Consider the following 576,716-nt stretch of genomic DNA (forward strand, 5'->3'; position numbering starts at 1 on the left):
TATCATGGCTCGAGAATCTGCCATGATGGTGTCATTCTTTCTTTCAGCCACCCCATTTTGTTTAGGCTTGTAAGGTAAAATAGTCTCCTTATTGATTTGAACTTTCTTGTAAAATTCAATGAACTTGTTCGAAGTGAATTCTCCACAATTACCAAACCTAAAACCTTGATTATGTTCCCTGTTTTATTCTCTATTATTTCCTTGAAGTCCTTGAACATTTAAAATTCCTCATCCTTGTGCTTCAATAAGAATATCCATGTATTTTTTTAGAAATCATCCACAAGGGTTATATAGTAGAGGTAGCCACCAAGATATTTTATTTACATGGGTCCACATAAATCGTAATGTATGAGTTGTAGAATTTCTCTGGTCCTGCTTCTAGTAGAATGGAATGATCCCTTCGATTTATTTCCACTTGCACATCTCGAACATACTCCATCATGATTAGCTTGAACCTCAGGCATTCCAGAAACATCTTCCTTACTTACGGAAGAGCTTCATAGTGAAGATGAGAAAACCTTTGATTCCATAGCTCACTTTGATGATTACTATCATGTACCAATGCTCAGATTGATCTTCCATTGACTCTATAGAGTCCTTCAATTCTAGAACCCAAATTAAATGCATCTCTCATGTGATATTTCGTGGGCCAAGTGGGAGCCTTTCCTCTTATGATGACAACTCTCATCCCTTTGTCTTCCAAGGAAAATATAGATATAAGATTCTTATTTAACCTCGGTATGTACATAACATCATGTAGACCTACGATTTCACCATAATCCAAAAGGAATCAAACATAGCCAAAGCCCTTCATAGGATACGTAAAATTGTCCCCAAGAATGATGTTCAAATTAGTCTCCCTCTTAACCAAGTTTGAGAGGACTTCCTGATACCCAGTGAAGTGTCTAAAGGACCCAATATCTACCAACCAATTATCAAACAAATATGGAAGAGAGGAATTACAAAGTGCAGAAATAAGAAAATATTCAGATTGAGTAGCAACTGCATTATTTCCAAACCTTAAATTTCTTGACCTATTTTCAGGACGATGGCCTTCTTCACAATCATCAAGAGCATCTATTCTTGTTCTATTGGAATCATCTCTTATTCTTCTATCATTTAACCTGTTGTTTATGTAGCCACAATTGTTGTTGTAGTTGGACCTTGGAGCGTCTCCCTTTTCCAGACAGTCTCAAGCATAATGACCATGCTTATGGCTATTGAAACATTCAATTCTACTCACTCTTATATTGGAGTCCTTTGATTCAAGGGAATACTTTCGTTAATTATATGGTATTCCTCTTCCTTTCCTCTTATTTTCTTGAGTAGCAAGTGCATAGGGTTATCCTTATTCATGTTTTTGAATCCTTCCTCTAGAAATCGTCCTGGTCTCTTCTTGAGTGCACTTACCAAGGAGCTCATCAAATGTAGTAATGAATGTCTCCCGAATTGGAGGAAGACCTTGAAGTGCAACAAGTACTAGCTCTTTATCAGACATAGATTCTCTAGCAGTCAACAATTGATCCTTTAGTTGGGATATCCTCAGGAAATATGGCCGCACAGTATCTCCCTTGTTCATTTTGATGTCTTTGATTTGATTTTTCAAGGATAGAATATGATTCAAATTGTTACCACATACATCCCAACCAGCTTCTCATACATTTCCTTGGATTGCTTCAACTTAGAAATATAAGTAAGAAAATAATCTCTCGAAGAACCAATTATTATTTTATTGCCTTTGATCTAACCTTTCTTGTACTTGGCCTTAATAGCAGCAGAATTATTTTAAGGAGGCTCAATTACTTTTTCTTCCATATATTCCATGATATCATTTACATCCAAGGTCGCCTCCAACCTGATTTTCTAAGCAACCAATTTCAATGAGTCATTCAACTTCTCTCCCACCTTGAAGTATGAGGTAGACATCTTGACAAATTCAAATAGGCCTCTTCAAATATATCTAAATAGAATTTCTTGTCTCTTGTATCCTTGAGTTTTTCTTCACCTCATCTCTGATACTAATTCTTTTTCAATTAGAAATCAATTATCCAATATAATTCAATCTTTTAGCAACAATAAAAAATTGTATATAGAACAGTAAACGAGTGCATAATAGAAGAAAACCAAGAACAATAGAGACACAATATTTGGTCAAAGGCTGGGGAAAAATCCCACAAGGGGGAAAACCCTTTCAAAATTCTTCTTCTATTAGATTGTCATCAAATGTTTAGCAAATATATACAATGTTCCAATTCATCAACAATGAGTCAAAGTCAAACCTTTGACTATCCAAAAATAAAATATCCAATATCTAATCAAAGATGAACACAAAAGTCAATCTGGTCAATAATTCAAATCTGCAGTTTTGGTCAAATTCAATAGCAGCAAAAAAAACCCTAACCAGTGAATGGTCCAAAACCCTAAGCACCTCCAAATAAGCTCGGTCAACAATCTAAAGATGCGACCTTCTTTTCTAGTGAAAGTCCAGTCAAAACAATCAACAAAAAAGCAGTCAAAGGAGAGATAAAACATTTGGTCAAACATCCACAATATTGTGGTCAACTTCATTCAAAGTATGCGGTCAAGGATGGTCAACTAGCCCAAAAAATTTTGATCTCTCTCCCAATCAATTCGACCTTCCAAAATAGAGATAAAACCAAGTCAAGTGAACCCAAGTCAAAGTGTGATCAAGGTTGGTCAACACTATGAAATAAATTCAACGTACTAATAAGAAAGCTCCTCCTTCCCTTCACATGTGCGAGAAAAAACCTACAATTTCATAGTTATACGAACCAATTCAAGAGAATATGTGATGTGCTGTAGATGCTCCAAAGTGATGTGACATAAGGTCTATTTATATGAGACTTTGGAGGTTGAATTATCTTGCCTAGACCGACTTGTAATTTTGTGCACAAGTGGGTTTCACATCAAAAATACCATTTTTCCTTGACTGAATTAAATTTTTCCAAGGGCTAGAAGGGTCTTCTCTAGATGAGGAAGGCTTCCCAATAGAGGGAATTTCTCCCTAAGCTGCCAAATTTCAACACCTCCTATATGAAATATGTTTTGAAATGTATAAATGATTTGGATTGGATCATTATATTATTTATTCATCCATATTGATGCTTCAAAGTGGAAAAATTAGAGGAATTGGCCCATAGGACCATTTTTACTGACAAGTCCCAATTTGGGAAATTGGGGCCTAAAACATTCTTAAAGAATTTTGATGCATCAATTGGCATTTTTTGGGGGAAAAGATATTTTTCTTAAGCACAAGACCCTATATAACTATTATACGCTCACATACCTTTCCAATGGTGTAAGAAATACCTCAAACAAAGTCTATATGCAAAAATTATCCCACTTGGAAGTTGACCTTCCTATTTTGACCACCGTGATTCAAGAGGATGTCGTGTGTCAACCCCCCTTATTCATGGAAAAGGGCCTAGACACGTGATCATGATGAAGAGGAATCTTTAATTGTTAATATTGTAACTCTATTTAGAAGTCAAACTTAACCACTAGTAGGTTATCAAGTTATGTTATAACCAGGCCACTAGGAGGAAAATGGGTTTCATTCTATTCAAGTGCATTTTGTTCCATAAACGAGCACAATAACTAATCATGGATAGAAAGAGAGCAAACATAGAGGGACTATGTACATCACTTGCCATGAGCCACAGGTATCACTCCTTTCTATTGGCATCCATTTCCATTTAGAGAAAGATAAAGCATAGAAGCCTCAACTTCTAGTTGGGTTTTCTTCCATAAGGGTTTCCCATATGATATCTTGTGTTCATGGTGGTTTGTGTGTTTTATTTCACTTCTCTCTATTTTCTACAATTTATTTATTTCATGGATAAAGATAAAATTAACCATCATAATGCAAGTTTTGGATTTTCAAATATATCTTAGTAGATCTATTGTGATGAACTGTCAAGTGGAATATCAATGACAGTTTGCAGATCACTAAATAAAACTACAATCTTTTCATCTCATACTTCCACATATTATCTTGAGTACTTTCTCACTAAAATTTTGAGAAAAAAATAAGATTTAATTTCCAAATTCGTAATTTCTCAAATTAAAAAATTATTTAAAAGAAATCAAACTTTCCAGAGATAACTATTTAAAAGGCCATTTTCTAAAACCTTAACTCTAAATTGAAAATTTCAATTAATGCTTACCTTATATGCACCTTATCTCTCGCTTGGAAAACACCTTATGACAAACCATAATCATATCCGAACATGATGGCTATCTCCTAGAGCATACATCTAATGTCCAAGAAGGACATTTATCACCTCTCGCTTGGAAAACACCTTATGACAAACCATAATCATATCCGAACATGATGGCTATCTCCTAGAGCATACATCTAATGTCCAAGAAGGACATTTATCACCTCTCGCTTGGAAAACACCTTATGACAAACCATAATCGTATCCGAACATGATGGCTATCTCCTAGAGCATACATCTAATGTCCAAGAAAGACATTTATCTCCAAAAAAGTGTGGATACCTCCAAAAGCATACTTTCACCTCAAGCAATAACATTTATCTCCTAGAAAATTCCTAATGTTTCCTAACAAAATTACTTATTTGTTAGACTTACTCTGTTCTTCGCCTCAAACAATCAGTTTGTTATTATAATTCTATTATCTCCTACGTCATGTTTCCTACCAACATATGCAATCCAACCTTATCATGGTAACATATACACATTAACCTTCTCACCTAGATTTATCATACACTTCTATGAATTCCCTTATGTCATACTCCCCGTCACACATATCCTCTCACATCAACCATATTTCCTAGCATTAATATAAACCTATATTTCGAACATCTTTTGTTGGCGTTGTGATGCACCATACTCCTTCGTAACAAATCGTATGCATTGATGCAGACTGCCACTTAAAATACATACAAGCACACATTTATAAAGATCAAAAAATTTCAAATTATCACCAATATGCTAATTTTGTAGGATTCCTTTATGTTATATGTACTTTACTCGACCCACTTTCCAAATTAGTTTCTTCTTCTATAAACCCAAACTTATAATCTTATAATATATAATACATACTTCATTCCTTAAAAAAAAAAAAATTTTACTGCCTCACATTTATATTTTTAATATCAATATCTATCCTTTAAGATTTTTCTGGAAATACACCGAAAGTTAACGCAACCTAACCATTAAATATTTTTTATAATGGTCATTATTTCCTATTTATATCTTCGTTCATTATCACTTTAATCATCTATCATATATAAATTCAAAATATGAAATACTTTTAATTTAATTTAGAGTAATTTATTTAAAACCTTGATTTAATATTATGATTTCATAAAATTTTGAGTTAATTATGGATTGAAACTGACATTATTCATTTCATATATAGATAGATAAATAAAGAGAATAATTAACATTAACATTAATGTTTGTTTTTGTATGTTGGAGTTGTATCTATTTCTTCGCAATTTGTTTTATAGTTTATTTTGATCCATAGCTTATTTGGGAGTGAATCTAATGTAAGAATTAAAATTTCAGTTAGAGTTTTTGGGTCTCGAAGGTTCATACCCACTTTAATTTAAGTTTGTATATCTTTTCCCATGTAACAAGGTTCCACTTTTTTTTCTAACTTTGCACTCCCCCTATCCAATAGGAAGGATTATTTTATATTATGAATTTTCCCCATGATTACTTTGCAAGTAGATAAAACAGAGAACAAGGAAAGTAGCATGACTTACAAGATTAATTTCAACATAATTAATCTCTAAACTATATTTAAATTTCCAAATATTTAACTTGTAATCTTATTCTCAACAAAATTTAGGACCTATTCCCAAGAAGCATGATGAAGGGAATTATCCATTAAAGGGGCACCTAAATAATTGGATAAAAGATAACACCTCTAAAAGCCAAGAATACATAGAATGTAGATCTGAACAACCGATGGAGCATTGAAGAAAAAAATATGTGATTTTCCCATGTTGATTTCAGTTTCGAAGGCAACTTGGAAGTCCCCTAAGATTTGCTTGATTGTTGAAGGTAGGTGTACCCATTAAGAGGGTGCCATCTAAAAAAAAATTATGAGAGGAAGAGACTTGATGTCTATGTAGGTTAAGGATTTTAATTTTATTGTTAACCACAACAAATTTTAAAGCACACCCTAGCCCTTCAACCATGAGAAGAAATACACCAAGGGAGATAGGATCGCCTTGTCCAATACCTCTAGAGTGGGTGAAAGTAGAAGAGGATGATCCATTAATGAGAATTCAAAAGAAATATCTGGAAGTGAGTGAAAGAACCTAATCGATCCACTTATCAATAAACCCAAAGGTCAAAAGGAGGTGATATATATACTTATAGCTTAGATGATCAAAAGCTTTAAACAAGTATATCTTTATGAACATGTGAGGCTTCTTAGTGGTCTTCAAATAATGCATTAATTCATGCACTAAGATAATGCTATCGAGGATTTTCCTTCCTTTTATGTAGCTAAATTTTTCCAAAGAGATGAGCTAGCGAAGCACGGGTTTGAGCCTATTAGCAATTACTTTGGAAATAAATTTGTAAATGACATTATGCAAAGCTATGGGCCTAAAGGAAGAGGTGTTTTCAAATTTAATTTCCTTAGGTATAATAGAAATGAAGGTGGCATCCAATGTAGAATGAACCAACACCGTCCTCCTCAAGTTTTCTAAAAATTATGCAACATCCTTTTTAATCATATCAACTAACAAGTTTGAAAAAAATATGAAGTGAACCCATCAGGTCCTAGAGATTTTCCTTTTGACTTCTCCATAACCACTTTGTCAACTTCCATTTGGGTGATATCACTGGTAAAAGAAGCATTATGTTCTAGCATGACAAGATAAGTGATGTTTTTGGTTATTCTTCTTATAACAGGTCAATGATCTAGTTTGGGTTTGGTAAGCATTTGATTGTCAAAGGAAATGGGTTACTTTTCAATATCTTGGTGATTCTCTAATTTATTATCTTGTTGATATTTGGTGTAAGAGATTATATTTTCTCGGCGATGTTGGATCATGGGTCAAAGAAAAAAATGGTGTTTCTTTGCCCTTATTTGAGCCATTGGATCTTATATTTTTGTCTCCATGGGATTCCTTCTTATTATCACTCTGTAATTTCCCTAGGTTGAGGAGAGAAATTTTAGAGGTAACTGCAAAACCACTTTTAGGCTATAATCTAGCCCTTCTAGCCTTGGATGGGGTTCTCTCACTTAGGTTGTTCAACTAATTTGATATTAGGCTAGATATAGTGCTCAATAAGGTCTGATTTTCAAAGTTTTGCTGGTAAGAAAGGAGACAAATCCATTGGGCATGGAGTTAAATCAAATTTATTATTTATGCAATGATCACAGGGGCTTCACTTAATGAACCTTTGACATATCACATGCATTCATGGCATACTAAACAATACCCCTAACTGGACTACATATTGGAAAATACCTCTAAAAATCACATTATTTAACCCCCTACCAATATGAACCAAATACACCTCCCCAATTTAAAGAACCCCTACTTTCACTAGATATTGTAGGTATCCATTTTTTCATTGACATTTTTTATACCGCTTTATATTTTTTCATTAACTTTCAACTCCATTTTTTAAACTTACTAATATAAAAACCCTTTACCCCCTATATACCCCCCAATATATCAAGTCAAATTTTCCTTATTATATATCCCCCAATATGAACCCACGTGGTATGGTATTGCTCCACCAGTGAAGCCCCGTGGCAATGATAAGATGAAGAGAGAAAGATCTTTTCCACAGGGGCAAGGTAGGTAGTATTGGTGATGGAAGTTATTCGTTGTTGGTGGGTGAGTGTGAGAAAATATGGAAACAACACAAAGAGTATCAAACTACAGATAAATTTTGAATGTTGCTTTAAGAGGAAAACATAGATCACTTGGTAAAACTAAATCAGAATGAAGACATACATTCAAGATATTTAAGAACATAAGACAAACTTATAATATGAAAGAACCATAACACCATCAAGATCTGACACAGGAATCCATGCAAATCACCTTTTGTCTTTCATTCACTAGCAAAAATATTTAGAAATACAACGTACATAAATTCTCTTTCTCTCCAATCTGACCAACAACCCCCTTTTTACATTCAAATTCATGAATTATATATAATATTCTTTTCTTACTCCAAAGGGGGTCTAAATCCATCCTTTTCCCAAAGATAGGAAGAGGTTACAATGCTTTAGGAATAAAATATTTGGAAAATATGGCCATATTCTAACTATCTATGGTTTGGTTTTGACTAACCAAAAATATGATAACTGAAGAGAAAATCATGGAATTGGGTAGAAAAATATTCAAAATTCATCATCAAAATAATCTTGGAATCAAGTATGCCAATTTGGAGGTCCACCAAGTTGAAATTCAAAAATTCGAGAGCTCTATCAACAAATTTGGCTTGGAAAAATTGTGAAAATTGGGTCTCAAATTGACACATGCAATTCCTAAACTATAACACCTATTCACAAACTGAGACAGGTGTTTTTAATTTATCTATCATTTTACAAAAACCTCTTTCACGTTTTCCAAATTCATCTCCCTTAGGTCAGAAACCGATTTTGAAGTGAAACTTTAAAAAATGCAGCGTCTCCCCTGCCTACTTTGTGCATCGACTGCGTTTTTTGAATATATTCAAAATGGTGAGTTTGATGGAGCTGAAATTTTTACAGAATGTTATTGTCATCATACCTCAGCTCCAAAACAATTTTGAGCCAAATTCGACTAACATATCTCAAGAAAATCCAAAACTGGTTATAGGTGACAATAGCTTGTTTCTCAGAAACCGTGAATCATTTTGGGCTGAAATTAGCTGAGTTTTTTCATCTCACCCCCATGCATCTACTGTAAAAAATTTAGGGAAAATTGGTACATTTTTTAAAATATATGGTGAAAATATGTTTGCGCAGTGCACTTTCGCAACAAGTTGTCTTTGCATGGATTTAATCACATGCTTGAACTTTGGTTGAAAAAAACTAGATGATTGATGATGTTTCCACCATTGTAAACCTTTTTAAAGTCTCCACACCCAAAAATAATTCCAAAAAATTAATTTTAATTAAACCCTAATTCTTCTGACGGTTTCACAGCAGCGCTCGCAACACCTGTGACTAGGGTTCTTTGAGAAAGACAATAAAACAAGGGGTTGATCAATGATATTCAACTGAAGTTCCAAATAGAGATATGTAGGGCTCAAGGCACACATTACCACTGAATTGATGATTTCTTGAGATGCGTAGCAGGTTCCTTAGTTGAGTAGCAAATTCCAACATTTGCAGCAGTTTCCAACTTTTGCAACAACTTGAACTTGCAGATGTGCAATGCTCTTCCTTTCGACCTTCCAAGTGTTTCAGATACAAGATGAATTTTGAATTAGGGGAAATGAGGAGTCACAAACATATTTAAACTCCTCATGACACTAAAGCCTTCTTTGAAGTCATGGTGGCCCAGTTGTTGATGTGAGAGATGAGTAAGGGGTATATTTGAAACGATGACCATGTCATGACACAATTGATCATAACTAACCCTCAAAACTGACTCTTATAACTGACATGAAATCAACATAACTAACTCATGATGACTAGATATGTCATGGCATGACCTTTAAGACTATTCCATGATGACATTACACTTTGGAGTTTAGCAATAGACCCTTTTGACTTAACACTCATGAAACCAAGACTGTTATTTACAAATTGACTTCAAATGAATAGTAAGACAAAAATGACTATGATCCCTATGATATAGGACCCTAAGATCGGCTGCAATGGGGATGGTATCCTCCTTGTGAGGTCCCAAGAATGTCATAGACTATGTGCCTGACCATTGGGTTGTTCCCAAACATGAAACCTACAAATTTATTGTTGCTCTAATCTGCAATCAATTTATTCTGTAACCAAACCCATTGAAACCAAAATCATTGTACAAACTGAAAATGAATGTTGAAACATACCAATCTTACAAAACAAACTATTGTAAACCATCACAATATTGAAAAATTTGCTCAGAGTGCTGATTTTATTCACACTCCTACCCACTCTAACTGATCCATAAGCCACTTGATCAAGTGAATCCAAAAAACCAGTGTAACCATGAAAGAAAATGGCTCGATGACTTGCTTTAATTGTTTTCAAATACAAATATTTTTTTTACAATTGGAAACTCAAAATTCAATTGAAATTAATAATCATAATCCATAAATACAAGAAAATCCATCTTCCTTGGTGACTGCAACAAATTGGCAAAAGGGTCTTCAATAATCTGAAACATTACCCTATCTTAAAGGTTAGCAATAATACATGCACTCCCTTCTTTTTCAATTGCTAGTTTTTCTTCTTTGTCAGAATGGAAGAAAAAAATATGTTCATCAGGCTTATCATTTGCATCAGGGAAAATAATAATGTGTTCTTGAAAAAATGCAATTGAGGCAGCCACATCTTCAATAACAAAAATTTCTACATCCATGGGGTCTAGAACAACCTACTCTTATTCATTAGTTTATTGCAACTGTGGAGTATAGTTGTCATTATTTAGCTCATTCCTTTCATGAATAACACATTCATCCTCATTTAAAGTGAGCTCATTGTTTTGAGTTTCTAAACATGGAATTTCAGAACTCAGAATTTGATAAGATTGTTCTTGGAATAAAGACCTAGGAAATAAAAGGGCTGATGAAAATTTTGATTGTCTATCCTGTTCTTTCTCTTGGTGACTTAAAATTTGACAAGACTGCTGCAAATTTTCTTCAAACTCAGAAGATGAATCATAACTATCTGCATCAAAATGTTGATCTACTTCATTTTCAGGCAAGGGAAAAACCTACCATTTGCTGGAAAGCTTATTGTGTATCAAGGATTATAAAATCTACTAATTCTTCCTCCTAATCACTTAAAACTGACAAGACAGTTGAACATGTTTATTCAACACAGGAGACGAAACATGAACATCTACATCAAGATCTTGATCAACTTCATTGATAGTTAAGGAAGAAACTACTACCTGCTGAGAATTTTCTAGAGTGCCATGGAAGCTAGATTCTACATTTTGACTGTGATGATGAAAATTTTTCTCATACAAGGCCTCTAGTATCTCTTCATCCATGAACTGATCATCTTCATAAAAACTCTCCAAATTCTCAATAAAAATTTTAAAATGAGTGCAACAGTCTTTGACCAACAACAAGGAAGGATGACATTCTTTATATCTCTCATAAAACACTGTATGAAAATATCTAAGAGAAGATAAACAAGCATTTGGAAAGATTTGATACCATGATTGTGCATTTCCCTCCAAGGATACCATGAAAATATTCATGAAAATAAACCTTTAGCTTATGCACATGCATGTGAAATTTAATTAAATGAAGAGAAGCATCTTCGCCTACCTGAACTTTGAATCTTGACAAATAAGTCTTCCAATCTACACAAGGCACGCAATTTGGAAATCCTGGAATATGATCTCGATTCATGGCCGCACACCTTATAGATATAGAATTCATCTTGAGTCAGTAGAATCACCAGTAAAACCCTGATTTTTGGATCTTGCTGCCAATGGAGTCTTTGGATCAGGTTGAAACTTGATTGGATTCTCCAGGTGAATGGTACAAACTTCATGTGTCTGACTGTTTTCCACCATCAACAATAAGATCTAAAACTTTGATTACCTTTCCCAGGGAAGATGGAACCTTTCACTTCCCTGTAATGGCAGCAAAATGTTATCACTTTGTAATTTCCATAGGTTGAGAAGAGAAATTTCATAGGTAACCATAAAACCACTTTTAGGCTAGAATCTAGCCCTTCTAGCCTTGGAGAGGGATCTCTCACGTAGGTTTTTCAACTAATATAATATTACGCTAGATATAGTGCTCAATAAGGTCTGATTTTCAAAGGTTTGTTGGTAAGAAAGGAGACAAATCCATTGGGCATGGAGTCATGTCAAATTTATTATTTGTCTAGTGATAAGATGAAGAGAGAAATGGTTTTTCCACAGGGGCAAGGTAGGCAGCCTTGGTGATGGAATTGATTATTTGTATGTGGGTGAGTGTGATAAAAGATGGAAACAACACAAAGAGTATCAAACTGTAGATAAATTCTTAATGTTGCTTTAAGGGGAAAACATAGATCACTTGGTAAAACTAAATCAGAGCATCTTTTAGATGAATTCTGAGTTAAACATCTGGTTCTTCCAAGCATGAAGACATACATTCAAGAGATGTAAAAACATAAGAAAAACTTACAATATGAAAGAAGCACAACACCATCAAGATCTGACACAGGAATCCCTACAAATCACTTTATGTCTTTCATTCACTGGCAAAAATATTCAGAAATACAATGTACACAAAGTCTCTTTCTCTCCAATTTGACCAACAACCCTTTTTACATTCAGATTCATGAATTATATACAATATCCTCTTCCTAATTCAAAGGGGGTCGAAATCCATCCTTTTCCCAAAGATAGGAAGAGGTTACAATGCTTTAGGAATAAAATATTTGGAAAATCTACCTATATCCTACTATCTAGGGTTTGGTTTTTGACTAACCAAAAATATGTGAAGTGAAGAGAAAATCATGGAATTGGGTAGAAAAATATTCAAACTTCATCATCCAAATCATCTTGGAATCAATTATTCCAAGTTGGAGGTCCACCAAGTTGAATTTCAAAAATTCTAGAATTTTGTCAACAAATTTGGCTTGGAAAATTTGTGAAAATGGGTCTCAAAGTGACACATGTAATTCCCAAACCATAATTCTTGTGCACAAAATGAGAGACATTTTGTAACATATCTAGCTTTTTACAAAATCCTCTTTCACTATTTTAAAATTCATCTCACTTAGGTCAAAAACCAATTTTTAAGTGAAATTATCAAAAATGCAGTGTCTCCCCTGCCTCCTTTGTGCAGTGACTGGGTTTTTTGAATATATTCCAAACAGTGAGTCTGATGGAGCTGAAAATTTTATAGAAATTTAATATCGTCATACCTCATCTTCAAATAAATTGTGAGCCAAATCCAACTCATGGATCTCGAGAAAATTCAAAAATCATTGTAGGTGAAAATAGCTTGTTTCGTGAAAACCATGAAGTATTTTGGGATGAAATTAACTGAGTTTATTCATATCACCCCCATGAATCTACTGTAAAAATTTCAGGAAAATGGGTACAGGGTTTAAGAGATATGGGGAAAATACATTTGCGCAACACACTTTTGCAGTGAGTTGTCTTTGCATGGCTTTAATCACATGCTTGAACTTTGGCTGAGAAAAAATGGATGATTGATGATGTTTCCCTTGCACAAAAATAATGCCAAAAATTTGATTTTTAATTAAACCCTAATACTTATGATAGTTTCGTAGAAACTTTTGCAGCACCTGTGACTATGGTTCTTTGAGAGAGACAACCAAACAAGGGGTTGATCAATGATACTCAATTGAAGTTCCAAATAGAGATATGTAGGGTTCAATGCACACATTGCCACCGACTTGATGATTTCTTGAGATACGCAACAAGTTCCTTAATTGCGCAACAAATTCCAATTTTCGCAATAGCTTGAACTTGTAGATATCCAATACTCTTCCTTTTTACCTTCCAAGTCTTTAAGAGTGAAGATTAATTCCGAATGAGGTGAAATGAGGAGCCACAAGCATATTTAAACTCCTCATGCCACTAAAGCCTTCTTTGAAGTCATGATGGCCTAGTTGTTGATGTGAGAGATGAGTAAGGGGTATCTTTGTAATGATGACCATGACATGACACAATTTATCATAACTAACTCTCAAAACTAACTCTTATAACTAACATGACATCAACAAAACTAACTCATAATGACCAAATTTTTCATGACACGACCTTTAAGACTCTTCCATGATGACATTACACTTTGGAGTTTAGAAATAGACCCGTTTGACTTAACACTCATGAAACCAATACTGCTATTTACAAATTGACTTAAAATGAATAGTAAGATAGAAATGACTATGATCTGTATAATATAGGACCCTAAAATCGGCTCCAATGGGGATGGCATCCTCCCTATGAGGTGCAAAGAACACCATACACCATGTTCCTGACCATTGGGTTGTTCCCAATATTGCAACCCGCAAATTGATTGTTTTTTTGATCTGCAACCAATTTTTTCCGTAACCAAATCCATTGAAACCATAATCACTGTACAAACTGAAAATGAATGCTGAAAAGTACCAATCTTCCAAAAAAAATTGTTGGAAATTGTCACACTATTGAAAAAGTTGCTCAGAGTGTGAGCTTATTCACACTCCTACCCACTCTAACTAATCCACAATCCACTTGATCAAGTGAAGCCAAAAAACCAGTGTAACCATGAAAGCAAATGGCTTGATGACTTTCTTTCATTATTTTCAAATAGAAAGGAGGTTTTTACAATTAGAAACTCAAAATTCAACTGAAATTGATAATCATAATCAATAAATAGAAGAAAATCCATCTTCCTTGATGACTGCAACAAATTGGCAAAAGGATCTTCAATAATCTGAAGCATTACCCTATCTCGATGGTCAACAAAAAGACAAGAACACCCTTCTTTTTTGGTTGCTTGTTTTTCTATGTTGTCCAATGAAAGATCTTTGTTAGAATGGAAGAAAACAATATGTTCATCAGGCTTATCATTTGCATCAGGGAAAATAATAGTGTGTTCTTGAAAATCTACAATTGAGGCAACCACATCTTGAATAACAAAAATGTCTACATCCACAAGGTCTAGAACGACCTGCTCTTCTTCATTAGTTTCTTGCAACTATGGAGTATAGTTGTCATTATTTAGCTCACTGCTTTCATTAATAACAAATTCATCATCATTTAAAGTGAGCTCATTGTTTTGAGTTTCTATACATGGAATTTCAGAACTCAAAATTTGATAAGATTGTTCTTAGAATAAAGATCCAAGAAATAAAAGGGTTGATGAACAATTTGACTGCCTATCCTATTCTTTCTCTTGGTGACTTAACATTTGACAAGACTACTACAAAATTTCTTCAAACTCAGAAGATGAATCATAACTCTCTGCATCAGAATTTTGATCTACTTCATTTTCAGGTAAGGGAAAACCTACTATTTGCGGGAAATTTTCTTATGTATCAAGGCTGCTAAACTCTACTAGTTCTTCCTCCTAATCACTTAAAAACTGACAAGAATGTTGAACATGTTCATTTAACATAGGAGAAGAAACATGAGCATATACATAGAGATCTTGATCAAATTCATTGACAGTTAAGGAAGAAACTACTACCTACTAAGAATTTTCTTGAGTTTCATGGCAGATAGCTTCTACCTTTTGACCTTGATGATGAAAATGTTTCTCATGCAAAGCCTCTAGTATCTCTTTGTCCATGAACTGGTCATCTTCATAAAAACTCTCCAAATGATCAATAAAAATTTTAAAATGAGTGCAACAGCCTTTGACCGGCAATAAGGAAGGATGAAATTCTTTATATCTCCCATAAAACACTGTATGAAAATATCTAAGAGAAGATAAACAAGCATTTCACAAGCTTTCATACCATGATTGTGCATTTCCCTCCAAGGATACCATGAACATTTTCATGAGACAATCTTCATGAAAATCAACATTTAGCTTATGCACATGCATGTGAAACTTAATTAGATGAAGAGTAGCATATTCTCCTACCTAATATTTGAATCATGGCAAATAAGTCTGCCAGTCTACACAAGGCATGTGATTTGGAAATCCTGGAATATGATCTCGATTCATGGGTGTATACCTTACAAATATAGAAATCATCTTGAGCCAGTAGAATCACCAGTAAAACCCTGATTTTTGGATCCTGCTGCCAATAGAGTCTTTGGATCCTGCTTCTAGTAAAACATATATGTGAGCATACAAAGTGTATCTTCCTTTGTTTATGGTATCTAAACACATTACAAAGGTTCCCAAGGGATTTTCGTTCCCTTCCAATATTTCTTGGTCCCACAATTCCTATGGACGTGATTACAGTTTGATTCAAACTAATGCCACTGTAAAATCCTCTTTGATTGGGATAGACCTCTATATCTAGAAACACATGTATAATCTTATTGTGTTTAAAATATTGGGGCCATTTTGAAATACCATATTCTAATCCTCAATGTTGTTAAAAATTATTGTAAAGAATCCTTTGGACCCTAGTTTTAGTTCCATATTTCCTTTTGGTTATCCATTCTTTTAGGTCCACCATATCAGGGCTTGTTTGGTAGGCCAGAGCCCCATAAAATTTTTTATTAAGGCATGATCCTGCATATATTGTATATTTTCTGGCTATTCTAATTGAGGTGATTTCATATTTTGGGACCTTTACAACTTGGGGTATGCATTAGACCTTCTCCTTTTGTAGTTCTAAATATTGTCCCACAGATTGTTGCTATGTTGTCTTTGATGAAGAGGATGGGCTATTTGGGATATGTAGTGGCAAATCACCCCCAGGGCATTTTCCAGATGAGGTACTATATGTTCTACAAAAATTTCAATCCCACCCTCCCCACCCTCCCCCTTTATCTTTTTGTTGCAGTAAGAGGGAGGAAATCCCCCCATATGGTGGAAATCCAAGCCCTTTATGAAACTAGCTTCTTCTTCCTTCAAGACCAATGAAAAATCCAATATATTGATATACACATCTTTTTTAAGCTTTAAAATCTTCTCACTTAAAGCAATACATTTATATTTTTATACTTTTTAATATATATATTTGTAAGTCAAAGTTATATTCATTCATAAAAAAAGAAATACATAAATAACAAAATGCAGGTAGTCTCACCCCGACTAGGTTTTTTGATTACTATGATCAACATATGACAAAGAAATATGAGAACATCTAGGGACACAGTCCATAACTTAGAAGGCCAAAAGCACTAGAAAATACATAAAACAAGTAAAACACCTATAACCATGCTTAATTATTAGAGGTAATTGTTGAGGCCTCGAAAATCACTGCCACAACATTGGGGATAACCACTCGGTCCAGACCTTAAAACAACTCCTTTTCCATTTGGGATAGTGGCTCCAACTGGTTCAACTAGGTCCAGTTACCTTCTCCCAATCACTATCAGTGTTAAATATTTCTACAATTATTAATAAATAGGGCCATCGATCAAATATTCGAGCTGATCAGGTAAGAAGAATGATCCTTAAGTCAATTTTGTGGAACAACCAAACCAATCTAATGTTTTGCCTCAAAAGAGGACTTCTAGAAATGTATAATTAATCTAAATGCAAATTGATCCTAAAATGCAAGAAAAATGAACTAAATCCTAATCCTATTTCAATTAGGCAGATATAGATCTAACCCAACCGAGAGCAAGATATTTCAATTATTTAGGATTAAATATGTTTGGCTTATAATGAATATCAAGCTAACGAAATAGTTCAACTGACATTATGAATACCAGAACATATTCTATTTAGAGACCTCTTAATTTAAAAATCAACCGATAATCTTAATGAAGTAGTTCACAAAATGATATTGATTGTTAAATCAATAATTTGAATAATTAAACAAGAATATGAGGAAATAGTTCACAACATATCATTATTTTTTAAATCGGTATTAAAAGATAGATTTCCAAGTAAATAGTTACTCATAAATTAGAATTCAACACATAAGAGCAAAGATAAATAATAACATATCATTGATACAATTTACTCATACCGACAATAGTACACAAATATGAATAAAATGACACATTCCTCCCATTATAAAATGAAACTAGTATTTAAAACAATAGTATTAAAATACCAATTTATTGAATGCATTTTTCTGACTCTGGTCTCCAACAGTATTTTACAATGCTTGAACTTCTTCTTTTAAAACTAGAGTTTTAATAGTACGAACTCTGCCCATCAAAACATAATTCAGAGTGCAAAAGAAAAATCCTCAATAATCCTTCAGATCTGAGTTTTATCCTCTATCCTACAACTCTAAATCCTTTATACAATAGTTCCTTCAAGAATTAGTGAACTGCATAGAAGAGTAGAAATACCATGTAATAAGAAATCTAAAAAGATAAATTCACTATTTATTTATGAACAAAACAGAGGCACAAAGATAGAAATACCAGATGCACGTTGCTTAACTCATAAAAGAAAAAGCAGTAGTTTAGTCTTTCTCACAAAGATGATTCCAGGAGTACAGTAGTGCAACTTCTCAAAATCCTTTATGAAAATTCCTAAAACAATGTTCCAGTCGTTCTATTGAGAAAAGCATGAAAGTACAATAGTGTGAGCTTTTGTAAGCCTTTCTTCATAAAATTTTGGACCCTTATTTCATACAACAAGTAAACTTAAATATCAGAAAACAACTAAATCTATTGTGCAGAGCGTTGAAGGAATTTAAACAAATCCCTTAAACAACGCTTAAAGGGAAACATTTTTTGGTAGAAATTTCTTAACGTGATTTGTTGTCTTCATCAACTTTATTTGTTCCATCTGATTATCTGGATGTTTGTTTGTCTGTTTGAATTGAATTTCCACTTGTTAGCAAAATTGTCCTCTTCTATCATGAACCTAAACAAAAAAAATAGGAATCGATACGCTGTAAATAAATGAAATTGATAAGCGAGTTTTATTTGAAACAAATCACTTTTGCAGGAAATCAGGAAAAACATAGAGTTGCAATAAATTCTGAATACAACCATCGTGGAGAGAAATGTAGAGTGATCCCTGTGATAAGACAAGTAGAATTTTATGGTCTTATCACAAAATCACAATCTCTTTTAGACCGAGGTTTTAATTATCATCATATTTCAAGCAAGGAGGATCCTTATTGAAATAGATGAAAATCTGAATAATACCAAATCACAATCGGAATGGGCAAAGGAGGAATGGATTAAGTTCCGTGGCTTTTGCGATAGCCGTGGACTCGGGAATTTATGAAGTGGAGATTATAATACTTGTCAAGTCTAGGGTTGATCACATTTCGCAATAACGGAGCGGTACAACACCAAAAGTCTTGAAAGATTTGTGATTTGCAATTTGCGATTTGTGGGATGATGTAAGGGTTGATGTCACAATGATGTGGCATCTGACATGAAGAATGACGTCACGGATGACGAAATGGATGACGTGGAAGATGGCTTGGGCTTGATCGCATTTGATAGGAGTCTTTGGAACAGGCGACATGGCTAATCGAACTATGATGGTTGGGGACGCGAGATTTTTTATGAATTGACATGTAATTTTTATCGGGTCCAGGGCTTATCGCAAATCGTAATCGATAGTGCGGAAGGATTGAGACTGTGATTCTTGCAATTACATGAACGCATGGGATTTATGAGTTGGAGTGAATAATCCCTTCAGGTTCGAGTATCGCAATCGCAATCAGTGTGCGATAAGACTTAAGCCTTTGAAACTCTTTGCAATAGTCACAAATGCAGGATCTTTTAGAAATGTAGTTAATAATCCCGTCGAGTCTGGGCTAATTGCAATCACAATAGGAAGGAGGCAGGACTCTTTGGTAACTTCGATAACTCTAAACATGGGAGATTTATGGAATAGATTTTATAATCCCATCGGGTCGAGGCTTAATCACATATCGCAATCTGGACAAGGCATCGGAGTATGGACTTTGGAACTTTTGTGATAGCTTGCAGACGTGAGATGTTATGGATTTCCATGTATTTTCCCGTCAGGTTCGGGCTTTATCGGATATCACAATCGGCTAAGGTAGGAGGCATGGACTTAAGTTTTTTAGAATTTGCGATAGCCATGGATGTGGGGAATTTATTTATTATTATTAGTTTCCCTGTCGGGTCCGTTGACGAATATCGCAATTGGTGTTAGCGGGGAAGTATTTGCCTTTGGAATTTTTTATTATGGGATGTGCAATGCGGGGTAGGATGGAGAGTCAGATTTTGTAAAGAGTTAACTTTTGTTTATAAAGATTTTAACCTTTGGGGATTAAAACTTCTGATTTATTTTGTTTTTTAATTAAATAACCCATATTATTTATTACTTAAGGTTTTTTAAAGCCTAAGTATAAGTCTTGGTTCCAAGGGCTATTTAATTTGGTTTTTTTGGATAATCAAGGTTTAATACTTGGGTTTTAATTAAAAAGCCTAAGTATTAAACTTTGGTTATAGTTCCTTATTAACAATTTTTTTTATATGTTGATTTTCTAAAACTAAAGGGTTTCTATTTTAATATAATAAATTTCATAGGAAATTTATAATATATTAAAATGAGGGTTGTTGAACAATACAACATTAATAAAAGAAAGATTGTCCAGAGCAGTCTCTGGAGGAAGAGTAGGGTGGAAGCAACAATGTACATGCTCTTCTAAGTGAGCCATCCATGACTCCAGCTTCCGCACCTTCTCAGATAGCATATTTTGACCATGTCATACCACCATCCTCTCCCGAACATAACATTGAAATTAATGGATCTTGTTTAGCGTAGCAATGCGATTTGCATGTTCTTCTTGCTGAACCCTCTCGAAAGTTTCCAGGCGGTCCAGTACAAACTCGATCAGATCTCAATAGTTGTCCAAACAACAATGACACTCTACAGTTTCCCCATGCCTAGGTCATTGTGTCTTCCCTCATCTGCCCTTGCCATCGCTATGCATTACTCCACCCCGCTTCAATGTTCGCGTGGTTCTTCCCCCACGGTTGGCCAGCGAGATGCCACAACCACCACGAGTCCCGGAAGTCTCCCGACCCAATCTCGTTGTAGTTTGACCACCACAACTAGAGCTTTGAGGCTCCCCTATTGCCATCGCCACTTGCAGGTGCGAACCGCGCCCCCCCTGGTTGAAAAAAATTCGCCTAGACAGGGGAAGAGAATGAGCATTGCGCGACACAAGGTGAATTGTATTAAAACCAATGGAACTAATTAAATGTGAAGTGAGCCAGCAATTAACATAGCACAACAATGAGATTACTGCAGAGAAAATCCTCAAACACACCAGAGAGTCACTTACAATCCCAACCAAAGGAGCTACAAGAAGCAAAGATACAAGCCCAATGAAAAAAAAAACTAACCATCGACTCACAAACCCAAACCCCTTGTAGATATCACTGACTGGAAGTCTTGAGGAAAAACACCCTTCTGCCATGGAAATCTCGCAAGATTACAAAACCCCAGAGGAAAACCGCTTGGTAGGGTAGACCTGTTGCCCCATAAACACAGAAGAAAGCCAAGAGAAAAGTTACCCAACTACCCACAACAGGGCTTGTGGTCCAGTGCAATAACTAGATACATATCCCAAATACCACTTAGAAAAGCCAGAAACGACACACGAAAAAAGAGATCTTCTAATTTTGGCACCCTAATGCTAAGGACGGGGTGTCTACTACAGAAGAGTGACCATTCCCAGATAGGGCACCAATGAAAGAGGCCAAGAAGGCCACCAGAGCTCAATTGATTCCCATCATTTCGCCACAAAAACCCATCTACATGCCAAACTAGAATAGCATCACCCTCCATATACTAGCGACGTTTTCCCACTCCCGCTCCCAATGAGAATGATGGGAATTTTACATGCCTAGCATTTACTCCCTGTACTTAGAACGTTGTGAGTAGAAAAGGAGGCCAACCCCTGTACCAACAACCATATGTTTAATGTCATCGAACACGCGTTGAGATACCTTCTGAGTTTTTCACCCCATCAAGAATACTTTTTTTTAATATTAACTTTATTATAAAATTAATATATATATATATATATATATAAAACATTACAACCTACTATAATATTTTCACACCATTCATATATGCAATAAGAAACACAAAATGAAAGAGAATAATAAATGTACATATATTAGTAATGATGCCACAATGAGAACATATAGAAGTGCTCGAGTTCAACTACCCAACCTAACATATGTGCCACTCCCTCACCAAATTATAAATAAATATGTTGTTAGGTTGTACCTCTAATTTGGATAATCCGGTTAAAGCCTGGACCCCTAATTTAACATTATACTATTATCTTATTTACATGTTACTTAATAAAATGACATATATTACATTTAAATATTTATTATAAAATAGTACTTTATACTCCAAAAATATAATATATATATATATATATATATATATATATATAATTTATTTTAGATATTTAATTAATGAGTAAAGAAATGAAGTTTTTCTTTTTATTTTATATTAGAATTGTATTTTACAACCTAGATCTTGTCCACTCATCTTATTAAAGTTCTTTTCAACTTGGTCCTTGGCATAAATTAACTTTTATTATTTTAATACCGAAAATCATGTGAAATAAATAATTAATAAAAATGGTAAATAAAAAGTAATATTGATAGGAAAACATAAATTTGTTGTAAATTATAAAAAAATAGTAATGGTAAAGAACTATCAGTGTATTAATAGTTATTAATTAATAATAATAATAATAATGGTAAAAGAGAGATAATATAAATTAAAGGTTTTTTTTAATTATTGTATAATTTGAAAAGATAGGTTAATGAAGGGAAATTTAAAATTTAAAATGAATTTTTTAAATAAAATAATAGTTAAAATAATAATGAATTTTCAAATGGAAAGAAAGAAAACTACTTTATCTTAATGAATTTTCAAATTGAAAGAAAGAAAATTACTTTATCTTAATAAAGGTTTCAAGTGTAGGTATCTATTTCAATATTGTGTTTTCCAGATTTCAAGGCAATTCGTGATCACTTCTAAAACTAATCCCAAAGCATGCTACTTTTCTTGAAGTTTATTCAAATGTAAAAAGGAATTCTTGAACATATTTAAAGTCACTTTTCATGGAAAAGCATGCCAAATTGTTTCAAAATATTCTTTGATACTACTTGTCATGGACATGCAATCTTGTTGACTTTTCTTTACAAATTTGAGTTCCACCCAAGTCTATTTCAACACCAAAAGTCGCACAACACTAATTTACCTCAATTTCTTGGGCTTAGTTAGCATGCACCTACTACAACTAGACCAAACCTCCTCACTTAATATCTACCCATAAATTTTCCTTAAGCTACAATAAATTACATCATAGCTAATTCCAACACAACCTAGTTCATCCAACAATATGCATGTGTCACCAAAACCTTAAGGAATCCCAACAATCCTTAACATTTAGTCAATATCAACACTATCCGATTCACAATAATGCAAGGAACAATGACATCCAATAGCCATAAAGCGAAAATGCATATGCATGGGTGGCACCCAATGTAGGTTACTAGCACTTTATGTATACAAGGGATTTGAAACCTCTTGATTGCAATGCTATTTCTTTTTTTTTTTGTAAATCTTGGCAGGACCATCCATTTTCTATTATATATATATAAGGCAAATTTACACCACATAGTTTTACCAAGTGGCCTCAACTCGCCTCGAGGCGAAACCGAGTCTGTTGGCCACCGGTCAGCGTTATATGCCATCCAAAAACAAAATTTCTTCAGTCTTTCTAGCAAGGCTAGGTAAGTCTCGTTCTCATTTCCAAATACTATATAAGTATAAGAACTAACATAAAGAATAGAAAATTTAAAAGCTACCTGCATAAACAAAAACTAAGCATAATGAAACTAATCTCTCTTGACATTCTTCTCCTCGGAGTCTGAGGCTACAGGGGTAGGATCTTTAGCAGTTTCCTCTGGCATTCCATACAGCTCCACGATGCAAGGGATGTGATGGTCAATACGATCCATCCTGATGTCCTGTTTGTGCAACTGAAATATGATTTTATCCATGTCTTTTTTATAACTGGGCAGGCCCTGCAATGTGACTGTCATCCCCACAAAAATTTGTTCCATCTCTTTGCCAAGCATACTTTTCATCAAGAAGTACAAGTACAGGGTGTGTTTGAATTGCATAATTCTACCTCGTGTATTCCCTAGGTCAGGAACCATTGTCCTCCAGTCTTCTATCTCCTCGTCTGGTTCCCTTTCCTATTTTATCTCAGCTTCCCAGTTGTCAATCAGCTTACGGATACCTTCATTTGTTTCATCACTCTAAGTCGTGGCTGCCTCTTCTATGAGGTGCTCAACAAGCTTGCGGCCCTTATGGCCTTCCATCGTGCTCAGTCTCTTGGCTGCCCAGGGGACCGGGCCCCTACTGCCATGACCATGCCCTCTTTTTGTTGGAGCCATGCTCTGTTCCTTGATGCCCTGTAGATAGTCAAACACCATTGGGTTCATCATTCCATTCGTATCATCCCAACGCAACTGCTCATGCCTTGCTTCTCTGCCCTACTTGGCCTGCAATGGGTTAAGGTATCCCTGTGCCCACAAGTGACCAGGGGAATTGGGTTTCAAGGCAGCTCCCCAAGCACTTCATTGTGCCCCTCCCCCTTGCCATGGTGTAGTTGCTTGTCTTCCCCCTGCAGTTGGAGCTAGGCCTTCAGGCCCATTTGGAGCCTAGCTTTTCAATTGCTGTCATACCCGCATGCCACTCCCTCAGCCAGAAGTTGGCTTCCAAGGTTGTGCTTGCCCCTATATCCTTATGCCACTTGGGGTTGCTAATTGCACCTTTGCTACCATGCATAAGAAAAAGCCAGGGTTTTCTCAGCGAATTGCTAACATTGCTAATGTCCCAACCCCCTAACCCATATCTCTTTCTTACCTCTCCCAGCACCACTCAACTCCCTAGACATGACATGCCTATTATCCCCGATACCCCCAGTCTAAGCGAATAGGTGGGGGCCTGTATCTCGGCTCGAACCGTTATTATCCATGTTGTGGCCAAGACTTTGTCTTAAAAGTAGTATAAATAAAACGTAGAGCTGGGCCATGGCCCTTCCTTTCCTCCCCTTGTTTCTCCCTGACAGTGCTAAGCCCCATTGGGATGACCTCTTGCCTCTCCCTTCCCCCCAGCGGAACACCCACCAACACATGTAATTTCCACAGGACCCCAACCAGAGCATATAAATTATACAAGAGCGAGACCGGACTACATACCAGAGATCCGTCGCTAACCCAGTAACAAGGTTCCTCCGCCTCTCTTCCACTCTGAACTGCCTTCCTTCTCCACTGCGAATTTCTCCTGCCTGGCACGTCGAATGCCATTCCCATCTCCGCCACCCTTCCTTATTCCTCCCTCTGCCACCTTGCCAGCCCACTGCCCATGCATTCATGGCTAAGGACACCGCACCCCCTGCCTTGAGCATGTGGGGGGTGACGGTAATTAACGCCCTGGTACTAACCATGTCACCTTAAGGCCTGTCACCTCTAACTCCCTCTCCCATCCTGATCGGGAGTTTATTGCAACTCTATTTTAAATGTATAAAGAATCTAATGAAAACAAAATTCTACCTACTACCTAATACAAATTCACAATCCAACACTTGAACCAATTGTAATCTTGTCTCCTACAAACCCATTATAAGGAAAAGACCCTCTAGCAGAGGTTTTTGTGGAAGACCCTATAAAAATAGCCCAAAAATGCATTTGTAGTAGAGGTGGGTGGGTGAATGTTTTAGCATATTTTTTTTAATGGTGCATATATAATATAAAATCACATTAGTGCTTTAATACATAAAAGTATCGGTGCCTAATAAAACATGGTGCACTATGGCAATTTTTTTTTTTTTAATGAAAAAAGTGCACTAAATAACAACGATCACCAATGTGCATACTAGTCGATAGCATCGAAAAAGGATTAAATTTACAAAAATGGCAGTCCTAAAATTCATTTTGCCCAATCTAGTGTTATACTATGACGATGACCCGATGCTAAACTAGTACTATAATGCCTTGGTGGGTACAAAGTATACCACACACCAGTGATTACACTAATTGATAGCACTGAATAAAGGTTAAGTTTAAGAAATTTTCGGTGTTATATCTACTCGCAGCACTGATGCTTTTCTTGTAGTAAAACGACCTAGTGCATACTTAGAAAGAGCATCGCTATAGGTTTCTAATTTTCAAAAAAATGCGGTGCTATATTCCAATGAACCATTGGTGTTATTCATGTATTAAAACACCCCATTCTGTCTTAAAAATAGCACCACTAGGGGGTTTTTAAAATGTAGTGTTATATTCTCACAAAGCATTGGTGTTGTTAATTATTTAAAATTCCTTGATGCGTCTTAACAAGAGCACCACTATAGGGTTTTTATTTATTTTTTAAATGTGGTTATGATATTATTATGAAGAACCAATGTTGTTCATGTATTTAAACACCCCGGTGCATCTATGAAATAGCACCGCTAGGCGAATTTCAATTTTTTTAAAATGTGGTGTTATAGTCTGACAAAGCATCGATGTAGTACATGTATTCGAACACCCTGGTGCTCCTTAACAAGAGAAACGATATAGGGTTTTTATTTATAAATAACAAAAGTGGCGCTATTGGAAACAAGGTTAAATAAAAAAAATAGAAACAAGGTTAAAAAAAAAAAAAAATCTATCGACTGTAAATTCCATTTTTACCATCTACAATGATGTAGAGCTCTGAAGCACTGATGCCACTCGAGCCCTGTCGTCGACCCTTCTCTTTCTCACCATCCTTATGTACTGTGTGTAGTGCATGGCTTTCCAATTTTCTCAAATGGTTGTGAAATTTGTTTTTCTCAATTATGTGTCAACAATGCCTCCCCGATGACCAAATATCTATGTAACATCTATGTTTCTCTCTAATTTCATTTTTGAGTGGATTAGAATTGAAAAATAAGTAAAAAAATCCACTGTTTGTTTTTTGTTTCTTGTGCAGTGTGTTCGATAGCTTCATCTTGCACCAATAGCGGTGCACCCTGTAAACTTACAGAGAGCGCCACAATTTAGTGCATGAACCTTATTCACCATTGTTTTTTTGATGTGATTTGTAAATTAAAACACACCATGAAAATTTATAAATTGTACGTTGGTGGGCACATTTTTAGGTTACGCCCCGTGTGTTTATATTTACACACTACACACATAATATTAAAAATTATTTCTCAGTGCGTTCGATAATCTAAACGTTTCGTACCAGTGCAAAAAGGTTATAGGTGTGCACCGATGCATAAGTGTGTCTACACGCAACCCGATGAAAATGTATGTGCAAGCCAAAAGCAGTGTGTCATACGTATGTACGCATTGTTTCTAGTGCTGATGTGTTTGATAGCGCACCAGAGATGGTGCATTATTGTATTTTGGGCGCATTAGGGATTTTTTTTTCTTTTTAATTGAAAGTTATGTTTCCATATTTATAAATATTTTTTCCATTTAATAAATACTTTTTTATGTTTTATGTATGAGGCTAATGTATTTTATATGTCAATCATGTAGCAAATACGTCAAAAAAGGGAGCAAGAGAAGGAGAAAGAGAAAATGGTGGACTAATATAATGTGTTTCGACCATGGGAGGCCCGAGAGAGGAAGATGGATTTATATCCTCACCCTATTAGCACATTGATCCAAACACTCTTGAGGAATGTAGGCCTCCTTAAGTAGTATGAGGAGGCTACATCCTTGAAGGCACACTATATCTTATTAGCACATCTGATCCATCGGTGGAGTGTCTGAGAGAAGGCTTTCCATGTCAGTCCTAAGATGTGGTATAGGCCCTCTAAGGAGGACATATATTTTATTATTGGCCTATCCAGGAGAGGGGAGGATTTTTCGGAGCTCCTTGATGTCCCCCATGGGGTTGCAACAGAAAATCAACTTGTTTAATCTCAAAAATATGTTGGGGATCATGTAGTTGTCCAACAAATTTTTAGGTGCATGGTGGACAACTACAGATAGCTTATTTTGCTGCACAGGAGGTTAGGTGCCTATCATTATTAGTGACCACCATTGCACACTATACTAGTGATGGGAAGCACATTAGTTTCCCTCTTTTGTATTATTTCAATTATTTTATATAGGCGCCATGATGTATTAGATGGTCTGCCATTTCTTTTAGGTAGTTTTGTAGGGCTTTAGTTATATGTCATGCGATGATATATGGGAGGATGAAGTTCCCTTTCACTTTAGACCATTATTTTATATTTTTTTAGAGGTTTCCATAAATGAGGCCTACATTTTACCATCACCCTCCTAGGTCGATGACTGGGGTGCAGATGCTCATGTGGGGCCAGATGATGCCTAAGAGGGGCCGGCAGGAACCGGTGCTATTGACTAGTGAGGATGACCACACGTTTATCTTGTTATCATTTCCATACACACGTATAGATTGGAGACAGTGTCCTAACATCCTCTTCACACCAGATGAGCCTACAGATGATAGAGGTAATATTGATGTTTTCTTTAAATTAGTCTAGTTTCATTTTATTGTCTTAATTAATTATAATAAAATGTATTCTAGCATGTTCTTGAACTTGTTTTATTAAATTTTTTAATGAAATTGTCTAATTAGTGTCGTGTATTATATATTTTGTAGACATCGACACATTCCTTAGGGACATGCCTCCTCCCCCACTAGAGGGAGCAGATGAGGAGATGGGCGAGGACCAAGAGGGTGAGGCACATCCTTAAGGGGGGTAGGAATCCAAGTCCATAGGTATAGTATGAGATTTAGGATGGACTACTATCATGGATTGTCTAGAGTTTTGGTTGAGGAGGGAGTTCACCTTGCGAGAGCTCGAGACATCATCGCATATCTTAGGTTCGTGGATCTCTTGAGGGACTTTCCACATGATATGATGAATCTTATGCATCATATCATCGGAGCTAGCAAGATACTGGTAGCAAGTAGGGATGCAGGATATTCAGTGTCAAATATGACAGATAAGTCTTCACGTAGTGTTACCCCCTCTAGATCATGGTGATGAGGGTGGTGATCTTCTGGTAGTACTACCCCATCAGATCATGGTCAGAGTGTCAGTGATCCTTCTAGTAGTACACCTCTTCATCATTCACTTTATGATCACATCCTAGAGCTAGAGGATGTGACTCATGTTTCTCCTAAAAGAGAAAACCAACCACCTTCTCCTCCACCTTATAGTTCAACAGTTGAGGAAGTACTTAACCATCCATCATCTTCTGTTGCAGACATGATCCAGGTGGACTTTGGTGGCCACCCACCTATCCCATTTGGACCCCCACAACTGTCTCTTTCAGTTTTTCAGTTTCCTTAATTATAGCACAGTTTACTATTTTTAGCAGTTTTTTGGGTCCTAAACTTCCGGAGCCGTTTCGAGGCCCTAAACGACGTTTTTTGGGAAATCCACCGCCAGCGATTTTTTTGATAAAAATCGTCTTTTCCGTCGTAGTCCTCGGAGAGATCTTTCCAACGGGCTATCATGCACGTCAAACGGAGATAATACGACCAATTCGTGACCCCGGGAAGTTGGCTGTCCAACTCACCCCAAAATGGGGCCCACAATTTGGCGTTTCATCTCCTAGGGTTAGGTTTTGGGATGTGAAGGGTTTTCCATTGTTTCTCAATAATAAATAGGCCTTCGAGCCTCTTTGTAAAGACACTTCGAAACAGTTCAGAGGCATGTAGCCGACACATCTCTTCTCAGAGATAAGCTACCATCGCCCTAGCTGGGTTATTTCTATTTGTAAGCATATTTCAGTATTCTCCATTAATGAAATGAAGTATTATTTCCGCTGCATCTCTGTTTTTATGGTTATCGCATCTCTATATTTATGGTTATCTCTGTAATCTATTGCATTCCTGCTTAAATCCGGATCAATGGTATCAGAGCAGTCTGCCTTTTCTCTGTTTTTCTTTGCATGTCCCCAACGAGGTTGGGATATAAGGAGTTAGGGCTTGAATTGGTCGAACCTTTGCAAGACCAGCCTCGCAAATCTCGACGACCTCCCATGGCGGATGAGAAGAAAGACGAGGGGGCAGGAGATCCTATCAGAATCTTGCTCGAAGAAGCCCTCGAGCAGCAAAGGAACGCAATGATGGATAGCTTTGCGCAGATCCTTCAGCAGCTACCCAGAGGCGACGCATCGGCTTCCAACAGCTACTCTGGAAACGCCACAGCGTTTAAGGTACAAGTTAATTTTGAAATCCCCATCTTCGAGGGTCAAATAGACGCAGATGCCGTAGATAAATGGTTAAATCTGCTAGATGGGTATTTTTCTATTCATGAATTTTCAAGTCGGGAAAAGATTGTTTTCGCTCTTCTCAAAGCAACCCCCCAGGTCAAGGACTGGTGGGAAACATACTGCGAGCAGAAGGATGAAAGTACAGGCTCACTGTTTTCAGCCGCCCCCACTTGGAATGACTTCCGGGATGCCATCAAGGAGCAATACTACCCTGTAAAAAGCTATGAGGACAAATACATCAAATGGACCACACTGCGGCAGGGACGAGACCAGGATGTACCAAAGTTCACAAATATTTTTCATACCCTTCGCACACAGTTGGGTATCAAAGATTCTGAGCTGCATCTGGTACTCAAATACCGCGGCTACCTACACAGATACATCCAGGAAGAGATGGAGTTCTTGAACATCTCCTCACTCGGCACAGCATATCGATACGCTGTCAAAATCGAGCAAAAGTTCAAACAGAAGAAGCGAGACTTTGGATCTACAAATCCGAAGCCCAAAGGACAAAGCCAAGGCGGGGTGACCCAAGACAACCCCTCTACGCTGCAAGAAAAGAACAACACCACGAAGCCAAAGAAGGACACAGGAAAGTGGTGTGAGTTCCACAAGAGTCCCACTCATAACACAAGTGAATGTCAGACCAAGCAGTTGCTGGTGGCCGAGTTGAAGGCTTCCGAATCAGATGCATGTTCTGACTCTGAGTCAGAACCCGACAAGGGGAATGACAAAGGGAAGCAGATCATTGATGCGGATCCCAGCGCCACTGTTGCTACTGCCAAGATCCAGAAAAATGAGCCCGAAGATCCAGAGGAGGGGGAACGTCTTTTCCACTCACAGATGTGGGTGAAGGGTTCCCATTGCGTTGAGTTCCTCCCTGAGATGAGGAAGCTTCCACTACTATGTCTAATGTATCAAATATTTGATAGTTGTTATTGACTTGGTGCATTTATTTGACTTGTTTGTGTGTGTGTGTATATATATATATATATATATATATATATATATGTATATATGTATATATATATATATATATATATATATATATATTTTTTTTTTTTTTCATGTTTATATACTTAACTTATATGTTGGTGTCGATGTGTATATTATTAGGTCATGTTAGATAAGTTCGTTTAGTGTACTTGCATATAGATGTGTATGTGATAGCAGTTATTTGACATGAGATATATATTAATTTGATGATGTGTGTGGTGATGATGTTAGATTACAATGCTTGTGTTTTGTTAGATGAGATCACGATGATGATGCCTTGTTAGATTATTAGATTTGTGTGCTAGCTAATGATGTTTATATGTGTTAGAGGCATATATAATTAGATTATGGTAGTGAATTTGAATGTGTACCTTAGATGTTGTTTATGTTTCTTAGATGGTTATCATCATGATGTTTATTTTTATGAAATAATATTTATTATATATTATGTATTGGTGAAATTATATCAAAATTTTATATAAGAAATTTCATGCAAAATGACTTACTTAAAAAAAATACTAAGATAGTTTTATAAATTACAAAGTTTAGTATGGTTGAAACTATGATTGTAAATTTACAATAAATATTTTTCAATTGCTTAGATAGTTTATTCATATTCATTCTAACCTAATTAGTAAAATATTTCAATACTCACAAGGAAAAAATAATTAAAGGTAAAATAATTTAGTTTGTTCTTAATAAGACGAAGTTAGATTTTTAATATAAAATATTAATAATAATAAATTATTCAAAAATATAATTTAACCAATGAAAAATTACACTATGGTCGACCTATATATAAAAATAGAAAACTAATACTATAGATCCATTTTAATCACAGATTTTTCAATCACTAAAAGAGAATAAATCTTTTGACATGTACATATTTTTTCAAGTTTTACATTCTGAAAAGAAGTTTTCATATAATGAGATTTGATCCCTCTCGACTCTTGGTAGATCTGTTGTTAAGATAGATCTATATTGTTTTATAAAATTCAATCTATTGTTAAATTTAAAAAACTTAAGTCATATTTTTTATAATTAATTTAGATTTAATATAACTTAAAAAATTATATTTTAATAAAATCTAACTTACCACTAAAGTGATGAGATTTTCAAGAAATTTAATTTTAATATTTATAACAACTCTTACCAATTTAAAATAGAAATTTCTCTCTCTAAAGATGAGGATCAATAAATGATAAGGCTTGTGAAGTTACTTGTAGTTGGGGATTTTCTCTATTGGAAGTTCTCCCTTAAAAAGGCAAGTGAACTTTTTTCTAGTAATAAAGATATAACATTTTGGAGTTATTTTGGTTCTTTATTTTCTATTGTATTGATTTAAATTTAGCTTTTTTAAATAATAAATATGAGTTAAACAATACAAAAATCATACTCTATTAGATTTAACTTTTTGACAAATAATATATTTGATTATTTCTTAATTAACCACTCAAGAAATATTATTTTTTCCACATACTTATCATGAGATAGTCACTAAAATTCATGTTTTCACATTTCTCTTAGCTAATATTACATCATGTTCACAATGATAAAGACATGTCTACCTTAAATAATTTACTTATAAATACATAAAAATAGTTTTTTTTTTAGGTAATCTAAAAAAGAAAGAAAAATGCATCACCAATTCTATTAGAAAGTCAAACAAATGCCTCTAAATCACCACCACATTATTTATCATTTAATTCTTAGCCATAAAATATTTATTAATTCAACTTTTATTTATAATTACCATTGAAAAGAAAAGTCAAAATTGCTCCATTATCCATGAAAAAAAAACCTTTCATGCATCCATGTAAGCCCATTTGTTTCTCTTCTGGTCCATAAACAAATGTAATCAACATTTTATACATGCATAAGAACTCATTTTAGTTTACATAATGTTGCAAGAACTGGAATTTAAATATAGTAAACATGACTTTACCTCTCATGTCAAGAATTTACTCTTACACATTAATACACAATATTTTCATTGTTAAAATCCTCATAGAGTTATCATTGCAAGATTTATATTGGTTTTGAACTAAAGAAGTAAAAACATGTGAACTGATTAATTAATAAACCAATAAGTATCTAAATCGAGAATAAATCTTCATTTTTTCTCATTTTGGTTGTATTCTTCTCATTTTTCTATTTGAGAAGAACTATGACCTTGAACCCTTATTGTCATAGATATTGTACACAATTGAAAATACTTTACCATTCATTCTCACTTTACCATGGATATTATTAACTTGTAAGTAGACGTTGTTACAATACCATGCGCCAATACCATGGCTTATCAATACCACATGCCCAATAAACATAACTTATTTCAAAATCAAAATATTCTATAAGAATATGACAGGATTCTTAATCATGGATATTCACCTCCGCTTTGTCATTGATATTATGAACTTGTAAATAGGGTTTGTTACAATAGCATGGGCTAATACCATGGCTTATCAATACCACATGCTAAAAAAATCATATCTTATTTCACAATCTAAATATTTTATAACAATATGAAAAGATTCTTAACCATTGATATTCAACCCCACTTTACCATGGATATTATTAACTTGTAAATAGGCTTTGTTACAATACCATGGGCCAATACCATGGCTTATTAATACCACATGCCCAAAAACCATAACTTACTTCACAATAAAAAATATTTTAATTTAATTCAATTTTATAAAAAAAAGTATTTGAAGCTAATAAGAAAAGAGTTGTAATTATTTTTAGGATATATATAAACACTCTGTCCGCCCGACTACTAAAATTATTCCCATATAAATTAAATTAAGGTTTTAATAAAATTAAAAATGAGAATACTTTTATATTTAAAGATGTGAAATTTATCTAATACAAATATTAGTAAGAACCAACATAGATCTATCTTAACTAAGGATCCAAGTGATGATAGCAAGCAAAGTGAAGGGAAGAGAGGGGGAGGGAGATAGTGACAAAGATGGAGAGTGGAGAGAGAGAGGGAGAGAAAGAGAGAGTGATGGGGGGAGATAGAGAGAAGGAGGTAGGAAGAGAGAGAGGGAGGGGAGAGAGAAGAAGAGAGGGGGGGAGAGATATGGAGTTGGAGGGGAGAGGGAGAAGAAGAGAGAGGGGGGGAGAGAGATATGGAGTTGGAGGGGGGGAGAGGGGGAGGAAAGAACTAAGGCATAGGGAGATAAAGGTGGAGAGAAGGAGGGAGTGAAAAGGGATAGATGGATAGAGAGAGAGGGAGAGAAGAGAGGAGGGAAGAGAGAGAATAGGTGGGGATAAAGATAGGGAGAGAAGGGAAAAAGAGAGAGAGAGGGAGGCACAGAGATGGAGGGGGAGAGAGAGAGAGAGAGTGATGTGGGGGACAGAGGGAGGTGAGAGAGAAAGGGAGAGAGAGGACTAAGAGAGAGGAGAGAGAGATGAAGTTGGAAGGGGAGAGAGAGGGAACGAAGAAGATATACATAAAGGGAGAAAGGTAGAGAGAGAGAGCGAGTGACAAGGGAGTGATGGAGAGAGGGGATAAGAAAGAGACACATGGGTACAAATATAAATATTATATAGTATTATATAACCAACCTAGATCCATCTTAACCTGGATCTATCAAGCTCCAAAAAAAAGGTTTGCACGTCGAGAGATTGGATCCCTCTTGACACTTGATAGATCCAGGTTAAGATGGATCTAGGATGGTTTAATAAGCTTGTAGTTGTATTTGACAAACTAACACTTTTTTTATGGTTGTGTGTTGAGAACATTTTTTCCATATTTGGTGTATTTATCATAATAATAATAATCTAATTTTAATTTAATTTTAAGCTTACCTTTTTTATGCAATGATTTTTTTGTTAGTTTATAGAGATAGACATGTTATACTTTTGGAATTTGAAAAGGAAACACTTGCTCTTAACTTGGTTGTATTGAAAACATTTAAGTGTAAGAAAGAAACATGCCCTCTTAACTTGGTTGTATAAAAACATAAGTGTTCTTGTATACTAGGTGGGTGCAAACAAGAGAGAGTATATGGTAAGTGGATTTAATAGCTAAAAGCAAGTGTTAGTTAAGGAGAAAGTTACAAAAATCTAACAAATAGGCTATATTCAGTTGTGATATTATTGTTTTGGGACATCTAAAGTTGAAGGTACATTTTATGGAGGTGTACTCTAAGCCCTTGGGTGTATGGCACATCTTATGGGTATCTTAGACTTTTGGTGTGTGTTAGTGGTGTCAACTAGTGGTGGACAGTCCAACCAATGAGTAGGAAAAGTTGTTCATTTACAAGGTGGGCATCAATAAATTATTCTCCCTCTCTACCCAACTCTAAGATGAGGAGTGTGCATAATGGACTTATTATTGTAACAAATTGAAAATATTTGATTATCTTTAAGTTCAAGGGCTTGAAGTGGTTGCCTCAACCTTCAAATCTGTAAAGGAACTATGTGTTTTTCAATTAAACCCTTGTGAACAATGTAAACTTTGAAACGGGAACTATAAACTCAAAACGGGAACTCTGGCCCAAAAACCCCAAAAAAACCACAAAAACAGTGCTCAAAACGAAAAGTGTGTATACTGGAACGATGTTTTTTTTTTAGGTGTCAATTTTGCGGCTATTTTAAAAATGTCGGTGAAAACCAATTTTTTGCCCAAAAATTATCCAAAAAACACCTTCAAAATGAAAAAGGTTGATTCTGGAAGAAGACTTTTTTTTTTCAAAAGCTAAATTTCAACATCTCGAAATAATGGCATGAATAAAAAATAAAAAAAAAATTATCATGACCCCGAAAAAACATTAAATTTAAAAAAATAATGAAAACATAAAATTAAAGAAAAAAAAAAAAAATAAAAAATAAAAAAAAAATAATAAAACAATGAAAAAACAAAAAAATAAACAAAAAAAACAAAACGTAGATTAAAATATCTATTAAAAGAAAAATATAAAACAAAAATAAAAAATGAAAAAAAAAATCAATCATAAAATGTAAAAAGAACGAAATTAATGATAAGAACTAAAAATAAATAAAAAATTATAAACAATTAAATAGTAAAAAAAATGGGGAAAAAATGAGTAATCTTGTAAACCAAAAAAAATTAGCAAAAAAAAAAAAAAAAAAAAAAAAACATTTAAAAGAAACAAAAAATTTAGTGGGAGAAAATAGAAAATAAAAAAAAATAAAAAAAACAAAAAAAAAAAAAACAAAAAAACAAACTAAATTAAAATTAAAAACAAACTAAATTTCAAAAAAAAATACAAAATTTAAAAAAAAAAAAATTATAAGCTACTAAAATTAAGATTAAAATGTTAATTACTTAAAAAACAAATATAAAAATATATATAAAAGACAAAAATAAAAAAATAAAAAATGTTTAAAAAATTATCTCACAACCCATAAAAGGATTTGGAAAACAAAAAAAACACAAAACTAAAATATATATATTAAGTAAGTAAAAATAGAGAAATAAAAAAAAAAAAAACATTAGAAAAAGCCGGGAAAAAAAAAAAAAATTAAAAATTAAAAACAAACTAGTTTAAAAAAAAAAATAGAAATTAATAAAAAAAAATTTAAAAACTAATAAAATTAATATTAAAAAAGAACAAAAAAAATTTCAAATTATAAAAAAAACAAAACCAAAAAAAGTGTATTTTTTTATTTAAAAAAATAAAATGTAATTAATTTTTATTAAAAATAGATATTTTGTTTAAAAAAAAAAATCAAAATCTAATTAAAAAAAAAAACGGTTTTTTTATTAAAAACAAATTTTAGTTTTATTTCTACTTTTTATTTAAAAATAAAACTATTCAACAGATATTTTATATTTAAAAAAAATAAATAAAGCTATATTTTATATTTAAAAAAAAATAAATTAATTTAAAAAATAAATATTGTATTTTTTTTTTATATTATAAATTTTAAAATTTAAAATTTTTAAAATTAATTTTTTTTTTTATTTAAAAAAAAAAAAAAAAAATTGGGTCCCCGCTCTGGGCCGCGCCGCCGCAGGGCGGCCCGCGGCGGCGTGGCCCGGGAATCGACGACCGGCCGCAGGGTGGCCTGCCGCGGCGCGACCCGGGGCGGAGGACCTGCGACGACCGGCCGCAGGGCGGCCCGGGGCGGGGACCCAATTAAAAAAAAAAAAAAATTAATTTTAAAAATTTTAAATTTTAAAATTTATAATATATATATATTAAAAAAAAAAAAAAAAAAAAAAAAAAAACGATATTTTTTTTTTTAAATTTTATTTAATTTTTAAAATTTTAAAATTTTGAATTTTTAAAATGTTTAATTTAAAAAAAAGAAACGATTTCATTTTTAAATTTTTAGTTTTTTTTTAATACTTTTTAAAATTTAAAAATAAAATGGTTAAAAAAAAAAAAAACTATTCTTAATTATAACAAAAAAAAAAAATGTTTTAAAAAAAAATAGTTGTTAAAAAAAAAAAAAAAATCGATTTTAAAAACATTGTTTAAAAAAAAATATTTAAAGTAAATTTTTTTTTAAATATAAAATATAGGTTTATTTTTTTTTTAAATATAAAAGATCTGTTGAATAGTTTTATTTTTAAATAAAAAGTAGAAATAAAAGTAAAATTTGTTTTTAATAATAAAAAAACGTTTTTTTTTTTTTTTATATAAAAAATACATTTTTTTGGGTTTTTTTTTTTATAATTTTTTTTTTAAACTAGTTTGTTTTTTTTTTTTTTCCCGGTTTTTTCTAATGTTTTTTTTTTTTTTTTTACTTTTTATATATATATATATATATATATATATATATATATATATATATATATTTTTTTTTTTTTTTTTAATTTTGTATTTTTTTTTGTTTTCCAAATCCTTTTATGGTTTGTGAGATAATTTTTTTAACATTTTTTTTTTAAATATTAATTTTACTATTTTTTAAATTTTTTTCATTAATTTTTTTTTTTTTAATTAGTTTGTTTTTTACTTTTTTTCCCTAATTTTTGTTCATGTTTCTTTTTCTCTCAATTTTTCCTGACTTATATATATCTATATTAATTTTGTTTTTTATTTCCAAATTGTTTTATGGTTTATAAGATATTTTTTTTAACATTTTTTATTTTTTATTTTTGTCTTTTTTTATATATAATTTTTTATTTGTTTTTTAGAGAGAATTATTTCATTTGGATTGAAAATTTAATTAACGATGTATAAATATGTAAAATATCGAAAATGAAAAATATCGACCTTCTTCTTTAAATATGCAAATCAATAAAAACCTCACTACAAAAAAAAAAAAAAACAAAAACAAAAACAAAAAACTATGAAGAGGAAGACCACTTCCAAAATTATTAAATTTACAAAATAATTGTTTACATTTCATACATTAGAAAAGTTAAAGTCAAGAAAACAGGCTTTTTAAAAAAAGGGTCTGATGCAGAATAACCACTTTTTTAAATCGGCATGAAAATCACTACCATTCTAAAACGCAATGTACATAACAAGAAATTAAAAAAATTAAAGTTCCAAAAACCATGTTCTAAAAAAAACATGTGTATTCTGCATCACCACTTTTGAAAATCGGATCATTTTTTTGCCACCTCTACGAAACGGGTAACAGTATCAGTTCTCGTTTCAAAGTTTACATTGTTTGTGGTCAAGGAGCTACAAAAGAGGAAGGCCTTATGGTTATTTTGAAGGGGTTGTAATGACCCTCGTCTTGTGGTAAGTATGTAGATATGATGCTAATGGTCCCGATCTTAGTACATTCACGTATATATTGTAAATATTTTCCTATCACCTTGCATTGTATAGCTATGATAAATATTTTGTGGTTACCTTGATGTACATGTTGAAGTTCCACTTGCATGATTATCGGAAACACTTCTCAGTTATCCTTGTGTACATGGGGAAGATCATAATTACTCTATGCTCACAAATATAATAGTGAATAGTATCTAACTGAATCAAAACCATAACCATCGACCCATTCTCCATTCATGAGGCTTCAACCAATGGTCCTTCATTAAGGTAACCACTTATAATTATTGATGGCACATTTTTCTAACTCAATGAACCTTGTATTAACTAGGGGGAGTTAGATGGAACCTCAATGACTTCAAGGTGAGCATAATAACCAAAGTTCAACATATACCATAATAACCTATACATATGTCTTTATACCAGGGGCATGATACAAGTATAAGAAACTCTATCAATGGGGGGGTTAAAGAGCATATAGCTCGACTCATATAGTTGAAAGAGCAAAAATAATTCGACCCAAGACCTAAGAAGAGACTCACAAACACTCACAGGCATAATATTTACAAGCCTTGATGCAGTCAATGAGGGCGGGGAGATATTTTGCAACCTATTAGCACACATGAATGGATTTTTCTCCTCCCTCACACCTTGTTGATTCTAGAACAGGCCTAGGAAGAGGGAAAATGATAGATGGGGAGAAAATGGGAGGCTAAATGGTAGGAAAGGGAAAATCCAGTTAGCCAAGCCCTAACTAACCAGAAGGATTGAGTGAGAAGTAGAAAGGGAAGAGAAATTGGGATAAGGAGAATAGGAAGCAAAAGAGCGCAGTGAGAGGAGAGTAAGGGAGAAGGAACTGAGAGTGAACAAGATGAGGAGAGGGCAATCAAAGGTAAGTAAGTCACTGGGTAACTACTCGAAGGGTGTAGTTGCAAGGAGGATGTCACACTTGGACATCGTGGGGTTTGCACCACGAAGACAACAAACTGAATTATGATGTCAGAGGTAAGCCTCCATCATGTTGTTGAAATGTACATTTGACATTTACTGCATCAAACTACCACTTCTCTGCATCTAATTAACAATTGAGATCTCAGTTCTAGTGCGATTGGAAAATCACTACCATGAATATCTTTAGAGAACTACAATTTCCCAAAGATCTTATATTCATATATTTGTTGGTTAGTTTTACAGTCCAAGATTCAAGAACCTTACCATCATGCTTGTGGCTTAGACCCCTTCCAACTAATGCGATAAAAACACCTAGTAATATTTTCACACTGAACACTATACAATAAACTTAACCCTAATATCTTAGTGAAGAACAAGTAACTAGCTAGACTCTAGAAGGGTTTTTGGATTGACTGTTAGTTAAACTCATCGCAGTTAGGTGTGCCAATGTGTGCTGAGTGTTAACGAGTTATAGGGAAACACAAGGGAGAACTAGGTCAAAATGCATGGAAATGAACGAATAAGAGTGTGCGACAGAGAGTGTCAATGAGTTCTAGGTGTGGCAAGATGGGAGTGACATGGTATGCTAAGCAGCGCTAAATCATTCTAGCGTGCCAGAGTGACATGCAACCAATATGTGCTAGGTGCCAAGGTGTGCCAAATAGTGCTAGGAAGTGCTAGGGAGCGTTAGGGAAACACAAGGGAACACTAGGTGAAAATAATGCATGAAAATGAATGATTAAGAGTTTGTGACAAGAAGTGTCAGTGATTTCAAGGTGTGTTAAGGAGGGAGTGACAACATATGCTAGGCACTGCTAAGGCATTCTAGAGGCCAAGGAAACATGCCAAGATGTGCTAGGTGCTAATGTGTGCCAATGCATGCCAACGAGAGTTATGGAGTGTCAGGGAAAAACAAGGGAGCACTAGTTTAAAATGCATGGAAATGAATGAATAAGAGTGTGTGACAGGGATTGCCAACGAATTCTAGGTGTGCTAAGGAGGGAGTGACAAGGTATGCTAGGTAGTTCCAAGGAATGATAGAGCACTAGGGTGACATGCCAAGATGTGCCAAGTCCTAGGGTGTGCCAATGTGTGTCAAGGAGTGCCACAAGAACACAAGGGAGAACTAGTTCAAAATGCATGGAAATGAATGGATAAGAGTGTGTGATAGGGAGTGTCAGCAAGTTCCAATTGTGTTAAGGAGGGAGTGACAAAGTTATATGCTAGGTAGTGCCAAGGCATGCTAGAGTGTCAAGGCATGTTAGGGAGTGGTAGGGTCTGTTAGGGAGTGACAAATCATGCCAAGGAAAGTAAGGGATGATAATGTGTTCCATGTAGTGCCAATGGATTGTTATATGTGCCGGATGTTATGGAATGTGAAGGTGTAAACTATGTTGCTTAGTTGTTTTATGGGCACGGTTGGATGTGAGCCTTAACTTGGTAACTTGTTAAGTGGAATGAGTTAAGATTGGACATGAGAAGCCTAAGATGAGTTATAGGTCATTAGGGGAACAAGGCATAGTCTAGTTGTAGTAAATATAACTTGGTAAAGTTTCTGTAGTCGAGGAAGGACTTGGTTGGGTTCCTAAGTCTAAAAGAAAATAAGGGTAGTTATGAGGGCATGATAATTAAGGAGTGCCATGGCATTCCAAGGAATGAAAAGGCGTGCTGACATATGCCAGATAGTGTCAATTCATGTCGAGGAGTGTTTGCGAGTGTCAGGGAATCACAAGGGAGAACTAGGTCAAAGTACATGGAAATGAATGAATAAGAGATTATGCTAGGGAGTGTCAGTGAATTCTAGGTGTCCCATGGACGAAGTGTGTTAGGAGAATTTCATATTAGGACTTGTAGGAGGAAAGCCTACAATTGTGATAAGAGGATGGAAAAAGAAGTTTCAAACAAAGGGAGACTTTGTTTTAGGCACAACACTATTTTTTCAATGACTTGGTTGGGTTGCCAAGTCACAAAAAAAGTAAGGTTATCTATGAGGGCATGAAAACTAGGGAGTATTAAGGTGATCGGGGAATTTCAGGAAGTGCTAACACATGTTAGAAAGTTCCAAGGAATGTTAGGCACGTCAAGACATTCCAAGTGCTCAGGCATGCCAAGATGTGCTAGGTTCTAGTATGTGGCGCCAACACATGCTAGGGATTGCCAAGGAAACACAAGGGATGACTTGTTTCAATTACATGTAAATGAATGAATGTGCGTGTGTGATAGGGAGTGTTAACAAGTTATAGGTGTGCTAAGGAGGGAGTGACAATGTATGATAAGCAGTGCCAATAGATGATAGAGTGCTAGTAAATCCTGCTAAGATGTGACAAGTGCCATGGTGTGCCCATGTGTGCCAAGGAGTGTTAGGGAGTGCTAGGGAAACACAAGGGAGCACTAGGTCATAATGCATGGAAATGAAGGAATAAGAGTGTGTGGAATGGAGTTTCAGTGAGTTCCAAGTGTGTTAAGGAGGGCGTTACAAGTCATGATTGGAAATTATAAGGAATGTTAGAGTTCTAGGGTGACATGCGACCAAGATGTGCCAATGCGTGCAAGGAAGTGTTAGCTGGGAGTGCCAGGGAAACACAAGGGAGCACTATGTCAAAATTAATGGAAATGAACAAATAAGAGTTTGTGATTAGAAGTTTCAGTGAGTTCTAGGTGTGCTAAGGACAAAGTGACAAGGTATGCTAGGCAATGTTAAGGCATGCTAGAGGCTAGGGCAACATGCCAAGATGTCATAGGTGCTAGGGTGTAACAAAACATGTCAAGGAGTGATAAGGAGTGCTGGGAAACACAAGGGAGAACTAGGTAAAAATGCATGGAAATGAATGAATAAGATTTTGTGACCAAGAGTGTCAGCGATCTCTAGGTGTGCTAAGGAGAGAGTGACAAGGTATACTATGTAGTGTCAAGGAATGCTAGAGTGTTAGGGTGGTAGGCCAAGATGTGTCGGGTGCTAGGGTGAGCTATGGAGTTTTAGGGGGTGTTAGGGAAACATAAGGATGCACTAGGTAAAAATGCATGGAAATGAACGAATAAGAGTGTGTGAGAGGGAGTTTAAATGAGTTCTAGGTGTGCTAAGGAGGGAGTGACAAGGTTGTATGCTAGGCAATGCCAAGGTATGTTAAACTACCAAGGCATGTCAGGAAGAGCCACGGTGTGCTAGGGAGTGTCAAAGCATGGAAAGGAATGTAGGGGAAGTTAACACATGCCACATAGTGCCAAGGAATTCTAAGACATGCCAGGTGCTATGGCATGTCAAGATGTAAATTGTGTTGCTTAATTGTTTTAGACCATGGTTGGATGTGATGAGGCTTGTCTTGGTAACTTGTTAAGTGGGATCATTTGAGATTGTACATGAGTACCCTAAGATGAGTTACAGGTAGTTCTTAGGTGAACAAGGCATATGTTGAATTTCCAAGGCACATGAGAATCCAAGTTTGGCCTTAGAATATTTGATGTGAACACACTCAAGGCAGCCTATTGATCATAGTTTGATCCATTCCCCTCACAAGTTGTTCACCTAGAATTGGTCCAGCTGTAGGCTGAGCAGCTTCCCCTAGAAAAGTGCATATTTATGGAGGGCAACCAACCTTCCCTCCAGAAATTCTATAATCCTGTCTAGAAGCCTGCTGGGCTCCAGGATTGCGCAATCCTGCCAGTCAACACTCCCCAGCAGGGCTACTCAGCCCAGAATTTGCACACATCTGGGTAGCAGTCAACTTCTCTGCCTAGAAATTGTGCAAACCTCCTGGATAGTCAACCCAACACCCATCCAGAAATGTGCATTTTTCTCAAGCAATTGAGAAACTGCATGCATGAGCAATCTGGTTGACCAGTTCCACCCGGGACCAAGGAAACTTGACTTGCATGCATGCATGACATTTCTCTTCCTAGAATAGCAAGAGGAAACATGCAAAAGGAATCCCATGATTCAGGGAGATATTTTTAGTAGCCGGGGGTTACATGCAAAGTTGTTTTAGAAACTTCCCTCCAAGTGTCGCTTTTTCCTAGATTTGTGGCATGCGCGTCATGAGACCAAACTTATTTATTCGACACATCAGAGCTCATTCATTCACATCGATGTTGGAGCTCTGACATCCCATAGCACATCTAGGACTCTTCAACACATCAGGCTCATCTATTCATGGGTAAGTGGCCTTAGCTTGTTTTTTTTAGCATTTTTGTCGCTTTTTGTGTATTCGCTTGTGTGAGTGTTGTTTGCTTGATTTCTTTGAACTCTTGTTGTCGTTTACATGTATACGAGATTTTCCTAGCTTTGTTTCAATTTTCATTTCTATATCGCAGTTGTCGCATGCATGAAACTGTTTTGCATGAACGTTCGTCGAACTGGCGAATCGCCTCACCCACATGCATGTTGATTTGTTTGCTGAATCTTTCATTCATGCTTTGCATGCATTGTCAATCACTTCTGCTATCACTTAGTGTCACCATGCATTCACTATCTTATTTGATTTCAGTTGCCCGTCAGTGAGTTGGGCCAACCTTGGCCTAGACTCTACCTTCACTGAGGCTGCATTGCACAATTTGGGGAAGGAAGGCTTTGCCTTCCTCTCCAGAAATGTGCATTTCTACCTAGCACTGGCCTTTAGGACTATTTTGCGCATTTGGAGGACAGTGACTATTGGCCTAGGAAATTGCTCAATGTAATCCCTGGGCATACAGTCCTTCCCAGCTAGAATTGAGCATCATGCAATCCCAACAAACAACAGCCAGTCTGGATTGCACATTTCGCAGATCTAGTAGCCAGTCATGCCTCCCAAGAAGCCCAAACTGCCTTTTGTGTAGTTCTAGCAGCTAGTCACCTAGCCTTCTAGAAGAAATTGTGCAATCTTGCTCATCAGTTTCCCAGGTATGTGCTATGTCATTCCTCGGAATTTTCTTTGTTTTCGTTGACATATTTCTTGCCATGCATGTTGCTTATTTCCAGATAATTCAAGTGTTCATATGTCTCAATGTCTTCCAAGAGAACAGGATCACATGACACTGATGGAATTGCAGCTGGAGCAGCAGTTGAGAAGGTGTCCTCTAGTCTACCTATCTATGAAGATACAAAGTTATATCTAGACAAGGACATCAAACTGAAGTGGCAAGAGGTCAATGAAACATTCATAGGCACTTTCGGGGAAGACCTCAAAGATTGTCAGGTGTACATGAACATTCATAAGTTCAGCTTGTACTGGATTGCATGCAGATACCCCGCGTTCCCATGTGTGGACATGATTCACTGGATCCTCTCTCACACTGATCCCGAGACGATGACCTTGAGCAATGTTAGTGGGAAGAAGTTTTCAAACTTCTAGGCATGCGATTATGATGAGATGTACCAGATGGCAGAGCCCGTGACTATCATGGGCCCTCCATTCAGCTTGCTCAACAGCAGAGCTAACTCCAGAGACATTTTGAAGGATTGGGTAAAGGAGCTAGCTCAATTCAGGATGACACCCAACTACATCTACAAGACGAAGATACTAAGGAAGGCATACCAATACTTGGTCATATTCGCATGTTGACTGTGTGGCCAAGAGAGCACTAAAACCTTTCCACAGAGTTGGGTGATTGCACTGGAAAAACTGGCTAGAGAAGGAAAACCATGTAATTAGTCCGGCATACTAGCTCATCAACTGAAGTAGCAAGTCATGAAGGCTCGACAGTCACTCGAAGGTATGCATGCATAGATTTACATGTCCGCTTACATCCTAGATGTAGTCTGTGCTCGACATGAGTTCCTGAGATTGGAGTTGGCATGGTCACCAGCGGAGACTGTTGTGAACACATATTTCAAGTTGTTTTCCAAACACAGCTTCAGAGGAATAATCACATGGTTGTTTGACGCCAATGTACAAGATAATATTCGAACAGGATCCACCCTACATGTCAAAGAAAGCAATGGAGGCATTGTTAGGCATTGCAGATTGGTATGCCTCACCGTCCGACACTTTCATCCAAATGTTCAGTGCAGAGAAGCCTCCACATGTTCTTCCCAAGTTTTCCTTGGACGTACTTGTCATGCAGGAAGTATCATATCACATCTCAACAGGATCAATAACTAGATTACAATAGAAGAAGAAGGTACCTTGGCCCGCTCTTCCATTGCAGATTGGATTATATGAGATCCGAGTATCAAGAAAGTGGATGTTGAAGCAGAAAAGATGAAGAAGTACCCATTCAACCTCCAAAGCTTCAATCCGTATGACCCTCATTTCATTGTGAAGGATCACTACATGAGAGTTCAGTTCAACTGGATCCATGGGGTATTTTATTGGGCCAAGGAGGACTCATGGAGGTATTTCTATAATTCCTCGAGACCCAATGAACAGGTCGGCTTTGTTGTGGAGTGGTTAGTGAAGCAACATGAAGCAGCATCATGGAGAGCACCAACAGTAGCAATAGCAATAGCAGAGGCAGCAGAGCCAAGCATACCTGTGCGTGAAAAAGGGAAGAGGAAGATTGTCGATCACATGGAGGAGGAGAAAATATGCAAGTTTCGAGCAAATCCACTTGTAGAACAAGCATCTATGGCTATTCAAGCAAAGAGGCAGCAGCTTGACAAGAAAATCGCGCGAAGGAAGAGGGATAAGAAGAGAATGGACGAAGTAGAGGAGAAGTTGCATGAGATGAGGAAGCGACTCTGAAAAGAACAAGAGTTGTGAAAAAAGGAGAGGGAAGCACAACAGCAACAGATACATCAGAGGGCACAACATGTGCAGATAGACGAAGCAACTCCTATACAAGTAGTTGATTCATCTTAATAGTTGGCATCAGGCGAATAGGGTGAACCATCATAGGAGCGAGACTTCGCTGATGAGATAGAACAAGCACTTCAATAGTTGGATGCATACATGGAGAAGTAGGAGTTGGAACAGGACACCAACCTCATGCCTCACCATAAAGGGGTCGACGCACCCACTTAAATACATCGAGATGATGACCAAGTCTCGAATGACCAAGGAGGCACTGAGATCCTTCGTGGTCAACTGGAAGGAGAGATGCACAACATCACTTTTGACGAATCTCATCACAGAGTACCAACTCCGAAGGATCAAACATCTCCTGCACAAGTTGAGGAGTGAGTTATCGTGACTGATGTGCACAAGCATCCAATTGCCTTGGCCGATGCAACCAGGATGTATGTCGAAGCCACTAGCTCAAGTTTTCGCTTTCTGATAGCTGAGATGAGTGAATGGTGAAGGAACTACAAGTGGACATGCAAGGAGGAGACTCGGTGACAATGTCCGCCCGAGCTGAACTAAAGAAGGGAATACTATATGAAGTATTATCCCTTGACACAGTTATGCGAGCATTGTACTCCAAGTTTGGTACCATGCACAAGGTAGTCGTCCATCTAAACAGATGGTAGCAGCGATGTGCTAGAAGAGAACGCATCTTAATGAATGTGCATGTTGTTGTTGATAACATGCAAACATGGACGATGAAGTACAAGGGATCCCCGCTTCACTTGCCAAAGATGATGAGGGCCAATACAGTCGAGCTGCAAGCATGTATCCGGAGTCAGGTTTGTAACTATGAGGACCTCCCGCAACTCATCACTAGCATATAGGCTTCCCATGCACGAGTATTCAAGAGCATGGATGTTGTGGTGCTCACACATGCGATCCCATCACTTGGGACTCTCACCCAGACGAAGACCAAGAAGTAGGTTCGACTAGATCTTGACTCGTACTTCGACGCGTTGATGCACATCACCACCAGCCCAAACTTGCCTATCAGTGTAGACATCATGCACAAGTATGTTGTTGGTCCAGCCACATTGAAGACAATGATGCACATGCTTCAGACGCATTGGACAAAGGAGGCTGAGCAGTGTACCTGGATTCTATGGAGGCAAGGTTCAGGTTTCAGATAGATGTCACAGCAGAACACACGGACACTATCAAGGACTACAGATCTTGGCATCAATATGTTACTATTGATCAGCAAGAGGATGTCGAGCAGTTGGACTTCTGTAGTTGTCTAAGTTAGAGTGATGTCTAGTTTGGCTTGCTCAAGCCATTTTTGTCCACATGGGTACATGTGCATTGTAATATTAAGTCATGTCAAGTGTAAGTCCAGTGTCAATAGTGGATGTAACAGTCATAAAGCAGGTGAAGAGTCATGAGGGTAGTTGAATGGTCATAAAGGGGAATGTCAAGGGTCACCCCACCCTTTGCTATAAATAGTCCCTCATAACTCATTGTATAAGCTTTTGGTCAGCCAAGCTTTCGATAAGACTATCTTGGAAAGATCTTGGAGAGTATTGTAACTCACCTTGGCTTCTCCACTGCATGGAGCTAGTTCATCTCTTTGGAGGAGTAGGCGGATGTGGTTGTAACGTTCCACTATTAGGGCTAGCAGGTTTAAGTGGATGTATTGTATGATTAGAACTTACACTTCTTTATATAATAAGATCCAACACATTTTCATGCATATGTTGTTATTGTAGTTGGACTGTTCCGGTTGCTGTAGCGATGTCTGTTTTTAACTTACGTAGTTGTGTATGCAATTATATGAATCTTGTTGTAGATGTGCTATTAGTTTAACCATCACTTTGGATTTCCGGTTGACCTGCTTTCCAGCTTGTGATGCATCTTTGCTCATGTGTTTGCTTCCCGGCTGAGTACTGTTACAGGTTTCCAAGGGGTGCACTCATCCCAACCCACCTGTGTTAGAACCTCTCATGCACCTTCCTTGACTCACTGCAGTGGTCACACCCTTGCTACTGGCAGAGTTATCTTACTTTCCTCTGTGCGACATCGCGGTCAAGGCATTGATTTATGACCCACTGTTGGGAATCCTACACCAAATGGTCTGAGGTCTAATTGGGAATTCTTACCGAGGAAACTCCCTTGACATGTTGGCAGGTCTAGCACCATCAACATATTCCTTTGTCGAAAACTGAGTAGAAAATCCTCCTTGGCACACAGTTGCATCCCTTCTTTGATATGATATTTGCCGCTTGATTCTACTCTTTATAGACATTATTAGAGGCCAATATTTGAAAGGTATTCATCAAACATCTTATGCATTGCATCTAAAAAGCAAGGGAAGGTGGTCCAAATTTTGTTCTCAATTGCATCCAATCTAGGATCATTTTGGAATCTCCAAACACAGGTAAATCTTCAATTGCAATCCAATTAGCACATAAAAGAGCCCCCAAGAGTATCATTAGCTCAACTCTATTATTTGACCCTGTGCACTATACCAACTGAAATGGAAGGTGTTGTCTGGCTTCAAAACCAAATGTGTCCCACTTCCAGAAACCTTGTTGGTGGATGCTTCATAAAAAATAAAGTATGACCATAGCTCCATGAGTCGAAAATGTCTTCTAGGTTGTTCCTCCTTCATTATCCATTTCGCCATAAAATATGCAAAAATCTTTAAATAGGTGCCTCCAGTATCTGGCTCTGTTTGTTCACAAATCTTCTCATTCCTGCTTCTCCATATGCCCCATAAAATATAGAAAGGCAAGGAACAATATGTCTTGAAACCTTCAAACCATTGAGTGAGACATGTCTAAATTGAAACCATGTTCTAGATTACATGTATTTTAAGTGTTTGAAGAACCCCACTCCATACCGAGATCGCAAAAGCACATGTTAGAAATAGATGTTCCATGTCTTCTAAATATTCTTTGCATAAAGAGAATCTTCCAAGATCCTGAAAGCCCCTTTTATGGATATTATCCCAAGTTAAAATATTATTGTGGACCACCAGGCACGTAAAACATTTTAATTTGAGAGGTATATCCCATCTCCACGTGTTGTGAAACCAAAAAGCATTATCATTCAAGCCACGTCCATGAGAAATATGTTTATAAATATCTTTAACCGAGATCTAGTCATTATACATAACACCTTCCCATTTTAGCTTTTCTTTCTTCTCAGTGAGTTTTAAACCTATTAGACTTAACTCTGTTGTGAAATGTGCCCATTCCACAAATAGGTCCTCTGGAAATCCAAGTTCAAATGCATTAAACCAATAACTTGTAACAGAAGAAGATCCTCAATCACAAGAGATTTAGTTCATAAAGTAAAGCCTTTTCTTATGTAAATGCTCAAGGATGCGAATAGAAAGAGTATGTATTCCCTTCCCTCCTTTGATATCATATAGTCCTATTGCTATCCTATTCCCCCTTCCAACCTCCCATCTCAGATTTTGTAGTAGCCAATATTTGTTTCTCATCATGCTTCTCCATATATAAGATGCCACCTTCTTCTTTGGAGCTGCCTCTTTAATCCATTCCTTAAGCTATCTGTTTTTTAGATATTTCTCTTTAATAACCTATTATCAAATACCTTTGCCTTGGAAATTTTTCCGTAATTTCTCGACAATTAAAGCCTTACTAAAACATTATGCGTCATTTATACCCAACCCTCAATCCTTCTCATGTCTCGCAAGCACCTCTAAATAGACCAAAAGTATCTTATTTATGGATTTAGGCCTAGCCCAAAGGCACCTAGCTATAATAGCATCAATTCTTTTGGTATAAAGATACTGAGGAGGGGAATATACTGAGGTTTGAGCCCTGTAATTGCAATGAAATCACCTCCTCCCCATTTGTCATGAAATTCTTTGAAGATGTCAATTGTTTAGGGTTCTATCAAAGAGTGCAGGAAGTAGGTTTCCATGAGCATCTCACGGGTATATTTTCCCTCACCTTGAAGGAAGACAAGATCACCATTGCAGGGACTGATTTCATGTTTTTAGTGGATGCCATCTCTCAAGCTACAAGAATACCAAACCATGGTGAAAACTAGTTCAAACGCATGAACCTAGACCTAGAAGAGTACAAACCCTACTTGAAATCACAATACAAAGGAGCTCACTCACATGTTTTCCCATTCAAATACTTGTTGGAGAGATATACACCATTGATGAAGGTTGTCATGAAGTTCTTCACATGCGATGGCAGATTTTCTAGGTTATATTAATACCACATAAGACTACTCATGCACTTTACAACTCCCAAGTCTCTAAATTTGTCGAGTTACTTGTATACGAGCCTAACCAAAATGTATGAAAGGGTGCAATTGAAATGAAAAGTGCATTATGCCAACCTCTTTCACCATAGCATAATAAATTTTATAGTACTCCATCAGTTGAAAGAGAAGAACATGATATGGGGCACCTTCATTGAGGCAGCCTTGAAAATGCATATAACCACTTCACCAAGCCAACACCAAACCATGTCAGTACAACCCATGGAGGTGGGGTCATCAAGCAAAGATGATGAGACTAAATTTTCCAAAACCCACCTGAGCCTATCTATCTAGCCTAAAATCCTTTACATTCCACTCATCTCTTGGCTGTGATTTCATAGGGAGAGCCCTCTCTGGTTTGGTAGGGCTAGCTACCAAACTAAAAGCTTGCTATGTGGTTACCTCCATTGATATCCTCATAAGCCTTGGACATTGTGGAGGATAATAGAGGGCATGACAACTAGGGAGTGCTAAGGCATTCTAGTGAATGTAAGGTTCCCATGTCATGGAAAAATGTAATGCTAGTTGTGAGGTCATGACTGCCAAGGTGTGTTAGGGAATGCTAGGGCATGATAACATGTGACAGATAGTATGAAGACATGTCAAACAAGCTAAGATGTGCCAAGTGCTAAGGCATGCCAAGATGTACAAGGGTGTGACAATGCATGCCAGGGACTATCAAGGCAACAAAAGGGAGGAAAAAGTTAAACTACAAGGAAATGAGCACATAATAAGGTTAATAAGTCATCAATTTACCTTTTCCATGAGGGGCATGCTAGGCACACCAACACTATGTTCCAATAGGTGCCAAGTGCCAAGTTTCAATGCATTCTAAGTGCCAATTCTTCCTCCGTTTCTTCTCATCTAGTTTCCAATAATTGATCTCAAACAAATTTAATATTAAACCATGCCAAAGCATACCAAGTCATCTCAACACATGCCAAACATGCTTATAAGACATTCCAAGTGCCAACATGTGCCAAGGGCCAATGTGCGTCAGGGAGTGTGATGCATGCTATGAAGTGGCAGAGCATATCGAAGAGTGCTAAGGTGTTATAGAGAGTTCCAATGCATGCTGAGGAGTGTTAGGGAGTACTACGAAAACACAAGGGAGCACTAGGTCAAAATGCACGGAAGTGAAATAATATGAGGGTGTGTCGGGGAGTGTCAATGAGTGCTAGATGTCATGCCAAGGAGGGAGTGACAAGGTATGCTAAGCACGGGTAAGGCATGCCAGGGAATATCAGGGAATGTCAAGAAGTGCTAGAGTGTGCTAGGTAGTTCTGGGGTGTGCTAACATGTGAAAAATAGTGTCAAGGCATGCCAAGTGCTAAGACATGGTAGGATGTTAGGGTGCTAGAGTATTCCAATATGCGTCAAGGAGTTTCAAGGAAACAAAAGGAATAACTAAGATAAAATGCAAGGAAATGAACACATAAGAGGGTTAATAAGTTGGGACTTTATCTCTTTCAAAAGGGGCATGCTAGGAACACTAATAATATGTTCCAATACATGCCAAGTGCCAATGTGTGCCAAGTGCTAATGTTTGTCAATGAAATATTATGCCAAGGTGTTCCATGGCATGCTAGGGACTGCAGGGCATGCCAACACATGATAGGGGAGTGTTATGCTATGCTAGGGCATGCCAACATGTTATTGGGCATCCTACTCATGGTAAGATGTTCTAGGTACAAAGATGTTCCAGGTACAGATATGTTCCAAGACATGTGAGGTGCCAAGGAATGTTAGTGTACTGTTCCAAAGCATGTTAAGGTGTGCCATGAGTGTTGAGGTGTGTTAGGTCTCTCTCATTAATAGAATTGATAGAGCTTGATTATGTATTAAATAATATAGTTCCTACACACACTAGTGGAACTTTATTTAAAGGAAATTTTCTTGATAATAAATCTAATAGAGATGAATCATGTGTTGACTCATAGGAAAACTATATTCTTATGAATTAAGGGAAATGATACACACTAATTACTTCTTAACAAATTGACTGAATAATATAACCACTATGACCTTGGACACATAATTAAAAAGACTCCACAAAAATGGTCTTAAATCGTTATACTTTGACAAAAATTATAGTAACAGGTACATAGAATCATCAAAAACTCATTGGAATTGTTGAGCCCTGAAACGACATCTCTTCTACACACTTTTCTAGACTTTTTCCCCTCACCAGTGCCTCACAAGCTATCAAAGATCATTACATATTGATGCTGAGAGTGAGTTTAAGTGGTTTTCTAACTATGTTTTTGTGTTTTCTATTTGACTGCCTTTAAGAGTTGGAGAACTTGTTGATGCTCGATGTGATGTTCCACTACTTGAACCTTATAATTTTATCTTAAATATGATGTGATGGATGGTGGATGATATCCATAAAGTGTCATAAATGGGGTCATTTTTGCTACAGTATGGAAGGAATTGTTATACCACCATTCAGCCAGAGGCAACCATTTGACCCATTGTGTCTATTTATCAGATACAAAGCAACGAATATATCCTTTCAAACATTTGTTTACTATCTCAGTTTGCCCATCAGATTGAGGATGATAAGATGAGCTATGAGCTAACTGAATACCGAGACAAGAAAATAATTTTGTCCAAAAATTTCCAGTGAAAATGGGATCTCTGTCGCTTACAATAATCTTTGGGTTTCCATGTAGCTTTTGAATTGTTTCCATAAATGCAGTAGAAACTGTACTGGCTTTAAATGGATGTGATATAATCCACAAAAGTGTGCATACTTGGTAAGTCTGTCAACTACCACCATGATGACACTCTTTCCCTCAGACTTGGGTAAACCTGTGATAAAATCCATTGAAACCTCCTCCGAACGTTGGCTTGGAATGGATAAAGGATGTAATAGACCTGGGGTCTTAATTGCTTCAACTTTATTTTGTTGGAAAACCAAACATTCTGCCACAAACTTTGAATATCCAATTTAAGGCCATCTCAAAAAAATCCCTTCTTAACCCTGTGGTAAGTTTTTAAAAATCCTAAGTGACCTCTTAAGGGAGAAGTGTGCAATTCCATATGAATCTTTTGTTTGAGTTGGGAATTCTTACATAGGTATAAGCAATCTTTGTACCATAACGAACCATTTTTCCAGCTAAATGTATCAGATGTATAGGGATCTTGTTGTAACTTTTGAATGAGTGCCCACACTTCTTCATCATTCTTCCATTCCTCCCTTGCTTCATTTATCCAATTTGGTTGAATAATAGAAATGGCGCACAACAATGTTTCCACATCCTCAACCTTTCTTGAGAGTGCATCTGCCACAACATTTTGCTTCCCTTTTTTGTAGATGATTTCAAAGTCATAACCCAACATCTTTGTGACCCATTTTTGGTGCTCTTCAGAGAATAATCTTTGTTCTAAAAAGTATTTAAGACTATCATGATCTGTTTTTACCTTGAAGTGTCTTTCCATTAGGTAGGGTCGCCATTTCTTAAGTTCATGTAGTATTGCCAACATTTCCTTTTCATAAATAGATTTGTGTAAATACTTTCCCTTGATTGGACGACTTTCAAAAGCAATGGATCTTTCATCTTGCATTAAAACAACACCAATTCCATTTCCTAAACCATCACATTCCACAATAAAGGTTTTTGTGAAGTCCTATGTAGCTAAGACCAATGCTTGGCACATTGCCTCTTTAAGATTTTCGAAGGCCTTTGTTGCTTCTGGAGTCCATGAAAATGCATCTTTCTTCAATAATGTTGTTAGAGGTGTTTCTACTATCCCATAATTCTTAACAAACTTGCGATAAGACCCTGTCAACCTAAGAAATCCTCGCAGATGCTTATGGATGTGGGGATTTTCCATTCCTTAATGAATTTAATTTTACTAGGGTCTACCTTAACACCTTTATGAGATACAATATGACCCAGATATTCCACCTCTTGTACTTCAAAGAAACATTTGGAGCTTTTTGCATATAATTGTTTCTCCTCCAATAGTTTGAGCACCTTGTCAACATGTTCAACATGATCCTTCCAAGACTTGTTGTAGATTATTATATCATCAAAAAATACTAACACAAATTTTCAAAGGGTTTGAAAATGGAATTAATCAAACCTTGAAATGTAGAAGGTGCATTGGTAAGGCCAAAAGGCATGACCAAAAATTCATAATGACCCTCATGGGTTCTAAATGTTGTTTTCGGAATGTCTTCAGTCTTCATTCTGATTTGATGATATCCTGAATGAAGATACAACTTGGTGAAGTAAATTGATCCATGCAATTCATCCAATAATTCATCAATGACAGGAATGGGAAATTTATCTTTAATAGTGAGCTTGTTGAGCTCCCTATAATCTGGACACATGCGCCATGATCCATCCTTTTTGTGCACCAATACTACTAGAGCAGAGAAAGAACTTTGACTAGGTTGAATTATACCAGCCTCTAGCATTTCTGCAACCATACGTTCAATTTCACTCTTTTGGGCATAGGGATATCTGTACGACCTGATGTTTGGAGGAAAACTTCTTGGAATCAAATGAATAGCATGATCATTATCACGAATAGGTGGGAGACCTTTGGGAGTCTCAAATACCTTGGAATGATTGTCCAAGACTTTTTGGATATTTGGATAAATAGATGATTTCAATGTGGGAACCTCTGGCGAACATAATTGTGCAATTACACCTCGTTGTTCTTTCTTTAGAAGCTTTGTCATACCGTTAGAGTTGATTATCTTTCCCGGTTTCCCTGCAATACCCCTTAATTCAACTTCCTTTCCTTTCGTACAAAATTTCATGAAAAGTTTCTTGAAAATTAAAAGCTATTGCACCCAAGGATTCTAGCCATTGGACTCCTAGTACAACATCAACACCACCCATTGGAATGGAAAGTATTGGGCTATTCAATACATATTCTCCCATGGATAGCTTGATATTAAGGCACTTTCCAGAGCAATTTATGGTTCCTCCACTTGCAACCATCACTTGAAACTCTGGTGCTAGATATAGGAAGCAACTCAATTCCTTTGCTATCTTACAATGAATAAAATTATGGATACTTCCCAAATCAATCAACACTATTACCTTTTTCAACTAGATATGTCCTTCTATCTTGATAGTTTGAGGAGTGGTAATTCCAGCCAATGCATTATAAGATATGGTTGGATTCATTTCTTCTTTATCTAGGATTTTTCCCTGGAGTATATCCTTTTCCTTTGACATTTCTCGTTCCTTTTCTTCCTCCTCTTCACAATCTATGTAGAATAATTTCTTCTCGGCACACTTATGACCATTAGTGTATTTTCTATCACAACTGTCACAAAGCCCATTTGCTATTTTTTCTTCCAATTGTTGTGGTGTCAACCTTGTAGGTTGTGGAAGGCTAGGGCAACAACACTTCCATCTTTATAGTTGTGAGTGGTAGGCTTTGTGGTTGCCATAATTTTGTTTTTCATTTTTCTTGTTAACTTGAATGCCTTCTCCAATGAATTAAGTTCCCAAAGGTGAATCTCATGTTGGATATTATCCTTTAAAGTCCCTATGAACACATTAATCCTATGCTCCTTTGGAATATTTTTTACCCTTATGTTCAATTTTTGGAAGTCCTCAATGTGCCCCATCATTGAACCCTTTTGTTTGAGATCTATCAATTGGCTAAAAAAGGTGTTGCTTTTTGTATCCTCATAATGTGTTATCATTTATTCTGTAAAAATTGTCCAAGTGACAATTTTTTTACGAGAGAAAATCCATCGATACCATACAAACTGATTTGGTTCCAAATATAAAGTTGTAATACGTACCTTTTGTGTGTTTTGCACATTATGGAGATCGAAAAATTGCTCTATCTATAGTATCCATGTTCCGGGATCCTTGCCATCAAACTTTCTCATATCGATTTTTGGAACATGGTGGGTCTTCAATCCAACATTAGAGTCTATGAAATCATGATTAACATTTCTTTTGTTCTCATCATGAGTTTCCTTTACTACCCTTTCACCATTAGTGACCATTTCTTGTAGGAACTTATTCAAATTTATCTTCAATTCTTCCATCTTATCGTCCATGTCATTCATCTTAGCTTCCACGCCATCCATCTTAGCTTCCATCTTAACTTGCATGCCATTCATATTAGCTTCAATTCCATTCATCTTGGCTTCATTTACCTTTAGTGAGAGTGAAATTTGTTGTACTTGGTCTTGTAATTTTGATATATCATGTTGCATTTCTTCCTCTTCTTCACGAGTCATGCTAAAGCTTTTAGGTTGCTTACTAGGTGTTTCCATTTCTTTCTTCGGGGCATTAATTAATGCTAATAATTCTTCACTATTCCCTTTGAATTCCTTCAAACTAATTTTTCAAACCAACCTTATGCAAAATTTAAAAAAACTACACACTTTTTTTCACTTTGTAAGAGCTCGTTATTGAATCTGATGTATCTCTGTAACTGTGGATCTTGAATATCTGAAATCTCGTCCTGCGATAGCCCTTTGAGTCCTATTTCTAACCCCGCAAGTCTGATCAAGATTGGATTCTCCAAGGAAGAGTTATGTCAAATCTCCCAGGATGACCTTATTATAAACTAGTTTAGTAGAGCGAACTTGTACGATGTGCCACGTGTCACTATTTTGACCTTAGTACCTGAAACGGATACATAGAAAACTACAGGCCATCATCTTTTTGAAACTTCTTATGAAATTTCAATTTGATGTTCAAAACAAAAGTTATGACGCTTTTCCCCAGGTCACCTATTTGGAATGTAATTTGGGAGTCTGCAAAAACCCTAACTTCCTTAGACCATATCTCCGCAAATATAACGAGAAAGCTCTGAAATTCGGACCCGAAGTTCAGAATGACTTTGGATCAAATGTTTTTTTTTGTAGCTTCTGAAACGTCTCAGAAGAAAGGTTATAATGAAAATGCCACGATGCCTTGTTTGGAGCAGTTAAACCCTAGAATCAAAAGCTCTGATACCAAATGTTAGGAAACCAGCTCACAAAAATATAAAAAAGATAGATCAACACCTTAGAATTCAGCCTCTTCGAGGGGGAAACCTCCTTTACATTACACAAATGAAAAATTCGTGGATGCTACAAATGACTAAACCTTCCTTCTATATATAGGAGTCTAAAGGGTCACAATATAATCAAGCTGACATAACAGTAATAACAAAAGGGCACAAAAATAACAATAGCGGGTTTCTATGGGGCATATTAATAATAATATGGGGACAATAAGGGCACAATAATAACAATAAGGGATACAATGACAATAGTAATGAGGGAATCACTAGTATTATAGGGGTCTAACATGCCCTTCTCCTTCCGAAAAGCTACCAAACCATCTTTTTTGGCTCTGTTAGGAAACCGGCTCACAAAAAGATAGAAAAAATAGATCAATTCCTTAGAATTCAACCTCTTCGAGGGGGCAACCTCCTTTAGATTAAACAAATGACTAAATCTCCCTTCTATATATAGTAGTCTAAGAGGTCACAATATAATCAAGTCGACATAATAGTAATAACATAAGGGCACAAAAATAATAATAGTGGGTTTCTATGGGGCATACTAATAACAATATCGGGACAATAGGAGCACAATAATAACAATATGGGGACAATAGGGGCACAATAATAACAATAAGGGATACAATGAAAATAGTAATGGGGGAATCACTAGTATTATAGGGGTGTAACAGGCTCGTAAGAATGAAACACCAAAATTGAAGGATCAAACAAACAAATCATATGGCCTCAAAGGGAAAGGGCGAATCAAGACCTACAACTCTTTTGATCCTTTGGCCAAATTTGATCCAATTTTCTCACTATGTAATGATAATGAACATAATGAACAAAATTTCCCCCTCAAAAGAAGAGAAGCAAAATATGAGAATCCCAATACGGATAAATGTGGCCTAGCTCTATGTGCTCACAGTGATGAAAATCATTGGTTTGTGGATAGTGGGTGCTCCAGAGATATGACAGATGAAAAAAGGAAGTTTGTCTCATTGAAAAAATAGGAAGGAAATGTATCCTTCGGAAGTGGATCTGCCAAAATTGCTGGAAAATGAATTGTTACCCTTATTAATGGAAAAGGAAAGGCTAAAAATTCTTTGTTGGTATATGGGCTCAAACACAATCTCTTGAGTGTTAGCCAAATTTGTGATCAATGACACAATGTTGTCTTTAGCACTAAAGATCGTGAAATAAGGAACTCTTCCTTAGGAGAACTTGTGGAAAAAGGAGTTAGAACATCAGATAATGTCTACATTCTGAACAAAATTCAAGAAGATAAATGTTACCTAAGTCAAACAGATGAAAGTTGGTTGTGGTGCAAGTGACTAGGACATACAAGTTTCCATAACTTGATCAATATAAGCAAGATCAATGCAGTGTGGGACATCCCAAAGTTATTCAAGCCAAATCAAGGTGTATGTGGTCCATGTCTACATGGAAAGAAAACTAGAACCAACCACAAGACCAAGGAGTTCTCTACATCAAAACCTTTGGAGATCATTCATGTTGATTTATGTGGACCAATTAGAACTCCGACGCTCCAAGGAGAAAGGTACTTTTCTTTATTTGTTGATGAATATACTAGAATGATGTGGGTATATTTCATAAAATTAAATTCGAAGCACTTGAATGTTTTAAGAATCTTAAAGCTCTTGTAGAAAATGAAAAGGATTCTAAGATTAAATGTCTTAGAATGGATAGAGGGGGAGAATTAACATCAAAAGAATTTGATGAATTCTGTAAAGTACATGGAATCGAAAGAGAACTCTCTGTTGCTAGAACACCCAAGCAAAATGGAATAGTTGAAAGAAGAAACGGAACTGTTCAAGAAATGGAAAGAAAATGTTACTCGCAGCTGACTTACAACCAAACTTTTGGAGAGAAGCAATTGGGACAACAGTTTATACCTTGAATTTAACTCAACTAAGACCAAATAATGAGAAGACTCCTTATGAATTATGGAAAGGAAGACCTGCTTTAGTAAAATACTTCAAGATTTTTGGAAGCAAATGCTTCATAAAAATCAATGACGACTCACCAGGAAAATTTGATTCTCTGGTTGACAAAGGAATATTCCTCAGATATTCTACTAGGAGCAAAGCCTACAAGTGCTATAATAATCGACTACGAAAAATAGTGGAAAGCATTGATGTGAAGATTGATGAAGACCTTCCATAAAAGGAAATTCAAGATCATGAAAATGACCCTCTCATTGAAGAAAACGAAGAAGAACCAGAAAAACAGGAAAAAGATGAAGAAAAAGAAAAGGAAAAAGAAACATCTCAAACCCCTTCAAAGGTGAAATTCCTCCAAAAACATCACCCGGAAGAGCATATTATTGGCAATGTAGATGAGGGGATACAAACCTGAAGAAGGATGACAAGTACACCAAGGAAAAATGATGTTGTTATCTTATCTATGATAGAACCACAAACGTTTATTCAAGTAAGGATCCTCATTGGGTGGAAGCCATGGAAGAAGAAATGTCTCATATTGAGAATAATGAGACATGGGATTTGGTACCTCATCCAAAGGATAAAAATATAATTGGAACTAAGTGGGTGTTCAAAAACAAAATGAATGAAGATGGACAAATCATCATAAATAAGGCAAGGCTTGTTTGTAAAGGTTATTCACACATTGAAGGAATTGACTTTGAAAAACCTTTGCATCGGTAGCTCGTATGGAAGCTATAAGGATGTTATTGGCATTTTAATGCTCAAAAGGATTCAAAGTCTATAAAATGGACGTAAAATCAGAATTTATGAATGGGGAATTCAAGGAAGAAGTCTACATGGAGCAACCAGAAGGGTTTAATCTAGCAGAAGGAAAAGACTTTGTTTGTAAGTTGAAAAAGGAATTATATGGGTTGAAACAAGCTCCTAGAGCTTGGTACACAAGATTGGATCACTACCTACAACAACAAGGCTTCAAGATGGGGGTGGCAGAAAGTAATCTCTACATGAAGATGGATGAGGATAAGTTACTAGTCACTCTTGTCTATGTTGGTGATTTGATTTTTGCTAGCAATAATGATGAGATGAGCCATGATTTTGCTCAAAATATGTCAAAAGAGTTTGAAATGTTGATGATATGAGAGTTATCTTACTTCCTTGGACTCCGAGTAACTCAAACCACAACAGGCATGTTCATATCTCAAGCAAAATATCTTAAAGACATGCTTAAAAGATATGGAATGGAAGACTGTACACCCATAAGCACACCTATGACAACAGATTGCAAATTAAGAAAAGATGATGACTCTCCTCCAGTAGATGCAACTCATTACAGTTCAATAATTGGAACCCTCCTATACTTAACTGCTATGAGACGTGACATTATGCAAGCAGTAGGAATGGTGGGAAGATTTCAATCAGTGCCTAAACAATCCATTTGTTAGTTGTAAAAATAATTCTCAAATACTTAAAAGGAACTCCCAATTTTGGTCTTTGGTACCCTAAGAGCTCAACTCTTACTATGACTACATATACTGATGTTGATTGGGCCAGAAGTGTCGATGATCGAAAAAGTACTAGTGGAAATGCATTCTTCCTAGGAGATTGTCTAGTATCTTGGCTCAACAAAAAACAAATATCCATATCATTATCTACAGCTAAAGCCGAGTATATAACTGCTGCAGATTGTTGTACTCAAATATTATGGATGAAGGAAGCTCTGAAGGATGTCAACATAGACACCAATCAACCAATCACCATCTATTGTGATAACACAAATGCTATCAGTCTCAACAAAAATCCAGTGATGCACTCAAAGACCAAACATATACCAATCAAGTATCATTTCCTTCGTGAACAAGTAGCTAAACAAAACATAAAGTTGGAATATACCAATACCAAGGCGCAGAGTGCTAATATTTTCACAAAACCTCTTCCTCGAGAAGAATTTGAACATCTTCGCTAAAAGATCGGGTTATTGCTCTAGCATCACACTAAGATGATTCTTAAGATTCCGCATGATAGGGGGAGTCCTTGTACACTCCTTTGCCATTGATGTCAAAGGGGAAGAGAAGAAAGATATTGACATCCAATGACAAAGGGGGAGATTATTAATCTAGTTGTCATCGATGTCAATGTATTGAAGAAGGCAAGGACATGGTGGCAATCAATGAAGAAACCAAACAATGAAGAAGCCCAACACTCAAAGACACTTTGCCCTGCCTCCATTTCTGCACTATTAAATGATCAGTCACATGAAATAATATTTTTTTCTATCTTAGAAAAGGAATTTCATCATGAGACCTAGACCATCTGAAGGGGCATAATTTTACCTTTCTAATGAGTTATTATGTGTCCCGAAATTCCAAATAACGAGAGAGAAATTGATTTTTAAAGATTAAATTAATTATCTACCTATTGAGCCGACCTGTATTAAGACAAGTCATGTTGTCTTGACCTAGAAGACTTGACTGTTCATTGTGAAGACGTAGAACGTGTATAAATAAGAGGTTAGACCTCTGTTTCAAGGATAATAATACGGTGAAAAAGACAATGAAGTAATTTAGACTGTAGAAGTAGAAGAAGGAATTGAAAGTTCACATCATGTGAACTTGATATCAAAGTCAAGGGCAGTCTCAGCACATAACGAAGATTATCTACACCACAAGATTGCGAACTTCTGGACCGAACCTGTGGCAGTTTTAGTGTGATCTAGGGTTATAGTCTAGTAGTAAAAAATTTGCGGACTGTACAACAATGAAACTCGTGTATTAATTGTGGGCTTGTGACAAAGTGAGAGACACACAATTTAAAAATATACCTCTCGGTTTAGGGACATATTTGGAAAAGGAGCATCTATGGACTGTGACAAACACTTGTGCATCATTAACTCGGATTCAGTGGTTTACACCTCAGTCCTCTAACATAAATTTCCTTGCACGGATAGAAGCATACTCTTATAGTGGTGACCTTTATTTTTCTTTGACTGGTGTCTCCATACAGAGGTTGAATTGGAGGACTGTCTTTCGGCCATTACAATGAAAGGCAGGATTTTCACCTTGGGTCTGTGGTTCTATACCTAGGAGAACTGTAACGTGGATCATTATACAGTAAATCTAGATGTCGGCTCTAAGACTGTGGCTTGAGCTTCAAGTGCAACGTTCAAACTTCATAATAATTAGTCTCTCATTATTCGAATTAAGTAACAAAAGATCTCCTTGGACTGTAAAGGACCAAACTGTAGTGACACTTGAACAGTGGCACAATGATTTTGTAGAACCCACCTTTGGACAATGAAGAGATCTCTCTTGGACAGTGGACAGTGAAGTAAATCAAGGACAAGTACAAAGCCAAGTCATTTTTTGTTTTTGAAGTGGTGAAGATATTGAAGAATATGCCAAGAACATTGAAGTAAGTACTTTACACATTCTCTATTAAACAGCGAGATTGGTGTCCTTGGAGTTGGTGCTCCTAAACACAAGGTAGGTGCCTTGGATGAGATAAAGTCGAAGCCCTAGAGGTCGAAGCCTCATCAAAAAACAAGTTGGTGCTTGGGAATAATTATCATACATTGTATTTATTCTTTTATACTCAATAAATTTATTCTTATACGTTTCTCTGATTAAATTGTGAAGAATCTAACTGGTAATAATAACAATTGAAAGAAAATATTGATTCACCCCCCTCTCAGTATTTCCAACAATTAGAGTGTATTTGACCTACTTTGAGGGACAATGAATTAGAGAGTGCACAACAAAGCAACTCAAGGGGAGTTGTGGGTGTCATGATCATGGAGCAAAGGGTTTAACTAGAAAAATGGAGATGTGGTCTCCATAAACTACATGATGAGATGGAATGGGAATTCTGGTGGATCGGTGGTGAACCTGGTGCACTTCAGTATGTTGTGTGGTAGTTTGTAGATCGTGGAATTCCTATGTCTTGTCATGGATGGTTGGGACAACTCGAGGGATTCTGTCGCATGGATGAGATAATGTTGATCAAGATGGCTTCATGTGATGGACTTCAGATTGACATGCTAGAGCCTTCATCGGATCGTGATGTTGCATATCCGAGATTGGTGGGATTTGCACGAGTGGTATTTGATCCAAGCGGATGAGTGCTTGCAGGACTAAGCCGGTGGAGATCATGTAGGCTGAGAGGGAGTGTAGCCTCAGAGGGAGCAACCCTATGGAGGTTTGGGATATTCAGGTTCAAATATGATGAGGCAGAGGCACTACCGAGATTGTCGAATGCATTCTACACAATATGTTGCAGTGATGGATTCCAATGGGCTAGTGTCATTGTCAAATGCAGATGGTTACTTCCTAGTCTTCAAAGTACCTCCCTCGCTAAGAGGGAGTGTTTTTTTTTTGTGTAGCTTGGGAGGTACTCCAAGCCCTAGTGTTTGAGGGTTGGAGGTCAAAGCGCCACAAGTAGGCTTGTGGGCTTAGAACCCAAGGTTGGGCTTTTGCACCCATAGATGTTTGTGCCAAAACCGTGATAAGATTACGACATGTGATGGATGAGGATGATAGTAGATGACGAGACAAATCTAAAGCATCGATAATCATCCAATTTTGAGTAGTCATTGTTGAGTTATGAATTTTTGAAGTTGACAAGTAATTATTGGTTTTCAAGTTATGTAGGCTTGAAGTAAAATTTGACCAATGGGTGTGTCTCTTCACTAATTCGTGAAGCCCTTGTATTATGTATAAATATAAGGTGGAGGAGTGTCATTTAACACATCCAAGAAGCATCTTTCATAATATACACATCAAGAAAGCTAGCTCGGCTGTGGGCAGCGCGAGTACAGGAACGCGAGTGTAGGAACGCAAGTGTAGAAACGCACGAGTGTAGGAATGCATGAGTGCAGGAATGCATGAGTGTAGGAACACGAGTGCAAAAACGTGTGAAGTGAAGGAATGCGAGTACAAGAACGCAAGAGTCCAAGAATGTAAGTACACGAACGCGAGTGCAGGAATGAGAGGGCAGGAACACATAAGTGCAGGAACGTGTGAGTCCAAGAACACGATCGCAGGAACACAAGAGTGCCGGAATGCGAGTACAGGAGTGCACGAGTGTAGGAACAAGCTAGGTTTGTATTGTATTGTATTGTATTGATGTGTTAAGGTTGAATTGATACTAGTGGATGATGTCCTAGGAGAGGAAAATTTGGAAGTCTGGTAGTAGCCTTGTGGAAGGGTATCTTGGGTGTTGGATGCCCTAACTAGGAGCAGATGCTACAACGAGGATTGGTAACTCGTAGACTGTTGGAGGGGAGCATGAGAGTGGACCAAGTGTGGATGCGATTGGAAACTTATGGTCTGCTGGAGGACAACGAGATAGTGTCCAAGTTGGAGCCCAGTGAGCAACACCTTGATGGACAAAGGTAGTTGCAAGAGAGGGAGTTGTTGAGCTCAAGGGTCTGATCAACCAAGAGTAGTTTCTAGAGCCTGAGACGTCCTCCTAGCCTGTGTTCATTGTATATGGACATTTTGCAGTGATAGGTGGCAACCTTTCATGCCCTATGTTGGTCTTCATCGGTGCAGCACAGGAAGACCATGGTGGGCTGAAGTCCTTGACTAGCTGAGGAGCAACACTGGGTAGTTGAGATTTGTTCACAAGTGGAGCGGTGAACATCTCAAAAGGAGTCTCGATGTGTTGTGGCCTTGATGGATAAAGGAAAAACTAGAAAGTAGATTGGATATCCAAGATTCAGTGGCCAGATGGACTTGGAGCATTGATAGAGGTAGGAGTTGTAGATCATAAGTTGAAGGACTGGGCAGGTACAGGGTACGATCAAGAGGAGCTAAGAGAGTCGACTACATCAGTAAGATGGTCAGAGTATCTTGTTGAGGGTAGATTGTTTTCGATGTACTGACACCAAGCCTCAATTTTGTATCTTGTACTAGTAGATATATGAGGGCCATTATCCCTGGTACAGGAACCCTAAACTGTTGTATTATATGTTGATTAATGTAACGAAGTTGGGTGGAAAATTCTAGAAAGTTGTCTATATTATGTGAATGTATGATTTACTGTCGTTTATATTTTGTTGTGTAAAGTAGTTTATGGTTGAGATTCTTGTTTTGGTAGCGTCAGTGATTTTAAGACTCTCACTTAGACCCAAGGTTGTGGAAATTCAACATGGTATCAGAGTGTATCTGACCTACTTTGAGGGACAATGAATCAGAGAGTGCACAACAAAGCAACTCAAAAGGAGTTGTGGGTGTCAAGATCAAGGAGCAAAGGGTTTAGCTAGAAACATGGAGATGTGGTCTCAATAAACTACATTATGAGATGGACTGGGAGTTGTAGTGGATCGGTGGTGAACCTAGTGCACTTTAGTATGTTGTGTGGCAGTTTGTAGATCGTGGACCTCCTATGTCCTATCATGGATGGTTGGGACAGCTCGAGGGTTTCTTTTTCATGGACGAGATCAGGTTGATCGAGATGGCTTCATGTGATGGAATTCAGATTAAGATGCTAGATTCTTCATCGGATCATGATGTTGCATATCCGAGATTGATGGGATTTGCACGAGTGATATTTGATCCGGGAGGATGAGTGCTTGCAGGACTCAGCCAGTGGAGATCGTGTAGGCTTAGAGGGAGTCTAACCTCAAAGGGAGAAACCCTATGGAGGTTTGGGATATTCAGGTTCAGATATGATGAGGCAGATGCACTACCGAGATTGTCAGATTCAATCAACAGAGTATGTTGTAGTGATGGATGCCGGATGGGCTAGTGTCATCGTCAGATGATGACGGTTACTTCCTAGTCTTGGAAGTACCTCCCTCGCTAAGAGGGAGTGTTGTTTTTTGATAGCTTGGGAGGTACTCCAAGCCCTAGTGTTCGAGGATTTGAGGTCAAAGTGCCACAAGTAGGCTTGTGGGCTTAGAACGCAAGGTTGGGGTTTGCACCCATAGATGTTTGAGCCAAAACCGTGATGAGATTATGACATGTGATGGATGAATATGATATTAGATGATGAGACAAATCCAATGCATCGAGAATCGTCCAATTTCAAGTTATCGTTGTTGAGATATGAATTTTTAAAGTTGAAAAGCAATTATTGGTTTTCAAGTCATGTAGGCTTGAAGTAAAATTTGGCCAATAGATGTGTCTCTTCACTAATTCATGGAGCCCTTGTATTGTGTATAACTATAAGGTGGAGGAGAGTCATTTAACACATCCAAGAAGCATCTCTCATAGTCTACACATCAAAAAAGCCAGCTCAAGTGTGGGTAGCGCAAGTACAGGAACGCGAGTGCAGGAACACACAAGTACAGGAACACACGAGTGCAGGAATGCATGTGTAGGAACACGAGTGCAAGAATGTGTGAATTGAAGGAATGCGAGACTGCAGGAATGTGAGTGCAAGAACGCAAGTATATGAATATGAGTGGACTAATGCGTAAGTGCAAAAACGTGTAAGTGCAAGAATGCATGAGTGCAGGAACGCGAGTGCAGGAACACGAGTACATGAAAGCGCGAGTGCATGAATGGGCTAGGTATGTATTGTATTGATGTGTTAATGTTGAATTGATACTAGTGGATGATGTCTTAGGAGAGGAAAATTTGGAAGTCTGTTAGCAACCATGTGGAAGGGTCTCTTAGGTGTTCGATGCCCTAACTAGGAGAAAATGCTACAACGAAGGTTAGTGACTTGTGGAATGCTAGAAGGGAGCATGAGAGTGGACCAAGTGTGGACGTGATTGGGCACTTATGTTCTGCTCGAGAACAAAAAGATAGTGTCCAAGTTGGAGCCCGTAGAGAAACACCTTGATGGACAAAGGTAGTTGCGAGAGAGGGAGTTATTGAGCTCAAGGGTTTGATCAACCAGGAGCAGTTTCTAGAGCCTGAGACGTGTGTGGACAAGGACATTTACAACAGATGATGGGTTGTCCTCCTAGCCCGTGTTCATTGTAGATGAACATCTTGCAGTGATAGGTGGTAGCCTTTCGTGCCCTATGTTGGTCTTCATCGATGCAGCACAGGAAAACCATAGTGGGCTGAAGTTCCTGACTAGCGGAGGAGCAATAGTGGGCAATTGAGATTTGTTCACAAGTGGAGCGGTGAAAAACTCAACAGGAGTCTCGATGTGTTGTGGCCTTGATGGACTAAGGAAGTACTAGAGAGCAGATTGGATATCCGAGATTCAGTGGCCAGATGGACAAACGCAGAACTAGAGAGCTGATGGACTTGAAGCATTGATGGAGGTAGGAGCTATAGATCAGAATCTGAAGGACGGGGCAGGTACAGGGTATGATCGAGAGGAGCTGAGAGAGTCAACTACATCAGTAAGATGGTCAAAGTATCTTGTTGAGGGTAGATTGGTTTTCGATGTACTGACACCAAGCCCCATTTTTGTATCTTGTACTAGTGGATATATGAGGGCCATTATCCCTGGAAGGGAGCCCTAGATAGTTGTATTATATGTTGATTAATATAACGAAGTTGGGTTGAAGATTATAAAAAGTTGTCTATATTATGTGCATGTCTGATTTACTGTTGTTTATATTCCACTGTGCAAAGTAGTTTATGGTTGAGATTCTTGGTTTGGTAGTGTCAATGATTTTAAGACTCTAACCTAGACCCAAGGTCGTGCAAATTCAACATGGTATCAGAGTCTATCTGACCTACTTTAAGGGAGAGTGAATCAAAGAGTGCACAACATAGCAACTTAGAGGGAGTTGTGGGTGTCAAGATCATGGAGCAAAGGGTTCAGCTGCAAACATGGAGATGTGGTCTCGATAAACTACATGATGAGATGGACCAGGAGTTTTGGTCGATCGGTGGTGAACCTGGGTTTGTTGTGTGGTGGTTTGAAGATCGTGGACTTCCTATGTCTTGACATGGATGGTTGGGACAACTCGAGGGTTTCTTTCGCATGGATGAGACGAGGTTGATCGAGATGGATTCATGTAATGGAATTCAGATTGTGAGGCTAGATTCTTCATTAGATCGTGATGTTGCATATTCGAGATTAGTGGGATTTACATGATTGGTATTTGATCCACGAGGATGAGTGCTTGCAGGACTGAGCCAATGGAGATAATGTAGGCTCAGAGAAAGTCTAGCCTCAAAGGGAGCAGCCCTATGGAGGTTTGGGATCTTCAGGTTCAGATATGATGAGGCAAAGGCACTACCGAGATTGTCGAATTCATTCTATAGAGTATGCTGAAGCGATGGATGCCAGATGGGCTAGTGTCATCATCGGATCATGATGGTTACCTCCTAGTCTTCGAAGTACCTCCCTAGGGAGTGTTGTTTACTGTGTAGCTTGGGAGGTACTCCAAGCCCTAGTGTTCGAGGGTTGGAGGTCAAAGCACCACAAGTAGGCTTGTGGGCTTAGAACCCAAGGTTGGGGTCTACACCCATAGATGTTTGGGCCAAAACCATGATGAGATTACGACATGTGATGGATGAAGATGATAGTAGATAACGAGACAAATCCAACGCATCGAGAATTGTCCAATTCCGAGTTGTTGTTGTTGAGTTATGAATTTTTGAAGTTGACAAGTAATCATTGGTTTTCAAGTCATGTAGGCTTGAAGTAAAATTTGGCCAATAGATGTGTCTCTTCACTAATTCGTGGAGCCCTTGTATTGTGTATAAATATAAGGTGGAGGAGAGTCATTTAACACATCCAAGAAGCATCTTTCATAGTCTACACATAAAGAAAGCCAGCGTGGGTGTGGGTAGCGCGAGTACAGGAACGCGAGTGCAGGAACGCATGAGTACAGAAACGCACAAGTGCCAGAACGCGGGGAGTGCAGGAACTCGTGAGGGGAAGAATGCAAGTGCAAGAACACATAAGTGCAAGGACACGTGAGTGTAGGAATGCACGAGTGCAAGAGTGCGCGAGGGTAGGAACGGTCTAGGTATGTATTGTATTGATGTATTGAGGTTGAATTGATGCTAATGGACGATATCCTAGGAGAGGATAGTTTGGAAGTTTGTTAGCAGGTCTCCTAAGTGTTGGATGCCCTAACTAGGAGCAGATGCTACAATGAGGATTGGTGACTTGTGGACTGTTGGAGGGCAGCGTGAGAGTGGACCAAGTGTGGACGTGATTGGGCACTTGCGGTCTGCTGGAGGACATCGAGATAGTGTCCATGTTGGAGCCCGGTGAGCAACACCTTGATGGACAAACGTATTTGCAAGAGAGGCAGTGGTTGAGCTCAAGGGTCTGATCAACCAAGAGCAATTTGTGGGGCCTGAGACGTGTGTGTGGAGAATGACATCTACAACAAATGATGGGCAGTCCTCCTAGCCCGTGTTCATAGTAGATGGGCATATTGCAATGATAGGTGGCAACCCTCCGTGCCCTATGTTGGTCTTCATTGGTGCAACACAGGAAGATCATAGTGGGTTGAAGTCCCTGAGTAGCTGAGGAGCAGCAGTGGGCAGTTGAGAGTTGTTCACAAGTGGAGCAGTGAACAACTTGACAGGTGTCTTGACATGTTGTGGCCTTGATGGACAAAGGCACAACTAGCCGAGATTCAATGGCCAGAGGGACTTGGAACATTGATAGAGGCAAGAGCTGTAAATCGGAAGCCGAAGGACCGGGCAGGTACAGGGGATGATCGAGAGGAGCTGAGAGAGTCAACTACATCAATAAGATGGTCAGAGTATCTTGTTGAGGGTAGATTGGTTGTCGATGTACTGACACCAAGCCCAAGTTTTGTATCTTTTACTAGTGGATATTTGAGGGCCATTATCCCTGGTATGGGAGCCCTAGATTGTTATATTATATGTTGATTAATATAACAAAGTTGGGTTGAAAATTGTAAAAAGTTGTCTATATTATGTGCATGTGTGATTTACTGTTGTTTATATTCCGTTGTGCAAAGTAGTTTATGGTAGAGATTCTTGGTTTGGTAGCGTCAGTGATTTTAAGACTCTAACCTAGACCCAAGGTCGTGGAAATTCAACATGGCATCAAAGTATCTAACCTACTTTGAAGGACATTGAATCAGAGAGTGCACAACGAAACAACTCAGACGGAGTTGTGGGTGTCAAGATCATGGAACAAAGGGTTCAGCTGGAAACATGGAGATGTGGTCTCGAAAGACCACATGATGAGATGGATTGGGAGTTCTTGTGGATCAGCGGTGAACCTGGTGCACTTCGGTATGTTGTGTGGTGGTTTGTAGATCATGGACTTTCTATGTCTTGTCATGGATGGTTGGGATAGCTCGAGGGTTTCTTTCGCACGAACGAGATCAAGTTGATTGAGATGGCTTCATGTGATGGACTTTAGATTCACAAGCTAGAGTCTTCATCGGATCGTGATGTTGCATATCCGAGATTGGTATGATTTGTACGAGTGGTATTTGATCCAAGAGGATGAGTGCTTGCAGGACTAAGCCATTGGAGATTGTGTAGGCTCAGAGGGAGCAACCCTATGGAGGTTTGGGATCTTCAGGCTCAGATATGATGAGGCAGAGGCACTCCCGAGATTGTGGGATTCATTCTACAGTGTATGCTATAGTGATGGATGCAAGATGGGCTAGTGTCATCGCCCGATGGTGTCATCGTCGGATGGTGATGGTTACTTGCTAGTCTTGGAAGTACCTCCCTTGCTAAGAGGGAGTGTTGTTTTTTGTGGCTTGGGAGGTACTCCAAGCCCTAGTGTTTGAGAGTTGGAGGTCAAAGCGCCACAAGTAGGCTTGTGGGCTTAGAACCCAAGGTTGTGGTTTTGCACCCATAGATGTTTGGGCCAAAACCGTGATGAGATTACGGCATGTGATGGATGAAGATGATAGTAGATGACGAGACAAATCCAACGCATCGAGAATCATCCAATTCCGAGTTGTCGTTGTTTAGTTATGAATTTTTGAAGTTGACAAGTAATTATTGGTTTTCAAGTCATGCAGGCTTGAAGTAAAATTTGGCCAATAGATGTGTCTCTTCATTCGTGAAGCCCTTGCATTGTGTATAAATATAAGGTGGCGGAGAGTCATTTAACACATCTAAGAAAAATCTTTCATAGTCTACACATTAAGAAAGCCAGCTCCGGTGTGGGCAACGTGAATACAGGAATGCGAGTGCAGGATACACAAGTGCAGGGACACACGAGTGCAGAAACGTGCGAAGTGGAGGAACGTGTGAGTGTAGTAATGCGAGTGCAAGAACACAAGTATATGAATGTGAGTGAAGGAATGCGAGTTCAAGAAAGCTGAGGGAAGGAACGTGTGAGTGAAGGAACGCGTGAGGGTAGGAACGTGAGTACAAGAACGCGTGAGTGCAATGACGAGCTAGGTATGTATTGTATTGATGTGTTAAGGTTGAATTGATGCTAGTGGATGATGTCCTAGGATAGGACAATTTGGAAGTCTATTAGCAGCCATGTGGAAGGGTCTCGTAGGTGTTGGATGCCCTAACTAGGAGCAGATGCAACAACAACGAGGATTGGTGACTCATGGACTGTTGAAGGGCAACGTGAGAGTGGACCAAGTGTGGACGTGATTGGGCACTTACGGTTTGCTATAGGATAGCAAGATAATGTCCAAGTTAGAGTCCGGTGAGAAACACCTTGATGGATAAAGGTAGTTGCGAGAGAGGCAGTTGTTGATCTGAAGGGTCTGATCAACCAGGAGCAGTTTGTGGAGCCCGAGACGTGTGTGTGGAGGACATCTACAATAGATGATGGGCATTCCTCCTAGCCTGTGTTCATTGTAGATGGACAACTTACAGTGATAGGGTGCATCCCTCCGTGCTCTATGTTGGTCTTCATCGGTGCAACACAGGAAGACCATAGTGGGCCAAAGTCCCTGAGTAGTTGAGAAGCAGTCGTGGGCAGTTGAGAGTTGTTCACAAGTGGAGTGGTGAACAACTTGACAGGTGTCTTGATGTGTTGTGGCCTTGATGGACAAAGGCACAACTAGAGAGTAGATTGGATAGCCGAGATTTAGTGGCCAGATGGACTTGGAACATTGATAGAGGCAAGAGCTACAAATCAGAAGCCGAAGAACCGAGTAGGTACAGGGTACAATCGAGAGGCGCTGAGAGAGTCGACTACATCAGTAAGATGGTCAGAGTATCTTGTTGAAAGTAGATTGGTTATCAATGTATTAACACCAAGCCCCAGTTTTGTATCTTGTACTAGTGGATATATGAGGGCTATTACCCCTGGTACGAGAGCCCTAGACTATTGTATCATATGTTGATTAATATAACGAAGTTGGGTTGAGAATTGTAAAAAGTTGTCTATATTCTGTGCATGTGTGATTTATTGTTGTTTATATTCCCCCGTGCAAAGTAGTTTATGGTTGAGATTCTTAGTTTGGTAGCATCAATGATTTTAACACTCTAACCTAGACCCAAGGTCGTGGAAATTCAACATGGGGCAGTAGATCGCCTAAAAAAAGTAATTCACTTCATCACAAGGAAACCTACTCATTGAACACAGGGTATTGCTCAGATCTTTATTGTCATATGCATGAGATTCAAAATATTATTGTATTAGATAGAGATCCAAAGTTTACCTTTAACTTTTAAAGTAGACCGCCTAACAAAAGTAGTTCACTTCACCACAACGAAAACCATTCATTGAACACAAGATAGTGCTCACATCTTTACTGTCATATGCACAAGACTCAAAATATTATTGTATTAGATAGAGATCCAAAGTTTACTTTTCAATTTTTGAAAGAATTTGTTTAATGGTTTAGGTACTAAATTGGACTCCAACGCAACATCCCATCTAGAGACAGATGGTCAAAGGGATATAGTTAATAGATGATTGAAAGACTTCATGTGTATGTGATATACTCATTGAAGATTTGGATGGACTATCTTCCTATTATAGCATTTATTTACAACAATATTTATCACCAATTGTTGAAGATGAGTCCCATTTGAAGCCTTATGTGGGCAAAAGTGTAACTCACATGTGAGTTGGAATAACTTGGAGGTCAAGAACTCAAAGCAATGTGAGTTTAGAGATAAAAGGCATAGTAAAGCAAGTAATGTAGAAGATGAACGTTGCACAAGATAGAAAGAAGTGATGCACAAAAGGGAGGACATAAAATAATTTCCAAGTCCTCGAGAAAGTATTTCTTGAGTTAAATTAAAGAGGAGTTCCTTGAGCTTGGGAAAGTGGAGGAGGTTAGCACCAAGGTACTATGAACCTTTTGGGGTTCTAGACCAAATTGGCACAATGCAGACTTAATTGGTTTTACCATTGGATTTGGTTATTTGCAATGTATTTCATGAAGTATATAACTTTAAAAATTCTACCTATATAATTCTAACGTCATCTCCTAATTCATCCTACCATATTTCAAGAATGGTGTTCTTTGAAATGACTACCTCTATAATCCCAACCTCATCTCTTGATTCATCCCACCATATTTGAAGAATGGTTTCTTTGCATTTAGTCTGAACCTCATTCTCTTGATTATTCTTACCATATTTGAAGAATGGTTTCTCTGCATATGGTCTTAAATATCATATTGTCAAAATTTGGCCTAGGAAAGAAATAAAAAAATCCACATTTTGAGACTAACTTCATCTATTTATATAAAATTGTATTTTAATTACCATGGTATGATATTGTGTTTATTAAATTTCTGTAGCCTGCTAGAACAACCATATGTAGTTTCATGTCTAGATGATGAACCAATTTATTACCAATCAAATTAAAACTGTTTGGAAAGTCAAGTATGCACAAGGATGCACTCAAAAGAAGTTAAAGGAGCTGCCCCACAACATTTTTGAATGATAATACATCAATCTCCAAAAGTTACATGGACATTGATATCAAGAATCATCTCCAAATGCTATTAATAAAATGAATCATTTAAAACTATAGGAAAAAACAAACCTAAAATGTTTGATTTGAAATTCAAACCATGCAAATCATGATGTCAGTAGTCTTTCCGTTAGAATTTTACAGCTTAAACTAAATTTGTTCATCTTGAGATATAACTAGCTAAGTATTTGTGGATATCGTTAAATTTGGTGTATTGAATATTTGTTCATGTCTAGCAAATCTAGGGGGATAAGTACTCCTTTTTACCCTTACCCAAAGATTTGTAATTTTATATATGGGTAAGAAAATTACATTCTGTAGGGTACGGTAGAACAGGGAAAATTACATCTTTTTAAACTAATACAAAAAGTACAAACTAAAATTTGTAGTGTGCACACAAGCGAACCTCAATTATTAAAACCAAAATTCCTACCTAAAGGGAACAGATTCAGAGATGGAATTGTTGGGTATATAAAACAAATAATCACCAAGTAAACGTTTTTTTTAATAGCCACCCACTTTAATACATCACTAAAATGTCCAAAAAGTACATAACGTCACCAAATAGGGGATTAGTACTTCAAAACTGAAGCACTCAGGTCAAAAGTCATCCCTACCACCAAAATTTTCTTTGAGGAAAGGCCTTGCTCAACTGGACAAACAATAGTTTACCGCATAAGTTTTAGATTCACCAATTCTTTATTGCATACAAACGTTGTCCAGAGTTGTAGTGCAACTCTACATTTCTTTTGATATTACAAATGGACGATGCCTTATTCATTATCAGAGAATACTGCTCAACTACTAGATAATGTAATACAACATCGCAGAGGACTACAATGATAATGAACTTTTGGAACACCTCGTAAGAAGCATCAATTTATAGAAGCAGCAGTTCGTCCATCCTCGATCTTTACAGATGCAAGTTCCCACGTAGCATGTACCCACAAGTTGGCCTAGATGGTGGCAGTTAGTAAAGAAGTTCTTCAAAAACAGGGTCCACACTGTTAGCCCACTTTCCATGGTACAAGTCTAGAAGTCTTTCCGCTGGCGTAACACCTGCAATCCAAATCAATTGCTTTATATACCAAAATTTGTTGCCTCAAATTTTCATTGAGGAGCAATAAGATAAACATACATCTTCCACACCGTTAAAACATAAACAAATTTGGGATTTGGGATGCATCAGTGACGACTTAACTGATTAAAACGAATAAAATGCAAGATAAATGGAATATCAAAGTAATGATCGTAAGATTTAATGAAGCCAACTTAACATGAAATCCTTCAAACATTTAAAATTACAGTATCGTTTTTATAAATAAAATTTCTTAATTGATACTTCAAAATATGAAACAAGTTGATGATCCAGAACGAATAGAAAATTCCATTTCAAGGCTCTTTATTTTTATACAAGTTAAGCAATCAATTCTTCACAGCTCAATCATCCATAAGTTCCTAGGCTTTACTGAATATTTCATTGGAGAACTCGGGAATTTCAGATATGAAGAGTTTACACATTTGAAGAAGTGGTGGCGTAAGTGATGTTTAAAGAGGGAAAAGATATGGGGTGGGGAGTGAGGCTTAGGATGCTCAAGGGGAGGCAAAAATGAAGATAATGTTATTTTAATTTTATCCAAAGCCCTTAACCTTGTTTAATTAGTGCTCTTTCATCCATGTCTTCTTTTATCTTAAGCTGGGGAATAATTGCACGAAAGGAGGTACACGGACTCTCCATAGAGATACATGGCCCCCCTTCATGTCATGCAATTTACACTGCCTTTTTGGCCATGCAAGGAGAGTTTGGATTACCATTTTGTTGGAATCACAATTCTGTTTGAGTTACCATCTGGGTGAGGTAATTCAAATTACCAATTGTTGAAAGAGTTTGAATTGCCATTTGATTGGGAAAGTTGAAATTACCATTCTCTTGAGGAAATTTGGGAGAGTTCTCTCTAAGCATAAGCTGCCATAAAGCCCCTATAGAAATTATGCCTAGTTACAGCTGAGAGTTGTCAACAAAATGAAGACTGTATATAATGATAATTGCTGTTATTGAAAAATTGAACTACAACTGAGAATCCCTGGGATCTCAGTAGTGAGATTTCCTGACCAGCTTGTGCTAGAGGCCTAGAGGGAAGAGGGATAGCTTGAGGGGTTGCTTAGCAGACAAGGGGAACTTTTAGATATGAAGAATTACACATTCCAAGAAAAAGTGTTGTTTAAACACTGTTATAGCATTGAAATATAAGCTAGTATAGCTCAACATACAAAGAAACAAAAATACCTTCAATAAACTTCCACAATAGATCAATTCCTAGGACCATAACAATTTTAAAGTGAGAATTACTACAGATCATTATCAATTCCTGCATTTCATGAGTCCTACCGCTCCCCATAAGAACTCCATGTTGACTTTTCAAGTGCAATAGGTACAAGCGCAATATTTCCAAAATAGTTGGTAATTACTTCTAATGACATATTTATTCTTTTAACAATTCCATTTTATCATTAAGCAATTGCACTTCATAAATTCAACCATAAACCATAAAGATAGTAGAGATCACAATGCACAAAAAGAACACAAGATTTACCCTGGGACCACATGGGAGAAAATCCCAACAACCTTTTTCTTAGAGAAATTCTTCAATTCAACAAGAGATACATCTAGTGCTGCTCGTCAACTATGACATCAAACTGATCAAGCTATGATCAAACCTGGCCCACAACCCTCTAGTCATTTCAAGTCAAAACTTCGGCCTTCCCAGAAACTGATCTGCCCACAATATGCTGCCCAGAATTTCGACCCTGCAACTCGACCCTGCAATTCAGCCCTACAACTTCAGCCTGCCCATAAACTGTTGCCTAGAATTCACACATGCGAGGTCAAGAGAGAGAAATGTGAGCTAGAGAGTTAGAGTTGTGTTGAAATCTCCCCTTGGTTATGTTTTCAAGTTTGCCTATAGATTGGAGTTTGAAGCTACTAACAATGTGGTTGAGTATGAAGCCCTGTTGTTAGATCTTGAATTAGCAAAAGATCTAAAGGTAAAGTTGTTTAGTGTTAAGGGAGATTTGGATCTTATCATTCAATAGGTTGAAGGTAATTTTCCATGTAAGAATGATAGACCTAAGAAATATTGAAATGCAGTCTGGGACACCATGGAATTGTTTGATGCTTTTAATCTTGAGACTGTCCCTACAGAAAGGAATAGTCATGCTGATGAGCTTGTGTTAAGTTTTGAAGATGTTCTATGCTAAGAGCAATTTCACTTTTCTCACAGCAATCATACAAGTAGTTAAGCAAAATGCAGATAGAACATATAAGCAGATCTTACAGAAGACAAATCAGAAACAGGAAAAATGTGTGAGATTGTTTCGGCGGTCAACAGGATGCTTCAACCAACAAAGTCTCCTTTGGTCAGCCAGCCCAGATGTGTCACAAGATCCCTCCAACTAGTAGATGAGTCAACCCAAGTCAATTCTACAAAAGTCAACGCTGTCCTGAAAAGTCAACGCAGGGGCAGCAAGCTAAAAGTCAACGCAGCAGCAAAACGGTCAACCCTTTGACCTCGATTTTTGTGCCAGATAGTACAGCCTTCAAAAATCGAACTTTCCACCAATTTTCAGCTTGATTGGACCAAGCGTTGACCAAAGTCAACGCTGGTCAAACTTTCTGCCAAACCCTAGCAGCAGAAACCCTAGCAGCAGAAAATCCGTACGGTCTGTCCTCTTCGTCCTTCCCACGTGAGGCTGAAATTCGTCCTCCAGGTAGCGTACTCTCTAAAGATGAGAGAGGAAGATGTGAGTTGAGTTGTGATCAAATTCTCTCCAACTTTTCCTGTATATATATCCATCAATGAGGGTGTGTGACACATCTGTTGGGCATGTGAGCCTACATTACAAAACTGGCTGACCTTGCACATATAATTTATTAAGAATAATAAATTCACAATATAAGTTTTGCTCATCGGATTAAGACTATTTTTATATGGATTTTACACCTCTCAGAAAGAGGAATCCAACAAAAATATTAGCCTCTTAATCTGAGCATCAGAACATGGAGTTTGGACCTAGTTGTCCAAATTTAACAGCTTGCAGTTGCTGCATCTACTTTGCAAATGTTGGATGGAATGTTAAATGATGAAGTCAAGATGGAGGTTATTTTTAGACCTTCGGTCCCTGATAATATTGAGCATTGGCAAGTGTTTCATGATGATGGTTGTTAATCAATGTTGTCATTGATGTCAATATGGCATTGGCTGAGATGGAAAATATTCCTGAGATGCCTAATGAATATCATGAAACCCTATAATGAGATGATAAGGTTGAAGACAATAGATCCTTGGTTCCATATGATGATGTCAAACCTCTTGTTTGATAAGAATGTCATCAATTAATATGTCAAGTCACTAATGAAGAAGTCTTAAGAAGTGCCAAGTGCCAAGTATTTAGAAGCCCTTGATGACATATGGAGGACTACATTTGATGAAGTCATATTCTTGATGAATGACCACAATTGATGATGGCACTTGATGAGGTCTTGATAACATGGTTGGAAGATTATTTTGGAGTTCTCCTAATGATGTTGCATTGTGGCTGCACTAGTATATGATGACATTGTTGATGTGTCATACTGCATGGATGTTTATCGCCTACATAATGACTCTATGATCCTATGATGACATTGATAAGAATGAAGAAGCCACACTGTCCCAAACATTTTATGCATAAAATTTAAGGACAGTCACAAAGAAAAATTATTGTGGACACCTTGCAGGCATCCTTTCAAAATGGATCCTAGAGCATCTTAAAGAGGATTTTCTCCTCTTTCTAATGAGCCTTTATATGCCCCGAAACTCTCAATAGTTTCTGAGATATTGAGTTTTTAAGTTAAGGAAATTATTCCTAGCAGTGAGCTAACCTACACTTAGTCATACAAGTCGGCCTCACTTCAAATAGATGTGTCCCTTCAGTTATAAACGAAATCTCTATAAATAGACGTCTAACCGCTTCATTTTGCTCAATAATTCGGGCAACAATTCAGAGATACAAAGTACAAAAGAAGAAAAAGGCCGAGGAGAACAAGAAGACTATTGTTTAGGACGAAAAAAAGGATAATTCTGTTTGGGCATAAAATCTTGGTCGAAGTTGTCGTGATCGAAGATGTTGTAGTTGCCGTGGTCGAAGCTACTGTAGTTGCTGTGGTCGAAATTGCCGTAGTTGCTGTGGTTGAAACTGCCGTAGTTTTCATGGTTGAAAGTGCCATAGTTGTCGTAGTCGAAGTTGTCGTAGTTGATGTGGTTGATGCTGTCATAGTTGCCGTGGTTGAAGTTGTCGTGGTCGAAGTTGTCATAGTTATCGTGGTCGAAGTTGTCATAGTTATCGTGGTCGAAGTGTTGATTTATTGGGATTGAACAAATAGAGCTTGTTGAAGTCTTCTCTTGAGAGCAGAATAGGGCAGAGTTGGAGAACTTTGTGAAGCAACATATTGAAGATTTGTGGAGAAAATTGAAGGCCATGATGCATTGAAACCATCGTGAGGTGACCTTGGAGAATTTTGTTTGGGTGACATGAAGAGCAGTGGTGACACCTTCATTTGAAGAACAAGGTAGTCATTGATAATGTGATGTGGAGACTAAGTGAAGGTGTAGCTGAAGATTGATAGGGCTCGTTGAAGAAGACATTAGGAGACGTGAAGTATAACCAAACATATCTTGATGAAGTAAAGCTAGAGGTTGGAACCTCAAAGAGACAAGGTTGGTACCTTGGAAGATAGGGTTGGAGCCCTAAAGGATAGGAATCAGGATTCCTCAAGAGACCAGGTTGGTGTCTGTACCAGAGATAGGGTTGGAGCCTCAAAAATACAAGGTTGGTGCCTTGGAAGATAAGGTTGGAGCCCTAAAGGATAGGATTCCTCAAGACACCAGGTTGGTGCCTGTACCAGAGAGAGGGTTGGAGCCTTAGAGGTTGGTGCCTCAAAGTGACAAGGTTGGAGCCTTGGGAAGTCCAAGTCGGAGCTTGGAAAAATACAGGTTGGAGCCTTGGGAAGTCCAAGTCGGAGCTTGGAAAAATACAGGTTGGAGCCTGGGAGATTGAAGATTGGTGTCTTCATCTAGGGTTGGAGCCCTATACAACTATTGTACTTGATTTATTGAGATTAATAAAAGTATTTATCCTTATTGTTCATTTTGTGTTCTAATTATAAGTGATCTAACTAGTAAAAGTAATAATTGAAAATGAATACTGATTCACCCCCCTAGTATTTCCAACAATGGTCAGGTGGTTCATCTTTGAATAATTTAGAAGAATTTAAAGATTTTAGTATTGGCTATAAAAGGGAAGGATATGATTCTACTGAGAATGATGATGTAACTAATCCTACCCCAAAAGGTCAGGTAGCTTTGGAGCGACTCTTTGATAGGCATGATGCCACAAAGAGGAATGAAGAAAAGAAAATTGATCTTGGGGAATGCATAGAAGTAAATATTGGTACTTCTGAAGATTTGAAGATAATTGGGATTCATAAAGGTACCACAGAGGAAGAAAGAAAGAGATTGACTAATCTACTTCATGAATATCGAGATGCCTTAGCATTTTCTTACGATGAGTTGAGAGGTTACAGGGAAGATGTTACGGAATATACTATCCTTTTGGTAGATGAAAATGCTAAACCATTTCGTCAAAAACTTAGGCAAATTAACCCTAGGTTGGCTCCCTTAGTCCAAAAGGAGGTTCAAAAGATGCTCACAACTAGGATTATCGTGCAGACTCGTCATTCATCATAATGTTCTAATTTGGTGATTGTTAGGAAGAAAAATGGAACAATCAGACTTTGTGTTGACTTTGGAAATCTTAATCTTGCTTGCAAAAAAGACAATTACACTTTTCCTAACATGGAAACTATGTTGCAAAGAGTAACAGGTTTTGGTCATATGTCATTGGCAGAAGAAATACATCTTCTTAAACACCACATGGAAAAATCCATCATGATCCACTCTAATCTCAGGGATTTCGGAAACCATCTTTCTCACATGAGCTAATGCTTTATAGTGAAGACGAGTGAATTTTCGGTACCACAGTTTATATTGATGATTACTTAACATGAACCAATGCATGGATAGCTCTGCCATTGATTTTATAAAGATCTTCAAATCTTGATCCTAGAGTGAAGGCATATAATAATAATTATACATAATGACTTCATTGTCTGTAATGATATCAGTTATAATCCATCTTTGAACGCTGCAAAAGAGGTTAATGTAAAAACTATCTTTTTGTCTTTCGCAAAAGTCATGAATCTTACCTACAACCACTATTGCTAGTAAACTCTAATATCAAAATTACCAAAACCCATAAGATTATGATCTTTCTCATATAATGTGAGAGAGTCAAAATCCCCCTATCTTCAACATTCAATTTCTATTAATTAAACTTTCATAACCTTCTATGCATTATACTTCTTTTCAAGACAACACTTTCTTGCACATGCATAAACAAAAGTAAAACTACTCCTTACTTTTGCATGCATCAACGAGTATCAAAACCACAATTATTAAACACATGCAACACCTTAATTACTATCTGCAAAATTACTATCATATCTAGGGTTTCTTGAAATCTTGGAAGAATGGTAGCAGTAAAATTTCAATGGTAAATCTCAATAGTAAAATTTTAGCAGTAAATCTTAGCAGCAAAATTTCCTCAGAAAATGCGTAGCAAGTAGAAGGAACAAGTGATATTTCAGCAAAAAATGGGTTGCAAATAGAGTAAACAACACTTGATATTTCAGCAGAAAATGGGTTGTGTTACCGCTCAAACTAGTAGGAGTCCTAGCAAGGGATCCTATAGAGCAACTACTAAGTTAAGGGACAACAACGGAGCGATAGCCCACTGTCACCTCAGCTAAGCCTCCCTACTCTTTATGGACTTTCACTAATGGGAGGTGACCTGTATAAGGGAATCACAAGAACAAATATGTTAATGAAAGGATGAAAGGTGATTCCCAAGGCTTATTCACAAGAGAGACTCAATTATATGGCTCTCTTGCTTGAAAAGCAAGGTGATAGGCTCTCTAGGAAGGGCTAAGAAGATTCTTGAGGCTAGGGTTTGGGAATATATCTTGCCAAGAGGGTTCCTCTACCCGAAAATTCTTATGGAGAATTGACCTTTATGTGATCATTGTGAAATTATAGTTGTAAAGTTGCGGGACCACACACGACCAAGTGGACCCAAAATTAGGTCAAGGGTATGGAGTTGATCCAGTGTTGCGGGGGAGCGCCCCCCCCCCCCCTCGAACCTGCTCTCGAAGCGCGCTCCGGGCCAGGACGAGGACATTCAATCCTATTTCTTGAGGATCACTGAGATCAAGAATGATCTACTCTTGATTGGAGAAGTCATTCCTGACAGGGAACTTACTCTCACCACCCTTGGAGGACTCCCACTTGAGTGGTATGTATTTAGAACCATTATACTCAATAATGATCGAATTCCAGGGTTTGAAGAATTGATGTCGAGATGCCTTCAAGAAGAAACAAGAATGGTGGAGCAAGAAGTGCCTTCTAATAGAAGCAACCCCACTGCATTCTCTGCTCGTGCCAAGAGGAAGAACAATGCAAGTTCAAAGAAGCAAAGTCAAGGAAGACTGAGATTCAAAAATGGAAGGGAGGGAAGATGCTTTGTTTGCAATAAGTTTGGCCACTATGCAAGGGAGTGTCCTAATAGAAGGGATACACCTCGAGATGATGATGACTATCATAACAACTCTAGGGGCAACTTCGGCAACAACGATCAAAGGAATGGCAGGTCCAATGGCAAAGGAAAAAGGAATGCGGGACATCAAGGAAATGGTCGACCCTCCAAGAAATCAAGGAACTCTAGGTATGATGAATCCAATGTTGTTAACAATATGCAAAAAGAGTACTATTTTATATCATCCCTTTCCACTGCCTCTCCTCCAGATACTTTGGGAAATTGGTTGATTAATAGTGGTGCCTCAAGGCACTTCACCGGATACAAGGAAGCCGTCTCTAATTTGATAGAAAAGGAGACAAACTTGGAGATCATCCTTTGAGACGATGCCACCTATCCTGTGAAGGGAGTAGGAAATGTTACCCTTCAATTGAATCAAGGCAACACTATTCACTTGCAAGAAGTACTATATGTACTTGATCTCAAGAAGAACCTGGTGTCCATTTCGGCAATGGAAGATAAAGGATTCAAGGTGGCTTTTACCGATGGAAGGGTACGTGTTTGAAAAAGAAATTTCAAGGATGCTTTTCCTCATGGGTTCAGGGTTGACACTTTGTATCAAGTTGGAGGAAGTCCATTGGGAGCCATGTCTTGCGACACATCTCTACAATCTAGACTATGGCACCGGAGGTTCGCCCATCCTTATTATAAGGCCCTACTCGATGTGAGACAGATGGTGACAGGTATGCCCAAATTCAAAGTAGAGCATGAAGGTGTATGTTCGAGATGTGTCGAAGGAAAACATACAAGGGGACCATTCCCCTCAGGTAATAGCAAGACCACAAACATATTGCAATTGATCCACTCCGACATATCTGGCATGATTCCCGTAAACGCCTTGGGAGGATACTTATATTATCTCACCTTTGTGGATGATTATTCTCGCAAGACCTGGATCTACTTCTTGAAGAAGAAGAATGAAGTGTTCACCTGGTTCCGACACTTCAAAGCCTTGATCGAAAACCAATTCGAGAAGAAAATCAAGATAATGAAGACTGATAATGGGATCGAGTATGAATCCAATGAATTCCAAGATTATATTGCAGAGAAGATGGCAATAAGAGAGAGACTATAATGCCATACACTCTCGGGCAGAATGGTGTGGCTGAAAAGGAAGAATCACTCTATTATAGAAGTTGTCCATGCCATGCTTCATGATCAAGGCCTTCCGAAGTTTCTATGGGCTTAAGCTGCAAATATCGTTGTGTATGTTCAAACCCGATGCCCTCATCAAGCATTGGACTCCCAGACTCCCGAAAAAATGTTCACTGGTAAGAAACCCGATGTCTCTCACTTTAAAAATTTTGGAAGCCCCGTATATTTTCATGTGCCAGAAGAGAAAAGAAGCAAATTGGGTGCATCTGAGAAGAAAGGAATCTTTGTGGGCTATAGTGAAAATTCTAAGGGATATAGAATTTATGTGGCTGGTCAAAAGGAAGTTGAGATAAGTCATGATGTCACCTTCGACGAAGATATGGCCCTCAGGAAGATCAACCACCTTCCTTTCCAAAGGAAGGACAAAGAAGCTGACACAGGAAATCAGGGTGAAAAAGAGGACAAAAAGATGCCTGATGTTGATGAACCTATGGATCCTATTGATCCACTCCCTCATGAGCCTTCCTCCTCCAAGAGGAGACCCTCATGGCTTAGGGAGACTCTCGAAGATGTTGAGAGGCACATTGCACCAAAGGGAACTTTCCGTGAAAGCAAGAAGCCGAACAAGTATCAACGATATTTGACCGCCATGAGCACTATCATTCAAAATGAGACTTCATCATTCGAAGAAGCCATGAAGCAACAAGTATGGAAGAATGCTATGACTAAAGAATACAAGTCAATTATGAAGAATGATGTTTGGGATGTGGTCCCTAGACCCCAGGACAAGTCGGTTGTCACTTCTAATTGGCTTTACAAAATCAAGCATGGAGCTGATGGAAGTGTAGAAAAGTTCAACACTCACTTTGTTGCTCGAGGCTTCTCTCAAAAGGAAGGTGTAGATTACAATGAGATATTTGCACCTGTTGCCCGATACACCACCATCCATTCAATCATAGCCCTTGTGTTAAAATTGGCAACTAGGGCCAGACTCCACATGCGTCATCTTATTTATGACAGCTAATATTTTTCTTGGATTCCTCTCTCCCAGAGGTGTAGGATTGATCTAAAGATCATCTGATCCCGACATGTACAAATGAAGTTATGAATTTATTTTGATTATGAACAAATTCTCAAGGTCGGCCAACAAACTTATGTAGGCTCAGAAGCCCAACAATCATGTCCATTCATCCTCAACATTTGCTATAAATACATGATGCCTTAGCATCATTTGGACACACTCATCTTCACACTTCTCTCTATCTCTCCTCATTGATTGGGTATGGATTTCTAGGCCTCTCTCTCCACACGTTCGAAATTTCAGAAAAGCGAAATTTCAGGAGGCCGAAATTTCAGGAGAGAAAAATTTTAGGTGGCCGAAATTTCAAGAGAGCGAAATTTCAAGAGGATGAAATTTTAGGAGACTGAATTTCTGGACAGTTTGACCAAGCTTTGAACAACATGCGTTGACCTCTTTTGATTGCGTTTTTGTGGGGGCTATCTCTGTTTGGGCATGCTGCATTTCTTGGCACAAAAATCGAGGCCAAACGTTGACTCTGACCAGCCTTGACTACAGTTAGGGTTGACCGCAGGTTGGCTGTTTGATCAAATTTCATTGGGCTGATTTTGGGTTCTTTTGAGGGTTGATTCATTTTGTTGTTTAGAGGTCGAAATTGATTGAAGTTGACCAATTTATCGAGGGTCAAATCTGCCCTGTTGACCATCATTGACTTTTCTGGTTAGGGCTCTTTTGTTGTTCATAAATTATCAGATTTGTAAATTGTACTCTCTCTCTCTCTGCTGAACTATTGAAGAATATAAGAAGAATTGATCAAGGGTTTCCCCACATTGCGGTTTGTCCCTGGCTGGTGCCACATCTTGTGTCCTCTAGTCTTGGCTTGTCTTCGACTGTTTATGTTTATGTTCTATCTGCATTTTACTATCATGTTGATGTGATTGCTAATCTGGATATTGATATTGGGTTAATAAAGAAATTGAAGTAAAATTGCTCTAAAGCATATAACATACCATTGTTTCCTAAAATTAACACCTTGCTACCTCGCAAGGATGGAACCTACATCAGATGGATGTCAAGACCACCTTCTTGCATGGTTCAATCAAAGAGTAAGTCTATGTGGAACAACCCAAGGGGTTTGAAGTTCATGATCGAGAATCTCATGTATGTAGGTTGATGAAAACTCTCTATGGATTGAAGCAAGCACCCCTAGCTTGGTATGAAAGGATCGATAGCTATTTGATGAAGCTGGGATACACTAGAGGTGAAGCCGGTTCGAACCTTTACTTTATGTTGTAAAATGATAAACCCCTCATTCTGGTACTTTATGTGGATGACCTCTTTCTGACAGGTGCAGACCCTCTCATTCACAAATGTAAGAGGGAGTTGGCTTCTGAATTTGAGATGAGGGACCTAGGAACGATGCACTATTTCCTAGGGTTGGAGGTCTAGCAAAAGCCCGGTGAAATTTTCCTCTCTCAAGGAAAATATGTTGTGAAGATATTGGAAATATTTGGGATGGTGGACTGCAAGCCTGAGACTATTCAGATGGAACTTAACTTTAAGAAGTTATGTGGTAGTGCTGCTAGACCTGAATTGGGAAATGCTTTTGAGTATCATCAACTCATAGGAGCACTAATGTTCTTGGTGAATTCCCGTCCGGACATAAGTTTTGCAGTTAACACATTGAGCCAATACATGGTTGAGCCTCATCATATACATTGGATTGCTACCAAGAATCTTCAGAGATATCATTGAGGCACAATAATTCATGGACTGAGATACACTGCAGGAAATATGAGGCTGCATGGTTATTCCGATGTTGATTGGGTTGGCAGTGCCGTGGATCGCAAGAGCACTTTTGGATGCTATTTTCCCTTGGTTTCTACTTCGATATCCTGGATGAGCAGGAAGCAAAAATCGATTGCCTTGAGCACGACCAAGGTTGAATACATCGCTGCTAGTACGGCCTCCTGTGAAGCTTTCTGGTTGAGGAAGCTCTTTAGTGAGTTGTTTGGACATGTGTTGGATACCACCGTGATCCTCTGCGACAACCAAAGTGGGATCCGATTATCAGAAAATCCCGTGTTTCATGATCGCTCAAAGCATATAGATATTAGGTACCACTTTATCCGGGATATGGTACAACGAGAAGCAATAAGTCTCCATCACATTGGGACTGATGACCAGGTCGTCAATATTCTGACAAAGCCCCTGGGAAAGGTCAAATTCTTGGCCTTCCAAGAACGACTTGGACTCATGGAGAGACCCTCTTATGATGGTCCTGTATGAGATGGACATTGAGCTCTAAGAGCTATGGGGGGCTTGGGGTACTTCTTGGAGCAGTGAGTAACCATGGGTGAGTGGTTCAACCTTCCCCTTGTGGTTTGCTTTGTACAGGGTGAGTGCTTCATCCTTCCCCTGTGATACCCCTTGGCGACATGTGAGCAGGGCGAGTTGTTCATCTTTCTCCTGCCGAGACATCCTACCCATGCAGTTTGGGACTCATGGGAAGTACCTCTCATCTGGCCAATGAGTAGGGAAATGAGGGACCATAGTACCACTGTTGATAATATCGGCGATATATCGGCGATATTCGGAAATATCGCGATATTTTCGGCAAAACGATATATCGCCGAGAAAATATCGCGATAGCAAATATCGGCAAATATCGGAAAATATCGGCAAAATATCACGATATTTTGAAAATATCGGCATCGGCATGCTTGCCGATATGCCGATATTTTGCCAATATTTTTGCCGATATTGCCGATAAGATAGATATTTTCCCGATACCGATATTATCAACACTGCATAGTACTACTGATGGACGCATCATGTACTACCATACTCCCTATGCTAGGATATCCGATATTGATCTAGGATCAATGGGAACTGACTTCTGGTAAGTAAGAGTGGTATGAGACACAATCTTTTGCTTGGAACTAACTTCGGGTCAGTAAGAGTGGTATGAGACACTCTCTTTTGATTGGGACTAACTTCGGGTCAGTAGAGAATGGTATGATACATTCTCGATCACTCTTCTTCTTCATAGTTCAACAGAGCAGTGCATGGATGGCAAAGATAGTACAGATTGGCAGATGGATTAACAGGTGGAGTTCTCCCTAGTTGAGAGGGAGTGTTAAAATTGGCAACTAGAGACAAACTCCACATGGGTCATCTTATTTATGACAGCTGATATTTTTTTTGGATTCCTCTCTCCGAGAGGTGTAGGATTGATCTAAAGGTCATCTGATTCTGACATGTACAAATGAAGTTATGAATTTATTTTGATTATGGACAAATTGTCAAGGTCGGCCAACAAACTCATGTAGGCTCAGAAGCTCAACAGTCACATCTATTCATCCTCAACGTTAGCCTATAAATACATGATGCCTCATCCTCATTTGGACACACATCATCTTCACACATCTCTTTCTTCTCATCTGATTGGGTATGGATTTTTGGGCAGCTTCTATTTCCACACATGTGAAGGAAAGGACAGTCACTTTCTGTTTTAGCATTGACCAGGTTTGACCGAATTTCCAGAATGTTGTTTTGGGTTGTGTTGACCAAGCGTTGACCTGTTTTAGTGCGATTTTGGGTGGAGGAATTATGTCCTAGCAATAAAAGGATGTTCAATGAATTAATTCACATGGAGCAAACAGCTCAATGATAATACAAAGATATTTACAAGAATAGAAACATCAGGTTTCTATGTAGAATATCGAACAAACAGTTTCATCTAAGAAACTGCTAAAAGAATAAGAATAGAAACATCTAAAAAGACTGAGCATTACTAAATAGAGATATAGAAATATATTCTAATACCCTCCCTTAATGCTCAATCTATTTACAACACCAATAGACCCGCGAAATTTTACAAATTTATCAAGACCAAGAGGCTTGGTAAAGATATCGGCGGGCTGCTCTGTGGTGGGAACATAGTGCAACTGAACTGAGCCGTCTTCAACCAACTGTCGAATGTAGTGGCAGTGAGTTTCCACATGCTTTGTTCGTTCATGAAAGACAGGATTCTTGGCAAGTTTGAGCACTCCCTGATTATCACAAAACAAAGAAGTAGGCCCTGTCTGAAAAACATGCATATCTGCAAGCATACGACGAAGCCAAACTGCCTCACAGGCTGCCTTAACTGCTCCCCGATACTCTGCTTCTGTTGAGGAGAGAGCCACAACCTGTTGCTTCTTACTAGTCCAAGTAACAGCTCCAGATCCTAGACTAAACACATACCCAGCTGTAGATTTACGGTCATCAACCGAACCGGCCCAGTCAGAGTCAGTGTAGCCACTGAGAGTAGAAGTGGAGCTGTGAGTATATAAGAGGCCATAATCAGAAGTACCACGCACATATCGTAGCACCCGCTTTGCTGCTATCCAATGATCAGCTTTAGGAGCTGACATAAAGCGAGAAATGTAGCTTACTGCAAAACTGATGTCAGGTCTGGTAGCAGTAAGATAGATGAGACTGCCCACTAATTGCCTGAATAAAGTTTCATCCACAAGAGGAGAGGATGACTGTGCTGAAAGTTTGAGCCCTGGTTCCATAGGAGTCGTGGCCGGTTTGCAATCCTGCATTCTGAACCTTTCCACAAGATTTTTGGCATACTTGGACTGAGAAAGAAAGATCTGATTTTCAGTCTGCCATACTTCAACCCCCAGACAGTAATGAAGAAGTCCCAAGTCTGTCATCTCAAAAGTTCTGCATAGATCTTGTTTGATCCCATGGATCAAATGTGCAGAGCTGCCAGTAATGATAAGATCATCCACATAGACAACTACAAACAAGATATCATCATCAGTATGCTTGATATACAGGTTTGCATCAGATGGACTCCTCTGAAAACCTTGATTTGTCAGATACTGATCAATTTTTATGTACCAAGCCCGAGGAGCTTGTTTCAATCCATAGATGGCTTTAACTAACCGACACACTTTCTGTTCTTGACCAGCAACCTTGAATCCTGGAGGCTGCGTCATGTAGACTTCTTCTTGGAGATCACCATTTAGGAAAGCACTTTTTACATCCATCTGATGAACTTTCCAATTGAACTGAGCTGCTAGGGCAAGCACAAGCCTGATAGTACTCATCTTGGCTGTAGGAGCAAAAGTCTCCTCATAGTCGATGCCTTCCTGCTGTGAAAATCCTCGAGCCACAAGCCGAGCTTTATACTTGTCTAAGGTTCCATCAGCTTTGTATTTGACTTTATACACCCATTTGCAGCCTATGGGTTTTTTGTCTGCGGGAAGATCAGAAAGAGCCCATGTGTGATTCTTCTGAAGACTCTGAAATTCTGCTTCCATAGCCTGTTCCCACTCAGATATACCCTTAGCTTCTGAATATGTTTGAGGCTCAAAAGTACTGTGAAGGTTAGCCATAAGAGCAAAATTGACTGTAGACTGTTGTCTGTTCTTATGCCTAGAAGTTCTACCTTCAAGGAGCTCATCATCCCGGAGATCACCTATGGTTTTAGCCCACCATTTTGGCCGAAGAGAAGAAGAACCAATATCAGGATTAGAGGGACCAATATCAGGAGGAAGAGAAGCAGGCTCAAGAGCAATAGGGATAGCAAGAGGGGGATTAGCTTCTGGAGGAAGCTCAGATAGAGTAGTATCAAATCTTGATGCTACATCATCCCTCCCATCAGATGGACTGACTGGAAGAAGAACACTGTGAGGCGGCTCCTCAGAACGCTGCTCAGAAGAAGAAGACTGAAAGAATCCTCTGTCTTCATCAAATACTACATCTCGACTGAAGCTAAGTCGACCAGTGGCTATATCTATCAGCCTATAAGCCTTGTGATGATCACTGTATCCTGTCATCATGAGTTTCTGACTTTTGGAATCCAACTTAGATCGTTTAGCAGATGGAATCCAAACATATGCAACTGAGCCAAAAACTTTGAGATGACTGATCTTAGGCTTACGACCAGACCACACTTCTTCAGGAGTCTTCCCTTTAACAGCCTGAGTAGGGGATCGGTTAAGAAGGTAAACAGCAGTAAATACTGCTTCAGCCCAGAATTTGTTTGGAACACTCCGGTGTTGTAACATGGAACGAGCCATTTCAACAACCGTGCGATTGCGACGCTCGACAACACTGTTCTGCTGGGGAGTGTAAGGTGTGGTGAATTGACGTTTGATGCCATGAATATCACAGAAGTTGGCAAAAGCTGAGGAACAAAATTCCCCCCCATTGTCGGTCCTAAGGGTCATGATATTACAACCAGATTCGTTTTCAACTAAAGTTTTAAACTTCTGAAAGGTACTAAGAGCATCAGATTTATTTTTTAAAAAATACACCCACATCTTTCGACTGAAGTCATCTACAATAAGTAAAAAGTATTTGCAAGCAGTTATAGAAGCTGTATTGATAGGACCACAAATATCAGCATGAAGTAACTGAAGTACCTGGGATGCGCGCCAAGATTCTCCATTTTTGAATGATGACCGATGTTGCTTTCCCGCTTGACAGGCGCTGCATACCCCCAACTGCTGAGTCTGAATATCAGGTAATCCTGACACAAGTCCCTCCCGAGAGAGCTGAGAGAGATACTGCATATTGAGATGCCCATATCGCTGATGCCATAGAGTACTGATGGGAGAGACACGAGCTGCTAGTGCCACTTCTGGAAAGTCACCGGTGTCAAGTAGCCTGTATAGACCATGGTCCTCGAGGCCAGTAGCAACTGTCAGACTGGTCTCCCTGTCAATGATGGAGCACTTGTGTGCACTGAACATAACATCAAGCTGAGGAGAATTCCTCATAATCTGACTGACAGAGAGCAGATTAATCTCCATACCAGGAACATAGTATACATTTAGAAATATGAGCGTGCGTCCACCAGACTGAATTTGAACTGTACCCCTGCCAGCAACAGTGTACTTTTCACCTCCACCAAATACAACTGAATCACTGAAAGGTGAAAAGTCAATAAACCAGTCACGCCTGTGAGAGAAGTGGCGTGATGCACCAGAATCAATGTACCATGCAGAGGAAGGTACATGTTCTGAAGACCTTTTAGCCATAAAGGCGTAAAAGGCAGAATCTGTCTGCTCGGAATGTTCTGCAACATTCGCTGTCTGATGTGACCCTCCCTGTTTCTTTTGTTCAGCAGCAATCCTCTGCCTGCAGTCTTTCTTCATGTGACCGAACTTGTGACAGTAATTACACTGTACACTTTTCTTCCTGTTAGGATCAAAAGACTGAGATGATCCTCTCTGCTGAAAAGACTGAGAGCACTGATATTTTGCAGCAAATGCATTTTCCAAGGGCACTGATGAAGTACCACTACCAAACTGCTGTTTCCACCTATCTTGCTGCAGAAGTTTGGTACATAAATCTGAAAACTTCAGATCAACATTTGTGGTTGTAATGTTGAGTGTTTCAATGAAGTGTTCATAAGATTTTGGTAGACTCTTCAGGGTAATGACTACCATATCTTCTTCCTCCATGGTCCGACCAATGGCGTCGAGCTGATCTCGAATGTCTTTAATTTTGTTGAGATGTTCCTGTAAAGACATATGTTCATCCATCATGATGGAGAACAACTGATTTTTTAGAAAAAAAGCTCTACTTTTATCAGATGTCTCATGCAATTCTTTCAACTGTTCCCAGATTTCAGCAGCTGTCTTGCCAGAAGGGATCTGTGGTAACTGATCATCAGCTACAGAGAGCTTGAGAAGCATAACAGCCTCTCGATTGCGATCATCAAATTTATCTTGATCGGTCCCGGCTGTACCTGGACGAAGCTCTTTGCCCAAAATGAGTTGATCAAGACGCCTGTACTCAAAAATGGTCAGCAGTCTTTGTTTCCAAATGTTATAGTTGCTGCCATTAAACCGTTGATTTCCTTCTAACATCAGATTGGTAAGTGTGGCCATTTTCACAAAGAGAATACAAAAGTATGACACACAAGAACAATGTAGCTGACTGCTTATGCTGGTGAAAATTTAAAGAACGGACTTTCAGCTGTCTAAAACAATAGTAGTACTGCTAATACAGTTCTGAGAATACAGTTTGCCACAAGAAAATGTCGGTCTACCATAAGAGTATACTGATGCAATAAACAGATGTCACAGGTCTGAGTTTGTAATGAAGACTGTCAGGATCACAAGAAAAAATTTCCGCTGATTGGTAACCCACTGCCGGCAATCAGAACCATACATACAGCAAATACAAAATTTGAAATATGGACCCACATATGCTGTCTCAGTTTCACGTTTACACTGCTGGTAAATACCACGGATATATTGGCCCACAAAACAAATACGCAGATCTGAAACAAATACGATCTATGCTTCCGGCAAACACCACAGATGTATTGGCCCACGTGAGCTTCACGTCACGTCTCAGGTATATACGAGTTTGAAATACGTGTCACGTCTCAGGTATATACGTCTCACGTCTCAGGTATATACGTCTCAGGAATGAACCACGGTTTTCAAGTATCCACGGGTCTGCAGTATATATTAACCACCTGCGAGATTTTGTATCCACGGATTTTTGAAATATATATATAACAGGTTTCAAATGTCACGGGTCGGCAGAATATATCCACGGGTTTCAAAAGAAATATATATTAACCACGGGTTTTAAATATCTATCCACGGGATTGAAATATCATGACCACGGGTTTCAAATGTATCCACGGAATGAACCACAGTTTGCAAATATATATTCACGGGTCGGCAGAATATATCCACGGGTTTCAAAAAAAAAAATATATATTAGCCACGGGTTTCAAATATCAAGACGCCTGTAGTGATATCCTCCTCTTATCTCATAGCATAGCGGATAAAAAAAATAGGGTGCATTTCCATCTACGGGATTTTGACAGAGTTGAAATAAAAAACACGATTTTGAAACCACGATTTTGCCTGCAGATCGAATTTTCAAACCACGACTCTGACTTTCAAGAATGAGTTTTGAGGGAAAACACCTGGATCACGATTGCTGAGGAATTCCACGTTGTGGTCGAGTAGCCACCAGACGAAGACGAAGATAGCCGGATTCACAATTCTAAGCAAAACTGGTCAGCCAAAAAAAAATTCCGCTCCCATGAAAACAGTCACCTCCCCAAAGTTATTTTCTTAATAAAAAGATCATGCAAGGGAAGAATCCATTTCTGTATCGAGATGGACGACTGTAAGCTTTTATCACAGCGAGCAAAGCCGAGGCTAAGACTCAGTGAAGGCTGCCTGGCTTACAGAGGGCTCGACCTTAGAAAGGACTCAAGAGATTACGATGCAGATAGAATTACTGTTTCAAGAAGAATCTCTTAACCTTGCTCTGATACCATAAAAGGATGTTCAATGAATTAATTCACATGGAGCAAACAGCTCAATGATAATACAAAGATATTTACAAGAATAGAAACATCAGGTTTCTATGTAGAATATCGAACAAACAGTTTCATCTAAGAAACTGCTAAAAGAATAAGAATAGAAACATCTAAAAAGACTGAGCATTACTAAATAGAGATATAGAGATATATTCTAATAAGCAAGCCACAGATTTGGGTACAAGAATTGAGGCAATCTGACCTCTGTTTTGACCAGCGTTGATTGTAATAGGGTTGGCCGCAAGGTTGAATTTTGTTGACCAGTTTTTTACTGGACTTTTTCAAACTGTTTTGGGCTAATTAGACTACTTGTTGGAGGCTGATGTTGACTGGGTTTCACCGAGATGCTTTGAGGGTCAAATCTTCCCTGTTGACCAGCGTTGACTTTTCTGGTTAGGGCTCTTTTGCTGCTGTTATAAATTATCAGATTTGTAAATTGTACTATCTCTCTCTGTTGAACTATTGATAACTAAAAGAAGAATTGATCAAGAGTTTCTCCACATTGGGGTTTGTCCCTGGCTAGTGCCACATCTTGTGTCCTCTTGTCTTGGCTTGTCTTCTACTATTTATATTTATGTTCTATCTGCATTTTACTATCATGTTGATGTGATTGCTAAACTGGATATTGATATTGGGCTAATAAAGAAATTGAAGTAAAATTGCTCTAAAGCATAAAACATACCATTGTTGCCTAAAATTAACACCTCAATTCAACATTCTCTACTTGAAGGCTCTAATTGATCTCCTCATTTGAATGATGAGAAGATGATGAAGAAGATGAATGGTCACTAGAACATGGAAATGGAGTATCATCCTCTGCTCTTTCTTTCTCTTGTTCTTCTCTTGCCATCTTCTCCTCATAATTTGCACACATTATGTCCACCATGCAAGCCATCCTGAGGAGGTCCTTGTAGAGATCTTTGCTTTTCTACATTTCCCTTCTTGTTGCACAGTCAGCCATTTGCACTCATAATTCACATCAGCAAGAAGACCGCTTTCATACCAAACTTGATCTGTATCTCTTCAGCTACGGAAATTAACCAAGATCTTTTGCTTATGTGATGTTCTCAAAATTGCAAACGAAAGAGTATGAAAAACCACATGTGCATACTGAAAGAAGAGGAAACATAATGACGATCAGCAAATCAGAGGACACAAACACATTGATAACGGAGTTCACCCAGTGTGGGTTACGTCTCCGAGCCCTGTGTCAAGAGTGGGGAAGTCGCTTCATTAAATGTTGCAACATGATAATAAGTACATAGTACACTCTTTGTCATTACAAGAATAAATTCCCTCAATCAAAGTGGCGTGTCTCTCCATGAGACGTTCTTCCTATAGGAACCCTCACTCAAATGGGTCTTCCCTCAACATGACAAGCTAATCAATTCTCACATGAAGTGGCATACAAGAATCCCTCAACATAATGATAACAAGGATCTTGACATCAAAAACATCATCTCAGCAAATCAGAAGAAAGACATCGCATAATTGCATCATTTACCTTTACTTTCAGGGATGGCCGAAAAATGCAAAGCTCTGCTGACGAAATGGACTGCATCGCTGAACTTGTGGCGCAAAATCGTGTCAAACGACTATAAACTTTGCCCTTTTTGACACAGTCAAATTCTGGACATTTGTGAATCTTAAAGATTCCTTCCTGATGCCAAGCACATCACTGCGCTCCCTGCAAATTTCTGTGAAAAATGACTATAAAGTCGGCATCATTCTGTCTTTGTCAAAAATTAGCCTCCAAGGGAATCTTTTAGATTCCACAAGATTCTGCAAAGATTCTTTGTTGCTGGACCCTTGAATTTTTGCTGCTTAGATGGAGAAACAGACCACAATGTTGGACTCCTAGCAGGAAAACATGCAAAAATGACTATCAACATGTTAAATTCTGACAATGATACCTCTCGCTCTCTAAGGGAATCTTTTCAGCATCTTGGCATATTCCCCCGCTCATGGTTCCACATCAAAAGGCCGCTCAAGGCTCTGTTGCTCCTCCACTGTTGGTCCTCTGTCCGCTGGGAAAATGAATGAGTTTTTATATATCTATGTTGGTGGACCTACCAATGTTGGGTCATTGGCCCATTGGTAGGCAGCATTGTGTTAAGGCTTGTGGTTGAGTTGTTCCGGGATTGGATTTCTAGGGAACCCTTTTTATGGTATGAGACATATGTATTGGCGCGGCGGTTTCGATGTTGACCATGGCGGTTAATACCAATGTTTTAAAACTTCGACTCCGACTCCGACTCGGCCGAGGGTCGACTCTGACTCGGTATCGACTCGGCCAGCTCGATTTCAATGACTCGGTCGTCGTAGAAAATACATTAAATATTTATTTTTTAGAAAAACACATAATTTTAAAGATTTTCATTCATGTTTCCAAACACACAACATTAGAATATAGATAGAAGACAACATATGATCAAAGTAGGCTCATGAATATATCCATTATATCAAAATGGCACCTAATGCATTGTCCAATACATACACGATGATGATATAGAGATCAAAACAAAAACACATAACCAAGGAGGCTATAAATGGCCTCTACAACAAAAGTCTGTGACCAGTACTATTGGCTACTGCTACAGTTGCCAACATCATCTGGCTCAGTGTTACTTGGGAGCGGGAGCGAAAGTGGGGAGCCAGAGCGAAAATGGGAGCGGGAGCGACATTTTCAGAAGCTCCTGGTTTGGGAGCGAATCCCAGAGGAGTTCGACAACTAATGTCACTAACATCAAGGTACATAGAGGGATTGGTGCTCTTGATTAAATACGAGTTCCATACCCTAATACATGACAAAATTCAATGGAAACATTGCAATCCTCCAATCCTAAAATCCTGAAAAACTGATAAGTCTACTGGATTTTGAATGAAATCTAAAATTCTACTTTCTCCATATGAAATCCAATGAGGCTGGAACCGCTCTCAAACATCCTAAGTCATTTCATGGTAATGTTAAAAATTTAAGCAAAAGGATGAAAATGAAGATTAAGGAGAATGTCACTTTTACTTTAAGAGTTTAACATTCCCATGAAATTTGAATAGCATATGAATACTAGGAGAGGGGAATGGACCCCAAATAGCATTTAACTAATTTAGAAAACACCTTGGAGTCCCCAACACTCAGCTAGCAGTTAAAATTTAAAAAAATAATATGAAAAATCGCATTTTTTTGGGGTTACAGGCCGCATTCATTGACTCGGCAGAGTTATTGCAGAACCGACTAGGTTGACCGAGTCATGACTGACTCGGCCGAGTCATGCAATAACTCGGCCGAGTCAGTCATGACTCGGCCTCCCATTCCGTTTTTTCTGCTGAGTCACAAAAAATCCCAACGACTCGGATCAACTCGGCCGTTTTTTAAAACATTAGTTAATACAATATATCGATGGTTTGTTGTATACGGTTTTGTCGGTTTCGTTACGTTGTAATATATAACATATGAGTTGGGCCTTCGAGCTATGCAGTGGCAAGGTTCGAACACCCACCACCGTAGCATGTTTTGTTTTTACATGTAACAATATACATTGTCGTTGGGCAGGTGGTGGGGGTGGCAGCCCGCCACCCCAACTCACATATATTTTTTTTGTTTTTTATAAAACAATAGTTCAATCTTTTCCAACGAAAAATAAGGGTCAATTGACAAATTAAGTAGGCGACAAATTCACTCGTTCAGGTGGTCAGATTCCGTGTGCTGGGATGCTGCCAAATTGTTGTCTCGCTAAGACTACCACTTGGCCAAGTTTGACCAGAACTTTGACCAGCGATAACTTGAGCATACCAACTCGGATTTGAGTGTCGTTTACATCGTTGGAATCAGGGTGACGAGCACTATAACTGGTCCTAGTTTGGGTGAAATATGAGAACTTTGATTTTCAAGCTATTATGACCCACTGCTGAATTCTGAGCGTGTCTGGAACCACCTAGACCAGATGGGCTTGACCTAATTATGGAAGAGAAGAGGATCAAAGGACAAATTTTCTTTTGAGGATTGAATACAATGATCCAAATGAAGACACTAACCAAGGGAGACCTAGGGAAAGAAATGGTCTCTGAGCTAGGCCTTGCTACATCTCAGGATCCCACCATCGAAATTGCTTCAAATTTGGAGAACATCTAGAGATAACCCCAGTGCGGTAGTCGACCAAAAATTGACATGTTTGGATGGCTACAATAAAATTCGTTAGATGCCCTAGGTGACCTATTACGGCTAGGCATAGAAAGAGAAAGAGGTGAGAAAGATATTCTTTTAAGTGACCACCAATGGTTGGATTAGTGCCTTGCCTTTGGGAGAGATGGAGTCAAGGAGAATTTGTGATTTGGAGAGACTATACCCAATCAAGGAGGCCTTTAAGCAACTTCACATGGTAATTAGGGCATGAGAGCAGCTACCCAAGGACTTTATACTTCGATGTGCAATTTTTCATGACTTATCAAGGTAACATTCACTCATTCATACATAACACAAGCAATGATGCAACGCTACAAAGATCAAAATTTCCACAATTTCGCATAAAATAGCAGTGGATTTCAGACCTAGATAGCGAAAATCCAAGTCCCATTCATGTAATATGATAAATATAAGAATAAACATGAAAAAAAGATCACTTACATGTACAAAGAGTATATCCAATCATCAAATCATGACAAGAATGAAGCTCCAAGATCAAGAGAATAGTATCCAAACATTAAAATTCATCCATGAAACCAAACTCGTCCTCCAAAAGGGAATGCGAAATTCTCCAAGTAGCTATTAAGCCCAAGTCCAAGTGATGATGAGAGAAATGAATCACCTCTCATCTATTTATACCATCTGTAATGAGTTCAATTTTCCTAATTGGCCTAACTAAGCCCGAAATAATAAAATAATGTGCAATAATAACATCCCTTGGTGACAAGCACACCAAGATAGCTCAATAACATAAAAATAAGCCTCTTTTCATTCATGAGCTAGTTTGATGGGCTTGTCACCAAAAGTTGTATTATTAGCACATTATTTTATTTTTGGGGCTTATGTAGGCCAAGGAGGCTACTTCAAACTCATTCAATGTGTATAAATACAAGTCAAGTGAGATAATTTCTCATCATCACTTTCGAGTGGATCTCTCTCTCTTTATAGAATTTCACACTTTTTTCTAGAGGATGAATTGGAGCATTTATGGACGAATTTTGATGTATGGTTATTGGTCTATCTTCTCTTGGAGCTTCTCTATTGTCATTTGTGAATGGTTGGATATACTCTACTGCATGTAAGTATAAATTTTTTATGTTATTCTTGTTACTTTGGTCACATAAGATGGAAGGGATTTTCGTTGTTTTAAGGCTAATCATTGCATGCAAATTATTTCTTAATATTGTGGGATTGTCTCTATTATAACATTATCTCCATGTATTGGCCCATGTAGTATGAGCAAAATCTCCTAGGGGTAAATCTGACCTTAACAAGCCATTCCTCTTGTATATTTGAAGTATAAAAGCTGCAAGATTACTTTCACTTGATCTAGAGGGGTTTGTGAAGTAATTTTGAGGTCTCCTTGACTGGAACCAAGAAATCTTACACATAATCAACATAGACTCCATTCTCCTAAGGATTAAGGCACTCATCTACCAAGGGTAGTCACCAAAACACTTATTCTTTCAACTTCTCACAAGTCTAGCCACATTGGGGTGCTTAGGGCATCACTTTCCCGACAAGTTAGCCACAAAAAAAGTTTGATCTCCTAGGGTCTCCTGCGCTGGCCTTTCCCCTAGCCCACCTCCAAATTTGAATACATTCCGACAGTGGAGCTAGGAGAAAAGCCAAGCCCTAGCTCCGGGACCAAAACTTGCCCTGCCATCCCCAAGGCTAGCACTTCCTAGGGTCAAAGCGACATCATTGAGTGAAACACTTTCTTTGATCCTTCCCACTTTGTCTAGGATAAGAAAATCATTGATTATTTCATACCTTCCGCTTACCTAGACTGGGTCCACTTGGCCCTGTGTGGTCCCGCTCCTTGAAAGGACCATTCTTCAAGAACCATCCAGGATACCAACTTTAACAAGGATTTAGGGTGTTGGGACCTCCTCTCAAAGCCTATTCTCATACACCTAACCCCCAAAATCCTCTTCCTTCCCTAGAAGCACATAGTACCTTGCTTTGAAAGCAAGCAAGCTCTATTCTTCAAAACCTTCTCGGAAAGGGTCTGGGTCACTCATATCTATTGACTTATCATTCATTAGTGACTCCATACATATTGGGTCTCCTCCCGTCGGTGAAAGTGCGTAAATAGAAGGGAGCCTGAGCTAAGGTGACAGTGGGCTAAGACTCCATTTGTTGCCCTTAGCCTAGCATTTGCCCTTTAGGGATTCCCCTTAGGTCCCCGGCTAGTTTAAGCAGTAACATTTTGGTGTTGTTACTAGGGACACGAAACGTGTGCTTCGTTCTCCATATGGCATTATTGATATATTATTTGGCGACTCCAATGAAGGAGTGAAGTCCTAGTTCCTCATTGAACTTCAAAGTCAATGCTTGTAGGGTGAAGCAAGCATTTGTGAAGGCATTTTAATTCACCCTGGCGATTCCATTTTCGCATTATATGCAAGATCATGAAAAATGGTTGAAGAAAGTATCCACGACATTAGTCCCGAAGAAGAACAAGACCAGTGTTTTTAAAACCGTTTTCAAAAACCGGTTACCGGTCAAACCGGCCGGTTAGCAAGGCTGCCGGTCCGAACCGGCCAAAAAACCCGGTTTGACTTGGCATTTCACCTTTTTTTGGCCGTAACCGGTGAAATCCAGCCGATTTAGGACGGAACCGGCCGGTTTGTACCAAACCGGCCGGTTCTGTCCTAAACCGGCCGGTTTTAGGCACGCTCACCGTAAAGTTTAAAAATCATATTTTTCACTGTGTTTCTGGGGTTTTGGGGGGGAACTAAGGGTGTTTCAACCCTAACAATGTTAGCAATTAATGGTAATGTTAAAGTAAAAGGATGAAAATGAAAATTATTCATCCTTTTACTTAAATTTTAAACATTACCATGAAATGACTCAGGATGTTTGAGAGTGGTTTCGACCTCATTGGATTTCATATGGAGAAACTAGAATTTTAGATTTCACTCAAAATTCAGCAGACTTAATGGTTTTCAGGATTTCATGGTTTGGGGCTAAACAATAAATGCAATCGGAGCTCCAAATGATGAGCAAAACTCCTGATCTAGATGCCATTGTGTTGGACAATATTGATCCAACATTAGAATGGGTGGAGGAGACTGAAGAACCTGTGTTTGAGGTTGATTTTGATATTGACATGGCTTTAGCGGGGGATGATGCAGATTATGTGGTGGCATCAAAACTAGGATCAATAGCGGCATCAAGGAAAGGCAAAGAACCAATGGAAGGCACTAGTCATGCAGGTCGACAAACTCGTGCTTCCATTAGGTCCACTTCTATTGTCATTGGTGGCATTGATACTGAGGTTGCAGATCAGGCTGAGGCATCCTCAGACTCTGAACCAGATGATGTCTGTGTAGCTCCTAATGATGATCCTGTGTCTAGTAGTGGTGATGAACTTGATGATTGATCATGTGTACACTGTAGACTTGTAGTAGGTCAATGGCCTCATAGCTTGCCGCATTGTTTTTGGACTTTATAGGCCATTTAGAGCCTCATTTCTTATGTATTTTGCTATTTTGTCGATGATATGTATTGTACTCGGTGCCATTTTGATATATTCACCTTTACATTGTATATAAATGAGCAAACTTTGCATATTTTGTCTCTATTGGCTTGGAATCATGGTTTTACATTTTAAAAATAGTTTTGTTTCATTAAAAATTAATTATTTAATGTATTTTTTTAAAACCGGTTCGTTTAGACCAAACCAGTCCCGGTTAGACCGGTTCCGGTCGGTAAACCGGTTCATTAGGTGGACCGGTCCGGTCACCGGTTCTGGTTTTAGAAACATTGAGCAAGACCTATGGGAAATATTGGATTTGTGGTCTAAGCTTTGTGATCATCTAGTAGAGCACAAGAACGAGGACTTCATACTCAATTTTTATAACAAGAGCAGGTCATACCTCGATAAGATAAGGAAGGAGTATGAAGAAGGGCCCACAGACTATCTCTTCTTGGAGCTTGCCTATTATACTGGTGCATTTAATTCCTTGTCTCACAAGATCAAGGAAAAATATGGCTCATTACTAGATGAGGATTTAGATGACCAAGATGACCAAGAAGATGAGGATGATGAGAAAATACCAATTATGGAATTGGGTGCGAATAGCAATGAAGTGAAAGACATCTCCTCTAAAGATGACGAAGAGTTGGATCCTGAAAGCCTCCAAATCACACAAGAAAGAATGGATGAATATAGTAGGTCATGCAGGGAGGTAGTAAGGGAATATAATTCTAATGAAGTTTTCTCCTACTTATATGATGAAGAAGTGAAGCTTCATAAGATGAAATGTGAATATAAAGAGAACCCTACTAATGCTCTCCTCCTAGAAGCATACTACCAGAATCATGTAACAAATACCTTAGCCATTGTTCTTCAAGAGAAGAGAGAAGAAGAGAGGTCCCGCTTGTCACCCAACCAAGATGAAGATGACCTTAAGGACCTCGATGATGGGCAGGATGATTTTAAGACCACATGTGTTGAGGACAATGAAGTTATGGAAAGTAAGGCTAAGACTAACCTTACCTTTCTCAAGGATATCACTCTTCATGACTCTCCTTTTGAAAACCTTGAATAAGGCGATCCCATGAGCTCCTTGGAGAATGACATTGGAGATTGTTTCGGCATTGAAAAGGAGAAATGGGAGATTGTTGGGCCCCAATTTGATTGTGCTCCCATTTATGATATCGACAAGGAAGATGAGATTGAGAAACCCAATGGCATACCCATCGAGCCATTGGGAAGGAGAATTATTATTTTCCCTTCCATGAAGAAGGACAATTGAAAGCGATTGATTCTGCTTTTAGCAAAAGCCCAATCTTTGATGCTTATAATGAGGAAAGAAATGAGGCTCCCACTTACTCACCTTATGACTACGTATTCAACTCACTTGAGCCTTTAGAGTGTGGGGAGGGAAATCGCATTGAATATGACACTTCACCTTTGCCTCTGCCTTTCCCGCTTGTTCACCACCTGGAGTCTTCCTCAAGTAATTCCCTCATCTCTTTTGATATGACCTTGAGTAACCATGCCCTTTTTCTCCTTTTTGAATATGGTATCAAGAAGGAACCTTTCATTAAATATGCTTTATCCCCTTTGACCCATCCTCAAGATTAAGATCACTCTGCGACCTCCCCTCTATAATGTGATCATCACATTGAGAGACCTATTTGTTGCACTCCTTTCTCTCACCCTTCGTTCCCCTCTCATCACAACCGTGTGACATCCTCGAAGCATGATATTACAAATAATGATTGTGATGAGGAGTTCTCGAGAGTGATCATTCATTCCTCCATTTTGTGCCCAGAAGGAGAGCTCTCGACCTCTAGATTGACAAGTTTTCTTTCTCCTAGGACCTCCCTCTACCTCGAATGGAGATCATATTTTCTCACCTCCCACCCGCTTCATCCGCCATGTGACTATGTCCACATTCGATTTGGGGGTTGCTACATGAGTAATCATACTGGCAAGCATATGTATATTGATGTGATGATATGTTGGTTGCACTGGCTTTATGATTATACTTAGCATTCGCCTTACTATATGCGTGTTAGGGTAGGATGCATTGCATGTTCATTTCTTCATTAGAACTAACATCATATGATATTTCTCATGGTAGATTAGATACATCTGAATTAAAATTTGCATATTTTATTTTCTGTTGGTTTTATGGCCTAACATATTAGCATGTGTGATCATGAGACGTCGTGAAAGCATGCTTCCCCGTGTTTTTCCATTTATTGTATGTGCAGGTGACAGGTCTGCAGTAACCAAGAGATTGTTGGAGTTCTCGTGACCTCCCGTTCAAGTAGCTTTGCCCACTTTTTTGAGAGAGCACGTCCCAGTTAGAGCTAGATGTTACCCACCATATTTTGGGTAATATCCCTGGGAGAAAATTTTTCTCTAAGATGGTCCTCAGCCGACAGCCCCTTGGTCTCTCACCTATCTGCCATGATTGTATGTTTGAAGGTGGGCCTCCCGAATTTAAAGGTATGCCTTGTCATTTTGAAATTGAGTTTTGTAGTTTGCTTATCATGGACACTTTTGGGCATGGATTAAAGGGGGGACTCGGCAGAAAGAAGGGACTAGGTTTGTTCTTTTGTCCCCTAGACCCTTTTTAAGAATTAGCTTTGGATTCTAGTCCCATGGGATCTCTTTTACTCACCGTTTGGTTTCAAGGATAGTATTTCATAGGAAATCTTGATTTTTGTTGCATGGTTCCACTCCCTTATCCACTTATATTACCCTTTTTCCACTCATTATCATCCCATCCATTATTTTTCCTGCTTGGGTCCACATTCCTCCATTCAGTCCACATAGTGTTAGCTTGCCCCTTCCCCTTGCCCCCACCTTGGGTCATGGCCTAGAATGAAGCCCGGAGGTTGATGCAGCTAAAAAGAAAATTAGAAGCATATATGGCCACATTCAACAACAAAATTCCGCAAAATGAAAAAGATGGCCGAGACAAAAACATTTTAGCATGTGGGCAAAAGCCAATATAGGAGCTCTACCCCATTATCATGGCCATCACCCTGGTTCCTGCAGGTTCTATGAGCCTTATCCATCATATAAGAACCCATGATTGTCCCAACCCCTGGTGGTGATGAACCGCCCCACCTTAAAATGGGGATTCGACTGCTATATCTTAAACATCATGCTCTAAACTCTTGAGCCTCGAGCAGTTAATGAAAGAAAATCATAAATGGAAAAAGCCATATTAAGATGGGTGGAAAAACCAAGGTCGGGGCACCTCATGTACCACGATTGCTCCCTCCTACACATTATAAACCCAAAGTGTGGGCTTCCCTCTTATTAGCTACCCTTGTACCCCAGCATGTGACTGAGGGTTACTCCTTCTCATCCCCTACTTCCTTCACCTATCTGTCAAATACGACCGCCTTTTAGCGGATGTATCTTGACTATATTATCCTTTTTAGAGGTGGAAACCACCTAATAGGGTGCTTGGTTAATCCATTTGGAGTTTAGGAGACATTGGCACATCCTGAAGCCCATTATGAAGTCCCCACCTGTGGTCCATTATTAGGTAAGCTCATTTACTCTATTTCTCTAATGACTTGTTGTACTGGAAGGCTAGGTGACACATTAGATCTTATATGGGATTGCAGATGGTTTCCATTTGGGGTTTGGTCTCCCTATATGGGGTCCTAATCCTCCAGAGGGTTACATTGGCACATGTAGAGTGAGCGTTCAGATCCATGTGCCTCCACAATAGCAAAGTACACTCCATGGATCCCCATAGCCACTTAGAGATTGCTCGTGGTTCACCTATTGGATGAGGAGGATGCACTTGATCCATCATGCCCAACCAACCCCAGATCTACACCATACTCTTAATGGATGATCCAGGACTTCCCTGATGATGTGGCATCACCTACACCATCATCCTAGCCCTTGAGGGCGACCTACAGGAATCTTCCATATGTTTGGAGACCCATGAGGACGCTTGTGTGCCCCAAGATGTCATTTGGAGCGCCAGGTTATCACAAGGGGCCACCCCTTGTCCACTGCTTTTGAGGGTCCTTCTCTTCATTATGGCACCCATGGACCTCATTAGGCATCTTAATGGGCCCTACAACATGCATAGATTATTCTTTGACCTCTTGAGAGACTTATATTTTCATTCATGAGCTACTTTGGTGGGATTGTCACCAAAAGTTGTATTATTAGCACATTATTTTATTTTTGGGTGTTATGTAGGCCAAGGAGGCTAATTCGAACTTATTAGATGTGTATAAATACAAGTGAGGTGAGATCATTTCTCATCATCACGTTCGATTGGATCTCTCTCTCTTTAAAGAATTTCGCACTTTTTCTAGAGGACGAATTGGAGCATTTATGGATGAATTTTGATGTATGGTTATTGGTCTATCTTCTCTTCGAGCTTCTCTATTGTCATTTGTGAATGGTTGGATATACTCTACTGCATGTAAGTACGAAATTTTAATGTTATTCTTTTTACTTTTGTCACATATGCTGGATGGGATTTTCGTTGTTTTAAGGCTAATTGTTGCATGCAAATTATTGCTTAATATTGTGGGATTGTCTCTATTATAACGTTCTCTCCATGTATTGGCCCATGTAGTATGAGTGAAATCTCCTAGGGGTAAATCTGACCTTAACAAGTCATTCCTCTTGTACATTTGAAATATAAAAGCTGCAAGATTGCTTTCACTTGACCTAGAGGGGTTTGTGAAGTAATTTTGAGGCTTCCTTGACTAGAACCAAGAAAGCTTACACATAATCAACATATATTCCATTCTCCCAAGGATTAAGGCACTGATCTACCAAGAGTGGTCACCAAAACACTTATTCTTTCACATTCTCCCAAGTCTAGCCACATTGGGGCGCCTATGGCATCAATTTCCAGACAAGTTAACCACTGAAAAAGTTCAATCTCCTAGGGTCTCCTATGTTGGCCTTTCCTCTAGCCCTCCACCAAATTTGAAGACATTTCGACGGTGGAACTAGGAGAAAAGCCAAGCCCTAGCTCCAGGACCAATACTTGCCCTGCCATCCCCAAGGCTAGCACTTCCCAGGGTCAAAGCAACATCATTGATTGAAATACTTCCTTTGATCCTTCCCACCTTGTCTAGGATAAGAAAATCATTTATTATTTCATACCTTCCTTTTACCCAAATCAGGTCCACCTAGCCCCGTGTGGTCCCGCTCCTTCAAAGGAGCATTCTTCAAGAACCATCCGGGATACCAACTTTAACAGGGATTTAGGGTGTGGGGAACTCCTCTCAAAGCCTATTCTCATACACCTAACCCCCAAAATCCTCTTCCTTCCCTAGAAGAACATAGGACCTTGCTTAGAAAGAAAGCAAGCTCTATCTTTCAGAACCTTCTTGGAAAGGGCTTGGGTCACTCATATCTATTGACTTATCATTCATTAGTGACTCCATACGTATCGAGTCTCCTCCCATCGGTGAAAGTCCGTAAATAGAAGGGAGCCTTAGCTGAGTTGATAGTAGGCTAAGACTCCATTTGTTGCCCTTGGCCTAGCATTTTCCCTTTAGGGATTCCCCTTAGGTCCCCTGCTAGATTGAGTGGTAACAAAGATCACTGGTAGAAGCAGCAGATGCACACACTGAATCATACTGAAACACTTAAGCACTGAATCAACCTTGGCTCACCAAGTTCTGCTCTTACTCTCCAAGTCTCTCTCTCACAATTTTCTTCAACCCTCTCCAACTCTTTCTTAAGTTCGAACTCCTTGTTCACAATGCACTAGTGAGGGGAGAAAGAATGAGACACATATATATAGGAGGAGCAACAAATCCATGCCATGAAGGAGGAGTAACTTGCATACCAAGAGGAGTGTAACTCATGCCATTAAGGAGGTATCCATGCTTTTGTAACTTAGGCTTTTAAGAGAGAATGTAACATATGCATTAAAGAGTGTGTAAGAGGAATATTTTATGACACGCTTTTATTGAGTACAAGAGAATCTTTTATGATGTGTTTAAATGAGTGTAAGAGAGTGTAAGAGCATTAATGAGAGAATAAAAGGAATATGCCATGACAATAATGAGAGTGTAAGAGAACATTATTGAGAGCCATGATTGAGTGACTTGAATTTCTTTTGATAATAATATAATAGTATCATAAGAATAATAATAGTAATATTGATGATAATATTGATGATTAAGTTGAAATCGAACTATTAGGATTGATTGATGATAAGGGATTTTCCATCAACGATACTTGATTACCAATTGATACAATGTGATTTACTATTTTTCGAAAGTCATACTTGAGACTTTCTATTTTTAGACTTTAATTTTTTAGAATTTCTATTTTTAGACTTTCTACTTATAGAAATTCATCCCTGAGCTGTCAATTTTCAACACTAAAGGGCCTCTTCCCTTGTATAATATATAATAAAGTGACTTTTGTGTTTTGAAGGAGCTTCGCATCTCAAATCCCATGGTATCCTGCTGCCTTGCTTGAAGGGGAGGCCCTCTTGTTTCTTGTCTTTAGTGTTAGATCTAATTTGCTAACTTATCTTTGTATTGCTAGTTTCATAATCATTGCATTCAAGATCTAGTCCTTTAGCATGCATCTTCTAAGAATAATAATAGTAATATTGATGATTAAGTTGAAATCGAACTATTAGGATTGATTGATGATAAGGGATTTTCCATCAACGGTACTTGATTACCAATTGATACAAGGTGATTTACTGTTTTTGGAAAGTCATACTTGAGACTTTCTATTTTTAGACTTTAATTTTTTAGAATTTCTATTAATAGAAATTCATCCCTGAGCTGTCAATTTTCAGCACTAAAGGACCTCTTCCCTTGTATCATATATAATAAAGTGACCTTTGTGTTTTGAAGGAGCTTCGAATCTCAAATCCCATGGTATCCTGCCACCTTGCTTGAAGGGGAGGCTCTCTTGTTTCTTGTCTTTAGTGTTAGATCTAACTTGCTAACTTATCTTTGCATTGCTAGTTTCATAATCATTACATTCTAGATCTAATCCTTTAGCTTGCATCTTCTAATTTGCTACTTGATCTAAAGTGCATTTGAAATATCTCGTCTTTTGTTTCATTTGCAATTGAAGATTAAAAGTGGTTTTTCTAATTTCTTGTTAGCAATCTTATTTTCCATCATTCAATTGTGCTTTGATCATATAGCTTTACTTGTTTCCATTGTCTAAAATAAGTGAAGAACATCTTAAGAAGCATTCCTTGTCAAAGGCATTTGGGATATTGCTCTAACATCTAATCTAATTGCATCTCTCTTGTTTCATTGAGTGATCTTGAAATTTTGCTTCATTAACCATTTGTTATATACTCATAATCTTGTGTTCTAAGTGATTATCAAATATCTTGGTTATAAGTTTTCTTTATTGATGCATCATTGTAATTGGATCTCAGTGAAGCATTTCCATTTGCATCTTAGATCTAAATTTGCACCTTAAAATTTACCTCCAAGCATAAGCTTGGTTGACAAAAAGATAGGGCAACCTTCTTCATATCCAATTTGAGAAGCTTCACCCTTAAACAATGGTTAAAATTGGTGTAGGAACGAAGGCACTTGGGTTGCTAGACCTCCTGGGTAGGTATCGTTAATGAGGCCTTAGCCTCCTTCCCCAACAATGCTCCCAACAACCTTGTTCCAAGACTTGCTTCAATAATTGAGAAGGCTTTCACCTTAGAATAGGCATAAAATTAAAATTAACCAAGATCTTGTGTCTCACATAGGTAGATCTTGCATCTCAATTGATTATCTATAATAGGAATTGTGAGCTCATTTCATTTACTTGTGAATCTTACATTGTTGTACTTGTCATTTTCAGGTTTAATGTTTCTTCAATATCATTTTATTTGAAGTACAAATATTGTTTCTATTGAAAATTTATCTCTTATTGCCAGATATCCAAGTATTGTAATCTTTTGACCTCTCATACTAACCTTGTCTTGCAGCATTGCTTATCTTGTAACTTGAGATATAGTTTATTTTGTGCAAGTACTTTAATTTATATTCCGGACATTGTTATTAAGGCACTGGTCTCTCACTCTTTATCATTTTAAGTGTCCCATTGATTTAATCGAATCTATCTTTAACATTAACATTGCTCATTAATAATTTCACTTGCCAGTTAACTTTAAATCAAGTTGTCTAGAGAAGTAATTTCCTTGCCCTTAGTCTCCTAGAACTTCTTATTCCAACTAGTTTTCCTCTTTTATTTACCTTTAGGGACTACCCCCCATATCTTGTCTAGAAGAGAGCTTAGACAGAGTGAGTAGGGAATAGGTGACAACCACTAACCACTACTCTGAGTATTGCGCCTTAGGTGTATACTTTGGTCAACAACAATGCACAAAGGGATGACCCCTTAATGTCCATGTAAGTCATCATGTGGTGCTCCAAATTCGCTTTGGGGCACAGATACTGGTCTCATGGGTCTCGTGGTGAAAGATAAGTCTATTGACTACTTCACATGAGGGCACTGATTATGGTGCTTTCCCTACCATGTCTCAAGTGTGAGACAAGCCTCCATTGGGCCTTGGATTAAAGGTGAAACCTTGTGTACATTACTAAGCCGGTTGGGTCAATGTTGGTCCAAGTGCATCATCTCGCGAATAATGTGGGGCAATGAACATGCTGCTAAAGGTGATAAGGGTGCCCATGAGATGAAATAATTCTCTAACACATGATGGAGTCCCTTGGTTCTCAACGCATCCCCTACAAGTGTCAATATGATCCTTTGGTGGGCTTGGGCCCCAGTTAAGTTGCCCAACCCATAATGAAACCACCTACCAATTACATATAAGATCCAATGTGTCTCCTCACCATGAAGTACAATCATTCATTAGTGCATCTAAGTTAACAAAGCTTGTTATTCAAGGGCACAAATGAGACTTCATAATGGGTTTCGCTTCCAAATTTGGGGCTTTGAGCATGTAGCAGTGTTACCTCCCTAGGTAGGAGTGGCTAATAAATAACCCTATTAGGTGTTCCTAGACCCCAAAGGGAAGGACATGTTCAAGGTATACCCTTTAAGTGATAAGGGTCATGGGGATAATGATGAGGTGGATTGGAACACAGGGGTCTTAAGGCCAAATGCCACAGGTTCAAGAGTGGTAATGATGAGGGATGTCCACATATTTGAGTGTATAGATGTAGGAGGGAGTAATCTTGGTACATGAGTTATATCGACCTTTGTTTTTCCACCCTTTTTCATTTTCCTTTTGCCTTTTCTTCATTTTTCTTTATTATACTGCTCGGGGCTCCCAGAGATCAGAGCATGTTGTGTATGATATAAGTAGTGATTTCCCACTTAAGGCAGGGCAATATATCACCCACCAGGGGTTGGGACATGCATGGGCTCCTTAATGATGCGGGGTGTTGATTTGTGGTAGCATCCGATGCACTCTAGCCACAAAATTTGGTGGAGAGGTTGGGGCACATGAGATCTCCAACACCCAGAAAGGGTTTGGGCAGATTCTAAACAGTTCAGGAGATATTAAAATAATTAATATTTTTAATGGAGTACCTAAGTCTAAACTTAGGGAAATTAAAATATTAATGTGGATTAATATAACGCTGTGTTAAAATGGTCCAAAAGAAATGGATCAAGCCAGATCTAATCTTAGCCATTGATTAGGGACTTTATCTTGGCCGTTGATATGTCAACGAGAAAAGTATTAGAGGGGGCTTGAGGGTCACTTGGGGAGTACACCAGATGATCAGTCATTCCATTCTCTAGAGCGGCGTTTGCTAAGAGAGATAGAATTAGTTATCGGAGTTGCAGCTGAGGGGAAGTGAGTACAGAGAGACAGAGATAGCACCGGGAGATCAGCGCAGGAGCCAGAGAGAGTGATGCAGTAGCATCCAGGGCTCACACAGGGCCACGCAGAGGCAGCCAGGAGTTGCGCAGTGCTTCAGAGAAGCTGGCGTTGCTGACGCAGGGCCTCCTGAGGCTAACGCAGGCCTATTTAGGGTGACGCAGGGCCAGTGCTGGGCGGAGAGAGGCTGACGCAGTCCAGAGAGGCGGACGTTGGGGTTTCTGGGGTAGATTGAAGTTGAGGAGCTGCCGGAGGGTTTATCCAAGATTTCAGCTGAGACATTTGTCTTAGACTAAGAGGTACTGCTGCCAAGGGAATTCTCTGTCGGGTAAGCCAAATTTGGCACCCAGATTGTACTCTGAAATTGCTTAATAAGAAAACCATTAGATAGCTACACCGGTTTTCCAGCATTGGGTTTTTCCGGGGACACTGGTCCAAAAATAACGGTGTCATTTTGTGTGCTTGTTTCTGTTCCTTCAGTTGATGATATGTAATATGTTGAACATGCACTAGTGTTTATTTTCAGTATTTACATTGTAAATAACTTGTTAACTAACGGAACAAGTAGGTAGGAATAAATCAGTAAAGTGAATGGAGGGTTTCTAACTGGTAGACTTAGAAACTTCAACACGGGGGAGCAGTCATGGGGCCCTAGGAACTAGGGTAATGGCCATAATGAAGGGGTAGAGCTCATGTTTAGCGTTTCCCCATGTGCTAATATAATGTCCCGACCATCTTTTGCATTTTGTGATATTATTTTCTTTTGTATGTGGCCATGTATGCTTTTATATTTTTTTCTTAACTGCGTCAACCTCTGGGGCAACATTTCCAGGCCCAACCCAAACATGTGGACAAGGGGAGGGGGAGTATTAGAGCCTTGTGAGCCTAGTGGTCATGTGGAACCACAGAAGGAAGATGATGAAATAGGGCATGTAATGTGTGGAGGGGAGTGAAAAATATGAAACAGGAAAACGAGACAGCACTACCAAAATCAGGGTTTCCCAAGTAGTGCCCATCCTGAAGCTATAAACCAATAGGGGAGATCCCACAGTACTAGAGTTGAGGATTAATGCCCCATTTAAGGAGAGGGAGCATGTTAAGTTATGGTATGTTCTATGCTTATAACAGTTTACTTATTTTGCTTATTATATTCCACAAATTAACAATCACATGTACATAAAGTAAAGTGCAGATCGAACATTAAACGATCGACAGAAAACAAGCCAAGACAAGAGACACAAGATGTGGCGGCTAGCCAGGGACAAACCCCACAATGTGTGGGGAAACCCTTTGATCAAATCTTCTTTTATCTTCAATAGTTCAGCAGACAGATAGTACAATAAATCTGATTCATATCAGCTGTAGCAAACCCTAGATCAGCAGCATCAGTATTAGCAGCTTCATCATCAAACTAGGGCAGACGATATCTCATAAACCGACCGTCGAATCGACCTGATTCCACCACCAAAAGTTGCGTCTTTCAAAGGAGGTTCAAATGAACCTACAGCGTAGTTCAGATGAGGAAATATTCTAATCCACGCAGGACAAACTTTACTTCTGCAGTTGCAGCTTTAGTTTCGGCAGCAAACTAGGGCAGTCGATATCTTGCAAACCGTCCGTCGGATTGACTTGATTCCACCACCAAAACTTGTGGCTTTCAGAGGAGGTTCAGGTGAACCTACAACACAGTTCAGATGAGGAGATCTTCTAGTCCACGCAGGTCAATCTTTACTTCTGCAGTTGCAGCTTCAGTTTCGGCAACTTCTGGCTTCAAACTAGGGCAGTTGATATCTTGCAAACCGTTCGTCGGATTGACTTGATTCCACCACCAAAAGTTGCAGCTTTCAGAGGAGGTTTAGATGAACCTACATTGTAGTTCAAATGAGGAGATCTTCTAGTCCACGCACGTCAAACTTTACTTCTGCAGTTGCATCTTTAGTTTCAGCAGCTTCCGGCTTCACATGTGTGAGGGAGAGACCCTTTTCTGCGCAATAGAGAAGAGACTCTTTTCTGCGCAGTAGAGAGAGAGAGAGATGTGATGAGATGAGTGAGTCTAAATGAGGAAAATTCCTCCTGTATTTATACACAACGTTGGTGTTTGAATAGATGTGATTGTTGGGCTTCTAAGCCTACATGAGTTGTAGGTCGGCTTGATAATAATTCCAGAATCAAAATTAATTCATATCTCCATGAATACTTATCGGAATCGGATGATCTTTATATCAATCCTACACCTCTCAACGAGAGGAATCTAATAAAAATATTATCAGCCATGAATAAGATGACCCACATGAATTTTTGCCTTAGTTGCCAATTTTAACACTCCCTCTCAACTAGGGAGAACTTCATCTGCAATTTGTCTATCGGTCATTACTATTCATCCATCAAATGCACTGCCTTGTATAGCCTAACCCTTGCCCTACTCTGCTCTATTCTGCCTATTCTGCTTTGTCTTGTTCTGCCCTGTATTGATTTGTATGGCTCTGCTTTGTTATGCGTTGATCTGCTTTGTTCTGTTCTACTCTGCGTTTGTCCGAATTATGAAGAAGAAGAAATGATCGAGGATGTATCATATTGACTTAAAGTCAGTCTCAGAGCATGTACCACTGGTCCCAAACTAGTCTCAAACAACCCGAATTTAGCATCATAGTGAGTACAACCCCACTGGTCCCAGACCAGTATCATCCTCCACTGACTCAAAGTCAGTCTCAGAGTGCATACCACTGGTCCCAAACCAATCTCAACCGACCCAAAGTCAGCTTCATAGTAAGTACCACTCCTACCACTGGTCCCAGACCAGTATCGCAATCTCAGAGAGTGTACCACTGGTCCCAGACTAGTCTCAACCGACCCGAAGTCAGTGTCATAGTATGTACCACTCTCACTGGTCCCAGACTAGTACTGCACTGACACGAAGTGAGTCTCAGAGTATGTACCACTAGTCCCAGACCAGTCTCAACCAACCCGAAGTTAGTGTCATAGTATGTACAACTCCTACCACTGGTCCCAAACCAGTATCATTGATCCCAGATCAATGGAGGTCATCCTAGCACATGGAGTACGGTAAATACAACGATGCGTCCATCAGTACTATTATGGTCCCTAACTTCATTTCCTTGCTCATTGATCAGATGAGAGGTACTTCCCATGAGTCCCAGACTGCATGAGTAGGATGCCTCGACAGGAGAACTAATCAATCCTGTCCTCACAGGAGAACACATCAATCCTACTACAGTTGCCATGGAGAACACATCAATCCAGGCCTCCATGGAGAACACATCAATCCAGGCCTCACAGGAGAACACATCAATCCTGCTACAATCGCCATGGAGAACACATCAATCCAGACCTCACAGGAGAACCAATCAATCCTGCTACAATCACCATGGAGAACACATCAATCCAGGCCTCACAGGAGAACTAATCATCCTGCTCCACAGGAGAGTGAATCATCCTGTTCCACAAGAGAGCGAATCATCTTGTCCCACAAGAGAGCGAATCATCTTGTTCCAGTGCACACCACCAGGGGAGGGTGAGTCACCCTGTGGTCGTATGTTGCTCCAGTAAGAACCGCAAGCCCTCAGAGCTCCCAGAGCTCAATGTATGCCATGCAAGACCCTTGTACAAGGGTTTCTTGACGACTCCAAGTTGTTTGGGAAAATCACAGATTAGATCTTTCCTCGGGGCTTTGACAAGGTGTATCGACCTATACATCATCTTAATGTGATGGAGCCTCCTTGCTCATCAACTTACCATATCCCAGATGATGTCTATCTACTGGAGCAATCGACGAATACGGGATTCCTCAATAATCGAATCCCACCTCTGGTTGTTACTGAGAATCACAATGGTATCCAATGTAAATCTAAACAACTCACTGAAGAGCTTTCACAACCAGACTGCCTCACAAGAGGCCATGCTAGCAGCAATATATTTTGCTTCGACGGCGCTCAAAGCCACTGACTTCTGCTTCTTGCTCATCCAGGATATCGAAGCAGATCCCAAGGTGAAACAGCACCCATAAGTGCTCTTACAGTCCATTAGACTGCCTGCCCAATCAGCATAAGTATATCCAAGTAGTCTCACATCTCCGACAGTGTATCTTAACCCATTAGTAATTGTGCCATGAAGATATCTCAGAAGATTCTTGGCATCAATCCAGTGAGGCTCAACCAAATATGAGCTCACAATGCTAACTACAAAACATATGTTCGAACGGAGGTTCACCAAGAACATCAATGCGAATGAGTTTATGAAACTCAGGGCACTTCCCAAATCTGGTCCAACATCACTACCATATAACTTCTAATAAGTTAAGGTCCTCGAGGAAGTCATAGGCTTGCAGTCCATCATACTGAATCTTTCCAATATCTTTACCAGATATTTTCCTTGAGATAGGAAAATTTTCCCTTGGCTTCTGCCACACTTCAAGTCCTTGGTCCTTCATTTCAAATTCAGAAGCCAACTCCCTCTTACATTTGTGAATAAGAGGGTATGCACGTTTTAGAAAGTGGTCATCCACATACAACACCAGTATGAGAGGCTTGTCATCTTCAACCTTAAAGTAAAGGTTAGGATCGACTTCACTCCTAGTGAATCCCAACTTCATCAAGTAGCTATTGATCCTCTCATACCATGCTCGGGGTGCTTGCTTCAGCCCATAGAGAGCCTTCTTCAACCTGCATACATGAGATTTTTTATCATAAATCTCAAATCTTTCGGGTTGCTCAATGTAGACCTCTTCTTTGATCGAACAGTGCAAGAACGAGGTCTTGACATCCATCTGATGTAGGTTCCATCCTTGTGAAGCCGCAAGGGCTATGATCGAGCAGATGGTCGTATATCTGGCAGTAGGTGCAAATATCACATCATAGTCTATACCTTCCTTATGGGAGAAACCACGAGCAACAAAACGAGCCTTATACTTTTCCATACTTTCATCTGCTACATGCTTTATCTTGTAAAGCCATTTAGAAGTGACAATTGTCTTGTCCTGGGGTCTGGGAACTACTTCCCAGACATCATTCTCCATAATAGACTCATATTCTTTGGTCATAGCATCCTTCCATACTTGATGCTTGACGGCATCTAAGAATGATGAAGGCTCATTTTGCATGATTGTGCTCATACTTGTCAGGTATCCCTGATACTTGTTGGGTTTCTTACTTTCACAGAAGGTTCCTTGGGGTGCAGCATTTCCTTCAGCATCATCAAGTAGCCCCCTAAGTCATGAAGGCCTCTTCTTGGAAGAGGAAGGCTTAGGTGGATAAATAGGATCCATTGGTTCTTCCACATCAGGCATTGTTACATCTACACATAGAGACAACTTCCACAATCGTACGGTGCCACACCATTCTGCTCTGGAGTATGTGGTGTAGTAGTCTCCCTCTTAATGCCAACCTCCGGTATGCCTGAGTGAACCAACTATAATATATCGGAGGTCTTGCTTTGGCTTGAGGGGAATGGTCCCCTTTTGAGCTTTCCTTTGGCACATCTTGGACATACACCTTCTTTCTCTACTCGGAATTCGGGCAGCCCTATCACCATTTGTCTCACTGGGTAGAGCTTTATAATGAAAGCGGGCAAACCTTCAATGCCAAAGTTCGGACTGAAGAGATGTGTCATAAGATATGATACCTAGTGGACTTCCATCGACCTGATATAATGAATCAACACGAAACTCAAGAGTAAAGGCATCTTTAACATTATTTTTCCATATACGTACCTTGCCATTGCTGAAGGTTACCTTGTAGCCTTTGTCTTCCATTGCTGAGATGGACACCAAGTTCTTTTTGAAGTCAGGTGCATTTAATACATGCTGGAATTTCTAGCCTTCTTGAATGGTTGTCCTCTTCCTTGATTCCCAACTCTCCTCTTACCTTTGCTATTGAATTTGGCATTCCTTTGATTGCCATCAAAGGGATTTTGATCATCATCCTAGTGTGAGTCCTTTTATCAGGGCACTCCCTTGCATAGTGACCTGCTTTATTGCAAATGTAACATCGTCCTTTTCTTCCACCCTTAGGTCCAGCCTTTCCTTTTGATTTAGTCCCGGAATTATTTCTTTTCTTAGCATGAAAAGAAAAGGCAGTAGGAGGACCTTTAGGCAGTAGCATTTCTTGCTCTTTTACCCTTGTTTCTTCTAGAATGCATCTAGCCATTAATTCCTTGAAACCACGAATTACATGATTGTTTAGAAGAGTAGTCCTGAACACGTACCATTCGAATGGTAATCCTCCAAGAGTCGTGAGTGCCATTTCCCTATCAGTAATAGTCTCCCCAATAGATAGGATATCGTTCTTGATCTCGTTGATTCTTAAGAAGTATGCTTGCATACTCTCATATTTACCATTATGAATTTCCTTCAGCTTATTTCTAAGAAACAAAACTTGATTTGCATCATTAACTTTAAATAAACTCACCAGTCTATCGTAGATTTCCTTGGAGGTGTTCAGGTCGGAGATGTAGGCCACCAAGTGCTTGTCGATAGAGTCCTGGATGATCTTTTGTTTTGACTTCTCCAGTTTTCCATTTGTTTCAAGCAGCGGCAGATGCATTTGATGGAGGCTCAACAATATTGCCTCTTACATGGTCCAGCACTCCTTGGTCTTCTAGGGTTAGATCGATAGTCATCTTCCATCCGTCATAGTCAGCTTTCTCACGGAGCTTGTCTTCGGCAGGAAAGAGTGTTGAGGACCCCATAGTTATTTTAGGATAGCCTTGCCAATCTTCTCTTCAGTCATTGCTCTTGCTCTTGCTCGGGCTTTGTCTTCACCTCAGCTCCGATACCATGTTAAGTTATGGTATGTTCTATGCTTATAACAGTTTACTTCTTTTGCTTATTATATTCCACAGATTAGCAATCACATGTACATAAAGTAAAGTGCAGATAGAACATTAGACGATCGACAGAAAACAAGCCAAGACAAGAGACACAAGATGTGCGTCTAGCTAGGGACAAACCCCACAATGTGTGGGGAAACCCTTTGATCAAATCTTCTTTTATCTTCAATAATTCAGCAGAGAGAAATAGTACAATAAATCTGATTCATATCAACAGTAGCAAAACCTAGATCAGCAACATTAGCATTAGCGGCTTCATCATCAAACTAGGGCAGACGATATCTCACAAACCGACCGTCGGATCGGCCTGATTCCACCACCAAAAGTTGAGGCTTTCAGAGGAGGTTCAAATGAACCTACAGTGCAGTTCAAATGAGGAGATCTTCTAGACCATGCAGGTCAAACTTTATTTCTGCAGTGGTAGCTTTTGTTTCGGCAGCAAACTAGGGCAGTTGATATCTTGCAAACCGTCCGTCGGATTGACTTGATTCCACCACCAAAAGTTGTGGCTTTCAGAGGAGGTTCAGATGAACCTACAGCGCAATTCAGATGAGGAGATCTTCTAGTCCACGCAAGTCAATCTTTATTTCTGCAGTTGCAGCTTCAGTTTCGGCAACTTCTGGCTTCAAACTAGGGTAGTTGATATCTTGCAAACCGTTCGTCGGATTGACTTGATTCCACCACCAAAAGTTGTGGCTTTCAGAGGAGGTTCAAATGAACCTACAACGTAGTTCAGATGAGGAGATCTTCTAGTCCACGCAGGCCAAACTTTATTTCTGCAGTTGCAGTTTTAGTTTCAGCAGCTTCCGGCTTCACATGTGTGAGGGAGAGACCATTTTCTGCGCAGTAGAGAACAGACTCTTTTCTGCGCCGTAGAGAGAGAGAGAGATGTAATGAGATGAGTGAGTCCAAATGAGGAAAAGTCCTCTTGTATTTATACACAACGTTGATGTTTGAATAGATGTCACTGTTGGGCTTCTGAGCCTACATGAGTTGTAGGTCGGCTTGATAATAATTCCATAATCAAAATAAATTCATATCTCCATGAATACTTATCGAAATCGGATGATCTTTATATCAATCCTACACCTCTTGACGAGAGGAATCTAATAAAAATATTATCAGCCATGAATAAGATGACCCACATGAAGTTTTGCCCTAGTTTCCAATTTTAACAGAACAAGACCAAGGTTACTTGGGAGTGGGAGTGAAAGTGGGAACGGAGAGTGACAGTGACAAAAGCTCCCGGGTCGGGTGCGAATTTTTGTATAATATATATTTTTATATTTTTTGATGCATATATGTCAACAAAAGCATGTAGAACGATGAATTAAATATAAAAAAACATAAAAACATGGATTAAACCATATAACATCAATCATCTAGAAGTAATAATCTTCATCAACCATGTCCACAAGTTACAAGTTCTCATTTCTATAGCATGTAAGTGTCCACGTAACCAAAATAGCATCGAGTGCAATCCATCTCTAAACCGAAAATACATCAACAAATAGGCTCTAGATGTCATTAATATCACCCTCTAAGCAATTAACATAAGATAGAAAAAATGTAGCATATCAATTCAAGATTTTGTTTGAGTGATGGGTACATTTTTAGTAGGGTCATGATAGAGGAGTTCAACAACTAATGTCACTAACATCAAGGTACATAGAGGGCTTGGTGCTCTTGATTAAATGCGAGTCCCATACCCTAATACATGACAAAATCCAATGGAGACATTGCAATCCCCCAATCCTAAAATCGTGAAAAACTGATAAGTCCGCTGAATTTTGAGTGAGATCTAAAACTCTACTTTCTCCATACGAAATCCAATGAGGTCGGAACCACTCTCAAACATTTTGAGTCATTTCATGGCAATGTTAAAACTTTAAGGAAAATGATGAAAATGAGAGACAAAGGAGAATGTCACTTTTACTTTAAGAATTTAACATTACCATGAATTGCATATCAATACTAGAGACATAAGTTTGAATATTAGGTTTCCCTACCCAAAAACTCTTGTTTCTTTGACAAAAAATTGCGTTTGGAACATCTTTGTAACAAAAAAATTGTGAAAAAAACAAGGAGCATATTATTTTTTTGTAGGAGCACGCTCCAAGGTCACTCTCGCTCGAAGCGCACTCCGTGAGCGATTCGAAGTGGGGGGAGGGGGGGAGTTGCTCCCCCGCAACCCTAAATAAGACTACAATCAAAACCCTTCCTCCTTCCAAGTTGCCCAATAATCCATACCCAATGTGCCTAAGTAAAAACAAACATAAGCATGGGATTGCACAATGAAAGACATACCTTTAGGATTGGATGGCCCACCTTCAAACAAATGCTCTCGACAAATGGGCGAGGGGACATATGACTGGCTCAGGGAGCGGAGATCAACTGGCACAATATATTGGCTCCAATGGTGGCTATCAAGGGTTGTTGGCTATCAGCTAAAGACAAATCTAGGAGAAAAATTCTCCTATGGAGTCACCCACTGCCAGTATTTAGTATTTAGTATGAATCACGATGATATCTATTTAGTATTTAGTATACACTATTTACTATTTAGTAATTTACTAGTTAGTTTATTAATTTACTACATCAACGATGTTCACATTTCAATGTTCATTGTTCATGTTATAATTTTTGTTATTAATTTCAAACAAGTTTGATCATGTTCAAACTTCACATAAGGTAGTTTATGAACTATAAATTTATATGTGTTCAAACTTCATTGTTGACCAGAGCGTTAATAGGGCTTTCCCTCACTTTTGACCTCAAAGGTGTAGTGAGCAATGAGCACATGACGGGGCGCTGGGATTTTTATTTCAACACACGATCTATACGTGGTCACTCGTGTATAATTAAGTTAAGTTCCATAGGTTATAACACAACTTACAAGAAATTTAAGTGCTCCAAACTCTCAACAAAGCATGCGAACGCTCGTCTCCTACATCTCCAGGTCTAGGTCGATGTGAACTTGTGAGCATTGTGCTCGAATCTAATGGAATTCCTCACACTGCACAACAAATTGGATTCCAGCGACGAGAAAACTCAACTTTGGTGGTGAACAATGACAAAATAAACCCAAAAATAAACCATGTTGCAGGTTTTAAATGTCACCTTTCATGGGACACGTGTCCTAAGACCCAAAAACGTTAGGGCACGTTTTCGATACATCCAAAACACGTGTCTTGATTGGAGGACACGAAGAAAAACGTTTTCGACACGTTTTAGGGCGGTTTTCGTGTCCGACACGTGAAATATGGGACACGAGACCCTTAGGGACGTGTCCTGTGACTTAGCCCACTAGTGGTGGGTAACAGGGATTTCTTTTCATTTAATATGAAGGAAACCAATACTCCAAACCATGGTAAACCAGAAATTACATCGATCTCTTTTTTATACATAGTTGTAACACTAAATTGAGATATATGTTCATACTCATCAATTGTCAGTTGCAAGTCCTTAATTTCATAATGTTTGTTGCCAAAAATATCTTCATTTTCACCTATATTTGGTTCTAGAATTAATAATTGATTTGCCAAATTAATATTGATGTAATTTTCCTTATCATTCATTCTAATAACGATATTAATCTCTTTTCCCAGGATGCTCCCTTTTAATGTAAATAAACTCCACTCCGCAATTGGATAACTATTATAAGATAAACTTTCTTATTTTCGAAAAATGATATTCAATCCTCAAGCAATTAAATACTTGATTAATTAATTTTTTTTTGAATGTTTTAAACATCTTTTATATTAACATCAATAAATATACCTCTTTTATAACCCATTTTTATATTTTATAAAAATATAACCTTTTTTTTCATCAAGTAAAAATCCTTTTTATTAACTTTGGTATAAGTGTCGTGCAAACTTTTGATATTTTTTTTTAAACCAAAACAATATTATATTAACTTTTTTCCAAAGACTTATTATATAAACTTGCTTGATATATCATAGGAGTCTTGAAAATCCTTAATCTTTTTCTTTTGTTTTTCTTTTCCTTTTTAAATTTTAATGGACCCTTTTCTTTATTTTATAAGAAATGTTTTTTTCCTTTTTATATAATTATAATAAACAATATAACTGTATATTTTTCTTGGTTTAATTCTGAAACGCCAATGTTCTCTTTCAAACGACATCAATTAACTTAGTATCATGTTTGACTACATGGACACTGGTGGAATCAATAGTCAACCCCTCTGCTTGGTGCGCACAAGCAACAGAACGACTTCAATTTTCAAATCAAAATCTACATACGCAGGAAGTTTTTTTCTTCTCTTTTATGAAATTTTCTGAACTGTAGATGGGCAACGGCCAATGACGGTTAAGAATCGAAAATAGAGACTATTAATTTTTCACTGCAGCTACAATCATATATGGCCAATGGCTAGGATCAGGGACGATGCTCTAATACCAAATGAGGCAAACAATGTTCATTTCACACAAAATATTCATAATATTTGGAGTATGAAAACATCCATAAGGATAATTGTTAAAATTGGCAACTAGGGCCAAATTCCACCTTAGGACAGCTCATATGATGGAGATGACTATTGCATTTCATTCTTCTTTTTGAGAGGTACAATTTTGATATAAAGATCATCTCATTCTGACAAGAAGAAATGGAATTTGAATTTATTCTTTCTCATGGACAAATTGTCAAGGTCGACCTCAGTGAAATGTAGGCTCATGAAGCCCAATGGATGTGTCTCCTCACCCTCAACGAATTGTATAAATAGCGGTGACCCTTCTCTCATTTGGACATCACTCATCTCATCTGATCACATCATCTTCTCTCTCGTCTCTTGATTGGTTCATACAACTTGGAGGCTCTCTTCTTCGCATGTGTGGAAGGAAGGCAAATTTCTAGACTGGTTTGGAGGCCGAAAATTTCAAGATTAGGGCATGCGTTGACCAGCGTTGACTTTTGTTTTGGAAGCAGAATTTCGATTTCTATAGGCCACATTCTTTGGCATGGATTTCGAGGTGATTGGGCATTGTTTGGCAGAGTTCACTACTACATTGACTTTCTGGTTTGACCACAGAATTACAACAAACTTTGACTGGGTTGACCGAGCAGGTTTTGGGTTGACTTTGACTTCCTCGACAGGCCGCATTCTTCTGTTGTTGACCGAGCTTCTTGGAGGACATTTTGGGGCATCTTTGACCATTGTTGACTTTCTTATTACGGTTGCATTGACTATTTGACTATTGATTATATTTATGATATTTGTACTCTCTCTCCCTCTCTCTGTTGAACTATTGAAGAATAATAAAAATATTTGATCAAAGGGTTTCCCCACACTGGGGTTTGTCCCTGGCATCTGCCACATCTTGTGTCCTCTTGTCTTGGCTTGTCTTTTGTATATGCTTTTATGTTCTATCTGCATTTATTGTCAATGTGTATAAGTTAATGTGATTGCCACTGAAGATAATTGGAAATTGGAAATTGGGCTGATAAGAAACATTGAAGTAAATTGTGTTAAAGTGTAGAACATACCATTGTTATCTAAAATTAGTATAGCATCGGAAGCTTTCAGAAAATCTCGAGAAATGCCTTCTGAGGAGCAGTCAAAAGAAGAGTTGTTGGTTAAACCTCTTCAACCAATGGAAGTAAAGAATTCTTCCTCGGATCAGAAAGAATCACAGGAGGAGGAGGAGCCAACTGAAGCACCTACTGGCAGAGGAAAAACGTACAGGGAACTTCGACAGATTCTGCGAGATGCAGAGGATTTCATCGGTGCACCAAGGAACAATAAGAGGGAGCGAAACAGCCAGATAGATATCAAGCATTAGTAGCTCAGGATGGAGAGCCTGCCAGTTTTCAAGAGGCTACTCAACATCAAGTTTGGTTGGATGTGATGGTAGAGGAATACAACTCCATAATGGTGAACGATGTCTAGGAGGTAGTGCCAAGGCCTCAAGACAGATAGATGGTAGGTTCGAGATGGATATATAAGATTAAATATGTTGCAGATAGCAGTGTGGAAAAATACAAAGCCAGGTCTGTGGCTAAGGGGTATGCTTAGAAGGAAAGAATTGACTACAAAGATACCTTCGCCCCAGTAGCCAAGTATACATCTATTAGAACCGTGATATCTTTTGCAGCATAGATGGGATGGGAGATTCATCAGATGGATGTCAAAACGGCATTTCTGAACGGGGTGATAGAAGAAGAGGTATACATTTAACAGCCAGAAGGCTTTGAGACACATGAGAAGAAGTCTCATGTATGTAGATTGAAGAAAGCCTTGTATGGGCTGAAACAGGAACCTAGAGCATGGTATGGTTGAATTGATGGCTACTTGCAGAAGATGGGATTAGTCAAGAGTGATGTAGATCCAAATCTCTATTATCTGGTTGTAGAGAATGAACCTCTAATCCTAGTATTATATCTGGATGATCTCTTCCTGACAGGATCATTCAGGCTCATCAGGGACTGCAAAAAGAATCTAGCCACGAAATTTGACATGAAGGATTTGGTATAGATGCATTATTTCCTAGGGTTGGAAGTTTGGCAACAAAAGGGGGAGATCTTCCTTGGACAAGGGAGATATGCTACAAAAATTCTGAAGAGCTTCAGGATGGATGATTGTAGACCCATGGCTACTCCAATGATCACCAATTGGAAGAAAATTGATGCATCAGAAGACAAGGATGTTGATCCCACCTTATACAGGCAGCTCATAGGGTCCCTGATGTATCTTGTCAATACCATGCCAGACATTTATTACTGTTAAAATTGGCAACTAGGGCCAAACTCCATGTGGGTCATCTTATTAATGCAAGCTGATACTTTTCTTGGATCCCTCTCATCGAGAGATGTAGGAATGATCTAAAGATGATCCGATTCCGATAAGTATTCATGGAGATATGAATTTATTTGTATTATGGGACAATTCATCAAGTTCGGCCAACAACCAAATAAACCCCACTTGTGCTCAACGTTTTAATATAAATAGAGGTGGCATTCAAGTCATTTCAACACACTTGGGATCTCTTCCTCTCTACTTGTCTTTGGGTTTTTGTAGGAGGAGAGATCCTAAGGGATAACGCTTCCCTAATCTAGAGGGCAGAAACCGGAATTGTCGAAACTGTCAGGAACAGCCAGAACTGCCAGGAATAGCTGGAAAAGTCGGAATTGCCAGAACTGCTGGGAATAGCCGGAATTGTCGGAACTGCCAGAACTACTAGAACTGTCGGGAAAAGCTGGAACTGCTGGAACTACTAGAACTGTCGGGAAAAGCTGGAACTGCTGGAACTTCCTGGAATAGTTGGAATTGCCGAAATTGCCAGAATTGTCGGGAACAGTCGGAATTGCCGAAACTGTCGGAGCCGAGAAACCTGACTTTCAGACGGCAGAAGCCAGAACTACGAGAACAGCCAAAACTGCTAAGAATAGCCAGAATTGCCGGAACTGTTGGAATTGCTGCAACAGCCAGAGCATCTGTCTCCCAAGGAGAGCAGCATGCAAGGGACAACTAACTAACATTGGGATAGTTGTATGGTACTTAGCAGCAAATACACCAAGCATGCAATGTTACAGCTAGCATGCAAGAGATAGCTAGCATGCAACAACAAGCATGCTAGGGACAACAAGCAAGCAAGGGACAACAAGCAAGCAAGGTGCAGCCAGAGCATAGGTCAGTACGGCAACATGGTGTAGCAATGGCACATAATGCAGTACAGTGTTGGTTACAGTCATGATTAATGAAGCATGATGAGATGCAGCATAGTGATGATGGGTGCAGCATGGTGCAACGCAATGAGGTGTAGCATGATGATGAAATGCAGCACAACGATAGGTGAAGGAGTCACCTTGGAGAATCAGTTGAAGCATCATGTCTTCAACTGATCTCATGTATCATCTTTTTAGAGATGATCTATGCTCTTATCTAGATAAGTCAACGTGTTGACCTCTGTTGTAAACGTACTATTTCTCTCTCTCTCTGTTGAACTATTGAAGAACATATAAGAATAATTGATCAAGGGTTTCCCCACAGGGTCCTTGGCTAGCGCCACATCTTGTGTCCTCTTGTCTTGGCTTCTCTTCTACGATTTATGTTTATGTTCTATCTGCAATTTACTTTAATGCTGAAGTGATTGCTAATCTGGAAAAGATATTGAGCTAACTGTGAAAATTGAAATAAATTGCTCTAAGCATAAAACATACCTAAAATTAACAATCACGCTGTCAACAACCTCAGTCAATTCATGGTGGAGCCAAAGAGGGCGCACTAGGCAACAGCCAAACATGTTCTTAGATATATACAGGGAACAGTTGATTATGGACTCTTGTACACCAAGAGTAAGGATATCAGATTGAGTGAATTCACTGATGCAGATTGGGCTGGAAGTTCAACAAATCAGAAAAGTACCTTTGGGTACTGTTTCAACATTAGATCAGGAATGACCTCCTGGTGGAATAGGAAACAGAAGCCCGTAGCTCTGAGCTCAACTGAGGCAGAATATATGGCTGCAAGCACAACTTCGTGCGAGGCCATATGGCTTAGAAAACTACTTGTGAACCTATTCATAATAAAGATGGAGGCAACTAGGATCATGTGTAATAATCAGAGTTGCATCAAGCTCTCTGAGAATCCAATGTTTCACGATCGGTCAAAGCATATTGATATCGGGTGTCACTTTGTCAGAGATTGTGTCCAACGAGGAGAGAGGGAGTTACAGTGTTGGGAAAAAGGACCAGCAGCACGGATGCAAAGGGAGTTGCAGTGTTGGGAAAAAGGACCAACAGCAGCACGAATGCAGAGGGAGTTGTCGTACAAATGCAGCAGTGGCAGAGGCAGAGCCATGGGCAGCAGTAAAGGATGCAACAGTGCAAAGGATGGTGGGCATGGAGGCCTAGCGTCAGCACAGGTACCGGTGTCGTATAATCAGAGTAATGCTCAGTGTGGAGTATTACTAGAGCACAGTCCTTGCTAAGAGGGAGTGCTGATTTGGGGTAGCATCAGATGTGCTCTAGCTATGAAAATTGGTGGAGAGGCTAAAGCACACGAGATTAATATTTTTAATGGAGTTCCTATGTCTAAACTTAGGAAAAATAAAATATTAATGGCTATTAATATAAAACTGGGTTAGAAGGTTCCAAAAGTCATGGATCAAGCCAAATCTAATCTTAGCCATTGATTAGAGATTTAATCTCAGTCGTTGAAGGACCAACAAGAAAAGTATAAGAGGAGGCTTGAGGTTCAGTTGGAAGACACACTGAGGGAGACTAGTCAGCTCGATTTCTAGAGCGGGGTTAGCTGAGAAATTCGAACTAGTGGTTTGGAGAGCAGCAAGAGGCAGGGGGTATGGAGCAGAGAGGCGGGAACAACACCGGAAGACCAACGCAGAGGTTGGAGAGGCAGATGCAAAGGCAACAAACTGTGCATTCATTGGAGGTCCTGTGTGGGTGACGCAAAGAGGCCCAGTGCTGACGCACAGAGGCAGGAGCTGACGCAGAGGCCAGCAAGCCTGACGTTGAGACTGAGAGAAGTGCTGGAGAAATTTTTCTCTGTTGGGTAAGCCAGTTTGGCACCTGGTTGTACTAAAGAATTGCTGAATAATAAAATCGTCCTCTGCTGCACCAGTTTCCCACATTGGGTTTTTCCGGGGACAATTGTCCAGAATATCTGTGTTGATGTCTTGATTCTTGTGCATGTGTTTGTTTCTGTATTATGGTGTGATATCTGCAACAAAATTTTTTTTAATGTTTACTAAAGGGTTTTCGTAAATAACTTATTGAGAAAATAAGTAGTTAAAACAAATCAGTTGTTGTAGTGATAGAATTTTCACAATTGGACCATTGGTTGATTAATAGTGGTGCCTCAAGGCACTTCACTGGGTACAAAGAAGCTCTCTCAAACTTGGTTGAAAAGAAGACAAATATGGAGATTATACTTGGGGATAATGCTACTTATCTTGTGAAAGGAATTGGGACTGTTACTCTTCACTTAAATCAAAGTCAAACCCTCCACTTACAAGAAGTGCTATATGCACCTGATCTGAAAAAGAACTTAGTTTCTATTTCTGCGATGGAAGACAAAGGTTTTAAGGTGACATTCATTGATGGGAAGGTTTGTGTTTAGCAAAGAAACGCAAGAGATGCATTCACTCTTGGATGCAGGGTTGGAGGTCTCTATCAGGTTGGAGGAAGTCTGTTGGGAGCAATGACTTGTGATACTTCTCTTCAATCCAAATTATGGCATCGGAGATTTTCTCACCTTCATTTCAAAGCCTTACATGATGTAAGGAAGATGATCACAAAGATGCCTGAATCAACTTAAATCATGAAGGTGTTTGTCAGGGATATGAAGCTGGAAAACATACAAGGGGACCATTCCCCTCAAGTGAGACTCAAACCACTGATATTCTTCAATTGGTCCATTCTGATCTATCAGGTATGTTGCTCGTGTCATCTTTGGGTGGATATTTGTATTATGTTATTTTTGTGGATGATTTCTCTCACAAAACATGGATCTATTTCTTAAAGAAGAAGGATGAAGTATTCAAGTGGTTCCTCTCGTTCAAAGCCTTGGTCGAGAATCAAATAGGAAAGAAGATCAAAATATTGTGTACCGATAATGGTACTGAATATGAGTCAAATGAATTCAAAGACTATTGTAGAGAAGTTGGAATTAAGAGGGAGACTACTGCATATACTCCTGAACAAAATGGTGTTGCCAAAAGGAAGAATCGTACTATCATAGAAGCCACATGTGCCATGCTACATGATCAAGGTCTTCTAAAGTTCTTATGGGGAGAAGCTCCCAACAGCGTTGTGCATGTCCAAAACCGATGCCCACATCAAGATTTGGACTTCGAGACACCCGAAGAAGTTTTCACCGGTAAGAACCTGATGTTTCTCATTTTAGAATTTTTGGTTGTCCCGTATATTTTCATGTGTCGGAAGAGAAAAGAAGAAAAATAGATGCATTTGGGAAGAAAGGAAAATTTGTGGGCTACAGGGAAACTTCGAAGGCATATAGAATTATGTGCCTGGTCAAAGGGCAGTGGAATTAAGTCATGATGTCACTTTTGATGAAGATTCTGCTCTTAGAAAGATCTGAGATCTTCCTATTCCTAGGAAGAACAACGATGATGCTAATACAGAAAAGACAGATGAACCTCCGCCCGATGAACTGATGTCCGCTGTTGAAGGTCCAATGGATCCCATTGATTCACCTCCTAGTGAGCCCTCTACTTCAAGAAAAAGACCTTTCTGGCTCAAAGACACTCTTGAAGATCTTGAGAAGCATATTGCACCAGGGGGGGCATTTCGTGAAAGGAGGAAGCCAATCAAGTACCAAGGGTACTTAGCTGCCGTGAGTACCATTATAAAATCTGAGCCTTGTACATTCGAAGAAGTCATGAAACACCAAGTTTGGAAGGATGCGATGAACGAAAAGTATGAGTCGATCATGAAGAATGATGTCTAGGGTGTGGTTCCTAGACCCAAGGACAAGTCAGTGGTCACTTCAAAATGACTCTACAAGATCAAACATGGAGCTGATGGGAGTGTTAAAAAGTTCAAGGCCAGATTTGTTTCTCGAGGCTTCTCTCAAAAGGAAGGACTAGACTATGATGAAATACTTGCACCGGTTGCCCTTGTTGCATCGCAAGGCTGGAACCTTCACCAGATAGATGTCAAAATTTCCTTCTTGCATGGTTCACTTAAGGAGGAAGTATATGTGGAACAACCCGAGGGGTTCGAGGTTCAAGATCGTGAGACACATGTATCCAGGTTGAAGAAAGCCCTCTATGGGTTGAAGTAAGCCCCCTAGGGCTTGTTATGGGAGGATTGATAGCTATCTTATGAAGTTGGCATTTACAAGAAGCGATGCTGACCCGAACCTATACTTCAACGTTGAAAAGGACAGACCTCTCATTCTGGTCCTTTATGTGTATGATCTTTTTCTCACAGGACATGACCCTCTCATTCATCAATGCAAGAGGGAGTTGGCTTCCGAGTTCAAGATGGAGGACCTAGGACTGATGCATTATTTTCTAGGGTTGGAGGTCTGACAAAAGCCAGGTGAGATTTTCCTTTCTCAAGGAAAATACATTGGGAAGCTACTTGACAGATGTGGGATGGTGGAATGCAAGTCTGTGACTATAATGGAACTCAACTTTAAGAAGCCATGTGGAGGTGTTGTTGGAACCGGATTGGCGAACCCTACCGAGTATCATCAACTTGTGGGGGCACTGATGTTTTGGTCAACTCTCGTCCTGACATATGCTTCGCTGTGAACACGTTGAGTCAATATATGGTCGACCCTCATCACATTCATTGGATCGCTGCCAAGAATCTCTTGAGATATCTCTGAGGCACAATCCACTATGGACTGAGATACACTACTGGGGATTTGAGGCTACATGGATATGCAGATGCTGACTCGGTTGGCAGTGTGGTGGATAGTAAGAGCACGTTTAGGTGCTTCTTCTCTTTGGGGTCTGCTTCTATATCTTGGATGCGCTGGAAGCAAAAATCGGTTGCACTAAGCACCGCCGAGGCCGAGTACATTATTGCGAGTATGGCCTGTTGTGAAGTAGTCTGGTTGAGGAAGCTCCTTAGTGAGCTATTTGAGCACGTGCTAGATACCACTGTGATCATCTGCGACAACCAGAGCAGGATTCGTCTATCATAGAATCTTGTGTTCCACGACCGCTCCAAGCACATTGATATCAGGTACCACTTTATCTGGGATATTGTACAACGGGGAGTAGTTAGGCTCCAACACATCAGGATAGCTGAGTAGGTTGCAGACATTCTCACAAAGCCTTTGGAGAAGGTCAAATTCTTAACCTTACGAGAGAGACTTGGAGTCATGGAACGACCCTCCTATGAGGGTTTCATATGAGTTGGACATAGAGCTCTGGGAGCTCCTAGGGGTGTGGGGTACTTCTTGGAGCTATGAGCGGCCACAGGGTAAGTGGTTCACCTTCCCCTAGTGGTGCGCTGGATACAAGTTGAGTAATTCACCTTCCCCTGTGATACCCATTATGGTTGACATGTGTGTAGGGTGAGTGGTTCACCTTCCCCTACCGGGACACATGCATGTAGGGTGAGTGGTTCACCTTCCCCTACGATTGACATATGCATAAGATGAGTGGTTCACCTTCTTCTGTTGATCCATCGACACACATCCTACCCATAGAGTCTAGGACTCATGGGAAGTACCTCTCATTTGGCCAATGAGTTGGGAAAAGATGGTTAGGGACCATAGCACTACTGATGGACGCATCGTGTATGTCGTACTCCCTATGACTAGGATGCATGGTGTCCAACAACTTGATCTGGGATCAAGTACTAATTTTTTCCAGTGGAGAGCGATATGATCTTATGTCTCACTCTCGATCACTTCTTCATTATTACTTCATGGTTTAGCAAAGCAGAGCAGTACAGGGCAGTGATGGCAGGGATGGTACGGATGACAGGTTGGCATGATGATGGATTGGCAGGTGGAATTCTCCCTAATTGAGAGCAATGTCACATGGTTCGGCAATGATTAGGTTCGGTTTGAGTTCGAATTTTTTTATGGGCTTCGGATGAGATTTGTCATTAGGTTCGTGTATATATATATATATATATATTGATTTAAAATGAATTATAGGATAAAATAGTAAGAAATCAACATCAGTAAACATCAAAAATGATATCACAGACATGGAAACTATAAGGATAAATTACAAGCTTGAGTTGTGACATGAAGTTATAAGTTTTGATCTATGGACTTGCTCAATGGCTATGACGTTCGCCGAACCTCAAAATGTTGTTAGGGTTCACCAAAATTCGAACCTCAAGGTTAAATTTCAACGAACCTTGTGACATAGGTTGAGAGGGAGTGCTAAAATAGGAAAGTAGGGCTAAATTCTACCTTAGGACAACTCATATGATGGAGATGACCATTGCCTTGGATTCCTCTTCTCGAGAAGTACAATTTTGATATAAAGATCATCTCATTCTGACAAGCAGAAATGGAATTTTGAATTTATTCTTTCTCATGGACAAATTGTCAAGGTTGACCCAGTCAAATGTAGGGTTATGAAGCCCATTGGATGTGTCTCCTCACCCTCAACGAATTGTATAAATAGGAGGGACCCTTCTCTCATTTGGACATCACTCATCTCATCACATCATTTTCTCTCTCCTCTCTTGATTGGTTCATACAACTTGGAGGATCTCTTATTCACACGTGTGGAAGGCAGGTTTCTGGACTGGTTTTGGAGACTGAAAATTTCAAGATTAGGGTGTGCGTTGACCTGAGTTGACTTGAAGTATTTGACCAGCGTTGGCACTGTTTTGGGGACATATTTCTGATTTCTGCAGGGCGCATTCTTTGGCACAGATTTCAAGGTGATTGGGCACTGTTTGACAGAGTTGACTGCTGCGTTGACTCTCTGGTTTGACTGCAGAATTACAGCAGACATTGATTGGGTTGACTGAGCAGGTTTTGGGTTGACCCGCATTCTTCTGTTGTTGACCGAGCTGCTTGGAGGACGTTTTGGGGCATCTTTGACCACCGTTGACTTTCTGGTTAGGGCTGCATTGACTGCTGATTTGAAATATTTGTTTTGGGCATGTATTTCTGATATTTGTACTCTCTCTCTCTCTCTCTACTGAACTATTGAAGAATAATAAAAAGATTTGATCAAAGGGTTTCCCCACATTGCGGTTTGTCCCCGGCATCTGCCACATCTTGTGTCCTCTTGTCCTGGCTTGTCTTTTGTATATGTTTTTATGTTCTATCTGCATTTGCTGTCAATGTGTATAAGTTAATGTGATTGCTACTAAAGATAATTGAAATTGTCATTGGGCTGATAAGAAACATTGAAGTCAATTGTGTTGAAGCATAGAACATACCATTGTTATCTAAAATTAACAATAATTGATATATATAAAATTGTTTCGTAAAAATGATATGATGGAACACAATGAGGGTAACCCCGAGATATATAACTAGACTGGATGCCCTTTCATGAATAGTCTTGGCCTTTAGGACAAGTCATTCCATTATACTAATTATAATTAATTATTATTAATCCTTTATGAAAATTTTATTTATATATTTATGTCTGTAACATCTAACTAGGGTAATCAATAATTTATAAGTAGATCGCATTCTTTAAAATTCAATCAAACTCATTCCCAACTTTCAAAGACAAGAAATCTACACTACTTAATAGCTGTATGTGTTACCTGTTCTAACTACTTCAGCTACTTCATTTAAAAACCCACTTTCCTTGAAGCCTCTTCTTTGCAAGCCATCCTGCAACAATCAATAATATAATCATTTCTAATATTAGAAGCAGCTTTGTATGATCTGTCACAGTTGTCGAGGAACAACATGTGGGCCACTATGCATCCAAAATACAACTTGGGACAGAAACAATATCCGAAGCATTATGAAAAATATCAAGAAAGGCAGATGGATCAAAGGATCTTTACTTTTGCCAGTTGCAAAATATCTTCTGCTACATGCCTCAACAAGGAGTCTCGGAAAGGAGTCTTCAAACCCATCTTTGGGACCTGAAATATACACAAAATTTTTCAAACACATAAACGATGAACTGAGAATTTTTCTCAAAAGATGCTATAATATTCAGTATTAAAATGTGTATCAATTCTATTGTCCAATTGTTGTATTAAAAACTTGGTCACATAGTTTCATTATAAAACCTGAAACAGAATGAAGACCAAAAATGAAAATAGAAAAAGGATCATTTGACTTCCATTTTAACTCAAATCATCTTCAACTGCACAAGATCATAAAGATAGCAAGGTATTTGGAACTAACATAGCAAGATAAGTTGCAATTCTTCAAAAGCCTAATGTCCGTTATTGATAAGATGCTCAGGATAGACAGGCCACAAAGTTCTTTTAGTTTTCACACTGTTGAATAATGGAACACTGCTATTTGAGAAATTAAAATTTTGATCCACTATATATTTTATGTCAAAACCATATCATCCTATAATAAAAATAACAATAATACTTAGGTTAATGAAAGGTCAGAGGCCACACAACCATTCACCATGTGACCAATCAATGCATAAAACTACACCCTCAATCATGCATTAAATATGTCAAGACTCAAAACCATATCATTCTATAATAAAGATAATAATAATAATTAGGTTAATGAAAGGTCAGAGGCCACACACCCATTCACCATGTGACCAATCAATGCATATAACTACACCCTCACAAGGCTCATTGTATTCACAATTCATATCAATCAATCATTATGCATTATTCTAATATACGATAGCAGAAATCCTCTGTCAATCTCATGACAAACAGGGACTGCTTATTCCAGATACAGTTACTCAGCATAATGTTTTAGCAACTTAAATTCAGAGTATTTAGCAGAATACTTTAAATTCCTAACAGAATGTATGGAAAAATAATTGTGATTAAGTACTTTTTCAATGTTCAAATAACCAAAACACCAAGACTGTACACAAATAAAATGGAAAAAAAATGCAAAATTGATCGATGTCGTATGAGTGATAGAATATAGACATAGAATGCCAACTTACATGCTAAATATTCATATTTCCACATAAATTTCTTGCATCAAATAAAAGTTTAGTGCAAAGACCAATACTGGAGAAACTTAAGCTCCATGTAATTATTTATGCGACATGCAAAGAAAATACAACTAGATCCTGCATTCCCTTGGTATCTATCCTAGAATACATGGATATATATGTCCTAGAGAGAGGACGTGCTCACAACCATTTCATATATATGGGAATTCAGACTTCGATAAACAGCAGCCCCTTGCAGCGATCGGATAGCTCGATGTGCCATTATCTCCGCCACCTGAGCCAACCATGTGGTCCCTCGCCCACTTGTCATGATTGTATGTTTGAAGGTGGGCCTCCCAACCCCGAAGGTATGGCTTTTCATTGATATAGTTGAGTAATTTTCCCCACTTGTCATGGGCACTTTGGGGCATGGATTGTGAAAATTCTATCACTGCAGCAACTGATTTACTTTTCCTATTTATTCCTAAATAAGTTATTTATGAAATTACTTCAGTAAACATTAAAATAAATACTACTGCAGATATCACATCGTAATACAGAAACAAACATATGCACAAGAATCAACATATTGACACAAATATTTTGGACAACAGCCCCCGGAAAAACCCAATGTGGGAAAACCGGTGCAGCAAGGGAGGATTTTATTATTATGCAAGAGAAATATCTGAATACAAATCTAGGATGCTCATCTAGCAATCCTTAAAAGAGAAAATACTAGGGGAAAATCTAAGTGAGTTTTACCTCACTTCCCCTAGCAGAATTCCGGCTGATCCGACACATGACTGGCTAACCTCGCTATTTTTGTGTCACCTCTTCTGCCCTCTGCGACAACTTTCCAGGCAGTTCCGACAGTTCCTAGAAATTCTAGTTGTTCCCAACAGTTCCAGCTTCTGCCCTTTGCATCAACTTTCCCGGCTGTTCCGGCAGTTCCCAGCAGTTCCGGATTCTGCCCTCTTGACTGCTCACCAGACCACTGATTCAATTTCTCAGCTAACCCCACTCCAAAAATTGAACTGATTGATCTCCCTCAGTGTGTTCTCCAAGTGACCCTCAAGCCTCCTCTTATACTGTTCTCATTGACAGATCAACGGCCGAGATTAACTCCCTAATCAGCAACTAAGATTAACTCTGGCTTGATCCATGACTTTTGGACCATTCTAACATAGATTTATATTAATTCACATTAATATTTTATTTTCCCTAAGTTTAGATTTAGGGACTCCATTAAAAAATATTAATTATTTTAATATCTCCCAAATTATTTAGAATCTGCCCAAACCCTTTCTGGGTATTGGAGATCTCATGTGCCTTAACTTCTCCACCAATTTTTATGGCTAGAGCACATCCGATGCTACCTCAAATCAACACTCTCTCTTAGCGAGGACTGTGCTCTAATAGTACTCCTTACTGAGTATCACCCTAATCATCTGGCATCGGTCCCTGTGTTGATGCTAAGCCTCCCTGCCCAACATCCTCTGCATTGTTGTATCCTGTACTGCTGCCCATGGCTCTGCATCTGTACGACAACTCCCTCTGCATTCATCCTACTCTTGGTCCTTTCTCCCAACACTGCATCCGCACAGCAACTCCCTCTGCATCCGTGCCGCTATCACTCCCATTTCTGCTTCTGAAACGGGTTCTTTACCATCCTCATCTTTTCCTTGAAATAGTCAAACTTTGTCCTTCCAAGGGCCTTGGTGAGGATGTCTGCCACCTGTTCTCTTGTAGGAATGTAGCTCAACTATACAGCTCCTCATTGGACACAGCCTCTAACAAAGTAACACCGGATATCAATGTGCTTCAACATGAAACACTGGATTCTCAGAGAGTTTGATGCAACTCTGATTATTGCACATGATCCTGGTCGCCTCCATATTCCTTCTAAATAGGTTCACAAGCAGTTATCTTAGCCATATGGCCTCACACGAAGTTGTGCTTGTTGCCATATATTCTGCCTCAGATGAGTTCAGAGCCACGGACTTCTGTTTCCTACTGCACCAAGAGATCATTCCTGATCCAATGTTGAAACAGTGCCTAGAGGTACTTTTCCAATCCACTGAACTTCATGCCCAATCTGCATCAGTAAATCCACTCAAACTAATATCCTTACCTTTGGTGTAGAGGAGCCCATCATCGACTGTTCCCTGTAAATACCTAAGAACGTGTTTGGTTGTTGCCCAGTGTGCCCTCTTTGGTTCCACCATGAACTCACTGAAGGTGTTGACAGCGTAGCAAATGCCTGGCCTGATATTGACCAGATACATCAAGGACCTTATGAGTTGCTTGTATAGGGTGGGATCGACATCCTTGTCTTCTGATGCGTCAATCTTCTTCCAGTTGGTGATCATTGGCGTAGCCATGGGTCTACAGTCCTCCATCCCGAATCTTTTCAGGATTTCTGTAGCATACCTCCCTTGCCCAAGGAAGATTTCTCCCTTCTGCTGCCAAACTTCCAACCCTAGGAAGTAATGGATTTGTCCCAAATCCTTCATATCGAATTTTGTGGCTAGATTCTTCTTGCAGTCCCTAATGAGTCTGGATGATCCTGTCAGAAAGAGATCAGCCACATACAATACTAAGATTAGCATCTCGTTCTCTACAACTAGATAGTAGAGATTCGGATCCGCGTCACTCTTGACAAATCCCATCTTCTGCAAGTAGCCGTCTATTCGACTATACCATGCTCTCGGTGCCTGTTTCAGCCCATACAACGCTTTCTTCAATCTGCATATATGAGACTTCTTCTCACGAGTCTCAAAGCCCTCTGGTTTTTCAATGTATACCTCTTCTTCTATTACCCCGCTCAGAAATTTCGTTTTGACATCCATCTGATGAATCTCCCATCCCATCTGAGCTGCAAGAGATATCACAATCCTAATAGATGTATACCTGGCTACTAGGGTGAAGGTCTCCTCATAATCAATTCCTTCCTCTTGAGCATACCCTTTAGCCACAAACCTGGCCTTGTATTTCTCAACACTGCCATCTGCAGCGTATTTGATCTTGTAGATCCATCTTGAACCTACCACTGATCTATCTTGAGGCCTTGGCACCACCTCCCAAACATTGTTCACCATTATGGAGTTGTACTCCTCTACCATCGCATCTAGCCAAACTTGACGTTGAGTTGCCTCCTTGAAACTGGCAAGCTCTCCATCCTGAGCTACTAATGCCTGATATCTATTTGGTTGTTTTCACTCCCTCTTATTGTTTCCTGGCGCACCAATGAAGTCCTCTGCATCTCGCAGAATCTAACGAAGTTCCTTGCTAGTTCCTCTTCTAACATCAGGTGCTTCTATTAGCTCCTCCTCCTCATCCTGAAAATCTTCCTACCCTGAGGAAGAATTCTTTACTTCTGTTGGTTGAAGAGGCTTAACCAACGGCTCCTCTTTCGACTGCTCCTTGGAAGGCATCTCACGAGATCTTCTGAAAGCCATGTCTTCCATGAACTTTACATCTCGTCGAACTACTACTTTCCTGCTCCTTGGAAGATAGATTCTGTATGCCTTAGCGTTCTCGCTATATCCCACCAGATATCCCTTTTTTGCAGTTTGATCCAACTTCTTCCTCTTTTCTTTGGGTATGTGGCAATATGCTAAACTCTCAAATATCCTGAAATGATTGACTTCAGGTGTCTTCCCTGTGAAAACTCTCTGCAGTAATCTTGCCCAATGCCCGATGAGCAGTCCTGTTCTGAACATAGACCGTTGTGTTGCATGCTTCCGCCCATAGGAATTTTGGCATATCTTGATCATACATCATGGCCCTAGTTGCTTCTATAATAGTCATGTTCTTTCCTTCTGCTACTCCATTCTGCTCCAGATTGTAGGGAGTTGTCCACTCTCTTTCGATGCCCTCCTTAATGCAAAAATCAATGAAGTCCTTATCGACATATTCTCCACCATTATCTGAGCGCAAAACTTTTAGTTTCTTCCCAGTCAAATTCTCCACTAGAGCCTTGAACTCCTTGAATCGACAGAAAACCTCGTCCATGGTTTTCAGAAAATAAATCCAAGTTTTCCTCAAGTGGCCATCAATGAAATTAAGGAAATACTTGGCACCACTGAGAACTTTGACGGACATAAGTCTGCAGATATCTGAGTGTATCAATCCTAGTACACTCTTGGCCCTGTGTTTGCTCCTAGGAAATGTTGTCTTGGCATACTTTCCAAGAGTGCATCCCCTGCATACATCATCTCGTTCCATACTCAGATTCGAAACTCCTGTTACAGTGACCTATACTACTTCCGTACTTAGAGCTCCATGCTGCAAGTGACCCATTCTTCTGTGCCATAGTTCATTCAAGTCCTTGTCTCCATGCCTATTAGTGCCATTGATGATTCTAGTTGTAATCTATACAACCTATTACTTTTGATCCCGATCTGCACTTTCTTTTTCCAGCTCGGGTGTTTGACGTATACCTTCTCCTTGATGAAGTAGAAGTCATAGCCCTTGCCTTGAAGTTGTGACACAGAAAGTAAGTTCATACCCAATCCTGGTACATGCAGCACATTTGTAGCACAGAATCGTTCTCCTGATTCTATTTGAAAAACTATGGTACCCTTCCCTACTGGAGTACACTTTGCCTTGTTCCCCATGGTGATCTGAAAGTTTATCTTCTCTTCTCGATATTCCGAGAAACATTCCCTGATTCCCGTCATATGCCACGAAGCTCCACTGTCTATATACCACACTTTTGATGATGCAGAACTAGTCATACAAGCCACTTCTTCCAGCCTGGAAGCCAACATAGAGAAATCAAAGTCTCTTTCTCTTGTGAAATGAAAATCTATGTGAGTCCCCTGACGTGGATGCCTCTGCATCATGGTCTCAACCCATAACTGATTTTCTCTTCCTGTCTTTGATTACTTGCTCTGACACCATGTGAAAATTCTATCACTGCAACAACTGATTTACTTTTCCTACTTATTCCTCAATAATTTATTTACGAAATTACTTCAATAAACATTAAAATAAATATTGCTACAGATATTACACCGTAATACAGAAACAAACATATGCACAAGAATCAACACATTGACACAAATATTTTGGACAACAGTCCCCGGAAAAACCCAATGTGGGAAAACCGGTGCAGCAAGGGAGGATTTTATTATTATGCGGCAGAAATATGTGAATACAAATCTAGGATGCTCATCTAGCAATCCTTTACATAGAAAATACTACCGGAAAATCTGAGTGAGTTTTACCTCACTTCACCCGGCAGAATTCTGGCAGATCCGACACAAGCCTGGCTAACCCCGTCTATTTCTGCGTCACCTTTTCTGCCCTCTGCGTCAGCTTTCCTGGCAATTCCGGCAGTTCCGGTTATTCTCGACAGTTCCGGCTTTTGCCCTCTGCGTCAGCTTTCCTGGCTATTCCGGCAGTTCCGGCTATTCTTGGCAGTTCTGGTTTCTGCCCTCTGCGTCAGTTTTCCTAGCTGTTCCAATAGTTCCCGGCAATTCTAGCTGTTCCCGGCTGCTCCGATAGTTCCCAGCAGTTCTAGCTGTTCCCGGTAGTTCCGACTTCTGCCCTCTTGACTGCTCACCAGACCACTGATTCAATTTCTCAGCTAACCCCGCTCCAGAAATTGAACTCACTGGTCTCCCTCAGTGTGTTCTCCAAGTGATCCTCAAGCCTCCTCTTATAAGTTTCTTGCTGACAAATCAATGACTGAGATTAAGTCGCTAATCAGCGGCTAAGATCAACTCTGGCTTGATCCATGACTTTTGGACCATTCTAACACAGTTTTATATTAATTCACAATAATATTTTATTTTCCCTAAGTTTAGACTTAGGGACTTGATTAAAAAATATTAATTATTTTAATATCTCCCAAACTGTTTAGAATTTGCCCAAACCCTTTCTAGGTATTGGAGATCTCATGTGCCTTAGTCTCTCCACCAATTTTCGTGGCTAGAGCACATCTGATGCTACCTCAAATCAACATGGATTGGTGGGGGGATTCGTTGGAAAGAGTGGGCTAGGTTTGCAATCTTGTCTCCACTGCCCAATTTCGTGGTTAACCTTGTATCCTAGTCCCGTGGGATCTCCTTTACTGACCATTAACTTTAGGGTTGGCATGACATGGGAAATCCCAATTTTGGTTGCATGGTCACGCTTCCCGACAACATATACATCACTCCCTTCCACTCATTTTAGCACCATTCATCTCTTTTCTCGTCTGGGTCCACACGTGTCCACTAGGTCCACATAGGGATAGCCTCCCCCTCCCCTCGTCCACACCTTAGGTTGGGGCTCGAACGATGCCTAGAGGCTGATGCAACTAAAAAGAAAAGAAAATACATAATTTGGCCACTCTCAACAGGAAATCTACAATGTTCCACCAAGTTTCGATGACAAGGAGGCGAGGGAGCGGGGATACACAGGAGCGGCCTATGCAAAAGCTCCCCACCAATTTTTACGAAACGTGGGGGGACGTCGAGGCCTTAAAACTTATAAATATAAATTATAAATCGATGAATCATATAACTGAAACAAATTTAAAATGAAAAGCATGATCATTGATATCATTATCATATAAATTGTAATCATACATCATACATGTAATTTTGTAACTGTAAAATGTAACTACTAGTCTACTAACTTACTAACAATGCACAATGAAAATAAATTATAAAATTATAAATGTTTAAATTTTTAAACTTTAAACTTTTAAACCATATTGATGTTCCACTTCCAACTATGAACATTGAATATTGAATAATATAAAAGTCAAGTCTAATAAAAGAGTGGCATTGTTCTGTTCAACAAAGGAGCAGACAGAAGGTTACTTGGCAATGGTGGCAGTGTTCATTTCAACGAAGGAGCAAACAAAAAATGAAATGTGAAAAGAACATAATGTAAACCCTTCACAATCAGTCAACAAATATTAAAAATTAAGACTTTTTTGTTTCAAAAAATAAAATTGTGTATTTTTTCTAGGGAAACGACCCCTCAAGACCCCTTAAGACCCCTTTCACCTAGGAAATGACCCCAATTGGAGGAAACGACCCCAAAAATGGAGGAAACAACCCCTTTCAAGTTTCCTCACATACCCTATTTTTTGGGAGAGTGGGCAAATGTCCCCCTCTCATCCCCAAGTCCCCGGAGCATGAGGGAGCTAGGAAACTCGAACCCCAGGTGGGGGGACGCAACCCCGTGGAACATTGGAAATATACCACAAAATGTAGAAGATGGCCAGGACATACAAATTTAGCACATGGGAAAAAGCCAAACATGAGCTCTACCCCTTATCCATGGCCATCACCTTGGTTCCTATGGGCCCTAGATGAGCCCCTTCCATCATTATGGGACCCACGATTGTCCCAACCCCTGGTGGGCGATGAATTGCCCTACCTTAAGGGGGTATCCACTGCTATTTATTACACAACACACTCTCATCCCCTGGAGCCCCGAGCAGTTATGAAGAAAAATCAATCAAAGGCAAAAGGCACATGAAGAAGGGTGGAAAAACAAAGGTTGCGGTAACCCATGTACCACGATTTACTCCCTCTTACACTCATATACCCAAGTGTGGGCTTCCCTTATTGTAGCTACCATTGTGCCATGACATGTGGTTTGGATGATTCCCCTGATCCCCACTCTATTCCATTACTATATCATTTGCCACCTAGCACTTGAAAGATGTACCATCAACATGGACCCCCCCTTTAAAGGATGAGACCACCTAATAGGGTCCTTAATTAACCCCTTTATTGAGCTTGTAGACACTTGTACATGCCAAAGCCTACTATGGAAGGGCGTGCCACCATGAAATGCCCCATTGATTCCATGACTTGTAAACTCTTTTACTTGATTATTCTAATGATTTGTTGTATTGGAGGGCAAGGGAATGCATTGGATCTTATGAAGGATTGCAGGTGGGTCTCGATTTGGGGCTTGGTCTCCCTATACGGGGTCCTAGCCCTCCAGAGGGCCACACTAACACCTGTAGGGTGAGCGTTGAGATCCATGGGCCTCCACCATAGCAGAGACTACTTCATGGATCCCCAGCACCACTCATTGATTGTCCATGTTCCACCTCTTGGATGAGGATGATGCACCTAGTTCACCATCCCCAGTTGGCTCCACACTTGCACGATACACTTGGCAAATGATCCAGGGTCCAGATGAGGGCTTATGACATCATTCTAGCCCTTATAAATGGTTTACAGGCACTTTCGATCTGCTTGGAGACCCATGAGGATTTCCTTGTGCCACTCACACCCATTTGGGGGCACCACAACCATTTGCTTGGAAACAAGGGGCCAACCCCTTGTCCACTATGTTTGAGGCCATTCTCACATCATAGTACACTCTAGACTTCATTAGGCCTCCTCAAAGGCCCAACGACTCACTTTATTGATCATTATACCCCCTTGAGAGGCTTATTATTGTGTTCTTGAGCTATCTTGGTGGGCATGTCACTAAGAGATGTTATCATTGCACATTATTTTATTATTTGGGACTCAATTAAGTCAAATTAGGCAAATCGAACTCATTAATTATTGTATAAGTACAAGTGAGGTGATTCATTTTGATCATCACCACTTGGATTGGATTAGTATCTCTCGTGATACTTTCGCTCTTTTTGCTAGGTAAACTTTTGGAGCTTTCTTGAGGCACTATGATGTTTGAACTTTGGATTTTTGCTATTGTCTTTGGAGCTTCTTTCTAATGCGAAGTTGATGAATGGATATACTCTCTCTCTCGTGTAAGTCAAATTATGATGTTATTCTTGTTATTTTACTGGTTTCGTGCATGTTATGATTATCATTATTCTTGTATGGCTTAAAGTAAATGCAAAATTCTTTTGGGAACCCTGAATAAGTGATTTAATGCATGTGTTGTACTTGAAGAGAGTGGGTGAATGTTCCTAGAGGCACCTCTTAGGTTGAAAGACCTCAAAACTTCATCTCTTCGGCAAATTTGAAGTATAAATCCCTACTGACCTAGTTGCTGCCCTTGGAGAGGCTAACAAAGATCGATTAGGGCTCCTTAGCACAAGAAAATTCTCGATCTATGTGTATCTTGACTCCATTGAGCCCAAGCGATAAGGCACTGATCCTCGTATCACTTTGGTGATCAAATTTCTCTCTTTTCTTCACTTTTCCCAATTATAGGCCTAACCTTAGAAGGTCTCTTAAGGCATCACACAAAATCTTTTGTAGCCATCCAAACACCTTGAAAATTGATCCACAACTGCAATGGGGTCTTCTCAAGGTGTCCTCCACATTTGAGCACAATTCGACCGCCGAATCTTGAAATATCACAAGCCCTAGCTTGAGGATCATTTCACTCCGTAGGTTGATTTTGGGTTAGTGTCTTCACTTGGATCTTTACATTCAAATTTCAAAAGAAAAATAGTTCTTTGATCCTATTCTCTTCCCTAATTATGTCAAACCCCTCTTTGGTCGATCAACTCCATACCATTGACCTAGTTTGGGTCCACCTGGGTTCTTTGTGGTCTTGCAACTTTATAACTCAAATGCCACAAGGACTACATAGAATCCATCTCTCCATAAGGATCCTTAAGTCTAGGAAGCCCCTTGTCAATGCATATCCTCCAAGCCTAGGCTAAGGTATCCTCATAGCCCTTCTTAGAGAGCCCATCATCTTGCTTCTCAAGCACGTTAGCTATTTAATTGAGTCTCTCTTGTGAATAGCCTCTAGGAATCACTCCTTATTCGATCATTGACCCGTTCATCATTGTGATTCCTCTTATACTAGGTCTTCCCCCATCGATGAAAGTTTGTAAAGAGCAAGGAGACTTAGTTGAGGTGACATTGGGCTATCGTTCCATGGTTGCCCCTTGACCTAGTAGTTGCTCCATAGGATCCCCTCCTATGACCCTTGCTAGTTTGAGCAGTAACATTTTGGCGTCGTTGTCAGGGACACGAGATGTGTGCCTTTTTCCCCATACAAAAATATCGATATATTATTCTTAGCGACTCCATTGGAAGAACGAAGCCCTAGTTCTTCATTGAACTTTAGAGTCAATGCTTGTAGGGTAAAGCAAGCACTTCTATAGGCATCTTTAAATTCACCCTAGCGATTCCTATATAATCTAAATGTATATCTCGATATGATGTCTTTCTTTGATCATTTTCCCGCTTTGGACATCACTAGCATCCTTTGGCACCCTAATCATGTCATAGGAAGGATGGTATGTGGGGTGCTTGTGTTTGACGTTGATCCACTTTACGTAATTGATCATGTGTAAAGATTTAATGCACATGCTTCAAAGGAGAAAGTGGTCCACCAGGATGTCCTTATTCTATTGTTCATGAAATCTCTCTGTGGTCATAACTCATGGTTGCATAATCACAAACCTAGTAACATCTCATCTATTGAGGAGTTCTTTGATGGCTTTCTTAGACACTTTCAAGTATGCCCTGCATTAAACATTCAAGAGGAATTCTTCATTGAGAATAATCATGACCTTGGGAACCTAGATGATCAGCAAGAAAGGGGGCCCTCCCTAGGTCCGCATGGTGAAAGATGGGATGATGATAATTCTAAAAGCATGTGTGATAGGGAGGATGAGTTTGTAGAGAGTGAAGTTAGGGTTAACCCTACCGTTTCCAACGATACTATCTCTGATGATCTACACTTTAAAAACGTTGGAGAAGGTGATGAAATGGTCCCTCCAAACATTGATATCAATGGTTACTTACATATTGAAGAAGGTAAATGGGAGGTCCATGGAAATAGTTTCGACAAGGACCCTATCTATGACACCGATGACAATGATATCAATAGGACCCTTGTCTTTCCTCACAATCCTAGGGTCATAGTTGAATCTTGTGTGGACCATTTCCTCAACCCTTCTTACATTATCACTAACAATGAGGAATCCTCCATCCCTCCTAAGAATGATCACCGTGGCAACCTACTTGTGTTTCTCCATCTCATCAGTCTCCCTTTCCTACAAATCATAACCCTATGGAGGCCATACAACATGACATAAATGGTAAGGACCAAGATGAAAGTGATTGTTGATTAAATCTAGGGCATTGGCATTGGGTGATTTCTCTTCTATTAGTGACTATTTGTGAATGTTTTTTACTTGTTTAGATTAGAATCTTCTTCGTGTTAGATTATTGATGTTCTTCTTCATCAAATAGTAACCAATGCATGAACATAAATAGACGAGATAAATCATGTAGGCTATGAGCTAGGGCCAAAACCACTCTCTCTTTGAGAGGAAAACACGCACAAATTCTTCTTATAGAGATTCCAATTGACGAATACCAAGACCAAGACCCTTGACCTACTAGCCACTCCAAGACCAAGCCACAAGTCCTCTTGACTCCTCTTTCTCTTAGAGCTTCTGAGCCTTGAGACGTTGACATCACTGAGATCTCATCTAGATCTCTTCTCGTGAGACCTTCTTACTGTCATCATCAACGAACTATGGTTGTACCAAACTGTTATGTCTTCAAGACTGTATCTCTGATCCAGGACAAAGAGACCCTTGAACTTGTCTCTGTATCTCTGATCTGAACTTCCTTACTATGGTTAGCCTAGAAGATATCCTTGTTGTCTCTTCCTTCTCTATCTAAGTTTCATCTTCTATACTGAACTGTGGCATCCGAACTGTACTCAAGAGGGATCTGAATTCCCTTTACCACAAAACTATAGCCTTCTTCACCAAGTAGGATACCTGAAACAGAGGTGATTGCTCCTTCTTCATTAGACTTCTTCACTGCTCCTTTTATTAACTTCCTTGTTGCTCCTTCCATTTGAGTTCATCTCTGTTCTAGAGATCCGAACTGATCTCTATAATACCCAACCAAAATTTCAGAGAGATACAAAAACTTGAACTGTCCTTTCTGTGATGACCCTAGCCTTGTATATATAGTCATTCGTCCATATAATGATCCCACTTTAGCATCTGAATGGGTGTGTCACTTTGGGTGAGCCGACATGAGTTATTACTTCATTTTGCAGGTCGACATCAAGAGAAGAGGATCGTGCTTGTCTTTGGAGGGCTTTCTAGACACTTAATTGACTCATATACATTTTACACATGCTCAAGAAGAGCTCTTCATACATGACATTAATTCTTTGACCTTAATGAAAAATCCTAAGGCTCTCAATGGGAGCCATCTAAAATAAAATCACTTTCTCATGAAACCCATGAAGCAAGGCTTACAATAATAATTTTATTCTCTTCATTAAATCATTTAAAAAAGTCACAATTACATGTCATTATGAAGACTGAACCTAGCTACACTTTTCAAAACTCCCTCTTAACTAGGGAGGTATTCATAATGGTACTTGGTCATTCTCAATCTTAAGAATTTCTCATAAGAAGAATTGGATTGGTAACCCATCTGTCTAGCATCATATCAACTAGCATTGTCACATAGCAAGGCCTTGACTAACAGCTCTATCCACATGATCAGAGCACAATGCTGGCAAGACCAATGATTCATAGACACCATAATCATTGTCTCTCAAGGTACATACTCCACCTGGGTGTTCACAAAGTATGACCTACTTTGGACTATTCTTATCTTGGATAGTCAATCCTCAAAGAATATCGGCCCAGGACTACTCTTATCTTGGATGCCCTATCTCATCCTCAAAGAGCATCGAATGTCAGGCAATTACCCAATCCTCCATTCTGTCTTCCCAAGTGAAGACCAAAATGACGTGTCTATCTCTCCCTCTCGATTAGGGAGGTCATATCAAATTGCAGGATATACTCATTCCTATGGAAGGAATCTACCTAAGCTCCCTCTTGGCTTAGGAATTTCCAAGTTTCTTCCAAGTAAGAAACTTGCTTCCAGGCTCCCTCTTAATTAGGGACCTACAGCAGCTCCTCGACCAGCTGCTTGAAGAGCTCCTTCCTTCAATGTCATGAATTTCTTTGTCCAAGAGTCTTCATCTTTGTGGCTTCTTCATAGGGCACAGACCATCCATCACTTTCATCCATGGGTCAGTGATGTCATTATTCCTTTCATCAGCTATTCGTCTTCATATGTTCTTGATTCATGTCATGTTGCCTTCTTTATGCCATACTTTTCGAAAGGATCTTACATCCTTCTATATGGTCCTCTTGGAAGTCATCCACAGTTATTCCCTTTTGCAGTCTTGCATAAGCCCATACAGATATTTGTTAAAAAATAAGAAATGAACACTTATATCAAAATTACCTTTGTGATGGTCTTTATTATGACATCTTCCTGTAGACATCAGCATCTAACGTATATCTTGACTCATCTCTTAAAGATATGTATTGTCAAGGGTCTCTATCTTTTACTAGACTTCCATCAAAGTCTCCATATCTTTCTGGGAGATATCATAGTCAATTCTTCTTGGGCTTTCGAATGTTGATTGCCTTTACCATTGTTGCATATTCCATGATCTCTTTCTTTCTTTCTTCACATATTTACTTTCCAGGAACGTCAAAGTTCCTCGATTGTAGTCAACTACCTCATACTCCATTTGAGGACATATTATGTTGACTTCATCTAATTAAATATGTGAATCATGCATTCGTGCATCCCTTTGAGGGAGGAGATCCTTTCCTTTGATCATGCTTCTCAAGATAGAGTAGTGATCCAAGTTACCTGCAACCATACAACATGACTTTATAAAATCAAATATAAGAATACATACCTCATTTACCTTTAGGTCATCTAGGCTTCTTTCAACAGCTTTCTTGATTGAAAAGAGCTTCAATCCCTTGATCTTTTTCATATGTCATCATACCATTATCCCATGAATTCCACATGTTGGAGTTCTTGATGAAACACTTGCTTCCATTCTAGATCGGTGAATCATCCAATGAGGATTCCATGAGAGAATCTTGAGGATCTTGCATATCCCTATCTAGCAGATGCTTCCTTTTGACTTGATGTATGATGAGACTTGTCCTGGATGACTTCTTCCCTTTCTTAAGTTTCCTATGGGGTTTTTCAAGAGCTATATCCTTCATAGTTGGCTATCAGACATCCTTCATGTTTCCTATGGTGATGTCACGAGCTCTTACTTCTAATGTTTTTCCTCTTCCTTCGACTTCCTACTTTCAGCTTTCTCCACTTCTTTGGTGAAATCGACTTCTTCTCTATCTTTCTTCTTATTGCCCTTCTTAAGATTAGGACAATCTTCCCTGTATAGCATTGATTCTTAGCTATATTCTTCTTTTCTTTCGGCAAATGCCTGAATACCTTTTGTTTGATCCTTAAACACTTTTTCCCTCAACCTATCTTCTTCTATCTTGCATAGAGATTACACGTTGTTGAGTAGCTTTCTTACAAACATTTGTTACCTTGTTCATCAGTTAGTGTATGAAGATTATCTCATCCCAGATCTTGCAATGTAGACCTTATGACAATAACCTTTTATCCTTTGATACCTTCGATTTGTGTGGATCAGATCTAACTTTCTAAGTGATGTGACCTTCTTTATCGCATCTTCAGAGAATAGTTTTACTAGCTTATCATATATATCTCTTTGATGTGTCCAATACTACTATATGAGGGGACTTTTCATAAGAATCCCTTTTCATGTATTCAGAGGAGACCTTTTCATTGATATGTTCAATGACTTCACTTTCTTCGAGGACTATGTCTATCCTCCATTTCCATGCAAGGAATTTCGATGACCCAAGTAGCTTATAGATCTCCTTGGAAATACGAAGTCATTTTACCAAATTTTATTATAGAATGAAAGATACTTACTTGACAAGTGAAGATGAAATCTTCAACTTGATCACTTTGATGGGGGTTGACGAAGATGTATTAGTACTCCTTTTGGATGATCTTTTTCCAAATGAAAAAAGCCCTTCTTCAATAGAGGAGATTGCTACTTTTATGATGTCAACGCCTTTAGATTTAGCTTCCTTTATTGATGGTGATGGATGAGGATGTTTTGTTGCTTCCTTGGATGATCTTCTACAAGGATAAGGAGGGGATCCTTGTTGCAACGATAGGGAGCTTGCCTTATAGCTTTCAAGATGAGGATAATGCCTTCTCGCCTCCAAGATACTTTGACTTCTTGTATTGTAGATCAGAAATGCTTTTAGGATTTCGACTCTCTCCAAGATGATGTGATCTTCGACTTTAAAGTACTTCGAGCTACCTTGCTTTGTAGATAACTTGATGAGGGTATTTGTGGTCTTTTGATGATGACTAGAGGATCCAAACCTTTTGTTGTTGTAGACTGCTTCTTCGATCTAGGGTTTTATTCTTCAATGTAGATCTTGATCTTCTTAGATGCCTTTCTTGAAACTCAAGCTTTGAGTGTCTCCTTGATTAGATGCCCTTCCTTTGACTTTAGCATCTTAGCTCTAATACCATGTTGATTAAATCTAGGGCATTGGCATTGGGTGATTTCTCTTCTATTTGTGATTGTTTGTGAATGTTTTTTACTTGTTTAGATTAGGATCTTCTTCATGCTAGATTATTGATGTTCTTCTTCATCAAACAGTAACCAACGCATGAACATAAATAGACAAGACACACAGCATGTAGCCTATGAGCCAAGGCCAAAACCTCTCTCCCTTTGAGAGGAAACTCGCACAAATTCTTCTTATAGAAATTCCAATTGACGAACACCAAGACCAAGCCACAAGTCCTCTTGACTGTCTTGTCTTCTCTTGACTCCTCTTTCTCTTTGATCTTTTGAGCATTAAGACATTGACATCACTGAGATCTCATCTAGATCTCTTCTTGTGAGACCTTCTTACTGTCATCATAAACGAACTGTGGTTGTACCAAACTGTTATGTCGTCAAGATTGTATCTATGATCTACGACAGAGAGACCCTTGAACTTCTCTTTGTATCTCTGATCCAAACTTCCTTATTATGGCTAGCCTAGAAGATATCCTTGTTGTCTCTTCCTTCTCTATCCGAGTTTCATCTTCTATATTGAACCGTGGCATCCGAACTGTACTCAGAAGGGATCTGAATTCCCTTTACCACAGAACTGTAGCCTTCTTCACTAGGTAGGATACCTAAAACAAAGGTGATCCAAATTTCCTTGCTGCCACTGTTCATTAGACTTCTTCGCTGCTCCTTTTATTAACTTCATTGCTGCTCCTTCCATTCGAGTTCATCAATGTTCTAGAGATCCGAATTGATCTCTGTAATACCCATCTAAAATTTCAAAGAGATGTGAAAATCTGAATTTTCCTTTCTGCGATGACCCTAGCCTTGTATATATAGTCATTCGTCCATATAATGAGCCAACTTTAGCATCCGAATGGGTGTGTCACTTTGGGTGAGCCGACATGAGTTATTACTTCATTTTGCAGGCCGACATCAAGAGAAGAGGATTGTGCTTGTCTTTGGAGGGCTTTCTAGACACTTAATTGACTCATATACATTTTACACATGCTCAAGAAGAGCTCTTCATACATGACATTAATTCTCTGACCTTTTATGAAAAATCCTAAGGCTCTCAATGGGAGCCATCTAAAATAAAACCACTTACTCATGAAACCCATGAAGCAAGGCTTACAATAATAATTTTATTTTCTTCATTACATCATTTACAAAAGTCACAATTACATGTCATTATGAAGACCGAACCTAGTTACACTTTTCAACAGTGATATGCCTGAGGTTGTCATCCATCAAAAGTTTATGAGCCTAATTGTTGACATCTCTATCTTTTGGTTAGAGGAGAGAATCTCATGGACTAGGTTGCATCCCTTTGTTCCCTCTTCTCCCGTGTTCATCCATGTATGGGCATTCTATTTTCCCACCTCTCGCCCTAGTGACCCTCCATATGATTGATTTTGTCCTTACTCTTGGATTTGCTACATAAGTAATCATTAGGCAAAATATTTTATAATGATCTACTCATGTCTTGGTTGCATTGTCTCTATGATTACACTTAGTGTTTCTATGATGTAATATGCATGTTAGGGTAGGATGCACTACATGCTCATTTTCTCATTAGAACTAACATCATATGATATTTTCAAGATATATTAGATGCATTTACATTAAATTTGCATTTTACTCTCTTGTTTATATATTTTTATGCCATAATACTAAGCAAGGGTGATCATAAGACACCACAAAAACATGTTGCCCCGTGTGCTTGGTCTTTGATATGTGCTAGTAACAAGTCCGCGGTACCAAGAGATTGTTGGTGTTCTCATGACCTCCCGTTCGAGTAGCTTCATGCACCTCTCTAAGAGCTCATGCCCAGTTGGAACTAGATGTTACCCATCACATATGGGTAATGTATATAGGAGAATCTTTTTTCTCCTAGATGGTCCTCAATTGGCAACCAACAATGCCTTGCAGCCACCGAATAGCTCGATGTGCCATTATCTCCGCCACCTGAGCCAGCCATTTGGTCCCTCGCTCACTTGTTATGATTGTAGGTTTGAAGGTGGGCCTCCTGACCCCAACGGTATGGCTTTTCATTAGTATAGTTGAGTTATTTTCTTAATTGTCATGGGCACTATGGGGCATGGATTGGAGCGGGGGCAGGGCATTCGGCGAAAAGGGTCAGCTAGGTTTGCACTCTTGTCTCCACTGCCTGATTTCGTGGTTAACCTTGCATCCTAGTCTTGTGGGATCTCCTTTATTGACCATTAGCTTTAGGGTTGACACTACATGATAAATCCCAATTTTGGTTGTGTGGTCTCGCATCCTGACACCATATACATCCCACCCTTCCACTCATTCTAGCCCTATTCATCTCTTTTCCCATCTGCGTCCACATAGGGTTAACTTCCCCCTCCTCTCGTCCACACATTGGGTTGGGCATGGAACGATGCCCAGACATTGATGCAGCTAAAAAGAAAAGAAAAACCACAATTTGGCCACCCTCAACAGGAAATGTACCACAAAATGAAAAAAATGGTCTTGACATAAAAATTTAGCACATGGGCAAAAGCCAAACATGAGTTCTACCCCTTATCCATGGTCATCCACCTAGTTCCTATGGGCCCTATTACCCACCATTTTGTGGGTGATATCCCTAGGAGAATTTTTTTTTCTCAAATATGTTCCTAACCCGGCAGCCAACAGCCCCTTGCAGCCACCAACTAGCTCACTATGCAATTTCTCTGCCCCCTGAGCCAGCCATGTGGTCCCTCGCCCATCTGCCATGATCGTATGTTTGAAGGTGGGCCTCCCAAACCTAAAGGTATGCCATGTCATTTGGTAATTGAGTATTGTAGTTTGTTTATCATGGACAAGTCTGGGCATGGATTAATGGGGGGATTCGGCGGAAAGAATGTGCTAGGTTTGTGCCCTTGTCCCCTAGACCCCTTTGGATATTAACCTTGGATTCTAGTCCCATCGGATCTCTTTTACTAACCATTTGGATTTAAGGATGGTATCTCACGGAAAACCCATATTTTGGTTGTGTGGTCCCGCTCCCTTATTCGTATATATCACCCCCTTTCCACTCATTATAACTCCATTCATCGTTTCTCCCACCTGGGTCCACATAGGGTTATTTCACCCCTTCCCCTTGCCCACAGCTTGGGTCAAGCCTAAAATAATGCCCCAGAGGTTGATGCAGCTAAACAGAAAGACAAAAGCATATTTGGCCATATTCAATAGGGATATGTAGCACAAAATGCAAAAGATGGCCTGGAAAAACACATTTACCACATCGGCAAAAGTCAATACATGAGCTCTACCCTATCATCATGGCCATCACCCTATTTCCATGATTGTCCCAACCCCTGGTGAGCAATGAACCGCCCTACTTTAAAAGGGGGTTTTCACTGTTATATCTTATACATCATGCTCTTACCCCTTGAGCCCCGAGCAGTTAATCAAAGAAAATCATAAAAAGACAAAAGACATATAAAGAAGGGTGGCAAAATCAAGGTCGAAGCACCTCATGTACCATGATTACTCCCTCCTATACATTATAAACCCAAGTGTGGTCTTCCCTTTGATTAGCTACCCTTATACCCTAGCATGTGGCCCAGGGCTTCCCCTTCTCATCCCCTACTTTGTTCACCTTTCTGTCACATGCCACCACTTTTGAAAGATGTACCCAGAACATATTATCCCTTTAGAAGTAGAAACCACCTAACTAGATACTTGGTTAACCCAATTTGGAGTTTAGGAGACATTGGCACATCCCGAAGCCCATTATGGAAGGGCAAGCCATTACGAAGTGCCCACATGTGGTCCATGGTTGGTAAGCTCAGTTACTCAATTTCTCTAATGACTTGTTGCACTGGAAGGCTAGGGGACGATTGAATCTTATGCAGGATTGCAGATGGTCTCCATCTTGGGTTTGGTCTCCCTATACCGGGTCCTAATTCTCCAGAGGGCTACATTGGCACATGTATGGTGAGTGTCAAGAGCCATGTGCCTCCACAGTAGTAGACAACACTCCATGGATCTCCAAGGATGGTCAAAAATGCATCTGGTTCACCTTTGCCCAGCCGACCCCACAGATGTACCATGACTTGGCAGCTGACCCAGGACTTGTAGGATGATGTGGCATCCCCTACACCATCATCAAAGCCCTTGCAAACGATCTATAGGCATCTTCGACTCATTTGGAGACCCATGAGGTTATTATTGTGCCCCCACACCCATTGGGAGCACCATAGGTTTACTGTTTGGAGCAGTGTTGATAATATCGGTATCGGGAAAATATCGGCGAGGGTCCAGAAAATATCTTATCGGCAATATTGGCAAATATCGGCAAGCATAAAAAATGCATAACATATTCATTTTTTTCAAATTTTTAAACATATAAAGCAATAACAACATGAAATAAACACATTGGCACATAAATATGGAGAAAACATTGATATATATGATGTCAAATAGAAATGATACATCAAAGGCAATACCAAATCCTGTTGATCCCTGATAATTGTCCATTCAAGGACTCAAATGTGGAGAACCAATACAAAATGACATCACATATAAAAAAGTATTTCATCATCATGAGTTATATGTAGCATAACAAATAAAACTAATAGCTATCTATCTGGAATCACTGCCCTCTCCTCCTTTTACGGGAAAACATGATGGGCTGTTTGCCAGGCCTACCCCTAGGTAGTAGAAGGCCCTGACCCTACCTCTGCACCTAATGTCAAATAATGAGTGCTAGGTATGGGGCTATGCTCTCCTATATCTATAGCAAATGGTGTTGATGCTGATGCTCCCGTAGTGTCCTCCTCCTCCTCCTCCTCCTCTAAGTGCTGGTGCTCCTCCGACTCCGAGTCCTCCTCTTGGTACCCCTATTCTAATGGATCATCTGCCACTGGCTCTAACCATGAAGGTGACTCCTCCAAGATGGGCTCCTCAGACTCCACCCTCCACAGAGACAATACATCAATATTGTCTAAAGAAATGGCATCTGGATCCATTGGTGATTCTATTTGCCTCACTCGAAGTCGGATGTTGTAATGCACATACACCAAATCGTTGAGGCGTGCGAACTCCAACCTATAAGAGTGTCAAAAAAAGTAATGAGTCTTGACTCTTGACTCTTGACACTTGAAGGTCATAAATTAAAAATTAAAAATTACAAGTGTAATTGCTCAACTGAAGGCTTGAGCTCAAAGTTATACCTGTTGCACTTTTTGGTGTGTATTTTCTCAAATACACTCCAATTGCGCTCACACCCTGAAGAGCTACATGTTTGACTCAAGATTTGTATGGCCAATTTCTGCAAATTTGATGCCCTTGCACCATAGCTTCGCCACCAAATATCTACAACAAAATAATGAAATAAAAAATTCAAAAACTTAAAACATAATTAAACTTTCAAATAAAAGTTACATAATTGAATTTTAAGAAAATAGAATTATAAGTAAGGAAATTCTAAATTGAAAATTCTAATTTCTAATGAGTGATGACTTGTCACTTACGTGGCATGAAGAGGTTCCTTTCCCTAATAGCATCATCAAAGCCAAATAGGCCAACACAATCCCGATAAGACTGTATCTCGTGATTGATTTTGCTATGAAGCTAAGGATCAGGTACCATCCTCTGAATACAGGAATGGAGACCTTCCATCACCTCACCATCAAAATCAAAGTTGCATTTGTATGAAAATGCAGGGTTGAGGAAGAGTGTTGCTGCATGAATGGGTTGATAAAGCATCCATGTCCACCGACTATCAATCACATCCCATAACATCATCTGCCTATCAAGGCCAACAGAACCCTTGTCTGCATAATAGGAACGAATGGCCTCCTTGGCCCTATCCATGCCCTCATACAAATAAGCCATTGCAGGCTTCTCCCCATCCACCAATCTAAAAACCTTTACTATAGGTTCACTAATTGCACATGCTTTTTCTACTCCATGCCAAAATGTCTCAGAGTACACCATTTTTGCAATGGCTTTCCCGTCATGTCTCCTGTTGTATCTACAATTACGCCAATCATCAGAGGCACACATTTGCTTCAACTCGAACTGAAATCGAAGCAAAGACTGAAGAGTGATAAAGTTTGTGGTAAAACGTGTGATGGCAAGACACCGCAACTCCTTGTTTCTAGTGAACCTCCTCATGAGGCTAAGAACAAAAGCATGGTTATAAATAAACTTGGGGATGCTCCTAGCTATATCAACCGCCTCCTTGGTGAAGGAGAGTTTCCCCATATCCTCAAGCAACAAATCCAGACAATGTGCTGCACACGGGGTCCAGAACAATGTGGGATGCCTCTCCATAAGCATTTTGCCGGCAAACACAAAATTAGCTGCATTGTTTGTTATGACTTGCACCACATTCTGCACACCAATCTCCCGAATGAACCCATCTAACAACTCACATATCGTTGTTGCATCTTTGATATGTTCTGATGCATCCAACGATTTAATAAACATGGTACCTTTAGGACAATGTACCAAGAAATTTATAAGGGTCCTACCCTTCCTATCTGTCCAACCATCAGACATCACTGTGCATCGAGTAACTTCCCATGTCTTTTTCAACTCCGCCAATCTAGAGTTGATGTCCTTCTTTTCTGCTTGAAGAATTGGCCCCCGCAACTCCTCATATGTGGCACTTTTGTACCCTGGGCCCACAACAGCAATAGCATCACACGTTGGCTGCCAAAATGGATTGGTTTTGGTGATGTTGAGAGGTAAGTCGCTCCAGAAAATACACCTCCCCATGACTCTATCTGCTTCTTGCTTCTCCTTCTTTATAACAAGCGATTTTATGCCAGGTTGTGCTCCAGGTCCTATTCGTGGAACAAAAAATGATGACCTCGCAGTCACACTAGCAGTAGCAGGTAATGGTGTGCCAGCTGTGGAGCCCCTCCCACTAGGGCCACTACCCTCAACATCAAAACCAAGAGAAGATATCCCGAAAGATCTACCTGCACGTTCAACTTTGTTTCTTTCTGCCTCTTCCTTCTTTCTGTCCTTTTCATCAATTGCCACAACAGCTTTTTGTATAAGCTCTGGACTAGAAACTGTACAAACCCCAACATCATGTCCACTGAGTCTAGCAAGATGGTATTTCATTCGTGTAACCCCACCTGTCATCCTGGTCCCACACAATTTGCATGTAAGATATGCACGATTTGTCCCACCATCAAGGTTCCCATACTCCCAAAATGGGTCCAAGGCTTTTGGCATATTTGTGTTTTGTAGTGGGCTAACTCAAACCTAGGGCACTAAAAAAATTGGAATTAGTAACTTAATAAGTAATACTAATAACCACATTATTTTACAAAACAGTTTTGTTGCTACATTATTTGCAAATTTGCAATTTTGCAATGTGAATTGAAAATTCATAAATTCATTTGAAATTTCATAAATTCATACATAGAATTTACTTTTAGAAATAGGCAAACGGTAAACCTACCTCACTGTTCACAACTTCACATTGTACAATAAGAAACTAATTCCTAAGGTGAAGAAATTTTATAGAGATGAACCCCCTAATATATAATAAAATTAATAAATAGCCTCTGCGGCTATGAACTCAAAAAAAAATGGAGTTTGCTCTCCAAATATGGAGAAAACTTAAAAACTTACAACCCTTGCATTTGCTCATGGGCATGAAAATATTTTCAAATGGAAAAAAAAAAAATCAAGCAAAATGATTGTAGGCAAATAGGCAAGCAAGAACAATACTAAAACTAACAAAAAATTCATTAAAATAGGGGTTTATTTGAACATAATTGTTAATGGAAGAAATGAAATTGTCTCACTGTTCTTGAAGCTTATATCAATGAAATCTTCGTTGTTGGTGGCGATAATAGCTATGGAACACTCAAACCCTCCTTGGCGTTGGGCGATATGGATTATTTTGCCGAAAATTGGCGATATTTCGGAAATATCGCGATATTTTCGAGAGCTGAAAATATCGCGATATTTTCGCAACAATATTTCGGCTCGCCGAAAATATCACGATATTTACGAATTCGCCGATATTTCCGATATTATCACTTTTGGAGAACAAGGGGCCAACCCCTTGTCCATCACTTTTGAGGGTCCTACTCTCAATTATGGCACCCATGGACCTCATGAGGCCTCCTAGAGGGCCCTATGACATGTACTATTCACCATATGACCTCTTAAGAGGCTTATTCTTTCATTTGTGAGCTAGTTTGGTGGGCTTGTCACCAAAAGTTAAATTATTAGCACATTATTTTATTTTTGGGGCTGATGTAGGCCAAGGAGACTAATTTGAACTCTTCATTAATGTATAGATACAATTGAGATGAGTTAATTTGCTCATCATCACTTTGGATTGGATCCTTTCTCTCTCTTGAGAATTTCGCACTTTTTCTTGGAGGATGAATTGGAGCTTTATGGATGAATTTTGATGTTTGGATTTGGTTTATCTTATCTTGGAGCTTCTCTATTGTCAAATTGTGGATGGTTATATGTTCTATTACATGTAAGTACATGCTTTTAATGTTATCCTTGTTTTACTTTGTCATATACATTGGATTGGGATTTCCACTATTTTTAGGGCTAATTGTTGCATGCATTTACTACTTACATTGCGGAATTTTGTCTCTATATAGCATCTCTCAATGTATGGGCCATGTAATTTGAATGAAATCTCCTAGGGATAATTCTATCAACAAATTCATCTTGATAAGCCATCAGCTTGTGCAAGTCAAAGTATAAAAGCTAGAAGGTTGCCTCCCTTTGCCCTAGAAGGCTAGCGAGGTAGTCTTGAGGCCTCCTTGACCAAGAAACGAAGGCTTCATTCATATTTATCATAGAATCCATTCTCCCAAGATATGGCATTGATCTACCAAGAGGTGGTCACCCAAAATCAATTATTTTTCACATTTTCCTAGGTCTAGCTGGGTTGGGTCATCTAGGGCATCATTTTCCTGACAAAATAGCCCTCCAAAAGTTTGATCTCCTAGCATACCTTGCGATGGTGTTTCCTCAAGGCCTCCTCCAATTTTGAAATCATTCTGGCAGTGGAGTTGTGAGAAAAGCCAAGCCCTAGCTTTGAGACCAAACTTTGCCCTAGTATCCCCAAGGCTAGTGCCTCATAGGATCAAATCAACACCTTTAAGTGAAAATCCTTTCTTTTATCCTTTCTCCCTCCTTGTCTGGGTTAAGAATATCGAAGGTTGATGTCAATGACCACCCTAGAGCTAAAGTTGAATACAAGAAGGAGAAATCCAAAAATCAATACGAGGAAACTCTTCTTGCCATCCTCAAAAGGATGGAAAAGTACACCGAAGATTCCAATGCACGTGACAGGGTTATCATGAACAAAATCACCACCTTGGAAAGGGCCCAAAAATCTAGTTACATCCCTAAAGGAAAGCCTTTTCCCGAAAAGCAAAGTGAGGAAGATAGGCCAAGCTCTTCTCAAATCACAAATATTTGGCTCCAACTAATGTTGTTGAGGTAGACTCTTCATCTAAGGATGAGGAAAGTAAAAGAGACGAGAGTGAGGATGAACAAACTTACGAGCAGGCCAACCTTGTGGAATCTGACATCTTCAACATTTTGCTAGGGGGATAATATACACATCCTCCCATTAGTGAGGTCACCCTTAAAGAGGAAAAGGAAGAATCCATTCTTAACTCTAATAGCCAGGGAAGATTCAAAGGGGTCCAATATTCACGAAAAGAAAAGGGCAAAGACCCCTCAACTCCTAAGGAACCATCTAAAGAAGATCCATCACCTAAGCAAGCCCCTTCTAAAGAATCTATCCCTGAAATTCCTCCCAAGAAGGATCCCCCAACGAAAGCCAATCCGAAAAAGGATCCTCCAAGGAAAGAATACATCAAGAAGAAGGAAAAAGGGAAAGAAGTTAAACTTGACATCGACATAGGGGCTTCCATAGGAAGAATGACTATACTCGTTCCTTTGAAGGAGATTGCTAAGCTTCTCGAGCAACAACAACAAATTAAGAAGTCCTTGGGAATTCAGGAAGAAGAACTACTTGAAGAATTGCAAAACATTCATATTCTTGACCAAAACCCTGGGCATGAACCTTTCTTGCTTACTTTGGCTATAAATGACCTCTTCTTACACAATTGTATGTTAGACTCAGGGGCTTCCGCAAATATCATGCCTTTGACAATTATGAAGCAATTGGGTCTCAGCGTCACTTGACCGTACAAGAAGGTGTGTGGTTTTATTCCAAACTTGTGGAATTGGAAGGTATTATCAAAGACCTTAAGGTTTCTTTAGCTTGGAATCCCGATATATCCCTCCTCATGGATGTTATCGTCATTGACATTCCTGATGTGTGGGGGATGCTATTGTCTAGGAGATGGGGCGCTATCATTGGAGGGCAAGTTCAAATAGACTTATTAGATGCCACCATTCCATAATCTAATGGTACCCATTTTATCCTTTATAGGGAACCTACCTACTTGCTTCATGTGATCAATCCTGGACATTATTATGAAGCATGTGAGATCGAGAAGTCTTCTCCCATTCTCTCAACTCAAGAAGTCAGTGTCCTCAAGCAGCCAATGTCCAAAACAAGCAAAAAGTGGAAGCCTAAAAAAGAATATAAGGTTGGGGATTTGGTCTTGGTTGATAAAGATCTCATACTTGTCAGGATTCATGGAATGGTTGGGGAGGATTATTACTACATTACCAAACCTAACGACGAACTTTGGCCTAAGCCAGTGAAATTAAGTCATATCGCCTCCTTCCTTGAAACTTCACATTATATCATATGCATGGTAGAGTAGGATGCATCGCCTAATGACTTTGGCATTCAAACTAACATCATACGATATTTCTCATGGTAGATAGATGCATCTTTGCATATTTTCTTTTCCGTTGATTTTATGGCCTAACATTTAGCATGTGTGATCATGAGACGTCGCGAAAGCATGTTGCCTCGTGTTTTTCATCTATTATATGTGCAGGTGGTAGGTCTACAATAACAAAGAGATTGTTGGAGTTCTAGTGACTTCCCGTTCGAGTAGCTTTGGACACTTCTTCGAGAGATTACGTCCCAGTAGGAGCCAGATGTTACCCACCATTTTGTGGGTGATATTTCTAGGAGAAATTAGTTTTCTCCAAGATGGTCCTCACCTGGTAGCCAACAACCCCTTGTAGCCACTAGCTAGCTCACTATGATATTTCTCCACCACCTGAGCCATCCATGTGGTCCCTCGCCCATCTACCATAATCATATGTTTGAAGGTGGGCCTCCCGAACCTGAAGGTATGCCTTGTCATTTTGTAATTGAGTATTGTAGTTTGTTCATCATGGACACTTCTAGGCATGGACTAAAGGGGGGATTCGGCGGCAAGAATGGGCTAAGTCTGTGCTCTTGTCCCCTAGACCCCTTTGGATGTCAACCTCGGATTCTAGTTCCATGGGATCTCTTTTACTGACCATTTGGCTTTAGGGATGGTATTTCACGGGAAACCTTGATTTTGGTTGCGTGGTTTCGCTCCCTTATCTGCATATATCAGCCCCTTTCCACTCATTATTACCCCATTCATCGTTTCTCCCACCTAGGTCCACATACCTCCACTTAGTCCACATAGGGTTAGCTCACCCCTTCCCCTTGCCCACACCTTGCGTTAGGCCTAGAAATGATGCCCCGGAGGTTGATGCAGCTAAAAAGAAAGACAAAAGCATATTAGGCCACATTCAACAGGAAAATGTACAACAAAATGCAAAGATGGTCGAGACGAAAAAGCCAATGCATGAGCTCTACACCATCATCATGGCCATCACCCTAGTTCCTATAGGTTCTATGAGCTTGCCTCATCATATAGGAACCCATGATTATCCCAACCCCTGGTGGGCAATGAACCGCCCTGCCTTAAAAGGGGGTATTCACTGCCATACCTTATACATCATGCTCTTACCCCTTGAGCCCCGAAAAGTTAATCAAAGAAAAGCATAAAAAGCCAAAAGGCATATAAAGAAGGGTGGAAAAATCAATGTCGGGGAACCTCATGTACCACGATTGCTCCCTCCTATAAATTATAAATCCAAGTGTGGGATTCCCTTTTATTAGCTACCCTTGTACCTCAACATGTGGCTCAGGGTTGCCCCTTCTCATCCCCTACTTTATTCACCTTTTTGTCACATGCCACCACTCTTGAAGGATGTACCTTGAACATATTATCCCCTTTAGAAGTATAAACTGTGAAAATTTCTGAATCTAATAAACCAGAAATCCTACTACAGTAAATTGATTTGCATTAGCTACTTGTTTTTTTCATTTAACAAGTTATTTTCAGAAATGTTCAGAAAATATTAATGCAAATACAGTGTAGCCTACAGCAATGTACAGATCAAGTACTGAAAAATAAATGAGACAAACACACAAAGGGCATAATTATTTTTGGACTAAATGTCCCCAGAAAAACCCAATGCGAGAAAATCGGTGCAGCAGTTCTAAGGGTTTTCTATTATTAAGCAGAAGTTTTGAATACAAATGTTGGTTGCCCTCCCGGCAAACCAGTGACAGAGGAATAGAATGGTGGAAAACCTGAGTGAGTTTTACCTTACTTCACCCAACAAATTCCAACAGCAAAAGTGGTTGGCCCCGACTACAGCGGTACTGCCCCTTCACAGTAACTATGTGGGCTTGCGTGGAGCTCTCTGAGGCATTGTGTCAGCTGTTATGCCCACTACGTCAGCTTTCCCTGGTTGTTCCGGCAATTTCGGCACTCTGCGTGGAAGGCAGCTCTCTCCCTCTGCGTTGGCCCTTTTGGCACTGCATCAAGGCTGCGTGGGCCCAGACTGGCCCAATGTCAGCTCTACTGGCTACTGCGTTGTCTCCACAATCTTCTCTCTACCTCTCTCTTTGTATTCCTGAACTATCACTGCCCCTCAGCTGCAAGATCTCCCCAATCGATTTCCTCCTAAGAACTTCTCACCTTGAAAATCGATTTCCTTAATCTCTCTATGTCTCCTCCAACTGACCCCAAACCTACATTTATACTTTTCTTATTGAGAAATCAACGACCGATATTAAGTTTCTAATCAACGGCTAAGATTAAATTAGACATGATCCTCGTCTCTTAGAAGCTTCTCACCCATATTTTCATTAATACCCATTAATATTTTAATTTCCCTAAGTTTAGACGTAGGAATCCCATTAAAAATGTTAATTATTTTAATAAAATACAATCCGGGTGGAATTTCATCAAACAATTTCTGGGTCTTGGAGATTTCATGTGTTCTAGCCCCTCCACAAAATTTCGGAGCTAGAGCACATCCGATGCTATCCAAAAATCAACACTCCCTCTTAGCGAGGAATGTGCTCTAGCAATACTTCCCAGCAAAAATATCACACTGATCCACGACATCGGTCCTTTGCGCTGCTGATGCTTGGCCCACTGCCCTTCATCCACTGCATTGCTACAATTTGTACTGTTTCCCATGACACTGCCACTGTCACTGCTATATCTTTACTGCAACTCCCACTCAATATGCTGCATCACGCTGCCCATAGCACTACCACTGCTAACTGCTGCACTGCAACTCAGTTGCTGTGAAGTAAGCAACTGAAAAGCCACCCAAAAGTTGACATGTTGGTCAGTCGGGATGTCCTTGAACGTTGAAGATACCTCTGCTACTAATTTGTGTTGACCCTCTGATGCTACTACGTTGCTATTGTATCTGCTTTGTGCCTCCCGCACTACTGCAACACTCTACTGCGCTACTTCAGACTTTGGCACTCTAGCTCTGCCATTGTTTCTCCATCATCCCTCGCACCAACTGACTCTCGTCATTCTGCTACTGTCATTAAGGGCTCCTGTAGCTGTATGTGATCTAAGAGTTTGGGCACCTCAAGGATCCTACCCCTTTCGGTGTAGTCCTCCCGACTACAGCTCAATATCGCCCCACCTCTTTTCTAGAGGTGCATGAGCACTCATGGCACAATCCTCATCATCATCCTTTTTGTTAGCTTTCGCTGGAGCATCCTTTGAGTCAGACTTCTCTCCCTTGCGCTTCTTCTGACGGCACTGTGTGGAAAAATGACCCATTTCTCCACATCTAAAGCATCTGATTTTGGATATGTCCTTTTTCTTCCTCTTCTGTCGCCCTTGTTGTCCCGCTGATGCAAGGGTTGCATCCTCCTCTTCCTCCTTCTTGACTTTGATCCCTTTGTAGTTGCTTCCCACCTTGGTCAACCGTCTGATCTCTTGCTGTCGAAGAGCTACCCATGTCTCCTCCCAATTGGGAAGAGAAGCTCTGCCCAAGATGCTTTGGACAAAGGTTTCCCAATCTTCAGTGACTGCATTCAGAGCAGTCATGACCAATGTTGCACGAAGCGAGGATGAAATGGCGACGTTTTTTGGAAGCAGAGACGTAGACATTCAAAAAATCTAGGCAGCGAAGCGTCTCAGAAGCGTCTACTATATATATATATATATATATATATATATATTGCGTTTATATTCAAACCAAACATCCCAAATGCCAAATTAGTTGTAGAAGACATGAAAACATGCATATTTTTACAAAAATCAAGATAGATATGTCATCCATGATTCCATTGTAGTATGTACATCAATGATTAATTATTCAAACATCAACCATCTAAATTCTACCAATTACAAACATACACCAAATTTTTAAGCATATTATAAAACATAGAGCATATTATGATTTATCTAGCAAGTGAGCAACTATCAACATTTGTCATGTCCAAAATTCAAATAATAATGTTTACAAAATAGGTCACTTGGTCACTGCCAAGACAGAAAGGTTCAAATTCACAAGCCTACAAGTCTAATGATTAATCTATGACAAAAGTAGTAAATTGTCAATATATCTACTGATCTCTCCTCCTTCCACCACGAAAAAAACGTGGTGGCAATGAAGAAGATGGTGCATGTGGAAGTTGTGGCACTGAAACTAATGAAGACGAACCCCCTGTTGTTGGTGTTGAACCATGGAACCTGGGAACCAAGGGACCAGATGGGGGTGGCATCTCAACTCAATCATCATCATCCTGGAATCCTCAAAAAATTCATATAAAAAAAAACCACTAATTAACAAAAAATATTAAAAACAGGAATTATAGAAATGCTTTGTAAGTAAAATTCATACCACAATGGACATACTTGGATAAGAGCATCATCTAATTGCTCTAATCGCAACACTCCATCCTCCAAATTGGGCTCCTCTGGATTCCTGTCCCAAACCTTAAGGTCTTTATTAGTCTTTGCATCATCATAGTAATGTGACAACAATCGCAAGTTGTAATGAACATAAACCAAGCTCTCTGCCCGGTCTAAACTCAACATGTTCCTTTTAACGCTGTGGATGAAAGAATAAGAGCTCCAACACCTCTCTGCAGAAGAAGTGTTTACCACTTGTGATAGCACCCGCAATGCCAAAGTCTGTAGAAGTGGAATAGCACCTCCATGCATGTTCCACCACTCAGGAGAAGAAAAAGTCTCTCGATCTCTAATTGCATGCATGCTCCCAAATGGACTAGTGTTAAGCGTATAGTTGCTCAACTATCTCCGTACCATGGCAGCCTCCTCCTCATCAGGGACTAATTTACTTAATGCAATCATATATTCTTCGTGAACCTCTTGATCTTGGTATGGTTTTCTCCTGCTTCCCCCCCAAGTGCTAGTGTTGAAAGCCATGATGGATGATAGTATTTACGTGTCAAAAGATATGCTAATGCATGCAATGGAACATTTATCATTTCCCATCGGTTTTCCACCTCTGCACGAATATAATTGTACAAGGTGATATCTCTAGGCTCAACAATGTCTTTAATATGCCCCAACATGCTATCCATTTGCTCATACACCTCCCCAATTATTAGTCGATCTGAATCTCCAAACTTGATCATGTAATAAATTGGTTTGGTGAATTGCAAAACATATTTAACCTGTGACCAAAAGTACATGTCAAGAATAGTGTCCCTGGCTACATTAGCACCATCTCTATCAATGATAATTTCCTCCCATGATTCAGCACACACCATATTAGTTAAAGCTTGTCTCACCTTCACTAGTCACCTAAAAGTGAGGTAATAATTGGCAAATCTTTTTTTTGCAAGTTTAAGAAACTGCAACTTGGAGTAAGTGGCATAGAAGTAGTTTACCCTTGTATGCCTTCTGATGAATTTAATGAGTTGCTTCCCTCTCCTATAAAGCTCATTAATCCACCCACATTCTTTATGCTTCACAATATCATGCATCAAAAGGTTCAATGTCTGAACCAGGCACCCAGACCAAAAGATGTGTGGATGAGTACGCTCAATAACTTTTCATGTTGCCTTACAATTTGTTGCATTATCTGTGATCACTTGAACCACATTATTCAGACCAACATCTCTGATTGATTGCAATAGGAGAAATGCAATGTTTTGGGAAGATCCACTGATGGAAGAGTCATGACATGTAATAAATACTACACCACTCGCAGAAACACCAAGATCATTTATCAAATGTTGGTTTCTAATATTTGTCCACCCATCTGATACAATGGATACCCCACAATCTACCCACTCATTTGTAAAACGTGTCAAAGCTCTTTGAACCTTTGCTTTTTCTCTTTCTAATAACACTATTCTAGCTTTCTCATAGTTGGGGGACTTGTATCCTTTTGGGGCTTCATTGATGGCCTTTACCATTTCATGCCAATAGGGAGAGTGAAGCACACTGAATGGTACACCGCAAGAACAAAGAAATCGGACTATCTTTCCATCCACATCATCCCTCCCAGCAACATTCAAGAAATCCCCTATTGTTCTTTTACCTCCAGAGCTTCCAGAAGTACCATGAGGAGATGACCTACCAAATCTAGAGGTTGCACTTGATTCCGAATGAGTTTTTTGTTTCTTGCTTTTTTGTTGTGCAACCTCCTCTATTTGGATGTATTTTCTTCTTTGTTCAGCTGAAATGTTTGGGCAAATTTGTATCCCCACAGCAACCTTTTTGTCATCATTGTCCATCACCCCACAAAGATGCCTCCTCACATAGGTATATGAACCACTAAATGGTTTTCCTCCATGACAACCATGAAGGCACAAAAATTTGTAGCTTCCACCACCCTTTCCCCCTTCAAGTTTGGTAACATAGTTCCACAAGAGTGTTAATGCAGCTTTCCCCTCTAGTGTTTCAGTGTTCCCTTCAGGCTCAACTTAATCCCCTTCCTCTTCAAACCCTTCCTCCTCATCATACATTAGGTCACTCATATTGGGACCACTATCTTTTTGTTCTTCTTTCCTTCTATTCCTACTCCCCCTTGCCATCATTAAAACCAAAAGTGGAATGATACATAGAAGCCAAAAGAACACCATCTTGGAATATGGATATAGGTGGTGGACAACCTGCAATTAAATGAGCAAGTAGACAGAATGGGAAAGAGTAGGAGAGGGAGGAGAAAAATACAAAAATCAATGTCAAAAAAATGAGGGAGTTTGGGGTTTGCACTTACCTCTTTAGCTCTTATATATGGAAGTCCTCCAAGCTCCTCCTCCTTCTCCTCGCCCCTCCTCCTTCACTCCTCCAAGCTCTCCTCTCTTCTCCTCTCTTCTACTCTCCTCTCTTCTCCAAGCTCTCATAAAATAAAAGCGAGCAAATGAGAGATGAAAGGGTGTTAAATCACTTCACTCCTCGCCCTAAACCAAGGTCGACCCACCCCCAATCAAAGAAAACAAAAAAAAAAAAAGATTTTTTTTGGCCTGCGCGACAAAAATGATGGTCGCTCACGCAAAGCGGTCGCGATCTGTACGGATCGGACCCCAAAGCATCGTGCTTCGTACGGCCGAACCGTCGTATGAAACGCGTTTCGAAAAAACCAAAACGCGAATTGGCTGAATAATTCCGAAAATGGCAAGAATCGGATTTATCAACCCGATTCGTGTTTTGATTTTTCCAAAACGCGTTTTGGAGGGCGGTTCACCCATGCATCCGTACGGATCGCAGATTGGACTTTTGATCTGGGGGGGGTGTTTCCTGCAACACTGGTCCTTACCATAAATTTGATATCTGATGTAGCCCCTACGGAAGTTAGCTAGTCACAGATCCCTTGCAACATGAGAAGGAAGGGATCGATTTCTTCTCCCTTCTGCATCTGAAACTCCCTCAATTGACTCTCAAGCAACATCTTCCACTGAACAAAAGTTCCCTCGTACAATGTGGTCAAAGCCTCCCACATTTCCCTTGTTGTGTCTTTCTCAGCAATATGTGGGATCACATGATCCTTGACCCTGTCCAAGATCATGCACTTTGCTTTAGCCTGAGACTCCTCGTACTTCTTGAGATGATCAACATCAATCGGAGCAGCAACCATCTTCAAGGCATAATCCTTGATGCGATTTTTATTCAAAACTGCTAGGATCCTGGCCTTCCAGATGACAAAGTTGGACACTCCATCCAACCTGTCATGATCCCTCAATCCATTTATGGCCATCTTTGCTCAAAAGAATGTTGAACTGGTTCTCTTCTCCCTTTTTTCACTGCTACCCCAGCAAAATTTGGAGTTGGATTTCTTTGGCACTAGAAATCTTCTAAGGAACAAGCTCCCTCTAAATTTTGATTTCCTTCACAGAAATCCTTCTGCCAACCACTGTCGAACCACCACTCTCTGATCTCTCTTTGTTGTTGCTCAGCATTGGATCTAGATTTCTTAGCAAGAAATCTTTTGAGGAACTGATTCCCTCTACTTTGCTTCTGCCCCAATAGGTATTATTCTACACCAACAGAATCAGCACCGCACCAGCAACTCCAGATGAAGTCTACGATGCACCTCTAGCCCTGGCAACTGCAAAAAACGAGACTCAACAGTCTTTGCGTTGGTCCAACAATCACTGCACTGCCCTCTGCAGCAACAGCGTCACCCAATTAGGCTAACGCAGGCTCTGTGTGAGCCTCCCTTGGTGACTGGTCACCCCTCCTCTACTCTCTCGGCCAGAAACTACGTTGTCTCTCGGGACAGCCGACTTCAGCATAGATTTTCCTCTATCCTTTCGTTGATGGCTTCAGTCCCCCTTGATCTGCAATTGATTTGATACCATGTGAAAATTTTCGAATCTAATAAACCATAAATCCCACTGTAGTAAACTGATTTGCATTGCCTACTTGTTTTCTTCATTTAACAAGTTATCTCCAGAAATGTTCGAAAAATATTAACCCAAATACATTCGAGCCTACACCAATATACAGATCAACTACTGAAAAATAAATGAGATAAACACACAAAGGACACTTATTTTTGGACTAAACGTCCCTGTAAAAACCCAATGTGGGAAAACTGGTGCAACATCTCTGAGGGTTTTCTATTATTAAGCAGAAGTTCTGAATACAAATGTTGGTTGCCCTCCCAGCAAACCAGTGACAGAGAAATACAATGGCGGAAAACCTGAGTTAGTTTTACCTCACTTCACCCGATAGATTCCAGCAGCAAAACTAGTTGGCCCTGACTACAACCGTGTTGCCCCTTCACAGTAACTGTGTGGGCCTGCGTGGAGCTCTCTAAAGCACTGCGTTAGCTCTGCTGCCCACTGCGTCAGCTTTCCCCGACTGTTCGGGTAGTTTCCGATAGTTCCGGCACTCTTCTTGGAAGGCAGCTCTCTCCCTTTGCGCTAGCCCTTCCGGCTCTGGGTCAAAGCTACATGGGCTCAGATTGGCCCAGCACCAGCTCTCCTGGCTACTACGCTGCCTCCATAAGCTTATCTCTGCCTCTCTGTCAATATTCCCCAACTATCATTGCCCCTCAGTTGCAAGATCTCCCTAATCGATTTCCCTCTTGAGAACTTCTCACCTCAGAAAATCGATTTCCTCAATCTCTCTGTGTGTCTCCTCCAACTGACCCCAAGCCTCCATTTATATTTTTCCTGCTAACAAATCAACGGCCGAGATTAAGGCTCTAATCAATGGCTATGATATTTGATCCTCGTTTCTTAGAAGCTTCTCACCCATATTTTCATTAATACCCATTAATATTTTATTTTTCCTAAGTTTAGACTTAGCAACCCCATTAAAAATATTAATTATTTTAATAAAATACAATCCGGGTGGACTTTCATCAAAAGATTTATGGGTCTTGGAGATCTCATGTGTTCTAGCCCCTCCACAAAATTTCGGAGCTAGAGCACATTTGATGCTACCCCAAAATCAACATAAACCACCTAACAAGATACTTCTACTCTTGAATTCTTGCTTGAAGTTGTACTTGAATCTTCTTCTACCTGCATGCAAAATTTTCCCAGTGAAACCAATCCCAAAACAAAACAAAATACCTTTCAACTTACCCTACCTGCAAAAGACATGTAAGTTCTTAATAATGAATAAATACAGATTAAAATTACAATGTGTACCTAAAGTGTTCTTGTCACTTTTGCTGTTGACTTGTTGCAGCAGTAGACAAAGGCTCCCACTCTTAATATAGGCATAGATTCTATGCAAGAATATATCCAAAACTGACCTAAAGATGTGTAATAAAAACTGATGACAGACCCTAGACTTGTGATGGACCAAGTTCTAAGCACAACAACGGAGACCATTCTATCAACTATGAACTTGCAACATCATATAGATTTAGCAAACTTGGTGTAACATCAAGAATATGTAGCATAAAATGTGTAGTATCACGAATAGGACGTCCGAAAAACTAATTGTGACATATAGAGACATAGAGATATAACCGAAACTATATATACTTACGTTGTCCTGCAAAAACGTATGTCAGAGATGATACTCAAATTCAAATGTAAACACCTCTGAAGCTGGATTCGTCCAAAATAGACCACATGTCTGAATCCTACGAATCGGATATGATTCGATGGGAATTTGAATCCCAAAAATGGGACACGACATGTCCTAATGGGACGCGATTGAATCTCAGCCGTGTCCCGTTAGGACACATTGTGTCCCAATTTTGGGATTCGAATCCCAAAAAAGTGAAACCCGCGGCATAAAAACAACGTTGCTCTTTTCATTATTTACCATTTCTCTCATTCATTTTTTCAAACAGTGAGATGTGGGCAAGGAGTTAAGGATTTCGAGCATTCGGCAAGGAGATTCAAGCACCAGGTAAGTGCATTTCATCTCTATTTTTTTGCATTTCTATTATAGCAGTTTGTATATGCATTTCTTTTACAAATTTGTGCATGTTTTGTTTATTTTTTTTAGAGTATTCATGGCTCAATCAAGGGCAACAGGTAGGGGGCAAAGGAGGGGGAAAAATGTCCCCATTGGAGATGCCCCTCCTCCCCCAATATCATCAGAGTCTATTTCAAGTAATGTTGAGGGAAGACTTCCTCCTAAAGACAACATTGAGAAATATCCCTTGTGGAAATATGTCACAAGAGAGGATGGGCAAAGCACCAAGGGGAAGGGAGGAGGCAATGTGCATTGGAGATGCAAATTTTGCAACAATACTTTCACAAGCACATATTTTTGTGTGAAAGGCCATTTGTTGGCTTTACCAGGTTGTGGAGTTGGAGCTTGTAAAGTTGTTCCTTTACAAAAGAAGAAAGAAATGGAAAAAGAGTTCACTGTTGGTATGGAAAAGTTGGCTGCAAAATCAAGAAAAACCAAGAATGAAAACCCCCTTCCATTTTTGAGGAAAGGCACCACCAAATTTCCATTTGAGAGTTCTATTGGGGGACAAGCAGCAAAAAGAAAAGCAATTTCACTTGGTCCAATGGACAAGATTTTTCAAAAAGAGAAACGGGAAGAGCTTGATCTCACCATTGCCTTCTTTTTCTATCAAAACTTCATATCATTTAATGTTGCACGCTCACCTATATTTATTGAAATGTGTCGAGCTCTAACTCACGGGTCTCCATCATGGTATGTGCCTCCTGGTTCAGAGAAGCTTAGAACCACATTGTTGACAAAGGCAAAAAAAAGAAGTGCAAAAAATGCTTGAGCCTATTAAAGCATCATGGCCAACATCTGGGGTTAGCATTGTTTCTGATGGATGGACAGATTCAGCACAAAACCCACTCATCAACTTTCATGGTGCCTTCCTTGAATGGTCTCGTTTTCTTGAAAGCAGTGGATATACTTGGAGAATACAAGGATGCACAATTTATGGGTGAGTTATTTATTAAAGTTATTGAAGATGTAGGTGTTGATTCGTGTGTGCAAATCATTACAGATAATGCACCCGTTTGCAAGGTCGCTGGCATGATTGTGGAAGCTAAATATCCACAAGTGTTTTGGACACCTTGCGTTGTCCATTCATTGAACTTAGCACTGAATTCCATTGCTTCTGATGTGCTTCGGATTGGTAACATTATTGAGGATGCACAACTTATCCGTAACTTTGTGCAAAATCATACAAATGCCCTCACTATCTACAAGGAGTACAACAATCTATCATTGTTAAAGATTGTTGATACACGGTTTGCCTCTTCATTCATCATGTTGAAGAGGTTGAGGGAGGTCAAGACCGCTCTTGGGGCCATGGTTATTTCTGATTTTTGGTCTTTTTGGAGAAAGATAAATCAAGTAGTCTCTAAAAGAGTGAAGGACACAGCGCTAGATGATGCTTGGTGGGAGAGGGTAGATCTAATTATTCAGATCATGGACCCTATCATTTCTTTGCTTCGATTTGCAGATACAAACAAACCCATCCTAGGAGAGGTTTATGAGGGATGGGATTCCATGATTGAGTCTGTGAGGAGCATTATTCTACAGAGTGAGTGCCCTGAGTATGAGACATCACCAGAGGCCTTATATGGTACTATACAAGATATTGTTGTCAGCAGATGGGACAAGAATTGCACACCTTTACATTGTTTGGCTCACTCATTGAACCCAAAATACTACAGCGATGAGTGGCTGAATGGTGGACCTTCCCGCAGATTCCCTCCTTACATGGATGGTGAAATCTCATTGGGGAGGAAAGATGCACTCAAGCGGGTTTTCCAGGATAGAGCATTGCTTGATAAGGTGGAAGATGCCTTTGCAAAGTTTTCCATCGGCACTGGTTGATTTGCAGGATATGATGTGATTAGAGACAGGGGGGCTAAGAAGCCCTATTCTTGGTGGGCAAATCATGGAGCAACAAGCCCTCCTCTTCAACAATTAGCCATGAGGCTCCTCTCTCAGGTGACTTCATCCACTTGTTGCGAGAGGAATTGGAGCACATATGGGAATTTGTATAGTGTGAAGAAGAGCAGGCTTGAGCAGTTCAGGGCAGAGACAATGGTGTATGTGCACACCAACCTTCGTCTCATTTACAGGCAGAGGGAAGAGTGGTTGAGGGGAAAGACAAAGATGTGGGATGTCTTTCTTGATGATATGGGTCTCAACAACATTGTTGAGTTGGCATTAGCCAACATGGATCTCAATGATCCAGTGCTAGAGCCTGTTAGATTTGATGACAGTGATATTTTAGAGGGTCATCCTCCACACCAGCAGATGCAGAGGCGACTATGGATACAGGGGAGGAGGAGGATGCAGAGGAGAGCAATGGTGACCATGATGATGAGGACATTGATGCTGATTTTGATGATGACTATGAGGATTGATGACTCATGAATCATGGGCTACTTACTACCTTGAGGCTTGCATAGCTGTAGTTGTTTTATATTTTCTATTTCTATTTGCCATTGGCATTGCACTACCTATGTAACACATTTTGATTTGATGACTTAATGAGAAAACTACAACTGTCAGTGTCTTTATCTTACTATCTAGTCTTTCATTTATGAATCATGATTTATGTGACATGTATTTGAATTTTGTATGTACTATGCATGCTATAATGTGACTAACTTACTTTGTAAACAGTAAAACTAACATCTAGATGAAGATCTATGTTTGAAATCAATGAATTTGTATCATTAATGAGAATTTGTGTAAGAAATATTTAATTTTCATATATATATATATATATATATATATATATATATATATAACGAATCCTGCGTGTCCTGTTCCGGGGGCTCAACGTGTTCGAATCCGACACTCGAATCCCCGTATCCTACGAATCCTGAATCCTCGAGTCAGGTTACTTAGGTAAACACTAATCATACATACCTTGTTGTAGGAGACTTACCCTTGACTGGTGATGTGTGGTCCTTACTGCACTGATCCTTGAATGCATTCTTTTTCTTGACTTTTAGGAGCTCAATACTGAATGTTGTATCTATGTAATTTCGGATCTTCAGGGTCTGAAATTTTGTCTTGTGGTAGCCCTCTAAGTCCTCTTTGCAACCCCACAAGTCTGATCAAGATTGGATTCTTCAAGAAAGAGTTATGCCCAATCTCCCACAATGAACCGATTATAGCCTGGTTCAATAGAACGAACTTGTACGAAGTGCCACATGTCATTTTTGTGACATTCGGCCCTGAAAATGCTACTCAACAAACTATAGTTTGTCCTCTTTCTATGACTATTTACGAAATTTGAATCCAATGCTCAGAGAGAAAGTTATGATGATTTTCCCAACGTCAATTGTTTGACATAGAATTCAGGAGCCTACAAAAACCCTAATTTTCTCAGATCATATCTCCGAAAATATAGCGAACCAAGATCTGAAATTCGGTCACGAGGTTCATCAAGATTCCGACTCAAATGGGTTTTAATTTCAGCTTCTGAAGCTTCACAGAAAAAAAAGCTATAGAGAAAATGCCACGATGCTCTGTTTGAAGCCACAAAATCCCTACAAGAGGATATGAGGATCATTATTTATATGAATGTCTTGAGTTGAGAGGGTCCTCAACAAGTGATCGTTGGAGGGATTTTATGAGCAAAAAATATTATTAATTATTGACTATTCAATGACCACAACCAATTATGAGTGCCATGCCACAACCCCATAGGGTTTTCACCCACTAACTGGGGTTACTAACTTCAAACACAAATAACTCTCAAACCGTGAAGAACTGGGACGTGTACCATATATCAACAGAAAGATCTCGACGAGTAGAAACCATCGAGAAGATAGTTGACACAAAATAATATGAGTTGTCAAGTCAAAATGCCATTGCAATATTAGGGTAGCCCCTGGTGCTGCTTAGGTTGACATCAATGACAACCACTAATCAACATAATCCTCCAGAGGGCTACATTGGCACATGTAGGGTGAGTGTTGAGAACCATGGGCCTCCATAGTAGTAGACAGCACTCCATGGATCCCAGAGGATGGCAAGAGATGCTCTAGATACTATTAATGGACAAGGAAGATGCACCTTGTTCACCATTGCCCAGCTGACCCCACAAATGTACCATACACTTGGCAGCTGACCCAGGACTTGTAGGATGATGTGGCATCCCCTACACCATCATCAAAGCCCTTGCAAATGATCTACAGGCATCTTCAACTCATTTGGAGACACAGGTTATTATTGTTCCCCCAAACCCATTGGGAGCACCACAAGTTTATTGTTTAGAGAACAAGGGGCCAACCCTTTGTCCATCACTTTTGAGGGTTCTACTCTTCATTATTGCACCCATGGACCTTGTCAGGCCTCCTAGAGGGCCCTACAACATGTATTATTCATCATTTGACCTCTTAAGAGGCTTATTCTTTCATTTGTGAGCTAGTTTGGTGGGCTTGTCAACAAAAGTTAGATTATTAGCACATTATTTTATTTTTGGGGCTTATGTAAGCCAAGGAGACTAATTCGAGCTCCTTATTAATGTATAAATACAAGTGAGATGAGTTCATCTGCTCATCATCACTTTGGATTGGATCTCTTCTCTCTCTTGAGAATTTCGCACTTTTTCTTGGAGGATGAATTGGAGCTTTATGGATAAATTTTGATGTTTGGATTTGGTTTATCTTATCTTGGAGCTTCTGTATTGTCAAATTGTGGATGGTTGTGTAGGAATTTACAAGGTAAGTTCCTTAGATTAAACACCAAAGGACACCACTCATAAATAGATCATAGATCAGTACACCAGTATTCTTGACGTGGTTAAAACCCTCAAAGAGGGAAACTGTCCACGGCCTGAGCTAACGCGGCCACTTCAGGCACTATTATTAATGTAAAAGAAAGAAAATTTACATAAGCTTCTCTCATAAACGACCTCCTACAAATGACCCTCCATGCTCTTTAAATAGAGATCAAGGACCAATCGGGTGTTAAGCCACGGATCAAGTGTCGATAATACCAAGGAGAGAATGAACCGTCGGATCACTTCATGTCTAGAACATATCATGACTACGAATAGTAAGTTACAAAAATTACATCTAAAGAAACACACCTTACCTAACTATACACTAGACCAAGTTATACTTAAGTAAATCCTATGTGTCGAAATATCCGAACCACCCCCCTTAAGAACAACTTGGGATAGGATTGAAGGATGTACAAAGATGACACAATAGGAGAAGGAATGAGGCATTAGAGCCTATCCCCCCTTAGTGACAACTTCTTGAACTCCAACCATAAATCGAAGTTTAGTAAACTTCGCCTCTATGAGAACCTTTGTAAAGATGTATGCAACTTGATCATCGGTTGAACAATATTGCACTTCAAGAACATGGTCATGTATGAGCTTTCTGATGAAGTGCATGTGTAGTTCAATGTGTTTGTTTCGCTGATGTTGTCTGGACTTTTGCATAGTTGAATGGAATATTGATTATCACACCAAAGTGTAGCCGGATGCTGCTGCTGAAAACCAAATTCTGACAGGATCTGACGAAGCATGGGGCTTCCTTACTATCTTCAACAGCGCCACAATGCTCTGCTTCTACTGAAGAGGGAGAAATGGCACGTTATTTCTAGCAAGCCCATGTAATTGTTCTAGAACCAAGAGTGAAGACATAACTGTCAGTAGACTTCCGATCGTCAGGGTCACCAGCCCAATCAGAATCAGTGAAAACAACTAACAGAGGAGATGCCCCTGCACTGTAATGAATCCCAAATTGAACTGTACCTCGAACATAACGAAGTATTCTTTTAGCTGCTTTCCAATGACTTTCATGTGGTTTGTGCATAAACCGAGCAACAAGGCCAACAGTAAAGGAAAGGTCAGGACCAGTGTTGCACGAAGCGCCCCCCCCCCCCCCCGGTTCGAAGCTCCGAAGCGCGTCCCATACAGAAGCGCCTAGGAAGCTTCTTCGGAAGCGGCGCTTCCGAATTCGGAAGCGGCGCTTCGGCTTTTTAAGCTGCTTCCTGGAATTTCCGAAGCGCCGACCGGAAGCGCCGCTTCCATGCCTCCGAAGCGCGCTTCGTACGGCGCTTCGGGCCTCAAAAGCTCGGCGCTTCGGAGCAGGAAGCGGTCGTTTCACGCACGCTTCCGTACGCTTCGGCCAAAAAGGGCGCGCGCAAGGGAAAAAAACACTCTTTTTTCATTTTTTTTTAAGTTATGTTAACTCAACATTAAGGAGGTGGGTTAGGGTGAAGTTAGAGTGAGGTTAAGGTGAGGAATGAAAAGAATAAAGCCCCCATTCATTCCTCATTTTCTCACTTTGAGTTTATGAGAGTTGGAGAAGAGAAGAGAAGAGAGGAAAGGAGAGGAGAAGAGAGGAGAGCTTGGAGGAGTGAAGAAGGAGGAGCTAGGAGAAGGAGGAGGAGCTTGGAGCAAGAGCTTGGAGGACTTCATCTACAAGAGCTAAAGAGGTAAGTTCAAACCCCAAACTCCCTTGTTTTTTTGACAATTTTTTTGTATTTTTCTCCTCCCTCTCCTACTCTTTCCCATTGTTTCTACTTGCTCCTTTATTTACAGGTTGTCCACCACCTATATCCATATTCCAAGATGGTGTTCTTTTGGCTTCTATGTATCATTCCACTCTTGGTTTTAATGATGGCAAAAGTGAATAGGAATAGAAGGGAAGAAACAGAAGAGGACAGTGGTGATGGTCCTAATAGGAGTGACCCAATGTATGATGAGGAGGAAGGGTTTGAAGAGGAAGGGGACGAACCTGAAGGGGACACTGAAACACAAGATGGGAAAGCTACATCAACACCCTTGTGGAACTATGTGACCAAACTTGATGGGGGAAAGGGTGGTGGATCTTACAAATTTGTGTGCCCTCATGGTTGTCATGGAGGAAAACCATATTGTGGTTCATATACCCGTCTGAGGAGGCATCTTTGTGGGGTGCTGGACAGTGATGAAAAAAAGGGTCATGTGGGGGTACAAATTTGCCCAAACATTTCAACTGAAGAAAGAAGAAAATACATCCAAATAGAGATGGCTGCACAACAAAAAAACAAGAAACAAAAAACTCATTCTGAATCAAGTGCAACCTCTAAATTTGGTAGTTGCTCATCTCCTCATGGTACTTCTGCAAGCTCTGGAGGTAGAAGAACAATAGGGGATTTCCTTAATGTTGCTGGGAGGGATGATGTGGATGGAAAGATAGTCCGTTTTCTTTGTGCTTGCGGTGTACCATTCAATGTGCTTCGCTCTCCCTATTGGCATGAAATGGTAAAGGCCATCAACGAAGCCCCAAAAGGATACAAGGCCCCCAACTATGAGAAAGCTAGAACAGTGTTATTAGAAAGAGAAAAAGCTAAGGTTCAAAGAGCTTTGACACGTTTTACAAATGAGTCGGTAGATTCTGGGGTATCCATTGTATTAGATGGGTGGACAAATATTAGAAACCAACATTTGATAAATGTTCTTGGTGTTTCTTCTAGTGGTGCAGTATTTATTGCATGTCATGACTCCTCCTCCATCACTGCATCTGCACAAAACATTGCAGATCTCCTATTGAAATCAATCAAAGATGTTGGTCCGAATAATGTGGTTCAAGTGATCACAGATAATGCAGCAAATTGTAAGGCAGCAGGAAAAATTATTGAGCGTACTCATCCACACATCTTTTGGTCTGGGTGCCTGGTTCACACATTGAACCTTTTGATGCATGATATTGTGAAACACAAAGAATGTGGGTGGATTGCTGAGGTTTACAGGAGAGGGAAGCAGCTCATTAAATTCATCACAGGGCATACAAGGGTAAACTACTTCTATGGCACTTACTCCAAGTTGCAATTGCTTAAAATTGCAAAGACAAGATTTGCTAGTTTTTACCTCACCTTTAGGCGGCTAATGAAGGTGAGACAAGCTTTAACTAATCTGGTGTATGCTGAAACATGGGATGAAATTAACACTGACATAGATGGTGCTAATGCAGTCAAGGACACTGTTCTTGACAGTTACTTTTGGGGACAGGTTAAATATGTTTTGCAATTCACCAAACCAATTTATTACATGATCAAGTTTGTAGATTCAGATCGACCAGTAATTGGGGAGGTGTATGAGCAAATGGATAGCATGTTGGGGCAAATTAAAGACATTGTTGAGCCTAGAGATACCACCTTGTACAATTATATTCGTGTAGAGGTGGAAAACCGATGGGAAATGCTAAATGTTCCATTGCATGCATTAGCATATGTTTTGACACCTAAATACTATCATCCATCATGGCTTTCAACACCAGCACCTGGGGGGGCAAGCAGGAGAAAACCACACCAAGATCAAGAGGTTCACAAAAAATATATGGCTGCATTGAGTAAATTAATCCCTGATGAGGAGGAGGTTGCATTGGTACGGAGACAGGTGAGCAACTATACGCTCAACACTGGTCCATTTGGGAGCATGCATGCAATTAAAGATCGAGAGACTTTTTCTGCTCTTGAGTGGTGGAACATGCATGGAGGGGGTACTCCACTTCTACAGAGTTTGGCATTGCGGGTGCTATCACAGGTGGTAAACACTTCTTCTGCAGAGAGGTGTTGGAGCTCTTATTCTTTCATCCACAGTGTTAAAAGGAACAGGTTGAATTTAGACCGGGCAGAGAGTTTGGTTTATGTTCATTACAACTTGCGATTGTTGTCCCATTACTGTGAAGATGCAAAGTCTAATAAAGACTTGTTGATTTGGGACAAGAATCCAGAGGAGCCCAATTTGGAGGATGGAGTGTTGCGATTAGAGCAATTAGAGGATGCTCTTATCCAGGTATGTCCATTGTGGTATGAATTTTCCAATTTTCCCTTATAAAGCATTTCGCTAATTCATGTTTTTAATTTTTTGTTAACTAGTGTTTTTTTTTTTTTTGCATGAATTTTTTGAGCGATTCTAGGATGATGATGACCGTGTTGATATGCCACCACCCCCACCCCCATCTGGTCCCTTGGTTCCTAGGTTCCATGGTTCAACACCAACAGCAGGGGGTTCTTCTTCATCAGTTTCAGTGCCACGACTTCCACAGGCACCATCTTCTTCATTGCCACCACGTGGAGGCCCGCCACCACGTTCTATTCGTGGTGGAAGGAGGAGAGATTAGTTGATATATTCACAATCTACTACTTTTTGTCATAGATTACTCATTAGACTTGTAGACTTGTGAATTTGAATTTTGAACCTTTTTGGCTTGGCGGTGACCAAGTGACATATTTTGTAAACATTATTATTTGAATTTTGGACATGACAAATGTTGACAGTTGCTCACTTGCTAGATAAATCATAATATGCTCTATGTTTTATGTTTTACAATATGCTTAAATGTTTTATGTTTTATAATATGCTTAAAAATTTGATGTATGTTTGTAATAGCTAGAATATAGATGATTGTTGTACATACTAGTAACTACAATGGAATCATGGATGCCATATCTATCTTGATTTATGCAAAAATATGCATGTTTTCATGTCTTCTACAATTAATTTGGTATTTGGGATGTTTGTTTTGAGTATAAATGCAAAAAGATATAAAAAATATATATATATATATAGCAGACGCTTCCGCGGACGCTTCGCTTCCTAGATTTTTGGAAAATGATGCTTTGGCGTCCCCGCTTCCAAAAAACGCTTCCGCTTCGCTCCCGCTTCGTGCAACATTGGTCAGGACGGGTATGGTTCAGATACAAAAGTTTTCCAACAAGTTGATGGTATAAGGTAGCATCAACTTCAGGGGAAGTCCAAGTGACTGAAAGTTTTTCTCCACACTGAAAGGGAGAAGAGGCTGGCTTACAGTCTTCCATGTGAAAGTCACGTAGAAGATCACAGGCATACCTAGACTGGGAAAGGGAAATACCTTCTTTGGATTGCAAGACTTGAAGACAAAGAAAATAATGCAAGTGTCCTAAGTATGTCATTTCAAACAGCTTTTTAAAGCAAGACTTCACATGGTTTATAAGGTTGGGATCACTACCAGTGAGGATAAGATCATCAACATAAAGAACAAGAATGATAAGGCACCTACCCACTTTCTTGGTGTAGATAGTATTGTCAGAATGACACCTAGAAAAGCTAGTATCTAAAAGAAAGCTATCCATTTTGGCATACCAAGCCCGAGGGGCTTGCTTGAGACCATAAAAGGATTTCTTAAAGCCGACATACAAGGCTAGAGTCTTTTTTGTATAAAGCCAAAAGGTTGTTCCATATATGTTTCTTCATGCAAGTCCCCATGCAAGAAGGTGGTTTTAACATCCATCTGATGGACTTCCCATTTGAAGGAGGCAGCAAGGGAAAGAACATGGCAGATAGAGTTCATTTTGGCAACAGGGGAGAAGGTTTCAGCATAGTCAATGCCTTCAACTTGTGAAAAACCCTTAGCAACAAGACGAGTTTTATGTTTATCAACTTTTCCATCTGGTCCAAACTTGGTTCTGTAAACATATTTGCATCTAACAAGTTTTGTCCTTTTCGAAGAGGAACAAGGTCCCATGTATTATTTGCCAATAATGAACAATATTCTTCATTCATAGTTGTGTCCCAATTTGGATGGTTTGAAGCTTCTGCAAAGGTGCCAGGATCATAATTCGTTGAAACTTGAGCCAGTGAAGAAAAGGCTCTATCGAACTGAGAACGTGTACGACGTTGATCTGTAGGATCACCTGCAAGAGCACTTGCTGCATCCCAAGTAGGGCAGACCCATTTTGGAAGCTGAGGAGCTGATTGAAGATCCCGAGAAGGTGGGGAAGGATTGTCATCCTCGTTGTCATCATCTGAAGAAGGAATATTTTCATAAGTAGAAGAGATAGAGAGAGGTGGCACATCCGCCAAACTAGGCTCATAGGCTGATATATTTTCATCAAACTTTACACCTCTTCTAATGGTTATATTTTTGGATTTAGGTTGAAGAAGCCTATATCCTTTGACATCTTCAAAATATCCAACTCTTAAGTTCTAAGGCTTTATGTTTCTCATCTGGAATATGGGTCCATGCTTCACTTCCAAAAACACGAAAGTGACTTACATCTGGTTTAATTGAGCTCCATGCTTCTTCTAGAGTGATATTCTTTAAAACCTTAGTAGGAGTGTGATTTACTATGCAATTTGCACAGTTAATTGCTTCTGCCAAAAAATTAAGACTAAGTCCTTTAGATTGAAGCATACAATTAGCCATTTCCTTTAAGGTGTGATTTTTCCTTCCAGCTACACCATTTTGTTGTGGAGTATATGGAACAGTATGTTGCAATTGAATTCCATGCTCAATGCAAAAGTTGATGAATTTGTTGTTAACATATACTCCGCCATTATCAAATCTTAGCTTAAGAATTTGATGTCCAGATTGTTTCTCAAGAAAGGCCTTAAAGGCCAAGAACATGTTAAAGACTTCACTCTTGAGGTTTAAGAAGAATACCCAAGTGCGTCTGGAGAAATCATCAATGAAAGTTAAGAAATACTTGTAACCAGAGAATGAAACAACAGGAAGTGGACCACATAAATCACTATGCACAAGCTGTAGGGGGTTGACGCGTGCCAAGAGGCACGTTTTTCAAAACTATCCCAATGATGTTCTCCGAGTACACATCCGGAACAAACACCATCTTTGCAAGATACCATAGGAAGACCTATTACCATATTTTCTTTACATAGATTTTGAAGGGAGCGATAGTTTAAGTGACCAAATCGCTTATGCCAAAGTTGTTCACTTCATCATTATGAGCAACAAATACAGAGGGAAGAGTTGGTGACCCAAAGTTGTTAAACTTATACAACCTTGTAGAATCATCAGCAATGCCAGTAGCCAAAATCTGTCTAGGATCTCTTAGGTCCTTAATTACAACATCATGATGTGAAAATTCAACAATTTTAACTTCACCTGAAGAGTTATCTGATATACAGATAGAAGGTTGCAGGACAAGATAGGAACACATAATACATCATTAAATTGACCATTGTCTAGATGAATAGTTCCAGTCCCTACAACACTAAGAGATCTATTTTCACCAACATATATATTTTTGGTGTTACAATCAGTTAAATAAAAAAACATGCTTGTGTTTTTGGCCATGTGATAAGAAGCTCCAGAATCAATGAGCCATTCATGAGAATGAGTAGAAGAAGATACATTTAGTGCATAACCAGACCGATATGCTTGACAACCACATGCAGAAAGCGTTATTCCTGAAGATGAAGTTGAAGTTGAAGAGTGTTCCAAATGGATGTTATGCTTCTTCATTCTCCTTCCAAGGCTTCCATCTTCTTAAAGCATTTGGATTCTAAGTTGCCATCACGATTACAAAAGTTGCAATGTCTATAAGTGTTCTTCCCTTTGTTCTTATCTGCCTCATCATTTTCTTGAGTTGATTTTTCATTTTGAGACTAAAATTTCTTAGGACCCTTGTTTGGTTTAGGACCATTCTTTTTAGGATGTTGCTTCTTAGGATTCTTTGAACTTGATTGTTGTTGGGTTGTTAGGGATTTCTTAGAAGAGTTTCCAGTATTAAGAAGACCAAGATATAAGAGTTTTCTTGTTCTTTTATTAAAGAATCACAAAAGGCATCAAAAGAGGGGGACTTGTACTCATGTCCTTGAGAAATAAAGGCTTCTCTAGTAGAATAGAAGGTGGAAACAAACACAAAGTAGGTTGGTCCTACCTTAGTAAAAATGGAATAGATAAGGCTACCATCTTCCTTCTTAACCTTAACACCTTCCAAGAGAAGTCTAAGGTTCTTGAACTTGGAAAAAAAATCTTCAATGGAAGAAAAATTATTGGGGTCCAAAGTAAGCAACTCATTTTCGAGTAGATGGGCTCTAATTTCATTTTTAATTCCAAAAACAGTACTAAGCTTTTTCATTGCTTCATCGAGGGTATCAATTTCTCTGACACAGAATCTAAAGTCTGGAGAAATAGACATCCCTATCAACTCACATGCTTGATCTTGCTTATTTTCCCATTTGGCTAGTTTATCTTCATCTTGAGGTTTAGACTCTTGACCTGAGACTATTCTATAAAGACCTTTACTTTAGTAAATCCACCATGTAGGATGGTCATTGGAAGTAGTTGGTGCTGTCAAGAATAACTAGGCATGGACTTTCCATTTTAAAAGAAATCGAAGCTGTATATGCTAAAACTAAGTGTTCCAATGGAAAGATCTCGAAAAATTAGGCCGATTCAAGAAAAACAACGCTAAAAATGACTTTTGCATGAAGAAGTTATGGCTTTTTGAAGAAAAGTTCTTGAAGATGCCAATGAACCACATGAATGTTGGAAAGTTGATGATAATGTTATATCTAAAAAAAATCCCTCTTTCCAAACTTAATCTAATTAGCTCACTTTTAAAAAGATTATTTTATGTGACCCACTTTTATAAATAAGTGAAAGTCACTTTTACAATGGTACTTTATGAACTATCCACTAAATTGTAACTTAAATAAAAGGTAAAGTGACTTTAGAGTTATAAGTGACTCACTTTTTATAATGGGTGAGAACACTTTTACATAAAATAACTTTAAAACATAAGTTACATGTGTTTTTTCAAAAAGTAACTCAACAAAAAAAAAGACTTGAACCCAAGATCTCTATTCTCATAAAGTAACTTTAGACCAACTGAGAGGTAGTTAAAAGATTTAGTAACTGTTGGAAAGGAGGAAGGGGCTTTTTTTTTGCACAACGAAGCTTTGGGGCGCGTGCTTACTTGAAAACCCCTTTTTTACCTACAAAATTAAAAAACAACCACACAAACCAAACAAACAAGCAAACATATGCAAGTCTTATGGCTTAAAGTTAGATTTGGGGTTAGTCCCCCGGAAACTAGATATTTTCCTCAACATTTCTAATTTTCCGAGATCACACTAAGGCGCAATGGAAAAGAGCATACGCATGAGAAAAATCTTTTATTTTTGTTTTTGGTTTGCTCAAATCGCATAGATCCACGGGGCAAAGAGCATACGCAGAAGTCAAAGGTATAGATCCGATAATAAAAAAATTATAGATGACTATAAATCAAAATAAACAGAGAGATAAATAACTATAACTGCAAATAAAGACTATGTCCCTCTAGATTTTAAAAATGACGTAGCTAGGGCTACTAGAAACCTTTTCGCGTGAAACGAAAAGGTTTCCTCACTGGAACAGATGCTCCCAACAAAATAGAGCAGTCCTCTCAGCCCGAAAGCGATCAAAAACAATAGATCTAGGAAACGACAGTCAGATGCAGTTGTACCGGCTTCAGATTCAGATCACCAACTGATGTGGCCCTCGAAATGCTCTGATACAATGTAGGAATTTACAGGATAAGTTCCTTAGATTGAACATCAAAGGACACCACTCACAAACAGATCACAGATCAGTACACCAGTATTCTTGACGTGGTTAAAACCCTCAAAGAGGGAAACAATCCATAGCCTAAGCCAACGCGACCACTTCAGGCAATATTATTAATGTAAAAGAAAGAAAATTTACATAAGCTCATCTCATAAACAGTCTCCGACAAATGACCCTCCATGCTCTTTAAATAGATATCATGGCCCAATTGGGTGTTAAGCCACGGATCAACTATCGGTAATACCAAGGAGAGAATGAATTGTCAGATCACTTCATGTCTAGAACATATCGTCACCGTCAAATTGTAAGTTACAAAAAGTACATACTAAAGAAGCACATCTTACCTAACTATACACTAGACCAAGTTATACTTAATTAATTCCTATGTCTCGGAATATCCTAACAAGTTGGATATGTTCTATTACATGTAAGTACATGCTTTTAATGATATTCTTGTTTTACTTTGTCATATACATTGGATTGGGATTTTCGTTGTTTTTAGAGCTAATTGTTGCATGCACTTACTGCTTGAATTGTGGAATTTTGTCTCTATATAGCATCTCTCAATGTATGGGCCATGTAATTTGAATGAAACCTCCTAGTGATAATTCTATCAACGAATTCATCTTGACAAGCCATCACATTTTGCAAGTCGAAGTTTAAAAGTTGCAAGGTTGCTTCCCTTCGCACTAGAAGGCTAGCAAGGTAGTCTCAAGGCCTCCTTGACCAAGAAACGAGCTCCTCATTCATATTTATCATAGACTCCATTCTCCAAAGACTAAGGCATTGATCTACCAAGAGGTGGTCACCCAAAATCAATTTTTTTCACCTTTTCCTAGGTCTAGCTGTGTTGGGTCAACTAGGGCATCATTTTTCGGACAAAATAGCCCTCCAAAAAGTTCGACCTCCTAGCATCCCCTGCACTGGTGTTTCCTCAAGGTCTCCTCCAATTCTGAAGCCATTCCGACGGTGGAGTTGTGAGAAAAGCCAAGCCCTAGCTTCAAGATCAAACTTTGCCATGGTATCCCCAAGGCTAGTGCCTCATAGGATCAAATCAACACCTTTAAGTGAAAATCCTTTCTTTGATCCTTTCCACATCCTTGTATGGGTTAAGAATATTTTTGGTGGCTACACTCTTACCTCTTAACATAGGCTGGGTCCACTTGGTCCCGTGTGGTCCCATTCCTTTGAAAAGACAATTCTTCAAGAACAATCTGGGATATCAATTTCAATAAGGATTTTAGGGATTGGGAAACTCCTTCACAAGTCATATTCCCTTAGCCTAACTCTCAAATATTCCCATCCTTCTCTTAGAAGACATTGTACCTTGCTTCGAAAGCAAGCAAGCTCTATTCTTCAATCTCTTTTGGAAAGGGATTATTGGGGTCAATCTATATCCACTTGTTCATTTATCCCTCATTTGTGACTCCATATATACCGGGACTCCTCCCATCAGTGAAAATCCGTAAATAGTAGGGAGCCTTAGCTAAAGTGACAATGGGCTAAGTCTCCATTTGTTTCCCTTGGTCTAGCATTTTCCCTTTAGGGATCTCCTTTAGGTCCCCTGCTAGTTTGAGCGGTAAGACGCTCGAGATGAGCCCCCTCCATCATTAAGGGACCCATGATTGTCCCAACCCCTGGTGGGTGTTGGAATTTTTAAGTCTAACCCGTTAGAAACCCTTCATGTACTTTCTGATTTATTTCTTCCTACTTGTTCTAATTAATTAACAAGTTATTTACCATGTAAATACTGAAAATAAATACAAATACATGCTTAACACATTACAGATCATCAACTGAAGGAAACAAAACAGGCACACAAGTGACACTGTTGTTTTTGGACCAATTTCCCCATAACAACACAAGGTGGAAAAACCGATGCAGCTATCTGAGGGTTTTAATTATTATGCAGTTTTCTGAATACAATCTGGGTGCCAAAACCGGCAGACCCAACAGAGAATAATCTTGGCAGTAGTACCTCTCAGTCGGAGACAGATGTTCCGGCTGAAACCCCAGATAAACACTCTAACAGCTCCCAGCTCCAATCTGCTCCACGAAAACCCCAGCGTCTGCCTCTGGGGACTGCGTCAGCCCTTCCTGGCCCAGCGTCAACCTAGTGTCAGTGCAATAACCCCTGCGTCAACCTTTGGAGGCATTGTGTCAGCCTCTAGAGCCTCTGCTTCACCCACACTGGCTCTCTAAGGCACTGCGCAGCTCCTGGCTGCCTCTGCGTGGGCCCTAATTGGCTCTAGGTGGCCTCTGGCTCGCTCTGCGTCCCTCTCTCCCGGCTTTTGCGTTGATTCTCCCGGTACCCTCTCTGCCTCTTTTCTTCTGTATTCATTGCCCCTCAGCTGCAACTCTGATCACTCTTTCGACTTCCTTAACAAACCCTGCCCCAGAAAATCGAAATCTTGATCAACTCGGTGTGTTCTCCAAGTGACCCTCAAGCCTCCTTTTATACTTTTCTCGTTGACAATTCAATGGTCGAGATTAAGTCCCTAATCAATGGTTAAGATTAATTTTGGCTTGATCCATGACTTTTAGACCATTGTAACACAGTTTTATATTAATACAATTTAATATTTTATTTTCCCTAAGTTTAGACTTAGGAACTCCATTAAAAATATTAATTATTTTAATATCTCTCAAACTGTTTAGAATCTGCCCAAACCATTTCTGGGTATTGGAGATCTCATGTGCCTTAGCCTCTCCACCAAGTTTCGAGGCTAGAGCACATTTGATGCTACCCCAAATCAACACTTCCTCTTAGTGAGGACTATGCTCTAATAATACTCCTAACTGAGCATCACCCTGATCATCCGTCATCAGTCCTTATGCTGATGCTAGGCCTGCTACCCAACATCCTCTGAAGCTGTTGCATCGAGTACTACTACGCATGGCCCTGCCACTGCCACTGTTGCATCTGTACAGCAACTCCCTCTGCATTCGTGCTGCTACCCATGGCTCTGCCACTACCACTGCTGCAGCTGAACTGAAATCCCTCTCATCATGTTGCATCGTGTTGCCCATAGCACTACCACTGCTAACTATTGCACTGTAACTCAGTTACTGAGAAGTAAGTAACTAATCTCCCAACTCTGACATCTCCGTTAGGCCAGAAACGCTCCCAATGTTGAGGCTCCCTCTGTCACTGACAAGAGCTCCCTCTCTAACCTTTGCGCTACTGCAACAACTTTGTGCATCTCGCACTACTGCCTCACGCTGTCCTGAGACTCCTACACTGTAGCTCCCTCTTGTCCCTCCATCCGCATCCGTCTCTACCAACATCTGCCAGTCCTGCTACTCCTCTTTGGGGCTCCCGTAGCAAGGTATAATCCAAGAGGTTGGGTACATCGAGAATCATGCCCCTTATCACTTGTAGTTCATCTTACTACAGCTCGATGTCTCCCCACTTCCGCTCAAGTGGCGTGTGAGCACTCATGGCACAGTCATCATCTGTTTCCAATTCCTTCGCCGCACTTGTTGGTGCAGCCTTGGTCTCGGAAGCCTCTCCCTTGCTCTTCTTCCTCGAACACTGGCTTGCATAGTGACCCAGTTCCCCACAGTTGAAGCATTTGACCTTGGAGAGGTCCTTCTTCTTCCGTTTCTCCTGTTTTCCCTCATATGCTAGGGAAGCATCGTCCTCTTCCTCCTTCTTGATTATGATCCCCTTGTCGTTGCTTCCCACCTTCCTTAGCCTTTTGATGTCTTCTTGGCAAAGAGTCGCCCACATTTCCTCCCAATCTGGAAGGGTCACCCTGCCCAGTATGCTCTGGACAAACACCTCCCAGTCTTTTGAGACTGTGTTTAGGGTTGTTCTCACCATCAATTCTTGATCCGGTTCTTGATCCGGCATGGCTCCTATGGAAGTCAACTAATCCCGGATCTCCTTCAATCGACCGAGGAAGGGGTCGATTTGTTCTCCCTTCTACATCTAGTATGACCGCCACTGATTTTCTAGTAGCATCTTCCTCTGCACGGAAGTATTTTGATACAACTTCTTTAGGGCCTCCCACATCTCATTTGCTATATTCTTCTGGGCAATGTGTGGTACTACATGGTCCTTAACCCCGTCAATGATGATGCTCTTGGCCCTCGCCATTGCATCCTCGTACTTATTGTTATCAATCAGATCAACTGGGATTGCTATTGTCCTCAAGGTGAATTGCTTGAGACGGTTCCTGTCTAGAACGGATAAGATTCTGGCCTTCCCGACTACGAAGTTTGAGGCTCCGTCCAGTCTGTTGTGGTCTCTTACCCCGTTCACTGCCATCTCGCTGCTCCTCTACTTCCCTTCTGGAAGTTCTTGGTGTGACTCCCTCTGAGCCTCGATTTCCCTCCTAGAAACCCCTCTGCCAATGTCGAGATGCCTCCACTCCGATCCTTAGTGCAGTTGCATCGTTGATCCGGATTTCTTGGCTAGAAATCCTCGGTAGCAACTCCCTCCTCCTTGGTCTTGCGCTGTTAGGTACTGTTCTGACTACAGTACCCCACCAGCTTCACTCTACAACTTACCCACAGCCTCCTAAGCCCCAACAAACTGAAGGTTAGAGCTTCTAAGCTCTGCGCAATCCCAGCACCAGCAAAATTTGCACCTCCTGGCCACGGGCGTCAATCCTTCTTGACTGAGAAAGATGATCGGGCACTGCGTAGGTCGAGTCTACTCCCCTCTGTCACTACATTGATCCTCTTCCCAGCTCAAACTTGATGACGGAGGCACTGCGTCACCCCTTCCTTGCTGCTTCTCTGCTAGGAACAGCGTCTGTCACTCGAGACATCTGTTTTCTGCTGTTGTTTCTCTACTCGGCTGATGTCCTCAATTCTCCCGTGATCTGCAACCAAGCTCTGATACCATGTTGGAATTTCTAAGTCTAACTGTTAGAAACCCTTCATGTACTTGTATTTATTTTCAATATTTACATGGTAAATAACTTGTTAATTAATCAGAACAAGTAGGCAGAAATAAATCAGAAAAGTATATGAAGGGTTTCTAACAGTTAGACTTAGAAATTCCAACAGGGGCAATGAATTTCACTACCTTAAGGGGGTATCCACTATTATATATTACACAACATGCTCTCATCCCCTAGAGTCTCGAGTAGTTATCAAGAAAAATCAATCAAAGGCAAAAGGCAAATGAAGAAGCGTGGAAAAACAAAGGTCAGGGTAACTCATGTACCACGAATTTCTCCCTCCTACTCTCATATACCGAGGTGTGGGCTTCCCTTATTGTAGCTACCCTTGTACCATGACATGTGGTCTGGATGATTCCCTTGATCCCCACTTTATTCCATCACTATATCAATTGCCACCTACCACTTGAAGGATGTAACATGGACATGCCACCCCCCCTTTAAAGGTTGAAACCAACTAATAGGGTCCTTGATTAACCCCCTTATTGAGCTTGTAGACACTTGTACATGCCAAAGCCCACTATGGAAGGGCATGCCACCATGAAATGCCCCATTGATTTCATGACTTGTAAGCTCTTTTACTTGATTATTCTAATGATTTCTTGTATTGGAGGGCAATGGGACGCATTAGATCTTATGTGGGATTGCAGGTGGGTCTCCGTTTGGGGTTTGGTCTCCCTATATGGGACCCTAACCCTCTAGAGGGCCACACTAGCACTTGTAGGGTGAGCATTGAGAGCCATGGGCTTCCACCATCGCAAATCTTCATGGATCCCCAACACCACTCATTGATTGCTCGTGTTCCACCTTTTGGATGAGGATGATGCACTTGGTTCACCATGCCCAGCCGGCTCCGCACTTGCACCATACACTTGGCATATGATTTGGGGTTCAGATGAGGGCTTATGAAATCATCTTAGCCCCTTACATATGGTTTACATGCATTTTCAATCCACTTGGAGATCCATGAGGATGTTCTTGTGCCCCTCACACCCACTTGGGGGCACCAAAAGGATATGCTTGGAAACAAGGGGCCAACACCTTGTCCATTATGCTTAAGGCCATTCTCACATCATGGCACACTTTGGACTTCATTAGGCCTCCTCAAAGGCCCAATGACTCACTTTATTGATCATTCTACTCTCTTAAGAGGCTCATTATTGTGCTATTGAGCTATCTTGGTGGGCTTGTCACCAAGGGATGTTATTATTGCACATTATTTTATTATTTGGGGCTCAATTAGGTCAAATTAAGCAAATCGAACTCATTAGTGATTGTATAAAAACAATTGAGGTTATTCATTTTGATCATCACCACTTTTATTGGATTGGATTAGTAATAAGTATCTCTTGTGAGATTTTTGCACTTTTCGCTACCTAAACTTTTGGAGCTTTTTTGATGCAGCATGATGTTTGGATTTCGCTATTGTCTTTGGAGCTTCTTTCTAATGTGAAGTTCATAAATGGATATACTCTCTCTCTCTCATGTATGTCAAATTATGATGCTATTCTTGGTATTTTACTGGTTTACTACATGTTATGATTATCATTATTCTTGTATGGGTTAAAGTAAATGCGAAATTCTTCTGGTAACCTTGAATAAGTGATTTAATGCATGTGTTGTACTTGAAGAGAGTGGGTGATAGTTCCTAGAGGCACCTCTTAGGTTGAAAGACCTCGAAACTTCATCTCTTTGGAAAATTTGAAGTATAAATCCCTATTGACCTAGTTCTTACCCTTGGAGAGGCTATAAAAGATCAATTATAGCTTTTTAGCAAAGCAAAATTCTCAACCTATGTGTATCTTACCTCCATTAGGCCCAAGCAATAAGGCATTGATCCTCATATCCCTTTGGTGGTCAAATTTCCCTCTCTTTTCTTCACTTTTCCCAATTCTAGGCCCAACCCTAGAAGGTCTCATGGGGCATCACACAAAATCTTTTGTAGCCATACAAACACCTTACAAATTGGTCCACCATTGCGTTGGGGTCTTCTTAAGGGGTCCTCCAAATTTGAGCACAATCCGACGATGGAATCCTAAGATATCGCAAACCCTAGCTCAGAGATCATTTCTCTCCCTAGGCTGATTTTGGGTTAGTGTCTTCACTTGGATCACTGCATTCAAATTTCAAAAGAAAATTAGTTCTTTGATCTTATTCTCTTCCCTAATTACGTCAAGCCCCTCTTTGGTTGATCAACTCCATACCCTTGACCTAGTTTGGGTCCACCTGAGTTCTTTGTGGTCCCGCAACTTTATAACTCAAACTCCACAGGGACTAGATAGAATCCATCTCTACATAAGGATCCTTAAGTCTAGGAAGCCCCTTGTCAACGCATATCCTCCAACCCTAGGCTAAGGTATCCTCATAGCCCTTCTTACACAGCCCATCACCTTGCTTCTCAAGCAAGTAAGCTATTTAATTGAGCATCTCTTGTGAATAGGCTCTAGGAATCACTCCTTATCCGATCATTGATCCATTCATCATTGTAATTCCTCTTATACCGGGTCTCCTCCCATCGGTGAAAGGTCATAAAGAGTGGGGAACCTTAGTTGAGGTGACATTGGGCTATCGCTTCATGAATGCCCCTTGATTTAGTAGTTGCTCCATAGGAACCCTCCTACGACCCCTCCTAGTTTGAGCGGTAACAGGGCTGACCTAAACTATTGTTTAAAATTTGATTTAAAGTTGGAGACAACTTCAAGCCCTGGTTTGGGGCTACAGCTGACCTAGATATGTCTTAATTAAGGAGATAATACGCTTAGTATTTGGAGAAGTTTTAGTCAAAGTTTGAAGTAAATTTAAGAGTTATCTTTGTATAAGACATAGGGATTACTTGCACCTGTGGCAAAGGACAAGGAAGTAGTGGCTGCCAAAACTCTTATTGGAAGGTGAATCATTGTCACAAGCTTTCAAACTCTGGTATGAGGATCCACATGTTAAAATAGAATAAAAATCAGAGACTTCTCACTCACTGTGAACTGGGCAATATGAAGATCTAATGAATTTATCTTTCAAGAATGATCTTTCACCCCACTGCAGGTACACTACAGAATACAAATTTTGTTTTGAGGATTTCAAGACCTTCCCAAAAAAAAGTTACTGAGGCAAATTCCACCTGAGCAGATTGATGAATCAAAACCATAGGGTTTTCTGATGGTGCATCACAAGGTAATCCTGGCTTGTGAGGAGTAGGCGGAAGACTACATCTAACAGCAAACCATCATTTCTCTTTCCAGGTAGGCTTAGGGTATGGAACAAATAGCTGGGAAGAACTAAATACCCTCTCAGATTTGCTCATAATCGCATTAGAAAAAGGTTTGGATAGCTTGGAGGTTTATGGAGATTCAAGACTTATTCTTGACTGGATCGTTGGGACTGTGTTTTTTAAAAACATGGGACTTCAAGCAATCATGGACCAAGTTCATATTTGGAGAAGCAAGTTTACACTTATTTCTTTGAATCAAAATAGACTTCAATAATACTGTAGATAAGCTTTCAAATGTGGCGCATCAGATCCCTTTGGACAGTTGAAGATGCACAGTTTTTGGAAGATGCCCATCCTTTGCACAGCTTTCTGTAGCTCAATCTTTGTAGTAGATTATTCATTATATTTGATAAATTGTAAAGACCTGTAATAGCTGAAAGCATTTCATTGATAGGCCTGCAGCAATAGATATTTTGATGGGCATAGTCACGTAACATTCTGGAGATGACCATATGCCATAGGCATATATTGCTCAAGTAATTTAACATTTCAATTCATGAAATAAATATATTACAACTTTTTCTTTGGAAAATAAATATAAAAAACCAAGAATTTTTCTAGACAGTCATTGTGGACAGAATCATGCATAACTAGGTATTTACCATTTTCACCGGCTATGTATCAGCATGAAAAAAATGGAACCTAAACATGACCAACCATGTCCATAATATTCTTCAAACTAATAGATCATAGGGGGCATAAATTTATATGCATTATGATGACGAAATACACTTGTGTATATCATCCTATTATAAAATAGCAAATGTACCCTTGATCTAAAGGTAAGACACAGCAAGTTCAGGGAACTCAAATAAATCCCTCTAGACTTTTAACAACAGAAAGATGAGAGGCAGGACTTGTTTGATAGCAAAAAACTATTAGCACATAGAACTCAATAATGAGTTCACTCTGACAAGAATCAGGAATTTTACTCTTAGACTAGTGATTCTGACTCAGATCTTCCACCAATAGAGTTTTTCCAACTCAGGGTGATTCAAACTCAGTTTGACTGAGTTTGACACAGGTTGACTGAGTTTGATCTGCAACAATTATCACATAGAACTCACACTATTGAGTTCAGTGTAACAGGAATCGGGTTGGCTGAGAAGCAAAGTTTCTATAAAATCCCCAAAATGTGTATTTCATCATATTTTTGTAAATAAGTCAAATTCTTGACTATTCTACCTCATCAAGTTAGATGGTTAACACTGGTGGAGCTATAAGAATAGAGTAGAAGAAAATAAGATATTGATTTAACTTATTTAATGCTCCATGTTCAGTTCATCATCAAGGAGCTAAAACATCTAAAGATGCACAAGATGAATTTAATCAAAATTTGGATCTTTCATTATTTCAAAACAAGAAAAGAAATGTAGGTGATAGAAGCAAATTTATGTTAGTGGAAACTTTTAAATGGAGATAATTGGAAGCATTTGAAAAACTAGACAAATAGATCAAAGATAAGAATAAAAGGCAATAGAAGAATCATAAAATTCTGAATGTTTTCACAGTATTAATTTCTTTAGCACAAACAGAGGTGGTTTGTAAGAACACACAACAGCATGTGCATGCGTAAATTATAGCAACGAGAATCCTCCTTTAAATATAACTAGTAACCATCATGCAGTTCCTTGTGAACAAAAAATTAGATAATTTTAACAGTAAAAAGTGCAATTACAAACATCCCTAAAGCCCATACATCGTTCACAAACATCTTCACTGAATCAAATAACTCAATTAAATAATCGATATAAGAATCAACATAGCATTTCATCTGTAAAACATCTCCAACCTTATTCCTTAACATCTGCATTTCTTCAAGTGTCCAGTCTTTTGTGATGTCCAATGCTGACTGAAGTGAGGTTTCATCATACAGCAACCCTACCTGCAGAAATGAGGGAATCACTATTTATGTTCTTTACTTTTTGCTTAATCTTCTCCGTCATTCTCAGATAATGCAATTATATTTTCAAAGCATACACCATGGATAACCTAGATACTAAAGTTCCTTGCAGAAAAAGAGTAGAAAGTCTATCCTTAAAACAAAAGAATCCAGAGTACAATTTCAGAGTGGAACAGGTCCATTACATACCTACAAATGTCAAAAGGCTACCTTAGCCAGTTTACATTTAATGTATTTTGTTTTTTGCAACCAGTCAGTTCAGTCATTAGCATTGAAAATGTGCAACCATACAAAAAAGGATTAAAACTTACCCTCAAACTAATACTCTAATACAAGCTGACAAACTTCTAGTTAAATCATGCTGCTATACCCCCCCTTAAAAATGCCTGCCCAAGGCATTTACCGAGCTAACAGTTTACATACCCAAGACATACACATAAATACTTACAACAAACCGATGGGTCCTGTCATGGCAAAATCTAGCAAGCCTTGGAGAGGGAAACCCTACAAGGCTATCACACGATCAAGTGACACAATAAGGTAGTATCCCATTGTCACCACAACTACTACCCCCTGTTCATTATGGCTTTTTACCAATGGGAGGAGTCCCAGTAGGTAGGTCGCCTAAGAGATTTTCTATGCTTAAAGCTATCAGGTGATTACAAGGCTTCTAAGGGAAAGGCACAATTTAGGTACAAGGCTCCAACAATGAAGAAGGGGCAATTCACTTTCCAAGTAGAGGCCAAATTGAGGCAATGCAAGACCTAGGGTTTGATTGATATGTTGTGTGTTGGGATGACCCAAGGTCAAGATGCCAAGAAAAGGTTTCCAATAATAAGTATTAACAAGATAAAGGCACATGTAACTTAAAAAAAACTCTCAAATTGAAGCTATAACCAAACTAGGGTTTTATCCTAGGGCAAGAGAAATTATGGATGAAAATGGAAGGAATGGCCACCAAAGGGGAATGATTTTGAGGCAACCACTCAACCCTAGATGTTGAGACCTTCCAAGACCAAAAACTCCTCTTCCTAGCAAATTCACACTAAGCCCTTGCTGGTCGCTTGGCCTTAAGATGGTCGAATTAAAGGAGACTGGAAATTCAAGTTCATGGGTAAAAGATGGTCTAATCACCAACAAGACATGGACAGTGCCTAGTCCTTGGGTTGATGGAGTCTATGGAGGTGATAGATTAGCCAATTCTTGCAAAGGAGTAAGGATGTTTGATGCCCTAGCACAAACCCTAACTATTGCCTTTGTGAGGGATTAAAGTCACTCGTGAGAGCTATAATCAAGATCCAACAAGGGAGATATCATTCACATTTTCAATATGAGTGATGCATACAATGATGATATCAAGATTATATACAATTGATATTCAACAAATTAGGCTACAATAGAAAAACCCTAGATTATCAATGCATTCCATACATTAGACATACGCATAAAGAAAAATAGGCACATTTACAAGATGGAAATGCGTGAATATTTTGTTATCAACCCGTTACCCACAATTTTGTGGGTGATATCCATAGGAGAAAAAATTTCTCCATGATGGTCCTTAGCTGGCAGCCCCTCGCAACCACCAACTAGCTTGATGTGATATTTCTCCACCACCTGAGCCAGCCATGTGGTCCCTCACCCATCTGTCCAGATCATATGTTTGAAGGTGGGCCTCCCAAACATAAAGGTATGCCTTGTTATTTGGTAATTGAGTATTGTAGTTTATTTATCACGGAAACTTTGGGCATGGATTAATGGGGAGATTTGGCAGAAAGAGTGGTTTAGGTCTATGCTCTTATCCCCTAGGCCTCTTTTGGCATGTTAACCTTGCACCCTAGTCCCGTGGGATCTCTTTTACTGACCTATTGGTTTTAGGGATGGATCATGGCACTACATGGAAAACCCTAAATTTTGGTTGTGTGGTCCCTCCTGTAGCATCCATTGTCATTTGAGGTTTCTTAATAATATTACAAAAGAAAAAAATAAAAATAAAAACAAAATCAAATATTATGTATGAATTTCAGAAAAATCAAAAAGATCTAAACGCCAAAGTATTATTTTGTTGTTTAAAAAAAAAAATCGACAATGTAAATGGGCCCGGCCCATTTACTAAAGTTCACGCAGGTTCAAGAGGTGCGATCAAGTGATAACTCGATAAGCACGTTGAGGTGTGTTGCAGGGAAGCAACAAGCATGAAAATTAATTCAGCCTTAACCCCCGCAGTTGACCGTGATGTTGGCATGGTTGACCGCGATCTATGGCCTGAGATAACTGCGAGGGTTCAATTCTAATAAAGCTCCCGTACATTCCTTACCCCCACAGTGGGCCACCCAAATTGTTCCGCTCCACATCGCTCACTCCACGTCTTCCGCCACCTTCATTCGTTAATCGTCCACATCACTCACCATACCCCGTCACCTCATCCACCACTCCATTAATACACAGCATTTATTGCAGATTTTTTCCCCTGTTTGGTTATTGTATATAATCAAAGTGTAAAAGAGAACATTGTATTAATCATTCGCTTGTAAAACAGAGCAGCTTCCTTTCTAATTCAATATTCTGAGTCAGCAATTGTCTTCAGCAACTGTATTCTGAGTCAGCAACTGTCACCCACCAGACGCCATGGCCAAGCAAGTAAGTTCTTCCTCAATCATTCATACCCCATTAATGGATGTCGAACATGATATTTCTGATACCCTCTGTAGAATTAAGCATCTACCATTATATCAAGAAGTCATTCTGAACTAGAAAAATTTCCCTATATCCATGACAATCATTAGGTCAGGGGTTTTAGCAGCTTTCATCCCTAAGACTCACTTGTTTCCTGAATTCATCCAATGGCTAGCCTCAGCCATGTACCCTAAGAAGTGCTTCGTAATGAATCATTCTAGAGAAAATGTTTTCCAAGTAACCACTCAGTTAATTCACCAAGCACTGAATTACCCTGTGTTAAGAACATACACTACCTTTACTGAGGAATCTCTGGTCTCCCATTATGATAGCTTGTCACCCCAAGAATTGTCTCATGTCACCTCATTCTTAGCTCCTAAGTCAGGACAATTCTCTCTAGATGATAATATGTTCTCTTTAGATATTTTCGCAGTTGATATAAGACCAGTCTTACAAGTAATTTCAAAGATTTTAGGGAAAGAAGATTCCAGACAGGTTGATAAAGTGGTGTTGGGATTCTTCTCCTTAATGATGAAGCCAAAGGTTGTGCTAGATATTCCATATTTTTGGGTAAATGTCATCAATACTCAGTTCATGACTCTACCTCTTACTAGATCTTTTAAGTTTCCTTCAGTCATTACTTATCTGTTTTTATACCACAACGTTGAGCACTTCTTAGGGTTGGAATTAAATGTTGTTGATCCGAACAAGAGAAAACAATCAGTGGTATTTTGGATAGACTTGGTCAGAGGTGATCCAGGGGATAGTGGATTGTTTGAGTTCACCTCTTTATTTCTTCCGGTGGTTTACAAGATCTTGAATGGAACCTTACCTCCAGCTTTTCTTCCCAAAGCTCAGGAATTCCTTCAGTTGAGTAAAGATGTGAGGTGTGGTGACTAGTATGTTTTTGAGGATCATGTAGAGATTAGGCTTTATGGAGCCTCAGTTAAACCATACAGATTGCCCAAATTTGTGCCAATGAGGCTCTTTGCCCTGGAATTTATCAGACAGGGTTTGAATGTGGATCAAGTCCATTTTGTTCCCATGAAAAAAGGTTATTTGTTTAAGTTGCCCAAAGCAGTAGGTCCTTTCATTGTGAACACTAGACAAGCTACTCAAGAGGTTGAGAGGCTATTTAATGACATGTGTCTTTTACAGGTGGTTGAGTGGGCCTATGACCCTCACCAGGTTATTTCCAAGAGGAGGATGGAGAATGGGTATTCAGCATTTGTACATGAGAGTAGACCAGAAACAGAGAAGATGGAAAATGAAGGTTTACAGGTCACCCAGGGGGCGGAGATTGAAACTCCTGGCATTTCAGAAAAGGGTGCCAAGAGGGCTAGACAAAATGTTATTGACTTGGATGTAGAAGAAGCAAAAACAGCTAAAAGAGCTAAACTTTCGGATGTAGTGACTGCAGCTCAACCTGACCTAATAATTCAATTAAGAGAAACAGAGGGTGCACCGGCCTCTCCATCTTCCAGAGAGCCTTCTCATGATCAAGTTCCTTTAATTCAAAATATGTTTGCTCAAATTGTTGAAAGAAATAAAAAGGTGCAAGTAAATATGGAGGCTCAAGCTAAGTCTCAAATTGTTTCTGAACAAACAAGATTGTTATTTGCTATGGACTTGGAGAGAAGTCAATTTAAAATTGCTTTCTCTCATCCTACTGAGATGTCTATTGGATCTGCCAGCAGTTTCAAAACTATTAATTTGACTGTTGATACTCACAAGCTTCCCATGCTTGACAAGATCAACTTGCATATGCAAACTGGGCAATTGATTGTTAATGACTTACACAAAACTAATGCAGTTGCTATTAAAGCAGAGAAAATGTTGAACAAGGTAATTCAGCAGCTGAAATTGGAAAAAGCCAATTCTAGGGCCCTGAATGCCCAGGTAGAAGAATTGAAGAACATTATTGTCAAGATAGGTATCAACCCTGATGATCAACCTGCAGTACAAGAACTGTTGAAATCTGCTAAGGCAGAGATTGGAGTTTTGAAGAAAAAGTTACATCTGCCTACAAGAGAACATCCCATTGTTGTAGGGATAGCTAAAGTAGAGAATGAAAAAGAGAAGCTATTACAGGACGTATTGCATAAAACTAAAGAAGTTTCTTTACTTAAAGAATCTTTGGATAAACTGCAACAACAAGTGAGTTCTCATGTTTGTACAATAGTCATGCCAGCAAATGTAGAAGATCCAGCAACACAGGTATTGCAGTTGGCAACAAAATTGAAAATGGCTGAACATGATACCAAGAAAGTACAAAGGGAGTTGGAAACGGCCTGCAAATTGTTAAATTTGAGTGAAGAAGAAGCAAGGACAGAAAAGGAGAATGCAAAGAAGTACCAGGAAGATCTATTAAGGACTGAAGAAGAGGTGAAAAGACTGAAAGAAAAACTGAAAGGTAATATGTCCTTAATTCAAGCCAGGGAGATTTTATGGGATGAAATCATTGAGATTGTCAGGAACATCTAGGAGTTCCTTGTCATTATGTCTGATGAAAAATCATTGGTCAGAGATATTGAAGGTGAAGTTATGAAGGACAACCAGAAAGATTTGGACAGATCAAAATTTGTTAAAAGAATGATAGGTTTTATCAATTCCAAGTCTGCTTCAGAGCTTAAAGAGCATGACCTTCCAGACAGGACACTATGTGCAATTGATTTCAACAAAATGATTGTTACAAATATCTACAGGAATACTACTGAAAAGAAGCTAAAAGAGATGAAGGAATTTGTCTCTAAGTTTAGCATACTGTTTGATAAAAGAGTGAGGGTTGGGCTTCCCTCTTGCTCGGATTTACAGGAAAATTTGTTGCCATGGAAAACATATGAAACTTTGTTGGTTGAAACAAAGAGCAAGATTGATAGCACTCATGAAAAGACAGCAATATTGAAGGGAGCCACTATTGTAAGCTTTCTCCATAAAGATTTTAAACTTCTGTGGATGGTGGAAACTTTGTTTACAGATAAGCCTATTTATAGTAGGATTATAGCATTCAAGTTAGCACTTGATAAACTAGAAGAAGCACCTAAATCAAATGTGCCACTGTGGAGAAAGTGCAAGGAATGGATGATAGAACAGGCAAAGGGTACACCAACAGATCAGCCCGCCAAAGTCTCAGATTCAAACAGTGATCAACAATCACCAATCATAGTTTAATTTCTGTTATCTTATTTTTTGGGAAAGAGGTGTCTTTTACCCTCTAATGTAACATTTTAAAATGACTTTTACTTTTAGATAGTTAGATAAGCGGTTTGACAATTTTGACAGTTACCAACTGTCCCATGAATGTATAAAAAGATGAAAAGTTATGAAAAAAGGGTTGGATTTTCGTAGAGTGAAAGGCTATACTATTTTGTACTCGATAAATTGATGATTAATGAAAGAATCAGGAGTTTCCATACATGTTGGGTATGATTTTGTTATTTCTCCACTATGTGTCATTTTGTTTATTCATCTCTTTAAATATGGTAATGAAGTTGCAGGTCTTTATTTACTTATGTAAATGAAGTTAAATTCCTTAAAGGGCGCTCCCATATTTAAAACCTCTTTCTATATGTTTCCTCTAAATTACAAAGAATAGTTCCTGTTAAACACAACATATTGTGTTTAATTTATTTACATATTCTTCACATCACATTCATATTCAACATCACATGGCATTTTGAGACTTTTTCAGCGATCTAAATATTGGGGATTTAAGGTCAAGTCTTTCAGATTCTTCAAATAGAGATTCAATAGAGATATAAGTGACAAACATAATAAATCATTAATGTCTTCGGCACAATTTCTCCACAGCCAGGAAATTAGTTTCCTAAGGGACAACAGTCCTACTCCCTGATTCGCACATATTACTCCCCTTCCACTCATTACACCTCCAATCATCTCTCCTCCCACCTGGCTCCACTTTCCTCTATTGGGTCCACTTTCCTGTATTGGGTCCACATAGGGTCAGCCACCCCCTTCCCTTCCCCCACATCTTGGGTCAAGCCTGGAATGATGCCCGGAAGTTGATGCAGCTAAAAGAAAAAGAAAAGCATAATTGGCCACATTCAACAGGGAATTGTACCACAAAATGCAAATGATGGCTGGGACAAAAGCATTTAGCATGTGGGCAAAAGCCATGACATGAGCTCTACCACATTCCATGGCCATCACCCTAATTACTACATGGCCCTTGATGAGGCCCCTTTATCATTCAAGAACCCATGATTGTCCCAACCCCCAGTGGGCAATCAATTGCCCACCTTATAAGGGGGTATCCATTGCTATACTTTACGCATCATGCTCTCATTACCTAGAGCCTCGAGTAGTTAACCAAAGAAAATCATAAAAAGGCAAAAGGCATATGAAGAAAGGCGGCAAAATCAAGGTCAAGTTAACTCATGCACCACGATTGCTCCCTCCTACATATTATTTACCCAAGTGTGGGCTTCCCTTTTATTAGCTACCCTTGTACCATGCCATGTGATCCAGCTTGCCCCCTTTCATTCCCTAATCCATTCCATCATTATTCCACATGCCACCACCATTTGAAGAATGTACCATGGACATACCACCCGCTTTAGAGGTAGAAACCACCTAATAGGATGCCTGGTTAACCCTATTTGTAGTTGGGAGACATTAGCACATACCAAAGCCCACTATGGAAAGACATGCCATTATGAGGTGCTCACTTGTTATCCATCGTTTATAAACTCTTCTAATTCATTTCTTTAATGACTTGGTGCGCTGGAAGGCATGGGGACGCATTGGATCTTATGCAAAATTGCAGGTGGTTTCCATTTGGGTTTGGTCTCCCTATATGAGGTCCTAACCCCAGAGGGCTACATTGGCACATGTAAGGTGTGTGTAGAGAGCCATGGGCCTCCACATCAGTAGTCAACACTCCATGGATCCCCACATTCATTCAAAGATTGCTCATGGTTCACCTATTGGACGACGAAGATGCACTTGATCCAGCATGCCCAGCTGGCCCCAGAGTTGCACCATACACTTGGCAAATGATCCAAGGCTTGCACAATGATGTGGCGTCACCTACACCATCATCCTAGCCCTTGCAGACGATCTACATGCATCTTTGTTTTGTTTGGAGACCCATGAGGACACTTGTGTGCCCCCACATGTCATTTGGAGAACCACAAGTTAGTACAAGGGGCCAACCCCTTGCCACTGCTTTTGGGTGTTCAACTACATATTATGGCACATATGGACTCCATTAGGCCTCCTCCAAGGCCCAACGACATGCACTATTCATTATTCGACCTCTTGATATGCTTATTTTGTTGTTTATGAGCTAGTTTGGCGGGGTTGTTAGCAAAAGTTAGTTATTTTGCACATTATTTTATTGTAGGCCTAATGTGCTAAATCAAGCTCATTAGAAGTGTATAAATACAAGTGATGTGAATTCATTTTAGCGTCATCACTGGGATTTGGAACTAGTAACTCTTCAGAGATTTTCGCTATCCTTTTTGGAGGATGAATTTTTGGAGCATGGAATGAATTTTGATGTTTGGATAACTTTTCATGTCTTGGAGCTTCTTGATGGCAAGTTTTTGGATGGTTGGATATATTCTTATACATGTAAGTACATTTTAATGCTATTCTTTCTTTCGAATTTTGTCACATACATTGTTCTTGGGATTTCGCTATACTAGGGCTTATTTGTTGCATCTCTTATGCGAAGTTGTGGAGATTTTGTTTCTAGAGAGTGAATGCTTCATGTATGGGCCATGTATAATGAATGAATGTTCCTAGGGATGTTTCATTACTGAAATTCATCTTGACAAGCCATTTATCTTGCAATACAAAGTATAAAGTCATTGGAGTTGCTTTTGTTGTTGCCCTAATGCCAAGCAAAGTTGTCTTTGAGGCCTCCTTGACCTAGAAAATTCAAAGGTCCATAGTCATAATTCTATCTAACTCTAATCTCAACAAAGGATTAGGCACTGGTCCACCTAAAGGTGATCACCTTAAACCTATTTTCCTTCTCCCCTTTCCTCTTCCATAGGTCTAGTTCTCTAGGTCACCTAGGGCATCAATTATCTCATGATCTAGCCATCCAAATATATCGATTTTTGGTCCACAACTGCATTAGTATGTCCTCAAGAAGCCCTCCAAATTTCATGAGATTCCGATGATCAGATATTGAGATATCACAAGCCCTAGCTCAAAGACCAATTCTTGCCCTTGGTTTCCCTTAGGTGGAAACCTCACTAGGATCCTTGCATTGTCTTCCATTGAAAATTCATTCCTTCATCCCTTTCCCCTCCCTAACTAGGTCAAGCATATCATTGGTTGCTAAATCCTATACTCTTGACCAAACCTAGGTCCTTTGTCACAGGGTTCGGCGAACCTGAAGCTTCAGGTTCGAAATTCGGCGAACCTGTAAAAAAAATTGAAATTCGTTCAGGTTCGCTGAACCTGAAAGTCGAACCTGAAGGGCGAACCTAAACGAACTCGAACCCAGTCGAACCTAAACGAACTTAAACGAACCTGAAAATCGAACCTGAACGGATTTAACGCAAATTTCAAGGGTTTTTTTTTAGGTTCGATGGTTTTTTTGGCGGGTAGGAAGTAAGAAGAGCAGGTTCGGCCATGTGTCTGTTCGACAAACAGAGGAAAAATAATAATGTGAGAGACGACAGAGAAGCAATTGTCAACTGTCTGCATTCGTTCCCGTGACCACCAACAATCTCTTTCAACAGTTAAACGAACATCGGAACCCTTAATTGGAGGAGTGGTCATAACATCCCAACAGTTTGGTTCTCTTCCATCGTTGTCTCCCTCACTCTTAGAAGAAGAGGCAAAGTATTATAGCCAGCAGCCCAGATGTCATTTGGATAAGATTCTATGTACGCATCATTTCATTCCTCTCGTTCGTTTCCATTCTTTCACTCACACGATATTATCAAACAATCCCCACAATACTAGCCCCACTTCTTCTTTTATTCTGTCGATTCAGCCATACAATCAAAGCATTCCAATTTCCAATCATACTAAATATGTCTTAGCTTGTGTTTTTTAGTATTAGAGTCAAACGGACCAACCAAGACGATCTGGGTTGTTTCTCCAACAAACCCACGGCGATCGAAACAAGGATCCGTCTGTGGAAGTGGTCCAGACGCTTCAGCGTTTCATCGAGACACGTCCTTTTATTTTAACATGGACCTTCATGACTACATCGAAGCCTTTGCCAAGCATGCTAGAATCCGCGTTGTCCTCACTTCACTGCTCGCCAATTGGCCCTAATTTCTTTTGCATTATCATGCCAGTTCATAGAGCTTAATTTATACAAGTAGGTTGCTAATGTTTTATATTGAATGTTCAATATGAAAATGACTCATTTAATGGCGGTTGTTTGGATGGTTTTGTTAAAAAAAAAACCTGATTTTTTTGGGTTTTTTTAAATCCAAAGCAATCTGATTTCTTTATTTACAAATTTTTTATAAACAGATATTATTATTTAAATTTTTTATTTTTAAATTGTTTAAAATTTATATACAAATTTACTCAGCAAAATTTCAATTTTAATAATTTCCTAATAAAATTACACATCACATCACAGCTAACTGTAAAATAAGCAAAAATAAGCCTTTTGGCTCAATCATTCTCCTCTTACTAGACAAATATTTTAGTGCCCACGTCTAGGAGATCAGTACCGGTGGTGTTTATAACTGAATACGTCCTTCTGTTGTTGTGGTCATGGTTCTTATCTCTCCTAATATGCTTATAATTAGTCCATGGATGATCGTGGTCATTTGGAGTCATTAATTACAGAAATCTAATCGATGTTGTCTGTCAACTCAACTAATTATGTACAGAACAGTGGTCCGAAATCAGACTTTGGAAGACATACATGATACAAAAGAACGTAATGGAAATCATGTGGAAAGAAAATTATGTCATTATTTGTGATCCTTTTTCAAGATTGTGTGAGGTAGATGTAATTCCAATATTTCAGCAACAAATGAAACTTTCTCGTGGTGTTTCTTTTCTCCACGCCCGCTCATGGTAGGGACTTGCCAGCCCTAATTCTTGAAGACTGAAAATTATGTCATTTCTTTTTGCAAACTACTATTGTGTATGTTTACATTTAACTAGATGTTAGAATGATTACATTATTCACGTATGTTACTAATAAGAATTTGTATTCATGTGTTTATGGATCGATTTTGAATTTTCTATTATTTTGTCATATATATATATATATATATATATATATATATATATATATATTGAAAAATATGTATAGTCGAACCTAATACTGAACCTCATTCGAACCTGATCGGAAAATTCGAATTCGAATCGAACTTAATTGTTGTCGAACTCAAACCGTGTGACATAGCCTGGGTCCACTTGGTCCCATATCTTATCAAAGTCAACTCTTCAAAAACCACTTGGGAAACCAAGTTCCACAAGGATTTTAGGGTTTAGGAAGCTCCTTTGCAAGTCACATTCCCTAAGCCAAGCCCTCAAATCCCTATTCCCCTATCCTAGAGAACCTTGTACCTTGCTTAAAAGGCAAGCAAGTCCCACTCTTAAGTCTCTCCTAGGAAAGGGTCATCGAGATCACTTTACATCCATCTTAGTTGATCTATCCCTCGTAAGTGGTTCTCTATATATCGGGTCTCCTCCCATCAGTGAAAGTCCATATAGAGTAGGAAGCTTTAGTTGTGATGACAGTTGGCTTTAGCTTCATTGTTGCTCTTGACCTAGAAAGTGCCCCTCTAGGATCCCTGCTAGTTTGAGCGCTAACACAACCCAAGACAACTTTTGTCAAGAACGTGTTTGTAATGTTCCAAACTTAAACAAACAGTGATACACAAAAGCCAATTCGATTATTGCACAAAAAAAATTAAACTATCGGTAAAGACTCAATACACAACAGAAATGGGAACCAGCTGAGTCATTTTATTTAGTGATGGAGCAATGTACAATAGTATGAAAAGAGCACCTGGGCTTGCCTCAAGGGCAAGCTAGACAGAACCCAGGTGTTGACAGTAATCCCAAATGCTAGAAAGCAATTTCTCCTCTAAAGCTTTGTGATGTCTCTCAGCTACGGCAACTGCTGGCTGGAAAGGTGTTGCAAGAAACCCTACCTTTGGTGCTCAGAAAATTCTAAAATTTCAGCCAAAAACTCCTTGGCCAAAACCCAGAAATAGTTTGGCCTGATTTTGACCTCCCAAAATCGACCCCCAAAGGCACTGTGCAATCCCCACAATTATGAACTGTCTGCCACAAAGATACGGCTGGAAACCCCACTTCCGGTGCTCAGAAAATTCAGAAACTTTATATCTGGGATCCTTGTCAAAAACCCAAAAACCCATAAATGGTTTGGCCTAGTTTTGACCTTCCAAATTCGGCCTCCAATAGGTCCCACACCCTCAAGGAATACGGCCTACAAGGAACACCAACAAAATCCTCCTCCAAACTTCAAAAATGCAGAAATCACCGCTCCAAATATTTCCCTTAACCTCCACGGTGAAGTTTAGCCTCAAATATTGATACTCTACCCTCTCGTGAGCTCCCAGTGTTGCCTCTGTGCTAGCCCAGGAAGTGCGAAAATCACCCTACAAGGTAGCACACTCCTCCACCTCCAAAACTCTCCCAAATGCCAACAATCCTCCGATGCATCCTCTCCGAAAAATCTCTCACCCAAAATGCACTGCAAGACACCACAACAAAATTAACCTCCTCTTCATTGCGCCCTCCAGTAATACGCACCACCCAAAGATGAATGTAATTGCTAGAAATCACAATGAGATCCTCCTCCTGAAGAAATGAAGAAAAACCTTCCTAGGGTGGCACTCAAAGTCCCCCGAAGAAAGGGTGAGCTCTTCGCTTGAAGAACTCTTGCTAAACAACAAGTGACTCGGCTAAGTAGCTCGAGCAACCAAAGAGAAATTCGATATGCCAAAGATGATGAAATGAGGAGAATTGCCTTCCTTATATAGATTTTGTGGAGAACTTTTCCCTCCATTTTCCCTCCATCGCAGGTCCCTCACTTAACCAACGATTTCCCCTCCATGCAAATCGAACTAGGGAATGTGTATTCTCCTAGTGTGGGTGGCCCCCACGTATAACCTAACCACATCAAAATAACTTCTAGCCTCCTAATAAAATTGAATGGGCCCTATCACCTCCAACATTGACCCCAAAATGTAGAAATTAATCATGTTCCAAAATAGTTTAAGAAGGGACATTACAATCCTCCCCTCCCAAATGTTGCTTGTCCCCAAGCAACTTTAGTGTTGGATTCCCAAGTATGTGCTCACCCTCCCAAGTAGCATCCTCATCTGAAAGCTCCTCCAATGCACTAAAAATTGCTTGTCCTCGAGTAGTGCATAAACAAGCGCCCTCTCTAACTGTAAATACCCACTGTCTCTGCAAACTTCACCAGGGTCCCAAACATGCCATTGGATTGTCCCAGATTGTTGTACTATCCTATAGTGAAGGGGTCCCTCAATACCAGGATCCCAAGCCAGCCTGATCAGCATGAAGGACCCCTTGCTCCACTCACTATCCTGCCAGATAGGGGCACTAGAACCCCTCTGTGTACTGCCAATAAGTAGAGCATCCTAACGATGTAAAACTTCGTCCAGATCCTCATTAAGTTGCCCTATCGAATAGCCCATCTCGTGCACTACAAGAGTAAACACCTAAAGATGCAATCCAATCCTGGTGGGATTGAACCCTCATCTACTCAGGCCTCCCCTGATCTCCTCCTGTCAATCACCCTACCACACCGGTGAAGTTCGCACACCACCAATCATTCAATAAAACCAAATGGAGGATCTGGATGACCCTCCCCTGTAGAAACCAACTCACCTGTATGGGTAGTTGAATTGCTCAACCTTGTTATGCCAGAACCCCTTGCCCGTCGCAGAAGGAACCTATCTTGTTGACATTGTGCACTTTGGTCATGACTAACTGCTTAGCATGCTCATACCAGACCCTCCTCTCCCATAACTCTCAGTGATAATCTATGCAATGATTGAGGCTAGGGGAGTCTTGCCAAAGCAACTCAACAGTGTGAGCGCCTATCATTCCGTGGCTAGCCCCAATCCTAAGCAACAATCTGCCTTGCCCTATGGTGAGGACTTCAGAGATCCCCCATGTGTCCTCCTATGAATGAATCAGTCTGCCAGTTATCCTGACCATGCTCACTGAGTGGAGTATCCCACCAATCCACTTGATCCCTGGATCCCATAGCCATAGTGGAGGTCCACAACCCCCAATCTTCTCTGTCTGTCATTGTGATATGCTGCTAGCTATTGGGACCCCCCTGTGCCCCATTTGTGTCTCCTGTAGGTATCCAATAGGTAGACATCGAGCATCAAGAACCTGTGTCGCAAATAATCAACTTCTCTGCGCCTGCCAAATCACATAGCAAGATCTATTATTCCAGCGCCTGATGATGTGCTCGGGTACTGCCAGAAGCCTCAGCATCATACTACTGACAAGGACTACCATCCCCTGCACCTCATGCTCCCCCAACGCCTCAAGTTGTCCAGTTGAAAAAGCAACACACAACTTCCTTTGGGTCACCTCCCCAAGTGTGAGCCCAGGGGTGGAACATATGCTACCTCGCCAATCAACCACACCATCCCTACGCATGTGTCCGTCAACTCGTGCACCTACCAAGTGTCTCAACTAGAGAGTCTCCTCCAAGCCCATAACACACGGTGTCTCATCCAAATGCCTAGGGTGAGCCTCCCATGCCCTGTTGCCCAAATGGAGAGTGTCAAGGGGTAACAACCAAACACTCTGCGACTGTAAGCAACACTAGAGGATGATGGTTCTTAGAGATCTCATGTGCCTTAGCCTCTCCACCAAATTTCATGGCTAGAACACATCTGATGCTACCCAAAATCAACAAAAATCCTATTTCTCCATATTTTCTCCTCCTAAATTTCGGTCCCATAAAGATTGGGCGGAAATCTAGGGCTTGCAGCGAAATTTTATGCAAGTGATTTTTCGGGAATCCAAGGGTCCAAACATCAACCTCAGAGTCTAGGCTACCTATGCTCCAAGTTTGGTGGGCATCCACTCGAGTTTCATCCATAAAATATCTTACCCTAGGTGTTGCTCCAAGAGGGAAAACCCAGGCCTTTCTCTCTCAACTTGGGGACTTCCTTGAGGATTTTATGAGCTTAGTATTCATTGGAATAAATCATAAGAAGCCCTTTCTTCTCTTGGACCTTGACCTTGTGAATACCTAGTACCATCGAGAAACCTCAAAACCCTAGGTCTTGTGCATTCTTTTCTAGGGTTTTTTCATACCTTTACTAGGTCTCTCTTCGAATGAGCTCTAGCTCCATCACCTTGAACCTTCAAACCTAGAATATCTCTTATGGGTGATCACAACCATACCGGGACTCCTCCCATAAATAAAAGTCTATAAAGAGCAAGGAGCATTGCCTGTGATGATAGTGGGTCATTATCCCATTGTTATAATTTGGTCTAGCTCTCCGTCCTATAGGGTTTCCCTTCTTAGGGCCTGCTAGATTGTGTCATAACAGGTATCTAATGAGATTGGGCTTCAACAAGATTGTGGTAGGTCTTAATCTATATCTTTTATTTGATACATCCAATCTACTTGTCTCATTCCTATGTGTTGATGACTTGGTCATCACAGATAGTATTGAGAAGTTGATTGCATGGTGCAAGATAGATTGGCTTGCAATTTTGACATGAAGGAAATTTTCATGATGCATCATCTTTGATCTAGAGGTTTTGCATGGTATAGGTTGTTGATTTTTCTTATAATAGAAACTATTTTCCTATTCTGATAATTACTTTCAATGATTCGTATTCTTAAGTTGTCTTATGTCACTTATATTATTAAGTAATTATACATAGAAGAATCTCAATTATAATGCAATAACCATAGGATCATAAAGAGATAGCCAAACACAATAAGAGACACACGATTACCCTGGGAAAACCCAACCTTGGTAAAAACCCAACCAACTTTTCTTCTAAGGACAATTTAGTGTTTAGCAAAGTTTCCAATATAAATTGTCTAGAAATCTGTCCCAATTTCCAAGCACAAAATATCGGACAAACCTGGTCAAAGGAGAGAGAATATCTGACTTCTATTAGCTTAGTCAAATCTGGTCAACAGCTTGATTTTCAGTCTGTTTTACTTCTGGTCAATAGTTGCTCCAAAATGGATTTTGGAAAGACTCCTAAGTCTAAGTGTTCCTCACAGAGGAAAATGAAAGTCCAAGGAAATTCCTGGAAATAGCCACATGGCAGAGATCTTTTCATTCTGAATCCACTACAACTTGAATGGGCAAAATTGGACTTAGGATGCAGAAGTCATCACCAAAAGAAGATGCCCTTTGTTCCTTGGAAAAAGAGGCAAAATCTACTAAAATGGGCAAAAAAAACCCTTATAAATGGAAATCGCATCGGAGGAGGTCCAAAAGATGGTGTTAGCGCTTGAAATTTCACCTCAGGCTGAGAAAGGTAAACCTCAAGGCTACATCAAACCATTTAGCCTCGTAGCTAGCCCTACGGGGTAGGAGAAGGCTCTCTCCGGTCAATCTCGGTAGATCTTCAATGGGATGAGATGACCAACAAGGTAACACTGATATTAGGCTAGTAAACTGATCAAAAGGGTTGATTTGGGGTTTTATGGGTTTTTGGTGGCAAATTGAGGAATTGCAATTTTGGGTGTGGGGATTGGACAAAGTTTCTGCAGGGGGTTCCTTGGGGCGAGGTAGGAGACAGCGTTGATGCCTTTAACTGAAATGAATGGTCAGGAATGAAAGATGAGGAGCTAAAGAGAGCAAACAATCACTTTGAATTCTCTTTAGACAGAAGAAAACATTGAAATTAAACAAATTTAAAAGCAGAGCATGGCTAGCATGAATTCATACTTTAACACTTCATTTGTTTAATGTGCAACAGTAAAGAAAGGAAATGAATCACATAACAAAGCTTACAAGAACATTGAGAAACACACCATCAACACATGAGTCCACAAGAATCCCAAAGATGACTGCAAAACCCTGGTCTTCCTTAGCCAAAAATTGCAGAGATACAGTGAAAATATACAATGATAGCTTATCCCTCAAGAGTTCCTCCTTCCAACCCCTGAAAATGATTAAGAAAATACATAATATAGGCAAGCCAACCTCTTCCCTTGCCTCTAGGGGTCGAGCTCATCCTTCTAGGAGTTGTTTCAACTAATTCTAAACTGAGCACTAAAATCTAGGCAGTCAAAACAACTTGCCTCTATAAGCTAGGAAACCAATCCATTCATTAAATATTTACCCTTGACATGAATGAATCTTCTAGAAGTGTTACAAAAGGGTAAAAGTGTCTTAGAGTTACAAAAATTACATCAAAGATAATCATCTTCAACCCCAAAAAGTCAAACCAAGTCAAACTGTGCTTTTCCGAGCTATACAGTGAAATCTGGCAAAGTCTGCTCAACGGGTCGTGCCCCCTGCTCAACGGGTCGCGCCCCTTTGGAGTGATGTTTGAGGCACTTCCCAGTGTCAGAATCAGGTGCAGGATAGCTCGTTGGAAAGGTCTTTGAGTCTACTTTCCAACCCAACTGGAATTTTTCAATTTGGAGTTCATTTGCCCTGTCAAAAATCAATTCTCCCAAGACAGCTTTCTGCAGTTCAAAAAAGTGGCAGAAAGTCAATTTTTTCATGTATTTTGACCTTCTGGAGGCCCAAAACTCCATAAAAACTCAAGTCCATCCATGGGCATATGTAACTTTGCATGACAAATCTAGAAATGCTGAGTTTTTGCAAAAAGGAGCTGCCATGACAAAGGGTCTCACCGAGGGTGAGACCCGTTGAGGAGCCAAAACCTGTAAATTTCCAAAAAATGCCAAAATTACCCAAAATTCTCAAAATTTTTTGGGATTTGAGCTGTGGCTAGGCTATTGAGTGCCTTGATCCTTCAGTGAGGCCTCAGCCAAGATATGGAGGGGATCGGGCCTCTTTCTCCTTTTTTTGTGCCTTGGCCAACCGCCTTGGATCCGGCGATTCTAATTTTGAAATTTCTCTAAAACCATGACACCTGTGCAAAAAGTGAAGGAGATTTTTCTTCTTTGGCATGTTGTGGACAAAAATCTCTCTCAGTTTTCCAAAATTCATCTTTTATTGCTCTGGAACATCATTTGAGTGCGACTTGTCCCGATGTGTGAAACAAGAAATTTTGTCGAAATGGAGCGAAATGAAGGGGATAAGAGGCTTCTAAATTCTTGGGGAAATTTTTGGGAGTGGGGAGGGATGTTAGGAAGCAGGGGAAAGTGGAATCTCATAGGTTGAGTGAGGGGAAGGGGTCCAAAAGGGCAAAACACAGGCCAAACCTAGAAAATTGCCAGGTTGTACCTAGAAACTAGGGTTTGTGCAAAAATGAGGAATTTGGCGGATCTAAGGGATGGGAAGCATTTGGTAAGGTACTTTAAGGATAGGGGAAGGTGTATGAACATCAGGATACAAGTTTTGCCGATGATTTGACCGTCCAAGAGAAATTATCTTTCAAAACCCTAGGAGAGGGAAATGACCTTGCCTAGGCACAACTGAAGCATGAACAAGATGTAAAATGACTCATTAGACACTGACATGATAATGACAACCCTATGAATGATGATAGACTCAGCTGAATGATGACATGGACCGCCATTTGGACAACTTTGAGAAGAGTGAGACCAACCCCAGACCTAATGGCTAGTGACCAAATTTTGCTTGAAAACTCTTTGAAATGACAAAATTTGATTTGGAAACTCTGAGACCACTTTGTAAGAGCATATTTGATCACTGGAGGAAGGCTGGGAAGACTGACACTAACATTGGCTCCAATGGGGATGGTAGCTCCTTGGAGGTGCCAAGAACCTTAGACATCTGGGAGAGCAGACCAGTGCTTGCAACCATTGGGCGATGGAGTCATTATTTACACCTTTGACACAAAACTTTGACACATTTATTGAATGAAAACTTGATTGAAAACTGACTGAAACTTAACTGAAGCTTGACTCAAACCGACTCGATGGCAAACTGAAATAACTTGAAAAAACTCACTCAATAGACCAAACACAAATGACTCATGACTACTTAACTAAAACAAGAGAAGGGCAGCAGTCCATCAAGATGTGAAATCATGATGACAACCACCGGTGTTTCTTACAAGACTATATACATCAAACTATATCAAAATGCCAATACAACCAATCAAGCAGATGCCTTCTTGATTGATTCTCCTGATTAGATCTCATGATCAACAATAGATACTGGTAACTGGGCATCCAAAAACATAGTTGACCATATTCTCCTTCATCACTGAATACTGCAATAATCACCTTCACTGCTGACTGTAACAAATCTGCCATTGGATCTTGAAAAACATGAAGCTTTGCCACTGCCACCTCGTGCTGAAAGATCAAGGTGTCCTTTGTTTCAAATTCTGATATGCCTTCATCATGTGCTTCAGTAAAAGTATGTTCCTGGTCCTCAAAAAATTCTGAACAAGTAGATGAGCAGATCTCCTCTTGAAATAACATTTCAAAACATGAGACATATGAGGAAGAATCTGAAATGGAATCCTGAATGCTATGATCTTCGGTAGTATGACAATATGGTAGGTCATCTTCAAATGATATGACAATCGGATTATCATCTTTGTGAAGGAAAACATTATCTATTTGCTGATCTACAAGACAATCATCTTCTTCAACAGAGGAAGAAGTTTCCCCAACACTTTCCTGACTATGTATGCATTGCAAATCTGTTGTAGCTTGGGATGTAACAAGACCTTTCAAAAGCAGATCTATCTCCTCTTCAGACAAAGGAGACAATGTCTTTTGGTTTCTTTTGCTTAAACAATAATTATCTTCATATGACAAGGCATTCAAACTATCATTTATTACTGAGTTATTGAAAGGAGATTCATCACTTACTTGCACAAAGATCTCACCTTGTTGTTCATGAACATCTGAATCCAAAACTCTGTCCATGATCTCAACAGTAGAGCTCTCTTTGATGGGCTTCAGCACAAGATATTCCTGGTCATCATAATCTAAATGTTGTTCTGAAGTAGTTGTCCTAACATTATCACATTCTGCAATCAACACTGAACTTACTTGCATACTGCTGTCTTCTGTGGGCAGATCTGAAACAACATTTGCTCTTTCCTCATTTTCAACCATATTGAAATCTTCAGCCTGCTGATCTTGGCAAGTATCCTCTAAGATTTCGGTGTGCTGCTGAAATGGCTTTTCATACAGGGCTTCCATGATCTCTTCATCCATGAAATTATCATCTTCATAAAACTTCTCAAGGCTTTCAATAAAACTATAGGCATGCTTGCAACAGTCTTGAACTAAATGTAATGATGGATAAGAGTCCATATATCTTTCAATAAACAAGGCATGAAAATCCTTTAAACAGTAAATACAAGCAGGCGGCAAACTTTCATACCATGATTGGGCTTTACCTTCCAGAGTGGCCAAGAATATCTTCATCAAGCAATCTTCAGGAAAATCCACCTTTAACTTGCGAATATGCATATGAAATCTAACTAGATGTAAAGTAGCATCCTTCTTACCATCATCATTAAATGTAGGCAAATTCCTTGACCAATCTACCTTCGGAATTTTATTCGGAAAACCTGGTATGTGATCTCGGCTCAAGGGAGCATATCTTCTTGCAATCCGATCCATCTTGAAAAGCTCAAAACTACTGATCTCTCTGCAGTGAAGTCACCATGAAGCATTGATCTCTGAAATTTTCAGTGAAGGCGTCGCCAGTGAATGATTCAGCCTTGTCAGTGTTTGATCGTTGTCCACTATCAACAATCAGATCTGAACTTGATACATGTACTGGGGTAAAATGCAAATGAAGTGCTATATTCACAAGCTCACGGAGATTGACTGAAGCAGCGTTTATCTACTTCCGCTAATGCAAAGCAAAAGCATTTCGAAGGCTACCTGGCATAACTTCAAGCTCCGTCTAAGACTTATGAAACAAACACATCAATCCGCAAACAAGTTTGTTCTCCCCAGTATGGTCGCCAGTATGTTAGCGCTTGAAATTTCACCTCAAGCTGAGAAAGGTAAACCTCAAGGCTACATCAAACCATTTAGCCTCGTAGCTAGCCCTACGGGGTAGGAGAAGGCTCTCTCCGGTCAATCTCGGTAGATCTTCAATGGGATGAGATGACCAACAAGGTAACACTGATATTAGGCTAGTAAACTGATCAAAAGGGTTGATTTGGGGTTTTATGGATTTTTGGTGGCAAATTGAGGAATTGCAATTTTGGGTGCGGGGATTGGACACAGTTTCTGCAGGGGGTTCCTTGGGGCGAAGTAGGAGACAGCGTTGATGCCTTTAACTAAAATGAATGGTCAGGAATGAAAGATGAGGAGCTAAAGAGAGCAAACAATCACTTTGAATTCTCTTTAGACAGAAGAAAACATTGAAATTAAACAAATTTAAAAGCAGAGCATGGCTAGCATGAATTCATACTTTAACACTTCATTTGTTTAATGTGCAGCAGTAAAGAAAGGAAATGAATCACATAACAAAGCTTACAAGAACATTGAGAAACACACCATCAACACATGAGTCCACAAGAATCCCAAAGATGACTGCAAAACCCTGGTCTTCCTTAGCCAAAAATTGCAGAGATACAGTGAAAATATACAATGATAGCTTCTCCCTCAAGAGTCCCTCCTTCCAACCCCTGAAAATGATTAAGAAAATACATAATATAGGCAAGCCAACCTCTTCCCTTGCCTCTAGGGGTCGAGCTCATCCTTCTAGGAGTTGTTTCAACTAATTCTAAACTGAGCACTAAAATCTAGGCAGTCAAAACAACTTGCCTCTATAAGCTAGGAAACCAATCCATTCATTAAATATTTACCCTTGACATGAATGAATCTTCTAGAAGTGTTACAAAAGGGTAAAAGTGTCTTAGAGTTACAAAAATTACATCAAAGATAATCATTTTCAACCCCAAAAAGTCAAACCAAGTCAAATTGTGCTTTTTCGAGCTATACAGTGAAATCTGGCAAAGTCTGCTCAACGGGTCGCGCCCCCCTGCTCAATGGGTCGCGCCCCTTTGGAGTGATGTTTGAGGCACTTCCTGGTGTCAGAATCAGGTGCAGGATAGCTCGTTGGAAAGGTCTTTGAGTCTACTTTCCAACCCAACTGGAATTTTTCAATTTGGAGTTCATTTGCCCTGTCAAAAATCAATTCTCCCAAGACAGCTTTCTGCAGTTCAAAAAAGTGGCAGAAAGTCAAATTTTTCATGTATTTTGACCTTCTGGAGGCCCAAAACTCCATAAAAACTCAAGTCCATCCATGGGCATATGTAACTTTGCATGACAAATCTAGAAATGCTGAGTTTTTGCAAAAAGGAGCTGCCATGACAAAGGGTCTCACCGGGGGTGAGACCCGTTGAGGAGCCAAAACCTGTAAATTTCCAAAAAATGCCAAAATTACCCAAAATTCTCAAAAAAATTTGGGATTTGAGCTGTGGCTAGGCTATTGAGTGCCTTGATCCTTCAGTGAGGCCTCAGCCAAGATATGGAGGGGATCGGGCCTCTTTCTCCTTTTTTTGTGCCTTGGCCAACCGCCTTGGATCCGGCGATTGTAATTTTGACATTTCTCTAAAACCATGACACCTGTGCAAAAAGTGAAGGAGGTTTTTCTTCTTTGGCATGTTGTGGACAAAAACCTCTCTCAGTTTTCCAAAATTCATCTTTTATTGCTCTGGAACATCATTTGAGTGCGACTTGTCCCGATGTGTGAAACAAGAAATTTTGTCGAAATGGAACGAAATGAAGGGGATAAGAGGCTTCTAAATTCTTGGGAAATTTTTGGGAGTGGGGAGGGATGTTAGGAAGCAGGGGAAAGTGGAATCTCAGAGGTTGAGTGAGGGGAAGGGGTCCAAAAGGGCAAAACACAGGCCAAACCTAGAAAATTTCCAGGTTGTACCTAGAAACTAGGGTTTGTGCAAAAATGAGGAATTTGGCGGATCTAAGGGATGGGAAGCATTTGGTAAGGTACTTTAAGGATAGGGGAAGGTGTATGAACATCAGGATACAAGTTTTGCCGATGATTTGACCGTCCAAGAGAAATTAGCTTTCAAAACCCTAGGAGAGGGAAATGACCTTGCCTAGGCACAACTGAAGCATGAACAAGATGTAAAATGACTCATTAGACACTGACATGATAATGACAACCCTATGAATGATGATAGACTCAGCTGAATGATGACATGGACCGCCATTTGGACAACTTTGAGAAGAGTGAGAGCAAACCCTAGACCTAATGCCTAGTGACCAAATTTTGCTTGAAAACTCTTTGAAATGACAAAATTTGATTTGGAAACTCTGAGACCACTTTGTGAGAGCATATTTGATCACTGGAGGAAGGTTGGGAAGACTGACACTAACAGATGGAATTAAGCAGAAAGGGGAGAAACCCTCGATTGCCAATCCCCGACATATCAGGTCAGAGGCAGGCCTGCGCATATAACATAAGGTAAGGACCCCCAGGCCGATGCGGCATCGATGATGGCATGAGACAAGCGACGGACCCCCGAGGCTATGCGACGAGCAATTGCGATATATCACATCGCAACGTCGTATTGCGGAGATAAAAAGGGCGATAGTACATGCACATGCAATCGCCGGACCCGATGGGTTTTATAAACCCGACACCATAATATTTGAGTTCCGGAAAAAGGGATTTTCCCGTGTATAAGCGCTTTTGGGCATAAAAACCGAAATACAAAGGAAAAAGCCCCCAAAGCGACACAGTCGGACCCGACGGGGAAATAAAGGCATGATTAATGAAATTTGAGTTTCGTAAGCGAGATTTCGGGCGGGCCTCAAGCGGTAAATGGTATTGGGTCCGCTCCACCCGATCCCATACAGCGAACGACGCGTGGCTGGAGGAGGAGAGAGGAAAACCACCTTTTTGCGCAGTTAACCTCTGTACCCTTAAGCCACCTGAGATCGCATATTGACCGTTGGATCGGAGATCACCCAGATCGATGGTGGGGATTGTGAAAGCAACCCAAGGCGGACCCGATGCGATTTTAGGGCGATTGCGATAATATTTTGAAGTCCGATAGGACGGATTTTGTCGGGTTTTTGAAGGTTTTCCCGTGTATTAGGGATCTCGCCCAACACATTAATGCAATGCGATATAACGCCTAATGGTGGACCCGATAGGGATTTAGGGGCGATTGAATGGGATTTCACGTCCAGAAATCACGCCCGATAGTGTATTTTGCGGGCCTTCCCTGTGTAATGGGATTTTCTCCATTTTCGGGTTTTTGCCTATGAAACGGCCCCAATTCCTTCTGTAACCACTCCTGATCATCATGCCACGCTGCAGCAGGCGTTTTTACAGGCAATGATGCATTGTGAAGCAACAAAGCCACAGAGGGACAACGAATCACGAAGAAGTGGCCATGGAAGCCAAAAAGCCGGGAAAATGCCTCAAAAGAGCCAAAGAGCACGAGTGAGAGCACAAGGAGGAATAAGCTAGCAGAAGCAGCCAGAGAAAGCTAAAAGCGGAGCTCCAAAAGGTCACTGGAAGGTTTCCGAGGATCACTCGGAGGTCAAGCGAATCACAGAAGCACACAGAGGCCGAGAGAGAGAGCTCGGGGAAGCCAGAGCCAGAGCCAGAAAGCCGAGAGCTTCACAGCCAGGGAGAGATAGTGTTTTAAGCCCACTGTTTCTGTGTAAAACAGTGGAGTCGAGCCAAGAGCTTGTAAAAAAGGACTTGCCATAATCCCAAAGAGCCTAGTTGAGTTGACCAAAGCTTAAGGAGACGTAGCCCAAGAGTTTCAGGTGAACTCCATGTTAAATTGTTGTCTTATGTGTTTGCTTGTTGTTGCATTTGTCTATTGTCATATGAATTTATATATCAGTTTTAGCACATCAACTTACAGTACATAAACAGTTCTAAAACAGACATCAGCATACACCTATATTGTCAAGCACTTATTAATTCCACATTTGGTTAATCATAAAGACTTGGGAATAATTTAAAACTTTGGAAGTGGGAGAGGTTCTTGTAAGTTAGACAAGAAGCCTAAGTGCCCCATTTTCAGATCAGGTGGTATCAGAGCCAGTGATTGATTAACCCACCTTCAAAGAAGGTTATATCAGAATGCTTGATTGACAGGGCAAAGATTGCTTGTCTGAAAGGTGTTTGGGCAGTCAAGGATTGATTATCTAATTGATTGTATGCTTGTTGCAGACTAACTATTTTCTGAGTTGCAGAGGTGAAGGGAAAGCTACTGATAGCTCAGTCCAGAAAGGACAAGAAGGAAGAAGGGCTGAAGGCATTCTTCTATTCCAAAGGACCTCAAAGCAATCCTTGGAGCACAAGACGTTTGTTGCAAAAGGTTGCTTAATAAAGCCCTTTATTAATCTTGTTTGAAGTTCTTTTGTTCATTGGTATAATGACAACCTCTACAAGTGAATCCTCAAATTCCTCCTTCATCACAAGACTCTATGATGGAAACTTGAAGCAAGACTTGTTCATCATGATGGACAAGGTGACAGAAATGTATGAGGATGGAAGGAAGAGCAGCATACTTAGAGAGCAGTTGAATTCCATGAAGGAAGAGAAGCAGTTGCTTTCCGATAGACTGTAGAAAATGGAGAGGCAACTTCATATTGCAAATATGAACCTAAAAAGGATGCATGAGTTGGAGTCACAGCTCTTTGTTGCCAAAGAAGCCTTGGTCAAGTATCAGCGTGAAGAAGAGGTAAACCATTCCAGTTTGTCTTCAAATTCCCTTAAGAATGCTTATATTGGTTCTTTTGAAAAACATACTAGAGGCATAGGTTCCAAGCTAATGTCCAAGATGGGCTATGAAGAAAAGGGCTTGGTAAGCATGCACAAGGTATTGTTGAACCAATAATGGTTGAGAAAAGGCCTAAGTATTTGGGTCCTAGCTATGGACAATCTTATGGAGAGAGTTCCAACGCTGCCATGAAGGCCATTAAAACAGTCCCAAGAAGGAGTTTCATTTCATGTCCTCTACCTCAGAAGTGTGAATATTGTATTCAGGAGGAATGCAATGGCTTGAAACATCTCTTGCAGGATGTAGGTGTTCAGAAGCACACACTTGAGCTAGAGAGTTGTGGAAACTCTAATAGCCTTGAAGAGATTGATGGTGTTCCAAAGGGAGTCACTTCTTCATTTGCTTCACCTCCTCATGAAGGCAATAAAGGTGAAAGAGGCAGGTATAAATCTAGTTCTAAGCATCTTCCTTTTGATTTTGCAAAGCATGATAAATTTCCACATAGATATGGGAAAAGAATTGCATGTTCCTTTTGTGGTTTGGATAACCATCATGTTTCTAGATGTTGGAAGAGAATGGCCACATACATGAAACTTTTGAAGGAAAAGAAGCAAAAAGCCAAAGGTCCATTGGACAAGGCAAATCATGCTATCAAGAGGATGCACATGTGTTGCACTTACTGCCATAAGCAAGGGCATCTTGCTGAAAGGTGTTGGACTCTAAATCCAACAATGCTTCCACAAAAGCTGAAGAAAGTGGAAAGAGAAGATAGCAATAATGGAAATGAAGTTTCCATGGATGATGTGCTTCAGAATGATTCACATGTTGATGTTGATGTGTAGACAAAGGAAAAACCTTTGAACTGGATTGGTAAGAAATGGTTAGAGTTCTTTTCCAATTAAGGATTGCATGTCTATTGATGCATCTATTTGCATTTCTTTGTTGATGAGATGCAAGTTGCAAGTTTCTATCAAGAAGGTGAATGGAAAAAGGTTGAGTAGGAGGCTCACTTTGTTGTTGCAACATTATATTTCATTTCAGCTTCGAAAGTACAATGTGCTTAAGCGAAAGTTGAAGGATGAAATGCATGCATAAGCATGATGTGCATGAACACAGGGATGTTGATGTTTTCCTTGTATTTGAACATGTATGTGTAATTAACTTGAAGGGTTGATTTCTTTGATGTAAACATGCATGTAATGTTGACTTGAGGAAAGTTGACTTGGTCTCCAAGATGGAGATAGTGATGAAATGTTCATCTTTTGAAAGGAGTCCTAATGGTCTTTTTTCTATATGCTTGACTTGAAGGGTCATTTGTTTTAAAGGCATGTTTTGTGGGCTTGTTGTCTAGGCCATCATTTGTATGCAGATGTAAGACATGGAGGTGTTCACAAGATGTGAAATCTGTTTCTTTTGTTGAAACAGGAGTTTAGTCCATCCAGTTATTGTCTGTATTTCTGTTGTTGTTAACAGTTGTTGTTGACAGTTTTTCAAATAGGTACAAATGAGAGTTTTGTGGAGCAGGTGTACTTCACATTTGTTTGAGCCACCTGGGATCAATGATCAAGGCAGAGAAATTCAAACTACCTTCTGTGACCATCTAAGCAGGAGTTCTGCAGGAAGGCAAGGAGGAAGACAATTCTTCCAAAGAGCACCAGCATATCTAGAAAGGAAAGTAGTCAGAGGCTTTGGTTCAGAGGCACTATGCAAGGCAAGTGTATGGAGACTGAAAGAAGAGGGCATTGTTACTCTCATTTTCTGTTCAAATCAGTATATCGGTCTTTAGGAGACCAAAAGTTCTTTTAGTGGGAAAGCGTGATCCAAAATGCATTTTGGAAAGACTCCTAAGTCTAAGTGTTCCTCACAGAGGAAAATGAAAGTCCAAGGAAGTTCCTGGAAATAGCCCCATGGCAGAGATCTTTTCATTCTGAATCCACTACAACTTGAATGGGCAAAAATGGACTTACGATGCAGAGGTCATCACCAAAAGAAGATGCCCATTGTTCCTTAGAAAAAGAGGCAAAATCTCCTAAAATGGACAAAAAAAACCCTTATAAAAGGAAATCGCATCGGAGGAGGTCCAAAAGATGGACTTAAGCATAAAGGGGAGAAACCCCCGATTGTTGATCCCCGACATATCGGGTCGAAGGCAGGCCTGCGCATATAACATAAGGTGAGGACCCCAGAAAATCCTTCCAGCATCTGCCCAATCTGGACTGCGTCAACCCCTCTGTGTCCCACGCTACCTTGTGTCAGCCTTTCTTGGTCTGCATCAACTCTGGGAACCTTTGCGTCAGCTGCGTTGGCCCCTCTGGTGCTCTATGCAGCACTTGGCTGCCTCTGCATGGCCCTACGTGAGCCCTTGCTGACTCTACGTCAGCCTCCCTGGCTACCACACTGCTCGCCCGGCACAATCTCTGCTTTCTCTATTTCTCTGTACTCAATGCCCCTCAGTTGCTTTGTCGATCACGGATTCTATCTCTCTTAGCAAACCTCGCTCTAGAGAATAGAATGACTGATCATCTAGTGTACTACTCCAAGTGACCCTCAAGCCTCTTATACTTTTCTTGTTGACATCTCAACGGCCGAGATTAAGTCCCTAACCAATGGCTAAGATTAGATCTGGCTTGATCCATGTCTTTTGGACCATTCTAACACAAATTCATATTAATACACATTAATATTTTACTTTCCTTAAGTTTAGACTTAGGGACTCCAATAAAAATATTAATTATTTTAATATCCCCTGATCTATTTAGAATCTACCTAAACCCTTTCTGGGTATTGGAGATCTCATGTGCCCCAACCTCTCCATCAAATTTCGTGGCTAGAGCACATCTGATGCTACCCCAAATCAACACTCCCTCTTAGCGAGGACTATGCTCTAGCAATACTCCTCAATAAGTATTACTCTGATCATCCGGCACCGGTACATGTGCTGATGCTAGGTCTTCTTTCCTAACATCCTCTGCACTGGTGCCTCATGTACTACTACCCATGGTTCTGCCACTGCCGCTGTTGCATCTGTACGATAGCTCCATCTGCATCCATGTTGCTACTGGTCCTTTCTCCCAGCACTACATCCGCACTGCACCTCCTCTCATCATGTTGCAACGTGTTGCCCACTGCTGCATTGCAACTCAGTTACTGAGAAGTAAGTAATTGATCTCCCAACTGACCTGCCTGTTGGGCTAGAAACAGCCACTGATGCTGAAGCTCCCTCTGTTGCTGACAAGTGCTCCCTATCTCTGACCTCTACATTGCTACAACGACTCCCTGCATCTCGCACAGTTGCACACCTCTCTGTGCCTTCCTACACTAGTGCAACACGCTTGTGCCTCTCGCACTGTTGCAGCCTGCTAGCTCTGCGCTGTCTCGGGACTCCTGCACTGTAGCTCTCTCTGCTGCTCCATCTGCATCCATCTCTATCCAACTCAGCCAATCTTGCTACTCCTCTTCGGGGCTCCCGTAGCAAGGTCTAATCCAAGAGGTTGGGTACCTCAAGGATCCTGCCCCTCATCGCCTGTAGTCCGCCTGACTACAGCTCGATGTCTCCCCACTTCCGCTCAAGTGGCGCGTGTGCACTCATGGCACAATCATCGTCTATCAAAACATCCTTCTCTACCCATGCTAGCATTGCCTTAGTCTCGGAAGACTCTCCCTTACTCTTCTTCCTTGGGCACTGGTTCGCATAATGACCCATCTCCCCACAGTGGAAGCACTTGATCTTGGAGAGATCTTTCTTCTTCCGCTTCTCCCGCTTTCCCTCAGAGGCTAGGCCACATCCTCCTCCTCCTGCTTGACCTTGACCCCTTTGCTGCTGCTACCTATCTTCGACTGTCGTTTGATCTATTCCTGGCGAAGAGTTGCCCACATCTCGTCCCAAGGTAGGAGAGTCCCTTTGCCCAGGATACTTTGGACAAACACTTCCCAATCTTCTGAGACAGCATTCAAGATTGTCCTCACCATAAGCTCCTGATCCGATGTCGCTCCTATCGCAGTCAACTGGTCTCGAATCTCATTTAGACCTCCGAGGAAGGTGTCAATCAATTGACCCTTCTTCATCCGATACGACCTCATCTGGTTCTCGAGCAGCATTCTTCTCTGCACAGAAGTATGCTGGTACAGGTTCTTAAGAGCCTCCCACATCTCAACTGTCATTTCCTTCTCGGCTATATGTGGTACCACATGATCCTTGACCCCGTCAAGGATAATGCACTTGACCCTCGCCATCGCCTCTTCGTACCTTTCATTTTCATTGGGGTCGACTGGAACAGCTATAACCTTCAAGGCAAAGTTCTTGACACGATTCCTGTCAAGCACTGATAAGATTCTAGCCTTCCAGACTGCGAAGTTCGATGCTCCATCCAACCTATCTTGGTCTCTTACCCTGTGTAGTGCCATGACGCTCCTCTACTTTCCTCCTGGAAGTTCTCTGTTTGACTCCTCTGAGTCTCTACTTCCCGTCTGGAAGTTCTCTTCTGGACTTCCTCTAAGTCTTGATTTCCCTCCTGGAAATCCTTCTGTCGCTTGTCGAGATGTCCCCTACTCTGATTGTCTTGTGCAACTGCACTATTCATCCAGATTCCTCGGCTAGAAACCCTCGATAACAACTCCTTTGGCCCTGCTCTGTCAAGTACTGTTCTGACTACAGTACCTCACCAACTCCACTCTGCAATATTTTGCAGCCTTCTAGACTCCAGCAACTGCCTCTCTGTGAACTGCGTCAACCCCTCTTGGCCCCACGTTGGCTCTGTGTCACCCTAGATGGGTCTGCGTCAGCCAACAACGCTAGCCTCTCTGAGGCTCTACGTAGTTCTTGGTTTCTTCTGCGTGGCTCTGGTTGGCTCTGCGTCACACTTCCTTGGCTTCTATGCTGCTAGAAACAACTTCTGACACCTCGGGACAGTTGTTTTCTGCTACTATTGCTCCACTCGGCTGATGTCTTTTAGTCTTCCTGTGATTTGCAATCATGCTCTGATACCATGTTGAAGTTTCCAAATTTACTTAATTTAGAAGCCCTTCATGCACTTTTCCTGATTTATTCCTACCTACTTGTTATTTTTCTTTAACAAGTTCTTTACAAAGTAAATACTAAAAATAAACCCCAGTGCATGCTCAACATATTACAGATCAGCAACTAAAAGAAGCAAGAACAAAACACACCACATGACACCGTTACTTTTGGACCAATGTCCCCGGAAAAACCCAATGCGGGAAAACCGGTGCAGCTATCTGAGGGTTTTCTTATTAAGCAATATCAGAGTACAATCTGGGTGTCGAGATCGGCCTATCCAACAGAGAATTTCCTTAGCAGTTATACCTTACAGTTTGAGAGAAATCTCCTAGCTGAAACCCCAAAAAATGCTTTCGGCAGCTCTTCAGCACAACACTGCTCCTTCAACCCCAACATCTGCCCAATCTAGACTGCGTCAGCCCCTCTTTGTCCCACGCTGGCCCTGCATCAGCCTTTCTTGGCCTGCATCAGCCCTGCGTTAGCTCTGGGAGCCTCTGCGTCAGCTGCGCTGGCCCCTTTGGTGCTCTGCGCAGCACTTGACTGCCTCTGCGTGGGCCCTGCATGAGCCCTTGCTCGCTCTACATCAACCTCCCTGGCTGCGACACTGCTCTCCCGTCACAATCTTTTCCTTCTCTGTTTCTCTATACTCAATGCCCCTCAACTGCTCTCTCAATCACTAATTCTATGTCTCTTAGCAAACCCTGCTCTAGAAATTGAACTGACTGGTCTTCTGGTGTACTTCTCCAAGTGACCCTCAAGCCTCCTCTTATACTTTTCCTGTTGACATCTCAACGGCCGAGACTAAGTCCCTAATCAATGGCTAAGATTAGATCTGGCTAGATCCATGTCTTTTGGACCATCCTAACACAGATTCGTATTAATACACATTAATATTTTATTTTCCCTAAGTTTAGACTTAGGGACTCCATTAAAAATATCAATTATTTTAAAATCTCTTGATCTGTTTAGAATCTACCTAAACCCTTTTTGGGTATTGGAGATTTCATGTGCCCCAACCTCTCCACCAAATTTCGTGGCTAGATCACATCCGATGCTAGCCCAAATCAACATATGAGACACTCTTACAATCAGAGTATTGTCTCAATCTTTAAGAATCACAAATTTCATGATAGCTCCAAGCACATATATATAAAATAGCATTTCCTCTGAAACAGGGTTTAGAAAGGAGAGTGGCTCTTGAGTATGTTCCTTTAGAATTGCAAATTGCAGATATTTCGACAAATTTTGAGATATTGAGGGAGTGACTAAGCTTGCCAGAGAATTCCTTCCTTCTTAGAGTTATTTAGTTCAAAATGGTCAACTAAACTATAGAATTAGGGATATTAATAAGGCCACATCTTGACTTAGTGGAATTCATGCTTTAGTATTGTATTAATGAATTTAAAGTCTATGAAAGTCAATTTAGAGTTCATTTATCTAGGTTCTATGCACTTATCATTTAAGTCATTCCTTTAAAAGAAAATGTGTTCTCTCCATTATCATAATCCAAGAAGTATTTATCTTCCAAGTTTTCTTTTGCTCTTAGCTTCCTTGTGTTTTTGGTTTCTTTCCGTAATATGGACTAGGCTGGGTTATCATTGGGGAAGGCAAGCTAGCTGCCGGAGTTCTTGTAATATCCAAGGCCAATGAGAAAAATGGAATCATAATAGTGGACATTTGACTGGTCAAACTAGACTGGGAAACAATCCCACGCTAGAGTATACAGCCAGAATGACCTTTTCTTGAGGATCTTGCAATATATATTGATGATTTACCAATAAAGGGAGAGAGTGGACATTGCCTCACTAGCCCTTTAGTCTCTTTGTCTACGGCTGGAGTAATTGCATTGTGCTAGATGCCTCTATTTCTTGAAATAGACCAAAAGAAGGAATTGATAAATCTAGTGGAACTGCACTAGGATAAGTCCCATAGGGCCTTCCATCTGAATGTAATCACGTCTTGAAGATAAAGAACCCAAAACCTGTGGCCAAAGACACTAAAAAATGAAATCTAGTGAGGGAGCTTCCCAAACATTTGTATAAACAATGAAGTCTTCAACAGATCTCATAATAAGCGACATCTCTAAAAATTAAGTGGACTTCCAACTCAGGGTTCAATCCTTTGGAGAAGACAACGCTGACATATCCTTTTCATCCACACATATTTTTAATAGAAATAAATGCATAATCATTTCACATTCAGTTACGTACTAACAATAGTATGAACATCACTATGACACGCAGTACTCACAATTTACTATCTAGACAGATAAGCTTAGATCATAATCCAAGAAGTATTTATCTTCCAAGTTTTCTTTTGCTCTTAGCTTCCTTGTGTTTTTGGTTTCTTTCCGTAATATGGACTAGGCTGGGTTATCCTTGGGGAAGGCAAGCTAGCTGCCGGAGCTCTTGTATTATCTAAGGCCAATGAGAAAAATGGAATCATAGTAGTGGACATTTGACTGGTCAAACTAGACTGGGAAACAATCCCACGCTAGAGTTTACAGCCAGAATGACCTTGTCTTGAGGATCTTGCAATATATATAGATGATTTACCAATAAAGGGAGAGAGTGGACATTGCCTCACTAGCCCTTTAGTCTCTTTGTCTATGGCTGGAGTAATTGCATTGTGCTAGATGCCTCCATTTCTTGAAATAGGCCAAAAGAAGGAATTGATAAATCTAGTGGAACTGCGCTAGGATAAGTCCCATAGGGCCTTCCATCTGAATGTAATTACGTCTTGAAGATAAAGAACCCAAAACCTGTGGCCAAAGTAACTAAAAAATGAAATCTAGTGAGGGAGCTTCCCAAACATTTGCATAAACAATGAAGTCTTCAACAGATCTCATAATAAGCGACATCTCTAAAAAATTAAGTGGACTTCCAACTCAGGGTTCAATCTTTTGGCGAAGACAACGCTGACATATCCTTTTCATCCACACATATTTTTAATAGAAATAAATGCATAATCATTTCACATTCAGTTACATACTAACAATAGTATGTCTATCACCATGACACACAGTACTCACAATTTACTATCTAGACAGATAAGCTTAGATCTGCAGAAAATATACCTTCCAAATCACTGAATAGTAGTAGAGGCTATGCATTATTGATATAAAATACTTAAATAGATATATTCTTCACATTTATTCCTACAATATGTTCCCAAACATCTACAAGAGCGATATTAGTATGATAATGGGAATAACAATTAGGGGATACAAAGCTATTCCCCAGCAAAGGCATTTCATACTAAGTGGTATATTAACGCTGATCTTAGCATTTGGGTTATTGGACTGAGTTTTCAATCATTCCAGCTGAAATGTAATCATGTACAGTAGCAAGCACTTTATCCCAACAGAGGGTTGTTATGTAAGGATACTTTATTCTTTAATAAAAATAAAGTGCAAATCTATGGCAAGATAACTTTCAAGAAAACTGCAATGGTGTACAAAGCTACACACATTCATGATTAAAAATCAAATATTTTCATTGCATTTATTTCTAGAATATTTTCATATACAGCCACGAGAACAATATTCTGACATTAACAGAAGTTGCAACCAGCGGTTACAAATCTACTCCCCAACACCGAAGGAATTTACTACTACATAATGTGTTAATGCTGATCCTTGCATCTGGCTTCTTGGACTCAGTTTTCAATTGTTTCAACTGAAATGTTATAAACCTACACACTGATGCTATGTAAGTATATTTTTACCCATAATGTCAGAAATATATTATCAATCTAAATCCATACCCATAATGCCGGTAAAGCACACAATCTTCTCCAAGGACCTCCATCTGCACCTCTCATCTCCAAGTACCTCTTAAGCCTCACCTGCAGAAAGAAATTCATCAGCATTCCTTACATCACCATACCAAGGTAAATTAGCATGGCAAGTAGTTTGGCAACAGCTGACACCATTGCACATGAAACAAAGCAATTTGTATTAGAGATTTATATGTAATTATAGATAATGTGTGATGATAACCTCGGGGAAAATGGTAGTAAGATGATTCTCCCAGTCATTAAGATTGGGCAATTCACCAGGTAAGGATGGTAATTTACCCTTCATGAAATCCTGGACCAATACAATATAATTATATCAGCACACTCCATGGAAGTCAGTTAATTTTAACAAAACAGCTCCAAACAATTGCACAGAGAAAGCAAAACTCCTCATTCGTGTTCTAAAAACTTCTAATGACTTTCTATAGTTTAAGCTTTAAAACATTTTATGCCGACTTTAAGGTAAATTTGAAAATAAACTAAATTCTTTCTATTCACCAAAGTCATAGAGGTACAATTCATTTAAAGAGGATATCCAGAGAAGAGCCAATACTTTGAAACGCATGCCACAGCAATCCACATACTTCTTATTAAAATATAAATAGTACATATGAACATCCAGAGCACAGAGAATGCCAAACCCATTATCAATGTTCTAATGACTTTCTACATTTGTAGCTTAAAAATGTTTCCAGCTGACATTCTCCAAAACTATTTCCAGTCACCTAATTCATAGAGGTAAAATTCAGATAAAGAGGATGTCAAGATAAGATCCAATACTTTGAAAGACATGCCACTGCAATCGACATACTTCTTATTCCGATATACAAAGTACATGGGAACATCTAGAGCATAATCCACGTAACTTTCAAACCTGCAACAATACAGCATGTAAAATAATTCCTATCTCGTTAAACCTGCCATCAAGAGACCAACCTAGTCATTCACTGTGAAACCATAATAACATGCAAACCACAAAAAGAACCTCAGCTCAACAAGCAAATAATTTCCAAAACCGTGTCAACCTAAAAAATGTATTGGGAGCTATGGTGCTGATATTACGGACTGAAATCCAATCAAATAAAGAACATAGTTCAAAGCAATAAACAAGCAGTTTTTACCCAAATGTATCATCGAAAACAAACGGAAGCATTCCACAACGACTGTTGTCAGTATCTGTCCAAATATGGCTGCAAATTGTACAGAGGTAAACAATGAGAGACACAATAGTATATATGATGAAATTAATAAAAGCTGATAGCTGTAGTAGATTTATGAATAAATGTCTAATACAGATAAGAAAATAAGTAAACAATTACCTTCTATAGCTAAGAAAACCATTTGGTTTCCCCTCTGTGAATGGCGAATTTGCAAAAAGTGCTGTTGCAATCTGTATAAGAGAAACAAAGTCTCATAATTGAAGCCAATACAAGAATGAGGTCCAAAAATAAATTAAATCAAAAGGAGTATAGAGAAAGATGTGCTCACAGGCTGCAAGGCAAGTCCAAGACGAAACTTACGCACCATATCTACTTCTGAACTGAAGTCAAGATTAACCTGTTGAAAAGACAAACCACCTTAAGACCATATAGCAACCATCAAGAACACCAGAAGATAGATATGCATGACCCACATTGTCAATGTGTCTTCTATTATATGCTTAATTTGCATCTTTACTTATAAAATAATAAAAGAAAACCTTTCAGAAGATGAAAACAGGGTTTTCAAGAACAATATTGACCAGGCGAGTGGTATGCACTGTGCCGCTTTCAATCTCTTTTACTTGCAATTACAGTGTATGGCTAAAGATATGAAGCATAAGTATATTAACACTATCATAGTAGTAATATTCACTCATACATTAGCAGCTTCCAACTTCAATAATCCAAGAAACATCACATATCTGGCCTGGATCTAAGTTCTCACTAAATCCAACATTGGCAAGAAGAGGTTTTAACACGCAGAAGCAAAACAGGTAAAACCTACATTGTTCTTCTATAAGACAGGGTTTTAAAAGAATACAGGCTTGGCTGTGGATGCAGGGTTGCTACGTTTGAAATACAGTTTGATAGGGGCTAGTGGTTGAGAGGTTGTGTCACCACGTAAGTGACCCAGGTTCAAACTCCAACAAGCATATACAATGCCGACCATCCTTAGTCTTCCTATAATACAATATGGGATAGATATTTGTACATTTATATCATCAAAAACTGTTAGATGTGTACCAGGAAATCAATCATTTTCCTTCAATATTTTCATTATGCTAGAAAATGTAATGTTTTTCATTCTTTATTTTCCTTCTTTCCCTTCCTTCCCCACCAACTCTCTCATGGAATCTATAATAGCCCGCAGCTCTGTGGTTCAGAGGTGTGTGGAAATAGCCCAGTTGAGTTCAATTTGGCCATGACGAAGAGTGAACAAACACTTGTGCATTGCTGTATTATCAAGAGTAAGAGTACAACTCCTCACGCCATCACCCAAAGAAAATTTGGAGCCCACCCTTTCCAGCTCAAGACCATTTTCAAATTAGTCTTGTCACCAAAAGTGGCCAACCCATAGGACAATTTTTTTCTCCTTATTTGACAGCCAGCCAGCAGCCCTATGATGGTCAACACATAGTGTTATGCCAAAGTTCTCCACCTATTGCTTCAATCAAACCTCTTGCTCATTTGGCATTTTTCTTGAAGGAAGTTTGGTCATCTATCAGCATGTACTCTAACCATTCTAGCAATCATGCGCTTTCATTTAATGTCATGGGCATATTAATATGGATCACAGGGAAAATTGGATGATTGACCAATCTCGAATGTATCATTGTTCCCACACTTCACCTGGGAGGTTAGTCTTTGACTCTAGTCCAGTGGACCTCCTTTGAGGCCTTTAGGTATAGGAAAGGCACTAGTTGGGGGGCATTAATGGGTATAGCCTCTCCAAAGTAATCCATTCTTACCACATTCCATCTCTCCCAATCATCCATCTTTGTTCCTCGCGTTGGTAGTCATTTGTCATTGGGGCTAACGACCTATATCCACATCCTTGAATTAGGGCCCGGAAACTTGGCCTCTGAAGTTGATGCAATTGAAAGAATGTTAAAAGCAGTGTTGAAAATATCGGTATCAGCAAAATATCGGCGAGGGTCCAGAAAATATCTTATCAGCAATATCGGCGATTCCAAATATTTATGTGGTTGATTTAAATTTCGCTAAGGCTATAGTGTGCATTAATTTTCTAAAGTGTTTTTAGCCATTTATCAAAGAAAAAACTCCATAAAAATTATTTCTCAAAATTTATTTCAAAACCTGTGTACGTTTGTAAATTTTGTGAATAGATTTGTAAAATAATTTTGTATATTACTTTTGTTAATTGGGGTTTTGGGGTTTTAGATTTTTTGTATATATTGGGGTTTGGGCATTTGTAAATCTATTTGTGTCGGTGAGATCAAGTCGAGAAACTTGGAATAGAGCCAGATCTAGGCCCTTGAGGGTAAGATTTAGTCTCTAAAATTTTTTGTAGGGTCAGCCATTGAAAAAATTAAGCAGAATTGTATAGATCTGAAGGAATAAAAAATTTCTGAAGTTGGGGTTCCAAAATTTAACCTTCTCGGGCCCAGATCCGGCCTCTCCAAGGCCAGCGTTGGCCTCTAAGCTCCCTGCGTCATCACTTTTTCCCTCTGCGTCATCCTTTTAGGGCTTTTTAGGGCTAGTTGTACGCTCTAGGGGCCTTAGCCTCCCCTTTCAGCCCTTGTGTTAGGGTTTCAAGGACTTGAAAGGCCTAGTCGTGGGCCCTAGGCCGCACGACTGCCCTCCCAAACCCTAGAAGGTTGCCTTTAAGGCCAATCGTGGCCCTTTTAGGCTCTAATTTTCCCTAGTTACCCCAGCGTCAAGCCATTTACGGTTTCCCTCTCTCCTTTGCCCTTCTCTCTCATTTTTGTGGCCTTCTTGACCCCTCTTCAGCCCTCCTTTGACCTCTTTTCCCTAGACGCTAACTTTCTTGAGCCTTTCCTTAGCCTCTAACCCTATTTTGACCCTTAGCCATTTCTGAAATTTTTGGGGCTGAATACTTGGTGGATTTTGCAAAAATTTTGGCTCAAAAAGTTTGATTTGCAGGTGGCAACTTCATTGCAAAATTTTGGCAAAATTTTGGCAAGTTTGGGCAAAGTGATCTTCAAGGCCTTGGGCCTAGGAATTGCTCTCTAAACCCTAATTTCCCACTATTTTATTAAGTTGGTCAAAATACTCTAAAATTGCATAATTCAATTTTTCTAGAAATTTTGCCACTAGGGCATTAAAGCAATGTTGCGAAAATCGCGATCAAGATAAAATTGGCGAGGGGAAAAAACGGAAAATAAAAAAATAATCATTTTTTCAATCTTTTAATATCTAAAGCATCTACAACATAAAATAAATACATTGACACATAAATATGATAAAACAACTAATATATAAGATGTGTAATATCATTTCTAGTGCTACATCACACATAACTTTGAATCATGTCCTTAATAGTAAGTCTTGACTCCTGAGTCCCAACTCGGCCTCAAAATATCAACAAAAAATATAGTATTGTATCTCATATCATAAGTCATAATGTCATATACAATGAAATGAACCAAATAACTAATACTACTGATTTCCTTTGCCTCTCTTGCGAGAAAATGCAATAGCTTCCCCTTTCCCTCTAGACGTAGATGTCGATGGAGTTGGCAGTGGACTCTGTTGTGCTCTAGAAGATGAAGAACTGGGAGTTATACGAGGTAGACCACGTCCGATACTGGTGGCAGGGGTAGCCTAGGTAGGTGGTGTCACCTCCTCCTCCTATTGCTCCTCCTCCCCCCCTCTATGCCTTCCACTACCTCCTGCTCTAACCAATCAACGTCAGTAGTGGTGTCAATCCCATCCAATGAGATGGCCTCCATATCAGGTATCCTCTCAACTTGCCTCACCCACAATCGAAGATTGTAGTAGACGTAGACCATGTCATTAAGTCGTTGGGACTCCAACCTGTACAAAGATCATAAAATAATAATTATAAAAAAAAAAAAAATTATTTAATGAATTCAAAAAATTAATTGGAAATTTGGAATATTTTAAGTTTTAAGTTTAACCTGTTGCGCTTCTTGTTGTGTATTTTTTCAAATACACTCCAGTTGCGCTCATATCCTGAGGAGTACATGTTTGGTTGGGGATTCGAATGGCAAGCTTTCGCAGATGGGGTACTCTCGCACCATAGCTTCTCCACCATGCATCTACAACAAAATTAAAAATAAGATAAACATAAGAAAAAAATGAAATTTGAAAGTTGAAGCAAAGTATGAAGTTATGAACTTGAAGAGACAATGAAATTTGAAACAAATTAAAAAATACCTGGCATTTTAGTCTCCCTATCAACCAAAGCCATCTCAAAGCTAAATGTGCCACCTTCCATCCTGTATATCTCCATTTCTTTGGAGATTTATGTTCTCCTGGAGATCGCACCATCCTATGAACACAGGTTAAGAATCAATCCATGATCTCAGCGTCAAATAAGAACCCACATGGGTAAGAAAATGCGGGGTTCAGGTAGATCCTTATAGCATGAATGGGACGATGGAGTGTGTTGTTCCATCATTCATCAATCACTTCCATAGGAGGAGTTGTTTCTGAAACCCCTCATCTCCCTTATCATCATAGTAGGCCCGAATGGATTCTTTGGCCCTGTCCATGGTCTCATACAAATAGCCCATTGCAAGCTTGTCACTATCAACTAATCGAAGAACCTTTACCAAAGGTTCAGTAACGCTGCACACCTCCTGCACTCCCACCCAGAAGTTTCCCTGGTATGAAACTAATATGCATATGGCTCTCCCCCTGGTTTGCAGCGAAATGTCAAAGCACGCCACTCATTTGAAAGAAACATTCTCTTCACATACCACATAGAATTCAAGAGGGATTGAAGAGATATGAAACTGGTGGCAAACCATGCAATGGCGAGGCGCACCAACTCCTTGTTGTTGGTGAATTTTCTCATAGATGCGTGATTATATATAGATTTTGTAACGTTTTTTTATGAGTCAACAACATCTTTGACAAAGGAAATTTTTCCTATGTCCTCCAACATCAAATCAATACAATGTGCAGCACAAAGTGTCCAAAATAAAGTAGGATGCCTCTCCATAAGCATCTTGCCAGTAACAACATAATTTGCAGCATTGTCCGTTATGACTTGAACAACATGTTCTGCACCCACCTCCAAAATAAACACATCCAGCAAATCACATAATAATTTTACATCTTTGATATGTGCAGATGCATCAACAGATTTCATAAACATTGTCCTCTTGTCGGTCCAACCATCTGACATCACAGTGCATCCTGTTTGTGCCCATGATGCCTTAAACTCCTCCAATCTTTTGGTGCAGTCAACCTTTTCATCTTGAAGAATGTTGCCTCTAAAGTCATCATAAGAAAGGATTTTGTACTATGGGCCAACAATTGCAATAGCATCAACAGCAAGCTGGAAAAAATGGATTATTCCTTGCAACGCTGAAAGGAATATCACTCCAAAGGAGAAACTTGCCCAACAACTTGTCAGCTTGTTCTTTCTCCTTTTTTTTAACATTGAAGAGATAGATGATTGTGAACCAATCGTGGTTCTAGGAACAAAAAATGATGAGGTAGCTACAGGGTTGGTTGTAGATATTGATATTGAAGTAAAACCAGTGCCACTTTCATATTCACCTCCTAACACTCTCCCTGCTAGTTGCTTCCTCAGATCTGACTTGGACAGTCTGACTTGCTCTAAATCTTCCAATGATCTGAGGGCTCTTCTGATGATTTTCGCATTTGTATTGGTGCAAAGTCCTACCTCATGTCTTGGGATTTGTGCAAAGTGATATTTCAATCTATAAACCCCCCCTGTCATATGATGCTCACACAACTTGCAAGACAAGTTTGATCTATCAAACCCTCCATCAAATTCACCAAATTTCCACAAAAGGTCCAATTTCCTTAGCATGTTTGTAACTTGGTTGAACTCTTGAGTTTTAATGTAAGATGAAGCTTGAAGTTGAAACTCGAAACTTTATCCTATGGCACAAGAAAAATTGCAAGTTAAAAAAATAAAATAAAAAATTACATACATGACACAATACATTGAATTTTTGACAAAAAATAAAAGCTTCAACTCAATCCAACAATAATAGAAAAAATGCACATTCAAACCCAATCAAAAATTATGCAAAAAAATAGAGCACAAGAAAAAATTAAACTAATAAATCTAACAATCAAGTTTTTGCATTTTTGACCAAAATGAACCCTCTCCACTCTATGCAACCAAAATTTAAAAAAAAAACACCATCAAATCCACTTAAAAATCATTAATAATCAATGGGTTATAGAAACCCAACCAAAAACAAGAAAAAAACCAAAAACAAATGGCCAAATTTGGTGCCCATACCTGGAAACCATGGTTTGCCGAAGAAATTTGGTCCAAACACAAATTTCTCTTGCTTAGGATGCTAAAATCTCTCGTTTTTCTCCTCCTCTGCCCTAGTAGTCACCTTCCTCTCCTCCTCATCTCTTAAACAAGTCCGCTATCTGGTAAAAATGAGAAATAAAACTCATGAAATCGCTTATAAAACACGTTGTCCCGGAGGGTCACGATTTTTGTTGCTCGAATCACGATTTTTTCGAAGAAGAAAAAAATAAATAAATAATTGTAAAAATCAGGCGATGTTATCGGCAAAATTAAAAAATCACAATTTTTAAAAACATCACGATTAAATCACGATGTTCGCAACACTGCATTAAAGATCTAGCTTAGATCTAAAAATTTGCTCGCTGAAATTTTTTTGCATAATCTCTGAATCAGATCAGAATTTTTCTGAATAACACATCTAAAAGGGCTCAAAATTTATTTATTTCACTTTTGGCAAATTTTTGCAAGTTTTGGGCCAGATTTGGCACTTGTTGTGGTATAAATAACTCACTGATTTTCTAATTTACTTAGTACTATAATAAGTTATTTCAAATCTGATATGTCACTAAATATCGCATCTTAAAGTGTGTTAAAATTCATAATTTATATTAGAAACGTGTTGGACATCTCATTGATCATTTGTGGCTATCAAAGGCTTATCGTTTCTCGAATCTAAAGTGATTTGATCATTGTTGTCACAAGGATAACAAGTGTTGATATTTCTGAAGTATTACTACTGATTTTGATTATTGGAAATCTAACATTCACTTGTCTTGTCTTAAGATCTAACAAATGTCAAAGTTTGCACTTAAAACACTCACACATATAAGCTCTAAGTTTCTAAATCTTGTTTAAGTTAGTTTTAGCATTTTAAGTTTTATTCTTTAGCATCTTTCATTATTGACATCTTGTGGATTTGATATTGGCATCATCATTGGCATTTACTTGATTGAAATATCTTTGAAGATCTCTAATTGTTTCAATTGTGGCATTGTCTTTAATAATCTTGCAATTGATATCTTGACTAAGTGTGAGTTAAGTTATTACGGGATTTGTGTACATCCCGTAGTCATTAGAACTTTGTGATTATCTTTGGTATCTACTTCACACTTAAGTATTTGGCACATTTTTGTTTGGTTAAGATTGTCTTTTCATTTATCGTTAAGTACTATTGTCATAAACAATAATCATAACTTAAGTACTTAAACATTTAAAACAATCTTAAGCTAAGAACTTCACTCATCCATCTTGCATTTCATTCTAAAAGTAGTTGCATTTAACAACTTACCTCCAAGCATAAGCTTGGTTGATAGACTCCTAGGACAACCCTTTCTCATTCAGCTTGAGGGATTCAACCCTTCTTAATGGTTAACATAGTGAACTTCCAGTTGTCAGAGCCACAATTTCTGCAGTGACAGAGGCACTGGGTCGCTGGAACACAGGGGGAGGTATCGTTAATCAGGCCACTGTCTGCTTCCCGTTGGCTTCCATCTCACAACCTCCTTTGAAGATTGTTTCTCAAAATAGTTAAGGGAAAGGTTCCATTTAGACTAGGCATATAATCTAAAATTAACCAAGATCCTTGCATCACACTTAGGTCTTAGAATTTGCATCACATATAGGTAAGTCAATCACATAAGCAGCAGTTGTCCATCCGGTTACTTGGATATAATTTATAATAAGCAAGAGATTTTGACTCTATAAAGAACTGGTATCAATTCTAAATCTAATCGAATCCTGATCTTGCTAAATTTAACCTAGTAGCTAGGCCACTCAGTTCTGTCTTCCGGGCAAATTGGTTACCAACTTTTTTTCCATCATCTCATTTCCATAGGTACTACCCCTCATAGCCTGTTGTTAGGAGACAGCTAGAACGGAGTGGGCAGGGATTTGAACCCTACAACAGTTGTTGCTTCCACACGTGTGAGTAGATATAGGGCTTCCAAGCCTTCTTTTGCCCTTCGCATGGGTTTTCCTTCATCTAGGGTTGGAAAGTGACTAAGGCACCAATCCCTAGAATTTTCGTCAAATGTCAAGGCAAACTGCATCCTAACTACAATTTCTTTCATTAATAGCTTTGCACTCAATGCTTAGTAAACCTCATGAATATGTATCTCTATAGTGGTGGCATTAGAGCCATTTAACTTGGGCAACCACTCGTAGTACTTCTCAAGTAAGGGATGCAGAGCATTAGGGAGTTGGCTTAGGTCCAATGGCTTGAATGCAGCTACAAGCCATGGTTAAGCCATGATGAAAGGGGTGGTGTTGTCTCCAAAGAATTTTCTAACCACCGAACTAATAGGATTTACAGGAGATGTAGATGCTTCAGTGGTTTTCTTGGTAGTCTTCCTCTTTCTTGGAGCTATGGAATTGTATGGAAAACTACCATGGCACTTAGTAAGACTCAATTCAAGAGTCGCCAAAAGAGAATATATTTTGTTGTTTTAAATGTTCTCTTCAAAGAAGGTGAAGCTTAATCTTCAAATCACGAGGAGGTTGACTCAAATCCTCCCCTGCAACGGCACCAGAAATGTTGCCTCAAAATCTAGCAAGTCTTGAGACGTTGACTCACAAGGCAAGAGCTAGAACTAGGGACAAAAATATGAGGTGTCGTTTTTTACCAATCAACCGTGGGTAGTATCCATAAGAGAAAAGATCTCTAGATGGTCCTCAGTCGGCAGTGTCGACCACAATTTTGTCAACAATCCAAGGAAGCAGAATCCAAAGACTTGAAGGAATTTTTTCAAAATTCATATTCATCAGCCAACACATTGTATCATTATAAACCTAATTTTTGCAAGTTATAATGTAAATGATGCTAGTATTATCGTTTAATTTTGTAACAACACCTAAGTAAGTCTTTGATTTCGGCGATCCTCACCAAATTATGTGTGTTTTTAAACATTGATAATTGACATAGTTTTTCCTCCAGCTTAAACCCTAAAGCTAGGGAGGAATTGTAACGACCCATATAAACTGACCCACTATATAAAGTTTTAAACTTTATAATAAAACAAATATGATGAGTTTTAAATAATAAATATGTTTAAATCTTATAAATATAAATTTAAGACTTTATAACATATATAAATTTAAGACTTTATAACATATATAAATTTAACTTATAAAATATATAATTTAAGGCTTTATAACATATAAAAAATTAAAACTTTAATAAACTAAACTATATACTAAAATACCAAAAAAATCAAAAGGACCCTTATACAAAAGGGGGCGCTTAAAGACCAGCTGAATATTTATAACAGAGCGCAGAGGACAGTAGGAAAATATCTAAGAGCCATCAATGCGTGGAAGGCGGTGGCTGCAGGGAGGAGGGCGGCCACCGCCAGGCCCGTAGATAAAAGCAGAGGCCTGAACCGAGAGAAGGGGGGGGGGGGGGGGGGGGAACAAGAGAGGAGCAGAAATTCACCAGGAGCAGAAATTCACCAGGAGAAAACCAGGAGGAAGATAATTATCCATTGGAAAAGCTTTAAGCCGTCTGAGGTTCTGGGCACGGAGGGACAGAGAGCTTCTGTTGTGAAGTTTTCTGGATTGAGCAGCTAGGTTTGCTCAATCTGGCTGGGTGGTATTGGTCTCCCGGAGACTGGATCAAAATAGCCACGACATCACCAGCAGAATCAACCGCAGTTAAGGTAAGTACAAATTTAATTCTTCAGGCTTTCGGTATTTCAGATTCTAGTTATTGTGTTTGGTCATTACAGATGGTATCAGAGCTGTTGTTCAAACCCTTTCCACCTCATAGGCCCTTGTAGTTTTCAAAAATGCTACGTGAAAACTTTAGGTAACCCTCATCTAGGTAAAAATGGAGTCAATTGATGTTTTAGTTTCTTCTCGGCTCTGCCTTGATCGCGTATGAGTGGGGTTCACGTTTATAGCTATTATTCATAGTTTGTCCTCCGCAGATGGTAGGGTTCGAACCATCTCCTCCATTAAAATTTTACAGCCACGCAGCCACGGTCTAAGGTGCGCTTGTGCTGAGTTGAATAGTCATTCTGTGGATTGATAGAAAGAGCCATGGCTACGTTTCTTGCCTCGTCTGTTCACAGTCCAATGACCATCAAGATTTGAGCTTCTGCCGCACATTTGCGCCGCGAAATTTCCCCCAAATCGAAACGTCTCGAGACGCCGGAGAATTTTCAGGCTTTAAAATTGAAGCCAGAAGCTCTGGCTCCGGCAGTCCTCCTGCAAAGATTAATGGACGGGCGCCACAAATGGTCCCCGTGAAAGAGGCCACTGCCCAGATTAGAAATAATCCGTCTACAATTTCTAACACAGTTAACGGGTCCGCGAAAAGGGTTATTAATGGTTCTGTCATCAATGGACAGCGTGCTGCAGGAGGACTTAGACGCACCAATATCGGCGTTAATCATCGAACTGACCTTCTGGAAACTTGATACCCCCTTTTTCGTGCTATTTCTCATCACCAGCGTTAGCATCGAGCTGTTTTGACCCGCGTGTTAAATCGGGCACTCCTTCCATCGAATGTTATGTTTTTCGTTGCCTTGCGATATTCTCATAATCTTTCCTTCAGATTAGAGCCTATTCACCAAAGTGTTACGCTAAAACCTAATTTCGTCGCGTAAACCGTTGTCAAAGCAAGCCCGACGCGGATATGTGGCGGTGATTCCATCCGTATGCGGAAATTATTTAAACAGTTATATATATTATGACCTTAGGATATGATAGATAGTGCATAATGGAAAGAAACCTTAGAAATAAAATGAATAAATTATTTTCAAACTTAGTAACATCGACTTTAAAAGTTTAATGTTTTTTAGCGCAAGGCTTTTAAGCTTGTGGTCATGGGTTCGAGCCCACGGTGGGCGTCCGGAGGAAGGCATCAACGGTTTTTCCGATTATCTGTTTTAGAAAGCTTTCTTTACAATGTAGAAATAAATCTCAGTTAGTGATGGTATTGTTGATGCTGTGAGCCATAAATGCCCAAATCTTCAGAAGTTAGACCTTGATGGCCGTGTACAAATCTCAAAAGAATGTCTCTATAGATTTTTAGATTTGAAAATGTCCATCAAAATCCTTGATTTATATAGTGATGCCATTGGTTGGCCAGAACTTGGACATATCTTTGTGTCTCTTGAACAATTGCAGCACTTGTCTGTTGTGTCATCAAAGTTCAATGAAGCTCTTGACTCTAGTGAAGAAGAGGATGATTTATCAGATGGAAGAAGGATGGGGTTTAGGAGGCGTTTAAAAAACAGGGATTATGCATCTCATCCTTCAAGTTCGGAGTCATATGGTGCTTTGGTTCCGTGTTGTTTATCCTCCTTGCGTCTTTACCATTCTCCACATCACTCCGTGTCTTTTAGTACAGCTCCATTCTCTGCACTGTTAAAAGATATTGGCCATCAATTACATCATTTACATGCACAAAATGTGTTCCACACAAGCTGGCATACTATTTCAGTTTGGTGTGGTAATTTGGAAACACTAGATTTGTCACACGAAAGGAACAAGGAACTTCTACTCACTGGGGTATGCATTTTCCGTCATTTTTGCCAGTCCTTATCCATAATGATAGACAGTTTACATCTATGGTGTATATATGTTTAACAAGAATAAACTATAGAACTTGTGATATTATTTCCATTTAGCTTCTTGTTGGCATTTTGGCTTCTGAATGTTCGATTGCTTCTTTTTTTTTCTGAAATTCTTTTCCAGTGGTTGCAATGTATTTATAACTATTTTAAACTATGGGTGTGCATCTTTATCTTCAAAAAAAAAAAAATGAATGTTGAGTTTTAAGAAACTCATCTGTAGAAATGCAAGATCTGAATGGCTCTCTATGGTTCAAGACTTCAAGTTCTTATCAGTTTTAAGTTTTAACATCCTTAATGTTATCTTAGTTCAAACTATGTGACTGTTCCTATTTTGCTACAGAAGAATCAGACTGCTAGTACGAAATTGTGCAGTTTCTTAGGCAAGGCAGATTTTGAGTATGTACCCAGGAAGAGAACCCTGAATACAGTTGATTTTGCTAAAAAGCTGCTCATAAAAAGACTTATTTTGATTTCCTCTTTGTTGAAATTTGGGGCAACTTCAGGATGAATTTCCCCAAGAGAAATCCAATTACCCCGATATAAGCCCATCTGCCACAAAAGAAGAGCATCTTGCCCAAGGAAGAATTCAAGTTGTTAAAAAGGAAAATCTTATTATTAGAGAACGAAATTGTACTAAATACATCCTTGGACGGAACCATTTTCACAGAACTGGTTCTCGAAATCATAAATCATTGTTGCCCTCCACTTAAAATCCAATCTACTTTTATGATTCACTGATGAACTTTGCCTCTTCTAGATTTTAATCAGGACATGTCTATGGTAAATTTTACGGCTAAAGGTCAAACGAATATAGAAACAACAACCCTTCTTTTGGATTAAATCCATATCCAAGTAATATATTAGGGAGATAGATATATATGACCGCCTTAAAAGTAATGGTCAGATTGGGGTATGACAAGTATGTTACCAATGAACATTATAAGCGAGACATCTAACATTTTCATTTTTGTGAATGTTATTAGGTAAATAAACTTTAGATGTCTTACCTTAGGAGCTAATAAACATACACTTCTGCATTGTTCATATTAGGGTAGAATACCCTGCATTAGGACAAGGAGGTCGCGACACCACCCTCCTTGACCTCGGTACCAGTAAGATCCGCCTAGCGGGTAAAAATAGAAAAACTATACCCGTTTATAAATGTGATGTTGCAAAGAAAATTGTGTGTTAAAATTCGGTTATCCACCTCAAATTCTTTTTTAATATATATATAAATTTTATTGTGTGTTCAGGGACCATTACCATGGTAAGGACGTATGAGGGACGACGACGTGACCAGGCAACATCATCACCATTAATGCCGCCACCGTCGCCATCATCATCCCCATCACCTTCGTCACCACCAAGACCACCGTCAACATCAAACGCTCCAACGCCAGAGTTGACTGTGATAATGAACTCTTTGGAAGCCTTATTGGAGACATTAAAGGAATCAACTAAGGCTAAAAACAAAGAGGAATTTCAGCATGTAGCCACCAGTTCAGCGGAACCAAATAATTTGGAGCCCAGAGGATCGAGAGAAGACATCTCTAGAGAGCTTCAGAAAATTAGACTCCCAGAATTTTCGGGAGGTCGAGCTGGTGAACGCGCTGAGGCATGGTTGGAAGGGATGAACCGGTGCTTTAGGTTAAGAGAATATTCGCCTTCAGCAAAAACAAAAATTGCAGTGTTTCAACTAAAGGAAAGTGCCTTGATTTGGTGGGGAAACCTGGAAAAGCAGTTGCACCTTACATCGGATAATGTTCCTTGGGATCTGTTTGAGGAAAGGTTCCGCGTGAAGTATTTACCTCCATACTTTCAACAACAACAAGCCAGAGCCTTTCATACACTAATTCAGGGAAGTAAAACGGTGGAAGAGTACGAAATAAGGTTTATGGAGCTGGTAAAATACATCCACTACTTAGACTCTGATGAACGTCAAGCTGAACGCTTCATATTTGGGTTAAATCCTCGCATCAGAGCCTTGGTAAGTATGTGGAAACCATCATCTGTAGCCGAGGCAGTCGAATGTGGCCGTTATGCAGAAGAGCACCTTGGAATCAAAAAGGATATGGGGCCAGCAGGGCCTTTACAATCAGGATTTCCAGGGAAGGCTCCCCGGAACTTTTTCAGAGGAGGTAGCTCGAGGCCACCTTACGGTAACAGGTTTACCCCAAGTATGGGGACAAGAGTTCCCATGGCTGTAAACACTATAGCCGCGGAATCATCCAACACCAGACCATGGGCATCGCAAGGGACTACCGGTAGAGGAAGGAGTGCGAGAGGAATCAACATGGGAGGACGCAGCTCGTTCTCTAGAAATTCACACCTTGATTCAAGAGGATCAGCGCAGCTCAATTGTTGGGGATGTGGGGGGCTGCATTTCCAGCGTAACTGCCCAGAAGCTTCATCAAATATATTGCATAGGACTGGGAAGGAGCCGGTATCAGCCAATCGAAGTAATCATAGAATTCATGCAGTAGTCAACCACGACCAAGCAGCCCATCAATCCACTGTAGTGGAATCTTCAGGTATTATCAATGGCATAAAACTCAAAATCTTATTTGATACTAGTGCCACAGATAGTTTCATTTCGTCATATGCATTAAACAAATGTGGGTTGGCAGCTCGTAGACAAAATGATTTCCACCAAGTGGAAATGGCCTCAGGAGAACTCCAAACCGTGGGCTTGAGTGTGGATCAATGCAAAATTGACCTAGGGGTCTGTTCGACTAAACTAAAAGTCTATGTCACAGCCTTAGGAACGTATGATCTTATCATAGGTATGGATTGGCTGGAAGCTCACCAAGCTTGGGTGGACTGTTATGGAAAAAGGATTCTGGGCATAAACGAGGAGGGAGAAGTAATCCAAATTCAAGGAATCAAGAGGGAAGTTTCTTTACGCTACATTTCGGCAATGCAGGTGAAGCGTTGTTTAAGAAAGGGTTGTCAGGCTTATGCAATTCACGAAGTAAGCCAGGAAAAAGGGCCATCCTTAGAACAATATCCGGTGTTAGCCGAGTTCCCGGATGTATTTCCAAAGGAACTACCTGGATTACCCCCGGTAAGAGAATTGGATCTCACTATTGAATTAAAGCCAGGTACCCAACCGATCTCTAAAACGCCTTATAGAATGACAGCTCCAGAACTTCAGGAATTGCAAATCCGGTTGAAGGAACTACTCGATATAGGGCTTATTCGGCCCAGTACTTCACCTTGGGGCGCTCCTGTAATTTTTGTAAAGAAGAAAGATGGATCCTTAAGATTATGCATAGACTATCGAGACTTGAATCGAGCTACAGTAAAGAATCAATACCCTATGCCGCGAATCGATGATCTTTTCGATCAAATGAAAGGAGCTGCTGTCTTTTCAAAAATTGACCTTAGATCAGGGTATCATCAGCTAAGGATTTCTGAAAATGATATCTCTAAGACTGCATTCCGGACACGTTTTGGGCACTATGAATTTACTGTGGTACCATTTGGGTTAACAAATGCGCCAGCCATATTCATGAATCTTATGAACAGTGTTTTCCGTCAGTATCTTGATAAATTTGTACAAGTCTTTTTAGATGATATTCTCATCTATTCCAAGAATGAAGAAGAGCATGAAGAGCATTTGCGGATAGTACTGTCCTGCCTTAGAGAACGTCAGTTATATGGAAAACTGTCCAAGTGTTCTTTCTTTCAGGAAAAGATTCATTATTTGGGTCACATCATATCAGGTGAAGGGATTTTAGTAGATCCTGAGAAGGTAAAAGCGATCATGGAATGGCCAATACCGAAAAATGCACATGAGATACGAAGCTTTATGGGTTTAGCAGGTTATTACCGGAGATTTGTGGAGGGATTCTCCAAAATCGCAAAGCCAATCACAACCCTTCAGCGTAAAGGTGTTAAATATGAGTGGACCGAGGAATGTAATAAAGCATTTTCTGAACTCAAAAGACTACTCACCAGTGCACCAATCCTAAGAGTCCCTGATATGGGCAAAAGACTTCACGGTATGTACTGATGCATCCAAGCAAGGGCTGGGTGCAGTGTTGATGCAGGATAAGGGAGTGATAGCTTATGCTTCCAGAAAGCTAAAATCTCATGAAGAACTCTATGCTACTCACGATTTAGAATTGGCCGCTGTAATGCTAGCTTTAAAGATCTGGAGACACTATCTGGTGGGACGAAATTTTACACTTAAAAGCGACCATCAAAGTCTACAATATTTGTTCACCCAAAGAGACTTAAATGCCAGGCAAAAACGATGGAGTGAATTCCTAAGTGAATATGACTTCGGAATATCATATATTAAGGGAAAAGAAAATGTAGTAGCCGATGCCTTAAGCAGGAGACCCCGGATATTTTCTCTCATACCCATTAAAGTGGACTTAAGACAACGAGTATTGGATCATCTTATAAAAGACAACTGGTATTTAAAGGTGAGGGCAAGTCTTGAGGGAATTAAGGCAAAAGAATCTAAATTTGAGGGTTATGAATTAGAAAACGATGGGATCCTACGATTCCATGGAAGGATGTACATTCTTGATGATAAAGATCTTCGAATACCATCCTTGGGGAAGCTCACAAAGCAGTATATTGTGCTCATCCTGGAGTAGGGAAAATGTATGCGGATACCAAGAAACTCTTCTTTTGGGCAGGCATGAAGCGTGATATCGCTCAATTTGTTGCAAAATGTTTGGAATGTCAGCAAGTAAAGGCAGATCATCGTCACCCAGCGGGCCTCTTACAACCCCACGACATTCCTATGTCTAAATGGGAGACCATTTCTATGGATTTTATCACTGGACTACCTCTTACTTCTCAAAGACACAATGCCATTCTGGTAGTGGTGGATAAATTAACAAAAAGCGCCCATTTCATTCCGGTAAGAGATACTTATGATGTTGCTGACGTAGCTAGAGTATTCATAAATGAAATCATCAGATTTTATGGAGTACCTAAGAAGATTATATCCGATAGAGATTCGCGATTCACTTCTAGATTCTGGACGTGCATGCAGACAGCCTTAGGTACTCAGCTAAATTTAAGCACTGCTTACCATCCTGAGACTGATGGGCAAACTGAAAGAGTAAATCAAGTACTTGAAGACATGTTGCAAATGTATGTAATGGATTAGCAATCACACTGGGAAAAGTATTTACCCTTTGTTGAATTCGCATACAACAACAGTTACCACAGTTCGATTGGGATGCCTCCATTTGAAGCTTTATATGGCAGACCTTGCAGAACACCGTTAAGTTGGGACAGGTTAGAAGATCGAGTGATAATAGGACCAGAATTAATCCATGAAAGGGAAGCGCAGGTCAGCCAGATTAGACAACGATTAAAGGAAGCACAGGATAGACAAAAGAGTTATGTTGATGCTCACCAATCTGATAGGAAATATGAAGTAGGGGACCAGGTCTTCGTCCGCATCAAACCAAATAAAAGTACTATTCGATTCGGAAAAGGGACAAAGTTGTCACCCCGATTTATAGGACGGTTTAAAGTCGTGGAAAGAGTTGGACCTGTTGCCTATCGTCTTGCCCTGCCACCCCACCTGCATAGAATTCATAATGTATTTCATGTTTCTGTATTAAGACATTATGTAGCTGATCTATCTCATAACATCCAGTGGAAAGAATTGCAGGTATCGGACGAGGGAGTCATAACGGTCGAACCTTTACGTATACTGGAACGTAGACTTCGACAGTTGAGGAACCGTCTGGTGGACCAAGTTAAGGTCCAATGGGACAAGTATAGTCATGGATCAGCAACTTGGGAGAATACAGAGGACATATGTCAGAGATACCCTAATTTATGTCCATTTTGAAGAACTTTACACTATGTTTAGTATATATTTACTTCACTACAGTCAGAGACTCAGAAACATTTTGAATGATTATGGATAAACATGAAACTTTATGGCATAATATATGTTTAAATTTCTGCTGGTACATGGATACCAAAATGATATATGTGGTTCATTTTACTAAATTATAGTTGTTAAAATAAAGACATTTATTTATAGATCGGATTTATTTATTTTGTCAAATATGATCAATGGGATAGAGATCAGGAAGTGAATACATTCTAGATGAACGTCAAAAGACATGCATGGAATATGGCAAAATATGTTGTATTATAGTATCATAGGTGAATTCATAAGGGAATAATATGTGAGTTATTTTGAATACGTTGATGCACATTTTACGAATGCATGGATAAGCGTCTGATTGCAGGTAATACACAGTTACCGGGATGACCACGTGACGACAGAACCTCAGAACAATTAAAGCTCAAAGTGATCCTATGATAGGGTAGTAGCCCTAATTCTACTGGGAGGGGTGGAGGTGTTACCCACCGTTTATCCTCCGAACCCTGGAGTCATGGGAGGACTGTGCGAGTCACGCTCCCCTAGATGTGTGATGATGACTGCCGGATGCCTACTGGGAATCAGGTCGGTATAACCGACGCTGTCACCTAAGAGTTTATGAATGGTCAGATCAGTAAAACTGACGCCATGGCATACTCTGGTAGAGGACGGATAGGATGGGAGCAGAAGAGATTAGGAAGGATAGGATGATTTTAGAATAGCTTGGGGACCTGGATAAGAAAAGGTCATGTCCATTAAAACCTTAAACCTAAAACTCTAACTTCGGGACGAAGTTTTCAGAAGGGGGAGTGTATGTAACGACCCATATAAACTGACCCACTATATAAAGTTTTAAACTTTATAATAAAACAAATATGATGAGTTTTAAATAATAAATATGTTTAAATCTTATAAATATAAATTTAAGACTTTATAACATATATAAATTTAAGAATTTATAACATATATAAATTTAACTTATAAAATATATAATTTAAGGCTTTATAACATATAAAAAATTAAAACTTTAATAAACTAAACTATACACTAAAATACCAAAAAAATCAAAAGGACCCTTATACAAAAGGGGGCGCTTAAAGACCAGCTGAATATTTATAACAGAGCGCAGAGGACAGTAGGAAAATATCTAAGAGCCATCAATGCGTGGAAGGCGGTGGCTGTAGGGAGGAGGGCGGCCACCGCCAGGCCCGTAGATAAAAGCAGAGGCCTGAACCGAGAGAAGGGGGGGGGGGGGGGGGAAAACAAGAGAGGAGCAGAAAGAACCAGGAGCAGAAATTCACCAGGAGAAAACCAGGAGGAAGATAATTATCCATTGGAAGAGCTTTAAGCCGTCTGAGGTTCTGGGCACGGAGGGACAGAGAGCTTCTGTTGTGAAGTTTTCTGGATTGAGCAGCTAGGTTTGCTCAATCTGGCTGGGTGGTATTGGTCTCCCGGAGACTGGATCAAAATAGCCACGACATCACCAGCAGAATCAACCGCAGTTAAGGTAAGTACAAATTTAATTCTTCAGGCTTTCGGTATTTCAGATTCTAGTTATTGTGTTTGGTCATTACAGGAATTCATTGACAAGGTCTTAAGTGAGTCTTAGTGTTATATTGAGTCTTTGTAAAAAGTGGTTTGGAAATAATTTAAGCTATTCAGCTAAATTATTTTATTACAGATCACTTGATCTATACTAGATCATATTATGTCACGGGAATGGGTTAATTATTTTGAGGGTCTATATGTAAAGTTGTATTCCCCCTTTGAGGGTTGAATTATTTGTAATACCTCATGTAAAAAATATTTTAGTGCATGGTCCCTCATATTTAGACACTATGGCTAAAGTATTTGATGGTGGAAAAAATATTAATCTCGACTTGTGTCAATTAAATCATTTTTCTGGCTAAACTAAAATTAAATCCTAAAACAAAAAATTAATTTATTTAAAGTCAAAAAATTATAGAGAAATTAATATTTCCCCAAATGGAAAATTCGTGGGTCAAAAAGAAGTCAAATTTTAGATGCCCCCCACCAAGGCAAAAATGGATATTTTAAGAAAAATTAAGCTCTTGGACCTTGTCGGTTAAGTCAAAATCAAATTTTTTGGGAAATTAATCCAAAAAATTAACTTTTGGATTAATAAAAAATGGGTTTTATGAGAAATTCGAAATTTTCCTCAAAATAAATATTTTCGACAACAAAGTAAAAAGATGATCAAATTATTATCAACGGTCAAGATTATTTTGACAGACATGAAGCCAACTAGCCGTTATTTACTTGGAGGATTTCTCTATAAATAGAAGCCATTTTGTTTCTCAAGACATCAAGAACTCTGATTTTGGGCTATCTCTGGAAGATGTAAATTTGTAACGTTGGTATTGAGGCATTGCTCTGATGGGAATGATTTAATATCATAATAAAATAACTTTGGGGTTCAGTTCATGGTGTTCTTCTTCCATTGATCGGAGGTATGTGCTAGTTATGTTCTAATCCTATATTGTGTTTCAAACTTTCATTGTTATATAAATCGTTATTTCATTGACGATAATAAGACATTTTATTGGTAAAATTTCGTCCTATCTTAGGTGATTTGATTCATCATATGATCTAACAATTTTGTTAAAGAAAATTTATAGAGATCTGCAGGTACGCTAGCCCTAGGGCTCCAAGTTCACAAACTGTAGAGAAGGGTCGACCTTGTTTGGGCTCTAGGAATTTTTATATGGTGTTTTAACTTAACTAAGGCGTGTGGCCAATATTCCAACTTTCGAAAAAATGCACTGATCCATTGCCATTATTCAGAATTTATTTTCTCAACAAATTTGTTTTACAAGCATTGTATATTTGTAAATAATTTGTATATAATTTTTTGTAAAATAATTTTGTAAATTATTTCTAGCCCTTGTTTGCAGTAGTTGGGGTTTTGGGTTCACTTTGAATTTTGTATATATTGCGGTTTTGCAAAAAATTTATTTCACTGGTGCAGGTGAATTTCTCAATCCATTTCAAAATTTGTGAGGATTTATCTCACCCAAGTGAGACGTCTAGCCCTCTTGAAGGAAATCGTTGGGGTTTTGAGCTGGATCTAAGCCTAGGAAGGAAAGATCTAGCCTCTAGCTTCCATCCGAGCTCAATGCACAAGCAAAAAAGGAAGTTGCTAGCCCTTGGAGACGAATTTGTGGTGTTTTCTTGGCGATTTTTGGATATCTGAAGCAAAGTTTGAATTTTTCAGGGGTCCCAAATTTTTTTAGGGATTCTAGGCCTAGCATTAGCCTTCCTCGCCCTAGCAATCGCTTTTGTTTCCCTTGCCACAAACCCTTTCGGGTTGCTTCTCCTAGCCGCAGGCCTTTCCAAGGCCTTTTCTTCCCTCCGCTAACCTCCTCACCCTTTGTCGCAAGCCTAAAGGCCTCTTCTCCTTGCTCTAGCATAGAACATAGCATAAATTAACATGGTATCAGAGGTGAGGTGAAGACAAAGCCCAAGCAAGAGCAAGAGAAATCACCAAAGACAGTTTGAAAAATCAGAATGGCTTCATGGGTTCCTCATCACACTTCCCGACCGAAGACAAGCTCTGTGAGAAGTCTGACTATTGTTGATTTGGGGTAGCATCGGATGTGCTTTAGCCACGAAAATTGGTGGAGAGGCTAAGGCACATGAGATCTCCAATACCTAGAAAGGGTTTGGGCACATTCTAAACAGTTTGGGAGATATTAAAATAATTAATATTTTAGATATCATTTTTGGGATTCAACTGCGTTAAGTAAGTCATTCAAACGTATGACCATTTCCATGAGAGGTAGTCGTAACTGACTAATTTCTCATGATTTTTGAATAGTTCACTTAGCACTCATTGCATCGGGTGATGCTCACAGGGGTGAAGAAGTGGGATTGAAACTAGTGAAATGTGGAGACGAATCACATAGCATCAATCATCACTTCCGGGGCTTGCACCCGGTAACCAGGACTTCCCAGGAGGTCACCCATCCCAGAACTCCTCTGGCTCAAGCGCGCTTAACTGTGGAGTTTTTCCCCACAATCAAGCCCACTTAGCTTGCTACCCCATTTGCAAAACCTTAGCAAGTATTGTGCCTCATACTTAAATTAAATTCCCCCATACTTAAATTAATATTTTTTAAGGAGTCCCTAAGTCTAAACTTAGGGAAAATAAAATATTAAAGTGAATTAATATAAAATTGTGTTAGAATGGTCCAAAAGGCATGGATCAAGCCAAATCTAATCTTAGCCATTGATTAGGGACTTAATCTCGGTCGTTGAATTGTCAACGAGAAAAGTATAAAAGGAGGCTTGAGGGTCACTTGGAGAACACACCAAGAGATCAAGATTTCGACTTTCTGGGGCTGGGTTTGCTGAGAAAGTTGAGAGAATGATCAAACTTGCAGCTGAGGGGCAGTGAATACAGAAGCAGAGAGGCAAAAATAGCACCGGGAGGATCAGCGCAGCAGCAGGAGAGAGGGATGTAGAAGCAGCCAAGGGTTCACGCAGAGCTAGCCAGGGCTCACACAGAGGCAGCGAGGGGCTGCGCAATGCCTCAAAGGGCCAGCGTGGGTGACACAGAGGGCCAGAGGACTGACGCAGTGCCTCCAGAGGCTGATGCAGGCCAAGCCAGAGTGACGTTGGGCTAACGTTGGGCTAGAGAGAGGCTGACGCAGTCCCTAGAGGCTGACATTGGGGTTTCGTGGGGCGGATTGGAGTTGTGAAGATGTCGGAGTGTTTATCCGGGGTTTCAGTCGGAATATCTACTTTCGAGTAGAGAGGTACTACTGCCGAGATTTTCTCTGTTTGGTGAGTCGGATTTGGCACCCAGATTATATTCTGAAACTGCTTAATAAATCAAACCCTGAGATAGCTACACCAGTTTTCCCTCATTGGGTTTTTCTGGAGACATCAGTCCAAAAACAACGGTGTCACTTGTGTGCTTGCTTCTATTTCCTTCAGTTCATGATCTGTAATGCGTTGAGCATGTACTTGTATTTATTTCCAGTATTTACATGGTAAATAACCTGTTAATTAACAGAACACGTAGGTAGGAATAAATCAGTAAAGTGCATGAAGGGTTTCTAACGTGTCAGACTTAGAAATTCCAACATGGTATCAGAGTGTGGTTGCAGATCACAGGAGAACTGAGGACATCAGCCGAGCAGAGCAGCAGCAACAGAAAATAGTTGTCCCGAGTGACAAATGTTGTTCCTAGCAGAGTAGCAGCAAGGAAGGGGTGACGCAATGCTTGCGTCATCAAGATTGACCCAAGAAGAGGCAACGCAGAGGCTGAGGGAGGCAAAGGCAGTCTCACGAAGGGGCTAGGAGGGTTGAAGAAGCTAATTTGCTAGTGTCGGGATTGCGCAAAGCCTAGGAGCTCTAACCTTCAATTTGTTGGGGTTTAGGAGGCTATGGATAAGTTGCAAAGTGGAGCTAGTGCCAGGGGTACTGTAGTCATAACAGTACCTAACAGGGCAAGGCCAAGGTAGAGGGAGTTGTTGCCGAGGCAGATTTCTAGCCAAGGAATTTGCATCAGTGTTGTTGTTGCACAGACAATCGGAGAGGGGCAACTTGATGTTGGCAAAAGGATTTCCAGGTGGGAAATCGAGACTCAACACGAGTCGAACCGAGAACTTCCAGACAAGAAGTGGAGAGACTCGGCAGGAGTCGAACCGGGAACTTCCAGACGGGAAGTAGAGAGACTCAGCAGGAGTCGAACCGAAAACTTCTAGACGGGAAGTGGAGAGACTCAGCAGGTGTCGAACTGAGAACTTCTAGGCAGGAAGTAGAGAGACTCAGCAGGAGTCGAACAGAGAACTTCCAGACGGGAAGTAGAGAGACTTAGCAGGAGTTGAACAGAGAACTTCCAGATGGGAAGTAGACTCAGCAGGAGTCGAACAGAGAACTTCCAAACGGGAAGTAGACTCAACAGGAGTTGAACATGGAACTTCCAGGCAGGAAGTAGACTCAGCAGGGAGTCGAACAGAGAACTTCCAGGCGGGAAGTAGAGAGACTCGAAAGAGTCAACAAGAAGAGCAGAGAGATAGCCATGAATGGGTTGAGGGATCAGAACAGGTTGGATGAGGCATCCAACTTTGTCATTTGGAAGGCCAGGATCCTTTTTGTTCTGTGTGCCATGAGTGCTCACACACCACTTGAGCGAAAGTGGGGAGACATCGAGCTATAGTAAAGAGGACTAGAGGCGATGAGGGGCAGGATCCTCGAGGTACCCAACAACTTGGATTAGAACTTGCTACGAGAGCCCCGAAGAAGAGTAGCAATATTGGCGATGTCAGTAGAAACGGATGGGGATGGAGCGACAGAGGGAGCTACAGTGCAGGATTCCTAGGACAACGCAAGGCTAGCAGTCTGCAACAGTGCGAGAGGCACGGGAGTGTTGCACCAGTGCAGGATCGCACAGAGAGGTGTGCAATGATGCGAGATGCATGGATTTGTTGCAGCAGCGCAGAGGTCAGAGAGGGAGCACTTGTCAGTGACAAAGGGAGCTTCAACATCAGGATTGTTTCTAGCCTAACGAAGATGTCAGAGTTGGGAGATCAGTTATTTACTTCTCAGTAACTGGGTTGTAGTGCAGCAGTTAGCAGTGGTAGTGCTATGGGCAGCACGATGCAACATGATGAGAGGGGTTGTGGAGCAGATGCAACAGTGGCAGTGGCAGGGTCATGGGCAACAGCACGAATGCAGAGGGAGTTGCAGTACGGATGCAGCAGTGGCAATGGCAGGGCCATGGGTAGCAGTACAGGATGCAACAGTGCAGAGGATGTTAGGCAGCAGGCCTAGCATCAACACAGGGACCGATGTCTGATGATCAGAGTGATGCTCAATGAGGAGTATTACTAGAGCACAGTCCTCGCTAAGAGGGAGTGTTGATTTGGGGTAGCATGAGATGTGCTCTAGCCATGAAAATTGGTGGAGCGACTAAGGCACATGAGATCTCTAACACCTAGAAAGGGTTTTGGACAGATTCTAAACAGTTTGGGAGATATTAAAATAATTAATATTTTTAATGTAGTCCCTAACTCTAAACTTAGGGAAAATAAAAATTTTAATGTGAATTAATATAAAACTATGTTAGAATGGTCCAAAAAGCATGGATTAAGCCAGATCTAATCTTAGTCGTTGATTAGGGACTTAATCTCGACCGTTGAATTGCCAATGAAAAAAGTATAAGAGGAGGCTTGAAGGTCACTTGGAGAACACACCAAGAGATCAAAATTTCGATTTTCTAGGGTTGGGTTTGCCGAGAAAGTTGAGAGAGTGATCAAAGTTGCAGTTAAGGGGCAGTGAATACAGAAGCAAAGAGGCAGAGATGGCACCAGGAGAATTAGCGCAGTAGCCGGAGAGGGACGCAGAAGCAGCCAAGGGTTCACGCAGAGCCAGCCAGGGCTCATGCAGAGCCAACCAGGAGCTGCGCAGTGCCTTAGAGGGCCAGCGTGGGTGACGCAGAGTGCCAAAGGACTGACACAGTGCCTCCAGAGGCTGACGCAGGCCAAGCCAGAGTGACGATGGGCTAACGTTGGGCCAGAGAGAGGCTAGCGCTGGGGTTTCGTGGGGCAGATTGGAGCTGTGAAGCTACCGGAGTGTTTATCTGGGGTTTCAACTGGAATATCTGCTTCCGAGTAGAGAGGTACTATTGCCGAGATTTTTCTTTATTGGATGAGCCAGATTTGGCACCTAGATTGTATTCTGAAATTGCTTAATAAATCAAACCCTCAGATAGTTGCACCAGTTTTCCCGCGTTGGGTTTTTCCAGGGACATTAGTCCAAAAAAAACAGTGTCACTTGTGTGCTTGTTTCTATTTCCTTCAATTGATGATATGTAATGTGTTGAGCATGTACTCTTATTCATTTCCAGTATTTACATCGTAAATAACTTGTTAATTAACAGAACAAGTAGATAGGAATAAATCAGTAAAGTGCATGAAGGGTTTCTAACGTGTCAGACTTAGAAATTCCAACTATCACGGATGGAAGATGTCTCTAGATCTGACATTAGAAGAGCAGGAAGAATTGGACTATGTGAGGGGTAGAATTATGGAGCCTCCATCAAATGCATCGGCTACTACAAGGAACAAGTACACTAAGGGTGAAGTCAAAGCGAAGAAGATCATTCGAGACTCTATTGAAAAGCGACTGGTGGCCTACATTTCCGAGTTGAACGCCTCCAAGGAGATCTACAATAGAATGGTCTTCAGGATCACTGAGATAAAGAATGATCTCCTATCAATTGGAGAAGTCATTCCTAACAGGGAACTAACTATCACTACCCTTGGAGGGCTCCCATCCGAATGGTATATATTTAGGACCACTCTTTTCAACAATGATCGAATTCCGGGATTTGAAGAATTGATGTCAAGATGCATTCAAAAAGAGACAAGGATGGTGGAGCAATAAATGCCTTCAAGCAAAGGCAACCCCACTGCTTTCTCCTCTCCAAAAGGAGAAATAATTCAGAGTCCAAAGGTCACTTCAAAGGAAAGACCGGATCGAAGGGTGGAAGGAAGGGCAGATGCTTTGTTTGCAATAAATTTGGCCACTATGTGAAGGTGTGTCCAAATAGAAAGGACACATCACATAACGATGATCAAAATCACTCCTGAGGCAACTCCAACCACAATCAAAGGAATGGCAAGTTCAATGGCAAAGGAAAGAGGAATGTGGGAAATCGAGGAAGTGGTCAACGCTCCAAGAAAGCAAAGAACTCCAAGTAGTTCACAATCTTCCTATCCTTGGGAAAGATAAAGAAGCTAACACCAGGAAGTCGGATGAGAAGGAAGATGAGACGATGCCCGATGTGGAAAATCCTATGGATCCTATTGATCCCCCTCCTCAAGAGCCTTCCTCTTCTAGGAAGAGGCCCTCATGGCTTAGGGGGGCTCTTGATGATGTCAGGAGACATATTGCACCCAGAGGGACTTTCCATGAAAGTAAAAAGCCGACCAGGTATCAGGGATACTTGACCATTATGAGCACCATCATTCAAAATAAGCCTTCATCGTTCGAAGAAGCCGTGAAGCATCAAGTATGGAAGGATGTTATGAATACGAATCCATCATGAAGAATGATGTCTAGGATGTGGTCCCCAGACCCCAAGACAAAACAGTTGTCACCTCAAAGTGGCTTTACAAAATCAAGCAAGGAGCTGATGGGAGTGCTAAAAAGTACAAGGCTTGCTTTGTTGCTCGAGCCTTCTCTTAAAAGGAAGGTGTGGATTATGATGAGATATTTGCACCTGTTGCCCGATACACCACCAACCGCTCGATCATAGCCCTTGCCGCTTCGGAAGGATGGAACCTACATCAGATGGATGTCAAGACCGCGTTCTTGCATGGTTCGATGAAAGAAGAAGTCTATGTGGAACAACCCGAGGGGCTTGAGATTCATAATTAGGAATCTCACGTATGCAGGTTGAAGAAAGTTCTCTATGGGCTGAAGCAAGCACCCCGAGCTTGGTATGAGAGGATCGATAGCTACTTGATGAAGTTGGGATTCACTAGGAGTGAAGCCAATCTGAACCTTTATTTTAAGGTTGAAGATGATAAGCCTCTCAGACTGGTGTTGTATGTTGACGACCTCTTTTTGACAGGTGAAAACCCTCTCATTCACAAATGTAAGAGGGAGTTGGCTTCTGAATTTGAGATGAAGGACCTAGGACTGATGCACTATTTCCTAGGGTTGGAGGTCTGGCAAAAGCCAAGAGAAATTTTCCTATCTCAAGGAAAATACGTGGTGAAGATATTGGAGAGATTTGGTATGGTGGACTGCAAGCCCGTGACTACCCCGATGGAGCTTAACTTCAAGAAGTTATGCGGTAGTGCTGTCGGACCTGTTTTGGGAAATGCTTCTAAGTATCGTCAACTCATAGGAGCATTGATGTTCTTGGTGAACTCTCGTCTGGATATATGTTTTGCAGTCAACACGTTGAGCCAATATATGGTTGAGCCTCATCACTCACATTGGATTGGTGCCAAGAATCTACTGAGATATCTTCCGGGCACAATCACTCATGGACTGACATACACTGTCGGAGATGTGAGGCTGCATAGTTATTTCGATGTTGATTGGGCAGGCAGTGTGGTGGACCGAAACAGCAATTCCAAGTGTTGTTTCTCTTTGGGTTCTACTTCGATATCCTAGATGAGCAGGAAGCAGAAGTCGGTGGCATTGAGCACCGCTAAGGCTGAGTACATTGCTGCGAGTATGGCCTCCTGTGAGGTTGTCTGGTTGAGGAAGCTCTTCAATGAGTTGTTTGGTCATATGTTGGATACTACCGTGATCCTCTGCAACAACTAGAGTGGGATTCGTTTATCAGAGAATCCTGTATTTCATGATCGCTCCAAGCACATCGATATCAGGTACCACTTTATCCGGGATATTGTACAACGAGGAGCAATAAGGCTCCATCATATTGGGACTAATGGGCAGGTCACCGACATTTTGACGAATCCCCTAAGAAAGGTCAAGTTCTTGACTTTCCGAGAACGACTAGGAGTCGTGGAGAGACCCTCTTATGAGGGTCCTGTATGATGCACACATTGAGCTCTGGGAGCTCCGGGGGGCTTGGATTACTTCTTGGAGCGACGAGCGACCATAGGGTGACTCACCCTCCCCTAGTGGTGCGCTATGTACAGGGTGAATGATTCAGCCTTCACCTGTGATACCCCGTGGCAACATGTACGCAGGATGAGTGGTTCATCCTTCTCCTACTGCGACATCCTACCCATGTAGTCTAGGACTCATGTGAGGTACCTCTCATCTGGCCAATGAGTAGGGAAATGAGGATAGGGACCATAGTAGTACCAATGGACGCATCGTGTAGCTACCGTACTCCCTATGCTAGGATGACATTGATCTGGGATCAATTGGAACAGACTTCGGGTCAGTAAGAGTGATATAACTCACTCTCTTTTGGAACTGACTTCGGATCAGTAAGAGTGGTATGAGACACTCTCTTTATTTGGCACTGATTTCGGATCAGTAAGAGTGGTATGACACACTCTCTTCATTGGGACTGACTTCGGGTCAGTAGAGGATGGTATGATACATTCTCAATCATTTCTTCTTCTTCATAGTTCAGCAAAGCAGAGCAGTGCAGGGCAGTGCATTTGATGGCAGAGATAGTACCGACAGACAGATGGATTAGCAGATGGAGTTCTCCCTAGTTGAGAGGGAGTGTTAAAATTGACAACTAGGGCCAAACTCCATGTGGGTCACCTCATTTATGGCAGCTAATATTTTTCTTGGATTCCTCTCATCGAGAGGTGTAGGATTGATCTAACGATCATCCGATTCCGATATGTGTTCATGGAGATATGAATTTATTTGTATTTCTTGACAATTTTTCAAGGTTAGCCAGCAAGTAAAATAGTGTTTTACACTGCCAACTTATCCTCAACGTGGCATATAAGAAGAGGAGACCTTGAGGCATTATCACACTCATCTAATCATCTCATTCCTCTCTCTCCTAGTCTCTTGAGTATGCGTAGGAGGAGCATCTCTCTCTCACGTGGGAAGGAGGAGGATGCAGCAAGGTACAACAGCGTTGACTTGGGCTGACCGAGGTGCTGGAGGGTTGCATTGACCAGCGTGAGGGTACCTTTGACTGCGGATTAATGTGGGGAGCCTCTACCATGCAAGCCGCAGTTCAAATCAGCCAACGTTGACCTCTGTTTGACCACGGTTTTGACCAGCGTTGACTAGTTAGGCTTCACTGCAGATTTGCTGAAGCATTGACTACTGTATTTTGTTGACTATTTTGGGCTGCCCATTATTGTTGTTGGATGCCGAGTTCTCCTAGGTTGACTTGAGGTCATTCAGGAGATGTTTGACCAGCTTTGACCTTGCTAATTAGGATTGTACTGCTGCTGTTGTAAAATCACAGATTTATGATATTGTACTATCTCTCTCTCTGCTGAATTATTGAAGAATATAGAAGAATTGATCAAAGGGTTTCCCCGCATTGGGGTTTGTCCCTAGCTGGTGCCACATCTTGTGTCTCTTGTCTTGGCTTGTCTTTTGTTGTTTACATTTATGTTCTATTTGCATTTTACTATCATGTTAATGTGATTGCTATACTGGAAATTGACATTGGGCTAATAAGAAGATTTGAAGTAAATTGCTCTAGCATAGAACATACCATAAATTAACTCCAAGAGCCCTTCAACTTCTTCTCATAATCCTCCGTCGGAACACTAACGGCCAAGATTAAAACTTAATCAAGGGCTAGGATCATATCGAAGTCAATATGTGTGAGTTTCTAGATTATTTTCACCTTGACTTAATTAATTTTGACTAATTAACCAATTTTCCTAAGTTTAGACTTAGGACCATTAACAAATAGGTTAATAATCTAATTAATTCATCTCTAGATGGAATTTCCATAAATGATTTATGGGTTATGGAGATCTCATCTATTCTAGCCTCTCCACCAAGTTTCGTGACTATAACACATTTGATGCTACAAAAACTAACATAACTAGCCTAGCGGTAGCCTCTAAGAGGCCTGCCCTAGGTGTCGCAGGGCCTTAGGGATGCCTTGATGGCAGGCCTAAAGACCTCCTCCCTCCTTGCGTGGACCTACAAGGCCTTTTCCCTTGGCCTTTTCCCTTTCCCTTGGCCTAGTGTTGACTGATAGCCCTCATCGCTGCCTATCCTAGTCCTCTTTGCCTCATTTCAGTCATTGATTGGGTTATTATTTGCTTTTTTGCTTCTAATACTTTATGGTTGCAGGGATTTTCATGAGATTTTGAGCTAACATTTGTGGTTGCAGAAGGTTAAATCACTAGAAGAATTTTGGGCAAGCAAGTTTGTCATCAAGGCATAAAGGCCTATTGGTTTGCCTTCTCAAACCCTCATTCTTATCTCTGTTTTTCTAGCAGCCTCTGATCATTGCACTCACAGTGGTGGCAATCTATTTAAGTGGCATAAAACCAATTGATAAGTCACCTAATACGCTGATAAGTTACTTGCATTGCTTTTCCTAATCATTGCTTGGCTTAATTCATGAAATTTGATGACTGTCATGCTGATTAGAGAAGCATAATAAGGTCTGGTCATACATTACAGTGATATTGGAGAAAGGATCTTAAGCTCATCTAGCATCTATATCTTATTTCCTTGCATCATTGTTTGTGTTGTCAAAGTGCTTAAGTGGGCTGCCTCATTTGCACTTCTTTCTTGTACTCGTATGAATTTCACTTTTTGTATTTTAAAGTGCTCTAGTTGAAATTTCACTTACTGTTGTCATAAAAGTTTATTCTTGTTCCTTTGATGTCATTTGAATATAAGTTACATAAAGGATCTTCACAATGGTTAATGCTCTATTCTGGATATTGAAGTTTTGAAGTGGTTGAATACTAACACATTGTTTTCCTTGTGAGTAAGAGATCCTAATTTTGCACTAAGTAACTCTCTCATAAAAAGCACTTGACATATTAATCTCAAGATCTAGTATCTCCTTGAATGGTTATTATTGTTTAATTGATCATTGAACTTGGGCATATTAACATTGACATTGAAGATCTATTTGGCATTGTGGTAATTTGTTGTAATCATCTAAATTGTCAATCTCTCGAGCAATTGTTGATTGGCATCCTTTCATCCTTGTATTGTCTCTAAATAACCTTGGCTAATTGTTCTAAATAATATCGTGGATAAGTGCTCTAATTTCCCTTATTCGCCACTATTGTTATTAAATTTACTGTTCATGGTTAAATTGAATATCTATTGTGGATGATATAATTTATCTTTGACATATTGGTGAATTGTTTAAAGAGCATTAATCTTGTCTTTTATTTAGTACTTGAGAAAATATCTCTTGGTTAAATTGGATATATCTTTTGGGCACTGTTGAATTTGAGCACTCTATCTTGTGGTGAAGATCATCTCTCATCTGTCATTTAAGTACTCATTTGTCGTAACTAAAGATCAACTGTAACTAAGTACTTAAGATCATAAGTAATCTTAACTCAAGAGCACTCAAATCCAATTTGCATTTGCATTTTAGGCCTAGTCTTGCATTAATTAACTTACCTCCAAGAATAAGCTTGGTTGATAAAAAGATAGGAACACCCTTCATCTTGTAGCGTGCGAAGGATAGACCTTCTCCAGTGGTTAACACGGTGACCTTGCAATTGTCAGAGCCACAGTCTTTGCATCACCAGAGGCACCGGTTGGTTAGATTTCAAGGGGAGGTAGCATTAACCAAGCCTTTGCTTGCTTCGCCTTCTTTCTACAACCTACTTTAGAGACTAGCCTCAAAACAGATGAGGATTAAGGGATACATTTAGCTAGGCATATAATTAAAATCAACCAAGATTTTTGCATCTCACCTAGATTGTAGGACTTGCATTTCATATAGGATAGCTAAGCATCTCTTAAGCAGTGATTGTTCATCCGGTCATTTGGTACTTAATCGATATAAAGCAAGTAATTGACTCCATAAGGCACTGGTCTCACATAATAATCTAATCTAATCCTTAAACTTGTTAAATCAACCAAGTGGCTAGGCCATTCAATTGTGTCTCCCAAACTTGTCGGTTGCCAACAAGTCTTGCATTATCATCTTCCATAGGGACTACCCCCCATAGCATGTTGTTGGGAGACAGCGAGAACAAAGAGGGTGGGGATCAGAGTGACAGCCCCCGCCTTGAGTCGTGGTCGCACCGTGCCTATACAATTTGAGCAACAACATTTTCTAGTGTCGTTGTCGGGGATAAGTTTATCTTGTTCTCAGCGCTTTAACGACATTCTTCCTAATCTTCGAATCATTTTCATCTTCTTAATCCGTCAACGCCACATTTTTTGGCATCGTTGTTGGGGACCAATCTATTGGACCTTGGCATTATGACACTTATCGTCATCCTTTCCAATCTCATCATCTTTTCATCTTTTTTATATCCGCACCTTTAGTGCCTGGATGTTTGGGTTAGTTTCCTGTTTGGGTAGTGACTCCATAAGACATTGGTCTCACATAATAATCTAATCCTTAAACTTGTTAAATCAACCAAGTGGCTAGGCCATTCAATCGTGTCTCCTAGACTTGTTCGTTAACAAGAAGTCTTGCATTATCATCTTCCATAGGGACTACCCCCATAGTTTGTTGTCGGGAGACAGCTGGAACGGAGAGAGTGGGGATCAAAGTGAGAACCCCTACCTTGAGTCGTTGCCGCATCGTGCCTGTACAATTTGAGCAACAATAGGCAGCCAGTAGCCCCTTGTAGCCACCAGATAGCTTGATGTGCCACTATCTCTGCCGCTCGAGCCAACCATATGCTCCCTCGCCCATTTGTTATGATCGTATGTTTGAAGGTGGGCCTTCCAACCCCGAAGGTATGCCTTTTCATTGTGTAGTTGGGGATTTTTGTTTACTTATCATGGACACTTTTGGGGATGGATTGATGGGGGAGATTCGACGAAAAAGAGTGGGCTTGGCTTATACTCGTCTCCTCTGTCCAATTTGATGGTTAGCCTTGTATCCTAGTCCTGTGGGATCTCATTTATTGGCTATTAGCTTTAGGGGTAGCACTACATGGAAAACCCTGATTTTGGTTGCATGGTCCCACTTCCCGACACCACATACATCACCTCCTCCCTCTCCCTCCGCTCATTATAACCCCATTCACCATATTTCCCATCCAAATCCACAATTGTTCATTGGGTCCACAAGGAGTTAGCCTCCCCCTCCCCTTGTCCACACCTAAACTTAGGAAAATAAAAATATTAATGGGTATTAATATATAATTGGGTTAGAAAGTTCTAAATGACATGGATCAAGCCAAATCTAATTTTAGTCGTTGATTAGAGATGTAATCTCGTTCGTTGAAGCCTCAACAGAAAAAGTATAAGAAGAGGCTTGAGGATCAATTGGAGAGACACCAGAGTGATCAGTCAATTTGATTTCCTAGAGCGGGGTTTGCTAAGAGAAATCGAACTAGTGATTAGAGTTGCAGCGAGGGGCAGTGAGTACAAGGCAGAGAGGCAAAGATAGTGTCGGAAGACCAGCGCAGAGGCAGAGAGGCAGATGCAGAGCCAAAGGGAGCCACGCAGAGGCCAACATTGACTGCGCAAAGGCCAGAAGGGCCTGCGTCATCCACGCAAAGGCTGCAGAAGTGACGTAGAGGGCCATAGAATTTGCGCAGAGCCTCAGAGGGTTGACGCAAATGGTTTCAGGCTGACGCAAAGGCTAGGAGGGTTGACGCAGTGCTTCAAATTGTGTTGGAGAGGTTTCGTGGGGCAGACTTTCAAAATATCTGCTTCCGAAGAGAGGTATTACTGCCAGATTTTTTATCTCTATCGAGTGAGCCGGTTTGGCACCCAGTATACTCAAGAAAAGTTGCTTAATAATATAACCCTCAGAACTGTTGCATTGGTTTTCCCAAGTTGGGTTTTTCCAGCGACGATTGTCCAAAATTAATGGTGCCCCTTGTGTGTTTGTCTATTTCTTTTAGCTATTGATCAGTAGATGGTTGAGATTGTATTGTGTTTATTTCAGTGTTTATTTGGTTAAATAACTTATAAGTAATTAGACAAGTAGGCGAAATAAACCAGAGAATACAGATAAAATTTCTAATGGGTAATACTTAGAAATTTCAATAGTACCATGGACACATCACCACCCTCAGAGGTTGAAACCACCTAATAGGGTCCTTCATTAACCTTCTTCTTGAACTTTGAGACACTTGCACGTTCTAAAGCCCACTATGGAAGGGCATACCGCCATGAAGTGTTCACTTGGTTCCATGATTTGTAAGTTCATTTACTCAATTGCACTAATGTTTGGTTGTACTGGAAGGTGAGGGGGCACATTGGATCTTATGCAGGATTGCAAACAGGTCTTCATCTGGGGTTTGGTATCCCTATAAGGGGTCCACGCCCTCCAGAGGGTCATATTGGCATTCATAGGGTGAGCATTGAGAGTCATGGGTCTCCACCATAGCAGAGAGCAGATTGCCACTTCATGGGATCCTTAAATTCCACCTATTGTTTGCTTGTGTTCTACCTTTTGGATGGTGATGATGCATCTGGATTGTTGAGAAATCTATATGGCAATGATTAGAGTGATTTCTCTTTACTTGATAACTACTTGTGATATCTTTTACTTATTAGCTTTGTTACTTATTATTATGTGTGTATATCATCAAACAGCTACCAAAAACAAGAACAAGAATGCAGAATATAGGCTGCAAGCCAGGGCCAAAACCTCTCCACTTGAGAGAAAAACCCGCAAATCTCTTCTCTTCCTCATAGATTCTTCAACTGACAAATTCCAAGACCCTAAGACTAAAACCAATAACCTCCAAGACTAAGACCAACCGCTTCGGATGATGTGCTAACCTTGATCCAGTCAAACCTAGTCAAATCTCTTCCAGTAGCACTTCTTTGACCTCCAGCTACAGAATTTCAACCTCCATTGTAGATATGAAATTTTCGGCCCCCCAGCAATTGTTGTTGCCACACGTGTGAGCCTCAATTTTCCTTATGAGCCTTCCTAACCTTCGCTTGCCTTTCTCTGACTTCCGGGGCTTAAGGATGACCCTTGGTGACCTTCGCTTGCCTTTTTCTGACTTCTGGGGCTTAAGGATGACCCTTGGTGACCTTCGCTTGACCTTCTTGCCTTCTTTTCTCCAAGATCGAACTTGTACATAGAAAACCTAGATCTACTATAGAAAAACTAGTCCTCCTTAACACGTGTGGGAGAGAAATAGCCCAAACAAATGTCTCCTTCATCCTCTTCCTTCTTTGTTGCGCTCTTCTTCCTCCTCCTTCACTAGAATGAGTAAAGGATGAACGACTCTCAAGGAGATCGAGTTACCTCCTATATATAGGCTCTTCAAGGTGGATGTGGATCTTTCTTTTAGGCCGACTTCCCAGCTGCCATGTTGACTTGGTCTTGGAGGGTATTTTGACTCTTTAAATGATAAAAATGATTTTCTTTACAAGTTACAATGTGGTTGAAGGTGTCTTCAACTTATGACAATGACTCTTTTGACTTCTTGACCTAGGAAAAACCCTAGAAGCACACAATGGGTGCTTGACCTATAAAATAAAATATCTTGAGCATGAAAACCATGCTCCAAAAACAATAATAATAATTTTTCTTTCATTTTAGTATTTACAAGAATCAAAATTACATTTCATATTTATGAAGACCAAACCTAGTTACACATTTTTCAACATGGACCACCTTCCCCAACTGGCTCCACTCGACACTTGGCAGTTGATCCAGGGCCCAGATGAGGATGTGTCTCACCACGGGAGACAATGGGAGGGCTTGCACCATTCTTCTAGCCCTTACAGATGGGATACAGGCTTGTTCGATCCATTTGGAGACCCATGAGGATGTTTTGTGCCCCCATAGCCACTTGGGGACACCACAGGTTGTTTGCTTGGATATCAAGGGGCCAACCCCTTGATCACTATGTTTGGAGCTCATTCATTCATCTTGGCACACATTGGACTCCACTAGGCCTCCTCAATGGCCCTTCAACCTATTGTATCTATTATTTTTCCCTCTTGGGAGGCTTATTTTTGTATTATGGAGCTATCTTGGTGGGCTTGTCACCAAGGGATGTTATTTTTGCACATTATTTTATTAGTTGGGGCATTATTAGGCTTTATTAAGCAAATCGATCACCTTAAGGAGGATATATATTGATGTGATGATCATTTCATTTGATCATCACTTGGATTTGGACTTGTATCTCTTCTTGAGAATTTTTCTAGCCTTATTGATGGACGAATTGGTTTCTTAATGCATTTTGATGTTTGGAAGATCTTATTTCTTGTCTTGGAGCTTCGGTTTTCTTGCACATTGATGATTGGAAGAATTTCGCTATACTTGTGAGTATCTTTTCATATTTTATCTTACATTTTGTCTCATGTATGATTTATGAAATATTTTTGCTCATGAAGTTGGCGAGAATGTCCAAAATTGTAATTCGTAGTTGCTAATTTTGTCTTTGTGAGGGATTTTTCATATGACTCATGTGAAGTATAGTGAACAATTGTCCTACAGGTATATGATTGTTCATAATTGCCTTGATAAGTCATAAATTGTAGCATCAAAGAACTATTAATTATCTTAGTGACCTAGTTGTTGCTTCTAGGGCTATGCGAAGTTGCAAGGAGACTCCTTGGTTGGGAATAAACATCTCTAAACATTGATTTCATTAGACTCCATTCTCCCAATAGGCTAGGCACTAGTCTAGCCCTAGGTGATCACTAAAACGAAGATTTATTTCACCTTCATCTTCTCTTTTCTAAGCCCTAACCTAGAAGGCCATCTAGGGCATCACACGAATTCTATTGTAGCCATCAAAAATCGATGAAAATTGGTCTAGAGTTGCGCTGGTGAGTCCTCTAGAGGTCCTCCAAATTTGAGGCTATTCCGACGATGGAATCTCAAGATATCCCAAGCCCTAGCTTGAAAATCATTTCCCTAGTTTGCCTATGGTTAGTGGCTTCATTAAGGATCATTGCATTGAACATTAAAGTTGAATCTTACCTCTTTGATCCTTTTCTCCTCCCTCACTTGGTCAAGTCCACCTGTTTGAAGTTTTACCCACACCCTTGACCTCGTTTGGGTCCATTAGGGCTTCTTTGTGGTCCTGCAACCTTAACACTCTAATTTCACAAGGATTGCTTAGAAACCCTATTCTTCTAGGATTCTTTGGCTTAGGGCACTTCATATCAATACATACCCCTCAAACCTAGGTCTAAGTTTCCTTCTAGTCCTTCTTGGAGAGCCATCCATCTTGCTTCCAAAGCAAGCAATCCCTATCATTAGAGACTCTCCTTTGAATAGGCTCAAAAATCACTATCCTTTACCCATTGATAGATTTCTCATAGTGATTTCCCTAATACCGGGACTCCTCCCATCGGTCAAAGTCTGTAAAGAGCAAAGAGCTTTAGCTAAGGTGACAGAGGGCTATTGTTGCATTATTGCCACTTGACCTAGTAGTTTCTCTATAGGAACCCCTCCTAGGACTCCTACTAGTTTGAGTCGTAACATGGCCCACTGTCACCACAGCGACTACTTCTTGTTCTTTGTCGATTTTCACCACTAAGGAAGCTTCCCTATATTAAGTCACCTAAAGGATCTATCATGTACAAGGGATAAGCTGACAAGATAGGCTTGAGGAGGGTTGCACCACGTAGGAACAAGGATTAACAAACACAACAAGGTAATTCGTACCCTCCAAAAGCCCTACCTATAGCACAACATGACCTATGGCATAAGAAATACCAAGGTAAATAGATAAACCTAGGATCACACGACCAAGAAAAGGCTTCCAACAAATGTATACCTTCAATTTATGGAGCAAGAAGCCATCAATAAGCCCCAAGTTGAAGCCCAAGGCAAACTAGGGATTTTCTAGGGCAAAAGCTACCTAAGGTAAGGGATGTTTTCCCTAAAATAGAGAAATTAGCCACAGGAATGACTTGAGTTTGAGGCAAATACCCCACCCTCACATGTTGAATCCCTCTACCGAGGAATGTTTCCAAACCTAGTTGAGAAAAGCGCCCTAGCACTAGCAAGTGGCTTACCTTAAGAGGCCAAAAATAAGTTTTAGAGGAGAAAGGTGAAATTTAGAATGAGTTTCAAGATGATCAACCATGTAACAAAAGGTCAGTGCCTTGACCTTTGGTGATGGAGTCTATTGGATGGTTAAACATCGATAAACCGTGGCAAAAGAGTGAGAGAATAAGAAACCCTAGGTTTTAAACCCTAGCTACCACTTTTGTGACGAAGCAAAATCAATGGGAAGAGTTAGTTTAAAGGTTCACCTATGGGATTGTCATTCATATTTTAAAAGTGGGTAATGCATGCAATACTATCATCAAGAGTCCATAAAATAATTTCCACCCATAAATTTGCACATAGAAACACTAGATAATAAACCATTTCACACAATAGCAACAAAACAACAAAGATTTAACAAATACAAGGTACACTTGCAAAATAGAATGCATGAACAAGTCCTTTATTGCTCCATAATAACATCTCCATAGCCAAAGAAAAATTCCATTAGTAAAAATCCACCATAGATGACGTCTCCACAAGATTCAAGTCAGAACTCAGCTAGGTCGAATTCTCTAAGAGGGTCAAAAAAGTCACAAGTGATGATGATGAAATGAAATGAACCTATTCTCTATTTATATGATGATTAGGTCACCTAATTATGATTTACAAATCCCTTAAAACAAGTTTGATTGCTAAATTACCTTGGCTTACAAGCCAACTCATTAGCTAACATCAAATTATGCCTAATTTTCCTACACGTGTGAGTTGTAGCATCTAAAAAGATGACACCATCCATCATAGATGCTCCAAATTCCATGTCTAAGGGTGATGAGGTGTCAAAGAAGGTGTAGATACCTAGAAGATCCAAAATTTGAGGATTGGGCCTCAACTCCACCTTAATATCTCATGTGGGGTCCCAAGATCTAGCTGGGTTGCCATAAAGTGGTCTCCACAAATCTCCATCTATCAAACAAGGCCTCTTCTCCAGTGTTAGGGCTTCTTTTGGTGCAACAAGCCCTCCCTAGTCTCTTATTGTGAGACCATCGTCATTTGGGCTTTGAATCAGCCCTTGCCCATCAAGTTGTGCCAATGCTTGCCCAACGGCATACTGGCTCCAGTGGTCTCATCTTAAAGAATCTTAGGTCAAAGGTGACCAGTGTCTTGGGTTCTCAAGGTGCTCCAGGACATGTGCTAGTGCTATTAGGAGGCTCCGGTATCTCAAAGCTACCCCTGCTTAGGCCAATGTACTTCTCTAGAAGGCTGGGGTATCTATGGAACGGTTGCCCAAAGCCTCGGCTGTTGAACCACCTGACAAGAACATCATGGATTCTAGTGAAAGAAACCATTCATCAAAGACTAAGACCAATAATGCATCTAAGTGAACCAAACTTGAGTGTTAAGTGCAACTTAATACTTCAAACAAAGATCGGCTTCCAAAACTAGGCCCATGATCTCGCAAGTATTTTCTCCCCAAGTACGGGTGGCTAATGGTCAACCCTATTAGGTGCTTCCAGCCCCTAAGGGGAAGTAACAGTTCACTGGTCGACCCTTCAATTTTGATAGGCGTTAGTGAATAATAATATGGTAATGGAGGGAGGAAGGCTTCATGGTCAAATGACATGGTTAAAGGGACCAGTTGATGCAGGTGTCCACATCCTGAGTGCATAAGATGTGAGGAGGGAGCATTGGTGGATGCATGAGTTACCAGCTCATTCTTGATTTTTCCACCCCTCTTGTGTGTCTTTTAATTCTTCTTGATTATTCCTTGTATTACCACTTATAGCTCAAAGAGTTAAAGCTTGCTTTGCATGACGCAGAAGTTTTATTACCCCTTTAAGATGAGTCAATTTATCAATAATCAGAGTTAGGACATGCAAGGGTCCCCTTTTTATGTAATGGAGGACCATTTCCTCAGCAAATGGGTGATGACCAAATGAGGTAGGTAGTGCTCATACTAAGCTTTTGCCCACATGCTATTTCTTATTGTCCGAGCCAGCTTTTGCATTTCGATTTGTCTTTCTTTGTTTTCTTGTAGCCATGATAATGCTTTTTCCTTTTCTTTTAGCTACATCAACCTCCCATGGCAAAGTTTTAGGGACCTACTCAAAGTATGTGAACATATGAGTGTCAAATCCTAGTGGGTTGGCTTGTAACCCAAGGGATTATTATGATTTAACTTGTCATTAAGCTAAATTAGAACTCATCCTACTCATATAAATAAAGGAGATGATCATTTCATTTCTTCATCATCTCTTGGACTATCTCAGCCCTCCTTAGAGAGATTTCAAGCTCTTTGTTTCTTGGTGAAGATGTGATCCATGGAGTATTCTTGTTCATTGGAGCTACTTTCTTGACATTGGAGAAGTTGTCTTGGATCAGTGAAAGATTGTTCAAGCATATTGTCTTGTAAGTGAGCTTATTTATTGAAAATTTATGATTTCATGTCTAATGGATGGAATAAATTAATGATCTAGGTTTTTCCATTGTGCCCTAACTTGTTGAAAATCAATTGCATAGAAACTAGGTCTCATTATTGTATGCATTACTCATGTATGATATGTGAATGGAAATCCCCTTGGTGAATCTTGATTATAGCTCTCCCAAGTGATCTTGATCGCTCACAAAGGTAATAGTTCGTGGTTGTGTCAGGACATCAAACATCCTTACTCCTTTGCAAGTTATAGCTTATCTTAAGAATCCATAAACTCCATCCACCCAAGGATTAGACATTCGCCATGTCTTGTTGGCGATCAAGTCATCTTTTATCCACAAATTAAATCTCTCCCTTTTCTCTACTTCAGCCCTCTTAAGGGCTAGTGGCCCAATTAGGGCTTTGTGCAAGTTAGCTAGGAAGGCGAATTTTTGGTCTTGCATAATTTCAACATCAAGGGTTGTAGTTGTTGCCTCAAAATCATTCCTCTTGGGGGCGATTCTTTCCATTTCCATCCATAATTTCTCTTCCCCTTATTGTTTTCCCTAAGATAAAACCCTAGTATGGTTAAGCTTCAACTTGAGGGCTTGTTGATACTCACTATTGGAAACCTTTTTTTGACACCAAGACCTTGGGACATTCCCTTTTCCATGCCATTACTGAAACCCTAGGTCTAGCGTGCCCCTTTTTGGCTTGTCTAAGGGAAGCGCATTGCCTCTTTTCCATCACTTGAGCCTTGTCCTTAAGTTGAGTCCTCCCTTAGAAGCCTTTAAGTCACCTTATACCTTTAAGCATAGAACATCTCTTAGGTGACCTATCTACTGAGACTCCTCCCATTAGTGAAAATCCATAAAGAGTAGGGGGTAGTAGTTGTGGTGATAGTGGGCTACTACCTTGTTGTTGTCACTTGGTTTAGAGATTGCCTTGTAGGGTGCCCCTCCACAAGGCCTGCTAGATTTTGCGACAACAAGATCCAACAAAGAAGTTGAGTAGTAATAAAAAACCACCATAAAGTATGTGTCAAGTCTAATCAAGCCCAACTAACCTCCAAGAGCATGGGATGGCCTCTCTCTCTAAGAATAAAATAATAATAAATCATGCATGATGGCTCCACATGTGTGCACTAGGGGAGCGCTCAACTTAAGTAGTATATCTTCATCCAAAAGTGTATCTCTAATGTCAAAACACGTCAACGAATCAAAGCACTCTACAACAAGGCCACACATGGCAGAAAGGTGACCACCCCTCAAAATGTGACATACCACCATAAAAATGCATGAGGGAGAAAGCACTCTATAAAAATCAATAGTAGATGCACAATGCATCAAGATAGGACCATCATAATCATCTCAAACGCTAGGGTGTTCCCACTAGGAGGTGCAATATCATCAAACCATCAATGGTAATCCATGAAGCAAAATAAATTGAGTCATGTGCAAAGCATCCACTAATACATAAATATTCCACCATGTAATCACCACAGTTGCGATACATACATTATGCTAAAAGACATCATCATATCACAAAACATGTGATCAATCTCATCTCTCCATGTCTCCCAGATAAATAGTCAATCTGAAATGCAAATATTAGGAACAAACTAAAATATCACATCACTGGAATACTAGTACTCATACTAGAAACCTAAGGATATAAACATATATCTTTGCACTCCCACTTCCCTCTAAATGCCACAACACCCGTTGTGGAGCAATAGTCAAAAATTACATTATCATAAAAGCAATTGAATTACCATCAGAGTAATGTCGGAGGAAGTGTGTATGACCATAATAGTATCCCCCCATATTTTCTCAAAGCCAAATTGATATCAATCATAATTTGTCATGGGCATATGCAACATGAGGGATAACACGAGGCACTCCTCCAAAGTGGCATGTGTAAACTAAAAATGAATTAAAAGGTATGCAAGGTGACGTCAAAAGGTGGAGAGCTTCACTCAAGCTTCCTCAACATATGTGCAAAGTGCTAGATCTAAATTAGAATGAGCCAAATCATCATTAACCATATGCCAAGCCACCAAAAGAATCAACTAACTCATCAAGCAATGGAGCATCCTTATGCAAAGGATGCATCAAACATACGGCAATAGTGTACATGCCTCCACATGCGAGTCAAAGAAGGGGAGCACTCAACATGAGAACATTCTTAATATCATAAGCCATACATCTACATGTGGAAAGTATCTGTGAGACTTAGGGCATTCTTGAACCAAGTGTTGGAATTTCTAAGTCTGACACGTTAGAAACCCTTCATGCACTTTACTGATTTATTCCTACCTACTTGTTATGTTACTTAACAAGTTATTTACCATGTAAATACTGGAAATAAATACAAGTACATGCTCAACACATTACAGATCATCAATTGAAGTAAATAGAAACAAGCACACAAGTGACACCGTTGTTTTTGGACTAATGTTCCCGGAAAAACCCAATGCAGGAAAACCGGTTCAACTATCTGAGTGTTAGGATATTCCGACACATAGGAAATAGTTAAGTACAACTTGGTCTAGTATAGAGTTAGGTATAGAGCTAGGTAAAGTGTGTTTCTTTACCTTGTACATTTTGTAACTTACAATCCGACGGTCATGATATGTAGTGATCTGACGGTTCATTCTCTCCTCGGTATTACCGACACTTGATCCGTGGCTTAACACCCAATTGGTTCATGATTTCTATTTAAAGCGCATGGAGGGTCATTTGTAGGGTAATCCGTCTATGATAGAAGCATATGTAAATTTTCATTCTTTTATTAATAAATTGCCTGAAGTGGCCGCGTTGGCTCAGGCCGTGGACTGTTTCCCTCTTTGAGGGTTTTAACCACGTCAAAAGTACCAGTGTATTGATCTGTGATCTATTTGTGAGCAGTTTCCTTTGGTTTTATGTCTGAGGAAGTTACCCTGGATATTCCTACATGGTATCGGAGCTATTTGAGGGCGCGTCCGTTGGTGATCCAAATCTTAAGCCGGTAGAACTGCATCCGACTGCCGTTTCCTAGATCTACTATTTCTGGCTGCTTTCGGGCCGAGAGGACTGCTCTGTTGTGTTTAGAGCATCTGTTCCAGTGAGGAACCCCTTTCGTTTCACGCGAAAAGGTTTCCAGTAGCCCTAGTTGCGTCATTTTTAAGATCTGGAGGTATACAGTGTTTATTTGCAGTTTACAGTTATTTTCTCTCTGTTTATTTCGGTTTTCGGTTTATTTAGCCTTTTTTATTACCGGATCTATACCTTTCATTTCTGCATATGATCTTTGCCCTGCGACTGTGCGATCTGGGCAAATCAGAAACAGAAAGGAAGGATTTTTCTCATGCATATGCTCTTTTCCGCTGCGCCTTAGTGTGATCTCGGAAAATTAGAAACATTGAGGAAAATATTTAGCTTCCGGCTAAAGCTAACTTCGAGCCGCAAGGTTCGTTTTTTTGTATGTCCGTGTTGGGTTTTTTGTTTTTTGTTTTGTAGGGAAAAAGAACTTTCTCAAAGCAAGCACGCAACCCAAAGCATCAACCCCCCCTCTCTCTCTCTCACTCTCTCTCAAACTTTTTGTATAGCTCCCTTGGTGCAAAGCTAATTTATGAGAGTAGAGGTCTTGGGTTCAAGTCTCCATTTTGTGGGGGCGGATTTTTTCATTTCCGCACATTCCCGCACTTCGTCGGCGACTTCGTCAATTTTTTTCAAAAAGCCATAACTTCTTCATCCGGAAGCCATTTTTACAACCGTTTTTTTTTAAACAGCCTAATTTTTCGAGATCTTTCCATTGGTACACTTAGTTTCAGCATCTACAGCTTCAGTTTCTGTTAAAAAATGGAAAATCCATACCAAGTCATTCTTGATAGCACTAACTACTTCCAATGGTGGTCCTACATAGTGGATTTACTTAGAAGTAAAGGTCTTTACAGAATAGCCACAGGCCAAAAGACCAAACCGAAATATGAAGATAAGGCAGCTAAATGGGAAAATAGGCAATACCAAGCATGTGGGTTGATAGGAATGTCTATTTCTCCAGATCTTAGATTCCATATTGCAGAACTTGATACTCCTGATGAAGCACTGCAACAAATTGCTAAAGTCTTTGGAATTAAAAATGAACTTAAAGCCCATCTACTTGAAAATGAATTTCTTACATTGGACCCCAATAATTTTTCTTGCATTGAAGATTTTTTGTCCAAGTTCAAGACCCTTAGACTTCTCTTGGAAGGTGTTAAGGTTAAGAAAGAAGATGGTAGCCTTATCTACTCCATTCTTACTAAGTTGGGACCAGCCTATTCTGTGTTTGTTTCCACCTTCCATTCTACAAGAGAAGCCTTCATTTCTCAAGGACAAACCTACAAGTCCCCTTCCTTTGATTCCTTTTGTGATTCTTTAATATGAGAACAAAAAACACTCTTACACCTTGGTCTTCTTCATCTTGGAAACTCTTCTAAGAAAGCATTAGCCGCCCAGCAGCAACCAAATCCAAAGAATCCTAAGAAGTTGTATCCTAAAAAGAATGGTCCTAAACCAAACAAGGGTCCTAAGCAATTTCAGCCTCAAAATGAAAAATCATTTCAACAAAATGATAAGACAAATAAAAACAAAGGGAAGAAGACTGATAGACATTGCAACTTTTGTAATCGAGATGGCCACTTAGAATCCAAATGCTTTAAGAAGATGGAAGCGCTGGAAGCAACAATGAAGAAGCATAACATCCATTTGGAGCAATCTTTAACTTCAACTTCATCTTCAGGAATGGCACTTTCTGCATGTGGTTGTCAAGCATCTCGGTCTGGCTATGCACTAAATGTATCTTCTTCTTCTCATTCTCATGAGTGGCTCATTGATTCTGGAGCTTCTTATCACATGGCCAAAAACAAAGCCATGTTTTCTTCTTTAAATGATTGTAACACCAAAAATATATATGTTGGTGATGATAGATCTCTTAGTGTTGTAGGGACTGGAACTGTTCATCTAGACAATGGTCAGTTTAATGATGTATTATGTGTTCCAACCTTATCCTGCAACCTTCTATCTGTATATCAGATAACCCATTCAGGTGAAGGTAAAATCGTTGAATTTTCACCTCACGATGTTGTAATTAAGGACCTAAGAGATCTTAGACAGATTTTAGCTACTGGCATTGTTGATGATTCTACAAGGTTGTATAAGTTTCACAACTTTGGGTCATCAAATCTTCCCTCAGTATTTGTTGCTCATAATGATGAACTGAGCAAACTTTGGCATGAGCGATTTGGTCACTTAAACTATCGCTCTCTTCAGAATCTATGTAAAGAAAATATGGTGACAGGTCTTCCCATGGTATCTTGCAGAGATGGTGTTTGTTCCGGATGTGTACTCGGAAAACATCATCGGGACAGTTTTGAAAAACGTGCCTCTTGGCACGCCTCAGCCCCTTTACAGCTCGTGCATAGTCATTTATGTGGTCCACTTCCAGTTGCTTCATTCTCTAGCTACAAGTATTTCTTAACTTTCATTGATGATTTCTCCATACGCACTTGGGTATACTTCTTAAAACTCAAGAGTGAAGTATTTAACATGTTCTTCGCCTTTAAGGCCTTTGTTGAAAAACAATCTGGACATCAAATTCTTAAGCTATGATCTGATAATGGCGGAGAATATGTTAAAAACACATTCATAAACTTTTGCACTGAGAATGGAATTCAAATGCAACATACTATTCCATATACTCCACAACAAAATGGTGTAGCTGAAAGGAAGAATCGCACCTTAAAGGAAATGGCTAATTGTATGCTTCAATCTAAAGGACTTAGTCTTAATTATTGGGCAGAAGCAATTAAGTGTGCAAATTACATAATAAATCGCACTCCTACTAAGGTTTTAAAAAATATCACTTCAGAAGAAGCATGGAGCTCAAACAAACCAGATGTAAGTCACTTTCGTGTTTTTGGAAGTGAAGCATGGGCCCATATTCCAGATGAGAAACATAAAGCTTTAGAACCAAAGAGTGAAAAATGTATTTTTGTTGGATATTCTGAAGATGTCAAAAGATACAGACTTATTCCACTTAAGTCCAAAAATGTTATCATTAGAAGAGATGTAAAGTTTGATGAAAATATATCGGCCTGCGAGCCTAGTTCGGCGGATGTGCCACCTCTCCCTATCTCTTCTACTTTTGAAAATATTTCTTCTTCAGATGATGAAAGCGGGGATGAAAATCCTCCCCCACCTTCTCAGGATCCTCCTTCAGCTCCTCAGCTTCCAAAATGGGTCCGTGCTACTCGGGATGCAGCAGGTGATCTTGCTGGTGATCCTACAGATCAGCGACGTACACGTTCTCAGTTCGAGAGACCCTCTTCTTTACTGGCTCAAGCTTCAATGAATTATGATCCTGACACCTTTGCAGAAGCTTCAGGCCATCCAGATTGGGAAGCAGCTATGAATGAAGAATATCATTCATTATTGGCAAATGATACATGGGATCTTGTTCCTCTACCAAAGGGACGAAAACTTGTTAGATGCAAATGGGTTTACAGAACCATGGACCAGATGGGAAAGTTGATAAACATAAAGCTCGTGTTGTTGCTAAGGGTTTTTCACAAGTTGAAGGCATTGACTATACTGAAACCTTCTGCCCTGTTGCCAAAATGAACTCTATCCGCCTTGTTCTTTCCCTTGTTGCCTCTTTCAAATGGGAAGTCCATCAGATGGATGTTAAATCCGCCTTCTTGCATGGGGACTTGCATGAAGAAATCTATATGGAACAACCCATTGGCTTTATACAAACAGACTCCAGCCTTGTATGTCGGCTTAAGAAATCCCTTTATGGTCTCAAGCAAGCTCCTCGAGCTTGGTATGCCAAAATGGATAACTTTCTTTTAGAATCTGGCTTCTCTAGGTGTCATTCTGACAATACTGTCTACACCAAGAAAGTGGGCAAGTCTCTTATCATTCTTGTTCTTTATGTTGATGATCTTATCCTGACTGGTAGTGATCCCAACCTTATAAACCATGTGAAGTCTAGCCTTAAAAGGAAGTTTGAAATGACAGACTTAGGACACTTACATTATTTTCTCGGTCTTCAAGTCTTGCAATCCAAGGAAGGTATTTCCCTTTCTCAGTCCAAGTATGCCTGTGATATTCTACGCCACTTTCACATGGAAGACTGTAAGCCAGCCCCTTCTCCCTTTCAGTCTGGAGTCAAACTTTCAGTCACTTGTACTTCTCCTGAAGTTGATGCTACCTTATACCGTCAACTTGTAGGAAAACTTTTGTATCTAACCCATACTCGTCCTGACCTTTCCTTTGTCGTTGGCCTTGTTGCTCGATTTATGCAAAACCCACATGAAAGTCATTGGAAAGCAGCTAAAAGAATACTTCGTTATGTTCGAGGTACAGTTCAATTTGGGATTCATTACAGTGCCGAAGCAGCTCCTCTATTAGTTGGTTTCACAGATTCCGATTGGGCTGGTGACCCTGATGATCGGAAGTCTACTGCAGGTTATGTGTTCACTCTTGGTTCAGGACCTATTACATGGGCTTGCAAGAAACAAGGTGCCATTTCTCTTTCTTCAGCAGAAGCAGAGTATCGTGGAGCCGTAGAAGCTAGTAAGGAAGCCTTGTGGCTTCGTCAGATCCTGTCAGAGTTTGGCTTTCAGCAGCAGCATCCAACTACACTTTGGTGTGATAATCAAAGTGCCATTCAGCTATGCAAAGATCTAGTCCAACATCAGCGCAGCAAACACATTGAACTGCACATGCACTTCATCAGAAAGATCATTCACGACCATGTTCTTGAAATGCAATATTGTTCAACAGATGATCAAGTTGCAGACATCTTTACAAAGGCTCTCACAGAGGCGAAGTTCACTAAACTTCGATTTATGGTTGGAGTTCAGGAAGTTGTCACTAAGGGGGGATAGGCTCTAGTGCCTCCTTCCTTCTCCTATTGTGGCATATTTGTAAATCCTTCAATCCTATCCCAAGTTGTTCTTAAGGGGGGATGTTAGGATATTCCGACACATAGGAAATAGTTAAGTACAACTTGGTCTAGTATAGAGTTAGGTATAGAGCTAGATAAAGTGTGTTTCTTTACCTTGTACATTTTGTAACTTACAATCCGACGATCACGATATGTAGTGATCCGACGGTTCATTCTCTCCTCGGTTATACCGACACTTAATCTGTGGCTTAACACCCAATTGGTCCATGATTTCTATTTAAAGCGCATGGAGGGTCATTTGTAGGGTAATCCGTCTATGAGAGAAGCATATGTAAATTTTCATTCTTTTATTAATAAATTGCCTGAAGTGCCTGCGTTGGCTCAGGCCGGGGACTGTTTCCCTCTTTGAGGGTTTTAACCACGTCAAAAGTACTGGTGTATTGATCTGTGATCTATTTGTGAGCGGTGTCCTTTGGTTTTCTGTCTGAGGAAGTTACCCTGGATATTCCTACACTGAGGGCTTGATTTATTAAGCAATTTCATAATACAATCTAGGTGCCAAATTCGGCTCACCCAACAGAGAAAAATCTCGGCAGTAGTACCTCTCTACTCAGAAGCAGATATTTCGATTGAAACCCCGAATAAACACTTCGGCAGCTCCAATCTGCCCCACGAAACCCCAACGTCAACCTCTAGGGACTGTGTCAGCCTCTCTGGCCCAGCATTAGCCCAGCGTCAGCCTCTAGGGACTGTGTCAGCCTCTCTGGCCCAGCATTAGCCTAGCGTCACTCTCCCTTGGCCTGTGTCAGCCTCTGGAGGCACTGCGTTAGTTCTCTGGCCCTCTGCGTCACCCACGCTGGCACTTTGAGGCACTACGCAGCTCCTGGCTGCCTCTGCGTGAGCCCTGGATGGCTCTGCATGAACCCTTGGCTGCTTCTGCGTCCTCTCTCTGGCTACTGCGCTGATCCACCCGGTACTATCTATGCCTCTCTGCTTCTGTATTCACCGCCTCTCAGCAGCAACTTTGATCACTCTCTCAACTTTCTCAGCAAACCCAGCCCTAGAAAGTCGAAATCTTAATCTTTTGGTGTGTTCTCCAAGTGACCCTCAAGCCTCCTCTTATACTTTTTTCGTTGACAAATCAACGGCCGAGATAAAATCCCTAATCAATGGCTAAGTTTAGATCTAACTTTATCCATGACTTTTGGACCATTCTAACACAGTTTTATATTAATTCACACTAATATTTTATTTTCCCTAAGTTTAGACTTAGAGACTCCATTAAAAATATTAATTATTTTAATATCTCCCAAACTGTTCAGAATCTGCCCAAACTCTTTCTGGGTATTGGAAATCTCATGTGCCTTAGCTTCTCCACCAATTTTCGTGGCTAGAGCACATCCGATGCTATCCCAAATCAACACCAAGGCTTCAATCATGCTTAGACCCTGTATAATCAACCCAAATGAACATGAAATCAAGTGACAGCAAGGGAGGATGCCAAGCGCTCTATACCATCATGAAGCCAATCAAATGAAAATGGCAATGCAATCTCAAACATGCCTAAAGAAGCTAGAGCTTTCCATAAATGAAATTACATGTCATCATCTATTATCTACATCTAACCCATGTGAAGCTAGATCATCAAGTACAATGTCTTTCCTTCATGATAAGCAAGTGTACCAAGTAAAACATCACCGAGGCATCTAATACACAAGCATCAATGTCATCAAAGGGCAACCAGTAATCTATTATCTTAGCAATGCAATCACAACCCTAGGCCATCTCAAAATCAACTTGTAAACCTGTCCTTGTTATGAAATCACGATATTGAAAAACCTCACTAGTGTAGGAAGTATGCCTCATATAACATGTGGAGTGACACAAGGGAAACCATGTAAAGTGATAAGGTCTAACAACATAACAAAACTGTTTCAAAATGTATAGTAACACGAGAAATACCATCTAAAGTGATAAGCTCCAACAACAAAACAAATTTATTAAAAAGGGAACACCCGAGAGAAATTGCAGAAATGTGATCAATAGATGTTCAAACATCTAATCCCATAGTGTCATTGGATCTCCAAAGAGTTGTTGACAATCACTCCAAGGTATTTGCTGAGATGCCCTTGGACTGATTTGACCTTTGAAGACACCATAAATAGGACTGAAAGTAGTACCTCTTTGATTTCATCCAATGGGTGGAAATCAACAACCAAAATTTCATTTTCTTGATATTGAATTAACTTCCCACATGGCAGTGCCTCTGTTGGCAGAACTTAGCTTTATCAGCCTGACAAAGCATATAACCAAGGAGATCTCATGCTTGCCAGTCTGGACCTCAAAGTCAGTGCCTTCATGGGGCCCCTCAAATAGCAGCAATCACCATACGCATCAGCACCCTACCTTAACTATATTTGGTGCTCATGAATCAGACAAAGCATGCAATAAAAATACCTATGCACAATGAATATGAAACCCAACAACAGATCCGTCGCACAGTAGCACTAATCTTCTGCTCAAGGTTACTTGGAAGCAGGGAGTGGAAGTGGGGAGCGGGAGTGGAAGCAGGAGCAGGGAATGACATTTTCAAAAGCTCCCGGTTTGGGAGCGAATTGGGAGCGAATTTTTATATAACATATATTTTATATATTTTGATGCATATATGTCAACAAAAGCATGTAGAATGATGAATTAGATATAAAAAACATAAAAACATAGATTACACCATATAACATCAATCATCTAGAAGTTATAATCTTCACCAACCACGTCCACAAGTTACAAGTTCTCATTTATATAGCATGTAAGGGTGAACATAACCAAAATAGCATCGAATGTAATCCATCTCTGAACTGAAAATACATCAACAAATAGGCTCTAGATGGTCTCTAGCATCCAAAAAAATCATGCTACAACAAATAGCTACATATCATCAAAATCATTGCCTATTTTTGGATCTTTGTCATTAATAACACCCTCTAAGCAATTAACATAAGATAGAAAAACTGTAGCGTGTCAAGTCAAGATTTTGTTTGAGTGATGGGTACATTTTTAGTAGGGTTGTGATAGAGCAGTTCGACAACCAATGTCAGTAACATGAAGGTACATAGAGGGTTTGGTGCTCTTGATTAAATACGAGTCTCATAACCTAGTACATGACAAAATCCAATGGAAGCATTGCAATACCTCCAACCTTGAAATCCTGAAAAAAATTGATAAGTTTGTTGGATTTTGAGTGAGATCTAAAATTCTACTTTCTCCATATGAAATCCAATGAGGTTGGAACCACTCTCAAACATCCTGAGTCATTTCATGGTAATGTTAAAAATTTAAGTAAAATGATGAAAATGAAAGATAAAGGAGAATAAACATTACCATGAATTGCATATCAAGACTAGAGCCATAAGCTTCAATATTAGGCTGCCCTAGTCAAAAAATATTGTTTCTTTGAAAAAAAATGTGTTTGGAACATCTTTGTGACAAAAAATTTGTGAAAAAAACTAGGGAGCGATTTTTTTTTGCGGAAGTGCAAAGGGAGCGAATTTCGGGAGCGGGAGTGCAAAGGGAGCGAATTCCAAGAGCAGGAGTGAATTTCAGGAGTGCACTCCTGGGTCGCTCTCGATTCGCTCCCGTTCAGAGCACACTCCGGGAGCAATTCAAAGGGGGGGGAGCTGCTCCCCCACAACCCTGCTTCTGCTAATTAAGTCTATGCTTAAATTTGATCTAGACCTGCTCATTTATCTTCATATGATATGCCTAGGTTTTCTGATCTAGATTGCTTTTGTGTAAACACAAAATCTGCACTCTTGTCTGCTATCTCATCTTCTAGAGAGTGCTAATCTGATCTGCTGAAGTGCTATTTGACCTGAGATTATCCCTCGCGCCAAATTGATCCTCTATGACATTGGTCTTTGTGATATGCTGATGTTTGGTGGCAGTTTCTCTTTGGTTTCATGAGTTTCCATGACATATTATGTCAACTCCATGACTAACTTCACTGAAGGAACATGGGGTGAAAATATAGTGAACCTCTACAATTCCTAGCTGCAACTGAAACACTAGACCACGGCTCCCTGCTATGAAATTATAAATAGACTACAATCCAGTTTCAAACATGGTCACAAAAACTGTTTTATACAAAATAAAAGCTATACAGTAATAATCCAATTAAGCAATGAGCTCCTTGGTGAACCAGATTGCCCCTCATCAAGCCTTGCAAATATTAATTTATCGTGAAGCAGTACAATTTTGGAAAAACTTAACTGTACAAATTCAAGTAAAATTTTACATGCTCACACGAGTAAAAACAACTCTATAAAACATTAAAAAAGAAAATTTTCACACTACTTAGAGCATAGAATAACTACATCATTAATGTCTATTGCTGAAGCATAGAGATGAAAAAAATTATATCAACCAACAACTGAAATACAGAAGTAATAACACATTAAAGATGAGCATGAGAAACAAGCGCTACCTGTACAGTACATGTTCGAAACATCATGTCAAGTCCTAGAGACCCTACTTTAGGCATGTAGTTACGCATTATGTCATATCTTCCCTGTACATTTAATTCCAAATCAGGCATGAACCAATACATGCATATAGATTGAACGAACAACTTTGTAGTACATATCAGATCAAAACAGGCAATAGCATTAACATTATTCATGGTTGTTATATAAACAGAAGAGTGTATGAATTTCAAACATGTGAAACAAACATTTATATTATTAATAATTGTCATATAAACAGAAAATCAGATTGGTCAATAGGGTCTAGACTCTAGCACGGGGACCTGAGAGGAGTGTTATCCTCCCTACCCAAATTCGATTCCCGCAAGTGACATGTTGAGCTGTCAATGAGCATATTTGTTTAGAGGAGGTTTGGTGTGATGCCTCGATTGAAGAGTGTGATGGATGGGTGATAGTTCCCTTGTAAAAGATAGTGGTTGATTTAGAGACTGCAACAGGTTCAGATTTGTAGATGGCAGGTCTAGTTGAGTTGCAAAGGGATTTGACTAGAATTGGAAAATACTTTCCTCAAAATGGGAAGCGTTAGTTTTCAAGGCTACTATGAAAGTGTTTACATCATGTTTGGGGTGTTAAATGAGATGTGGGGTGCATGGTGTATGGCTAGCCCTTGATTTATCTATCATAAATTTGCATATTGGAGGTAGCTTACTCATTGGTTGCTAGACCTTGCATGGATGCTTGAATGACATTCTCCCTTGGAGTGTTGGAGACATTTAGACAGCCTGGTGACATTTTACATGATGACCAAAAGGAAGAGGTTGCTTGCTTGGTAATGCCCTAAATTGGAGGAGGAGCATTTGCAATTGCGGAAGAGGGTGTTGAATCCTAGATAACATTGGCTTTCCTGGATGTTTGCATGGAATCTTGGAGTTGACTTGGGATGCACAGGTTGGTATAGTGATCATGTTGGAGTAGACCCAAAAGAGCACATGGCCTAGGAGAGACGTTGGAGCAATGGAGCCCTTGGAGGAGCATTGGCCCTTGCATAAGAACCACCTTTGTCTTGGAGCCTTTCTTGTGGATCGTCACCACCTTGGAGCTTGACATGTGTCACTTGTAGGTGGAGTAGTTTACATGTGTGGACATACTTGCATCTTGCAGATTGATTGTAGTGGACTAGGTCCCTTGACTTGTTAATGTTAGTTTTTGAGTAGCTCGGACATGTGTTCTAGTCTCTATTGGTGTCTAAGAGGTTAAGGAACACAGGAGGAAAATATCTTAGTTAGATTAATTAGCCAATTATTAAATATTTTCCTAAGTCTAACTTAAAAAAATTGGTTCATTAAATCGGATTAATTGAGGTAAATCAATTTTGCTCTAAAGACTTTTGGAAAATTCACTTGATGGGGTCAAAATGATCTTAGCCATCGATTATGATTCGATCATCGGCATTGATTCGTCAACGAGAGATTATAAGAGCAAATCTATGGGTCACTTGGAGACATCACAAGGAGTTCGAATCAACCACTTTGCAGTGATAGTGAGGTTGTAGTTTGAGCGAGGGAGACACCGACAGAAGGGTTTCACGAGAGAGATTGAGGAGAGAATTTCCAAAGAAATTCTCCACAGAGATTCTGTGAAAATTTCATTTATTGCAGCAACTGGAAATTATTCTTCTAACTGTAAATTTAATTGTGTAGTTTATTTGCTACGGTAAACAATGAATAAAATCACAACTAGCATTTTTACCATAAAAATGCTGCGGAAAAATAAAAAGCTGGAAACTGAGAAATTCTAGCACACACACAAAACTTTGACACCATTATTTTTGGACAATTGTCCCCAGTGGTAGTGTCAGTCTTTTCTGCTTGTCACCAGTCATCAAATATGCTTTTACCAAGTTTGTTAGGGGTCTCCAGGACAAATTTTATCATGTCACTAGGTTTTCAGAGTAAAATTTGGTCACTAGTTAGTTTATCTAGGAATGTCTCTATTCTCTTAAAAAATCTCACATGCGAGTCGCTTACATCACTCAAATGAGTGAATCATAATAAAGAGAATGTCTTCATCATATTAGTCATCATCATTACCATTTCACTCAGTCTAATGTCTTCATTAGGTCATTAGGGTTTCAAGGTCCATCTTCATTTCACGCATAAAATCTGGCATAGGATGAGTTGTGATAAGCAACTCTTTGCAATAAGTTTTTATGAAATTTCATAAGTGCTTCATGGTTACAATCTCAAGGTTCCAAAAGGAAGAAGTTTCACTGTTCAAAAAGATAAAGAGAAGTTCAGATTTCAAGTCTCCAAAGTGGCCAAGTTTAAAAAGGTGAAAGTCATGTTTTGAAAAGGTATGTGGGGCCCATTTTTATTCAAAATAAGATCATATTGTGCCTATAAAAGCCCAAAAAGTCCCAAACATTTTTCATTTGCATCCTTACCTCCTTTGTTCATCAAGCTCTCCCCTCCTTTGGTGAAAAAACACAGGTTTTCTAGCTAAAATTAGTAAAAACCTCCCAGCATTGCGCTTCTGTGAACTGCGTTGCGCTTCTAGAGGTCGCGTTGAGCTTCCATGAACTGCGCTACGCTTCAGCCTTCTACCAACGGTGTTGCACTTGGGACAGAGTAGCCCGAAACCTGCCAAAACTCACTCAAATTTAAGCTTGCATTCCTGCTTTTTGTTCTTCCAAACTGATCAACAAGTAAGTACCATCATCTAACTCACATTTTTCCTTTGCCAAAGTAAGTGCAAATGTGAGTTTTCTTCATCTAGGGTTTATGTGAAATTTCATGTTGCAAAGCTAGTGCAAATGATGGGTTTTTGTTAGTTCTGATATTGCAAACTTTAAAATTTGTCATCTCATAACTCTGTACCTATATAAATCACCCTATCATTCACTAATCAACTCATTTACCTTCAATTTACCTCACCTTTACACAAACCCTAGCTCATACCTATCATTTTGGACAATTTCCTAGCAGGATTGTTTTTTAAATTCTCCTACTCATCTCTCTCTCTCTCATTTCACTCCATTCAAACTTCCTAAGTTTCCTACAACCTCTATCCATCTCCCAAAATTCCCCTATCATCATTTCCCTTCCCTAACTCCCTCATTTCACTCATTCCTCACTGTTTTTCCATTTTCTTGTTATCTAGGGTTTTTATCAAAATGGAGGGAAATTCTTCACCATCAAAAAGGAGAAAACATCATAAAGGAGGGAGGATCCTAAGATATGAGCCTACCAACTACAATGAAATCAACTCCTCACCATTCATCAAGCAGTGCTTTGAAGATGTCAACTGCCTAGGGTGGGTGAAGTGGGTTTCCATGAGCAGCACACTGATTGGATTGCCACCAATCTGAAAGGGGAAAGGGCCATCATAGCAGGGATTGAATTTAAATTTTCAATCGCTGCCATCTCTCTTGCCACGGGGATACCTGATCATGGGGAGTATTGGTTCAAAGGCATGAGCTTAGACCTTGAACAATACCGACCTTTCTTAAAATCACCCTACAGAGAAGCTCATTCACACATCATCCCATTTAGGTACCTGTTGGAAAAGTATGCACCATTAATGAAGGTTGTAATGAATTTTTCACCTGTGAGGGAAGATTTTCCAGATTGTAAGGGTACCACACTAGGCTGCTAATGCATTTCACAACTCTAAAACCTCTCAACATGTGTAATTATTTGTGTAGAAGCCTTATCAAAATCTCTAAGAAGATACAAATGAAAGGCAAAGACCATCACCCTAGCCTTTTCCATCACAACTTAATAAAAATTGTAGTCCTCCATCAGTTGGCAAAAAGGAACATGGCATGGGATTCTTTCATAGAAACAGCTTTGCAGTGGCATGAAACTACTTCATCAGATCATCATCCAGATACATCAACACAGCAGGTGAAGGTAGGATCATCAAGCAAGTTAGTGGAGGTTCCCAAGGCACCTAAACATGAGGTGACTAGAATATATTAGAGAGGAAAAAGGCTTGTGTTTACTTCTCAACTTGAGAAAAGAGCCAAGCCTTCTACATCAACAAAACAGGGATCACATGTACAGGATGAAAAGCTAATCAAACATGATTTTGAATTAGTTGAATTAGTTGACTTGGAAGCAGCAGATGAACCTTCAAACTTACAGCGAATTATCAAAGAGAAGGATTCTCAAATCAGGGAGCTCATGGACAATATTCATGTAAAATTCAACGCAATGTAAGAATGAGTTCTTATAAGTTAGCTTTTGATTGCTCAAACAATGAGGCGGAATATGAAGCACTGATTGTTGGCCTCAAAATTTTGAAAAAGTTGGGAGCAAAGAAAATTTTTGTTTATGGCGACTCTGAGTTGGTAATCAAACAAGTGAAAGGGGAATACCAGGCCAAGCATCCAAGAATGAGAGCTTATCGCAATGTTGTCCTTGACATCCTCAAAACTTTTTCAGAATATACTTTGTCTCTTATTCCTAGAACTCAGAATGTTATAGTTGATTCTCTTGCTACTGCAGCTAGTATGGTGAAGATTCCCATTCACTCCAATCAAAAGTATTCAATTCATGTTAAACATTGCCCAATTGTTCCTGATAATATGAGATTTTGGCAGGTGTTTTGGGATGACAAACAAATCAATAATTTTGTGCAAATGGAAGGTGAATTCCAGAATTACCGCATTGATGATACATCTAATGTGAATAATCCAAAAATGGAAGCCACTAAGATTGAAATATTGCAGCTGAAGGACAATAACATTCCAAGAGGTCGTGTACCTTTGGAAGATTTGTTTGATCGAGATGATGTTGCCAAAAATCCCACCATGGTTCCTACGGAAAGGTGTCGAGGATGTGAATATTGGTGCAGCTGACAAGCCTAAGATGGTCAAATTGTCAAAGTCCTTATCTCCTGAGATGAAAAGTAAGTACATAGCTTTAATGACATAATTTTTTGATGTATTTTCTTGGGATTATTCAAATTTGAAGGTCTATGACAAGAATATCATTCAACACACTATTCTGGTCAAGCCTGATCAAAAGCCATTTCGCCAGAAACTGAGGAGGATTAATCCTAAGTTGCTGCCATCAATTGAAAAAGAGGTAAATATGCTTTATAAGTTTGGTATCATAGTTCCTATTCGATTTTTTGAATGGATGTCAAATCTAGTGTCGGTAAGAAAGAAGATCGGGGAGATTCGTCTTTGCATTGATTTCAGAAATTTAAACAAAGTGTCCTTGAAGGACAATTATCCCCTGCCAAAGATGGATCATATTCTTCAGAGGGTAGTTGGGTCTTCCAGGATGTCATTGCTTGATGGATATTCCGGGTACAATCAGATTTTGGTGCATAAGGATGATCAGCTGAAAACAGCCTTCACAACACCATGGGGTACATTCATGTATGCCAAGATGCCATTTGGATTAAAGAATGCAAGAGCGACTTTTCAGCGGGCTATGGACATAGCTTTCGCCAATGAAAAGGATGTATTTCTGGTTATTTATTTAGATGATCTCATAGTTTTTTCTAAATCTGATGAAGACCATTTACATCATTTAAGAATTGTCTTTCAAAAATGCAGAAAATTTGGTATATCACTTAATCCAAAGAAGAGCTTATTTGCCATGGAAGAAGGTAAGTTGCTAGGACATATTATCTCCAAGGATGGCATTTGCATTGACCCTGCAAGAGTTCAAGCCATTCAGCAATTAGATTTCCCAAGGAACAAAAAAGAAATTCAATCTTTTAATGGGAAAATCAATTTTTTGAGAAGATTCATCCCCAACCTCGTTGAACATTTGAAAGAGATGACAGACATGTTGAAAAAGGATAGCGAGGTAAAATTGTCTTTAGATGTTAAGAAATCTTTCCATGCAATCAAATTTGCATTACCTACTGCTCCTACTCTGATTAGTCCAGATTATACTTCAGATTTCATCATATTTTCATTCACCTCTGAGCATACCTTAGCAGTTGTCCTAATGCAAAAGAAAGATCAGAAAAATGAACAGCCTATAGCATTTTTCAATCGAATAATAAGGGATGTAGCACTGAAATACAACATAATTGAGAAGCAACATTGGTAAAAGCTCTCAAAGATTTTCAAGTTTATATTCTGCATTCTCATACCATTACTTATGTTCCCACAGCAACTGTAAAAGAAATTCTTATGCAGATAGATCCAAAAGGCAGACAGGGAAAATGGATCGCAGCGATGCTAGAGTATGATTTGGAGATAAAGCCCACAAAGCTCATTAAGGGGCAAGGTTTAGCTAAGCTCATGGCTGAATCTAATTTGCATGCATTTGATATCAATTTGATTGTTGCACTTTCTGAAGAAGAAGAAGAAGAAGAAAATTCACAGTTACTGATGTCCGACATGTTCATTTCATCTCCATGGTATTCCGACATTGTCTATGTGTTGCAAAATTTAAATCCTCCACCGGAAGTACCCAAAGGTAAAACTAGATCTTTAAAACAGAAAGCTTCAAAACATTATATTCTTGATGGTGTTTTGTGTTGGAATTTCTAAGTCTGACACGTTAGAAACCCTTCATGCACTTTACTGATTTATTCCTACCTACTTGTTCTGTTAATTAACAAGTTATTTACCATGTAAATACTGGAAATAAATGCAAATGCATGCTCAACAGATTACAAATCATCAACTGAAGAAAATAGAAACAAGCACACAAGTGACACCGTTGTTTTTGGATTAATGTCCCCGAAAAAACCCAATGCGGGAAAGTCGGTGCAGCTATCTAAGGGTTTGATTTATTAAGCAATTTCAGAATACAATATGGGAGCCAAATACAGCATACCCAACAAAGAAAATCCTCGGTAGTAGTACCTCTCTACTCGGAAGCAAATACTCTAGCTGAAACCTCGAATAAACACTCTGACAGCGCCACAGCTCCAATCTGCCCCATGAAACCCCAGCGTTAGCCTCTAGGGACTGCGTCCGCCTCTCTCTGGCCCAACGTTAGCCAAGCGTCACCTTGGCTTGGCCTGCGTCAGCCTCTGGAGGCACTACGTCAATCCTCTGGCCCTCTAAGTCACCCACGCTGGCCCTCTGAGGCGCTACACAACTTCTGGTTGCCTATACGTGAGCCCTAGCTGGCTCTACGTGAACCCTTGGTTGCTTCTACGTCCCTCTCTTTGGCTCATGCGTTGATCCTCTCAGTGTTATTTCTGCCTCTCTGCTTTTGTATTCACTGCCCCTCAGCTACAACTCTGATCACTCTCTCAACTTTCTCAGCAAACCCAGCCCCAGAAAGTCGAAATCTCGATCTCTTGGTGTGTTCTCCAAGTGACCCTCAAGCCTCCTCTTATACTTTTCTCGTTGACAAATCAATGGTCGAGATTAAGTCCCTAATCAATGGCTAAGATTAGATCTGGCTTCATCCATGACTTTTGGACCATTCTAACACAGTTTCATATTAATTCACATTAATTTTTATTTTCCCTAAGTTTAGACTTAGGGACTCCATTAAAAATATTAATTATTTTAATATCTTCCAAACTGTTTAGAATCTGCCCAAACCCTTTCTGATTATTGGAGATCTCATGTGCCTTAGCCTCTCCACCAATTTTCGTGGCTAGAGCACATCCGATGCTACCCCAAATCAACATTTTGTTTTGGAAAGATCCTAGTGGTGTGTTGTTGAACTATCTGGTAGAAAATGAAGCAAAGGATGTAATGAGAGATTTTCATAAAGGAGACGAGACTGTGGAGGCCATCACTTCTGAAAGACTATAGCAAAAAAAAATTTGAGAGCCGGTTTTTATTGGCCTACTATTTTTTCTGATGTGTATAAAACAGTGATGAGTCGTCATGAATGTCAGATTTTCCAAGGAAAAAGAAAACTTTTGCCATTACCCTTGCAGCCCATTTCAATCACAACTCCTTTCCAGCAATGGGGTCTTGATTTCATTGGTGAGATCCATCCTTCATCATCAGCACAGCACAAATAGATCCTGACAGCCACAGACTATTTTACAGAATGGATTGAAGCAATCCCAACAGGCAAGCTACTGATTATGTTATCGTTCAATTTATTGAATCTAATATCTTGTCTAGATTTGGCTGACCACAGAAGATAATCATTGATAATGTTGTCGCTTTCAAGTCAAAGAAGATGGTGGAGTTTTGTGCAAAGTATCATATTGTATTGGGGCATTCCACTGCTTATCATCCACAAGGGAATGGTCTGGCCAAATCATCCAACAAATCTTTGATCAACATCATCAAGAAAGTTTTAGAAGTCAATAAGAAGAACTGGCACAAAAAGCTCATTAATGCTTTATGGGCGGACAGAGTCAGTACCAAGAAATCCATAGGTATGTCTCCTTTTCAGTTGGTGGACGGCATTGACACTGTTTTTCCTTCATCTCTTGTTGTCTTGGTCATGAAAATTCTGCAGGAAATGGATAGCAAAACAAATGATATGCAGCGAAGGATAAATCAGATGATCCATTTACAACAAACTAGAGAGGAAGTTTTTCAAAACACTTCTAAACTTCAGGAAAGAATCAAAAAGATCTATGATCGCAAGACAAAAGAAGACAATTTCAACCTAGGGGATGTGGTTCTTTGTTGGGATGCGAGGAATGAAGAAAAAGGAAAACATGGCAAGTTTGAAAATTTATGGAAAGGACCATACAAAATTTCAACTTTCAGAGGAAAGAATGCTTTTCTATTGGAGGAATTGAATGGAGAAGATTATTCAGGAGGAGCAATCAATGGTAGGCTTCTCAAGCACTACCATACTTGAAGAAATTTCTGCAAATTCTCACCACCATTGTATATACCAGTTTATTTTTTATGTTCAAGTGTCCAAGTGGCTATCATAGGAGTTTGAAGCCTAAGGAGAAGGCCATAAGGCTTCTTTGATCAGTTGTTGCTTTTATTTTACTTTTACAATCATGTCATGTCAAATAGTCAGTGAATTTTCAGTTTCAGTTTAGTTTTCTGCATTTTGACTCCATTGCCTAATAAATAAGGCTACCTGGTCTACGGTGTTCTTGACACCTCCAAGGAGCTGCCATCCCTAGCTAGAGCCAATGTTAGTGTCAGTCTTTTCTGCCTGTCACCAATGATCAAATATGTTTTTACCATGTTTGTTAGGGGTCTCAAGGTCAAATTTTATCATGTCACTAGGTCTTCAGAGTAAAATTTGGTCCCTGGTTAGTTTATCTAGGAATGTCTCTATTCTCTTAAAAAATCTCACATGTTAGTCGCTTACATCACTCAGATGAGTGAATCATAATAAAGAGAATGTCTTCATCATATCAATCATCATCATTACCATTTCACTCAGTCTGATGTCTTCTTTAGGTCATTAGGGTTTCAAGGTCCATCTTCGTTTCACGCATAAAATCCAGCATAGGTGCTTCATGGTTACAATCTCAAGGTTCCAAAAGGAAAAAGTGTCAATGTTCAAAAAAATAAAGGGAAGTTCAGATTTCAAGTCTCCAAAGTGGCCAAGTTTAAAAAGGTGAAATCCATGTTTTAAAAAGGTACATGGGGCCCATTTTTATTCAAAGAAGATCATATTGTGCCTATAAAAGCCCAAAAAATCCCAAACATGTTTCATTGGCATCCTTACCTCCTTTGTTCATCAAGCTCTCCCCTTCTTTGGTGAAAAAACTCAGGTTTTCTAGCTAAAATTGGCAAAAATCTTCCGGCGCTGCGCTTTTGTGAACTGCGCTGCGCTTCTGGAGGTGGCGCTGCACTTCTGCCAACGGTGCTGCGCTTGGGACAGAGTAGCCCAAAACCTGCCAAAACTCACGCAAACTTCAAATTTAAGCTTGCATCCCTACTTTTTGTTCTTCTAAACTGATCAACAAGTACCATCATCTAACTCACTTTTTTCCTTTGGCAAAGTAAGTGCAAATGTGAGTTTTCTTCATCTAGGGTTTATGTGAAATTTCATGCTGCAAAGCTAGTGCAAATGATGGGTTTTGTTAGTTATGACATTGCAAACTTTAAATTTGTCATCTCATACCTCTGTACATATATAAATCACCCTATCATTCACTAATCAACTCATTTACCTTCAGTTTACCTCACCTTTACACAAACCCTAGCTCATACCTATCATTTTGGACAATTTCCTCGCAAGACTATCTTTTAAATTCTCCTAAGTTTCCTACAACCCCTATCCATCTCCCAAAATTCCCCTATCATCATTTCCCTTCCCTAACTCCCTCATTTCATCATTTCACTCATTCCTCATTGTTTTTCCATTTTCCTGTTATCTAGGGTTTTTATCAAAATGGAGGGAGATTCTTCACCATCAGAAAGGAGAAAACATCATAAAGGAGGGAGGATCCTAAGATATGAGCCTACCAACTGCAATGAAATCAACTCCTCACCATTCATCAAGCAGTGCTTTGAAGATGTCAGTTGCCTAGGGTTTTTTCAAAGGGTGGGTGAAGTGGGTTTCCATGAACAGCTCACTGATTGGATTGCCACCAATCTGAAAGGGGAAAGGGCCATCATAGCAGGGATTGAATTTACATTTTCAATAGCTGCCATCTCTCTTGCCATAGGGATACCTGATCATGGGGAGTACTGGTTCAAAGGCATGAACTTAGACCTTGAAAAATATCGACCTTTCTTAAAATCACCCTCAGAGAAGCTCATTTACACATCATCCCATTCAGGTACCTATTGGAAAAGTATGCACCATTAATGAAGGTTGTAATGAAGTTTTTCACCTGTGAGGGAAGATTTTCCAGATTGTATGGGTACCACATTAGGTTGCTAATGCATTTCACAGCTCTAAAGCCTCTCAACATGTGTAATTATTTGAGTAAAAGCCTTATCAAAATGTTTGAGAAGGTATAAATGAAAGGCAAAGAGGATCACCCTAGCGTTTTCCATCACATCCTAATAAAAATTGTAGTCCTCCATTAGTTGGCAGATAGGAACATATCATGGGATTCTTTCATGAAAACAGCTTTGCAGCGGCATGAAACTACTTCATCAGGTCATCATCCAGATACATCAACATAGCAGGTGGAGGTAGGATCATCAAGAAAGTTAGTGGAGGTTCCCAAGGCACCTAAACCTGAGGTGACCAGAATATATCAGAGAGGAAAAAGGCTTGTGTTTACTTCTCAAGTTGAGAAAAGGGTCAAGCCTTCTACATCAGCAAAACAGGGATCACATGTACAGGATGAAGAGCTAATTGAACATGATTTTGAATTAGTTGACTTGGAAGCAGCAGATGAACCTTCAAACTTACAACAAATTATCAAAGAGAAGGATTCTCAAATCAGGGAGCTCATGGACAATATGGCAAGGGCAAGATTCGTCATTTCCTTCCTTGAGCAAGAAAATAGTCAACTTAAGGCCAAACAGCTCATCATGGAGAAAGAGCAATCTAAGGTGTTGCAGCAAGAAGGCAAAGGTAAAGCAGTGTTGGAACTTGGTGAACATGATGAACATGAAAAACAAGTTGGAAAAAAGAAGCCAAGGACCAAGGGACTCAAAAGGGCATTGAAGGAAGAGAAAGAACATAACCTGTTAGATGAAGATTTAGACATTGAAGACGGGATTGCCTTGGTGATCAATGAAGATAGAGAGTATTGGCTAAGTAAGGTAAATGGCCACTTAGAACAGCTTCTTGACAAAGCCAACAGGGACAACCAGCTATTGAGGCACATGGCCCACCATTATCAGACCAGAAACATGATTTGCAACATCAAGCTCAAGCAATTGAAAAACAAGCTAAAGGAAACCCTAAAGGACAAAAATGAGAGGGATAACTTGGAGATGCTTGCTGAAGCATCCATGAGAGCATGACACGCCCTCATTTTGCACTTCATGACTAATTTTGGAGGTTTTCTGAGCAGTTTTCATTTTTTGAGAATTTTGGTGCAAAATTCAGAAATTGGGCTAGTCACAAAAGCGCAGCACAGCGCCAAGGCGTTGCGCTTTTTCCTCAGGGCTCCAAAGGACAAGTGGCTTACATTTTTGGAAAGCTGATGACCTCTTCTGAAAACCCATTTCATCAGACTTCTCAGACAAGGCTCAGATTTTGAGAAAAATGAGAAAAAGGGGTCAAAAATCATCATTCTGCCAATCTTTTTGACCGACATTGTGCTTTTGGAGACACCTTGGGAGAATCAACTTTTGAAGGCCTTCCCATGGGTCATTTTCAAAAAATCCAAGATGTTCTGGAAACTAGACAAGCAAGGCTAGTTGACCGTTCTCTCAGATCTCAAATTTGACCTCAGGAAGGCACCTAAAAGTGGCCTCAAAGTTGGCGCTGCGCTTCTGCAAATTTCTGAGTTTTTATTTAAAAATTTCACTATGTAATTTCTTAGGTTTTTAGTTTGACTTGGTCAAAGTTAAACTCATGATGTAACTTCAGTAGTTTGAGGTTTAGATGATGTAATCATTAATAAATATGCATGATAGGTTGTTTTTATGGTTAATTAGGCCTCATAAAGGAAGCAAAACTCAAATCAAAGTCTAAGAGGAGTTTTTTTTTTACCTTCTCACTCTCACTTGTTGGTTGATAGGATCTTGGAAAGAGTTCCACCACTTAGGAATTCGACTCCTGAAGGTAGATAAGTTGTTTGATTGAGTCTATATGTATCATTTCTCACTCAAAGAGAAGGGTTGGACTTCAGAGGAGATGACTTATATCTTATGCTTTCATACAGTGAATCAAGGAGTCGTTGCAGCTATTTTTCAGGAATACTTGTTCAGTGAGTCTGTGGTGTTGTTTTCCTTTCATATTAGTTTCTTATTGATGAATTCATCTCTCTTAACATGCTTTTCTTTCTTCTTATGGTTTTCCTTACAGTCATATAGGCAGAATTCTTAGATTCAAAGCTTTGTTTATGTGGAAAATCATGTTTATGTATCTCTTCTTCTAGATTAATGAATTCATGCTAATACATGCTCATTATGATTTCTTAAACTTTCAGACCTATACTACATTGACTAAATCTTAAGTTCACCACAACACATTGTTATCTAGCTCCTCTTCATGCCTGCTACTGCAAACTTGATACCTTGACCTAATTGCTTGCTCTCATCCCTGGTCCAGCAACCTAAAAAACCCTAAATTTTCAAATACTCAAACAAGACTTATACATCTAGCCTAAAATCCATTTCTTTTCCAGTTATTCATTGAGAAATCCTTAGAGAGATCCCTCTCTGGTTCAGTAGGGCTAGCTACTAAACTGCAAGTGGTTTGAAGTTACCTCTTTCGATTTCCTCCTCAGCCTGGGACATTGTAGAGGATAACTCCCAGAAAAACCCAACTTGGGAAAACCGGTACAGCAGATGAGGGTTTTATTATTATTATGCAACATAAATTCTGAGTACAATAAAATGATGTAACTGACATTTCTATTTGAGAGAAATACTCGCCAAAATATCCAAGGGAATTTTACCCTCCTCTCCAAGGAATCTCGGCTCAATCTGGGCTCCTATGCATAGGTCCTGTGCAGTCCCTTATACGCTCAGCCCAGAACTCCCTTTGAATCAAGCGTCCTGCCTATCTCTACTGCTGGAAGTCTCTAGCCAGGCCCTTTTCCCGGCCTCCGGACCTGAAACAGTTGGCTCCACAGCCAAATCGAATTGCCCCTCTTGAGGCATTGCGCAACCCCTGCGTAGCCTCCTAGAGAATAATTTCGGCCTCCTCTATTGACTCCTCCGGAACTAAAACCTCCTCCATAAAATCTCTATGTTTCCCCTTTGCCACCTGCTACTCGATCACTGGTTGGATCTTACTGTTGTATCACCTCTTACTGGGAAATCGAACAACCTAGATCACTGAACATCTACAACTAGTGTATTATCCATCTTCCATCGACTTCTTATAATCCTCTGTTGGAGCACCAACGACCAAGATTAAAACTTAATCAAGGGCCCAGATTAATTCCCTGTCAATCTGTGTGAGTTTCTAGAGAATTCTCACCTTATCTCAATTAATATTAATTAATTAACCATATTCCCTAAGTTTAGACTTAGGAAATATTTAAAAATCGGCTAATAATCTAATTGAGCCATCTCTAGGTGGAATTTCTATAAACAATTTTTGGGTTTTGGAGATCTCATGTGTTTTAGCCTCTACATAAAATTTTGAGACTAGAACACCTTCGATGCTACAAAAACTAACACTCTCTATTAGCAAGGAAAGTGTTCTAGTGTTGCACTACTGCTGCTACAACACCATGTCTCAGTATCACCCCTCTGTCACATTGCTAATGTCGGCCACTGCCCACCAACCACTGTGAAACTCTAATGTTGCATTCGTGTTGTTGCTGAAACTGCCATATTGTTGCCAACCCTACATCTGCACTGCAACTCCCTTTTAACTGCAACTGAGAAGCATCGAAAATAATTTGTCCCTGCTACTGAAACGGGTTCGCCACCATACCCATTTGTTCTCTAAAATAGACGAACTTAGCTTTCGTGAGTATATCTACAACTTTCTCTTCTATGGGAACATACTATAGCTGGACCGCTCCACGCTGCAAACAATCTCTGATGAAATGACACTGCATATCTATGTGTTTCGACCTGTCATGAAACACTGGATTCTCAAAGAGCTTTATGCAACTCTGATTATCACAGTAGACATTGGTCGCCTCCATCCTCTGCCTGAACAAGCTTACTAGCAGCTTCCGAAGCCATATAGCTTCACACATAGTTGTGCTTGCTGCCATATACTTTGCTTTTCAAGAGCTCAATATTACTGACTTCTGCTTTCTGCTACACCAAGAAACCATCCCTGATCCAATGCTAAAGCAGTACCCAAAGGTACCCTTCCTATCCACTAAATTGCTTGCCCAATCTGCCTCTGTGAACCCACATAGTCTGACGTCATCCCCTCGGGTATATCTCAACACATACTCGATTGTTTCGCGCACATACCTCAAAATATGCCTCATTGCTGCCCAATGTACCCTCTTCGGTTCTACCATAAATTAACTGAGGGTATTGACTACAAAGCAAATATTTGGCCTAGTGTTGACCAAATACATGAGAGAACCGATAAGTTATCTATACAAGGTGGGGTTGACATCCTTGTCATCTTATGCATCTATCGTCTTCCAGTTGGTGATCATGGGCATAGACATGGGTCTACAATCCTACATTCTGAACTTCTTCAGAATATCTGTAGCGTATCTTCCCTGCATAAGGAAGATCTCCCCATCCTTCTGCCACGCTTCCAATCCTCGGAAATAGTGCATCAACCCCAATTCCTTCATATCAAACTATGTTGCCAAGTTCCTCTTGCAGTCCTCTATGAGCTTTGATGATCCTGTCAAGAAGAGATCATCCACATAGAATACTAAGATGAGTGGCTCACCCTCTACCATCAAATGGTAAAGGTCGGATCTGCCTCACCCTTGACGAATCCCATCTGCTACAAGTAGTTGTCAAACTGACCATATCATGCCCTGGAAGCCTGCTTGAGCCCGTATAGAGCTTTCTTTAGTCTGCACACATGAGTGCGCACCTCATGAGTCTCGAAGCCCTCTGGTTGTTCTATGTACACCTCTTCCTCTATCACCCCATTCAAGAATGTTGTCTTTGTTGGAAATAATATTGAGTGGGGGGTGAATCAGTATCATCAGATCTATAATTTTATTTCCCAAACAGATTTATATACACTACTTTAGTGAAGTGAACTGGCGTGTACACGCGACTGTACTTAAAGCAACCAGGGTATATGCAGAGAACTTTTGAGTTAGACAATTTATCATGTATTGAGCTTAAACCAATATATCAGAGATTTATTAGACAGTGCAGTAAAAGCAGAATAAAGCATCACACATAAGCAACACACATGAACACCAAGATATAAGGTTGAAACCCAATGTGGGTAAAAACCAATGTTGCACGAAGCGGGAGCGAAGCGGAAGCGCGAAGCGGAAGCGCGAAGCGCGGAAGCGTCATTTTCCAAAAATCTAGGGAGCGAAGCGTCCGCGGAAGCGTCTGCTATATATATATATATTTTTATATATTTTTTTGCATTTATACTCAAAACAAACATCCCAAATACCAAATTAATTGTAGAAGACATGAAAACATGCATATTTTTGCATAAATCAAGATAGATATGGCATCCATGATTCCATTGTAGTTACTAGTATGTACAACAATCATCTATATTCTAGCTATTACAAACATACATCAAATTTTTAAGCATATTATAAAACATAAAACATTTAAGCATATTATAAAACATAAAACATAGAGCATATTATGATTTATCTAGCAAGTGAGCAACTGTCAACATTTGTCATGTCCAAAATTCAAATAATAATGTTTACAAAATATGTCACTTGGTCACCGCCAAGCCAAAAAGGTTCAAAATTCAAATTCACAAGTCTACAAGTCTAATGAGTAATCTATAGACTATGACAAAAAGAAGTAGATTGTGAATATATCTACTAATCTCTCCTCCTTCCACCACGAATAGAACGTGATGGCGTGCCTCCACGTGGTGGCAATGAAGAAGATGGTCCCTGTGTAAGTCGTGGCACTGGAACTGATGAAGAAGAACCCCCTGCTGTTGGTGTTGAACCATGGAACCTAGGACCAGATGGGGGTGGGGGTGGTGGCATATCAACACAGTCATCATCATCCTAGAATCGCTCAAAAAATTCATGCAAAAAAAAAAAAACACTAGTTAACAAAAAAATTAAAAACATGAATTAGAGAAATGCTTTATAAGGGAAAATTGGAAAATTCATACCACAATGGACATACCAGGAGAGCATCCTCTAATTGCTCTAGTTGCAACACTCCATCCTCCAAATTGGGCTCCTCTGGATGCTTGTCCCAAGTCAACAAGTCTTTATTAGACTTTGCATCTTCACAGTAATGGGACAACAATCGCAAGTTGTAATGAACATAAACCAAGCTCTCTGCCCGGTCTAAACTCAACCTGTTCCTTTTAACACTGTGGATGAAAGAATAAGAGCTCCAACACCTCTCTGCAGAAGAAGTGTTTACCACCTGTGATAGCACCCGCAATGCCAAACTCTGTAGAAGTGGAGTAGGCCCTCCATGCATGTTCCACCACTCAAGAGCAGAAAAATGCTCTCGATCTTCAATTGAATGCATGCTCCCAAATGGACCAGTGTTGAGCGTATAGTTGCTCACCTGTCTCTGTACCAATGCAGCCTCCTCATTATCAGGGATTAATCTACTCAATGCAGCCATATATTTTTCGTGAACCTCTTTATCTTGGTGTGGTTTTTTCCTGCTTCCCCCCCCAGGTGCTGGTTTTGAAAGCCATGATGGATGATAGTACCTAGGTGTCAAAACATATGCTAATGCATGCAATGGAACATTTAGCATATCCCATCGCTTTTCCACCTCTTCACGAATATAATTGTACAAGGTGGTATCTCTAGGCTCAACAATGTCTTTAATCTGCCCCAACATGCTATCCATTTGCTCATACACCTCCCCAATTACTGGTCGATCTGAATCTGCAAACTTGATCATGTAATAAATTGGTTTGGTGAATTGCAAAACATATTTAACCTGTGACCAAAAGTAAGTGTCAAGAACAGTGTCCTTGACTACATTAGCAGTGGCACCATCTGTACACTGGTTAATTTCATCCCATGTTTCAGCACACACCAGATTAGTTAAAGCTTGTCTCACCTTCACTAGCCGCCTAAAGGTGAGGTAATAACTAGCAAATCTTGTCTTTGCAATTTTAAGCAATTGCAACTTGGAGTAAGTGCCATAGAAGTAGTTTACCCTTGTATGCCCTGTGATGAATTTAATGAGCTGCTTCCCTTTCCTGTAAACCTCAGCAATCCACCCACATTCTTTGTGTTTCACAATATCATGCATCAAAAGGTTCAATGTGTGAACCAGGCACCCAGACCAAAAGATGTGTGGATGAGTACGCTCAATAATTTTTCCTGCTGCCTTACAATTTGCTGCATTATCTGTGATCACTTGAACCACATTATTCGGACCAACATCTTTGATTGATTTCAATAGGAGATCTGCAATGTTTTGTGCAGTTGCACTGATGGAGGAGGAGTCATGACATGCAATAAATACTGCACCCTTAGAAGAAACACCAAGAACATTTATCAAATGTTGGTTTCTAATATTTGTCCACCCATCTGATACAATGGATACCCCATAATCCACCCACTCATGTGTAAAACGTGTCAAAGCTCTTTGAACCTTAGCTTTTTCTCTTTCTAATAACACTGTTCTAGCTTTCTCATAGTTGGGGGCCTTGTATCCTTTTGGGGCTTCATTGATGGCCTTTACCATGTCATGCCAATAGGGAGAGCGAAGCACATTGAATGGTACACCGCAAGCACAAAGAAAACGGACTACCTTTCCATCCACATCATCCCTCCCAGTAACATTAAGGAAATCCCCTATTGTTTTTCTACCTCCAGAGGTTGCAGAAGTACCATAAGGAGATGGGCAACTACCAAATTTAGAGGTTGCACTTGATTCTGAATGAGTTTTTTGTTTCTTGTTTTTTTGTTGTGCAGCCATCTCTATTTTGATGTATTTTTGTCTTTGTTCACTTGAAATTTTTGGGCAAATGGCTACCCCCACAGAACCCTTTTTTTCATCACTCTCTAGCACCCCACAAAGATGCCTCCTCAGACGGGTATATGAACCCGTATATGGTTTTCCTCCATGACAATCATGAGGGCACATCCATTTGTAAGATCCACCACCCTTTCCCCCTTCAAGTTTGGTCACATAGTTCCACAAGGGATTTGATGTACCTTTCCCATCTTGTGCTTCAGTGTCCTCTTCAAGTTCATCCCCTTCCTCTTCAAACCCTTCCTCCTCATCATACATTGGGTCACTACTATTAGGACCAAGTTCATCCCCTTCCTCTTCCCCTCTATTCCTCACCCTTGCCATCATTAAAACCAAGAGTGGAATGATACATAGAAGCCAAAAGAACACCATCTTGGAATATGGATATAGGTGGTGGACAACCTGTAAATAAAGGAGCAAGTAGAAACAATGGGAAAGAGTAGGAGAGGGAGGAGAAAAATACAATTTTTTTTTCAAAAAAACAAGGGAGTTTGGGGTTTGAACTTACCTCTTTAGCTCTTGTAGATGAAGTCCTCCAAGCTCTTGCTCCAAGCTCCTCCTCCTTCTCCTAGCTCCTCCTTCTTCACTCCTCCAAGCTCTCCTCTCTTCTCCTCTCTTCTCCTCTCCTTTCCTCTCTTCTCTTCTCCTCTCCTCTCTTCTCTTCTCCAACTCTCATAAACTCAAAGTGAGAAAATGAGAAGAGAATGGGGGCTTTATTCTTTTCTAAACTCACCCTAAAGTGACCCTAACCCACCCCTAACCCACCCCCTCATGCTTAGTTAAGTTAGATTTTAAATGAAATTAAAAAAAAAATTTGATATGCGCGGGTTGCGTGCGGGTTGCGCCCGGGTGGCGTGCGGGTGGCGTGCGCTTCCGGGCAGGTTGCGTGGCGCCACCCCATGCCCGAACCGCATGCCGAAGCGCGATTCCGGGGTGGCGCAACCTCATTTGGCAGGAATTGTGTTAAAATTGCGGAATCGCGCAACCTTAAAAACGGAATCGCGATTCCTCTATGGATTCTGGAACGCTTCCGCACGGGTCGCGGTTCCGGGTTAGGATCCGAGGGGGGGGGGGCGATTCCTGCAACCCTGGTAAAAACCACCTACTGCTATTGTCTCTATCTTCTTTTATAATAAGAAAATCTGTTTACAATCTTGTACCGGTGCAAACTCATACCAGTACGCAGGCACTCACCTGCAGAAGGCTACAACCTTCTCTCATTCTCCAACTACTACTGGAAGGGAGCTACAACCCCCTAGCTCTTGTACTAGCCAATATGTTTACTAGTACATAGGTGCCAACCTACAGAAAACTTCACTCTTCCACCAGGGACCACATTTCACGAATTTTCAAACTAGATACTCCTGGAACACAACACCACAATCTGAAGGCCACGTTTCATCCAATTTTCATATTGGACCCATCAACAATATTGAAACTCAGAAAAACATAACTGCAATACAACTATCAAATACATCTGCATCAACCAATCACTGAAACTCAATCATCACTTTCTGAATCAACCACAACTGAATCAATCAATCACTTGACAACCCAAAATCAATCAATCTAATCATTCAGAACACTGTCACCAGAACCCAAAGCAGAACCCAGAACTCTGCAACAGCAACCAGAAACAACTGAAACATGCTTCATAAGGTATACGCTACTTCCATGTGTCAAACCAGCGTGTATACGCACTTTTACCAAAAGGAACTAGCGTACAGATCTGCAAATTCAAATTTATGATGTATACGCTACTTTGATATACTAAACCAGCGTGTATACGCCCTTTTACAAAAGCGAACATGCGTGCAGATCTATAAATGCTAACTTAAAAACATCACAACTATTCCAGACTTCAGTCATACCCAGATCATCACATTTACAGAATAAAACATGCATCAGTATTCAGATCTAGACTGTTCAAGATCAAACCACATAATGATAATACTTTTAAGCCTTTATGATCCCGATTCATCAACCTTCGTCAGCCATATAGTTTCATCCTTAGATCAGATCAAGCAAACCATCAGAAGCTCATTAACCTGCATATATGATCCAACACTTCATAAGATATTCAAATCCTTGCACACTCTGGCCTAATGATCTTCTCCTCCTTACATAGTTTTAGGCCTTTCTCAATACCATGGACAAAAACTAATTAGGACCAAGACCTTGGACCAAATACCACGGACCAATTACCTTGGGTCAAATACCTTGGACCAAACACTTTTGGTTTTCCAAGATATATGCGCTTTTCCTTCTGTGAACGTGCGTGTGTACGTATATGCTCCTTTTGTTTAGTAAACCTACGTGTATATGCAGCTTGGACAAGGTGAACTTGCGTATACCTCTTTTTCTTCATTCTTTGGAGTCTGGTGAGTAATTATTTGTTGTTGACCAGCTGCTTGTGATCTTTCATCTGAGTGAGTTGCCATCAAGGACAACACTTGTATCATAATGCCAACAGTCTTGACGTCCATCCGTGAATCTGCCATCCCATCTGAGCTGCTAGGGATATAACTGACCAAATAGAAGTGTATCTGGCAACTAGGGTGAAGGTCTCCTCACAATCTATCCCTTCTTTCTGTGCATACCCCTTTGCCACGAACCTAGGATTGTACTTCTCCACGTTTCCATCTGCAACATACTTGATCTTGTAGATCCATCGAGAACCTACGACTCACCTATCCTCAAGCCTTGGCACCCCCTCCCAAACAACATTCGTCATGATAGAGTTGTATTCTTCTACCATGGCATCTACCCACACTTGATGGCGTGCGGCTTCCTGATAGTTGGAAGGTTTTGCAACCTAAGTTACCAATGTTTGATATCTGTCAGGTTGAATGCGCTCTCTCTTGTTCGTCTTAGGAGCTCCAATAAACTCCTTTGCATCTCTCAATGTTTGATGAACCTCTCTGCTGCCTCAACCACTAGTAGTGGGAGGTTCAACCAGCTTCTCCTCATCCTACCTTTGTTGCTCTGTCTCCTGAGATCTCAATCGATTCCTTGCTCCTGAGGAAATATTAGTACTGGTTATTGTACTGGATCACTATGACTGTCCCACTGGTTGCCCCTACTACTAGACCAATGGAGCTTCAGCTCGCTGATTCTAATCACCTACAAGCATCTCATGAGATCTCTTGAAATCTCGATCTTCCATGAACTTTACGTCCCCTCTCACTACAGTCTTCCTATTGCTAGGAATGCAGATCCTATATGCCTTGGAGGTGTCGCTATACCCAATGACAAACGCCTTCTCTGCAGTCTAATCCAATTTGGTGTGTTTTTCATCTGGCACGTGGCAATAAGCAACACTACCAAAGATCCTAAAGTGACTAACTTCTGGCTTCTTCCGTGTGAACACTGCTTCTGGCGTTTTCTTCCCCAATGCTCTATGAGGGATCATGCTCTGAATATACACTGTTGTGTTACACGCCTCTGCCCATAGAATCCTGGGCAAATCCTGGTCATCTAACATTGCTTTTGCAGCCCCAACTATGGTTCTATTTTTCTGCTCTGCTACCCCATTCTGTTGTGGATTATACGGAGTTGTCCACTCCCTTTTGATGCCTTCCTTCACACAAAAATCTGTGAAGTCTTTATCAATATACTCTCCACCGTTATCTAAGTGTAGCACCTTGATCTTCTTCCCTGTCATATTCTCCACGAGAGCCCTAAACTCCCTGAAACGATCGAAGACCTCATCCTTGGTCTTCAAGAAGTAGATCCAGATTTTCCTGGAATGGTCATTAATAAAGGTGACGAAGTATTCAGCACCACTGAGAGCTCTAGAGGACATCGGACCACAAATATCTGAGTGTACAAGTCCTAACACACCATTTGCTATGTTGTCATTTCATGGGAATGTTGCCTTAGCATACTTCCCAAGTACGCGTCCTCTGCAAACATCATCATGTTTTGTGCCAAGTTCTAGAGCAGCTGTTACTGTTTCCCTGAGCATCTTGAGTGCTCCACAGTGTAGATGTTTCTCCTATGCCATAACTCATTCCGCTCCTTTCCACTGCTACTGCCACTACCTATTAGTGCCATTTGAGAGTTGAGCTGCAACCCGTACAATCTGTTGCTTCAAATTCCAATCTATCTTACCCTCTTCCAACTTGAGTGTTTCACTTTCATATCCCTTATCTTGTAACTGGGATACTGAAATCAAGTTCATACCCAATCCTGGCACATGCAATACATCTATAGCGTTAGTGCTTGCTCTTGACTCCCTCTGCAAATCGATGGTACCTCTCCCTACTAGAGTACAATTCATTTTGTTTCGCATTGTAATCTGGAAACCCATCTACTCCTTGTAGCTAAAGAAATATTCCCTAACACTTGTCATGTTAGTTGACGCTCCACTGTTTATATACCAGACACCCTGTAAAGTTGATCCTGACAAGCAAGCAAATTAGTCCTCCAACTTCGAAGACAAATCTGAAGCCTCTTCAATGTCAATTTTATCCATGGTCATAGAAAAGAAAATTTTGTGTGTTATTCCTTTGTCACTTGACGTTGATTCTGCTGCTGCAAAACCCTCTACATCCAACCAAGGAATCTGCTCAGCAAAAAAATATAAGTTGTTGCTGCTCCCTCTAACTGTTGGAATCATTATTTTGGGAAATTAGATTTTTCTGTCAACTTGCCACTAAAAATCGAACCCTTGCTCCAGCAATGCGTACTGCATGTCTCGGTACTACGCAACACCAGAAATTTTTGGTCTGTTGCTCCCTTTGAACAGCGAAATCTTCTTTCTTCTGCCTCTGACCTTCCAGGCTAATCACTCACGCTCTGATACCATGTAAATATTTCATCTATTGCAGCAACTAGAAATTATTCTTCTAACTGTAAATTTAATTGTGCAGTTTATTTGCTACAACAAACAATGAATAAAATCACAACTGCAATTTTCACCAAAAAAATGTTGCAGAAAAACAGAAAGCTATAAATTGAGAAATTCCAGCACACACAACTTTGACACTTATTTTGGACAATCGTCCCTAGAAAAACCCAACTTGGGAAAACAGGTGGAGCACATGAGGCTTTTATTATTATTATCCAGCGTAAATTTTGAGTACAATAAAATGATGCCAAATTGGCATTTCTTTCTGATAGAAATACTGGCCAAAATATCTAAAGGAATTTTACCCTCCTCTCCAAGTAATCTCGTCTTAGTGTGGGCTCAGAAACTGACCCCTGGAATGATCTGTGTCAACCTTTGCACAGTCCCTTGTATGCTCAACCCATAACTCCCTCTGAATCAGACGTCTTGCCTATCTCTGTTGCTGGAAGTCTTTGGCCAAGCCCTCTACGAATTTTCTCGGCCTCCTGCACCTAAAGCAACCTGCTCCACATCCAAATCGAACTTCCCCTCTTGAGGCACTACACAGCCCCTGTGTAGCCTCCTAGAGAATAATTTCAGCCTCCTCTACTGACTCCTCCAAAACTTGAACCTCCTCTAGAAAATCTCTATGTTGCCCCGCTGCCACCTACTACTCGATCTCATTGTGGTATCACTTGCTACTAGGAAATCGAACTGCCTAGATCACTGAGCATTTGCAACTAGTGTATTCTACATCTACCCATTGACTTCTTCTTATAATCCTCTGTTGGAGCACCAATGACCAAGATTAAAACTTAATCAAGGGCCCAGATTAATTCCCTGTCGATCTATGTGAGTTTCTAGAGAATTCTCACCTTATCTCAATTGATACTGATTAATTAACCATATTCCCTGAAGTTTAGACTTAGGAAATATTTAAAGATTGGTAATTGAGCCATCTCTAGGGGGAATTTCTAGAGACGATTTTTGGGTTTTGGAGATCTCATGTGTTTTAGCCTCTGCACAAAGTTTTGAGACTAGAACACCTTGGATGCTACAAAAACTAACAAATTCCATCATTCCGAGAGAAGGAAGGAGGCCGAAATATTTTGCAAGAGGGAGGTTGATTCAGCTCGTGCGCATTGCCAGTTTACCCAGTGCTAGTTGCGGAGGCTACAGTTCGATTTCCAGTGCCGGAGTTACCTACCGAAGGAGGTACGATTGGCTTCAACCTGTTGCAAGGGGCAGTGTATTTTACCGAAATGAATTTCCAGAGGCTGAAAGATTACCTAGACGGGGTCGTGCGCATTTTCCGGTCACCGGTGCGAGCAGCAAGAGGAAGTGTGAATAGCCAGAGGGAGGTCGAATTGTTTTTGCAAAAGGAAATTTGCATTTCCAATTTGATTTTGCTAGTAGAAATGGAGATAATTATTTGTCAAAGCTTTGCCAGTGAGAGATAACCAGTAATTGTATTTCTCAATTTTGCTGAAGAATAATAAAAAAACCCTCATCTACAAAATTGGTTTTTCCCACACTTTTCCAAGGACAATTTGTCCAAAAAATACTGGTGTTAATTATTATTTGTGAAAATTGCAGTAGTGAATTATTCATTATTTGTCGTGATTAATTTTTGAAGACAAATAATTTGCAATAGATAGAAGAATAAATTCTAGTAACTGCAATTAAGGAAATTTCACATGGTATCAAAGCAGATCTAAAGAGAAGAGGATTTCTAGGAGTAAATCAGCATATAGGGCACAGGAACAGAAAGTTGAGGGTTTATAACCTAGTTTATTTTTCTTCAAATTTTGGGTTTCACTATATTTTTAGATTTTCAAATATGGTCGCAGCAGATTTGAGAGATCGGGACAGATTGGATAGAGCCTCCAACTTTGGCATTTGGAAAGCCAAAATGTCTTTTTTATTGGACAAGTATGGACTAAAGGAGTATGCGGAGAATCTTATATTAGTATTGATAGATCCACAGTTGTTGGCAACCTATAAAAAGGAGAATGCCAAAGCCAAGAGGATTATCCTTAATGGAATCAAGGATCATATAGTCCCTCATATCGCAGAGGACACAATGAAGCAGAGGTGCGACGCAATTGTAAATTTGTACCAAAATCCTACATAAAATAGGAAATTGATTCTTAGAGAAAAGTTGAGAACCATTGAAATGCTCAAAGGTGAATAAGTGGTTTCCTATCTTACCAGAGTTTGACTTGCCAGGGACAAGTTGGTTGCAATAGGAGATAAGCCAAGTGATGATGAGCTGGTGCGAGTGGCCCTGAATGGATTTTCTAAGCAATGGGATGTGTTTACCCAAGTGGTCAATAGATGGAATACACTACCATGTTGGGATCGCCTATGGAGTAATTTCACTCGGGAGGAGCTTAGGCTCAGCTTGGTTAATGGCAGTAGCAGCAACAGTGACAAAACTTCGAAGGTTGAGAAGGAACAGGAAAACGTAGCTTTAGTAGGAAAGGGGAAGACGAAGAAGGGCTCGAGCAAGAGATCAGGCTCAAAAGGAGAAAAGAAGAAGAAAGACTTCAGTAAGGTGAAGTGTTTTGGTTGTGGTCAGCTAGGACACTATGTCAGCCAATGTCCCAACTGGAATAACGGAGAAAAGAAGGGGAAGCAGCAAACAACAGCTTCAACAGACCAGGGTTGCAGGAATCGCCCCCCCCCCCCCCCCGGATCCTAACCCGGAACTGCGACCCGTGCGGAAGCGTTCCGGAATCTCCAAAGGAATCGCGATTCCGAATTTGAGGTGGCGCGCTTCCATGTTTTAAAAACGATTCCTGCCAATAAGGTTGCGTTGCCCCCGGAATCGCGCTTCGGAAGGCGATTCGGGCAAGAGGTGGCGCCACGCAACCTGCCCGGAAGCGCACGCCACCCGGGCGCAACCCGCACGCAACCCTTCTGGGTAATTGTGAACAATGGCTTCATATATTGTTAATCAATGGTAATCTCTCAAGGCCTGCGACTTGGGTATAGCCATTCCCACATTGATAATTTCTATATTCATAACAGCCCAAAGGGCTCTTAGACTTCATGATGTTCCAAGCATTTAAACTTCCCAGTTTGATCATGGGCTATGCTCCATGGCTGTCCCAACTACGGCATTTATCATATTCTTCTCAGGTCAACACACAAGGAAGACCTCCAAGTATTCTTGACCCAATTCATAAAGAGATTTCAGCTAATTCTCTGTACAGCAGCCAGCTATCCCAACAGAGATACTCAGAATACCTCAATTTAAAAGGCTTTAAAGCCTCAGTTCAGTATTACAACAGATTTACAGGCTTCATGAGTTCATTGATGATATCTTTAATTAATTATTTCGGATATTGTGTGAAGACTCTTCCAACTGAGTCTTCACCGTAAAAAAATGACATTTGCTTGTTTAATTTGGTCCACATGTGCATTGGTACAACCTGTCCACAGGCAGCAGGTTCAAGGCATATTTGGCCTAGCTGAAATGGAACAAAGCTTTCATGGTTGAGACCATATATGTAAGTATGGAGAAATAAACTTACATATATGGTTGAGACCATTCTTGCATCCATATATGTAAGTTTATTTCTCCATACTTGACGATTCCTGCAACAAATGTTGACAGTTGCTCACTTGCTAGATAAATCATAATATGCTCTATGTTTTATGTTTTATAATATGCTTAAATGTTTTATGTTTTATAATATGCTTAAAAATTTGATGTATGTTTGTAATAGCTAGAATATAGATGATTGTTGTACATACTAGTAACTACAATGGAATCATGGATGCCATATCTATCTTGATTTATGCAAAAATATGCATGTTTTCATGTCTTCTACAATTAATTTGGTATTTGGGATGTTTGTTTTGAGTATAAATGCAAAAAAATATAAAAAAATATATATATATAGCAGACGCTTCCGTGGACGCTTCGCTTCCTAGATTTTTGGAAAATGACGCTTCCGTGCTCCGCGCTTCCGCTTCGCTCCCGCTTCGTGCAACATTGCAACAGACATTGAGGATGTGTCGTCGAGGCTAGAGGACGAATTCACTCTCATAGCATGCCTCTCTATCTCTACATCCACAGTTGTCTGGTATATGAACAGCGGAGTGTCAACACATATGACGAGAATTAGAGAATATTTCTCCAGTTATAAGGAAGAGTAGATGAACTTCCGGATACATATGGGAAACAAGACTACATGTACTCCAGTTAAGAGAGGTACCTGTTGAGAAATCAAGTGTAGTAGGATTTAGGATGATTTCTCTTAACTTGATCATTAGGTGTGAATGTTTGTTGGTTTCTTATTAAATTTATATTCTCTTCATCAAGAAATTACCAAAACATGAAGATCATAAAGACACAAAGAACACAAGAACTAGGCTCCAAGCCAGGGAAAACCCAAGAAATCCTCTTCTTATAGAATCATATCAAAGTGAGATATCCAAGACCCAAGACCAAGACCAAGACTGCCACAAAGACCCCAAGTCAGCACTCCTCTAACTCTCCTCCAACAAAGTCGAAGTCAATGAAGTCAACATCGGTCAAACCTTGTCAAATTTGGTCAAATCACATAATTTTGGACCTACAGTTTGAACCTGAAGTTTCGGACCTATAATTTCACAGAGTTGCCCCAGTACCTTCGCACGTGTGAAAAGAAACAAGACAGAAAACCGAATATTCTCTCTCCTTTGACTTTGCTATCTCTCTCCTTTGACTTTCATTGATTTTCTTCTTCTTCTTGCACAGAAATTGATGTGTTTGGATCGGTGATGAATGAAGTCAAACTTTTCATATTTATACATGTCCAAGAGGGTCGAATAGCCACCCCTAGGGTTGACTTGTCTAAGGAGCATTGACTTGCTCTTGTGGATGACATTTTGACCCTTTGACTAAAAACAAAAATACTTTTCTTTTTCTTACAATAAGTCCAAATGGGACTTTGACTAAATTACATTTCTTTTACTTCATAATAAATTTTATTTTGACTCAATTGACCCTATAAGCATGAAGAATATGCTTTGACTAGAAATAAAATAATAATAATGAATATAATGGGACTTTGACTAAATTACATTTCTTTTACTTCATAATAAATTTTATTTTGACTCAATTGACCCTATAAGCATGAAGAATATGCTTTGACTAGAAATAAAATAATAATAATGAATATAATAAATACATCAATAGTACATTTGAATTACATTATGAAGATAGAACCTAGTTACATTTCCAACACTCCCTCTTAACTAGGGAGGTATTCAAAATGACACAACAAGATACTCTCAAGTTGAAATATTCTCATAAGAAGGGATTCGAATTGATAATTATCAACATAGCCATCATTGTCAAAAATAGCAAGGCCTTGACTAATAAGCTCTATCTCTCCACTAGATCATAGCACAATGCTGGGAGGCATAAATTTAGACACCACCGCCTCTCTAGGCACATACCCCATCCGGATGTTCACCAGGTATGTCCTCACAAGACTATTTTTATCTTAGATACACATCCTCAAAGAATATCAATCCTCGGGATCATTCTTTTCTTGGATACAAATCCTCAAAGAATATCGATCCCAGATGCTTATCCAATCCACCACTGTCCTTACCAGTGTCTTCAGTAGGTTTACAGTTGTTAGTCTCGGCCATAGTGCATGACACATGGAGAATACGGTGCCCACCCTCACTCCCTCTCTGTTAAAATTGGCAACTAGGGCCAAACTCCATGTGGATCATATTATTTATGGCAGCTGATATTTTTATTGGATCCCTCTCATTGAGAGGTGTAGGATTGATCTAAAGATCATCCAATTCCGATAAGTATTTATGAAGTTATGAATTTGTATATGTTATGGACAAATTGTTAAGTCGGCCAGCAACTTATGCAGGCTCAGAAGCCCAACAGTTATGTCTATTCAACCTCTACGTTTTAGTATAAATGAAGAGGACTTCAAGTCATTTCTACACACACTTGGATCTCTTCCTCTCTCTACTTGTCTTTGGGTTTTAGTAGGAGGAGAGATCCTAAGGAAAAGCCAGAAAAGCCGGAAAAGCCGGAATAGCCGGAAAAGCCGGAACTGCCGGAAAAGCCGAAAAAGCCAGAAAAGTCGGAACTACCGAAAAAGATGGAAAATTCAGAACTGCCAGAAAAGCCGGAACTGCAGGAAATGCCAGAACCGCTGAAAATGTCGGAAAAGCCAGAAACGCCAAAAATACCGGAAAAGCCAGAAATGCCGAAAATGCCGAAACTGCCGAAAAAGTCGGAACTGCCAAAAAAGCTGGAACCACCAAGAACTGCCGAAACAGCCGGAGCATCTGTCTCCGAAGGAAGGCAGCATAATGTATGAGATCATGGGCAGCATAATAAGCAGCATGATGATATGAGCATGGGCAGCGTAATGATGCATGATGATATGAGCATGCGCATCATAATGATGAATGAGATCATGAGCATGGGCAGCTTGATGATGAATAAGACCATGGAAGATGCAGCTTGATGATGAATAAGACCATGGAAGATGCAGCATGATGAGCAGCATGAAGATGAGAGCAACTCAGTCATCAAGGTTCAACACATGCAACAGTACAGCAAGGTGTCACACGGTAATGTGCAGCAAATAGACGAGATGCAGCACTATGATAGGTGAACGAGTCACCTTAGAGAATCAATTGAAGCAATATGTCTTCAACTGATGTCATGCCGATATCAAAAGTCATAGTGATTGACTTCTATTGTCAATGTACTATCTCTCTCGCTTTCTATGCTGAACTTTGAAGAACATAAAAGAAGAATTGATCAAGGGTTTCCCCACATTGGGGTTTGTCCCTGGCTAGCGCCACATCTTGTGTCCTCTTGTCTTGGCTTGTCTTCTGTGTTCTATCTGCAGTTTACTTTATGCTGATGTGATTGCTAATGTGGAAAAGAAATTGAAATAAATTGCTCTAGCATAGAACATACCTAAAATTAACACTGTCAAACAAGGAGAGATAATCACAAGCCTAAGTTTGTCCTATTCCTTTTAATAGAAAGGAATATCATCAATAAATCGGCTTCCCGCTCCCTCATGTGACACATACCGCCACTACACGACTTAATCCTACATCATGACACAAATCATAAAACACTTCGGCCTTCTTGATTCTCTAACAATCTTCATGCATCAAGTAATTCATCAAATGCCTTATGGAGCCAAACTTCTTCATAGTTTATTTGCACAAGCGTTCATAGAATTTTGCTTTCATGTTCTTCCAATAAATTATATCGGCCCCCAAACATTAGTAGTATCTTTATCGTCATTAGTACTATCAACCAATCAGTTGTTGGTACAATATCAGAGTACTTCTTGCTAAAGGGTGTTGTCATCAATTTGTCATCTTGTCCCTTTTGATCATAAGCTTGTCTTTTTCTGCCTCTATAGTGTTCACACTTCTACTATATATATATGTATATGTATATATATATATATATATATATAGATATAGATATATATATATGTATAGATATAGATATATATATATATATATATATATATATATATATATTCTTTTGGGAAGCCATATATGTATATGTATATGTATATGTATAGATATATATATATTATTTCGAGAAGCCATATATGTATATGTATATGCATAGATATATATATATTATTCCGGGAAGCCACATGTGATATCCCCACTTAGCAAATATTGCTAAGCGAAAATCAATTTTCCCAATTTTGACATTTTTGGTTCCTAACTTAGGAAGAGTGGGTTAGGAGGACCCCACTTGGCAATTTTGATTAGATGTGGCCCCAACATAGGAGAAAGGAAGGGAAAACTGAACTTCTAGTGGGAAGTGGGGGCCACCCAAGAGAAATATGCACCCCTTGAGGGAAGGGGTACTTGTGGGAAGACAGAGAGGGAAAGAGGTTGATGTATGGGGCCCACTTGGTGAAGGGGGAGCTCAAGCATAAATAGGAGAAGAAGACTTCATTTGGGGGCTTTTAAACCTTTGACAAACAAACTCACCTAGTATACTTGAGTTGTTGAGCCAAGTCTACAAGTGTTGTTCAGCACATGACGTTTCTAAGGGGAAATCTCAACTCTTTCTTCGGTGGACTTCGAGTGCCACCCTAGGGGAGCCATTGTTGCAATGTGGAGTTGTTTCAAAGGAATATCTACAGGTTAATTCATGACATTCTGGAGCAAAATTGTGCGCAGAAAGAGACCACACATTTATGAGGGGAGTGAGCAATAGAGCAACACTATTTCCGGGATTTTGGAGCATATTCCCTCAAAGTCTAGCAAAATTTTTGCAAGGATTTGACTAGAGGTTGGAGGGCTATACTACATGTCGAATTTTCTTTATCTGGGCTAGCGCATAATTCACTAGGCTAGGCCTGCATAATTTTCTTTGTGGGGGCCACTCGTGGTGGCTTATTCTGGGATTTTGGAGCTGAGTTGGTTTAGGAGCATAAGGAGAATTTTGGGTAAAGATTACTTAGCATTTTGGAGGACTTGGGCAGCAATAATTCTTGGGGGTTCGAATTACCCAGCTATTTGTGGAGCACACTATAATTGGGACAAATTTCAAAGGTTGGAACCAAGTCCAACCCTTTTTGGGTGTTTGTGGGTTTTTTGGGAAGAGGCCAAGACTAATTTCTCATAATTTTCTGAACACTCTAGAGGGGCCAAACATCAGCTTCTTTCCAACCAGCAGTTGCAGCTTTCTAGTGCCAGCGCAGAGATTGAAGGGGAAGTGCTTCCTAGCATCCCGGCAACACAATTTCTCACCTGGGTTTGTCAAGCTTGCTTTAGCAAACTTAGGTTCAAACATTCCATACAGATTTGTACTTTCCTCTTATATATAAAATAAAATAGCTCAATTTTGGGTGGTTTTTGGGTGAACTTGTGAGTACTCATTGCATGTTGGACTTTATGTGTTGCATGTGAAATTTGTTGTGTTTATCATTGTATTTCCCAATGTTACACGACTCATACTTGTATAAGACTCGTCATGGCATCGACTCGTCGACTCGTATAAGACTCGGGAACGACCCTTATAAGACCCATATAAGACTCGTCAAAATACTTAAAATGTGGTAAATTTTAAGCACAAAAAAAGAAACTAATGACAATTCCAATCCTTATAAGTTATAAAAACCACAATATATGCAATAATTCATAACATCATCTCATATCTATAAAAGTACAACATAACATATTCGATTTTTGTAAGCAAAACATTTAGATACTGAATAAGAAAAGGACTCATGATTCCATAATTAAAATCAAAAATGTCAGCAAGTTCAAAATTCAAATACATATGTCATAAATGATAAATGATTGTCTCATAACAATCTTGAGTCTCATCACTCATGGATGACCATGCCTAAAATAAGCCCTCGTGGAGCTAGTGGTAACATCGGAAGACTGAAGCAACTGTGAGGCAAGTCTATTTGGAGTCTACATTTGAGATGGCAAACTAGAGAGATCCTCAGTCTCTTCATCAAGCCAACTCAAATCAGGGACCACCTCCTCCACAACCCAATCAGACTCTAAATCAATAGTATCCAATAAAATTGGATCTATATCCTTTGGTTGCACTTGTTTTGTGAGCATTCGAAGGTTGTAGTAGATGAAAACCAACTTCTCCAACCTATCATGCTCCAACATGTTTCTATTTTTGTTATGGATGTGCTCAAACACTGACCAATTGCACTCACAAGAAGAAGAAATGCAAGGTTGACTCAGAACTCTGATGACGTGGTGCCTCAGTGCCACAATCTATCCACCAATGAGCTGTAAAAAAATTACAATAAAAATTATCAATTTGCAATGCCAAACATATAAAAGCGAACTAGCAAAATTACAACCTAAGTTCTAACAATTTGCACTTAGGAAGCATTTTCTTATCCTTGAGACATTGGCTTGAACTCAATCCAAACATGCCAGATGCTTCCTTGTACATATCTCGTTGTAAGTTGATTTTGTCCTGAATATCTAGATCCGGGAACATCTTCTCAATGCATATCATGACACCTCTCATCACCTCGGGATCTCTTTGAATGCTAGACCCCTCATTATAGAATAAGCTCGGATTGAGATATGCTCCTGCTGCATGCAATGGTGAATGTAGTTGCCTGTCCCACCTGGAATCAATAATTTGCCATATAGGGAGATATTTAGATTCATTTCCCTTATAGAAAGTCTTGATGGCCTCTTTGGCCCTGTCCATGCCCTCATAAATATATCCCATTGCAGGTTTCTCTCCATCCATCAATCTCAAGACTTTCACAAGGGGCTCAATGAAGCTAACAATCTCAGTCACTTTGTCCCACAAACTATCAGCAAAGACAGATGTTTTCACAGACATTGCTTCCGGTTTTGTGTTATCTTTCCATAATAAGCATTGTTGGCTACAAAACATTCTTCTCAATGCTTAGTACTCATACAAAAGGCTTTGGAGGGAAAGAAAGTTTGTAGCAAATCGTGTGACAGTTGGGCAACTAAGCTCACCCTGTGTGAATTCCCTCATAAGGTTCAACACCCAAGCATGATTATAAATATACTTGGTAATATGCTTGCATTCTTGCACAACGTCTTGCACCCACTCCAACTTCCCAATGTCCTCTAGCATCAAGTCTATGCATGGGCAGCACATGGAGTCCAAAAAAGGGTGGGATATTTGACACAAAGCAACCCTCCAACTGCCACATAATTTGTTGCATTGTCCATGATTACTTGGACAACATTTGCAACCCCAACTTCCTCCACCACATCAACCAACAATGAAAAAATCAATGTGCATAGTTCACATTTGCAGATGCATCAATGGATTTTAGGAACATGGTTCCTTTAGGGCAAGCTACAACAAAATTTATTATTGTTCTACCCCTCTAATCTGTCCACCCATTAGACATAAGTGTACAACCTGTAAATTTCCATGAGCTTTTAATGCTCTCCAATTGTTCCTTGACACTTAAGCTCATCATCTAGCTCTTTCCCCCTAAGTGCATTATAAGATGGGGCTTTGTATCCAGGGCCAGCACATGCAATGGAATCCACCATGGGCTGATAAAAATAAGACTTCACATAGTTGAATGAAAGACTGTTATGGTACCAAAACCTCCTCACTGCCATATCTGACTCCTTCCTCTTCTTATCATTGAAACTGTCCAAGGTTTGTTGAGATCCTGGAGTCGTACGAGGACTGAAGAAAGAAGAGGTTATACTCCTGTTTGCCATAGTAGATGAAGATGGGTTACCAATACCTGGACTTTGAAACTATGTTTCACTCTAAGATGAAGATCTACCTATCTCAATAATCTCATCTTTCCTTCTTGCCCTCTTAGAACTTGCTTCTTTAATGGATTCCAAAGCAGCTAACATTTCAGTAGTAACTTCATCAGGGCAATTTTGATAACATCCCACACCATGCCCAGGAATTTTGGCTAGCTGGTATTTCAACCTGTTTATGCTTGCATGCATTGTGGCATTGCAATAATTGCACTTGATATTGTGGTCATTACCAGGAATGATTCGTTGACCATGTGCCCATGCCGAATCATGAGACTGTCTGAAACCCTTTGGTGGCATGGTGACAAAATCTAAAAGAAAAAAAAAATTATAATTTTTTTTGGTTTCAAAATTTTTTTTTGGTTTTGAAATTTTTTTATAATTTTCAAATTTTTTTTGGTTGTGTGGCTGAGTTTCTCAGCGACACAAGGCCGCTCTATGGCTGAAAAAATCAGCCATGTGTGGTTGAGTTTCTCAGCCACACAGCGGCCCTGTGTGGCTAAGAAACTCAGCCACAGGGATTCCCAAAAAAACAAACAAAAATTGCAGACATGAAAAAAAATTTAAAACAAAAATAAATACATGGAAAACATTCTAACTAGGTTCATGAAGCCTAACTGAAGCTTAGTCTGATTCGATGAAGCCTCCTTTAGCCTCCTCCAACAGCTCCTTGATGCTCCTTTAGCTTCACTCTCAAGTTTCAACACTCACACAAATTAGCCAAACACTCAAATGACAAGTGAATGAGAAATGGAAGGGAGAGAGGTGCTTATAAAGCTTTTTTTTCCCTCCAATTTCCCTTTTCCTCCACCTCATTTCCAAAAAAGAAAAAAAAAAAATTTTAAATCAAAATTTTGGATAAATTGTGGGTTTTGATGCCCGGAAGGTCTTATAGGGGTCCGATGAGAGTTTAATGGGCTACCAGCGGGTTTGATGCAGGTAGTTGGGTCTTGTACAAAGCTCGTCGGGTAAGGATCTAAACCGCGAGCTTTATGCAGTTGACCCGTCTCGGCATGTGACCCGTTCTTACCCTTGGGTTTCATAAGGGTCGTGCTTCACTGGTATTTCCTAGTAGGAATATTAAAGTGGTATCAAAGCTCTGGTCTTGGCTCAACTGTGGGGATACCTCTATGACCACAAAGGAAAAGAAAAATGTTACCTACCGGAGGCAGAGGTACAGGAGCTGGGAGAGGGAATTGGAGATCACACCTGATACCAAAACCCCAAAACAGGTAGTAAAGGCAAAAGACATGGGGGAGCCCAAGAGCAAAGAGGAGGCAGCATTCAATAGCCTCTTGAGAGACCTGAATGACTTGGCCAAGAGATATTGGAAGAGGTTAAGCAGCAAAACTGAGACAAGGGAATTCACCAAGATTTCTTGTTTGGGGAAACTTCAGGGGCTTCTGACCAGTATGGCCATCATTCCCCCTTGACTCACCCACACGCTTTCAGTGGGCCAACCAGGACTACGTCGCCCACATTTTTTCCCTCATGAGCCGGTGAGCAGGTTGGTGAGGATGATATGCCTATGGGAGAATACTTTCGAGAGTGGCATTCTATGGAAGAGGATTTTTGAGTTGCGTTGTCCTTCCAGGATTTCTGCCAACACAAGCAGAATGATAAGGGCAAGGGCGCAGGGAGCTCAGGCACGCAAAATTCAGAGCTACATGTACTATTGGAAGGATGTATCTTCCCACTTTTGATGGGTCATCCAAGTGCACGGCTAGGGCATGGGTAGAGAAGCTAGACACATACTTTCAACTTAGTCGAATGACTTATTAGGTGGAAGCCATTAAAATGGCTACTTTACACTTGTAGGAAACAGCACATGATCGTGGTTCCATGGGTTAACCACAGTAGGGCATGCCAGCGTGACTTCCTACGATGACTTCAGAAGGAGGGTTGTGGAGCATTTTGATAAGAGGGATCTAGAGGCACATTTCAGAGAGTTGACACAGCTCAAATAGACAAGCAGCTCAGAGCAATACATATCAGAGTTTTTGAGGGTATCAATGATGGTGCTGGACTTGTCAGATCCCAACAGGGTCTATACCTGTGTTGAGGCCTTGGTTGAGCCTTTGCGTGAGCTAGTGAGGTCCTGCGGGCCCACCACTTTACAAGAGGCAGCATCTTGAGCCAGGGATTTGCAGGACACAATTCCCAAGGCTAGGGCACTAGTTCCACCACGAGCTCCCTTCCCACAAAGACATCGTTTTTGAAGGATGTAACTAGGTTCGGTCTTCATAAATTGTATTCAAGTCACAATGAAATATATTTATCAAAAGAATGAAAAGGAAATTATTATTATTATTATTATTATGACTTATTAAAGCATGGGTTTCATGCTTGGGTCCTCATGTTTTAGGTCAGAGTCCCCATTGAGGACTTCTAGGATTTATTCTAAGTCATTAGAGTCATTGTCCATTAAAAGAGACCCTTCTTGGGGTTTTGAATCATGTAAAAGGATTTATTATTGAGTCAAATAAGTCATTTGTCACCTCCACACCAAGTCGGCCTCAAGGAGATCAAGTAGGCCTCAAACAAGGTAATTCGACCTCACCAAAAGGGTATATATACAAGCAGTTTGAATTCATTTGGAACACTCACTCACTCACACAATTTAATTAGAGAAACGTATAAGTATAATTTTATTGAGTATAAAGGAATAAATACAACTTATGATAATTATTCCCAAGCACCAACTTGGTTTTTGATGAGGCTCCGACCTCTAGGGCTTCGACCCTATCTCATCCAAGGCACCTACCTTGAGTTTAGGAACACCAACTCCAAGGACACCAATCCGGTTGTTTTTAATAGAGAATGTAAATATAACTTACTTGAAATGCTTCACTCTCTTCACTATTCAACTTGACTGTCTTCATTGAAGGTCTCACTATCTTCACTAGTTCAAGATTACTTCAGTGTGCAATTGTTTCCATGTTTACAAGGTGTCACCGTCCCATCATTTCACTACATACTTAGCTATAGTCTTCAAGTCCTGAAAAGGAAGTATTGTTGTCCTACCAAAATACTTTAGTTCATCTGAACAGTCCCCTTTTTTCAAATACTAGTCCAGCCTTGCTTCCACATGCACCAACACTAATCTGAGAGACCCATTTCACAATTCGAGGATGTGTGACTAAAGGTGACTGTGTGTAGAAGGCAGATCCGAAGGAGACAGAATGTGTACACAATTTTGAAGGTGGCAGAGGAGTGCACAGGTCTGAAGGTGGCAGAGGAGTGCACAGGTCCGAAGGAGACACAAGAGTGCACAGATCCGAAGTGCACAGAAGATAGTGTGAGGTGTTGTTCTTCGGTCAATGTCCTAGCAGCAATGATCCCTGCCTAATCCGCAATTCTGGTCATCAAGGTAAGCTAATCCGAGGAGCTCCAACAATTTTTTCTAACCTGGTCCGAAGGTGCACAGAGAGCCCTGATCCATAATCCTTCACAAAAAAATGTATGAATCAAGAAAAATGTCCTTATTGTTCACGAGATGTGAACTATTGATCCTGCTTCTATAATTCGAATTGATCAGAGCTATAATGACATCGAAGACCTCATATATATATATATATATAATTTTTGCATGAAACGAAAAGTCATGTCATTTTGGTTAAGCCTACATGAGTTTAGTTGGGCATAGGTCGGCTCACTGGCAGAAGCTTGTCTTCAACTTGTAAATTCTCTTTCTCTCTTGTTATTTGGAATTTCGGGACACATAATAGCTCATTAGAAAGGTAAAATTATGCCCTTTCAGATGGTCCAAGTCTCATGATGAAATTCCTTTTCTAAGATAGAGAAAAATATTATTTCATGTGACTAATCATTCAATAGTGTAGAACCAGAGGCATGGCAGAATGCCTTTGGGCTTCTTCATGGTTTTGGTTTCTTCATTGATTGCCTTCTTAATCATATCATCATCATATCCTTGCCTTCTTCATTTCCTTGATGTCCTTGTCTTCTTCAATATATTGACATCAATGACAACTATACTAACATTCATCTTGCAGGAATATTACAGCTGCTTCCCATCCCCGAGGGGAACTGGGAGAGTATCTCCATGGATTTCATCATGGGGCTCCCCACAGTACAGGGCAAGGACTACATTTATGTAGTGGTCGACCGGTTGACCAAGTATGCCCCCTTTTTCGCCATCCCTACGAGATATTCGACTTCACAGGTTGCAGAGTTGTTCTTTAGGGAGATCTTCCGGTTACACGGGCTTCCTAAGAACATCATGAGTGATAGGGATAGCAAATTCACGGGAGGCTTCTGGAAAGATATCTTTAGGTTGGTTGGCACCGAGCTCACCCCTAGCACGAGTTACCACCCCCAGACAGATGGCCAAACCGAGTGAGTTAATTAGTCGTTGGAGGGTTACCTGAGGCAGTGTTTTAAGATTCGGCCGGCTCGGAACCAATTCGGCCGAGTTGGTCCGAGTCAAGGCCTCACTGGGTCGACTCAGCCAGTGAACCGGTTTGGTTGGCCAGGTTATTACCGAGCCGGCCGAGTTGTCTAACAACTCGACCGGCTCGGTAATAACCCGGCCGGCTCGACCGGGTTGGATGACAGCGGCCCGTGAATTAAAAAACAACGATTTTTTTTTTAATTTTTTTGCTTTTGGGGGACTCCAAGGTTTTCACGATGATACTTTAATGGTTTTTTGTCCCTAAATAAGTTTATCTCGCTTGATCTTGAGAGGTTTGTTTAGTTGGTATCACATATGTAGTAGAAATTCCTTAAGGGATAGCTTCATTCTTCTTCAAAACCTTCCAATAGGTTCTTTGCCCCTTTCTTAAAACAAACCTAACTTTGTGGCCCCAACCTTGGCCCTCCAAAGATGAGCATCGAGCCTCGAGTTGTTCCACGTGATGCTACACCCCTTGATGAGCCTCCAAATGCTAAAACACTAAACTTAAAAGCTTGGACGTTGGATTATTTGATGATATGCCCAAATGGACTGAAGATGCACCCTGGCTAGCCTTGACCCTATTTTGGTGGATGGTGCCTTCTTCCAAAGCACAAATGAGGATGGTTATCATTGAGATGACTTAGGAAGGCTAGCACATCCCTCTTTGATGACAATGCTTACTCTTAGAGGTGCCATGTCACTCACATGCTTGAAAAGGGTGACATAGGGTCTCTCCTAGATGACATCATGGTGGAGGATGCACCTTTTGAAGATGTACACATGCACTTTGGGACTTTCTTGGAGGGAGGAACACTCTTGGACCCTTGTATTAGTTCCTTGATGACTTACAATCTATTTTGGAGGATAGCACCATTTCTAGCCTCCTTGGTTATGTGTTTTTGTTTTGATCTCTATATCATCATCATGTATGTATTGGACAGTGCGCTGGGTGCCATTTTGATATAATGGATATATTCATGAGCCTATTTTGATCATATGTTGTCTTCTATCTATATTCTAATGCTGTGTGTTTGGAAACATGAATGAAAATCTTTAAAATTATGTTTTTTATAAAAAAATAAATATTTAATGTATTTTTTACAACGACCGAGTCATTGAAATCGAGTCGACCGAGTTGGAGTCGACCCTCGGCCGAGTTAGAGTCGGAGTCGGAGTTTTAAAACATTGACCTAAGGAACTACGTGACTAGGCAGCAGAGGGCTTGGATTCAGTGGCTGCATTTGGGCGAGTATTGCTACAACACCACCCATCACATGTCCATCTGTATGACTCCTTTTCGTGCCTTGTATGGTTATGATACATTACCTTTTGCTGGCGTTCTTTTTGGAGATAGTCGAGCCCCAAAGGCCAAAGATTGGATCCAAGAGAGCCAAGACATCCTCAAGGCTCTCAAGGATAATTTAGTGACAATGCAGAACCAGCAGAAGCTGTACGCAGATTGACACCAAAACGAGAGACATTTCAAGGAGGGGGATTTGGTGTACCTCTAATTACAGTCATACAGGCAATCCACATTGAAGCAGAAGGGCGACGAGAAGCGACAGCCCTGTTTTTATGGACCATACAGGGTAGTCCGGCGAGTTCGGGAGGTGGCCTACGAGCTGGAGCTGCCTCCAAGGAGCAGGATTCACAACATATTCCATGTCTCATGCCTTAAAAAGGTGTTGGGACAACAGGTGACAGCAGTAGTAGACCTACCCCCATTGGATGATGAGGGCCACCTAGTTTTGGAGCCTGAGGCCATTTTGGAGCAGCGGGAGAGGAAGCTGAGGAGCGGGACCATCAGGGAGTTCTTGGTTCGCTGGAAGAACTTGCCGAATGAGGATGCCACCAAGGAGGGTGAGCACATTCTGGAGCACCCAGCGCTGAAGTTGCTTGAGGGCAAGCAACATTTGGGAGGGCAGGGCTCTCATGTCCCTTCCGAAAAGAATTTGTAACAGGTTTTATCTCAACACAATTTTGCTAAGGAAAAGAACCCCAGCAGTTTCGACTTAAGAACTTAGGAGAAATACGACCAAATTATTTTGCTAGTGGAAGGTGGGGGCCACCCACGTGGGAAAGCGTACTGGGCAATTCAAATTGCCTTGGAGGGAATTCGTATAGCTGTTGGAGGGGCCCACATGAGGCAAAGGGAGGCCCACGAAGTCATAAGGAGGAAGAGCTCCTCACTTGGGGCATCATTCATTCTTGCATATCGAAAATCACTTGACTGTTTGCTCGAGTTGCTTAGCCAAGTCAACTGGTTGTTCAACCACAAATCTCTCAAGCGAGAGATTCAACCTTACCTTCGGGGGACTATGAGTGCCACCCTAGGAAGGCAATTTCATAGCATCTTGAGGAGCACCAGGGAGTATTCACAGCCAACCCATTCAATCATCATCCAGCAGTGCGTATTTCTGGGCCAGCAGATAGGGAACACGCAGATGAGGATAGAGCTTCCTTGGGCCAGCCATTAGCTAGAGGAACCAGGAGATTTGAAGGACATCATTGTGTCAGCACTTGGGAGGCGTTTTGGAGCAAGTGAGTGTAGCAAACAGGGAGTTCAGATTCTAGCCTTGGAGGACAGTGCAAAGGGCCAGTCTGGGCATCACGTGGGTTTTGAGGGAAAGAGCCACAGCACTGGAATCACAGTTGGGAAGGAAGGAAATTCATAGGGGGACTCATCCCAGTGATTTGGGGTAGTTTTTGGGAGTTTTTCCAGCTTCACTCAGGCAGGCCGAGTTTACCAGTTGCAGCAGAGGCCGGGCTCCTTGGGGGTCGAATTTCAGAAGTCTGAACTAGGCCAAACCCTTCCTGGGCTTTGGAGGGTTTTGGCTAAGGATCCGGGAGCTGAAGTTTTATAATTTTCTGAGCACGGGAAGCAGTGATTCCAGGTTTTGGTTCCAGCAATCAACGCAATTTCTAAGCAGTGTAGATTAGTTTTGGTGCAGCAGTTGCGCAGCGTTCATATCAGCTTTTTCTCACCTCGGTTTTGTCATGCTGGTCCTTAGAGACAAGCCCAGGTGCACCATTCCATTTACCATCGTAGTTGCCCTTGAATATTTAATAAAATGGCTCAGCAATTCTCTATTTCCGACGTTTTCATGGGTACCTGATGTGTATTTCGTTTTTCTGGTTGTTGGGTTGTTTGCTTGCTTTGTTTATCACTTAATTTCCTGTTTAGGAACATTACAATCTAGCAACAAAAGCTTGAGAATTTTTCAGTGTCAACCTTGGCTTTTAACCTTGCTTCTTCTAGAACACATTGAGCCCAAAGTTCTTCAAATGTTGGGGTTTCCTTTCTTGCATAGATGATACTTACAAACCACTCCAATCTGGAGGTATAGCATTGGGTACATAAGTGATTAAATTGAAATCTTGATATGATTTCTCCAAGCCCTTGATGTTGATCCTTTAATTTTGAGACTTTCATAAGATATGAGCCCACATCTTCATCTTTTGATATCCTTGTCCTATAAAGTTAGTTTCTTAGAGAGATTTTCTAACCTCTAGTATTGACGGAATACAGTTTGACCAATTTGTCATAGAATTCTTTGGATGTGGACAAGAGATCAAGTGATCCTTGATAGACTCAAAGAGGATTCTTTGGGCCCTAATTTCTCCCTTATTATACTTGGCCACTTCTTGAGGCTTGTCCTTGTCTTGTTCTGAAACTTTACCTAGAATGAAATCCATGACTTCATTTTCTATAAGAACCAAACAGGGCTCCTCCGCACGGCAGCAGTAGATGGACAAGGTCGTGGAAGAGTACAAGGACATCTACTCCTAACCCACAGGTGTACACCTGCACTGTCAGATCAAGCACTCCATCGATCTGACCTCGGGCGCGCCGCTACCCAACGAACCGATCTACTGATGCTTTGTTCTAGAGAACGATGAAATTAAGAGGCAGATTCAGAAGCTATTGAAGAAAGGGCACATCAGACCCAGTTCATCACCCTGTGGGAGCCCGATTGTGTTGGTACAGAAGAAAGAAGGCACCTGGAGACTCTGTATTGATTATCGGGTGATGAATAAGATCACTGTTCGGAATAGGTATCCATCCCACAGATTGATGACCTTTTGGACCAACTCAAAGGGGGCAAATATTTCGGCAAGATTGACATGAAGTCTGGTCATCACCAAGTACCAATTGAAGCCTCTGATGCGTGGAATACCACCTTCAAATCCAAGGAGGACCTTTTCAAATCATTGGGCATGCCTTTCGGGTTGACGAATGCCCCCGCAACATTCATGCAGCTGATGGACGACATCTTGCGGCGCTTCACCAACTCGTTCGTGGTAGTGTACCTGAACGACATCCTAATCTTCAGCTGGAGTTGGGAATAGCACATACACCATATCCGACAAGTTTTCCAAACCCTACAATAGCACAAATTGTGTGCCAATTTGAAGAAATGCACTTTTGGTATGACCCAGGTTCAATATCTGGGGTACATCATTGATGAGCAAGGTGTGCATGTGGACCCAGCCAGGATACAAGTTATTTGGGATTGGCCAGCCCCAACCACTCTGACAGAGCTCCGCAACTTTCTGGGTCTTGCCAATTCTATCGCAGGTTCGTGTTGGGATTCTCTCATATCACTTGGCCTTTGAGTCAAGTCCCTAAGGGCGGAGCAAAAGCAAATTTCTCTTGGTCTAATTCCCAACAGAAGGTGTTTGTCGAGTTGGAGTATCACCTATGCTCTGCACCAGTGCTCACATTACAAGACCTATAGCAACCATTTAAAATTGACAAAGATGCCTTCGACTATGCTATTGGTGCAGTTCTTACCCAACAGGGGCATCCGGGGGCATATCACAATGAGACACTTTCAGATATAATCTGAAAGTATCCCACTTATCACAAAGAGATGTATTCAATTATGCAGACCTGCCGACAATGGAAGCATTACATTCTGGGGAAGGAAACGGTCATCCACACAAACCACCGACCCCTGCAGTTCGTACAGACACAAGGGAAGTTGCAGAACAATCGTCATCAGAAATGGTCCACATATCTACAACAGTTCCGTTTGAACATCAAGTACAAGAAAGGCAACACCAATAATGTTGCAGACTGTCTCAACCGACCACCGGTTATGGCGCTAACCACTGTACTCGACTCTTGTGGGCACGAGACTTCGGGGTGGTTGCATCTTTACAAGAGCGATACAGAATTCAACAACACATACCAGATGCTCTTGGAAGGCAAGCAAGTTCCACATTTTCACCTCTAGGGTGCACTGTTATGCCACCTAGGACACCTATGTGTTCCCGCAAGCGAGCGTGCCAAGATGATTTGGGAGGCACACTACAGTGTGGTCTTTGGACATTTTAGAGTAGAGAAAACAGAGGTAGTGTTGCAAAAGTATTTTTATTGGCCAAACCTTCGACAAGATGTTGGGAAGCACATTGCCAAACCGACAATCAAGAAGCAAGGCCTATATACTCTTCTGCCTACTCCTATTCGACCTTGGGAATCCATCTTCATGGATTACATGTCAGTCCTTCCTTCTACTAAGCACGGCAATGACTGTGTGTTTGTGGTCGTTGATAGATTCTCTAAGATGGCCATTCTCGCAGCCTGCGAGAAGAGTATCATAGCAGAAGCCGCCGCTAAGCTCTTCTTTGAAACGAGTGTGGGTACATTTTGGGATCCCACAATCGATTATCTCAGATCGGGACAACAGCTTCCTAAGTACATTTTGGTCAAGCCTCTGGTCGATGCTAGATACCAAGCTCACTAAATTCATGGCCTTCCACCCCCAAATTGATGGCCAAACAGAGGTTGTCAACAGGATGATCATGCAAGTTTTGTGCATGTACAACTCGAAGCATCCATGCACATGGGATGAAACCCTCCCCTATGTCCAGCACAGCTACAACAGAGCTTTCCATAGCTCAACTGGTCATAGTCCCTTTCAGGTGCGGTTGGGATTCCAACCACTATGTCACATTGATGTGGCAATTCCATTTGCAGCTACACATGCAAATTCGGTTCATGTCCAGTCTAAAATTAACTAGGCTAACAACTTCATTGAACGCATTCAACATATCCGCCAGCAGGTCCATGACATATTGGACAGAGCCAATTCTAAGTACAAGCAAGGTCATGATCAGCATCAAGTGCCACACAATTTCCAGGTGGATGACAAAGTTTGGTTACATTTGTAGAAGGAGCGCCTCACTGGGCCCCACCACAAGCTTCGCCTGCTCCAATATGGGTCGTACACCATCACCAAGGTTGTAGGGGACAATGCCTTCGAGTTCAGCATTCCATCGTTCCTTGGCCTGCACCTAGTATTCAATGTGGACCAGCTACAACGATACTTTCCCCCATTGTTGGACACATCCAACGTTTCTGAGCAGCCGACACCAACATAGCTCAACCCATGCTGCATCGAGTAGGCCACAACTAACAGGATTATGGACACACAGATCAAGAACACTCACCAACAAAGGATCCAATGATATCGAGTTTTCAAAGCAGGTCAACTCCTTCACGAAGGCAAGTGGCTCACCAAGGACCAAGTTCAACAGAAGTTTCTCAATCTCATGGAGGTACTCAACACAATGGGGACCATTGCTTCCTAAGGGGGGAGGATTGATACAAATGGATATTGGTGGCCACCGGCCTATTCCACTTGGACCCCCACCATTTCTTTTCAAATTCCTTAATTGTACTTTTTAGTTTCCTTTATTGTAGTACAACTTACTATTTTTAGCAGTTTTTTGGGTCCTAAACTTCCGGAGCTGTTTTGAAGGCCTAAAAGATGTTTTTTGGGAAAACAGAAAGACCGGAAAAGTGCCAAACCTAATTTCCAATTTGTTTTCAGCCTCCTCTTGGAGATCTTTCAAATGAGCTATTATGATAGTTAAACGGAGATCGTATGCATAAGTTACGACCCCGGGAATTTGACGTTCCAACTAACCCCAGCGGGGCCCACAACCTTTTGGCACTTCACCTCCTAGGGTTAGGTTTTTGGATGTTTAGTGTTTCCCATTGTTTCTCAATGATAAAAAGGCCATCGATCCTCATTGTAACACAATTCCAAGGCATGTAACCACCACATCTCTTCTCAGAGATAAGCTACCATCGCCTGTGCTAGTTTATTTCCATTCTGTTTGTAAGCATCTTTCAATGCTTTGATATTAATGAAATGAAGATTTATTTATGCTACATCTCTGTGTTTAAATTTGTATTTTGTTGCGTTCCTGCATAAGTCTGGATCAGGTAGAGCTCGTGCTAGAATTTTTCCCACGTGCTAACTTACATCCTGACCATCTTTTCATTTTGATTTCCTTCTTTTTGTTTTATTGTGGCCATGTTATGTTTTTCATTATTTTAGTTGCATCAACCTCTAGGGAAATAGTTTTCTGGCCCTACTTAAGGAGTGTGGACATGTGGGTGCCAAATCCCAATGAACCAATGACAAGTTAGACCTGAAAAATGGAGGTGGTATATGGGGCTTGAAATGTGTGATGGAAAGTGAAGTATGGTGTTAAGGGGTAATGAACATTCTATTTCAATCCAAGTTTCCCAAGGAGTGCCACTCCTCTAACCCTAAGGCCTCAAGGGAGGTCCCACTAGACTAGGGCTAAATATTAACCCCCTTAGTAAGGTGAGAGAACAAATTTATAGTCAAGATCGATCAATCTTTCAGATCAACCCTTTATCCCTATTAAATGCCCAAAACAAACAAGTATAAGCACCTAATTGCAAAATGATCAAAGTACCTTTTAAATAGTAGCCCAACTTCATCCAAGTGGTAATGCCAAATGGTTGAGAGGTATATGGCTGATGCAAATGGCATATCATCGTCAAATCATGGCTGTCACGAGTCGCAAGCTGGCTGGCTATCTGGCTCCCTGTCAAATGTAGGAGAAAAGTTTTCTTCTCTAGGTTTAACCATTTTCGTGGGTAACATTACCAATAAAAACAATATCCATGATGGCCTATACAACATTCTTCATCCCTACCTCGACAACCACCCCATCCAAAATCTAAAACAATAATTTTGCATTTTTCACCCAACTAGATACATCTAGTGATTTCAAAAAGATGGTACCTTATAGGCAAGAAACAAGGAAAATAAGTATGGTAGGAGACCATCTATAAAACCATCCATTTGACATGGTGATGCATCCCAATTTTGGTCTGTGCTTCTTTAGAACCCTTCAAGTATTCATTTATAACTTCATTTTGTAATTCCACCTAATGTCATGCAAACTAGGGCCTTTGAAGCCATCGTCAAAAGAAACTATGGCATCTAATATAGGTTGGTACAATAATAATCAAGAAGAATTAAAAGAAATATTTACACCATACCACCATCTAGCCATGTACTTGAAAGCTGAATTCTTCTATCGCTTCTTCCAACAGCTATCAACGGTGAACTGTGTCAAAGCGTCAGTGGTAGGGATGGAGATGGGTCAAATAAAACCATCTAACATTGTACTCTTTGTTGTAGGTTTTTTACGAATTGCAGCAACATATCTAAACAAATCCTTAACAAAAGGGTTAGTGTTAGAGAAGCCTTCAGAACTACAGTAGCCTGGGGATGCAAGTTCTTTCCTTCTCCATATCCCATCGGCAATCTCTTTCTACTAGGCCTTTTCTTCTTGATATTCCTCAATAGAAACAATTTTATATAACGGCACTGTTATAGCTTTAATGCCTCTGATAGTTTTTTTCCTCATTTCAAAAGCTTTCCGAGGATGAGGTAAGTGGTCAAGTCATGGCCAAAGGATTCTTGTTAAAGATTCTAAAAGTTGTTCTGCGGCTGCAAATTCAGATTTTGTATCAGAATTGTCTGCTTTTAGGAAACTATCTTGATGTTTGTACATATTTGTATATGTTTTGCATTTGTGTTCATAATTTTCAATTAATAATAGTCATCACTATTCCTAAAAAAGAGAAATCTGCCACCCCAGGGTTTTGCCCAAGAAAAAGGAAATAAATTATATTAATGTCCATTGGTAACCAAAAAGCATTCAATGACACCAGTAAAAAGAAAATATGTTTAATCTGGGGAGTGCATTGAGTATCACCATCAAAAGTAGAAATATGTTTAGCCTAGGGAGTGCATTAAGTAGCACCATCGTGTAGGTAGCACGTAGCAATTATAACAAAAATAGGAGAAAGCCATACCCTCCATATAGTAGGCATGAAAACAATGAATATGGATCTATCTGTGAAAACTTGTACTCAAAATATGGAGATTTTCAAGGATGAGCCTTTGAACTACTCAAACTTGTACAACATGCCGTGAACAAGTGTTCTGTCCAATCAATTCAATCGAGTAAAATAGGGTATTATGTGACTCATTTTCTCAACAATGTCTATTTCAAATTTCTTAATACAACTACTGCCTCACCAACTTCTGGTTCTTTAAAAGTTTATTTTTCTAATGGCACATTTCTCTTTTCAATAGAAAAATAAAAACTTAGAAAACATCCAAAAAGCAATATGACTGACTTAAAAATCTACCTTTGGCATTATTGGTATATCCTTCACAGCCCATTTTGGTTGGAACCCAATCCCTAGGAACCCCAGACCCATTTCCTCTGCCACAGCTTTTACCTACAAATAATGAGCACAGTGTTGCAGTGTTAGCTGATATGCAATGGCCAAAAGAAAACAATCAAATGCAATTCATTTGATCATGTTCAATTCCAACAACCATAAAACCTAAATGAAACATAGGTATGTTGCTAAGCCTTCTAACTAATAAACGGCATATCCTAAATCAAATTCATTTGATCAAGTTCAATTCTAACAACCATAACACCTAAATGAAACATAAATATGTGACTAACCATCTAACCAGTAATCAGCATATTCTACTTAAAAGTTAGAGCTAGCAATAACCCACATGAATAGAATCCCAAGAAAATATGGAAAGTTGAGAATTCATGAACAGGTCAAATCTACGTGGAAGTAATTTTAGAAATAGATACAACATACAAAGGAACTAAGGTAAACCATTTGAGGAAAGAATACTACTTTAAAAAGTTGCGTTATCTCAAAAAATTAAAGTTCAATTTGGCAAGAACTTAAATTAACAGAAACTAAAAAGTGCAGGATCACCAAAAGCTCAATTGGGTTTAGCTCAAGTCGTTTGGAGAAATGTTCATATCCTCCCCACCTGGGTTCAATTCCTGCATGTGACGTGTTGAGATTTGTAGCTTGGGAGGTACTCCAAACCCTAGGCTAAAGGGTTTTGAAGGAATTGGAATTACAAGGGCACTTTTGGGTCAAGACTCAAAACTAAGTTGACTTTTATTGGTTTGACTGATGGAGATGATAGAGGGCCTCTAGAGGCACTAGGTGCAGCAAAAATCATCAAGATCGGAGGTCTACAAGTGAAGATATTACTTTTTATATGTTTAGGTGTGCTAATTTGTCCACAAGTTCAGGTTGGCTTGGAGCTAGAGGTGCCCTTTGGAGGGCTGTTTGATCCCCACATGAAACATATAAATAAGAGACCTTGTGAGACCTCATTCACTCATCCAAGTGCAATGAAGTTCATAGTAACACATCTGTTTTGGGCCACAAATCTAAGGAGCAGACTTCAGCGACGGGAAGAGGAGTTGTTTGGTGAAATCTTGTGACTGTTGAGGGCCGAGTTTGATTTGTTGTGCAGACCAAGGCTTGAGGGGCAAGTCTGGGTTGTCTTGAGGCTGGTTTGTGCATTGTTTAGGTGGTGTCTTGCTCAGAATTGAAGGGCCGCAGATCCTGTAGCTATTGCAGAGAAGGCTGAGCTGTAGTAGCTTGTTGGAGAGGGCCGAAAGGGCTAGAACCAAGTCAGTTCAGCCTTCTAAGAGCAGCGAAGGGAGCAGCCTAGAGATTGAGGAAGACTGTAGCCTTTTGAAGGACTGTTGGAGCAAAAGGGAAGGGCTAAACAGATCTGATTTGATGCCCTAACCGGATCTGATGAGACAGCAGTATGCACAGACCTAGAAAGAGTAAACAAGGTATGTTGATGATGTGCTTAAGTTGAATTTTGTTTGCTAGGGATGAGGCTGTTCAAAAAGGAGTTTGGACAGCAGTTTTGATGACAGATTGGTACATCCTAAGAAGCAAGTCCATCAACAGCAGTTGCACATATGCCAAGGTCAAGAAGAACAGCAATAGGTTGCAGGACAGGTATATCATCTTCTTGAAGTTGATGATTTGCTGGTGGATGAGGGTGTCCTAGTTTAGGACAGTTGGTGGAGCAGCCAAAAGAGCAGGAGTTAGGAGGGCTGCAGTGGCTTGCTCCAAGCCCTAAGTACAGGTCATTGAAGGACAAATGAGCTGCTAGAAGAGGTAGAAGTGGGTGAGGTGAGCTCAGGACCGATTCTTTAAGGAAAAAGAAAGGAGGTAAAGGGAGCAGATCACATCAGCCCAAGTTCATTGTTGGAGAAGGATGTTTGACAGTGATAGGTGGCAACCCTCCGTGCCCTAAGTGTGTCTTCATCGGGCAGCACAGGAAGGCACTAGTGGGAAGAAAGTCCCTAAGAGTTGTGTCCTTGAAGGACTAAGGAGCAGTTAGTTGGGCAAGAAGTCCTAAAGGAGCTAAGGAGCAGCAGTGGGCAGTTGAGAGTTGTTCACAAATGGAGTTGTGAACAACTCGATAGGAGTCTCGATGTGTTGATGCATTGAAGGACTAACGATCAGCTAGAGAGCAGTTGGAGCCATGTTTAGTGACCTAATGGAGTTGGTTCATTGATAGAGGCAGGTTGGAGTTGTTGCAGATCGGGAGCCGAAGCACTGGGCGGGTGTGTTAAGGATACAACCGAGAGGAGCTAAGAGAGCGTGCTACATCAACCAGATGGTTAGTGTATCTTGTTCGAGCAGTTTGGTTGTCATAGTTGTTGACACCAAGTCCCAGTTGTAGTCTTGTATCAGTGGATGTATGAGGGCCATTATCCCTAGTACAGGAGCCCTAGACAATTGTATTATCAGTTTGTTAATATAACAAAGTTGGGCAGTTAAAAATTGTAAAAGGTTGTCTATATTTGTGCACGTGTTGATTCACTGTTATTTATTGTTCCACTATACAAAGTAGTTTGTTGTGATACTTGGATTGGTAGCATCAGTGATTCTAAGATTCTAACCTAGATTCCAATATCGTGGAAAAACAACATGTTGAGCTCATAATGAGTATTTCTTGTAATAGCTTCGAGCCTTGTTGTCTGAGAAATCCCTCGAGAACTTAAACATGTCTATTCCTCATATAGAATATATGTATATATATATATAGAGAGAGAGAGAGAGAGAGAAAACACCCAATGGGACAGCTCAAGTGGATATCAATTAGGTTTAGCTTGGGTCGTTGGGAGAATGTTGTTAACCTCCCCACCTATGTTCAATTCCTACATGTGACATGTTGAGCTCATAACGAATATTTCTTGTAATGGCTTCGAGCCTTGTTGTCTGAGCAATCCTTCAATGACTGAAACATATATATTCCTCATATAATATAAATATATTTCAAATGCAAATATATATATATATATATATATATATAGATATATATATATATAGATATATATATAGATATATATATATATAGATATATATATAGATATATATATATATATAGATATATATATATAGTGAGGCATGCATATATGTATATGTATAAGTGTGTTTGTGTATTGGGATAGCTTAAGTGGGTGAGTGTTTTGAGCTTCAAACAGGAGGCCTCAAAGTTGATCCCCAGGTTGGCTACCTCTGTTGTATACCTCAATTGATGTCCTCCACACACACACACACATAAAGCTTAAGTGGTTAAGTGTTACGAGCTTGATGTAGGAGGTCAAAGGGCCAATACTCCTAAGCTTTCTACCTCTGTGTGAAAATTCATTGAAATGCAACAACTGTAATTTATTCTTCTAACTGATTAATTATGCAGTTTATTTTGATATGGAAAAATAACGAATAAATCACACTACAATTTCTTCACCATAAAAATAATGCGGAAAATAAAAACTGGAACTGAGAAAATAGAGTGCACACACAATAAAATTAACATCGTTGTTTTTGGACATATGTCCCCAGAAAAACCCAACTAGGAAAATCGGTGTAGCAAATGAGTATTTATTTTATCATATGCAGCAGGAAAATATGAGTACAATATCTGGATGCCTCACTGGCAACCCTCCAGCAAAATAATCTAACCAAAACATTTTGGAGGAAATTTCTCTCTTCTACAAATTATCTTGGCCTCCATCGGACCTGCTCAAACCCCACTGAGAAACTTGGCCTCAAGGAATTTGCACTACCTGGCTTGGGAAAATCGTACAACCTACTATTTGGCTCCAAATGAGTTGTCATGTCTCCCTCTTCCAGTGGAAGAAATTCGCTTTGCCTTATGGGGCTCAATCTGACCTTTGGCAACAATGCAAACCCTCTTCCGACAACTCGCACTGGGATTCTGGCTAATCGCACTGGCTATTCGGCCTTCCTACAAAAATATTTCAGCCTCCCTGCTCTACTGCTAGGAATCTTTGTTGCTACTCCCTCTATCTCACTTCTGCATTCCTTTCGGCTCAAACTCTTCTTCCCTGCTCTGCCTCTACAATTGGATAGCTCGATCTGCCAAGGAATTCATTCTTCTAGTGTGTTCTCCATCTACCCATCGAGTTGCTGTTAAAATCTCTCATTGGTGAACCAACGGTTATGATTAGATCCCCATCAACGACTAAGATCATCTCAAACTTGATCCATGTGAGTTTCTAGAGAATTCTCACCTTTCCCAATTAAGTATTGTTAATTAATCACTTTTCCTAAGTTAGAATTAGAAAATATTTAATTATTGATTAATTAACTTCATTGGGCCATCTCTAGGTGTTTTCTCCTAAAACTTTTTCAAGGTTTTGGAGATCTTGTGTTCCTTAGCCTCTTTGACCAAGGTCAAGACTAGAACACTTGTCTGATACTACAAAACTAACACTCCCTCTTAGTGAGGAAGGTGTTCTCTCTATCTCATAACATCCTCCCATACACTATTGATGTCTAACAACAATGACAACCTGCCACTGCCCACCAACTACTGTGAATACTCTGATTCCTCTGCCACTCTCTAGCTAAACAATTCTACATTTGCATTGCTGCTGACACTGCACTGTACCACCTGTATTGCTAGCAACACTGCTCTGCACTGCAACTGATCTCATGTTGTTGTTGCTGCTACAACTACTGCAACTGATCTCATGTTGTTGTTGCTACTACAACTACTACCACTGAGAACCAAAATTGGAATCAACTGTCTCTGGAATACAACTATCTCTTTAATCTCTGATTGCAACTAGCCTTTGCACTGTCCATTGAGTAATTGTCTACGCTGCAACTACTTTATGCTCCTCGGCATCTGACTGCAACTAGTTCTACAATTGTCCCTCAAGATCTGACTGCACCATCCTGAACATTGATCCTCCTGCTATTGAAATGTTGTGGGCCCTTATAGCTAAGGTGATCGTCCTGCCGCAACAATTGGAACTGATCTAATTGATCTCCTTGCTACACCTATGTTTGACCTTACTCACCTGGCACACTGGAGTCTCATACTCCTCCTCCTCCTAGATTCTGTGCACCACTATCTCCTTTCAAGCCATATCCCTGGCTAGGACCCCTCTTCGTTTTGCAACTTGCACTAGACAACACGCACTTCTTCTGGCACTTGTTCCTGACAACTGGAAGTCGATCTGTTGCCCAGATCTGCGTTTGGGCTAACTCGCATGACCTCCTCTGGCAATCTCGTATGGCCATCTCTGGAAAGCTACAAAATCTGTGAAACTCAAATACTAGAGAAAATAAACAGGAATCTCCTCCCTTTCCTGCTCTGTTGCTTACTCTGCTACTCGCACTCCCCCCTGGAATGCGCAGATATGCATTGTCGTTTCCTTCTGCTACTGGAAATCACAAATTTCCTCCTACCAGCTGGATCTAGAAACCTTCTAAGAAATTCCTCAATGCGTGCTTTTCTCTTCCACCCAGCGTTGATCTACTACTGCAAAACTGCTACAAAATCACTGTGCCAAGATCTGCTCAATGAACTCACTGATCTGCTCACCAGAACTGCTTTCCAGCAACACCACTGCCTGTCGGAACTATTACTGGCTTGTTCGAACTTTTCCTGCCCCTACAACTAGAAATCAAACCCTCTGCCCAGCAATTCGCACTGCCTGGTTGGCCCTCTGTGCATACCTGAAAATTTTGCTCATAGACTCCCTCTGACGATGAAAAATTTCTCTTTTAGCTTTTGAGCTCATGATTTGTCTTCAACACTGCTCTGATACCATGTGAAAATTCCTTTAAACGCAACAACTAGAATTTATTCTTCTAACTGATTAATTATGCAGTTTATTTTGTTACAGCAAAATAATGAATAAATCACATTGCAATTTCTTCACCATAAAAATATTGCGGAAAATAAAAACTAGAATTGAGAAAATAAAGCACAAACACAATAAAATTGACACCGTTATTTTTGGACAAATGTCCCCGAAAAAACCCAACTAGGAAAACTGGTGCAGCAGATGATGGTTTACTTTATTATATGCAGTAGCAAAATCTCAATACAATATCTGGATGCCTAACTAGCAATCCTCCAGCAAAATAATCTGACCAAATTATTTTGGAGAAAATTCTCCCTTCTACAAATTATCTTGGCCTCCCTCGGACCTGCTCGAACCCCACTGAGAAACATGGCCTCAAGGAATTCGCACTATCTGGCCTAAGAAAATCATACGGCTTGCTAGTTGGCTCCAAATGAGTCGTCCCGCCTACCTCTGCCACTGGAAGAAATTCACTTTGCCTTCTGGAGCTCGATATGACCTCTGGCAACACTGCAAACCCTCTTCCGGCAACTCACACTAGATATTCGGCCTTCCTGCAAAAATATTTCGGCCTCCACGCTCTGTTGTTGGGAATCTCTATTGGAATACTTTGTTGTTGCTCCCTCTATCTCACTTTTGCATTCCTTTTGGCTCGAACTCTTCTTCCCTGCTTTGCCTCTACAACTGGATAGCTTGATTTGCCAAGGAATTCATTCCCCTGGTGTGTTTCCATCTACCCATCAAGTTGCTTTTATAATCTCTCGTTGGTGAACCAACGACCATGATTAGATCCCCATCAACGGCTAAGATCATCTCAAACTCGATCCATGTGAGTTTCTAGAGAATTCTCACCTTTCTCAATTAATTATTGTTAATTAATCACTTTTCCTAAGTTAGACTTAGGAAATATTTAATTATTGATTAATTAACTTAATTGAGCCATCTCTAGGTGTTTTCTCTTGAAACTTTTTCTGGGTTTTGGAGATCTTGTGTTCCTTAGCCTCTCTAACCAAAGTCGAGACTAGAACACCTATCCAATGCTACAACAGTAACACTTTGTTGTGTGCCTCGCACAAAGTCCCTAGGACCTACGAGTTCATAAATCGTAAGCAGTGTTGATGGGTTAACACATCCACAAAATGCAAGGAAGTGCTATAGGGTTTCCCTACAAGGAAATCCTTGGGAAAAGCAAGCCAACAAACAAATAAATAGAGAGAGAGAGAGAGAGACATATATGGGCCTAATGGTTAAGAACATGTACATCCTCATCAAAGCCTACAATCAAATTGTTGCATGGAGGTGGGTCCCTTGTCCCACAAACAAGGGGGTCTCGTACACCAATTTGGTGTCTAGCTTGCTCTTGACCTTAAAATTAGATTAGAATTATTATTATTTTGTGTGTGTGTGTGTAATTCATTACCTAAACTTTTTTTAAAAATAATAAATCATAACATGCACATTACATAATGTCATAGTATCATTTTCAGTAAATAACAACAAAAGCATGCACATTGCTTCATTGAAATTTTGACATTCAACAATGATACAATGAAACTATTGATGGCTTGTTAGTTATAGTCATAAAATCATTGAACAATCAAATTGATCATTATCATTTTCAAATTCAAAATTAAAATTAAAATTTATATTTATAGGTCTTGCCCCTCGAACCTTAAAAAGTTAGACCAAGTGGCAAGTACATGTCATACTACATTTCAAAATTTGCCTAGTGGCATTTCTATGTTGAAATGTGTAGCTTGTGTGGTACTCCCACAACCCCTGGGGTACTGGGTTTGTGAGGAGTTGACGCACAGAAATGTGTTTTGTGGGCAATGTACCCAAGTGGTGGGATTTAGACCCAAACGGGTGGTGGGCTAAAGACCCAAAAGAAATAATTGATTAATCTAACTATTAATGAGAAGGTGTCTAAATGATGTTGGAGCCCTTAAGACAATGATTAGAGAAGATATAAATGTTAAATTTCCATGAAACTCTGGAACTACTTAGATGAATAACTGAAACTGAAAACTAGTTTACTTTCACCAAGATAAAAAGTTTCTTAACAATTCATACGAAACGAACTAAAAAAACAGAGACATAAAAACACATCACACAAATTGACACACTTGTTTTCTCAGGAAACCCAAAAGGAAAACTTGCTTCTTTGATGTGGTATTTTATTGATTGTTCTTGAGTAATTGGATCTATTACAAAGCAATCTATCTCTGAGAAAGCATTATGCTTCTTCTCACAAATCTCAGTTGATACAATTGATCTTGGCTAGCCTTGATCTCGGTTCCTACACATAATTCTTCCTGTGTTGCCTCCTTGACTTGCTCTGTAAACCCTTCTCGCTTCAGTTCCGCTCCTCCTTCCTTGTGCACTTGGCCTGCTTATTCTTTGCGCTAATCTCCCATTTCCTAGTGCATTCCAAGGCCTATTTCTTAGCGCACTTGAGCTCCTATTTTTTAGGACCCTAACTCCACACAATCTGCGCACAACCATTCCTCCTAAATTCTTGTGCACTTGTGCTCCTATTCTTTAGGATACAATTCCTGCGCTCCACAATCAAGACTCTCTCACACTAACTCGTGAGCATTGTCTTGTCACAATCCCTCATGCACAAAACAAATGTGATTTACTTGTGCCTTTGTCCTCTCTTTTATAGATTTGATCCATGCTAAATTAGGCTAGTTCAAATTGAGAACTTGAGTTGTGATAGCAAGTTAACTGAGAGTGTTACTCGCTCTCCTTCTAATCATCACTGGAGTTGTTAACTTGTGCTCTCTCCAATCAAAATTGGAGATGACTCGCTCATCCTTCAATCAAGACTGAAGACTAACTCACTCTAACTGAACTTTTCACTGCCACCTCATTTTGTAGTCAAACTAATGAAGACTCCACTTAACCGAAGCTCCATCTCTATTCATGCTAACTTGATGATTATTCCAGTAAACTGGAAATAACTCATCCTAACTAAAGTCTAACTAATGAGCTCGCACTCATACTGGGAGAAGGACAATTCGAGGTCTTAACTAGCTAAGGCACAAGCCAAAAGACCTTTGCTCGCTACATTTTCAACAAGAAATATGAGAGGTCGATGTTGAGGTCAAATCATCCAAGTGAGCATCAAATCTCAAGTGATATCTGCCCAAGAGGAGTGTGAGTTACCTTAGTGAGCGGTAGGCCTAAAGGAAGGACGAAATTGGAGCTTCTATGGTCTATCTTGTGTTTGCTTGATGGTTGAGTTTGCCCAAAAGTAGGACGATTTTTTTGTGTATTTTGTTCCTTAATGGAGGTTTGTATTGGCAGAATGGAGGTCATTGTTCTGTGTTAGTTTGTGCCCTAGTTAGGGCTCTTCCTATGATATGTAGCCTCAAGAAAGTTTGTCCTAAAGTTCTATTCAAGTGCGCTTAGATTTTGTGCATGGAGGAGAGGGCCAAGACCCTAAAGGAGGAAGTTTTCCCTCTATGTTAAGGGTTGCAGAGACTCACTGAATGCACACTAGTTCTATGATAAGGTATGATCCTAGAGAGGCTGAAATGCCCTCAGTGTGTGGACAGAAGAGTGTGAAAAAGGGGCAGAGGGAAGGGTGGTTGCTACAATGAATGAAAAGGGAAAAGGAGGGTTGAACGTTGGAGATTGGATGTTGAGTTGGTGTGTGGAAGGTTTGTCCACTATGATGTGTTTGGAAAGAGGCTCGAATGTATAATGAACAACATTTATAGAGGACAAATTATTGTGGTGAAGAACTAGTTTGGAAGCCTATGTACTGTGTCATTTCAAGAGCCAAAACAATGTTAGAATGCAGATAATTGTGAACCCTAAGTACAGTGATTGATGTGGCAAATCATTGTTGTGAGGGCAAATTTTTTGAAGACCCTAAGTGCAGTGACTTTGAAGTAGTTAAGCTGTTGTTATAGGGCAGACTTGTGAAGACCTATGTTCTGTGACATTGGAGGAGCACTATCATTGAAAGAAGGCAGAAGTGTGAAGTTGATATGTGCAAGAAAATCTTAAGTTGCAAAGGAATTTGCGAGCAGCTAGGGCAGAGATATTGGAGCACCATATTCTCTGCAAGTAGAGATGACAAAGGACCTGCTAGGTGCTCAAGACAAGTGGATTGAAAGGATTGTTGTAAGTGCTTCTTCAACAAGTAATTCAAGTTGTTCTTGTTCTTGGGCAAATTGATTGTCATGTGTTGTTGACAACAAGCCTTGGTTTTCCTTGTATCAGGGCTAATTATAAGGGTCATGATCCCCGGTATGGGAGCCCTATGTTTGTTGTATTAAAGTTGTAATACAAGCAAGTTTTCGGTTGCAAAAAATCTTGTGTACTTCATTGATTCACAGTTGTACATTTTCCATTGTGCAAAGTGCTTGGTGTTGTGGCATTTTAGTGTGTTTGTTATCAAGTGTTAGACATAGACTTGATTCTGAATTGCCAAGGAAAAATCAACATGGTATCACAGCTACTTTGAAGGGACAGTTGAATCAGAGTGTGCACAACAAGCAACTCAAAAGGGAGTTTGTTGCCTTGTTGTCGAAGAACTAGCAGCATGGCGAAGTTGGTCACTAGTCTGAGGTATGAAGATAGATTGGATGGCTTGTCCAACTATAGTCCTTGGAAGGAGAGGATCAGGATAGCCTTCTTGGTGAACAAGATATGGAACTTTGCTGACAAGGAGATTCAAAAGCTAACTGACCCTAAGGAGTTGGAAGTGTATGAAGAGTTGGATGCAAATGCTAAGCTAATCATCCTAGATGGTGTCAAAGATCACTTGATACTTCATCTGACTAGGAAAAACACTACACAAGAGATGTGGAAGGCTCTTCAGGACTTGTTCTAGAATAAGAACAAGAAACGATTATTGGTATTGAGAGAAAAGTTGAAGAACACCAAGATGTTGGATGGCAAAGGTGTGGCTCTGTATCTGACGAGGATTTCTCAAGTTCGAGATAAGCTAATTGCCATTGGAGATAACATTCCATATTTTGAGCTAGTGAGGATTGCTTTGAAGGGCTTTACCGAGGAATGGTAGCCATTTATCAAAGGGATCGTCACTTGAGACAAGCTGCCAAATTGAAACAAGTTATGGGATGACTTCATCCAACAAGGACTGTGGGACGAGGATCTTCACAAGAAGAAATCTGCTAAAGATAACGTGGCTATTGCAAGAAAGATGAAGGGAAAAGCGAAGAAGGACTTGAGCAAGCTGAAGTGTTATACATGTGGCGAGTATGGTCATTATACTAGCAAGTGTGCGTGAGAGAAGAAGAGAGACGATGAGAAGAGGAAGGAGATAGTTGGGCATGCTACATCTTCATGTGAGTTGGATGACTTCTCAAGAAGGTTAGATGAAGACTTTGCTATGGTTTCTCATTTCTCCGAGGGTACTATTGACGAGCATGCATGGTACGTGGATAGCAGAGCATCGGAGCATATGACAGGTTCCTGTGAAGTTTTTGACACTCTAACTAAATGGGACTCTAAATGCACATGGAGGTTGGTGACAAGAGTCAGAAAGTTGTTGGAGGGTCAAATGTTGTGCCATTTAGGATGGAGTCATGTGGGTTGTTATGATTTCAAGATGTATTGTGGGTATTGTCGCTTCCAAAGACAGCGTTGGATTGCTTACAAGGTCAGTGCCTGGGAACATCTATATTTTATGTGTATCATATAATCTTCAAGAAACCGAAGACATCATATACATTTTATACACATGTAAATACATACAACAAACAACATGGGTTGTGTTGAAATTTCTAAGTATTACCCGTTAGAAATTTTTCTGTATTCTCTGGTTTATTTCGCCTACTTGTTTTAATTACTAACAAGTTATTTAACCATATAAATACTGAAATAAACACAATACAGTGTCAACCATCTAGAGATCAACAACTGAAAGAAATAGACAAACACACAAGGAACACCGTTATTTTTGGACAATTGTCCCCAGAAAAACCCAACTTGGGAAAACCGGTGCGGCAGTTTTGAGGGTTTTATTATTAAACAGCTTTTCTTGAGTACACTAGGTGCCAAACTGGCTCACCCGACAGAGAAAATAATCTGGCAGTAATACTTCTCTTCAGAAGCAGATATTCTGAACGTCTGCTCCACGAAACCCTCTTCAACACCTCTCTGAAGCACTGCGTCAGCCCTCCTGGCCTCTGTGTCAGCTTGAAACCCTCTGCGTCAACCCTCTAAGGCTCTGCGCAGCCTCTCTGGCCCTCTGCGTCACTCATGCAGGCCCTTCTAGCCTTTGCGCAGTCACTGTTGGCCTCTGCGTAGCTCCCGCTGCTCTGTGTCTGTCTCTCTGCCTCTGCATTGGTCTTCCTGCACTATCTCTACCTCTCTGCCTTGCACTCATTGCCCCTCATTGCAACTCTAATCACTGGTTCGATTTCTCTTAGCAAATCCCGCTCTAGAAAATCAAACTGACCGATCACTCTAGTGTATCTCCAACTGACCCTCAAGCCTCCTCTTATACTTTTTCTGTTGAGTCTTCAATGGCTGAGATTACATCTCTAATCAACGACTAAGATTAGATTTGGCTTGATCCATGTCATTTAGAACCTTCTAACACAGTTTTATATTAATACTCGTTAATATATTTATTTTCCTAAGTTTAGACTTAGGAACCCATTAAAAATAGTAATTATTTTAATATCTCCTTCATCAGGTAGAATTTCCCCAAACCATTTCTAGGACTTGGAGATCTCATGTGCTTTAGCCTCTCCACCAATTTTCATGGCTAGAGCACATCCGATGCTACCCCAAATCAACACTCCTTAGCGAGGAATATGCTCTAGTAATACTCCACCACTGAGCATCACCCTGATCATCTGGCACCTGTACCTGTGATGATGCTTGGCCTTGCTACCCAATAGCCTCTGCATTGTTGCATCATGTACTGTTGCCCATGGCTCTACCACTGCCACTGCATCCGTGTTGCTGTTGGTCCTTCCTCCCAACACTGCATCTGCATTGCAATCCTCTCTACTCATGCTGCATCGTGCTGCCCATAGCACCACCACTGTTATCGTTGCACTACAACTCAATTACTGAGAGGACTGACATCCTTGTCAGGCTAGAAACCCACCTGATGATGAAGCTCTCTGTCATTATCCTGTGCTCCCTCTACTACCTTTGAGCTGTTGCAACACCTCTGTGCCTTCCTGCACTGCTGCAACCTCATTTATGCCTCTCGCACTAATGTAATCCTTTCTGCGTTGCCAGGGACTACTGCACTCTAGCACTCTCTGTCGCTTCATCCGCATCCGCTTCTACCAACCTCTGCCATCCTGCTACTGTCACTTCGAGGCTTCCCATAGCCGAATATGATCCAAGAGTTTGGGTACCTCAAGGATCCTGCCTCACATCTCCTGTAGTCCTCCTGGCTACAGCTCGATGTCTCTCCACCTCTTCTCTAGAGGTACATGAGCACTCATGGCACAATTGTCATCATCCTCTACCTCCTTCTCTACCTTCGTTGGCGCTGCCTTGGAGTCAGACACCTCTCCCTTATTCTTCTTCCTAGGACACTGGTTTGCATAATGGACCAGTTCCCCACAGTTGAAGCACTTTATTTTGGAGAGGTCATTTTTCTTCCTCTTCCCCTGCTACCCTACAGATGCTAGAGCTGCATCTTCTTCCTCCTCTTTCTTGAGTCGGGCTCCTTTGCCACTACTTCCCGCCTTGGTCACCCGTCTGATCTCTTCTTGGCAAAGAGTTGCTCACAGTTCTTCCCAATCTAGAAGATTCGCTCTGCCCAAAATGCTTTGGACGAATGTCTCCCATTCCTCGGAGACAGTGTTCAGGGCAGTTCTCACCATCAACTCCTGATCCGACGTAGCCGCTATGGAAGTCAGTTGGTCTCCAATCTCCTGCAACTTACGAAGGAAGTGATCTACCTGCTCCCCCTTCTGCATCTGATACGACCACAGTTGATTCTCCAGTAGCATATTCCTCTGCACGGAAGTGCCTTGATACAATGTCATCAAGGTGTCCCACATCTCCTTTGTCGTATTCTTCTCAGCAATATGCTGAACTACATGATCCTTGACCCCATCAAGGATTATGCACTTTGCCTTGGCCATCACATCCTCATACTTTTTGTTATTAGTTGGGTCGACTGGGATAGCCACAGTTCTCAAGGCGAAGGCCTTGATGCGATGTCTATCTAGAACAGACAGGATCCTAGCCTTCCAGATGACAAAGTTGGATGCCCCGTCCAGCCTGTCCTGATCCCTCAGTCCGTTCATGGCCATCTCTGCTCTTCTTTTCGACTCCTCTGAGTCTCTACTTCCCTCCTGGAAGTTCTCTTCGACTCCCTCTGAGTCTCGATTTCCCTCCTGGAAATCCTTCTGCCAACAGTCGAATCGCACCTCTCCGATCTCCTTTGCTCCTGCAACACTGATCTGGATTTCTTGGCTAGAAATCCGCCTAGGTAGCGACTCCCTTCTACCTTGGTTTTGTCCCGTTAGGTACTGTTCTGCCTCAACAACAACAGCACCCCACCAGCTTCACACTCTACAATCTTCCCACTGCTTCCTATGCCCCAGCAACTGAAGAACTGAGCCTCTAGGCTCTGCGCAATCCCAGAAGTGGCTGAATTGCTCCACTAGCCAACTGCATCACTCCTACTTAGCTGAGCAGGATGATGTGGCTCTTCGTGAGCCTCTCACTCCTTCTGCACTGGGCCCTTCTCTGACTCGAACTAATGATGCAGGCCCTCTGCGTCACCCCTTCTCTGCTGTTTTCTACTTAAGAACAGCGTCCGTCACTTGGGACAGTTGTTTCCACTGCAAATTCTCTGATTCAGCTGGTGCCTTCAACTCTCCTGTGATCTACAACCCTCTGATACCATATTGAAATTTCTAAGTATTACCCATTAGAAAAAATTTTCTGTATTCTCTGGTTTATTTCGCCTACTTGTTTTAATTACTAACAAGTTATTTAACCATATAAATACTGAAATAAACACAATACAATCTCAACCATCTACAGATCACAGTTGAAAGAAATAGACAAACACACAAGGGACACCATTATTTTTGGACAATCGTCCCTGGAAAAACCCAACTTGGGAAAACCGGTGCAGTAGTTCCGAGGGTTTTATTATTATGCAGCTTTTCTTGAGTACACTAGGTGCTAAGCTGGCTCACCCAACAAAGAAAATAATCTGACAGTAATACTTCTCTTCGGAAGCAGATATTCTAAAAGTCTACTCTATGAAACCCTCTCCAGCACCTTTCTGAAGCACTGCGTCAACCCTCCTAGCCTCTGCGTCAGCCCTCTGAGGCTCTATGTAGCCTCTCTGGCCCTCTGCATCACTTCTACAACCTCTGCATCACTCACGCGGGCCCTTCTAGCCTCTGCGCAGTCACTATTGGCCTCTGCGCAACTCCTACTACTCTGTGTCTGCCTCTCTGCCTCTACACTGGTCTTCCGCCACTATCTCTGCCTCTATGCCTTGGACTCACTGCCCCTCGCTGCAACTCTGATCACTGTTTCAATTTCTCTTAGCAAACCCCGCTCTAGAAAATTGAACTAACTAATCACTCTGCTGTATCTCCAACTGACCCTCAAGCCTCCTCTTATACTTTTTTTGTTGAGTCTTCAACGACCAAGATTACATCTCTAATCAACGGCTAAGATTAGATTTGGCTTGATCCATGTCATTTAGAACCTTCTAACCCAGTTTTATATTAATACCCATTAATATTTTTATTTTCCTAAGTTTAGACTTAGGAACCCATTAAAAATATTAATTATTTTAATATCTCCTTCACCAGGTAGAATTTCCCCAAACCATTTCTGGGTCTTGGAGATCTCATGTGATATAGCCTCTCCGCCAATTTTCATGGCTAGAGCACATCGAATGCTACCCCAAATCAATAGCTTGGTTCCTTCACCCAAGGACATAAGACATGTATTTATGGTGCTCTTTCACATATACAACTCACAGGGATATATGTATGTACTAGTGGAGGCCGAGTAGTTCGAGGACCTATAGCTTAATCAACTTTAGCAGAGAAATGGAAGAAGAAAGGGAGATAGAATAACTCATCATATAGAGCTTGAAACCTCAAGAATTCTATATTTATCACATAGAGCTTGGAGCTTCAAGAGTTCTACACTTATCTGAATTACAGGTAGACATAATGGATAAAGGAGAAATGGATGCTATGATTCATGGAGCGCAATTTAAAGATATAATCTCAAAGCCACATACAGGCATGTGCATTAACAAGTCAACACAAATGAATCTGTAAAAGCATATGAAACATTTCTGGCAGCTACAATTACATGAAATCAGAGAGGAAACATAAACATAATGGAATTTAACAGAGGGAAAACATACTGTAGTACCCGAATGTAGGAATCACCACCATTTCATTAATATTCTGGAAGATGCAAATCTTGAAGTAATACAGTCACAGAAATAACATGTGGTTTTTTCTTCAGAATTCAGAACCTTTTTTAAGTGTTTCTTCCTCCCTTTTATAAGGAAAGGGAGGGCAAGGAAATCAATTACAAAAATATCTTCTCGCTAGAGTTTACAATTGTCTATATGACTAGCTGTCTCAGCATGAAGCCTCTAATTATTACAACAGTAAGATGCCTTTCTTGAAAATAAAACAGAATAATAGCAACAGCGATCAAAAAACAACAAAACATTATTAACAAGCAAACTGAAATGATGGTCCCATGGAAATATCTTTGCGCCACTCTATTTGTTGGCCTATGGTCTAAAGAATTTCTGCTACATCAAGCTCAACACTCTCTCGGCCGGTTCCTTGTCACTTTCAGTCTTTAACAATCTCACTCCTTCTCATTCAGGAAGTGGGAGCGATCACACATAGTGGCCTGAACGAATTCCAAACACGGCTGCCGACTCATCCATCCCTTCTAACTTCCAGTATTATGCTATCGGAGCCATGATATGCCCGGTGATGCAACCATAGTGTAATATGGAGGATTTTTCGGTGCTAGCACTTATCACTAAAAACATTACAAAACAGGTGAGTTCAAATCCCCTTTAGGCCCCTTTGCTTTAGCGCCTTTCTGTAATTCGCTTCATATGACCGAGGTCAGTGACCTGGTACTTAACTTCAAATTGGAGGTCGACGATCGGGACTTCTCTAATCCTTACCTTTGGTCGCACTCTCATAACTTTTGCGATTGCGATATGCGATCGCCCCCCTGTTTCTTAGCCCTCGGTTCTTGTTGAATCCTTATGACCGCGAGCCAGCCCCCTTATCGGAGCCCTTTTATCGCAAATCGCAATCAGAGGCTTTCTTTATGTAAGCGAAATGCCTCATCCTTCCAATGCCGATTTGCAATTGCGATGTGGCGTCATCTTCATACTGCCACGTGTCACCTGGTTATGGCCCCTTATGACCCCTAAAAATGCCAAATTTGTGTGCCATGTGTCTTCCCTACCGCCAAGTTATCTCTGTACTTCCACGTCATGCTGACGTAAAGCCCCCTGTCATTATCAAATCCAATGGACCCTACACATGGCCCCCTAGAGGAGAGAGAAAAGGACCCATCCGCCCTTGGTTTTTCTTTGAATTTCTTTGTTAAATGAAATCAGCCAATCCCGATGCTTTAACACTACATCGAAATTTTTCCAGACCACCGGGACCTCCGATCATTGATTTACGATATGCAATATCAGCGATCGCTAATTGTAAGTTGCTCTGTCCTTTGCACTGTATTGTGAAAACCCCCGATCGCCGATATACACTACGTTGACCGCAGACCTCCAATTTGCAATATCAGCAATCGTTGATCGTAGATTTTACTGTCCTCCCCCCTCTATTGCTTGAGAAAAACTTCGAAATGCGATTGCGATGAGCCTCCCCTTGGTCCTTTTTCTTTTGTTTTCTGGCTTTCAAGGGGTATCTTCATTCTGCTCTAACTTCTGATCCAGAAGTCCATTTTTGGACTTCCACATACTGTTGGAAAGCTTATTCCGAGCACTATCCAATGGAGAGGGTCTGATTTAGCCTTGAGAGATTTTGTGGCTCGGGAAATGGCTTCAAACTTCACTGCTATTTGGCACTTGGGACAACTGAAAACTCATAACATAGTGAGTGACAACAGTGGGTACCGAAGCTCAGGTACATCGTATTGTCTATCTCAATGATCGAGGCGAAGGGGTTTGAGGTGATATTCTGAGATGTGAAAGTGATGCTCAGGCCCAGAGGCTCTAACTCTACTAGAGTTATCATTGGAGTTAGGGAGCATGGTCTATACCAGCTAACAGGCAAGCCTATAGATCAAAGGAAGAAGCAAGTTCGTGAGACTCAAAGGGGTTCAAGTTCAAGCAAGAGTATACAGGCTTAGAGGGAGAATCCGCAACCCAAGAAGAGCGCATGGCCAGTGAGTAAGGAGACTTCTACAGCTGGCAAGAAGAAACCGCAGAATGGGCTGAAGGCCTATCATGAGAAGAAGAAGTGAGAGGCTTCTAGAAGAAGGAACACTACTGAGGATAGTGTGATTCATTCTACAGGGTATGTTGCAACAGTGGATGTCAGAGATTGGGCTAGTGTTACTGACAAGTTACTTATGAGAAGTGGAAGTACCTCCCTCGCTAAGAGGGAGTGTTAAAATGTGTAGCCTAGGAGGTACTCCCACAACCTCTGGGGTACTAGGTTTGTGAGGAATTGACCCACAGAAATGTGTTTTGTGGGCAATGTACCCAAGTGGTGGGATTTACAACCAAAAGGGTGGGCTAAAGACCCAAAAGAAATAATTGTTTAATCTAATTATTGACGAGGAGTTCTCTAAATGATGTTGGAGCCCCTAAGACAATGATTAGAGAAGATATAAATAGGAGAGGCCTAATTAGAGGTGAAATCATCCAAGTGAGCATCAAATCTCAAGTGTTATCTACCCAAGAAGAGTGTGAGTTACCTCAGTGAGCCGCAGGCCTTAAGGAAGGACGAAATTGGAGCTCTTATCATTTATCTTGTGTATGGTTGATGGGCGATTTTGCCTAGAAGTAAGACGAGTTTTCTGTGTGTATTTCGTCCCTTAATGGAGGTTTGTATTGGCAAAATGGAGGTCACTATTTTGTGTTAGCTTGTGCCTTAGTTAGGGCTCTTCCTATGATACGCAACCTCAAGAAAATTTGTCCTAAAGTTTTGTTCAAGTGCGCTTAGTTTCTGTGCATGGAAGAGATTCAAGAGAAGGTCAAGACCCTAAAGGAGGAAGTTTTAAGGGTCGTAGATCCTCAATGAATGCACACTAGTTCTATGATAAGGTCTAATCCAAGAGAGGCCAAAATACCCTTAGTTTGTGGACATAAGAGCGCAAAGAAGGTATAGAGAGAAGGGTGGTTGCTATAGTGAAGGAAGAAGGGAAGAGGAGGGTTGAGCATTGGAGATTGGATGCTCAGTTAGTGTGTGGAGGGTTTGTCCACTATCATGTGTTTGGACAGAGGTTTGAAGGTCTAATGAATAGCCAATTGTAGAGGACAATTGTTGTGGTGAAGACCTAGTTTAGAAGCCTATGTACAGTGCCATTTGAGCATCCAAACCACTGTTAGAAGGCAAATAATTGTGATCCTTGTTACCACAAAATCTAGCAGGCCTTGGAGACGGAAACCCTACAAGACAAGAGCTAGACAAAGTGTTAACAATGGGGTAGAAGCCCAATGTCACCTCAGCCAAAACCCCCTGCTCTTTACGAATTTTCACCGATGGGAAGAGTCCCGATAGGAGGAGATCGGTTAAAATGGATATGTTAGGTATAAGGCACAAAGTGATCTCCGTCTCTAGATTAGGATCTGCGGCTCAGATAAATATGAAAAAGGTAGCTAGAAAGTTGAAATTAGAGTCTCTGTCACAGGGTTCGGCGAACCTGAAGCTTCAGGTTCGAAATTCGGCGAACCTGTTAAAAAATTTGAAATTCGTTCAGGTTCGCCGAACCTGAAAGTCGAACCTGAAGGGCGAACCTAAACGAACTCAAACCCAGTCGAACCTAAACGAACTTAAACGAACCTGAAAATCGAACCTGTAAAATCGAACCTGAACGGATTTAATGCAAATTTCAAGGATTTTTTTTTAGGTTCGATGGTTTTTTTGGCGGGTAGGAAGTAAGAAGAGCAGGTTCGGCCATGTGTCTGTTCGACAAACAGAGGAAAAATAATAATGTGAGAGACGACAGAGAAGCAATTGTCAACTTTCTGCATTTGCTCCCGTGACCACCAACAATCTCTTTCAATAGTTAAACGAACATCGGAACGCTTAATTGGAGGAGTGGTCATAACATCCCAACAGTTTGGTTCTCTTCCATCATTGTCTCCCTCACTCTTAGAAGAAGAGGCAAAGTATTATAGCCAGCAGCCCAGATGTCATTTGGATAAGGTTCTATGTACGCATCATTTCATTCCTCTCGTTCGTTTCCATTCTTTCACTCACACGATATTATCAAACAATCCCCACAATACTAGCCCCACTTCTTCTTTTATTCTGTCGATTCAGCCATACAATCAAAGCATTCCAATTTCCAATCATACTAAATATGTCTTAGCTTGTGTTTTTTAGTATTAGAGTCGAACGGACCAACCAAGACGATCTGGGTTGTTTCTCCAGCAAACCCACGGCGATCGAAACAAGGATCCGTCTGTGGACGTGGTCCACACGCTTCAGCGTTTCATCGAGACACGTCCTTTTATTTTAACATGGACCTTCATGACTGCGTCGAAGCCTTTGCCAAGCATGCTAGAATCCGCGTTGTCCTCACTTCACTGCTCGCCAATTGGCCCTAATTTCTTTTGCATTATCATGCCAGTTCATAGAGCTTAATTTATACAAGTAGGTTGCTAATGTTTTATATTGAATGTTCAATATGAAAATGACTCATTTAATGGCGGTTGTTTGGATGGTTTTGTTAAAAAAACCCCTGATTTTTTTGGGTTTTTTTAAATCCAAAGCAATCTGATTTCTTTATTTACAATTTTTTTATAAACAGATATTATTATTTAAATTTTTTATTTTTAAATTGTTTAAAATTTATATACAAATTTACTCAGCAAAATTTCAATTTTAATAATTTCCTAATAAAATTACACATCACATCACAGCTAACTGTAAAATAAGAAAAAATAAGCCTTTTGGCTCAATCATTCTCCTCTTACTAGACAAATATTTTAGTGCCCACGTCTAGGAGATCAGTACCGGTGGTGTTTATAACTGAATACGTCCTTCTGCTGCTGTGGTCATGGTTCTTATCTCTCTTAATATGCTTATAATTTGTCCATGGATGATCGTGGTCATTTGGAGTCATTAATTACAGAAATCTAATCGATGTTGTCCGTCAACTCAACTAATTATGTACAGAACAGTGGTCCGAAATCAGACTTTGGAAGACATACAAAAGAACGTAATGGAAATCATGTGGAGAGAAAATTATGTCATTATTTGTGATCTTTTTTCAAGATTGTGTGAGGTAGATGTAATTCCAATATTTCAGCAACAAATGAAACTTTCTCGTGGTGTTTCTTTCACGCCCGCTCATGGTAGGGACTTGCCAGCCCTAATTCTTGAAGACTGAAAATTATGTCATTTCTTTTTGCAAACTACTATTGTGTATGTTTACATTTAACTAGATGTTAGAATGATTACATTATTCATGTATGTTTACTAATAAGAATTTGTATTCATGTGTTTATGGATCGATTTTGAATTTTCTATTATTTTGTCATATATATATATATATATATATTGAAAAATATGTATAGTCGAACCTAATGCCGAACCTCATTCGAACCTGATCGGAAAATTCGAATTCGAATCGAACTTAATTGTTGTCGAACTCGAATTCGAACTCGAACCGTGTGACATAGATTAGGGTTAGCTCAATTTGCAAAGATGGAAGCTTTTGCACAATTTGCTTATGGCTCAAGGCTTCAAGGAAGCAAAACGCTCTCTAAGAAAAGCCCTAGAAATCAAGGTTTAAGACCTAGGGTTTTGAGGTTTTCCTATGGTGATAGGTATTCACAAGCTCAAGAACAAAGAGAAAGGGTTTCTTGCAAAGATAATCAGTTATTCCAAGGATCATGAAACCTTCAAGAAAGTCATGAAGTTGAGAGAGAAAAAACTAGGATTTCCCTCTTAGGGCAAGACCTAGGGCAAGAGATTTCAAGGATGAAATTTGAGTGGATGCCCACCAAAATGATAGGTCATGTAGCCAAGACCTACCTCTTGATGTTTGGGCTCTCAAACCCCCAAAAAGCTGCCTCCTTAAAATTTCACTCCAACCCCTAGTTTTTCTCTCAAGCCTTAAAAGGACCGAATTTAAGGACAAAATTTTATAGAGAAAATTTTGAGATGATCACCAAAGACTTGGACTAGTGCCATGTCCTTTAGGCATATGGAGTCAAGCATGTGATAGATAAGCCAAATTGTTGCTAAGGAGGCCGAAATTCGATGCCCTGGGTATCAAAATCCCTGAATTTACCAACTCAATGATAAATGGAGTTTGATGGAGAGTTATAAGAATTCCTCCACTAGGAACATTCATTACATGTTATACAATGAGTAACATATGCAATCCTCGACTAGATAGCCTGTAAAACTTATTTTCAACAAATTAGGGCTCAATCAAGCATAATCTAGAAGCAGCAATTCCATACATTAGACAAATTCAAAATGATAATATTCAATAATAGGCACTTACAAGATAACATCTAGTATATCCATCCATTCATCAAAGAAATAACTCCAAAGACAATTCAAAATAGCTTCCAAACATCAAAATGCATTCCAAGAATCTCCAATAGCCAAGAAGGAACAAGAGTGAATTCTCTTATAAGGTTTGAATTCTCCATGTGATGATGATGAGTGAGTTAAATGACCTCTCCCTTATTTATACATGTCCAATGAGTGAGTTAAATGACCTCTCTCTTATTTATACATGTCCAATGAGTGAGTTAAATGACCTCTCTCTTATTTATATATGTCCAATGATCTCTAATTTTAGCCTTGTTGGCTATTGATGTACACTTGAAGACTCCATGCCCAAAGATATTTCAGAGCATTCCTCCACTTATAGAGTTTGAGATTTCATCAGCGCTTCTAACGTCTCTGATCTCTCTTTTTCTTCATTGTACTTAGATTCTGCAACCCCATGGGGATATTGTAAATGTGATGCTAGCATGATGAAATAAAGCCATGTAATAAGCCTAGGTAGCTTAGGACTTTGCTATCAAGTGAGTTCACTCTAGGGAGTTTTTTCACTTAATTAATTATTTGTGCTTTTCAGCACTTAATAATTAATTGAGTTTTTTCTCCCAGATATACCCCAAAGCTGGAGTGCGGCTTGATGGTAAGGCCTTAAGTGAGTCCTAGTGTATAGAGTCAATGTATATTACCATGTTAGATCACTTGTAAAATTTCGCGGAATTTGATTAGGTCTAGGTGTCATTTTTTAAATTATTAAAATTTCTCACTAAACGGGATTTTTAATAATTTCTTTATAAAAATTGTAATAAGTGATGTCTAGAAACGTTTTAGGGGGTAGAATAATCAAAATTGAACCTCTACTCTTCAACTATCTACTAAGAAACACTTTGAGGCGTAAAAAATCACTTTAAACCTCCAAAACCCATTGTTTCCTAAGTCTAGGGGAAAATGTGGCAATAAATAGCCCAGAAAAATAATAAATGGAGAAAAATAAATATACGCACATGCCAATTGAGGTGGAAATGACATTGAAAAGCACTCAAGTCATCAAGTCAATTTAAAGTGACAAGTGGAAGGTGATTTGGCACCACATGGCACAAGAATTTAAGCACATGGTGAAATCAATAGTGTGCACTAGATTTGGAGCACGCATTGCATATTTCACAGCTCAAATAATCCAAGGAAAATCAGCGTGGAACTTTGGAGATTTGGGGAAGATTAATTGAGAAATTTTTGGAGATATTGGCAACTTGGGCCAAACTCCATATGGGTCATCTTATTTATGTCAGCTGATATTTTTCTTGGATTCCTCTCACGAGAGGTGTAGGATTGATCTAAAGATCATCCAATTCTATTATAAATGAAGTTATGAATTTATTTTGATTATGGTCAAATTGTCAAGGTCGGCCAACAAACTTATGTAGGCTTAGAAGCCCAACAGTCACATCTATTCATCCTCAACGTCGCATATAAATAGAAGGTGACTTAGCCTCATTTGCACACAATCATCTTCACACTTCCCTCTCTCTCTCTTCATTGATTGGGCGCAGATTTTTGGGCCTCTCTTTCTCTCCACACGTTCGAAATTTCAAGAGAGCGAAATTTCAGGAGGCAGAAATTTCAGGAAAGCGAAATTTCAAGAGGCCAAAATTTCAGGAGACCAAATTTCTGGACAGTTTGATTAAGCGTTGACCAGCATGCGTTGACCTCCTTTGACTACAGCTAGGGCTGACCGCAGGTGGGTTGTTTGACCAGAATTTGACTAGGTTGAATTTGACTGTTTTGAGAGTTGTTTTATCTTGTTGTTTGGAGGCCGAAGTTGACTAAAGTTGACCGATTTATTGAAGATCAAATCTACCCTATTGACCAGCGTTGACCTTTCTGGTTAGGGCTCTTTTGTTGTTGTTATAAATTATCAGATTTGTAAATTGTACTATATCTCTCTACTGAACTATTGAAGACTAAAAGAAGATTTGATCAAGGGTTTCCCGACATTGGGGTTTGTCCCTGGCTAGTGCCACATCTTGTGCCCTCTTGTCTTGGCTTGTCTTCTACTGTTTATGTTTATGTTCTATTTGCATTTTACTATCATGTTGATGTGATTGCTAATCTAAATATTGATATTGGGCTAATAAAGAAATTGAAGTAAAATTGCTCTAAAGCATAGAACATACCATTGTTGCCTAAAATTAACATGGTATCAGACGTGAGGTGAAGACAAAGCCCAAGCAAGAGTGAAAGAGCAATCTCCAAAGACAATTGGACAAGGACAAAAGGTTCAATGGGTTCCTCATCCTAGTTCCCGGCTAAAGACAAGCTCCATGATAAATCTAACTATCATGGATGGAAGATGTCTCTTGATTTGACCTTGGAAGAAAAAGAAGTGATTGACTATGTATAGCGTAAAATCCCTGAACCTCTTTCAAATGCACCGGTTGCTGCGAAGACCAAGTACAATAGGGTTGAAGTCAAAGCAAAGAAGATTATCAAGGATTCCATTGACAAGCATCTGATGGCCCGCATCTTCGAATTGAAGACCTCCAAGGAGATCTACAACAGGTTGGTCCGCATGTTCAAGGTTGGTAATGCTAATCAAATTCTATTTCTCAAGAATAAGTTGAAAGATTTTAAGAAGGGCAAGGATGAGGATATTCAATCCCATCTCTTGAGGATTACTGAGATGAAGAATGACCTACTCTCGATTGGAGAAGTCGTTCCTGACAGGGAACTTACTCTCACCACCCTTGGAGGACTCCCACCTGAGTGGTATGTATTTAGAACCACTGTCCTCAACAATGATTGAATTCCAGGGTTTGAAGAATTGTTGTTAAGATACATTCAAGAACAAACAAGAATGGTGGAGCAAGAAATGCCTTCTAATAGAAGCAACCACACTACATTCTCCACTCATGCCAAAAGGAGAAATAATGCAGGGTCTAAAGGTCATTTCCATGAAAAGCCTGGATCTAAGGGAGGAAGGAAGGGCAAGTGCTTTGTTTGCAATAAGTTTAGCCACTATGCAAGGGAGTGTCCAAATAGAAGGGACACATCGCATGATGATGATCACAATCATTCCAAGGGCAACTTCAACAACAACGATCAAAGGAATGGCGAGTCCAATGGCAAAGGAAAAAGGAATGCGGGACATCAAGGAAATGGTCAACCCTCCAAGAAATCAAGGAACTCCAGGTATGAAGAATCAAATGTTGTTAACAATAAGTAAAAAGAGTACTATCTTATATCGGCCCTCTCCACTGCCTATTCTCCGGACACTTTGGGAAATTGGTTGATTGATAGTGGTGCCTCAAGGCACTTCATTGGATACAAGGAAGCCCTTTCTAATCTGATAGAAAAGGAGATAAACTTGGAGATCATCCTTGGTGACAATGCCACCTATCCCGTGAAGGGAGTAGGGATGTGCCGAAGGAAAACTTACAAGGGGACCATTCCCCTCAAGTAATAGCAAGACCATAGATATATTGCAAATGATGCACTCCGACATATCTGGTATGATGCCTGTAAACTCTTTGGGAGATACTTATATTATCTCACCTTTACGGATGATTATTCCCACAAGACCTAGATCTACTTCTTGAAGAAGAAGGACGAAGTGTTCACCTGGTTCCGACACTTCAAAGCAACGTTGCACGAAGTGGGGACGCGGAACCATCATTTCCCAAAAATCTAGGAAGTGAAGCATCTTGAAATCGTCTACTATATATATAATTTTTTTATTTATATTTTTTTGCATTTATGTTAAAAAAACATCCAAAATGCCAAATTAGTTGTAGAAGATATGGAAGCATGCATATTTGTACATAAATCAAGATAGATATGGCATCCATTGTACATTAATGATTAATTATTCGAGCATCAACTATTTAGATGCATCAACCATCTAGAATCTGGATCCTTCTCCTCTTATCTAGCCTTTGCCTCTACCTCGATTGTCTAGGAATATTAGTCAACATTGCCCAATTTTGATTAAACTACCTAATCCAAGCCTTACAATAGGTTGAAAAAGCTTAACATGCTTGATCGATGATTTTGACTTGATTGAAAGGTAATTTTTTGCTAAGGGCATGACAAAGGAGTTCAACAATTAACACCATCAACACTAGGGTACATATAGCACTTGGTTCTCTTGATTAAATGCTAATCACATACCCTCATACATGATGTAATCCTCTGTTACAAGGGAATCGCTATCGAGAGGTGGGAAACCCATTCCAATGGTTCCTGTGCTCCCGGGAGCTTTGGAACTGTATCAGAACGTTCCCTTTTCAGCAAGCGGTGCAATGGGAGCTGGGGAAAGTTCCGGGAGCTTTGAAGACTGTTTTTTTTTGGAGTTCCGACGTTCCCTGGGTTGGGGAATACAAAGTTTGTAGAGAAATAGGTTGAACTACCTACAAAACATGAGCCAATGTTGAAACCTTCGTAGGAAGAAAGGCCAAAGATATCCTTAATTAAGAAACTGGAGCAATCTCTTGATGGGTTAAGGAAGCGTGTGGCACTTCAATGTAATGGCGATATCTGGGATGTCATGTTGATGATTATGTCTTTTGTTGTTTACGTATATATATCGCAGAAGATTGTGTGTGCATATTGTATGTGGCATTTAATGCTTAAACATTAGAGTTCCTTTAACTCTTAAGAATAACTAGAGAAACGTATGTAAAATTGTTCGTTTGTATTTTTAAGCTAGATTGTTTCAAAGACTAGTCATGTGTCAGAGAACTGATAATGAACTTGAAATTTTAATATTTTATATATATAAAAGGGAGACTCAGGGAAAGAGACACCCAGAGAATATATTTGTATATAAGAGAGATTATATCTTTAAATTGGTTTTAATATTTGAATTTTTTGATTCAATATTAATTTTGATTATTATATAAATTATATAATTAAAAAAATTATTTTTTATTTTTTATTATATAATATTACCGCTCCCGATTAGCCGCTCCCTGTAAATTTTGGGGAAACCTCTAGCCGTTCCCGACACCCGTACCCAAGTTCTAATGAAATGCCACAATCCCATTGATCTTGAATTCCTGAAAACTATTAAGTCTATGGAATTTTGAATAGGATATGAAATTCTATTTTCTCCATATGAAGTCCGATGAGGCTAGAACCACTCTCAAACATCCAGAGTCATTTCATGGTAATGGTAAAAATTTAAGTAAAAGGATTTTCATTTTCATCCTTTTACTTTAAGAATTTAACATTACCATATTCTTAACATTACCATGAGGGAGCATCTAGGAAGCATCTAAGGAGCATCAAGGGAGCACCTTGGGAGTGTCTGAGAAGCCCCAACACAACTTAAGTCAAAGAAAAAATAAAAAATAAAAATATTTAGAACCCTATGAAACCCTATGGAACCGTCCGTCTCCCTTCGGATCCGCTTGGGATCTATGCTCGATCCGCTGCGGATTTGTGGAGGATCCGTCGTCGGATCCGCGGTTCTGAAACCCGAAACCACGGATCAAGCTGGCACAGTTCCGAATTTCTAGGAACCATCTTCACCAGCCCGATCCGCGGTTCCGAAATGCCGAACCGCGAATCTGACAGTGGATCCGTACGGGACACGGTTCCTAGTTTGGATCCTTGGGTGGGGGTGGGGGGGCGGTTTCGTGTAACACTGCTTCAAAGCCTTGATCGAAAACCAATTTGCGAAGAAAATCAAGATATTGTGGACTGATAATGGGACCGAGTAAGAATCCAATGAATTCCAAGATTATTGTAGAGAAGCTAGCATTAAGAGGGAGACTACAACGCCATACACTCCTGAGCAAAAGGGTGTGGCTGAAAGGAAGAATTGCTCTATTATAGAAGCAGTTTGTGCCATGCATCATGATCAAGGCCTTCCGAAGTTCCTATGGGCTGAAGTTGCAAATACCGCAGTGTATGTTCACAACCAATGCCCTCATCAAGCATTGGAATCCAAGACTCCCGAAAAAATGTTCACTAGTAAGAAACCCAATGTCTCTCATTTTAGCATTTTTAGAAGTCCCATATATTTTCATGTGCCGAAAGAGAAAAGAAACAAATTGGGTGTATCTGGGAAGAAAGGAATCTTTGTGGGCTATAGTGAAAATTCTAAGGAATATAGAATTTATGTGGTTGGTCAAAAGGAAATTGAGATACGTCATGATGTCACCTTCGATGAAGATATGGCCCTCAGGAAGATCAACAACCTTCCTGTCCTAAGGAAGGACAAAGAAGCTGATACCCGAAATCAAGGTGCAAAAGAAGACGAAATGATGACTGATGTTGATGAACCTATGGATCCTAATGATCCTCCTCCTCATGAGCCCTCCTCCAAAAGGAGAGCCTCATGGCTTAGGGAGACTCTCAAAGATGTCAAGAGACACATTGCACCAAGGGTGACTTTCTATCAAAGCAAGAAGCCGAGCAGGTATCAAGGATACTTGACCTCCATGAGCACTATCATTCAAAATGAATCTTCATCATTTAAAGAAGTCGTCAAGCATCAAGTATGGAAGGGTGCTATGAATGAAGAATACGAGTCACTTATGAAGAATGATGTCAGGGATGTGGTCACTAGACCCCAGGACAAATTGGTTGTCACCTCTAAGTGGCTCTACAAAATCAAGCATGGAGTTGATGGAAGAGCATAAGAGTTCAAGGCTCGCTTTTTTGCTCGAGGCTTCTCTCAAAAGGAAGATGTAGATTACGATGAGATATTTGCACCTGTTGCTTGATACACCACCATCTGCTCAATCATAGCCCTTGCTGCCTCGCAAGGATGGAACCTACATTAGATGGATGTCAAGACCGCTTTCTTGCATGGTTCAATCAAAGAGGAAGTCTATGTGGAACAACCCGAGGGGTGAGGTTCATCATCAAGAATCTCATGTATGCAGGTTAAAGAAAGATCTCTATGGATTGAAGCAAGCACCTCGAGCTTGGTATGAGAAGATCGATAGCTATCTGATAAAGTTGGGATTCATTAGAAGTGAAGCCGATCCGAACCTTTACTTTAAGGTTGAAAATGATAAACCTCTCATTTTGTACGACCTCTTTCTGGCAGGTGCAGACCCTCTCATTCACAAATGTAAGAGTGCTGAAATTGACAACTAGGGCCAAACTCCATGTGGGTCACCTCATTTATGGCAGCTGATATTTTCCCTAGATTTCTCTTGTCGAGAGGTGTAGAATTGATCTAAAAATCATCTGATTCCGTCAAGTATTTATGGAGATATGAATTTATTTGTATTTACTTAACAAATTGTCAAGGTCGGCCAGCAGTTAAAAGTGTGGCACACATGCCCAGTGAATCATATAAATATAAGGGAGGTTGATTCATTTTCTCATCATCTCATCTCACTCATTCTTCTCTCTCTCTCCTTAGCTTTGGGTTATAAAAGGAGCAGCTCACAAGTGGGAAGGAGGAGGACGCATTAGGGCAAGGAGGACGCTGAAACTGCTAAAGGTCTCTTTCACCTGCGTTGACCAAGCGTTGACTCATCAAAGGTGCGGTTTTGGTGTCACTGCCTCTCCTAGGCAGGCCGTAGATTTTGGCACAAAAATCGAGGCAATCCGTCCACAGGTTTGACCAGCATTGACTGCCCTAGTTTCGGGTAGCAGGTTGACTTCAGTCAATAGCAATTTGACTGTGTTTTTGGGGTTGTTCAAGGGTTGTTTTTCAGGGTGTTCGAGGGCTAGTTGACCAGAAATTGACCAAGCATATTAGAGGTCAATTTCAACTCGTTTGACCAAGTTTGACTTTGTTGATCTAGGGTTTGCTGTTGCTGATATAAAATTACAGAATTCTAATTTTGTACTATTTCTCTCTGCTAAACTATTGAAGATAAAAGAAGATTTGATCAAAGGGTTTCCCCGCATTGGGGTTTGTCCCTGATTAGTCACCACATCTTGTGTCTCTTGTCTTGGCTTGTTTTATGTTGATCGTTTAATGTTTTGTCCACACTTTACTTAATGTATATGTGATTGCTAATCTATGGCTAATAAGAAGAAAACAAGTAAACTACTCTAAGCATAGAACATACCATAATTTAACATGGTATCAGAGCTAAGGTGAAGACAAAGCCCAAGCAAGAGTAAGAGCAAGAGCAATCACCGAAGAGAAGGTTGGCAAGGCTATCCTAAAAACTTCATGGGGTCCTCAACACTCTTCCCCACCGAAGACAAGCTCCGTGAGAATTCTGACTATCACGGATGGAAGATGTCTCTCGATCTGACTTTAGAAGATCAGGAAGTGTTGGGCCATGTGAGAGGCAATATTGTTACACCTCCATCAAATGCATCCACTGCTGCCAAAAGCAAGTGGTCCAAGGGAGAAGTCAAAGGAAGGAAGATCATCTAGGACTCTATCGACAAGCGCATGGTGGCCGATGTTTCCGAGCTAACAACCTCCAAGGAAATCTACGATAGACTGGTGAGTTTATTTAAAGTAAATGATGCAAATCAAGTTCTGTTCCTTAGAAATAAGCTGAAAGGAAATTAAGAAGGGCAAAGATGAGAGTATGCAAGCATATTTCTTAAGGATCACCGAGATCAAGAATGATCTCCTATCTATTGGGGAAGTAGTTCCTGACAGGGAAATGACTATCACAACTCTTGGAAGACTGCCACCTGAATGGTATATATTCAGGACTACTCTTCTCAACAATAATGTCATCCCAGGATTTGAGGAATTGATGGCTAGATGTATTCAAGAAGAGACAAGGATGGAAGAGCAAGAAATGCCCGCACTTAAAGGACATCCCTCTGCCTTTTCTTCTCATGCTAAAGGAAGAAACAATTCTGGGGCTAAATCCAAAGGAAAGGTTGGACCAAAGGGTGGAAGAAAAGGTCGATGTTACAATTGCAACAAAATGGGCCATTATGCGAGGGAGTACCCTGATAAAAGGGACTCAAACCATGACAATGGCCAAAATCACTCTCAAGGCAATCAAAGGAATGGCAGGTCCAATGGCAAAGGCAAAAGAAATGTCGAAATCAAGGAAGAGGACAACCCTTCAAGAAGGCAAGAAACTCCAGGTATGAATCTAATGTTGTTAACAATAAGCAAGATGAATATTGTCTACCAACGGCCCTCTCTATTACTGCCCCCTCGGACTCGCTGGGAAATTGGCTTATTGATAGTGGTGCATCAAGACACTTCACTGGTTACAAAGAAGCTCTCTCCAATCTGATAGAAAAGGAGACCAACCTGGAAATTGTTATTGGGGACAACGCAAAATATCTCGTGAAAGGCGTAGGGAATGTCACTCTTCAATTGAATCAGGGTAATACAATTCATTTCCAAGAAGTCATATATCTACCTAATCTCAAAAACAACCTGGTGTCCGTTTAACCAATGGAGGACAAAGGCTACAAGGTAACCTTCATCAATGGCAAGGTACTTGTATGGAAAAGAATTTTAAGGAAGCCTTCACTCTTGGGTCTCGAGTCAATTCATTATATCAAGTTGCTCCCAAGGATCTTATCAAAAGAAATTGAAGAAGGGAGTTTCCTTTACCTTAGCTTGCTAAGATCACAAAATCTAAATTCAAAAGCCTTGCTTGAGCATTGCTATGTGCTTTAGTTGATTCATCTAGCTTTTGAAAGCTTTTGGAAAGGCTACCATTTCCTTGCTTGCACAAGAGAGACCCTCTCGTTGCGTGCACTTGTTCTATATTGTATAATACTACATTGAAAATAATCATGAAGCTACCCTGTTCTTATTTCTTTCCTTGTGTAGATCTCTAGAAGACTTCGAAGTTTTCATTCAAACGAGCATTGTTTGAAAATCAAGAACATATTGTTGGAGCCTTTCTTGTCCAAATTCTTCTCTTACAAACTATTTTCTTCTCTCATCTTCCATTGCAAGGAGCTTCTTCTTGAGCACTCATTTGTTGAGAAATCATACATCTTGAGGAAAGTAAAGTGTCCCATTTGGGAACTTCTCATTGTACTTTGTTGGAAGCATTTGTAATTTTTCTTCTATTTGCATTTAATTTAGTTGAGGAGGAGTAATTGCTCTTTGAGCCCCTTTGTAAACTCCCCTCAAAGGATCTAAATCCTCTTTTCAATGGAGGGCTTCTTCATTTTAATGAAATAATAAGATTTCTTTGAGGGAGCTTGAGGATCATCCTCTTGGCATCCCACCCCTCTCTCTTGGGAGAGAACCCTTTCCATGTGTGTGATCTGAAATTTTACTCAAGTTGATTTAATTTCTGCAATTTTATCTTCATTTTTCACATGCCATAGGTCTAACATTTCACATTCTCAATTTGGTTAATTTGAGCAATTCATTTTCTCACTTTACCTTGTCTTTTGGGAACAACTTCTAATCTGATTTTGCAGCTGATATAACTTGTTCTCCTTGCTTATATATATGCTCTTTCATTCTTCTACTTCCTAGTTTACATTCTTTATCATTGTACATGCTAATGTTGCTCGATATCTTATGTTAAATTGCAGCCATCTTCTAACATCTTCTAGTTTCCATTTTATTGGTTTATGCAAGTATTTCATTTCCCAAATTGTGAATAAATATATTTCCTTGAAACATTTTGCAACACTTCACCCTTTGGAATACTATCTTTACTTGCTAAAAATCATTGCATCACTACTTGCACTTCTAAAATTAACCTCCAAGCATAAGCTTGGTTGATAGAAATTTAGGACAAATCTTCCCTAATTTGCATTCAACTTCTTTGATTTAAGTTTGGATGAAGCGTTCGAACGTATGACTTCGCAGTTCTTGTGTGGCTTAGTCCCCTTGTAGGGACGAAGGCATGCAGATTGCTTGAAGAACTAAGTGGGTATCGTTAACGATGGACTAGTGTCTCTTTGTCCTAGCCTTCTTGCAACTCACCTGTAGTAATTACCAAGTTAAAGGAGTTGAGGGGAAGAAATCACCCTAGAATAGGCATTAATTAAAATCAACCAAGAACACATTTGGTACACAATGACCACAACACCTTTTGGAAAGTCTCTTATTGCATGCATTTAGATTTGGCATCCTATTGAATATCTCGCTATTACATGCAATAGATCTAGAAAGCATTTACATATTTTACTTGCAAGCACTTTGAATTTATTCTTGTACATCATAAAGCTTAAACTTTGCATCATTTGTTGTATTTGAGCAATATTTCATTTGTTAAGTACAAGTAATTTGATTTACAATCTTTTCAATTTATTTAAGTGTTTTCCCTTTCATGATTGTATCATCATTTTTTCTGGTTTTGATTTGATTTATTAACATGTGTATTGCAGCTTCCGTTCCACTCTATATTGTTCTAGCTTAAAGATATCATCTATTATTGCAAGTACTTCATTCATTTGAGCACATATTTTGTTACTTGCGAGCCTTTATTTTGGCACTGGTTTACTCACATCTTCCTTGCAGGATACCTATATTGTTGGATTATATTTATGTTAATGCTCATGTTTACTTATACTTGCTAAATTGTTCATTTCTTTGCTTACAGTTACATATCTCGAATTTGCTGAACGGTTGATGTTCCAACTCATTTATTAATTGTCTATTAGACTTGTCAGTTTAACAAGCTTCGTTTAGAAACCATCCTTAGGGTCCACTCCCATTGGCTTTAGCTAGGAGAGAGCCTAGATGGAGAGAGTTGGGATTAGGTGATAGCCCCTTCTTTGAGTTTTGCCACCAAGGCCACACCTAGTGGGATTGAGGATTTTTCCCACATTAACTTAGGTGTGTAAGCGAGGCAGAAACAAGCCTAAAAGCCCCTCAAGTCGTAAAATAATGGGAAAATACTAAATGAGGTTACAAACCAACCTCATAGCCAATGTGAAAACATAACAATTAACCCACAAATAAGCTGAAATATCGACGTCATGCATGTGTAGGCCCTTCTAGCGCATCCATTAGGCTCCTCTATTGCCAGAGTGAGTGTAGAGGGCTCCAAAAATCATGATCTAGGGGTTGGCCCCTAAATCTCCATGCAAATCATCTTTATGGACCCCAGTTTTATGTTTGGGGCACAAAATGAGTCACATGGGTCTCCTGATGATAGAATAGCCTAATTCTGCTCCAATGTTGAGGGCTCTAAGGATGGTGATAGCCCTCCAATGTCTCAAGGGGTGAGAAAAACCTCATATGGGCCTTAGATCATCTGCCAAACCATGTGATCATTGCTAAGCTAGTTGGGGCACGCTAGTCCAAGTGCATCATCTTAGGAATAATGTGGGGCAAAGTGCAGACTACTAGCGGTACTGTTGCTACCAATGGAATGGAATGATGCTTTGCAAATGGTTGGGTCTCATGACTCTCAACGCTTCACCTGTAGGGTGTTATAATGCTCCTCTATTGTACTCGGGCCCTAGTTAAGTTGCCCAACCAAAGATGAAAACCATCATCCAATCACACACAATGTCCAGTGTTGCATCTTCACCATTAGGTATAATGATAATTAGTGCATCTAAGTGAACCAAGCTTGTTAATCAAGGGCAAATTGAGACTTCATACAGGGCTTTGATATCGTAGTAGTCTTACCTCCTTAGGTACAAGTGGCTAATAGACGACCCTATTAGGTCTTCCCAGTCCCTAAGGGGAAAGACATGTCCCTAGTACATTCTTTAACTAATAGGAGGCATATGAATAATGATGGAATGGATGGGGATAAGAGGGTCTCGGAGCCAAATGCCATGGGCCAAAGGGTAGCAATAATAAGGAAGTCCACGTATTGGGTATATAGATGTGAGGAGCAATTGTGGATGCATGAGTTACCCCAGCCTTTGTTTTTCCACCCCTCTTTAATTGTCTTTTGCTTTTTCTTGATTTTTCTTTGTATTACTGCAAAAAGCTCTAGGAAATGAGAGCATGTTGTGAATGATGTATAGCAGTCATTAAAACCTTAAAGGTGGGGCAATTCATCGCCCAAGTGTTGGGACATGCATGGGTTCTTTTAATGATGTGATGGGGTAACTAGTGGCCCTAGGAATGAGGGTGATGGCCATAATGATAAGGGGTAGAGCTCATGCTTGGCTTTTGCCCACGTTCTTTATTTAATGTCTCGGCCATCTTTGCATTTTATGATTTTCCTTTTTTGTCTCTTGCTTATGTCCATGATATGCTTTTAACTTTCTTTTAGTTGCGTCAACGTCTGGGGTAACACTTCCAGGCCCGACCCAAACATGTGGACAAGGCAAGAGGGTGTGCCAGCACCCTGTGGACCTAAAGAAGGGAAATAGTGAATAGGGCTCGTAATGTGCAAAGGGAAGTGATAAATATAGAACGGGAAAACGGGAATGCTACCAAAATCAAGTTTCCCAAGTAGTGCCCTTCCTAAAGCCATAGGCCAATAGGGGAGATACCATGGGACTAGGATTGAAGATTAACCCCCCATTTAAGGTGAGGGAACAAAATTATGGTCAAATCCCCTCCTTCCAAGTCACCCAATAATCCATGCCAAAATGCCCAAATGAAAAACAAGCATAAGCAACCGATTGCACAATGAAAAACATACCTTTTGGGTCAGATTGCCCACCTTCTAACATGTTCTCCTCACAAATAGACGAGGAAACATACAACTGATGCAGGTGGCGAAGATAAAGTGCCACATAACATCGGCTACAAGGTGGTTGTCAGGGGCTACTAGTTGCAGGCTAAAAGAAGATGAATAGAAGAAATGCTCTCCTAGGGGTACCCACTTTTGGTGGGTAACATCCGGATCCAACTACTTTTGGTGGGTAACATCCGGATCCAACTACTTTTGGTGGGTAACATTTGGCTCCAACTAGGACATGAGCTCACCATAGAGCGCATGATCCATGTAGTCGAACGCGGAGATCATGAGAACTCCAACAATCTCCTAGAACTCAAACCGGTATTCTACACATCACAATAAAACTATTGGAAGCATGTGCACTGGGCGTATACTTGTATCGCCCATGTTTTTCATTATATAATAAATCCGTACATAAAAGAAAATCTATTCTAAATGCAAGTCTATCTATGTGCAATCTAATCTAGCATGAGAACATAATATGATGATAGTAGCTCTGCAAAATTCAAACAATTAACACATAAGCAAGGGCTAAGTGTAGTCATATAGCCAATGTAACCAACATATCATTAGATCAGTTTAACATCTTTTGTTCATACGAGTTCTTGTAAGATAGGGCATCAAAATAGCACATCCTCCTTTGGCATATTGGCTTGACGAAGGGAAAGGGTTGGAGGAAGGAAAACAAGAAGAGCAAGCGTCATGGAAAAGAATCATGGATGAAGAAAAGGGATCCAACTTGAGCCACTAGATCCTTTCTTCCAATCAAAGAATGGAGATATCCAAAATCGAGCTCATGAACTTTCAATGAAGAACAACCTTAGGCATATCGCTCTCATTGGTGTCCTCAAGGACATGCAAGGAGCAATATGATGAAGGGGATGATAGAGAGAGACAAGATTATCATCAGTGTCATATATTGGATCATTGTCAAAACAATGACCAATATCCCATTTGCCTTCTTCTATATATAGAAATTCAGAAATCTCAACATCATGAGGATCCCAAGGAGCCGTTTCCTCAAATTTCACATAACGAAAAGGGGAGTTTCTAGGGTGAATTCAAAATGCCTTGAGAGATGCTTTGCTATGCCCTACAAGCATTGACTTTGAGGTTTAATAAAGAACAAGGGCTTCGTTCCTCCAATGGAGTCGCAAAATAATGATCAGTGTTGTCGTATGGGCAACAAGACACATGTTTAGTGTCCCCAACAACAGCGCCAAAACGCCACCACAAAATCTAGCAGGCCTTGGAGAGGGAAACCCTACAAGACGAGTTAGACAAATTTCTAACAATGGGGTAGAGGCCCAATGTCACCTTAGCGAAAACCCCTACTCTTTATAGACTTTCACCAATGGGAGGAGTCCCGGTAGGAGGGAGATCAATTAAAATCGATATGTTAGGTATAAGGCACAAAGTGATCAAGCTAGAGCTCATTCAAGAGAGAGACTCAATAATGGCTCAAGGCTTCAAGGAAGAAAAACGGTCTCTAAGAAAAGCCCTAGAATCAAGGTTCAAGACCTAGGGTTTTGAGGTTTTCCAATGGTGATAGTTATTCACAAGGTCAAGAACAAAGAGAAAGGGTTTCTTGAAAAGATAATCAGCCATTCCAAAGATCACGAAAGCCCACAAGTTAAGGGAGAAAAACTAGGGTTTCCCTCTTAGGGCAAGACCTAGGGAAAGATATTTTATGAACAAAATTTGAGTGCATGCCCATCAAAATGATAGGTCATGTAGCCAAGACCTACCTCTTGATGTTTAAGATCTCAAACCCCCAAAAAACCTCCTCCCTAAAATTTCGCTCCAAGCCCTTGTTTTTCTCTCTAGCCTTAAAAGGACCAAATTTGAAGAGTTATTTATGGGGAAAATTTTGAGATGATCACCAAAGACTTGGACTACCGCCTTGTCCTTTAGGCTTATAGAATCGAGGATGTGATAGATAAGCCAAATTTGTTGCTAAGGAGGCCGAAATTTGATGCCCTAGGTATCAAAATCCCAACATTTACCTATTCAATGATAAATGGAGTTTGATAGAGAGTTATAAATATTCTTCCACTAGGAACACTCATTACATGTTATAATATGAGTAATATATGCAATTCTCAACTAGATAGGTTGTAAAAATTATTTTCAACAAATTAGGGCACAATCAAGCATAATCTACAAGCAACAATTCCATACATTAGAAAAAATCATAATGACAATATTCAATAATAGGCACTTAAAAGATAACATGTAGTATATCCATCCACTTATCAAAGAAATAGCTCCAAAGACAATCCAAAATAGTTTCCAAACATCAAAATGCATTCCAAGAATCTCCAATAACCAAGAAGGAACAAGTGTGAATTCTCTTATGAGGTCTGAATTCTCCAAGTGATGATCATGAGAGAGTTAAATGACTTGGGCAAATACTAAGTGAGTCTACAAGCCAACCTCATGGCCAATGTAGAAACATAACAATTAACCCACAAAGAGGCTGAAATGTTGACGTCATGCATGTGTATCCCTTCTAGGGCATGCGTTGGGCTCCTCCAGTGCCAGAGTAAGTGTAGAGGGCTCCAAAAATCATGATCTGGGGGTTGGACCCTAAATCTCCATGCAAATCATCCAGTGGACTCTAGTTTTGTGTTCGGGGTACAAAATGGGTCTCTTGGGTCTCCTGATGATCAAATAGCCTAATTTTGCTCCAATGTTGAGGGCTCTCAGGATGGTGTTAGCCTCCTATGTCTCAAGGGCTGAGACAAACCTCATTTGGGCCTCAGATCAACAACCAAACCATGTGATCACTTCTAAGCTAGTTGTGGCACGTTGGTCCAAGTGCATTATCTTATGAATAATGTGGGTCAAAGTGCAAACTGTTGGTGGTGTTGTAGATAACCATGGAATGGAATGATGCTCTGCAAATGGTAGGAGTCCCATGGCTCTCAAGGCTTCACCTATAGGGTGTTATAATGCTATTCTATTGGACTTGGGTCCCAGTTAAGTTGCCCAACCCATGAAGAAAACCATCAATCAATCACACACAATGTTCAGTGTTGCATCTTCACCATTAGGTACAATGATCATTAGTGCATCTAAGTGAACCAAACTTTATAATCAAGGGCAAATTGAGACTTCATATGGGGCTTCTCTTCCAAATTTGGGACTTTAATCTCATAATAGTGTTACCTCCCTAAGTAGGAGTGGGTAATAAACGACCCTATTAGCTATCCGTGGCCCCTAAGGGGAAATACATGTCCATGGTACATCCTTTAACTAATAGGTAGCATATGAATAATGATGAAATGGATGGGTATAAGGGGGTCTCAGAGCCAAATTCCATGGACCAAGGGCTAGCAATAATAAGGCGGTCCACATATTGGGTATATAGATGTGAGGAGCAATTGTGGATGCATGAGTTACCCTAGCCTTTGTTTTTCCACCCCTTTATAATTGCCTTTTTCTTTTTCTTGATTTTTCTTTGTATTATTGCTCGAAGCTCTAGGAAATGAGAACATGTTATGAATGATGTATAGTAGTTATTAACCCGTTAAAGGTGGGGCAGTTAATCACCCACCAGGGGTTGGGACATGCATGAGTTCCTTTTATGATGTGATGGTGCAACTAGTGGCCCTAGCAACCAGGGTGATAGCCATAATGATAAGGGGTGGAGCTCATGCTTGGCTTTTAAGTTTTGCCCACGCACTTTATTTAATGTCCTAACCAGCTTTTTCATTTTATAATTTTCCTTTTTTTGTCTCTTGCTTGTGGCCATGATATGCTTTTAACTTTCTTTTAGCTGCATCAAACTCTGGTGCAACGTTTCCAGGCCCGACCCAAATATGTGGACAAGGGGAGAGGGTGTGCCAACACCTTGTCGACCCAATAGTCATGTGGGCCCAGAGAAGGGAAATAGTGAATAGGGCTCGTAATGTGCAAAGGGAAGTAATAAATATGGTATGGGGATATGGAACCACGCTATTGAAATTGGGGTTTCCCAGGTAGTGCCCTTCCTAAAGCCATAGGCCAATATGGAAGGTCCCACAAGACTAGGATTGAAGATTAACCCCCCATGTAAGGTGAGGGAATAAAACCACATTCAATGCCCCTCCTTCCAAATCACCCAATAATTCATGCCAAAATGCCCACATGAAAAACAATCATAAGCACCTGATTGCACAATGAAAAACATACCTTTTGGGTCAGATTGCCCACCTTTTAACATATGCTCCTAATGAGCGAGGAAACATACAACTGATGCAGGTGGCAGAGATAAAGTGGCACATCACATCAGCTACAAGGTGGCAATCAGGGGCTGCTAGCGACTGTCTGGAAGAAGATGAATAGAAGAAATGTTCTCCTAGGGGTACCCACTTTAGGTGGGTAACAAACTCTAAGTACAGTGATTGATGTAGCAAATCATTGTTGTGAGGGCAGATTTGTTGAAGACCCTAAGTGCAGTGACTTTGAAGCAGCCGAGTTGTTGTCAGAGGGTGGACTTTTGAAGGCCTATGTTCAGTGACAAAGGAGGAGTATTGTCATTGATAGAAGGCAGAAGTGTGAAGCTGACATGTGCAAGCAAATCTCAAGATGCAGAGGAACTTGTGAGCAGCTAGGGCAAAGGTATTGAAGCAGCATATTCTCTGCAAGTCGAGGTAGCAAAGGACCTGCCAGCTGTTCAAGACAAGTGAACTGAAAGGGCTACTGTAAGCGCTTATTCAGCAAGTCAAGTTGTTCTTTTTCTTGGGCAGATTGATTGTCATGTGTTGTTGACATCAAGCCCTAGTTTTCCTTGTATCAGGGCTAATTATAAGGGTCGTGATCCCTGGTATGGGAGCCCTGTGTTTTTTGTATTAAAGTTGTAATGCAAGCAACTTTTGGGATGCAAAAATTGTTGTTTACTTCATTGATTTTTCCTCAGTGTTTCTATCACTAAACTCTAGTGAGCACATCGTGCTTTAGCTCCATCTCTATGGTTGTAGTCAAAAGGCCCCCCTTTCCTCTGCTCTTCATTTCTCCCTTCTTTGAGTCCTACAGGCCTTTCTTCCCAACCGACATTGGCTCAGCAAACCACCTCCACAAGAATGAGTAACAAAACTCCCAACTTCCCGTAACTTTAAAACAATGACCAACTCTCTTCAGCATTTGAAGCTTTAATCTGCAAAAACTCCCATTTGTAATCTGTTGAAAGATGACTAGTCAATCTCCTCATTGGCTGGGTTAAGGGAGGCCATGAACAACACCATCCTCAAGATCTTTCACATTTTTTAAAGTTAAAGATCCTAATCTGTAAGAGTTATTTAAATTTCATTTTGGTGATATCTTAATTTTACTTATGTAAAGATATTTAAAATCAATAATTACACATTCTTACAGAAGAAAACATCACTTTCCACATTCCCTATAAAGTTAATTAGATCGTTCAAATTTTGCACATTTCTCCATTTCAAGTAACTTACATGTAAGGCTATACCAAAAGCATAAACTCAAACAACATATAAGCAGCTTCCAAATACCATCTAGAAGCATTGTAAAGGTGGACACTACTTTATTAGATATAAGCACTATCCTGAAACATCCAGAGGCCTCAGGTGAGAAAAATATGCAGATATACACTAACACCTTGAACAAAAGAAAATTTTAAAATTCAAAAACTAACCTGATAAAGATGTGAATTGACTTCCGCACAAGTCTGATGCAAAGTTTCTAATGGAGCACCACTGAGCTCGAATTGCCCACCTGGCTCTAGTGATATGCTTTGCTTATCCTGGTCACTCCCACCAGAAAAACATTACAATTGCCTATTTGATTATCTTCTCCATCCAGAGAAAGTTTAATAATATTATCTCATGCAAAGGCCTAGATCAAGAAAAAGTGGATAACGCTACAACCCTGGGCCGATAAAATAATAATACCACTTAAATTTGTGAAAAACAAAAACCAAAGCAAATAAAATGAGGAAAATGAAAGACGATTGTAAGAACTAACAAAGAATTCGCACTGAAAAAGCAAACATAGCACAAAAGTATACTATTACTAATTTAATTTCAATTGAATGAAAAAGGCAAACATTGCACCAAAGTGATTAGGCACGAAAAGAAGACATCCAACATTTTATGTCAATGGTGACCAATGAAATTATAGACTATTTTTTCTTTTAAGTTTCGAAAATGAATTTTCCAGAGTACACAACGAGAAAAAACTGATTTCTAGTTCTACCTGTTTGAGGCCAATAATAAAATCTCCTTCCATAACCTTATCCCAACTGAAACGTTCTGCCATGCCCTGAAGTAATTCTGAAATTTGTTCGTACTTCATGGGTTGCAAAGTAGTCTGTTGAAAACCAAACTTTTCATGTTCGGTCCCAATCCTGTAAAAAGAAGATCAAATAGAACAGTACTATAGATATATTGTATATACAATTTCTGAAAAGTTAATTAATCCAGATAAATAGAGCATGGCTACTATAGAAAATGAGAATTTCAATGTAAAAACCAACAAATAATTAAAAAGTACTAAGCGTAACATATGACAAACACAAACTACCTCCAAAAAAAATTAAAAAATGTGATTTCACTACGTAGTATCCTCAATTTTAAACAAACTAACAATAATGGTCAGCTTCCCCAAATACATTCAAAGACCTGAAAACACAATTTGTAATATCCCCAATTTTGATTTTCCGCACTAGAGACACTTTTGGGAAAAAAGGAAACATTTTCGGCATTGGGACTTAGGAGGAAAAAGGAAAATAACGGCCTTAGTGGAGAGTGGGGACCACAAGGAGAGAAAATTCGAGGAGGCAATTTGCACTAGTGAGAAGAAAGAGAAAGGAAAGGGTGTGAATTAGTGAAGGTGGGGACCACCAAGGGAGAGAGGGCCAGCAATTATAAATAGAGCTTGGAGGCCTCCGCTTGGTATCTTTGATCATTTGACAATTTAACATTAGTTCCCTTGAGCTGCTTAGCCAAGACAACCATGATGTTCAGCACAAGGAATTTCCAAGCGGAAATTCCACCCTCATTTCGGAGAACTTCAAGAGTCTACCTAGTGAGGCAATTTGGGGAGCTCAATTCAGAGTTTCCATTGAGCATGTTTGTAGGTTATTTCAGCTGGTACACATTTCTTCTAGGGCGCAAAAGTGATTCGAATTGCTTGTGGGCAGATCAATTATAGACGAGTAGAATACCGGAGGATTTGCGATTGTTTTCCCCTATTTTAGCCAGAGATTTTGTGGTGATTAGTAGGGCTGATTTTGAGGGAATTCTTGGGGCCAAAATTCTACGTTTCTGGAAGTGCGCAGGGGTCTCCAAGTAGGCTTGTGTAGGGGCTGAAGGAATAGAGGTTGAGGAGAGATAAGGGACGAAGATTGGAGGTATTCCTCAAGGGAGAATTTAGCCAGAGTTGGGAGAGATCTCCAGTGGTGGATTTGGGCTTAATCCAGTAGTATCAGTACTATGGGGCATTTTCTGGCCAAATTGAGCAATTTGCACTTGTTGAGGGTCACCGGGGGTCGGTGGATTTAGCACAAACCCTTTCTGGGTTTTTGTGGTTTTATTGAGAGGAGTTTCCAACTAATTTTACAAAATTTTCCAGGCAATGTTTGGGCCTGAAATCCTCATTCTTATAGCAGGGTGAATTGTTGGTTAGACAGAGAATTTGCATCACCTTGTGGGTTTAATTTTGGCTTGGAGATAGAAAATTCTGAGTATTTTTGTGTTTGAGGAGATGAGCTCGCGGCTGCAATTTTAGAGCATTCCAGGCATTATTTTAAGCAAGACGACCAATTCCATTCAACATTCAACAGCAGAGTTTCTAGGCAACTTCGAGCTACAAATTTGGGCCAATTCCAACACCTAGTCCTACACATTCTCACCTCGGTTTTGCGTTGCTTGATGTAACAAGCCCAGGTTCTATGAATTTCATCCTATTGTACTTGATTTTCCATGCATAATTAACAAAATGGCTCAAAACTATTGCCCAGATTTTGGTGTTTTTTTATTTGTGCTCTTGTTCAGATTTTTATTGTTGTAGTTTAGTTCATGCATTTGTTATTTGTTGTATTTTCCTAATTTGGAATAATACAATGGTAGCAGAGCATGATCTTGGCCAGTTATGGGGAAGCTAGCAAGATCATGAAGGTGTTGGATTTTCACAATGACGGGTGAAACCATAGACAAACCCATGGCTCAAGGAAGATACAGTATGTAGGAATTCTCTGGTGGAATCTATTGGAACGATGAGAGGTTGGCCCAGTTGAGGAAGGTGATGGACCATATCCATCCTCAGCCTTATAGCAAAGACACTAGAAGTGCGCAGGCCATGGGGGTGCAGCCATTTACACCATGTGGAGAAAGTCAACAGAATCAAGGCACCAGACCTCCTCAAAAGGAGGACAGGACAGCAGCAGTTAGAGGGTGAGAGCAGGGGGTGCTTCTGCCGGTGGAGACCTGACTTTAGATATCATGAGACTGAGGAGGAGGTTAAGCATGAGGCAGAGGACTCGTAGGAGTGTGAGGAGCAAATCGATATACCCAGTGTGGCACAGGAGTCACCATTGTTGGAGACCTCTTTGATAGCACTAGTTGACACCTTGGTAGAGAGAGTAGAGCATACACCCATAGAGCCATCTGTTGATGAGGTGTCATTCCTAGATGGGGTGCCAGTAAACACAGAGGTACCTGGATCCATGATTGAGTTCCCAGACGGTAGCCACCTACAACAGCATGGAGAACACATAAAGGGACGTGAGCTAGTCATGGAGGGGCACTGTGTGACTCATGTTGAGCCCATGGTCAAGGAGGACAGGCAGTCATCTTTTGGGCTAGCCACCAATTTAGAAAAGGTAGATGCACAGACCATCAGCAGAGTTGCAGTACTTCCAAACAGTAGCTCTCTTCGAGCTTATATAGATGGGGCTTACAACATTGTTAGGCTACCTCTACAGAACAGAGAGAGATGTAGAATGACCCCACCAAATTTTATGTGTCAACCAGACCAATGAGATGAGGCGACATGAGTTGCGCAGGGGGCAGCATTCACAAGATGGGGGTAGTTCCGTGTACGAGAGTTCGTGCTTTTGATCCTTCCCTTGGGGTTGGATGGTGAGAGATCCTAAGTTTGTACTCGGTGGAGTGGGCTAGGCATATGGAGTTGGTCATAGGCTGGAGTGAGGGTCAGCAAGCGTATTCAGGCATCGGGGATACTAGAGGCCCAAGTTGGCATTGGGATCCCAATTGGACTACCTACCATTTACCCAATACATAGATTGACTATGGCATTGGTGGCATAGTTGACCCAGTGGTCAAGCGCACGCAATCGCTAGGGGAGTTTCAGTTAGCACCAATGGCTAGTCAATTTGTGAGGGGACTCCATGGGTCATCTTGCCATGCTGGTTATGCATGACGTTGCAGGATCATCAACACACTCGTGCAGGAGATTGTCGGAGGAGGTGGCATTGGCAGGCCACCAAACAGTGCCTTGTATGGGGCTATGGATTCTCCACAGTTATGTGGGGCATAGGTGGCACAAAGGAGTAGAGCAGTGGTGCTATCGCTACTGGTACACAGGGAGATTAACCTCGCTGGTCCCTCAGGGAGGATTTGGAGGGAAAATCCATGCATCAGAGGGTACGGTGATGCAATGGTGGAGGTGGTGATGCAATGGTGGAGGTAGTGATGCAAGTAGGATGAAGGTCGACGCATACTATTTAAACTTTCGGCCATGGCATCCAGCGGTGTGTAGGAGCGTACAACATCGAGCAGTGGTCCGTAGGTGGGCATGGAGATGCATGGGGGTGTGTCGTAGAGTGGTGGTTTGTGTTATGGAGTAGGTGGAGCGACTCATTTAACATTGAGTACACATGGGAGTGTCTGGTACAGTGATACAGGTAGGGTACGAGATGGTACAAGATGGTACAACAGTAGCAGGGGTTTCCAGTGGTGTACAAGGATAGGTTGCAGTCTATAGTGGCATGCCAAGGAGTATAGGGATACTCGGTGGTATGCAGGGGCGTATGGTGCTACACAGCGAGGTCTTGGAGTGTTGCCTCCAAGGCGACTTAGGGACAAGGACACCAGGCATATCTTTTGGTGTAGTTCACCTAGGATCGATGAGCTTGTAGATGAGCGACATTTTAGGGTATCCATAGGGACTCACATGCATGTCCATCTTCTACATTGCCTGCAGGCACAAATGATTTGGTTGTTTCCCTTTGACACTCTGGGCATGAGCAACAGGGTGCAGGGAGCTCACCTAAGATATTTGGATGGGACTCAGCGCACTAGGGGAGAGACTTCCCAGCAGTGGCATTGGTTCAAGGCACGAGCTGACGGATACAGGTTTAGAGAGTGCGTGGATTGTTGTGAAGGTAGCGTATGTTCCACCTTTGAGTTCACACTTAAGGGGATGCATGACACATTTTGGGCGAGGCACTTCGAGGTGTGACAGAAGCATATACAGCAGGTGGTTGACGTTTCTTACAAGTGGATATTTAGTCTCCAAGCAGTATCGGGCTACACTTTAAGGAGACGGGATAGGAGATCCCATGATGTGGTATGGCAAGCACAGGGCAGTTTTGCATTCACTAGATTGATTCATGTTGTGCGGAGCTTATATATCGATTGCATGTAGGGAGAAAAGACGTGGGGTAGGTGGATTTTAGTAGTCATCGCGACTACACCGCAAAAAATCTAGTTATGGGATCTAGGGATTTAGTTGGCTGACAGGCCACTCCATTTTGTGGGGAGCAGGACCAGAGCAGAGGATGATCTAGCTCACTTTGGGGTTGACACATGGGGGATCACTGAGGCTTCCATTATATGGCGAGGCAGGTTTTTCTAGTTGCAATTCAGGACAGGGATTAGAAATGGATGGGTAGTTATTGACATCATAGAGATACCTGGGCAGGATGAGCTTGGCCTTCATCGATATTTCGCCACCAGATTTCAAGGGAGGAGGATACAACGTGTACCCAATGGACAGCATATTAGAATCGGAGTGGCGCAACGACAGCATGGTCGCACCTTTCTGAGACTAGCATGGGACCCCGGCATCACAATACTTGATAGCGCAGTGACCCTTAGGGATGAGCTGGCTACTACAGGGGAAGGTCATTCAAATCTTCCATTGGGATTTAGTGACTCGTTGATGGCATGGGGAACTTCATCAAAATGGCAGGTTGGTCAGCAAGAGGATATCAGGGTAAGCTCATGCGGGAGAGACTTAATCCTCACAGGGATTGGGTTGTATCTTCAGGAGCTTACTCCTAGAGTGCATGAGGTCGACTACTTAGTAGGGTAGCTTCATGGCAAGTTGGAAAGAGTCCTACATTATCATGATGGTCTACTTAGTAGCAGTAAGCAGGGGGGCAGCAATTATAAATAGAGCTTGGAGGCCTCCATTTGGTATCTTTTATCATTTGACAATTTAACACTACTTCTCTTGAGTTGCTTATCCAAGACAACTGTGTTGTTTAGCACAAGAAATTTTTGAGTGGAAATTCCAACCTCATTTTGGAGAACTTCGAGTGTCTCCCTAGTGAGGCAATTTTGGGAGCTCAATCCAGAGTTTGCATTAGGCATATTTGTAGGTTATTTCAGCTAGTACGTGTTTCTTCTAGGGCAGAAAAGTGATTCGAATTGCTCGTGGGGAGATCAATTACAGAGGAGTAGAACACCAGAGGATTTGCGGGTGTTTTCCCCTATTTTAGTCGAAGACTTTGTTGTGATTAGTAGGGTTGAGGTTGAGGGAATTCTTGGCGCCGAACTTCTACATTTCTGGAAGTGCGCAGGGGTCTCCAGGTAGGGTTGTGTGGGGGCTGGAGGAAACGAGGTTGAAGAGAGATAAGGGTCGAAGATTGGAGGTATTCTTCAGGGGTGAATTTAGCCAGAGTTGGGAGAGATTTCCAGTGGTGGATTTGGGCTTAATTCAACAGTATCAGTATTGTGAGGCGTTTTTTGGCCAAATTGGGCAATTTGCACTTGTTGGGGGTGTAATGTTCCAAACATAAACAAACAGTGATATACAAAAGAAAATATGATTCCTACACAGAAAAATTAAATGATAAGCAATTATTCAATACACAACATAAATGAGAACCAGCTGAGCCATTTTATTAATGGAAAGGAGCAAGTACAATAGTGTGGAAAATGCACCTGGGCTTGCCTCAAGGGCAAGCTTGACAGAACCCAGGTGTCAAACAGTAATCTAAACGCTGGAAAGTAACTGCTCCTCTAATGCTCTGCGTTGTCTCCCAGTAACTCCAACTGCTGGCTAGAAAGGAGTTGCATGAAACCTCGTCTCTGGTGCTCAAAAGATTATGAAACTTCAGCCACAAGCTCCTTGGCCAAAACCCACAAAAACCCAGAAAGGGTTTGGTCTGAATCCAGCCTCCAAAATTCAACCTCCTTTATGGCCCATGCCCTCCAAACAGCTCCAGAAATACGGCCTGCAAGGAGTGACCACAAAGTTGTCCTCCAAGCTCTGAAAGGGAAGTAAACACCACTCCAAATATCTCCTCTAACCTCCACGACAAAGCTCACCTCAAGGACTAATATTCTACCCACCAAATGAGCTCCCAAACACTGCCTCTGCGTTGGCCCAGGTAGTGCGAAAGTCACACTACCTCTACGCTGGCCCAGGTGGTGCGAAAGTCACACTGCCAAGCCAGAAGCTCAATCAACTCCCAAACTCTCCCAAATGCTGACAATCCTCCCTAGCCTCCCCTCTGGAAAAATCTCACATCAAATCTCCACTGCTAAGCACCACCAACAAACTCTGCCTCCTCTCCACTGCGTCCTCCAATAATATGCACTACCTAGAAGGAAATGCTACTGCTGGAAATCACAATGTAATCCTCCTCCTGAAGAAATGAAGAAAACCTTCCTAAGGTGGCACTCGAAGTCCCCCGAAGAAAGGGTGAGCTCTTCGCCTGAAGAACTTGTGCTACACAGCTAGTGACTCGACTAAGCAACTCGGGCAACCGAAGAGAAATTGATATACTCCAATGATGCCTGAGAAGAGGAGAGTTGCCCTCCCTATATAGTTTTCGTGGAGCACTTTTCCCTCCATTTCGTCCTCCATCGTGGGCCCTCACTTAACCACCATCATGCAAAAGTTAACCCCCTCCATGCAAATCGAACTAGGGAGTGTGTAATTCCCTAGTGAGGGTGGCCCCCATGTGTAACTTAACTACAAAACAAAAATCTTCTCCTAGTCTAATCTCCTAATAAAATCGAATGGGGTCCACTAACTCCAAAATTGGCCCCGTAATACAAAAATTAATCTTGTTCCAAAATGATTTAGGAAGGGACATGACAGGGGGTCACCGGGAGTCAGTGGATTCAGCCCAAACCTTTTCTGGATTTTTGTGGGTTTATTGAGACAAGTCTCCAAATAATTTTACAGAATCTTTCAAGCGATATTTGGGGCCTGAAATCCTCATTCTTATAGCAGGGCGAATTGCTGGTTCGTCGAGGAATTTGCATCACTTTGTGGGTTCAATTTTGGCTTGGAGATAGGCCAAACCTTTTCTGGGCATTTTCGGGTTTGAGGAGAGGAGCTCGTAGCTGTAATTTTAGGGCATTCTGGGCATTATTTTGAATAGGATGGCCAATTACATTTAGCAATCAGCAACAAAGTTTCTGGGCAAGTTCGGGCTATAGATTTGGGCCAATTCCAACACTTGATCCTACACATTCTCACCTGGGTTTTGCGTTGCTTGTTGTAGCAAGCCCAGGTTCTATGGATTTCATCCTATTGTACTTGATTTTCCATGCATAATTAATAAAATGGCTCAAAATTATTGCCTAGATTTTGGGGTTTTCTGATTTGTGCTCTTGTTCAGATTTTTATTGCTGTAGTTTAGTTCATGCATCTGTTATTTGTTGTATTTTCCTAGTTTGGAATATTACACAATTAATCTAATATATTATAATGATGTCCAAGATTTACATAATACCCTAATATACATTTTCAAAGTATAAGTGCCTTATTTTATATTTTAACTGATAGTCAACAATATAGTTTATGTCTTCTACTTAGCCCAGAAATATGTATTCAAGATGAAAAGAAGGCTCAGCATCAGCAAATCTTTCAAGATATTGCATCCTTGATCCATGGTTTAAAGTTAAAACTAATACCTCTTTTTGCCACCAAATATAAAATAGATGACTTTATTGTTGAAATATTGACATGACTCTCATATGCTAACCTCTAGCATTTGTTTTGTACCTAAACATATCCTTATTATGCAATTAGATACTATGAAGATTAGTTATTTCACATCTAAACCCGATGTGTTAGTCCTAGGTATTTATGCTTTTACATTTGAATGTAACAAGGGCCTGAGTTACCTCTAAAGTCAACATAAACCCCAAGATAGGGTTTCTCTCTCTTTATATAAAAAGAGTTTTTCCCCGTTCTTTTGTGGCTTATATGATTTCAACTATCTATTGAAAAAAAATCTTCCATAAAGATCCCTCCACAACATTCAAATTTGCAGGGGTAATCCACTAGGGTAAATACAGGCCCAGAATAAACTTGGTTTTTTTGGCTTTTACTCTTGTTGCTCTGAAATTGCAACTATGATATCTCTGTTTTATCCCAGTTCATATATATATTTGCACGAGTGTCTCAATTTGTATAAAAGCACACTACAGAATTGACCAAGACTCTACTTATGCAAATTCCAAATGCTTGTGTGGAATATTTTATCGTCAATTTAACTATGTGGATCATGGGTCCCGAAGATCGGTTACCGCTATATCCAAGGAATATTTGAACCAGGCAGATCCACCCAGCGAGATCACTTCCTGTCGACTCAACCACGTTATCTAAACATGAGAGTGTCGAGAGAATTGAACCCGTGACCTTTCAATAACAAAGGTGCTTTAATGACAGGGACTAAACCAATTGAGCAAACCCTTGGGGCTTCTTATTGACTATACTTATTAGCATAGCCATACAAATTAAATGGTTGGTAAATGCTAATAGGCATCAATTCAGAGTAAGTATCAAAACACTTACCTCATCATACATCTCAAGTTGCTAAAATTAAAAAAGTAGTAAAAATTAAGTAAATTATAATAGTGTTTAAAATAATAGCAATTATTATTATTAATGATAAAAAGAATTAATATATAAGTCAAACTATATATATTAAAAAAACATGTAACAAGATTCTTAATCATGGAGATTCATTCCTACTTTATACTGGAGATTCTTAATCTGTAAATAGGCTTTGTCACAATATCATGGGCTAATATTATGGCTTAAGAATACCACCTGTCCAAAAAACCATCTCATTTCATGACACTTGTTCATAGGACATTTTTTTAATTAATAAATTTAGTTAAAAGACATAACTAATTTGGAAATAAATCTTGGCCTTTGATTTTTGTATACTACTAAAAATATTCTATGAAGGTTAAATCCCTACCATCCACCTAAAAATTATTGATAGTTAATTAAAATTATGGAAGCCCTATTCCAAAATAGACATGCCTATCAGCATAAAAAGTTATGTCTAACTGAATCAAGATCTTGCTACTTGGATTCAATTTGTATAACAACAAATTGGATGTTTACAAGATATCATGCTCCAAAGGTGCAAGATTTCCTCAATTGTATGTAAACGGAAATACTGATATGAACTCAACTCTTGAGGGATTCGTTTCATGACTTCAAAAATAATTTACCTTTTAATACATATGGTGTAAACCAAAAATCTTACATTTGCTATTTGTTACCTGCTAACTTCTACCTAGCAGAAATGATGACCCCATGGCCCAATGTACAATGCACCTATCAAATTTTCAGAGTTCAGAAGTCCAACAAGGCAAATCTTGCCCCTTTCTTCTCTCTTTTATCTTCTCTCCCTATGCAAATTATGTGTCCCTGTGGCAAAATTGTATAAAATGACACTAGCATGATGAACTTATGTAAAACCCTTGGGCCTAGTTACTAAGTAAGCTAGTCCAGAGTGTTTTTTCACATAATTGAGTTTTTTCACCCATAACCTCCAAAGTTGAAGTGTGTCTTAATAACTGAGCCTTGAGTGGTTTTCTAAGTCTAGGGCCAATGTATATTACCATGTTAGGAATTTCCCAAAGTCTCATGGAATTGTATTACGTATTTCTAGGAATTTTTAATAATTAAAAATTTCCCGCAAAACGGGAATTTTTAATAAATTTCTATGTAAGACAAAAATTGGCACTAGAAAATGTTGTATGGCATGCAAGTACTCAAAATTCATACTCAAAGTACCAACATTATCCTAGTACCCACTTTGGAGTACAAAAATTTGATTTTTCCTCACCAAAATTCACTTTTATTCCAAAAAGTGAGGAAAAAAACAAGAAAAAACAAAATTGAATAATTGAATAACTGGGGACAACCCAGAAACATGATTTTAGTTGACTAGAAGTCACAAGCAGTGATGTAGAGTAACAAGGAACTCAAGACTGATTTAAAGTGATGACTTGGAGGCTAATCTAAAGGCCCACAAGGGAGGCCGAGTTGACTGCCCACTAAGCTGAGTTAGCTACGAGTCTATGAGTGTCGAGTTCCTTCTTTCATGCAGGCAGAGTCCCCTCTTTATTGCTAACCAAATTGCATGATTAGGGTGGCTAAGTTAACTGGGAGATAGTGTCAGTTAAGTGGAGAGTTCACTCCCCCTTAAACTCCTCTAATGCTACATGTTTCTCTTGACTGCCATATGATGCCCCTTGAGGAGATACGCAGACACACATGGCAGATATTTTTTGACAGCAAACTCCACACTTGTACCAACTCGCTTTGTTTGGGGATATCACTTGGATATTTGTTCAAATTGCAAAAGCCCTCACATCTCCACTTGTCTCTTCACTGCCCACATTGCTCCCTCAAGATTTACGTTGCTCCCTCTTGGTTGCCACATGCAGCAGTTTAGTGGATACTTGTAGCAGCTCGTTGAGCCTTGGGATTGTCACTCTTACACTTGTAACTATCTTCCTCTTTGGGATGTTCTCCCAATTTCTTATAAATGTAAGCCCCCTTCTCATAGCTTGGCATAATGGGAGCTTGAGAGCTTGGGAGACGTCGTTTTAATTGTTCTATCTTGATAATAATACAAAAAGGCTTTGGAAGTCTGTGATTTGGTAGTCATGTGTGGTTTGTCTAGCTCTCCATTTGAGGTAACTTGTTGTGCTTTCAATTTAATTGTTTAACAATTGTACTTGGGCCTTGATGTTGAAATTGTAACTAGGTTCAATCTTCATAATGTATAGTTTGTCATTGATTATAGTTTGTTAAGCATGTTCTTCATGTTGGAGTCAAAAATATTTGATTTGAGTCAAAAGAAACCTTGTTGGACAACAAAGACCTTGTTGTTGTCTGTCAAATTCCTAGATATTTCAAAGATGCCTATAATCTACCATCAGGATAAAGATGCCCATAAAAACATCCACATTACTTTGCTGTCGGCCAAATTCCCAGATATTTCAAAGATGCCTATAATCTACAAACAAAATAAAAATGCCCATAAAAACATCTATATTGCTAAAAGAATGAAAAAAATGAATTTCTAAAAATGTATTTTGTTCCTCATGTAGGCCAAGTCGGACCTTTAAGAAAACAAGTCGGCTCAGCGTAATGGCACTCGTTCACTTGGAGAGAAGATCATTTATTAGACCTACTCGCATTCCTCCTTGGATCAGATCAAATCATTACTCTCGAGGTTTTACATGAAGGAATTTGAAGCTCTTATCTCTTCTTCAAATGAAGTTCGGGGTATACATCCATCATATCCATACGAAGTTCTGGATAGGTTTCTATGGCAATTCAAAGCTCCTTCCTATGGTTATACGAGATTCTGAGATTGATATGGAGTTTTTGTGGTTGGAACAAAAGATGGTTTTCTGACCCTAATTAAGGATAAACCTGTGAACAATCCTATGACTGACATGTGGCAGAATTAAAGAATACTTGTCTTGAATCTTGGAGGGTGGACTTGCCACTTGAAGGATGTTAGTTTTTGGTAGCATCAGAAGTGCTCTAGCCTTGAAAATTGGTGGAGAGGCTAAGGCACATGAGTTCTAAAGAACGCAGAAACCGTTTGGTGAAATTCCACTCGAATTGTATTTTATTAAAATAATTAATATTTTTAATGGGGTTCCTAAGTCTAAACTTAGGAAAATTAAAATATTAATGGGTATTAATCAAAATATGGGTGAGAATGATCTAGAAGGTAGATCAAGTCATGTTTTAATCTTAGCCATTGATTACAAACTTAATCTCGGTCGTTGAAGACTCAACAGGAAAAGTATAAAATGGAGGCTTGGTGTTTATTTGGAAACACACATGGAGAGAACGAATTGATCAAGAATTCGATTCCTAGGGCAGGGTTTGCTAAGGATTTCAAATTAAGTGATCATTCTACAACAGAGGGGCAGTGAGAATGAGGGAGAAGAACTTTCTGGAGAATACAGGCAGAGAGGCGGAGAGAGCCAGCAAAGCAAAAAAGTTGTTTGTCACACAGAAGCTGGAACTGTCGGAACAGTCGGGAAAGCTGACGCAGAGGGCAGAAGTCGGAACTGTCGAGAACAACCGGAACTGTCGAGAACTGCCGGAACAGTCGGGAAAGTTGACGTAGAGGGCAGAAGCCGAAACTATCGGGAACAGCAGGAACTGTAGAGAACTGTCGGAACAATGTAGAAAGTTGACATAGAGGGCAGAAACCGGAACTGTCGGGACTCGGGAATAGCCGGAACTGTCGGGAATAATGGAACTGCTGGAACAACCAGGAAAGCTGATGCAGAAGGCAAAAACCAAAACTGTTAGGAACAGCCGAAACTGTCGGGAACTGCCAGAACAGCCGAGAAAGTTGACGCAGAGGGCAGAAGCTGGAACTGTCGGGAACAGCCAGAACTGCCGGGAACTACCGGAACAGCGGGGAAAGCTGACATAGAGGGTAGAAGCCAGAACTGTTGGGAACAGCCAAAACTGCCAGGAACTGTCGAAACAGCTGGGAAAGCTGACGCAGAGCGCAGAAGAGGTGACACAGAAATAGTCGAGGTTAGCCAGTCTTGTGCCAGATCAACCAGAATTCTACCAGGTGAAGTGAGGTAAAACTCACTCGGATTTTCCACCAATGTTTTCTCTGTAAAGGATTGCTAGATGAGCATCCTAGATTTGTATTCAAATATTTCTCCTGCATAATATTAAAACTCTCAGAGCTACTGCACCGGTTTCCTGCATTGGGTTTTTCCGAGGACTATTGTGTCCAAAAATATGTGTGTCCCACTGTCCTATGTATCTTGTTCTTTTCTCTGTTCTCTATTGCATGAAATCAAATATTTCATTAGTGTAGGCTGCAGAAGTAATTTGCTTCAGTATTCAGAAGAATAACTTGAAGAATGTAATTTAAAAATCAAGTAGGTGAAGTAGATTCAAATTTTTTGTAGTAGGGGTTCCTTCAATAGTTGGAATTTTCACATAGGATGGTTGTTTTGCTTAGTGTAATGGTTAGTTTTGCTGAGAAACCAAGTGCTAGATAGTTTAATGCTCGATTCCTTTTTCTTGATAATTACTTGTGAATGTTAGTTGTCTTATTAATTTTATGTTCTCTTCATCAAGCAATTACACAAAACTTCAAAGCATAAAGATCATAACAAGACAAAGAACACAAGAAATTAGGCTCCAAGCCAAGGAAAATCCCCACAAGGAGGAAAACCCAACAATCCTTCTCTTATAGAATTAGATCAAAATGAGATATCCAAGACCCAAGACCAAGACTACCACGAAGATTCCAATTCAAACCTCCTCCAAGTCTCCTCCAATCAAGTCAAAGTCAACATTGGTCAAACCTTCTAAAATTTGGTCAAATCACATAAAATTTCATCCCTGCAGTAGAGGCTGAATTTTGTCCCTGTAATAGCCTCAGAAGATCACAAAAGCTTTGCACATATGAGCAAAACTAGGGCAGAAAACTCGTCTTCTCTCTCTCCTTTGACTTCGGTTGTCTTATCTTCTTGTTTTGGCACAAAAATCGATGATAAATGTGATGAGTGAATGAATGACTCCAAGAGGTCAAGTTGACTCATATATAGTTGTCCAAAAAGGTCGAATTGCTATCACATAGGTCGACTTGTCCAAGGAGAGCCTACTTGGTCTGTGTTTGACTCTGACTTAAAAATAAATAAAAAACTTTTTATTTTCTTACAAAAGTCCAAATGGAACTTAACGTAGAGGCCAAATTTCAGCCCTGTAAATGCCTCAGAAAATCACAGAAACTTCACACGTATGAGTAGAACTAGGGCAGAAAATTCGTCTTCTCTCTCTCATTTGACTTCTTTCTTCTTTGACTTCGATTGTCTTATCTTCTTGTTTTGCCACAGAAATCGATGATATATGTGATGAGTGAATGAATGACCCCAAGAGGTCGAGTTGACTCTTATATATAATTGTTCAGAAGGGTCGAATTGCTATCACATAGGCCGGCGTATCCAAGGAGGGTCAACTTGGCCTTTGTTTGACTCTTTGACTTAAAAATAAAAAACTTTTTATTTTCTGAAAAAGTCCAAATAGAACTTGACTCAAATACCTTCTTTTTTACTCGTAATAAATTATTTTTGACTCTTTTGACTCAATAAGCATGAAGAACATGCTTTGACCAAAAATAAAATAATAATAATAATGAATATAATAAATATTTTGATGATAAAATTACATTACATTATGAACACTAACACTTGTTACAATTTCAACACTCCCTCTTAACTAGGGAGGTATTCATAATAACACAACAGGATATTCTCAATTTGAAATATTCATATAATAAAGGATCCAGATTGATAAGCATCAACATCATAACTAGCATTTTCACATTACCAAGGCCTCGACAGGTAAGCTCTATCTCTCCACTAGATCAGAGCACAATGTTGGGAGGCATTCCATAGGACATCACCCTACCTCTCTGAGGCACATACTCCACCTAGGATCACCAGAGTATGTCCTCCACAGGATTATTTCCCTCATGGAAATATCTGTCCACCAAACCATTCTTTATCCAAGTCCATGCACTTGACTTAGGGTGTTAATCCTAATTTGCAGTAACTTTGATGTAACCAAGACTTATTAGATAAGCATCCATTTGGGCATACCATGCTCTAGGGGCTTGTTTCAAGCCATATAGAGCTTTCTTCAACCTACAAACATGGGATTCTTTTCCATGGACCTCAAATCCTTGAGGTTGTTCAATGTATACTTCCTCATCAATCGTGCCATTAAGGAAAGCATTTTTCACTTCCATCTGATGTATATTCCATCCCATAGAAGCTACAATCATAGTTTTATAAACCAGTTGGCTTGAACCGGAAACCGATCGTTCATTGGGCGACGGGGTCAAACCAAACAAAAAACCCGGTTTAAGGGCCCATTTCACCAAAAATCCACAAAAATCGGCCCAAATCAGTTAGTTCATTGCCAAGGCCGTTGCGGACCCACACGGCGTCTTTTACGAAGCTTCCCGGGTGTTTTGGAGGGAAAGTAAGGGTTGTTTCCTTCCAAAAACACCCTCTCCAAGCCTTTAAAAGGAGCTCACCCCCCCTCATTTACCTCACACATCTCATTTGGAGTTTTTGTGACTTTTATTGGGAGCCTGGAGTGTGTTGACTAGTCATGCAGCTTGACCCACTCGTGCTTCCATTAGGTCCACTTCTATTGTCATTGGTGGCAGTGTTACTACTAAGGTTGCAGATGAGGTTGAGGCATCCTCAGACTCAGAACCAGATGATGTTTATGTACCTCTTGATGACGATCCTTTGTCTAGTAGTGGTGATGAATTTGATGATTCATCATGTGTAGACTTGTAGTCTTGTAGTAGGCCAATGGCCTCATAGCTTGTAGCATTGTTTTTGGACTTTATAAGACATTTAGAGCCTCATTGTTTATGTATTTTGTCGATGATATGTATTGCACTCTGTTCCATTTTGATAAATTCACCTTTACATGGTATATAGATGAGGAAACTTTGCATATTTTGTCTCTATTGGCTTGGAATCATGGTTTTAAATCGTAAAAATAGTTTTTATTCATTAAATAATAATTATCTAATGCATTTTTTTTAAAACCGGTTCATTGAGATCTGACCAGTCCCAGTTTGATCGGTTCTGGTTTGAAACCCGGTTTATTGGGAGGACCAGTCAAGTCACCTGTTCCAGTTTTTAAAACTATCGCTGCAATACAAATGAGAGATCTAATTGTTGTGTATCTAGCTGTAGGGGCAAATGTTTCATCATAATCAACTCCTCTTTGCTATCAGAATCCTCTTGCTACAAATCTTGCTTTGTATTTATCAATACTTCCATCGGTTGCATGTTTGATTTTATACACCCATTTGGAAATCACAATTGATTTGTCTTTAGATCTAGGAACGATTTCCCAAACATCATTCTTCATTATTGACTGATATTCTTCTATATTGCATTCTTCCATACTTGATGTTTAACTACCTTTTTGTAAGAGGTAGGTTCTTCTTTAATGTGTTTGGTCATATATGTCGCATACCCGGAATATCTCTTGGGTCTCTTGCTTTCTCTTAATGTTCCTTTTGTTGTTGCGTGTCCTTCAGCTTCTTGTAGAGTAGATCTTAACCAAGATGGTCTTTTTTGAGTTTCTGGAATGATGACAGGTTGTACAGATTCATTTGGTCCTTCTAGTTCTTCATGATGATCAATTATAGGTTCTAGAGAATTGTGTTGCCTTGGACTCTCTTCACTGGGAAGGGTAAGTCCTTCATGGGAGTCAATGGCAATGTCTTTAGGCTTCTTGTATGCAACACTTTCATTAAATGCGACATCTCTACTTATTTCAATATGACGTTGTTCCTTGATATAGATTCTATATGCTTTGGATGAGGTACCATAGCCAACAAGATTCATTTCATACCTATTGGGTCCAATTTCTTCCTCTTGTCCTTGGGAATATGACCGTATACCGGACATCCAAAAATTTCGAGATGATCAACATTAGGCTTCTTCCCTGTAAATGCTTCTTCCAGGGTTATGTTGTCAAGAATTTTGTGAGGACTTCTAATTTGAATGTAGACTGTTGTCATAGAGGCTTCTCCCCATAAGAACTTGGGAAGGTCTTGGTCATGTAACATGGCTCTTCAACATTCTTCAAATAGATCAATTCTTCCATTCGGCTACACCATTTATTGAGGATTGTAAGGGACTATTAGCTCCCTCTTAATCCCAGCTTCTTTGCAAAAGGCCACAAGTTCTTCAGAAGTATATTCACCTCCATTATCTGATCTCAGGGTCTTGATCTTCTTTCATGTCATATTCTCCACTTCTACTTTGAACTCTTGGAACTTTTCAAATATTTCATCTTTAGACTTCAAGAAATATATCCAAGTTTTTATGGAATGATCATTAATAAATGTTACATTGTATTAATGACCAGCAAGTGAATTTTCTAATATGGGCCCACAAACATCAGAGTGGATTAGGTCCAAGATTTCTTTGGATCTTGAGTCACTAATAGGAAATGGCTTCTTCACATTTTTGCCAAGAGCACCCCCTTTACAAACTCCTTCATGTTCTTCTTTCAATTGAGGCATACCTATAACCATTTGACTTAAGGATGGCAATATTTTATAAAGCAAGTGGCCATATCTTCTATGCCACAACTCACAATGATTGATGTCCAAATGTACTAAAGCTTAAGGAGAAGGAGTTAGAAGTCTATACAACCTCCCATCACGAATCCCAATAGTCCTTGCATTTTCTATACAAGATCACTTAGCCCAAACAATTACTTTGCCATCAATAAATGCTACCTGTCTCCTTTATCTTCTAAACAAGAAATAGAAAGCAAATTCTTTTTCAAACCTGGAACATAAGGATGTTGTTGAGATGAATGTTACCATCACATTCCAACTCTATGGAGGTAGATCCAATCCCTTTGACTGAATAACTATTTTTATCTCCAAGTTCGACTTTGTGAGAAGAGCTTTCTTTAGATAGGGTATTGAGACGTCCATGTTCACTTGTCATATGCCTTGAGGCTCCACTATCAATTGCCCACATGTTTTCATCTTCAAATGAACCTATAAGTGCAGAGTAGAGACTTCCATCCTTGATTTCCTGAGATAGTTTAGAGCTGAAGTTGGTGATGTATCCTTTGATGGATTCAAAGAGACTCTTTAGAGTCTTGGGACCTTCCTTCATGTCCCTTGCCATTAAGAGAGAGAGAGAAAAGATAGTTGTTGCAAAGATGTCTTTAATCAAAACTACCAACAAATTGTGATCTTCAAGCTTCCTTCCTTCACCTTAACTCTGATACCATGTTGAGAAATGAAGTGCTAGATAGTTTAATGCTTGATTCCTCTTTCTTGATAATTACTTGTGAATGTTAGTGTCTTCTTATTAATTTTATGTTATCTTCATCAAGCAAATATACAAAACTTCAAAGCATAAAGATCATAAAGAGACAAAGAACACTAGAAATTAGGCTCCAAGCTAGGGCAAAACCCCACAAGGGGGAAAACCCAACAATCCTTCTCTTACAGAATCATATCAAAATGAGATATCCAAAACCCAAGACCAAGACCAAGACTGCCACAAAGATTCCAAGTAAACCCTCCTCCAAGTCTCCTCCAATCAAGTCAAAGTCAATGAAAATCAATGCTAGTCAAACCTTCTAAAATATGGTCAAATCATAGAAAATTTTGGCTTTGTAGTAGAGGCTAAATTTTGGCCCTATAATAGCCTCAGAAAATCACAGAAACTTTGCACAGGTGAGCATAACTTGGGCAAAAAACTCATCTTCGCTTTCTCCTTTGACTTCCTTCTCTCTCCTTTGACTTTGGCTGTCTTATCTTCTTGTTTTGGAATAGAGATCGATGATATATGTGATGAGTGAATGAATGACTCCAAGAGGTCGAGTTGACTCTAATATATAGTTGTCCAGAAGGGTCGAATAGCTGCCATATAGCCTGACTTGGTCTTTGTTTTAATCTTGAATTAAAAATAATAATAATAAAAACATTTTCTTTTCTTACAAAAGTCCAAATGGGACTTGACTCAAATACATTCTTTTTGACTCTTTTGACTTTATAAGCATGAAGAACATGCTTTGACCAAAAATAAAATAATAATAATAATGACTATAATAAATATTTTGATGATGAAATTAAATTACATTATGAAGACCGACACTAGTTACAATTTCAACAGGTTTGTCTATGACTTGGATTTCTCTTGTTGACAAAGATTATATAAGGAAAGGATTGTTGGGTTTTCCCTCTATGGATTTTGCCTTGGTCACTGGCCTAATCTCTAGTATCTCTTGTTTCTTGTGCACTATGATCACTTCTTTTCTTTATATTTATGAAGGTATAATTTCTTGATGACAACTCAATGAAGTAAATGTTTTAAGGAAACATATATAATATATATCAATCACAAGTAATTATCATGATCAGAAATTTGAGTTTGCAATCAAATTTCAACACTTGATAGGGGCATTGTTGCCTAAAGGAAAAGATAGGAAGTGCTTGTTATCTTCTTGTTTGTTTGCATTCTAGACATTAGTACTACATGTATTTCTTGGTTGAATAGCATGTTTACTTTTTCATTGTGCAAACTACACCTATCCTACTAATCTCTTTTGCAAGATCTAATGTGTGTTACAGGTTCCTCTAGGTTGGAGTTGGGGAAGTTCTCGGTTGAACCAACCATCTCCTAGCATTGAAGAAAGCATTATTCTGACTTGGATCAAGGACTTTCAAAGGAATTCAAAGGGCTTCAAAGGACCTCCCTCTCTCCCTTCTTTCTCATTCAAAATTCTACATTCTTCTTGATTATATTTGCAAGAGCTTGTTTGATATATCTAGCATTTCAAGGGGCTAAGATTCAAGAAGGCTGTTGTCCTAACAGTAGTCATCTTAGCTGAAAAGAAGGCAAGTATCTTGGCCTTTTCTTAGCGAAATAGTGTAGGAATTCATAGCTCTAATCATAGGAATTCCACTTGGTATTTTGGGCTTTCATATGCTAACCTTGTTTGATTGTTTTAAACTCATTTTCATCACTTTTGAACTAATTAGCTTGCTGGTTTTTAGCAGGTCCGCACTTTTAAAAGGGGAGATGCTGCCAAAATTGCCTCAAACTTGAAGAAATCAAGCACCCAGAAGCAGCATATATTGAACCCTTTGTAAATAATATAATTTTTCCACCATTATAATTTCATCCATCCATTTTCAACCCCCTTGTCCACAAGGGAGTCCATCTTTCTTTTGATCCCTTTATTCACAAGGGATCTCGATTCTCATCAAAGTAATGTAATCAATGCCCTGCAAAACCATCTTTCTTCATCTCTAGCGGACAGAGATTTCCTTACTCCTTGTTAGACTGAGATTAAATTTTTTTCTCATTTTCTTCTACCTTCCACTTATATTTAAGATTCCCTTTCAGGAATAAATTGAAAATCCCACGAAATTTCTGAGTTTATTTGGGTCACTGCAGTATTTTAACAAACAGTTGGTATGCAATTTGTTGTAGGTGCTTTCTTCACATTTCTCATTAGAAATAGCATATATAGTGCCAAATAAACATTCTAAATCAAAGGTATGGTACCATTAATATACCCAGAAATATATCAGTCCACATAAACATGATTATAACAGCCACAAATCTGAGATTAGACAGCCTTACATTCAACCTATCAATGAATGACACAATGTTCAGAAATTATTAGGAACCTAGAGTGAACTTCAGCAATACAGACCCAGAATATCAGTCCTTTGTTGATGATGAGTGACACCCAAAACAAAGGCATTGGTTTAGCAAATATGCCCAGAACGGACCCATGAACTATGGAACTAATGGCAGAAGTCGCCTTTGCAAATTGTTCTCACGTGCCACAGAGAATATGGAGGAAATCATATCCAACCTCCAGACATACTCCTTTCTAACCTTGACTGATATCTCCAGCACACATGTATGCACTCACAATGGGATCCCCACATCTGAATGGTAGCAGCTCGGTCTCTGCAAAGAGAATAGAGCTCAGCCCTTTGAAATCCGGTAAACTCGGCCTTGAAGATTGATGTGACTCATCCCTTCTTAAGACAACATACTCGGCCTCCTTTTTACAGTGAGAAAACTCTCTCCCTCAGCCGGCAAACCCACAAATAACATGGCCCCCTTTCCCAATAGAACTTGACCAGCTAAATGTAGAAGAAACTCAGCCCTCCTCTAGGGAACTCAACCCAAAGGACAATGCTCAGTACAGTGATATTGGAGGAGCCTTGTCATTGTTAGAGGGCAGACATATTTGAAGCCTATGTACAGTGCTAGTCGAAGTGATCAAGCAATGTTAGGAGGAAGTTTAGGAGGAAGTTTGAGAAGATCTTATGTTCAGTCATCTTGGAGCAGCAAGTGGACTGATAGAAGGCAGATTGTTGAATTGATCGTGCAAGAGAATCTGAAGGTGCAGACTTCCTTGTGAGCAGCAGAGGCAGAGGCATTGGAGCAGCAGTACTCTCTACAAGTAGAGGTGGCAAAGGACCTGCCAGGTGTTCAAGGCAAGTGGACTGAAAGGGCTGGTGTAAGTGCTTCTTCAGCAAGTCAAGTTGTTCTTGTTCAAGGGCAGATTGATGGTCATGTGTTGTTGACATCAAGCCCTAGTTTTCCTTGTATTAAGGCTAATTGTAAGAGCCATGATCCCTGGTATGGGAACTCTATGTTTGTTGTATTAAAGTTGTAATACAAACAAGTTTTGGGTTGGCAAAAATTTTGTGTACTTCATTGATTCATTGTTGTACATTTTCTGCTATGCAAAGTGCTTGGTGTTGTGGCATTTTAGTGTGTTTGTGATCATGTTTTAGACATAGACCTAATTTTGAAATGCCAAAGAAAAATAAACAACTCATCCCCTTGCTCTCGGCCTAAAAGAAGATTTAAGAAATACACGAGATCAGAGCTTAAAATCAACTAATAACACCTTGAAGTCTTACTTCAGCTCTGCCATATTTTCTCCTTTGAAGCACAATGGCAAAAACTGAGTGATCTCGCTCTCAAAATAGTGAGGGTGTATGGTTTCAACACCAAAACTAGCAACCAGCAATCAAGGTTTCCAAAAACCCTACTCTTCCTCAACGGCTCTCTAAATTTCTTTTTCTCAAATGGGCAAATAGAAGAATGAGGAGAGACCCTTTAATTTCCCCTTTTTTATAACTCACTTGACTCTTTTGCCACCCTTTTTACCTTTTCCCTCCAATTAACTAATAAAAGCATTTTTCCTTCCTTTATTTAATAACGTGACTTTATTCACTAATTAAAGCCACTTTTAACCCCGAAAATTTCTAAATTTGCCTCCATGATCACACCAGCCACTCAAAGCCCCGTTTCATCATCTTGCCTTGTAGATTTTTCGCCCCGATTCCAACAAGATATTACACTAAGGTGTTCCTCCTAGTAATTAGCCCCAAATAGCACCTTAAGTGTAGATATTAAAATCAGTGTTTTTAAAACCGGCCTAACTAACCGGTTACCGGTCTAACTGGCCGGTCAGCAAGGCCAGCAGTTGGAACCGGCCGAAAAACCCGGTCAAGAAGGCAACGTGGCGAAGTTTTGGCCCTAACCGGTCCTAACTGGCTGGTTTAGGACGAAGCCGACCGGTTTGTAGTCAAACCAGCCTGTTCAGTCCTAAACCGGCCGGTTACCTGCCATGTCAGCATCCACCATTTGTATTGTTGGTTTGTTTATGGGGATCCTATCTCTAACATGATTGGAATCTTGGAAATGAATTGTATGAGGATGACCAACATTCTCTCTCATCACTTGAACCATATATGCATGAGATTTCAGATCCAAGGAAGAAAAGTGTGACGAAGGGCTTGTTGTAGCACCCCATGTTTCTATTAAATAGTGTGCATGTCATCATGTCTCAAATGAAGCACATTGTGATGATAAGATACACTTGCATGGAGGCAAGGGTTTGGTAAGTCATATTCCCTTCCAAGTTTCTGAATTTAGTAATGATTCTTTTGATGATTTGGAGAGGGTATATTTTGTAGAAGAACCCTGAAGATGAAAACCTTTTAGGTGTTATCGTTCCCTCATGTAATGAAGAGCATGACGGCCAAGAGGATGAGGATTTTGACACTTCTTTTATTGTAACTTAATACATGGCATTCTGAGATGTAGCACAGCTATCAGTCATTCTACCTAGTACAGATTTTACTAACAAGAAGATCCTTGACCAAGGTGAAGGCATGTGGTGTGAAGAAAGTTTGCTATGGAAACTAAAATTGTGTCACTCTATGGTTGAAATTTGCATTATGGTTACGTTACTCGGTAGCAGGGGATTCTTCATTACAAGTTTTTTTAAGGCATGTTGGACTGTACAAAACATAGACAGTGTACTGATTTCATGTCCATTGTTCCACTATGGTATTGGCAACCTGTAGGGCACATTGAATTCCAACCGATTGAGGATGGTAAGTTTGGAGAATTCACAATTTAAAGGTTGTAAGTGCACTGTGTCTAGTCCTATTTCAACATCTCAGACAACCTGCAAATTTAACATTGTTTCCAGTAGTGAAGTATATCTCCAAGAATCATGTAACAAAATTCAAGTAGGAAATGTATCAACAAAAAGAACACTCCAGTACAATGTTTCTTTTCAGATTATAAATGAATTTTGCTTGAACCTGATTTCATCCCTAGATCATCCTTCGGCCAAGCAGCCAAAAGACTAGAAATAATCTCCAGTAAACATGTAACAACAGTCAAGTAGCAAAATGTATCAACAGAAAGAGCGCTCCAGCAGAATGTGTTCTCTAGTTTAGAAAGAATACTGGTTGAACCTGATTTCATGCCTGGATCATCCCTGGGCCTAGCAGCCAAAAGACTAGAAACAATGGTCGCAGTCACCTTTAAGCACGTAACAAAGAATACTTTGAGCCTGTCTAAGGGAACACCTCATCTCTTATTGCTCACACTTTGGTTACAGTAAAAGGTAAGCTCAATATTGAAGGAAAAGGAATAATCAACCCTTGTATAGATATCGTATGCTCAGTCATGTTCCTAGTAGCAGAATTACAGAGGGGGCATGATTTTGGAACATTTTTGTGGTTATGGTATATATATATATATATATATATATATATATTCCCAGCCTTCTTTCGTGTTTAAGGGCTGACCTAAGACAAGATGCGGGAATGTTTGAGAAGACATATAGACTTTAGATTAAATTGATTTAAAATAGAGTTTTAAATCTAAGCCGACCTGTCCATATAACTAGAAGCAGTTTAACTTGAGACCATGAAGAGCTTGAAAGAAAAATGTGTTGACCCACTTGTCCATATATAAAGGTGGATTTGAGGTTTAGTTTACATGATGTGTACAAATTTGAAAGGCATAGATGGCATTCGTATTACTGGTTTGTTTGTGGAGATCCAATCCCTGACATGGATATTGAGAGTTTAATAGAGAAATGTCTAATTTGCATACTCAATTACTCCAATTCCAATTAGTGTCAAAGACCATCTCATGAAGCACAGAGAAAGCATTGTAGGGTCTATCTTTGATGATCTCAGACAGCCAAACATGGTGGAGGCAGGTGAGCCATTTTTCATTATTAATGAACAACCATATCTTTTCATCGTGGTGATTCAATGCAAGATAAAGGGCTTTTTTATGGCAATAAAATTGCAAACCAAACAAATTGTTTATTTGAGTCATTGCTTATGTATTTTACTATTTTGTCGATGATATGTATTGCACTCGGTGCCATTTTGATATATTCACCTTTACATGGTATATAAATGAGCAAACTTTGCATATTTTGTCTCTATTGGCTTGGAATCATGGTTTTAAATCTTAAAAATAGTTTTGTTTCATTAAAAATTAATTATTTAATGTATTTTTCTAAAACCGGTTCGTTTAGACCTAACCAATCCCGGTTCGACCGGTTCCGGTCGGTAAACCGGTTCATTAGGTGGACCTGTTCGATCACCGGTTCCGGTTTTAAAAACATTGATTAAAATATCCCTGTTAATAACCTCGTTTTACGGGAATAGTCGAAATGCAACAGAACCAAGAGCAAGCCGTGCGGAACTGATCTTGATGATGAAATATGGTAAGCAATCCCAGTGGGACCCATAAAACTCTAAAACCCTCCGGGCCCACCAATGGAGTAATCCCGCTCCTATGACTGGGCTAACACAAGCTCTAAAAATCCCTCCTAACCACATCACAAGGTAATCCAAAATTGGGGACATTACAATCCTCCCTCCCCAAAACTGCTTTTCCTCGAGCAACGCCATCACAAGTTGTCGCTCCACTAGTTGATCCAAACTGAAACTAACACCAAGGTCCCAATTATACCGCTAAGCTGCTCCATGTCGTTGTACTGCCCCATCATGATTGAATCCCTCGATATGGGGTCCCAAACCATCCTAATCAATGTGAAGCATCCCTCGCATCACTCTCTGTCCAATAAGGTATATGCAATAGAGGTCCTTTGCACACCACCAATAAGTAGAGCATCTCGATAATGGAAAACCTTGATCAACTCCTCGAGAGACTGCCCTACTAGGAAACCAATCTCGTGTACCTCAAGAGTGAACTCCTTAAGGTATAGTCCAACCCATAAAAAAAAGTATCCTTGTTCGCCTAAGCTAACCACGACCTCCTCCTGCTGATCATACTACCATACTAGTGAGGCACCCCATAACATCAACGAATCATTGAGAAATGAAACATTCTCTACAACACTGAATTCTAATGGAAGATTTGAGTGATACTCCGTTGTAAAGACCATCTCATCCATAATGGTAGTTGAGTTGTCAAGCCCTATAATGCCAGGGTCCCATGCTAATCTGAAAAAGAAACTACCATGTTTCCTTTGTGCCACTCTGGTCATAATTGAGTGTTGCAGTGAAGTACTGCTAACTGTCGAAGCCCACTCGTGCCTCACCTTTGATCCCTGCATGCAACCAATCGATGGATACCATGTATCAGGAATCAATCTGATGCATGATAAACTACCCTACTCCTGCTAGATCACACAACAGACTTTGGTATCCCGTCTCTTGATGGTGTACCCAAATACGTCCTGGAGCCAACACGCCCTCCTATAAAAGAGCTCTACCATCCATTGTGCCTCATTCTCGTACAATGCCTCAGAGTGTCCGATCGAAGGTGTGTCATGCAGCTCCTTCCTGATCATCTCCCCAAGTGTGTACTTAGGGGTGGAACATATGTTGCCTCTGTTGAGAAAACTAAGACAAACATAATTAAGGTTTCTTTATTTGTTTTCTCTTATTACATTGACATTTCTTGTGACATAGATTAGTCCATCATCATTATTAGTATGTTGTGTTTATTGTCATCAAGACAATGCCAATAAAGAAGGTCACAATGCAAACAAAGACACTAGAAATAGGCTCCAAGCCAGGGCAAAACCCCAAGAGGGGAAAACCCAAAAATTCTCTCTTCTTATAGAATCTATCCAATGAAGACTTCCAAGACCAAGACCAAGCCAAAACCCAAGTGGTAAGCCAGCTAGAAACCCAATCAAAAACTCTGCAAAATATTTCTTGCAGAAACCCTAGTTCCTCCAAGGAACTCGCACGTGTGAGCCAAAGAGACACAAATCTACCTTCTTCCTTTTCTCCACAAAAATTTTGCTCCTCTTATGCCTTTGTTGGATCAGATTGCCTCTCTTCCTTTTCGTTGGATCAGAGAAGATAAATTGCTTGAGTGTATCTCACAAATGAGAAGAGGCTCCTCCTTTTATAGGCTTCTTAGGTGAGCGAATTAGCCTCTCTAGGCCAACTTGATGCTGGTTGGCTGACTTACCACTAGGAGGCTTCTAGACTTCACAAAATACATTAATAATTTTTCTTTCTTGTTACATGAGCCCTCCAAGGGCTAGTACATCATGACCTTGACCCTTTGACTTGTCAACAAGACCCCTAGAGCACTCAATGGGTGCTTTGACCTAGGACCACAACAAGATGGGCAAGAAACCCATTTACAATAATAATATTTTTCTTTTACAAATAATTTATTTTCTTTTTCTTTTTGAGAAGTACATCAATAATCACATTTTTCGTAGACAAGTACATCATCAAGTCATGACCCAGTACAACAAATGAAGACCAAACCTAGTTACTTCTTCAACAGCCTCTGCAATAGGTCACACCATCCCTAATCATGTATCTATCAACTCGTGTACCAACCATATGCCTCAAACAGGAAATCGCTCTCCTACCCACGATGCATTGTGTCTCATCCAACTATCTCAAGTGACCCCCATGTGTCCTGCTATATGTGATGAGAGAATCAAAGAACAACAACATAAGCCTCTACAATAGTATGCAAGATTGGAAAGTGATAGATGTGTGGGCCAATCCCAAGGGCATGATCAGGAAGTCATACGGATAACCAAGGGTAGTCGTGCGAGTATCCTGCTCTCCGACTCTAATTAGGTGATGTTCCAATCAAAGATCAATTTTTGAGAAATTCAATGTTCCATAACGCTCATTCGTACACTCATCAATCCTGGGTAAGCCAGACCCAATGGTATGCCTGACGTCCTAATTAGTCAGTCTCCTTGGAACTAATGCTCCAAGATCCCGTTGTGTAGCACTGTACACCACTGTATACAACCATGCATCTCTATGCTCCTTTGCATACCCATGCACACCGCGGCATATCTCTATACAACACTGGATACCACTGCTTGTTGATATACCACCCTGTATCGTCTTGTATTCTGCATATATCAATGTATCTATCACCCCACTAATGAATCCAATGTGATGCGAATCACCCCTCCTAACCTGCCCTAAAAAATCTCAGCAACATAGCTCCCCACATGCCAATGGGTGTGTCATTATTGTGTTCATCCTTGTTGGCCCTTGTGCCTGGTACATCAATAGAAGAATATTGTCTCCATAGAACACCCTTCCTGGCGGCATACCATTGCCATCCCATCTTAATAACTCTTGTCAAGGCATGATGACCACCCTGTAACCCCATACACAGACGATGCGCCAAGACATCTACCGAAGCTGGCAAACTCCCCTATCATACCAACTCACCACTGTTTTGACTAGAACTCTGATGGAAGTGTGAAGGAATGTGTGCACTCGGTCACTAGGTTAACCAACCTATCACTATTGTAGTCATCCAGCACCTCCGGTATATGATGGAAAGCCCCACCTGGATCCCAATGCCAACTTAGGCTTCTAGTATCCACTCCACTCATGTCAACTGAAGTTGGATCCCTGATGGGTGTATCCTCATCTAAAATAGACCTGTCTCCACAACCCATGGATGCGTAGTCAAAAACCTTTGGGACATACCTCTCCACTCGCACTTGTTCATCTAGTTGTCCTCATGTTCGAATATCACAGAGGGCTCCTCAATCAAATCATAAGTGCCCTAACACCCTCTTGTTTGATGGTCACCATAGAAGAATGTACACAACTCAACTCCATACAAAGCTACTCAGCTTGCAATTCTGATTCTTGAAGGACCATCTGGTAGCTCATGTCTAAACCTGGCAACTTCCTCCTCTTTCCCTACCAGTGCATCATGATATATCTCAACAAGCATTAGTAGGTGATCTCTGTCTGAAAGGAGGTGTAGGTAGTTAGATTTCATCTCTACCAATGCCTTTCTAAGAGTCTAAAAATTTGCAAGTGAAGGCTCTCCTCCCAAACTGTCATGTGTCACTGCACTTCTCCAACAATAATCTGCCACCAATGCTTGTGTATCATCATAATGCCTTTAGGTTGCCATAATCTGGTCGGCGCTTACCTTCAATTGGTTTTCCAAATTATGGGCATAAGTAAATGTATGAGCAACATCTTCTTCATAAAATAAATCATCTAATGGATCTGAATTCACACAGTTGACTACCTGTGTGTTATTATCTTTGCACAACTCTTAGGAATCATCATCAATTGTTGTAGCCTTGTGATTTTCCTCAACAATCTCATTAAATGATGATAGGAAATATGCATCATTACCTGATTCTTCTTCATCCTAAACCCTTGTACCAACCTGCTGGAGTGAATTTGGGTTCGCTTCATCGTCAACAGGTATGACTTCTTTCAAGTTGTCCCGAGAGGTTTGAACATAGTCCTCACATTTAATCATTGTTTCTCCTGCACTCACAGCGTTGACAATAGGATTTTGTTCAGTAGTTACGCTCTTTTTATCTTCATCATCTACAGATCTGCAACTTCCTTTTTTCTTTGTCGTCCATGCTCCAATTTGTTGTATCATCTTTGTGAATTTTCCATTATATTCCTCAAATTTTTGAAGGACTTCAGTGAATTCTTCTTGTAGCAACTGACTCTGAGTCATTTTTCAATTAACCCCTTCAACTTTCCCCTTTGACTCTAATCTGTTGAAAATTTGGCAGCTCATGGATGAATTTCTAAAAAATAAAAAGTTTAAAAATAGAAAGTCTCAAGTATGACTTTCCAAAAATAGTAAATCACCTTGCATCAATCAGTAATCAAGTATTGTTGATGGAAATCCATTTTGATCATCAATCAATACTAATAGTTCAATTTCGACTTAATCATGAATATCATTATTATTATTATTATTATTATTATGATACTATTATATTATTATTAAAAAAAATCAAGCCACTCAATCATGTCTCTCAATAATGTTCTCTTACACTCTCATTATTGGCATGGCATATTCCTCTTACACTCTCATTAATGCTCCTACACTCAAGAAAAGCTCGTCACAAAAGATTCCTCTTACACTCTCTTACACTCTCATTAAAGCATGTCATGAAAGATTCCTCTTACACACTCTTTAATGCATATGTTACACTCTCCTTCTTAATGGCATAAATTACAAAGGCATGCACACCTTCGTAATGGCATGAGTTACATTTCTTAAATGGGCATACGTCACTCTCCCTCTTGGCATGGATTCGTTGCTCCTCCTATATATATGTGCCTCATTCTTTCTCCCCTCACTACTTGTGCATTGTGAAAGAAGAATTTGTACTTGAGAGAGAGTTGGAGAGAGTTGAAGAAGATTGTTAGAGAGAGAGTTGAAGAAGATTGTGAGAGAGAGACTTCGAGAGTAAGAGCAAAACTTGGTGAGCCAAGGTTGATTCAGTGCTTTAGTGTTCAGTGTTGATTCAGTTGAAGGTGAGATTGATTCTGTGTGTGTATCTGTTGCTGCTACCAATGACTTTCATGCTACAACTTATTCAAATTTGGGTGGACTTACTCATTCTCTTGATCTCTCATTGTACTTTGTATCTCTGCTGAACAAGTGATTTCTAATAGAAGAAGAATCTGGTTGGGTTTTTCCCCTTGTGGGTTTTCCCTGGTCATTAGACCTAAATTCTTTGTCTCATTTTGTTCTTGGTTGTCTTCTATTGTGCATTTGATTTATGTTCTATCTACAATTGCTTATCCAATATTACAGCATAAAAAAGTTTTGTAATAAGTGATTGTTATAGCATAGAACATCAGAATTTCAACATGATCCTGGAATTTTCTTCTTGGTATCACCTTGATTTAGACCCACAGCTGGCCAAAATCATGCTTTGGAGTCTAACTTGGTAGTTTCTCTTGTAGGTGATGTATTTGTGGTCTTTCGTATTCCACCAAAGCCCCTTTTCGTCATCCTGCCCCATAGATTTTTTCACCCTGATTCCAATGAGCTATTACACTAAGGTGTTCCTCCAAATAATCAACCCCAAATAGCACCCTAAACATAAATAATTAAAATATGTCTGTTAATAACCCTGTTTTACGGGAATTGCCAGAATGCAACGGAACCAAGAGCGAACCATGCAAAACTGATCCTAATGATGAAATATGGTAAGAGATCCTAGTCGAACCCATAAAACTCCTCTAAAACTCTCCAAGCCCACCAATGGAGTAATCCCGCTCCTACAACAGCGCTAACACAAGCTCTGGAAATCCCTCCTAACCACATCACAAGGTAATCCAAAATTGGGGACATTACATTATAAGATTCGTGCTCTTCTCTTTGAGACTCCATACCCAATGGACAGGCCTCCGATCTCAAAGATTTACAAATTTTAAATTCCAGTCTCCTTCCATCTATGTGCTCAACTTCGTTTATTATCTATTTATTCCACTCTAAATATGGCCTTATGTGCTTAAAGTTGCAGACAATTGCTTCGTGACACTAAGTAGTTAGTGGCTATCAATAGTTGAGGGAGCCCCCTCTGGCCGAAGGGTTAGCTTGTGGTCAAAAGTTGGTTTGCAAATGCCTTGGCATAGTTCCTTAGCCGCCAGGAACATCTCAGGGAACAACAAATACAAGGTACAAATGGAAGATGATGAGTATGGATTACCTTTGACATGTTACATCAATCAATGCCTCCTATTCATGGCCCTCCTAGAGAGTGGAAAGAGAAGGCCTCAAGGAAGGTTACACTAGGCTAGGAGCAATGGATAACCACCAAGATGAAGTGTGCGAACAAGGATACAATTAAGAACGGTCAATCATCAAACTAAACCTGTGATTCATACTAAAATGCCCTTAACACTAAATGAAAGCACATGATAACAGAAATGGTTAGTGTACCTTATAATAGATGACCCACCTTCCTTCAATATGTAAGCTAGATGATAGAAAGCACTGATCAGGGCATGCACGGAGAATTCTGAGACATAACTATTTGTAGATCATCATAGGGCTGCTTGCTGGCAAGATGGACGAATAAGAGAAAACTCTTCTCCTGTGGTTACCCATTTAGGTGGGTAACAAGCCCAAAATGTAAATTTCCATTGAGAAGACAATTTTGGAGATTAAAAGTGGATTATGAAGAAACCATGTCCAACAACTCCAACTACATAAATATCTTGAAAGCCACCATATAGTGCTGGCTAAAAGCTACAAAAAAATTGGAGAGAGTTAAATAAGTTATTTAGCTCAAATGCCCAAAATGCAAATTTATACTGAAAAGACAAATTCACAGATTAAAAATGGCTCGTGGGGAAACCATGTCCAGCAACATAAATACCTTATAAGCACTTATGCAGCACTTGGTTGAAAGTGGCATCAAGATGAGGAAGAATAACAATGCAGTCTTTTTAAACACTCTAACTACAAATTATAGCGACATCAAGCTCAGAATAAATCAAAATCCCTCACAATCTTTACAAGCCATAATATCAACCCTCATGGCTGAAGAAAAGTGAGTGGGTGAAATAGAGGTTGGAAATAAAACCCTTTTCAATGAAGGAAACAGAACTAAGAAGCATAATGAAGGCCACTTAAATCCACTCACAATCTTTAGAATCCATGATCTCAACCCTCAAAGCTGAAGAAAAGTGGGTAGATGAAGAGAAGGTTGGAGAAAAAGCCCTTTTCAATAAATGCAACAGTACTAAGGATGGTAAAACTGGAAGCAGCAGCAGCAAAGGCAAATGCCAAAAAGTGTTACTGCTGTGGAAAAATATGCCATTGTACCTCATATTCTAAAATCTGAATGTGTCGATGTACTCAAGGCTACAGTAAAAATAAAGGGAGTTACAACATGGTATAAAATTCAAAAAAACGAAAATGTTGATGAATCTGATGATGATGACTTTTTGTTTTGATCAGCAACTCAACTTCCAGACAAAGTGTAATTGGGAAGGATGCCCACTTAAATGATTAGTGAGGGGAATCCAATTAGACTCTACATTCAAAGAAAGAAGGTTATGGTGGTCTGGGAGTGAGAGACTGTCTAGTAGAATCAGATGGAAGTCTCCTTTAAAGGAGAAGTTTATTCCAGAGCAACAAGAAAGTCCCAGAATTGAAGCCACATTGCATTGCTAATACCAAACAAAAATCTTATATCAGTTTTGTAATCATGTTTTAGTTGTTGAATCTAGTTATTTTCAAAAATATTGTTTTCTAAAAAGTAGTATCCTGTGTTAAAAGTGGGGTGTTAGGATAAGTAACACTCAATAATATCTATTAGGAGTCCTAAATTCTAATATAATAGTGTGGCTAATAATAAAGGTCACATGTGCTAAGTGACCTATTAGTTTATTGATAAGTGTTATTATTAGAGTTTAGGGATGATTAGGTGGAGCAACTACCTAAATCATAAATAAAGGGATGCACTAAAGTCTCATATTGTTTGAATAACTACTTCAATAATGAATAATAAATTTACTCTTATATAACTCCCCTATCTTTGCTTTTCTAATAATGACTTTATTACCAAATGAGCATGGACAGTGATCATCTCTTCGAGGATAGCATCCTCATTCAATTTCAAATATAGGGCAACGTATTGGAAAGGATTGCAGTTGCATCCTCGTGTTTTCTCACTCCTAGCTAAGAATCTTTTGGACCATAATGAGAATTACTTAGGTGAAAAGAGGATAAGTTCAGTGAAAAATACATGTTTGTATTTGTAATTCCTACTCTATAAGAAAATTGTAAATCTCACCTTCTCCTCACCTACCTTTTCCTAACCCTTTACCTACCTCCACCTACCAATTTTCAGTCATATATATATATATATATAGAGAGAGAGAGAGAGAGTACATGATGAGTGTACAGCTGCGGACTTGGAAGTAATTCTTCTCTTGCATTTCAGTTCTTATTAAATAGTTTATTTTGCTGTCTCACTAATGCACATATCAGACCTATGTGTTTTAGGCGCCTATAATCTAAAACATGGTCATCCTTGAACTGTTTACTTTGGGAAAAATACAACAAAGTTAAGCTACATCTTGCCTTTTAGATAATTTGAATAGTTAAAATTCGTTGTGGCCTCTCATGAACAAAGGGAATAAGAATAACATACCTCCACTTCTCGCTAGGCTTGCATCCTGATGCCAGATAAGCAACGAGGTCTTCTTTTGTTAGTGGTTCCGACTTTACTGCAACATCTTCTGTTGGAGGACTTGCAGCAACAACCAGAAGATTGCACTTTCCTTTATGCATATAATTCTGATATAAACTATTCTTTCTTTTTCCTCCACCATGGAACAGTTGCCCGTGATGTTGCTGAATTTTTAATTCTTTAAGCTCCAAACCCATGCCATTGTAACTTCTAGCAGTCAGTTTGCCAGTACCATATCTCTGCAACTTGTACTGGATATTCATGTCATGGCGACTATATGGAACATAGATTTGGGAAATTAGTGCCATTATTTATCCCTATAACAATAGAAAATAAGTTAGCACAGCACATTTTACTGATAGGAAAACAAGCAATAACCCATGCAAAGAAGCAACCAATAAAGCCATCAAAACAGAACATTTAAGAAGACCATAACAAAAGGAATTGAAATTATGGTCACTATTACTAGCATAACACCATTAACATATGCCAAGGAAATAATATGCAACAATATTGCAGAAAACTGCAAGACTGAATCCTGTACAATATCCCTCTCTAAGTGATCCTGAATTATTTTTTTATTTTAATAATTTGGACAAGTGCATAATATACAGAATAAGAGGTATGGTAATCAAAATCATTTTTTTGTGTTAACACTATAGTATAATGCCCCTCTTGTGGGGACATGTCAACCATCTTATACAATATATATTGCACCTGTCATGATGGACTATTACTTTATGCGAGCATGGCACCTGCAAATACCCATTGCAAATGCATAATAGCTCCATCTGTCTAGCGAACTAATAATTACAACTACAAGTACGGCTTACTTGACCCAAAATACTCCAGTCCATCATCAGGATCCAACAAGTAAGTTGACACCACAAACTGCCCATGAAGTCCTTTATAATGTGGCAAATGGAACAATACTGTTCAGCAGCTTATAAGATCAGCTAGATCCTAGTATTCTGCTTCACTGGTAGTGATTCATGAGCAACATTTCCTCTCAAAGAAGTGCATGATCACAGCATCATGCACCCATCCACTTGGAGGATAATAGGGCACCACCCACTCCATCAACAGAATAGAATCAATTTTATAAGTTTTAAATGGGTTGTACATTCTTCATGCTCTAAGTACATACTTTCATTTCAGTTCAACCATCTGCAGTGCATTATCAGTATTCTTAATTACTTGGGCACTCTCAGATTCAGTCCTCTGCCTGGTTGCAGTTATAATGCGATTGTATATAGCAGTGTATACAGGCCATGTCAAAAATGTTTGTTTCACCCACTACCGTCCCATTTTTTAGTCATAAGTAGTATGCAATGGGAGTAATCAGTGCCCACAATTGATTCATGCAATTGTTCTGAACCAAACATATAATTAGGTTGACTTACTCCTTTCTAGCCCCATTGACCTACTAGGTCATTTGTGTTAAATTTGAAAGTTCTATACAGAAATTTAAAAAAAAATGCAGAAACTCTAAAGTTATATGCAGAAAATTGAATGTACTTTGCAGAAAACTAAATGGAACTTAATGTACTTTGCAGAAAGTTGAATGTACTTTCCAAAAAATGAACGTACTTCGCAAAAAACTAAATATTCTATGCTATTGCAATTATTTAGAATGTAGATTTCTTCTTCAAAACTTTTCAGATCAACAATTGTAAATAGAACATAAACTTAAGGATCATATGAAGACAGTCAAGCACAAATATGAGACACTGAGATTTTGGTCCAATAACCATGGCAAAACCCCTAAAGGGGGGGAAAAAAATGATTCTTCTTCTATTAGATTTCTTCAATTGTTCAGCAAAGTACAGAGAGAGAGAGAGAAAGAGAATGAGAATGAATGTCTGATCAACTTGTAGTTGAAGTGCACTTGCTCTTTGCTTGAAGATCTCTTCATTCTCTTGATCAGATCATGTCCTTCACACTTGCTCCAGCTCTTCCCTTGCCCTTGCTCTTCACTAGTTTTCACACTTCTCTTGAACACACTTGACATTTGCTCTTCTTTTTCACAATGAACATGCTCCTCTCAACTCTCACTTGCTCTTACTTAAGTAGATGAGAAAAGAGAGGAGTTACAAAATGAATTCATGCCTTGAGCCAATAATAGGAGAATCGAATTCCATAAGGGTGGAGTTATTTGAGAAGTGTAATTCATCCCAGGAAAAGAGAGAGAGGCACACTTGCCTTGAGGAGAAGTGTAATTCATCCCAAAAATAGAGAGAGAGGCACACTTGTCTTTAGGAGATACAATTCGAATTATGGAGAGACAGAGTTACACTTATACATGAAAGAATATTTGGTTTGAGTTACAAATCGAATTGAATAAGGGAGTTACACATACATTTAATGAGGAGTTACATTTTTGTCATACATTGAATTAGTGAGGGAGAGTTACATTCTCTTAAGTGTGGAGTTACTATTTTATTCTATGGGAGATGTTTGATTTGCCAAGTACGAGATTCCCAATTTAATTTACTTACTCCATGAGAATTCGTTTGTATTAATCCATTAAATGTGAATGACTTTAGACTATTTTATAAAAAAAAATAGTATCATAATAACAATATTACTAGTAAAGATAAAAATATTAGTTCTTGACTTGTATAATCATGATTGATTTTATTTTAAAGTGGATTCCATATGTCAAGATCATCCTTGATCATTTAGACATGACTTTCTATTTTTGGAAAGTCACTTCCAAATTGAGATGTGACTCACTGTTTTTGGAAAGCCATATTAGAATTGTCAGAAATGAAATTTTATTATAGGCGGTTCAAACAAAACTGAAAGATATGATTTCTTCTACGAGAAATTCATCCGTGAGCTGCCAAATTTTAACATTCCCTCTCAGCCAGGAAGGAATTTCTTTCTGCATCAAAGATCTTTGCTTCCTTTGATCTCTTTCATTCATCTCAGTTCAACTCTGCTCTGAAACATTTGTAACAATGAAGTCGCAATCTAAAGAAGAATCATCCACTAGACACAAATTTGGAAAGGAAATGATCATCACGTGGACAAGACTCAAGTCACACAGACAAGAATCAAACACAACCAAGTTTCATTAAAATTCAAGTGGTGGAACACCTACATGCTAGACAAGTCTCACTACACCTATTGGCCAGATAGGTGGCTCACCCCACGGCCCAGACTATGGGTCGAATGCACACTAAGGCCTACTCTTGTGGCACACACTACACAAGATCCCTCATCCTAAGGAGCTTTCCGGCATCATTTCCTAATCCCATGAGTTCTGACAGGGGAGAAAGGCAGCTCAGTGTTCTCGATCAACTGTGACCGCTTCCCGGAAGGGTCACATCCATAAGTCCAAGTTGCTCCCTGAAAAACAAGAACTTTCCTTTCGGTAAAGGCTTGGTAAGAATGTCAGCTATCTGATCATCAATGGAGATGTGATGGAGCCTTACTGCTCTGCTTTGCACCATATCCTGGGTATAGTGATACTTGATTTCAATATGCTTGGACTTATCATGAAACACGAGATTTTATGCAAGACGAATCCCACTCTTATTGTCACAATATATAACTGTTGTGTCTAGAACTTGCTCAAATAGTTCCCCAAAAAGCTTTCTCAGCCAAACTGCCTCACAACTAGCCATGCTAGCAACAATGTACTCAGCTTTAGTTGTACTCAGTGCAACAGACTTCTGCTTTCTGCTCATCCAAGAGATCATGGCAAATCCCAAGCTAAAGCAACACCCAAAAGTGCTCTTTCTATCAGCAGAGTTACCAGCCCAATCAGCATCAGTATATCCATGAAGTCTTACATTTTTAAGAGTGTATTTCAATCCTAGATTGATAGTTCCATGCGAGTATTTGTTGAGAAATCTAGGGCATAAGCATTATGTGATTTCTCTTCTATTAGTGACTACTTGTGAATGTTTTTTACTTGATTAGATTAGGATCTTCTACATGTTATATTATTAGTGTTTTTCTTATAGAGATTCCAATTCACGAATACCAAGACCAAGACCCTTGACCTATAAGCCACTCCAAGACCAAGACATTGGTTCTCTTGATTGTCTTCTTTTCTTCTCTTCCTCTTCATTGGGATGCTTGTCACCACTGAGATCTTCTTACTATCTTCATATCAAGAGAATCGATCTCTTTCCTTAATCTCGTAACGATGTCCTTCCTTTAAGGTAGCACCAAGACCTTAAGTTGAGGTTCCATTGCATCACTGAATTGCAGCTCTTCCATGACACCTAATTGTCCTTCGTATCACTATAATCATTGTTCTTGATTACTAGACTTCAGAAGGATCCAAATTCCTCTCACTATAATGACATCCGAAGTTACTTGACTGTAACCATCCACCAAAACAGAGATTTGAATTGCTTGGTGATTGTATTAGAGGTCTGAGCCCATCATTATTCTCTCCATCCAAAAAAATCCAACATTTTGACTGTGATTACCCTCCGAAAATCTCAGAATAATCTGAATTCTCTTACTGTGCCAAAGATCCGAATTTATCTTTGTTTTACCCATACGAAAACCTCAGAGATATCACCTAATTGATGACTATACTCCATCACCGAAACTTGAGAAGAAGTCTGAATTTGTCTTATGTTACTGCCATCCAAACTCACAAAGATATGCGAAGATCTCACTGTGAAAATGCGAAGTATGGTCACGCCTATATATAGTAGTTTCCCTCTATAAATAAGCCGACATGACATCTCGAATAGATGTGTCTCCATGTGGGCTGAGCCGACATGAATTTCTACATCTTCTTGTTGACCACTACGTGTCAACTACCCATAGCAGTACACCCCCTTTTTTTCGCAAAAGGGGTAGCGCTTAATCGACATGTTCGTACCATTCGACAGTCATCATGTTATGTTGTAAACCCAGTTTGCATGTGTAAATTGTAAATAATCTTAGCAGATCTGAGTCATGTATGTAAATTGCCCAGTTGGACCTAATTTTCTAGTGATAATCTACATTCCGGAAGGTTTTTTGTCTCACCGATCCATGATCGGCAGAGTTTTCCTTCAGCCTAACCCCAAAGCCGAAATGAATTTTGTCATTAGAATCTTAGGGGAATCCTAGCTTGTTGATCTGCTAGATTATATTTGTGTCACAGAACTGGGTGGCCTATGAGGGTCTATGTCAAATGGGTTTTCCCCCTTGAGATGTAAAATTGTAAAAGTCATGATGTAAAGTGTCTTGAGGGTTAGAAAATGTTTAATCCCCTCAAAAGTCCTGAGTCCTAGGTCCTAGTTGATTTTCCCAAAGGCTAAGTTCGAGGATCCATTTAACAAAAAAAAAAAAATGAAAATTGAAAAAAATAAAAAATATAAATAATAATAAAAAAATTAATTAAAAAATAGATTAAAATAATAATAAAATTAAAAAATAAAAAATTTTGAAAAAATAAAAGAATAATAAGTCAAAGTTTTGAGTAAATAAATGCAGAATTTTAATTTTTTTAAATATTAAAATGCATTTAAAAAATTCAACGGATGAGATTAAAAGGGATTTTGATCCTCATCGACGGTCGAGATTAGTTTGACATGGATCACTCGAACTAGCCGTTGGGAATTTTTCCTTTAAATAGGGTGTTAGGGGTCATTTGAGATCATTCGATCTGTGAGTCTTGTGCTGAAGAAAGCTCTCTTGTAATCTTTTTCTTGTGCAATAAAGAAAGACTTTGGGGTTGAAATCTTGCTGGTGTTGCTCTCCTGAAATATTGTAAGATGTTTCATTTTTCTGCATGAATTTAATTTCAGCCATTAGTAATAGCTTGTTGAAGAGTGATGTTGAACACAGGTATCTTGTTCACTCACTAGGGTTTAAATGGTAATAAAATTTCTGGAAATAATGACAGGTATCTCCATTGGATTTGGGTTTTACAAATGTTTTTCCCCTCTTTATTGATAGTTGAAGTGAGTTGTGCAGGAAATTTAGATTGTGAAGATCAGCAGGAGTTTGGGGAAGTTCTCGGCTGAACCAGCCAACTCCCGCAAAGCATTTCCTGAAGAGCCTAGCCAGTTTCGATTATGGTCTATCATTTAAATTTATCTTTTGAATGCATGAGAGATTTTCTGGAGTATCTCATAGTAATCTGAAATTATGAAAATATTATTGTGGATTACTAACAAATCGGGCTGTTGTAGGGTCATAAATCCGTACAGGTATCTCCATTGGATTTGGGTTTTACAAATGTTTTTCCCCTCTTTATTGATAGTTGAAGTGAGCTGTGCACGAAATTTAGATTGTGAAGATCAGCAGGAGTTTGGGGAAGTTCTCGGCTGAACCAGCCAACTCCCGCAAAGCATTTCCTGAAGAGCCTAGCCAGTTTCGATTATGGGTCTATCATTTAAATTTATCTTTTGAATGCATGAGAGATTTTCTGGAGTATCTCATAGTAATCTGAAATTATGAAAATATTATTGTGGATTACTAACAAATCGGGCTGTTGTAGGGTCATAAATCTGTAAATATTGTCACTGGTTTGTAGGGTTTTTTTTTTAGTTTTAATCCTTGCATATATATTCTCTGGGTGTTTATTTTTCCATTGCAGATTGCAAGTCTGAGAAGAAATTTTTGTGTGAAACCAGATCTAGGCCCTGGAGGGTAAGCTCTGGCCTCACAATTGATTCTTACAGGGGCACTGTTTCGCTGTCCAAGGGTTTCAGATTCAGTGACAGTTAGATCTGGAAATTTGTTGCGGGGTTTTGAAGCAAATGGAGTTAAAAAAATTTTAAGGTTTCAGAAGAAGCTCAAGGCTGTCCAAGCCATACAAATCCACAGCTCTATCCAACCATCCCTGGGTCCCTCCTGCGTTCATCTCCTAAACCTCTCCACGCATTCTTTAACGTGCTGCTCCTGTCCATCTCACACAGTTGCATCCATCTACCCTTTAACACTGCCAGTCCGCAAGCTTCAATTATGACCTACGTTTATCCTTCTCCATCTGCTGCACCCATAGCCATACCCACGTCCATCCTCCTCAAGACTCCCACGCTGTTGCGGCTTCGTATCTGTTTCAATCCCTCATCTCTGCCTACGTCTTCCTTCCCATTGCATCCACTTCCACACAGCTGCTTACTATCTCATCCATCGATTTCATTCATCTGCTGTTGTCCACGCCTTTCCCGAAACCTGCAAATTCCCTGCGTCCCCTCACCCTTTCTCTTTCATCGTTTGTTTTTCCATGCATTTACACAGCCTTCTTACGTGCATCCCTACTGCTCTAGCTTCTCTGTCGCCTTCTTCCACATCCGCAGCTCCTGTACGATGTCTCCAAACATTGTCTGCAGCTCCATTCAGCCGATCCACAACTCATCACCTGCACGAAAATTCCACCCCTTTCCTCATCCACGTAAATCTCCATTCACCCGCTGCCATTTCTACCCTTCTCCATCCACCTGCAAAACACACATTAAAAAAAATCACACATTTCCAAACGCTGCTCCTTTCCGCCGCCGAAGTCCGCAGAACCTGCTCTCACACCAGCTACGCAAAAGAAATTCGATTGTGAATTTTTTTGGTGTGCTGCGTTTTTGATTTCATGGTTTATGTATATAAGTTAGGGTAAAGTATTTTTTTTTTTTCAGTTTCGTTTGGTTAGAATTATATTTTCTGTTTTAGTTTTAGATTTATTTCCTTTTAGTTTTGTTTATTTAAATTTTGAATTTAGAACTTAAGAAAATAAAAATCAAATTTAAAAGAATTCAATTTTTCATTTTGTTGTATATATTAGATGTCAGTTCTTTTTTTTGCTTAGACTTTTAAATCTTAGTTTTAGTTTTAGTTTTTTTAGATTTAGATTTATTTATTTTTTTTAAGTTTGATTTTAAAAATATCAAAAAATCAATAAAAAAATAAAAAATAAATCATAAAAGGTTAAAAAGTTCCTTTTTATTTTTATCAGACTTTAGATTTAGAGTTAGACTTTCTTTATTTTACTTTTAATTTCATAGGTTCTAGCTTTAAAATCCGAAAATTTTAGTTTTGTTTTGATTTTAAAATAAAAATAAAAATAAAAAAAATTCGTAAAATATAAAAAGCATAAAAAGTTTTTTTTAATCTTTAGTTTTTTGTTTAATATTGTCATTAGCTTTTTATTCATTAGTTTAATTTTGAACTTAGGTTTTAGTTTTAAATTAGACATTTTCAGTTTCATTTCAAAAGTATAAAAAATAAAAATATATATATAAAATATAAAAAATTTGAATTATTTTTGTGTCGCATTTAGTCTTAGCATATTTTGTCATGTTTCCAAATTTTGATATATTTCGCTAAGACTAATAGATTTTTGATGTGGGACTAATATTTATCATTTTTTATGTGGTTAAACGTGCTCAAATGTTCATTTGGAGATTAGCTATATGAAAGTGATAATTGATTAGCATTTAAAATTGTGTGGTTACTTAAAGCACTTCATTTTTTTTAAATTTTAGTCGCTGGAAATATTGTTAAGGCATTGAGCATTTATCGATTACCTCGCATTTGGTAAAAATTAATCTTTGTTTGAATTATTTGATGATAAATGATTGTTAATGAGTTCATATTTTTGCAGCATTTGATAAATAATCATTTAATCATTAACTTCATAAGGCACTGGTCTATTAATTTCTAAAATCAATCAAGTGCTAGTTTGCCTTGCTGTGTCTTCCAACCCAACTGGTCCACAGTTGGTCTTCCTTTGTCCCATAGGGTCTCCCCCCTTAGCCTCGGGAGACGGCTTAAACAGAGAGATCGGGGATCAGGGTGACAACCACCGGTCTGAGCATTGTCATGACAATCTGTGCGATAACACTTCTTAAGGCCAACATGAAGAGGATAGTTCGTGCTTGTCATTGGAGAGCTTCTAGATAATCCCATTGACTCGAATACTTTTGATACATGCCCAAGAAGGGTTCTTCATACATGACATAGACTCTTTGACTTTTAATGACCAATCTTAAGGCTCTCAATGGGAGCCATCTAAAATAAAAAATCACTTGCTCATGAAACCCGTGAAGCAGGGCTTACAATAATAATTTTATTTTCTTTATTACATTATTTACAAAAGTCACAATTACATGTCATTATGAAGATCGAAACTAGTTACACTTTTCAACAGTATTCGAGTACATGTTTTGCAGCAATCCAGTCGACATGAACGAGATTAATCATATGTTGACTTAAAGTGTTTACAGCAAAGCATATGTCAGGCCTAGCACCAAAAACATCAAAGCACTAATGAGTTGTCTATACTCTATGGGATTTGTTAGACTAGGTCCTACAGCTTTGCCACATAATTTCTTAAAGTTCATTTCCATAGGAGTATGCATGGACTTACATTCTACCATAGCAAATCTTTCAATAAGCTTAACAACATATTTTCCTTGAGAAAGATAAATTTCACCACGTCTTTGCCAGACCTTTAGACCCAGAAAGTAATGCATCAATCCAAGGTCTTTCATTTCAAATTCGGAAGCTAACTCCCTCTTACACTGGAGGACAAATCATCAACATACAGTACCAAAACCAAAGGTATACCTTGGACTGTCTTGAAATAGAGGATTGGGTTTGCATTGTTTCTTGTGAAACTAAGCTTTATCAGGTAGCTATCAATGCAAGCATACCAAGCTCTTGGAGCTTGCTTCGTCCCATATAATGCTTTCTTCAGTCTACATAAATGAGTTTCCCTATCATGCTCTTCAAAGCCTTGTGATTGTTCCACAAATACCTCTTCCTTGAGGAAGCCATGCAAGAAAGCAGTTTTCACATCCATTTGGTGAAGAGTCCATCCCTGGCTAGCAGTTAAGGAAACAACAGATCGAATAGTAGTATATCGAGCTACAAGTGCAAAAATCTCATCATAATTTATTCCCTCTTTCAGATAAAAACCTCTAGCTACAAATCTAGTCTTATATTTTTCAATACTACCATCTGCACCATGTTTAATCTTAAACAACCATTGGGAAGTGACAATAGATTTACCTTAAGTCTAGGAACCACTTCCCAGATATCATTCTGGATGATGGGACTCGTATTGTTCAATCATGGCAATTTTCTAGACTTGTTCTTTTGCAGCTTCTTCAAAGGTGCATGGTTATGCCTGAATGATGTTGCTCATGGCAGCAACATACCCTTGAAACCGACTTAGCTTCTTACTTTATCTAAACATTCCTCTTGGGGCAGCATGTTGTTCAGCATCTTGGAAGGTATCTCGCAACCATAGTTGTCTCTTTCTGGTGGATCATAGGAGGATCTAGAGGATCCATGGAACCCATTGGATTATCAGCAAGTTCATTCTCAGGTTCTAGTTCAAACTCAGATGCAAGCTCTTTTTCATTAACAGCTTGTCTTTCAGCAATGGCAAGAGGAGGAGAGTCTCTTGCTTTTTTAAGAGTTGCATCTTCATCAAATGTTACGTCTCTGCTAAACTCTATAGTTCTTTGACCAGGTACATAAATTCTATAAGCTTTTGAATTATCACAATAACCAACAAACATACCTTTCTTACTTGAAGCTTTCAGTTTGTTCCTTTTCTCTTTTGGCACATGGAAGTACACAGGACAACCAAAGATTCTCAAATGACTCACTTCGGACCTTTTACCAGTGAAAACTTCTTCAGGAATCTTATTGTCTGAGGTCTGATGAGGAGTTCTATTTTGCACATAAACAACAGTGTTTGCAATTTCTCTGCACAAAAACTTTGGTAGCTTTTGATCATGTAGCATGGTTCTGACTGCTTCCATAATGGTTCTATTCTTTCTCTCAGCCACACCATTTTGTTGTGGATTGTACAACACAATGGTTTCTTTCTTTATTTCAGCGTCTTTGCAAAGATCATTAAAATCATTGGAGGTGAACTCTCCCCCATTATCAAATCTGAAAGCTTTGATCAACTTTCCAATTTGATTTTCAATCAGAGCCTTGAAATCTCTAAACATGTCAAATGCTTCCCCTTTCTTTTTCAAAAAGAATATCACGTCTTGTGAGAAAAATCATCAACAAAAATCATGAAATACAAGTAACCACCAAGAGAAGTGACATGCATAGGTCCACATAAATCAGAATGTATGCGCTGAAGTACCTGACTAGTTTTTGTTTCGCTTGAAAGAAATTGTCCATTATATGCTTTCGACTTGCACATCCTCGGCAAACTTCTTCATGATCCATTCTGATCTTAGGCATTCCAGAAACCATCTTCCTTACATGAGGTAAGACTTTGTAATGTAGGTGAGTGAATCTTATGTGTCATAGCTCACACTGAAGAGCGATATCATGGACCAGTGCGTGAATGGGTTTACCATTGACTTTATAAAGCCCTTCACATCTTGATCCAAGAGTGGATGCTTCTCTCATACTTGAGTTCAAAGGTCAAGTTAGAACTTTTCCATTAATAAAATAAACTTTCATTCCTTTATCTTCTAGAGCAGATATGGATACAAGATTATTTTTCAAACCAGGTCCATATAAAACTTCTTGCAGAAAAATAGATTTGTCATCCTCTAACTTAAATGAAACTGAACCATAACCTTTAACTTGGTGAATAGAATTATCTCCAAGGATATCATTTAAATTAGTCTCTCTCTCAACTAGATTAGAGAGTGCTTCTTTGTAACCAATAAAATGTTTGGAAGCACTGCTATCAACTAACCAGCTATCAAATGAATCTGCAAAAGAAGAACTGGAAAGAGCAAAAAAAAGAAAATATTTTGATTGAGTTTCCGCTACATTATTTCTATATCTTGGATTTCTTGTTTTCTTAGGATGACATTTTCTTTGATTTTCAGAAGAGTATTTTCTATAATCAGATTTGTTTTTGAATCTAGGTGCTCTTCTTCTTTCTTTACAATCACGAGCAAAGTGACCATGCTTTTGACAGTTAAAGCATCTAACTTTTGACATGTCTAGATTCTCTTTATTTGATTTGAAAGCAAATTTATTTTTATTACCTTTTTTTCTCTTGTCATAGGCTAAAAATGCAGTAGGTTCTTCTTCTTCATGATATGAAATTCTCCCTCTAGAGATCATTCTAGCCTCCTCTTAGATACACTTTCCTGAGAGCTCATCAAATGTGGCAATAGTGTTGATATTGCTGATGGTGGTGATAAAAGTCTCCCAAACAGGGAAAAGGTCTCCAAGCACAATCAAAACCATTCTTTGTCGAGTACAACTTCACCCACTGTTAACAGTTGATTCCTGATTTTGGTCATTCTCCGGAAGTATGCTTGAACCATCTCTCCTCTATTCATCTTGATGTCCTTCAACTGATTCTTCAAGCGAATAATTTGGTTCAAGTTACTAATTGCAAACATGCCAATTAGTTTGTCATACATTTCTTTAACTTTATTCAAACCAGAAACGTAAGTAATGAGATGATCACTAAGAGAATCAAGGATAATTTTTCTAGTTTTGATTTCACCATTTTTATTTTTGGATTTGACAACAGCACTTGAATTCTCTGGTGGATCATCTATTGTGCCTTTAACATACTCCAGAACTTCATGTTCTTCAAGAATGATATCTAGCCTTGCTTTCCATGGACCAAAGTTTGAAGCATCATTCAGTTTCTCCTCTACCTTGAAGTAGGACAAAGTCATTTTGATCAAAAAAGTTTGGCAGCAAGTGGGGTCTCTTCAGGTGATCTCTGATCTCCTTGGACTTGTATTCACCAAGACTCTAATACCATGTTAAAATTTGAAAATTCCATGCAGAAATAAAAGTAAAAAATAAAAAACTTTGCAGAAATTTGAAAGTTCTATGCAGAAAATTAAATGTACTTTGCAGAAAACTGAATATACTTTGCAGAAAATTGAATGTTTTATGTTGTTGCAATTACTTAGAATGCAGAGTTCTTCAAAAAAATTCAGATCAGCAATTGTAGATAGAACATAAACTTAAGGATTATATGAAGACAGCCAAGCACAAATATGAAACATTGAGATTTTGATCCAATGACCGAGGCAAAACCCCTCAGGGGGAAAACCCAAATGATTCATCTTCTATTTGATTTCTTCAATTGTTCAGCAGAGTACAGAGAGAGAGAGAGAGAGAGAGAGAGAGAGAGAATGTGAATGAATAAAGTCACCAATGTCTGATCAACTTGCAGCTTAAATGCACTTGCTCTTTGCTTTAAGATCTCCTCATTCTCTTGATCATAACATGTCCTTCATATTTGCTATAGCTCTTCCCTTGCTCTTGCTCTTCACTAGTTCTCACACTTCTCTTGCACACACTCAACACTTGTTCTCCTTCTTCACAATGAACATGCTCCTCTCAACTCTCGCTCTTTCTTAGATAGATGAAAAAGGAGAGGAGTTACAAAATGAATTCATGCCTTGAGCCAATAATAGGAGAATCGAATTCCTATTGAAGAATCTAGGGCACATGTAGTTAATGATATTCTTCTTGACTTGATAACTATTTGTGAGGCCTTTTTAGTTTTCTTATTAGCACAATCTTCTCTTTGACATTATTAGAGTGTGTGTTTCTTATTTCATCAAATAGCTATCAAAACCAAAGAGACAAGAACACAAGATGTTGGCAATCTGCCAGGGCCAAAACCTCTCCTTCTTGGAGAGGAAAACCCGCACATAATTCTTCTTATAGAAATTCCAATTGACGAACACCAGGACCATGACCCTTGACTATCGATGCCACTCCAAGACCAAGACACCAATCCTCTTCTTTATCATTGTTGAAATCAGCGTCATCACCGCTGCTTCACTGAGGTCATCATTGCAGTAGTACCATTGTTGCACCTTCATCTAGATGATTGCTGCACTTTTACTAAGATCATCACCATGTCAACTAGATCTTTATACTGGCCTTGTCTTCATCAAGCTCATGACAATATTTACATGATTACTTCCATGAGAGTTTAGTTTTTACTTAGAATGTATGGCGAGACAGAACATTACTGTAGGATCACCGAAGTTCTTATCATAATGGTTATGTCAAGAACGTGATTGAGTCTCTCTTACTGATGTCTTCACCGAGATTGTAACTATATTCTTCTTGCACCGAGATCACAGTTATGTCGAGACTGTGAGACAGTGTATCTCTTGTCATACCCATTCGAAAGTCATGGTATCTTACTCCAACCGAGACACTGTAATATTCCTTGATTCAAGGTTCTTGTAATACTGAACTTGACCGAGATCTCTGAGAGGTGTGCTTGATCTTTTTGAGACTGTGATTACCTACTGTAATCACCACCGAAACTTCAAAGACATCTGCAATATTCTTTTTCCTGTAATGTGGATACTTTCCATGCCTATATATAGTAGTTAGGTTCCATAAATAAGCCGGCATGACCACTAAACCGATGTTTCATCTTTTATGAGCCGACTTGACAGTCTTTTAATTTGATTTCCAAGTTGACGTGATAGAGAGGATGGTACTTGTCATTTGGAGGGCTGTTAGACACTAGGTTGACCCATTTTCATTACATAGATGCTCAAGTAGAGCTCTTCAATATAATCTTAACTTTTTGACTTTCCTAGACCTATGGAATGAGCAAGAAACTCATTCATATTAATTATTAAAACAATAATTATTTTTCTTGACAAGTACAAAGATCAAAATTACATTGACAAACACCGAACCTAGTTACCCTTTTTCTTCAACAATTCCATGAGGGAGGAGTTACTTAAGGAGAAGTGTAACTCATCCCAAGAATAGAGAGAGAGGTACACTTGTCTTGAGGAGTTACAATTCGAATTAGGGAGAAACAGAGTTACACTTAGACATTAGATAATATTTGGTGAGAGTTACAAATCGAATTGAATGAGGGAGTTACAAGTGCATTTAATGAGGAGTTACACTTTTGCCATACACTGAATTAGTGAGGGAGAGTTACATTCTCTTAAGTGTAGAGTTACTATTTTATTCTAAGAGAGAGGTTCGATTTGCCAAGTAAGAGATTCTCAATTTAATTTACTTATTCCATGAGAGAATTTGTTTTTATTAATCCATTAAAAGTGAATGACTTTAGACTATTTTATAAATAATAATATCATAATAATAATAATACTAGTAAAGATAAAAATATTAATTCTTGACTTGTATAATCATAATTGATTATACTTTAAAGTGGATTCCATATGTCGAGATCATCCTTGATCATTTAGACATGACTTTCTATTTTTGGAAAGTCACTTCCAAATTGAGATGTGACCTACTATTTTTGGAAATTCATATTAGAATTGTCAGAAATGAAATTCTATTATAGGTGGTTCAAACAAAACTAAAAGATATGATTTATTCTAAGACAAATTCACCCCTGAGTTGCCAAATTTTAACAATTTGTGGACGTTAATAAGATCATCTTATACTGCCTTATATCAAAGTTTTCCAAAAAGTCAAGTTTTTCTAATGCAATGTTTTTCTTTGCTTTCTTTATCTTACTTTCAACATCACCTAGGAGATGCTTTTGCACTCCCATGTTGCACTCACACTAGATTTATATTTTAGTCACATTGACCTATTTTATGCTCACTTGTCAAAAATTAATAAAAATATCTTATCTTATTATCTTAAAGGCTTTGAAATTATCCTACTTATGCCTCCAAGAATTCCATTCAGTCGTTAAGTACAAGAAAGGAGCTACTAATAAGGTAGTACCATGTTGCAAGAAATGTGTACCCAGTTAGTGTTCAAGTACCCCAAATGCTCGGGTATGGCAAAATGGATACAAAACACCTTGAATCGTCAATAATTGTAGTGTATAGTGTCTCCTGAAAATTTAATATTACAGTCCTTGGGGTCTTGGATAGACGGTGATCGGGTGTGTTGTTAAGGCACTCCTATATGTTAAGTCACCGGTTCAATTCCCCGCCCTATTCGGGTGTTATTCTTGGACATGACCATGATGTACCCTCACCGTTGTCGAACTTACAAAATAAAAGAATTTAATATTACAAATAATTACCAAGGTGGGAGACTCCTCAAAGCTCAATCCCCTATCTCTGTTTTTCAAAATGAGAGAAAACAACCAAAACTTGGGTCCTAAAAGGGTCATTAGTGTGGACAGAGAAATATTTTCCCATGGGTCCAACTCCCCTCATGGACACTTGGATGCGCCCACAAACTTCCAAAAAAGCGCCTAAAATGTGTTGAATGGTGTTGTCATTGATGCCAACATTAGGTTTTGAATGCTCTTAATATTTGTCTGGTTTGCTCCAAATGACTGAAAACCCTAGAATCCCTTAATGCTCCAAATAGCTCCGCACTTGTTGAAGATTTTTTAGGACAAAGATCGGTGAATTTTCCTCTGTGACCATCTCAGTTGATGCTCCTCTTCGTGCCGATTCCAACGGTATATGGCATGCCATGAGAGCCCTCACCGTTTGAGAGATGTGGTTGTTTGAAAATGAAGAACCCACCTTAAGGTCAAATACCCCCAAAAGGAGATGACGTGGCATGGTATTACAGGTTGGACTAAGGCACATTAAATAAAGAAATCAAACTTTATAATTTATCTATGGTCAAGGTCAAAAAGGAAAGTCCAAATTAATTATTAGAGGGAGAATTTTAAAATTCAAAAAGTGTGCCTTCACATCAAAGCAAGTGAGCCTAAAAGAGGCTCTTCTATTCAATTTTTAAAGAATATTTATTCCTTACTTTATGGCAAGCCAACCCCCTAAAGGTTCCATCTCTCACCATAAAAGGGTGGATCAACCCTCATGAAATATGAATCAAGCAAGTGCAAAATTCTTTCTCAGAAATCTGACTTAGCACAGTCACACTTATCACAAGAGGAGGTCGAAACATATATTACATAAGGCTTTTGTTTTGGTTGCAATTGGCCATTGGGGATCAGCTTGTCTGATTCATACTTCAATGTTGATCTTTCCTTTTGCACATGGACATGTGAAATAATAATGGGTCCTGTATCCGCTTGGATTTTATTTAAGTTTATTTTACTTGAGGAATGTTGAAGATTCGGTCAAGTCAACCATATAACATGGGCCTAAAGTGCGATGGATTATATATTTAAAGTGTTCGCATAGTAAAATTGTGGAGCGATGGACTGAAATTGGCTCATTGTTTTGATTACTCTTAAGCATTTGCGTGACCCTATACTCACTAGACCTTTGCATTAAAAATAGAACTAGGACAGGCATATCATTGAATGCAATTACGTAAATGTGTTTGACTAATGCATGCACATAGTGATTCATTCCAGAAAAGTTATGTGAATTAAATAAGAATCTAATTGAACCATTTCGCATCATCAGAGTTTAATGAACAGTGATAAGAGTGTCTGAACGCACTAGTAATTAGTGCGTAAGTAATGAATATGGTGCAGATCAGATCTTGTTCAAGTTTTTGGAAGAATGGTTGACTATATCAGATTTGCATTGGTCTTTGCAGGTGGCATATCTCACAAACACTAAGCAATCTTTGAAGTAACTCTGCAAACTTGGATGTGTATTGTATGGGCAATCTCTTATGTGAGGCTTTTTGATCTACATCTAATACAAAGGAGCCACATCCATCACGTCTAGTGCACAAAACTAAAGTAGAATATTCAACCGAACCTTGTATAAGCTATGTGTTTGCATCTCTTTGAACTTTTCATTAAGAGTATACATATATGCTTCTACATGTGCCTGCGGCGCTACAAAAGGAATTAAGCCAACAACTAGCAGTCCGAACTTACAGTGACAGGTCGAAGAGTATTAGTCTATGGTGCAGTGATATGTATATTTGCATAAGTTTGGTTACTCAAGGGATGTTTTTTTTCACTCTATTGATCATAGAGTGGCACAATCCTAAGCTTGAATCTTCTGCAAATAAGACAGAAGAATCTTATTGTGGTATGTTTGGAGTCTTCTTATACAAATCCTTTATATGCATAGTTTAGGCCTTAAGATAAGGCAGCTCTAAGTTGTTGGAATTTGGGTAGCTTCAGGACGAATTTCCCCAAAGAGAAACCCTAAGACCCCAAGAGGAGCCCATCACGCCCCAAATAAGATTTCAAATTGTATAAAGGAAATTATTAATGTATGGGCAAGCAATTATTAAAAGGGAATATATATTTAAATATTATTGAGAAAATTCAAATTCAAATTATTCCCTCCAAATCAAGGTCAAGTCGACTTGCACCTTCTCGCATATCATATCCTCTATATATTGGCTAACTCATTTGCTCGTATGGCACATCAATTCGGGAAAGATCTCAGTGGTTTGTTTAAGTCTCCTGAGGCTCGCATTTATAAAAAGTGGCTTGCAATACTTCAAAGGCTCACATTTTACAACTCATGGTTCTTTTTATCTATCAAATGAGTTGTGTCAGCTCTCTGAAATGTGCCTTTGGATCCCTCCTATTAAACGCTCCACAACCCTCCATGTGAAGTCCTTGTAGGAAGTCACGTTGGCATACCCTAGCGTGGTCAACCCATGGAACCACCAATCATGTGTTGCTCCCTCCAAGTGCAAAGTAGCCATTTTAATGGCTTCCACCTCAATGATTCAACTAAGCTGAAAGTATGTGTCCAACTTCTCTACCCATGCCCTAGTCATGCACTTGGATGACCCAACAAAAGTGTGGAGATACATCCTCCCAATAGTACGTTGCAACTCTAAATTTTGCGTGCCTGAGCCCCCTGCGCCCTTGCCCTTGTCATTCTGCTTGAGCTGGCAGAAATCCCAGAAGGATAGCACAACTCGAAAATCCTCCCCCATAGACTGCCACTCCCGAAAGAATTCTCCCATAGGTATATCATTTTGACCAGCCTGCTCACCTGCTCCTGAGGACAAAAATATGGGCAACGCACTCCTAACTGGCCCACTGAAAGCATGTGGGTGAGTCAAGGGCGAATGATGGTCATACTGGTGGGAAGCCCCTGAATTTTCCCCAAACAAGAAATCTCGGTGAATTCCCTTGTCCCAGTTCTGCTGCTTAATCTCTTCCAACATCTCCTTCCGCCCCTTGGCCAAGTCGTTCAGGGCTGTCAACAGGCTATCGAAAGTTGCGTCATCTTTGCTCTTGGGCTCCCCCATGTCTATTTCCTCTACCACGTGTTTTGGGGTCTCGGTATCAAGTGTGATCTCCAACTCCCTCTCCCAGCTCTAGTACCTCTGCCTCCAATAGGTAACATTTTGCATCTCCTATGTGGTCATAGAAGTATCCCCACAGCAAAGCCAAGATCGGAGCTTTGATACCACTGTAATATTCCTACTAGGAAATATAATGATCAACAAAGAAAAATTTCACATGCAACACATAAAATCCAACATGCAATGAGTTATCCACAAATTCAGCCAAAAACTGCGCAGAACTAAGCCACTTTATTATATATATAAGAGGAAAGTATAAATTTCTATGGAATATGTGCACTTGGGCTTGCTAAAGCAAGCTTGCCAAATCCCAGGTGAGAAATTGTGTTCCTCGAATGCTAGGAAGCACTTCCTCTTCAATCTTTGTGCTGGCCCTGGAAATCTACAACTGTCGTCTGGAAAAAAGTCGTTGTTTGGCCCCTCTAAAGTGCTCAGAAACTTCTAAGAAATTAGCCTTGGACTCTCCTTAAGAAACCCACAAAGACCCAAAAAGGGTTGGGCCAGGTTCCAACCTCCGAAATTTGCCCCAATTATAATGTGCTCCTCAAACACTTGGGTAATTCAAACTCCCAAGAATTAATGTTGCCCAAGTCCTCCAAAATGTTGAGTAATATTCACCCAAAATTCTCCTTATGCTCCCAAACCAACTTAGCTCCAAAAATCTCGAAATAATCCCCCACAACGAGTGGCCTTCACAAATGACTGCGCGCGCCCAGTCAAGTCGCTTATGTGCTAGCCCAGATGAAGAAAATTCGGCCTGTAGTGTAGCTCCTCCAAACTCCAGTCAAATCCTTGCAAAAATTTCGCTAGACCCAGACAGAATATGCTCCTAAATTCCCGGAAAGTGCTGCTTTGTAGCTCACTCCCTTTCTGTGCCCAATTCTGCTCCAGAATGTCACGAATTAACCTATAGAAATCCCTCTGAAACAGCTCCACAATGCAACAATGGCTCCCCTAGGGTGGCACTCAAAGTCCACCAAAGAAAGAGTTGAGGTTTCCCCTCGGAAACCTCGAGTGTTGAATAGCACTTGTAGACTTGGCTCAACAACTCAAGCGTACTAGGTGAGTTTGTTTGTCAAAGGTTCAAAAGCCTCCAAACGAAGTCTTCTTCTCCTATTTATGCTTGAGCTCCCCCTTCACCAAGTGGGCCCCATACATCGACCTCTTTCCCTCCCTTTCTTCCCACAAGTACGCCTTCCCTCAAGGGGTGCGTATTTCTCTTGGGTGGCCCCGACTTCCCACTAGAAGTTTGATTTTCCCTTCCTTTCACCTATGTTGGGGCTGTTGACCACTACTGGTCAACTACCCATGCAGTACACCTCCTTCCTGTTGGCAGAGAAGGATAGCTCCTGAGCGACATGTCCGTGCCAGCCTACAGTCATCGACAGCTTGATCATTTTTGTTGTAAACCCAGTCTGCATGTTTGAAATGTAAATAATCTAAGCAGATCAGAGTCATGTATGTAAAAGTTGCCTAGGTGGACCTAACTTTCTAATGACGATCTGCGTCCCGGGAGGTTTTTAGTCTCACCGATCCATGGATCGGCAGAGTTTTCCTTCAAACCCAACCCCAAAGCCGGGATGCATTTCGTCATTAGGACTTTAGGAGAATCCTAGCGTGTTACTCTGCTAGATTATAGTTGTGTCGCAGATCTGGGTGGTCTATGAGGGTCTATGATAAAGTGGATTCATCCCTTTGAGATGTAAATTGTAAAAATTGTAAAAAAATCATGATGAAATGTGTCTTGAGGGTTGAAAATGTTGTAAATCCCCTCATGAGTCCTAGGTCCTAGGTGCTAGGTGATGATTCCAACGGCTGGGTTTGATGATCCGTCTTAAAATAAATTTAAAAATTTTTTTTTTTTTTTTAATGAATAAAAATAATAAATTCATATATAAAAAAATAAAAAATAATAAAAAATAAAAAGCATAAAGCAAAAACCCTAAGCAATAAAATAATAATATTTTTGTGGATCACCCAAAACTAGCCGTTGGGATCATTTCCTTTATGTAGGGTCTTAGGGTCATTTTTAGTTTATCTGATCTGTGAGTCTGTACTGAAAGCTCTCTCTTGTAAACTGATTTCTGATTAATAAAAAGACTTTGGGGTTCAAACTGGCTGGTGTTACTCTCTGGAACTGCTGTGAGGTGTTTGAATTTCTGCATATTTCAGTTTTCAACAGTTAAAATAGCTGATTTTTTCAGAGCATTGTGAGTACAGGTATCTTGCTCACGTGCTAGGGTCTGAATGCTGTAGGGTTTCTGGAAAATGGCAGGTATCTCCATTTTCTCTTGAAATCTAGCAGCATCTCTTGCCCTTGTTTGCTGATGCTTGCTTGAGGTGTGCAGGAAACTTTTAGGTGAAGGTTATTTGTGGGCGTTTGGGGAAGTTCTGGGCTGAACCAGCCGACTCCCACAGGCTGTTCTGTGCAAAGCCCAGCTGATTGTGCCCTGGGTTAATTATTTCAAGTTTATTTCATGTTTTACATTTAGAAATTTTTCTGATTTACAGTGAAGTTCACAGTGAATTTTCTTCTGATATTTCAAGAACATTACTGTCATTATGGTTAAATCTGGCTGCCTAGAGCTGTGAAAATTTTGATTTTAGTCAAATTCTGAAGGGCTTTACTTTAAAATATTTCCATATATCTGCAGGCTTTCATTTTTCTATCTTGCAGGTTACAGATAAGAGTTAAAAAGAAAGAAAATTTTGCAACGTTTCCTTTCTCAGTCATTTAAGGGTTTTCTGCATGGTTGTTGAAGGCTTTCAACTGACCAACAATATCCAGCCACCATTGAAGATACGTTTTACCATTCAAAACCCATGATCGCAAAATTACTGAGCCATTTAAAAAAAAAAAAAAAAAAAGGGAGGGGGCCGGAGCTGTTTTTCCTCATCAAAGTCGACTGCAAAAAAAAAAACTGCGCGTGAATGACACTGTGTTCAGCGTGAAGGGTTTCCAGTGAAGCAAAGGCGGGTATTCGCGTAGAGGTTTCAGTTGTACCAGGCTGCAATTCGTGAAACGCTTGTCATCTCAAATCTCGGACCAGGTATGCCTATCTATCTTATATGAAATCGTATTTCAGTTGAGAACATAGCGTAAGTCCATCAGTGGCATTTGCGTCTTCGTGTTTCCCTTTAGACGTTTTTTTTTTTTCTTTCCAACGTTTCTCTTTGCCCGGCGTATGACTGTGTCTGCCTAGCGTGTTAGCTGTTTCGGTTTTGAACTTTCTCTGCCCAGATCAAGCCGCCGTTTTGCTGATCGTCATTCCCTTTGTTGCTGCATCCATTTGGCTTTCTCATTTCATCTGCACGCTGAGCCGTAGTCGGGCCTGCCCTATTATTTCGCTGTCTTCTCCTTTTGCTGCTCACGTTTTCCATACATAAATCGTGTCTATTCCTCCATCGATTGTGCTTTGATGCCATTCCCTGTGCCTGGACGCCTTCTTTTCAACTGCACGAGCCATTTCTTTTGCCTCACCACAGTGATTTCGGGTTGCTGTTTTGTTAACCTTGTCGAGCCATCACACAGATCCCTGTTATCGCTGCCATTTTATGCCTGCTGAGTCTCACGGTGCCTGCGTTCATCGTTTGTGTCTTGTGCATGAATCAGCGTCGCAGACGTTAGGGTCAGAAATCGAAATAAAACAAAAAAGAATTTTGCTTCAGATTTTAAGTGATATATGACTGCGTGCTCGGTTAGGGTCTTTGGCATTACTCCGTTTTTCATTTTATTTTTTCTTTTTTTTTGTTTGTTGCTCGACTTCAAAATGAATTTCTTTTGAGCCTGTTTTGTGATTCATATATATAAAAAAAAAAGGGGTCAGTCGTAGGTTAAGATCTTAATTAGATTTTATTTTGTTTAGCTTAGGTATAGTTTAGATTTAAAAAATTGTCATAAAAAATTTAAAAAAATAGTTTAGCTTTATATTTTTCTTTAGGTTTGTTAAAGTTTTGTTGTGACATTTGTTTTAAAAAAAAAAAAAAAAAAAAAAAAAAAAAATTAGTTTTCTTTTGTTAGATTAGATTTTAATTAGATTTCTAGATTTTAGTTTTACTTTTGTTTTTAAAAAAAAAAAAGGGAAAAAATTTGAAAAAAGCATAAAAATTTCTGTTGTGGAGAATTGCTCTTGCTGCCTTCAGTTGTTTATCATCGTATAGCTTTCGTGCTGAGGTTTGAAAACGAAATAAATATCTGGTTTCTCTGTTATTCAAAGCAAACTCGTTTCTTTTAAGTTTCTGGATATTGCTATTTGATGAGCGTTGTGGTTTTACTGAATATTTAAAGCATTGCTCTCTTTATCTGATGATTGCTGGCCGTGGTTCATGTTCTTCGATCATCTAGCTAGTAATCATTTAGATCTTTTAAGGCACTGGTCTGCTCAATTCGTCAAGTCATTTTAGTGCTTTTCGTCTCCTGGCCTAACTGTCTGGCAGTTGGCCTTCATCTTTCCTCAGGGTCTACCCCCCTTAGCCGCGGGAGACAGGCTTAAACGGAGAGACCGGGGATCAGAGTGACAGCCCCCGGCACGACAACGGGGGCCACATCAAATCAAAATTGAGAAGTGGGGTCCTCCTAACCCACTCTTCCTAAGTTAAGAACCAAAAATGTCAAAATTGGCAAAATTGTTTTTCACTTAGCAATATTTGCTAAGTGCGGATATCATAGTTTTTAAGGGAAATTGAATTCCTTCCTCAAGATCAGTGTAGGCAATCAAGGGACAAGATTAATTGGACATGGATCAAGCCTTCAACTAGTCGTTTTCTTCTAGGATCAAGTCAAATTTGTGCAATTCGTTGGACCTAGTCGTTTTCACTTGGAGATGGATCTAAATCTCTCATTTTTTCTATAAATTGAGCTCTAAGCTCTTCATTGTAACACATTGTAATTGAGCTCTTGGCTAAGCGAAGATCTTCTGGTTCTGTAATATTTTCTGGAAATAATATAAATAAGTCTTTTGGGTTATTCATGGTGGTGTTCCTCTTCTATCTTCTATGGTAAATTCTTTCTGAATTTTGTTCTTAATGCTCTATTGGTTTTAAATTTAAATTATTGTTATTTCACTAGCCAGTTTGTGGATTTACTATTTGCACAGGTATCTTGCATTAGTATTTGAGTTTAGAGAAGCATTTTGAATTAATCAATCTAGCAGGTATCTCTAGATCTTTTGTTTCATTGTGTTATCTAACTCCTCGTGATCTAACAATTTTATCTTAAGTGTGTAGAGATCATTCTATTCAGATCTTGGGTGTAGGGGACGTTTTTGGTTGAACCAACCAACTCCCAAGACATAGAAGTTGAAGAGCCTACTTTGGTTGCTATCAAAGACTTATCTAATGAATTTTGCAGGGGTCTCTTAGTCATTGCTTGTCAAAAAAACTATTTATCTCATCTTTTCTCTCCATATTGTGCTTTAACTGAATAGATATGCTATTTTAAGAGCTTATTATTTGTTAATAAAGGAACGGAGTTGTACTCATGATCCTTTGATTTAGCTATAGTAAATTTGTAAATAATTTTTGTATATAGATCTAGCCCTTGTATATATAATCTTGTTCATCTTGTATATATTTTTGGGGTTTTTCTTTATTGTTTCCTTGCAGATCTAAAGACGAGAGTAAGGATTTGGTTTTGGATCTCTTCATAAATATTTTGTGCAGGTGGATTTGCTTCAAGATCAAAGGAAAATCAAAATTGTTTTGAAGCCAAACCCTCTCCTTCCCTACAAAGTTAGGGTTTCTAAGTAAATTGAATTTTTTAAAGGTCGCATACCCATTTTTAGAGCCTCTCTCTTCAGGTCGCAAGCAAAAGAAGGCTCTCCCTTGCATCTAAATCAAAAATCTTCAAAGGGTTTTATTTAATAAATTTTATAAAATCTTTCTAAAATATATTTCAAGGTTGAATTAGAGGGATCTCACTTGGGGTTTTCAAAAAAAAAATTGCAGATCTAAAACAAAAATTTTGGGTGAGGCCACAAGCATTTTGTTGGAAAACTAGTTAGGGCAACAAGTTTTCCTTCCATGACATTTACTTGTGATATTTTATGTTTTTCTTCTTCAATTATGATTATGTTCTCATCATCGAATAAATGTGAACACAAGATATAGGCACCATGCCAGGGCCAAACCCCTCCAAGGGGAAAACCAATCAGAACTTCTCTTCTTATCAACTTCAAAATGGAGACTTCCAAGACCAATAGCTCTCACCAGGAAACAAGTCAGCCAACCAATCAATCAAGTCTTCATTACTTTTGCAACTTCGTCTTCTACAACTTCGAATCTGTGAGAAACCTCAGAATTTTCGCATATCTCAGACTTCAAAAAAACTTCTAGGGTTGACTACACTTTCGCATGGCTCTTCTAGCCTTCTTAGCAACCTTCACATGCCTCTTTTACTGCAGATCATATCTTCAAGTATGTGCAAATGTGTGTCTCTAAGGAGGACAAAGTTTACTCTATAAATAGCCTTCCACATGGGTCCATAATCCCTCTCTAGGCCGACATCCATTGCCTGGCGGCTGGCTGACTTGTTCTCGGGAGCTAACTTAGACACTTCTTAATACAAAAAGAATTTTTCCTTTCTTTATTACAAGTGCCCAAGTGGGTTTTTTACATAATGATAATGACACTTTGACTCATGGAAACCCTAAGAGCATACAATGGATGCTCGACCAAGTAACCAAAGACATAAGCATGAAACCCATGCTTTACAAAATAATTTTCTTTCATCTTTTTGATCAATACATAGGATTTACATCAAGACATGACAATTATGAAGACCGAAACTAGTTACAATTTCCAACACCTTTTTGGCCTCATTTCACTAAGTCGCAAGCATTAAGAGGCTTGATCTTTTCTTAAGTGTGGAATTAACTAACCCTTGAATGTTTTGCAGCTAAATTAAAGAAATTATTGAGGATTTCAAGCTCGGTTTCAAGGAGATCCTAATTGCTCTAATCTTATAATTCATTTTTTAAAGCCCGATCTCCTTAGGCTGAGAGCTCAAAGAAGCCATAAATTTCCTCTGGTGCAAAAGCCTCTTTGGCTTGGATGTCTTGCAACATAGCCGAAATTTCCTTTTGAGGGTTTAAGGCTTTAAAAAAGTTTTAAGGAAATTGCTCATAAAAATTTTGTAAAATTTGATTTAAAATTTGAGCCAATTTTCTTGCTTGGTCGTGAGTTGCCGAGGGTTATTTCTCTCTAAGGCCATGAGCAAAATGGGGCTTTATTTTAATTTTGTGAAGGTCATATTCAGCTAAGGGTTTTAGAGCGAGTTCCTTGTGAGGATTTTAATTAAATTTTAAGGTGTATTAATTTCCTCATTGTTTCTTTGTAGCTTGAGGAGGGATTATCCTTTTTGTTGTAAGGATCTATTATTTGAAAACCTCCTTAAGATTGTAGAACCCTCTCCCCTGTCTAAGAGGGTTTTCTCTTATATAATAATAAGAAGGATCATGTTTCTTGAGGGAGCTTGGGGCTCTCCCCATGGTATTCCACCTCCTTATTTAAAGGGAGGGCTTCTTGTGGTGGTGACTAACATCTTAGATTAGTTTTCTTATTATTATAGTCTCTAGATCTAATTCCTAACTTGTTTCCTTGCTCTCATTGGATAAGATTAGTTTCATGTTCATTGCATTTTAGATCTAATCTCTTGAATTGCATCACTTTTTCATTATTAGATCTAGGAGTCTTGATCTAATTGCTATTGTGATCTCTTGACCACTAATCTAATTTACACTTGAGAAGTTCTTGTCTTTATCTCACTTGTGTTTTAGATTGAAGTATTACATCTTTAACAATTAGATCTCTTTAGCAATCTCATTTGCCATCATTTGAAATAACTACTTGTGCTCTATAATTCATCATTTGCTCCATTGCTCTTTAACACTCTTAAAATATGCACTATAAGTGAAGTGATATTATAAATCTAATCTAACTCCACCTTAAGAGCAATTTATGTTAAAGCACTTGCATTATTTCTTTAACGCTTTGTTTCATTGAGTAATCTTTATTTGCTTCATTGAATCATTGTTATGAGCTAATCTCATTATATTCTTATGCTCAAAGTGCTTAAAGTAATCTTGATTATAACTGGCTTGGTATCTCATTCTTTGAAGCATATTGTTCTAATCGTATCTTGTTGAAGCATTGCATTGACATTTGCATCTCATTTGCATATTAGATCTAGGCTTGCATCTCTAAAATTTGTTGAAGAATGTAACTAATATCGATCTTCATAATTATATTTGAGTCATAATGTAATGTATTTGTCAAAAGAAAGAAAAAGAAATTTTGTTGTAAAAGAAATTGACTTATTAAAGCATGGGTTTCATGCTTGGGTGAATGATTAATAGGTCAAATTCTTCATTGTAGGCTTCTAGGGTTTATGTCAAGAGTACTTGTCCATGTCATCATGTAATAGACCCTTCTTGGGCTTTGTTTATCAAGAAAGAAATTTATTTTTATGTAAAATGAGTCATTTAGGCCTCCTCCACCAAGTTGGCCTCAACCTAAACAAGTTGGCCTCATTGGGGGGCAGAATCCACTATATAAAGGCAACGAATCGACCTCATTTGGAGCAAATCCACAACAAGTTCGATCTGCAGTTGTTGGAGAAGAAAAGAGAGTGCGCAATTCTTGGAAGAAGGAAAAAAACCCTAGTGAAGGAAAAGAAACCCTAGCGAAGAAGTTTGGAGACCATTTTCTCTCTCATTTGACTCACACGTGCGAAATTCTGACGATGTTGGAGGGCCAAAGTTGTAGGGTTGCAGTAGGGACGAAACTCTGACTTGAAGCTGGGTTGAAGCAGTTTGACAAAAGTTAAGTTCTGGTGTTTGGCATCATCTTGGAAGGTTGACTTGGTGGAGGAGGAAGGTCTTTTGGTCTAGTCTAAGGTCTTGGATTGTCTCAAGTTTTATTTGAATCTACTAGTGGAACAGTTTGACTGGGTTTTCCCTTGCATAAGGGTTTTAGCCCTGGCTAAGTACCTATATCTGGTGTACTTGATCTTCCTGTTTTTATTTTGATGATTGCTTGATGAGAAGAATATAAAGAAAGCAAATAAGAGCATAAGTATATCACAAGTAATTGTCAAGACAAGAAAATATTTCTACCTTTCTCGTTTTCTAACATGGTATCAGAGCTAAGGAAGAAGAGGAGAAGGAAAAAGGTAGCTTGAAGATCTATTGAAGGAAGGCTCAAGTAAGAAGGTTTCGAGGAAAGAAGAAAGATCATACAAGTAGGGAAGACCTATTATCAAGTAAGGAAGACATTATGGCAACTTCAATGAAGACAGAGAACAAGCTAGAAGGAGCATCCAACTACAGAGCTTGGAAGAAGAGAATTGATCTCATCCTTGCAAAACACAAAGTTTTGGATTTTGTACTAGGAAAAGTCAAGGAACCAGTAGATGTTACAGGAGAGGAAAAGTACAAGGAAACCGATATATTGGCCATGAATCTAATTGTAGATGGAGTGAAGGACAATCCAGTTCCCTAAATATCCAATATTGACTTTGTAAAAGAAATGTATGAAGCTCTCTCCAAGTTATTCACCATCAAGAACATTGGACAAGTGGCTAGTCTCAAGAATGAACTAAGAACGATAAAAAAGGCAAAGGATGATATTGTATCTTCCTATTTTGTAAGGATCTCTCGAATAAGAGATGAACTCCAAGCAATTGATGAAATTATAACAAAAAAGAACTTGTGATTGCTGCACTATTAGGTTTACCAAAATCATCGAGCTCTTTTGCGTCAGGTATTAATAGTTGGAAGCAGTGTTACAGGAACCGTCCCCCCCCCAAAGGATCCCAAGGAAAATCCGCGTCCCGTACGGATCCGCCACCGATCCTTCGGCGGAACCGCATATCGGAAAATCGGATCCGCAGTTCCTCCTTTTTTTGGCAATTCCTGCAAATTTGGATTCATGGGGGTCTGATCCGCGACTCCTACTGTCCGATCCGCAGATTCAGAAAGGATCGGGTGCGAACCTGTGGAGGTTCAGGCGTGCATCCACCGCGGATCGCGAGTGGATCCAAGAGAAGGTGGATGGTTCCGCGGGGCTTTTTCTATTTTTTTGTTTTTGGAAGTTTTGAACTGTTCTGTGAGGAACTACACTTTCGAATACTCCCAAGGTACCCCTTGATCCTCTCTAGACACTTCCTAGATGCTCCCTAATGGTAATGTTAAATTCTTAAAGTAAAAGTGACATTCTCCTTTATCTTTCATTTCCTACCTTTTACTTAAATTTTTAACATTACCATGAAATGACTCAGGATATTTGAGAGTGGTTCCAACCTCATCAGACTTCATAAGGAGAAAATAGAATTTCATATCCCATCAAAATTCAGCAGACTTAATAGTTTTTAGGATCAACGGGATTGTAGCGTTTCATTGGATTATATCATGTATGAGGGCATGTGATTGGCATTTAATCAAGAGCAACAAGCCCTATATGTACCCTAGTGTTGGTGTTATTGATTGTTGAACTCCCTTGTCATGGCCTTAGCAATTATGTACCCTTCACTCAAGTCAAAATCATTGATCGGGCATGTTAAGCTTTTTGTACCATATTATGAGGCCTAGATTAAGCTATTTGATCAAAATTAGGCAATGTTGACTAAAATCCCTATAGAATTGAAGTAGAGGCAAAGGCTAGACAAGAGAAGAGGAATCTAGATTATAGATGGTTGATGCTGGAATAATTAATCATTGATGTACAATGGACGCCATATCTATCTTGATTTATGTAAAAATATGCATGTTTTCATGTCTTCTACAACTAATTTAGTATTTTGGATGTTTTTTTTAATATAAATGCAAAAAAATATAAAAAAAAATTATATATATAGTAGACGCTTCGCTTCCTAGATTTTTGGAAGATGACGCTTCCGCGTCCCCGCTTCCAAAAAACATCCCCGTTTTGTCCCCGCTTCGTGCAACATTGGTTAGAAGGACACGTTATCCTTTGAACAAATGTGGAATGCTTGCAATCAAGAAGAGGTTCGCATCTCATTAGCAAATAATAAGAAGGAAGAAGATGAGGACAACACCTCCAATGCATACACTACTAATCACAAAAAGAAGGGAGGATAAAAGAAATTCAAAGGACCAAAGAAGGAGGTTGATCTATCAAAGATTGAATGCTAAAATTTTCATAAGATGGGACATTACAAGAGTCAATGTCTTGAAAATATAAGGAATAAAAAGAGAGAAAGAGAACATGCAATTGTTGTTGATGAAGCTCCACCAAAGAAGAACAAGACAAAAGAATCTGAAGCCAGAGACTTATTTTATTAAGTCACTTAGAGATGTTATCCCTTGCATATCCTTCTTCCTTAGGTTTTGTAATGTTTTCTTTTATGTTTTGATTTCTAGAATTCATAGATATAATATATCTTGTTAGAAATTCTCGAATTGTTTTTGATAAGTTGTAGGTATCCCTCAGGAAGATTGAATTAAGAGGGAGACTTCACCATTTTACCAAAACATAAGTATCTTGTTCTTTGTTTTTAATTTCCTCCACACATCAAGATTTGTTTGTATTGCATACTCATAATCCTTGGTAGGAAGCTTGCAGGAATACACAAAGGTTATGGAGGAAACTTCAAGAAAAGACATGGTTTATGAAAGTGGGCTTGTTGCGAACTCTACACGGTTTGTTAAAGAACAACTCAAGGTATGTTTGATTTTATTTAACTTGTTGCAGAAGAAGGTATGAATATTCTTCATTTTGAAATTTGCTTCATATTACTAACTCTCTCATGTCTAGGGTTTTGAATCACAATGACTCTTGTTAGGGTGATTAATCGCCAGATTGAATCTACCCTTATCATGCTATCCCTTTTCATTTTGTTTTGATAAAACCCTAACCTTAGGGTTCATTGTAAAACCCTAACCTATTGGTGCTTAGGGTATATCAACAATAATATTGAAAGCCTAGTCCACTTAGGGTTTGGTGATAAAGTCTGGAACCTATGATGAAATCCTACTCTCTTGATGTCCAGCGTTTGTTGATGTTATGAAACCCTAACCTTTTAGGTTTTGTTGCTGATGTCTAGGCTATATGATAAAACCCTATATTTTTAGGGTTTGGTGATTTAGGGTTTATGACAAACCCTTGAAATAGTCTATATACGACCATAGAAATGAATCTCTAGGTGTATGTGCTTCCGTATAATTGAAACCCTAGCCTAGTCAAAATTTATTATTTGATGTTTGTATCTAGGGTTTATGACAAAATCTTAGTAAGAGATTGATATAAGAAAGTATTAATGAAACCCTAGATGCTAGTATGCTATCTTGATTGTTGATATTTATGATTAACGAAATCTAGGGTTTGTGGCAAAACCCTAGTAAAGACTGATATTCTAGGACATGAAACCCTAGAAATATAATGTTTTCGCTATGATTAGAATACTATCTTGATTATTGATATGGTTTGGTTTTGATGATGAAATCTAGGGTTTGTAATGAAACCCTAGTAAACGTTGTTGCAAGAAGTCTACTGGATCATGGATGTAACTCTGTTAAGTTATGGTATGTTCTATGCTTATAACAGTTTACTTCTTTTTCTTATTATATTCCATCGATTAGCAATCACATGTACATAAATTAAAGTGCAGATAGAACATTAAACGATCGACAGAAAACAAGCCAAGCAAGAGACATAAGATGTGGCGGCTAGCCAGGGACAAACCCCACAATGTGTGGGGAAACCCTTTGATCAAATCTTCTTTTATCTTCAATAATTCAGCAGAGAGAAATAGTACAATAAATCTGATTCATATCAGCAGTAGCAAACCCTAGATCAGTAGCATCAACATTAGCAGCTTCATTATCAAACTAGGGCAGACCATATCTCACAAACCGACAGTCAGATTGACTTCATTCCACCACCAAAAGTTTCGGCTTCCAGAGGAGGTTCAGATGAACCTACAGCGCAGTTCAGATGAGGAGATCTTCTAGGCCACGCAAGTCAATCTTTACTTCTGCAGTTGCAGCTTCAGTTTCAGCAGTTTCCGGCTTCAAACTAGGGCAGTCGATATCTTGCAAACCATTCATCGGATTGACTTCATTCCACCACCAAAAGTTTCGACTTCCAAAGGAGGTTCAGATGAACCTACAGCGCAGTTCAGATGAGGAGATCTTCTAGGCCACGCAAGTCAATCTTTACTTCTGCAGTTGCAGCTTCAGTTTCAACAGTTTTCGGCTTCAAACTAGGGCAGTCGATATCTTGCAAACCGTTCGTCGGATTGACTTCATTCTACCACCAAAAGTTGCGGCTTTCAGAGGAGGTTCAGATGAACCTACAACGCAGTTCCAAAGAGGAGATCTTCTAGGCCACGCAAGTCAATCTTTACTTCTGCAGTTGCAGCTTCAAATTCAACAGCTTCCGGATTCACATGTGTGAGAGAGAGAGACCCATTTCAGCGCAGTAGAGAAGAGACTCATATCTGCGCAGTAGAGAGAGAGAGATGTGATGAGATGAGTGAGTCTAAACGAGGAAAAGTCCTCTTATATTTATACACAACGTTGGTGGGTGAATAAATGCGACTGTTCGGCTTCTGAGCCTACATGAGTTGTAGGTCGGCTTGATAATAATTCCATAATCAAAATAAATTCATATCTCCATGAATATTTATCGGAATCGGATGATCTTTATATCAATCCTACACCTCTCGACGAGAGGAATCTAATAAAAATATTATCAGCCATGAATAAGATGACCCACATGAAGTTTTGCCCTGGTTGCCAATTTTAACACTCCCTCTCAACCATGGAGAACTTCATCTGCAATCTGTCTATCGGTCATTACTATTCATCCATCAAATGCACTGCCTTGTACAGCCTGACCCTTGCCCTGCTCTGCTCTATTTTGCCTGTTCTGCTTTGTCTTGTTCTGCCCTGCACTGATCTATATTATTTTGTTATGTTCTGCTCTGCTCTTGCATTGTTCTGTTCTACTCTTCTTTTGTCCGAATTATGAAGAAGAAGAAATGATCGAGGATGTATCATACTGACTCAAAGTCAGTCTCAGAGTATGTACCACTGGTCCCAGACCAGTCTCAACCAACCCAAAGTCAGCGTCATAGTGAGTACAACTCCAATGGTCCCAGACCAATATCATCCTCCACTAACTCAAAGTCAGTCTCAGAGTATGTACCACTGATCCCAGACCAATCTCAACCGACCCGAAGTCAGCGTCATAGTATGGTACAACTCCTACCATTGGTCCCAGACCAGTATCATTGATCCCAGATCAATGGAGGTCATCCTAGCGTAGAGAGTACGGTAGTTACAACGATGCGTCCATCGGTACTACTATGGTCCCTAACTTCATTTCCTTGCTCATTGATCAGATGAGAGGTACTTCCCATGAGTCCCAGACTGCATGAGTAGGATGCCTCGACAGGGGAACTAATCAATCCTGTCCTCACAGGAGAACACATCAATCCTGCTACAATTGCCATGGAGAACACATCAATCCAGGGCTCACATGAGAACTAATCATCCTGCTACACAGGAGAGCGAATCATCCTGTTCCACAAGAGAGCGAATCATCTTGTCCCACAAGAGAGCAAATCATCTTGTTCCAGTGTGCACCACCAGGGGAGGGTGAGTCACCCTGTGGTCGTATGTTGCTCCAGTAATAACCGCAAGCCCTCAGAGCTCACAGAGCTCAATATATGCAACATGCAGGACCCTTGTACAAGGGTTTCTTACCGACTCCAAGTCGTTTGGGAAAAACATAGATTAGATCTTTCCTCGGGGCTTTGACAAGGTGTATCAACCTATACATCATCTTAATGCGATGGAGCCTCCTTGCTCATCAACTTACCATATCCAAGATGATGTCTATCTGCTGGAGCAATCGACGAATACGGGATTCCTCAATAATCGAATCCCACCTCTGGTTGTTATAGAGAATCACAGTGGTATCCAATGTAAATCCAAACAGCTCACTGAAGAGCTTTCGCAACCAGACTACCTCACACGAGGTTATGCTAGCAACAACATATCCTGCTTCAGCAGAGCTCAAAGCCACCGACTTCTGCTTCCTGCTCATCCAGGATATCGAAGCAGATCCCAAGGTGAAACAGCACCCGGAGGTGCTCTTACGGTCCACCACACTGCCTACCCAATCAACATCAGTATATCCAAGTAGTCTCACATCTCCCGCAGTGTAATTTAATCCATGAGAGATTGTGTCCTGAAGACATCTCAGAAGATTCCTGGCATCAATCCAGTGAGGCTCAACCAAATATGAGCTCACAATGCTAACTGCAAAAAAATATGTTCGGACGGAGGTTCACCAAGAACATCAATGCGAATGAGTTTATGAAACTCAGAGGCATTTCCCAAATCTGGTCCGACATCACTACCATATAACTTCTAAAAGTTGAGATCCTCGAGGTAGTCACAGGCTTGCAGTCCATCATACCAAATCTTTCCAATATCTTTACCACATATTTCCCTTGAGATAGGAAAATTTGCCTTGGCTTCTGCCATACTTCAAGTCCTAGGAAGTAGTGCATCAGTCCTAGGTCTTTCATTTCAAATTCAGAGGCCAGCTCCCTCTTACATTTGTGAATGAGAGGGTCTGCACCTGTTAGAAAGAGGTCATCCACATACAATACCAATATGAGAGGCTTGTTAGGATCGGCTTCACTCCTAGTGAATCCCAGCTTCATCAAGTAGCTATCAATCCTCTCATACCATGCTCGGGGTGCTTGCTTCAGCCCATAGAGAGCTTTCTTCAACCTGCATACATGAGATTTTCGATCATAAATCTCAAATCCTTCGGGTTGCTCCACGTAGACCTCTTCTTTGATCGAGCCATGCAAGAACGCAGTCTTGACATCCATCTGATGTAGGTTCCATCCTTGTGAAGCGGCAAGGGCTATGATCGAGCGGATGGTCGTATATCGGGCAACAGGTGCAAATATCTCATCATAGTCTATACCTTCCTTTTGGGAGAAACCTCGAGCAACAAAACGAGCCTTATACTTTTTCGTACTTCCATCTGCTGCATGCTTTATCTTGTAAAGCCATTTTGAAGTAACAATTGTCTTGTCCAGGGTCTGGGAACTACTTCCCAGACATCGTTCTCCATAATAGACTCATATTCTACGGTCATAGCATCCTTCCATACTTGATGCTTGACGGCATCTAAGAATGACGAAGGCTCATTTTGTATGATCGTGCTCATGATGGTCAGGTATCCTTGATACCTATTAAGTTTCTTACTTTGACGGAAGATTCCTCAGGGTGCAGCATGTCCTTTAGCATCATCAAGTATCCCCCTAAGCCATGAAGGCCTCTTCCTAGAAGAGGAAGGCTCATGTGGATGAGAATCTATCAGATCCATGGGTTCTTCTACATCAGGCATTGATTCATCATCCTTTTCTTTCCGTTCCCTGGTGTTGGCTTCTTGAGAGCTCCTCAAAGTCGAAAGATTGTTCACCTTGCGGTGAACTTTTCTTTAGGAGTCTTGGAACCCAATGCTTGATGAGGGCATCAATTTTGTACATATACGACAGTGATTGTAGTTTCAGCCCATAGAAACATCAGAAGTCTTTGATCATGTAGCATGGCCCAGACAGCTTCCATCATCGTGTGGTTCTTCCTTCCCACCACACCATTCTGCTCAGGAGTATGTGGTGTAGTAGTCTCCCTCTTAATGCCAACCTCAGGTATGCCTGAGTGAACCAATTGTAATATATCAGAGGTCTTGCTTTGGCTTGAGGGGAATGGTCCCCTTTTGAGCTTTCCTTCAGCACATCCTGGACATACACCTTCATTCTCTATTCAGAATTCGGGCATCCTTATCACCATTTGTCTTACACCGAGTATAGCTTTATAATGAAGGGGGGAAAACCTCTAATGCCAAAGTTCAGACTGAAGAGATGTGTCATAAGACATGACACCTAGCAGACTTCCATCGACCTGATATAATGAATCAACACTAAACCCAAGAGTAAAGGCATCTTTAACATTATTTTCCATATACATACCTTGCCATCGCTGAAGGTTACCTTGTAGCCTTTGTCTTCCGTTCCCGAGATGGACACTAGGTTCTTTTTGAGGTCAGGTGCATTTAATACATCCTGGACTTTCTAGCCTTCTTGAATGGTTGTCCTCTTCCTCAATCCCCAGCTCTCCTCTTACCTTTGCTGTTGAATTTGTCATTCCTTTGATTTGCCATGAGAGGGATTTTGATCATTGTCCCGGTGTGAGTCCTTTCTACGAGGGCACTCCCTTGCATAGTGACCTGCTTTATCGCAGATGTAACATCATCCTTTTCTTCCACCCTTAGGTCCAACCTTTCCTTTTGATTTAGACCCAGAATTATTTCTTTTCTTAGCATGAGAAGAAAAAGCAGCAGGAGGACCTTTAGGCAAGGGCATTTCCTGCTCTTCTACCCTTGCTTGTTCTTGAATGCATCTAGACATTAATTCCTCGAAGCTAGGAATTACATTATTGTTCAGAAGAATAGTCCTGAACACATACCATTCAGATGGTAATCCTCCGAGAGTTGTGAGTGCCATTTCTCTGTCAGTAATGGTTTCCCCAATAGATAGGAGATCGTTCTTGATCTCGGTGATTCTTAAGAAGTATGCTTGCATACTTTCATCTTTACCCTTCTTGATTTCCCTCAGCTTATTTCTAAGAAACAAAACTTGATTTGCATCATTAACTTTAAATAAACTCACCAGTCTGTCGTAGATTTCCTTGGAGGTGTCTAGATCAGAGATGTAGGACACCAAGTGCTTGTCGATAGAGTCCCAGATGATCTTCTATTTTGACTTCTTCGATTTTCCATTTGTTCCATGTAGCAGCGGATGCATTTGATGGAGGCTTAACAATATTGCCTCTTACATGGTCCAGCACTCCTTGATCTTCAAGGGTTAGATCGATAGACATCTTCCATCCGTGATAGTCAGCTTCCTCACGGAGCTTGTCTTCGGCAGGAAAGAGTGTTGAGGACCCCATAGTTCTTTTAGAATAGCCTTGCCAATCTTCTCTTCGGTGATTGCTCTTGCTCTTGCTCGAGCTTTGTCTTCACCTCAGCTCTGATGCCATGTTAAGTTATGGTATGTTCTATGCTTATAACAGTTTACTTCTTTTTCTTATTATATTCCACCGATTAGCAATCACATGTACATAAAGTAAAGTGCAGATAGAACATTAAACGATCGACAGAAAACAAGCCAAGACAAGAGACACAAGATGTGGCGGCTAGCCAGGGACAAACCCCACAATGTGTGGGGAAACCCTTTGATCAAATCTTCTTTTATCTTCAATAATTCAGCAGAGAGAAATAGTACAATAAATCTGATTCATATCAACAGTAGCAAACCCTAGGTCAGTAGCATCAGCATTAGCTACTTCATTATCAAACTAGGGCAGACCATATCTCACAAACCGACAGTCGGATTGACTTCATTCCACCACCAAAAGTTTCGGCTTCCAGAGGAGGTTCAGATGAACCTACAGCGCAGTTCAGATGAGGAGATCTTCTAGGCCGCGCAAGTCAATCTTTACTTCTACAGTTGCAGCTTCAGTTTCAGCAGTTTCCGGCTTCAAACTAGGGCAGTCGATATCTTGCAAACCGTTCATCCGATTGACTTCATTCCACCACCAAAAGTTTCGGCTTCCAAAGGAGGTTCAGATGAACCTACAGCGCAGTTCAGATGAGGAGATCTTCTAGGCCATGCAAATCAATCTTTACTTCTGCAGTTGCAGCTTCAGTTTCAGCAGTTTCCGGCTTCAAACTAGGGCAGTCGATATCTTGCAAACCGTTCGTCAGATTGACTTCACTCCACCACCAAAAGTTGCGGCTTTCAGAGGAGGTTCAGATGAACCTACAACGCAGTTCCAAAGAGGAGATCTTCTAGGCCACGCAAGTCAATCTTTACTTCTGCAGTTGCAGCTTCAAATTCAACAGCTTCCGGCTTCACATGTGTGAGAGAGAGAGACCCATTTCAGCGCAGTAGAGAAGAGACTCATATCTGCGCAGTAGAGAGAGAGAGATGTGATGAGATGAGTGAGTCTAAATGAGGAAAAGTCCTCTTATATTTATACACAATGTTGGTGGGTGAATAGATGCGATCGTTGGGCTTCTGAGCCTACATGAGTTGTAGGTCGGCTTGATAATAATTCCATAATCAAAATAAATTCATATCTCCATGAATACTTATCGGAATCGGATGATCTTTATATCAATCCTACACCTCTCGATGAGAGGAATCTAATAAAAATATTATCAGCCATGAATAAGATGACCCACATGAAGTTTTGCCCTGGTTGCCAATTTTAACAAACTCTTAATAGATTCTAAAACCTAACGAGGTTTAGGTCTTGAATGTCTAAAGTCTAGTTTATTATGCTGACATGCTAACCCTTTATTGATAAAGTTAACTTCATGTTGTTGTACATATGTATTTGTGTTTGATTGGACTTGTTAAAGGTTTACAGGTACATAGTCTTCAAGATGATGAAGATGCTTACCTCATATTTGATGATGATGTGGAGCATGATGGAAAGAGTGAGTTGTGAGAACCTCGATGACATTAAAATTTGATAGATGACCTTATTGCCATGTGAAAGAATAATGAAGTTTTGGAAGATCTAAATTCTCCGATGAATTATTGATGCAAAAGGAAGAGCCTGTATGAGTATAAGAATAAGATAGTTGATGGACTTGTCCTTGGATAAAGGAAAGTGTATATCTCCCTAGTTGAGAGGGAGCTTGAAGAAAAGTGTATGACTTGATGAAAAGGCCATGAAGATGTTTGAAATCGGAGAATAGCTGAAGCACTATTAATGGTTATTCATTATCGAAAAAGTTGTGAACAAGACTTGGATGTTTTTGAAAGAAGTGTTGAGGCTAATTTGGGTGTTGTTGAAGAAATTAAAGAAGAAAGCTTCCGACGAAGATGTGTTTGGATAATATGATGATGACCTTAGCAGCATCAGTGTATTTGAAAATCCAAGAGGTTTGTGTTATATATATATATATATTTGAAAATATGTTGCTAATTGGGATTGTGATTGTACAAGATCTCTCCATAAGAAGGTTGCATGTTTGAAGGATGCTTGGATTGGTGGATATATCTGGTTTAGTTGATAGGGAGAGATGAAATTGTTGAGAAATATAGGGCAACATTGTTAGGGCTTCTCATAAATATGATTTCTCTTTTACTTGACAATTTCTTGTGATTAGTTATTTCTTCTTCTCTTTTTTTTGTTATTACATTATTATCATCAAGACAATTGCCAAAACTTCAAAGACAACAAGAGAACACAAGATATAGGCGCTTAGCCAGGGGAAAACCCCAGGATGAAGGCCCGCCTGCAATCTTGCATAAGATCTAATGTGTCTGCTCACTTTCCAGTACAACAAATCATTAGTGTAATTAAGCAAATGAGCTTACAAGTCATGGAACCAAGTGGGCACTTCATAGTGGCATGCCCTTCCATGATAGGCTTTAGAGTGTAGAGGTGTCTTCAAGTTCAAGAAGGAGGTTAATCAAGGACCCTATTAAGTGGTTTCAACCACTATGGGAGTGACAGGTCCATGGTACATTTGTCATATTACAGATGTCATGTGATATAATGATGGAACGGAGTGGGGCATCAGGAAGGCTCCAAGCCACATGCCATGGTACAAGGGTAGCTATGATGAGGTAAGCCCACACTTGGGTGTATGGATGCATGAGGGAGCAATCGTGGTACATGAGTTACCCTGGCCTTTGTTTTCCACCCTTCTTCATATGCCTTTTGCCTTTTATTGATTTTTCTTTTATAACTGCTCAGGGCTCCAAGGAATGAGAGCATGATGTGCAAGATATAGCAGTGATTCCCCCCTTAAGGTTGGGCAGTTCATCGCCCCCCAGGGGTCTGGACAATCATGGGTTCCTTAATGATGTAGGGGGCCAATATGAAGGGCCCTAGGAACTAGGGTGATGGCCATGATGATAGGGATAGAACTCATGTTGGTTTTTTCCCACGTGCTAAATTTGTATGTCCCGACCATCTTTTGCATTTTATGGTACATTTCTTGTTGACAGTGGCCAAATTATGCTCTTTACTTTCTTTTTAGTTGCACCGTTCCAGGCCCGACCCAAAGTGTGGACAAGGGGGAGGGAAGGTTAACTCCTTGTGGACCCAATGGGTAAATGTGGACCCGGATGGGAAATATGTTGAAAGGGGCTATAATGAGCGAAGGGGAGTGATGTATGTGGTGTTGGGAAGCGGGACCACACAACCAAACTTGGGTTTTCCCATGCAATGCCACTCATAAAGCTAGTAGCCAATAAAGGAGATCCCATGGGACTAGGATACAAGGTTAAACACCAAGTTGGGCAAGGTGACAAGAGTACAAACCAAGCTCATTCTTTCCGCCGAATCCCCCCACTAATCCATGCCCAGAAGTGTCCATGATGTTGGAAAATATAGCTATTTTCGATCTTCATTAATGTTCTTGAGTCATCAAGTAATGTACTTGTCAAAAGAAAGTGAAAAGAATTTTTATTATTAGTTTAATTTGACTTATTAAAGCATGGGTTTCATGCTTGGGTCAAATGCATAGGTGAAGCCTCCATTGTAGGTTTTAGGTTATTGTCAAAATAAATTTATGAAGACTACTCCATCCATCAAAGTCTCCTTGTTGTTGAAAGGATCTCCATCGAGTAATATTCCATAAGAAGATCTCATGTCGGCTTACACAAGTAAATGAATATGCATGTCGGCTCAATATTAAATGACGCAACTCTTCATCACCTCATGTCGGCCTATTTTCGTATGCCAAACAACTATATATACCAAGGTGAGGACCTCACATTTCATGTTGAAATTTGGTACCGGAGGACAGGTGGTTCCCTTAGGCTTTGATCTTTGGCCTAGGGAAAAGTGTCCAAAAAGAATTTAATTTTTCTCCTAAAGTAACTTTATAATTTTATAAAGTTAAATCTAATTTAAAAGTGATTTTAAGTGATAAAGTTACTAAGTCTAATTTTAAAGTAACTTTTATAAAGTAAATGAAAAATTAGAAAGGAAAAGTGACTTTGGAAATAAATGACTAAGTGGGTCTTTATTAAAGTGGGGTGAATTAAAAAATAGAAAGTGAGATTTAAATGAGCATTTAATCTCAGCCATTGATCTAAATCTATTTCAGCCATTGGATTTAGAGATCACCCAAAAGTCACTTGGATCACCCAAAAGTCACTTGGAGTTATATTAAAGAAGGAAACGGAGGAAAAGGTCATTCATTCTTTCATGAGCAGATTGGGAGAAGGAGAGCAAGAGAGCAAGAGAGATTTCTGAGCAGGGAGGAGAAGGAGACAGCAGCTTGGCACACATTCCAAGGCAGCAGTTGAGCAGATTTGTACAGCTGATTCAACACATAGTGAAAGGCAGATTTTTGCACAAAAATCAAGAAGCAGTTTGCTGATTTTTCTGCACACAAAACGGAGGTCGTACAACATTTATTGCTGTCCTGTTTGCTGTAATTTCCAGATTGCTGTGAGGCACGGGAAAGGAGATAAGTTGTAAATTTGCTTGCTGATTTTTTGCTGAATAATTCTTACTGTAAAAAGGCAATTTTCAGAAATAAAGAAGAGCTCTCAAACTGGTTTTCCCCAAGAGTTGTAGGGGGTTTTTCAAGGATCAAGTTGACCAAAAATATCAGTGTTTTAATGTGTTTTAATGGCTGTTTTTTATTGCTAATTTTTAATTCTGCAATTTCCAGCATTCTGAAAAATTTCCAGAATTTGTGTTTTCAGCAATATTTATTTTTTTCAGTCTGTTAAATGTATGGTTATGGGAATGGGCATTTAACTACATGGGAGAAATAAGGAGAAACTGAAAACCGGGGTGGGAAAACAGAAATTTTTACATGGTATCAGAGCTTGAGTGCTGAAGGGCAGTTTGGGACAGCAAAAGGAAAAATTACAGTTGCTGATTTTTCACTCAGAAAATTCCAGCAAGCTGATATTTTCATAAACAGCAGTTTTATCTTTACTACAGCAGTGCTATTTTTCAGTTTTAGGACAGCAGGATGTCATTGGGATTGAGGGTGGAGGATAGGTTGGATGGGCATATAAATTACAGCGTTTGGAAGGAGAGAATGCAGAGTATCTTTGAGGAGGCAGAAGTCTGGGATATCATGGTGCATACCACACAGAACCCTGTTGTTGTGCCCACTGATGTTACTCAGTTGGCTGAGTATAAAAAGAAGAACAATAAGGGTAAGAGGTTGATTCTAGACGGAATCAAAGACCATTGCATTCCTCATGTGAGAGGAAAGAGCAATGCCCATGAGATGTGGACAGCATTGTCCAATCTCTACCAGAGTACCAATGAGAACCGGAAGATGGTCCTGAAGGAGAAGCTGAAGAACATTAAGATGGGGAATGATAGTGCAGCTGGATATCTCACAAAGATTACCAATGTGAGAGATGAGTTGGCAGCGATTGGAGAGGCCATTCCATCCACTGAGTTGGTGTGTATTGCAGTGAATGGCCTCCCCCGTTCATGGTTGAACTTTGCTGATGGGGTTTGTGCACGTGAGACCCTTCCCACATGGGAGAGGTTTTGGGATGATTGCATTCAGACAGAGATCAGGAAATGACAGCTTGGGGCAACCAAGCCAGTTGAGCAGGATGAGGACGTAGCACTGGTGGCAGGAGGCAAGAAAGGCAAAGGGAAGAAGCAGGCTTCCACAAGCGGTGGTGGGGGCAAAGGCAAAGGTAAAGGTAAACAGGGGAACACACAGAAGGACTATTCCAAGGTGAAGTGTTGGAATTGTCAAAAGATGGGACACTATGCAGTTGTGTGTCCGGAGAAGAAGAAGAAGAAGGGGAAGAACCAGGACGTGGCAGCTTCAGCAGAGATTGAGGACTTTGCTGGTTGTTTTGACCGAGAGTTTGCGTTAGCTACGTGTGAGTCCTCTAGTGCAGGATCACCTGCCACACAGGTTCAGAGGGAGCATGCGTTTCCCTCGATTAGCGGAGCATCTACAGGTATCTGGTATGTGGACAGTGGGGCTTCACGTCACATGACAGGAGTCCGTGAGTACTTCTCAGAGCTTTCAGAGAGTGGCATTGATATCGAGGTAGTACTCGGTGATGACAGAGTTGTTAGAGCAGTCGGGGTGGGGGCAGTGACATTTCAGAGGGAGTCCAAACCTCCCTTGAAGGTGTCAGAGGTTCTTTATGTGCCAGGGATGAGGAAGAACCTCATATCTGTCTCAGCTTTGGAGGACAGAGGATATGAGGTACTGTTCAGGGGAGGACAGGTGTTGATGTATCCCAGGGGCACTCCAGCTGATTCAGCTAGAGTGATAGGTGTACGCCATGCAAAGGTGTACAAGTTTGCATTCCAACCCCTTTTGGCATTGAGCAATAGTACCGACAGCAGAGCTAGCAGTGCTGAGCTGTGTGATATTTGGCACCGCAGGATGGGACATATGTATCATGGAGCCTTGAGGACATTGTGGGAGATCACTACAGGTGTGCCAGATTTCAGTATTGATCACTTTGATACTTACAGAGGTTGTGCGATGGGCAAGTTTGCCAAATCCCCTTTTCCCAGCAGTGACAACAGAGCGACTGGGATACTTGATTTGATTCATTCCGATGTGAGCGGTCGGATGTCTCATGTTTCCTTGAGTGGATATGAGTACTATGTTTTATTCATTGATGATCACTCCAGGAGGACCTGGATTTATTTCTTGAAGACCAAGAGTGAGGTCTTCAAGCGGTTTCAGGAGTTCAGAGCTCTTGTGGAAACACAGACAGGTCGGAAGATCAAGTCCCTAAGGTCGGACAATGGAGGAGAGTACACCCTTGGAGAGTTTGTTGACTATTGTGCGGAGGCAGGCATTAGGAGGGAGTTCACTGTTCCTTACAACCCCCAGCAGAACGGGGTTGCGGAGAGGAAGAACAATCCATCATAGGGGCTGCCAAAGCCATGTTACATGATCAGGGGTTGCCATTGTTCTTGTGGGCAGAGGCCTGCAACACAGCTGTTTACTTGCAGAACAGGAGTCCGCATCGTGCCTTGGGGCATGTTAGTGTCGGTCATGATGCCCTCCATCAGTGATCAAAAAAACTCTTTGCATATGCATAAGTAGGTGTCTCATCGATGTCAGTTTTGCATTCCATTGGGCATGCCATAAAACTGATGGAGGAGCTGGTCCTTGTCCCCTTCTTGGCTTTGCTGGATCAGGTCATGTCAGGTATTAAGCTTGTGTCATACTTGTTTTGTTTTGTCTTGAAGTCCCAAGTCTTAGGTCTAGGGTTTTGGTCAAAAATCACTGCAAGGTCATGAGTCAAAGGTCCATGAGTGCCCAGCGAGCCAGAAGGAGGTATGTGCATATGTTCCATTGATATTTTTCATCAGGTACAGATCATTTATACCTTGGATTTAAAAACCCTGTTTTTTAACCCAAGGTCATGTAATATTTGTAAAAAATAAGGAAAATTTCAAAAGTCTTCAAAATGCCGGCAATAACCCTGGTCTCCTCGCCAGAGTCCATCAGATGGTCAACCTGCAAAAAGAATGAAGTTAAAGCGCCTCAAAAGCTAAATTCAGGACAAAGCAACTCAAAAAGCAGTGTTAAAAGTGAATGTCAAAATAGAACATTAGAGAGTGGGTTTTGTAAATTAATTTTTTTCAAATTGAACCTACAAGAGGTAAATTTCCCTCTAAACATCTTCATTATGCCTCTATGAGCTAGCAAAGAAGAGCAAGAGGGCAGAAAGAGAGAAAGAGGGCGAATTGCAGAAAAATTAAGGAGATTTCTGGTGCGCGACCACTCGGGCAGTGTGCGCGACCACTCGGGCTCCCACTCACAGAACCTTCCTAAATCCACTCAAATCGCGTTTTGGTTTGCTAATTGCTCGAGGCAGGCCTCTCAAATGTTTTGAATGTTGAAAATAAGGATGATGAGCTTGTGTTTGTGCATTTTTATCATCAAAATTATGAAGAGAAATAGGTTAAGTGATTGCTTGTTCTTGTAGGCAATTTTGCTAGGGTTATGTTTGATTTCAAGGTTTTTAATTCCTTTTTATTCCCTCCATTACTCCTATTAGATTTACACTTGTCATCATGTGTCTCAATCTCATCTCATTTGCAAAGAATGAATCTCAATTCCCCATTCCCTACACCTAAAACCCTAATCCCTCTCATATGCATCCCTAAACCCTAAGCCCTCTATACAAATCTGTCCCAAAACCCTAATTCATTCCCCACAGCAATATCATTATAAAAATATGTAAAACCACAGCAAAGATCAAATAGTGATGTGAAAATGAAAGAGCAATTGCAATAATAAAACAAAAAGACAAAAACAGAGAAAAAGATTACTATGTGTAGCCAAGTTATTGCAAAGACAAAAGAAACTTATTGCTGTGTATAGTCCTCATAAAAACAGTGAAAAGGAGGCTGTTATTCATAACAAAAACAAAGTAAATACAGCTGTACCTATTTGTTAAAGGACAGGTTGCCTTGAAATACTGTTTGTAAAGGAAGATTGCTGTGTTTTCAGACCCAAACCTATGTATCTTTTTTCCTTCTATTCCCCTAGATGCAATACATCTCCTTTCTCTTTGAATCTGTCAAATAAAGCCTTTCCCCTCCCCTTATGACAAATGCAAATTAATCCCTTATTGCCCCTTAGCATCAAAAGCATATCAGTCCTTTCCCATTCCTTATGAAAAAGTCCCTCCCCTAACATTTCCCTCATGATTTTTTCCCCTTGAAAACAGCGTACTTCTCAGCATTTTGCAGGCAGGGCAGCAGTCAACTTTGTCTATTTTCTCCACCTTGCTCAATAACACCATGTTAACCACTGAAACTAATGAGCAAGGTGATGACCGGTCTTCTTCTACGAAGGTTGAGGCACAGCAGAGGCCTCGTAAGGGTGGCAAAGGTGGTCATCATAGGAGAGAGGAACCCACCTCTTTGGTAGAATTGCAGGCCTGTCCTATGGCAGTGACTTGTTTCCAGTACATGTCATGTTTCCAGTTTTGCGAGAGGCTTGCCCAGATTCAGCACCACAGGGAGTTGGCCCGGCTATTTGTTTTGTGCCTTCATGATGGGCAGGTTACTCTTGCAGGGGTGAATTTTGTGTTTTCTCCTGAGATGATTTCAGAGGCTACCAGGATACCCAATGTGGGTGAGGTGTGGCCAAAGCGCAAATGGCTGGATTTTGTTTATTTTGAGCCATATGTCAGGCCAGCATTCATGAGTCACTTGTCAGGGGTCTTTCCCTTCAGATTCCTCCGAGAGGAGTATGCTCCGATCATGCGGCTTATCATGCGTTACTTCACATGTGAGGGAAGGTTTTCACGAGTCTTTGCTTGTCACATTCGCTTGCTGATGCACTTTACCCGAGTGAGGATGATGAACATCCCGGTTTACTTCTTCCAGGACATTCAGAGAATGGTGTTCGTGTTTCAGAGGCAGTCCCCAGCTCAGCAGCATAGGAGTTTGTGCCATCATGGTCTCATCCAGCTCATTGTTTCCCATCAATTGAGTCAGCAGGGCATTCCATGGGCAGACTTCATTTCTCATGAGTTCTTTACAGTGCCACCACAGCCACAACCAGAGCCAGAGGCCATTCATGAGGCGGGAGGTCCATCACACCAGCCCGAGATTATTGTTCCGAGACATGTTGCTTCCCCACCGCAGCTTACATATCAGAGGGGTCATAGGACCTTATTTGCAGCAGGTCAGCGAGTGTTATCTCCACATCAGGTGGAAGGGGCCTCGCATTCTTCATCAGCAGAGGCAGTACGGGAGGGCAAGCAGCCCATGGTTGAGGACGAGAGAGTTGGCGATACACATCATGATTTCATTGACCTTGATGCTCGCTCCCCCACTTCAGATTTGCATGAGATCATCCGACAGAGAGAGGCGGAAAACCGCTTGTTACAGCAGAAGCTCGACATGGCCCAATGGACAATAAACTATCTTGAGCAGCGCAACAGACAATTAGAGGCGGAGAAAGAACTTGATGAGCTATGGAGGATCCGCGGTAATCGAGGTTTGAACCGTAGGAGGCCCGGGGACCCATTGCCTGCTGACCGGGAGTCTTTGCTCATTCAGGTGAATGCACACTTGGAGAGACTGTTGGAGAAAGCCAACCAAGACAAGAGGCTGCTACGGAATATGAAAAATCATTATTGGGCGAGAATGCATGTTTGCAAAACAAAGATGAAGGTACTCCAAAGGAAGTTGTCCGAGGCCCGCAAGAGGAGGAAGAAGACCAACCCGCTCCGTATCTTGGCTGAGGCCTCTCTTACTCACCATGATACTCATTAGCCTCCTCCTAGCAGCAAACCCAAGAAATTTTGAGAGTTTTGAGACATTTTTGGCATTTTTGAGAATTTTACAGGTTTTGGCCATTGGAGTGGTCTCACCCCGCGCGCGACCACTCGTGGGGACAGCTCAGAACGGGGAAAACTCTACATTTTTTGAATTTTCATGCAAAAATACACTTGCCTATGGATGGACTTCAAATTTTATGGAGATTTGGACTTCCAAAAGCGCAAAATACATGCAAATTTTGACTTTCTGCCCCTTTTTGAGTTGCAGAAAGCTGCCTTGGGAGAAATGACTTTTGAGGGGTCAAATCAACTCCAAATTCAGAAATTCCAGTGGGGTTGGAAAGTAGACTCACAGACCTTTCCAATGAGCTATCTTGCACCTGATTTGGACACCGGGAAGGCCCTCAAACAGAGCTGTCAATGCGCGCGACCAATCAAAGTGAGGGGCGCGACCACTCAGGGAAATTTCACCATTTTGACTATTTCGGCCTGCAAAACACTGTTTTTACTTTGGTTGACTTTTGATGTATGTAAATGATGGATTGTTGGGTAATTTTCATGGCACATGGATACATTTACTCTCCTTTAACACTTCTAGAAGTTTCCTTGATGTAAATAGTGAATATTAAATGCATGGATGGGTTACCTAAGTTTTAGAGGCAAGTTGTTTTGACTGCCTATTATCTAGTGCTTAGTTTAGAATTAATTCAAACTGCTCCTAGGAAGCTGAGCTCGACCCCTAGAGGTGGGGAAAGGAGTTAGATGATCTATATTATGCCTTCTCTTACTCATTTTCATGGTTGGACTCTTGAGGGAGAAGCTCTATTGTATATTTTACTTGTATCTCTGCAATTTGAGGAAAAGGAAGGCCAAGGTTTTGCAGACATCATTGTGGATTCTTGTGGATTATTGTGTTGATGGTGTGTTTCCTACTTGTCATTGTAAGTGTGTTTATGTGTTCCATCTCTTATTCTATTGCTGCTAATTAAACAAAAGAAGTGATAAAATTTGAATTCATGCATGCCATGCTCAGCTTCCAATTTTGTTTAATATTTATGTTTTCCACTGTCTAAAGAGGATTCAAAGTCATTGTTTGCCCTCTTTAGCTCCCTCTCTTTCTTCCTTGATCATCCATCTCAGCTTAAGGCATCAGCACAAACTCCTTCCTTTCCCCAAAGACCCACCTGCAAAAACTGAGCTCGATCCCCACACCCTGAATTGCACTCCCTCCAATTGCCACCAAAAACCCCAAAAACTTTAAATCAATCCTCCTCATCAGTTTACTAGCCTAATATCAGTGTTACTTTTGATTGGTCATCTCACCCCATTGAAAATTTACCGAGTTTGACCGGAGAGAGCCTTCTCATACCCCGTAGGGCTAGCTACGAGGTGAAATGGTTTGATGTTGCCTTGAAGGTTTACCTTCCTCAGCCTAGAGTGAAATCTCAAGCGCTAACAGGGCACATGACTACGGAGGAGGCTTTCTCTGGGAAGAAGCTTGATCTTGGTCATCTTCATATCTTTGGATGCATTACATACTCCTATATACCCAAGGAGAAGAGGACCAAACTAGAGCCCACCGCAGAGAAGGGTATCTTTGTGGGCTACAGTGAGACCTCAAAGGCCTTTCAGATTTACATCCCTGCACAGAGGAGAGTTGTTGTCAGACGGGATGTGAAGTTCGAGGAGGACAGGGCCTTTAGGAGGTCACGGGAGTTAGAGTATCTGGATCAGCCAGACCCTCAGCAGCAGTTGAGTCAGTCACAGGGATCCAGTGGGCAGGGATCAGGAGGATCCGGAGGTACATCCATGAGGATGTCAGGTCCATCAGTGAGCAGTGGCTCGCCGAGCCAGAGGGGTGGTGCTTCGGGCAACATGCAGAGCAGTTCACTAGGGAGTCCACTGATGGACAGTTCACACGGTACCTCAGCTTCTACAGGTTCAGGTGCAGGCAGGAGGACAGCAGACAGACAGTCAGGAGTTCAGGCTACTGATGGTGATGAGGAGGAGGAGTTTCATTCTCCTATGGGAGAAGCATGCTCAGGGAAGAGGAAGCCCAAGTGGCTTCAGGACACCTTGAGAGATGCCACATCTGTTGCTGAGCCGAAGAGGCCGGTCAGAGAGAGTAGACCACCTGAGAGGTTTTGTAGTTATATGGCGATGGTTACTAGCATCCTTGACTCTGAGCCTTCTAGCTATGAGGAGGCAGCTAGCCAGCAGGTCTGGAGAGAGGCCATGCAGGAGGAGTATTCTTCTATCATGAAGAATGATGTTTGGGAGGTGGTGCCGAGGCCTGAGGGCAAATCCGTGGTTACTTCCAGATGGCTTTACAAGGTAAAGCATGCTGCAGATGGCAGCATTGAGAAATTCAAAGCAAGGTTTGTGGCTAGAGGGTTCTCCCAGGTAGAGGGAGTTGATTATGAGGAGACCTTCGCTCCCGTGGCTCGATATACTTCGATCCGCTCCATTATATCGATAGCAGCAGAGATGGGTTGGAAGATCCACCAGATGGATGTGAAGACCGCATTTCTCAATGGCTTCATACAGGAGGAGGTGTACATTGAGCAGCCACAGGGCTTTGAGGTGCATGGGAAGGAGTCCCATGTGTGCAGATTGAAGAAGGCCCTTTATGGCCTGAAGCAAGCTCCCAGAGCTTGGTACTCCAGGATAGATGCATACTTGCAGGGGATGGGTTTCACAAAGAGTGAGGCAGATCCGAACCTTTACTTTATTGTGATTGGTGAGGAGCCTCTCATTCTGGTGTTGTATGTGGATGACTTGATCATTACAGGTGCAGAGAGACTCATAGAGCACTGCAAGAGAGATCTTGCGGCGGAGTTTGAGATGAAGGACATCGGCTTGATGCATTACTTTTTGGGTTTGGAGGTGTGGCGGGAGGAGGGGCATTTCTTCCTGGGGCAGGGGAAGTATATTGTGGACATCCTTAGCAGATTCCACATGGAGGATTGTAGACCCATGTCGACACCGATGATCACCAACTGGAAGAAGCTTCATGCTTCGGATTCCGAGTTGGTGGATCCCACATTGTACAGGCAGCTGATTGGTTCCTTGATGTATTTGGTCAACACTAGACCAGATATCTGTTTTGCAGTCAACACGATGAGTCAGTTTATGTGTGAGCCTAGGAAGGTTCACTGGGTGGCTGCAAAACACATTTTGCGGTACTTGCAGGGGACAGTGGATTATGGTCTGGACTACAGGCAGGGAGATGGAGTGAGATTGGCAGGATACACTGATTCTGATTGGGCAGGTTGTGCTTCTGATAGGAAGAGCATTTCAGGGTGTTGTTTTGGGTTGGGTTCAGCAGTAGTGTCATGGTTCAGCCGGAAGCAGCAGTCAGTAGCACTGAGTTCAGCGGAAGCAGAGTATATGGCAGCCAGTCTAGCTAGTTGTGAGGCCATCTGGCTTCGCAAGATGTTGTTTGGCTTATTTGGTCAGCCGTTGAGACCTTCAGTGATTTACTGTGATAATCAGAGTTGCATTAAACTCACGGAGAATCCAATATTTCATGACAGGTCAAAGCATATCGGGATCAGATATCATTTCATCAGAGACTATGTTCAGAAGGGAGCTGTGAAGCTTGAGTATATTTCCACTGATGAGCAGGTTGCAGATATCCTTACCAAAGCCTTACCACAGTGCAAGCATGTCTACTTCAGAGAAAAGATGGGTGTGGTGAGGAACACCTTCCTCGGTAAGAGGGAGTGTTGAAATTTGGTACCGGAGGACAGGTGGTTCCCTTAGGCTTTGATCTTTGGCCTAGGGAAAAGTGTCCAAAAAGAATTTATTTTTTCTCCTAAAGTAACTTTATAATTTTATAAAGTTAAATCTAATTTAAAAGTGACTTTAAGTGATAAAGTTACTAAGTCTAATTTTAAAGTAACTTTTATAAAGTAAATGAAAAATTAGAAAAGAAAAGTGACTTAGGAAATAAATGACTAAGTGGGTCTTTATTAAAGTGGGGTGAATTAAAAAATAGAAAGTGAGATTTAAATGAACATTTAATCTCAGCCATTGATCTAAATCTATTTCAGCCATTGGATTTAGAGATCACCCAAAAGTCACTTGGAGTTATATTAAAGGAGGAAAAGGTCATTCATTCTTTTATGAGCAGATTGGGAGAAGGAGAGCAAGAGAGATTTCTGAGCAGGGAGGAGAAGGAGACAGCAGCTTGGCACACATTCCAAGGCAGCAGTTGAGCAGATTTGTACAGCTGATTCAGCACATAGTGAAAGGCATATTTTTGCACAAAAATCGAGGAGCAGTTTGTTGATTTTTCTGCACACAAAACGGAGGTCGTACAGCATTTATTGCTGTCCTGTTTGCTGTAATTTCCAGATTGCTGTGAGGCACGGGAAAGGAGATAAGTTGTAAATTTGCTTGCTGATTTTTTGCTGAATAATTCTCACTGTAAAAAGGTAATTTTCAGAAATAAAGAAGATCTCTCAAACTGGTTTTCCCCAAGAGTTGTAGGGGGTTTTTCCAAGGTCAAGTTGACCAAAAATATCAGTGTTTTAATGTGTTTTAATGGCTGTTTTTGATTGCTGATTTTTAATTCTGCAATTTCCAGCATTCTGAAAAATTTCCAGAATTTGTGTTTTCAGCAATATTTATTTTTTTCAGTCTGTTAAATGTATGGTTATGGGAATGGGCATTTAACTACATGGGAGAAATAAGGAGAAACTGAAAACCGGGGTGAGAAAACAGAAATTTTTACATTTCACACACAATTTTTGGATCAGAATTACAGAGCTCACATTTTTTCGATGATCACAGGATTCAGATGAGGGTAGACTTTTCAGGATCAAAGGGTTCGGATGAGAGTAGACTTTTCGGTGATCAAAGGGTTCGAATGAGGGCAGACTTTTTGGTGATTCAAGTTCGGATGACGGCAGACATTTCGTTGTTGTTTCAGGGAATTCGGATAGGGCATCAAGATGATCTCTATGATCAGTGTTAGGCCTCCCAACAGTTCAATATGCTCTCACAGGATTAGAAGTTATTACGGTGACTTATGTTCGATGCTCTCACATCTCGACAGTAACCTCATCTCCGTGCTAGTACAGTGACTTCGTTGATGTTATTACAGTGATGATTCCACAGTTCGTTCGTGTCTCGATGCTACGATGGATGGAGGTAGTCTTGAGTCTAGAATGTAAGGGTCATGGTCGTCTCATCTTTTGAATCTATTGAAGGAAGAATTTATGATTGGGTTTTCCCCTCGAGGGGGGTTTTGCCCTGGCAGCGTGCCTATATCTTGTGTTCTCTTCTTTTGTTGCTTGGCATTTATCTTAATGATCAGAAAGATAGTTACGAAATCTAATACCAATAATGAAAACATCACAAGTTAATGTCATTTAGAGGAAAATCATGTAACTGCCACATATATCGATTTTCCAACATGGTATCAGAGTTATGGTATTGGTCTAAGGCAATTTTGGGCTAATGAAACTGATGATGATCTTGGTGCTACCACAAAAGGTCGAATCTCTAAATTATTACAGACAACAGTAAATTGGTTTCAGTGTTGTTTCACAAGTGAGAAAAATTTTGATAGCATGTTGGTTACCAATTAGTTTGATCGGGGGAGATTGGTCATCCTTGATCTGCTAGATCAAGGGGTGTTGAGGCTTTGTGAGTGAAGCATTACCTGGGAAGACATCTGGTCGGCACTTTGTGTTGATGTCTGGGCCCCGAAGTTGGAAAGGTGTTGTTGGTTATTGAGCTTTGTTTTGGTTACAAACCTGGATTTTGGGTTGGTGGTTAGCAAGTAAGCCTGATGATACCTAGAGGGGCTGAAAGCTTGAGTCCGTCTTAGTCCCACCCGGATAGATTTCCCTGGTCAAGAATCTAGTCCGTGGCATTGTTGTGCCTAAATTGTTGAGAGACCAATGGATAGATTGCCCTGGTCAGGAATCTAGTCCATGGCATTGTGATGCCTAAACTTCTTCATAGATGATGTGGTTTGAGATCTTCCATGTACCTCTTTGGTTATATGTAAAAATCAATACCTCCCTAGTTAAGAGGGAGTGTTGGAAAATGTAACTATGTTTGATATTCATTAATGTACTTGACTCATCATGTAATGTACTTGTCAAAAGAAAGTGAAAAGAATTTTTATTATTAATTCAATTTGACTAATTAAAGCATGGGTTTCATGCTGGGGTCAAATGTATAGGTCAAGCCTCCATTGTAGGCTTTAGGTTATTGTCAAAATAAATTTATGAAGACTCCTCCATCCATCGAAGTCTCCTTGTTGTTGAAAGGATCTCCATCAAGTCATATTTCATAAGAAGATCTCAAGTTGGCTTACACAAGTAAATGAATATGCATGTCAACTCAATATTAAATGACGCAACTCTTCATCAACTCATGTCGACCTATTTTCGTATGGCAAATAGCTATATATGCTAGGGTGAGGATCTCACATTTCACACACAGTTTTCGGATAAGAATTTCTGAGCTAACATTTTTTCGATTATCACAGGGGTCGAATGAGGGCAAACTTTTCGGTGATCAAAGGGTTCGGATGAAGGCAGACTTTTCGGTGATTCAAGTTCGAATGAGGGCAAACATTTCGTTGTTGTTTTAGGGAGTTCGGATAGGGCATCAAGATGATCTCTATGATCAGTGTTAGGCCTCCCAACAGTTCGATATGCTCTTACGAGATTAGAAGTTACTACAGTGACCTTTGTTCGATGCTCTCACATCTCCATAATAACCTCATCTCGATGCTAGTACAGTGACTTCGTTGATGCTATTACAGTGATGCTTCCACAGTTTGTTCGTGTCTCGATGCTATGATAGATGGAGGCAGTCTTGAGTCTAGAATGTAAGGGTCATGGTCGTCTCATCTTTTGAATCTATTGAAGGAAGAATTTATCACTGGGTTTTCTCCTTGAGGGTGGTTTTGCCCTGGCAGCATGCTTATATCTTGTGTTCTCTTCTTTTGTTGCTTGGCATTAATCTTGATGGTTAGAAATGATAATTACGAAATCTAATACTAATAATGAAAACATCACAAGTTAATGTCATTAAGAGGAAAATCATGTAACTGCCACCTATATCGATTTTCCAACACATGGTAAGTAAGCAAAAATACCCAACTACATAATGAAAGCCATACCTTCGAGGTTGGAAGGCCCACCTTCAATCATACAATCATGACAGATAGGCGAGGGTGGATAATGGTTGGCTCAGGTGGCAGAGATGGTGACACATCGAGCTCTCTGGGGGCCGCAGGGGGCTACAAGGAGTTGCTGGCTGCTAGCTGAAGACAATCTAGGAGAAAAGAATTTCCTATGGGTGTCACCCACAGGTGGTGGGTAACATGGCCCACCTTCAAACGTATGCTCTCGGCAGATGGGCGAGGGGACATATAGTCACTCATGAAGCGGAGATCAAATGGCACAATGTATTGGCTACATTGGTCGTGGTCACAGGCTATCGGCTGAAGACAAACATATGAGAAAAATCCCCCTATGGCGTCAACCACTTTTGGGTCAGTAATAGGTCAGATGCGCCGACCTGCATTATGGTGACTAATTGATGCTAATGATGCACCATGGGTTAGAGGTACCGACCAGAATTATGGTCAAAGGTACTGACCAGAGTTAGGGTGACTAGTTGACGTTGTTGATTTACCATGGGTCAGAGTTGTTGACCAGGATTATGGTAATTGGATGATGTTGATGCTGATGATGAATTGTTATAAACTTTTCTTAGAGAAATTTGTCAACAAGAGAACATTTGGATAATCATTATGAATACCTCCTTAGCTAAGAGGGAGTGTTGAATTTTGTGGCTATGGTCGGTCTTCATAATTAATACTTTAGCCCTTAAAATACATGTAACAATAAATGTAAGACATGTTCTTCATGTTGGTTTCAAAAGTGAAATTTTGACTTTTGAAATTTGAATTTTTAGCTCCAAAAGTGATCAAGTCGGCCCCACTTACAGAGACACCCATTCGGCCAACCAAATCTCTATATATACTCCACTCGACCTCCTCCTTCAAGCACAATTTGGATCACACAAGATAAAGGCATCTTATGGGCACCCAAACGAAGGATGAAGACATCTCAAGCATTTTGTCTCTCTTGTTTGACCTCGCACATGTGAATCTCTTAGCAAATTTCTGGGCAATAGGTCTGAACTCTTCTGGGTAGTAGAGCCAAGTTTCTAGGAACAGAAGAAGGCCAAATTTCGGCCTAGGAAAATTTGACAGGACTGAATTGGATGGGCGACATTGTGACTTGACAAAAGGGCATCTCGACCAAGTTTGACTAGAATTGTATTGTTGGTCAATTTGACTATATTCTTGACTAGAAGAATCAAATGTATCTCTTATTGAACTAAAGAATTTCTTCAAGGAAAAGGTTGTTGGGTTTTTCCCCCAAGTGGGTTTTCCCGGGGTAAATCTTGTGTTCTCTTTGTGCATTACGATCTTTACTCTCCTACTGCTTTTATGGTTGAATGTTTGAAGTATAATTGCTTAATGATAATCTCGAAATGCTAAAAAGAATATCCACATCACCAGTAGTAATTATCAATTTTTAGAAATTAGTACTTGTATCTATTGCACTTGAAAAAATCAACGAAGGAAAGCCCCCAAGGGTTATTTCAAATATTTCCAAGACAAATCAAGAGAGAATCCAAAGGACCTCAAGTAAAATTTATGTTTTCTATGTTTGACATCACATTATTTATTGAGGGTTTTATGACCAATTTTTGAGCTTGAAAAGTCATTCCCATGCCTCATGGAACTGCCTTGACTTATAGTATTGGCATGGGCCTTCATTTAAGGCATATTTTGAAGGATAACAAGCATTATTTGAGCCTTTATTCGAGCTATCTTTTAGAAGTTGGCCACGTTTTTCCTAGGCGTTGGAGGGTCAAACCAAGGTCTAATCAAGTCATTGGACCACCAATGAAGAGTTGGTTTTACAAGCAAGCAAGCCATGTAATTACAAGTGGAACGTTTAGTAATTTAGAGTCAAAACAGTGCCTCTTGGCCACATCGATGTAGCATTTTGCCTCCATTGGGGTTTTACTCAATGTAATTTTTAAAATTAATTTATTCTTGACTTAGCCTCCAAGCATTTTGTGGATGGCAAGTCCTTTTTTTTTGGGAGACTGAAGAGAAAATTTTTTAAGAGACTCATCTATAAATATAGGCCTTCTCCTCCTTGGCAAATCAATGTAAACTTGTTAAGCTATCAAAAATGTGAATCATTTTCATGAGACAAAAGGGTGTACATGTGAATTCTCTTCTTTTGTTTGGCTGATCAAATATTTTTTGAAGGAGAATTTTGGAGCAGCAGAAAGCTACTATGAGGCTAAGCTAATTGATCCAAGGAATCTTGGAAGAGGAGGTCTAGGGTTTATCTCACATCTCTTAATTCATTCAAGGTATTGTTGTTCTCTTAGCAGACATGATTCCCTCTCCCCTCTAGATGTAAATAACCTTATCTTTAATAATTGTTGATTGCTTGGTTGGAGGATTTTCTTCTTGGAAGGTCCTCCTAGTATAATTTTGGTTTTATTACTTGTCTTGTTTTGATACTAGGGTTGTATCCTCGGTGTTCCATCTAGCATTTCAAAACCTCAAGCATTGAGATACCAAATCAAGAGAGGACATAATTCTTTGTCCTTGACTCTTGTGGAAGAAAGATCATATCCTTATTCCAAAAATTTGCAATCATTTTATTTACAAAATTATATCTCAAAATTTCTTGTATTTTTTGTAAATTTGTAGTTAGTATAAAATATAAAACCCTAAAAAAAGTATAGATCTCAGAAAATCAAATTATTTATAAAAAACCAAAAATATTTCAATTGTGAACATCTTGACTCAATTGTGGTTACATTGCATTTATTGATTTATTCATTGGTAAAATCACCACAGTATTCTATTTTGGTAAGTCCTAAAGCCCTAAGGTTGTAGGCCCCCCCGCAATTTACTCTATATTGCTGTACTAATGTTATTTCCAAGTGTTTTAAGGCTAATTATAGGTTCTTGAAACAATCTAGAACAATTGGGAGTAATTGGAGGCAAACCCTTGCCTTGGGATACATGAAAACCAAGATAAAACCTTTTGTATCCATTGAAATTGATCTAAATAGGTTTTTCATTGACTAATTATTGTTATTAGATCATATATTGGTTGTCCAAAAAAATTTGCAGGTATGATCATTGATTTTAGTCAAGTCAATTTTCAACCCTCACAGTTGTGGACTCATTTCTGGGTAGTTGTATTTCATATTCAATATCTTTCAAACTACTTAACCAAAATTAGTGATCTTGTGCTCATTGAAAAGGTCTTTGATAGTACTAACTCTTCCAATCAAGCCCTTTGGGTTTCAAGTTCACAAAAACCTATTTTCAGACCCCTGAAGAGGCCCTATGCTTGTTGGCCTGCTGCACCTCTTCAGAAATATTAAAGTACAGGTTTGAACAGTAAGTCTTTTGTCTTATTACAGACACATAGAACAGTTATAACAACTCTATTTAGCATTTTAATGTGGTAAGAGGCTAGTATACTCAATATGTGGTGTTTCAAGCTCATTTTTGTAGCATATTGATTATTTTTCCATTGCTGATCTGCATTATTAATTGGCTGCTATATCTCTAATCAGATTATATTTTTTGTAATCATACTAATTCTTACCTCTTCCATCTAATTGATTTAGGCACTGGTCAACTTATTCATTGGTTGAGTTGTTATGTGTAGGGATATCGCTCGTGGCTTTTGGTGGGAGTTGGCCTAAAGCGAGAAGAATACATTGAGGTGACATTGTGCGTACTCCTAATAGTGCTTTTTGTGTAGCAATAATGGTTTAACCTTGCCAACACTGCTAAATTGAGTGGTAACACCCCCAATCCCTCCTGATTTCTGAACATACCAAATCATTCTTATGAGATCAGATTTAATAAGGTTCCAACAACTTCTATAAAATTGGATTGAGTAACAAACATGTCCCAAGGCTTCGTGAAGCTTTGGTGCCAAGCTCCATATGGCTTTACAGATTTCCTCTTCCAAGATTATTGTCATCAAATCTTCATTATCAACTATGGTGATAATTAAAGAAAGATTTTTTAGCATACCTACTATTACAATAGGGCCTACCCCTTCAATTTTTATGTAAAGGTCGTTGCAATAATTTCTCGTTTCCTCTCTTATCTTTGGGAAGTTGCCTATGATCAAGCCATCCGCCATGCAAATTTCTTTGATATTGATTCTTTGCACGCTAGCTTTTTCTTGTTTGTGGAAGAAGGTAGTAATATTGTCCCCTGCTTTCAGCCATAAACTCCACAATTTCAAAGTCCACATTTCCTCCTCCAATCTGAGAATTTTGTGAAATTTTTGAAATGTCAAATTCTCCTCATTTAGCATCTCACCAGTTATTTGTTATTCCTCCATTCTTTCCTGAAGCCTTATCAACTGCATTTTGGTTTCCTCTTTCTCATGTTTTGGTTTACTCTTTCTTTGCCCAATCTTTAAGAGCAGTTTTAATCACTTTTAATTTATGCACCCAAATGAAAACTAGAGAGCCGAAAACTCATTTGCACCATTCTGCTTTGATTATTCTCATAGCTACTTCCTCTTGAAGCCAAAGTGGATTAAAGTGGAAAGGAAGAGGACCATAATCTTAGGACTTCAAAAATTGCAAAGAAATAAGCTTGTGATTTGAAGTAGCCCAAGAGAGGATTTTGCATCTGATGGTGAGATCACTTAAAAGAAACTTGCTATGGAAGAGGAAATTATCTAGGCACACCACAACAAGTCTGAGGTTGATTCATGTGTTGGAACAAGTATATTTGTCATGATAGGTTTAATATCTGCCAAAACCCAATCATTTATTAGATCGTCCATCTTCTCCAGGAAAGGATCTTGTACTATGGTACCTCCTCTTTTCTCTTTTTGGCTCAAAACTACATTAAAAGCACTTGTTACGTTATTTTGAATGCTTTCAGTGTGCGAAAGGGCTAAGAGCAAGCCCCAACATTCCTCCTTCTCCTTGTAAGTTGTGGACATATAGACATTGATGAAGTTTAGCCTCTACCCTATTTGTTGATGAATGAAACTCGTCAAGAACCAATGTTGTGTTTGATGAGAGAAATCCAACTGCATGAGGAGGCTATTCCAAAGTGTGCAAACGCCCCCAAATACACCCCTCGAATTTACCATTACTCCTTCACAAATTTTCCACTATTGTTTGCTTATTTTGACTACTTATGACACCTCTAGTTTAGTCTCTTGGAGGAGGAGGATAGAGGGTTTTTCTATCTTGATAAGATCCCTCAATAATATTGCATTAAACCTGCTACTCAAGCCTCTACAATTCTAGGAGATATTATTCACTATTTACCCATTGATTTCAAACCTCCATGTTAAATTTAGGTATGTTCTATGCTTAGCGCAATTTACTTCAATTTTTCATATTAGCCCAATGTCAATATTCAGAATAGCAATCACATCAGCATGATAGTAAAGTGCAGATAGAACATAAACATAAACAACAGAAGACAAACCAAGACAATAGGACACAAGATGTGGCACCAACCAGGGACAAACCCCAATGTGGGGAAACCCTTGATCAATTCTTCTTATATTCTTCAATAGTTCAGCAGAGAGAGAGATAGTACAAATATACAAATCTGAGATTTTGTGACAGCAGTAGTAAAGCCTTGACCAGAGAGGTCAAACAGGACTGAATCTTTTATCCAAGTGGCATCAACAGGATGCTCATCAAACTGAGCCAAACATAGTCAAATCTTGACCCAAAACATCTCCCAGAATTCTGATGTCTTCTTGCTGCACTAGCTGTCACTGCTTCATGAGATAGGGCTTCAACATTCAGTCCTCTTCCTTCATACAGTCAACAATGCAGGTCTTCGAGGTGAGGCTCCACCACTTGTGCAATCCTTAGAACAAGCGTTTGCTACTGGCTATGGCCTATGGCCTAGCCCAGCAGCAAGTTAGACCTATGATCTTCAACAATCAATAATATCAACACAGCAGTCTTGACCCAATCTGAATATACTGATCTGATCTTGAACTAGGACAGATTTCTTCAATGTAATGACTGAGGTTTGCCAACCTTATAAACTGTCCTCATGAACAGCCTCAATATTGCACTGTCACCATACTTCTAGGATACAGTCAATAAGAGATTGGATGTTGTCAACATGATGACTGGTTAGGGCACTTCTTGGTTGTAGCTTAGGGATCCAAACAGCCCTTAAACAGTAGACCCTAGCTCCTTCTTTTTGCGGATTCTTCTGCCCCTCAAGAACAACACTAACATGCCCAAACAGTCCTCAAATAGGCCAGGTTGTCACCTATAGCAATGTGGCATTATGACAGCGGCTTAGGTGACTACAACGAGGACGCTTAGAGCTGCGTATATACTATAAGGGCTTCTCCTACTGCGGCTTAGGGCACTACTAGACAGCTGCTAGAGACCTCCATTTGCAGTGGCTGGAACCTCCTTCTTTGACTGCGGCTAGGGCAGATTAGGACAGCAGCTAGGGCAGCAGATAAGACTACGGATTTAGGCCTTCTGTAGCTATGGATTAACGCTCTTGTGACAGCGTATAGGAGTCTTCCTTTCTGCTGCTTAAACCTTCTCTATACAGTCATTCAACTGTGTCTATAGGGCTGTGTTAGTCCTTCTATTCTCTGCGGCTAGGGCATGTCTTGACCCTCCTTTCTCTGCGGCTAAATTACTCCTTTCTCTGCGTCTAGATGTCTCCTCCTAGGACTGCGGCTAGGTGACCTTACATGGACAGCGTATAGGTCTCCTTTGTGACCAAAGCTAGATCTTCATTAGGGCAGCCTCCATGAATGTGATTTGATCTCTTTAGGGCAGTGTATAAGACTCCTCCATGACTGTGATTAGGGCACTCCCTCTAGATCTCTCTTTCACCAAAACCCAAACAAATGAAGAGAGAGATCACAAGAGATGAGTGTGTACAAAATGTCTTGAATTCCTCTTCTATTTATAATAAAACGTTGGGATAGGTTGGGGTAATTTGGTTGCTGGCCGACCTTGACAAATTGTCACATAACACAAATAAATTCATATCTCCATGAATACATGTAGGAATCGGATGATCTTTAGATCAATCCTACACCTCTCGATGAGAGGAATCCAAAAAAAATATCAGCTGCCATAAATAAGAAGACCCACATGGAGTTTGGCCCTAGTTGCCAATTTTAACACTCCCTCTCAACTAGGGAGAACTCCATCGACTAATCCATCTGCCAGACTGTACTATCTCTTCCATCAACGCAATGCCCTGCTCTACTAAACTATGAAGAAGAAGAAGTGATCGAGAATGTATCATACCATTCTCTACTAACCCGAAGTCAGTCCCATATAAAGAGAGTGTCTCATACCACTCTTACTGATCTGAAATCAGTTCCTAATAAAGAGAGTGTCTCATACTATTCTTATTGATCCGAAATCAGTTCCAAATAAAGAGAATGTCTCATACCACTCTTACTGACCCGAAGTCAGTTCCAATTGATCTCAAATCAATATCATCCTAGCATAGGGAGTACAGTAGTACACGATGTGTCCATCGGTAGTACTATGGTCCCTATCCTCATTTCCCTGCTCATTGGTCAAATGAGAGGTACTTCCCATGAGTCCCAGACTACATAGGTAGGATGTCTCAACAGGAGAAGGATGAACCACTCATCCTGCCTACATGTCGCCATGGGGTATCCCAGGGGAAGGCTGAACCACTCACCCTGTACACAACAAATCACTAGGGGAACGCTGAACCACTCACCCTATGATTGTGTCTCGGCAGGAGAAGGATGAACCACTCATCCTACCTACATGGCAAACCACTAGGGGAAGTCTGAACCATTCACCCTATGGTTGCTCATCGCTTCAAGAAGTACCCCCAAGCCCCCTGGAGCTCCCAGAGCTCAATGTCCATATCATACAGGACCCTCAAGAGAGAGTCTCTCCACGACTCCTAGTCATTCTCGGAAAGTCAAGAATTTGACCTTTCCCAGGGGCTTCATCTAAATATCGGTGATCTGCACATCAGTCCCAATGTGATGGAGCCCTATTGCTCCTCGTTGTACCATATCCCAGATAAAGTGGTACCTGATGTCTATATGCTTGGAGCGATCATCGAACACAGGATTCCTCAACAATTAAATCCCCCTCTGGTTGTCACAGAAGATCACGATGGTATCCAGCACGTGTCCAAACAGCTCATAGAAGAGCCTCCACAACTAGACAGCTTCATAGGAGGCCATACTCTCAGCTATGTATTTGGCCTCAACGATACTCAAAACAACCGACTTCTGCTCTCTGCTCATCCAGGATATCGAAGCAAAACCCAAAGAGAAACAACACTCAAAAGTGCTTTTGTAATCAATCACACTGCCTGCCCAATCAGTATCCGAATAACCATGTAGCCTCACATTTCCAACAATGTATCTCAGTCCATGAGTGATTGTGCCCCGAAGATATCTCAGAAGATTCTTGGCACCAATCCAATGTAAGTGATGAGGCTCAGCCATATGTTGGCTCAACATGCTAACTGCAAAACATATATCCGGACTGGAGTTCACCAAGAACATCAATGCTACTATGAGTTGAAGAAACTCAGAGGCATTTCCCAAATCAAGCATGGCAACACTACCGCATAACTTCTTAAAGTTAAGCTCCATCGAGGTAGTCATGGGTTTGCAGTCCACCATTCCAAATCCGGAATCCAACTCCCTCTTACTTTTGCAAATGAGAGGGTCTACACCTGTCAGAAAGAGGTCATCCACATAAAGTACCAGTATGAGAGGTCTATCATCCACAACCTTAAAGCAATGGTTTGGATCGGCTTCACTCCTAGTGAATCGCAGCTTCATGAGATAGCTATCAATCCTCTCACACTAAGCCCAGGGTGCTTGCTTTAAATCATAGAGAGCTTTCTTCAACCTGCATACATGAGATTCCCGATCATGAATCTCAAATACCTCGGGTTGTTCCACATTTGTGGTCTTGATATTACATGAGGGGAATGGTCCCCTTGTAAGATTTCCTTCGGTACATCTCGAACATGTACCTTCATGCTCATCTTTGAATTCAAGCATCCCTGTCACCATACATCTCACATCGGGTAGGGTCTTACAATGAAGATGGGCAGACCTCTAGTGCCATTGAAGAGATGTGTCACATGACATGGTCCCCATTTGACTTCTTGCAACTTGATACAAATTGCCGACCCTGAACCCGAGAGTAAAAGCATCTTTAAAATTCCTTTTCCAAGCACGTACCTTTCCATCAATGAATGCCACCTTGTAATATGTGTCTTCCATTGCTGAAATGGACACCAAGTTCTTCTTGAGATTGGGTACATAAGTTACCATGATCCAATTGAAGAGTAACATTCCCTACACCCTTTACGGGATAGGTGGCATTGTCTCCAAGTATAATCTCCAAGTTTGTTTCCTTCTCTATTAGATTAGAAAGTGCTTCCTTGTATTCGGTGAAGTGCCTTGAGGCACCACTATTAATAAGCCAATTTCCCAACGAGTCCGGAGGAGAGGTAGAGGAGAGGGCCGATATAAGATAATACTCCTTTTGCTTATCAGAAACAACATTTGATTCTTCATACCTGGAGTTCCTTACTTTCTTGGAGGGTCAACCATTTCCTTGATGTCCTACGTTCCTTTTTCCTTTGCTATTGTATTGGTCATTCCTTCGATCATTGTCATTGAAGTTGCCCCTGGAATGATTGTGATCATCATCATGTGATGTGTCCCTTCTATTCAGACACTCCCTTGCATAATGGCCAAACTTATTGCAAGCAAAGCATCTGCCTTTCCTTCCACCCTTAGATCCGAGCTTTCCATTGAAATGACCTTTAGGTAGGCCACCAAACGCTTGTCAATGGAATCTCTGATAACCTTCTTCGCTTCGACTTCACCCTTGGTGTATTTGTTTTTTGGAGCAGTCAGTGCATTTGATGGAGGCTCAGGGGTTTTACCCTTCACGTAATCCAGCACTTCTTGCTCTTCCAATTCAGCTAGGAATTGGGATGAGGAACCCATTGAGCCTTTGACCTTGTCCAACTGTCTTCGGTGATTGCTCTTTCACTCTTGCTTGGGCTTTGTCTTCACCTCACCTCTGATACCATGTTAAATTTAGGTATGTTCTATGCTTAGCGCAATTTACTTCAATTTTTCATATTAGCGCAATGTCAATATTCAAATTAGCAATCACATCAGCATGACAGTAAAGTGCAGATAGAACATAAACATAAACAGCAAAAGACAAGCCAAGACAAGAGGACACAAGATGTGGCACCAACGAGGGACAAACCCCAATGTGGGGAAACCCTTGATCAATTCTTCTTATATTCTTCAATAGTTCAGCAGAGAGAGAGATAGTACAAATATACACATCTAAGATTTTGTGACGGCAATAGTAAAGCCTTGACCAGAGAGGTCAAACAGGACTAAATCTTTTATCCAAGTGGCATCAACAAGATGCTCATTGAACTGAGCCAAACATAGCCAAATCTTGACCCAAAACATCTCCCAGAATTCTGACGTCTTCTTGTTGCACTAGCTGTCACTGCATCATGAGATAGGGCTTCAACATTCAGTCCTCTCCCTTCATACAGTCAACAATACAGGTCTTCGAGGTGAGGCTCCACCACTTGTGCAATCCTTAGAACAAGCATTTGTTGCTGGCTATGGCCTACGGCCTAGCCCAGCAGCAAGTTAGGCCTATGATCTTCAACAATCAATAATATCAACGCAGCAGTCTTGACCCAATCTGAATATATTGATCTGATCTTGAACTAGGACAGATTTCTTCAATGTAATGACTGAGGTTTGCCAACCTTATAAATTGTCCTCATGAACAGCCTCAACATTGCACTGTCACCACACTTCTAGGACACAGTCAATAAGAGATTTGATGTTGTCAACATGATGACTGGTTAGGGCACTTCTTGGTTGTAGCTTAGGGATCCAAACAGCCCTTAAACAGTAGACCCTAGCTCCTTCTTTTTGCGGATTCTTCTGCCCCTCAAGAACAACACTAACATGCCCAAACAGTCCTCAAATAGGCCACGCTGTCACCTACAGCAATGTGGCATTATGACAGCGGCTTAGGTGACTACAACTAGGTCTCTTAGAGTTGTGTATAAGGGCTTCTCCTACTTTGGCTTAGGGCACTACTAGACAGCTGCTAGAGACCTCCATTTGCCGTGGCTGGAACCTCCTTTGAATGCGGCTAGGGCAGATTAGGACAGCAGCTAGGGCAGCGGATAAGACTACGGATTTAGGCCTTCTGTAGCTGTGGATTAACCCTCTTGTGACAACGTATAGGAGTCTTCCTTTCTGCTGCTTAAACCCTTCTCTATACAGACATTCAACTGTGTCTATAGGGCTGTGTTAGTCCTTCTATTCTCTGCGGCTAGGGCATGTCTTGACCCTCCTTTCTCTGCGGCTAAATTACTCCTTTCTCTGCGTCTAGATGTCTCCTCCTAGGACTGTGGCTAGGTGACCTTACTTGGACAGCGTATAGGTCTCCTTCATGACCGAAACTAGATCTTCATTAGGGCAACGTATAAGACACCTCCATGACTGTGATTTGATCTCTTTAGGGGCAGCGTATAAGACTCCTCCATGACTGTGATTAGGGCACTCCCTCTAGATCTCCCTTTCACCAAAACCCAAACAAATGAAGAGAGAGATCACAAGAGATGAGTGTGTACAAAATGGCTTGATTCCTCTTCTATTTATAATAAAACGTTGAGGATAGATTGGGGTAATTTGGTTGCCAGCCGACCTTGACAAATTGTCACATAACACAAATAAATTCATATCTCCATGAATACATGTAGGAATCGGATGATCTTTAGATCAATCCTACACCTCTCGACAAGAGGAATCCAAGAAAAATATCAGCTGCCATAAATAGGAAGACCCACATGGAGTTTGGCCCTAGTTGCCAATTTTAACACTCCACCATGTGACAGTTTTTATTTGCAGGTTTTTAATTATTCTTTTCCATGTTCCTAGTCATCTTTCAATTGTTGTTCGTGTACCTAGTGATTTTTCCTTGCTTGTTATTTCCTTTGTGATTTTTCATTGTTTGTTATTTCCTCTCTTTTCTCCTTTACTAGTTTCTTGCTTGTCTTTTTTGATAATTTCGCTTCCTAAAAATCTTCATCCTTCTCCACCTCTTTAGCTTAATGTTGGGCTTTGTTCTTAGCGATTAGTCCAGTTGCATAATAAGATTTATTTGGAGGATGATCTATCTCTTCTTGATGAAGTGATACATTACTTCCAATACCACAAAAGAGACGAAAAGCCAAATTTTCCAACCCCTCAAGTGCATCAAGCAAGACCTCTGATATGAAGGGATTAACTTGGGCTAAAACTTCATATTTGTTTACCTAAGAACGAAACCCACCTTCCTTTGGGCAAGAAGGAGACATGATTATATGAGCGACTCGATGAACTGACCTTCAATTGCTTGCTTGAACAATAGATTTGAAACTAGAGGGGCAATCTTCCCTATGTTAGATGGGACTAGTTTGGAATATTGCAGGACTACGATTTGCTTTACATTCATTTTTTCTTGATTGTTTGCCACTGCTCCTAATTTTCTTGAACCAGTTGGGCAACTTGGGGGCTTTTCTTGCAATCTTCCACAAACTGACCATATTCATGGCAAGACTTGCACTTGAATGGCAATTACCCATAATCCAATACCTATATATGCTTCTAGTTATCAAGGGTCAACGTGATTGCTTCAAGGAGTCCCTTTTCAAGATCTATTCATCACAAATCTAGGCACAGGCAAGCATGTCTTCCTTCAATCCCACTTTGTCTATGTATTTGCAAAGGTAGTTGCTAATGCTCCATGGACAATCCTCATTCTGGCAAATGGAGAGGAAGATGTGGCAACTAAACCCTTATCGAGACAGTTGAAGGGATGTAATTTTCTAGGTTTAAATCAAGAGTCCACTCACTGAAGTACATTACACTAGAACCAAAGAAGTAAGGATCATTCCTAAGATAAGATCTTTATCATTTTTAACTTCAAATAGGAAGGCATAAAACCCTCTCCCACAAAAATAGTGGGTTTTGTGGGAAAGCTTGCCTTTCACCAATACCTCCTAGTTCCTTTGAACTCGGTTTTTCATTGACCTGTGTAACGGCCAAATGCCAGTAAATTGGTCATTCAATCCTCGATTTGCTAGAGCATGAACCATATTACGAGAAGAAGGGGTTGTTATTGAAACTTCAAGAATGTTGTCCAGTTTTTCGACAAATTTGGACAGCTAAGAAGGGGACTTCAAAGACTTCCCTAAAGCTAAAACTAGAGCACGAAAGGCATCTACTTTTGAGACTTGGAGGAGGGGGCTGGAGGATCCCTGCCAAGACATGAATCCATGGCCAAATTAGTGAATCATCCAAGGAAAGCAGCTCGGGGCGCATAATCTCTTTTTTGTATGGACTTATGATTAGGACAACAAAATGTTGGAGGCTTTCAATACTATTTTATGACAAGTACTCATTTTTTCCATCTCACCCAATTTGCTTTAACTGCATAAGACTAACCAATTTTGGGTGTTTTGATAGGAAGCAAATCAATGCTAATTGACTTACCTATGTACGGAGTTACAAAATGACTACTGAAATGTTTCCCTTTGTCTTTTTTTTTGGTACTGCTTGGAATGCCCAATGTTTGGGTATAAGTTAATGATCTAATCATATAGAGAATCATATATTGGAAATACAAGTGTGGTGTTTTGAATTGATATTGATTATACTTGAAATGCCTAACAGTGTGGAAATCAGTGAATGTTTAACAATTGGTAGAGTTGCATATAAATGCATGTGTTGGTTCAATTCAAAATCTTTCTGGCCTCTATACATCTAGGCATATGTCCAAGTCAACAGGATAAAAAAATGAGAAGATTGGAATATTTCTTGACCATGGAACTAATTTGTCATTCCTTCCATAGGCATCAAAGTTATTCAATATGATACAATATTCAATGTGAATTCAATGAACAATTATATCTTCCTATGGTTGTCTTTATAACTTTATATTTTGTTTGTTGGTCTTATTTTGTTTATGATCTGTAAACTGTTGTAAATATTCCATTGGAAAAATTCATCACAACAGATGTTATAATATTCCGAAATCTTAGATTATGCAAGTTTATTTCCTTAGATCTCAAATTTGTTATCTCTAGCTAATGGCTTGATTTAAGAAATAAATGAAATATGAAAATGAAAGAACGGGAACAAAATACACACCATCCACACAAATGAACAAGATATTTGTCTCTGGAAATCCAATATGGGAGAAAACCCAGCTACAAGGTGAGGCCTATGCTCGACTCTCTTTGTTTCAATTACTAAAATGCCAATAGAAAGGAATGGGCATTCACTATGGAGTTACCCTTTGACATTGTTGCTTGAATGGCTAGTACAGAATCCTCCTCCTCCTCTGTTATGCTCTCAAAATACCACTCCTAGATGTTTTGCTCAGCTTTGGAACAATTACAATGCTATATGGAACCCCTTCTCCTCCTAGAGGCCTAGTATTTAACATAGCCCAATAGTTGTCTAGGGTTAGGAATTTGACTTCCTCAACCTTCAATTAGTGATAAGGCTTTGGACCTTCTAGAATCTTCTTGAAGTCCACACATGGTTAGCCCCATATGCATGGGTAATGAGGGCTGACATGGCATCCACTTGTACCATGGTGGTCAAAAAGCGAGGTCAACTTGCAGGAGGCATAACTTTCGCATACAATCTCTGATTGACGCAATTTTTGCACCATTGGGAAGTATCAGTGTAGAATATTGTATGTTCCACCAAATAACATTTTGTACAAAACTAGTTGTCAACTTGTCATTTTATGCCTCAAAATAGCTCCAGAAGATTTTAGACAGTTTCCAACCCCAATTTCCCAAACTGGGACTTGCTGCTAAAATGGCCGTGCAAGTTGATTCCACCCAAAAGGTACTGAGATAAATGACAAATTGGATCAGCATAGGAGAAATTTTTTAAATTCCAATCATAACTCACAATCTAAAGAAAATATTCACAAATATGGTTGGAAAACCAAGTATGCGTTCTCAATTTTCATTTACACAGTTAGAACCTTGCCACTTCTGGTTTCCCTGATCCCCCCACAGTGCATTTATAAGGTAATATTTCTCAACCAAAAAACTTACTGCCTCTGTGTGCATGAATGATTGACTGGTCAAACAGAAACCTCCTCATGTTTCAGTTCAACAATCAAAAGGGGTTCTGCGGCTTAGTTCCTGCTGTGGAGTTATTCTATTGAATATTTTAATTCAGGCAGTACAGCTCTGGCATCTCCATGTCAGGTTGACAGAGTAGTAGAAACCTGAAAGTAATCTCAGGATTTCAAGGCTAATGGGCCCATGTAAATGTTCAACTTCAAGATGGTACTCTACTGAATTTTTTATAAATTCAGTAATAAGTATAGTGAAATTGAAGACTAGAGTAGATTGTTGTGGCAGTTCAGAAGAGACATTTATGAAAGTAATCATGCGAAAGGAAGTGGTTGGTAGCCTCCATGGCACAAGAAGAGGAAACCACCAATATCATGGTAAGCCTGCCCATATCTTCTGCAAGAAAGAAATCCTCTTTAAGGTAATAATAAGTCGAGAATCTAGGCCATGCCTCAATCGACTTATTATACCTAAATATTAGCTAATCATCCGTAAAGATCAGCTAAGCATCATTGGTTTGGTGAGCTATTACAACTGATAGAGTATACATATGATACTTGAAATTACCTAGCAAGAATAATGGGCTGCTTTAGGCGGAATCTCTTATTCGGGTAAGGCAAAGATACAAAACAAGTCAACAGAAGCACACATTTGATAAATGGATAAATAGCAATAATAAAAAATTCGCAAGCACCCAGTGCAGACCTCTCAAGTCAAGCCATAGTGAGACCGTGGATGCCTAATAAGATAAGAGTTACACTTGAACCTTGAGCCTCACCAGCGCAAAATCCAAAAACATCCCAGCACCCACAGCAGCGTTTACCAGGCCCCGAGACCAAATTTTGCAATGACCCGTCTATGATTTTATACATCAAAAAAATCCCAACACTAACAGCAGAGTATATCAGGACGCCAAGACCCGCATTTGCAATGCCCCGCCTGTGATGTATACATTCGCAGTGTAAAATAACCGATTACAGCTCACTTCAGTAATTATCAACCACGCGAAAACTCCTCGACCTAGGGAAATTTATAAATGATATTCTCTCAAAAAGCGTAGTATAATATTATTACATCCAAATAGCCCATCCTGGGCTGAGTGGAAGCGAGCGAAACAGCAATAGCATAAAAAGAGAAGAAGAAGAAGAGTGTCATTGATCACAGTTTCTCTAAATAAGGATATGACAACAGAGGAGATCTTTTGATTGCGATTTCCCATCATATTTGCATCACCAGTTAATGAGTTTCGTCTATTAATGAGTGGGCACTGAATAGTATTTAGCAGGCACCATTTGCCAAACGGTGGCCACGAGATCAATCCCCATAGAACCATCATAAACCCCATCAACAAGGCGATAATGTGCACCGGCAAACAATCAATACCAATATTCTCATGATTAATGACTACCCTTTTCTTCACCTTTCGAGTCATGCACGATAAGGCTGAGCGAAAACAATGGTCTATACATCAATCCATCAAAGCCCAATGACAAGCAACTAAACTAGCTCAGGAATACATATTCAAAACCTCATGAACAAACAATCTTTTCAAAGAAACGTGACAGGGAATTTAGGAAAAAGCAAATATCCTGATCAAAATTGAAAGAAAGCTTCAGAAAGCATCAATGTGCACCTGGCTATCTGTATCCTCTGCGAAGCTATGAAGCTTTCTGATGCTATCCTCGGGGTTCTCTACAAGCATGAGAATTGGGCCTTTCAAGCTTCAATTATCCCTGACTATCCGAGCTTTGAAGGCAGCATGGATAAAATGCCTGTGACTGTTTTGGGGCGCCTCCTATATCAGTTTGAACGAGCAACAAAAGGCCCGTCAGAAATCCTTTCTAGAGTGGTTTCTAAATCAGTGTGAACAAGCACACAAAAAACCCAGCGGGGATCGAGATCTTGCAATAAATGACTGCATCAATGTTAAATCCGGAGCTTTGCTTATGATTCCGTTAAAGTGGGTATAATGAATGGTACCCGTGCTTTTGGGTCAGAAATTATTTAAAATCGCCTTCAAAGTGGAGGAAACTTACTGTATTGTGCTGGACCCCACATCGTAGTTTTTAATTTTCCTTAAAAGACTTTTCTAATTTTCCTTAAAATGCTTCTGCAGGAAAAGTTTGAAGTGAGATGCATTTCTAGGACTTCGTTGTCTGAACGTGGACAGACATTGTATGTATATTAAGTGTAGGTGCTACATGCCAGTACGGATATCCCTACTGTAGATTCCAGTCAGACCTGATAACTTGGTGCGTTTATATGTCACTTATCTTGCCCATGGTAAAGATCACAATTATGACTCTTCTCATTACATTGGTTGATGTGCCACCCAGAGCCCATTGGGGTTTGATTCACTGGAAGCTTTGCATAAATTGTTTGTGGCCAATCTGGCTTTTGATACAAATAAAACGTGATTTGGGGACAATTTTTTTTCTCACGAGGTAACTAGACTTATGACAGGAAAGGTATCAAATCCCATTGTTAATGAGTATTTTTGTAGAAGGCCAAGGGAAAGGAAACGCTTTGGCTAAACAAATATTATTTAATTCAATTTTTTTTTATATTAAATTTCATCAGATCAATTGGATTGGTTGAATATAGGATTTCAAATCAAGACGTATCTAATCCCACTTGAAAAATGGGTTGCGGTTACCTATTATTTTAGAATTCTAAGACGAACAAGAACCACACAAAATAAAAGACAATTATTTTGTGTACAAAATGGTATACAAGAAACATGTCTCTTAATTTATTTTTTAAGAAAGTTGATAAAGATCTTATATATTCAAGATGATGTACCATTGGAGTAGAGAAATAGTCACTAGTGTACTATCACTTCATAGTGACATGTTTCTTAGACAAATTGTCTCTTAATTTCTTTGTAGAAAGTGGATAAAGATCTTATATATTCAAGATGGTGTAACATTGGAGTAGAGAAATAGTCATTAGTGCACTGTCACTTCATTGTGACATGTTCCTCCTACAAAACATGATTATAATGCATTTTACATCGTTAATGGCTACTGAAATTTGATACTCAAGAGTTATTTACTTAGGTTGGTTATATTACATGGTCAATTGCCAATTAAATTTGATATTTAAGGGATACTTAGTTAGGTTGATGGTTTTTTTTGGGAAGCATTAATTACTTCATTATACATATTAATGGGGCTTTATTGTAAGGAGATAGACCTAAAGTAATATTATTTAGCTTTAAGGTGGCATTGGGTAACGATGGAGCTAAAGTAGAAAAATAGTGTAAAATGGTGCTCAAAGGTGTGTGTCACAATAGAAATCAATTGCAAGCTATAGAGTTAATATGGTGTTATCAACTGAGAATTGAAGTATATCGAGACTTCCATAATAGGTATGTAGCCAGCATCAAGTGCCTATATTAAAGGTGGGTGGGGTGGTTGTAGTGGGAGATGATTAGGGCAATGGCAAAGATATGTTAAGTGGCATGGGGACCATGAGTGAGGGCTTAGGCTTCATCGAGCTACATCTAATAAGATGCATAGAGGAGTAAGATTGTCAAGGAGGAGGTGCACAAACTAGCAACCAATAAAGCCAAGCAGTGTAGTGACAAGGCTTCATTTAGTTATGTGCTTTAAGTGTTCAAGCGATATATGCCTATTGTATAAAGGACATAAGAAATAGTGATTGTGAAAGCATGTATCGAGGTTTCATTGTCTTATATGCACTCAGTGTTAAAGCAAGTAGGCATGTGATACACAGTGTGTGCATACTAGCAATAACTAGAGCCAAGGAGCATGGTGATAGAGCTTCATTGTGCTAAATGCCCTCATTGTTGAAGTGACTATGAATTTGATAAAAGAAAATGTAGTCTAACAATTGATGAAGTGGTGGAACATGGATGAAAGAGGCATGATTGCACTATGTTTTGTTTTAAGTGTCATAGACCCCTCTTGAAGCATGCACATGTTACACTGGGTGCATGGTATAAAAAATAAAAGGTAGACCAACTACACAATCATCAAAGGTGCAATTATGGTGAGGATGCGAGGTAATCAACATTTTTCCCTAATTACTAATTAATACAAGGAGCAAAGGTGGCTACATGTGTGACTTGCCACTATATTATAACTCAAATGTGTCAAGTAATGTAGATGCAAACTTTTAGATAATGCAATGTATAACTCCTCATCAACCAAAATAAATAATTACTCACCATGCCCTATGTATTTTGTCCAACAATGCTTATGAAGATGTCCTCGAGGTGGGTATGGCTGGTATCATTATAGCATAAAGTAGTCATTATAGCACTAGGGGTGAGTGCAACTACAATGGCATGCTTAACAATATCAATGCAAAATTTTGAAGCCCAATGTGATCGTGATCCTACTACTCTCTTATTAAATAGCTCAAAATATATATATATATCAAAAAAATTAAAAATAAAATTGAACATTGCATCAATCACACTTTTGTTGGGAAAATGAACACATATATTAATATGTATGGCCTATGCATGAAGAAAGACACCTAAAATGGTGGTAGGGATTGTTGAACTAATGAACTTGTTCGTTTCTTTAACATATATATTCTTCTTCTCTTTTAGATGCACTCTTCCTTCCTCTAACTCTCTTGCTTCATTCTCATCTGTGTGAGATCTTTCCTATCTTCTCCTATTTATGCTTTGAGAAAGGATAATTAATCTCCTCAACCCTAGCTACCACCTTTCTCAATCATGAGATGTACAACTAATATTAAACCCTAATCTAAGTCACTATTGTTCTAAAATTTCTAGAACATTTTGTTGAAAATAGTAGCGAGAAAGGTCCCTCTTTGACTTGTGCCTTAGTTAAAGAGACCAAGAAGCAATTTTCCTTAGCATGCACAAGTTCCTAAAAGTTAGGACAATTTCCTAAAATTTAGGACAAATTCCTAAAATCTAGGGCGAGTTCCTATAACTTAGGACAAATCATGAAGCAGTTTGACTGAAATGCAAAAATCGGAATTTCAGTTGTTGTCCCCTAGTGCAAGTTATATTTGGAAAAAGAGAAGTGAGTGAGTCTCAAGTTCTAAATTTGGGCAAGTTGAGTTACACGAGTCGGTTAGACTCAGTTAAGTCAATCAATCAGCAGTTTGATTTCCAGAAATAATAACTTGCCCGATTTAGCCTATTCGAAAAGCTTATAAGGAGGATTGAGGCACATACTTATTCAATTGTCTTGTGAGCACGAGCTGGTGAGACAAGACAATAGAGCTCACGATATGTGAGAAGGTTGCACATGTTTATGTGTGGAGCCTGTGAGAAAAAGGTGTGCCAAGAGTAGCTTGTGCACATTATTGATGAGAGGAATTTCCTTGGGAATTGCACAAGAATTTAGGAGCAGCGTATGTGCAAGGAATTAGGAGGGGATTGAGGAGCATATCAGAGGTCTTGCAAGGGGTGTTTCATCTTAGTACAAGCAGAGGGAATCATATTGTATTCTCTATTGAAACAAGTTGTATTTGTAAGAGATATATTGCGCAAATTTCGTAAATAAAATTCTCAAACAAGCAGAGGGTTTTCCCAGTTGGGTTCCTTACAAAATTTTGCGCCTTGATTATTGTGATGATGTGTTTATTTCTGTTACTATTTTGCAACAAAATTTAGTAGAGAAATTCTATGTCTATATGAAAATAAAGTAGTTTTCAAATTTTTCATATTAGCAGTTGCGGATTTTTGTGGATTTTCTACATGGTATCAGAGTAGTGAACAAAATATAAACTAACACACAGAGAATGCAGTTGGAAGAAGTTTGTCCTTAAAAATTTTAGGGTGATAGTTCATGGATCCACAAGTGCAAAGATCTCTCAAGGAGTGGTTATGCATGAGGTTCGAGTTCTGTCAAGTATTGGACAAGGAGACCTAAATATGCAATGGCAGTGAAGTTATGGAGAGATATTGCTAGGTGGAAGACTATCCTAGTGGTGTTTGGACAAAGATCTTAAGCAACCTAAGAATAGTAAGTGTATGAACTATTAGTGGCTGGTTTGGAAGCCCTAAATCGGGCAAAGAGTTGACTGTGTGTGAACAATTTTGGATCCCATGAGGAGAGTGACAATAGGGTTGATGTGTCACAATGACAAGGAATATTTGAGTGCCCTAGGAGTAGCATTCTGGAACAACCAGAAGTCTGACAAGTGGGCAGTCCTTGAAGTCCCCATGTATAGTGATCATTGAAGGACTAATGAGTTGTTATGAGGCAGAGTTATCGAGCCTTATTTTAGTGGATTGTAGATGGTCAAACCATTGATAAGAAGGCAGATCCAAAAGACCCAATGAGCGGACTTCTTAGTGGAGCTAAAGGCCTACTAGTGGGACAAATCAGTGAGCCAAAGTTCAGTGACACAAAAGGAGTTGTGATCATTGATAGTGACAGATTGTGGAACTAGAGATGCATGCTTTCTGAGCACAAAAGTTGCAGTGATTGGCAAAAGAGGAGGCAAAGTACTTGCCATATGTGTTTAAGGAACATCCTTCCACATCACCAGGAACAAGAAGAGTTTCAACCACATGAAGGAGAAGGACATGTAGTTTCAAATTAAGCTAGGAGATAATGGTCAATATGTAGTTAGAGGAGTTGGTATTGCTAGTTTTCAAAGGGAGTTAGGTGATCCTCTTCATCTCGAAGATGTTCTCTATGTTCTAGGATTGAGGCAGAATCTTGTTTCAATAGATACCCTTGAGGACAAGGGATATGATATCATCTTTAGCTTAGGTAAGGTATACCTCCAACACTTAGCTTCTATATGTAAGAAGCGGATAGGTGTGAGGGTGAAGAATCTCTACAAGTTGTAGGTAGAGACAGATGCAACCTTGAGCCAGAAAGGCAGGGAGAGCTCATAGTAGAGAAGTGGTGGTTGAGCAAGAGGAGGATAGATATCTCAAGATGGAGACTCAACTAGTATCTCAGTTTGAGTCTAAGCTAGTTGGCAGTTGAGCCGACAAAGAGGATGATGAGGAGCATAGCCTGGGGTGAGTGAAGGCAACCACTTAGTCAGAGACTCCCAATATAGGGAGAGTTCGAGCTAAGTGGGCAGAGGATTTGGTTAAGGGAGATCAGGAAAGAGTTGGATATTCCAATATCACCTTCTGCTAGAAGAAACAACCATAAAAGTACACAGGGTACATCGCACTTATGGCTAAAGTGATGGACTTGCTGAACATGTTGGGAAGGAATAGGTATTCAAATCAGGTTCTACAGAGGAAAGCAAGGAATTCTTCAAGTTTAGAGGGAGCAACTGCAACAACAGAGGACATGGTAGTGTTGGAAACATATATATGTGGACGAGGTTCTTCCATAGGCACCTTCCTTGCTTAGAGGGAGTGTTGAAAATAGTAGCGAGAAATGTCCTTCATTGACTTGTGCCTTAGTCAAAGAGACCAAGAAACAATTTTCCTTAGCATACATGAGTTCCTAAAAGTTAGGACATTTTCCTAAAATTTAGGACAAATTCCTAAAGTTTAGGGTGATTTCCTATAAGTTAGGACAATTCATGAAGCAATTTAAATGATATGCAGAAGTGGGAGGCTTAGTTGGTGTTCCTTAGTGTGAGTTATCTTTGGAAAAAGAGAAGCGAGTGAGTCTTAAGTTCTAAATTTGGGCAGGTTGAGTTACATGAGTCAGCTAGACTTAGTTAACTCAATCAATCACTAGTTCGATTTCCAGAAATAATAACTTTCCAGATTTATCCTATTCGAAAAGCTTATAAGGAGAACCAAGGCACATAATTGTTCAATTATCTTATGAGCATGAGTTGGTGAGACAAGACAATATAGCTCATGGGGTATGTGAGAAGGTTGCACAAGTTTATGTGTGGAGCTTTTGAGAAAAAGGTGTACCAAGAGTAACTTGTGCACATTATTGGAGAGAGGAATTTCCTTAGGAATTGTGCAAGAATATAGGAGCGGCCTATGCACAAGGAATTAGGAGGGAATCAAATTGTATTCTCTATTGAAGCAAGTTGTATTTGTAAGAGATCTATTTCTCAAATTTCTTCAATAAAATTCTCAAACGGGCAGAGGGTTTTCCCAGTTGGGTTCCCTAGAATTTTTTGTGCCTTGATTATTTTGATGGTGTCTTTAGAAATTTTGTGTCTATATGAAAAATAAAAAGAAAAAAAAAGTAGTTTTCAAATTTTTCATATTAGAAGTTGTAGAATTTCATGGATTTTCTACACATTTCATTTAGATTCCTAACACTAGCTGAATTCAGAACACTAGACTTTCACTTTTACTTTTTATTTTGCAATTGAAATTACAATATATAATAAGAGATCACATTTTCTAAGGTGGTCACCGTTTCCTCAAAATCTAGCAGGCTTTGTGAGATGGCCTCACAAGGCAAGAAGTAGACTAAGATACAATAATGAGGTGGTTGTCATTGTCACCTTAGCACTCCAGATCCTACTCTTTAGTGAAATTTCACCACACGGGAGGCTTCCCAGTATATATCACCTAAAAGGTCTTCTAATTCAATAGGTTTAAGGTGATGTAAAAGAAAGGCTTAGTCAAGGTATTTCTCACTTGGATTAGGGAACAATTCTTTATGCTTAGGAACAATGTACCATGAAATAGGCCTTGAAGAGAATACTTGAGACCTATGGTTTCAAGATATGATTCAATAAGAGAGTATCTAGGAATACAAGTATAATAAAAGTTTATAAGATATATAATCAATGACATGGAATGGTAAACCTTGAACAAGACCTAAGTTAAAACCTTTTTGCAGAAATAGGTTTTATGAGGCCCTAAATTACCTAGTGTTGATGACATCAACCCTAATGAGGCTATTTTCACCAAGGAAGATGCTAGATTTTGAGTTGGTAAGGTCAAACAAGGTGAAAAGGTGCCAAATTAACTCCAACCTTGTATTTATTCAAGTCCTAGCTAAATTCGGCCCTAGCCCTGGCCCTAATGGATTTCCTTAAAAGGATAAAAATGTAACGAACAGGAAAAGTTAAAAGTTTTTCAAGATTTTTAATAATAAAAAGGGATCATAATGCCTTTTCCCTACTTGGGTCATGGAGTCTTGGGAACTTAAACCATAAAGATATCAAATGTTTGCATGGAGCAAGGGGGGCGGGCTAGTTTTCACTTTCTAACACTAGCTATCTTTTTATGAGGGGATAAATTAACTGGAAAAATGCTCACTAGGAGGTTTTCCAAGGAGTTTAAGGGATTAATAGATTAAACATGCAATATTTTACAAATAATTTCCCATAAAAATTTGCATTTGGACAAGGAACAAGTAGAACCCTAGGAAAAATTAATTGCATGTAAAATCATAAAAGATGTGCAGTAAATACCCATGAATTATCCAAGAACATGCCTTATGTCAATCCCAAAAAGATGTCTCCAACACAAAAACTAGTCTCCAATAGCAAAAAGCCACATAGGATCACATGTCCTCAAGCATTAAAGTACAATAGGCCAAGTCGAGCTCTTTTAGAGAGGCCAAAATCCACATGCGTGATGATGAAAAAGGAAAAGAGGTGATCCTCTTTTTATGAGGTCTATCACTTCTAATAATACACTAAAATCCCCTAAAATAAGTTTAATTTTGAGTAGTTACAAAGTAAAATCTATTACAAGCCAACCCACTAACTCAATCAATAAAATACACCAACAAATGCCCACATGTGTGAGTTGTAAGCCCTCATAAACATGATGTCCTTCCCTTTAAGGGCTAAAAATACTCCAAAAGTGCACTAGAAGGGTTAAATGAGTCTTCAAGCATTATGATCAACCATCAATTTGAGGAAGGGACCTTAGACAAGCCTCAAAGCATCTCCATGTGTCCAAAAGCCAATTGTGGGTCTCCCTGTATCATCTATATGGGTGCCATGTAGACAACATCATGTACTCTCTCTGTTGTTGGGGCTTCATTAGGTGCAACAAGCCCTCTTTAATCATCTTAGGGATAACCATCCTCATCTAGGCTCTAGATCAAGGCATGGCCATCAAGTAGTGTTAAGGCCAGCTTTGGTGGTATATTGGGTCCATTGGTACATTATTAATAATCTTCAATGCTAATCAAGAGAAACTTAACATTATAACACATGAGGGTGCTCCACCATGTCCATCAACTGCTAATATCATCTAAATGCCCAATTCTGTGTTGAATAAGGGCGATGTTGCGTCTACAAGGTCATCATGCTCTTCAAAATTCTAATATGGCTAGGGCATTAGGTGGAGTAGGAGTGGAAGGAAGTTCCTTCAAAGCCTCGGCTACCCAAGGCCACTTAGCAAAACCATCTCAAACTCAAGCAAAATAAACCATTTATTAGAGACTAAAATCGTAGATGCATCTAAGCAAACCATACTTAAGTGTTAAGGGCCTATTTATACTTCAAACCGAGATCACCTTCAAATATATAACTATACCAAGTCCCATAAAAGTGTTTCCTCCCTTCGTAGGGGTGGTTAAGTAATCAACCCTATTAGGTGCTTCCAGCCCCTAAGTGAAGGCACCATTTCCCAGTTCAACCCTTCAATTCATATGTGATAGTAAGAAAAGGTGGAAATTGAGGGGAAATACTTAATGGGCAAGTGCCATGGTTAGGGGACCAACCAATGAGAGTCCACATCCTGAGTGTATAGATGTAATGGAGGGAGCAATCATGGATGCATGAGTTACCTCTCTTAGCTTGCTTCTATTGGAAATGTAATTAGTGTCAGTGTTCGTAATGTAATTCAAATGTACCATTGATGTATTTATTATATTCATCATTATTATTTTATTTTAGTCAAAGCATGTTTTTCATGCTTATAGGGTCAATTAAGTCAAAAGAGAAGTTATTGGGAGTCAAAATAATGTAATTGAGTCAAGTCCCATTTGGACTTCTTGTAAGAAAAGGAAAATTATTTTTATTCTGAGTCAAAGAACCAAAATGTCATCCACAAGACCAAGTCAGCCCTCCTTAGACGAGTCGGCTTAAGAGGCATCTATTCGACCCTCCTGTACATGTATATATACAAGTCAGCTTGACTACTTGAGGAGTTATTCATCCATCCATCGGAACACATCGGTTTTTGTGTAAGCACAAGAAGAAAAATCAGTGAAAGTCGAAGGAGAGAGAAGACAATTAAAGGAGAAAGAAGATGAGTTTTTAATGCCCTAAGTTTTCTCACATGTGTGAAGTTTCTACTATTTTCCAAAGGTTGTTGCGGGCCCAAAATTTTAGGGGCCAAAATTTCAGGGCACTGAAATTTTAGGAGTTGACCAGATTTCAAATATTTGACCAGCGTTGACTTTTGTTGACTTCGACTTGATTAGAAGAGACTTGGAGGAGGGTTGACTTGGGTTTTGTGGTAGTATTGGTCTTGGTATTAGGCCTTGGATATCTTGATTTGATTGTATTCTATAAGAAGAGGATTTTTTGGCTCCCCCCTTCTGGGATTTTTCCCTGGTTTGGAGCCTAAGTTCTAGCGTTCTTTGTCTCTTTTTTATCTTTATGTTTTTATAATTTCTTAATGAAGAGAATATAAATTTAATAAGCAGCCAACAAGCATTCACAAGTAATTATCAAGTAAGAGGATTCAATCATTATCTACTAGCATCTTGGTTCCTCAATAGCTTCTTCCACCCATATGGCTCGTCTTTTACTTCTTCTTGATAATGCTTTTTAATGGTGCATAACTCAAGGATCAAAGCTTGTTCTTTATGATATAGCCTTTTTTTTACCAATGAGTTAGTTTCTCGCTCATAAGGGTTAGTACAAGCAAGGGTTACATATGATGAGATGGAGCATCAAGTGCTAAAAAACTAAGTGATGGTTAAATGGGGGGTTAAATCTCAGGCTAGGATTTTTCCCATGCACTAACTTTTATCTTGGCCATATTTTGGATTTTAACTTTTGTTTTTCTTTTATTGTAGCCATCTTATGCTTTTTCATTCTTTTATTACATCAACCTCCAAGGCAAAAATTTTTGGCCTAACTCAAGAATGCAGATATGTGAGTGCCACATGCTAATGAACTAATGGCATTTACCTTTAAGGAAAAAGATGGTATCAAAGGAATGTTGTGATATGGAAGATTTTAAGTATGGAAAGGGTAATGGACACACTACTTCAATCCACATTTCCAAAGTAGTGCCCCTGTTATGACCCTAAGGCCTTAAAGGAGGTCCCACTAGACTAGGGCTAAATATTAACCCCCCTAGTAAGGTGAGAGAACAGGTTTACAATCAATATTGATTCAGAGCACCCATTTAGCCATGTTAAAATGTGATTGCCAAAGTCAATTTGTAGGCGCCAAACTGCTAGAGGCACCAACCCCAAAATATGCAAGCACCAACTTGTTGTAGGCTCCAACTTGATTGAGGCACCAACCTATGAAATCTACAAGCACCAACTTGTTGTAGGCTTCAACTTGATTGAGGAACCAACCTATAAAATCTGCAAGTACAAACATGTTGTATGCTCTAACCTGATTGAGGCACCAACCTATAATAGAGGCACCCACCTCCTTCACTAAAACATAGTGGACCACTTTTCACAATCTTTCAAATTGGATCCACAAGGTCTTCTCTAATTCTTTTCTCAAAAGAATAAGTTCTTATTCCAATTTTTCATAGTGTTCTTCCCTTTCTTTTAGCTATTTATATGGAATCTCCTTTATCCTCTTAGTTTCTTCTAGCTCACTTTTTAGAGGGATGACAAAATGTGCATCGCAATCCTTTTCTTTAAATTTGTGCAATTGTTGTTCTAGTTGATCTACCTTCTTTCTTAGCAATCATAATTCTTCCATGGCACTTATGAGCTCTCCTTCAGAGGCTACTTCTGCTTTAATCTCTTCTTCACTAATTTGATTACTCATGGATATGAACAACACCTCTCCTCTTTTGTTATCAAATATGCTTTCATTGTTTTCATAATCACTATCCTCTTTGGAGTACAAGCTTTTCTTTTTAACATTTCATCTTCTTTTATGATCATAAGATTTAAACTTTACTTCATCATGACTAGCATTCACTTTTGCATAAGTACATTTAGAAGCATAGTATCCTACTCTTCCACATTCAAAATATTTAAATAGAAGCCTACCTTTGAACTTCCATTTCCCTTCTTTAGCTTTCTTACAAATTTGGCTTCTTCTTTGTCTGATTCATGACTAGAGTCCTATTGAATCCCATGCTTGCTCCCTTCCTTAGCTACTTTGAATGCAACTTCTCTGGATCTTGTCTTCTCCTTTTTAGTCCTTAGTTCATATGCAGTAAGAGTTCCATCAAATGTATCCATGTTTAACTTTTGAATTCTAAATACTTCCTCAATGGCCGAAACTTTCGGATCAAACCTTGAGGGAAGTGATCTTAATATTTTACGAACGATATCAATTTCTTTGATTGTTTCACCAAGACCACTGATTGCATTGAAAATACCGTCTACTCGAAGGAAATATAAGGGAATGTTTTAATATTCTTCCATTTCAAACTTTCATACTGACATTTATAATTTTGCAGCTTGGCCTCCTTTATTTTGTGATCCCCTTCATAACATATTTTAAGCTTATCCCACAATCCTTTGGTTGACTTGCAATGTACCAATTTGAAAAATTTAGTATCTAATAAACCACTTAATGTGGCATTTTTTGTCATTGCATTAAATTTATAGAGTTTTACGAGTCGCATCAATGGGAGGAGTTGTAAGCACTTGGAAGCCATTCCCAACAACCATCCATACTTCAATACCTAAAGAGATAATCTAGGTTTCCATTCTTGTTTTCCAAAAAGCATAATTTGTTCCATCAAACCGAGGAGACTTACCCAAAGATCTGAGATTGGCCATGTTTCTTGTGATCAACCTTCAAGTGATTACCTGTTCTTGAAGGAACTTGTTCTAATACCAATTGTTGGAATTATGATTACATTGAGGGGGAGGTGAACCAGTGTAATGGCCACTTTAACCAATTTAAAAAAAAAAAACAGAATTTAACATAGTTGAAAGCATACAATGCATCACTAAAATCAATCATCACATCAATACAAATGGACACCAAATATGCTTGGAAACCCAATTTAAATAATTTCACAATCTAACATAGTTAAAAATATAACAATGCATCAATAAAATCATTCATCACATCAATACACATGGACACCAGATATACGTGGAAACCCTTGTGGGAGAAAACCATAAATCTTCTTATTTTTCTTCAACCTTTGATTACATCAATTTGTAGGCACCAAACCCCAAATTCAATTCACAAACACCAATCTACTAAAGGCACCAACCACCAAAATAAATTTGCAGGCACTAACTTGCTGGAGGCACCAATCCCAAAATATGCAAGCACCAACTTGTTATAGGCTCCAACCAGATTGAGGCACCAACCTTTGATAGAGGCACCCACCTCCTTCACCAACACATGGTTGACCACTTTTCACAATCTCTCAAACTGGATCCATAAGCTGAAGACACAATAAATGCATCTTACAAATATGATCAAATCATTGCAATCTCAACATGTTCTTCAATCATCAATAGTGACATCTTCATTTCTTGGACCAAGACTAAACCTGTTCAGAAGCTCCAAAACATTTTGACTAGAACAAAAGAAATATAGCCTCTTCCCCTCAAAAACTTGTTTTCATGACTTTTCATGTCCCCTTTTAGATTACAAAAAAATATTCCTATTTTCTACTTTTCAAAAATCAATTTGGGCCTAAAAATAACCCACAAAACATTACAAAAATTAATAGTTCAACAAAATGCACCCTTTTGATATGTAGTCTACAGAATGCACCTTTCCAATATGTGGTTTACAGAGTTTGCTTTTCTAGTGAACGCTCAACATAATGCTTCACTTTTCTAGTGAACGCTCAACATAATGCTTCACTTTTCTAGTGAACGCTCAACATAATGCACTATGTCGCTCTGACAAAAGGTTTGACATAATGCACTTCTAGGTCTAAAAAAAACAACAAACCCGAGAGAACTTGAACCATGACCTCCAATGGCGCAATATGACTCAATACCAACTATGTTGTCATGTTCCTTATTTATGCCATCAATAAAACTTGTTTTTAATCATGAATCAAACCATACAAACAATACCAAGTGCCAAAGCGAAGACTCGGCCTCACAACAAAGTATCACACTGCACATTATGTCTCAAAACAAAGTTACCAACTTAACGAGAATTGTAATCTCAAAATGAGAACTCTAGCCCAAAAAAACCCCATTTTTGTGCAAAAAACATGAAAAAACCCCTTGAAAATGAAAAGAGTTGATATTGCATCAAGCCTTTTTTTTGTTTTTGAGTTAAATTCCAAAAAAAATAACAACGACATTAAAAACCATTTTTGGTGTGTGTAATAAACATGAAAAAACACCCTGAAACAAAAAATGTTGATGCAATATCAACACTCTTTTTTATTTTTCAAGTCAAAATTCTAATTTTTTTAACAATGGCATTAAAAACTAAAATATTTGTGCAATAAAATGAAAAAACACCCCAAAATAAAAAGTGTTGATGTTGCATCAATCTTTTTCTTGGGTTAAAATCTCAACATTTTTTAATAATGACATAAAAATAAAATATCATTACTTCGAAAAACCTTAAAATATTAATAGATTTCGACGATAACATTAAAGATAAAATATCATGACTCCAAAAAACCTAAAAATTCAAACAATTTTGAACTATGGCATTAAGGATAAATATCATGAATTTGAAAAACCTTGAAATTTTGCCCATTTTCAACCATGGTGTTAAAGATAAAACATCATGACTATGAGAAACCTTAAAATTTAGACATTTTCAGAAATGGAATCAAAACCAAATATCACGACTCTTAAAAACCTTAAATTTTCAACATATTTCAAGACCAAATATCATGACTAAAAAACCCTTAAAAATGAATATCTAAATAAAAGAGTCATTATACCAAATGCTAAAAGTATAACTCTTATAAAATTATTATTATTATTATTATTATTATTATTTAACAAATTCGGTTGTTGGTTGTATTCAAAAAAAGATAGGGAGGCTAAGCTCCAGTATTACATGAGTAGAGCTCGCAGGATGAGCTTGGAACTGGATTAAATTAAAGCATTCTGCTAAATTGCTTTCATTTTCAACTTGAAAAGTACTGACACAGGAATAGATTCAGACAAACTGAAAAAGAAGTAAACAAACTTTACAAAACATCTAATCTATACTTATGTGACTTTCTGCTGTTCCGTTTTTCCTGCTGTTCCTTTTCTGTTGTCCCTTTTCTGCTGTATTTTCTGTTGTTCCGTTTTTTTTTTGCTATTCCTTTTCTGCTGTTCTTTTAGATCGGTTGTTCCTTTAGTAGTGATTATCCTGGTAGCAGAATCAATTTTCTCATCCAAGAGGCGCTGATGCGTTCTGATTTGCTCAAATTCTTCCTGCAAGTCTCGACAGTGAAGACAATCTTCGCTGTGGGCCATCTGGAGGTCCTCGACTCTGTCTTGAAGAAACGCTGAAATACTGCTCCAGCAAGCTGTAACCGACGAGACAATGAAAACGAAACAAGGGATCTAAAGAGCAGGGAAGAGGGAGGAAAGAGGGCTCAGAGAATCGAGAGTAGAGCGATAAAAAATTCAGAAAAAATAAACTCTGATGCTGAAGAAAATAGGTGGTCACGGATTCTTCACGGGCAACATAGATTCAAAAAAACTGAGGAGACTGCAGGGAGAAAAGGGAGGATTTCCGGTGGTGTGGAACAGATAGCCTCGGGATTGTTTTTGATTTGGTCAAGGTACGCCCTGAGCAAGATGTGAGTCTTTAGATATGAAATTTTTTTACAAGTCATGGGAGTCATGGAAGAAATTGGAATTGTTCCTCGTTGTTACAGAGGATATTTCCTTTTGGTCTTATATAAGCCTGGCTGGCACATTTATCAGCTTCCCGATTGATGGTCCGAAGGATATGGTAAAATTGGAAATCCTGAGTTTGATTGATCATGACTTGGCATCTGCTGATGGTTTGCTGTAAGAAGATGTTGGAGGCTTTTCGTTTGCTAGTCATTAAACTGATAATGATAGCAGAATTGCCGAAGATCATAGCTTTCTTGATTCCATGAATTTGTAGTTGAAGAATTCCTTGATAGAGCGCCAGAGCCTCTGCTCTGTTGTTTGAGAGGATCCCTAATCCCCACTCAAAGGTGACTAAGGGTTCACCATTGGGATTGTAGATAACTCCCCCTGCTCCCGCTGCTCCTGGATTTGATATGGAGGCACCGTCAAAGAACAAGAGGTGGGTGTTGCTAGTGCGGAGCCACTTGTTGAAGTCATCCTGCTTTAGTCGGATTTTCCAGTTGTGACTGTGATTGCTGTTGATTTTCGCTGCTGGCAGGATACTGATCTTATCTATCAGACTCCTTATGAAATCTTTTTCTTCAACCCAAAGACTTGTCATGTCCATTTTTTTTGTGCTCTTAGAAGCGATGGTTTCTATCGCAAGGCTTTTAGCCTTGCTGCAAAGATGCCTGATTGTGGTCTCTTTATCTTTAAAGATCTTGTTGTTCCTAGCAATCCAGATCCTCCATAAGAGGGCAAATGGGAGGGCATCCCACACTCTCTTGGCAATGTTGTTTTTCATGGATTGCCAAGGATAGTTTTTTTTCCAGTTCCCCAATGGATTGCTGAGAGTTCCAGGTGAAGGGAACGATTGGGGTAATACTGTTCCAACAAGAAAAAGAAAAAGGACATGAAATGAAGAGGTGCTGGATGGACTCCTCTGCTTCTTGGCAATTAGGGCATCTGGAGGGTCCAACAATGCCTTTTTTTAAAGATTTTCTGCAGTGAGAGTTTTTTCTTTTAAGAGGGTCCACATAAAAAATTTCACCTTAGGGATGGCTTCTGATTTCCACACTATTTTCCACTGTGTCCATGTTGGTGCCGGGTAGTCCCTGTTGCATAGATAATTGTATCCTACTTGTATTGAGTAGCTGGTGCCAGTGGGGTCCCATCGGAATCCATCCTTGCCATTTTTTATTGTAGGAGCAATGTTGTGGAGGTGTATCTGAAAGTTGTCAAGATTCTCTTTGAGTCGTTGAGGGATGGGAGGAAGGCTCCATCTCTTCCAAGCTTGGGTATTTGTATCCCATTGCGAAATTTGATCTAAACTATATATTCCTTTACTTTGAAGAAAGATAATTATTAGAGCCATACCTGGAAGACTGCTAATTGGCCGATTCCCCATAATTTTATCAGTGCCAATGTTGATTTTGTTGCCGCCTTTGGGAACCTTGGGGACATTTTGAGCCATAAAGGAGATGGATTTTTTACAAAGTTTCCATATCCTTGTGCTATTCCTGTTGGGTATTTCAGTTGTAAGCAAATGCTGCCTTGGGTGGCTGAGATATTTGGCCTGCAAAACTTTTTTCCACCAAGCTGATTGGTCTTCAATAAGCCTCCAGACTATCTTGCCGCCAAAGGCTGAATTGGTGAGAGATGGGAATCTAATTCCAAGAACTCCTTTTTCTTGGTTTTGAATTACTTATTTCCATCCAACCAAGTTATATTTTCTCTTTTCATTTTTTCCTCCCTGCCAAAGGAAAAACCTGAGAATACTATCCATTTTGTGGAGAAAAGAGGCTAGAGCCTGGGCAAGGGAGAATTGGTAAAGAGGAAGAGAGGAAAGGCCCGATTTGAGCAATACCAATCGTCCAGGTGGGTTGAGCCAAGAGGCTCCCCACTTTTGAACTTTTCTTTTCATTTGATCTAAAGTTGTTTCCCAAACATCAACTCTTGTGTTTCCTATATTCACTGGCATTCCCAAATAACTAAAATGGTGCCAATTTAACTTGCAAGGCACACCGAAGATGTTGGCTATGTTTTGAAGCGTTTGAGCTGAGGTGTTCCATCCATAAATACAACTTTTGAAGTGATTAATCATTCCCCCTGAATATCTCATGAATTTGTCTAATAAAGATTTGAATCTTCGAGCTATGATTGCGGACGCCCCTCCAATCAGCAAGGTATCATCAACAAATTGGGAGTGATTGATGTTTTTCACTCCATCTTCAAATTTGATTCCAGTGATGAGGCATGTCTGCCGCTTATGGTCAAGGGCGCAACTGAAGGACTCAACCATTAAAAGGAAAAGTTAGGGGGACAGAGGACAACCTTGCCTTAATCCTCTTGAAGATTGAAAGGCAGGACCGGGTCTGCCATTGATAAGGGGAGCTATCCAAGGGCCGGAGATACAGGCTCTTATGAGATCAATAAAGAAGGATGAGAAGCCCATTTTTTGAAGAACAACAAATAGAAAGGAGTGTTTAACCCTGTCAAAAGCGTTTGCCAAGTCCAATTTCAGGATGAAACCCTTTCCTTTTCTAGAATGGCTTGAGTGAATGGCTTCCTGGACTAAGAGAATAGAATCTGAAATGTGCCTATTTGTCATAAAGCCGCCCTAGTTTTCAGCGATTAACATAGGTAGTAGAGGTTTGAGACGGGAAGCTAGATTTTTTGTGAAAAATTTGTAGGAAGAATTACATAAGGATATGGGCCGGAAATGGGAGAAATTTGAAGGCCAGTTCTCCTTTGGAATGAGGGCCAGATGTGTTGAATTTGTGTAGCCACCTAATTTATTTTTCCTCTAAATCCATTTAAAGTATTTGATGAGGTCGTTTTTGCTCATTTCCCAATACTCCCTATCTTGTCTGGCTGCAGGCCCCAAATTGCTTCCTTGATTTCTTCTTCTTTTATTTCCTTTTTCAACCTTTCATTTGCTTCTGTTGCAATCTTTTTTGGCAAATGCTGTAGGAAGTCAGTGTAGTTTTCATCCTCCCCTGATTCAGTTAGCAGCTCTTTAAAATGTTTTGAGGCAACGTTTTTTATGGCAGTTTGATCATTGTGTTGAGTGCCTGCGTTATTTGTGATAGTTGTTATATTATTCCTTATTTGCCGAACAGTGGCTTGCTTATGGAAGAAAGCTGTGTTCCTGTCTCCGCTCTTCAACCAAGTCTGCCTTGATTTAATTCGCCATTTTCTTCCTCTTCTCTTCTGATATTGTATAGCTGAATGTAAAGATTTTCTTCTTGATTTTTTTCAGCCTGATAATATTCTTGCTTTTCTAGTGCATAGTGAAGTTCTTCAATTTTGGCTTTCACTTCTCTTTTCTTTGCTTCTGGCTCTTTATATTGGGTTTTTTCCCAATTCTTGAGAGCATTCCTTACATTTCTAAGTTTTCTTTCCCAAATAAAACTTGGGGATCCTTCGACATGTTGGCACCAAGTGTGCTGGACCAACACTTTGGCTACTTCAATGTCATTCCATAAAGGATTGTATTTAAAAGGGAGAGGGCCCAAGGGGCAGAGAGATTCAAGGGTTAAAGCAGTAGGATAATGGTCTGAAGCAACAAAAGGAAGGATGGAAGCGTTGACAGCTGAAAAGGTGGAGAGAAGGGATACATTTACCAAGATTCGGTCGAGCCTTTCCATAATATTATTTCTCCTCAATCTGCGATTAGTCCAGGTGTATGTGCGATTATTTGGAATGATATCGACAAGATCATCATGTTGCATAACATTTTCCAACTGATTTCTAAAAGGATCTGGGTTGAAGCTGCCTCCACGTTTTTCATTAGCATGTAAAAGGAGGTTTAAGTCACCTCCTAAAATGATTTCGCTGTTGTTTTCTTCTGCTTTATTATTGTTGAGAGAGTCCCAGCAAACTTCTTTATCCCTGTAATGATTCAGGACATAAACATTGTAAATTACTATCTGTTGACTGCTGCTAATATTCTGCAATACAATCTTGACCCAATGTTGTTTTACTATTTCTGCTGTGCTGTTCCATTCATCTTGAAGCCAAAGTGTAGCAATTCCTCCTGAGGCTCTTCTGGAATCACATATACATCCTTTGTAGCGCTTATTTTGTTCAATAATCTTGTTCATCTCTGGCTGTCTCTGCTTTGTTTCTTGGAGTAAAACAATGGTTGGTTCTCTTGATTAATAAGATCCTTTAAGGCATTTGATTTGGAGGGGTGCCCTAGTCCCTTGCTGTTCCATGAGAGGATTTTAATCATTTCAGGTGAGAGGTGTGAGGAGTTGCTCTCCCTCCCTTGTCTTTGTTTGCTATGTCTTTGTCTATGAGTCCTTGAATATATGATTCAATGGGGTTCTAGAGCCCCAATGCTATGTCTTTTTGCGCATTTTCATCCCTGTGCTGTTTGGCAGAGTTTCTTCCAGGCTTCTTTTGATTGTCTAGAATGGATCCATGCTCCTTGGAATTTCTTCGGGTGATTCTGAGAGGGGGAGGATCAGACGGGAGGGAAGAGGAAATGACCTGGGGAAGGGGAGAAGAGGTAGGATCAGATTGAATCAAGGGAGGGGATTCCTCGGGAAGAGAGAGGATGTGAAAGGGATTGGAAGAGGGAGAAGAGGTAAGGGGATTCGGCTAGCGATCAAAAGATAGGGGAGGTTGTGGGGAAGAAGGGAGAGGAAATGAAGGCGAGGGAGAAGAGGGAGGGGAAATTGGGGGAGGTCGAGAGGAAGGACCTACTTCATGGGATGGTTTGGGATTAGGGGCTGTCTTTTTCTTTTTAACAGTTTCCCATTGCTCTTCTTGAGGATTATTTTCTACATTAGAAAGTTTAGTGCAACAATTAGTAAAGTGACCGTATTCGTGACATACCTTGCATTTGAAGGGGATCTGTTCATACTCAAGCTGCTGAATGTGTGTCCAATCATCAATCTTGAGCTTGATGGTTTCTGGCAGGCCTTTACCCAAATCCACTTCTACACAGATGTGGGCACATGCCTGCATGTTATCTTTTGGTTCACTCCGATCAATGTATTTGCCAACAACATTCCCAATAGCATGCACAGATTCGTCTCCCCAGCAATGCAAGGGGAGGTGAGGAAGCCGGACCCAAACAGGGACTGCATTAGGAATATCAAGCTCCGGGTCAAAATTTGGAGTCCATTTGTTTAAATATAAACCTCTGGAATCCATGAAATAAGGCCCATTACGGAAGATTAAATCCTTGTCTTCTTTTGTCTCAAAATAAAATGTAAAATATCCCTTTCCACAAAATCCGATAGAGATTTTTCCTTGTATTTTGTCTGTCCAATTCCTTTCCACCCACCTCTGGACTGTTTTTGGAGAGGGCCAAAGTCCTGTAAATTGCCCAATAAGTCCTTTTTCTGCCAAGGCAAGAGCAGCCATTCTGGGCAAAGTTGGAGGGAGAGAAACTTCCTGTAACCCATCAAGTTTTTTCACGAACTTTGATACTGAAGGGCGAGCTCGCTGAGGAGGCATGGACTTGATCAAGGCAGAGAAGGCGTGTTGGTGAGCTGCCTCCTCCGGCGAAGCCTCCGGAGGGGCCATCCCGAGCGGCCGAAGATCGGTTCAGACCTAATGTTTGCAGGCGGCGGCGGGAGCAGAGCGCGTGTCTAAATCCCCATAACTATTATAAAATCTTAGCCTAAGACAACTTAACGCATTGTAACGAAAACTTGAAAATCAATCATCAAATTGACACAGGGGCACACTAGACCCATTGCAATGAAAACTTGAAAATCAACCATTAAATTGACATATTGTGGAGGTGGACTTGACTCATTGGAACAAAAACTTAAAAATCAATATCAAATTGACACATAGCGAAGTCAAGTTGTTAGTCAAGCATCAACACAATCCCTACAAGATAAAAAAGGATAAATAAATAAATAATTAATTAATTAAACTAAACTAAATTTTCATGTTTCATTAATTTTTTAAAAATTATTGATTTTAATTTTTTACTTAATATTTTTTGTTATTTTTTCTTAGAATTTTGTTTTAAATTTTTTCTATTAGTTTTTGTTTGTTTTAAATTTTAGTTTTATTTTAAACCATTTATTTATTTTTGTTATTTTTTTTGTAATAGATGTTTGTAATGTTTTTTATTTTTATTTTTTTTCTTTGATTTTGTTATTTTTATTTAAAAGTTTATTTGAATGATTTTTATGAGAAACTTTTCAAATATTATAACCTTTAAATATAAAATTCATAAAAAAAATTATAAAATTGTTATTTTCCAACTCATTCTATTCAAAATTTTCCTTAAAAATCCTATATTTGACATATCATTTTTAGCGATAAGGTCCCAAAATGTGTATTTTTTTTAATTATATCTAAATGCAAAATGTGTATTTTTTTAGTGTTTAAAATTATTATTTTTTAGTTACAATTATTTTGTGTAACGAAGTTTTTTTGTTTTTGTTAGCAAGCATATTTACATTATACTAACATGGCGGAAATACATAAATTACAATCTTGAGAGCAACCTCTACTTCTGTGCAAGGAAACCAGAGAGAAAACCTAAAAAATTTCTACACCTGGAAGGAGAAACCAAAGCCCAAATCTTTGAAACATATTACATTTTCAACTAAGTTGGCAGCGATAAAAATGTACAACAATGAGCCTAGCGGCTTTGTGCCACTTGCTTAAGAACCAAAATTTACAGTGAACAAAATTTGAAACGGTGAGCCTAGCAACTTTGTACCAAATGCCTATTAACCAGACCAAAATTGCAGTTATGCTCCAATTGTCTAGGAACTAAGCCAAGCTAAGGTTTACTAACTTGGGGCATGTCATGGAGTCAAAGAGGTTAATGCTTTCCGATGGAGGGACTGCACTGGAGTTACATTGAGGCCATGTTGGAGTCGCCATGCACCTGAGCAATACCTTGAGCTTGCGTGTTGTCGAAGTTCGTTGTAATTTCTTCAAGAATGTAACGCCCATAGGGACTGAGACAGGGAGGTGAGGAGGGGAGAGCGTCAGTAGCCGGAGGGGGAGGATCCGTCAAAGCTGTTAGAAAAATTATATATTACAGAGGAATGGAACACATAAAATATATTGCATAAATATAAACACAGAAAACACATAAAACAAGAGAGACACAAATATACATGGTTCACCCAATTTGGGCTACGTCCACGAAGAAACAACCAGTCCTTCCTTTTATATTATCCAGCAAAATGAAGAGATACAACCTAGAGCAAATCCGTTGTAATTCCCTCTTCGCTCTCACACAATATCCTCTCTCTTTCTCACTCAAAATACAGATCTACATAGACACAATACAATTCCATCATATATAGTGAGGGGTTGCCTTCTAGGGCAAAAAACCCTAAATTAAACATAACTTCTACCGTCAGATATCTGCCTAATGAACGACCCAGATTGACTACGAAATTACAACATTTTACAAGGTAATTTTACATCTATTTTTAGCTTCAGGGGCATTGCCCCTGATCCCTCGCCAGGGGGGCCTCCCAAAGATCGTAGTCGCCCCCCCTGGACCCCCCTTGCAGCGCAAATATTACGGACGGCGTTGCTGCCACATTATGAATTGGGGTCCAATGCGGTGATACCTCTGAATAAAGAAGATAATCAGGTTCCACACCCAATAATCTCCCACTTGGAGACTGATTATAACAACTCCACCGCTGCTTCATTTGTTGGACAATGATTCCACTTTGGACTTGGTTGTTTCTCATCTTCTTCATCATACTTGAAGACCAATTGAAACTTAGCAGAATCTCAATTTCTCCCTGGTTACAACTTTTGTTAATATATCTGCAGGATCTGGCTAGTGTGTATCTTTTCCAGCTTCAACTGTCCATCTTCCAACACTGACCGTATGAAATGGTACTTGAGCTGTATATGTTTAGTCTTGGAATGAAATGCAGAGTTCTTTGCAAGATGTATGGCACTTTGGCTGTCACTATATAACCTGCCCAACTCCTGCTTCTTACCCAATTCATCCATAAACCTTTGTAACCAAATCATTTCTTTACTAGCCTCTGTAGCAGCAACATACTCTACTTCCATTGTTGAGAGTGCAACAACACTTTGCAGTTTTGAAACCCAACTGACAGTTGTTCCACCTATAGTAAACACATACCCTGTGGTGCTCCTCCTGTTATCTCTATCACCCACCATATCTGCATCAACATATCCCTGTAGAGAAATGTTTGAACCACCAAAGCATAATGCTTGATTTGTGGTACCTCTCAAATACCTGAGAATCCACTTCACTACCATCCAATGTTCTTTTCCTGGATTTTTTCATGTACCTGCTTACAACTGCCACTGCATGTGCAATATCAGGCCTTGTGCAGACCATTGCATACATTAAGCTTCCAACTGCTGATGCATATGGAACTTTAGACATATAAGCCATTTCTTCCTAAGTCTTGGGACATACCTCCTTACTTAGTTTGAAATGGCTAGCCAAAGATATACTAACTGGTTTTGCATTTTGCATATTAAATCTTTTCAACACCTTTTCTATGTACTCACTTTGAGACAATGTTAATTTTTTATTCTTCCTATCTCTAGTTATTCTCATACCAAGGATTTGTTTTGCATCACCGAAATCCTTCATTGCAAATGAGTTTTCCAATTTTCTTTTGAGCAAATTTATTTCCTGCATGTTAGAACTTGCAACAAGCATGTCATCTACATACAATAACAATATAATATAGCTGCCATCATTTTGCCTTTTGAGATAAACACAATGATCAGAGTGACATCTAGTATAACCTTGTTCAGACATAAACTTTCAAATTTTAGATACCACTGCCTTGGAGCCTGCTTTAAGCCATACAAGCTCTTCTTCAACCTGCACACTAGTTTCTCTTTCCCTTTTACCTCATATCCTTGTGACTACTGCATATATATCTCTTCCTCCAAATCCCCATGGAGAAAGGTTGTCTTTACATCTAATTGCTCAAGATGCAAATCTTCAACTGCTACTAGACTTAAAATAGTTCTGATTGAAGTCATTTTAACAACAGGACCTGCCAGATGTATCAATGAAAACATTATTAATGCCACTTGTTTGCTCATATTTAATATTAATCATATTAGATTCTTTATGTATAGAGAATTAAACTATATTAATCAAAGGACTCCTTGAACATTAGAAGTTACAAAATCTTTCTCTTGGGTTATGAAAGATTTGTAATTAAAGAAATCACAATCAATGGATTCAACATTTTCTTTTTTTGATCATGACATTACACCATCCTGTACCAGATAACAATTAAAACCAATAGGAAAAGGATCCGAAGAATTAAGAGAAGTTGTTGGTTTGACAGACTCGTCAAACATGTTCGGGTACAATGAGAAGTGTGTGAAAGGTGAGGAGAAATGGAAAGACTCAGGAGGAGATATGTGAGTTTTAACTGAATCAAGCTGAAGATTAATTGAATCCTCATGATATTCATTAGCATAATGATAAAATAAAGGCATATCACTATGATCTTTAGATCGACCTTGCTTTACTTCAACATGGTATATTGAATATTCAAAATCCTAAAAACTTATTTCATCAAATTTGCTATATGAAGATACATGAATAGAATAAATTTCAGAATCATTCTGAATTGAAAGAGTATCTCATCCCATAAATGAATATTGCAAGCTATGAGAATCAATATCTCACCAATCCAAGCCTTCAAAAGAGGAAAATATATCAATCGATGTACTTCGATATCCATCACTACATATGTTCATGGAAACAAAGATGGCATGGTGATGGTTTTCCAAAGTCTCAACTTGAATGAAGGATTTGAAATCATTTGACAGGTTATCATGATTGCAGGATCGGTGATCAACCATAAATGCAAGATTATCATCCTGCAAGAGGAAGGAAAGATGGACATATCTTCACCGCTTTGCTCCTCTTCATGTGAAATGCAATTACCTTGTATGTGATCATTTCTTGGTACAACAAGTTGAAAATAATTACAAGTTGAAGTAGGCTGATCAAGCAGATCTTGAAACAAGTAATCATGAGACATAAATGGTAGAGGTTGAAGGGTATCCCTTGAGGGAATTATACTTTCAATTAAATCATATTCTGAATAAAGCATAATGATGTGACCTTGAAAACCTACAAGATCAACCTTCACCTCAGGCTCCTTGCGGTTACTGATCCATTCCAAGTTCTCCCACATAGGATTTAAAGCATGAGAAGGGGATGAAGGTGGAAGAGACCAATCAACAACTTGTTTTTAAAATTTTCCAATTTCAACATCATCACAAGGAGGGATGCAAATTGGTATCGAGAAAGGAGGAGGACAAGGAACAAAAGGAATTATAGGTTCCTCCACACAAATTTGGGGTGTCTCATGATCACCATAAGTTGGGAGAGCATTATCATTTGAGGGGTCAAATTCAAAATATTTCAAGGTGAGTAGAATCAAACTCTGAAATGTTTCCATGATGAAATCCAAATCAGGCACACCCTTGAGAAATTCATAGCAAAGGTGAAGAGATCGATTAAGAAAATCCTCTGTAGATTCACCAGGTTTCATTCTAAGAAAATCAATCCTTTTACAAACATCTTGATAGTCATACTTGTCAAAGGCTTGATGAAGCTCCATAGCGATTTGTTCGAATGAACGAATGGAAGTAGTTGGTAAAGTCTGATACCATTTCTTAACTCGACCTTTAAGAGCGAGGGTGAACAATTTAATAACAACATCTTTCATAATATTCACAAAATTCGAGAAACAAAGATATGTGTTGAGCTATGAATGTTTAACCCTCACCATTAAACTTCAAATTTGACAAGTCATTAATTAATTTCACAGGGATTGAAAGATTTGATTTATTTGAAAAACACTCCAAGATTATGATTTGGGAAAAAGTCATTTATGATAAGAGATTCAAAACAGAATCAATGGGCACATCTTGTCATCTGGTCCTCCTTTTAGCGCCAATTGTTGATGGTGCTGGAAATATGTCAACCAAGGGGATCTCCCTAACGTGTAGTCCCAAATATACCTCACACCTTTGGAGTAGGAGTCCCATTCGAAGTATCAACTCAACTACCATAACTCTAAGGTTTACCTTGTCTGCAATAAATCATTGTTGATAGTGCTGGAAATATACCAACCAAGGGGGTCTTCCTGATGTGAAGTCCCAATTAGACCTCACACTGTTTGGAGTAGGAGCCCCATCCGAGATATCAATCTGGTTGCCATATATTCTTATAGGTTTTCCTTGGCTACAAAGTTGAGCACAAGAGAATTATCCATAGGTAATCTTGGATCAACAAGTGAGTATTCCTGGTGAGTGTTCAATTTTATGTGTGTCAAGATTCTTTTACTATGGAGGGAAAGGAAAGTAAAACTATATGAGAGAGTTAATAGTACCGCCATAGTAGACACACACGCAGAAGATATCCATCTAACATCTAGCGGACTAGTCCACAAAGATGTGACAGTCATTATAACCATTATAAACAAGAAAAATATGTTTAACATCCAATGTTATAGTCCACAAGGATCTGACAGCTATAGCAACCATTACAACACATTCTCAATTAGATAAACACTAAAATAACTGAAATAGTTCAACTACTTTATTACAATGAAAGCAAACATGAATCATAAATATTCACAAAAAGGTCTTACGAATATTCACAATCCATGCATGAAAACATGTCGTTCATCAGGCTTCAAGTATTAAGTAAAAGTCACAAGACACGTGTATACAACAAACATCACTAGCCCCAACAGTGGAGCGTTGGAGCCACTCCTTGCTCCCCTAAAGAACTAGCTTGTCTCTCTAATGCCTTGCCGAAGGTGCCAAGGTGAAAATTCTTTTACTCATATAATGAGGGTGTATATATAACAATGGGGTGACGCTTCACCTGCCTTGTGACTCTTTGACTCCTCTCATGGTTGATTAACTTCCTATGACTTTTCAACTTTACATGGCTCTTCATCTTCTATACATGTCCTTTGGACTTTCACTTTACAATACATTTTCAAATAAGAAATTACATAATCCACCAGAATGATGTGGCATATGACGACGCATAACATGACATGGCATGACACTGCTGACAAGGACTTATTGATGTCATGGCAATGTCGAGCCATTATTGATGCACCTTTCTCTTCAACAATAGATGTGAAATGCTTCATCTTCATGAGAGATATGCTTTGTTCTTCATATCCACCCTCCAAAGGGTTGTGAATCAGATGGAGTCTTCATGTGGCCCTGATCTTTGATCTTCTATTGTAATCTAGTGTTCCTTCGTCTTCTCACCTAATGATCATATTATCTCTTCAACTCCATATGTGTCTTCTAACATGTCCTCCTTCTCCATCTCATTATTCATCATATTTCGATAACATGATAGAGTTCCTACATCTGCAATCCACTCATGATAAGACGACATCAGTCTGATAAACCCCTAGTCTAAGATGTTGTGTAATGATCCAGTGAATGAGTTGGAATCAAGTGGCAGGCTGAGGGAGAGGCTCAGTGATTGCACAATTTCGCATCTCAGACAATCAAGGGCTAGGCTTGAGCCTTGAGACTGAGCAGTGCACAGTTCAGGCTTGGACTAAGCAAAAATATTGCGCAGTTGTGGAGCTCAGGAAGCCAAGCTGAGGGATTGAACACTAATTTTTACCATTGCGTAGTTTTGGAAGACAAAGGAGCCTAGGTGATTATGTAATTGCATATTTCAAGAGCTAAGAGCCGAGGTTTGAGCCTTAAGACTACGCAATTCATAGTTCAAGTTGGACTGTGTAGGAAGATTGCGTAGTTTTGAGGCTCAATGAGTCAAGTTGCAGGGTTTTACATTGTTTTTGTCAACTACGTAGTTTTGAGAGGTAGAGAATACCTATTTATTACACAATTGTGCAATTAAAGAGCTCGGGGTTTGGGCTTGAGCTTAGATATTGTGCAGTGCGCAGTTGAGGCTAGGTTGAAGGGTTGAATTGCGTAATTTTGAAGGTCAAGGCTCAGGCTTGAGCACTGAAACTGTGAAGTCTTGGAAGGTAGGAACTACGCATTACATAGTGTTAAGAGGTATGGTTGCAGCTTGGGGGCTGGGATTATGCAATACGTGGTTCAGGAAGGCCGAATGAGGCTAAGTTGCTAGGAATTTTCTGAAATTGGGCTAATTGTGGGGTCAATGAAACTGATTTAAATAGTGATAGGACTTGACTGTGATCACACACTTAGAGTGCTTTATGACACAATATAGATCATCTAGAACACATTAACAACATACTTCCCTTAGTGCAACAACCTTTACAAAAACTTACAACAAGTGCGACACTAAGGATACACTTTACGACGACTATGACGACACTTGTGTGATAATGCTTAAAACTTTGGAAATGAGTGTGACAGAGGTTTACATGGTAAGATCGACTCATTTACACAAGGAGAACCTCTTGAAACCACCAAAACAAGCTTATGTACATTGTGTGACACTTAACATGCCAGAAGACGACAAGTGTTAAAGTGCGAATGGCATTTGCGATATGTGAACGATAGTGAAAGCAACACATGCCAGAGCCAAGATAACATGAAAGCGACACTAATTAGAGTGAAGGAAAGCAAAATAAGCAACCGAAAACATGAAAACAACACTTGCAAAAACAAAGGTGCGCAAAAGAGACAGTTTGAAAGACTCAACGAAATAGAAGTACAAACGCAACTAGAAGTGAGAAACAATCGATGTTAATGCGCACTGAATGTCGACATGGATTGGACATCGCACAGGCACAATCTTGATGGACAATGCTATTCTTATTCAAGTTTGCATAAAATAATGCACTCATCATCTTGTTGCGGACTGAGCATGTGCGAGCAAGTACCCTCGACACTTCCAATCCAAGAAGGGAGCTCAAAAGCATCAACTAACCAAGAAGTGACTATGGAACGACTGATTGCAATATTCGTAGTAGGCTCCAAAATTCGAGTGAAGGAAAACTTTTGGAGGGTTTTTTTCGCAGTGACAACAATAACATAAGAGATTACACACACATCCTTTAGAATCAACAAGTAAGTTGACATTGTGAAACACCAATTGTAATGTGTAAAAGAATAATTTCACAAGAGGGAAGTAAGAGTGAGTCTCTATAAAGAAAGTAATAGTAATATCCTAAGAGAGGCACATAAGAGAAAGAAATATTCATTAGTTATCTAGCGAAATAAATCACATAGACACAATGAACATTCAAGGAAATACAACACATATTCAATAAGATAAGTACCGAAGAAAATGAAGTAGTTCAATTTACTTAGTACATATGAACAAAACATATACCGCAAACATTTAAAGAATAGTCTTACAATATTCACGATACATGCATGAAAATGTGTTGGCTTAACGAGCTTCTGATTATTGTGTGAAAGATCCAAGTGCATAGTTAGAATGGTGAGACACTAGCTCCAATAGTGGAACATATAGTCACTCCTTGCTTCTCCAAAGGATGATATTCTCTCCTATGCCAAGCTAGAGAAGCCAAGGCTAGCTCTCCCAAGTATCTAACTCTAAAATCCCTTTCCTTGAGTTATGAGGGTGTATTTATAACTAATGAAGTGACTCTCCACCTCCCATGTGAATTTTGACCTCCATCATGACTCATGAGCTTCTACTATGAATTTTCAAATTCTTACATGACCTTTGAGCTTCTGTATGACTCATTTGTGCACATGTGACTTTACATATTCCACATATGAATACTGGACTTCCACACATTATATTTTGTCCTTTTCCTCTTGATAATTACATCATTAAATCCACAAATGATGTCGCAAGACACATTGACACATATGACATTGTGATGACACTTGCACAAGACATGAATTTACACTGATGACATGGAACTTCATGATCATGTGGCATTGCTAAGATGCTCTTCTTGCTAATACGACCTTAACTTCTTCACGATGGATCTTGCATGTGTTTCATATTCATCCTCCAGGAGTCTGATTGATCTGGAGTCCTTATGTGGTCTTGAACTTTAATATTTTGTCGTAATCTTGTGTCCCTCCATCTTCTTGCTTAATGATCATCTTGTCTTCACAGCTTCCCAAGTTTCTTCTAGCACAATCTCCTCCTCTTATCTGAGCATCATCCTATCATGTCGAGATGTAATACCTGCAAGTGAAATTCATTCATGACAAGATGACATCAGTCTGAAAATATCCTAGTATAACTTTCTTCATGATAATCATTAACTAGCCTGGAATTGAGTATTGGACTGGGAGAAAGGCTAAGGGTTTGTGCAGTTCCAGAGGATAGGTTTGAGGGACTGAGGCTTGCAATTGGGCAATGTGAAGTTTTGGAGGCCTGAGAAGTAGGATTGCACAGTTGAGGGTCATAGTGAGGCAATATTTCCCACTCTAACTACATAATGTGCAGTTTTGGAGGGAGACTGGTTAGTTGGATTGCACAGTTCAAGGAGCCAGGGAGACAAATTGTAGACAGGATTGCAAAATGTGAAAAAAGAGGCTGACTAAGAAGTAGAATTGCGCAATTATGGGGAGAAAGAGGCAGGATTGAGCACTATGACTACCCAGTGCACAATCCTTCGAGGTAGAGACTGCACATTGCGTAGTTTAGGAGGCAAGGGTGCATGCTTGAGGCATACAACTTCGTAATGCATAGTTTAAGAGGGAAAAGTGAGCTCAAGTTGGTCAAGCATGAGATCTTATTTAATTTGAATAAGTGTGGGATTAGTGAGGCAAAAATGAAATTAAGGTTGGGATTGAACATGATCATACACTCAGAATAATTTACGACACAACATCGAACACTCTGCAGTCAAATTCATCATGATTCCCTTAATGTGACAACAAAACAATACTCTCCTGCAAGTGTGAGACTTAGGATACACTTTGCGAAAAAGTGATGATACAAGTGAAACAATGCTCAAGACTTTGGGAATGTGTCTAATGCATATATTTATGATGGATAGAACATAGTAGTTTAAGAGAATGCATCAAAACTCCTCTTTAAGAATGTACAAATGACTCCCTTTGACTAGATGTGACAATTCCCTAACCACATGACGACACTTGTGAAAGTAAGAGAAAAGTGAAAATGACATAACAAAGGATGAATAAAGTGAAAGTGACACATTCCAAAGCGAAGATAACATGAAAATGACACTTTTTAAAGTGAAATCAAGCTAAAATGACTGTTGCAAACGTGAAATCGACACTTGCAAAAATAAAGGTGTGCCGAAGTGACAATTGAGAAAACTCATCGAAATAGAACTACAATTGCAATTGAAGTGAGGAAGATTTTCAATGGAGAGTGCGCACTGACTGTAGACATGTGTTGCACATTACACTATGCTTATGGATTGTGCAGTCACTGTGACTAGTGATTGCACAAGCCTTACCTACAAGAGTTGCGCAATGCCTATGTAAGGTTGCATAGAAATATGTGTGTTTGTGAATTCATCGAAGACAGAGCATGTGTGATCAAGTGAATTTGACACTTACAATAAGACTTAACACTTCCAAAACATTAGACAACCATGAAGTGACCATGGAACGACATATCGCAAGATCCTCAGTAGGCTCCAAAACTCAATTGTAAGCAAAATTTTGGAGGGTGTTTGTCACAGTGACAATGGTTGCTACTTACTTCACTTGTTGCTTTCCTTTACCCTTCGTGTTATCTGGCTGTTGTGTTACATAATGCTCATGATTATGACTACTTGATTTCACTGAAGTCCTTTTTTCCCAAATGTGAAGTTAACTCCTCACTCTTTCCCTTACCTTTGATGGGTTCTTTGCCTCTACCCTTATTTTTCTAATGAATAGCGCTCGGTTCTTGTCACCACCCTTCTTGGTGGCCTTTGACTCCGTTTGAGTCTCCTCCTAAACACAATCATCCTACATAGCCTTTCAAAGTCAAGAAGGTTTCCATGAGCATATATGTCTTTAACAAATGGTTCCCATGAAACTAGGAATCCATTCAATACCATGTTCACCAACTTTTCATTTGCAACAGTTTCATCGACTGCTGCAAATCGATTATGAATCTATGTGACCTTTATAACGTAACTAGTGACTAAATCTGATATGGTCATCTCTATGGATTTGAGTTTGTTTTGAATTATCACCTTTCTATTTATGTTCTCTAAATCATTAGGCCCACTCATCTTTGAACATTAAATTCATAAAAAGTTTATAAAATTTGTTATTTTTCAACTCATTTTATTCAAAATTTTCCCTTAAAAAACTTTATTTGACATGTCATTTTTAGCGACAAGGTCCCAAAATGCGTATTTTTCTAATTATATCTATATGAAATGTGTATTTTTTGTCAAGTGTTTAAAATTATTATTATTTAGTGACAATTATTTTGTGTAATGAAGTATTAATTAATGGTACATAAATATATAAAAAATCCTAATTTCAAACTATTATTATTATTATTATTATTATTTTTTTTAACGTTGCAAAAAAATTGAATATTTCATTACAAAAAAAAATTGTAAAAAAACAATACACAAACTTGAAAAGCCCTTAAAAAATGAACATCTCAAGAAGAAAAAGAAGAAGATGAAGACGACAACTTGAAAAATGGTTAAATAACCAACATTTAAAAAAATATGTGCATACTTAAGGCATAAGAAAATTTAAAGTGTCAAATTCATGCTCCCAAAAAAAGGTTGATATTCCATTTACGCATTTCAAAATTAGTATGAAAGTCACCAACATTTAAAAAAAATATCCGTACTTAATACATAAGAAAATTTAAAGTGCCAAAATAAGCCCAAAAAAGGGGGTTGAAGTTACATCAATGATTTTCAAAATCGACATGAAAATCACGATCCTTTAAAAAAAATGTTCATACTTAATACATATGAAAATTTAAAGTGTCAAAAATATGCTAAAAAAAAGATTGATGCCGCATCAACATTTTTCAAAGTCGGCATGAAAATCATGATTTTTTGCGACCTCTAAAAAACGAAAACTTGGTACAGTCCTCGTAAAGTTAGTAACTTTGTTTCAACCAAAAACTATGCCATCGATAAGCCAAGATTCGTCCTTGCAACATAGTGCCAAAAAAATGTTATGTATCAGATGGTAATCATGCCACCAATAAGCCAAGACTTGTCCTCACAACAGAGTTCCAAACAATACGTTATTTATCAGACCAAAAGATTATGCCAATGATAAGCGAAGACTTTGACCTCACAACCCCCTATTTCCCGGATCTTTAACACCTCACTATAACCATGAGGCCACAACTTTATTTTGTTTCAACATAACACATTAATCATTGTACCATGCCATTAGATCACACTCATATACATACATGTGCAGGTGCTAACGGGGATAACATTCAAAATTACATATGATCAATTTTAGTGCTTAGGCCGTGACCAGAGTAGCCCTTTTGACTTACCCTTTTCCTCCATATGACCGTGTCATGTGACCTGGTTCTTAGGGGTCTAAGGTTAATCAAATGTTGGCATCAAAATTACATCATCATTCCACATGTCACTCTCTAAGTGGTGTAATGTGTCACCCATATTTGTTACGATTGTCCATCCAAAAATATCAAATGGACATGCCACATAACACCCTATCATAGTGCCATGTCATTCATCCTATGTCCACATTATCATCCATATGTACCTGTCTCATGTTGCCACTTGTCACCAATATTGTTTTTCCACCTTTTACCAATCTAGGGCCATTGCTTGTGCATCCACATAGTAGTGTCACATCACCACTCACCTGCATTAGAGAGTCCACTTGGCATTCAGTTAAGGGTTTCACCTAACACTTGTCATGTGTCAACGTTTTATTGGTTGGAAAAGATCCATGTGGTGGAGGTTGGAAAACATGGGGGGTGGGCGACTTCCATTAACTATCATGCAAGTTTGCTCTCCATCCACTATGTATCAACCACATAACATCTATAACCTTCAAATATGCCCTAAGTTTCTTAGTGGTTAAATCCATCAAACCATACCCATGTCCAAATGATAGCAACCGTTGATTGCTCACAAATGCATGGATCTTCTTTGAAGATGCTTGGATTTTAACAAATTTGGTGTTTTATCCCTTTTTGCCAATGTTAACGTTCAAACCGATGTATCTTCTCATTCTGGAGGGGTTTGACCAAGTGTAGTATATTGTTAGAAAGTTCTCAGAGAGGACTATCCATCCAAACCATATACGTACTCATTTGATAGTCATAAATTCAACAAAAAATCAATAATATTTAGGTCTTCTTCGACAATGCTAATGTGTCATCAAATGCTCAAAGATTTGCCAATGCATCTTACCTTCTTTGACATTAATGACATGAAATTGGCTACATTAATGAAAAAAATTTGCCCAACAATCTCCTTCCTTTGACATCCAAGATATTATACTTCATTTGAGATAAATGACATGACATTAGTGGTCATCAATGACAACACTATGCCTAACATTCTCTTTCATTTGATATCCAAGACATCACACTTCCTTTTACATCAATGACAACACTATCCTCAACACAATGTGTAGGGTTGTTGGCTGGTTGGTTGTCCAGGATAGGAGAAAAAGTATTCTCTTATGGGGATTCCCATTTTGGTGGGTAACAATCACCAAATAAATGTCTTGAACCACTCCTTGCATGTTCACACTAAACATGTGCAAGAAATTCTTACTTAAGCTACATTTCTCAACACTCCTTCTTAACAAAGAGGAAATTACGTAGCAATCCTAGTATGTCTCTGAATGATTCAAAATCCCCTTTTGTTAAGGGGTTAGTTACAATACAAGTTACGTGTTGATAATGGGAATATACTAGAGGTTCACTAGCCCATTTTAAATCATGCATCTCATGAATTGACATTTGATATTTATGTGCTTGGACTGTAGGAATTCTGATTGTAGATTAACCTGATAATGCAATATAACTAAAGCAAAATACTTTAATCTACTTCTACAATCAAACTTGCAAAAGCTTAATAGATGTGAGCAAGATCAAGCAGAACACATATAACCAGAAGAAGAATCAATGCACATGAAACATAGAAGAATACTCAGGGGAAAGCCTCAGCTAAAAACCCCACTATCTGTATTATCATACAAGGTGGAAATATCTCAGAATTACACAAAGCTTTAGCTCTCACAGCTAGCCAGCTCTTAGTACAATCCTCTTGGATGCTCACAAGCAAACAAGGCTTATCACAAACCTTCTCCTCTGCCCTCCATGCCTCCTATTTCCTTGCGTTGTTTCTCCTAGGTGATCCTACTATTACCAAGTGTAACACTAATACTCACACTGATCCCACACCCTGTAAAACTGCGCAATCCTCAAGGAACCTTACCTTGACTGCATGGATGAGTTTCATTTATAGGAAAACACATGCAACTGATATTAACCTATCCCTGTATTTAATCTCAATTGGGTCTTTCTCAAAATAGACATGCATGAGTTATTGATGAGATAATCTTCAGTTATCTGGAGTACACTAGTTGGATGCATGCATGCATTAACTGACTGAACTCATAATTATTTCCTCAAACAGTTTGGAACTAATCTAACTAGACTTAACCCAGTAAACTGAGCTAACTAATTACAACTCAAATACAACTCAACCTTATCTCCTTAATTTAAGGGATAGCTGTTGCATGACTTCAGAAAGACTTCTAACTTGAATTTCTCCAACTAATTAACTCAAGATGAATTAATTAATTATTTTCAAGCAGCTGGTGAGACTAAATTCGAATTTTAATTCAAGGACAAATTAAAATTGGAATATCTGGATTCTATTTTTATCATTTCTTGTTGCTATTTCTATGTTTCATGTTGCTGTGTTTGTTGTCACGAAACATTAGATTCTTATAGATTTTGATACAACTCTAATTGTGTTAATAAATGATTATAACGTCCACCTCTTCATCAAATTATTCAAAAAATAACCTACACAGCCAAATGGCCTCATAACTAGTGGTACTTGTTAACTTTCATTTGCATTTGCTATGCTAAGCACCATAAAAGTCTACTTCTCGTTGAATCAAGAAATCCTTGTTGATCCCAAGCTAAATATCCCCCTAAGTTGTTAATCCTATATACTACACTTCCTACCCAATTTGTGCCTGAGTTCCTTTGCAACTTCATTTCACCATCTCAAAGATATCATAACACATTCTCCACTGCGCCCCTCAAATATTTAAGCACATGTTTTACTATTACCTAATGCTCCTACCTCGATTCCACCATAAATTGACTAAGAGTGTTCATTGTAAACATATATTTGTTCTAGTATTGACAAATCATGTCAAGGAGTCTATTAGCATCCTGTAAAATTTTGGATCCACCAACTATAAATTAGAAGTTATCACCTTCTTAAGATTAGTGATCATGGGTGTAGCCATAGGTTTGCAGTCCTCCGTTTAAAACAACTTCATGATCTTAATTGCATACTCACGCTACCCAAGGAATATATCCCCTAGTCTCTATTAAACCTCCGAACCCAAGAGGTAATGGATCATGTCACTGTACCTCATCTCAAATATAGATACAATTTCTATTTTACACCCTAAAATCATCTTTTATGCATCTAAGAAGCAAGTCATCTACATACAACACCAAAATATTTGATATAAGTTAGGATCCACTTCACTTTTGGTGAAGCCCATACTCTACATATATTTGTTTATCTTGGAATAACATGCTCTCTCTATATATATCCATTTCTTGAAATACCATGCTCTCGGTACCTACTTGAGTCCATATAAGGCTTTCCAAGGCCGATAAACATGGCACTCCTTCCCATTTACCTCAAAGCCTTGAGGTTGCTCTATGTACACTTCTTCCTTAATAATTCCATTAAGGAAAGTGTCTTCACATCCATTTGATGTATCCTCCTAAATTAAACTAAGAAAAAAATTGCTCTAATGGAAGTTTACCTAGTGGCTAGAGATAATGTCCCATCATAGTCCACTTCCTCTTTTTGGAGAACCTTATTGCACCTTGAACTCCTGAATATTGTCATTTACTACATGCTTGATCCTTTAGAGCCACTTGAAACTCACAATTGACTTCCACTCTAGTCTTGGTACCGCGTTTCAAATGTCATCCTTCATGATGGAGGTGTACTTCTACACCATGGTGTCATGCCATACATATTGGCTATCTACCTCTTGAAAGCTAGAAGGCTCAAAATCTTTGATGTTTCTCACCAATTCCACATAGTATAGAAATTTCTTCAAATGTTTACACTTTCTAAACTTTCTCATAGGAGCCTTAATATACTCCTAAGTATCCCTCAATGTTTAAGTGAACCATTGAGGTTCCCTTAGATAATTTAAAGGAGCTATTGCCTCCTTCTCTTCCCAAGAAGTTGTTGTATCATTCTATAAGTCACTAGTGACCCTGGCTCAACCTTCATAACTTCCCACTCCTCATTATATCTCAGTATAATAGGCACATCAGACACATGGATGAATTTTTTTGCTTAAAGTTCACATCCCTTGTCACTATTGTCTTCCTCTATTACTATGTAGGATTTTTAACTCTCACTGTTACCTACAAATAAACACTTCCTGCTAGAGAACTCCAACTAAATCCTTTTATTTACAAATATGTGGATATAAATTAGACAACTAAAGAAGAAAAAATGACTCATCTTTGGCTTCACACTAGTAAATTCCTTCTCTAATGTATATTCCTCCAAGGCACTACATGCCTTTGCCCAAAGAAATATTGTGAAGTCCTAGTTATGAATCATGGCTTTAGCAGATCCAATGATGGATTGATTCTTCCACTATGTAAACTCATTTTTTTGGGTTGTACAAAACAATCAACTCCCTCTAAATTCTTGCCTCATGGAAACAAATCTTGAAATACTTTGAAGTATATTCTTCCTCCCTGTCCAATTTACAACTACAACTTTGAACTCCTAAAACTTCCTAAGGTTCTCATCCTTGGTTTTTAGGAAGTATATCCAAGTTTTGTGAGAGAATTCATCAATAAAGGAAACATGGTACATGATTCTTAATATTTATGCTACTGACATCGATCCACAAATGTCTAAAGGTACTAAGTTTAAAATCTCCTTTGACCTATGCTTGATATTTAGGAAAGAAACCTTAACATGCTTGCCAAACATTCACCCTTTGCATACTCCATGTTGCTCGACATTGAATTCTATAGACCTATGATTGTCTCCCTCAAAATAGGCAAAACCATGTGATGTAGATACCCCATCCTCTTATTCTACAACTTGCACAAGCTATCACTGTTATGAACTAGGGCTCAAATAGTTTCACCGTCTAACCTATAAATATTACCTTCTCTAACACCTTTTTCTTAAGTTGTATCCAATATATATTCCTTTAACATGATGAGGACTTGATGATTCTTGTGCTCATCTAAAAATCCCTTATCCTCCATAACCAAAACTTAAAGCAATTCATTTATGGAACCTCGAACAAACAACACATCATCAAAATCTAAAGAGATACTCAAATCGAGTTGAAAGGGAATAGTACCAACTTCTACTACCAGTTACTTAGCATCATTACCAAGCTCATCATATACTCCTGATTCTTACTTCTTTACACTATAAAATAATTACTGAGTTGAAATCACATGAAAAGATGCCCCACTATCCACATACCACACATTCTTAGGAACTGTGTTGGTAGAAAGGAAAAATACCATTAATAAATCCATCTCAAACTTGGAAACAAACTTTCTCCTTTGAGTTTCTATGGAGGTTGCTACTTACTTCACTTGTTTCTTCTCTTTACCCTTCTTGTTATCTAGACATTGTGCTACAAAATGCTCATGCTTATGACCACTTTATTTCACCAAACTCCTTTTTTCCTAGATGTGAGGTTAACTCCTCACTCTTTCCCTTAGCCTTGATGGGTCCTTTGCCTCTACCCTTATTTTTATAATGAAATAGGGCTAGGTTATTGTCACCACCCTTCTTGTTGGCCTTTGAATCCATTTGAATATCCTCCTAGACACAATAATCCTACACAACCTTTCAAAGTCAAGAATGTTTTCATGGGCATATATATCTTTAACAAATGGTTTCCATGAAACTAGGAATCCATTCAATACCATGTCCATCAACTTTTCATTTGCAACATTTTCACCAATTGCTACAAATTGATTATGAATCTATGCGACCTTTATAAGGTAAATAGTGAATAAAACTTATATGGTTATCTTTTTGGATTTGAGTTTGTTGTGAATTATTATATTTATATTTATGTTATTGGACATTTTATTCCTATCTTCTTCTCAAATATATGAGGGATCAAATGATCCTTTATAGCATCCATGAGCACTTGCGTGGCCTTCACTTCTTTCTTCTTTCGAGCTACCGACAATTATCAATCCATAGGCAAAGGTACAACATCTTTGAAGGTATCCCAAGAATTGTTCTCTTCCAAAAAACATAACCTCACTTTTGATGACAAGAAATTTGAGGTGCCATCTATTTTATCCTGAAATCTGAGGCTTGTTGAGGCAATCTTTGAGATCTATTGTAGAAACTCCTAGATTTGAAAAATTAGTATTTAAAAGAAATATTAAAATCCTCTAACTATTCGTTCTTCTTTCTAGTAGTAGATTTACTTTTGTAATCCTTAAGAATCTCAATTAGAGAAATTGCTTTAATACCATGTAAATTTATTAAGCCCAGGTGGTTATTATCTTCTTGTTCTCTTACTATATAACTCAAAATAATTTTATTTAACATTAGAAATATTTTTTTGAACATTGCATGAACCATTGGACTATTAGAAAAAAGAATAGTGGAAGAAATAAAATATATACAACAATAAAAATAGATTTTCTTCCTATGATCAAAGGTTAAAAGGTGTCCTCTGCAACTTGCTTGAATTAATAGTTATACAGTAATTAGAATTGCCTCAAAAAAAAATTGTATGACCTATGCAAAGAGGGTACAACTATATTAGTAGAACCTGCTAGATTCATTCCTTCCTTGGACAACAAATCATTGTTTTTCTCCTTTAAATCATTGAAGCACACTCCAACAAAATATAATATGGCAATATATGTAGTTTTATGACTAGATCTAAATATGTGTGGCCTAATCTAAGATGTATGGTTTGCGCATGAAGAAGAGACAACTACGGAAATGGTATGGACTGTATGACCTATTGTAATTATATGTTTCTTTTGCAGATTTACTCTTCTTCTCTTTTGGATGCTCTCGTCCTTCCTCCAATTCTCTTGCCCTATTATTGTGTGTGAGATCTTTCCCATCTTCTCCCTTTTTTAGGCTTTGGGAGTGGATAACTAATACCATCAATCTTAGTTGTTGGTTGTTGGGCCTAATTATATTTTTGATTTAGAGGTCTTCTTTTTAGCTATGTTTGGACCCCAGTTCCTAACAAAGAGTGTTGGGGGGCTTTCCCCCCTATTATTGTCAATAGGGGGTGTAGGGGTAGCAACAATAATTCTTTGGAGCCCCCCAACATTCCTTGAAGATAAATTTTTGGAAAAATTCCCTAAGTAAACCCTCTATTTTATGAGGGCATTGTAATGCAACTATGTATGATTAAGAGAGTATTGTAATCGAGAGTGATGAGATTGTAAGAGAGTGAGGAGGAGGTTGCAATGGGTGCTCTGTAGGTTGTATCCCTTGATTTTGTTGGATGGAATAAAAAGAAGGATTGGTTGTTTCTATGTAGATGTAACCAAAATCAAGTGAACCACGTATATTGGTGTCCCTTTGCATTGTTTCATATATATATATATATATATATATATATATATATACATATTATTTATTTATTTATTTCTACATTCAATTTGATTTTATTGCTCAATGATTTTATTGCTAACAGTAACATCTAATATTCTCAATCCTAGTTGCCACCTATCTCAATTCTGAGATGTACAACTAGAATTAAATCCCAATGTAAGTGATTAATGTTCTATAATTCCTAGAACATTTAAATTATATTCATAAGACTAATTGACTTCAAAACATTAAACTTTCACTTTTATTCTTTACTTTTCAAGTGAACTTACAAGATAGAATTAGTGATCACCTTTCCAAGGTGGTGATTAAAGAAATGTCTCAAACCATTTCCTACACTAAACCTATGTAAGAAGTTCCTACTCAAGCTACATTATTCAACAAATAGCATGTTTTTATCAAGAGGTGTGAACAATGCAATAATATGAATATAGGAAAAATAATATGAAATATTCACAAGTGCACCTATACTCAACAAAATTGTACCAACCCATAAAATAAAACAAAAAATAATGAAAAACCATTGTTCAATCTAGGATTCACTCATATAGTATTATATTTATCTCTGAGTTATGCTTGGGTGGGTTAAACTTGGTACTTAAAGAATGCTTTATTGGATTCGTTGTTGATTTTTGTATCACTTACATCGTTACCAAGATACATTAAAATAATCATTACTGTGATTTATTACAGGGTGATTAACATGACATCACATTATATAGATTTATGGTGGTGCTATGGAAATGATGTTGGTAAAGTAGAAAAGTAGTGCAAAATGTACTCAAAGATGTGTGTTGCAATAGAAATTAATATAAGGCTATAGAGTTGATGTGGTGTTATCAGATGATAATTGGTGAAGTATATCAAGACTTCTATGGGAGGTGTCTAGCAAGAATCAAGTACATATGGGAAAGAAAGTGGGTGGGATGGTTGCATTGGGAGATAATTAGGGAAATAACAATGATATGTTGAATGGCATGCGATGATCCATGATGATACTAGCTTGAAAAACAAACAAAAATCACATTGATTGGTCATGATGGGAACCATGAGCATATGCTTCAGCTTCATTGTGTGGCACTTATTGAGATGCATTGGCAAGTAAGATTGTCGAAGAGGAGGTTCACAAACTAGAAACCATTGAATCAAAGTAATGTAATGACAAATATTTATTGCATTATATTATTTAATTATTGAAGTGATATATGACTATGATATAAAGAGCATGCAAATAAGTAATTATGGAAACCATGGAGAATGGTAACAAGGTTTCATACATTATATGCACTTAGTGCTAAAGCAAGTATGCAAAGGATACATAGGGTGTCTATATTAGTAATGACTAGGGCTAAGGAGCATGGTGATATAGCTTAATTGCAATGCATGTCCTTATTGTTGAAGTGAGTATGCTTGTGATAAAAGGACACAGTTTAATGATTATTGGAGAAATTGAGTGTCGATGAAAGAAGAAATGATTACATTATGTTTTTTATGTGACACAGACCCTAGTAGAGACATACACATGTTGAACTAGGTGCTTGAATGAATGCATGATTACACAATGTTTTTTAAGTGCCGTGGACCTCTATAGAGTAGTGCACATGTTGAAAATGTTGGATGGAGGCTTTCAAACCTAGGTATTTTTGGAGAAATAGAGTACATAATATCTGACTAGGTGCCCATATTTGTAACAACTTGCACACTTAAAGGGAACTACTTCATAGTCGAGAGTCCAGTGGGAAAAAGAGGGACCATTCCTAAAAATAATAGAGTCCACCAATTATGTGGTTATATCTAGGTCTATAAGGATCCTTGCCATCCCCTTGTAGCCTATGTCTTGGAATGAGTTGCATACTCCATATAATAAACCCAAGGAATTATCAATTTCCTTAAACATATACACGAACTAGGAAATCATTGGAGGCTTGATGTTCTAACCTTGATTAGGGTAAAATAATATATTTGTTTTAACTGATCATTGAGGTTTGAATTCCATTTTTTAAGAAAGAGGACCTAAGAGCCCCATTTCCAACAAATTTGCAACATTTTGTCAACATATTTGGAAGCATGAAAAGACCATGCTAGCTAGCCTTTAACCAAGACGATAATTTTGGAAGTCTAGCCCAAAATAACAACAAAATTCTCCTCAGTATAGTTTTTGTGGGAATTTTCTCCAATTTTTTAGCTCAAGAATCTTCTAAGCAACGATGATTTTTCAAAATTTAAGATTTAATTTAGCCTCACACTATTTCCAAGGAGTACACTGATAACCTCATATTTTTGTTTAGTGCACTTCTTTCTTTTGTGACTAATCCCTTGTCCTTGAGGTCTTATACCTTATGTTATAGGAACTCTAGAATCAAGGAAAAATAAGCTACTCATAAATCATCTAGGATAAATTCCAAGACAAATTTATAACCCCATGAGCCATGAAACTTATCTTCAATATCCCTCACTCCAAACACTCTTGTCATTGTGTTGAAAATGATTTCTCCCTCAATGACTACTCTAATGGGGTTTTCCCCTTGAGATGGGATAAAAATTCCTTCCTAACACGTGAAACCACCTTGAATGTCATCATTATGTAGGTTAGTATTTGGATCATGAAATTAATTTCCCATGTGTGGGCTAAGATTTCTAGTGGGTCCCAAGGAAGTTATCATTGTCAATTCATGGGAACATGGATTCCAACTAGGGTAAAAAAATTACACCTAGGGTCACTCCTAAAGAGCTCACCGTTGACATCCAATACATCTCCGAAACTAAGCTCACGTGAAAAGGTGTTAGGAGGTTCAATGAGATCTGGATTACCTTTGGGTTAGCCCAAAGCTATTAATGACACAAACTTTCATCCATATAGTTAATAATTTCATTTTCCATGAATCTTGACAGAAATGAAAATAGTGGATGGGTGTCACCTAAAATTATATAGGCTATAAAATCTAGGCTCTGAGGAAACCCTGGGTTCTGAGGCTGCTCATCCCATGTTTGTAGAACCCTCTAGTGCGTCAAAAATTATTACCATTATTGTCATTAAAACATTATGAAGAACTGCACTCCATGGTATCATTCCATGCATCCAAAATAAATATCAAAGGAAAAATGAAGAAAAATATTTCAGTGAGATTCCAAATACTCTAAACAAGAATTGTTTATTGCAAAAATGATTGGAAATTGTGAGAAAAACCTTAGGACAAAACAATGGGAACAACTTGGTTCATGAATTGAAATTATTTTATATTGTAAAGAAAATATTGAGGAGTCATTATAAGAATAAGGCATGTGATTTTCAGAATCATCCTGTAAGTTACGCTCGCAATTTCGATGACAGTATTTGACAATGCAAACATATCAAGTGAGGAGAAATGTTGTGAGAATGGAAACCATGGTTTTTACCTTAGAAAAGTAATTTTTATTTTATTTTTAGTTTTGGCTTGCAAACATCCTTGTGGAAAAATGATCTACTGTTATGGTGATCTCTGCCCATGGAAAGCTAAAATAAACTGCTTCAAATTTAAGGTTCATTAGTAGTAATAACAATAAAGCCCTAATCTCAATAAAAAGAATCCTAAATAAAATGATTATGGTTCAGGGTCCATTGTTAGTAGATATGACATCAAAACCCTAATCTCAATGGGAAGAAATATTCTCAAATTTACTAGTTACTAGATTCATATGTATTACAACTTTTGGTGCAAAAATTTGCTAGTTGGTTTACATAAACCCTAAAAGAAAACCCAAAAAATATTTGTAATTTTTAAGATTGAACTACTATGGTTGATTAATGTTTGGATTATGTGTTTAAATTAAATAAACATACTAAAAAAACATTAAAAATATAAAATAGAATATATTAAAATGACTAAAAAAAGTAGACATAGATTCATTTACTCATGGTAATTGGACATAACCATGGCCATGAAACTGAATTGAACCAATGGATGTTAAATTGTTTGGTGGCTTGATTTTTGTGTGAAATTGAGAGGCTTTGGTGGGAAGAGCTTGGTAAGTAAGGCCATTAATTGAAACCATGATGTTGTGAAACCTAAACCTATGGAAGGAGGTGCAATTTGGTGTTAAAATGAGAATTGAGAAACTTGTAGGAATTTGTAATCTTTTCTAGAAAGCAATCAAAGTTTTCACATGGGTAGACAACATTCAACTCCAAACATATCCATTCTATTATTGAGCACAAATTCTTGCATGTGGGTGGACCTTATTTGGTTTCAAAATTACAAAATCTTCTTTTTGTTTTCTTCACACATAAGATTAATTTGGAAGGGAACATGATATATGATGTGATAAAGGAGATTTTCCCATATACCAACACATCATGACTCAATTACATGTGGAAGGAGATAGACCACCAAAATAGGTAGGGGAAAACCATATTTAACCCAAAATAATTTCATAATTTCCTATTTGGTATTTGGTATTTGTTTTTTGAATTCCTAAACAAGATGTTTTAAATAATGCATTCCAAATGTTTGAAAGAATACTTACATGATGGAATATAATTATTGTTGGTAGAAAAATAGATCTCATTTGAATCCTTCACCTAACAATAGATAAATAGAATAGCCATCAAAGTAGAGGACAAATTGCTCCACATAAGAGTCCCACCTACCAATTCTCTTTGATCGCACGTAGAACTTATGTGCATCAAATGAAATTCTAAGGGTTGAGACACCTGTTAAATGACCATTAGATAGTTTGAACCTTGTGCACTTTCAAGTTCTACTCTAACTTAATCTTCCACTTCCTCATTACCCTTCCCACTTAAGGTGAAGTGACTTTGTCTACATTAATGCTTCATATCATTAATATAAAAAATGATTGTTTGTATCATTGATATATATAGGATGATTAATGATCAATTGGATATGGTTCAAATGCTTAAATTATTTCTTCAATTTTGTTTCATTTCTTCATAATTTTCCATATGGATTTGTTTAAAAACTTAACCAAGTTTATTGCTTCCTTCCTCTTCCAAGTTGCCAATAATCTCATGTTTGGAATATAGTGAATTGGATGATGCTTCTTGCCAAACACATACTTTGATATAATTATTCCTAGGGATTTCTATTTTGGCTCCAAAATTTTGATTGCTAGTCCCTTGTGTGAAATGTGTTTCAACAATACAAGTTATGTATAAAATTGATTTGACATCTAGATAATCAAGTATTCATCACTATTGATGCCATTCCTTTCTAAATTAGTATTTCATTCCATAAAGTTACAAATTGAAAGTGTTGGTCCATTGAATTGATATTTTAATGGCCTTCGAGTACACACTAGATCTTTTATCAATGACCTCCATTCCTTTCTACAATGATCCTTCATTACTTCACATTACTTGAAAATTGAATAACATGGTCTAATAAATTTGCATTTTGACTTGAGTTGTGATATTCATGATAATATCCCAATGAGCTCCAAGTTTACACAATATGTCTTATTTGTGAATTCCTCACTATCCTCTAGATTGGCATTTTTTAGGTGCCATTCTTAATAAAGGTGTTTTTGTAGACAAGGACATTGTGCAAAGTGTTATTCTCTTGTTTTGTTCAAATAATCCATTTCTCCTACTTAATATTAGATTGCCTTTGTCTCAAAAGTTTGTGCAGTAAGTGTTTCCCTGAGGAACTACATAAAAAATTGTACTTTTCCTCACTATACCAAGCTTAAAACTTTATTATACCCCCCAAACATTTGAATGTATCATTTTGACCTTGGAATAAATCCATGTACTACCGAGAGGTTTAAAATTTAGAAATATACCCATGAATTATAGTACTTTATTTATTTCTCCAAGATATTACGTCCTTTCATTAATAAATTTACTATAGGACATGCTTCCAAGTAAGCTCATGATGGTGAAAATATTGTGATGGTATGAGGTGTAGGGTAGATATACCGTCCAAAAATAAAGCTTTCTACATATTAATAAGACAACATGATATGTTTTTATTGTTAAATATGCAAAAGTATATTTCTGGATGCTTATAATTTAGTGGTGATGTAGCTCTAATGGGCCTTTTTTCATTATTTTCTTAATTAAATAACAAAGGTATTCTTTGTTCACTGTTAAGACACACTCATTGTTTTAAAATGGTGCCTTGATCGTTTCAAGATAGTAATGGTATGTTGATGGTGCTGGAAATCTATCAACCAGGGGTGTCTTCCCGATGTGAAGTCCCAACCAAGGGTGTCTTCCCGATGTGAAGTCCCAACTAGACTTCACACCGTTTGCAATAGGATCCCCATCTATCAGCCCAGTTTCCATGTATTCTTATAGATTTTCCTTGGCTCTAACTGCCAGCAAGAGAGAGGAATGCAAATGCGCCTTTGAAAAGCAAGTGAGTGTGCCAGGTGAGTGTTCGGTTGTAAGTGTGTCAACGTTCTTATACTACAAAGGGAGAAAATAAAGTGAGCCTCTAAGAGATAGGTAATAGTACCACCCCTAATAGATACACACGCAACCAAGCAAGGTCTGTCTAAAATCCAATGGGATAGTCCACAAAGATGTGATGGTCATTACAACCAATCAACAGAAAGATCTATCTAATATCCAAAAAAATAGTCCACAAGGATGTGACAACAATAGCAACCATTACAACACATTCTCAATATGATAAGTACCAAATTAACTGAAATAGTTCAACTACTGTAGCACAAATGAAAGAAAACATGAATTATAAACATCCACAAAATAGTCTTACAAATATTCATAATCCATGCATGAAGAACATGCTGGCCATGAGGCTTCGTTATTAAGTAAAAGTTCCAAGACACATGTATATAATGAACACAACTAGCTCTAGTAGTGGAGTGTTGGAGCCACTACTTGCTCCCCAAAAGAACTAGCTTGTCTCTCTAATTCCTTGTGGGAGGAGCCAAGGTGAAACCTCCTTTTCTCATACAGTGAGGGTGTATATCTAACCAATGGGGAGGTGATGCTTCACATTCCTTGTGACTCTTTCACTACCCTCATGAATGTTTGACTTCCTATGACACTTCAACTTTACATGACTCTTCCTATTTTGTACATGTCCTTTGGACTTCCACTTTAAAATACATTTAGAATAAGAAATTACATAATCCACAAGAATGACATGGCATGTGATGAGTCATGACATTGCTGATAAGGACTTCTTGATGACATGGCAATGTCAAGCCATTCTTGCTGCTCCCTTGTCTTCAACAAGAAATGTGCAATGCTTCATCTTCATGAGAGATATGCTTTGTTCTTCATATCCACCCTCCAAAGGGTCGTGAATGAGATGGAGTCTTCATGTGGTCCTGATCTTTGATCTTTTGTTGTAACATAGTGTTCCTTCATCTTCTCGCCTAATGATCATATTATCTCTTCAGCTCCATATGTGTTTTCTAACATCTCCTCCTTTTCCATCTCCTTCTTCATCATATTTCCATAGCATGATAGAGTACCTGCATCTGCAATCCACTCATGAAAAGACAAAATTAGTCCAATAAACCCCTAGTCTTAGATTCTGCGTGATGATCCACTGAATGAGATGGGATAGGCTAAGAGAGAGGCTCAGTGACTGCACAATTATGTAGCTAAGGAATTCAAGGGTGAAGCTTGAGCCTTGAGACTACACAATAAGTAGTTCAGGATGGTTTGGGTAAGCAGATTTTGCATTTTTTGGGAGTAAGTGAGCCAGACTGAGGGGTTTTTCATTGCTTCAGCCAACTTCACAGTTCTTGGAGGCAAAGGAGGCTAGGTGAATCTGCATTAGCACAAATTAGGAGCTCAAGTGCTAGGATTGAGGTCTAAGATTGCGCAATGTGACGTTTAGGCATGGCTGGAGGGCACGATTTCCTAGTTTTGGAGGCCAAAGCCTAGTTTTAAGCACTGAAATTGTGAAATGTGTAGTACTGGAAGGACAGGGGGTCAAGTGATTTCACAATTTCATAGTTCATGAGCTCAAGACTAAGGTTTGATGACTGGGACTATGCAATGCGCAGTGCTGGATTGTTTGGAGAGAAATATTGCACAGTTCTGGGACTCAGGGGCTGGGCTTGAGCATTGAGGTTGCGAAATGCGCAATTATGGGAGGCAGAGACTTCCCATTGTGCAATTCCAAGTTACAAGGTTACTGCTTGAGGATTGAGACTGCACAATGCATAGTTTAGGGGATTTGGATGAGGCTGAGTGGTCCGATTGTGAGTTTGTCCAATTTTGACTAAGTATTGGATCCCTGAGAGGAAGTTGAATAAAAGTAAGACTTGAACATGATCACACTCTTAGTTCACTTGAAGGTACAACACGTGACACTCAAAACACATGAATAACATACTTTCCTTAATGCAACAACATTGCAATAACCCATTCCAAGTGTGACACTAAAGATACACTTTTGCGACAACAATGATGAAACTTGTGTGACAGTGCGTGAAAAATTGGAAATGAGTGTGGAACATGTATACATGATAAAAAAAATTCATTATGACAAATATTTCCCCTTAAAACAAACCAAAACTCCACTTTACACGATAAGCGACAATTCCCATGCTAAAATATGACAATTGATATATGAAAATAAAAGTGTGAACGACACTTGCAATATGCGAATGATGGTGAAAACAACATATGTTGGGGTGAAGATAACATGAAAACGACAATAATTAAAGGAAAAGTAAGAGATAGCGACAACCGAAGACATGAAAATGACACTTGCAAAAACAAAGGTGCACGAAGTGAAAATTTACAAAACACACCGAAATAGAAGTACATACGCAGCTAAAAGTGAGAAACGGTCGATGTCAGTGCGCATTGACTGTCGACATGGATTAGAAACCACACAGACATAGCCTTGATGAAACTTTTTATGATTGTTCAAGATTGTGTAAATTAATGTGCTCATGCACTTGTTACAGACTAGGCATGTGAGCAAGTGACTTCGATATTTCCAATCGAAGAAGGGAGCTCAAAAGCATCAACTGACCAATAAGTGAATACAAAATGACCAATTGTGAGATCTATTGTAGGCTCCAAAATTCAAGTGTAGGAAATTTTTTGGAGGGTGTTGTAGCAGTGAAAACAATTGGCAACACATTAATAGAATTCCCGCTTCTCTGTCTTGGTTTACTCTTCTATGCAAGGTCTTAGTTCTTCGGGGACTATTGATTCATTGTGTATATCACTCTAGTCTCCCCACTTACCCCATGAATAAACATGCTCCCCTTTGTAACTTCTTGGTTGAACACAACATAAGATTTAGTAATATCGGAATGTTTCAAATTGGAAACGAGTTTGCGAGCTTTATATTTTCAGAGTAAAATTTTCATCTCTGGTGTTGCTCGATTGCTAGAAATCCTGGACAATACCTCGGTGGAGTCACTACAGGAACACAAACATTGCTCCACTGCTCGTGATCCTGGACAGTACCCTGGCGAAGTTTCTTGCTTCACCTCTCTGCGCAGGAAGCCTTTCTCTTCTTTCACATTTATTTATATATTTAAATAATACCGTGCATTGGAACTTATTTATTTTATGGGCAGAAGAGGGATTCTGACTTGTTGAGAGAAAGAGAGGTTGTTCCTTCAGAGAAGCATATAGAGGACTCTCATTTAGGTTTGCTTGTTTATATTTCCCCTTTTCCTCTTCTACTAATTGGATAAGTGTGAAAATACAGAAACATACAGAATTGAGTGTGGGCATAAGGTTTCTTAAATTGACACAAATATCATGTTTTGACTAAAAGTATCCTTACGGATGGATCATATTTTTTGTCAGAACTTCATTGACCAAAATATGTAACCAAAATAAAGAAGGAGGACTATAGGCAGCCAAATGTTGTAGTGTCACAAGACTCCTTTCAATTTTTCCACATTTCCTTTTGAGCCAACAGATCATCTTCATGCAAGGTATTACAAAACAAAACAAAATACAAAACGCAACACACAACACACAACACACAACACACAACACACAACACACAACACACAACACACAACACACAACACACAACACACAACACACAACACACAACACACAACACACAACACACAACAAGGAAACAAAAAAATAAGACAAAACAAAAGGAGGCTAATCGAAAGATGATGCAAAACCAAAATGAGAAAACACAAGAAAAACTATAGAAAATGAATGTAGGATGAATGTGCAGGTAAACTAATATGCAACTAGACCTGCTCTTAACCTAATCATCTATAAGGTTGGGGTTATGTATAATGAAATTTCCAATGAAGCCACTGTAACTGCCTCTGACCTACATTCACAAAGATATAAGCAATTAAAACTGATATAAAGAAATGTGCAATAGAACAGACAAGAAATTGAATAACTTGCACAAAAATTTGAAGGTCTTGCCTGTCAGCAGAAAGATAGGCCATAACCACTACTTCTAACTAGTTCATATTCTTACCTTTTTGATGAAAACCATCATTCAACAAACCTCAAAAGCTTCTTGAAAATGTGTCTTCAACTAAACCAAACTCCTTAGCAAGCACACAAAAATATTGAAACTTGTTATTTGCGACGGAGCCTACTAAGTAAAATTGCTCCAACCATTTAGCGATTGGATCGTCAAATTCATGACAATCCTCTTGAAAACCCTAAAATCTTTGAAAAGATGAATTTTAAATTAGAGGCACAAGATTAGGATGAGAATCTTGTTAGGTAAAATAGATATGATCATATTAAGAAGGCTTGTCAAGATAGTGAGGACATGACATAATCATCAGCGAGGGATGAATTGCCTCAGCTGCCTGACAAGTATCCAAATGGTGAGATAAACCATAAATATTAATCAATGTGGAACAACTGTCAACAAATATACTGGTGGGAAAATGATAAAACAAATGACAAATAATATTATGATCAGATGGTATGATTAAAGCATTAGATTCCCAATTAGTAGTTAATGAAGAAAAATCAATTTGAACATCTTTGCGAATGCTATGAATTATCGAACCAACTTCCTCACAAGCCGATGTGACAAACCATTTTCCTGTAAATGGTGAAAAAATGTACAAGAATCGTAATCATCAAATTTTTTTAAAAGGGATGCCAACAAAACAAACACGTGAGACCAGTAAGGACATAGTGAATAGATAAGAATTTTATTCGCACAATAACTCATGCATTCATTCACACTCAGGGGGATTTTAGATACTATGAAGAACAAGAGTCGCAATATGACATTCATAAGGAAAACCAAGAGCCACTTATCATGAAATAAATCTGACAGATATGATTCCTTCAACCAAAGATGATCTTTGAGGTGATAAAATTCATAGTTCCATGACTTTAAGAGATATGAACATTCCAAATCCGAGTTTGATGCGAGAAATTTGCATGAAGATGAATCAACTGAAGAAGATTCTTGAATCCGATCAGAACTGAAACCTTAAAAATTTGAAAAAGTACATTCGAAATACCAAACATGTTTCAAAAATAATTTTACATCAAGTGAAACCATGCAAAGAGAAGGATTGTGAGAGAGAAACATAATCTGACTTAGTTCGGGGGCTTACTAGAATCGTGAGATCCTGACATAACCATCAACGAAAGTTGAAGTGCCTAGACTTCTCAACACGTCCCGAAACTTTTAAGGGTTGTAAAATCGCATCATGAATATTGAACTAGATTGTGCATGGTGTGAGGATAATGGTTTCAATAATACTACTGCTCATCGGATGGTAGCCATCTCGGTCACTATCTTGACCAGATTTTTTAACTTTAACAATGAGATTACTCAAGTTGAAAGATTCTTGTGATCCCAAATAAGAAGACGTATGAATCATAAAAATTTCATGAGCAAGCTAGTTTGGAGAGTTATCTTCAGGTAAGAGAAGAGATGATGAGGGATGGAAAGAATACTCATCATGGATAATCTCACCACCTTGTGTCAATTGAGAAGTTAAATCATCAGATTAAGAACTTGAAGAGCATGGACTATCTCCGTCACAAGTAGATGCATCACAAACGATAGATCACAAGGGATAGTGAGATGAAGAGGAAGTTTCAATAAGGACATCTTCTTTGACTGAATCAGATACTAGATCTAAAGTAAAGTATTCATGAGAAACTGAAAGATAAGATAATGCACTCGGGCATTCGTGATCACATACGTCAATATAGTCATCATCATCAGAATCATTGTTTCCCAAGGCTACATATTGAATGAAAGGATTGATTGCATTTGATTCACTACCAAGATTAGCAGATTGAAAATCATCCAAGAATGTAAGAACATCATATTCACATGGAGGATTTTGAAAAAGAGAAGAAATATTGAAAACATATTCACCTTCCTTCTCCTCTATCTATGTAATGTTACTGCCTTGTATCTGGTTGCAATTTGAACCAGCAACTCAAAAATCAAGAGAGTGTGAAAAACTAGCTGGTGGAGCTAAATGATCAGGCTGATCATGGTACAAAGAGTCGTGGTACGTAGATGATAGAGAATGGCCTAAATCCAGATAATATTTAATACTAGAGTTATGAATTGTAACATCATATTGTAGAATGGAGGAGTTAGTATTTACCATGGGCTTCATGAGCCATTCTGGGATTTCCTCCATTAAATTTGAGTCATGAAAATTGGAAGAAGAATGAGAATATGGATTATAATTTGATTATCATATCTCCTAACTTTATTATAATCGCAAGGAGGTACCCACATCGGAACTGAAAAGGGAGGAGGACAAGGAAAAAAAGGAATCACACATTCCTCCTATGAAATTATAGGTGTCTCTTGATTTACAGGGGTTGGGGAAGAAGAGACATCAGGTGGTTTGGATTCACCATGCAAAGAGATATGAACCAAATGCTTAAACTTTTGTTTAAAGAAATCACAATCCGTGTATACTCCAGGAAATTCATAACATAGGTGAAGGAATCGATCGGAAAAATCCTCAACTGATTCATTAGGATTCATTCTTAGTTTATTAATTCTTTTAAGAACATTTCGGTAATAATACATGTGAAATGCTTTATGAGTCTCCTTTTCAAGCTAATCGAATGAATGGATAGAAGCAACAAGTAATATGTGACACCATCTCTTAACACGACCTTCAAGCGTGAGGGTGAGAAACCTAGCCATGACATCTTTACAATGTATTCCATTAGAAAAGAAAAAACAGACAACTTGAAACAAATGTTTGCGAAGAATCAATTCACCCTCACCATCAAAGTTAATTTGGAACAGGTTATGATTTTTTTTTTACAGGGATGGTAAGATTAAGCTCTCTATAAAAAAATATCGGGATTATGGTTTGGGGAACAACCATTTTGAATAAGAGATTCAAAGCACACTCAACATGCATAGCGTGTCGTCTGGCCCTCCTTCTAGCGCCATTTTGTTGACGGTGCAGAAACTTCATTAACCAAGGGGGTCTCCCTAATGTGAAGTCCCAATTAGACCTCACACCATTTGGAGTAGGAGCCCCATTCAGAGTATCAACCCAATTGCCATGTATTCTTATAGATTTTCCCTGGATCTAACTGTCAGCAAGAGAGAGGAATGCAAATGTGCATTAGAAAATCAAGTGAGTGAGTGTTCAGTTGTAAGTGTGTCAAGGTTCTTCTACTGCGGAGGGAAAAAATAAAGTGAGCCTCTAAGAGAGAGGTAATAGTACCACCCTAGTAGAGACACACACAACTAAGAAAGGTCCATCTAACATCCAGCGAAATAGTCCACAAATATGCGACGATCATTACAACCAATCAACAAGAAATATATGTCTAATATCTAGCGGAATAGTCCACAAGGATGTGACAACAATAGAAACCATTACAACACATTCTCAATATGATAAGTACTAAAATAACCGAAATAGTTCAACTAATTTAGCATAGATGAAAGCAAACATGAATTACAAACATCCACAAAATAGTCTTACAAATATTCATAATCCATGCATGAAGAACATGTTGGCCATGAGGCTTCTGATATTAAGTAAAATTTCTAAGACACATGTATACAATGAACACCACTAGCTCCAATATTGGAGCGTTGGAGCCACTACTTGCTCCCCAAAAGAACTAGCTTGTCTCTCTAATGCCTTGTGGGAGAAGCCAAGGTGGAACCTCCTTTTCTCATACAATGATAGTGTATATATAACAAATGGGGAGGCGATGCTTCACCTTCCTTGTGACTCTTTGACTACCCTCATGACTGTTTGAATTCCTATGACACTTCAACTTTACATTAATTTTCCTATTTTGTACATGTCCTTTAGACTTCCACTTTACAAACATTTCAAATAAGAAATTACATAATCTACAAGAATGATGTGGCATATGATGACTCATGACATGAAATGGCATGACATTGCTGACAAGGACTTCTTGAAGACATGGCAATCTCAAGCCGTTCTTGCTACTCCTTTTTCTTCAACAAGAGACGTGCAATGCTTCATCTTCATGAGAGATATGATTTGCTATTCATATCCACCCTCCAAAGGGTTGTGAATCAGATTGAGTCTTCATGTGGTTCTGATCTTTGATCTTCTGTTGTAATTTAGTGTTCCTTCATCTTCTTGCATGATTATCATCTTATCTCTTCAGCTCCATATGTGTCTTCTAGCATGTCCTCCTTGTCCATCTCCTTCTTCATCATCTTGCCATAACATGATAGAGTACCTGCATCTGTAATCCGCTCATTACAAGACGACATGAGTCTAATAAACCCCTAGTCCCATATGCTGCATGATGATCCAATGACTTAGCCGGGACATGCTTAGAGAGAGGCTCAGTGAATGTGCAGTTGCGCAACTCAGGCATTTAGGGGTGAAGCTTGTGCCTTTAGACTACACAATGCATAGTTCAGGCCAAACTGGGCAAGTAGATTGCACAGTTTTGGGTGTAAGGGAGCCAAGCTGAGGGGTTTTACACTGTTTCAGTCAACCGCACAGTTTTGGGAGGCAAAGGAGGCCGAGTGACTGCACAGTAGCACAACTCAGGAGCTCAAGGGATAGGCTTGAGTTTTGAGACTGTGGAATGCATAATTCAGGCCTGGATGGAGGGCGTGATTATGTAATTTTGGAGGCTAAGGCCCGTGCTTGAGCAATGAAATTGTGAAATGTGAAGTATTGGAAGGACAGGGGGCCAGGTGATTGAAAATTTGTACATTTCAGGAGCTTAATACTAAGGCTTGAGGACCTAGATTATGTAATGAGTAGTGCTGGCTTAGATAGAGAGAAAGATTGTGCAGTTCTGGGACTCAGGTGTTGGGATTGAGCACTGAGGCTGCGAAATGTGAAATTATGGGAGGCAGAGACTGCACATTGAGAAAATACAAGAGACAAAGTTTCTTCTTGAGGATTGAGACTGCGTAGTGCGCAGTTCTGGGGAGCTAGATAAGGCTGAGTGGCTTAATCAAGAGTTTTTCCAATTTTGACTAAGTGTTGGATTTGTGAGAGAAAGTTGAATAAAAGTAAGAAGTGAACATGATCACAAACTTAGTTCACTTGAAGAAACAACACGTGACACTCATAACACATGAACAACATACTTTGCTTAATGCAACAACATTGTGACAACCCATTCCAAGTGTGACACTAAAGATATACTTTGCAACGATAATGATGACACTTGTGCAATAGTGCGTGCAACTTTGGAAATGAGTGCGGAACATGTCTACATGATAATAATAAGTCATTATCACAAATATATCCCCTTGAAACAAACCAAAACTCCACTTTACACGATCAGCTAAAATTCCCACGCTAAAAGATGACACTTGCTATATGAAAATAAAAGTATGAACAACATTTGCAATATGCAAACGAGGGTGAAAACAACAATTTTTGGGGTGAAGATAACATGAAAATGACACTAATTAAAGGGAAATAAAGTGAAAGTGACAAACAAAAACATGAAAATGACACTCGTGAAAACAAAGGTGTGTAAAGCAACAGTTTGCAAAACTCACTAAAACAGAAGTATAAACACAGCTAGAAGTGAGAAACTGCCAATGTCAGTGCACACTGACTGTTGAAATGGATTGAACATCGCACATGCTAATCTGGATGGACCGTGTTATGCTTGTTCAAGATTGTGTAAAAGAATGCGCTCATGCAGTTGTTACATATTGAGCATGTGTGAGCAAGTAACTTAATTATTTCCAATCCAAAAAGGAAGATCAAAAGCATCAATTGAAAAAGAAGTGAATAAAGAACGATCGGTTGGGAGATCCACAGTAGGCTCCAAAATTTGAGTGTAGGAAAAATTTTGGAGGGTGTTGTAGCAACAACGACATGGTATTTCTTAGATTTAATGTTGATGAGGACATGTGAGAGGTCAAGGATTTTTTCACAACATAGAAGTCCCCCTCATGGAGATATAACTCAAGAAAAACACAACTATAAATCATTGTAAGTAGTGTTGCCTAAAAACAAAGTAGTGATGGTGTTATTACCTTTCATCAAAGAAGATGCTTTGTTCTTAATGTTAATAGTCACATTTCTTCTTCTCAGGTATTATCAACATGCAACTTTTCATCTAAATAAAGTGATGGCAGTATGTAGACCTTAACATTTTTTTAACAGTAATGAGAATTTTTTTATTATATCAAAATACGTGCCTAGTTTGTCGAAAATGCATTAGGAATTACATCATCATAATTATAAGTATTTTAGATTCATCTTTCCTATTCAAAATCAAAATTTTCCCCTCGAGAATTACATTATTCATGAAAAAAAGTGGGTGGGGGGGTTGGAGGTGAATACCTTCCAATAGAGCCCCAGAATAAGGAAAAAATTATAGTACATACATTCCTAATTTTTGATGTAGTCTTTCATCTCTATATACTTTCCCAAATTGATGGGCACATTCAGGTCTGGCATTTGTTGTCCATAGGGCCTCTAGTACTTTCAATATGGTTTAAACTTGAGGTTAGGCTATTCACCATACCCCTAAGTTCTTCTACCTGCCATTTGAGGTAGCTTAATTCATCCTCTTGTTTGTCAATCTTGGTGCAAATTTTGATGAGGATATCCATCATATTGGAGGAGGCAATAGATTCTACATTGTGTTTCAACTGGAGCTACATAATCTCTACTTGTAGTAAATCCAATTTTCATAAGTGGACAATGGATGAAGAGTTTCTTCTAGACATATCGTGGAAGAAGTAATTTCCAAAACATGTAATTCCAAATCTAACTACTACCCTTCCAAGAAGGAAGGTGATCGATTTGGTTTCCATAGTACAACCACCAACCTCAAAACCTATCACAATTGCAGAGAAAATGACTGAGGTTGCATCACACCATATAACCTCACCAAATGGATGCATAATAACAACGAAAGTACAACACTCTGATTTATTCATAATCTTAGAAGTAGTTCCCTTATTAGGATCCCAATCACTGTCCTAATCACATTCCAAATCACATAATTGAACTAAAATAACTTCTACCACCAAGCAACAATAAAGAAACAACAATAATTTTCAAAACATATAATCCTAATTCCAATAGTAACCCACCCAAGGAGGAAGGTAACCAATCTAATGCTACTTTGAAATATGTTTCTAGCCATAATATTACCTCTTGACACATATTTAGACATTCCTACAATGACTATGGCACCAATTACCTCCACTATGACCACTTCAAGCTACTTAGAGTTATTTTTTCGCCATTGATTTTTCCAACTGCACCCAATTTTCCTTCGGGGATAGCTAGCAAAAGTAAAATTTTCCCAAGGCCAAAATTAGAAGTACCAGAATACCTCTAGTGACATAAGGAGCTCTCCTGCATTAAACAGTGCTGGTGGAGGACACGACCGCCTTCTAGCACTTCCAATAATCCCACATATCCAAAGCTTCATGTCATTGTTTTGCTTCATTATGCGAACACTGCACACCATTAAGTATCTGCTCACAACATTAAAGGAATATGAAATATGGGGATTCAACACATTTGTTTCATGATTGTAGGTTGTGGTAATAGAGGGATGACACGTACTTGAACTTGATGCTACATGAATTATCATTATAACTATTACTAAGGAATGAAGGATGACATTAATTGGCCATTAACCATAAATTCACCAATTTTTATATAGCCTTCCAAATTGGTACATCCATCTGCTTCCTTATTGTTATTCCATAGTATGTTCTTACAACTCATAATAGGGAGTTATAACCTATGAAATTTAGGGTTTATGAACAATGTTGAAATAAATTTTAAACAAGTTAGCTTAATATATTTTCTATATCCTCCTATTTGGGAATTTCAGATCGTGAAACCTTGAGGGATTTTAGGAGACATAAATAAGTACCTCAGGTAAAACTTTCGGAATTATATTTGAAGAATTGGACACATGGACCATTATACAAATTTGCTTGTGGGAAGAGGCCAACAAATCAACAAATTTTTGGAAGGTTGCCATAACTTTTAGTTGGCACATACAATTCAGTTCACACCTATGGTATTTCCAAAAAGACATTTTAGAGTGTCACAAAACAAGTTTTTAGATCCAAAAGGCATGAAATCACATAGATATATCAATAAAACATTGGCCATTATGATATTCTCCAAATTAAGGTACACAACTTACTAGTGACCTAACTGTTGATTATAAAATCCTTTGTTTTGTGACTAAAATTTATGATAAAGAGGAGTACTATAATGATCTGTTTTTGTATGATTAGTTTTGTTGTGCTAATAACAGTTACAGTCTTCTATACATATGCTTGATTATTGCTTCTTGTGCTGAGGTTTCATTAGCTGTTTGTGTATGTAATCAGGTAATTTTCCTTAAGTTTAAAATGGCATTCATGAGAAAAATAGTTTCAAAAACAAATACTGAACACCAGACATTCACAGTACAACAAACCATCAAAGAGACACTTTAACACAGTGTTTTGATGAAGGAGTTCACCCCTCCTGGGCTACATCTCCTTGGTCCAGCTTCCATGGCTTAAGCTTCTCTATTAGATTAATGTGGAAAAATGCTATTTTAAAAATCTCTATGGCTCCTAATACCTGTACCAATGTGTTTAAAATGTCCAAATTAGCCAAGAACACCTTTTTCTGAGCTCAATTTGGTCGAAAATTGCCTTCTCTATAATTCAAACAATCTTTTCCTACAATTTCTCCTCTAATTCTAGAATATCTCCAGTTAGCCCTGAATTCGGGGGCACTGCCAAAACGTCTGCCAGATTAAACTACAACCAATTAATTTTAAAAACCGGATTAATTAACATAATCCCACAATTATCGTTAACTGAAACCATAACATCTGATGGTTTTTGATGACCTATTCACATGCAAAGTTAACGTCGCATTCACTGTTGGAGCTGGAGCCCTCGGAGTGCTGACCGTTAGGGGTTATGGTATCGCGTTCACATGTCGTATATCAAACCATCGTGGAGTTGGTTTGGATAGCCACCAGATAAACCACAAGGGTTTGCAACGTTGCGTTCACATGCGAAAACAACAAACCGTCACAGAGTGGTGTGGTTAACTGATTGCCGAGTTAACTGTAGCCATTTGTGGTTAACGTATTTGTGTTCACATGGGGGAGGGCTGACCTACGAGCTGGTCCTCCCCTAACCACACAACTCCACACCCCTTGAATTTAAATATAAATTGTGAATCTATGGGGTAAAAAACACCCAATAGCGAAGGCGGTATGGCATATGGTTTGTGTGCTGGAGGTCGTGGGTTCGACTCCGACCTCCACCATAATATTTTTCTCCATTGTGTTGAATGTCAAGACCTTTGGGAGGTTCCACGTAGCGGCCTCCTGGCTTGCCACATGGCATTCTTCCATTGGTAAAAAATAAACCAATAGAAATGTGCCAACTCATCACAAACCCAATCAAATGATGACACTTGTCCATATATAATTTGTCATTGACCAAATTTGACCATGCCTAGTCATCTACCATGTCGCAGTACATACTGCTGACTGTGCAGTGACTGGGCATCTTTTTTTGCAAATTTCGCGTGTTTAGCAAAACGATCAAAACACAATAACTTTCTCATACGAACTAGTTTTTCGATGAAATGGGTTGCATTAGGATCATTTTTCCAAGATGGATGCGATCATTCAGGTTTCGAGCCATTCTGAGAACTTTGATTTTTGAGCTAAATACTAAGCACCTGATCATTCCTGCCCACTAGAAGCCTTTTGGACCCAAAAGATATTATCAATTGTTCAATAGGTGAGGGTACAACTCCCTCACCTTCTCGGTCTACAACCATTTGGATTGAGAAGGCTTTTGTCCCTTGAGTCCCACTCCAAGGTATTCGACATGCCCTCTCTTCGAAGTCCTGGTCCTTTTGTCAAGTATGAGATCCTGTTGAAGTTCATCAAGATATTTTGGCGAGAAATAATCTATTGATTGCAACTAAACATGCTCTCCTTGATCACCAATCAAAGGAGGCTCAAACAATATCAAATTCTCAACATTAACAACAGAGTATATTTTCATATAAGGAGGCATAAAGGATTGGTTTAAGCTTTTTACCTTCCCCTTGAAGTCTCTCTTTGTTAATATATAACCGAACTTCATCGCCAAATTGAAACTTGTGATCAACTTGGTGTTTGTCATGCCTTGCCTTGTAGCTGCTTTGACTTTTCTCAAGTTGTTCTTGCACTGTATGATGTATCAACTAAATTTTCTGTGTGAACTTCCTTGCCTTATCGATGCCATTGTGACCATCGATGGCGACATCTTTCTCAAAGATGAAGTCCAATGGCGATCTTGGCAAGTAAGCATAACATGCCTCAAATGGCGATGTGTTTGTGGAAGAATGCTTTGCCTTGTTGTATGCATGTTGTATGTAATGCAACTGTTCATCCCATAACTTGGGATGTTTGCTGCAATATCCTCTAAGAAGATGAATAACTGTTCTATTGACCACCTCGGTTTGTCCATTTGTTTGTGGATGAAAGGATGTACTCTTGTTCAACTTTGTGTCCATCATGTCCCACAAATTTGACCAAAAATTCCCAACAAATCAAGAATCTCGATCACTTACAATAGAAGTAGGAAGACCAAAATGAACCCAAATGTTTTGGAATAAAAGATGAGCTATTTGTTCAGCTGTAATTTGCTTTTTACATGGTGTTAGTATGAACATTTTGTTGAACCTATCTACAACTAAATATAAGTAATCATGACCTTTCCTTGACAATGGAAGACCTCCTACAAAATCCATTGAGATACTCTCCCATGGACGTGAAGGTACAAAAAGTGGAGTGTATAAACCAAGTTTCCTATTGCTAGGCTTACTTGTAGCACATAAAGAACATCCTCTTATGAAATGAGAAACATTATCCAACATGTGTGGCCAATAACAATACCTTTGAAGATTCGCTACTGTCTTGCCTACACCAAAGTGTTCAACAATCAATGAAGTGTGCGCCTCCCTTATGATATTGTTTCTTTCTCCCAATGGAATACATAACTTGCCCAAGTGATACAACAAACTATTATGTACATGATAATCCAACTCTTTAATTTGATTTCCTTGAATCAAGCTTGCATATACATCTTGAAAGTCACTATCATTTGCATATTGTTCTATGTAACTTTCATGCAAAACAAAATTATGCTTGAGTATAACAGATGAATTTATAATAGGCCTTGAAAGCATATCAACTACCTAATTGTAGATTCCATTTTTATACTTGATAATCAAATGAAATTGTTGTAGAAAACCCATCCATCTGAAATGTCGTGACTGCTGCAACTTTGACTGTGACTGTAAGTACTGCAATGGTTGATGGTCGGTATCGATGATGTCTCCTTCCCCATCAAATAGTGCTTCCATTTCTTAACATTTTGTACCAATGCATAAAGTTCTTTGTCATATGTGGGATAGTTAGTTACAACTCCATTAATGAAATGAAATGGGCTTACCATGCTGCAATAGAACTTCTCCCATGGAATAATCGCTTGTATCCGTTTGAATCTCGAATGGCTATCTAAGATCTAGAAGTGCCAATACCAGTGTTGAAATTATCTTTTGCTTCAAAGCATCAAATGCTTTCTGCTATACATCTCCCCAATGGAAGACTTTCTTGACATATAATGGAGCTACAATGGAAGAAAGATTAGCAATAAACATACTCCAATATTGTGCTGCTCCTAAAAAGCTTCTTACCTATGTAATTGTATTGGGCTTGGGCCAATTCAGAATGACCTCAACCTTAGAGGGGTCTATCTTCAGCTCACCTCCTCCAACAATGTGTCCCAAATACACTAAAGAAGTCTTGCCAAATTCACACTTCGACATCTTTAAAAACAACTGTTATTTTCTCAAGACATCAAGTACTTTGTTTACATGCATGACATGTTCATCTCTTGACTTGCTGAAGATGAGGATATCATCTAAGTAGACATTGACAAAATCATGTAGAAATGGTCTCAATACAACATTTGTAAGAACGAAAGGCATAACAAGCCACTCAAACAATCCTTGTTTAGTTTTAAATGCGGTTTTCCAAATGTCTTCTTTAGCTATCCTAACTTGATGATAACCACTTCGTAAATCTAACTTAGTGAAATACTTTGCATACCTCAACTGATCAAGAAAATCATCAATTCTTGGGAGTGGATAACGATTCTTTACTGTGATTTTGTTCAGTGCACAGAAATCCACACACATGCGCCAAGTTCCATTCTTCTTTGGCACCAAGACAATGGGTGAACCACATGGCGAAGTAGATGGGCGTATAATACCTTTGTTCGACAATCCTTGAAATTGATTTTTGATTTCCGTGCTCTCCATAATAGACATGCGATACATGTCAATGTTCGGAAGTGGAACATCCTGTTGCAACTGAATCTCATGCTGAATTCCCCTCTTGGGAGGTAATCCCTTTGGTTCCCGAAACATCATGCCATGCTTGCTTACCACATCAAACAAATCAGATTTCAATTTATCATCACAACCTTCAAAAGATTCATAATCAATATCATTCTTTTTCTTGATAATGAGAAGCACAAAATTTTTACTTGCATGTACTAGTCTCTTCATCTGCCGTGCATTAACCAAAGAAATGTTCAGCTTTTTGCGATGAGCTCTCACTATGTACTCCACCCCATTCTTGAGCAATATGTATTTGTTTTCATGGTGATAAAATACAGCTTTGCCACCATAGAAATAAGGACTACCCAAAATTATTCCTGAGATGTCAAGTGGAACTACATCTAACTCAACTTCATCAATGAAATTTTTCAGTAATGGCAAACTTGAATAAATACTTCCTTGTAACCTGTAAGTTTTCATTGTTAACTATCCAACCCAATGGATATGGCTTATGATGAGGTACAATTTCAAGGTTTAGTTTTTTAACCAAGTCTTCTGAAATCAAGTTTGATTGTGACCCACTATCAAATAATGCATCAATATTTGTATGATTTGAAATCACTCTAACATGAAACAACTCTATTCTTGACTCTTCATTTGGAGTGTTGTTTTGACTATGTGATGAACTAGTGCTTGCAACAATTTCTTTTCCTTTTGTAACCATGGCTGAAATCTTGGTCTCATCACCAGAATATGAACCAAGGTCATGTTGTGTGGTAGCGGTCATCTTTTGTTTTCCCTTATTGTTTTGTTTCTTAGGCCTTAATTCAGGATGAAATTTCCAGCAGTGGGCTTCATCATGCCCCTCTTTGGAACAATGTTTGCATGTGATTTTCTCCCCTTATTTCTTCACACTTGCATTCTTCTTTCCCTTCCATTTTCCACCCTTCTATTTATCCTTACCCTTGAATGGCCTCCTATTACTACCCTCTTCCTGAATGCTTTTTCCTATAGATTCAAGGTGCGTGGCTTGCACATGTACCTCATCTAAATTATCTGGATTGAACATAAGGATCGTATGTTTCAGATAGGGATGTAAACCCCCAATATATTTCAACAGTGTATCTTGGGAATTCAAATTCACTCCTAATAACAAAGCCCTTTTTCTAAACTCTGGTGTATAATCTTGGACTGTTTTGCCTTTAAGCTGCCTAAAATTCTACCAACTCATAATGAATTTTTGCATATAGGCTAAGGGATAAAACTGACTTTTAATTGCAGAAACGAATTCAACCCAAGTAATGCATATCTTACCATGGATTCTCATTTCCTCTTGAGTCTTTACTTCCCACCAAACAAGTGTAGCTCCTTCTAGCCTTAGTGAAGCCAACTGGATCTTTATGTCGTCTTCTTGAAGGTTTTGAATTCTGTAGTATACCTCCAACTGTCGAATCCAATTGTCCAATTTTTCTGCATTCACCTCTCCATCGTACATCGTAAGTTCGAATTTTATGTCCAATATAAGTAATGGAGTCTTTCCTTTTGGGGTTTTTGAATGAGTATGGGAAGTTTCAGTGGTGGTAGTGGAAGATGATGCTGTGTGAGATGATGAAGATGATGAGGAAGATGATGAGGATGGTGGAGATGGAGGTGGATTTCCACCATTCCCTTTGGAATCCTTCTTCTCATCTTTTTTTTCCTCTGAGATTCCTTCTCCATGTGGAGGTTTATAACTCTCTCCAACCATTCTAGTGTTCCTCTGTTCATAGAGGAATTTAACCATCTCAGTTAAAGTGAATAAAGATTTCTTGAATTCTTCCTCTTTTGAAGAGGGACCTTTAGGATCTCTTTCTCCAGACATAATGACTATGGATTTAGGCTCAGAAATTGCAATATTAGTTGAAGGAAATACTTGAAGAGTTTCAAGTGCAACTGGAATTGGAACTTTGGGTGGTGGATATTGTGGCCTTATGGCTCTCCTTCTTCTGTGTATTACCTTAGGAGTTGCAACCAATAACTTCCCTTCTCCTTTCTGCAACTTTAACCTTGTAAGCATCAAAATTTTGCAACCATTAAAACCCTAATTGCACAAACTCAAGCAATCAAGCAATTTAACCTTTCCTCTAATACCAACTTGATCTGTTTTTGTATGATTAGTTTTGCTGTGCTAATAACAATTATAGATTTCTATACATATGCTTTCTTATTGCTTCTTGTGTTGAGGTTTCACTAGTTGTTTGTTTATGTGATCAGGTAAATTTCCTTAAGTTTAAAATGACATTCATGAGAAAAATAGCTTCAAAAACAAATATTGAACATTAGACATTCAAAGTACAACAAACCATCAAAGAGACACTTTAACACAGTGTTTTGATGAAGGAGTTCACCCCTCATGGGCTAAATCTCCTTGGTCCAGCTTCCATGGCTTGAGCCTCTATATTAGATCAATGTGGAAAATGCTATTTTCCAAAGCTCTATGGCTCCTGATACCTGCACCAATGTGTTTAGAATGTCCAAATTAGCCAAGAAAACCTTTTTCTGAGCTCAATTTGGTCGAAAATTGCCTTCTCTATGACTCAGATAATCTTTTTCCTACAATTTCTCCTCTAATTCTGGAATATCTCTAGTTAGCCCCGCTAAATCTTGAGGCAGGCATGAATTCGGGGGCACCGCAAAAACCTTCACTAGATTAAACTGCAGTCAATTAATTTTAAAAACCGGATTAATTAACATAATCCCACAATTATCGTTAACTAAAACCATAACATCTGACAGTTTTTGATGGCCCGTTCACATGCGGAGTTAATGTCACATTAATTGTTGGAGCTGGATCCGTTGGAGTGCTGACCGTTAGCGGTTATGGTATCGTGTTCGCATGTTGTATATCAAATCGTCGTGGAGTTGGTTTGGATAGCCGTTGGATAAACCACAAGGGTTTGCAACGTTGCGTTCACATGCTGAAACAACAAACTGTCGCAGAGCGGTGTGGTTAACTGACCTCTGGGTTAACTGTAGCCGTTTGTGGTTAACATATTTGCGTTCACATGGGGGAGGACTGGCTTATGGGCTGGCCCTCCCCTAACTGCCCAACTCCACACCACTTGAATTTAAATATAAACCACGAACCTATGGGGTAAGAAACACCCAGCAACGAAGGCAGTTAAGGCATATGGTTTGTGTGTCGGAGGTCGTGGGTTCGACCCCGACCTCCACCATAATATTTTTCTCCATTGTTTTGACTGTCAAGACCTTTGAGAGTTGCCATGTGGCGGACTCTGACCTTGCCACATGGAATTCTTCCATTGGTCCAAAATAAACCAATAGAAACGCGTCAACTCATCATCTATAAAACACAATCAAATGATGACACTTATCCATCTATAATTCATTGTTGACCAAATTTGACCAAGCCCAGTCACCTGCCATGTCAGCAGTATAGACTACTGACTGTGCAGTGAGTGGGCATCTTTTTTTTGCAAATTTCGTCTGTTTAACAAAGCGATCAAAACACAATAACTTTCTATGAAACCAACGTTTCAGACTAGCTAGGTGAGTCCATCATCAGGGCAATGAGATCTGTATTTTGAGAAGAGAGAGTTGTGAAAAATATGGAGCTATTAATAGTTGTTTAGAAAGAAATTTGATAGCTATTTGTTTATAATGTCGGCTTGATTAATTCATAATTATTAATTAATATATATATTTTTTTTATTTTTTTTTTTTTTATTTTTATTATATATATATATATATATATATATATTATTATTATTTATTTATTTATTTTTTGTTTTTTGTTTTTCCTTTCTTTATTTTATTATATATATTAAATAATATAATTAATTAATTATATTAACTATTTATTTAATATTTTTTTTCTATGTTAAGACTAAACTAAGTACCCACGGGGAATTGAACCGGTGACCTATCGCAAGGAGTGCCTTAACAGCACACCCATTCACCGTCAATCCAAAGCCCCATGGGCAACTATTTATTTAATATTAATAATATTAATAATATGATTTAAAATTTTAGGTTTTAATGTTTGAATATATCTGAACGTATTTGTTTGTTATATATATTATATTATTTTATGTGTTAATTTATTTATTTGTATTATTATATTATATCTAATTGTATATCATTTATTTATTTATTTTTAATTATTTATTTATTATTATTATTATTATTATTTATTTAACTATATAATCTATTATTGTTTTTTTTTTGTAAGCTTCGGTAGGACCCTCTCATTCTCGACTTTTTACAACCTCCGCAGGATTCGAACTTGACTGGGCGGTGTGAAAGCCATCGCCCCAGCCATTACATCATGCACGTCATGTGCATATAATCTATTATTGTTATTACTGTTGTTAATATTAATATTAATATTTATTTATTTATTATTTATTATTTTTTTTTTTTTATGATTTATATTTTTTTTTTGTTTATTTATTAATATTAATTACATATTATTCTTTTTTTCATTTTTTTTTTTAACATTGTTCTTATTATTACTTATTTATCTATTAGTTTATTATGGTTATTAATATAATAATAATAATTATTATTATGATATTTATTAATGTTGTTGTTGTTGTTGTTGTTATTATTATTATTATTTATTTTTTCCACTGGAAAAATCCATAGTTTTCATTATTAAGGAAAATTACATATTGTAGATGCTTTTACGCATATGCTGATGTTCACTTTGTACATTGTACTCTTTGCAAAAATATTCTGTATGAGTTTTTAGTTCAGATTTGCCACACAGGGCATTCTGTTTGAGCTGTTATAGTATGCCTTTTCGGCAACACATCTTACTGTTTCGACAAAAATATGTTAAGCTTATCAAATTTCATCTGTCATATACATGCAAAAAACTTCAGTTTGTTTGATGACCCGATGTAGTCTGGTATCCCGGGTCTATGTATGGACGGTGATAATATTTGTGTTCCTGCTGGCCTTGAATTTCTGTGATCTCCCAAATACCTTTGTCCATCAATGCGGCCTCCTTGGATAATTTGTCAGCGCCTTTGTTATGTTCCCTGTAGATATGAGAACATGTAATATTGTTAAAAGCTACTTTGAGTTTGAGTACCTCATTCAAGATAATGCTGAGTGTGTGGATGTGACATGCATATATTCCATTGAACCAATTTATGATAATTTGAGAGTCCCCAAAAATATTGATGCTAGTGCAGTGATGTCCCAATGCAAAATGGAGTAAATGTCTCAAAGTGATAAGCTCAGCAAAGTTGTTGGTTCCAGTGCCCAGACCCGCCTTTATTTTATAATAATGATGCTCAGATTTATGTATGATAAACCCACCCCCACAGCTCTGTCTGTTTGCAGCACCATCAAAATAGGCCCATGGGGTGCTATGATCAATGCATGGGGGAGGATTTGGGAGGCGGGTTTTTGGAGGGGGTGGGTCAGGTAGTTCTCTGAATGCAGCTATAATACCAGCCTCCACCAGGGGCCAGTGAACCTGCTTGTCTTCAAATATTATGCGGTTTCTTGATTTCCATAAGTGCCAGTTTACAATAATTGGCAGGTTGGTGATCTTAGATCCTTTGTGTCTCCTTTCCCACTCTATCCAAGCTTCTGTGAGGTCTGTTCCATCCCAATTTCCAATGTAATTTATGAAGCTTTTAAGATTTGACTAGAGATTCTGAATTGTTCTGCATCTCAAAAATAAATGCTCCGTGGACTTTGAGGCTTCTTTGCATAATACACACCAAGTTGGTCCATACTATGCCCTGTGCATAAGATGTTCCCCCGTGGGAATCTTGTTCTTCAAGATACACCAGGTGAATAGTTTTGAGCGTGGCGCTGCAGAGTGTTTCCATATGTTATGCCACTAGCTAGCTAAGACTTCAGGTTTCTTATGACTAATGAGCTGCTTGTAGCCTGCCTTAGGAGAGTAATTTTCGTCCTCGGCTTGATTCCGTATGAGCTCGTCTGGCCCCTCTATGATTCTGATATGTGATTCGATCAGAGCCTCTCTGTATTCCTTCCATTCAGGGTGCCATCTTCGGGGCAGATTTAGGTGATGCGCTGTTTTCCATGCCTGGTGGAATATGTCAGAGTTTTCTTGATCAGCAATTTGCGCAATTACTTTGATGTCCTGTGTGAGGAGGTATTCCACCAGTTCTTGTGAGAGGATATGCCGCCCGCCACTGTTAGTCCAAGGGTCAAGACCGATCCGAGCTCGAGTACCATCCCTGATTCTCCATACCAGATTGTCTCTAATTAAGGGAAGAGAGTGTATTAGAGCTTTCCATATGGAAGATATGCCAGATTTGTTCCAATTTGGAAGTCTGATCCAATCCAGGGTGCTGAGAGGCCAGATGTATTTGTGATAAGTGAGACGGGTCCATAAACTCTGAGATGTTAACAGTGCCCAGCTCATTTTCGCAGCCAGAGCTTGTGCGAAGATAGGGAGCTCCTTTAACCCCCAGCCTCCCCAATTCTTCGAGATTGCTATCTTTTGCCATCTGATCCAGGCAAAGATACGCTTGTCTTGACTACCTACCCATAGATATCTGTTGCATAGTTGCTGTAGACGAGCCAATATGTGCCGAGGAATCCAGGCGAGCGCCATCCAGAATACCGGGGTTGCTTCCAGCACTGATTTGATCAGGACTAACCGCCCAGCCCTGGAGAGGTATCTGTGACTCCAACAGAATAACCTTTTTTCCACTTTAGCTACAAGCCAAGCCCAATCTGCGATCTTTTGGCTTGTGGGTTTTAACAAAAAACCCAAGTATTTTAGCCCCTTGTCTAATAATTGTGGGGTGTATGGGAAAGCCTGCCGGGCAGTTTGAGACTCATTTACAGAGGTCTTGGCCAGAGTTATGCTAGATTTCATCCGGTTGACCTCCATGCCTGTGGCTTGTGAGAAAAGATTTAATATGCGGAAGAAATTTGTGGAGTCCTGTATGCTACCATCCAAGAGAATTAGTACATCGTCTACAAACAGTTGGTGAGTGAGGTAACATTCTTCTGTTATCTTAAGACCTCTCAGAGCCCCTTCCCTTTTTGCAGTGATGATTAGACGGCTCAAACCTTCCATGACCAATAGGAATAGGAGAGGCGAGAGTGGACAGCCCTGTCGGAGTCCTCTTTCTGAGTGGAAGAAATGGGAGGCAGAACCATTGATCAGGATGCTGAAGGAGGGTGTAGTAATACAGGCCATGATCCAATTTATGAGGGGATGTGGGAAGCCCAAATGGATAAGGATCATTTTGATATAAAGCCAGCTGACACGGTCAAATGCTTTTGCGAGATCGATCTTCAGGAGTATACATTTGAGGTGTTTAGTCCAGATGGAATGAAGCGCTTCCTGGGCGGATCCAATGGCCTCATGAATCTGCCTATCCTCTAGGAAAGCAAATTGCTGGGGGGCGATGTGCTTTGATAGAATGGGCTTGATCCTATTAGCAATTATTTTTGAGATGATCTTGTATAGTACATTGCACAGTGAGATGGGGCGGAAATCATCAAAGGAGGTAGGGGAGTCGGATTTTGGGATGAGGGCAATGAAGGTGGAGTTTATGGCATTATAGAGGCACCCCGATGTTCTGCTTTCCTCAATCACCCCAAGTAGGTCTCCTCCCATGAGATCAAAAAAGGCAATATAGAATTCTATAGTCCAGCCATCCAGCCCAGGACTCTTTTCTTTCTTGAACCATTTAAGAGTGCTTTCCAGTTCTTCCATAGAGACAGGGGCTGTGAGATCTGTAGAGTCCTCATCATTTACAAATCTAGGGAAATGAGTGGCCACATTGATGATTTCTGCCAAATTTGTGCCAGCAGGGCTCTTGTATAGACCTCTGAAGTGCTTCGTTCCAAGCTGGGAGAGCTTGTTGAAGGAGTCCGCAAAACCTCCTTCAGGTAGGGGTAGATTCCAGATAGTGTTTGCCACTTTCCTTCCCTTGGCATAATTGTGGAAGAATCTTGAGTTTTCATCCCCTGCTTTCAGCCATGTTGCCCTACTGCGCAATCTGAGCGATTCCTCCCTCTACCTGAGAATATTGTTCTTCTGATTTTCCAATTCCACCAGTCGGGCTTTGTCATCTCCCGTAACGAAACCCAGATTCCGCTCATCCAGAAGAACTTTCAATTCTTCTTCCACTTGTGTGATCTGAACATCTTCTCTTTCTTTCTTTTCTTTTGCCCAGTTGATAACTAGGTGTTTTAACTCAGTAAGATTTTTACAAAATCCCCTAGCCAATGATGATTCTCTGTCAATGGGATGCGCTTTCCAGTAGTCTGTAACCAATTTAGTAAAGTCTTGGTCCTGAAGCCACACATGATTGAATTTGAATGGGGCTTTTGGCTTATGGTGAGGGCCCAGGATTTCCAATAAGATAGGGGAGTGATCTGATATGCCTCCCGATCCCACCCATTGCTTGTAGAAATGTAACTGATGGATCAGGGGTCCTTTCATCAGGAACCTGTCTAATCTACGAGCTAATGCAGATGCTCCCACCCTTCTGTTTCTCCAAGTGGGCAGTGGTTTCTGCATAGGTATATCAATGAAGTCATTATGATCCAAGGTATTTCTCATGAACTCTGTGATGGTGTCCACTTGCGCCATTGAACCCCATGATTCCCTGAATCCCATTGAAAAATTCATATCTCCTCCCAGAATGATTCGATCAAGAGCCATAGATTACGATTGAAGAATTGTCTCCAGAAGCTTTCCCTTTGTTGGCATGGACCATATATGTTGATAATATGAAGGGACAGGCCGAGATCCGCCGAAAAGATGTCTGCTCCCATGAATCCTTGACCACCCCATGAGGAGTCCAGCCTGATAGATTTTGGGTTATAACCAATTGCCAGTCCCCCCGATCTTCCGTTAGCATCAATTGCCAGGAACTTCCATCTGGCTACCAGAGTGCTTAAGGAAAGAGATATAGCCTCTGCAGGGCCAAGTGTTTCTTGAAGGAGAATGATATCAGGTAATTCGACCTCAAAAAGTCGTTTGAGAGCTAGTTTCTTTGGGGCACTAGCCAAGCCCTGACAATTGAAAGATAGACACTTCATGGGGGGCTGATCCTCGGGGATTTGGCTGCTGTAAGGACCCCGTCAATGGTGGATTGGTGCCCAGATGCGACTTCCGCTCCTGCACGCCTAATGGATTTGGAAAGATCGGTTTTTCTGCCCCAGGAGGACAGAGATCCAGGGCCCAGTGGGACAATACCCAAACTGGCCTGCGGTCCAGAGGCATCCGACTGAGAGGGCCGAGGGCGAAGGGAGTAAGGGTGGGAGGAGGGCTTCCTGGAGGATGAAATCGAGGAGGGCGAGGATGCGGGAGGCAAAGAGGGCGGAGCAGTAGATGGGATCAAGGGGGGCGAAGGGATGGAGCAATGCGCCATGGTGCAAGTTACATTTGAAAAAACGAAATCAGATGAGATGCCAGAAGAAATAGAGGGAGGGATAAGAATAGTACCCGAGGCCTGTGCGGCTGCTGCAGCTGCCCGAGCCCTTGTCAATGGAGGAGAAGGCGAGTCTAGCTTTTTCGGTCCTGCTTTCACTGGAGAGCCCTGAGCTGATGCAATACCCTGAGATGGGCGGGGGATGATCGGTGAGACTCCTCTGGATGATAAGGGCGAAATTTTTGGAGAGTCTTCCGGGCTTTTGTTCAGTGGGCAATCCTTGAAGAGGTGTCCCACTTGGTGGCAACGATTGCAGCGAAAGGGGACCTTCGTAGTCGAGGATTTGAGTTTTGCTGTATTTACCCCATTGCAAAGTAATCTTTTCCTCCAGTCCGTCTCGGGCATCCAAGTACACCAGTACACGTGCTAGGGTTCGTTTCTTCGTTTCCACATATGAGCGGTCATGATCTAGGTACGTGCCCAGTGCATTTCCAATTCGGATGAGTGCTTCCTCACTCCAATATTGTAGCGGCAGCCCTGGCAGACGCACCCATAGAGGTCCTGCTCCTATCTGTTCGTGCTCGGGATCAAATAGGGGGCTCCATCTCTTAAGTAACACTGGTGCCATTTCGATGTGCCAGTACTGTGCAAGTACTAAATCTGTGTAACCCTCTTTCGCAAAGTGTAAGGAGAACCACCCCCTCGGGAGAACATGAACCTCCGGTAATTCTATGAGCAGGGCCCCCCATATTTCTTTTACCCATTGCATCAGTCTGCCTGCTGAGAAAACACGCCCCCGCACATGTCCTACCAATACCATTCGTGCCATGGTCATTGTTTCCCCTAGGTTCGATGGATCGCCGAATGCTATAGTAATATCTTTGGCTGTCGCTCTGATACACTTTGATTTCCGCTTCTTCGTTCGTGGCGCTGACGGATGATCCACTAATGGGTTTTTTACTCCATCTGGGAGGGAGGGTTTCGTGGCTTTTACATTAATGGCCGGGGTGCCGAAACATCCTGATGGCCGCGTCCCTGTGTCCTGGAGGGTTTGTGCTTTCGTCACCCGGGTTTCTTCTTGTGCAGGAGCTGGATCGTGAGGCGGAGATGGAAACGGATCGAAGGACAGAGAATCGGGAGAGAGGGAAGTGAGGAGGAGTGCCGTACCAGGTGAGAGGGGCGGGGCTTCCAGTCCGGGCGGCGAGGCAGTTGCGCGAAGGGAGTGCGGATCTGGAAGGGAAACCACAGGAGAGGTGTCCAGAGCGTGAGTCTCCGCTGCAGTCGGTGGAACAGAAACCGGGACCGTAAAATTAGGGCTGCTGAATATTATATGCCCTTCCAGCGGATCCTCGGAATAATCCACGAGGTCCGTTTCCATAAAACCCTCCATGTCGGTCAACCGGCTGTTAATCGGCGTTGAAAGCTGGGCAGGCGCGAGCTCGACCCCGTCGTCCGGTACATGTACAGGCCGGTTTATGGACAACAGCCTGCGGTCCTGCGGTTAATAGTGAGCTCTTACCCTAATCCTTCGCGGTCTCGGAGCTCCATCCCTTCGAACCCCGCGTCATACCTCCGTTCCGCGCCGTTCCGTCAGAGCCCGATCCGCACCCTTCCATATATATATATATATATATATATATATCGGAGGACAGCTGTCTATCGTTGTTATTATTATTATTATAAAGATATATTATTTTTTTATTTTTATTTTTATTATTATTTAATTATATGATATGTTATATAAATGAGTTACTTGTTATGAATTAGTTAGAAAGTATTAGAATAATTTAATGTTTTTTCATCCTTACTTGTTATAAATTAGTCAGAAAGTATTAGAATAATTTAATGTTTTTTCATTCTTACTTGTTATGAATTAGTTAGAAAGTATTAGAATAATTTAATGTTTTTTCATTCTTACTTGTTATGAATTAGTTAGAAAGTATTAGAATAATTTAATGTTTTTTCATTCTTACTTGTTATGAATTAGTTAGAAAGTATTAGAATAATTTAATGTTTTTCATTCTTACTGGTTATGAATTAGTTAGAAAGTATAATAATAATTTAATATCTTTATAATAATAATATCTTTGTTTAGATAATCTTCGGCAAAATCACATAATCAATCTTTTGTCGACGCGTTTCGAACCAACCAGTGTGGTTCATCGTCAGGACAAGTTGAAGAACCAATCCGGTTTAGCTGATTAAATAGAGTGTGCAGAGACTCCAACGGCTATATTGCCAACGGCTAATTTGACCTAAGGATCCTGGTCAAACCACTAATTTAATTATTAACATTTTCATAAATAGCTAAAACAGGTAAATTTTCTAAGATTAAAATCATTTGATAATTTGAGTATTGAATAATATCCATGTTTATTATTTAAATATAATGGTCATATATTTATATAATCTATAATTATTAATATTCTAATAATATTTAAATATTATTAGAATATTAATAATTATAGATTATATAAATATATGACCATTATATTTAAATAATAAACATGGATATTATTCAATACTCAAATTATCAAATGATTTTAATCTTAGATATAATTAATAAATTTACCTGTTTTAGCTATTTATGAAAATGTTAATAATTAAATTAGTGGTTTGACCAGGATCCTTAGGTCAAATTAGCCGTTGGCAATATAGCCGTTGGAGTCTCTGCACACTCTATTTAATCAGCTAAACCGGATTGGTTCTTCAACTTGTCCTGACGATGAACCACACTGGTTGGTTCGAAACGCGTCGACAAAAGATTGATTATGTGATTTTGCCGAAGATTATCTAAACAATGTTATGGATCACAAAAGTCTAAATTCCTTAATAATATCTTTATAATAATAATATCTTTATAATATCTTTATAATAATAATATCTTTATAATAATAATATCTTTATTAATATCTTAATAATAATAATAATAATAATAATAATAATAATAATAATAATAATAACAATAATAATAAATAACACAATAATAATAATAATATTATTATTATTATAATAATAACCATAATAAATTAATAGATAAATAACTAATAATAAGAACAATGTTTAAAAAAATGAAAAAATGAAAAATATGTAATTAATATTAATAAATAAACAGAAAATAATCATAAATAATAATAATAATAAATAGTAAATAAATAAATAAATATTAATATTAACAACAATAATAACAATAATAGATTATATAGTTAAATAAATAATAAAAAAATAAAAATAATAATAATAATAATAATAATAATAAAATAAAATAATAATAATAATAACAATAAATAAATGATATACAATTAGATATAATATAATAATACAAATAAATAAATTAACTAATAATAATAATAATATCTTTAGAATATCTTTATAATAATCATATCTTTATTATATCTTTATAATAATAATATCTTTATTAATATCTTTTATAATAATAATAATAATGATAATAATAATAATAACCATAATAAACTAATAGATAAATAACTAATAATAAGAACAATGTTTAAAAACAAAAAATGAAAAAATGAATAATATGTAATTAATATTAATAAATAAACAGAAAATAAATATAATTCATAAAATAATAATAATAAATAATAAATAAATAAATAAATATTAATATTAACAATAATAACAATAATAGATTATATAGTTAAATAAATAATAAAAAAAATAAAAATAAAAATAAAATAATAATAATAATAACAAATAAATAATTAAAAATAAATAAATAAATGATATACAATTAGATATAATATAATAATACAAATAAATAAATTAACACATAAAATAATATAATATATATAACAAACAAATACGTTGAGATATATTGAAACATTAAAACCTAAAATTTTAAATCATATTAATAATATTATTAATATTAAATAAATAGTTAATATAATTAATTAATTATATAATCTAATATATATAATAAAATAAAGAAAGGAAAAAAAAAATAAAATATATAAATAAATAAATAAAAAATAAAAATAAAAATTTATTAATTAATAATTATGGATCAATCAAGGCGACATTATAAACTAATAGCTATCAAATTTCTTTCTAAACAACTATTAATAGCTCCATATTTTTCACAACTCTCTCTTCTCAAAATACAGATCTCATTGCCCTGATGATGGACTCACCTAGCTAGTCCGAAACGTTGGTTTCATAAATGGTTCACAAATTTTTCCACTAGCATAACACTCTGCCAGCCTGTATGGATTCTCTCTTTAACACAATAACTTTCTCATACGAACTTGGTTTTTGACGAAACAAGTTACGTTAGGATTGTTTTTCCAAGATAGACGTGGTCATTCAGGTTTCGAGCCATTCTAAGAACTTTTATTTTTGAGCTAAATACTGAGCACTTGATCATATAATTAGTTTCCAACATGCCTCCAAAGAAAGCTACTACACCAATTAAATCTTGAAAAAGTTCATCCTTGACTCAAGAAGAAAGTGACTTAGAATTAGGTTATTTCAATTAGAGAAGAATGTCAATGTAATATATGGTAGTGTGTTGAAAAAGGTGGATTTATTAGGCTCTCAAGAAAATCTTAAAGAGAAATGGAAAAGAAATGAATGAAAATAAGGAAGGAATGTAAAAGAAGATGAATGAAGATAAGGAATAAATAGAAATTAGATGAATGAAAATAAGTAAGAAATGAAAAATGTCAAGGATGCTATACAAAAATCCATTAGGGAAGAAACAAAATAATTACAAAACATTCTGTTAAAATATCTTCCTAGAAGGGATGTGAAGATCCAAAGAAATCATGAACATAAGTAGAAGCATGGTGTTAAGAACCAATCTCATATGGCAAGTATGTTATCACAATCAGAGAGCACAAATAATGAATTTCAACCATAATCATGAATTTTCAATCCAAGATCCACATCATTAGGGCATCAAGTAAACACCAAGGACTTACTACTCTCGCAAGATTGATATGAGTAAGTTTGATGGTATGATCCTATATGATGCATATTTCAGATGGAGCATTACTTTTATCTGCACCAAGTGGCATCCTTACAAAAGATAAATATTGCATCCATGTCTTTAGAACAAGACCAACATGTATGATAATGGATTTCTGAAAGTAAACAAGGTCGTGTTTTATCTTGGTCTAATTTTATAGAGGAATTTTTAGTACATTATGGGATATTAAGAGCAATATATTATTTAGTAAATTGGTAAAATCTTCGACAAAAAGGTCAATTTACAAGGAATAATCAATACTTTCAAAAGTTGAGTCTCAAAGTAAAGAATATTTTGGAGGATAATTTGTTAGCCCTATTCATGGGAACTTTAAAGCAAAGCATCCAACAAGAGATGTGTCTCTTTGAACCTAAATCTCCAGAGCATGCTTTTTATCTAGCAAGGAAAATTGAAAGTAAAAATATGGCTACTAGAAAATCTGTCACTAATAACTATAGAGAAAATCATGGTCCCTCTCCTAAACTAACAAGGTTGACTCGTCAACAAATGGATGAAAAAAGAGAAAAGGGACTATGTTTCAATTGTGACAACAAGTATAATAAGGGGCATAAATCTAATGAAAATAAATTATTCTACATAGGCTGTAAATATGAAGAAGATAAAGAAGTGGAAACTTCATAAGATCTATAGCTAGAAGGGACTACTCCAACAATCTCTTTTCATGCATTAGTCGACATTAGTACTCCAAAAACCCTTAAGATCGAAGGATATATCAAAAATCAAAAGGTAATAATATTGGTTGATTCAGGTGGTACCCATAAGTTCATCAATTATGGGTTTTTTGTTTTTTGTTTTGTTTTTTTTCCAGAAGGAAATAAAATTAAGCTTAGAGGTATTCGATGGAAACCCAAAGTGATAAGCTCTAATAGCATGCAAAATTGCTAAAAAAGGGACACCAAGATGTAATTGCACAATTGTGTTCATTAGATGTTCAAACATCCATATCCTCTACTCTAGTGGATCTCCAAAGAGTTATCAACAATCATTCTAAGTTATTTGGAGAAATTCCTAAAGGTCTTCAACCTTCCCGAGATCATGGCCATGCTATCCATTTGCAACCTATAAGTCTATCGCCTAATATTAGGCCTTACAAGTATCCACATGCAAAAAATAGTGAGATTGAGCACATGGTTCAAGGAAAGTTATAGATAGGTATAATTCAACCTAGCCAAAGTGCTTTCTCTTCACTAGTGGAAATGATTATAAAAAAGGATGATTCATGGAATATGTGTCTGGATTATATACAACTCATCCAAATTATAATCAAATATAAGTTTGTTGATCTTGTCATTGATGAATTATTAGATGAATTGCATGGAGAAATTTTCTTTGCTAAGTTGGATCTTTATTTTGGATACCATCAAATTAGAATTAGGCAAGAATACATTCCCAAAATAGCCTTTAGAACACATGAAGGTTGTTAGGAGTTTTTGGTTATGCCATTTGGACTTACAAATGTAGCTTCAACATTTCAAAGCTTAATGAATTCTATTTTCAAACCCTTCCTTAGAAGATCCGTGTTAGTATTTTTTATGACATAATAATCTACAACAAATCTTAGGAAGAGCATGTACAACATGTTGGCAGGGTCTTGACATTATTGGAAGACCAACAACTATATGAAAAGGCTTCCAAGTGTGCCCTTGGGGTTAAAGAAGTGGAATATTTGGGTCAAATTGTATAACATGAGGGTGTGAAGGTGGATCCTAACAAAATTAAAGCTATGAGGGAATGACTAATCCCAAATACATTAAAGAAGCATATAGGATTCTTTAGATTTATAGGATATTACCATAAGTTTGTCAATAATTATGGTCAAATAGCAGCCCCTCTAACAAAATTATTAAATAAGGAAGCATTTTCTTGGACTAAAGAAGCAACTAAAACTTTTGAAGAACTTAAAGAGGCTATGTGTCCAACTCCCGTCTTGTTGACACCTTACTTCACAAAAATATTCATTGTGGAGAGTGATGCCTCGGGCCATGGATTTGGTGCAATTTTGCTGCAAGAAGGAAGGCCTCTTTCCTTTGAAAGTAGTTAACTTAAAGGAAATATCTTAGACCCATCTATGAAAAAGAAATGTAGTTAATAAATGGCGTCCATACCTAATAGGAAGACATAGTCAAAACAAACCATGATAGTTTGAAGTATTTATGGAGCAAATACTATCTTTAGAAGAGCCACAAAAATGGGTCACAAAAATGTTGGGTTATGACTTTGAAATTATCTACAAAATGGGAAAAAAATATTGTGGCATATGCACTCTCAAGGAAAGAGGAAGACATAAATGGTTTACTATGAGCTATTTCCATTCCACAATTTGACTAGGTGAAAGAAGCAAGGATAGAATGGCAACAAGATGAAAATATATGCAATATCATTCAATAGCTATAGGAGGAACTTGTGCAGTAGAAAAAATTATGACAAAAAATGATTTGTTATGGTATCAAGATCACTTATCCTTATGTAAGAATTCTCATTTCAAACAAAAGGTCCTTTTGGAAATACACACTTCTCCCATAGGAGGAAATTCATGGTTCTTGAAGACATACCATAGAATCAAGGAATAATTTTTTTGGGAAGATCTTAAAGTAGATGTGAAAAAGTTTGTGGTATGTCAACAAAATAAGGGAGAGACTATGATGACCCTAGGGCTCCTTCAACCATTAGCCATACCAAGCCAATGTTGGGAAGAAGTTTCATTGGATTTTATTAAAAGTTTACCCATACATGAATGAAAGAGTGTTTGCTGATGGTAGTGGTAGATCAAATGACAAAGTATGCCCATTTTTTCTCTCTTTCTCATCCATTTGAAGCAAGTACTTAGGCAGAAGCATTCATGGAAATAATCTAAAAGATACATGGAATACCAAAGATTATTGTAAGTGACAAAGATCCAATTTTTATTAGAAATTTTTGGATTGAATTATTTTCTTGTTTGGGTACTAAAATGGCTCACAATGCATCTTACCATCCTCAATCTAATGGGTAAATATAGATTGTGAATAAATGTTTAAACATATATTATAGTTCTTTGCATATGATAAACATAAACAAAGGGTCAAATGGTTTCCCGTGGAAGAATGTTGGTACAACACATCCTTCCAAACCTAATAAAAAATGTCACCATTTATGTCACTTTATGGATATAATCCTCCATCATCACATCATCCTTGAAAGGGACTATAAAATCTCAAGAAGTTGAGGACTGCATACGACAACAACAAGAGGTTCTAAAACTATTGAAGGACAACTTGGTTATGGCACAAAATAGGATGAAACAACAAGTAGATCAAGATCACAATGAAAGGGAATTCAAAGTTGGGGATTGGGCATTTCTAAGACTACAACCATATTAAAAAATGTCCCACAAGAAACAAAGGAAGGATAATAAATTAGAATTGAGGTATTATGGCCCCTATAAGGTGTTGTAGAGGATTGTAAGTATGGATTACAAATTGGAGTTGTGTCCCTCTTCACGTGTACATCTTGTCTTCCATGTTTCTTGCTTAAAGAAGGTAATCAGTGACAAGATCCCATTCCAAACTATTATACTAGAGATTAATGAAGAAGGGAAAATAATACTAGAACCAAAAATGATTTTGGAAATAAGGACTATGCAACTGTGAAATCGAGTAATTACTGATACCTGATCAAATGGAAGAACTTGCAAGTGGAAGAAGTGACATGGGAAGACTATTTTTTCATGAAGAAACACCCATAGATATTCAAGTGTCGAGGACAACACTTCTTTGAAGTGGAGGGGCATGTTAAGTCCTATATAAACCCCATGTTAACCCTAAAATCCCTTATTAAGCCCTATATATTGAGTGATTAAATTTCCATTGTTATATTGTTATGTGGGCTAGAACTCCTCATGGCCCCATTTTATTATAATATTTGTCTTGTATATATATACTAAGGAGACCTAGTCTTAGGATCATTAAATATTGTCTTATACATTGTATTCATTGTAAAAGGAGCCCCCCCTTAAAGATGACTATAATTATTGGTTTCTTATCATTTTCAAGGTGCAAGGATCACAACGATCTTTGTTTTCCTTCTTGACACATTTTAGAAGATTATCAAAAAAATGATATCTTGGAGATGAATCTTTAACAATGAGCTAAATGATAATTAATACAGTCCCCCAACATATTGAAAGAGGAAGCCTAATTTTCTTTGGCAAATAGGATGCCTTGTAATAAGCCATAGGATTCTACCTGATTATTTGTCATCTTTTCCAAACCCTTTGAGTACTTCGAGACATTTATTTCATTTGGGCCATAGATATCCCCCCCCCTAGCCACCCCATGTTGGTCTTAACATTTTCAACATAAAAACAATAGTGACATTTATGCTTCTAAGCATTCCTTCTGAACTTTGGCATTCATTTCCCAAGAGATTCTTCTTTAACATTTTAACTCCCTCACATTTTTTCTTCACAGGTATTTCACTTATTTCCCTTAAGGATTTAAATGTCTTTCTCGATCTATAAATTTATCCTTGGAAAGCCTCACACAGATAAGGGATTTTATACAAAGTTAACATGGGGCTTAATAAGGGATTTTAGGGAAACTATGTAGTCTAGAAACTTTGTATACATAATAGTAATAATACACGGCGATGTTATTGTTCTAAAGCTTTCTACAATAACTCTTAGTTTGAAGGATAGGAAATGCAAATTGTTTATATAAAATCTTTGGGAAGTTGGATTTTAACATGTCAAGAATACTAGTTATAGTGGCTAGGGAATTATGGATGATAGAAATTAAGGGGATAATGGATTGCTAATTTTGATTTTTTTAATATATTTGAGAATATCTTACAACCAATTGATTATGCTTAATTGATTTTGATGTAGAATTTTTTAGGGTTGACTATGAAAAATGTTAGATTGAAGGAACAAGCACAACTAAGTTTAAGAATTCTAGATTTAAAAAGTTGGTTTAACCAAAAGAACATGAAACCACCTTTGCATCAGTAGCATCCTCAAAACTATATGATTGTAAATCTCTATGAATTGGTAGACCTGAAATGTTTGAAATATTGATAAGCCTTGCTCATTTTTTCGATACAAAAGAAATTTCCTCCAAACAATAGTGATGCTGACAACCATACCTTTATGTGAGGATACTACCACCAAAAAAATTAATGACAATGAAGAAGTTAGGGAAAGGAAAACCAACTGAGTGTAAAAACTCGGGTAGAGTATAATGATATTATGTAGAAAATGAGAATAATTGTCCCATATCAAGGAAAAACCAACCAAAAAGATAGTAATAGTTATCATTACAAAAACATAAATATTAAGGATTATAACAAAACTGGAAAAGAGGAATGTGAAAATCATGAAGACAATGAAGTATCTAGGTCATTAGGATGGCCTGCATCTTTTGCATCAGTGCAACATTGTTAGGCCTAAAGGTTTTCCCAATTTGAGGTTCTCCAACCTTCCTTCAACATCCATTAATAACTCCTTTTCTCATCCAACTTCTGAAGATTGTTATCCATGGACTCCTGCTTGTCAACCAAAACCTTTCCCATGACGAGCTTGACATAATAATACAAATCAATTGTGTACAATGATTTCAGAAGCCTTTGGTGTTTCTGTGTCAAGGATCCATGCTTTAAGGCCATCCATCAATTTGAAGTCAAGGATGCATTGTCTTTCATGTTGGCCTCCCTCCTCAACTGTATTAATCCCTGCTTCGATTTTCAGACACGTATGAGTTTGAAAATGGTGTGTTGAAGCCTCAACCCTGAAATTTCATACATCACCTCGATCTCCTTTACAACATCGACATCACACTCACTGGAAAGTCATCATAATTGGAGGGAGGAAAAGACGATCTGGGAGGATGCATTTAAAGGATGACTGCCGAATGATATGCAGTCCACAGAAGAGGTGAAAGCTATCTAAGTAATCAAAATATGATCCAAAGAACACGACAAGGTGTTCCTCCCCAAGTTCCAAAGAGGATGAATTCGAGAGGAAGACCTAAGGGATACTCCTAGGCATTAACAAAAGCAAGAAGAATTTACAACCATAAATCATGGCATTCCAAGGAAATAATTGAAGAACAAATTCTAAAATAGAAATGACAAACATGTCGAGGAGCAGGGATTGTTGGGCAATTTAATTGCTTAAATTGCTTTCATTAAATTATCAACCAGGGAAACTCGTAAGCTTGTGATGATGCAAACAAAATATATGCAGGAGTAGGCAACTAACTCTATGTCTAACTAAATGATTTCTGATTCAATATAATATGTGAGGGAAGAGGCTCCTAATTGAGGAGGTCCTGGTTGTCCTTCCCTATAGTATTATAGATTGAAAATAAATCAATGATTACATAAAACCAAAAATTGAAATAAAGACAAGAGAATGAATTTTAATTGTTGTTCAGATTCAAATAGAGAGAGAGACTAACTTAGTCCCTGGATTGTCCCATCATATACTGATCCAAACTAAACTAAGATTCATTCATAAGCCTAAGAAATGAAATGACGTGAAACTTAAAAGCAAAAGAATGAATTTCAATTATCATGCAAATCAAATGGAGAGAGAGCCTAACTTAGAGCCTTGGTTGTCCCCTCACATGCTGATAAGATTTTAATTTAAAACTCATTCATCAATCACAAACAAACCTTCAAACATCCAAAAAATTAAATGAAATAAGATCTATTATGAAATAAACTGTTTCTTTGATCCTTTTAGAGTGAGCTTAATTCTCTTAAGAACAAAGTGACAAACTATTCCATATACTACATTAAGACAACTTATATCTAAAACTATAGAATGGAAATTTATGTCAAATGAAGCTTTATTTTATTCCATCATAAGTTGGATACATGCTCCAAGAGTCCTCCCCTTTGGAATGGAGGAGGTACTCCTATTTAGACAATGGGATGAGATAACAAACTCATAATGATGATCCACTAATCTCTCTTTAGTTCATACATCTCTCAACCATCTAGACACATAACCCCCTTTTGTCCTTGATCTTCTCCATGAGATCATGATCTTTTCCATGAGGCTTATCTTATCAAATTCGAATTTGATCACTCAAGGCCACATAAAGATGCCTTGGAAGCTTCCTTTGTACCTACACATGTCAACAAACTCATTCTAATTGTTAGGTATAAGTATAAGCATATTATTTTCTAAAGTTTAACCATAAATCCACTTTAAAATGTTAAGAATTAATAAACTGTGGAAAAGCATAGTTATAACCCAATGATGAGGTAAATGTAATGATGTGGAGGTGGAATGAAGGTAATATGGAAGTAATGTGAAGGTATTGGTAAATAATGGAGTGAGAATAAGGACTATTTTGAGGCCCAACATACCCCCAAACTGTAGGTATTGCATGTCCTCATGCAATCTATTACATTATTTTTTGATACTTGAGCTTTGGCTTAAACTCTGCATGATATCATTTATTTAACTTTTGCAAAGCGTTTTTGATGAACTGCAACTTGGTTGGTTCTTGTGTTTCAACCATATTTTGTTTGTTGCATTCAATTTTGATGTATGATTTTTGCATATTGATAATGTGATTTTTATTGCAGAGTATTTTTGTTGGAATGCATCATGGTTGGTTCTTGTGTAACAACCATGATTGTGTTGGCATCCAATTAACTTTTAAATACTTTTGACAAAGCCATTTGTATGCTCATGTAATAGTGAATATATTTTGAAGATAAGTGGGTTTTAGAATGTGAGATATGAATATGGATGTTATATGAATGTGAAAAAGTATGCATGTAAATGTATCCCTCCCCTTAAACGGATGGTTTTGGCACTTATGTGAAATGAGGAAAGGAAGTGAAGTTTTTCCAAAAATTATTATTCTAACTTTTCAAGGAATTTAATGATTAAAAGTTAGAAAATATCATACCTTAACTTACCCTTCCAAAAATAGATGAGAGTTGTGCACGTGTGGCTGTAAAAATGTTGTTCATAGTCTTCTTTACTTGGTTGTGAAAATGGTGGATGAAATCGAAAAAGTGATTCTTTTATTGTTGTTGCATCTACTGCTAAATCTGCTGTTGGATCTTCTGCTGAATGTTCGGAATCTGCTGCTAAATGCGGCTGAAAATGTATAAGGCTTGGAAGGTATACAAAATATAGAAGTTACATTCCCCCCCCAACCTTATTTTGTGACTTGTCGTCAAGTCATGACAAACAATGAAAGGAAATTGGCTTCATCTGCTACAAAATATGGGTCTTCAAGTCTTCAACGCTCGATGGCACAAATCTTACTATGTGATTAAATGTGTCGATGTCAAACATAGCAAGAAGTTGTTGACTTAGTGGCCGTTAATGAATGCCCCTAGCCAACACAAGAGCTCCCACCATTGATTCCAATGGGAGTCATGATGCCTAACACATCTTTGTAGGTACGAATAAATTTGTCGTGGTCGAGTCACCTACAAGATCCAACGAACAAGGGATATTAATGTACTCCCATTTTTCATTGGCAAGAGTACTTGCCATTAAGGCATGCAAGCCTCTAGGTGTTTTTACAAAGTTAATTAGACTCTAGGACTTTGACTCAATGATATCCATAGAAGCAGGGTTTTATTTGCGGAAATGAAGGGGAATAAGCTTGTATGGAATGGATGTAAGGAAATGCATGGTGTATGGTGTATGACGTCCCCGACAATGGCGCCAAAATGTTGGGCAATTTAATTGCTTAAATTGCTTTCATTAAAATATCAACCAGGGAAACTCGTAAGCTTGTGATGATGCCAACAAAATATATGCAGGAGTAGGCAACTAACTCTATGTCTAACTAAATGATTTCTGATTCAATATAATATGCGAGGGAAGAGACTCCTAATTAAGGAGGTCCTGGTTGTCCTTCCCTATAGTATTATAGATTGAAAAGAAATCAATGATTACATAAAACCAAAATTTGAAATAAATACAAGAGAATGAATTTTAATTGTTGTTCAAATTCAAATAGAGAGAGAGACTAACTTAGTCCCTTGATTGTCCCCTCATATACTGATCCAAACTAAACTAATATTCATTCATAAGCCTAAGAAATGAAATAACATGAAACTTAAAAGCAAAAGAATGAATTTCAATTATCATGCAAATCAAATGGAGAGAGAGCCTAACTTAGACCCTTGGTTGTCCCCTCACATGCTGATAAGATTTTAATTTAAAACTCATTCATCAATCACAAACAAACCTTCAAACATCTAAAAAATTAAATGAAATAAGATCTATTATGAAATAAAATGTTTCTTTGATCCTTTTAGAGTGAGCTCAATTCTCTTAAGAACAAAGTGACAAACTATTCCATATACTACATTAAGACAACTTATATCTAAAACTATAGAATGGAAATTTATGTAAAATGAAGCTTTATTTTACTCCATCATAAGTTGGATACATGCTCCAAGAGTCCTCCCCTTTGGAATGGAGGAGGTACTCCTATTTATACAATGGGATGAGATAACAAACTCATAATGATGATCCAATAATCTCTCTTTAGTTCCATACATCTCTCAACCATCTAGATACATAACCCCCTTTTGTCCTTGATCTTCTCCATGAGATCATGATCTTTTCCATGAGGCTTATCTTATCAAATTCGAATTTTATCATTCAAGGCCACATAAAGATGCCTTGGAAGCTTCCTTTGTACCTACACATGTCAACAAACTCATTCTAATTGTTAGGTATAAGTATAAGCATATTATTTTCTAAAGTTTAACCATAAATCCACTTTAAAATGTTAAGAATTAATAAACTTTGGAAAATCATAGTTATAACCCAATGATGAGGTAAATGTAATGATGTGGAGGTGGAATGAAGGTAATATGGAAGTAATGTGAAGGTATTGGTAAATAATGGAGTGAGAATAAGGACTATTTTGAGGCCCAACCGGGATATGGATACTCGTGCACTGGTTTTGGAGACATCCATCACAATCATAATCAATGCTAAGTGCCATACAAGGTGGTATATTTTAGATTTGAAGTGTCATTTTAATGTTGAATGTGAAGTGGGCCACGTTAGAGGCGACCATGACTTAAAATGAAGGCCGACCATTCTACCACGACATCATCATTCCTATGAGTTATCACCCCAATTAAAATATTTGAATTAAATTATCATTTTAATTTATTATAATATTTATAAATTACCTAAAAATAAATAATTTTCTGATATTATCAATCCCACTCCTTTCCATAATTTTATATTAATTGAAAATATTTTAATTAACTTAATAATTTTTAATTCTCTTCCAAAAGTATCTCTTCAAATTATTTGACGAAATTCGTATATCAAAATAATATATATATTATTTCATTTATGGCTAGTTGATGTATTATCTGTTAAATTTCCATAAAGAAATCTATATTCCATTAATCAAATAAGATATTACATATATACACGAAGTGTTGTCTCAAGATAGGGAAACTATCTTGGACACACAATCACTTGGTTGAGAGAATATCTCAACCACACACCAAACTAGGGAAACCACTCCTATAGAATAGGAACAAACTCTTTACATAGAAAGTCACAACTGAGACAAGTAGGAATTAATATTCCAACACACCCCCTTAATGAGTACTTGTCTCGATATCAATCTGCAAAGTCTAGTTGTGGTCAAACATAAAAGAATATGTTGATGTCCATATAAAGGAGCAACCATCCACCGAAATGCATGGGTGCCAACCGCTGCAACCGCCAGTCTTGTAGGATGTCCTTCACATACATGGTTCTGTCAACCATTATAACTGCATACATGTACCTGTACCTATAAATCCCCCTCCAATATCATCATGGGTTTTATCAGATTATCCGTAACCATGCTGTGGGTTTTATCGGATCACCCTCAACCATGCCAACAAGGGCTCTCAACCACCACGACTCAACACAACGACCAAGGATCAACACAATCATGAAGGCTCAACTCAACCACAAAGGCACTCCAACCACTCTGGGCCACAACCTTGCCACTAGGGCACTCCAGCCACTAAGGCTCACAGAAGACCCAACTCAACGAAGCCGAGGGTTTTCTCGGCTAACCCTAAACCATGCCAATAGGAATCTCTGTTCCACTTCACTCTTACATGTGGTTTTTGGCTTACCACAAATCGACACTGCAAATACAAAGTGGTTTTTAGATTACCACGAACTGTGGGGGTATACATGCCTTACAAGGCTTACACCACAACTCCAACTCTTGGGGTTACCAGGTACATACTTTACAACGACCACTACAAAATATCCTAGACTTGCTTACTATATGTAGTCATAACCAACTTCCCTTATTGGTTTCATAAAATAATTTTAAGGTGATCAAATTATATTAATGCAAATATTTAAATTTAAAACTCAAAACTCTTTTAATTGATACATATGAAGTGAGATGGATGACACAATTCAATATAAATTCAATTCAATTTTCTATTTATTTTTATTTTTTTTAATAACAAAAAAATATATTTTTGGGTGGACGTTTTAGAATCCATAGGGGAGAAGTATTAGGGAAGAAGCCTAGGTGTAATGTAAGAAAATATATAAATATTTTTACATGTCGGCTCACTATGTTGAATTTATATTAATATGTTGAATTTGTAAGACATTTTTTATATTGTAATTTTGTTTTTATTAATAAAATTACGAATATTTTTTTAGATAAAAGAAAATCATAATATACATATCACATTAAAATATACAACATATAACAATAGTTACAAGTTAAAATCCATTTTATCTTATAAATTAAAATAATTATTATGTAGCCACATTTAAACTTAATTAATAAACACATACAAATTTTAATACTTACAAAAAAACCTTTTAGTATAATAATATTTCTAACCATGAATATTCATGCCCACTTTACCTTAGATATTACTAACTTGTAAATAGGCTTTGTTACAATACTATGAGCCAATACCATGGCTCATCAATACCACATGCCCAAAAACCGTCTCTCATTTCACAATCAAAATATTTTATAAATATTTTATTTGAATTTAATTTTATGACATTTTTATAGTTAAATCTAAAAGCAAAAAAATTATCATTAATTTTGAGATATATCTAACCCTTGTGTCACAAAAATATGTATATGATATAAATAATAGCTATAAATTAAAATATCTTTTACCATATAAACCAAAATTATAATTTTGTAACCATATTTAAATTTCATTAATAAACACATAACAATTTAATACTTACAATATAACAAATTTTTTAACCATGGATATTTATCCTGACTTTATCATGGATATTATTAACTTGTAAATAGATGTTGTTACAATACCATTGGCCAATACCATGACTCATCAATACCACATGCCCAAACATCATCTCTCATTTCACAATCAAAATCAAGACATTTTATATTTTATTTATTTATTTTTATTACATTTTTACCCCAATAGACACTCTCTAGACCAGTATGAACGAGATGTTGTAATGCCTTGTTATGTTATCTAAACATTTTAACTTTATATATATATAATTTAAAACATTTTTACTCAATGAAATTATATAAAAATAAAAATAAAAATAAAATAAATACTTATAATTATTAATTATTAAATCAGCCCAAATCGATCTTAATTTTGGATCTATCAACCTCCGAGAGTGATCAAATCTTTGGTGCAAATCTTTCCTCAAGTTTTGCACTCAAGAAAGAAGTTTGTACCTAGAGAGATTTGATCACTCATGAAAGAAGTTTGCACCTAGAGATATTTGATCCCTCTCGATGCTTGATAGATAATTCAATCTAGAGGGCACCATCTTGATATCTTCTCTCCATGCAATTATGAAAAGTTTAATGGAAAACCTCATCTCTTTATGTAGATTGTACAACAATGTTCTCACCATGACTCAAGAAGACTTGAGAGGTGAGAGGTCGTTTATTAGACAAGCATATCCACAATTTGGTGGCTTGCAAGATTGCTTGGACCATAGTGGTGAGGAATAACAATTATCGAGCCACATGATCAACCTTTATTATTAAGGAAAACCACATACGATTCTAGTTATACCCAAGACTCACCCAAATAAGAAATGAACAGTATCCAAGGGTTGAGATTCATTGCAATTGATGGGTATTATCTATATTGGGTACCGAAATGTAAGGTTTTAATACTTATGATGATGCCTAAATATGCTCAAGAGATTTATAAATTCAATAATCATTACATAGGTAGCTCCCAATGGAACAATACAAAGGTAACTCACAAATGAGCATCATGCATCATGCATCATGTCAATGAGAAATGAACTTGGGTGGGGAGGTTATCATTAAACCTCCCAACCACCTGGGCTAATGTCAATGTGTGTATGTGTGTGTGTGGTATAATTTTCTTATATTAGGTTTTATTACTATGTTTTTTTTCTTTTAAGGGTGGTTCATGGACACTGAGTGACCACTACGTTCACGGGAAAATCCAGGTAGATCAACCTGAAGGGATCTACCTGTTGGCCAAACTAGCAAGACCTAACCCCAAGGGCGTTGAGGAGATTTGAACCCGTGACCTCTCGATAGGTGAGGTACTTAGAAACAAGAACTCGACCACTGAGCTATCCCTTGGGGCTAGGTTTTATTACTATGTTATATTATATATATGTATAATTTTACAATATTTTATTATGGTATTGATGATTAACCACACTATTTGGCTTGAAATGTCGGCTAAATATTGTTCAATGTGATTTAGGTCATTCCATCAAGGCGAGGATTCAAGAACACATGGAAGACATTAAACATACTCAGTCATGTTCCTCATCTCTAGATGAGCAGTTGAAGAAAACCAAACACTACTTTGCACTGAAAACTCTAGGGTCCTTTCCGAAAATGATCATTATCATCATAGGAAATTTAGAGAATCCATTAAGATTGAGAAACATACAAGAAATCTAAATAGAGATGAAGGTTGGAAATCAATAAGAACTAGATTCCCTCCCTTCAAGATTTGCTTCCTCTTGAAGCCCTTATTGATTCTTGTTTTCTCTCCTTGGTCCTCTCTTTCCCCTTTCTTTCGCTTTTCGATTCTCAATTATCTATATTTTTATTTTAGAATGTGTCGAATGGTGTTATTATTGATGCCAATGTCAGTTCTTGAATGCTATTAATATCTGTTTGGATTGCATTAATTGAATCTCCAATGGTTGAGAAACCCTAGAAATACCTATAATACCCACACTTATTGATGACTTTGAGGATGAATATCAATGGATTTTCTCCTAAGAACACCATTGTTGGATGCTCCTCATTGTGCTGATTCCAATAGTATATGGCATGCCTCTTAGTTCATCTCGGATAGGGAGTTATGCTCGATCAAAGGTTAATTCTCCCATCTTGTTGTTGGAAGGGATATTCATTTATTTTTATAAATCAAATTGGTCCTAAAAGGTTAAATAAAAATTGGTCCAAAAAGTTTTGGCTCCAAATCAAATTCAAATTTCAATTTCAATTTTTATTTTGGTTTCCCTCAATTTTTTTTTTTTTTAAGTCAGCTCAAATGAGATCCACCCTTTCTCCTCTCTAAAATGGAATTCATATACATCACAAATGCATGAATCAAACACCTAATATTTCATGAAGTCTCTGGGGACTAAAACAATCATGGATACCTAAAGAATAGGTCAAATTTGAGAGGGTTTCTTTTGGATCAATTTTATTTATTTTGGGTTCTAGCTATTGGTCTCTTCTTGGAGTTCTAAGGCAGAGTTCGAAGCAATGCAAAACATTTTGTGGTTTCTTTGCACAAAATCTGAAGTTAATTCAGTTCTAAAAGAAGCTATTCTTGAGGAAGCTCGTGGGAACTACGACCCCTCTTGTTGAAATTCTTTGCAGTGTGGTTTGTTGATCTTATTCGAGATCCACTGGGATGGTTTCCAGATCTTGGCACATGTTTTTGTGACTTATTATCTTAGCATTAAAGTTTCAACGTCTGGAATGAAGGAACTATTTATGAGCCCCTTTTTGTAGATTGTTTAAGTGTGAATTTGACTCTTTTTCATATTGGGAAACAATGGCTCTTGGGAGGTCCACCCTGTCAAAATGGGTTCTCTTCTTAATCATGTTTTGTGGCATCAGACAAGGCAATAAACGTCTTTTTTGTATTGTAGGCATATGGAACACTTGGGATTTGCAGTTGATTCTTTGCGTCAATAATGATGTTTAGGCCTAGAATCAAATTTGAATGACATATCGATCTAAATCGATGAAACCAGATTCTGTGCATATTGACTCAGCCAGATTGGAAGTGATTATGGGTTGAATTGAATGCTGGAACGAAGAGCCGTTGACTGGCGCATAGTGTGATGGCCATTGAAAGAGTTATGAGTTCAATGAGTAATGAAAACGACGAGGTGTGATCGTAAAACAAATGTTCGGATGCAATGCATTACAAAATGTCCAATATCCTTGTGTGTTCCATGCTTCTATTTTCTATTTAATTATTAATACATCAATTTTAGATATATGCAGTTGAGTATCGATCAAAGTAATTGGCATAGATCCTCGTTTGATTGTTTGCTCGAAAATAATCATGAGTAAATTAATTTCCAATTTACTATATCAAAGATCACTTTGAAGTGAAAAGCCAAAATGCATATGAATAGATGCAATGCGCATTAGTAGATTATTAATGATTAGATAGATTGTGTGTGAAATTTCAAGTGTGATGAGTTGTGGATCGACACTGCCATGCGAAGCAAAGATCCTTCTATCACTCAAAAGTGTTGAAGTGATATGAATTAATGGCAAAATGAGTTGATGATTGATGTTGATGAATGTGTGTGGAAGTAAAAACCTAGTAGATTGTGATAAGCCATAAGGATTTGATTAATCATCAAATCAAGAGATAATCATGTATGGTAGTGCTTTTGGGGTCTAAATGTATTAAGCACCAATGTGTTAAACATTCCATAAACCAAGCATACGAAGTGTTGCTACAATGATAAAACTTGTAGCCAGGACTAATTTTTCAAAGTACAATTATCTATATGATTGTTGCATTGATTGCTAAATGGACATGTTGTTGAAGTGCCATAATTTGTCAATAAATATTATACACTAGGATAATGTGTTATGAGAGTCATATTTGTTGTTATCAAAGGTCATTTATGCATAGTTACTTGTGTGAAAGAGGACGATAAAGAACTGAGAAATCCATGAAATTGACAATGCATGATTATTACTGTCTTTGAAGAAAAGGTTTAGACTGAGTTCCTGTGTCGCTAGGTTGTTAGATTATTATATATTCTAAGTGCATTAATTAGAGATGATCTCTTGAGGTTATGTTACATAGAGGTCAGAAGTATGAGCATTGCTAGGTTTTGTATGTAGCATAGATCATTCATTGGTTTCATGCATAACTGTATAGAGTGTTGAGTGCTACTCAATTGTTAAGTTAAAGTTTTATATGTACAATGAGTAGAGTTTTGGTGCTGTTATATTGTTAAGGCATTGTATGAGTAGAGAAATTAATTGGTATGTTAGTGCATGATGTTGCTGCTAGCTTGGAAGTTAGTGTATGATACTGGTATAAAGCATCTGAAATGTATTGATTAAAATTACGATATGCGAGGTGCTAAGGTTGATAGTAAGAATGTGTTGTTGAGTAAGCATTAGCTGATGATTATTGATACTACGATTTGATAGTATTGATGTTCTATGACCTAGGGTTTTTGAGAAAAAATAAATATCATATTGATGGATTAATGAATAGAAATATTGATTGATATGCTAAGGTTTTCATTGATTTCAGGGTGTTCCAGAGAAGCATGCTTTGCAAGGATGCTAGGGTTTGATGAACATATCAAGAAAGAGGAAATTTTATAAAGAAAATTTTGTATTGTAGTTTACTGTTGTATTTGAGCACAGGTGGATCTAGTCTGAAAATTGTGAAACGTGGTTCGCTGTGGTAAGCTGAAGGTTGGAGCCTTCAGGGAAAGTGGTAGCTTGCTGAGAAAAGTGGCAGGATGGTGTAAGGTTGGAAAGTGGATTCTCCTGTAGGTTGGATCCTGAGAATGCTTCAGGGTGGCAGGGTGGCGCTAGGGTAGGTTGGAGCCTGTACAGGGCATTGGAGCGTCCTTCCGGTTAGAGTTGGTAAATCAGAGCATTGGAGCGTCCTTCAAGTTGGAGCCTCCTTCAGTTGATGCTGAAAATATTGGAAGAGGGAGATTCCTATTGATGTAAATTATTGAAGACAAATATTAAGAAGCGTTAGGTGGTTTTTCTCCTAGAAGGGTTTCCACCTAAAAATATCTGTGTACTATCTTTATTGTCATGCATTATTGAATAGTGTTGTTCATGTGCTATGATGTTGATTTATATTTGATATAATGATGATGTGAATTTAATGCTCTGAAGATTAAAAATTAATTAATTGGAAGGAAATTATGATTCACCCCCCTCTCAGTATTTCCAACAATTGGTATCAAAGCAAGTTCCTTCAGTTGCAGCTTAACAGTAAGAAAGCAGATCTCAAAATGCAAATATGGAAAAGTTAAAGAAGAAAGCCACCTAACATTCGAAAGAATCAAAGTAAGTCTCCAGTGTTGTAGTTAATGATGTGAATCAAGTTGGTCCACCAACTCCTGAATTCGATGAAGCTAAATATGAAATATGGGAATCTAGAATGAAAGTCCATTTGCAAGCTCAAGGATATCATGTATGGCAATCTATTGTTTCTGGAGACACATCTACTGAAGAATATAGAAAGTACAATACAAAATCCATGATTTCCATTGTCAATGCTCTTCCAAACCCTGTAAAAGCCAAAGTTTATTGGTTCTCATCAGCCAAAAGTCTTTGGAATAAGCTCTATGATCTCTACTCGTAGAAGCAAACAGATTAAGAAGGAGATGACAATGATGATTGTGATTTAAATGAGGAAGATGAAGTAGTAGATTTGGAAGCAGAAATGATCAATGCATTATGTGATCTTAACAAAGCAAGAAAGAAAAATCAGGTAC

General features: G+C 39.2%; 1 protein-coding gene and 1 long non-coding RNA gene across 3 annotated transcripts; both read right to left on the reverse strand.

The window, feature by feature from the left end:
• Positions 1-74,840: 74,840 nt before the first annotated feature.
• Positions 74,841-481,059, reverse strand: GSH1 (glutamate-cysteine ligase). 2 transcript variants are annotated; one of them, XM_089385200.1, is made up of 16 exons: positions 480,695-481,059; positions 409,352-409,663; positions 375,749-375,899; positions 375,189-375,296; positions 333,491-333,583; positions 284,907-284,990; positions 232,125-232,193; positions 231,956-232,026; positions 231,758-231,826; positions 231,417-231,510; positions 230,839-230,928; positions 230,604-230,684; positions 196,223-196,315; positions 134,374-134,454; positions 134,125-134,194; positions 74,841-75,427 (listed from the first exon to the last, which is right to left on the reverse strand). In XM_089385200.1, exons 2-16 carry the CDS (start codon positions 409,651-409,653, stop codon positions 75,339-75,341), a joined length of 1,545 nt encoding a protein of 514 aa, XP_089241326.1. In that variant the 5' UTR covers positions 409,654-409,663; positions 480,695-481,059; the 3' UTR covers positions 74,841-75,338. The 2 variants fall into 2 exon arrangements, with proteins under 2 accessions (XP_089241326.1, XP_089241325.1); XM_089385199.1 differs by having other exon boundaries at positions 409,352-409,707; positions 480,695-481,058.
• Positions 235,112-235,867, reverse strand: LOC149221711 (uncharacterized). The gene is made up of 2 exons (XR_016248874.1): positions 235,741-235,867; positions 235,112-235,636 (listed from the first exon to the last, which is right to left on the reverse strand). It is a non-coding gene; the product is annotated as an uncharacterized LOC149221711 (long non-coding RNA).
• Positions 481,060-576,716: the final 95,657 nt, after the last annotated feature.

The sequence above is a fragment of the Pinus tabuliformis genome, chromosome Q (assembly GCF_031772625.1).
Source record: "Pinus tabuliformis cultivar Carrire ecotype Pingquan chromosome Q, CPIR1, whole genome shotgun sequence".
Classification (NCBI taxonomy): domain Eukaryota; kingdom Viridiplantae; phylum Streptophyta; class Pinopsida; order Pinales; family Pinaceae; genus Pinus; species Pinus tabuliformis.

What these genes read in the sequence shown, in the direction of transcription:
- GSH1 (XM_089385199.1), bottom strand. Translation starts at nt 409,698, where the DNA reads ATGGCACTAATTTCCCAAATCTATGTTCCATATAGTCGCCATGACATG. An exon ending in GTTTTCGATGATACATTTGG is followed by an intron (nt 231,511 to 231,757) that starts GTAAAAACTGCT and finishes GTATTGTTGCAG; the next exon opens with GTTTGAAAGTTACGTGGATT. An exon ending in TTACTACCATTTTCCCCGAG is followed by an intron (nt 230,685 to 230,838) that starts GTTATCATCACA and finishes TTCTTTCTGCAG; the next exon opens with GTGAGGCTTAAGAGGTACTT.